Genomic DNA, 576716 nt, shown 5'->3' on the forward strand with positions numbered 1-576716 from the left:
ATGAGACTTGCTCCACGCTTGACATGCAACTTGTATTGCATAAGTGGCTTTGCGGGTGTCTGTCTCTCCCACCATAGTGAAGATTGTAATTTGCACTTCTATTGTCAACACTAGTATCACCGTTGTGGTTCATGTTCGTAGGTAGATTGGATCTTACTCGAAAACCCTAAACCACGTAAAAGATGCAAACCAAATTAGAGGCGTCTAACTTGTTTTTGCAGGGTTTGGTGATGTGATATGGCCATAATGTGATGATGATTATATTCGATGTATGAGATGTTCATTGATGTATTATGGCAACCGGCAGGAGCCTAATGGTTGTCTTTAATTTTTGTTAAAGACCTGCGTGTCTATTCATCATGTAATAGCTTTATTCCAAGTAGTTGTTATAGTAGCTATAAGTGATGGACAACCATGAAGCGGCGCCACTGACCTTGACGCCATGCTGGTGATGATGGAGATCATGTCCGTGCTTTGGAGATGGAGATCAAAAGCACAAGAAGAAAGGCCATATCATATCACACATTATGAATTGCATGTGATGTTAATCCTTTTATGCATCTTATTTTGCTTAGATCGCGACGGTAGCATTATAAGATGATCCCTCTCACTAAATATCAAGATAATAAAGTGTTCATCCTTAGTATGCACCGTTGCTAAGACTTGTCATTTCGAAGCATCTCGTGATGATCGGGTGTGATAGACTCTACATGTGCATACAACAGGTGCAAGCCAGATTTGCACACGCGGATACTAAGGTTGCCTTGACGAGCCTAGCATGTACAGACATGGTCTCGGAACACGGGATACCGAAAGGTAGAGCATGAGTCATATGAATGATATGATGAACACTTGAGTGTTCGCCTTTGAAACTACATCTTTTCTCGTGAAGATCGGACTTGGTGTAGTGGATTTGGTTCGTGTAATCACTAAGACAATGCGAGGGATGTTGTTTTGAGTGGGAGTTCACCTAGTTAATTTAAGAATTAAAACTGAACTCATTTTATCATAAACTTAGTCTAAACTCTTTGCAAATATGTTGTAGATCATGGCGCCCCCCTCCATCAATTTTAACCAGTTCCTAGAGAAAGAAAAGCTTAAGGGCAATGGTAGCAACTTCACCGATCGGTCCCGTCATGTGAGGATTTTCCTCACTGGCGTGAGCATGCAATATGTGCTCGAAGCACCGCTAGGTCCCCCACCACCTCCTGCAGTGTCCGAGGACATAAAGAATGTTTATGAGACTCGGGTAACTCGGTACTCCGAAATTCAGTGTGCCATCTTGTGCAGTTTAGAGGCAGAGCTCCAAAAGCGTTTTGAGCACCACGACCCATGTGAGATGATGCGTGAGCTCAAACTTATCTTTGAGACTCATGCAGCCGTGGAGAGCTATGACGCCTCGAAACAGTTCTTTAACTGCATGATGGAAGAGGGCAGCTCCGTTAGTGAGCACATGTTCGCCATGTCCGGACATGCGAAGAAGCTCAGTGACTTGGGGATTGTGATCCCTAACAAGCTGGGTATTCATCGTGTCCTCCAATCACTGCCACCAAGTTACAAGAACTTCGTGATGAACTACAACATGCAGAACATGAACAAAGAGTTACCTGAACTCTTCTCCATGCTGAAGTCTGCTGAAGTAGAAATTAAGAAGGAGAACCAAGTGTTGATGGTCAACAAGACCACCAGTTTCAAGAAGCAGGGCAAGCCTAACAAGGGCAACTTCAAGAAGGGCGGCAAGAAAGTTGCAGCGCCTCCTGAGAAGCCTAAGGCTGGTCCCAAGCCTGAGACTGTGTGCTACTACTGCCAGGGGAAGGGGCACTGGAAGCGGAACTGCACCAAATACTTGGCCGATCTGAAGAGCGGCCACGCCAAGAAGAAAGGTATATTTGATATACATGTTATAGATGTCTATCTTACTGGTTCTCGTAGTAGTGCCTGGGTATTTGATACTGGTTCGGTTGCTCACATTTGTAACTCGAAACAGGAAATGCCGAATAAACGAAGCCTGGCAAGGGACGAGGTGACGATGCGCGTTGGAAATGGATCCAAGGTCGATGTGATCGCCGTCGGCATGCTCCCCCTACATCTACCTTCGGGATTAGTTTTAAACCTTAATAATTGTTATTTGGTACCTGCGTTGAGCATGAACATTATATCTGGATCTTGTTTGATGCAAGACGGTTATTCGTTTAAGTCTGAGAATAATGGTTGTTCGATTTATATGAGTAATGTCTTTTATGGCCATGCACCTGAGATGAATGGTTTATTCTTGTTAAATCTCGATAGTAGTGATACACATGTTCATAACATTGATGCTAAGCGAATTAAATTGAATGATAATTCTACTTATATGTGGCAATCGCTGCCTTGGTCATATTGGAGTGAAGCGCATCAAGAAACTCCATTCCGATGGACTTCTTGAGTCACTTGACTTTGAGTCACTTGACAGATGCGAAGCATGTCTAATGGGAAAAATGACTAAGACTCCATTTTTTGGCACAATGGAGCGAGCTACAGACTTATTGGAAATCATACATACCGATGTGTGCGGACCAATGAGTGTAGCATCGCGCGGTGGTTATCGTTATGTTCTAACCTTCACGGATGATCTGAGTAGATATGGGTATATTTACTTTATGAAACACAAGTCCGAGACTTTTGAGAAGTTCAAGGAATTCCAAAGTGAAGTAGAAAATCAACGTAACAAGAAGATTAAGTTTCTGCGTTCTGATCGCGGAGGCGAATATCTGAGTTATGAGTTTGGCATGCATTTAAAGAAATGCGGAATACTTTCACAGTTGACACCGCCGGGAACACCACAGCGCAATGGTGTGTCCGAACGTCGTAATCGAACTCTCTTAGATATGGTTCGTTCTATGATGTCTCTTACCGATTTGCCATTATCGTTTTGGGGCTATGCTTTAGAGACAGCCGCATTCACTTTAAATAGGGCACCATCTAAATCCGTTGAAACGACACCGTATGAATTATGGTTTGGGAAGAAACCTAAGCTGTCGTTCCTTAAAGTTTGGGGTTGCGATGCTTATGTAAAGAAGTTACAACCTGACAAGCTAGAACCCAAAGCGGAGAAATGCGTCTTCATAGGATACCCTAAAGAAACAATTGGGTATACTTTCTATCACAGATCCGAAGGCAAAATCTTTGTTGCCAAGAACGGATCCTTTCTTGAGAAGGAGTTTCTCACTAAAGAAGTGACTGGAAGAAAAGTAGAACTCGACGAGGTTGATGAACCTTCTCTCATAGATCAGAGTAGCGCAGTTGTCGAAGAAGTTCCTGTGCAGCCTGCACCGATAGGAGAGGAAGCAAATGATGATGATCATGAAACTTCGAACGAGGAAGCTACTGAACCTCGCAGATCGACGAGGGAATGTACCACTCCTGATTGGTATGATCCCTGTCTAAATATCATGATTGTGGACAACAATGATGAGGACCCTGCGACGTATGAAGAAGCGATGATGAGCCCAGATTCCAACAAATGGCAAGAAGCCATGAAATCCGAAATGGGATCCATGTATGATAACAAAGTATGGACTTTGGTAGACTTACCTGATAGCCGCAAGGCTGTCGAGAATAAATGGATCTTCAAAAGAAAAACAGATGCTGATGGTAATATTACTGTCTATAAAGCTCGACTTGTCGCAAAGGGTTTCCGACAAATTCAAGGAGTTGACTACGATGAGACTTTCTCACCTGTAGCGAAGCTAAAGTCTGTGAGGATTTTGTTAGCAATAGCTGCATTTTTCGATTATGAGATTTGGCAGATGGATGTCAAAACGGCGTTCCTTAATGGTGACATTGAGGAAGAGTTGTATATGGTACAACCCAAAGGTTTTGTCGATCCTAAAAATGCTGACAAGGTATGCAAACTTCAGCGTTCCATTTATGGACTGAAGCAAGCATCCCGGAGTTGGAACCTACGCTTTGATAGAGTGATCAAAGATTTTGGTTTTATACGGACTCATGGTGAGGCCTGTATTTACAAGAAAGTGAGTGGGAGCTCTGTAGCGTTCCTGATATTATATGTAGATGACATATTATTGATTGGGAATGATATAGAACTTTTAAGCAGCATTAAAGGTTATTTGAATAAGTCTTTTTCAATGAAAGACCTTGGTGAAGCAGCATACATTTTAGGCATCAAGATTTATAGAGATAGATCAAGACGCCTAATAGGCCTTTCACAAAGTACATATCTGGACAAGATTCTAAAGAAGTTTAGAATGGATGAAAGCAAGAAAGGGTTCTTGACTATGTTGCTGTGTAAGGTCTTGAGTAAGACTCAAGGTCCGGCTACGGCAGATGAAAGAGAAAGGATGAGCAAGATCCCCTATGCTTCGGCAAAGAGGCTCTATCATGTACGCCATGCCGTGTACTAGATCGGATATCGCACATGTCGTTAGTTTGACCAGCAGATATCAAAGTGATCCAGGGATGGAACACTGGACAGCGGTCAAGAATATCCTGAAGTACTTGAAAAGGACTAAGGATATGTTTCTTTGTTATGGCGGTGACCAAGAGCTCGTTGTAACCAGTTACACCGATGCAAGTTGGAACACCGACCCTGATGACTCTAAGTCTCAGTCTGGGTACGTGTTTATATTGAATGGTGCGGCAAAGAAGCTGGGAGCAGTTCCAAGCAATGCACGGTGGCGAAATCTTCAACAGAATCTGAATATATAGCGGCTTCAGAGGCTTCATCGGAAGCGGTATGGATGAAGAGGTTCATTGTTGAGCTTGGTGTGGTTCCTAGTGCATTGGACCCGCTAGTCATTTACTGTGACAACACGGGTGCCATCGCCAATGCAAAGGAACCAAGGTCACACAAGAAGCTGAAGCATATCAAGCTGCGTTTCCATTCGATTCGCGAGTACATCGAAGATGGTGAAGTAGAGATTTGCAAAGTACACACGGATCTGAATGTTGCAAATCCGTTGACTAAAGCTCTCCCAAGGGCAAAGCATGACCAACACCAGAATGCCATGGGTGTTAGGTACCTTACAATGTAATCTAGATTATTGACTCTAGTGCAAGTGGGAGACTGTTGGAGATATGCCCAAGAGGCAATAATAAAGTGGTTATTATAATATCTTTGTGTTTATGATAAATGTTTATATACCATGCTATAATTGTATTAACTGAAACATTGATACATGTGTGTTATGTAAACAACAAGGAGTCCCTAGTAAGCCTCTTGTATAACTAGCTTGTTGACTAATAGATGATCATGGTTTCGTGATCATGAACATTGGATGTTATTAATAACAAGGTTATGTCATTAGTTGAATGATATAATGGACACACACCCAAATGAGCGTAGCATAAGATCAAGTCATTAAGTTCATTTGCTATAAGCTTTCAATACATAGTTGTCTTAATCCTTCGACCATGAGATCATGTAAATCACTTACACTGAAAGGGTACTTTGATTACATCAAACGTCATTGCGTAAATGGGTGACAATAAAGGTGGGATTAAGTATTTGGAAAGTGTGAGTTGAGGCATATGGATCAACAGTGGGATTTGTCCATCCTGATGACGGATAGATATACTCTGGGCCCTCTCGGTGGAATGTCATCTAATTAGCTTGCAAGCATATGAATAGTTCATAAGAGATCACATACCACGGTACGAGTAAAGAGTACTTGTCGGTAACGAGGTTGAACAAGGTATGGAGATACCGATGATCAAACCTCGGACAAGTAAAATATCGCGAGACAAAGGGAATTGACATCGTATGTAAATGGTTCAATCGATCACTAAGTCATCATTGAATATGTGGGAGCCATTATGGATCTCCAGATCCCGCTATTGGTTATTGCTCGGAGAGGAGTCTCGACCATGTCTGCATAGTTCGCGAACCGTAGGGTGACGCGCTTAAGGTTCGATGTCGCATAAGTAGATTTGAGTATGGTATGGAGACGAAGTTTGTTCGGAGTCTCGGATGTGATCCAGGATGTCACGAGGAGGTCCGGAAGAGTCCGGAGAATAAGATTCATATAAGGGAAGTTGATTTCTGGGTTTTCGGAAATGTTCGGGATTGTTCCGGTGTTGACTGGAAGGTTCTAGAAGGTTCCGGAAGGGTCCACCATGGGGCCCACGACCCGGGAGGCCCACCGTGGGCCGAGGGGATGCTCCCTGGCCTAATGGGCCAGGGGCACTTGGCCCCCAAGGCCCAGGCCGGCCAACCCCCTAGGGTTTCCCTGGGGGGATCAACTTGGGGGAGGGGAAAGCCCCTCTCCCCCCTTGGCCGCCGCCCCCCCCCCCCCCCCCAACCCTAGATGGGAAGGGGGGCCACCTTGGCCGGCCAGCCCCCTATATAAAGAGGGGAGGGGGTGGCCGGCCACACCATCCCACAATTGCCTCCTCCTCTGGCCGCCTCTCTCTCCACCATACGCTGTGCGGGCTTAGGCGAAGCCTTGCAGTTTTCTTCCTCCACCACCACCACCATGCCGTCGTGCTGCTGGACGTTGGAGGAGATCTACCACACCTCCGCTGCCCGCTGGAACGGGAGAGGAAGGAGCTTCATCGACACCGTACGCGCGACCGAGTACGGAAGTGCTGCCGGATTGCAGCACCGGGGACGATCGTCTACACCAACAACGAGATTAATCTCGTAGGCTTTGGAATCTTCGAGGGTTAGTCTCATCTCCATCTCGTTGCTTAGATCTAGTAGATTGGATCTTGGGTGTTCCATAGATTAGATCTGTTGGTTTTATTCGCTTTGCGGTAGGAAATTTTTTGTTTTCTATGCAACGAACCCCATCAGACATCGTGCCAGGACTCGAACCGTGGGTCCTCGTCCTCGTCGGAGCTGTGCTCGTCGTCGGCCTGCAGCTCCGGCTCCGGCTCCGGCTGCGGCTTCCGTGGTGGTGGAGGCAGCGCGCGGCCGTTGAGGCCAAGCATCGAGTAGGTGGTCTTCAGACGGCGCGGCATCTTGATGTGGAGAGTAGAGAATGGAGCGGCGGTGGTGGACGGCGTACGTCCTATATATCTAGCGGTGGCAACTACCCACATTTACGGCGACTGGACGCCGCGTGGCCAGTCGCTGCCCTCGTGGCCAGTCGCTGCCTCGGTTTCCGCGCGGGAGACCATTTAAACGCCGACGACCAACCTTCCCGCGTCGTGGCCAGTCGATGCGAACCGTCGCGTCCTCTCGCTGACAAGGCGCCTCCACCAGCGAAAACCGTCGTTCCGCGAGGCACCCGGAGCCCCTGATTCGCGCCCCTGGCGAAGGGGCCGGCTCGGGGATGCCGGAGATTCTACTGGGCTCGACAAATGGCCGGCACCGTTTGGAGCGCACCGGTGCGAGCCATAAAACGACGCCGGCCCCCAAATCACTATCAGGCCGGGCCGCCGGTGGAGATGCTCTGAATTTGGGGCAACCGCTAAATCTTGCATAGTATAATGATAAAAAATTGTGAGACCATACTAGTAGTTCTGTTTAAGGCCGAGTGCAAGATAAAATAATCATTACATTGAAAATTTGTTACAATGATTGCAAACTATAGCAATAACAGGAAAAAATGCTCAAGGATTACAATAACAACAAAAATTCTCAAATACAACAACAAGTCGAAATAACTCAAATGATACAAGCCATACAAATGGCATCATCGGCAAAACTGCATTTCTGTTAGGTAGAATTCATCGGAGTGCAAGTAACAGCTGGCTTTCCATTAGATCTGCAGAGTAGATTATTAAGGATCTGCTCAATCCAAGCTTGCCTATTTTTCAATTCATGTATCTCATTGACTGTTATGATGATATTTGAATCTCTTTCATCTCTTTGCTGCTGAATTATATCAAGTGATTCGTGTGCAAAGGCAGCGATTGTTTGCGCTGGAATGGCTGGGACAGTAGCTATCATCTGACAATCAGATGAATTGGCATTGTCACGGCTGTGCTGTGGAAAGACCTGGACACTTGATGTACATGCCCTGCCATCTGCCTTCCTTGCTCTATTCAGGGGCTGAAAACAAGACAGTGCAAGTTACAGAACCATACAATTTGAGAAAACAACCATATTATTAGTTGTCACAGATTTTTGCAAAGCATCAAAACAGATGGCAGATTTTCACAAAGCACAAGGCATAATATAACAAAGCAAGCTATCAACCCTAATGCAACAGGCAGAGCAACCGGATGGCAAATATGAACAAAATAAATCAAGTAACTAGACAGTCTGTGCCTAATAAAATAAGCCAGGAAACTGCATAACAGCTGTCTATTAAAATTGACACTTGGAAGGGGTGCTTCAGATCCCTTAAGTTCCACAAAACTGGTAGCCAGACATTGTGCAGTTGGAGAATCTCCAACCCCCTAAATTTCATTATTTTAATCATCGGCCAGCCATGGGAATGCCTCAGATAAAAGAGAAATATATCCATTTGGTGCCAAATATAAACGAGCAGGACCAATTAAGACAGATTAGACAGCAACCATTCTGGGATTCATATAAACTGACATATTATTTCAATGTTTAACCCATGAGCGCAATATAAGGGAAGGAGAAACAAACAAATGAACCATTGTGTGCCTAAAAATAAAAGATGGGTCAGCCAAAAAGTAGCAACAAATCTTATTTATGATACCTACTGAAGGTGGATTTCCTACTACAGAAGGTGGCATTGGATTAATCAACAGTGAAATCCGAAAAAAGTCTTACAAAAAACAAATATGCTCATTATATCCCACAACAAGCATGCCAGATAGTCGCAAGGTTTATATGTTTTAATCATCAGTCAACTCAATGAATCAAGGACTAATAACCAATTGAATCATCATCTGACTCATATTCACCAAGCAAAACATTCTTATCATTATGGAAGAAATCCAGAAGACATAACGATATGAGGAAGTGCATGAGCAATCAAACATTATGTGGCTGGAATTAAATGCCAGATCATTTAAGTTAAGCAGAACAATTAAATTGGTTTAATCACGATCAAACAAAAAAAGATTAGACAGGCAATAGAACAAGTTTGAGAAGCTAGCAGGAAAATGAACGAAGACGTGCAGTCATACAAATAGCATGATTTATTTCAAACCAGTTATCCTATCTATATGGAGAGTAAATGTGTTAAACACAAACTGGTTCCAGCACGATAAGCATATCAATACAAAAATGAAAGGTACTTACTGGATTATAGGGGTGATTCACTCCACGATTTGCTGTGTTCCATGTGATAGTGCAACATGAAATTACAGCAAAGAGTTAGGGTTGCAGCTCTTGAAGAAAAAAAACAATGAAGAATTTAAATGTACCAGAGCAATGAGTTCACACATGTACTACAGGATGGCAAAAGGATAGCAGAAAGGAAATAGTAATTGGCATTTACCGTCATTGTTTACAACAAAACAGATGGAAATTATAATGTAAAACCTTGTGAACACAGAAGAGCACATAATGGCGGAATATAAAACAACATTTTGCAACGAACAAAACAGACGGCGGCTATGGTCCCAGCACACAACCTGTCACCTGAGAATAAGAAAAGCAAACAAACATGTAGGTTTCCTAACAAAAATAGATGAATTACATAGCATGCAATTACTGTTCTAACATTAGGACGAACTAGATAGATATTATAGGGGTGTTTCTTGAGAGTTTATAGAGCAGGGAACGCTTTGCTAGTCTTAGTATGAACAAGACAAAATTAATACTATTTTTTGCAACACACAGTACAATCATAGACGCTCACACGTACATACATACACTCATCACTCAGGCACACACACTACCCCTTCGACCACCTTCAGGAAACTGCATCCAAGAAACTGTTCCGACGGGTATTGAGATTGACGAAGTCACCACTAGCACCACAATGTCATCGGGAACGCCGCGTCCCACAGAAGAATATTCCTCCATTTTTGAGACACCAAAGCGTTAAATCTGGGGGTGCCACTGCCCTCCTAACCATCCAACCACAGGTTGGCTCTCAGTGATTTGGTACTTGACATGTACTACATGATATCTAAAATGAAGTCGGTGTCAGGCTAACAAGCAAGGTGCGGCGTCGTTGCTTGACGTGAGTCGGTGTGATGCCATCACAAGATGAAGTGCATGGTCCATGTGATCTGGATTAGGGGATACTAGCATAATACCCGTGTGTTGCAACGGGTTAATAACAAAAGATGGCTCCCTCCAAATATAGAATAAATGGAATATAATCGCAATGTCTATGTCCAGGATGTGTGGCCACATGGTCCTCATTTTTCTTTAGAATCTATGGTACGTCAGTATCATACAATGTGCATTATTTTTTGTCATCACTGAGACAACTCTGATGCTCGATCGACCGATCCGAGTTGATCAATCGACCGATCTAATTAACATGTTTGAACAAACGATCGAATAATTCATAGTATTTATTGAATGATACTCCCTCCGTGCCAAAAATAAGGCGTCTAAGGATTAGTTAAAAGTCAATGTTTTTAAAGTTTGACCAAGTTTACACACAAAAATATAAATATTTACAATACTAAATCATTATCAATAGAGTCACCCTAAAGTATAATTTCTTAATATGTCAATTTGATATTGTAAATGTAAATATTTTTTAAAATATTTGGTCAAAGTTTGTAAGGTTTGACTTTTGAGTTTTGACCAATCCTTAGACGCCTTACATTTTGGGACGGAGAGAGTATATCGTAAAAGGTGCCCATTTTACACCATCTTTTTTAACAAAACACGGTACAATATAAATGCTCACTAAATGCATACTCGCTCCTACGAACGCACAAATGCACATGCAATCTCTATGAACACCTTCAAGATACTTTGTCTGAGAAACTGATTTGTCGAGAACACACGTCGAAACGTGGCCCCAACTGAACAGATATTTCTCTTTATTAATGAAACACCCACGCATGAAACATGGTTTTTTTAGGGAGAATGTCACTGCGCTCCAAAACATGTGGTTGATTCTTGTGACTAACCTCTTAAAAGCTGCAGGGTATGAAAGCTTTTTTTTAAGGATTTTTAGTTGCATAAGTGTTGAGATTTGTATGTCCTACGAATTTTAAAGGGAAAATGCATGCACGTGCAAAAATTAGGAAAAGAAACCTAGAGTCATATAGATTGTCACTGTATGTTTGCGAATGAAAGAAAAGTTAGAAAATTTAAAGTAGCATGGCAAGAGGAGCCTAATCAATGGGTCTCTTTTGGCGTTTTTCTTTTTTGCCGATTGTGTCGATCTAACCGGGATTGCCGGACACGCGTTGATGAACTACGGCAGAGGAGAAAGGACGGATCACCTGCCGATATTTTACAGAACTATGCCAGAAAGGATATAAAGATTGACCGGTACAAAAACCATCTCCATCAATCTACGCTCGTTAAGGAGAGGGTTCCTTAGAGAATAAAAAGGGGAGCGAACAAAAAAGATGTGTGGCTGGACCGATCTATGCTTGTCTTACCGATTAGAATTAGGAAAGGGATGCTGATTTTGCTACCTAGTGCTACAGATTGGATTTTGGTCGTGACCTAACTAATCCTGATAAGAACTCCTCATGGAGCCGGTCACGCTGACCTTACTTGTTATGTTCGGGGTGAGTTGTATACACGTTTGACGTACCATCACCAACCACCGCGGCCTATTTTAAATTTAATAGTAAAGATAGTTTATATGACAAGATTATGGGGGGATTGTTAGTAGTAATCTTATCAATGTGGTTGGCTAGTAAAGGAGCTAGCTTAGTCATGAAGTATCCAAGGTATGTAGAGAGAACTGTAGAATGGGGAATGTTCTAGAGTAAGATATTTACGAGTAGTATGAAATATCTAGAGTTTGTAGAGTATTCTAGAAGTATGGTATAGGGTTTGGATTCTGGCACATGGCAACAATCTAAAGGGTCATGTACAAAAATTTAAATAGAGTATCACCCGTCCCATGTAAGTAAGCTTTGTACCACTGAGATATCCAATAAAGCTTCCTAGTAGTAGTAGCCCTGTGTGTAAGTGTATGTGAGGCACAAGCTTCCTAGTATTATAAGCCCTGTGTGTGAAGCACATCAAGACAGAGAGCTCGAGGAGTGGCATGGGCAAATGCGCAGGATCCTGCCATCTGCCACGCGCATTGAGAGCGGGGCGGAGCTGGATCTATGGGACACATTCTAGTTGACCAAGACATGCTTGAACCTTCTATGGTAACAGACCAAAACGTGTAGGGGGGAGGGGGTCTGGTTACCTCGACGGCGGCTTCGTGTAGTCATACTCGGCATCCTTGCGGGTCACGTCGACGACGGCGGGGGTGCTGCGGTTGCGGTGGGCGTCGGCGTCGAGGAGGCAGATCTGGGGCGGTCGATGATGGGTTCGGGGAAGCAGATCTGAAACGAGGGAGTCGGTGAAGCAGATCCGGTGCAGTGCACGGCGTCGTTGGTGAAGCGGATCAGGTACGGCAGACGAGGGAGTCGGTGAACTCAGATAGTGCAGTGCACGGCGGCGTTGGTGAAGCGGATCTGGTGCTGCGGATGAAGCAGTCGGTGAAGCAGATCCGATGCAGTACACGGCGGCGTTGGTGAAGCGGATCTGGTGCTGCGGACGAGGGAGTTGGTGGCCTCAGGTAGGTGAGGTGGTATGCCGGCTAAGTACGGCTGGGATATTCCGGTGCGGTGGTCCGGCAGGTGAGAGATGATGGGCCTGGAGTATTGCGACAGATTTTTTGCGGAAATGGGGAAGACGAATGGAAGGCGGTAGACTATATATATCAGAGGGGGTGTGTAAATTACGAACGAGACCCCAACCAACGCCGGCTTCACTTGTCTGCCTTTGCGTCATTGCTAATAGGGTCGAAAGGGAATTCGAAATATGTGTATGGAGGCGGGAGTTTTGGCGCTCAACTCGTATTTTGAATCTCCCTGGTGTATAAGCAGTACAGTATACTAGATATTGAATCATAGACCAGGGAAGACAAGTACAGTAGTACAAAAATACTGTAATGTCTACATTGCATGATGCTGATCTACCTTGCGTTAGTGTTTGTACTTTGTAGTGGTAGCTAAGTGGTGCAAAGAAGACATATTTGTAATTTCTACAACTTAGATATGTCTATATACATCCGTATTAGAGAAATATAAGACACCTCCTTTTAGACGAAGGTAATATTAATTTTGAATCTCTTTGTACTAATGTTGATGATTTTTAATAGATCTTCAGAGTTTCGTAGAAAAAAACTAGGCTCCTCTCGAGAAACAAATAAGCATACAATTAATTAAGTACGTGGGCGGTTATTATTATTTTAACAGGGAAACTGCATTCGTGCCCTATGGCCCGTCATCTTCAAAACCGTCCAAATGCATGCATCTAGCGACGGGCGGTTTCCAGGCCCTGGCGTGGCGGTTAACATTCGTCTTCCTCATTTCGTCTTCCTCATTTCGTCTTCTCCCTGACACTCTCGCCTGTGCCCCTCTCTCGCTACCCTCCATGGAAGCGTTCTACCAAGGACACACTTTCCTCGCTCATGGAACAACCACCATTACGGCGAACTATACCAATATGGCGTCTAAGGTGGAGGAACACATCAACAAAATCGAGTTGATACTGGAGAAAGAAGACTCGTACAAAATTGTTGGCCTAGACGTAGAGTACACCTATGGGCCTGAACAGAAGGCTGCCCTCATACAGTTGTGCATGGGCACAGACTGCCTCCTGTACCAGATTTCCTCGGCCGACCAGCCCTGCCCCAAACTCGCTGACTTTCTTGGCAGGCCTGACATAACATTTGCAGGTGTTGACATCGGCAACGACATTACCAGGCTTGGGCGTTGCAACCTCTCAGTGGCGAACTTCGTGGACATCCAGAAAAGGTGGAAGCCTGCCGATTCCACTAGTAACAATAAGGATTCGTTGGCTGACTATGCTGCGGCCATTATAGACAGCCAATACAAATCTATCATGAAAAAACTTACGAAAGAGGAACACAAGCTGTGGAAGCAGGTGCCCTTGTCCATGAAGCATATCCTGTATGCAAGCATCGACGCATACGCGACATATGAGGTATACAGGCGAATAGTGAACTTTGAGAAGGGTCAACAAAAATTGGCGGAATTCCAGGAGAGCGGGAGTAAGAAGAAGAAGAAGAAGAAGAAGAAGAGCAACATGGTACAGGCTGTGGAAGCTGAAGAGGAAGACCACTGAAAAGGATAGCCTAGTGTTAAAAGTAGTACAGTACTAGTATGTATACGATCGTGTGTGTATGCACCCAGTGATAAGTAGTACAGTATATTTTATCTTGCAAGTAGTTTTAAAAGTAGTACAGTACTACTGTAGTATGTACGATCGTGTGTGTATGCTCCCTGTCATGAGTACATAACTGATGATAATAATACTAATATGTATGGTAGATCTTTTTTTTATCTTGCATACTCCCTACGATCCATAATAAGTGTGCCGTTTCACTCTAACAGCATCCACTGTGTTGTCCACAACAGCTATCCTCGTCCACAAGCAATAAGTGTAGTCCATGCCCATATATAGAGTGGACACATACAAGCTTTTGGTTGCCCATAAGTAAATAGTAATTATTTTACTCTGTGCTCTGTCTTGCATGTGTGTACTTCTAACAAATATGTGCATCCCAGCGTGTGCCAAAGTTAACCTTATACTGAGTATATTGTACTATAGTATTACTCCCTCCGATCCACATTACTTGATGCTAAAATGGAAGTATCTATAGTTACAATATGTCTAGATACATCTACATTAGAGTCATCTAAACCATGATTAAGCCGAACCTCTGCCCCAAGACATGACATCTCTTCTACGTAGTAGAATGCTCTCCGTCCATAATAAAATATAATCAATGGATGGGACTGGATACCTTTGTTGGGAAGGTATCGTCACCTGCCGAGTAGGGTGTATGTAGGCATCCTATCACGTCAGGATAGCTATCCAGTAGTAATATCCATCTCCCAGTGACCCAGTCTATGTATGTGTCTTGTCTTGTCGATCCATGGACATGGCACCTATCGAGGTACTCCACTGCTGATGATTTTGTAGAGTACGTATATTTATATGAGCACGATGCTTTGTACAAAGTTGTCCCGGTCACCTCAAGGTTGCATTAGCAGGACGAAAAACAGTTACTCCCTTTCTATATAAGGAGTACTTATTTTGAGGATTAATTGTTCTCCTTCTCGATGCGAATGTAGAAACGCAGCAGCTTGGAAGGTCCACCAAGCACCTGGTACAGCGGCGGTACCGAGAGGAACGACGTGAGTTCATCAAACGCGACGTCGCCCGGCAAGGCGCAGCTCGACGCCTCCAATGACACATTCACGGTGTCCGCCCTGCTCCTCGAGTGCGCCAACGAGCACGACGCCGGCCCATTCGCCCACATCTTTGCCGTGTACAGAGGCCACACGCACGCGGCCGCCCTAACGCACACGGTAGACACGATGGTGGTCGAAGTCGAACTGAGCACGCCGATGATCAGGACGAACACGGCGCCGTCCTCCCCTTCGGCGATGATCCGCAGGCACGGCGAACCCGGCACCGGCACCAGCACCTCGAACACTTTGGTCGTGTTGTACGGCGGGAGCTTGTGCACTTGGATCGAGTGGGCCGCTGCAAAGTGGGCGACGAGCGCTGTTGGCGGGGCGGCGAAGTCGCAGCCGGGCTCCGTGCAAGCGCAAGGGGCGTGCGGGCATGCAATCTTGTGGTCGTGGACCTGGTGGTAGGCCACCAAGCTCCCGCAGCTGCTGTGGGGGCACTCAACCGTCGCCGCTGATACGACGGCGTCCATTGCCGGGTCGTGCTCGAATCCGCCGCGGGGTTCCACGCACCTATGGCACCGGTTCCCAGGAAGCTCGCTGAGGCAGCGGCCGCAGGCCAAATGATTACCCTTGCACTGCACAAATCAAAGTTCGTGGATTGCCATTTTTGCAGTAGTGAACCCACAAAAGAAACATCAATGGAGTGTGGGAGGGAAAGGGATCGACCTTGAAGACGGGGGGCTTGAGGGGCTGGGAGCAGAAAATGCAGTGAAGCACGGGGGAGTCCATCTTCAGGGTAACGGTGACAGTTTCCAGCATTGCGAGCGCGCGAGGAGTATGTGGCCTATCGATGGCCTCTCTTATCTCCTAGCCTCGAGGCTGGAGTACTCTATTTAAGGGGATGGGAAGGGATTTTGCTTAAGACGAGGAAAACCCAATATAGTACCTCCATCTCAAAGCTTAGCTTATATTATTTTTAGAAAGTCAAATTATGTCAAAATTGACTAAGCATTTACCGAAAATCATGGTAGTTAAAAAATGTGTATCTCCACCATCATACTATTTGAGACTATATTTGTGATGGTAATAGGCACAACTACATACACAAAAATTGACATCATCTGATTATTAGTTATTTGGACTGCGGGATGAACTTTTTGGAACTGTGCATTAAGCACCGGTAACCACTTAGGGCTTCTTTGATTCATAGGATTGACATAGGAATTATGTTGGATTTGATTCCTATGGGAAAATTTCAATCCTACACCTTTCCTATTTCTACACTCTCCACATTCCTTTGAATCAAAGCAGCAGTGCTTCTTTGTTTTTTATAGTAAGTGAAAGGACATCTAAAAAACAGGAGAAATGATCTGGAAGTGCACATAGTTTTATATAAATTAGATGGAGGGGTTACAATTACATATAGTTGGAGTATTCACTTCCGATTCACAAAAAAAAAGGAGTATTCACTTCCACACTGCATTATTATTAAGTACAGTATAAGTACTACTACAAACAGTACTTTTCATCGAAATTTATCATTCCTCATGACAAATTGACAGTTTTTTCAACTACGCAAAGTAGCAGTAGCTACATCTGCTTGCATATGCGAATGTAGAAACAGAGCTCCTTGGACGATCCAGCACCAACGAGGTATGGCCCCGGCACAACGAGGAACGACGTGAGCTCCTCAAACACGACAGCGCCCGGCGACGCGCTGCCAGAAGCATCGGCAGACATCTTCACGACATCCCGCCTGCAGTCCGATTTCGAGGACGGCGGCGGGCCGTGCGCCCAGATCTTCACCCTGTAGAGAGGCCACACGGATGTGGCCGAACTGAAGCATACCAAAGACAAGACAATGGCCGGGCCGAGCGCGTCGATGTACAGGACGAACACGGAGCCGTCATCCCCTTCGACGACGAGCAGCCTGCACGGCGAGCACGGGTGCGTCATGGTCACCCGGAACTCTATGGACTTGCCATACTCTAACCTGTGCACCTGAATCGAGTGGGCCTCTGCGAGGTGAACGAGGAGCGCTGACGGTGGGGCGGCGAAGTCGTAGCCCTGCTCCGTGCAGTTGCACCGGCCGTGCGGGCACGCGATCTGGTGGCTTAGGGACTCGTGGTAGCTGACGACGACCCCGCAGCCGTCGTGGGAGCACATGACCTGCGCCGTTCCAGCGATGTTGTACGCGATGGCCTCCAAATTCGTAGCGTTTATTTCCATAGTGCCGTCCATCGCCGCCAGTTGGTTGAATCCGGAGCCGCGCTACTCTTCTTCTAGCGCCGTTTACTTGGAACCTCGCCGACGGTGGCAGGCGGCAGGCCTCATACCACGCTGCAACTCCGATCAATATTATTTGATGGTAAAATGGATGTATCTACAACTATAATGTGTATAGATGCATCTATATTACCATCAAATAATATGAATCGGAGGGAGTACAAGGAATGACAGTTTAGCACAAGTGACACCAGCAAATAAAAATCAATGGACTCTCAGAGGAAAAGGGGGCGACCTTGTTGAACTTGGGGCAAATCAATGGAGTCCGTGGCGCGGGGGGGGGGGGCGTTTGTTCACTTCTTCTTTATTTAAAACGAGGATTCGTACAAGGTAATAGAGCCCGCATGCTCGGCTGGGTAGACAGCCAGGAGTGACCCCAACATGGTCGTGCCACAAGGATTCATGTCAAATGAAAAGGGAAGCATGTATCTTTGAATCTTGTCAAATCCTAGGTTTGACCAAGATAATTTAAACAAGTTTAAAACAAGAAAATGAAAAGGGAAGCATGTATCCTTCTTAGTCACTCTAAAATGAAGTTTTTGGGAGGTTTTTGAAATTTCCATGTTTGAAACCCAAAACCACTTCTCTTCATGCTTGACTTCATAAGACATAGTTTAGGGGTTAGGGGGTATAGATACATGATTTGTCTGGTTTGAATATGTCTAGACCTTGTTTATCAACTTTAATGCTTACTATATAACATAAGAAAACTATTTGCTTTGGTTTTTATTTTTGCTGATTTTTTTTCAATTTTGATGCCCATTTGAATCTTGGTCAAATCCTAGGTTTGACCATGGTTTAAACAAGTTTAAATCATGAATATGAAAAAATAAGCATCTATCCTTCTTAGTCACCCCAAAATGTAGCTCTTGGGAGGGTTTTTGAAATTTCCATGTTTGAAACAAAAAAACCACTTCTCTTCATGCATGCTTGACTTCATAAGACAGAGTTTAGGGTTAGGGGTGTAGATATATACATGATTTTCTAGTTTGAATATGTCTAGACCTGTTTATCAACTTTAATGCTAACTATAGACATAAGAAGACTATGTGCTTTGGTTTTTCATTTTTGTGTTTTTTTCTGAATTTTATTCCCATATATTTGAATCTTGGTCAAATCCTAGGTTCAACCAAGATTTAAACAAGTTTAAAACATGAAAATTAAAAGGTAAGCATGTATCCTTCTTAGTCACTCTAAAATGAAGCTTTTGGGATGTTCTTGAAATTTCCATGTTTGAAACCCAAAACGACTTCTCTTCATGCTAGACTTCATAAGATCGACGGGGGGTAGATACATGATTTGTCTGGTTTGGATATACCTAGACCTCGTTTATCAACTCGAATGCTTACGATATGACATATATAAGAAGACTATGTGCTTTTGTTTTTCATTTTTCTGATTTTTTTGAATTTTGTGCCCACCCATTTGTATCTTGGTCAAATCCTAGGTTTGATAATGATTTAAACAAGTTTAAAATATGAAAATGCAAATGTAAGCATGGATCCTTCTTAGTCAGTCTAAAATGAAGCTTTAGGGAGGTTTTTGAAATTTCCATGTTTGAAACCCAAAACCACTTCTCTTCACATGCTTGACTTCATAAGACATAGTTAATTAATTTAGGGCTTAGGGGGTATAGATACATGATTTGTGTGGTTTGAATATGTATGGACCTTGTTTATCAAATTCAATGCTTACTATATGACATAAGAAAACTATTTGCTTTGGTTTTTCTTTTTTCTGTTTTTTTTTCAAATTTGATGCCCATTTGAATCTTGTCAAATCCTAGGTTTGACGACCAAGATAATTTAAACAAGTTTAAAACATGAAAATGAAAAGGGAAGCATGGATCCTTCTTAGTCACTCTAAAATGAAGCTTTTGGGAGGTTTTTGAAATTTCCATGTTTGAAACCCAAAACCACTTCTCTTCACATGCTTGACTTCATAAGATAGAGTTTAGGGGTTAGGGGGTATAGCTACATGATTTGTCTGGTTTGAATATGTCTAGACCTTGTTTATCAACTTTAATGCTTACTATATGACATAAGAAAACTATTTGCTTTGGTTTTCCTTTTTGCTGATTTTTTTTCAATTTTGATGCCCATTTGAATCTTGTCTAATCCTAGGTTTGACCAAGATAATTTAAACAAGTTTAAAACATGAAAATGAAAAGGGAAGCATGTATCCTTCTTAGTCACTCTAAACTCGGGTTTTGCCTAGTTCTACAGATCAAGGGTTCAAAAAAATCCAACTACGGGGTTCGAACAACACGATTCTAATCCAAGAATTTTTTCGACCTCATCCAAATGGCCTCAAGCTATAGGGTTAGCATCTAGTGCAGTTTTTGTGAAAATGTATGCACTATGTGTGCTATAACTTGTATGTCTTTCAAATTTGAACCAAATTTGAATAAGTTTGAAATATTTGAAAAGGGGCTTTTGGGAGGATTTTGAAATTTCCATGTTTGAAACCCAAAACCACTTCTCTTCATGCTTGACTTCATAAGACGGAGTTTAGGGGTTAGGGGTAGATACATGATTTGTATGGTTTGATATGTCTAGACCTTGTTTATCAACTTTAATGCTTACTATATGACATAAGAAGACTATGTGATTTTGTTTTTCATTTTTCTGTTTTATTTTTATTTTTCTGCCCATTTGAATCTTGGTCAAATCCTAGGTTTGACCAAGATTTAGACAAGTTTAACACGTAAATGAGTTAACTTGGATTTCCTACCCTTGAATCCATAGGAAACTTTGTTCTAATGCACTATTATAATCAACCGAGTTTTTACACCAACAGGTCTGTCACTTACGTGTGGTGCCCACCCTTGAGGTCCCACACTTCAGTGAGCACAAGTCACGTGCAGTAGGTACGCAAACTCCCAGCCATCTTCTTTGTCAAGAGAAGACGCATCAGATGCGTATTGGAACTCTGTGGGTCCTTCTGGATCCTTCGGTTGTCCCTCTCACAAAAAAAAACAAATCTCTCTCATTCTCGGCCTCGCTCGACTCGCTCGCTCGCTCGCTCGCACCTCCTGCTCACTGACAAACCCTGCACAAAAGTCAACATCATCACCCGAAAAAGGGGAGACACCATAATGCTCTCCCTTCTTCTCTCCTTCCGAGTGATCCCTCTTCCTCCGTGTTTCACTTGACGGGCAAACACCCATGTGCTGCATAGTAATAATAAAAAGGTAGTAGAAAAATCGATATACGAATCTATAATTAAATAGGTTAAACTCGGGTTTTGCCCAGTTCTACAGATCAAGGGTTCAAAAAAAATCCAACTACGGGGTTCGAACAACACGATTCTAATCCAAGAATTTTTTCGACCTCATCCAAATGGCCTCAAATTATAGGGTTAGCATCTAGTGCAGTTTGTGTGAAAATGTATGCAATATGTGTGCTATAACTTGTATGTCTTTCAAATTTGAACCAAATTTGAATAAGTTTGAAATATTTGAAAACAGGCTTAATTTTGGGAGGTTTTTGAAATTTCCATGTTTGAAACCCAAAACCACTTCTCTTCCTGCTTGACTTCATAAGACGGAGTTTAGGGGTTAGGGGGTATAGATACATGATTTGTCTGGTTTGAATATGTCTAGACCTTGTTTATCAACTTTAATGCTTACTATATAACATAAGAAAACTATTTGCTTTGGTTTTTATTTTTGCTGATTTTTTTTTCAATTTATGATTAAATAGGTTAATCTAGGGTTTTGCCCACTACTACAGATCAAGTTCAAAAATATCCAACTACTAGTTCGATTTTGGGCTACTAATGTGCGTTGGTTTTTTATTTTTTATTTTTTTCTGAATGTTTATGCCCATTTGAATCTTGGTCAAATCCTATGTTTGACCAAGATTTAAACACGCATAAACATGAAAATGAAAAGGTAAGCTTCGATCCTTTTTAGTCACTCTAAAATTAAGCTTTTGGGATGTTTTTGAAATTTCCATGTTTGAAACCCAAAACCACTTATCTTCATGCCTGACTTCATAAGACATAGTTAAGGGTTAGGGGGTAGATACATGCTTTTTCTATTTTGAATATGTCTACACCTTGTTCATCAACTTGAAGGCTTACTATATATATATGACATAAGAAGGCTATGTGCTTTAGTTTTTCATTTTTTTATGTTTTTTGAATTTTTATGCCCATTTGAATCTTGGTCAAATCCTAGGTTTGACCAAGATTTAAACAAGATTAAAACATGAAAATGAAAAGGTAAGCCTGTATCCTTCTTAATTAGTCACTCTAAACTGAAGCTTTGGGGGGGGGTCTAGAAATTTCCATGTTTGAAACCCAAAACCACTTCTCTTCATGTTTGACTTCATAAGACATGTCGAGTTTAGGGTTAGGGACATGGTAGATACATGATTTTTCTTGTTTTAATATGTCTAGACCATGTTTATCAACTTGAATGCTCATTATATGACATAAGAAGACTATATGTGTGTTGGTCAAATCCTATGTTTGACCAAGATTTAAACAAGCATAAATCCTTAAAATGAAAAGGTAATTAAGCTTGGATCCTTCTTATTCACTCTAAAATTAAGCTTTTGGCGGGAAGTTTTTGAAATTTCCATGTTTGAAACCCAAAACCACTTCTCTTCATGCTTGACTTCATAAGACATAGTTAAGGGCTAGGGGTAGATACATGCTTTTTCTGTTTTGAATATGTCTAGACCTTGTTCATATCGATCAACTTGAATGCTTACTATATATATATGACATAAGAAGGCTATGTGCTTTGGTTTTCATTTTTTGATTTTTTCTGAATGTTTATGCCCATTTGAATCTTGGTCAAGTCCTAGGTTTGACCAAGATTTTAGCAAGTTTAAAACACATGAAAATGAAAAGGCAAGCCTGGATCCTTCTTAGTCATTCTAAAATGAAGCTTTTGGGGGGTTCGATCTTGAAATCTCAATATAATATTTGTAACCCAAAACCACTTCTCTTCATGCTTGACTTCATAAGACAGAGTTAAGGGTTAGGGGTAGATCGATACATGCTTTTTTCTGTTTTGAATATGTCTAGACCTTGTTGATCTATATATGACATAAGAAGGCTATGTGCTTTGGTTTTCATTTTCTGGTTTTTTTGAATTTTATGCCCATTTGAATCTTGGTTGAATACTAGCTAGGTTTGACCAAGATTTAAACAATTTTAAAACATGAAAATGAAAAGGCAAGCATGGACCTTTTTTAGTCACTCTAAAATGAAGCTTTTGGGAGGTTCTTGAAATTTCCATGTTTGAAACCAATAAGACTTCTCTTCATGCTAATAGACTTCATAAGATCGACCAACTTTATGGTTAGGGGGTAGATACATGCTTTTTCTGTTTTGAATATGCCTAGAACTTGTTCATCAATTTGAAATTTCCATGTTTGAAACCCAAAACCACTTCTCTTCATGCTTGACTCCATAATACAGAGTTTAAGGTTAGGGCAAGGGTAGATACATGATTTTTCTAGTTTGAATATGTCTAGACCATGTTTATCAACTTGAGTGCTCATGCATTATATATATGACATAAAAAGGCTATGTGCGTTTTTTTATTTTTTATACCCATTTGAATCTCGTTCAAATCCTAGTTTGACCAGGATTTAAACAAGTTTATAACATGAAAATGAAAAGGTAAGCTTGTATCCTTCTTAGTCACTCTAAAATGAAGCTTCAAGTATCATGCCCACCCCCTCCCTTCACGCGCGGAAAAAGTGTTAGGCGAGTAGTAAAATGGCATATATGACAAACAAGTTTCAAGTAAAATTTCGAATATAACCAGAATTTACCAATTGATAGATGAGTTAACTTGGCTTCATGGAAAAAATAATGTCATGTAAATGAGTTAACTTGGCTTTCCTACCCTTGAATCCATAGGAAACTTTGTACTAATACAGTATAATGATCACCTGAGTTATTACACCAACAGGTCTGTCACTTACGTGTGGTTCCCATGTCTGAGGTCCCATACTTCAGTGAGCACAAGTCATGTGCGGTAGGTAGGCAAACTCCCATCTTCTTTGTCAAGAGAAGACGCATCAAGACTCTCTCTCTCTCTATCTCTCTCTCTCTCTCTCCAGTTATCCACCTCTAAAATCGATGCATATGAAGCTACATATATATGAAGCTACATATATATTTTTGGTCATAGTCCCCTTATCTAAAGAGGATGGATGCATGGCTTCACGTCGTCGTCGCTTTCATCGTCAGTATCATCGTCGTTCGAGTAGTAGTACTTCCTGCACATTGTTCCGTCGAACACCTTCACTGTGAGCACATCATCGCCTTCATATTTGAAGTTTACGAAGCAGCCGAAATCCACACCGTGCGCGATGGCGAAATTCTCCCAGCCCTTGTCGAGGTTCATCCGGCCTTGTCCGTCAAATAGGACCTCCACGGTCCAGAGACGAGGACCGCAGTCAGCTGCTCGCAGATACACCTTAGCTGGCTCCTGGCCGTCAAGATAGTCCGCAAACTTTTTTGGGAGAGCCTGCAAAGAGATCGAGCGCCGATCGTTTGAAATTAAATGTTTTTTAGAACATATAATTAATCACATGCATCATATATGTGGGAACGCGTACGTACCTTCTTGACCAAAGGGTCTTCATAGACGACGATGAAGAACTCCTCTATGATCAAAGACAGTGTTGACGGTGATGGTGGCAATGATGATGATCCATCACCCCGGCCGCCCCTTCCCCTTCCCCTTCTGGTCGGTGTCCGAGACGTGGACGCCATGGCAATGGATCAAGTGTATGTGAACGAAGAAGAGAGAGGCAGAACCTATTGACACAAGGGATGGTCGTTGTGGTTGTTTATAAGGAAGAGATGACCGTTGTAGGGGTTTACACAATAAATTAAGGAGGAGGTGACCGTTGTGGGGGTTTTACACAATAAATTAAGGAGGAGATGGCCGTTGTGGGATAGAGATCAGGTGACATGCACCTTTTGCATGTCCCGTGGGACATGCGGCCTAAATCCAAATTTAAACATTGCCAAAAAATCTGAAAAAAATCATGCATGTTCAAAACACATATTAAGATAACCCCTAAAAATTTCAGATCAAAATTCGAAACATACATCGAGAAACAGAAAAGAGAAATCTAAGTTTCTCTGTACACTATTCACATCTGAGTTTCTCTTTTTTGTTTCTCGATGTGTGTTTCGAATTTTGATATGAAATTTTTAGGGGTTATCTTAATATGTGCTGTGAACATGCATGATTTTTCCAGATTTTTTCGCAATGTTTAAATTTGAATTAGACTGACATGCAAAAGGTGCATGTCACCTAATCTGTGTCCGCCGTTGTGGGGGTTTATATCTCAACAAAAAAGTAATGCAGACTATCTTGACGGAAATGGAACTTCGTGATATAGTTTATCATTTTTACCGTGAAAAGTAATGCCTAAAATAAATGGTAATTCGCGATAGTTTATCATTTTTGAGTGGGGTACATAAGATACGGGCCGGTCAAAATGGCTCCTCTACATTTTAAAGATAAACTAGGCCATATTTTAGTGCCAATTCCCAACTCTTTACGATTTTTAGTGTTTTTAGCCAGTTTCACACATTTAAATGACTATATGCTGATTTATTGGAAGTAATTCAAATCTGAAATGTAGGTGTGTTATAACTTGGTCATAGAAATCCCCCAAAATCATTTTCAGATTCATATTACTTACACTATATACATAAACCAGTACGTGATAGTACTGAAATATTCAACCCCTTTGAATGGATGATCATGTCGACCATTTTGATCTGGTTTTGAAATAAAAAAATGAAACCCTTCCGCATTGAGTGCTCATATAAGATCGATGGGGGGTAGATACATGATTTGTCTGGTTTGGATATACCTAGACCTCGTTTATCAACTCGAATGCTTACGATATGACATATATAAGAAGACTATGTGCTTTTGTTTTTCATTTTTCTGATTTTTTTGAATTTTGTGCCCACCCATTTGTATCTTGGTCAAATCCTAGGTTTGATAATGATTTAAACAAGTTTAAAATATGAAAATGCAAATGTAAGCATGGATCCTTCTTAGTCACTCTAAAATGAAGCTTAATTTTGGGAGGTTTTTGAAATTTCCATGTTTGAAACCCAAAACCACTCCTCTTCACATGCTTGACTTCATAAGACATAGTTAATCAATTTAGGGGTTAGGGGGTATAGATACATGATTTGTGTGGTTTGAATATGTATGGACCTTGTTTATCAACTTCAATGCTTACTATATGACATAAGAAAACTATTTGCTTTGGTTTTTCTTTTTTCTGTTTTTTTATTTTTCTGCCCATTTGAATCTTGGTCAAATCCTAGGTTTGACCAAGATTTAGACAAGTTTAACACGTAAATGAGTTAACTTGGATTTCCTACCCTTGAATCCATAGGAAACTTTGTTCTAATGCACTATAATAATCAACCGAGTTTTTACACCAACAGGTCTGTCACTTACGTGTGGTGCCCACGCTTGAGGTCCCACACTTCAGTGAGCACAAGTCACGTGCAATAGGTACGCAAACTATTTGCTTTGGTTTTCCTTTTTGCTGATTTTTTTCAATTTTGATGCCCATTTGAATCTTGTCTAATCCTAGGTTTGACCAAGATAATTTAAACAAGTTTAAAACATGAAAATGAAAAGGGAAGCATGTATCCTTCTTAGTCACTCTAAACTCGGGTTTTGCCCAGTTCTACAGATCAAGGGTTCAAAAAAATCCAACTACGGGGTTCGAACAACACGATTCTAATCCAAGAATTTTTTCGACCTCATCCAAATGGCCTCAAGCTATAGGGTTAGCATCTAGTGCAGTTTTTGTGAAAATGTATGCACTATGTGTGCTATAACTTGTATGTCTTTCAAATTTGAACCAAATTTGAATAAGTTTGTAATATTTGAAAAGGGGCTTTTGGGAGGATTTTGAAATTTCCATGTTTGAAACCCAAAACCACTTCTCTTCATGCTTGACTTCATAAGACGGAGTTTAGGGGTTAGGGGTAGATACATGATTTGTATGGTTTGATATGTCTAGACCTTGTTTATCAACTTTAATGCTTACTATATGACATAAGAAGACTATGTGATTTTGTTTTTCATTTTTCTGTTTTTTTTATTTTTCTGCCCATTTGAATCTTGGTCAAATCCTAGGTTTGACCAAGATTTAGACAAGTTTAACACGTAAATGAGTTAACTTGGATTTCCTACCCTTGAATCCATAGGAAACTTTGTTCTAATGCACTATTATAATCAACCGAGTTTTTACACCAACAGGTCTGTCACTTACGTGTGGTGCCCACCCTTGAGGTCCCACACTTCAGTGAGCACAAGTCACGTGCAGTAGGTACGCAAACTCCCAGCCATCTTCTTTGTCAAGAGAAGACGCATCAGATGCGTATTGGAAGTCTGTGGGTCCTTCTGGATCCTTCGATTGTCCCTCTCACAAAAAAAAACAAATCTCTCTCATTCTCGGCCTCGCTCGACTCGCTCGCTCGCTCGCTCGCACCTCCTGCTCACTGACAAACCCTGCACAAAAGTCAACATCACCACCCGAAAAAGGGGAGACAGCATAATGCTCTCCCTTCTTCTCTCCTTACGAGTGATCCCTCTTCCTCCGTGTTTCACTCGACGGGCAAACACCCATGTGCTGCATAGTAATAATAAAAAGGTAGTAGAAAAATCGATATACGAATCTATAATTAAATAGGTTAAACTCGGGTTTTGCCCAGTTCTACAGATCAAGGGTTCAAAAAAAATCCAACTACGGGGTTCGAACAACACGATTCTAATCCAAGAATTTTTTCGACCTCATCCAAATGGCCTCAAATTATAGGGTTAGCATCTAGTGCAGTTTGTGTGAAAATGTATGCACTATGTGTGCTATAACTTGTATGTCTTTCAAATTTGAACCAAATTTGAATAAGTTTGAAATATTTGAAAAGGGGCTTTTGGGAGGTTTTTGAAATTTCCATGTTTGAAACCCAAAACCACTTCTCTTCATGCTTGACTTCATAAGACAGAGTTTAGGGGTTAGGGGGTATAGACACATGATTTGTCTGGTTTGAATATGTCTAGACCTTGTTTATCAACTTTAATGCTTACTATATAACATAAGAAAACTATTTGCTTTGGTTTTTCTTTTTGCTGATTTTTTTTTCAATTTTGATGCCCATTTGAATCTTGGTCAAATCCTAGGTTTAACCATGGTTTAAACAAGTTTAAATCATGAATATGAAAAAATAAGCATCTATCCTTCTTAGTCACCCCAAAATGTAGCTCTTGGGAGGGTTTTTGAAATTTCCATGTTTGAAACAAAAAAACCACTTCTCTTCATGCATGCTTGACTTCATAAGACAGAGTTTATGGTTAGGGGTGTAGATATATACATGATTTTCTAGTTTGAATATGTCTAGACATGTTTATCAACTTTAATGCTAACTATAGACATAAGAAGACTATGTGCTTTGGTTTTTCATTTTTCTATTTTTTTTTGAATTTTATGCCCATATATTTGAATCTTGGTCAAATCCTAGGTTCAACCAAGATTTAAACAAGTTTAAAACATGAAAATTAAAAGGTAAGCATGTATCCTTCTTAGTCACTCTAAAATGAAGCTTTTGGGATGTTCTTGAAATTTCCATGTTTGAAACCCAAAACGACTTCTCTTCATGCTAGACTTCATAAGATCGATGGGGGGTAGATACATGATTTGTCTGGTTTGGATATATATACCTAGACCTCATTTATCAACTCGAATGCTTACGATATGACATATATAAGAAGACTATGTGCTTTTGTTTTTCATTTTTCTGATTTTTTTGTATTTTGTGCCCACCCATTTGTATCTTGGTCAAATCCTAGGTTTGATAATGATTTAAACAATTTTAAAATATGAAAATGCAAATGTAAGCATGGATCCTTCTTAGTCACTCTAAAATGAAGCTTTTGGGAGGTTTTTGAAATTTCCATGTTTGAAACCCAAAACCACTTCTCTTCACATGCTTGACTTCATAAGACATAGTTAATCAATTTAGGGGTTAGGGGGTATAGATACATGATTTGTGTGGTTTGAATATGTATGGACCTTGTTTATCAACTTCAATGCTTACTATATATATGACATAAGAAAACTATTTGCTTTGGTTTTTCTTTTTTCTGATTTTTTTTTCAATTTTGATGCCCATTTGGATCTTGTCAAATCCTAGGTTTGACGAAATTTATACAAGTTTAAAACATGAAAATGAAAAGGGAAGCATGGATCCTTCTTAGTCACTCTAAAATGAAGCTTTTGGGAGGTTTTTGAAATTTCCATGTTTGAAACCCAAAACCACTTCTCTTCATGCTTGACTTCATAAGACGAAGTTTAGGGGTTATGGGGTATATATACATGATTTGTCTGGTTTGAATATGTCTAGACCTTGTTTATCAACTTTAATGCTTACTATATAACATAAGAAAACTATTTGCTTTGGTTTTTCTTTTTGCTGATTTTTTTTCAATTTTGATGCCCATTTGAATCTTGGTCAAATCCTAGGTTTGACCATGGTTTAAACAAGTTTAAATCATGAATATGAAAAAATAAGCATCTATCCTTCTTAGTCACCCCAAAATGTAGCTCTTGGGAGGGTTTTTGAAATTTCCATGTTTGAAACAAAAAAAAACACTTCTCTTCATGCATGCTTGACTTCATAAGACAGAGTTTAGGGTTAGGGGTGTAGATATATACATGATAATCTATTTTGAATATGTCTAGACCTGTTTATCATCTTTAATGCTAACTATAGACATAAGAAGACTATGTGCTTTGGTTTTTCATTTTCCTGTTTTTTTTTTGAATTTTATGCCCATATATTTGAATCTTGGTCAAATCCTAGGTTCAACCAAGATTTAAACAAGTTTAAAACATGAAAATTAAAAGGTAAGCATGTATCCTTCTTAGTCACTCTAAAATGAAGCTTTTGAGATGTTCTTGAAATTTCCATGTTTGAAACCCAAAACGACTTCTCTTCATGCTAGACTTCATAAGATCGATGGGGGGTAGATACATGATTATTCTGGTTTGGATATATACCTAGACCTCGTTTATCAACTCGAATGCTTACGATATGACATATATAAGAAGACTATGTGCTTTTGTTTTTCATTTTTCTGATTTTTTTGAATTTTGTGCCCACCCATTTGTATCTTGGTCAAATCCTAGGTTTGATAATGATTTAAACAAGTTTAAAATATGAAAATGCAAATGTAAGCATGGATCCTTCTTAGTCACTCTAAAATGAAGCTTAATTTTGGGAGGTTTTTGAAATTTCCATGTTTGAAACCCAAAACCACTCCTCTTCACATGCTTGACTTCATAAGACATAGTTAATCAATTTAGTTGTTAGGGGGTATAGATACATGATTTGTGTGGTTTGAATATGTATGGACCTTGTTTATCAACTTCAATGCTTACCTTGTTTTTCAATTTTGATGCCCATTTGAATCTTGTCTAATCCTAGGTTTGACCAAGATAATTTAAACAAGTTTAAAACATGAAAATGAAAAGGGAAGCATGTATCCTTCTTAGTCACTCTAAACTCGGGTTTTGCCCAGTTCTACAGATCAAGGGTTCAAAAAAATCCAACTACGGGGTTCGAACAACACGATTCTAATCCAAGAATTTTTTCGACCTCATCCAAATGGCCTCAAGCTATAGGGTTAGCATCTAGTGCAGTTTTTGTGAAAATGTATGCACTATGTGTGCTATAACTTGTATGTCTTTCAAATTTGAACCAAATTTGAATAAGTTTGAAATATTTGAAAAGGGGCTTTTGGGAGGATTTTGAAATTTCCATGTTTGAAACCCAAAACCACTTCTCTTCATGCTTGACTTCATAAGACGGAGTTTAGGGGTTAGGGGTAGATACATGATTTGTATGGTTTGATATGTCTATGATAAGGGCTAAGCCCAGGGATGTGCCCGATCTTCACGGATTTGAAGGGATACGTGGGGGTAGGTGGATGAACGCGATGAACACGTGGGGGAAACGCGGGGATACAACACACACACGCACACAATTTGAGTTTTCCCTCGTTGGCTCGAAACACCAACTCGATAGAGATTGCAGGAAAAGACCTTCCGGTAGAAGTCCCGCAAAGAGATCGACAAATCAAAGCTCGGGAGATCTAGAAGGGCGAAAAGACCGGAAGGCTTGATAGAAGTGCAAGCAAAAGACCAAATAAGGTAGAAGTGCAAGCAAAAGATCAAACAATCGGTAGAAGTCGCCAAAGAGATCTTCACGAGTTGATAAGGAGCCCGGGTGGGGATACAAGATCATAGATCTAGGTAGGGTTCCCACAAGGGTGAGCTAAGCTCAGGTTTTCTTTCAAATCAAGTCTAATCTCAGATCTGAGCCAACTAGGCTATTTATAGGTGGGGGCGAAGAGTTAAGTTACATGCTGAAAAGTGCTGTTGTGCTGAAGTTCGCGGTGGCGGAAGTTCCGGCCATCTTGGGCGGAAGTTCCGGTCAGGGGCGGAAGTTCCGGTCCTGGGGGCCGGAAGTTCCGGCCAGGCCGGAAGTTCCGGCCAAGTTCCGGCCAAGTTCCGAAAGTCGTCCATTTCCTTGCAGTAACATCCAGGGGCCTTTTCGTGGACTTTCGGAGCTTGGGCGGAACTTGGGCGGAAGTTCCGACCGGGCGGAAGTTCCGGTCCCTCGGGGCGGAAGTTCCGGTCCGATGCTTTTTCCTGCGCGCTGGAGGGCATCTTGGGGGCATCTTGGAGGAATCTGGCCGGAAGTTCCGGTCCTGGGGGGCGGAAGTTCCGGCCTGTGCGCTGTAGCTCCGTCTTCATCGTTTCCAGCTCTCTCTCCAACGTCTTGGTCTCCATGGCTTGTGTCTTGGTCGATGTACCTGATTGAACATAGGGTATTTGCATGAAGTAGCAAGCCATCCAAGGGGGTGTCAAAGTCATAGGTGGAGAGGAGCGAATTCACCTCTTGGCGTAGTGCTTGGGCTCGAGCTCGTGTCATTGGACCACGAGGAGGGCTTGTCGGTCTTGATGTAGTGTCGACCTTGGGTGGGGCTGCATCATCTCCCCCCCCTTGGGAAAGAGTCGTCCTCGACTCGATGTTCTCCTCATCTCCATGGTATGGTGAGAGGTCGGTCACATTGAACGTGTTGCTCACCAAGTACTTGGATGTTGGTATGTCGACGACGTAGGCGTTGTCGTTGATGCGCTTGAGGACCTTGAAGGGGCCATCACCTCGGGGCTTGAGCTTGGAGTTTCTTTCTTGAGGGAAGCGGTCCTTGCGAAGGTGTATCCACACTAGGTCGCCTTCATTGAAGATCCGTGCGTTTTTCTTCAAGTTTAGTCTTGTGGCTTGACGGAGAACTTGTTGCTCGATCGTTGCCCTTGTGTCTTCATGGAGTTTCTTCATGTATTGTGCTCGCTTATCGATGTCCATGTTCACTTGCTCATGTAGCGGAAGAGGAAGGAGGTCGATCGCCGTAGGTGGTTCAAACCCGTAGACGACCATGAATGGGCTTCTCATTGTTGTGGAGTGCTTGGCGCGGTTGTAGGCAAACTCCGCATGTGGGATGCAATCTTCCCATGCTTTCAAATTCTTCTTGACAAGGACTCGTAGTAGTGTGGAGAGGCTTCGGTTCACCACTTCGGTTTGCCCATCGGTTTGGGGGTGCGAGGATGATGAGAACAAAAGCTTGACGTTGAACTTGGCCATTAGTGTCTTCCAAAGATAACTCATGAACTTGACATCTCGGTCGGAGACAATGCTTCTTGGTACACCGTGGAGTCTCACAATTTCCCTAAAAAACAAGGAGGCAATGTGTGAAGCATCATCCGTTCGGGAACATGGTATAAAATGAGCCATTTTTGAGAATCTATCCACTACCACAAAGATGGAATCATGACCATATTTAGTTCGAGGTAATCCTAGTACAAAGTCCATGCTTATATCGGACCAAGGAGCATAAGGAGTAGGCAACGGTGTATAAAGACCATAAGAGTTGGAGGTGGACTTAGCTTGTAAACATGTCGTGCAACGGTTGCATAGGCGCTCCACATCGCGCTTCATTCGTGGCCAATAGTAATGGGTGGAGAGCATAGAGAGTGTCTTGTCACGTCCAAAGTGACCCATGAGACCACCACCATGCGATTCTTGTAAGAGCAAAAGGCGAAGCGAGGACATTGGAACACAAAGTTTGTTGCCCTTAAACAAGAATCCTTGGTGCAAATAGAAATCATCGATGCCCTTTTCAATGGAACACTTCGCAAAAATTGGGCCAAAGAAGGTATCGGAGGCATATTGTTCTTTGATTTCATCAAGACCCAACACATGGAAATCCAAACGAGTGAGTAAAAGGGTGAGCTTGCGGAAAGGGCATCCGCAACGACATTGTCCTTGCCCTTCTTGTATTTGATTACATATGGAAAGGACTCAATGAACTCAACCCATTTTGCATGTCTTTTGTTCAAAGTGTGTTGACTTTTCAAATACTTCAAAGATTCATGGTCGGAGTGAATAATGAACTCTCTTGGCCAAAGATAGTGTTGCCAAACTTCAAGAACACGAACCAAAGCGTAAAGTTCCTTGTCATATATAGGATAGTTGAGGCGTGCGCCGTCCAACTTCTCACTATAATATGCCACGGGGTTTCCATTTTGCATGAGGACACCACCTATTCCAAGGCCACTCGCGTCACATTCTATCTCAAATGTCTTAGCAAAATCGGGAAGAACAAGTAGTGGTGCCTCGGTGAGTCTCTTTTTCAATTCATCAAAAGCTTTTTGTTGTGCTTTGCCCCAAACAAACGGAACATTCTTTTTTGTAAGCTCGTTTAAAGGGCAAGCGATGGTGCTAAAATCTTTCACAAAGCAGCGGTAAAATCCGGCGAGTCCATGGAAGCTTCGAACTTGACCAACATTTGTGGGAGTGGGCCAATTGTGGATGGCCTCAACTTTGGAAGAATCAACTTCAATCCCGTTGGCGGAAACCACAAAACCAAGAAAAACCAATTTGTTTTGAGCGAAATGGCATTTTGGTAAGTTGGCAAAGAGCTTCTCGTGGCGCAAGATGCATAAGACTTCTCTCACATGTTGAACATGGTCCTCGAGATTTTTGCTATAGATGAGGATATCATCAAAATAGACAACCACGCTCTTGCCAATGAGAGGTCGCAAAATGTGATTCATAAGACGCATGAAAGTGGAAGGAGCATTGGAAAGACCAAATGGCATGACGAGCCATTCATAGAGACCAAGCTTGGTCTTGAATGCCGTCTTCCATTCATCACCGATTGCCATGCGAATTTGGTGGTAGCCACTACGCAAATCAATCTTTGAGAAAATGGTGGCACCACTCAATTCATCAAGCATGTCATCTAAGCGCGGAATGGGATGTCGATAACGGACGGTAATGGCATTGATAGGTCTACAATCCATACACATCCGTTGCGTCTCATCCGGTTTAGGCACAAGAATGACGGGAACGGCACAAGGGCTAAGGCTTTCTCGAACGTACCCTTTAGCGAGGAGGTCTTGTATTTGGCGTTGGATCTCCTTGGTATCTTCGGGGTTGGTGCGGTAAGCGGCGCGGTTTGGTAGTGGAGCGCCGGGTATGAGGTCGATGCGATGCTCGATGCCCCGAAGCGGTGGTAGTCCATGAGGTAGCTCGTCGGGAAGACGTCTTGGAACTCCTTCAAAAGAGACAACAAAGACGAAGGAATGTTGGTTAAGTTGTTAGTCTCCTCCGAGGGGCCCTTGCAAATGAGCACGTAGTGTAGGGTGGTGGATGGGTTGTGGTGCACTTCTCTCATCTCACTCTTGGTAGCTAGGAGGACACTCTTCATCTCACTCACATATGGTTTGTGGCGCTCACTCTCTTTTTGGTGGATCACTCTCTCACCTCTCAACTCACTAGTGATAGTGGCTTCCTTAGCCCTAGCTAAAGCCTTTGCATTGTCCGCAATTACTTGGCTAGGAGTCATTGGGCGTAGGATGTAGGTCTTGTCGTTGACCTTGAAGCTATAGGCATTTGTGTAGCCATCATGGTTGGCTTTCTTGTCATATTGCCAAGGGCGACCAAGTAACATGTGGCACACCGTCATAGGCACGACGTCACAATCAACGGTGTCTTCATAAGCGCCAATCTTGAAGGATATCGTGACGGTGTGTTGGATCTTCACATTTCCATTGTCGCTTAGCCATTGCACATGGTAGGGATGGGGGTGTTTCCGGAGCGGGAGGTTGAGCTTGGTGCATAGTTCGGTGCTTGCAAGATTGTGGCAACTCCCTCCATCGATTATAACCTTTATTGACTTGCCATTGATTCCGGCTCTTGTTTGGAAGATATTGCACCTTTGGTCTTCATTGGGAAGTGCATGGGTTGTCAACACTTTGGTCACCACAAGAGAAGGGCTTGCATCATGCACACATAGGACTTGCTCTTGGTTTTCCAAGGCATCATCTTCATGAGAGGTTGCGGCTTGTACCAAGGCTTCATATACACCTTCACTCAAGTACTCCACATCTCCATCATCTCGAGTGATCATAACTCTTGTGTTCTTGCATTCAAAGGATTTATGTCCTTGAGCACCACACTTGAAGCAAGTGATGTTACTAGATCCGGTGGAAGCTTTGGAGGACATGGTTGATTGCTCCGGCTTGAAGCTTGTTGTCTTGATGGTACTTCTTGCTTGCTTTGGAGGATCCTTGGAGGCAAGTGCACTTGTGTTCTTGATGCTTGAGGAGGCATTCATTGCATTTCTTGTGGCGAAGAAGGTCTTTGTCTTTGCACTTGCTAGGTCTTCTCGCACTTGGCGTTCGGCCCTTGTTGCTTGGTGGAGTAGCTCAACCATGTTTTTGTAAGGCAAGAATTCCACTATCCTCTTGACGGGGATGTTTAGTCCATTCAAGAATCTTGCCATAGTTTGTTCTTCTCGCTCATCCACATTTGCACTCATCATTGTCATGTGCATCTCCTTGTAATATTCCTCAACGGACTTGTAGCTTTGCTTGAGTTGAGTGAGCTTGTTGAAGAGGTCACGCTTGTGGTGAGTTGGTACAAAGCGGGTGTGCATGACTTCTTTCATCTCTTCCCATGTGTCAATGGGTGCTAAGTCTTCCTTATCACGCTTCTTGTTTACCTCTTCCCACCAAACATTTGCATATCCTTCAAACTCAAGTGATGCCATGGCAACTTTCTTTGCTTCGGAGAAGTTGTGGATGCGGAATATCTTATCAACCTTGAGGACCCAAGACAAGTATGCGTCGGGATCTTCCTCTCCTTGGAACTTGGGCATGGTGAATTTGAGCTTCCCAAAGATTTCTTCCTCATTGCGGTCATTGCGTCTAGGAGGTGGTCTTTCTTCACCATGAGCTTGACGTTGTTGAGGTTGAGGTTGTGGACCTTGAGCATCTTCATTGTTGTTTCTTTGTTGTTGAGGAGGAGGTGGTCTTCCATGACCTTCATCTTGATCATCATTGTTGTGGCGTTGATGAGGCCTCACACTTTCTTCACTTGATGCTTGGTGATGACTTGAGTCTTCCTCCATCTCAACATCTCGTGCTTGATGAGGTGGTCTTCTACCATGAGGGCGATCATCATGATGACGACGGTTGTCTTGACCTTGACGGCGTGGTGCCCTATCACGAGGAGGTTGATCAACATTGATGATGCGGCGGTCTTGGTTCACTTCTTGTTCGGCATTATGGTGGTGCCTTTGAGCATTGGCCACTTGAGATGGGCGAGGTTGCCCTTGATGATGACGTGCCTCTTGCTCTTGGCGGAGCCTTTCTTGCTCACGTGCATGAAGGAGATCTTGATCATGACGAAGACGTTGTTGTTCCTCTTGGAATTGAGCATGGAGATGTTCTTGTTGAAGGCGTTCTTCTTCAAGTCGTAGACGTTCTTGGACAAGTCGAAGTCGTGCTTGCTCCGCTTCTTGAGCTTGTTGTTGAAGCACTTGAGCATCCACATTATGGTGGCGTGGGTCTTGATTGGAATCATGATGCGACGATGTAGGAGCTCGTGACCTTGAGCTATGAGAGCGCGAAGACCTTGAATGGTGTCTTCTATCTTCTTGACGGTTGAGTGTATGGAGGATGTTGTCCAACGCCGTCTTCATTTCTCTTGTTTCTTGACCTTGCATGGCGAGTGTTGCCTTCAACTCATTGCCTTGAGTTTCAATCTTCTCATTGAGTTCTTGAACTTGATTGTTGAGGTCAATCCTTTGCACTTGAGCTCTTTCTTCATAGCGGACGTTGGTATCCTTGAGCATGGCTTCAAATTGATTGAGCTTGGCGTGGACGGCTTGAGTAGCTATCCAATGTTGGTGCCGCGTCATCGGTAGTTGGTTCCCTTCTCCACTAGACATGGTTACAACTAAAACAAGAACTATGTGGTGGGTGGTTAGGAAAGACTACCAAAAGTGTCAAAACTTGCAAACCAAAATCGAAAAGGTGTTTCAAGTCGAGGAACAACCGATGTATGCACACACACAAAACAAAACTCTATATGGTGTTAGGTATGGATGTGGAAAGCCAAGTGGAAGAACCAAACGAAGAGTCTATTGTCAAAAGTGGGTAAAATCCAAATGTCACAAGTCAAAGGCGGTGATCACAAAAGGCATACACAAGGTGGAACACACACGTGGGACAAAATGGGGTTAGCGCGACGGAAAATGAGCACGAACAAAATTGGTCCTAACGAAGACTACTAGCTCGGTGTCACGCTAACGCAAGAGGGACCGTGGCTTGGTTGCAAAATTGAGAAGCAACAAGATTTGCGCAAGACGCCTCTCTTCTCTTTTCTCTCTTTTGCTTATAGCTTTGGACTCTTTTGTGTATAGGTGTCACTCACACTCTTTTTCTTTTTCTTTTTCTCCCTTTTTTTTTGTATGCTTAGAAGCTTTCTTTTTCTCACTATCTATGTAAGTATGTCACACTTCTTTTGCCTATCTTTTCACACGAGCTTGCTTCGTAGCTTTGCTCAACACACGCACACCCTCACGGTCGGGACGCTTGCGCAATGCTTCGCAACACTAGAAAGCCACTCTCGATAGGAAAGGTACGCAAAGGAAGCTAATGGCTACAAGTTAGGGGGCAAGTTATACCACTTGATGACGGTGGCCGACGATGTTGAACTTGCTATGGTGGAAAGTGTCAAATGAACCGCTTGGATCCTCGGGGTGCCGTCGTCGTAGTTGATGTTGCGGAAGCTTAGTGGTAGCTGAAATGGCACACACAACGAAGTCCAAACACAAGGGGTTAGTGCCAAAACGAAAAACGAAGAAAGCTGTCAAAATTTCGGCCAGGCGGAACTTCCGGTCCTGAGGGGCGGAACTTCCGGTCCCCGGGCGGAACTTCCGGTCCTTCCGGGCGGAACTTCCGGTCGCAATCAGATCTGCGGGCTGTTCTTCGATTTGGGCGGAAATCCGGGCCGAAAATCTTCGAATTCATGGAAAATTTGGCACTAAGAGCGGTGGGAAGGTGGGGGAATTGCAGATCAACACCAAAGACAAGTTTCTATTGGACCAAAACCACCAAAAACTCAACAAATCGCGAGATCCAACCAAGGCCAATTTGGGGCTATTTTTTTTTTTTTTTTTTTGGGAAAATTTTTTGGAAATTTTTTTTGGGCGAAATTGGTGGAATTGGTGGGTGTGGGGGTCAAATCCGTGGCAACCAAGGAGCTCTTGATACCATATGATAAGGGCTAAGCCCAGGGATGTGCCCGATCTTCACGGATTTGAAGGGATACGTGGGGGTAGGTGGATGAACGCGATGAACACGTGGGGGAAACGCGGGGATACAACACACACACGCACACAATTCGAGTTTTCCCTCGTTGGCTCGAAACACCAACTCGATAGAGATTGCAGGAAAAGACCTTCCGGTAGAAGTCCCGCAAAGAGATCGACAAATCAAAGCTCGGGAGATCTAGAAGGGCGAAAAGACCGGAAGGCTTGATAGAAGTGCAAGCAAAAGACCAAATAAGGTAGAAGTGCAAGAAAAAGATCAAACAATCGGTAGAAGTCGCCAAAGAGATCTTCACGAGTTGATAAGGAGCCCGGGTGGGGATACAAGATCATAGATCTAGGTAGGGTTCCCACAAGGGTGAGCTAAGCTCAGGTTTTCTTTCAAATCAAGTCTAATCTCAGATCGGAGCCAACTAGGCTATTTATAGGTGGGGGCGAAGAGTTAAGTTACATGCTGAAAAGTGCTGTTGTGCTGAAGTTCGCGGTGGCGGAAGTTCCGGCCATCTTGGGCGGAAGTTCCGGTCAGGGGCGGAAGTTCCGGTCCTGGGGGCCGGAAGTTCCGGCCAGGCCGGAAGTTCCGGCCAAGTTCCGAAAGTCGTCCATTTCCTTGCAGTAACATCCAGGGGCCTTTTCGTGGACTTTCGGAGCTTGGGCGGAACTTGGGCGGAAGTTCCGACCGGGCGGAAGTTCCGGTCCCTCGGGGCGGAAGTTCCGGTCCGATGCTTTTTCCTGCGCGCTGGAGGGCATCTTGGGGGCATCTTGGAGGAATCTGGCCGGAAGTTCCGGTCCTGGGGGGCGGAAGTTCCGGCTTTGCGCTCGTAGCTCCGTCTTCATCGTTTCCAGCTCTCTCTCCAACGTCTTGGTCTCCATGGCTTGTGTCTTGGTCGATGTACCTGATTGAACATAGGGTATTTGCATGAAGTAGCAAGCCATCCAAGGGGGTGTCAAAGTCATAGGTGGAGAGGAGCGAATTCACCTCTTGGCGTAGTGCTTGGGCTCGAGCTCGTGTCATTGGACCACGAGGAGGGCTTGTCGGTCTTGATGTAGTGTCGACCTTGGGTGGGGCTGCATCAGTCTAGACCTTGTTTATCAACTTTAATGCTTACTATATGACATAAGAAGACTATGTGATTTTGTTTTTCATTTTTCTGTTTTTATTTATTTTTCTGCCCATTTGAATCTTGGTCAAATCCTAGGTTTGACCAAGATTTAGACAAGTTTAACACGTAAATGAGTTAACTTGGATTTCCTACCCTTGAATCCATAGGAAACTTTGTTCTAATGCACTATTATAATCAACCGAGTTTTTACACCAACAGGTCTGTCACTTACGTGTGGTGCCCACCCTTGAGGTCCCACACTTCAGTGAGCACAAGTCACGTGCAGTAGGTACGCAAACTCCCAGCCATCTTCTTTGTCAAGAGAAGACGCATCAGATGCGTATTGGAAGTCTGTGGGTCCTTCTGGATCCTTCGGTTGTCCCTCTCACAAAAAAAAAACAAATCTCTCTCATTCTCGGCCTCGCTCGACTCGCTCGCTCGCTCGCACCTCCTGCTCACTGACAAACCCTGCACAAAAGTCAACATCATCACCCGAAAAAGGGGAGACACCATAATGCTCTCCCTTCTTCTCTCCTTCCGAGTGATCCCTCTTCCTCCGTGTTTCACTCGACGGGCAAACACCCATGTGCTGCATAGTAATAATAAAAAGGTAGTAGAAAAATCGATATACGAATCTATAATTAAATAGGTTAAACTCGGGTTTTGCCCAGTTCTACAGATCAAGGGTTCAAAAAAATCCAACTACGGGGTTCGAACAACACGATTCTAATCCAAGAATTTTTTCGACCTCATCCAAATGGCCTCAAATTATAGGGTTAGCATCTAGTGCAGTTTGTGTGAAAATGTATGCACTATGTGTGCTATAACTTGTATGTCTTTCAAATTTGAACCAAATTTGAATAAGTTTGAAATATTTGAAAAGGGGCTTTTGGGAGGTTTTTGAAATTTCCATGTTTGAAACCCAAAACCACTTCTCTTCATGCTTGACTTCATAAGACAGAGTTTAGGGGTTAGGGGGTATAGATACATGATTTGTCTGGTTTGAATATGTCTAGACCTTGTTTATCAACTTTAATGCTTACTATATAACATAAGAAAACTATTTGCTTTGGTTTTTCTTTTTGCTGATTTTTTTTCAATTTTGATGCCCATTTGAATCTTGGTCAAATCCTAGGTTTGACCATGGTTTAAACAAGTTTAAATCATGAATATGAAAAAATAAGCATCTATCCTTCTTAGTCACCCCAAAATGTAGCTCTTGGGAGGGTTTTTGAAATTTCCATGTTTGAAACAAAAAAACCACTTCTCTTCATGCATGCTTGACTTCATAAGACAGAGTTCATGGTTAGGGGTGTAGATATATACATGATTTTCTAGTTTGAATATGTCTAGACAAGTTTATCAACTTTAATGCTAACTATAGACATAAGAAGACTATGTGCTTTGGTTTTTCATTTTTCTATTTTTTTTTTGAATTTTATGCCCATATATTTGAATCTTGGTCAAATCCTAGGTTCAACCAAGATTTAAACAAGTTTAAAACATGAAAATTAAAAGGTAAGCATGTATCCTTCTTAGTCACTCTAAAATGAAGCTTTTGGGATGTTCTTGAAATTTCCATGTTTGAAACCCAAAACGACTTCTCTTCATGCTAGACTTCATAAGATCGATGGGGGGTAGATACATGATTTGTCTGGTTTGGATATATATACCTAGACCTCGTTTATCAACTCGAATGCTTACGATATGACATATATAAGAAGACTATGTGCTTTTGTTTTTCATTTTTCTGATTTTTTTGAATTTTGTGCCCACCCATTTGTATCTTGGTCAAATCCTAGGTTTGATAATGATTTAAACAATTTTAAAATATGAAAATGCAAATGTAAGCATGGATCCTTCTTAGTCACTCTAAAAGGAAGCTTTTGGGAGGTTTTTGAAATTTCCATGTTTGAAACCCAAAACCACTTCTCTTCACATGCTTGACTTCATAAGACATAGTTAATCAATTAAGGGGTTAGGGGGTATAGATACATGATTTGTGTGGTTTGAATATGTATGGACCTTGTTTATCAACTTCAATGCTTACTATATATATGACATAAGAAAACTATTTGCTTTGGTTTTTCTTTTTTCTGATTTTTTTTTCAATTTTGATGCCCATTTGGATCTAGTCAAATCCTAGGTTTGACGAAATTTATACAAGTTTAAAACATGAAAATGAAAAGGGAAGCATGGATCCTTCTTAGTCACTCTAAAATGAAGCTTTTGGGAGGTTTTTGAAATTTCCATGTTTGAAACCCAAAACCACTTCTCTTCATGCTTGACTTCATAAGACGAAGTTTAGGGGTTAGGGGGTATATATACATGATTTGTCTGGTTTGAATATGTCTAGACCTTGTTTATCAACTTTAGTGCTTACTATATAACATAAGAAAACTATTTGCTTTGGTTTTTCTTTTTGCTGATTTTTTTTCAATTTTGATGCCCATTTGAATCTTGGTCAAATCCTAGGTTTGACCATGGTTTAAACAAGTTTAAATCATGAATATGAAAAAATAAGCATCTATCCTTCTTAGTCACCCCAAAATGTAGCTCTTGGGAGGGTTTTTGAAATTTCCATGTTTGAAACAAAAAAAACACTTCTCTTCATGCATGCTTGACTTCATAAGACAGAGTTTAGGGTTAGGGGTGTAGATATATACATGATAATCTAGTTTGAATATGTCTAGACCTGTTTATCATGTTTAATGCTAACTATAGACATAAGAAGACTATGTGCTTTGGTTTTTCATTTTTATGTTTTTTTTTTCTGAATTTTGGTCAAATCTTGGTCAAATCCTAGGTTCAACCAAGATTTAAACAAGTTTAAAACATGAAAATTAAAAGGTAAGCATGTATCCTTCTTAGTCACTCTAAAATGAAGCTTTTGGGATGTTCTTGAAATTTCCATGTTTGAAACCCAAAACGACTTCTCTTCATGCTAGACTTCATAAGATCGATGGGGGGGTAGATACATGATTATTCTGGTTTGGATATATATACCTAGACCTCGTTTATCAACTCGAATTCTTACGATATGACATATATAAGAAGACTATGTGCTTTTGTTTTTCATTTTTCTGATTTTTTTTGAATTTTGTGCCCACCCATTTGTATGTTGGTCAAATCCTAGGTTTGATAATGATTTAAACAAGTTTAAAATATGAAAATGCAAATGTAAGCATGGATCCTTCTTAGTCACTCTAAAATTAAGCTTTTGGGAGGTTTTTGAAATTTCCATGTTTGAAACCCAAAACCACTTCTCTTCACATGCTTGACTTCATAAGACATAGTTAATTAATTTAGGGGTTAGGGGGTATAGATACATGATTTGTGTGGTTTGAATATGTATGGACCTTGTTTATCAACTTTAATGCTTACTATATGACATAAGAAGACTATGTGATTTGGTTTTTCATTTTTCTGTTTTTTTATTTTTCTGCCCATTTGAATCTTGGTCAAATCCTAGGTTTGACCAAGATTTAGACAAGTTTAACACGTAAATGAGTTAACTTGGATTTCCTACCCTTGAATCCATAGGAAACTTTGTTCTAATGCACTATAATAATCAACCGAGTTTTTACACCAACAGGTCTGTCACTTACGTGTGGTGCCCACGCTTGAGGTCCCACACTTCAGTGAGCACAAGTCACGTGCAATAGGTACGCAAACTATTTGCTTTGGTTTTCCTTTTTGCTGATTTTTTTTTTCAATTTTGATGCCCATTTGAATCTTGTCTAATCCTAGGTTTGACCAAGATAATTTAAACAAGTTTAAAACATGAAAATGAAAAGGGAAGCATGTATCCTTCTTAGTCACTCTAAACTCGGGTTTTGCCCAGTTCTACAGATCAAGGGTTCAAAAAAATCCAACTACGGGGTTCGAACAACACGATTCTAATCCAAGAATTTTTTCGACCTCATCCAAATGGCCTCAAGCTATAGGGTTAGCATCTAGTGCAGTTTTTGTGAAAATGTATGCACTATGTGTGCTATAACTTGTATGTCTTTCAAATTTGAACCAAATTTGAATAAGTTTGAAATATTTGAAAAGGGGCTTTTGGGAGGATTTTGAAATTTCCATGTTTGAAACCCAAAACCACTTCTCTTCATGCTTGACTTCATAAGACGGAGTTTAGGGGTTAGGGGTAGATACATGATTTGTATGGTTTGATATGTCTAGACCTTGTTTATCAACTTTAATGCTTACTATATGACATAAGAAGACTATGTGATTTTGTTTTTCATTTTTCTGTTTTTTTTTATTTTTCTGCCCATTTGAATCTTGGTCAAATCCTAGGTTTGACCAAGATTTAGACAAGTTTAACACGTAAATGAGTTAACTTGGATTTCCTACCCTTGAATCCATAGGAAACTTTGTTCTAATGCACTATTGTAATCAACCGAGTTTTTACACCAACAGGTCTGTCACTTACGTGTGGTGCCCACCCTTGAGGTCCCACACTTCAGTGAGCACAAGTCACGTGCAGTAGGTACGCAAACTCCCAGCCATCTTCTTTGTCAAGAGAAGACGCATCAGATGCGTATTGGAAGTCTGTGGGTCCTTCTGGATCCTTCGGTTGTCCCTCTCACAAAAAAAACAAATCTCTCTCATTCTCGGCCTCGCTCGACTCGCTCGCTCGCTCGCTCGCACCTCCTGCTCACTGGCAAACGCTGCACAAAAGTCAACATCATCACCCGAAAAAGGGGAGACACCATAATGCTCTCCCTTCTTCTCTCCTTCCGAGTGATCCCTCTTCCTCCGTGTTTCACTCGACGGGCAAACACCCATGTGCTGCATAGTAATAATAAAAAGGTAGTAGAAAAATCGATATACGAATCTATAATTAAATAGGTTAAACTCGGGTTTTGCCCAGTTCTACAGATCAAGGGTTCAAAAAAAAATCCAACTACGGGGTTCGAACAACACGATTCTAATCCAAGAATTTTTTAGACCTCATCCAAATGGCCTCAAATTATAGGGTTAGCATCTAGTGTAGTTTGTGTGAAAATGTATGCAATATGTGTGCTATAACTTGTATGTCTTTCAAATTTGAACCAAATTTGAATAAGTTTGAAATATTTGAAATAATTTTGGGAGGTTTTTGAACCAAAGAGAAGTGGTATTGGGTTTCAAACATGGAAATTCCAAAAACCTCCCGGCCACGAGCTCCATTTTGGAGTGACTAAGAAGGGATCGATTTTACTTAGGTATGTAGTATTGTACATCACAAATGTGAAATGAAACAGATGATGTGAATCTCTATAAACCCTAAACCCTAATTATATTAAACCCCTAGACCCTAACACTAAACCTTATATATATATAAACCATAAACCTATATATCACTACCAAAAAATGAGTCATGCGATTCAAATGTTTGGCATTGTTTTCTCGTAGCATGCAAAATGCTCTCACACACACTTCTGGGGAAGCGAGGCCTCAAACACATGGTGCAAAAAAAATATGCAGGGTTCTTGTCTAAACATAGAAGTGTATATATGCCATGTTTATTTGGTACTGTTCATAGAGGTATTATGTAAACCACAAATGATATGACTATGCATGCTTTGTTTCGATCTTTTCTATCAATCCCCACACAATAACTTATTAATTCGGCTTGTTTTAAAATTTAGCTAGGTCGAGCAATCTCACGATGCTCTCACCCTGCTTGTTTTAATTTGTTCTAGTAGGAGGGTGCGGTGCATGTGTTTGGCCATTATTATATAAAATGTACTTGGCTCGATCCACACATTCAGGCCACACACCCATGTATTTTTTAAATTATTTGTTTGATCTGTACTTCATCTACACACTGTGTCAAATTTGCATTTTATCGGATTTAGCCCAAGAAATTGTATATATATGGATGCACATTGAGATAATTCATGAAACCTTGGAAATGGTCATCCTGTCATGCATGTTTCCCCGCGAATGAAAACTTGATTGGTGGCAGACAAGCAAAAACACATTTATGGGCGACAACCCAAAATGCACATATTTTGCAAAGTATTCATGCTTGCATGATGAAAAGTTGCAAATATATACATAAAATTGGGCCATGATTCAAAAGTTTGGCATGGTTCTTGTGTAGTGGTACCAACCTCACATGCATGTGGGAGGAAATTTAGCTAGACGAACTCCAACATGGTGCCAATCTACTTGAGGGTTCTTCTCTAAAACACTGGTATGGCATGTTTGGTATTTTCCCTAGATATATGTACTACAAAATGATGAATACTCCATGTTTTTAGATTGCCTTTTTTGAATCACGTGTGCCTTGATTTCAAATCTAGGTCAAATCACTGGGGGAGGGGGATAAACTTGGCTTCATGGAAAAAATAATGTCTTGTAAATGAGATAACTTGGCTTTCCTACCCTTGGATCTATAGGAAACTATGGAGTACTAATACATTATAATAATCACCCGAGTACACCAACTGGTCTGTCACTTACGTGTGGTTCCCATGCGTGAGATCCCACACTTCAGTGAGCACAGGTCATGTGTCCACCAGTCTAGAGGCTCCCGTTAAAAGAAGAGCCCTCTATATTATTATAAAGAAACATCAATCTCCATAAACATCAATCTCCCTTCTCAGTTCTCAGCTTCTCACTGCTCCCCCTCGCTCGCGCGCCGCCGCCACAACCCCCCGCGCCCCTTTCCGATCCCTCATCAGACCTTAGACTATGGAGTTGCCTGTGCCGAAGAAGCAGCCTCTGAAGCCGACGATCCAGTGTATCAACGACTGGTGCGGGAGGGAGATCCCTTACAACGAGGAAGACAAGCACATGATGGCGTGCCCGCACGGCTCTTGCTTCTGCACGCACCCCGGCTGTGAATTCGCCGATTCGAAGGTACCGTTCATCCTACACCTCAGAGAAGCCCACTTGACCGCTGTGGATAGGTTCCCGTACGACGAGGACTTCGGATTTGTTCATCTGAAGGTGCCGGCACCGGGCTCGCCAAAACTACAGCTCATCGGCTACGGGACGGATGGCGCAGTGTTCGCCTTGCACATCCACCCTTGCGGCATCGACACCGCGGTATCCTTCGTGTGCGTCAGGCCGGCGGCGTGCAACTTGCCCCGGTATAGGGTGACAATGTGGGCGAACGGCCCGCCGATGCCGGGGCCGCGTAAGCTTACCGGGGAACACTTGTTTGACATGGTGAAGGCGGTATTAGAGCCGACGAGCAGCCCGACTCCGGGCACAGTTTCTTTGGGAGATGTCACTTCCTTCCTCTCGGTGCCGCCGCGGTACCTGTGCGGCAATGAATCATCGAAGCAGCTGACTATCTATTTGCGCATCGGTAAGGAGTGAGTGAACATAACACTACCCTCAATCTTATTGGGACGATGCTAATGCGGAGTTAAGTAATGCTGAATTAATTTGTTTTTCTTGTGACAGGGCGATTAGCAAGGAGAAGAGGATCTCGGTGCACAGCTAGCGACCTATATCTCGGCGTCCACCAAGTGTCCCTGAGTAGGAGATCTTGTTCTGCCTCTTCTTTTGATGTTTAATATTGCTTCATCACCGTAAAAGGAATGGTGTGTCTGGGGCTTCCTGCTTCAAAGTACTCAGTACAAGGACTAAAAGAGACGTTTTGCTGATGGTTCTTGTCAGGACGGCCGTAGTGTTGGAGGTGGTCATCTACTTCGGAGGGGAAGGACTACTTAGACCTTTATCTAGAAATGTTGACGGATTGGATGTATTTTATGTTTACCATGAATTAGTCTATGTAATATGTAACCCAATTCGCCGATTAATGCAACTCTGGATCCTTCACTGTCATACGACAACTAAAACAATATAAATAAATAGGCATTTTAAGTTTAATGCACATTTAATCAAGCCACATAATGTTGGCGTACTTGTAAGCAACCAGGTTTACTATTGTTGGCATGTGTGGTACAATTTCATGGGGCAATACCCAATCTAGCTTGTTCAATTACATTACATGAAGTAATTAAAATATGGATGCCTAGAATTATTCACTTCCGTACATTGCGATGGCTTATAGCGGTTTCTATGACCAATCTACCACTACAAGAAAAGTTCTGATAGACAACGTCTCAAAATCGTCCGCAAAGGGGTATTTTTCGTCGCCTATGGGCCTAACCCGACGATATGGGTTCCGTTGTGGAAACTGCGTCAGGCAAAGTCCAACGACGATTTTTTCGGTCCGTCGCGCTTGGGCGCCCTTCCGCCACGGAAAATCGGACCGTTGCGGAAGTGTTTTCGGGAGCCCGTTGACTGCTGACGTCATGCAAACTGACACGTGGCAGACGCCAGTTGCTTCGCCGATTAACGGCGTTAACCGGCTGAAACCCCGTGGTAGATGGTAGGCCCACACGAGGCCTGCCACGTCTTAAGCGGGCCGGGCCAGATGACATAGTTTGACCGGTCAACTATATAGCTGGGCCGGTCCATTAGTTACGTGGGCCGGGCCTAACCTCTAAGGTTGACTGGTCAAAACTTAAATGGGCCGGCCCATTTAACATGTGGGGTCCACCTTACAGCAACTGGGCCGGCCCAAGAAGCAAGTGGGCCGGGCCAAAAACACAGGTGGGTCCCACTTTCCTGTTAAAAGGCCGGCCCATTTAGTGTGTGGGGTCCACCGTATAGCAAGTGGGCCGGCCCAACAAGCTAGTGGGCCGGGCCAAAAACACAGGTGGGTCCCACTTTCCTGTTAAAGGGCCGGCCCATTTAGTGTGTGGGGTCCACCATATATCAAGTGGGCCGGCCCAACAAGATAGTGGGCCGGGCCAAAAACACAGGTGGGACCCATCTTCCTGTTAAAGGGCCGGCCCATTTAGTATGTGGGGTCCACAATATAGCAAGTGGGCTGGCCCACCAAGATAGTGGGCCGGGCCAAAAACACATGTGGGTCCCACATTCCTGTTAATGGGCCGGCCCATTTGGTATGTGGGGTCCACCATGTAGAAAGTGGGCCGGCCCAACGAGATAGTGGGCCGGGCCAAAACACAGGTGGGTCCCACCATCCTATTAAAGGGCCGGCCCATTTGGTGTGTGGGGTCCACCATATAGAAAGTGGGCCGGCCCATTTGGTATGTGGGGTCCACCATCTAGAAAGTGGGCCGGCCCAACAAGATAGTGGGCCGGGTCAAAACACAGGTGGGTCCCACCTTCCTATTAAAGGGCCGGCCCATTTACCATGTGGGACCATCATAGAGCAAGTGGGCCGGCCCAATAAGCATGTGGAGCCCACTATCGTGTAACCGGGCCGGCCTACTAAAGAAGTGGGCCGGCCCAAAATGAAAGTGGGTCCCACACTACTGTAAGTGGGCCGGCCCAATCTGTTGTAGGGCCCTACTTGTTTGACTAGTCAACTTGCATTAAATTTCATGAGCCTAAAATCTGATTTCAATGATACACACAATTACATACACAAATAAAACAAATAGGAAAATTACAAGGCAATTAATGTGCCCAAATAAAAAAATTACATAGAATCATTGAGGACTTCTATTAGCATCATCAATAACAGGTTGACATTTGGCAATCGCCTTGATTGAATCTTGTGTACTCTTTGTCAACATATCGACTATGATCTTAAAGCAGCAATACCATGTCTTTTATAAAGTACAACCTTGAGATATTTCTTGTCGATGAAAGAAATGGTCTAGGTTGACGGCTATGAGAAGATGCATCAGAAGAAAGATCAGAACTTTTTGTGGGCCTCACAGTTAATGAAGATTGCTTCATCACAACTGCATTCTGATAATAATGCAAAAAGAGTTAAACGATGAACTATGCAAACATTTATTATGCAATGTAGATATAAGATAATAACAAGTTGCATAAATAAGACATGTATGGAACTTGTACTAAGCACAAACTTACATCATAATGTTGCACAGGGTCGCTACAGATCCTTTTTTGGCGACTATCTTCTAATGATGACTCGCTTCATTAAAACAGATTACGGTAACATTGTAAACATAGTTACAACAATTAACTATTCAAACATGTATTACGCAATGTAGAGATCAGATAATGACATGTAGCAGAAATAAGCACAAGATAAGATAAGATGCATGTACTAAGCACATACTGGCTCACTGCAGGTCCTTCTCTTGCGTGCACTAGTCGTGGTCAACATGCCTATCATTTTAGGTTCAGCCATCAAGTGAAATGCTAATCCTCCTGCTCCATTGTCCTTAATCTGTGTTTAGATATCACATTTAAGACCAAGTCAGCTGGTTTCAAATAACAAAAAACTTGAGCTGCCAAATGAATAAGCCAATAGTTACCAGATATCAAATTAAAACCAACTAGATGTTGCTTTGCATGAGATACGAATTTGAGACATTGATTTAGAGTAGGGTAATGCCAAGGTTTTACACATAAAGTAACCGGCATTAAGAATGACCAAATGTCAGGTTCAAATCACCCTCGAAGTTTCTCCAAGACAAGCATATCAAATAGGCGTAAACATAGTAAAGCATGAATGGCATTGCTATGGCGGGGTTCCAAGTGTTAATCTCTTGCATAAGGAACAATGCATATAGGTTATAGATAATAACGAAGTAAAGCGCCAAAATTACCAACCACGAACTCAGATTCCAACCTTACCTAGCGTCCCCGCTGTTAATGTTGGATGTTCTAATAAGTGGTTCGCATGATCAATCCCAAGGAAAAATAACATTGACAAGTCAGTCTATGATAATACAAAGACCAGACATGCACGCAGCAATAACTATATAAGCTAAAGACGAGGTATAAGAGCAAGCAGATTGGAAATGCACATAGCATGATTATAAAAGCAGTGTGAGAATAGCAGACACGAGAAAACAGCTAGCGGTGAGCTAATGACGTGGTATAAGAACAAGCAGATTGGAAATGCCCATAGCACGACTATAAAAGCAGTGCGACAATAGCATGCAGTACAAAAACAGTTGGCAGCAAATGAATGGGTACAAGGCTATAAATATGTGGATGCACACAGTGTCGATAGAATGAACAGGATGGTAGCGACCGGATAATGCTTTTGTACTGTACAACATTTAAACAAACTTCATGCGAAGCAACACATCAAGAAAGTTAACGGCATATGAGATCTGCAAATAACTACACAAAACATGGCTAAAGAAACACCGCGATCTAACGGGCCAGCGTACTAACCAAGCTGCGGCGGGGTGGACGGGGGCGGCAACTTGCATTCCAGCGGCGGCGAACGCGGGAGACGATGAATCGACCATGTTTCAGTAGAAGCGGGCGTTAGTGAAGCAGATCTGGTTGGCTGGCAAGGTATTCGGTGAAGTTGATACAGCCGCTGCGGCGAGGTAGTCGGTGGCGAGGTCGGCGGTGAAGCAGATCCGTCGGTGGCGAGGTCGGCGGTGAAGCAGATCCGTCGGTGGCGAGGTCGGCGGTGAAGCAGATCCGTCGGTGACGAGGGCGGCGGGGAGCGGATCAGGTGGGTGGACAGCCAACACGATCAAGGCTACGCCGTGGAGGAGTATGCCGGCGGCGAAGCAGATCTAATCTTGTAGAGAGTCGAGCTTTGGCTTGTGAGAGTATTTTTGAGCTAATGGGGCGAATGGTTGGTGGGTGGGTGTGGGCCTCGTGGGGAGGGTTCGGGATCTAGGCAAGATATTTCATTGTTACCGAATGAGCCCTCCATGGTCGGTGGGTTGTAGCTTCCGGACCAGGGTTAAAAGGGTAAAACTGGTCACGGGATTTTCGAATGGATGCGGCGGGATGATTTGGCGCGTGGCCGAAATTTTCAGTTTCAAGCTACAGTACGAGCAGAACGACAAAAATAATGTTCTTCCCCAGGAAGCTCTCATTTCTTCCTCTTCTCTTTCTCTCTCGAGTCTCTCCCACTCCCCGGCTCCTCTCCCCCTTCTCTCCGGCGGCCTCGCCGCCGGAGACGAGGCCGACTTCTCTCGTATATTGTACACCCTCCGAACTAAATTAATTGATTCAACTTTCCTTAGACGTGTATGTATCTAGAGTAAAAACATGTGTGGATACATCCATATTTAGATAAGCAAAGTTGAGTCAGCTAATTTGGATCCGAGGGAGTTAGTGTTGTTGTAAGCTTAGATCCGGTGTTTCCCATGAGCGAGAATGGCGCAATGGAGTCGGGGATCTCGTCATCGGCTTCAGATCTGGCCTATGGTGAATCTGGCGGATCTTGCCGGCCAAACCCCGATCCGGTGCCATCAATGTGATGGCGCTAACGGTGAGGCTTGCTTTGGTCGATGCTTCAGATCTGGCCAATGGGAAGTCAAGCTGCTAAAGTTCACAAGCTCGGGGCATACGACGGCGTCATCCGTCTTGCCCGTGCACATCTTGGACTTTCAGCGACCCTTCTCGAGCCAATATGCCGTTGTCGAGGCCCTTCTTCTCCTTCGTCCTGGCGACTACCGGCGACACCGTCCCAAGTGGTGCGTCCCCGGCGACGGAGTTGCTGGAAAGGATGCGGAGCAGAGATCTGATGTGCGGTCCAGAAGGACTCGATTGATTTTCTTCTATATGTTTTGGGGTCCTTTTTGTAAAGTTGCAGGTTCTATTAGTTATTGTCTAGTACTTTTGGTCCTCTATGTAATTTTTTGGACTAGTTTCCATTGGCACTGATAAACTTGAATTTTGACAAGTTCACGAGGAAAAAAATTCCTTTGCACATATGGCCTATCATGTATAAACATTCTTGAGATTTAAACTATATGTAATGTGCCATGCATTAACCCTAAACCATATATATGTAACTAACCCTAGCTGATCAAACCCTACTTAATTAAAACAAATAACCCTAAACTATACGCATGCACTTTATGCGCAAAGGCGCGGGTGCCTCTAATAATGTGTGTGCGCACTCGATCGATGATCCCTAAACCTTATACAACCCTGAAACCCTAATCCCTAATCCCTAAACCCTAAACACTAAACCCTAGACCCTAAACCCTAACCCTAACCCTAAACCCTAATTAAACCCTATATATAGGCCAACGACACTTAATTGTGCATCAAGCAGGCCAGGGGTGCCTCGCGGTCCTCTAATTAAATTAAATGTGCCATGCATTAACCCTAAACCATATATATGTAACTAACCATAGCTAATCAACCCTACTTAATGAAAACACATAACCCTAAACTATACTAGCTAGCTGCTATAACCCGATCTAATAAAAACATGCTCTATATATAGCAGCTAGCTAGCAAACCGTAGATTAACACCAATTAATATATACATGGCCTATATCGATCATGTTGTATAACATATCCCTGAGATTCATTAATTAATTATATAATTATCGTGATAAATTAATTAACTTTAATTTTGACAAGTTCTCTCGAATGAAAACACATTTGATTAAGTTGCCTCATAATATATATATATATATATATAATTAGTGTGCATGCATGGCCTACCATGCATTCGTGCATATATTTTAATGTATATTTGAACATATTCTTGGGGATTTCAATCTCTCTCTCTCGATCATCTATATATCGTTGGTGGCCAAAAAACACACATATATATATGCATGCAATTTATGCGTAAAGGCGCGGGTGCCTCTAATAATGTGTGTGCGCACTCGATCGATGATCCCTAAACCTTAAACAACCCTAAAACCCCTAAATCCCTAATCCCTAAACCCTAAACACCCTAAACACTAAACCCTAAACCCTAGACCCTAAACGTACCCTAACCCTAACCCTAAACCCTAGCTAATCCTAAACCCCAATTAAACCCTATGTATATGCCAACGACACTTAATTGTGCATCGATCGAGCGGGTCATGGGTGCCTCGCGATCCTCTAATAAAATTAAATGTGCCATGCATTAACCATAAACCATATATATGTAACTAACCCTAGCTAATCAACCCTACTTAATTAAAACACATAACCCTAAACTATACTAGATATAACCCGATCTAATAAAAACATGCTCTATATATAGCAGCTAGCTAGCAAACCGTAGATTAACACCAATTAAAATATACATGGCCTATATCGATCATGTTGTATAACATATCCCTGAGATTCATTAATTAATTATATAATTATCGTGATAAATTAATTAACTTGAACTTTGACAAGTTCTCTCAAATGAAAACACATTTGATTAAGTTGCCTCATAATATATATATATATAATTAGTGTGCATGCATGGCCTACAATGCATTCGTGCATATATTTTAATGTATATTTGAACATATTCTTGGGGATTTCAATCTCTCTCTCTCTCTCTCGATCATCTATATATCGTTGGTGGCCCAAAAAACACACATATATATGCATGCAATTTATGCGTAAAGGCGCGGGTGCCTCTAATAATATAATGTGTGTGCGCACTCGATCGATGATCCCTAAACCTTAAACAACCCTAAAACCTTAAAATCCCTAATCCCTAAACCCTAAACACCCTAAACACTAAACCCTAAACCCTAGACCCTAAACATACCCTAACCCTAACCCTAACCCTAACCCTAAACCCTAGCTAATCCTAAACCCCAATTAAACCCTCTGTATAGGCCAACGACACTTAATTGTGCATCGATCGAGCGGGTCATGGGTGCCTCGTGATCCTCTAATAAAATTAAATGTGTCGTGCATTAACCCTAAACCATATATATGTAACTAACCCTAGCTAATCAACCCTACTTAATTAAAACACATAACCCTAAACTATATATACTAGCTAGCTGCTATAACCCGATCTAATAAAAACATGCTCTATATATAGCAGCTAGCTAGCAAACCGTAGATTAACACCAATTAAAATATACATGGCCTATATCGATCATGTTGCATAACATATCCCTGAGATTCATTAATTAATTATATAATTATCGTCATAAATTAATTAACTTGAACTTTGACAAGTTCTCTCGAATGAAAACACATTTGATTAAGTTGCCTCGTAATATATATATAATTAGTGTGCATGCATGGCCTACAATGCATTCGTGCATATATTTTAATGTATATTTGAACATATTCTTGGGGATTTCAATCGATCTCTCTCTCTCGATCATCTATATATCGTTGGTGGCCCAAAAAACACACATATATATGCATGCAATTTATGCGTAACAGCGCGGGTGCCTCTAATAATGTGTGTGCGCACTCGATCGATGATCCCTAAACCTTAAACAACCCTAAAACCTTAAATCCCTAATCCCTAAACCCTAAACACTAAACCCTAAACCCTAGACCCTAAACGTACCCTAACCCTAACCCTAAACCCTAGCTAATCCTAAACCCCAATTAAACCCTATGTATAGGCCAACGACACTTAATTGTGCATCGATCGAGTGGGTCATGGGTGCCTCGTGATCCTCTAATAAAATTAAATGTGCCATGCATTAACCCTAAACCATATATATGTAACTAACCCTAGCTAATCAACCCTACTTAATTAACACACATAACCCTAAACTATACTAGCTAGCTATAACCCGATCTAATAAAAACATGCTCTATATATAGCAGCTAGCTAGCTAGCAAACCGTAGATTAACACCAATTAAAATATACATGGCCTATATCGATCATGTTGTATAACATATCCACGAGAATCATTAATTAATTATATAATTATCGTGATAAATTAATTAACTTGAACTTTGACAAGTTCTCTCGAATGAAAACACATTTGATTAAGTTGCCTCATAATATATATATAATTAGTGTGCATGCATGGCCTACAATGCATTCGTGCATATATTTTAATGTATATTTGAACATATTCTTGGGGATTTCAATCGATCTCTCTCTCTCTCTCGATCATCTATATATCGTTGGTGGCCCAAAAACACACATATATACGCATGCACTTGATGCGTAAAGGCGCGGGTGCCTCTAATAATGTGTGTGCGCACTCGATCGATGATCCCTAAACCTTAAACAACCCTAAAACCCTAATCCCTAATCCCCTAAACCCTAAACACCCTAAACACACTAAACCCTAGACCCTAAACACCCTAAACACTAAACCCTAAACCCTAGACCCTAAACACCGTAAACCCTAAACCATAAACCCTAAACCCTAAACCCTAAACCCTAAACCCTAAAACCATAAACCCTAAACACTAAACCCTAAACCCTATAAACACCCTAAACACTAATTAAAACCTAAACCCTAGACCCTAAACACTAAACCCTAAACCCTAGACCCTAAACACCGTAAACACTAAACCCTAAACACTAATTAAACCCTAAACCATAGACCCTAAACACTAGACCCTAAACCCTAGACCCTAAACACCCTAAACACTAAACCCTAGACCCTCTAAACACAGTAAACACTAAACCCTAAACCCTAGACCCTAGCTAAACACCCAAAACACTAAACCCTAAACCCAGCTAGCTAACCCTAAACCCTAATTAAACCCTATATATATAGGCCAACGACACTTAATTGTGCATCAAGCAGGCCAGGGGTGCCTCGCGGTCCTCTAGTTAAATTAAATGTGACATGCATTAACCCTAAACCATATATATATAACTAACCCCTAGCTAATCAAACCCTAGTTAATTAAAACACATAACCCTAAACTATACTAGCTATAACCCGATCTAATAAAAACATGCTCTATATATATAGCATGCAGCTAGCTAGCAAAAACGGTAGATTAAAACCAATTAATATATACATGGCCTATATATCGATCATATGTTGTATAACATCTCCCTGAGATTCATTAATTAATTATATAATTATCGATGATAAATTAATTAACTTGAATTTTGACAAGTTCTCTCGAATGAAAACACATTTGATTAAGTTTCCTCATAATATATATATAATTAGTGTGCATGCATGGCCTACCATATGCATGCATTAATTCGTGCATATATTTTAATATATATTTGAACATATTCTTGGGGGATTTCAATCTCTCTCTCTCGATCATCTATATGTCGTTGGTGGCCAAAAAACACACACATATACGCATGCACTTTATGCGCAAAGGCGCGTGTGCCTCTAATAATGTGTGTGTGCGCACTCGATCGATGATCCCTAAACCTTAAACAACCCTAAAACCTAATCCCTAATCCCTAAACCCTAAACACCCTAAACACACTAAACCCTAGACCCTAAACACCCTAAACATGTACTAAACCCTAAACCCTAGACCCTAAACACCGTAAACCCTAAACCATAAACCCTAAACCCTAAACCCTAAACCCTAAAACCCTAAACCCTAAACCCTAAACCCTATAAACACCCTAAACACTAATTAAACCCTAAACCCTAGACCCTAAACACTAAACCCTAAACCCTAGACCCTAAACACCGTAAACACTAAACCCTAAACCCTAAACACCCTAAACACTAATTAAACCCTAAACCATAGACCCTAAACACTAGACCCTAAACCCTAGACCCTAAACACCCTAAACACTAAACCCTAGACCCTCTAAACACAGTAAACACTAAACACTAAACCCTAGACCCTAGCTAAACACCCAAAACACTAAACCCTAAACCCAGCTAGCTAACCCTAAACCCTAATTAAACCCTATATATATAGGCCAACGACACTTAATTGTGCATCAAGCAGGCTAGGGGTGCCTCGCGGTCCTCTAGTTAAATTAAATGTGACATGCATTAACCCTAAACCATATATATATAACTAACCCCTAGCTAATCAAACCCTAGTTAATTAAAACACATAACCCTAAACTATACTAGCTATAACCCGATCTAATAAAAACATGCTCTATATATAGCATGCAGCTAGCTAGCAAAAACGGTAGATTAAAACCAATTAATATATACATGGCCTATATATCGATCATATGTTGTATAACATCTCCCTGAGATTCATTAAATAATTATATAATTATCGATGATAAATTAATTAACTTGAATTTTGACAAGTTCTCTCGAATGAAAACACATTTGATTAAGTTTCCTCATAATATATATATATAATTAGTGTGCATGCATGGCCTACCATGCATGCATTAATTCGTGCATATATTTTAATATATATTTGAACATATTCTTGGGGGATTTCAATCTCTCTCTCTCGATCATCTATATGTCGTTGGTGGCCAAAAAACACACACATATACGCATGCACTTTATGCGCAAAGGCGCGTGTGCCTCTAATAATGTGTGTGTGCGCACTCGATCGATGATCCCTAAACCTTAAACCCTAAATAAACCCTAATCCCTAATCCCTAAACCCTAAACACCATAAACATTAAACCCTAAACCCTAACCTCCTAACCCTAAACCCTAAACCCTAATTAAACCCTATATATATAGGCCAATGACACTTAATTATGCATCAAGCAGGCCAGGGGTGCCTCGCGGTCCTCTAATTAAATTAAATGTGCCATGCATATATATGTGTTTAATTTGGGGATTTCAATCGCTCTCTCGTATGTAGCTCTCTCTACCTCTATCTCTCTCTCTCTCTCTCTCTCTCTCTCTCTCTCTCTCTCTCGTTGGTGGCCAACAACACACACATGCACTTTGTGCGCAAAGGCATGCGCCTCTAATAATGTGTCTTGTGATCGATCGATCTAGTTTTGATTAATCATAGCACACAAATAAAGAAGTTGTATTTGAATCCACACAACCTATTAAAACACATAACCCCTAACATGGCCTAATTAATTAACCCTTCTCGATCTCTACCTAATTAGTGGAAATTGCACAAAATCAAAAGGGGTCCCTCACTAATTATGCATATCTGCTAGATTGTGATAAACTTTTGCCACATATATATTTGGTGGATGGGTGCATCTTGGCATGTAAACAATTAGTGTTTGCAAATGGCGTTGTCAAAATTTATGTACAAATGATTTCTTTCCATCCAAAGTGCATAAAATGGGAGTTTTAATGAAGAAAGTACAAATAAAACAGCTCAACATGCTTCCACACCCCGATTTTCACACGAAGTAGAGCATATTTAAAGGATAATTCCAGAGTTTTACTATTTTTCAAGCAACTTTGCTAATTTTCCCCCACTCACATGACTTTATGTCGATTTAACGAAAATATGGCGAATTTAAACTACATGGGCGGGATAGTTTGAATTGTGCGCGCGGCAAAGGGAACCGCCTATTCCTCAACCTTGTGCACGGCAAATTACACACGCAACTCCATTAAACGCCACCTACCAACCTTAATTATCACCCCGGCGGCCCGGCCGCATGACCCCCCACCCACCCGTACACAACTTATCCCCGTCCGTGCGAAGAGCTTCCCCTCCCCGTCCCGTCCGTGCGAAGAAGAAGCTTCCCCTCCCCGTCGTTCTTCTCGAGACGCACCGGCGGTCAAGTTGATCCACGGTAGGGCTGCTATCTCTAGCTCAATCATGTATCGGGCAAGACAGCCTAACGATTTATATTTTCTTGATCTTGCTAAAAAATTCGTCAGTATGCTCGAACTAATTGGCACTTTATAGTTTTCCGCTCGATTTGTCATCGATCAATTTGTTCATTTGCGTGGGCATATAGAGTCAGTTCTGCACTCGATCCGTTAATTTGCTGAAATGCCATGGCAGAGTTTTGTACACGATCTGTTTGCTAAAATGTCGATGGGCATTTTTTGTTTTGTACTCGACATGATTGCTGAAATGCATAATCATGTAGTATAGTTTTGTACTCGATGGATATACATTTCCTACTTCGCCTTAAATTAATCACCAACCACTGTATCTCATAATTAAACAGATGGACAGAACTTGGAAACTGCATGGACACTTATGTTCCCCTTCATATATAAATGGTGTTCAACCCTTTATGGGGTTTATTAGAGCTCATGATGGTCACAACCTGGACGTGTATTGCCCGCGCTGCACATGTATGAATGGTGAGAAGAGGCCTCACCCTGTAGTGGCAGATCATTTACACATTTTTGGGATGGACCGCACATATGTTAGGCGGGTTTAGCATGGTGAACCATATAATGATCCTTTAGCAGAGAAGCGAGATCTTGCTCACACCGTATGTGTCTTGGCATATGTAGTTAATTATTTATATTGATGCTGCATTTGTTTCAATCAATAGTTTGCATTGCTTTGTGCAAGGTTACGTACTCAAATTTAACTTGTTGCGAGATGGATGGACGGGAAGGAGAGAAAAAGCGCTTGCTTCGGAAACGGGTTTCAGCTACGGGACATGTCTTGTGCGGATGAGAAGGTAAATATGTAAAACGGCATTTGTTCAGGTTGCATCCCTTAGATGTTTGTCTAATCGGTTGATGTACTAATTGCGAAGCATAGAGTTAAAGAGGTCTCTCGGTTTGATGGGAGATTTGAAGATGAATCTCAGTTTGATGCACTGTGGATGGTGCGATGACGAGCCTTTCATAGACGAAGGTCCTGCACCTGAGATTATCCAGTCTACAGAAGGAGGCCGTGGACCGAGTACACAGCTTTGCGTTGAAGTGGATGCACGCCCGGAGATCATCACGGGCGTCCGGGTAGTCTCAAGACCACCCAGCCCTGATGCACCTGTGGATGGTGCGATGACGAGCCTCTCATAGACGAAGGTCCTGCACCTGAGATTATCCAGCCTACGAAGGAGGCCGTGGACCGAGTACACAGCTTTGCGTTGAAGAGGATGCACACCCGGAGATCATCGGGGCGTCCCGGTAGTCTCGGGACCACCCAGCCACGATGCAAAATGTTGAGCTACTTTATGATTCGTACTCTTATGTTACTGGTGCTGTAGTATGTTATGATTTGTACGCCTTTGGCGCTAGATTAAGCATTCGGTGGATGATCGCGTTGCAAAATTCGACACCCACACAATCAGTTCATCGTACAAGTAGTAGCACAATTACTTCTACGGCGATTCCTGCCCGGCGCATTAGTTGGTAGCATGAAACACTTTCAGGTACTCCCCTCTGATTCATATTAATGGACTCAATTCTGTCTAGATATGGATGTATCTAGATGCATTTGTTAACTAGACTAACAAACTTGAGTCAGTTAATATGAATCCGTGTAAACCGCCCAAGTCCTCGAGCAGCTAGTTTATTGACTCTGGACTCCAAGCCTCTCGCGGCAAGCCATCGACGAAGCTTTGACCAGATCTTGGCCCGCAATTTTTTTTGTGTGGCGAATAGCAAAGCTTTGACCAGTTCCTCTCGGGATACGACACGCCGGTGAGCTTGCACGGTTGCCATGAGCACTTTCCGGCGGAACTTCCTCTTCGAGCGCCCTCAAGCCGGCTGCTGCGACGGCACGCGGTGCCTCGAGGTGGACGGAATTCTGGATCTCGGGGCGGGTGGTCCGCATCGTCCAGAACGATCTCCAGCGGGTTAACGAGGACATGCATGGCGGCCGGGGGATTTGTTTTTTGTTTTTTTTTTGGTTTGAGCTTGGGATTTGGGGTTTTCGGATAGGGGAGGAGGAACCGAGGAAGAGGAAGGAACAGCCGCGTGCTTGGCGCGTGGCGGTGTGCTTGAATTTCGAATTTTTGTGAAATGTTTCATTTCCCCGCTACAATTCGGGGTTTCTTGACGCGCCAATGCGTCCCGCCGGGCAGCTTCAAGTAAATTTGGGGTGCCACACTATGGGCCCTAGTTTCGATGAGACATGTAATGACTAGTCACATCGGTAAGTTCCTTTGTGTAATAAAATATGTTACCCTCCCCTTTATGTAGCACCCCTTCTCTCCCGATCGAGTGCCGATTGCCGACGGATGCAAGCCGCTAGCTCGATCCCCTCCTTTCGCCTCCACCGTCCGGGCATCCAGCTTGGAGGGGCAAGCTGCATCTAGCCCAAGCGGATTAGGTAGGACTAGTAATGTTCTCTCCTTTCTCGAGATCGGTTCTTTTTCCTCTCCTCGATATCTTGCGCATCTCTTTCCTATTACGGGCAAGGGGTGTCTTTACGGTCACCCTCGAGCGCGGAGGGATTGATGGGGGTGCGGGGCGGGGGCTACCTTTGCTTGGAGTGGGGTGTTCTTCCTTGATTTGTCGACATTTGCAACCTTTGTAGTTTCTGCTGATCCTCACTTGTATCTTTTGTCGGCTTGTACGGGAAAGGCAAGACCTCGGCGGTGGGGGCAATGGAGCGTAAGGCCACCACGCATGTGGGCAGTTGGCTGAGCACGAGCTGCGTCCCGACCCCGCGAAGCAGGTACTCCGTTTGCTTATCCACTCTTTACCTTTTAAGTGTCTCTCTGGTCTCTGCATCCTCAATCTGTTCCTGTTGGAATATGCTTAAAGTAGCACATGTCTTCACTGTTTGTGCGTAAAGCCTCTGTGACACCATGCTCTATATTCTCTGTATCGAGGTTGGTACCTCCAGGTTCCGTCTTGAGGCTATGGGGAACGAGAATAGCGCCCCACTGCTGCGGGAGCATGGCCCGTCTGCCGGCACAAGAAGCGAAATGCCAGCTGCCCGAGCTGGGCGGGGACCGCCAGGGGTAATTTTTTTAACCAACTTACCATGATGTAGTCTGAATACTGATACTCCCTCAGATCCAAATTAATTGACTCAACTATACTGTAGATACGGATGTATCTAGATGTGTTTTAGCTCTAGATACTACTGCCTCCATCCCAAAGCTTTGGGCTTATATTATTTTTAGAAAGTCAAACTATACCATGTTTGACTAAGCTTTTACCAAAAATCAGTAACATGCAAAATACAAAATTAATATCATTAAATAGATAATAAAATATATTTTCCTACGGTATCTACACGGTATTATATTTGTTGATAGAATGTTCTAAAATTTTGGTCAAACTTTGCTTGTTTTGATTTCTCAAAAATAAATAAGGCTTAAGCTTTTGGATGGTGGTAGTACATTCATATCTAGACAAAGCTGAGTTAACTAGTTTTTTTGTCTGTCCATAGCTAGTGTTCACGCTGCAAAAGGCTAAGAGCATCCACTATATGCATCGGTCTATCTCATACGGTAATTCAATATCACTTTGAGGTCTGCCTTTTGTTTTGCTATTCATATGCAGACTGAAACTTTAGGGCCTTTACTCAAAAGGAAGATCAAAGCTGCGGTGATCGGGCTGCCGGTATGTTGATGCCGCCCCATCTTCTAAATGCCTCTACAAGCACAAGGCCACGCACCGGTGGGTGGTGATCTTTTAATGAATATGGTATATTTTCTTAATCCACAAAACATGCCTTGATTTTTCTCTGTTTATTGTCGGTTTTTCTATGCTTGCCAAAAGTTTACAACAACAACAACAACAACCAAGCCTTTCAGTCCCAAACAAGTTGGGGTAGGCTAGAGTTGAAACCCATAAGATCTCGAAGCCAAAAGTTTAGAAACACCAAATTCGTTTGATTACAATCATCATACAGTAATGTTCATCTACTCAAGTTCCCCTAACCCAACATAAAATGATGTTAATTTCGATTTTTAGATTAAAAGAGCACCATTAGGCGCTGTTAATTACGACTTTGAGATTAAAATGTCATTTGCAATTGTTAATTACAATTTTGAGACAATTGGTTAGTTTAACCTCGATCTCTTCTGCTCTCCATTTTTCCCAACCGAACAAAAATGTAACCATTCCATTCCTCTGAAATGGAACCATTCCATTCCATTCCACGCTGTTTCAGAACCGAACACACCCTTGCATTGTTGTGAACTGTTGTCCATACACGGCCATACCCTTCCACTTACATCTAGCACTATATGCATCAGTCTGTCTCAGAGTCATTCAATATCACTGCTGAGATCTGTTCCCATTCTTATGCAGGCTGAAACTGCTGCGCCTTTACTCAAGTGGATGCAAAATGGGGCTAATGAGGCTGCTGTGAGGACGATGGTGCTGCCACCATCTTCTGAAAACCTCCTCAAGCACAAGGCCACGGGCGGTGGGTGGTGACCTTTTAATGAATCTGGTATATTTTCTTAATCCACATACATGATTTCATTATTATCTGTTTAATTCTTGTTGGCTTTGTCTAATGCTTACCAAAAGTTCGAAACAACTGCGTTTGCTTACAATCATCATACACTAATTTTTCACTTTTCGATCTGTCTCATCCAGTATATAAACTGTTGATTTCCATTGGCTTCTTTTGTAATCATTTGCATTGTTGTCAACTGTTCTCTATGCACAACCCTATTCTTCCACTTACACCCCGCACTATTTGCATCAGTCTATCTCATAGATTTATTAAATATCAATGATGAGTTCTGTTGCTATTCATATGCGAGATGAAACCTGTTCCTCTACTCAAATGGATAAAAAATGATCTGATGAGGCTGCTTGTGAAGACGATGGTGCTGCCACCATCTTACGAAAACCTCCTCAAGCACAAGGCCACGGGCCATTTGGGTGGTACCCTTTTCGATAGTAGGTATATTTTCTTAATCCTCATACATGATTTGATTTTTGTCTGTTTATTGCCGGCTTTGTCTAATGCTTACCAATAGTTCAGAAACACACACACCTATTCTTCCACTTACATCCAGCACTATATGCATCAGTGTCTCATAGATTCATTTTATATATCACTGCTGATGTCTGTTGCTCTTCATTTTTTATATGCGTTGAAAGCGCTAAGCCTTCATTGGTCAAAAGGATTGCAAGCTGCTGCGATGAGGCATCTGCAGAGGCTGCCACCAAGTTCTTGTCGGCCCCACCTTACGGATGCTTATATAAGCTCAAGTCCAAGGATCAGCCGGGCCGTAACCATCCAAGGGTTCGGGTATATTTTCTTAAGCCACATATACATGCCATGATTTATGTCTGATATTATCACTGGCTCTGTCTAATGCTTTTTGGAATTCGGAAACACCAAATTAGCATGCTTATATTCATCATACACTAATTTTTCTTTGTTCGGTTTGTAACATAGTGTTATGCACTTGCTTGTCAACATTTGCATTGCTCTGAACTATGCACTTTACACAACCTCATTCGTCCACTTACGTACAGCGCTACGCACCAGTAGGACCGCCCCTGTTTCCGTCACCATCCCGATGCCGAGCTTGCGGGAATATGGCGGGCCCATGTACATACCCCGCATATAACACCTCCTATGGCTCTATCTACCTTTCTAGTAGCTCCTTCACGAGTTACAGGTATGTATTCTCGGTGGTTTAGCATGAATTGGCATATAGTAAAGTCTTGTTTTTAGTCTTCCTGCTTCTTACATTTGTATCAATTTTCACATGCGAGTTGTACCTTGTGAACTTCGTCCAATGATTAACCGGATGTGTCCGCATGAAGGATCTTTCACTATGCATGGCAATGGCAAATTGATGAACACCTACACGGTCTATGAGGTGTATGTCTACAAGACGCAGGCCATCACATATTTGTATGGACATGATTGGAGAAAGTTTGCTTTTGACTACGGTGCGAAGAAGGGCGACGAGTGAGGATCGAAACTCAAACGGGCGGATATACGTAGCTGCTTACGAGTTGGAGACACTTCCAAATATATAATATGTAACTTTTTTCTACTCATATCTTTTGATTTGCATTACGAGCGGTTGTTCTAAACCATTCCCTCTGTTCTAGCTTGCTTGGGTTTAACATGATCAAAGCTGCAGATCCTGACGGAACGGGAGCGGATGTCACAAAGGGCAACCACACCGGCACCGGCACCGGCTTCCCACTCTCTGCATCAGCACCGGTTCTGTACCAGCTCCGTTCTTGCATCTACCCAGCAGTCCCCTACATCAGCATTGGTTCTGTAGAGGCCCCATATACTACACATGCCCCGGCGAGGCTCTGCATCAGCACTTTGGTTCCTCTAGCTGCACCGTTCTTGCACCTGCCCAACAGTCTCTGCATCGGCACCGGTTCCTCTAGAGGCACCGTTCTTTGCACCTGCCCGGCAGTCTCTGCATCAGCACCAGCTCGTGTACCAGCCCGAGGCTCATGCACTGCCCCACCGGATCACCGAGGTCTCGGCTCATTCTGTGGCCACCGTGTGGTGACCGGGACGCATCTGAAGGCTATGTTCGTGAGTATATGACAGCATAACTGCTCTTATCTTGATGTCTTCTCTGCTCAAAGTCTCACATGGTTCAGTGCATTGGTGCCATTGACTAATTTTTGGTGGTATCTCTTGCTTTGAATCAGAAATTGCCTAAAAGTATCTCCAAGGATCTCAATGCTGGCCGAAGGGGCAAGATATCCCTCGTCATGGAGAGTGAAGGTCTCACCGTGGAGGGACGGTACTCTGTCAGTCCACGAGATGGCCGCTTGGCTGTTACTTCCAGGTGGAAAAAGTTCATTGACGGTGCCAAACTTCGCATTGGATCAAAGTTGAAGGTCAAGATCTTTCGATGCCGGCATTTGTGACATGCTGGTCATAAAGTTCGCGGTTGTCTAGTTCTGTTGTCCCATGAGCCCTTAGCAAATGCATTTGTAGTTATACTTATATAAGGTTATCTTATCCGAGCTGCTAATTAATTGTATGGGTGGTAAAACTCCGGCAAGCTTTTGCTCTTAGCAAGTATGTATGTATGATCAGCTATTATGATAACTAATGTTTGTGTTCATCTTAATTTGCATTTCCCTTTTAGAAAAAAACTTAATTTCTATTTTGGCTGACCTGTTAGAGAACTATCAGATTGAACCCACAACATGATTCATATAGATTCATTACAACTGAGCCACATGTCTTGACCTTGCGATACACTACTTCCATTAATTAGTGCAAGAAGGCTTACGAGCTGCTCGAACCATGGCAGATTCGAATCCACCTTATCTATCTAGAAATACAACCTTTGCAGAAAGAGGATTTGCAGTATGGGGAGGCTGACATTGGGGACCCATGAGCCAGCAGCGTCGTCAACGTTTTAAAGGTGGCAGGAGATCGAAAGAAAAAATAAGCCAAAAATCAGTTGGTAAACAAATTCAAGAAAAGAAACATTTACCTTTCTGAGAGTATGACATGCGGGACCCATGAGGCAGCAGCATCCTCAACTATTTCAAGGCGGCAGGGGATCAAAATAAAAAAGGAAATAGCCAGAAATTAATTAGGGTAAAAAATAAATCCATCAAAGGAAACTTTTATTGTTCATAGAGGATGACATGTGGGACCGACTTGCCAGCTGCGTCGTCATCGTTTCAAAGGGGGCAGGGGATCAAAAGAAAAAGACAAATAGCCAGAAATTAGGGGAAAAAAATAAATCCAACAAAGAAAACTTTTATTGTTCATAGAGGATGACATGCGGGACCCATGAGCCAGCAGCTTCCTCAACGTTTCAAAGTCGGCATGAGATTGAAAGAAAAAGTCAAGTGACATAATATCAGGAGCCAAAAATAATCCAAGAAAAGAAACTTTATTGTACATAGAGGATGACATGCGGGTCCCATTTTGTAGCAGCGGTCTCAACGCTTCCAAGGCGGCACAGGACCGAAAGAAAAATGAAGTAGCCGTAAATCGTGGTGTGAAAAAATCCAAGAAAAGAAAGATTTTAATTGGGCTGTATCTGGACATCTGGGCCTTCGAACTATACTGCTGGGCCTTTTGACTCGTACAATTTCAGCCCACTCCAAAACAGGAAAGGTCGGATTTTTCTCAAAAAAAAAAAAACAGGAAAGTCCTATGCTTCGCAAAAACAAAAAACAAGGAGATTCAACATATAAGTTTGTTTATGTAGATATAAAGATTTAATTTATCCGTTTGCAATAGCTCAGAGCGAAATACAACGTTTATTGTCTGCAAAATAAAATATCACATGTTTCTTGTACGGGGAGGCTGACATCGGGGACCCATGAGCCAGCAGCGGAGTCAACGTTTCAAAGGCGGCAGGGGATCGAAAATAAAAAAAGCCAAAAATCAGTTGGTAAAAAAATACAAGAAAACAAAACATTTATCGTTCTGAGAGGATGACATGCGGGACCCATGAGGCAGCAGCATCCTCAACGTTTCAAAGTCGGCATGAGATCGAAAGAAAAAGGCAAGTGACATAATATCAGGAGCCAAAAATAATCCAAGAAAAGAAACTTTATTGTACATAGAGGATGACATGCGGGTCCCATTTTGTAGCAGCGGTCTCAACGTTTCCAAGGCGGCACAGGACCAAAAGAAAAATGAGGCAGCAGCATTCTCAACAATTCCAAGGCGGCAGGGGATCAAAAGAAAAATAAAGGAAATAGCCAGAAATTAATTAGGGGTCAAAAATAAATCCACCAAAGGAAACTTTTATTGTTCATAGAGGATGACATGTGGGACCGACCTGCCAACAGCGTCCTCATCGTTTCAACGGGGGCAGGGGATCAAAAGAAAAAGGCAAATAGCCAGAAATTAGGGGTAAAAAATAACTCCAAGAAAGGAAACTTTTATTGTTCGTAGAGGATGACATGCGGGACCCATGAGCCAGCAGCTTACTCAACGTTTCAAAGGCGGCATGAGATCGAAAGAAAAAGGCAAGTGACCAAATATCAGGAGCCAAAAATAATCCAAGATTTATTGTACATAGAGGATGACATGTGGGTCCCATTTTGCAGCAGCGGTCTCAATGTTTGTAATGCGGCTTGAGATCAAAAGAAAAAGAAAGTAGCTAGTAATTAGGGGGTGAAAAAAAATCTAAGAAAAGAAAGTTGATGGACATAGAGGATGACATGCGGGTCCCTTGAGCCAACAGCTTACTCAACGTTTCAAAGGGGCAGGGGATCAAAAGAAAAAGGCAAGCCAAAAATCAGAGGGTGAAAAAAAATCCAACAAAGGAAACTTTTATAGCACATAGAGGATGACATGCGGGTCCCATGAGCCAGCAGGTTCCTCAACGTTTCAAACGTGGCATGAGATCGAAAGAAAAAGGCAAGTGCCCAAATATGAGGAGCCAAAAATAATTCAAGAAAAGAAAGTTTTATAGTACATAGAGGATGACATGCGGGTCCCATTTAGCAGCAGCGGTATCACTGTTTGAGAGGCAGCAGGGGATCGAAAGAAAAAGGCAAGTGCCCAAATATGAGGAGCCAAAAAAAATCCAAGAAAAGAAAGTTTTATAGTACATAGAGGATGACATGCGGGTCCCATTTAGCAGCAGCGGTATCACTGTTTGAGAGGCAGCAGGGGATCGAAAGAAAAAGTCAAGTGACGAAATATGAGGTGCCAAAAAAAATCCAAGAAAAGAAAGTTTTATAGTACATAGAGGATGACATGCGGGTCCCATTTAGCAGCAGCGGTATCACTGTTTGAGAGGCGGCAGGGGATCGAAAGAAAAAGGTAAGTGACCAAATATGAGGTGCCAAAAATAATTCAAGAAAAGAAAGTTTTATAGTACATAGAGGATGACATGCGGGTCCCATTTAGCAGCAGCGGTATCACCGTTTGAGAGGCGGCAGGGGATCGAAAGAAAAAGGCAAGTGACCAAATTTGAGGTGCCAAAAATAATCCAGGAAAAGAAAGTTTTATAGTACATAGAGGATGACATGCGGGTCCCAGTTAGCAGCAGCGGTATCACCGTTTGAGAGGCGGCAGGGGATCGAAAGAAAAAGGCAAGTGACCAAATTTGAGGTGCCAAAAATAATCCAGGAAAAGAAAGTTTTATAGTACATAGAGGATGACATGCGGGTCCCAGTTAGCAGCAGCGGTCTCAACGTTTCAAAGGCGGCAGGTGATCGAAAGAAAAAGTCAAGTGACCAAATATGAGGTGCCAAAAATAATCCATGAAAAGAAAGTTTTATAGTACATAGAGGATGACATGCGGGTCCCAGTTAGCAGCAGCGGTATCACCGTTTGAGAGGCGGCAGGGGATCGAAAGAAAAAGGCAAGTGACCAAATTTGAGGTGCCAAAAATAATCCATGAAAAGAAAGTTTTATAGTACATAGAGGATGACATGCGGGTCCCGATTAGCATAGCGGTATCACCGTTTGAGAGGCGGCAGGGGATCGAAAGAAAAAGGCAAGTGACCAAATTTGAGGTGCCAAAAATAATCCATGAAAAGAAAGTTTTATAGTACATAGAGGATGACATGCGGGTCCCAGTTAGCAGCAGCGGTATCACCGTTTGAGAGGCGGCAGGGGATCGAAAGAAAAAGGCAAGTGACCAAATTTGAGGTGCCAAAAAAAACTCCAAGAAAAGAAAGTTGATTGCACATAGAGGATGACATGCGGGTCCCATTTAGCAGCAGCGGTCTCAACGTTTCCAAGGCGGCAAGGGATCAAAAGAAAAAGGAAGTAGCCAGAAATCAGGGGGTCAAAAAAAATCCAAGAATAGAAAGAATTTTGGTTCATAGAGGATGACATGCGGGACCCATGATCCTGCATCGTAAACGGCTCGTTGAACGAGATGGCGCGATGTAGAAAAAAAACAATGCCAGAGAGGCTGCCATCTGGGCCCTACATCCCTCGGCGGTGCGGATTTGCGTTGACTCGGCCGGCGAACCCGAGATTTCGAGATGCACCACGTCCCGGGCCACCATACGCCACGTTTTGGCCGCTTTCGTCGGGCTAGGTGGCCTCAAAAACGAGAAAAAAAAAAGTTTTGACATGCACCACGGAGGGACCAAAATCGTCGGCCATGGTACACCAGCAACCACGGCGCGACTTCAACTTCGTCGGCCATGGCAACTTTTCTTGTAGTGTACATCACAAATCTAGTTCAAATTTGATCTATTTTTATGAACAAAATTGGAAACTCTACTTGGCATTTTCGTTTACTATGACCAGATTCACATATGTAGTGATTCATTTTCTTTTCAAATCGCCATACCATTTCCTCGTGAACTCTTCATCTTTTTTTTAGTTTTAATGAATTTCCTTTGGTTGCATTCAATTTGCTTCAAATTCACCGGCTTCACCATTCGTACAAATTGTTCATCTTTTCTTTGTAGTTTTTTCATGCATGAAGCATAACACCTTACCATGGTAAAATCTGCATATTTTCTACCAAAACTCGTGCCGAACTTTAAAGAACATGCAATTTTAAATTGACTAAAATTGGTTAAAACTCAACATAAGTCCACATATATTACAAACTCGAGAAATAATCAACATATATATCACCTAAATGGTCATCTTATGAAGTATGCCATGTTTCGAAATTGTTACCTTGAAAATTTGGCCCTTCTCTTAGGCAGCCACTTCACAATAAAGCTCACATAAAGCTCTTATTTTACACTAATAAAGTAGAATGTATTTTTGTGTGAAATGAAGTTGAATAAAATATATGTGAACGGTAAGATGCCCATTGCTGCCAATATTTGGGATAATTATTAGTAAGTTCATACTAATATACAATGCAATCAACATGACCACACATGTGTAAGCAAGAAAATAAATCTTTCTTAAATTACCTTAAGGTTGTAAGTTTGTTATTTTTATAGCGATTTTATCTCATACGATGACCCACCACATTCGTAAAATGGTAGTGCCAATTTTACGTATCGTAGTGCACAAAAGACACACACACACACACACGCACACACGCACACATATGCTCACTTATTTCAATATTTAAACTATATTTTCTTCATTCAAATTTTCCGACCTGGCATTTGAACATGTAGTTGAATTTTGAGTAAAACCGCTCATACGTCAAACATGAATCCAAATAAGGTACAATTCGAGAAAATCTACACATCACATTTTGGCCAATATACATTGTATAATGCTTGTGAAAATGTAGACTATGAAATAGTCAACGTCACCTTTTTAGGTCATGAATGTCTTGGGCATCGACCAAAGTCTGGTAGGATGGTGAGGCATGAGTTACGAACATCGTTCTTCTCCTCTCACCCCCATTTGAGAGAGAGAGAGAGAGGGTGTTTGCGTGTTTGTATGTGTGTGTGGGGGGGGGGGTAGAAAGCCATGTTAATAAATTAACTCATACATGAAAGCAAGAAATCAATCTTGATTTATATAAATCACTCTTAGGATTGTAGTTTGTTATTTTTATACCATCTATATCTCATATGACGACACAAGCTAGTCCACATTTTTAGGGCTCCTTTGATTCAAAGGATTTGCATAGGAAGTGTGAAGGATTTGGTTCCTATGGGAAAATTTCCTATACATGTTGTTTGATTCATAGGAACATATCCTATAGGAAAAATTCCTATAGGAATCTTGTAGTGTAATTCCTATAGGAAATAAGCATTAGCTCATAGCTCATGAAAAAATTCCTTTGCTACAATCAAACGCACTTCATCTTCCTATAGGATTCAAGTAGACATGCCATTCCAATCCTATACATTTCCTATTCCTATGCTTTTCCTATCCTTTAAATCAAAGGAGCCCTTAATTTCATTGAAGTTCTTTTTGTTGCACTCAAATTACTTCAACTTTTAGGACCCACCATCCGTACAAGGGTAATGGAAATTTCTATGATCTTAGTGCAAGGCTTCACACAGAGACACTCAAAGTATTTCAATATTTTAAAATTCATTTTCTTCCCTAAAAATTGCCGACCGTCCATTCGTAACATGTAGTTCAATTTTGAGTAACATCACACATATGTCAAACATAAACCTTCTTTTTTTGATATTTCGAGAAAATCTTCATATCCCATTTTTGGCCATCATATAAGGTGTACTGCGTGTGAAAACATAGACAGTGAAACTTTCAGCGTCACCTTAATTAGCCAAACTGGTGGGACGGTGAGGCCCGAATTAATAAAGCCACCACCTTCCTTCTTCTCCACTCGCCCCTCCCCTCCCCTCCCCATCAATATCTTCTTCAAAGCAGATTAAAGAGGATGGAGTGCCCCCACGACGGGTGCGGGAGCGTGGTCGCCTACAACGAGCTCCACGACCACGAGCTCGCGTGCCCGCACGGCCCGTGCGACTGCACAGAGGCCGGCTGCGACTTCTCCGCCTCGCCAGCAGCGCTCATCGCCCACCTCAGAGAAATCCATTCGATTTGTGTGGACATGATCCCGTACGGCACCGCGATGGCGTTCATCGTCCCGGTGCTGGCACCGCCAGAGCCAAGACGTCCGGTCATCTTCTACGGGAACGATGGTACCGTGTTCGTCTGGCACACATATACGCAAGTCCAGCCGAAAAATGGATGCGTGCTGGCCTGCCTATCCGTTGAGTGCGTTAGGTCGGCGGCGTGCGTGTGGCCGGAGTACAATGTGAGTATGTCGTCGCACGCCAAGCCATTACTTAATCGCTCTGAGATTGGTTTAATGCTCCCCAACTATACGGCCACTATTCTGGCGAACAGCACGACCACGCCGGGCGCCGCCAAATGGTCGGAACTAGAGCAGTCGTTGCAATGGTATCAACCGTGCACGGAGCTGACTATCTGGGTTCGCATCGACAGGTGATACATGCGCCTATCTTAATCTTCGTGGTTATCTAATTGAAATTGTGGTTTATGCAGTACTGAATTAATTAATTTTTGTTGTCAGAAAGTTATCGTCGGACGGAAGTTCCTATTCGGAGCGGCGGGTTTAGGTTGCCAACTATGGGCTTTTTTCATTCAGAGGATTCACCAGGGCGGCCCTAACGACGATATATGATCTTATTTGGCGGAGAGGGTCCAACACTAAGCGCTTGATTGTATTCTGTGTTTATGTTCACATACTCTATGGTGTACTGTACTATGGAATCCCATGTCCGATTAAATGCACCTCTGGACCCTGCCAGGCATTTCCCTTGTTATCTTTTCTTTTTACACATACTGTAACCATTGTTCAACGCGCAGTCCATTGGCTTGGGTGCTAGATGCTTCCTCGGGAAGGTACCCTATCTTGCCCATTTGAGAACACACGTCCCTATAATTGCTCAGAAGCCCCGCGAGGGCACGATGGTCTTTTCTGGGTGTATGTAAGATTTATCCTTGACCAGCCCTCCGCCCTTCTTCTCTTTCTGTTCTGCTGGTAGCTAGTAACTAGCCTTCACCAGCCCTCCACCCTAACTACTGAGTAGTAAAGTACTACGTACCTCGCAAGCCATGGCTCCATTGAGCCGGGCGGCCCGGCGGCAGGATATCCTAGGGAAGACGATGAGGACTAGGACCGCCGAGAAAAACTCATCTAGCCAGCTAGTGCGTCGTTGTATGGCCACTTATGATCGCCTGAGCATTCTCGCAGAGCAGTCTATCCTCTATTCGATGGAGAGCGAGCCAGTGGGCGAGGGTTCGTCCGGGTAGGTTTCTAGTGGCGTGTCCTCCAGTTCATTCTTATTTTCTAACTTTTTTTTCCATTTATTTACATCTCATAGGGCCGGCGGTTACCCGGTAACCCCCACGACGGTGGCGCCCCAAGTCCGGTCGTCGGAAGCTGAGTTCGGCCCCGTTTCACGGCCAAGCCAGGTAGGCTGTATGCCTCTATCCACTATTTTTTAATACTCCCTCCAATCCATTTTAATAGACTCTGATTTAGTACTCCCTCCGATCCATTTTATTTGACTCAAATTTAGTACTACTCCGGTTCATATTAATTGAATCTAATATGGATGTATCTAGACACATTTTAGTTCTAGATACATCCATATTGAAGTCAATTAATATGAATCGGAGTAGTACTAAATTTGAGTCAAATAAAATTTGTACAACTTTGTACTAAATCCGAGTCAACTAAAAGGGATCATAGGGAGAATACAACTTTACTAAATCCGTGTTTACTACTACTACTACTACTAAAAGGGATAGGATGGAGTAGTTTATGTAATCACGGCTTTCCTTTTAATTATGTGTTGATGAACACTGTGATATTTGTGGAGCGTCCATGTGATGTCCATTCCTGTATCAAGATCTGTGCTAGAAATTAGTAGTACTCCTATTTTTTTGCGTGTAATTACTCATATATGAATTGGTTGGATTCTTTTTTGTTCCATACAATGATCGTGCCAGCAAATGGAGGTGAACATGGCCCACATAGGCAGCCAGCTGGGGAATGAACTCTCCCTTACCCCAGAGTTTGAGCCTGTTCACGTAGATTTGGCGTCCGAGAACAAGATCTGCCATAATCTTCAGCAAGGCATCAATACCTTTACTGCCGAGCTCGACAGGCTTAATGAGCAGAACCGCGTTTGTGTGGAACTGCATAACCAGAGCGTCACATTGATGAATGATGATGATGCAAACACCACCATCAAGGGCGAGGGTTCGTCCGGGTAAGTTTCTAGCGGGGTGTCCTTCAGTTGATTCTTATTTTCTAACCGTTTTTACATTTATTTACATCTCAAAGGGCCGGCGGTTCAAATGTCTCCCCGGTAACCACAACGACGGTGGCGCCCCAAGTCCGGCCGTCCGAAGCTAAGTTCGGCCCCGTTTCCCGGCCAAGCCAGGTAGGCTGTATGCCTCTGTCCACTTGTTTTTTATAGTTTATGTAATCACTGCTTTCCGATTAATTATGTGTTGATGAACCCTGTGGTATTTGTGGAGCGTCCGAGTGTTGTCCATTCCTTTATCAATATCCATGCTAGAAATTAGTAGTCCTATTGTTTGTGGGTAATTAATACTCATATATGAATGGGTTGATTTCTTTTTTTTTTTCATACAATTATTGTTGTAGCAAAAGGAGGAGAACAAGGCCCACATAGGCAGCCAGCTGGAGAATGAACACTCCCTCACCCTGGAGTGTGATCGTCTTCACAGAGTTTTGGCGTCTGAGAAGGAGATCTCCTTTCATCTTGCGCAATGCGTCGACATGCTTAAGCAGCAGAACGCCTACTGGGTGGAACTGAACAACAAGAGCGTCACATGGATGGATACTGGAAGCAACCTCATCAAGTATCTCATGGAACAGAAGTTGAAATTAAAGCTCAAGAGGCAGATCTCGAGGGTGCTAATGCGCGGACAAACCGCCGTCCTTAAGGCGATTATCAAGGAGAAGGAGGATCTCCGTGCACAGCTAGCGACCTATATCTCGGCGTCCACCAAGAGCGTCCCTGAGTAGGAGATCTTGTTCTGCTAGTTAACTGCTTCATCACCTTAATATCGCCATGTGCTCGTAAAACTGCTAGTTAACTTTCTGTTGGTATGTTGCACATTTGATCTGAACTTTGTGTTTTGCAATGCACAATTGATCAACTACTAGTAAGTGTATATTAAAATGGCGGGATACTCTTTTTAGCGGCGAAAATTTTCCATTTGTTGCTATTGTAGCGAATCTAAGCCCTTCAGAATCTTCCCTATCGTCAAGAAAACTTTCCAAAAACATAAGCATTTTGGAGGGAAACCTTGATGATATAGGCTATGAGGATGATCCTGGGTTGTGGTTCTTAGCGTGATCTGTAGATGGCAGTATGCTTCTTGTTCATACCTGAGGCTTTACTAAGGCTGCAAGATGTTCTCTAAGGACACTGTCAGTTATGTTCAGATAAGCTAGGGAAGAGATTACTGGTCTTGGAGCATATTGTCTTTTCGTGGGATTGAATTATCTGCTCACATTGCAGTAAATCATGCATATTTCGATTGATATTTTGGTGGAGTTTCATTCGATTTGAATAATTGGTTTGTGAGCAAATAATATTTAGTTTAAACTAGTGCTCGAATACGTAAGAAGCTATTTAATCACAAGCTAGTCATCCGAATGGGATGAAATATTCATAGATTTTAAAACAAGGCATCTACATATTACTAGATTTTTTTCAAAATTTTCTGAATAGTTTTTTCTTTTTTAGCTTCGAAATAACAGATAGTTTGGAACGTTGGATCTCGAAAGATGGTAGATGGTGGCACCTAGTCACAATGAGACTTGGAAGCATCAAGTCACTGAAGCTCCTCCAAACCAAGCTAGGAAAGGCATTGAAAATGAAGTTCTGCTCTAAAACATCTCTCATTTCATTTTGGTGCTCGCGCGGTTGCATGCTGCCCACGTGTTAAGGTACATGTCTCTGGCATAGAGTACTACGATTATCGGCGAAAAATATATCGTAATGGAAAATGTAAAAAAAGCCCTCTCTGCTCAAGCTGATGTGACGAGACATCACTGCACCAAACGTCGTCGCAAATTTATAGATGGGTGGCGTGCTAGTCTACCATCTACCAACTGTCAAATCGGCGCCCAGTCGCAGCAACAGCAGCCTAGAGTACTGCCTAGGTTTTGCCCATTGCATGTCTATCATCTTTTTCTTCACCCTCGCAGAATCACGCGCACGCGCAGGATCTCGATCCCCACCACGCCGCATCACTAGTACTATACCTACGCCTTATGCTTTGATCAAAAATCGAATTTATTTTTACGCCTTAAGCTCTGAGATAGAGGGAGTATATTAGTTAGACTAGTCATAGTGGGAAGTAACATCAAAGTAGTATCATATAGATGTCTTCATTAATTAGCTTATAGACTCATTGTATCATGGGAAGTGTGATGTTACAGTAACTAGCTACTGTATGTTACTCCATCCTCCTCTCTCCTCATTAACTCACTGCCACATAAGCAAATTTGCTGAGTTGGACACTTAGTTACTAGTGAAGTTACTCCCACTATGAGACACGCCGCGCCGATCATTGCTAGTGCCTTACTATATGACATAAGAAGACCATGGGAAGGAGACATGCATCACCTTTTTTGGTGATGTAACTAGTCTGATACTGATGGGAGGGCCTGCTCGCTAGTACAGTAGTAGTAGTTGCATTTTTTGGGCTCACACCGGCGAAGGGCGCGAATCGGGCGCGTCGGCGCCTCGCGGCACGACGGTTTTCGCGTGTGGGGCCGCCTTGTCAGCGGGAGGACGCGACTGTTCGCATCAAAGGCGACGCGGGAAGGTTGGTAGTCCCCGGCGTTTAATGGTCTCCCGCGCCTAAACCTAGGCGGCCACGAGGGCAGCGGCCGGACACGCGGCGTGCAGTCGCCTACGCCGCCGTAAATGAGGGTAGTTGCCTACCACCAGCATAAAGTACCTACTACGCCGTCCACCCCCGCGGTGCTATCCTCTCATTTCCACCACCGCTTACGCTCCATTCTCTCCTCTCCACCTCAAAAATGCTGCGCCATCGGAAAACGAGGTTCTGTAGGCTTGGCCTCAAAGTCCGCGCGCAGCCTCCACCACCATCGCAGCCGGAGCCGGAGCCGGAGCCGGAGCCGCAGTCCGACGCGGAGTACATCTCCGATAACGACGAGGACCCACGGTTGAAGGAGGAGTACAGCGAGCACGACCTCCGGATCTTGGAGGCTTCCCAACGGAAGTTCTGCGAGGACAGGGCTCATCGCCATTATGAGGCGTTCGCCCGCCAGCAAGCGATACTCTTCTTCCAGAAGGAGAGTTCTCGGCTAAGGACTGAACCGCTGGGACAACGCCGCCGGCAAGGTCTTTTGACGGTGTCCGCCATGCTCGATCGCCTGAAGCGCGAACAGTGGCTGCGCCAGTGATGAAGTGCTGGGTATTCATTTTCAACCTGTGTATTCATTTTGCCAAAATCCTCATGTATTTGCCAAATTTTTCCCTGATTTATGAGGAAATTCTAAGGTTTTGTCAAAATCTTAGGTATTCAGCTGCATACGCAAGAATACCCCTGGGGCCGCCCCTATCGCGAAGCATGGGACCAGAAGCGGGCACGGACGTAGGCTGCATAGGCGAAGAACGAGGACGAGGCAGACCCGTCGCGCGCCCCAACCGACGTCCATTAGATTAGGATTAAGTTTAAGTTTTATTTAGGCCTCCCCAACCGACGGCATCACTTGTGTTCATGTAGTATTATTATGGTGGTGTACTTGTGTTCATGTACTTTCTTCAGACATGTACTGCTGTGTTTGTTGAAGGAGACATGCATCACCCTTTCTTGGTGATGTCTTCCTGTAGCCCTTGTGCCGGCGTTCTGTGATGCCATTGAACTCGGTGGCCAAGTTTTTGCGGTGGACGAAATTAGGGGCTGGACGTACTGCTGGGACACCCCAAATGGTATTTTTTCAATCCTTATGTTGCATTGCATGATACACTGCCTTAATCAATGAAGTTATTCATGAACTACCTTGTTTATATTTTACCTTTCATAAATGACTTAATGATCACACCGCCTTTTGCTGAATATGAATGAACCGTTGCTTGCAATGAATTAGTACTAATTAGTCACCAACAAACATAGTATGCTCAGTATGTGATTGCATTCCTGAATTAGTACTAATTAGTCACCAACAAACATAAGCATTTTGGAGGGAAACCTTGATGATATAGGCTATGAGGATGATCCTGGGTTGTGGTTCTTAGCGTGATCTGTAGATGGCAGTATGCTTCTTGTTCATACCTGAGGCTTTACTGAGGCTGCAAGATGTTCTCTAAGGACAATGTCAGTTATGTTCAGATAAGCTAGGGAAGAGATTACTGGTCTTGGAGCATATTGTCTTTTCATGGGATTGAATTATCCGCTCACATTGCAGTAAATCATGCATATTTCGATGTATATTTTGGTGGAGTTTCATTCGATTTGAATAATTGGTTTGTGAGCAAATAATATTTAGTTTAAACTAGTGCTCGAATACGTAAGAAGCTATTTAATCACAAGCTAGTCATCCGAATGGGATGAAATATTCATAGATTTTAAAACAAGGCATCTACATATTCTTGGATTTTTTCAAAATTTTCTGAATAGTTTTTTCTTTTTTAGCTTCGAAATAACAGATAGTTTGGAACGTTGGATCTCGAAAGATGGTAGATGGTGGCACCTAGTCACAATGAGACTTGGAAGCATCAAGTCACTGAAGCTCCTCCAAACCAAGGTAGGAAAGGCATTGAAAATGAAGTTCTGCTCTAAAACATCTCTCATTTCATTTTGGTGCTCGCGCGGTTGCATGCTGCCCACGTGTTAAGGTACGTGTCTCTGGCATAGAGTACTACGATTATCGGCGAAAAATATATCGTAATGGAAACTGTAAAAAAAGCCCTCTCTGCTCAAGCTGATGTGACGAGACATCACTGCACCAAACGTCGTCGCAAATTTATAGATGGGTGGCGTGCTAGTCTACCATCTACCAACTGTCAAATCGGTGCCCAGTCGCAGCAGCAGCAGCCTAGAGTACTGCCTAGGTTTTGCCCCTTGCATGTCTATCATCTTTTTCTTCACCCTCGCAGAATCACGCGCACGCGCAGGATCTCGATCCCCACCACGCCGCATCACTAGTACTATACCTTTCTCTCCTCACCCCACCCGGCCGCGGCGCGCATCGTTTCTTCCATAGCGCTCGCCCTCTCCTCCGAAAACCCCAAGCGAAGTTGCATCCGCCATCCATCTAAATCCATCTTCACCTGATGGAATATTCAAGGCTTTGCCGGTGCGGCGGGGACGGCCACTTGGAGGCTCTCACCGGCGACAACATCGACCTCATCGCTGCGCATCTGGACGTTACCTACACCGTCCGACTTGCCACATGTTCCAGGGAGCTCTACGACCAGATCAGCAATGATGAAGGTAAGATGCACCATTGGGATGAACCCTGCCTGCTGATGCCTCCGCCTGCTTATTGGTTCGATGAACCCTGGTTCGTGGCGACAGCATCTCGTCTGCATGTTACCGTGTACGACCTGGTGCCCCTTGACCATCCTCGCCGTTCTGTCACCCTGCCATTCATGCACGACAGAAAATGGCTTGGCGCGAATGGCGACTGGATCGCCGCCGCCGATCATCGTGGGTGCCAGTGGTGCCTTGTGAACGTCTACACCGAGCGACATATCCCCCTTCCATCCCCACCTGATCCGAAGATTGGTCATGGTGTTACATATCAACCTGCTACTAAAGATTGGTTATACTATCTTTCTTTGAGTCGAGCAATTAATTTGTTGAAGATTGTAATACGCCAAGTGCCCACAAAAGGTGGGAGGTACGCAGATTACAAGCTCATCGCCTTGTTCGACAAAAGGATTTTCTACCTTGAAGGGGGTGGCGGCGGAGAATGCTGAAGAACCCTACACCTGAACAAATTGTGCCGGCGTTCTGTGATGCCATTGAACTCGGTGGCCAAGTTTTTGCGGTGGACGAAATTAGGGGCTGGACGTACTGCTGGGACACCCCAAATGGTATTTTTTCAATCCTTATGTTGCATTGCATGATACACTGCCTTAATCAATGAAGTTATTCATGAACTACCTTGTTTATATTTTACCTTTCATAAATGACTTAATGATCACACCGCCTTTTGCTGAATATGAATGAACCGTTGCTTGCAATGAATTAGTACTAATTAGTCACCAACAAACATAGTATGCTCAGTATGTGATTGCATTCCTGAATTAGTAATTCTACGCCACTGCAGAATATGGATGTAATTACCCAGTATCTCAAAAGATAAGGTAGCACTATGAAGGCACCCTTTTTGATAACCTTTTACACCTATTGTTTCATATATAACTAATTGATTTTTGCTCCAAAAGGAGGACGAGAGACCCCCGCCATCTGCATTAGAGAGATGCATAAGGACTTTCATAAGTATATGACTTAACGATCACATCCTTTATCTGAATATGAATGAACCGTTGCTTGCAACGAATTAGTACTAATCAGTCATCAGCAAACATAGTATACTCCGTATGTGAATGCAATCCTGAATTAGTAACTCTATCCACTGCAGAATATGGATGTAATTAACAAGTATCTCAAATGTTAACGTAGCACAATGAAGGCACCCTTCTTGATTAACTTTTACACCCATTGTTTCATATAACTAGTTGATTTTTGCTCGAAATAGAGGGCGGGGTACCCCGGCCTCTGCATCGAAGAGATGCATATGGCCGTTATTTAGTACTCCATCTCATGAAACATGTTATAACTTTTTCTTACTTTTGATTTACTCCCTCCGTCCCACCAAAAGTGTCTTGAATATCTGCCTTCTCCTTTTTTCCCTTAGAAAAGTAACTCAATCAAAATCCAATTATTTACTAAACAAGAATGAAATACTTGTTATGCCTATTTACTTAGTTTAACCTGTACCTTTTTTAATTATGTTCTTTATCCGGCTAGATTTTTCTTTGCCAAATTGCCCAAAGCTTATGCATATTTCAACCCCATCGTGGATGTTATTCCTGTCATACCTCTATTTTTTTCTTCTATTAGCCTTTGTTTGGCAAGCTGCTTTAAGTTTCCCATGAAATGTTTAGTACTCTATCTACCAAATTGAATGTTGTATTCATTCCAAACAATCAACAAAATGTGTACAAGGCGAGAACTTTTATATTTTTATATTACTAGTATGTATGCACGTCAAACCATTAAAGATTCTGTTTGATAATCAAAAGAATATTTATAGCATGCCTTTCGCAAGTTTTGAAAGAATATATAAAAAATCTAAAAAAAAATAGATGTAGAGAATGTATTATTCTACCAGAGTGTAAAATCTGAAATTGAGATACCCTATATTCGGGCCGCACAAAAATGACAGAATCTGATAGATTTTGAAGTTACAAAATGTTGGAAAATATATGTCAGATTTTGTTGTTGTTGCAAAACCTTAAATATAAGATATTTTGATTTGGACATTTGAATGTTGGTAGAACACAACATTGTTGACACCCGTATTTAATCTCCGTTTTCTTTGGAACTTCAAAATGCAGCTCTCAAAATTTTCAAAAACCATGCTACATGTAGCTCGACCTATATTCATGGTTTTCGAAAGAAAATATTGCCAGCAATGCATATATAAAATACGAAAACAAGAGTGGTCCTACAAAAAATGATGTTTCTTCCCATCAGTCGGCAAACGAAGGGAACAAATAAAAAATTAAAAATATGTGTACATCTAACACTCACTCATTTCTTATCTACCTTTTCCTTTGATGTTTCCTTGAGAGTTGAGACCGTAAGAACCTTCCATTGATCCATGTAGCAGTCTTTGAATAGCGATTTCTTTGATGGGGTTATTCATATGCTTCAGGGGTTTCAGATATTTGGTCATTTTTTGGGGTAGACCCAAGGCTCACGTGATGGTTCAAAAATATTGGAGAGTAAGCAATGTGCACTCTTCACAGAGAATCCTGCTGTTGTGCACCGTTAGATTTAGCACTCCAAGGGTCATGATTGAAGCTCTATACTCAGTTTAAAACTGGACCAACTGGTAGATTGTCTGTACTCCTATATTGTATACAAATATCTAATCATATACACCGTTGGATCACTTAAGACAAAGGGAATTAACTACAACACAGGACTTAAACTTAAGATGATATATTTGTCAAAATTTGAATGTATCTATATGCTTTCACTGTCTAGATACATCTGAATTTGGACAAATCTCAGACACTTTCGGTGGGACAGAGGTAGTATATAACTGTGTATACACTAACTAGTATCTAGTTTTGGCGAAGTTAAGACTTGTTTCGTGGGATGCATGCAGTATAACTGATATATTGGACACTCGATTTGAACACATGAATGACCAATGTCCTTAGCTTACATAGTCGTATTTATACTGTGAGCATGAACGATGAACAAGATCTTGCTGTTTGAATATGGTTGCCAGTAACACCCTATTCGTCTCCATTTCTAATATTGCAGAAAACCCGATGTCCATGTTCGTAATCCCGCCACCGGTGGTGGATGATCAGCAGTACGTGTGGTTCCTCGCTCCAACTTCTGATGGCAAGCGATTGATGATCATCCTTACAGTAAACAACATTGGGATTGCCAATGCTGAAGTACCTCATGACATTCCCTATGCTGCTAATGGGCTTCAGCTACGGCAGTATCCTCCTGTTGCCACCTACGTCTTTGAGCAGGATCCCATATCTCTGTTCGTTGGAGCACGTGCAGGGGACTTTCATTGGAGGCAGGTTAACAGCCTCGGCGACCACTCTCTGTTCCTCGGACTCAATTACCCGATCATTGCCAACCTGAAGAAGCGTGAATACAAAGCTCCTGATGGCACATTGGTTCCATTCATGAGGAAAAACTGCGTCTACACAACATACAGGAAGTATCTTCATAATCAATACCCTAAAATTTTGTGCTGCAACCTCCAGCCAGATGAAGGTGAGACTGTGGGAGTTATCAGCCTTCCCAGAGTTAGTTGGGGTAGTGTCCGACAAGCGGCTATGTGGTTTAAGCCTGCTTTAAACATTGCCCGTTCGGTGTTACCTTAAAAAAAACACTGACACACTTTTTTTATTATGCTTGAAGTGTTGAGAAGTAGTACACTGTTTTTAGTATGTACTAGTTTGAATCAGTTTATTTGAACACTGCCCTGCTTTTGTATTTCGTGTTGCCTTCATATTATAACCCATGCATGGCTGTTTTAGGATTGACTTTATTTCAGCACTATAATTACAATGTGTGTACGTCCTTTATAATATAGCCACCTCTTGTTGATCATAGTCATGAGAGGACCATTCCTATTTTTTTCGCCGCTAAAGGGTAAAGTACATCCCTGGGGGCAGCGATTCCTGCTGCAGGCCACTAAACATGCATCAACTATGAGCAAAGAAGTTGATGTGCGACCTAGGTGACTGTGCGGACCCCACATGTTAACCAAAGAAACAAACATGTCAATACGGAACTAATGTACATACGACAACTCCTATATGATATGTGTACGATTGAGCATCTGGAGGTGTGCTGCCACCTGCTTCCTCACACGTTGGGTTTGATCTTGTGTTGCGTACACGGATCGGACTGAAATTGGCGCGTGCATAGCAAGGTTCATGTCAAGTCTAGGCAACAAATACTTTTGGGTTTCAACGGCCATCTACATGGTATTTTCTATCGGCCTACTTGCTCAGGCTGTTGAAGCCCAATAACTAGAAATGGGCTTTTCTGCTCATGCAATTTCGGCCCTTTTCTAATGAACCATAGATCCTATGATGGCAAAAAACAAAAACACGGAGATTCTGCATAAAAGTTGTTTTTATTTATTTAGAATTATCCGGTTGCAATTTTTGAAACTGCTCATGGCCAATATGAAAATCCTTGATCGCTCCATACCCACACGGATCACGGTATTTTCAAAAAATTCATAAAGTGGATTTGAAATTTAAAACAAATCCTAATAATTCCATGATTTATTCTATTAACTTGCAAGATCTTGGAGCGAAAGAGCTTGTATTAGCAGCGTCGTCAACGTTTTTAAAGACGGCAGAGGATCGGAAAAAAAATCAGTTGGTAAAAAAATCCAAAAAAAAGAAACATTGATCGTTCTGAGAGGATGACATGCGGGACCCATGAGGCAGCAGCATTCTCAACGTTTCCAAGGCGACACAAGATTTTAAAAAAGGCGAAATAGCCAGAAATTAGAGGTCAAAATAACTCCAAGAAAGGAAAGGTTTATTGTTCATAGAGGCTGACATGTGGGACCCATGAGCCAGCAGAATCCTCTAAGTTTCAAAGGCTGCAGGTGATCAAAAGAAAAAAGGAAGTAGCCAAAAATTAGGGGTAAAAATAATTCGAAGATAGGAAACTTTTATTGTTCGTAGATGATGACATGCGGGACCCATGAGCCAGCAGCTTACTCAACGTTTCAAAGGCGGCATGAGATCGAAAGCAAAAGGCAAGTGACAAAATATCAGGAGCCAAATATAATCCAAGAAAAGAAACTTTATTGTGCATAGAGGATGACATGCGGGTCCCATTTAGCAGCAGCGGTCTCAACGTTTCAAATGCGGCTTGAGATCAAAAGAAAAAAAAAGTTGATTGTACATAGAGGATGACATGCGGGTCCCACGAGTCAGCAGCTTACTCAACGTTTCCAAGGCGGTAGGGGATCAAAAGAAAAAGGCAAGTGACCAAAAATGAGGGTGAAAAATAATCCAAGAAAAGAAACTTTTATTGTACATGGAGAATTGCATGCGGGTCCCATTTTGCAGCAGCGGTCCCAACGTTTCAAATGCGGCTTGAGATCAAAACAAAAAGAAAGTAGCCAGAAATTAGGGGGTAAAAAAACTCCAAGAAAGGAAAGCTTTATCGTTCATACAGGCTGACATGTGGGACCTATGAGGCAGCAGAGTCCTCAACTTTCCAAAAGGCCGCAGGGGATCAAAAGAAATAGGAAATAGCCAAAAATCAGAGGGTGAAAAAAACCCAAGAAAATGAACTTTTGTAGTACATAGAGGATGACATGCGGGTCCCATGAGCCAGCAGGTTCCTCAACGTTTCAAACGTGGCATGAGATCGAAAGAAATAGGCAAGTGACCAAATATCAGGATCCAAAGATAATCCAAGAAAAGAAACTTTATTGTACATAGAGGATGACATGCGGGTCCCATTTAGCAGCAGCGGTCTTAACGTTTCAAATGCGTCTTGAGATCAAAAGAAAAAGAAAGTTGATTGTACATAGAGGATGACATGCGGATCCCATGAGTCAGCAGCTTACCCAACGTTTCCAAGGCGGCAGGGGATCAAAAGAAAAAGGAAATAGCCAAAAATCAGAGGGTGAAAAAAAACAAAGAAAATAAACTTTTATAGCACATAGAGGATGACATGCGGGTCCCATGAGCCAGCAGGTTCCTCAACGTTTCAAACGTGGCATGAGATCGAAACAAAAAGGCAAGTGACCAAATATCAGGATCCAAAAATAATTCAAGAAAAGAAACTTGATTGTACATAGAGGATGACATGCGGGTCCATTGAGTCAGCAGCTTACTCAACGTTTCCAAGGCGGCAGGGGATCAAAAGAAAAAGGAAATAGCCAAAATCAGAGGGTGAAAAAAAATCCAAGAAAATAAACTTTTATAGCACATAGAGGATGACATGCGGGTCCCATGAGCCAGCAGGTTGCTCAACGTGTCAAACGTGGCATGAGATCGAAACAAAAAGGCAAGTGACCAAATATCAGGAGCCAAAAATAATTCAAGAAAAGAAACTTGATTGTACATAGAGGATGACATGCGGGTCCCATGAGTCAGCAGCTTACTCAACGTTTCCAAGGCGGCAGGGGATCAAAAGAAAAAGGAAATAGCCAAAAATCAGAGGGTGAAATAAAATCCAAGAAAATAAACTTTTATAGCACATAGAGGATGACATGCGGGTCCCATGAGCCAGCAGGTTCCTCAACGTTTCAAACGTGGCATGAGATCGAAAGAAAAAGGTAAGTGACCAAATATCAGGAGCCAAAAATAATTCAAGAAAAGAAACTTGATTGTACATAGAGGATGACATGCGGGTCCCATTTAGCAGCAGCGGTATCACCGTTTGAGAGGCTGCATGGGATCGAAAGAGAAAGGCAATTGACCAAATATCAGGAGCCAAAAATAATTCAAGAAAAGAAAGTTTTATAGTACATAGAGGATGATATGCAGGTCCCATTTTGCAGCAGCGGTCTCAATGTTTCCAAGGCGGCTCAGGACCAAAAGCAAAATGTAGTAGCCAGAAATCAGGGGGTGAAAAAAAATCCAAGAAGAAAGATTTCAATTGGGCTGCATCTGGACATCTGGGCCTTCGAACTATCGTGCTTGGCCTTTTGACTCGTACAATTTCAGCCCACTCCAAAATAGGAAAGTTCGGAATTTTCTAAACAAAACAGGAAAGTCCTATGCTTCGCAAAAACAAAAAAACAAGGAGATTCAACATATAAGTTTGTTTATGTAAAAATAAAGATTTAATTTATCTGTTTGAAATAGCTCAGAGCGCAATACACTGTTTATTGTCTGCAAAATAATCAAGATATCACATGTTTGTTCTACGGGGAGGCTGACATCGGGGACCCATGAGCCAGCAGCGTCGTCAACGTTTTAAAGGCGGCAGGGGATGGAAAGAAAAAAATAAACCAAAAAATCTGTTGGTAAAAAATCCAAGAAAAGAAACATTTTCGTTCTAAGAGGATGACATGCGGGACCCATGAGGCAGCAGCATCCTCAGCGTTTATTGTTCATAGAGGCTGACATGTGGGACCCGTGAGCCAGCAGCGTCCTCAACGTTTTAAAGGCTGCACGAGATCGAAAGAAAAAATAAGCCAAAAATCATTTGGTAAACAAAATCCAAGAAAAGAAACATTTACCGTTCTGAGAGGATGACATGAGGGACCCATGAGGCAGCAGCATCCTCAGCGATTTCAAGGCGGCAGGGGATCAAAAGAAAAAAGGAAATATCCAGAAATTGATTAGGGGTTCAAAATAAATCAATCAAAGGAAACTTTTATTGTTCATAGAGGATGACATGTGGGACCGACCTCCCAACAGCGTCCTCATCGTTTCAGAGGGGGCAGGAGACCAAAAGAAAAAGGCAAATAGCAAGAAATTAGGGGTCAAAAATAACTCCAAGAAAGAAAACTTTTATTGTCGTAGAGGATGACATGCGGGACCCATGAGCCAGCAGCTTAGTCAACGTTTCAAAGGCGGCATGAGATCGAAATAAAAAGGCAAGTGCCAAAATATCAGGAGCCAAAGATAATCCAAGAAAAAACTTTATTGTACATAGAGGATGACATGCGGGTCCCATTTAGCAGCAGCGGTATCAACGTTTCAAATGCGGCTTGAGATCAAAAGAAAAAGAAAGTTGATTGTACATAGAGGATGACATGCGGGTCCCATGAGTCAGCAGCTTACCCAACGTTTTCAAGGCGGCAGGGGATCAAAAGAAAAAGGAAATAGCCAAAAATCAGAGGGTGAAAAAAAATAAAGAAAATAAACTTTTATAGTACATAGAGGATGACATGCGGGTCCCATGAGCCAGCAGGTTCCTCAACGTTTCAAACTTGGCATGAGATCGAAAGAAAAAGGCAAGTGACCAAATATGAGGAGCCAAAAATAATTCAAGAAAAGAAAGTTTTATAGTACATAGAGGATGACATGCGGGTCCCATTTAGCAGCAGCGGTATCACCGTTTGAGAGGCGGCAGGGGATCAAAAGAAAAAAGAAATTGCCAAACATCAGAGGGTGAAAAAAAACCAAGAAAATGAACTTTTATAGTACATAGAGGATGACATGCGGGTCCCATGAGCCTGCAGGATCCTCAACGTTTCAAACGTGGCATGAGATCGAAAGAAAAAGGCAAGTGAAAAAATATCAGGAGCCAAAAATAATTCAAGAAAAGAAAGTTTTATAGTACATAGAGGACGACATGCGGGTCCCATTTAGCAGCAGCGGTATCAGCGTTTCAGAGGCGGCAGGGGATCAAAAGAAAAAAGAAATTGCCAAAAATTAGAGGGTGAAAAAAAACCAAGAAAATGAACTTTTATAGTACATAGAGGATGACATGCGGGTCCCATGAGCCTGCAGGTTCCTCAACGTTTCAAACGTGGCATGAGATCGAAAGAAAAAGGCAGGTGAAAAAATATCAGGAGCCAAAAATAATTCAAGAAAAGAAAGTTTTATAGTACATAGAGGATGACATGCGGGTCCCAGTTAGCAGCAGCGGTATCAGCGTTTGAGAGGCGGCAGGGGATCGAAAGAAAAAAGAAATTGCCAAAAATCAGAGGGTGAAAAAAACCAAGAAAATGAACTTTTATAGTACATAGAGGATGACATGCGGGTCCCATGAGCCTGCAGGTTCCTCAACGTTTCAAACGTGGCATGAGATCGAAAGAAAAAGGCAAGTGAAAAAATATCAGGAGCCAAAAATAATTCAAGAAAAGAAAGTTTTATAGTACATAGAGGATGACATGCGGGTCCCATTTAGCAGCGGTATCACCTGTTTGAGAGGCGGCGGGGATCAAAAGAAAAAAGAAATTGCCAAAAATCAGAGGGTGAAAAAAACCAAGAAAATGAACTTTTATAGTACATAGAGGATGACATGCGGGTCCCATGAGCCTGCAGGTTCCTCAACGTTTCAAACGTGGCATGAGATCGAAAGAAAAAGTCAAGTGAAAAAATATCAGGAGCCAAAAATAATTCAAGAAAAGAAAGTTTTATAGTACATAGAGGATGACATGCGGGTCCCATTTAGCAGCAGCGGTATCAGCGTTTGAGAGGCGGCAGGGGATCAAAAGAAAAAAGAAATTGCCAAAAGTCAGAGGGTGAAAAAAAAACCAAGAAAAGAAAGTTTTATAGTACATAGAGGATGACATGCGGGTCCCATTTAGCAGCAGCGGTATCACCGTTTGAGAGGCGGCAGGGGATCGAAAGAAAAAGGCAAGTGAAAAAATATGAGGAGCCAAAAATAATTCAAGAAAAGAAAGTTTTATAGTACATAGAGGATGACATGCGGGTCCCATTTAGCAGCAGCGGTATCACCGTTTGAGAGGCGGCAGGGGATCGAAAGAAAAAGGTAAGTGACCAAATATGAGGTGCCAAAAATAATTCAAGAAAAGAAAGTTTTATAGTACATAGAGGATGACATGCGGGTCCCAGTTAGCAGCAGCGGTATCACTGTTTGAGAGGCGGCAGGGGATCGAAAGAAAAAGGCAAGTGACCAAATTTGAGGTGCCAAAAAAAAACTCCAAGAAAAGAAAGTTGATTGCACATAGAGGATGACATGCGGGTCCCATTTAGCAGCAGCGGTCTCAACGTTTCCAAGGCGGCAAGGGATCAAAAGAAAAAGGAAGTAGCCGTAAATCGTGGGGTCAAAAAAATCCAAGAATAGAAAGAATTTTGGTTCATAGAGGATGACATGCGGGACCCATGATCCTGCATCGTAAACGGCTCGATCGGAGAACGTTGAACGAGATGGCGCGATCTAGAAAAAAACAATGCCAGAGAGGCTGCCATGTGGGCCCTACATCCCTGGGCGGTGCGGATTTGCGTTGACTCGGCCGGCGAACCCGAGAATTCGCGATGCACCACGTCCCGGGCCACCATACGCGACGTTTTGGCCGCTTTCGTCGGGCTAGGTGGCCTCAAAAACGAGAAAAAAATTTTTTTGACATGAACCACGGAGGGACCAAAAATCGTCGGCCATGGTGCACCACCAACCACGGCGCGACTTCAACTTCGTCGGCCATGGCAACTTTTCTTGTAGTGCTTGAAGTAGGTTTTTGCGGATTGCCACAAGAGCAGTTAACTGGTACCTGATCTGTCAGATGAACCAGCCCCAATTACCGTTATCCCTGTACAATATACAATTGCTTTATAGAGGTTATTTATCGACTCAAAGAAATCATATGGTAATTGTAAAAAGGGAGATTTTCCCTGATTCTTCGATTCAAGCAAAATCTCGGGGGCTACTGACATAGGCATCCCCAATGGACCTGCCGAAGAAAGTACCCGGGGTTTACTAAAGGCCCACGACCCGAAGTTTATGGAGCTCGGGAGCCCAGTTATGGAGTAGTTTGGAAATATAGAGTTGTATTAGGAATACAGACTTGTAACTATTACAGGTCGAACTCAAAGAGTCTCCCGGACTTTGTAACTTGTGTATCACAAAACCCTCGGCTCCGCCTCCTATATAAGGGGGAGTCGAGGGACGAAGAGAGGATCGAATCATTGTCAACATAACCCTAGTTTTCATAGCAGTCGAATACTTTTCCGGCTGGAACCCTCGAGATCTACGTGCCCTCTACTTCTAACAAAACCCTAGTCTACAACTTGTAGGAATTGACAAGTTAATCCCTTGTCACATGTGCCAGTCCCTTGCCCCTTATCCAACACTGCAAATGCTAGTACGATCTTCAGTTGCTCATTCCAAGAACATACCCAATTCTTCTATCCTTTGATTTTATCTTTCGTTTTGTTTATGCATGAGAGATCTGATAGGGCAAAGGTGGCCGATCTTTTGATGAGAGGATGATAACATCGATTTGTTGGTGGAGTTCGTGCTTGACGATCTGACTACACGTGCAAAGCTCATGCGCCAATGCAATCACTAGGACAGTCTCCGAGAGTTACTGATCTTGCGGATGCACGATCAGCCTGACCAAAAGGTATTAATTCCTACCTAAAATCGAGAACAAGTAAGAACTAATAATGCAATCCGAATTATTGCAGATATATGAAAGCTTTATTGAAAAGGTGGGATTCCGAATAGTCGGTCTTGTTCTGGGCGTTGGCCTCAAAAGAAGTACATGAAGAGTTGCAGCAATGGCTAACTTTTAGTCCAATCAAAATCCGAGTCTAAACGTGACGGTTATGTGGGTATTTAAAGGAGGAAAATGTGGGGTTTTGGCTAGCCATACGTATGGTGGTCGAACCAAACCCTATAAGGCCTTTCCCCCCTTCAATAAGGACTCTAAACGGTGGTTGTCTTAATTCCTACGAAAATGACATGGGCCTGTCCCAAAACTAAATGTGACACAACACCATATTATGCTATGGACGAAATTATGAAGTATAATCTTGTGTATTTCGTCCAAGTCTTCAATTCATTATGGTGGCTTCAATGTTCTAAAATCTCCACTTGTGGCATCCTCTTCAATACTCACATGTTTGGTGCCAGCGCTAATGCTTGTGCCTCTTGTCCATGCTAGGTTCATCATTCCTAGGAGTAATAAACACATCTGATTTAGGCATCATCATATTCTCATGTATGTGAGGAATAGTTCCAAGAAACAAAAGTACCTAATAGTTTAGTTGTTTGGCACGAGCTCGAGTGATTGGTCCTTGTATTCATGAAGCTGCAGGTATAGAGGTTGTTACAATAGATGGGATGTCCTCATCATGCTCCCCTTCTTTAATTGAAGTCATCCTCGATGCAATCTCATCTTGTTCATCAAAGTAAGGCTTCAAATCTGCAATGTTAAATGTAGGACTAACCAAACCAAATTCTGCAAGAAGCTCAAGTTTATATACATTATCATTTGTTTTCTCTAACACCTTAGAAGGAGCAGCAGCGTGCAACATTAACTTAGACTTGCGCAATTCAGGAAAGCGATCTTTGCGCAAATGCAACCAAACAAGATCACCAACATCAAACACAACATTTCTTCCTCTATCCCCAGCAATTTTATACTTAGCATTCATGCGTTCTATGTCGTCGTTAGTAGTCTAATGCAATTGCAATATCATTTTAGCACGTTGTGTAGCATCCAAATTATTTTGCACCAAAGATGGTAAAGGCCATAAATCAATAGGTGCACGAGGAACAAAACCATACACAATCTCAAAACGGCACATCTTAGTGCTAGAATGCAGCGACCGTGATGAGGACATCCCTACCACAATACTACCTCCGTCATTACAAGATGAAGATGAAGCTGCTGTGAAGCTCAAGTCCAATGAAGTTAGAATTGGACCAATGACACGAGCTCGTGCGAAGCTACTTAAACAACAAGTGAACTTGTTCCTAAGTGATACTTTGACCGATGAGAACTTTATACTGCCTAAGTCGTATTACTTATGTATGATCAGGTATGAAGAGGAATCAAGCATCGCACGAGGAGGAGAGGAGCAGCTGGACAAGAAGCTTGACAAGCTGGCCATGAAGCTGGACATGAAGACATCCCATGGAAGCGCGAGGGAGGAGAGCGAGGCATGCGCGAGGGAAGAAGACCAAGTCCAGGCCGGCGCAGCCCGGCGCCAACCGGCTCCTACGGTTGTGCCAACCGGGCCAACATCCAGTTCCAGGCCCGGTCAAGCGGACTCCACGCCGGCTCATCTGGTTCCAGGCCCGGTGAACCGGACTCCACGCCGGAGCAGCCCGGCGCCAACCGGCTCCTACGGTTGTGCCAACCGGGCCAACATCCAGTAAGCCTGGACGCTTAGTCCGGTCGCCACCCGATCACAGGCCCGGTCCAGACCGGACCACCCGGTCCCAGGCCCGGTCGACCGGATCCCAGACCGGACGAGTCCGAGTCTGTCTCGACCAGATCTATTCTGGGTCGGTTATTTTTGTATCTTTTTTGACCCGAGGTCGTCCTGAACGCCTATATAAGTCCCCAGGACGCCCCCAAAGTAGTTTTAGACCACGTTTAAGATAAACCCTAGTTCATAGTTGTTTGCTCCGCAAAACTATTGAAACCCACTCTCCAATTCGCATCGATCTGAAGTTTTATGCTACTGAAAGTTTGTGTGTGATCTGCTGTTTCATTGGGGATTAGAAGATTGCAATCGACCGCTTCGTGGTCGGCGGCTACGTGCGCAAGTGTGTGGAGTTGCGAATATCTTGCAGGGTTGAGATCTGTTGCATTGGCTATAGGAATCAATCGAGAGACTTCATCGGCGTCATACAAGTTATCTACCTCATATCATCGATTCCCTCCGCTGCATACACCATGTGTTCATCACCACCCGTCGCTTACTGAGAAGATCGGGCAACCCCTTATCATCTTGGTATCAGATTTCGGCGTTTCCTCGGTAAGCCATCCACAATCCACCCCATAGTTGAGTTGTGAGTGTTTCCTATACAAAAAAGCCAAAAATATTAGGGTTAGGATTTTCCATAGCCTTAGATTGCACTAATTTCGAGTTTTAGTTGCTTTTCGTAGTTGTTTTTGCGTATCTTTATCTTTCCTCTAGTAGAATTTTTAGGGTCCGCGTCTCTATATCGTCTAGTTTATCATTTAGTATCAGTTTTTGTTACTCCGAGTCCACATAGCGTACAGTGTGCTTGTCCCAACCATAGACACAACCTTTCGATATAAGTGCACTAACCTACAAATCATGTATTTTTCTGAGTTTGACGTGATGCAGAAAAAGGATCCATCCTCGCAGGTTACTTGGATGGAATATGAGGCTCTTCGTGATCATCTACTACGTGAAATGTGTGGTGTTACTGAGACATTGGACACGGAGATTCAGGGTGTCAACTTGAAGGTCGGTGAGGCTACTACGGCTAATAACACCGTCCAAACATCGATGACGACTCTTCAAGCATCTATACAAAATTTGACTCAAGCTGTAGGTGAGATACGTACTATGGTACAACAACCACAACAACCACTTGATGAAGATGGCAGCGTCAATGGTGACAATGCAGAAGCTGCTGCTGCTCAGGGCGTTGGACGTGGTATTGGTCGTGGTCTTCCACGTGGCGTTAATCACGGTTTTGCAGAAATTGGAGCCCGTCGTGTGCCTCCACAGCCGCAAGACGATGGTTTGTGGTAAGCCCAAGTTCTCAATTCCTAGATTTGAAGGTACTACTGATGTTGAAGAATATCTTACATGGGAGCTGAAAATTGAGAGATTATGGCGTTTACATGATTATACTGAAGATAGGAAGATCAAACTTGCTTTCTCTGAATTTGATGGCTATGCATTGCGTTGGTGGGATGGACTTGTTCGTGCTCGAGAAGAGGATGGTGAGATGCCTATTATCACATGGCGTTTACTATGAAGGCGGCAATGAGAGCTCGTTTTGTTCCTACCAATTATTTGCGTTCAGTTTTTGATAAGTTGACCGAATTGAAGCAAGGTGTTATGACGGTTGATGCTTACTACATGGAGAAGGAGATGCTTATGCAGCGTGCCCGTGTCCGTGAGTCTTTGGAGATGACATTGCAGTGATTCCTGAATGGTCTCAAGTTTAATATCAAAGGCATTGTGCGTCATCACAGCTACACTACAATGAATGAGCTACTACATCATGCAAGAGAAGCTGAATCACAGTTGGCTGAAGAAGCGCAACAAAGGGGCCGTGCTACGGGAGCTGGGCGCTACACGCCTAGGACGCTACCCTCCACGGCGCCATCTACGCCCCCTGCGGATGTTTCTACTTCGTCTAGCAAGCCGGTGTCCAATGTGTCCAACACAAAGAGGCCCGTCCCTGCAGCAAGTGGAACTAGTTCTAATATGTCAATGGCGCGCAACCGTGATATGGTTTGTCATACATGTGGTGGTAAGGGTCACTTCAAGAAAGATTGTCCTAACCGCAAAGTTATGATTATTATTGAGGACAATGAATATGAAACTGGAGACGATGCTGATCCGAATGCTCCGGAAGATGATGATTATGACAACGATAGTATCGATTCTTATCCTTCTGAAGCTCAAACTATAGTTGTTTCACAGCATGTTCTCAATGTGCAGCCCAGTGCATCTACGCAGCGTTGCAATTTGTTCCAAACAAAGGCACTTGTTGGTCCTGATAAAGCTTGCAAGGTCATTATTGATGGCGGAAGTTGTCGCAATTTAGCAAGCAAAGAGTTATGTGCCAAGTTGAAACTGAAGTATCTAACGCACCCGCATCCATATTATATTCAGTGGTTGATTTTGAGATTGGACCGTATAAGGATTCCATTTATTTTGATGTGGTTCCTATGACGGTGTGTCACTTGTTGTTGGGCCGGCCATGGCTCTATGACCGTTCTGTGCAACACAATGGCCGCGCCAATACATATCACTTGGAGTTGAAGGGCAACGTGAACCGAAGATGACGCGCGGTCAGCGAGGAATGAATTCGAAAACCAGCCTATGTCACCACAACAAATTGTCAATGTGTCTCGTCAGTAAATTGAAGTAAACTTGGAGGATGCATCTATAGATAGGCGAGAGAATTGTAATGCCGTGAGTGATATAACGAAAAGTGAGAGAGTGAATTCCTTAGTATTATTATGATAGGGCAAAGGTGGCCGATCTTTCGATGATACGTGGATAATGTCGATTTGTTGGTGGAGTTCGTGCTTGACGATCCGACTAACACGTGCAAAGCTCGTGCGCCAATGCAATCGTTAGGACAATCTCCGGGAGTTACTGATCTTGCGGATGCACGATCAGCCTGACCAGCGAGGGTCTTAATTCCTACCTGAAATCGAGAACAAGTAAGAACTAATATTGCAATCAGAAGTATTGCGGATATAGATGAAAGCTTTATTGAAAAGGTGGGATTCCGAATAGTCGGTCTTGTTCTGGGCGTTGGCCTCAAAAGAAGTACACGAGAGTTAAGTTGTTTGGCAAGAGCTCGAGTGATTGGTCCTTGAATTTGTGTGGCTGTAGGTATAGCGGTTGTATCAATAGATGGGATGTCCTCATCATGCTCTCCTTCTTGAATTGAAGTCGTCCTCGACGCGATCTCATCTTCTTCACCAAAGTAAGGCTTCAAATCTGCAATGTTAAATGTAGGACTAACCGGACCCAATTCTGCAGGAAGCTCAAGTTTATATGCATTATCATTTATTTTCTCTAACACCTTAAATGGACCAGCGGCACGTGGCATGAGCTTAGACTTGCGCAATGCAGGAAAACGATCTTTGCGCAAATGCAACCAAACAAGATCACCAACATCAAACACAACATGCTTTCTTCCTCTATCCCCAGCAATTTTATACTTAGCATTCATGCGTTCTATGTTGTCTTTAGTAGTCTCCTGCAATTTTAATATCAATTCAGCTCGTTGTGTAGCATCCAAATCATTTTGCACCGAAGATGGTAAAGGCAATAAATCAATAGGTGCACGTGGAACAAAACCATACACAATCTCAAAAGGGCACATCTTAGTAGTAGAATGCAGCGAACGATTGTAAGCAAATTCAATATGAGGTAAACATTCTTCCCACAATTTTAAGTTCTTCTTCAAAACAGCCCGCAGCATAGTAGACAATGTTCTATTTACTACTTCAGTTTGTCCATCAGTTTGGGGATGACATGTAGTACTAAACAGCAATTTAGTCCCCAACTTAGCCCATAAACATCTCCAAAAGTGGCTAAGAAACTTAGTATCACGATCAGAAACAATAGTATTTGGCACACCATGTAAACGCACAATTTCGCGAAAGAACAAATCAGCGACATGTGTAGCATCATCAGTTTTGTGACATGGAATAAAGTGTGCCATATTAGAAAACCTATCCACAACAACAAAGATACTATCCCTCCCCTTACGTATGCGAGGCAAACCCAAAACGAAATCCATAGAAATATCCTCCCAAGGTACACTAGGAACAGGAAGAGGCATATATAAACCATGTGGATTAAGTCGAGACTTAGCTTTTTGACATGTAGTGCAGCGTGCCACAAATCTCTCAACATCTCGACGCATACGTGGCAAAAAGAAGTGTGCAGCAAGTACATCCTCCGTCTTCTTCACACCAAAGTGACCCATCAATCCTCCTCCATGCGCCTCCTGCAACAACAAAAGACGAACGGAACTATCTGGGATGCATAGCTTGTTAGCACGGAACACAAATCCATCATTGAGGACAAATTTGTTCCATGTTCTACCATCTTTACAATTCAGCAACACATCTTTAAAATCAGCATCATGCAAGTATTGTTCCTTTATAGTTTCCAATCCAAAAATCTTGAAGTCAAGTTGAGATAGCATGGTATAACGGCGCGACAAAGCATCAGCAATAACGTTATCTTTACCCTTTTTGTGTTTGATAACATAAGGAAAAGACTCAATAAATTCTACCCACTTTGCATGGCGACGATTCAACTTAGCTTGACTACGAATATGCTTCAAAGATTCATGATCAGAATGTATAACAAATTCTTTAGGCCATAAATAATGTTGCCAATTTTCTAATGTCCGAACCAGCGCATATAATTCTTTATCATAAGTAGAATAATTCAGACTAGGCCCACTCAATTTCTCACTAAAATATGCAACAGGTTTGCCCTCTTGTAATAACACACCTCCCAAACCAATTCTACTAGCATCACATTCAAGCTCAAAAGTCTTATTGAAATCAGGAAGTTGGAGTAATGGAGCATGTGTTAACTTATCTTTCAGAATCATGAAGGCTTCTTGTTGTGCATCGCCCCACACAAAAGGCACATCCTTCTTTGTAAGCTCATTCAGCGGCGCAGCAATGGATCCAAAATCTTTCACAAAGCGCCTATAGAAACCAGCGAGGCCAAGAAAACTCCTCACTTGTGTGACCGTCTTTGGCTGCGGCCAACTCTCAATTGCCTCAATCTTGGCTGGATCAACTTCAATTCCCTGCGCAGTAACAACATAGCCAAGAAACGCAACTCGATTGGTGTAGAAGGTGCTTATCTGAAGCCGATGACGAGATCCCCGACTCCATTGCGCCATTCTGCTCATGGGAAACACTGGATCTAAGCTTACAACAACACTAACTCCCTCAGATCCAAATTAGCTGACTCAACTTTGCTTATCTAAATATGGATGTATCCACACATGTTTTTACTCTAGATACATACACGTCTAAGGAAAGTTGAATCAATTAATTTAGTTCGGAGGGTGTACAATATACAGAGAGAAGTCGGCCTCGTCTCCGACAGGCGAGGCCGCCGGTGAGAAGGGGGAGAGGAGCCGGGGGAGTGGGAGAGACTCGAGAGAGAAAGAGAAGAGGAAGAAATGAGAGCTCCCTGGGGAAGAACATTATTTTTGTCGTTCTGCTCGTAGCTTGAAACTGAAAATTTCGGCCGCGCGCCAAATCATCCCGCCGCATCCATTCGAAAATCCCGTGACCAGTTTTACCCTTTTAACCCTGGTCCGGAAGCTACAACCCACCGACCATGGAGGACTCATTCGGTAACAATGAAATATCTTGCCTAGATCCCGAACCCTCCCCACAGGCCCACACCCACCCACCAACCATTCGCCCCATTAGCTCAAAAATACTCTCACACGCCAAAGCTCTGACTCTCTACAGTACTAGATCTGCTTCACCGCCGGCATACTCCTCCACAGCGTAGCCTTGATCGTGTTGGCTGTCCACCCACCTGATCCGCTCCCCCGCCGCCCTCGTCACCAACGGATCTGCTTCACCGCCGACCTCGCTACCGACGGATCTGCTTCACCGCCGACCTCGCCACCGACGGATCTGCTTCACCGCCGACCTCGCCACTGACTACCTCGCCGCAGCGGCTGTATCAACTTCACCGAATCCCTTGCCAGCCAACCAGATCTGCTTCACTAACGCCCGCTTCTACTGAAACAGGGTCGATTCATCGTCTCCCGCGTTCGCCGCATTTGGAATGCAAGTTGCCGCCCGTCCACCCGCCGCAGCTTGGTTAGTACGCTGGCCCGTTAGATCGCGGTGTTTCTTTAGCCATGTTTTGTGTAGTTATTTGCAGATCTCATATGCCGTAAACTTACTTGATGTGTTGCTTCGCTTGTTGTTTGTTTAAATATTGTACGGTACAAAAGCATTATCCGGTCGCTACCATCCTGTTCATTCTCACGACACTGTGTGCATCCACATATTTATAGCCTTATACCCATTCATTTCTTTGCCAAGCTTGTTTTTGTACTGCATGCTATTGTCATGCTGCTTTTATAGTCATGCTATGGGCATTTCCAATCTGCTTGTTCTTATACCACGTCATTAGCTCACCGCTAGCCGCTAGCTGTTTTCTCGTGTCTGCTATTCTCACACTGCTTTTATAATCATGCTATGTGCATTTCCAATCTGCTTGCTCTTATACCTCGTCTTTAGCTTATATAGTTATTGTTGCGTGCATGTCTGGTCTTTGTATTATCGTAGACTGACTTGTCAATGTTATTTTTCCTAGGGATTGATCATGCGAACCAATTATTAGAACATCCAACATTAACAGCGGGGACGCTAGGGAAGGTTGGAATCTGAGTTCTTGGTTGGTAATTTTGGCAGTTTACTTCCGTTATTATCTATAACCTATATGCATTGTTCCTTATGCAAGAGATTAACACTTGGAACCCTGCCATAGCAATGCCATTCATGCTTTACTATGTTTTTGCCTATTTGATATGCTTGTCTTGGAGAAACTGCGAAGGTGATTTGAACCTGACATTTGGTCATTCTTAATGCCAGTTTACTTTATGTGGAAAACCTTGGCATTACCCTACTCTAAATCTGAATGTCTGAAATTCGTATCTCATGCAAAGCAACATCTAGTTGGTTTTAATCTGATATCTGGTAAATATTGGCTTATTCATTTGGCAGCTCAAGTTTTTTGTTATTTGAAACCAGCTGACTTGGTCTTAAATGTGATATCTAAACACAGATTAAGGACAATGGAGCAGGAGAATTAGCATTTCACTTGATGGCTGAACCTAAAATGACAGGCATGTTGACCACGACTAGTGCACGCAAGAGAAGGACCTGCAGCAAGCCAGTATGTGCTTAGTACATGCATCTTATCTTATCTTGTGCTTATTTCTGCTACATGCTGTTATCTGATCTCTACATTGCGTAATACATGTTTGAATAGTTAATTGTTGTAGCTATGTTTGCAATGTTACCAGAATGCAGTTTTAATGAAGCAGTCATCATTAGAAGATAGTCGCCAAAAAAGGATCTGTAGCGACCCTGTGCAACATTATGATGTAAGTTTGTGCTTAGTATAAGTTCCATACATTGTCTCATTTATGCAACTTGTTATTATCTTATATCTACATTGCATAATAAATGTTTGCATAGTTCATCGTTTAACTCTTTTTTGCATTATTATCAGAATGCAGTTGTGATGAAGCAATCTTCATTAGAAGTGAGGCCCACAAAAAGTTCTGATCTTTCTTCTGATGCATCTTCTCATAGCCGTCAACCTAGACCATTTCTTTCATCAAACAGTAAATATCTCAAGGCTGTACTTTATAAAAGACATGGTATTGCTGCGTTAAGATCTGTAGCTGATATGTTGACAAAGAGTACACAAGATTCAATCAAGACGATTGCCAAATGTCAACGTGTTATTGATGATGCTAATAGAAGTCCTCAATGATTCTATGTAATTTTTTTATTTGGGCACATTAATTGCCTTGTAATTTTCCTACTTGTTTTATTTGTGTATGTAATTGTGTGTATCATTGATATCAGATTTTAGGCTCATGAAATTTAATGCAAGTTGACTAGTCAAACAAGTAGGGCCCTACAACTGATTGGGCCGGCCCACTTACAGTAGTGTGGGACCCACTTTCATTTTGGGCCGGCCCACTTCTTTAGTAGACCGGCCCGGTTACACGATAGTGGGCTCCACATGCTTATTGGGCCGGCCCACTATCTTGTTGGGCCAGCCCATTTGCTATATGGTGGTCCCACATGGTAAATGGGCCAGCCCTTTAACAGGAAGGTGGGACCCACCTGTGTTTTTGGCCCGGCCCACTATCTTGTTGGGCCGACCCACTTGCTATATTGTGGACCCCACATACTAAATGGGCCGGCCTTTTAACTGGAAAGTGGGACCCACCTGTGTTTTTGGCCCGGTCCACTTTTTTGCTGTGCCAGCCCACTTCTATATGGTGGACCCCACACATCAAATGGGCCGGCCCTTTAATAGGAAAGTGGGACCCACCTGTGTTTTTGGCCCGGCCCACTATCTTGTTGGGCCGGCCCACTTGCTATATGGCGGACCCCACATACTAAATGGGCCGACCCTTTAACTGGAAAGTGGGACCCACCTGTGTTTTTGGCCCGGCCCACTTGCTATATGGTGGACCCCACACACTAAATGGGCCAGCCCTTTAACTGGAAAGTGGGACCCACCTGTATTTTGGCCCGGCCCACTTGCTTCTTGGGCCGGCCCAGTTGCTGTAAGGTGGACCCCACATGTTAAATGGGCCGGCCCATTTAAGTTTTGACCAGTCAACCTTAGAGGTTAGGCCCGGCCCACGTAACTAATAGACCAGCCCAGCTATATAGTTGACCAGTCAAACTATGTCAGCTGGCCCGGCCCGCTTAAGACGTGGCAGGCCTCGTGTGGGCCTACCATCTACCACGGGGTTTCAGCCGGTTAACGCCGTTAACTGCCAGTTAACGGCGTCTGCCACGTGTCAGTTTGCATGACGTCAGCAGTCAACGGGCTCCCGGAAATACTTGGGCAACGGTCCGATTTTCCGTGGCGGAAGGGTGCCCAAGCACGACGGACCGAAAAAATCGTCGTAGGACTTTGCCTGACGTAGTTTCCACAACAGAACCCATATCGTCGGGTTAGGCCCATAGGCGACGAAAAATACCCCTTAGCGGACGATTTTGAGACGTTGTCTATCAGAACTTTTCTTGTAGTGTTGGACACCATGCGAAGATTTCCCAGCACTCATGGAGGAACTCGACAAGCGCGCTTTCCTATGTGAGGTCCATGTTTGTGGCGATAGCTATCGTTTTCTTGGGATCTGTAGGGTGTATATGCACTTCCTTCGAGTTCTTGGTAGTATCAAAGGTTGGTTCCTTTAACGACCTCCTTCCATCTGGCAACACGTCGTAGTCAGTTGTTAACTTTGACGCCAGGTATTCTGCTTGCATCCCGAAAGTTTCTGACAACCGATGAAGGTCCTTGTCGCACTTGTCTGCTAGTGCGAAGCTTCCTTTTACTGTGATCGGGCCCTTAGGTCCACGGAGCCTCCACAAAAAGTATGTCTAGTGTGGTACCGCCATGAATCTGGCATACGCGGGTCGTCCTAGCAGAGCATGATACTGTGACGGAAAATCCACAACTTCAAACTCCAGCTTCTCTCTTCTGTAATTTTCTCGGGTTCCGAACTGAACGTCAAGATTGATCTTTCCCAATGGGTAACTTGGCTTAACAGGTGTGATACCATGGAACCATGTGTCGGTTGGTGTTAAATTCTCCAAGGATATGTTCATCTTCCTCAATGTATCTGCATACATGAGGTTTAAGCTGCTGCCTCCATCGGGAGGTTAAGATAACAATATACAAGTCATCCGTTGACTCGAATAAATGTGCTATTCTAGTAGCCGAAAAAAGCACTCGACAATATATTCTCAGAGCGCCTTAGTCGCGAATTAATTTCTGAATGCCGCAAAACTTTGCGAAGGTAAGTCCCCAGGATCTGTCCTAAGCGGCGTGGCATCGCCTCTGACGGTGTTTTGCTACTTTTTCCGTATCAACAGATACGAAGAAAAATCCTAACGGACGCGTTAGGTACCCGATAAAACATAACTGGAATTCGGCATTTGGTAAGACCTTAAGCGGCACATGTTGAATTACGCCAGTATCCCGAGATAATGTCCAGAGACGTGATCTTGAAGTAGGTTTTTGCGGATTGCCACAAGAGCAGTTAACTGGTACCTGATCTGTCAGATGAACCAGCCCCAATTACCGTTATCCCTGTACAATATACAATTGCTTTATAGAGGTTATTTATCGACTCGAAGAAATCATATGGTAATTGTAAAAAGGGAGATTTTTCCTGATTCTTCGATTCAAGCAAAATCTCGGGGGCTACTGACATAGGCATCCCCAATGGACCTACCGAAGAAAGTACCCGGGGTTTACTAAAGGCCCACTGTAGGGATTCGTTGCATAGAAAACAAAAATTTTCCTACCGCGAACACGCAATCCAAGCCAAGATGCAATCTAGAAGACGGTAGCAACGAGGGGATATCGAGTCTCACCCTTGAAGAGATTCCAAAGCCTACAAGATGAGGCTCTTGTTGCTGCGGTAGACGTTCACTTGCCGCTTGCAAAAGCGCGTAGAAGATCTTGATCACGATCGCTTCTGGCGCCACGAACGGGCAGCACCTCCGTACTCGGTCACACGTTCGGTTGTTGATGAAGACGACGTCCACCTCCCCGTTCCAGCGGGCAGCGGAAGTAGTAGCTCCTCTTGAATCCGACAGCACGACGGCGTGGTGTCGGTGGTGGTGGAGAAATCCGGCGGAGCTTCGCTTAAGCGTGCGGGATGTGGTGGAGGAGAGAGACCGCTAGGGTTTGGGAGAGGGGGTGGCCGGCCACTAAGGGGTGCGGCCAAGCTATGGCTTTTGTGTGGCTGGCCCCCTCCCCTTGGCCCTCATTATATAGGTGGAACACCCAAGAGTTGGTGTACAAGTCTTCGAATAAGACCCCAACCCAAAACCTTCCATGTGTAGGGAAACCTACCCAAGGTGGGATTCCCACCTCAAGTGGGACTCCCACCTTTCCATGAGGGGGGGTGGCCGGCCACCTTGGGGGGAAGTCCACCTTGGACTTTCCCCTCTAGGGTTTGGCTGGCCAAGCTTGTGGAGTCCTTCCGGGACTCTACCTTCCATAGTGCGTTTCTTCCGGACTTTTCTAGAACCTTCTAGAACCTGCCATAAATGCACTGGATCATTTCCAAACTTGGAATATGACTTCCTATATATGAATCTTATTCTCCGGACCATTCCGGAACTCCTCGTGATGTCCGGGATCTCATCCGGGACTCCGAACAAATATTCGAACTCCATTCCATATTCAAGTTCTACCATTTCAACATCCAACTTTAAGTGTGTCACCCTACGGTTCGTGAACTATGTGGACATGGTTGAGTACTCACTCCGACCAATAACCAATAGCGGGATCTGGAGATCCATAATGGCTCCCACATATTCAACGATGACTTTAGTGATCGAATGAACCATTCACATACGATACCAATTCCTTTTGTCACGCGATATTTTACTTGTCCGAGGTTTGATCTTTGGTATCACTCTATACCTTGTTCAACCTCGTCTCCTGACAAGTACTCTTTACTCGTACCGTGGTATGTGGTCTCTTATGAACTTATTCATATGCTTGCAAGACATTAGACGACATTCCACCGAGAGGGCCCAGAGTATATCTATCCGTCATCGGGATGGACAAATCCCACTGTTGATCCATATGCCTCAACTCATACTTTCCGGATACTTAATCCCACCTTTATAACCACCCATTTACGCAGTGGCGTTTGATGTAATCAAAGTACCTTTCCGGTATAAGTGATTTACATGATCTCATGGTCATAAGGACTAGGTAACTATGTATCGAAAGCTTATAGCAAATAACTTAATGACGTGATCTTATGCTACGCTTAATTTGGGTGTGTCCATTACATCATTCATACAATGATATAACCTTGTTATTAATAACATCCAATGTTCATGATTATGAAACTAATCATCTATTAATCAACAAGCTAGTTAAGAGGCTTACTAGGGACTCTTTGTTTGTTTACATAACACACATGTATCAATGTTTCGGTTAATACAATTATAGCATGGTATGTAAACATTATCATAAACACAAAGATATATTATAATAACCATTTTATTATTGCCTCTTGGGCATATCTCTAACAGTCTCCCACTTGCACTAGAGTCAATAATCTAGCTTACATTTGTAAAGATATAACACCTTGGCATTCTGGTGCTTTATCATGTTTTGCTCACGGGAGAGGTTTTAGTCAACGGTTCTGACACGCTCTGAAACGTATGTATTTTTTAATTCATATGCGTCTCAACACATCACTCATTTTCCAAATGAGTCGGCATATATGCTTAGTCCTCTGGTGGAACCTTAATTCCGCGGTCTGAAATATGTCACTAATATTGTCACACACAATATAGCTTCAAAGTTCTGACACTATCGGAACTACACCAAGTTCTCAAAGAACTTTTCGACTTAACATCCTTAGTCATTGTCAAAACAATGACATACTCTGCCTTCATTTGTAGAATCCGTCACAATATTTAGAACTCTTCTAAATCTAGCATTGTGCTACCTTTTTAATAACATTTAGCCTAATTGAGATTTGAAATTAATTCTTATATGTGACCAAACAAATATCGGTGCAACACCTTACAGCGATTTGTTTGTCATTACTCCATATAAAACTATATATATATCCTTGGTTCTTCTGAAGCACACAGGGATATTCTTACTGTTTGTCCAATGATTATCACATGAATCATTCTGGTATATGCTCCTAACCTTTTAGAGCATAGGACATCTGATTTTGTACATATTATTTGTGATCCAAAATCACTCAAGTGTTTTTACTCATCGAGTGTCAAATACACTCAAGTCTTGTTAAACCTTTGTATGCAAAGAACACCTTCTTAATATTTCTATATTGAACTACTTCAATATCCATTTTATGTACTTTGACTTAAACTTATTATGTGTTTTAATCTATCTTCATAGATCTTGACACTAAATATGTTTCTGTCCATATCCTTTCATTGAAGCTAATTCTCAATGAAACCTTTTAATCAATTATATAATTACAATATTTATAATTAACGATATGTCAGCTACATAAAGTATTACAAATATGTCTCAGCGCTCCCACTTAATTTCTTGCAAATGCAAGCATCTTCATCGTATCTGATGAAATCAAAAAAAACTCTTTGACTATTTCATCCGGTGAAGATTCCAACTCCGCAATACTCACTTCTACCAATTGAAGTTCGTATTCCTTTCTAGTATTCTACGGACTGGCAAAACTCTTGGTTGTATCTTGTATACACCTTTAATACACACTTATGTTAAGTAATATATTTTGCCATCCTACTAGCATATCTCATAAAAGAAATATGTAGCGATTACTAGAATAATCCACATGGACTATAAGCATTGCTACGGAAGATCAAATCTTATCGTAGTCAACTCTTTGAACTTTGTCGTAAACAATTTTTCGACAAGTCGAGCTTCTTCAAGGATATTACATCCAAGTCCATCAATTTTATAGATCCTTTTACTTTCAAAAAGTATTCATCTATCTTGGATTTCATGGCGTATAGCCATTTTAACGGAGTCAGGGCCCATCATAATTTCTTTGTTCGCAATTGGTTTATCATTGTTCATAAACAATCCTTTGTCTAGAAATCATTTATTTGATCACAAAGTAAACCATACCTACAAGGTTCAATATGTACTTCGATCTCCATGGCTAAAACACTTTGTAGTCATGGGAGCCATGATCGTCGTGGCCGCTTCCGGAACCAATTCCGATGCTGCGCTACTCTGATCATTATGCTCAGGTTCATAAACCTTATCAAGTTCTATTGTCCTCCCACTCAAATACTTCGCTAGAAAACAATTTCTTGGAAATAAGCAAGTAACATTAACAAACACTTTTGTCTTTTACTTCATAGTGGAAAGAATTCCCAATTAATCCTTTGGGATAACCAACAAAGACATTCATCCGATTTTGGTTGTAAACTTAGTTACTTATGCTATGCATACCAAAGTTTAAGAAAGGACTACTAGGGTTCATACCTATGCCATAACTCGTATGGTGTCATTTCAACGGATCATGATGACGCTCTATTCAGTGTAAAAGCGGTAGTCACTAAAGCATAATCTACAAAAATATAATGGCATCAATATTTTATATCATCATTGACCCAACAAGGTTTGGATACATCTCTCGGATACTCCATCATCACTATGATACTCCAAGAAACATGAGTTGTAGAACAATTTCATAACTCTCTTAGATGTTCGCTAAAAACTCGTAATTCAAATATTTCCACCATGATCCAATCATAGATATTTGACTTATTACGATGATTTCCACTTCATGCTGAAATTTATTTGAATTCATTCAAATGTTTCAAACTTCTTCCTTATCGAATATATCCACATATATATACTCAATTCATTGTTGGAAGTTTTCATGAAGTAGAAGAATCTCCCGCACACAACTATGCCCAGTGAACCACATATATCATCATGTATGTTTCCACTAAGTTAGTTGCCCGTTCAACTCATGGCCTATGAACGGTATTTCAGTAATTCTTTTTAGAAAAGATTTGCAAGCGCCAAATGATTCAAAAATCAAATGACTCCAAAAATCCATTTGCATGGAGTTCCTTCATGCGTTCCTCTCTAACATGACCTAAATTGCGGTTCCACAAATGAGTGGAATTCAAATCATTTGCCTTATGGCATTTTAGCGTCAGTGTTATGTATGTGTGTTTCACCATTAAGATTCATAATAACTTATCCATCGTACATGGAGTAATGTCATAATTTGAACAACTCATTGTTTTCATTTGACCAAAGCAAAATAACAATTATTAAGTTCTTTATTATAAATTCTAAGGGCTAGGTAGAATGCCAACGACAAACATAATAACACTTTATTATGTTCCAGACGTGCATTATTACCATATTCCTTATCCGTCACTTAGGCCATTGTATTCTTGTATTGCGTTGTTTTGTATGACACTTCATACCAACCAATATGGTACAATTACCCAAGAATTTCATTGTGTGACCAAATGAGGAATACATCCATAACATGTATATCATTTATATACACCTGAGCTAGACTTTCTAGTCTTTTCTTTTCTTTCTGCCAAAATATCTTTTGTAGTTTCTCTTTTAGCTTTCCTCATTATTCAGAAAAACACTTCAATATCAATAACTTCTAGGTTTGTTGGTCAAATACCAATAACCTTGAGGTTCTGAAGTTGATCATCATATGACAAGTGTTGAAGATTTCACTATTAGTAACTTTGTAATATGATGAACAATTTCACTCATAATTTTATCCATCAATTCATGACGATTTTTCCGAGACCATGTCTGTACATGCTAGGCTCGTAAAATTAACCTCAGTATTCACATGTGCAAATCTGGCTTGCACCCGTTGTATGCACACGTAGAATCTATCACACCCGATCATCACGAGATGCTTCGAAACAACGAGTCTTAGCAACGGTGCATACTAAGGACGATCACTTCATGGATATGCGAATATCGTTAGTGCCCCAAAAGTTGGAGGATTGGGACGCCTTGCGTCTTCAACCTTCGTACATTCCCATAAAACTTATGAGTTTATGTAGTCTCACCAAATTATATTCTATCATCTTGCAATAAGGTTTTAGATATCAAATATATCTCATACCTTGATTATTTCTGAAAACTAAATTTTCAGCCCCTTACTTTTCAAACAGATTTGAACTTCAAGTTTTACGGAGACAAGATGACTTTAGGTACTAATTGAAACCATAGCTCTTTGAATCAACAATGTGAGGTTTACTAAAAGTTTGCAATAGGACTTAAACATTTCTTGATTCTTTAACAATACGGTACCAGTCCGTAAAGTTTCTAGTCAGATTTTAACAGTATTTCTATCTCAATAATAAGACTAGCGCATGGTAGAAAAACGGATGCCAATACTACAAAATTAATTCAAAATACTACTCAGACTATGTTTATGATAATTAGTTCATGTTTTAATCTAATTACTAATGAACTCCCACTTAATACAACATCCCTCATAGTTGTTAAGTGGTACACGATCCAAATCCACTACACCAAAACTGATCATCACGTGAGATGATGTAGCTTCAATGGTGAACATCAACATGTTGATCATATCATCCATATGACTCGTGTTCAACCTTTCGGTTTCCGTTGTCCCGAGGCCATGTCTGTACATGCTAGTCTCGTCAAGCAAACCCAAGTATTCCGCGTGTGCAACATGGCTTACACCCGTTGTTTGTGAACGTTGAGTCTATCACATCCGATCATCACGAGATGCTTCGAAACGACGAACTTTAGCAATGGTGCATACGAGGGGAGAACACTTTATTATCTTGATATTAATGTGAGGGATCATCTTATAATGCTACCGTCGCGATCTAAGCAAAATAAGATGCATAAAGGATTAACATCACATGCAATTCATATGTGATATGATATGGCCCTTTAGTCTTTGCGCCTTCGATCTTCATCTCCAGAGCACGGAGATGATCTCCATCATCAACGGGCATGATCTCCATCATCGTCGGCGTAGCGTCAAGGTCCATGGCGCCGTCTTCATGGTTGTTCACCGCATGTAGCAACTATTACAACTACTTTGAAATAATACTCAACATGAAAATTAAAGACAACCATAAGGCTCCTGCCGGTTGCCACAATACAATAATGATCATCTCATACATATTCATCATCACATCATGGCCATATCACATCACCAAACCCTGCAAAAACAAGTTAGACGTTCTCTAATTTGGTTTGCATATTTTACGTGGTTTAGGGTTTTCGAGTGAGATCTAATCTACCTACAAACATGAACCACAACGGTGATACTAGTGTTGTCAATAGAAGAGTAAATTGAATCTTCACTATAGTAGGAGAGACAGACGCCCGCAAAGCCACTTATGCAATACAAGTTGCATGTCAAGCGTGGAGCAAATCTCATGAACGCGGTCATGTAAAGTTAGCCCGAGCCGCTTCATCCCACTATGCCACAAAGATGCAAAGTACTCAAACTAAAGACAACATAAGCATCAACGCCCACAAAACAATTGTGTTCTACTCGTGCAACCATCTATGCATAGACACGGCTCTGATACCACTGAAGGGATTCGTTGCATAGAAAACAAAAAAATTTCCTACCGCGAACACGCAATCCAAGCCAAGATGCAATCTAGAAGACGGTAGCAACGAGGGGATATCGAGTCTCACCCTTGAAGAGATTCCAAAGCCTACAAGATGAGGCTCTTGTTGCTGCGGTAGACGTTCACTTGCCGCTTGCAAAAGCGCGTAGAAGATCTTGATCACGATCGCTTCTGGCGCCACGAACGGGCAGCACCTCCGTACTCGGTCACACGTTCGGTTGTTGATGAAGACGACGTCCACCTCCCCGTTCCAGCGGGCAGCGGAAGTAGTAGCTCCTCTTGAATCCGACAGCACGACGGCGTGGTGTCGGTGGTGGTGGAGAAATCCGGCGGAGCTTCGCTTAAGCGTGCGGGATGTGGTGGAGGAGAGAGACCGCTAGGGTTTGGGAGAGGGGGTGGCCGGCCACTAAGGGGTGCGGCCAAGCTATGGCTTTTGTGTGGCCGGCCCCCTCCCCTTGGCCCTCATTATATAGGTGGAACACCCAAGAGTTGGTGTACAAGTCTTCGAATAAGACCCCAACCCAAAACCTTCCATGTGTAGGGAAACCTACCCAAGGTGGGATTCCCACCTCAAGTGGGACTCCCACCTTTCCATGAGGGGGGGTGGCCGGCCACCTTGGGGGGAAGTCCACCTTGGACTTTCCCCTCTAGGGTTTGGCTGGCCAAGCTTGTGGAGTCCTTCCGGGACTCTACCTTCCATAGTGCGTTTCTTCCGGATTTTTCTAGAACCTTCTAGAACCTGCCATAAATGCACCGGATCATTTCCAAACTTGGAATATGACTTCTGATACGTCTCCAACGTATCGATAATTTCTTATGTTCCATGCTACTTTATTGATGATACCTACATGTTTTATGCACATTATATGTCATATTTATGCATTTTCTGGAACTAACCTATTAACAAGATGCCGAAGAGCCGATTCTTTGTTTGCTGTTTTTGGTTTCAGAAATCCTAGTAAAGAAATATTCTCGGAATTGGACGAAACTTTCGCCCAGGGTCCTATTTTTGCACGAAGCTTCCCGGAAGACCGAAGACCTAACGAAGTGGGGCCACGAGGCAGCCAGGGGGTGGCCGGCGCGGCCTAGGTCTTGGCCGCGCGGCCCTGCCCCCTGGGCCTCGTGTGGCCCTCGCGTTGACCTTCCGCCTACTTAAAGCTCCCGTCGCGAAACCCCCAGTACCGAGAGCCACGATACGGAAAACCTTACAGAGACGCCGCCGCCGCGAATCCCATCTCGGGGGATTCTGGAGATCGCCTCCGGCACCCTGCCGGAGAGGGGATTCATCTCCCGGAGGACTCTTCATCGCCATGATCGCCTCCGGAGTGATGAGTGAGTAGTTCACCCCTGGACCATGGGTCCATAGCAGTAGCTAGATGGTCGTCTTCTCCTTGTTGTGCTTCATTGTTAGATCTTGTGAGCTGCCTAACATGATCAAGATCATCTATATGTAATTCTATATGTTGTGTTTGTCGGGATCCGATGGATAGAGAGTACTATGATTATGGTGATTATCAATCTATTGTTCATGTGTTGTTTATGATCTTGCATGCTCTCCGTTATTAGTAGAGGCTCTGGCCAAGTTTTTACTCTTAACTCCAAGAGGGAGTAATTATGCTCGATAGTGGGTTCATGCCTTCATTGATACAGGACGATGTGAGAAAGTTCTAAGGTTGTGATGTCTTTGTTGCCACTAGGGATAAAACATAGATCCTAAGTCAAACGATGTAGGTATAGATTACATAACGAACAATAATTAATGCAATAGTCTGTTCCTTTGCAACTTAATACTGGAGGGGGTTCGGACGATAACCTGAAGGTGGACTTTTTAGGCATAGATGCAGTTGGATGGCGGTCTATGTACTTTGTCGTAATGCCCAATTAAATCTCACTATATTTATCATGTCATGTATATGCATTGTTATGCCTTTCTCTATTTGTCAATTGCCCGACTGTAATTTGTTCACCCAACATGCTTTTATCTTATGGGAGAGACACCTCTAGTGAACTGTGGACCCCGGTCCTATTCTTTACATAGCATACAATCTACTTGTTTTACTGTTTTCTTTGCAAACATCTTCCACTCGATACGTTTAATCCTTTGTTACAGCAAGCCGGTGAGATTGACAACCTCACTGTTTCGTTGGGGCAAAGTACTTTGGTTGTGTTGTGCAGGTTCCTAGTTGGCGCCGGAATCCCTGGTGTTGCGCCGCATCACATTTCGCGACCATCAACCTTCAACGTGCTTCTTGGCTCCTACTGGTTCGATTAAACCTTGGTTTCATACTGAGGGAAAACTTGCCACTGTGCGCATCATACCTTCCTCTTGGGGTTCCCAACGGACGTGTACATCTACGCGCATCAAGCACTTTTTCTGGCGCCGTTGCCGGGGAGATCAAGACACGCTGCAAGGGGAGTCTCCACTTCTCAATCTCTTTACTTTGTTTTTGTCTTGCTTTATTTTATTTACTACTTTGTTTGCTGCACTAAATCAAAACACAAAAAAATTAGTTGCTAGTTTTACTTTATTTGCTATCTTGTTTGCTATATCAAAAACACAAAAAAATTAGTTACTCGCATTTACTCTATCTAGTTTGCTTTATTGTCCTGCACTCTATATTTAAAATACAAATTTTTTTTTTTTTTAGTTACTTTTATTACCATGTCTAGCTCTGAACCTGTTACTTCTTCACCTGAAGACTTAGTTTTCACTTTCAAGCAAGGGGATGAGGAGAGTTTTAAGGATGCTTGGTCTAGAATTTTTACTTCTTATCGCAAAACTGAACCTCAAATGACTCTAAGCTTGCTCCTTAGTAATTTTTATTTTGGTCTTATGGTTCGCTATAGATATGCTTTGGACACTTTAGTAGGAGGAGATTTCCTTCATTGTAATGGGGATCAAGCTTTTAATGCCATAAAGAAATTGGTTGCATCACATGATTCAGCTAATAACTTTGATTCAGCCCTTATTAGCATTCATAATAGATTGAACAATCTCGAGATAAGTACATCTCGCTTAAATGATAATTATCACTGTGTTCGTAATCGTCTTGAACAAGTCTTAGAGAATCCTAAACCTTCATCATGGGACCCTTCTGTTAAAATTGTCATCGGTGATCGAACTCTTCATGCCTATTGTGATATTATGTATGAATTTTGCCTTATGCCTGAAAACATTTATAAATCTTTGAAACTTTGGGGAGTCGATAAAGGGGGAGAAGAAATAGCTCTTATTGATAACTCTATCATAATTCCTAAGGGAATAGCTGCAGGTGTGCATACAACCATTCGTGGAAGAACAGTATCCATTGATTATCTTATTATTGAAACAGGAAAAATCATATTCGGAAGATCCTTGCTGAAATTATTGGGAGCAGTCATTGATGTGGGAGAAGGCACTCTGAAATTCACCTCTATACCAGGGGGGAATCATATATTTCCTAAACCAAAAGGAAAGAAAAACATTAAGAAAGGTAAAGATGAAGCCCAAGGTAAGGTTGACACACCATCTCTCGATGTTACTTGATTTGCACTTTCTGCGCCTAGCTGAAAGGCGTTAAAGAAAAGCGCTTATGGGAGACAACCCATGTTTTTACCTACAGCAATTTTTTGTTTTATTGAGTCTTGGAAGTTGTTTACTACTGTAGCAACCTCTCCTTATCAAGTTTTTGTGCCAAGTAAAGTTTCTATGTCAAAGTTGATGTTATATTTGGGATCGCTGCACAGAAACAGCATTGCTGTCTGTCACGAATCTGGGCATAATTCCCTGTAGAAAATTCGAAAAAATCTGCCAATTTACGAGCGTGATCCTCAGATATGTACGCAACTTTCATTAGTTTTGAGTTTTTCCATTTGAGCAAGTCTGGTGCCATTTATAAATTCGTCTTTACGGACTGTTCTGTTTTTGACAGATTCTGCCTTTTATTTCGCATTGCCTCTTTTGCTATGTTGGATTTATTTCTTTGATCCATTAATGTCCAGTAGCATTATGCAATGTCCAGAAGTGAAAAGAATGATTGTGTCACCTCTGAATGTGTGAATTATTAATGATGCACTAACCCTCTAATGAGTTTGCTTGAAGTTTGGTGTGAAGGAAGTTTTCAAGGGTCAAGAGAGGAGAATGATATACTAAGATCAAGAGGAGTGAAAGCTCTAAGCTTGGGGATGCCCCCGTGGTTCATCCCTGCATATTTTAAGAAGACTCAAGCATCTAAGCTTGGGGATGCCCAAGGCATCCCCTTCTTCATCGACAACATCATCAGGTTCCTCCCCTGAAACTATATTTTTATTCAGTCACATCTGGTGTTCTTTACTTGGAGCGTCGGTTTGTTTTCGTTTTTGTTTTTGTTTGAATAAGATGGATCCTAGCATTCACTTTGTGGGAGAGAGACACGCTCCGCTGTTGCATATGGACACATGTGTCCTTAGGCTTTACTCATAATGTTCAAGGCGAAGTTTCTTCTTCGTTAATTTGTTATATGGTTGGAATTGGAAAATGCTACATGTAGTAATTCTAAAAATGTCTTGGATAATGTGATACTTGGCAATTGTTGTGCTCATGTTTAAGCTCTTGCATCATATGCTTTGCACCCATTAATGAAGAAATACATAGAGCTTGCTAAAATTTGATTTGCATATTTGGTTTCTCTAAGGTCTAGATAATATCTAGTATTGAGTTTTGAACAACAAGGAAGACAGTGTAGAGTCTTATAATGTTTACAATATGTCTTTTATGTGAGTTTTGCTGCACTTGTTCATCCTTGAGTTTGCTTCAAATAACCTTGCTAGCCTAAACCTTGTATCGAGAGGGAATACTTCTCATGCATCCAAAATCCTTGAGCCAACCACTATGCCATTTGTGTCCACCATACCTACCTACTACATGGTATTTACCCGCCATTCCAAAGTAAATTGCTTGAGTGCTACCTTTAAAATTCCATCATTCACCTTTGCAATATATAGCTCATGGGACAAAATAGCCTTAAAAACTATCGTAGTATTGAATATGTACTTATGCACTTTATATTTTATTAAGTTGCTTGTTGTGCGATAACCATGTTTCTGGGGAACGCCATCAACTATTGTTGAATATCATGTGAGTTGCTATGCATGTCCGTCTTGTCTGAAGGTCTATCATTTTAGTGGTTGGAGCATGCAAAATTGTTAGAGAAGAACATTGGGCCGCTAACTAAAGCCATGAACCATGGTGGAAGTTTCAGTTTTGGACATATATCCTCAATCTCATATGAGAATAATAACTTTGCTACATGCTTATGCATTAAAGAGGAGTCCATTATCTGTTGTCCATGTTGTCCCGGTATGGATGTCTAAGTTGAGAATAATCAAAAGCGAGAAATCCAAAATGCGAGCATTCTCCTTGGACCTTTGTACAGGCGGCATGGAGGTACCCCTTTGTGACACTTGGTTGAAACATGGCATGCAAAGATCCGATAGTCCAAGTTAAGTAGGACGAGGTGCGGGCACTATTAGTATACTATGCGTGAGGCTTGCAACTTGTAAGATATAATTTTCATAACTCATATGCTTTATTACTACCGTTGACAAAATTGTTTCATGTTTTCAAAATAAAAGCTCTAGCACAAATACAGCAATCGATGCTTTCCTCTGCGAAGGACCATTCTTTTACTTTTATTGTTGAGTCAGTTTACCTATCTCCTTCCACCTTAAGAAGCAAACACTTGTGTGAACTGTGCATTGATTCCTACATACTTGCATATTGCACTTGTTATATTACTTTATGTTGACAATATCCATGAGATATACATGTTACAAGTTGAAAGCAACCGCTGAAACTTAATCTTCTTATGTGTTGCTTCAACACCTTTACTTTGATTTATTGCTTTACGAGTTAACTCTTATGCAAGACTTATTGATGCTTGTCTTGAAGTACTATTCATGAAAAGTCTTTGCTATATGATTCAGTTGTTTACTCATGTCATTACCTTTGCTTTGATCGCTGCATTCATTACATATGTTTACAAATAGTATGATCAAGATTATGATGGCATGTCACTTCAGAAATTATCTTTGTTATCGTTTTACCTGCTCGGGACGAGCAGAACTAAGCTTGGGGATGCTGATACGTCTCCAACGTATCGATAATTTCTTATGTTCCATGCTACTTTATTGATGATACCTACATGTTTTATGCACATTATATGTCATATTTATGCATTTTCTGGAACTAACCTATTAACAAGATGCCGAAGAGCCGATTCTTTGTTTTCATTGTTTTTGGTTTCAGAAATCCTAGTAAAGAAATATTCTCGGAATTGGACGAAACTTTCGCCCAGGGTCCTATTTTTGCACGAAGCTTCCGGAAGACCGAAGACCCTAACGAAGTGGGGCCACGAGGCAGCCGGGGGTGGCCGGCGCGGCCTAGGTCTTGGCCGCGGCCCTGCCCCCTGGGCCCTCGTGTGGCCCCTCGCGTTGACCTTCCGCCTACTTAAAGCTCCCGTCGCGAAACCCCCAGTACCGAGAGCCACGATACGGAAAACCTTACAGAGACGCCGCCGCCGCGAATCCCATCTCGGGGGATTCTGGAGATCGCCTCCGGCACCCTGCCGGAGAGGGGATTCATCTCCCGGAGGACTCTTCATCGCCATGATCGCCTCCGGAGTGATGAGTGAGTAGTTCACCCCTGGACCATGGGTCCATAGCAGTAGCTAGATGGTCGTCTTCTCCTTGTTGTGCTTCATTGTTAGATCTTGTGAGCTGCCTAACATGATCAAGATCATCTATATGTAATTCTATATGTTGTGTTTGTCGGGATCCGATGGATAGAGAGTACTATGATTATGGTGATTATCAATCTATTGTTCATGTGTTGTTTATGATCTTGCATGCTCTCCGTTATTAGTAGAGGCTCTGGCCAAGTTTTTACTCTTAACTCCAAGAGGGAGTAATTATGCTCGATAGTGGGTTCATGCCTTCATTGATACAGGACAGTAAAGTTCTAAGGTTGTGATGTGCTGTTGCCACTAGGGATAAAACATTGATGCTATGTCTAAGGATGTAGTTATTGATTACATTACGCACAATACTTAATGCAATTGTCTGTTGCTTTGCAACTTAATACTGGAGGGGGTTCGGACGATAACCTGAAGGTGGACTTTTTAGGCATAGATGCAGTTGGATGGCGGTCTATGTACTTTGTCGTAATGCCCAATTAAATCTCACTATATTTATCATGTCATGTATATGCATTGTTATGCCTTTCTCTATTTGTCAATTGCCCGACTGTAATTTGTTCACCCAACATGCTTTTATCTTATGGGAGAGACACCTCTAGTGAACTGTGGACCCCGGTCCTATTCTTTACATAGCATACAATCTACTTGTTTTACTGTTTTCTTTGCAAACATCTTCCACTCGATACGTTTAATCCTTTGTTACAGCAAGCCGGTGAGATTGACAACCTCACTGTTTCGTTGGGGCAAAGTACTTTGGTTGTGTTGTGCAGGTTCCTAGTTGGCGCCGGAATCCCTGGTGTTGCGCCGCATCACATTTCGCGACCATCAACCTTCAACGTGCTTCTTGGCTCCTACTGGTTCGATTAAACCTTGGTTTCATACTGAGGGAAAACTTGCCACTGTGCGCATCATACCTTCCTCTTGGGGTTCCCAACGGACGTGTACATCTACGCGCATCAACTTCCTATATATGAATCTTATTCTCCGGACCATTCCGGAACTCCTCGTGATGTCCGGGATCTCATCCGGGACTCCGAACAAATATTCGAACTCCATTCCATATTCAAGTTCTACCATTTCAACATCCAACTTTAAGTGTGTCACCCTACGGTTCGTGAACTATGTGGACATGGTTGAGTACTCACTCCGACCAATAACCAATAGCGGGATCTGGAGATCCATAATGTCTCCCACATATTCAACGATGACTTTAGTGATCGAATGAACCATTCACATACGATACCAATTCCTTTTGTCACGCGATATTTTACTTGTCCGAGGTTTGATCTTCGGTATCACTCTATACCTTGTTCAACCTCGTCTCCTGACAAGTACTCTTTACTCGTACCGTGGTATGTGGTCTCTTATGAACTTATTCATATGCTTGCAAGACATTAGACGACATTCCACCGAGAGGGCCCAGAGTATATCTATCCGTCATCGGGATGGACAAATCCCACTGTTGATCCATATGCCTCAACTCATACTTTCCGGATACTTAATCCCACCTTTATAACCACCCATTTACGCAGTGGCGTTTGATGTAATCAAAGTACCTTTCCGGTATAAGTGATTTACATGATCTCATGGTCATAAGGACTAGGTAACTATGTATCGAAAGCTTATAGCAAATAACTTAATGACGTGATCTTATGCTACGCTTAATTTGGGTGTGTCCATTACATCATTCATACAATGATATAACCTTGTTATTAATAACATCCAATGTTCATGATTATGAAACTAATCATCTATTAATCAACAAGCTAGTTAAGAGGCTTACTAGGGACTCTTTGTTTGTTTACATAACACACATGTATCAATGTTTCGGTTAATACAATTATAGCATGGTATGTAAACATTATCATAAACACAAAGATATATTATAATAACCATTTTATTATTGCCTCTTGGGCATATCTCTAACACCCACGACCCGAAGTTTATGGAGCTCGGGAGCCCAGTTATGGAGTAGTTTGGAAATATAGAGTTGTATTAGGAATACAGACTTGTAACTATTACGGGTCGAACTCAAAGAGTCTCCCGGACTTTGTAACTTGTGTATCACAAAACCCTCGGCTCCGCCTCCTATATAAGGGGGAGTCGAGGGACGAAGAGAGGATCGAATCATTGTCAACATAACCCTAGTTTTCATAGCAGTCGAATACTTTTCCGGCTGGAACCCTCGAGATCTACGTGCCCTCTACTTCTAACAAAACCCTAGTCTACAACTTGTAGGAATTGACAAGTTAATCCCTTGTCACATGTGCCAGTCCCTTGCCCCTTATCCAACACTGCAAATGCTAGTACGATCTTCAGTTGCTCATTCCAAGAACATACCCAATTCTTCTATCCTTTGATTTTATCTTTCATTTTGTTTATGCATGAGAGATCTGATAGGGCAAAGGTGGCCGATCTTTTGATGAGAGGATGATAACATCGATTTGTTGGTGGAGTTCGTGCTTGACGATCTGACTACACGTGCAAAGCTCATGGGCCATTGCAATCACTAGGACAGTCTCCGAGAGTTACTGATCTTGCGGATGCACGATCAGCCTGACCAAAAGGTATTAATTCCTACCTAAAATCGAGAACAAGTAAGAACTAATAATGCAATCCGAATTATTGCAGATATAGATGAAAGCTTTATTGAAAAGGTGGGATTCTGAATAGTCGGTCTTGTTCTGGGCGTTGGCCTCAAAAGAAGTACATGAAGAGTTGCAGCAATGGCTAACTTTTAGTCCAATCAAAATCCGAGTCTAAACGTGACGGTTATGTGGGTATTTAAAGGAGGAAAAGGTGGGGTTGTGGCTAGCCATACGTATGGTGGTCGAACCAAACCCTATAAGGCCTTTCCCCCTTCAATAAGGACTCTAAACGGTGGTTGTCTTAATTCCTACGAAAATGACATGGGCCTGGCCCAAAACTAAATGTGACACAACACCATATTATGCTATGGACGAAATTATGAAGTATAATCTTGTGTATTTCGTCCAAGTCTTCAATTCATTATGGTGGCTTCAATGTTCTAAAATCTCCACTTGTGGCATCCTCTTCAATCCTCACATGTTTGGTGCCAGCGCTAATGCTTGTGCCTCTTGTCCATGCTAGGTTCATCATTCCTAGGAGTAATAAACACATCTGATTTAGGCATCATCATATTCTCATGTATGTGAGGAATAGTTCCAAGAAACAAAAGTACCTAATAGTTTAGTTGTTTGGCACGAGCTCGAGTGATTGGTCCTTGTATTCGTGAAGCTGCAGGTATAGAGGTTGTTACAATAGATGGGATGTCCTCATCATGCTCCCCTTCTTGAATTGAAGTCATCCTCGATGCAATCTCATCTTGTTCATCAAAGTAAGGCTTCAAATCTGCAATGTTAAATGTAGGACTAACCAAACCAAATTGTGCAGGAAGCTCAAGTTTATATACATTATCATTTGTTTTCTCTAACACCTTAAAAGGACCAGCAGCGTGCAACATTAACTTAGACTTGCGCAATTCAGGAAAGCGATCTTTGCGCAAATGCAACCAAACAAGATCACCAACATCAAACACAACATTTCTTCCTCTATCCCCAGCAATTTTATACTTAGCATTCATGCGTTCTATGTTGTCGTTAGTAGTCTAATGCAATTGCAATATCATTTTAGCACATTGTATAGGATCGAAATTATTTTGCACCAAAGATGGTAAAGGCCATAAATCAATAGGTGCACGAGGAACAAAACCATACACAATCTCAAAAGGGCACATCTTAGTGCTAGAATGCAGCGACCGTGATGAGGACATCCCTACCACAATACTACCTCCGTCATTACAGGATGAAGATGAAGCTGCTGTGAAGCTCAAGTCCAATGAAGTTAGAATTGGACCAATGACACGAGCTCGTGCGAAGCTACTTAAACAACAGGTGAACTTGTTCCTAAGTGATACTTTGAGCGATGAGAACTTTATACTGCCTAAGTCGTATTACTTATGTATGATCAGGTATGAAGAGGAATCAAGCATCGCACGAGGAGGAGAGGAGCAGCTGGACAAGAAGCTTGACAAGCTGGCCATGAAGCTGGACATGAAGACATCCCATGGAAGCGCGAGGGAGGAGAGGGAGGCATGCGCGAGGGAAGAAGACCAAGTCCAGGCTGGCGCCAGACCCGGTCCGACCGGACGCCACGCCGGCTCATCCGGTTCCAGGCCCGGTCAACCGGACTCCACGCCGGAGCAGCCCGGCGCCAACCTTCTCCTACGGTTGTGCCAACCGGGCCAACATCCAGTAAGCCTGGACGCTTAGTCCGGTCGCCACCCGATCACAGGCCCGGTCCAGACCGGACCACCCGATCCCAGGCCCGGTCGACCGGATCCCAGACCGGACGAGTCCGAGTCTGTCTCGACCAGATCTATTCTGGGTCAGTTATTTTTGTATCTTTTTGACCCGAGGTCGTCCTGAACGCCTATATAAGTCCCCAGGACGCCCCCAAAGTAGTTTTAGACCACGTTTAAGATAAACCCTAGTTCATAGTTGTTTGCTCCGCAAAACTATTGAAACCCACTCTCCAATTCGCATCGATCTGGAGTTTTATGCTACTAAAAGTTTGTGTGTGATCTGCTGTTTCATTGGGGATTAGAAGATTGCAATCTACCGCTTCGTGGTTGGCGGCTACGTGCGCAAGTCTGTGGAGTTGCGAATATCTTGCAGGGTTGAGATCTGTTGCATTGGCTATAGGAATCAATCGAGAGACTTCGTCGGCGTCATACAAGTTATCTACCTCATATCATCGATTCCCTCCGCTGCATACACCATGTGTTCATCACCACCCGTCGCTTACTGAGAAGATCGGGCAACCCCTTATCATCTTGGTATCAGATTTCAGCGTTTCCTCGGTAAGCCATCCAGAATCCACCCCATAGTTGAGTTGTGAGTGTTTCCTATACAAAAAAAGCCAAAAATATTAGGGTTGGGATTTTCCATAGCCTTAGATTGCACTAATTTCGAGTTTTAGTTTCTTTTCGTAGTTATTTTTTGCGTATCTTTATCTTTCCTCTAGTAGAATTTTTAGGGTCTGTGTCTCTATATCGTCTAGTTTATCATTTAGTATCAGTTTTTGTTACTCTGAGTCCAGATAGCGTACAGTGTGCTTGTCCCAACCATGGACACAACCTTTCGATATAAGTGACTAGGAACTTCCCCATAAGAGACTAGTTTTACCGCTGACAGGCTGCTCATTAGGGTTTTGGTGCTTTGCATATTTTGTTGGCCGTGTTATCAAGGAGTTGTGTCAAAAAAATAAAAAAAACAGTGAAAATAGAAAAGAAGCAAAAAGAGCTACATAGCTGCGTGTGTGATACAAAAGAAAAGTCCAAAAAGAAAAGTGAAGTGCTAGTAGAATCAAGCGCAGGCCTAAGTTTTCTTTACTGCACCTGTAGTTGAGCAATCTTGTGCCTGTCTCGTTGAGCTTTGCTAGCGTCTCTCGAGTGCATTGCAACCTTTCATCCATATAGTTGCATTGCCACATTTATCGCCTTGTGTGAGTATCTTTAGTTGTCTACGGTCAGCGCTAGAGCTTGTTATTGGTGCAAATAGGTAGCTTACCTACAACCCCACATATATCCTGCTTTGTCGTGTGATTGTTCTTATACCCTTGATATTCGCTTCGCTACATCCGTGCACTAGTCCGTCAATCCAAGTTGGTAATCAATACTAATTCACTTTGGAGCGGTAAAATTTACCTTTCTTATCAGTTTTGAGTGAGTTGTGAGAGTACCACCAAAGATTTTTGTTTAGTGCACTAACCTACAAATCATGTCTTTTTCTGAGTTTGACGTGATGCAGGAAAAGGATCCATCCTCGCAGGTTACTTGGATGGAATATGAGGCTCTTCGTGATCATCTACTACGTGAAATGTGTGGTGTTACTGAGACATTGGACACGGAGATTCAGGGTGTCAACTTGAAGGTCGGTGAGGCTACTACGACTATTAACACCGTCCAAACATCGATGACGACTCTTCAAGCATCTATACAAAATTTGACTCAAGCTGTAGGTGAGATATGTACTATGGTACAACAACCACAACAACCACTTGATGAAGATGGCAGCGTCAATGGTGACAATGCGGAAGCTGCTGCTGCTCAGGGCGTTGGACGTGGTATTGGTCGTGGTCTCCACGTGGCGTTAATCGCGGTTTTGCAGAAATTGGAGCCCGTCGTGTGCCTCCACAGCCGCAAGACGATGGTTTGGGTAAGCCCAAGTTCTCAATTCCCAGATTTGAAGGTACTACTGATGTTGAAGAATATCTTACATGGGAGCTGAAAATTGAGAGATTATGGCGTTTACATGATTATACTGAAGATAGGAAGATCAAACTTGCTTTCTCTGAATTTGATGGCTATGCATTGCGTTGGTGGGATGGACTTGTTCGTGCTCGAGAAGAGGATGGTGAGATGCCTATTATCACATGGCGTTTACTATGAAGGCGGCAATGAGAGCTCGTTTTGTTCCTACCAATTATTTGCGTTCAGTTTTTGATAAGTTGACCCAATTGAAGCAAGGTGTTATGATGGTTGATGCTTACTACATGGAGATGGAGATGCTTATGCAGCGTGCCCGTGTCCGTGAGTCTTTGGAGATGACATTGCAGCGATTCCTGAATGGTCTCAAGTTTAATATCAAAGGCATTGTGCGTCATCACAGCTACACTACAATGAATGAGCTACTACATCATGCAAGAGAAGCTGAATCACAGTTGGCTGAAGAAGCGCAACAAAGGGGCCGTGCTACGGGAGCTGGGCGCTACACGCCTAGGACGCTACCCTCCACGGCGCCATCTACGCGCCCTGCGGATGTTTCTACTTCGTCTAGCAAGTCGGTGTCCAATGTGTCCAACACAAAGAGGCCCGTCCCTGCAGCAAGTGGAACTAGTTCTAATATGTCAATGGCGCGCAACCGTGATATGGTTTGTCATACATGTGGTGGTAAGGGTCACTTCAAGAAAGAGTGTCCTAACCGCAAATTTATGATTATTAATGAGGACAATGCATATGAAACTAGAGACGATGCTGATCCGAATGCTCCGGAAGATGATGATTATGACAACGATAGTATCGATTCTTATCCTTCTGAAGCTCAAACTATAGTTGTGTCACAGCGTGTTCTCAATGTGCAGCCCAGTGCATCTACGCAGCGTTGCAATTTGTTCCAAACAAAGGCACTTGTTGGTCCTGATAAAGCTTGCAAGGTCATTATTGATGGCGGAAGTTGTCGCAATTTAGCAAGCAAAGAGTTATGTGCCAAGTTGAAACTGAAGTATCTAACGCACCCGCATCCATATTATATTCAGTGGTTGATTTTGAGACTGGATCGTATAAGGATTCCATTGATTTTGATGTGGTTCCTATGACGGTGTGTCACCTGTTGTTCGGCCGGCCATGGCTCTATGACCGTTCTGTGCAACACAATGGCCGCGCCAATACATATCACTTGGAGTTGAAGGGCAAGAAAATCAACTTACAGCCTATGTCACCACAGCAAATTGTCAATGCGTCTCGTCAGTAAATTGAAGTAAACTTGGAGGATGCATCTATAGATAGGCGAGAGAATTGTAATGCCGTGAGTGATATAACGAAAAGTGAGAGAGTGAATTCCTTAGTCTTATTATGATAGGGCAAAGGTGGCCGATCTTTCGATGAGACGTGGATAATGTCGATTTGTTGGTGGAGTTCGTGCTTGACGATCCGACTACACGTGCAAAGCTCGTGCGCCAATGCAATCGCTAGGACAATCTCCGGGAGTTACTGATCTTGCGGATGCACGATCAGCCTGACCAGCGAGGGTCTTAATTCCTACCTGAAATCGAGAACAAGTAAGAACTAATATTGAAATCAGAAGTATTGCGGATATAGATGAAAGCTTTATTGAAAAGGTGGGATTCCGAATAGTCGGTCTTGTTCTGGGCGTTGGCCTCAATAGAAGTACACGAGAGTTAAGTTGTTTGGCACGAGCTCGAGTGATTGGTCCTTGAATTTGTGTTGCTGTAGGTACAGCGGTTGTATCAATAGATGGGATGTCCTCATCATGCTCTCCTTCTTGAATTGAAGTCGTACTCGACGCGATCTCATCTTCTTCACCAAAGTAAGGCTTCAAATCTGCAATGTTAAATGTAGGACTAACTGGACCCAATTCTGCAGGAAGCTCAAGTTTATATGCATTATCATTTATTTTCTCTAACACCTTAAATGGACCAGCGGCACGTGGCATGAGCTTAGACTTGCGCAATGCAGGAAAACGATCTTTGCGCAAATGCAACCAAACAAGATCACCAACATCAAACACAACATGCTTTCTTCCTCTATCCCCAGCAATTTTATACTTAGCATTCATGCGTTCTATGTTGTCTTTAGTAGTCTGATGCAATTTTAATATCAATTCAGCTCGTTGTGTAGCATCCAAATCATTTTGCACCGAAGATGGTAAAGGCAATAAATCAATAGGTGCACGTGGAACAAAACCATACACAATCTCAAAAGGGCACATCTTAGTAGTAGAATGCAGCGAACGATTGTAAGCAAATTCAATATGAGGTAAACATTCTTCCCACAATTTTAAGTTCTTCTTTAAAACAGCCCGCAGCATAGTAGACAATGTTCTATTTACTACTTCAGTTTGTCCGTCAGTTTGGGGATGACATGTAGTACTAAACAGCAATTTAGTCCCCAACTTAGCCCATAAACATCTCCAAAAGTGGCTAAGAAACTTAGTATCACGATCAGAAACAATAGTATTTGGTACACCATGTAAACACACAATTTCGCGAAAGAACAAATCAGCGACATGTGTCGCAGCATCAGTTTTGTGACATGGAATAAAGTGTGCCATCTTAGAAAACCTATCCACAACAACAAAGATACTATCCCTCCCCTTCTGTGTACGAGGCAAACCCAAAACAAAATCCATAGAAATATCCTCCCAAGGTACACTAGGAACATGAAGAGGCATATATAAACCATGTGGATTAAGTCGAGACTTAGCTTTTTGACATGTAGTGCAGCGTGCCACAAATCTCTCAACATCTCGACGCATACGTGGCCAAAAGAAGTGTGCAGCAAGTACATCCTCCGTCTTCTTCACACCAAAGTGACCCATCAATCCTCCTCCATGCGCCTCCTGCAACAACAAAAGACGAACAGAACTATCTGGGATGCATAGCTTGTTAGCACGGAACACAAATCCATCATTGAGGACGAATTTGTTCCATGTTCTACCATCTTTACAATTCAGCAACACATCTTTAAAATCAGCATCATGCAAGTATTGTTCCTTTATAGTTTCCAATCCAAAAATCTTGAAGTCAAGTTGAGATAGCATGGTATAGCAGTAGCGACAAAGCATCAACAATAACATTATCTTTACCCTTTTTGTGTTTGATAACATAAGGAAAAGACTCAATAAATTCTACCCACTTTGCATGGCGACGATTCAACTTAGCTTGACTACGAATATGCTTCAAAGATTCATGATCAGAATGTATAACAAATTCTTTAGGCCATAAATAATGTTGCCAATTTTCTAATGTCCGAACCAGCGCATATAATTATTTATCATAAGTAGAATAATTCAGACTAGGCCCCCTCAATTTCTCACTAAAATATGCAACAGGTTTGCCCTCTTGTAATAACACACCTCCCAAACCAATTCCACTAGCATCACATTCAAGCTCAAAAGTCTTATTGAAATCAGGAAGTTGGAGTAATGGAGCATGTGTTAACTTATCTTTCAGAATCATGAAGGCTTCTTGTTGTGCATCGCCCCACACAAAAGGCACATCCTTCTTTGTAAGCTCATTCAGCGGCGTAGCAATGGATCCAAAATCTTTCACAAAGCGCCTATAGAAACCAGCGAGGCCAAGAAAACTCCTCACTTGTGTGACCGTCTTTGGCTGCGGCCAACTCTCAATTGCCTCAATCTTGGCTGGATCAACTTCAATTCCCTGCGCAGTAACAACATAGCCAAGAAATGCAACTCGATTGGTGTAGAAGGTGCACTTCTCAAGATTACCATACAAACGTGCATCACGTAAAGCAATGAAAACAGCACGTAAATGATCCAAATGTTCCTCCAAAGATTTGCTATAAATCAGAATATCATCAAAGTATACCACCACAAAACGTCCAATAAAAGCACGTAAAACTTCGTTCATCAGTCTCATGAAAGTACTAGGTGCATTTGTTAAACCAAAAGGCATTACTAACCACTCATATAAACCGAACTTAGTTTTAAACGCTGTTTTCCATTCATCTCCTAATTGCATACGAATCTGGTGGTAACCACTACGCAAATCAACTTTAGAGAACATAATAGAACCACTCAATTCATCAAGTATATCATCTAAACGAGGTATAGGATGACGGTAACAAATGGTAATATTATTAATAGCTCTACAATCAGTACACAGGCGTGAAGAACCATCCTTCTTAGGTACCAAGATAATAGGGACAACACATGGACTAAGAGACTCACGAATGTAACCTTTATCTTGGAGAACCTGAATTTGTCGCTGAATCTCTTTCGTCTCTTCAGGATTGGTACGATATGGCGCACGGTTGGGCAGCGAAGCACCTGGAATCAAGTCAATCTGGTGTTCTATCCCACGGATAGGTGGTAGTCCAGGTGGTACATCTTGTGGGAACACATCAATGAATTCCTGCAAAAGGTTAGCAACCGCAGGTGGCAAACAAGGAGGCATATCCTCAAATGAAAACATAACTTCTTTGCAAATAATAGCATAGCATTGAGTGGTGTTCACATCAAGTTCAGCAATATCAGATTTGCTAGCAAGCAAACAAGGATTTTTCAAACGAATTTCAGTAGCATGGTTCGAATCAGATTTAGTATTAGTCTTATGTGGAACAAAATCTGCAGCAACAATCTGATTCTCACTCTTAAGTTTCTCCTCGTTTTTTACTCTACTAGCTCTAGCAAGATCATCTTTTAGTATTTGTTCAGGAGTCATAGGTTTGAGACCAATTTTCTTTCCATCATGCAGAAGAGAATACTGATTAGTTTTACCATTATGAACAGATTCTCTATCAAATTGCCAAGGTCTACCAAGTAGCAAAGAACAAGCTTGCATAGGCACAACATCACAATCCACAAAATCAGAATATGTACCAATAGTAAAATGCACACGTGTAGTTCTTGTTACCTTGAGCTTCCGAGAGCTCTCAAACCACTGAATGTAGTATGGATGAGTGCGCTGTCTTGTAGGGAGAGAAAGCTTCTCCACCATGTCAACGCTGGCCAGATTATATGGCCTCTTACAATCCCCTACAAGACAGCAATAATAACTCATTCAATGATGATCCTTATAGCTCGTTCTTTGACAACGCCTCTTGTTTGGAACAGATTGTGGCGTTGATCATGCTCAGCTTTAATCAATTGCACGCTCAACACACGCTGTGCAACTAAGCTCCTGTACTGATCAGCAGTGTCAGCTTCCATTACCTCCATCTCTCTCTTAGAATCAGAATTGGGACCATCACGTGCAGCAATAAGGGCCAAAGTATCTTCATCAAAGTCACTTGCAGAATCATATTCGCCATCTTCACGCACCAACATCACATGCTTGGTTCTGCATTCTCTCTCTATGTGTCCAAAACCCAAGCATTTGCGACATTGTATGTCGCGCGTCTTCCCCGTGGAGGCCATCGAAGATGAACTCCGAGGAGGACCAGCAGATGGTGGTGAAGTAGCAGCCGGTGGTGCTCGTGATGCAGGCGCAGTGTACTTGGAGGTAGAAGGTGCTGGTGTAGCCCCACGAGATTGTGGCGCTGATTGTCGTGTAGTCCATGACGATGTACGACCTGCAGAAACATTAGCTTTTCTCCATGGTGGTTGACGATCCTGCACTTCACGTTCAGCTTTGCAAGCAAGATGAAACAAGCGAGTAATAGTGTTGTACTCCTTATAATCTAAAATATGCTGAATCTCTTTATTCAAACCACCAAAGAAACATGCAAGCATAGCCTCATTATCCTCTACAATACCACAGCGAATCATGCCAGTTTGCAATTCTTGATAATAGTCTTCTACAGAATTTTTTCCTTGTACTAAGCGAGACAATTTCTTTAGCAAATCACGTTGATAATGTGGAGGAACAAAACGAGTACGCATAGCAAGTTTTAAACCAACCCAAGTAGTAGGAATATTAGCATGGTGTAATCTACAATGCTCAGACCACCAAATAGATGCAAAATCTGTGAACTCACAAGTAGCAGCACTAACACGCAAATGATCAGGATAGCGTAAACATGCAAAGCGTTGCTCTACTTCCAATTCCCATGTAAGATATGCATCAGGATTATATCTACCCTCAAATGGCGGAATATTCAATTTAAGTTTAGCAACATGATCATCGTCACGTACCGGCCGTGGAGGTGGGCGAGCATTGCGGTTCAGTTGTCGTGGACGACCAGAAGAATGACACCACAACTTAAATATCATAACATTGAATATTACTCAACCATAGTTCACTACTAACATTTAGACTTCACCCATGTCCTCAAGAACTAAACGAACTACTCACAAGACATCATATGGAATACAATCAGAGGTGATATGGTGATGAATAACAATCTGAACATAAACCTTGGTTCTATGGTTTCACTCAATAGCATCAATAACAAGTAGAAATCAACACCGGGAGAGTTTCCCCTATCAAACAATCAAGATCCAACCCAAATCGTTACAGCGGTGATGAGGTGCAGCGGTGGTGATGGCGGTGTAGATGGTGGAGATGATGATGATGATGGTGGAGATGATGTCCAGCTCGATGGCGATGGCGTCGATTTCCCCCTCCGGGAGGGAATTTCCCCGGCGGATTCCTGCCCGCCGGAGAGCTCTTTTCTCTCTGGTGTTCTCCGCCCCGCAGAGGCGGCTGTAACTCTTCGCGAGGTACCCTCTGTGGCTTAGGTTTTCGGGACGAAGGCATACGCGAAGAAAAGGAAGCGAAAGGGGCTGTGGGGCCCCCACACCACATGGTGGCGCGGCCAGGCCATGGGCCGCGCCGCCATGTTGTCTGGGCCCACCTTGGGTCCAGCTGGCTCCCCTTTCTGGCTTCCTTCGTCATCTGGAAAAATAGGAATTTATGTGTAATTTCCTTCCACAGTTGATCTTCCGAAATATTGCATTCTGACGGTGCTTTTTCCAGCAGAATCCTGGCTCCGATGCTTGATCCTCCAATAATGATGAAACATGCAAAATAGATGAAATAACATAAGTATTGTGTCCCAATATGAAATATATCAATGAATAACAGCAAATTATGATACAAAATAGTGATGCAAATTGGACGTATCAACTCCCCCCAAGCTTAGACCTCGCTTGTCCCCAAGCGAAACTGAGCTCAATAAACAAGACCACATGTTTATGGAGTGAAGAGTCGATAAATAAAATACGAACAAGAAGCATCATATTGATTCACACAAGACATTCTAGTAAACATTCTCTTCATATAACTCAACTTGAAATAAGTAAAGAGAAATCACAAGTAAAGGTGCATAGGAAATTATAAATGGTTATGGCAAACTTTGTTCTTGGTCAGAGAACTACTAACGGATTGCTCTTATTTAATAAGCAAGGCTTTCATATTAGAACTTATATAGCAGGGCTTTCATATTCAATCATAACAATCTCCTCATAATCATTGATAACTTCAAAGTCATATTCATTCAGATAAAATTTGTACTAAACAAGAAAGTATAAAAGACATGATTAACTAAATCATAGCATAAATGGTTGGTTCACAACAACTCAATTGCTTGCTTGAGATAGAGGGAAATTGGTTTACTGACTCAACATAAAAGTAAAAGATAGGCCCTTCGCAGAGGGAAGCAGGGATTAAATCATGTGCTAGAGCTTTTCAAGTTTTGAAATCATATAAAGAGCATAAAAGTAAGATTTTGAGCGGTGGTTGTTGTTGTCAACGAATGGTAGCGGGCACTCTAACCCCCTTGCCAAACGAACCTTCCAAGAGCGGCTCCCATGAGGGACGGCATCTCTACCAGCAAGGTAGATCATCCCCCTTCTCTTTTGTTTACACATGTATTTTAGTTTTATTATGGATGACACTCCCCCCAACCTTGGCTTTCTCAATCCATGGCTAACCGAATCCTCGGGTGCCTTCCAACATTCACATACCATGGAGGAGTGTCTATTGCAAAATTAAGTTGCTTACTGATAAATCAGGGCAAAACATGTGAAGAGAATTATTAATGATAGTTATTAATTGGGGCTGGGAACCCCGTTGCCAGCTCTTATTGCAAAATTATTGGATAAGTGGATGTGCCACTAGTCCATTGGTGAAAGTCCGCCCAACAAGATTGAAAGATAAAACACCACATACTTCCTCATGAGCTATAAAAAATTGACACAAATAAAGATTAGTATAGTTTGAATTATTTAAAGGTAGCACATGAAGTATTTACTTGGAATGGCAGAAAATACCATGTAGTAGGTAGGTATGGTGGACACAATTGGCATAGGTTTGGTCTAAGGTTATGGATGTATGAGAAGCATTCCCTCTCAATACAGGTCTTTGGCTAGCAAGGTTTGATAGCAAGCATAAAGGTTGAAGGAAACAAACAAATATACATATGATAGAAACAATCATGCATCTTTCTCGTAAGCACAAGAAATTTTAACTTCAGAATACCAAACTCATTAGCATAGAGATAATAGAGTAATATATCTAAGTGTATTTCTCTCTTCTATTTAAACATCAAGATGTTGTTGCTATTGACCAATGCTAAGTTTGCCAAAACCAAATAGATTTACTTGATTCTCCCAAAGTGATATCAATACTAATGTCAAGAGTAATCATATAATGGAGATTGCAAACTAAAATAAGGGGTGCAGAAAGTAAATGATAAGACTTCTCATTAATATTCCATAATGATAACTCACACCAATGGATACATAGATAACCAACTAAGAGAGATACTTCCACATTGCAAACTATTCCATATGATAACTTCCCTACTCATGATATGACAGTACTTGATAGTAAAAGATAAAGGTAGTGATGATGTGATACCGCGGCACTCCCCCAAGCTTGGAACAAACCAAGGGGATGCCAATACCGATGATGAATTACTCCTTCGGTGATGATGGCGAATCCTTGCCATCATCAGACTTCAATGGAAGAGGCTCTCCATCAACAAAAGACATCTTGGTCTCCGGAAACCTGAAACTAGCAGCATGACTTATGCGCTTAAACCTATTTTCATACTCACAGTTTTGATTATGAACATCATAGAGTTGAGCTTGGAGTTTGTTGGTGGTGTCGTGGAGTGAGAAGATATCGTCCCACAACTTTGCAGTCTCCTTCTTGTGTCCATCAATGAGTTCAGACACAATCTTGTGAAAGATGTCCACTTCACGCTCAGACATCTTCTTGTAGTTGAAGACCTCTTGTTCCAGTTTCTCCATCCTGTCTTCCAAACTCCCTTCTCCCTTAGGACCCTGGACATCTTTGATCGGCAACTCTCCATCTACGAGCAGCAATTCTTTAGGGTGCATCTTCAGCTCGTTCATGTAAGGGTTGACGACGTCCTCAAAGAAGTTGTCCTTCTGAGTTCCCGACGAAGACATGGTTCATCTTCAGCTCGTTCTGGCGGACTGTCAATTTGTCCTTTGATGAAAGCCTCCGGTGTTTCCACTTGAATAATATCAACATCAACATTATAAGAATCACCCGATATATAATGCTTGAGTCTTTGTCCATTCACCACTTGCGTAGCATTGCCTTGGAGAGAGCTAATTTTAATTGCTCCTGAACGATACACCTCCTCAACAACATATGGTCCTTCCCATTTCGAGAGTAATTTCCCTGCAAAGAGTCTAAGACGAGACCGATACAATAGAACTTTATCTCCAACATTAAATTCTCTTTTAATAATTCTTCTATCATGCCACTTCTTAACTTTTTCTTTAAAGAGTTTAGCATTTTCATAGGCTTCACTTCTCCATTCATCTAGAGAACTTAATTGCAGCAACCTCTTATTACCGGCTAGTTTCGGATCTTTATTTAGTTCTCTAATAGCCCAATAAGCTTTGTGCTCTAGTTCTAAAGGTAAATGACAAGCTTTTCCATAAACCATTTTATAAGGTGACATTCCCATAGGATTTTTATAAGCAGTTCTATAAGCCCATAGTGCTTCCTTCAATTTGCTAGCCCAATTCTTTCTAGATTTATTAACGGTCTTTCCCAAAATAGATTTAATCTCTCTATTTGATAATTCTACTTGACCACTAGTTTGAGGGTGATAAGCGGAAGCAATTCTATGATTAATACCATATTTAGCAAGAGTTTTTCTAAAACCTCCATGAATAAAATGAGAACCTCCATCAGTCATAATATATCTAGGTACTCCAAATCTAGGAAAAATAATATCTAAAAGCATTTTTAAAGAGGTCTCACCATCAGCACTTTTTGTGGGTATAGCTTCTACCCATTTAGTAACATAATCAACAGCGACAAGTATATGAGTGTTACCTTCTGAAGAAGGGAAAGGACCCATGAAGTCGAATCCCCAACAATCGAATGGTTCAATAACAAGAGTATAATTCATAGGCATTTCATTGCGTCTAGAGATATTACCAACTCTTTGACATTCATCACAAGATAAGATAAACTTCCTTGCATCTTTGAAAAGTGCTGGCCAATAAAAGCCTGATTGTAGAACCTTTTGTGCGGTTCTATCTCCAGCGTGATGTCCTCCATAAACACTACCATGGCATTTACTCAATATCTCTTGTTGTTCATATTCAGGAACACATCTTCGCATAATACCGTCTACTCCTTCTTTATATAAGTGTGGGTCATCCCAAAAATAATACCTCAAATCATAAAAGAATTTCCTCCTTTGCTGAGCTGAAAAGGTTGGAGGCAAATACTTCGAAACAATAAAGTTAGCATAATCAGCATACCAAGGGCTCTCTCGCGTGCTCACCTTTATTACAGCCAATTGTTCATTTGGAAAACTATCATTAACAGGAACAGGATCATAAGCAATATTTTTCAATCTAGACAAATTATCAGCAACAGGATTATCAGCACCTTTCCTATCTATAATATGTAAATCAAATTCTTGCAAAAGAAGTACCCATCTAATAAGCCTTGGCTAAGCATCTTTCTTTGTCATAAGGTATCTAATTGCAGCATGATCAGTATGAATTGTGACTTTTGAATCAACAATATAGGGTCTAAACTTGTCACAAGCAAAGACTACAGCTAACAATTCCTTTTCAGTTGTAGCATAATTTCTTTGAGCAGCATCAAGAGTCTTACTAGCATAATGAATAACATTTAATTTTTTATCTACTCGCTGTCCAAGGACAGCGCCTACAGCAAAATCACTAGCATCACACATAATTTCAAAAGGCAAATTCCAATCAGGAGGTTCAACTACAGGAGCAGTTGTTAAGGCTTTCTTTAGAGTTTCAAAAGCTTCCTTACAATCATCATCAAAAACAAAAGGTACATCTTTTTGAAGAAGATTAGTAAGAGGCTTTGAAATTTTAGAGAAATCTTTAATAAATCTCCTATAAAACCCAGCATGACCAAGAACACTACGAATACCTTTAACATCCCTCGGATAGGGCATCTTCTCAATTGCTTCAACTTTAGCTCTATCAACTTCAATACCTCTCTCGGAAATTTTATGTCCCAATACAATTCCTTCATTAACCATAAAGTGGCATTTCTCCCAATTAAGAACAAGGTTAGTTTCTTCACATCTCTGCAAAACTTTATCGAGGTTTCGCAAGCAATTATCAAAAGAATTCCCATAGACAGAAAAATCATCCATGAACACCTCTACAATACTCTCGCAAAAGCCATGAAAAATAGCAGACATGCATCTTTGAAAAGTAGCAGGAGCATTACATAAACCAAAAGGCATACGCCTATAAGCATAAGTTCCATAAGGACAAGTGAACGTGGTTTTCTCTTGATCTTTAGCTTTAACAGCAATTTGTGAAAACCCAGAATAACCATCAAGAAAGCAAAAGTGAGTATTTTTAGATAACCTTTCTAGCATTTGATCAATAAAGGGTAAAGGGTAATGATCTTTCTTAGTAACTTTATTAACTTTTCGAAAATCAATGCACATTCTATACCCTACAACTACTCTTTGAGGGATGAGCTCATCATTATCATTAGGCACAACAGTTATTCCTCCTTTCTTAGGAACACAATGCACAGGACTAACCCATCTACTATCAGCAATAGGATATATAATACCAGCTTCAAGAAGTTTTAATACCTCATTCCTTACCACCTCCTTCATCTTCGGAATTAGACGACGCTGATGTTCAACAACAGGCTTTGCATCATCTTCCATATTGATAGCATGTTGGCAAATAGAAGGAGAAATCCCTTTCAAATCATCAAGAGTGTAGCCAATAGCTCCTCGGTGTTTCTTCAATATTTCCAATAACCTTTCTTCCTCAATCTCTGAAAGCTTAGAAATAATAATAATAGGATATATTTTCTTATCATCAATATGAGCATATTTAAGATTATCAGGTAAAGGCTTTAAATCAAAAACAGGATCTTCCTTTGGTGGCGGTGTTGTACCCAAATCTTCCACCGGTAAATCATGCTTGAGAATAGGTTCGCGAAGAAAAATTTCCTCAAGCTCATCTCTTTCTTTCCTAAAAACTTCACTCTCGCTATTCTCCAAATGTTGCTGCAAAGGATTATTAGGAACAAGAACAATAGATGCACACTGCTCCATTTTAAAATCATCACTAGGCAAATCAACTTTATAAGGAGTTTTGGTAAATTTAGAGAAGTTAAACTCATAAGATTCACCAGCAAATTTAGTCAAAATTTTCTCTTTCTTGAAATAAGTAAAGAGAAATCACAAGTAAAGGTGCATAGGAAATTATAAATGGTTATGGCAAACTTTGTTCTTGGTCAGAGAACTACTAACGGATTGCTCTTATTTAATAAGCAAGGCTTTCATATTAGAACTTATATAGCAGGGCTTTCATATTCAATCATAACAATCTCCTCATAATCATTGATAACTTCAAAGTCATATTCATTCAGATAAAATTTGTACTAAACAAGAAAGTATAAAAGACATGATTAACTAAATCATAGCATAAATGGTTGGTTCACAACAACTCAATTGCTTGCTTGAGATAGAGGGAAATTGGTTTACTGACTCAACATAAAAGTAAAAGATAGGCCCTTCGCAGAGGGAAGCAGGGATTAAATCATGTGCTAGAGCTTTTCAAGTTTTGAAATCATATAAAGAGCATAAAAGTAAGATTTTGAGCGGTGTTTGTTGTTGTCAACGAATGGTAGCGGGCACTCTAACCCCCTTGCCAAACGAACCTTCCAAGAGCGGCTCCCATGAGGGACGGCATCTCTACCAGCAAGGTAGATCATCCCCCTTCTCTTTTGTTTACACATGTATTTTAGTTTTATTATGGATGACACTCCCCCCAACCTTGGCTTTCTCAATCCATGGCTAACCGAATCCTCGGGTGCCTTCCAACATTCACATACCATGGAGGAGTGTCTATTGCAAAATTAAGTTGCTTACTGATAAATCAGGGCAAAACATGTGAAGAGAATTATTAATGAAAGTTATTAATTGGGGCTGGGAACCCCGTTGCCAGCTCTTATTGCAAAATTATTGGATAAGCGGATGTGCCACTAGTCCATTGGTGAAAGTCCGCCCAACAAGATTGAAAGATAAAACACCACATACTTCCTCATGAGCTATAAAAAATTGACACAAATAAAGAGTAGTATAGTTTGAATTATTTAAAGGTAGCACATGAAGTATTTACTTGGAATGGCAGAAAATACCATGTAGTAGGTAGGTATGGTGGACACAATTGGCATAGGTTTGGTCTAAGGTTATGGATGTATGAGAAGCATTCCCTCTCAATACAGGTCTTTGGCTAGCAAGGTTTGATAGCAAGCATAAAGGTTGAAGGAAACAAACAAATATACATATGATAGAAACAATCATGCATCTTTCTCGTAAGCACAAGCAATTTTAACTTCAGAATACCAAACTCATTAGCATAGAGATAATAGAGTAATATATCTAAGTGTATTTCTCTCTTCTATTTAAACATCAAGATGTTGTTGCTATTGACCAATGCTAAGTTTGCCAAAACCAAATAGATTTACTTGATTCTCCCAAAGTGATATCAATACTAATGTCAAGAGTAATCATATAATGGAGATTGCAAACTAAAATAAGGGGTGCAGAAAGTAAATGATAAGACTTCTCATTAATATTCCATAACGATAACTCACACCAACGGATACATAGATAACCAACTAAGAGAGATACTTCCACATTGCAAACTATTCCATATGATAACTTCCCTACTCATGATATGACAGTACTTGATAGTAAAAGATAAAGGTAGTGATGATGTGATACCGCGGCACTCCCCCAAGCTTGGAAAAAACCAAGGGGATGCCAATACCGATGATGAATTACTCCTTCGGTGATGATGGCGAATCCTTGCCATCATCAGACTTCCATGGAAGAGGCTCTCCATCAACAAAAGACATCTTGGTCTCCGGAAACCTGAAACTAGCAGCATGACTTATGCGCTTAAACCTATTTTCATACTCACAGTTTTGATTATGAACATCATAGAGTTGAGCTTGGAGTTTGTTGGTGGTGTCGTGGAGTGAGAAGATATCGTCCCACAACTTTGCAGTCTCCTTCTTGTGTCCATCAATGAGTTCAGACACAATCTTGTGAAAGATGTCCACTTCACGCTCAGCCATCTTCTTGTAATTGAAGACCTCTTGTTCCAGTTTCTCCATCCTGTCTTCCAAACTCCCTTCTCCCTTAGGACCCTGGACATCTTTGATCGGCAACTCTCCATCTACAAGCAGCAATTCTTTGGGGTGCATCTTCAGCTCGTTCATGTAAGGGTTGACGACGTCCTCAAAGAAGCTGTCCTTCTGAGTTCCCGACGAAGACATGGTGGATCTAGATCCGAAGCAGATCCTGGCAGAAAACAGCTCGAAACAAAACACGACGAGAAAACGATATACGGACCTCCAGGGGTCCGGGGGATTATATAGCAAATATTTTTACAACAAAAGGAAGGTTCCAGGTCGAACAACAGTCGGAGGGGGCACTACTAGGAAAAGGCCTAGCCGTAAGACTGCCAGCAGTGGCGCACCATGACTGCCGTGCGCCACTACTACTTAGCAGTGGCGCACCACAAAACGGTGGGCCACTGTTACAAAAGTAGTAGTGGCGCACCTCGAATGTGGTGCGCCATAAGTAAGTGGTGACAGGAGGCCAGCTCCTCCCCCAACCTAGTAGTGGCGCACGTCTCCGGGGTGCGCCACTGCTACATTACTTACCTATGGCGCACGTCAAAGTGGTGCGCCACTGCTAGGAGGTGTCCAGAGCCCGTTTAGACATGATAGGCTTAGCAATGGCGCACATCAGTGGTGCGCCACTGCTACATAGGTTACCTATGGCGCATGTCTTTAGGTGCGCCACTGCTAGGGGGTGGCCAGAGCCCCTTTAGAGATGAGAGGCTTAGCAGTGGCGCACCACCTGGCAGTGCGCCATTGCTATGTCACCCTAGTAGTGGCGCACGACTTGGTGGTGCGCCACTGCTAACCTGGGACCATTTCCTGCTTTTCACCCTCCACTCACATGTGCCACCCACTTTCCCCAAACACTCTTCCACCACCACCTCCCACCAAATCTGGATCTGGTCGTGTTGCCCCTCCTTCCCACCTCATTTTCACCTCTTCATTCACCAAAATTAAGTTGGTAAACTTAAATTTTCTTCATAGGTAAGTAATGGTGAAGCTCTCTTAGCTCAATACCCTACTCAATCTCAACTTTTCACCTCATCCAACACTCTAGGTCTCGTCGTATCGGTAACTTTGTTGGTTTTATGCTTTGTGTGTGACCGGTTCCGATCGTCTTGCACACACACGTGTGTGTGCACATATGTTATGTGAAGCTCATGTGTTGTGCGCATGCGCGAAAAGCGTCTCTATCACGTGCATGTGTGTTGTATGCGAAGGCTCTCCACACATGTGTTGTATATGCGAAGCCTCCACACATGTGTTGCATGCATGTTTTTGTTTGCAGGGATTTGAAATGCGATGGAGTTGCCAATATTTTGCCGAAATGTTGATTCATTTCCGTTTCGGCGAATAGTGGGCATACTACGCATATACATATGTCCTATTTTTAGGGAAGGTCATGCCAAAATTTTCTTTTGGTATGCTAAGATATCCATTTTCTCTATACCCGCAGGCGACCATGGTCCGCATGATGAGCGAAGGCGTTGTGGCTAGGTTTTTGAAAGCTGCGACGGCCGAGATGATTAGAAATAACCAAAAGGAGATAAGATGTCCGTGTCGAAGATGCAAGCTGACGAGCCTTAAGGACCCTAAAGCCGATATGGTACGGGACCACCTTCTCGTGCGTGGTTTCATGGATGGCTATCGGTGGGAAGGCGACGAAGATGATTATGAATTTGTCCATGGGATTTCAACAAGAAATAAGGAAGGTGGTGAGCACCATGTAGAAGTTCCCGGACATGATCAGGATGTAGAAGATCCCGGCCATGATCATGATCACAATGTAGGAGATCATGGACCCGATGATATGGAAGATCAAGATGGAGGACCCGATGATGAAGATCATGAAGATGAAGACGATGGACCATCGTCGATGGACTGGGTGCAGGACCCTTATCTTCAAGAGCTGCTTCTCAAGCAGACGAGTAACGCAAGGGATGCCGCCCGAGAGAAAGCCAAGATGGATCAACTGGAGGTAGACGCGGTTACTCCATTGTATGAAGGATGCAGGCCAGAGGATACCCGCCTGAAAGTAACGCTCATGGCTCTGCAGATGAAGGTAAAGCACAAAATGACCGACACATCCTTCAACGACAACATGTCATTCTGGCAGGAACGTCTTCCCAAAGGTAACACGTGTCCGACTAGTATCGAGGAGGCCAAGAAAATCGTGTGTCCTCTGGATTTACCGCATGTGAAATATCATGTGTGCTTGAACGATTGCATCATTTATCGGAACGAGCACGCGGAGTGTACCATATGTCCGGAGTGCGGCGTCAGTCGGTACAAGAAGGGGAAGAAAGCTCCTCGGAAGGTGGTGTGGTACTTTCCGATCACTCCTCGTCTGCAGCGGTATTTCGCGGATCCTAAGCAAGCAAAGCTAATGCGCTGGCACGCGGAGATGAGGAAGGGAGAAGATGACGTTGATGATCCGAAGAAAAAGAAAAAGGACAGGATGTTGAGACACCCTTCGGATGCTAGCCAGTGGAATGAGTTGAACCTCGAGTACCCAGAATTTGGGGACGATCCTAGGAACATAAGGCTGGGCGCGAGCACCGATGGAGTCAATCCGTTTGGCAGCCAGAGCAGCACGCATAGCACATGGCCCGTGTTTGTGTGGATGTACAACCTCCCCCCCTGGTTGTGCATGAAGAGGAAGTACATTCAAATGAGTATGCTAATTGAAGGGCCGAAACAACCACGGAACGACATCAATCTGTATATGGGGCTTCTGAAAGAGGAGCTAGCCACGCTATGGGACGCGCCTGCCAATACGTGGGACGCCGCCGCGGAAGAATATTTCCCTATGAGAGCCGCGCTGCTCACGACGGTGCACGACTTTCTCGGTTACGGATATGTCGCGGGGCAGGTGGTCCACGGATTCAATGCATGCGTCAGGTGCATGGATGACACAACGTACCGCCAGCTAGATAGAGATCCGGGGTCCTCGAAAACGGTGTTCATGGGACATCGAAGGTGGCTTCGCGACGAAGACCCATGGAGGAAACGCAAGGATCTATTCGATGGTCAAGACGAACCCCGAAGACGGCCACGTACGAGAAGCGGCGAGCAAATAGACGAGCTATTGAAAAATTGGAATGAGTGCCCACCGCCGGGGAAGAAGCGAAAGGCGCCGGAGCCGCTGCTCAAGGTATGGAAGACGAGGTCTGTTTTCTGGGACTTGCCGTACTGGAAGATCTTACGTGTGCCTCACAGCCTTGATGTCATGCACATCACGAAGAACGTGTGCGAGAGTCTGCTTGGTACCCTCCTCAACATGCCAGAGAGGACCAAAGATGGGCCAAAAGCAAGGTACGACTTGCTATCAATTGGGATCAGGGAGGAGCTTCACGCGGGACGCCCTAATGATGATGATGATGATGATGATGACGATGACGATGATGAGGCGGAGGACACGCAAAGTCGTCGCAAGGGCAAAAAGGCCAAGAAGATCGAATATTACTGCCCCCCCGCGTGCTTCACTCTAAGTCAGAAGGAGATCGAGCAGTTTTTCGACTGTCTCCTAGGAGTAAAACTTCCCTACGGGTACGCGGGGAAGATAAGCAGGTACCTAGACAAAGCGAAGCAGAGGTTCAGCGGGATGAAGTCTCACGACTGTCACGTGCTGATGACGCAAATACTTCCGGTTGCAATCCGTGGGATCATGGACGCGCACGTCCGTGAAACGCTTTTTGGCCTATGCAACTTTTTCGACGTCATCTCTCGGAAGTCTGTTGGCGTGAGGCAACTTAGAAGGCTACAGGAAGAGATCGTGGTGATACTGTGCGATCTTGAGATGTACTTCCCGCCCGCTTTCTTCGATGTTATGGTGCATCTGCTGGTACATATCGTGGAGGATATCATCCAACTGGGGCCGACGTTCCTGCACAGCATGATGCCGTTCGAAAGGATGAATGGTGTCATCAAAGGGTACGTTCGCAACAGGGCACGTCCAGACGGAAGCATAGCCAAGGGCTTTCTGACCGAAGAGTGCATCTCCTTCTGCACGAGTTATCTAGAAATCGAGAACCCCGTTGGCCTGCCCGTAAACAGGCATCTCGGGAAGCTCGCTGGATGGGGTCACCGCGATGGTAGCCGCGAAATGCATGTCGACTTCAAGGGTCGAATCGCCGACTTTGAAAGAGCAAACCTAGTCGCGCTACAACACATAGACGTGGTCGATCCTTGGGTGGTAGAGCACAAAACCTTCATCGCAAAGACGTACAGTGATCAGGGCCAACAGAGGACGGACGGAGATATAATCAAAGAGCACAACTCAACCTTCACGCGGTGGTTCAAGGACAAGATGCTGACGTACCCTATAGACGAGGATTCTTCTGCGGAAGAAAAACTCATATTCGCCTTGTCACAGGGCGCCGAACACAACCTGATGACATTTCAGGCGTACGATATCAACGGCTACACATTCTACACCGAGGAAAAGGACATGAAGAGCGATTATCAGAACTCCGGGGTAACGATGGAGTCCTACACCGGTGACGTCAAGCAGAGATACTACGGAAAGATCGAGGAGATCTGGGAGCTGAGCTACGCCGGAGAGAATGTGCCAATGTTCCGTGTCAGGTGGGCCAAGAACGTCATAAAAGAAGACCGGCATTTCACCACCATGGTTATACCCGAAGCCAAATCCAAGACAGCGGGCGCAAAGGTCACCGCAAAATATGAGCCATGGGTACTAGCTTCCCAAGTGGACCAATGCTTCTTCATTACCGACCCGCAAAAGCCCAGCCGTGTTGTCGTGAGGAGAGGCAAAAGGAGCATCATCGGAATGGATGGAGCAGCCAACGAGCTAGACTTTGACCAGTACGGCGATCCGAAGATGGAAGATGACGACGACGATGATGAAGAACCATACACAACAAGAAGAAGCAGGACCACCCTACCTAAAGGCCGCCCATTCAAGAGAAGAAGTCTAGGAGTTCCGGGGCTAAATTATTCAACCGCGAGAAAGAAGGGCAAGAAGATTGTGAAAAGATAATTATGTATCATTTTATTGTATGAATAATGGATGTCATATTGTTGATCTACACATTGTACCGATCAAAATAGACATATAATTTATATTTTTGGATATTTTCTAGATTCTATAGTATTTTAAATATTCTACATAATTATAATTATTTATGCCTTTTATTTTGGTGTATTATGCTATTTTGGATGTTTATTATAGTGTTAAATCAATTTAAAAAGAAAAGGAAAAAAAATGGGGCCGCCAGGGTTCGAACCTGGGCGGCAGGGTTTGGCACAAACCAACCAGGGACAGAGCCAGTGCGGTACGTTTCGGGATTTGACATATCCCCACGCGTCTGTTTTTTGACCTATACATAAAGTGGTAGTGGCGCACCCCTAGAGGTGCGCTATTGCTAAGCCACATAGTGGCGCACCCCTAGAGGTGCGCCATTGCTAAGGGGAGTCGGGGACTTAGCCAAAAATCCCCCGGCCGTCCCGACCACATCCTCCATTCCCCATTCTTCTCGATCCAGCGGCGCCCCCTCTCCGACGCCGGCGGCCGCCCCTCCCCCGAGCGACGCATCTCCCTCCCTCCGCCACCCCTCCCCCGAGCAGCGCCGCCGCCACACCCCCCTCCCCTTCCGTGGCCATCCTCCTCCAGTCCTCCCTCCCTTCCTCGTGTGTCGCCAAGGCCGCCCCGCGTCAGATCTTGAGAGCAAGGTCTCCTTCGCCTACGACGAGAGGTGCGGGGCCCCGCTCACCGCCTGCTCACGGCGCGCGTCTCCCCTGGCTCACCTCGTCTCCGTGCCCCCTGCAGGGACGTGGCGCTCTACGCGCTAGGGGTGGGCGCCTGCGGCACGGACACCGTCGACGACAAGGAGCTCCACTTCCTGCACCACATCGACGGCCAGCGCAACATTAAGGTCCCCCCTCTCCCTCCCTCCCTCGGCCAATCCCCTACCCGTTGCTGCGCGACTTGGTTGCCGCTTGCCGTGACGCTATGATTGCAGCGATTCAGTTGTTGAAATTCGGTTTTGGGGAGAAATGGCTGCGCATTATTTTGCAAAATTTGTGCTGGCCTTCTGGAATTGTCGATGCAGGAGAGTGCATGCTAGGATTGAGATGGCTCGTAGTTAAGAAAGGGGGATTTATACGAGCAATCATTTCACTTTCTCTGTTTACAGTAAATTGGAATTTGCCAGTTCACACTTTCTCTGTTTACAGTAAATTGGAATTTGCAGTTCCTGTTGCAGCTATAGAGTTCTACTTGGATACGAGGAACACAATTGAAAATCATGTCTTGTCTTAGAATTGTGTTACTGAAAATGTTAATAATCACACCAAATCTTAGTTTAACAGGGCTTCACTGAACCTACATCAGACAAACTGTTGCCAGATTTGCTTCCAGAATACAATGGTGTCATCACTCTAGTTCTTGATCTGAACGAGACTCTTGTATACACTGATTGGCAGGTAGAGTGAAGGTTATATTTGTCCAGAAGAACCTCTTATTTAGTGGAGTTGGAATCAAGATGGGTAGTGCTAAATTACAGTATAATTGCTGTCCTGAAAATTAATTATTAGGCAGACAAAGTTATTGTAGCTTTCTTGTGGGCTTCTGATCCATTGATCATCTGATCACTTGCAGGGTTGGAAAATATATGTGGTTGTTGTGGTGTAAAGTGAATACTTTGCTAGCTCCCTGACATGGTTTGCTTGCTGGTAGTGTGCAAAGTGTTGATATGCATACTTAGTTGCTGGTAGTGTGCAAAGTGTTAGTTGCTAGGTTGATTGCTAGGTTTAGGAAATTTAGGTTGATGGCTGCTGCTGCTAGGTTGTTAGTTGCTAGGTTGATTGTTGCTGCTGGTAGGTTTAGGAAATTTAGGTTTAGGTGGCAGTAGCTTATAGCTTGCTTGCTGCTGCTGCTATGTGCTTACAATTTAAAGCAGTTAGTTTTTTTAGCTTACTGGATGAAAGCTTGATATTCTTGCTGCATATGTGTATCATTTAGTTCATTGAGCCCATCCTTTATTTTGATGTTTACATGTATATTATGTTATTTTGGGAAGTCTATGGTTTTCCCCACATATGCTACTTGCATTGTTGTTTCTTGTATTTATAGTTCCATATATCATATGGCTCGAAAGCATACAAGTGTCTTGTACTGTATGTGTTGGAGTTCATAGGAATGCAGCTAGTTCTTTGTAGTTCAGTTTTACAAAAAAAATTGTCTACGCTATGTCTCTGGTTATATGCATATCATAAAGGCAGCAGCATTTCCATTGATCTTGGACTCTTGGTAGTGTAGCAAGAAAGGAAGGGGGAAAAATCATGGAAAATATCATGGAAAAGCTGTTTTTGTTCCAACTGTCCATACTGTGTGACTTTACCATGCAACCAATGCCTCACACACACTAATTAGCAGTATACTGGTTCATTCTCTGGTTTAGTTCATACACACTAATTTAGTTCTAACTGTTGATGCTCACAGTGTTCATTTTGATGTTTACAGCACTAGTTCAAGCAGCACCTGACCGCCAGGCGCACCTTGGAGCAGCAGCTGGAGAAGCACGCCGTGCCGCCCTCGACCGCTGACGCTGCCACAGAGGACCGCCGCCGCACTTGCAGACAGGTAGCCCCCGATGCCCCTCCTCCTCCTCTAGTGATGTTGCTTGCTGGTGCTACCGAGGCTGCTGCTAGGTAGCTCTTTTATTTTTAGAGGTGAGGTGCTGCTAGGTGCATGTGCTAGGTAGCTCTTTATTTTTAGAGTTCAAAGCTTACTGACTTTTTTTTATTTTGAACATTTGCAAGGCTGAGACTTGGAGCAGGAGCAGGAGAAGCACGCCGCGCAGAAGACCTCACCTCTCGACCCGGAGCAACACCTCACCTCTCGGCGACTCCCCGCGACTCACGGTGAGCAACACCTCACATCTCTCTTGCTTGCTGGTGCTATCTGCTAGTGTTGTTGGTGCTTGCTGCTGGTGCTTGCTGGTGCTTGCTTGATGGCTGGAGTGTCGTCGTTTGTTATTGCTGCTGGTGGTAAGTGCTGCTGTGCTAGCTTGGTGCTGCTACCTATTGCATGCTTGTTGCTGTGCTAGCTTGCTGATGGTAGCTGCTGGTAAGTGCTGGTGTGCTGCTGGCAGGCTGGTGCTGCTGGCTGGTGTGCTGCTGGTTGGCTGGTGCTGCTGGCTGATGTTGCTGATGCTGGCTGGTGTTGCTGCTAGCTGTTGCTGGTGCTGCTAGCTGCTGCTGTGATGTGATTCCCCTGTCGTGCACCTATGGTGTATTTTTGTGTCATTTTCTTGTGCAGGGATCGACAGAGTTGCCCATTATCGCCGAAATGTTGATTCATTTCCGTTTCGGCGAAAATGGGGCACTCATATGTCCATAAATTAGCATAGGTCATGCCCAATTATTCCGTGAAATCTTGCGCTAATTTTATGCATTTTTTCCTACTTAGTTCGAACATGGCCAACAACGAAGAGGCCGGCGGCAGCGGTAGCAAGCCATTCTGGATGCTAACCGATGAAATGGAGGTGATGGAGTCACAACCTCGCCGCGACGACGGCGAGGATGATGGCACCGATCCAGAGTACCGAGCGGATGATGCCGCCGAGGATGACACCACTGATGGTGCCGCCGAGGATGACACCACGGATGGTGCCGCCGAGGATGACACCGGCGCACCGAAGAAGCTACGGAGGGAGCGTCGCCCGAATGTGCTCAGCACCGTGAAGCAGGCATTCACCGAAGTGAACGATAGTGGGCATCCAACGGCGCCCCCTAATTTAGTCAAAGGGTACTCTGCCCAACTCGGGTGCATCCTCCGGAGCACGGTCTCGATCAACACCGAGAACCTCAGGCATCCTGACCGAGCGAATTTGCGCACCCTCCTCTTCAAGAAGCTGCACGAACGATACGAGTTCCCGGTGGACTGCTCAGAAAAGCGTCTCATGCGGAACAAAGTGCACAATGCCGCCCTCACGAAGATGAGCACCGCCCTCGCTAGTTGGAGGAACCGAGTGAAGAAAATGATTAATAGTGGTGCGAGTTACGACAAGATCAAGGAGTCAAATCCCTCGATCACCGAGCAAGACTACGCTGATTTCAAGATCAAGTGCGGGAGTGAGTCAACGTCGGATTCTAGTCAGTGGGGGAAGGACATGCGAAAACTGAACTTAGGCACCCACAAACTAGGTCCTGGCGGTTTTAGGGTGGCGCAACCGAAATGGGACGCCGCGGATGAGGAGCGTGTGAAGAACGACCTCGAGCCCCTCTTCTCGCAATACAAAAACAAGCAAACCAGGAACTTTCTCCTGGCCCGGTACCGTATTGACCCGAAAACAAAGGAGCTCACCACCACTCCGGAGGTGAAGGAGTTTGAGGCTCTTCTGGTAAGGAATGCACCCGCTTAATTAGCTCCATTATGGTTGCATTCTTATTGATGAATCCAAATTTCTAAATGGTTCATGCATGTTCCTCCCGTAGGCTAAGGAGATCGCTGCGGAAAGTGAAAAGGAAGCTAGTAGCGGTGCGGGGTCCACGAGCTCCTCGCAGTGTGCCCCTTGGGATAACCCTTTAAATAGGGCGTTGAATGCCCACAAGAAGAGGGATCCATTGAGTAAGCCGACGTCGGCCGGTCGTGTGGTCGGCGAAGGATGCTCTATGAAATGGTCAGAATACTATAAGTCGGGGAAAAAGGAGAAAAAGGCCACCATCGATGAGAAGGAGGTCGCACATCTCAAGGCACAAGTTGCGCAGATCCCGACATTGGTCGAGGAGGAAGTGCGGCAACAAGTGCAACAAATCGTGGAGACCCAACAGAGGACGCAACGACAGCAAGTGGAGGACCAAGTGGGCACGACGCTTAGCTCCATCATCCCTACCTTGGTTGCCGGTCTTGACGAGTGGTATAGGGGAGGAAAAAAGGGGCCTCCCCCGGTTCCCAGTTTCACGGGCAGCAACTCCCACAACGTGGAGCCATCGGTGAGTCCGCAGGCGGCAACAATGGTGTCTCCGGCGGTGCCAACATTGGTGGCTCCGGCGGCGCCAACCTTGGTGGCTCCGGCGGCGCCAACCTTGGTGTCTCCCGCGGCGCCAACGTTGGTGTCTCCCGCGGCGCCATTACTTCAGCTCAATGCACCCGTCGCTGCGGATAATACGCCGCCCGGCACCGCGCCAACAAGCGGCCACTCCATCAGTTGCACGCCCGCCGCCGGCGGTGCCTCGACCTTAGCCGAGCTGGACGCCATCACGGTAACCAACCCTCGGCCAATGACTTCCATATCCTTGCCTTTGACTAGCTAGCCATCCCTAACGCCCTACATGTTTTCCGCAGAGCTCCGCCGTCGACGTCCCATGCACTCTCCTGCACTTTGTGAACGGCGAGTTGATCGATGTTGCCAAGGCCACCATCGTTCAACCGAGCAACCGCCAGTTCCACGGTAGACCCATGCAACCCGACGTGTATAGGATTCAACTGGTTCGGGTGCTTAGCGGCTACGACGACGTGGTACCTCCCTTTCAACCCCATGGTGCCGACGAAGATGAGGTCCTTACCCTCCAGCATTGCTTCAATTGGTCCATGGTTTGGCCAAAGAGCCAGATTCGTTTGGGGGCGAGGGGCACCACCCCACAGACAACACCCCCAGCCCTGCCGGCGCCAAGCCATGGCAAGACCACCCCAACGGTGCCGCCATCAGCTGATGAGGACATGCAGATGGCACAGGATGAGGACATGCAGATGGCACAGGATCCGAACGATGGTCCGTACAAGGACAGTACGTTTGCCAACCTTGACTGCAACTTCGATTTTGGGGTGGACTACGATCTCAGTAGCCAACCCTCTCAAGCTTCCGCCGAGGGGAAAACCTATTGCAACAAGCGGCGCCTATTCAGTTCTCAGGAGACGCCTCCAGCTGCCGACTTCACCGAGACTCAGCCGATAGCCGAGGTGAGAAGTGTTATCAGTCCTAACACACTGAAGAAGGCTTGCGCAGAGGAGAATGCAGTCCCAGTAAATACGAAGCCGAAGGGACGGAAAAGAAAGAAGAAGGACGACAAGTCTGCCAGCCAGCCGGCACCTATCCGTGCTCAGGACGGGCCACCAGTGCCCAAGAATATCGAGGCGAGGGTGCATGTGTCGGGTGAGCGGATGCTAATTAAAAGATTGTACGATGCTGCACCCGGTCCTATGCGATCTCTGGTTGACGGTATTCAGTATATGGATGAGCGGCGTATCAGGGAGAGAGATCATGGATACCCGGTGTATATTGCCAAGGTGCCCTTGGGCCATGGCTTTGTCGATAGTGGCTTCGCGGAGAAGATCTTCCTGCGGCATGATGACATCTTCGCCATGCTGAACAGTTATCCGCTGCACTACACCTTCATTCGCCTATACTCGCTCAGCAAGGCGATGCGGATCATTAGACACAACATCCCGGACATCGCGATAGCCGACCCCTTCTACATGCGTGCCGTCCACTTGGCCACCGCCGGAGACCGGGCAGTCGCGAGTGGATACCTCAAAGACTTCTTTCTAGCGCACCAGAATAAGTGTAACATCCTCCTGCCTGTATTTCCCGAGTAAGTCACCCCCTCACCGTACCGGTCTTAACTCGTGATTTATTTAGATTTCAATCCTCATGTTCTTAAACATTATGTCTTCTACGCAGAGACAAAACCTGCACACTCATCTCCATAACCCCGAAACATTCCGTGGCCACATACCTCGATGCGGACGGTAAGTCAACCACGGACTACACGAATGTCAAGGCCGTACTTGATGATGCTCTCAATGGCCACGTCAAAGCGAAAGGCAACATGCAGAGGCCAAATATTAGGTACGGGAAGCATGTGTTCAAGCACCAAACAAAGTTTCCCTGCGTCAAGAAGCCGCCTTCTAGTAACAAGGATGCCTACTACGCCCTCTATCACATGGATAAGTTCATACGGGACCAGCAGCAGCTTACGCTACCTGAGCATCTCAGAGACTGGGCCAACAAATTGGCGCGGGTCCCTGCCGACGGCATCAAGCAAGACTTCTTCCGCATCCAAGTAGAGTTTTGTGAAATCATCCATCAAGATGTCATTAGAAGCGCGGGGGAGTTCTACGCCGGCTATCAGCCGTCAAACAGTGATATAGACACGATGCTCCAAATGCAGGGTGACGACTACCGCTCATGGATGTGCTTGAAGAAAGGCGGCGGTTTTATCCACGCTCCGAGTGGAAAGTCTTGATGTGCGAGCCTAGTTATGTAGTTGTGTGAACTAAAGACGTGATTGCATGTGTTGTAATAAACTTTATCCAGCACTTTACTTGCTATTAATTACTAGTTCGGCTATGTTTGTGAACTTATATATATGGCTTTATCCCTAAATGTTAATATTTTTTTGACCGACAAAGTATGAGGCATTCCATTTAGTTCATACTAGCTACTTATCTTCTTATTTGAGTTGGCACTTCTTAATTGCATTGGCCGATGATTAGAATGGTTGGTCACTTGTACACTCCGGGGTGTCGCTAGTGAGCCTGGTGTGATGGCACAAATATCAATCTCTTGTGCATCCTACCTGGCCTCGCTAACGCCATCCCGGGATGTTCATATTTGTTTCGACCGATAAAGTATGAGGCCCTTGTCATTCTTCCATTTGCTTTGGTATCTCAAAATGCCGATGATTAGAATGTTCGGTCAACTGTACACTCCGTGGTGACGTAAGCGAGCCTGGTGTGATGGCACAAATAACAATCTCTTGTCCATCCTACCTGGCCTCACTTACGCCATCACGGAATGTTAATATTTGTTCTGACCAGCAAAATATGAGGCATTCCATTTAGTTCATACTAGCTACTTGTCTCTTATTTGAATTGGTACTTCTTAATTGCATTGGCCGATGATTATAATGGTTGGTCAACTCTCTGGGAAGGGGCAAGTGAACCTGGTGCGATGACACAAGTATCAATCTCTTGTGCATCCTACTTGGTTTCACTTACCCCTTCGCGGAATGTTAATATTTGTTCCGACCAACAATGTATGAGGCATATGCTATTTAGTTGATACCACTTCGCTCTTTCTTCTATTTTAGTGCCGATGATTAGAATGTTCGGTCAACTGTACACTCCGGGGTGTCGCTAGTGAGCCTGGTGTGATGGCACAAATATCAATCTCTTGTGCATCCTACCTGGCCTCACTAACGCCATCCCGGGATGTTCATATTTGTTTCGACCGACAAAGTATGAGGCACTTGTCATTCTTCCATTTGCTTTGGTATCTCAAAATGCCGATGATTAGAATGTTTGGTCACCTATACACTTGGGGGAGGGGTCAGTGAACCTGGTGCAATGACACAAGTATCAATCTCTTGTGCATCCTACTTGGTTTCACTGACCCCTTCCCTAAATGTTGATATTTGTTCCGACCAACAATGTATGAGGCATGCCTTTTAGTTCATACTACTTGGATCGTTTTTGAGTTTGCTCTTATTCGTTGCAAACATCTATGAGCATGCACTAATGTTTCTTTGGCTTGTTCATATATGTGCAGATATGACGTGGTATGTCGTGTACAAGGGCAAGGTTCCCGGAGTCTACAACGACTGGGAGGAGTGTCGGAGACAGGTTCACCGTTTTAGCGGTAACAGCTACAAAGGGTACACCACTAGAGCGGAGGCCGAAGACAGATACGCACGCTATCTGGCGGGAGAGAGGACGGAGCGGAGGAGGAACCGGATGAAGACCACTTTCATCGGGACGGTGATAGTAGTGACTCTAGCTCTCTTTTATGTGATGCTAGTTTAGATGATCGACCTTGTGTAACCGCCACTAGCTCATTTGTGACTTGTAACACTGTAACTTGCATTGTAACCTCGTAACTTCTCTAATGTCAATTCTTGTGAATCATGTGGGGCTAATGTGAAGAACTATGTATGGATCAGTTGTGCTGTTGTTTATATGTGTTATATATCCTGTATTGTGCTATTGTATTGTGATATACAACCTGTATATATACCTGCCAGCATACAAAAAAAAATTCGAAATAGTAGCAGTGGCGCACTAGAGGCCCATCAGTGGCGCACGTCCACTAAGTAGCAGTGGCGCACTGCGCTGGATCCAGTGGCGCACTGCCCTGTGATCCCCTCCGAGACTGGCAGTGGCGCACCAGGAACCTCAGCAGTGGCGCACGTCCTGGAGACAGCAGTGGCGCACGTCCACACGCAGCAGTGGCGCACCACCTCGCTGAAATAGTGGCGCACGCAAAACGGTAGCAGTGGCGCACCACATCTATACAGTGGTGGCGCACTGCCTCTGACCAACAGTGGCGCACCACTTTGGAGTAACAGTGGCGCACTGCTGGACATATCAATGGCGCACCACGTAGTGCGCCACTGTTACTTAGGGTAGTTGTGGCGCACCACTAGTGCGCCACTACTAAAACTTAGCAGTGGCGTGATAGTAGTGGCGCACCAGCAGTGCGCCACTGAAGGGGAAGAGTGGTGCGCCACTAAAGAGCTTTTTCCTAGTAGTGGGGACAACGAGGCGGTGTCCTCATAGGGCGACGCGGCCAGGCTGGGGCCCGCGCCGGCCTATGGGGGCACGCCCTCGTGCGTCTCCTCCACTCCGTTTCTATCCCGTAATTTTTCATATTTTCCAAAAACAGCAAAATTATTGTTCGGAAAGCTAAACGCGGACTTTTATTACCTGTACTGTTACCTATTCAAAGTCGAGTTCTGGCGGACTGTCAATTTGTCCTTTGATGAAAGCCTCCGGTGTTTCCACTTGAATAATATCAACATCAACATTATAAGAATCACCCGATATATAATGCTTGAGTCTTTGTCCATTCACCACTTGCGTAGCATTGCCTTGGAGAGAGCTAATTTTAATTGCTCCTGAACGATACACCTCCTCAACAACATATGGTCCTTCCCATTTCGAGAGTAATTTCCCTGCAAAGAGTCTAAGACGAGACCGATACAATAGAACTTTATCTCCAACATTAAATTCTCTTTTAATAATTCTTCTATCATGCCACTTCTTAACTTTTTCTTTAAAGAGTTTAGCATTTTCATAGGCTTCACTTCTCCATTCATCTAGAGAACTTAATTGCAGCAACCTCTTATTACCGGCTAGTTTCGGATCTTTATTTAGTTCTCTAATAGCCCAATAAGCTTTGTGCTCTAGTTCTAAAGGTAAATGACAAGCTTATCCATAAACCATTTTATAAGGTGACATTCCCATAGGATTTTTATAAGCAGTTCTATAAGCCCATAGTGCTTCCTTCAATTTGCTAGCCCAATTCTTTCTAGATTTATTAACGGTCTTTCCCAAAATAGATTTAATCTCTCTATTTGATAATTCTACTTGACCACTAGTTTGAGGGTGATAAGCGGAAGCCATTCTATGATTAATACCATATTTAGCAAGAGTTTTTCTAAAACCTCCATGAATAAAATGAGAACCTCCATCAGTCATAATATATCTAGGTACTCCAAATCTAGGAAAAATAATATCTAAAAGCATTTTTAAAGAGGTCTCACCATCAGCACTTTTTGTGGGTATAGCTTCTACCCATTTAGTAACATAATCAACAGCGACAAGTATATGAGTGTTACCTTCTGAAGAAGGGAAAGGACCCATGAAGTCGAATCCCCAACAATCGAATGGTTCAATAACAAGAGTATAATTCATAGGCATTTCATTGCGTCTAGAGATATTACCAACTCTTTGACATTCATCACAAGATAAGATAAACTTCCTTGCATCTTTGAAAAGTGCTGGACAATAAAAGCCTGATTGTAGAACCTTTTGTGCGGTTCTATCTCCAGCGTGATGTCCTCCATAAACACTACCATGGCATTTACTCAATATCTCTTGTTGTTCATATTCAGGAACACATCTTCGCATAATACCGTCTACTCCTTCTTTATATAAGTGTGGGTCATCCCAAAAATAATACCTCAAATCATAAAAGAATTTCCTCCTTTGCTGAGCTAAAAAGGTTGGAGGCAAATACTTCGAAACAATAAAGTTAGCATAATCAGCATACCAAGGGCTCTCTCGCGTGCTCACCTTTATTACAGCCAATTGTTCATTTGGAAAACTATCATTAACAGGAACAGGATCATAAGCAATATTTTCCAATCTAGACAAATTATCAGCAACAGGATTATCAGCACCTTTCCTATCTATAATATGTAAATCAAATTCTTGCAAAAGAAGTACCCATCTAATAAGCCTTGGCTTAGCATCTTTCTTTGTCATAAGGTATCTAATTGCAGCATGATCAGTATGAATTGTGACTTTTGAATCAACAATATAGGGTCTAAACTTGTCACAAGCAAAGACTACAGCTAACAATTCCTTTTCAGTTGTAGCATAATTTCTTTGAGCAGCATCAACAGTCTTAATAGCATAATGAATAACATTTAATTTTTTATCTACTCGCTGTCCAAGGACAGCGCCTACAGCAAAATCACTAGCATCACACATAATTTCAAAAGGCAAATTCCAATCAGGAGGTTCAACTACAGGAGCAGTTGTTAAGGCTTTCTTTAGAGTTTCAAAAGCTTCCTTACAATCATCATCAAAAACAAAAGGTACATCTTTTTGAAGAAGATTAGTAAGATGCTTTGAAATTTTAGAGAAATCCTTAATAAATCTCCTATAAAACCCAGCATGACCAAGAACACTACGAATACCTTTAACATCCCTCGGATAGGGCATCTTCTCAATTGCTTCAACTTTAGCTCTATCAACTTCAATACCTCTCTCGGAAATTTTATGTCCCAATACAATTCCTTCATTAACCATAAAGTGGCATTTCTCCCAATTAAGAACAAGGTTAGTTTCTTCACATCTCTGCAAAACTTTATCGAGGTTTCGCAAGCAATTATCAAAAGAATTCCCATAGACAGAAAAATCATCCATGAACACCTCTACAATACTCTCGCAAAAGCCATGAAAAATAGCAGACATGCATCTTTGAAAAGTAGCAGGAGCATTACATAAACCAAAAGGCATACGCCTATAAGCATAAGTTCCATAAGGACAAGTGAACGTGGTTTTCTCTTGATCTTTAGCTTTAACAGCAATTTGTGAAAACCCAGAATAACCATCAAGAAAGCAAAAGTGAGTATTTTTAGATAACCTTTCTAGCATTTGATCAATAAAGGGTAAAGGGTAATGATCTTTCTTAGTAACTTTATTAACTTTTCGAAAATCAATGCACATTCTATACCCTACAACTACTCTTTGAGGGATGAGCTCATCATTATCATTAGGCACAACAGTTATTCCTCCTTTCTTAGGAACACAATGCACAGGACTAACCCATCTACTATCAGCAATAGGATATATAATACCAGCTTCAAGAAGTTTTAATACCTCATTCCTTACCACCTCCTTCATCTTCGGAATTAGACGACGCTGATGTTCAACAACAGGCTTTGCATCATCTTCCATATTGATAGCATGTTGGCAAATAGAAGGAGAAATCCCTTTCAAATCATCAAGAGTGTAGCCAATAGCTCCTCGGTGTTTCTTCAATATTTCCAATAACCTTTCTTCCTCAATCTCTGAAAGCTTAGAACTAATAATAACATGATATATTTTCTTATCATCAATATGAGCATATTTAAGATTATCAGGTAAAGGCTTTAAATCAAAAACAGGATCTTCCTTTGGTGGCGGTGTTGTACCCAAATCTTCCACCGGTAAATCATGCTTGAGAATAGGTTGGCGAAGAAAAATTTCCTCAAGCTCATCTCTTTCTTTCCTAAAAACTTCACTCTCGCTATTCTCCAAATGTTGCTGCAAAGGATTATTAGGAACAAGAACAATAGATGCACACTGCTCCATTTTAAAATCATCACTAGGCAAATCAACTTTATAAGGAGTTTTGGTAAATTTAGAGAAGTTAAACTCATAAGATTCACCAGCAAATTTAGTCAAAAATTTATCTTTCTTGCAATCTATAATAGCTCCACAAGTATTTAGAAAAGGTCTACCAAAAATGATAGGACAATGATCACTAGCAGCAGAACCAAGTACCAAAAAGTCAGCAGGATATTTAATCTTACCACATAGAACTTCCACATCTCGAACAATACCAATTGGAGAAATAGTTTCTCTATTAGCCAGCTGAATAACCACATCAATATCTTCAAGTTCACAAGAATCAATTTCGTGCATAATCTCCGTATAAAGCTCATAAGGAATAGCACTAACACTTGCACCAATATCACATAAACCATAATAGCAATGATCACCAATTCTAACAGATAGCATAGGAACACTAACTTGTTTGTGTTTATTAGGATGTGAAACAATATTAGAAGCATCTTCACAGAAAATAATATGACCATCCTCCACATTTTCAGTCACAAGATCTTTAACTATTGCAACAGCAGGTTCAACTTTAATTTGTTCTTTAGGTTCTATAGGTTTCTTTTCACTTTTATTAACCACACTAGATATAACTGAATACTCTTTCATTTTAGCAGGGAAAGGAGTTTTTTCAATATAAGCTTCAGGAATAACATGATCAACAGTTTCAATCACTACACATTTGTTTACAGATGAATCAATTTTATCTTTATACGGTTCATGATACTAATCAAAATTCTTCTTAGGCAATTCATAATGAGAGCCAAAAGCTTTGTAAAGATTTGCAACAACTTGGGAATCAAGACCATAAATAGCACTCATATTACGAAATTTATCAGTATCCATAAAAACTTCAATGCATTTATAATCAAAGATAATACCTGACTCTCTATCTTTGTCGTTCTCCCATCCTTCAGTATTCTCCTGGATCCGATCAAGAAGGTCCCTTTTAAACTCTTCTTTGTTGCGTGTAAATGATCCAGAACAAGAAGTATCCAGCAAGGTCTTGTCTTGAAAAGAAAGTCTTGCATAGAAATTATCAATAATAACATTACCAGGAAGCTCATGAATGGGGCATTTGAGCATTAAAGACTTCAATCTCCCCCAAGCTTGGGCAATACTCTCTCCATCATGAGGCCAGAAATTATATATGCGGTTCCGATCCTTGTGAATTTCACTTGGAGGATAAAATTTGGAATAAAATAAAGGAACAATGTCCTCCCAATCAAGAGAATCACCATTCTTCAGCAATTTATACCAATGCGTCGCTTTACCAGACAGCGATATAGTGAATAGTTTCTTTCTAACTTCATTCATAGCAATACCTGCACATTTGAATAACCCGCATAATTCATGTAAAAACAGTAAATGATTGATGCGCGTAGATGTACACGTCCGTTGGGAACCCCAAGAGGAAGGTATGATGCGCACAGTGGCAAGTTTTCCCTCAGAAAGAAACCAAGGTTGAATCGAACCAGGAGGAGCCAAGAAGCACGTTGAAGGTTGATGGTCGCGAAATGTGATGCGGCGCAACACCAGGGATTCCGGCGCCAACGTGGAATCTGCACAACAAAACCAAAGTACTTTGCCCCAACGAAACAGTGAGGTTGTCAATCTCACCGGCTTGCTGTAACAAAGGATTAAACGTATCGAGTGGAAGATGATTGTTTGCAAGAAAACAGTAAAACACAATTGCAGTAGATTGTATGCTATGTAAAGAATAGGACCGGGGTCCACAGTTCACTAGAGGTGTCTCTCCCATAAGATAAAAGCATGTTGGGTGAACAAATTACAGTCGGGCAATTGACAAATAGAGAAGGGCATAACAATGCATATACATGATATGATAAATATAGTGAGATTTAATCCGGGCATTACGACAAAGTACATAGACCGCCATCCAACTGCATCTATGCCTAAAAAGTCCACCTTCAGGTTATCATCCGAACCCCATTCAGTATTAAGTTGCTAAGCAACAGACAATTGCATTAAGTATGGTGCGTAATGTAATCGACAACTACATCCTTAGACATAGCATCAATGTTTTATCCCTAGTGGCAACAGCACATCACAACCTTAGAACCTACTGTCACGATCCCAGGTGTCAATGAAGGCATGAACCCACTATCGAGCATAAATACTCCCTCTTGGAGTTAAGAGCAAAAACTTGGCCAGAGCCTCTACTAATAACGGAGAGCATGCAAGATCATAAACAACACATAAACAATAGATTGATAATCACCATAACATAGCATTCTCTATCCATCGGATCCCGACAAACACAACATATAGTATTACAGATAGATGATCTTGATCATGTTAGGCAGCTCACAAGATCCAACAATGAAGCACAACAAGGAGAAGACGACCATCTAGCTACTGCTATGGACCCATGGTCCAGGGGTGAACTACTCACTCATCACTCCGGAGGCGATCATGGCGATGAAGAGTCCTCCGGGAGATGAATCCCCTCTCCGGCAGGGTGCCGGAGGCGATCTCTGAATCCCCGAGATGGGATTCGCGGCGGCGGCGTCTCCGGGAAGGTTTTCCGTATCGTGGCTCTCGATCGGGGTTTTCGCGACGGAGGCTTTAAGTAGGCGGAAGGGCAACGTGGGGGGCCACACGAGGGCCCCACACCCTAGGTCGGCGCGGCCAGGGCCTGGGCCGCGCCGCCCTATGGTGTCGGCGCCTCGTGGCCCCACTTCCTTCCCTCTTCGGTCTTCTGGAAGCTCCGTGCAAAAATAGGACCCTGGGCGAAGATTTCGTCCAATTCCGAGAATATTTCCTTACTAGGATTTCTGAAACCAAAAACAGCAGAAAACAGCAACTGGCTCTTCGGCATCTTGTTAATAGGTTAGTTCCAGAAAATGCATAAATATGACATATAATGTGCATAAAACATGTAGGTATCATCAATAAAGTAGCATGGAACATAAGAAATTATCGATACGTTGGAGACGTATCAGCATCCCCAAGCTTAGTTCTGCTCGTCCTGAGCAGGTAAAACGATAACAAAGATAATTTCTGAAGTGACATGCCATCATAATCTTGATCATACTATTTGTAAACATATGTAATGAATGCAGCGATCAAAGCAAAGGTAATGTCATGAGTAAACAAGTGAATCATATGACAAAGACTTTTCATGAATAGTACTTCAAGACAAGCATCAATAAGTCTTGCATAAGAGTTAACTCATAAAGCAATAAATCAAAGTAAAGGTGTTGAAGCAACACAAAGGAAGATTAAGTTTCAGCGGTTGCTTTCAACTTATAACATGTATATCTCATGGATATTGTCAACATAAAGTAATATAACAAGTGCAATATGCAAATATGTAGGAATCAATGCACAGTTCACACAAGTGTTTGCTTCTTAGGTGGAGGGAGATAGGTAAACTGACTCAACAATAAAAGTAAAAGAAAGGTCCTTCAAAGAGGAAAGCATCGATTGCTGTATTTGTGCTAGAGCTTTTATTTTGAAAACATGAAACAATTTTGTCAACGGTAGTAGTAAAGCATATGAGTTATGTAAATTATATCTTACAAGTTGCAAGCCTCATGCATAGTATACTAATAGTGCCCGCACCTCGTCCTACTTAGCTTGGACTACCGGATCTTTGCATGCCATGTTTCAACCAAGTGTCACAAAGGGGTACCTCCATGCCGCCTGTACAAAGGTCTAAGGAGAATGCTCGCATTTTGGATTTCTCGCTTTTGATTATTCTCAACTTAGACATCCATACCGGGACAACATGGACAACAGATAATGGACTCCTCTTAAATGCATAAGCATGTAGCAATGATTATTATTCTCATATGAGATTGAGGATATATGTCCAAAACTGAAACTTCCACCATGGTTCATGGCTTTAGTTAGCGGCCCAATGTTCTTCTCTAACAATTTTGCATGCTCCAACCACTAAAATGATAGATCCTTCAGACAAGACGGACATGCATAGCAACTCACATGATATTCAACAATAGTTGATGGCGTTCCCCAGAAGCATGGTTATCGCACAACAAGCAACTTAATAAAATATAAAGTGCATAAGTACATATTCAATACTACGATAGTTTTTTAAGGCTATTTTGTCCCATGAGCTATATATTGCAAAGGTGAATGATGGAATTTTAAAGGTAGCACTCAAGCAATTTACTTTGGAATGGCGGAGAAATACCATGTAGTAGGTAGGTATGGTGGACACAAATGGCATAGTGGTTGGCTCAAGGATTTTGGATGCATGAGAAGTATTCCCTCTCGATACAAGGTTTAGGCTAGCAAGGTTATTTGAAGCAAACTCAAGGATGAACAAGTGCAGCAAAACTCACATAAAAGACATATTGTAAACATTATAAGACTCTACACCGTCTTCCTTGTTGTTCAAAACTCAATACTAGATATTATCTAGACCTTAGAGAGACCAAATATGCAAATCAAATTTTAGCAAGCTCTATGTATTTCTTCATTAATGGGTGCAAAGCATATGATGCAAGAGCTTAAACATGAGCACAACAATTGCCAAGTATCACATTATCCAAGACATTTTAGAATTACTACATGTAGCATTTTCCAATTCCAACCATATAACAATTTAACGAAGAAGAAACTTCGCCTTGAACATTATGAGTAAAGCCTAAGGACATATTTGTCCATATGCAACAGCGGAGCGTGTCTCTCTCTCCCACAAAGTGAATGCTAGGATCCATTTTATTCAAACAAAAAACAAAAACAAAAACAAACCGACGCTCCAAGTAAAGAACACAAGATGTGACTGAATAAAAATATAGTTTCAGGGAGGAACCTGATGATGTTGTCGATGAAGAAGGGGATGCCTTGGGCATCCCCAAGCTTAGACGCTTGAGTCTTCTTAAAATATGCAGGGGTGAACCACGGGGGCATCCCCAAGCTTAGAGCTTTCACTCCTCTTGATCATAGTATATCATACTCCTCTCTTGACCCTTGAAAACTTCCTTCACACCAAACTTCAAGCAAACTCATTAGAGGGTTAGTGCACAATTAATAATTCACATGTTCAGAGGTGGCACAATCATTCTTTACACTTCTGGACATTGCATAAAGCTACTGGACATTAATGGATCAAAGAAATGAATCCAACATAGCAAAAGAGGCAATGCGAAATAAAAGGCAGAATCTGTCAAAAACAGAACAGTCCGTAAAGACGAATTTAAAGCTGGCACCAGACTTGCTCAAATGGAAAAACTCAAAACTAATGAAAGTTGCGTACATATATGAGGATCACGCTCGTAAATTGGCAGATTTTTTAGAATTTTCTACAGAGAACTGTGCCCAGATTCGTGACAGACAGCAATGCTGTTTCTGCGCAGCGATCCCAAATATAACATCAACTTTGACATAGAAACTTTACTTGGCACAAAAACATGATAAGGAGAGGTTGCTACAGTAGTAAACAACTTCCAAGACTCAACAAAACAAAAAATTGCTGTAGTAAAAACATGGGTTGTCTCCCATAAGCGCTTTTCTTTAACGCCTTTCAGCTAGGCGCAGAAAGTGCAAATCAAGTATTATCGAGAGTAGAAGCATCAACATCATAACTTGTTCTAATAATAGAATCAAAAGGCAACTTCATTCTCTTTCTAGGGAAGTGTTCCATACCTTTCTTGAGAGGAAATTGATATTTAATATTACCTTCCCTCATATCAATAACAGCACCAACAGTTCGAAGAAAAGGTCTTCCCAACACAATAGGACAAGATGCATTGCATTCGATATCCAAAACAACAAAATCAACGGGGACAAGGTTATTGTTAACCATAATGTGCACATTATCAATCCTCCCCAAAGGTTTCTTTTTAACATTATCGGCAAGATTAACATCCAAATAACAATTCTTCAATGGTGGCAAGTCAAGCATATCATAAATCTTTTTAGGCATAACAGAAATACTTGCACCAAGATCACATAAAGCATTACATTCAAAGTCATTGAATTTCATTTTAATGATGGGCTCCCAACCATCTTCTAACTTTCTAGGGATAGAAGTTTCAAGTTTTAGTTTCTCTTCTCTAGCTTTTATGAGAGCATTTGTAATATGTTTTGTAAAGGCTAAATTTATAGCACTAGCATTAGGACTTTTAGCAAGTTTTTGTAAGAACTTTATAACTTCAGAGATGTGGCAATCATCAAAATCTAAATCATTATGAGCTACAGCAATGGGATCATTGTTCCCAAGGTTGGAAAAAATTTCAGCAGTTTTATCACAAGCAGTTTCAGCAGTTTTAGCAATTTTAGGCAGTTTTGTTCGCTTTGCACTAGAAGTAGAAACATTGCCAACACCAATTATTTTACCATTGATAGTAGGAGGTGCAGAAACATGTGAATCATTAGCATTACTAGTGGTGGTAATAGTCCAAACTTTAGCTACATTATTCTTTTTAGCTAGTTTTTCATTTTCTTCTCTATCCCACCTAGCACGCAGTTCAGCCATTAATCTTATATTCTCATTAATTCTAACTTGGATGGCATTTGCTGTAGTAGTAATCTTATTATCAAAATCATCGTTAGGCATAACTTTCAATTTTAATAGATTAACATCAGAGGCAAGTCTATCAACTCTAGAAGCAATAGTATCAATCTTATCAAGCTTTTCCTCAACAGATTTGTTAAAAGCAGTTTGTGTACTAATAAATTCTTTAAGCATAGCTTCAAGACCAGAGGGTACACTCCTATTATTATTGTAAGAATTCCCATAAGAATTACCATAACCATTACCATTAGCAGAAGGATATGGCCTATAGTTATTACCAGAGTTGTTCCTATAAGCATTGTTGTTGAAATTATTATTTTTAATGAAATTCACATCAACATTTTCTTCTTGAGCAACCAATGAAGCTAAAGGAACATTATTTGGATCAACATTAGATCTACCATTCACAAGCATAGACATAATCACATCAATCTTATCACTCAAGGAAGAGGTTTCTTCAACAGAATTTACCTTCTTACCTTGTGGAGCTCTTTCCGTGTGCCATTCAGAGTAATTTATCATCATATCATCAAGAAGTTTTGTAGCCGCCCCCAATGTGATGGACATAAAGGTACCTCCAGCAGCTGAATCCAATAAATTCCGCGAAGAAAAATTTAGTCCTGCATAGAAGGTTTGGATGATCATCCAAGTAGTCAGTCCATGGGTTGGGCAATTCTTTACCAAAGTTTTCATTCTCTCCCATGCTTGAGCAACATGTTCAGTATCTAATTGCTTAAAATTCATTATGCTACGTCTCAAAGATATAATTTTAGCGGGAGGATAATATCTACCAATAAAAGCATCCTTGCATTTAGTCCATGAATCAATACTATTCTTAGGCAAAGATAGCAACCAATCTTTAGCTCTTCCTCTTAATGAGAAAGGAAACACTTTCAATTTAATAATATCACCATCTACATCCTTATACTTTTGCATTTCACAAAGTTCAACAAAATTATTGAGATGGGCAGCAGCATCATCAGAACTAGCACCAGAAAATTGATCTCTCATGACAAGATTTAGTAAAGCAGGTTTAATTTCAAAGAATTCTGCTGTAGTAGCAGGTGGAGCAATAGGTGTGCATAGGAAATCATTATTATTTGCATTTGTGAAGTCACACAACTTAGTATTTTCAGGGGTATTCATTTTAGCAACGGTAAATAAAACAAACTAGATAAAGTAAATGCAAGTAACTAAATTTTTTGTGTTTTTGATATAGAGAGCAAGACAATAAATAAAGTAAAACTAGCAACTAATTTTTTTGTATTTTGATTTAGTGCAGCAAACAAAGTAGTAAATAAAATAAAGCAAGACAAAAACAAAGTAAAGAGATTGAGAAGTGGAGACTCCCCTTGCAGCGTGTCTTGCAGGCTTGATGCGCGTAGATGTACACGTCCGTTGGGAACCCCAAGAGGAAGGTATGATGCGCACAGTGGCAAGTTTTCCCTCAGAAAGAAACCAAGGTTGAATCGAACCAGGAGGAGCCAAGAAGCACGTTGAAGGTTGATGGTCGCGAAATGTGATGCGGCGCAACACCAGGGATTCCGGCGCCAACGTGGAATCTGCACAACAAAACCAAAGTACTTTGCCCCAACGAAACAGTGAGGTTGTCAATCTCACCGGCTTGCTGTAACAAAGGATTAAACGTATCGAGTGGAAGATGATTGTTTGCAAGAAAACAGTAAAACACAATTGCAGTAGATTGTATGCTATGTAAAGAATAGGACCGGGGTCCACAGTTCACTAGAGGTGTCTCTCCCATAAGATAAAAGCATGTTGGGTGAACAAATTACAGTCGGGCAATTGACAAATAGAGAAGGGCATAACAATGCATATACATGATATGATAAATATAGTGAGATTTAATCCGGGCATTACGACAAAGTACATAGACCGCCATCCAACTGCATCTATGCCTAAAAAGTCCACCTTCAGGTTATCATCCGAACCCCATTCAGTATTAAGTTGCTAAGCAACAGACAATTGCATTAAGTATGGTGCGTAATGTAATCGACAACTACATCCTTAGACATAGCATCAATGTTTTATCCCTAGTGGCAACAGCACATCACAACCTTAGAACCTACTGTCACGATCCCAGGTGTCAATGAAGGCATGAACCCACTATCGAGCATAAATACTCCCTCTTGGAGTTAAGAGCAAAAACTTGGCCAGAGCCTCTACTAATAACGGAGAGCATGCAAGATCATAAACAACACATAAACAATAGATTGATAATCACCATAACATAGCATTCTCTATCCATCGGATCCCGACAAACACAACATATAGTATTACAGATAGATGATCTTGATCATGTTAGGCAGCTCACAAGATCCAACAATGAAGCACAACAAGGAGAAGACGACCATCTAGCTACTGCTATGGACCCATGGTCCAGGGGTGAACTACTCACTCATCACTCCGGAGGCGATCATGGCGATGAAGAGTCCTCCGGGAGATGAATCCCCTCTCCGGCAGGGTGCCGGAGGCGATCTCCTGAATCCCCCGAGATGGGATTCGCGGCGGCGGCGTCTCTGGAAGGTTTTCCGTATCGTGGCTCTCGGTACTGGGGTTTTCGCGACGGAGGCTTTAAGTAGGCGGAAGGGCAACGTGGGGGGCCACACGAGGGCCCCACACCCTAGGTCGGCGCGGCCAGGGCCTGGGCCGCGCCGCCCTATGGTGTCGGCGCCTCGTGGCCCCACTTCCTTCCCTCTTCGGTCTTCTGGAAGCTCCATGCAAAAATAGGACCCTGGGCGAAGATTTCGTCCAATTCCGAGAATATTTCCTTACTAGGATTTCTGAAACCAAAAACAGCAGAAAAACAAAGAATCGGCTCTTCGGCATCTTGTTAATAGGTTAGTTCCAGAAAATGCATAAATATGACATATAATGTGCATAAAACATGTAGGTATCATCAATAAAGTAGCATGGAACATAAGAAATTATCGATACGTTGGAGACGTATCAATGATCACCAGGATGAACGGTTCCATCCCCTTCATAGCGGTTATCCATAACACGTTCAATAATTTGCATAGGTATTTTATATGGTATCACTTCCTCACCTGGCGCCTCATCCACTACCGTTGCAGTAGTAGTAGATTTCCCAAATAGAAATTGAAGAGAAGATCTCTCCATAATGACTTATAGCAGCAGGCAGAAATAAAATCAGCACAAACAGTAAAGGTTTTCCTTACCAATTCCACTTACCAATAGCGCTTCACTCCCCGGCAACGGCGCCAGAAAATATTCTTGATGACCCACAAGTATAGGGGGTGTATCGTAGTATCTTCGATAAGTAAGAATGTCGATCCCAACGAGGAGCAGAAGGTGTTGACAAGCAGTTTCGATGAAGGATTCACTGTAAATGCTCACAGACAAGTATTCAAGGGGTTTTGGTGTAACAGATGAATAAAGTACGAGTAAGTAAAATGCGAGAGAAATAATTGCAGCGAGTGGCCCAATCCTTTTTAGCACAAAGGACAAGCCGGTTTGTTTACTTATAATGACCAAACGTTCTTGAGGACACACGGGGATTTTAGTCTAGTGCTTTCGCTTCATACAGCTAATTAATCTTCATTGTTTTGATAAGTGTTGTGTGGGTGAACCTATGCTAATGCACCGCCCTTCCTAGGACTAATACATACTTGTCATTATACCCCTTGCAAGCATCCACAACTACAAGAAAGTAATTAAGATAAATCTAACCACAGCCTTAAACTTTGAGATCCTGCGATCCCTCTTGCATCGATATACTAACGGGGGCTCAGGTTTCTGTCACTCCGGCAACCCCGCAATTAGCAACCGAATACAAGATGCACTCCCCTAGGCCCATAAATGGTGAATTATCGTGTAGTCGACGTTCACACGACACCACTAGAAGAATGACACCACAACTTAAATATCATAACATTGAATATTACTCAACCATAGTTCACTACTAACATTTAGACTTCACCCATGTCCTCAAGAACTAAACGAACTACTCACAAGACATCATATGGAATACAATCAGAGGTGATATGGTGATGAATAACAATCTGAACATAAACCTTGGTTCTATGGTTTCACTCAATAGCATCAATAACAAGTAGAAATCAACACCGGGAGAGTTTCCCCTATCAAACAATCAAGATCCAACCCAAATCGTTACAGCGGTGACGAGGTGCAGCGGTGGTGATGGCGGTGTAGATGGTGGAGATGATGATGATGGTGGAGATGATGTCCAGCTCGATGGCGATGGCGATGGCGTCGATTTCCCCCTCCGGGAGGGAATTTCCCCGGCGGATTCCTGCCCGCCGGAGAGCTCTTTTCTCTCTGGTGTTCTCCGCCCCGCAGAGGCGGCTGTAACTCTTCGCGAGGTACCCTCTGTGGCTTAGGTTTTTGGGACGAAGGCATACGCGAAGAAAAGGAGGCGAAAGGGGCTGTGGGGCCCCCACACCACATGGTGGCGCGGCCAGGCCATGGGCCGCGCCGCCATGTTGTCTGGGCCCACCTTGGGTCCAGCTGGCTCCCCCTTCTGGCTTCCTTCGTCATCTGGAAAAATAGGAATTTACGTGTAATTTCGTTCCATAGTTGATCTTCCGAAATATTGCGTTCTGACGGTGCTTTTTCCAGCAGAATCCTGGCTCCGATGCTTGATCCTCCAATAATGATGAAACATGCAAAATAGATGAAATAACATAAGTATTGTGTCCCAATATGAAATATATCAATGAATAACAGCAAATTATGATACAAAATAGTGATGCAAATTGGACGTATCAGTGCGCCTACTTGCGTCCCGCTTCGCGCACCTCGTGAGGCGTGATGCTATGGGTGTGCCTATGGCGCTGCAGTCGCACCCACAGCTGAGGCACCATGCTGAGCATCTGGATTACATGTTGTACCACACTCAGAAGGAGTTAGACAACTCCCGTGCGTACGCGAACCAGACTCACCTTGCACTGATCACTCATGGCGATGCCATCAAGATGCTGTCCAGGGACCGCAACAAGCTTCGTCTGAAGTGTGCGAAGAAGGATGTTACCATTACACGCCTTCGCGCACAGATAGCATCTCTTGAGTCCACTGTCAAGGCTCAGGAGGATCAGCTGAGAGAGATGGAGGAAGACGAGGCCGGTATCGATCTTCAGGGAGGAGGCGCCTACCTGAGTGACGATGACGACTTCGAGGAGGACGAGTTCACCGAGGAGGAGGACTACGCGTTCCTGGAGCCAGGACCCGATGATGTAGTTCCCATCGACATAGAGGATGAGGGTAGACGCACTTGATCACGTATGTAGGTGTGAGTTGTATCCCGTCCGTGTATCGTAGCATGAAGGGTTCTTAAAACCCTGGGTATGAGTGTGTATCCCATCCCTTGTATCGGAGCATGAGAAATGGATCTTAAAACCATGGGAAGTATGGTATGTTAGTTTGTAATGTGTTATGTGGAATGAATGAATGAATGTGGGTGTGGTCATCAAAAGCACTCAAGTTTTACAAGTTTTTGAACTCACTCAAAAAAAAAACCATAGAAAATTCCCTCTTATCTTATAATCTTCTGTATCTTCAGATGGCCCCTCCCAATCGCAACAACAACGACGCCATGATGCAACTGCTGCAAACCCTGCTTCAAGACAGGGAGACTGAAAGAGCTGAACGTCAAGCCAACATAGCAGCACTGCAAAACCTTGCTCACCAAGGCCATGGGAATCATGATCACCCCGGATCCAAACTCAAGAACTTCCAGAACACCAACCCTCCGGTGTTTAGCAAGACCGAAGAACCCCTCGACGCTGACGACTGGATCCAGACCATGGAGAACAATTTGGAAGTAGCCGGAGTTGAAGCCAATGAGAAGGTCCTGTTTGCAACCCACTATCTTGCCGGACCAGCCCGAGCCTGGTGGACCAGCACCCGTGCCATGAACGGAGGTCAAGTCATGACTTGGGCAGATTTCAAGCTCAAGTTCAGCAAGTACCATGTGCCCCCAGGTCTTATCAAAAAGATGCGGGATGAATTCCGCGAACTTAAGCAGGGAAGGATGACGGTGGTAGAATACCGCGACAGATTCCTTACACTGTCAAGGTACGCCCCCGATGAGACGGACACCACTGAGAAGAGGCAGGAGAGATTCCTGAACGGGCTGCATGACGAGATGCAGACTGTCCTCGCCAACATCCCCTTTGCCGACCTTGAAGCCCTTGTTGACTCCGCCATTCAGATGGAGGGCAAGTTGAACCAAGCCAACGAGAACCGCAAACGCCGCATGCTGCACCAGAGTGGGCCCAGCAATACTCCCAAGTATTGCCCCAGCTCAAGCGGGAGTTTTGCCCCCAGAAACACTAAGCCCCAGATGCAGACTTCACGTCCCGGATTCCAGAACCGGAGTGGAGGAAACCCCAGGCCAGGAGGCCACCACCACAACAACCACAACTACCAGAACAACACCAACAACTTCAACCGTGCCCCGATGCGAGCCCCCAACACCAACAACAACAACACCAACACCGCTCCAAGGACAGGGAGCAACGCCGTCCCCGTTGCTACCAAGGACAAGTCCACCATCACTTGTTATGAGTGCGGTGTAGTGGGACACTATTCCAACGAGTGCCCCAAGAGGCTCGCCAAGCTCGCCGGCAACACTGCTGCACCTGCTCAGCAGCAACGCCGCGTTTCCACTGGAAAGAAGTTCGCCCCCAACAACCCCAATAACCGCAATGGTCGCCTCTTCCACATGAACGCTGAAGAAGCCCAGGAAGCGCCAGACATTGTACTGGGTATGTTTCCTGTCAACTCAGTACCTGCCCGAGTGTTGTTTGATTCCGGAGCATCCCATTCTTTTGTCACTGAGGACTTTGCATCAACAAGTAAAATTCAACCTATCAGTTTGAAACATGTCATGATAGTTCAAATTCCCGGATCAACCACTAAAGCCAGAAAATTTTGCAAAAATGTACCCATCAGAATACATGAAGTAGATTTCTATGCCAATCTGATTATTCTAGGAACCAAAGGTTTGGAAATAGTGCTGGGTATGGATTGGATGGCCAAACATCACGGAATGATTGACTGTGCTAAGAAAGCCATCACCATGACCAGTAGCACCGGTATCATAGTGGAACATGTCTCGGAAAAACTACCCAGAAAGTTTACCTGCAAGCAAAGTGTAGCCAAGCCAACCTTGGATCAGATCAGGGTCGTTTGCCGCTACCCTGATGTGTTTCCAGATGGGCTACCCGGTATGCCCCCAGATCGGGATATCGAGTTTATCATCGAGTTAATCCCCGAAACCGGACCTATAGCCCAGAGAGCCTATAGTATGAACCCAGCAGAGCTAGTGGAGCTGAAGAAGCAACTGGATGAACTGCTAGCCAAAGGGCTGATTCGACCAAGTGCGTCGCCGTGGAGATCCCCCGTTTTGTTTGTAGACAAGAAAGACGGTGCCAGTCGTTTATGTACGGATTACCGTAAGCTCAACGATGTCACCATCAAGAACAAATATCCCTTGCCAAAGATAGAAGATCTGTTTGATCAGCTGACCGGAGCCACAGTATTCTCGAAGATTGATCTCAGGACTGGGTACCACCAGTTGAAGATTCGTGCATCGGATATTCCCAAAACTGCCTTTACCACCAGATATGGATTGTACGAGTACAATGTCATGTCATTTGGATTAACCAATGCCCCTGCTTATTTCATGAACCTCATGAATAAGATCTTCATGGACTTTTTGGATAAGTTTGTTGTTGTTTTCATCGATGACATACTAATCTACTCCAAATCCGAAGAAGAACACGAGCGACATCTAGAAGCTGTCCTAGAGACCCTTAGGAAGCATAAGCTGTATGCTAAGTTCAGCAAATGTGAGTTTTGGCTGAAGGAAGTAGGATTCCTGGGACATATCCTGTCTGCAGGAGGAATTGCTGTAGACCTCGCCAAAATCAAGACTGTCGCGGAATGGAAGGCCCCAACCACCCAGACCGAGGTCCGCGCTTTTCTTGGATTAGCCGGATATTACCGCCGATTTGTAGAAGGTTTTTCGAGCATCGCTCGACCAATGACCCAACTGCTGAAGAAGGACAAGAAGTTCGAATGGACTGACAAATGTGAGGAGAGTTTCCAACAACTCAAACCTAGACTGACCTCAGCCCCAATTCTGATCATGCCGGACATCACCAAACCCTTTGACGTTTATTGCGATGCATCCAAGATTGGTCTCGGATGTGTGTTGATGCAGGAAGGAAAAGTGATATCTTATCTATCTCGGCAACTGAAGCAGCATGAGCAGAACTACCCAACCCATGACCTCGAGCTCGCAGCCGTAGTTTTAGCACTGAAGGTGTGGCGTCATTACCTTATGGGTAATCGCTGCGAGATCTATTCTGATCACAAGAGCCTGAAGTATATCTTCACCCAGAAAGAGCTGAATATGAGGCAAAGAAGATGGTTAGAATTGATCAAGGACTATGATATGGAGATCCACTACCACCCCGGCAAGGCCAATGTGGTAGCGGATGCGTTGAGTAGACTGCCATGTCAGTTGAACTCAATGATAGCCGAGGAACAACCCAGCTTATACCAGGAGTTTGAGCAGTTTAGAATGGAGTTAGTCAGTGAAGGATTCCTAGCCAACAAGGAGTTACAACCCACCTTGATTGGTCAGATCAAGGAAGCCCAGAAGGGAAATGCCAGCATTGATGGAATCAAGACCCAGATAGCCGCAGGAAAAGCACCGGGATTCACCGTAGATGAAGAAGGAGTTCTTTGGTACAACGGACGCCTGTGTGTACCGTCAGACTCAGAGTTGAAGCAAGTTATTCTGAAGGAAGCCCATGACACCTTATACTCTATCCACCCCGGAGGTACCAAGATGTACCAAGACTTGAAGGAACAGTTTTGGTGGCATGGAATGAAGAGGGAGATCGGAAGCTACATCGCCAAGTGTGACATCTGTCAGCGAGTCAAGGCAGAACATCAGCGACCCGCAGGACTGCTGCAGCCCCTACAGATTCCCGAATGGAAGTGGGACTCCGTCGGAATGGACTTTATCACCGGTTTACCCAAATCCAGCAAAGGAAATGATTCGATATGGTAGTTGTTGATAGATTGACCAAGGTAGCCCATTTCATCGCTATCAAGACCACCTACCAGGGCCCAAAGTTAGCAGAGTTATACATCTCTAGAATTGTCGCACTGCACGGAACCCCGAAGTCAATTGTGTCGGATAGAGGAACCCAATTCACCTCAAGATTCTGGCAGAAAGTGCATGAAGGACTCGGAACCCTCATGAATAGTGCCAAGGCTAAAATACTAAAACTTGCCTACCACCCACAGACTGATGGACAGAACGAACGAGTCAACCAGATATTGGAGGACATGCTAAGAGCATGTGTACTGGAATATGGATCCAAGTGGGAAGACTGCCTGCCATACGCAAAATTCTCTTACAACAACAGCTACCAAGCCAGTTTACAGATGGCCCCCTTCGAAGCCCTGTACGGAAGGAAATGTCGTACCCCCCTGAATTGGTCAGAAGTCAGAGAAAGCCAAGTCTTTGGACCAGATGTGCTTCGAGAAGCCGAAGAGAAGGTGCACAAGATCCAAGAGTACCTCAAGACCGCTCAGTCCCGACAGAAGAGTTACGCCGACAAAAGACGCCGAGAGATGACCTTTGAGATCGGAGATTTTGTCTATCTCAAAGTGTCACCCCTGAAAGGAATGCAGAGATTCCAACTGAAAGGAAAGCTTGCACCCCGATATGTCGGACCCTTCAAAGTTCTCAGCCGCCGAGGTGAAGTCTCCTATCAACTAGAGCTACCGGAAGAAACGGCGGCTGTACACAACGTGTTTCACATCTCACTCCTCCGGAAGTGCTTAGAAATTCCCGAGAAGACCGAGGTGTTCAAGAACATCGATCACCGTTCGGTGGATATCAATCATGACCTGACGTACCGCGAAGTGCCGATTCGCATCTTGGAAGAAGCATACAGAACCACCCGCACCCGAAGCATCAAGTTTCTGAAGATACAGTGGAGCAATCATACTGAAGATGAAGCCACTTGGGAGCGAGAGGAAGACATGAAGAAGGAATATCCAGATCTCTTTAATACCTAATTTTTTTTCTCTTTTAGATCTCGGGACGAGATCTTTTGTAAGGGGGAAGGGTTTGTAACACCCCAAATTTCAATAAAAGAGAGAAGAAGATTTTCAGAGACCAAATTTGAGAACCAACAAAAACTTTTCAAATTTGCATATAGTACCCTGCATAGGACTTGTGCATTTTGAGTGATATGCCATGATGAGTGTTATCATGTGTAGGTGATGAATTCCAAAACCCTAGAGTGATCAAGTAATGATCACCAACCAATTAAATCAAAAAGAGAAAGAAATCAAATATTCATAAAATCCTAAAAAAAACCCTAACATATGGTCCATGTCAAATTTGTAAATTTGACCATAGACCCATTTGATCTTCACCAATACTTGTAATATGATATTAAAGAGTAACTACAACTTTGAGAATCAAAGAAACCCCAATTAAATCAAAGCCAAGAATAAAAATATGATCACATGAGATAATGGTCATTTTTTACTTTTATATTCTGGTTACTACTTTGAGCCTCTCTATTTCAAAATTTCTAAACTAAACAAAGTCAGATCTTTGCATGTCATCCAAGTATACAACAAGGTAAACAAATTTTGCAAAGGGCATCACACCAAATTCATCTTGGATCAAGAGATAGGATCAAGCAAAGTGGAGACTTTTTATTAAAAACAAGATCACCCCAATTTCGAATTTGATCAAACCAGACCACTCCTTGACCACCACTTGCCCTAGCTTTGACCAGGGGACACCCCTACACCAAGCCCATGCCAAGGAACCACCAGGAGAGGGCAGCCATGGCGTGGACATGGCCATGCCGGCCACGTCGCACCTCGACACCTTCCCCTCTCTTTCCCTCCACGATCGGCCTCGCCACCATGTCCAGTAGCTCGCCAAGGACCCCAGAAGATCGCCAGTAAAAGCCCTTGGCCGCGAGGACGACGACAAGCCCCGGACGACGCGCGCCCAGGTACGCCCAGGTACGCCGCGAGCGGCATGGGCGACGTCACTGGCGCACGGACGCGCGCGACCCGGCCACGCGGCGCTCGCCGTACCTCGCCGTATCCAGACCAAACCCGCGCGCCCTGGTACCCTCCTCGCCACGCGGAGCTCGGCGGACAAGCTGGCGTCACGCCTTGGCGACCACGGTCGCCGGAGAGGACCAACGCGCCCGCCATGCCGCGCCAGTACACGCGGGGTCCCAACCACCCTACGCGCCCCCTTGCCGCGTCGTTCATGCGCATAGCTTCTCCGTGACGTCGTGAACACGCCCGCGTCACCGCCTAGCCCCCTAGACCCCCGGAGCGGCCGCGCCCTTGTCGACCTCGCCGCAGCACCCCGGCCACCATCGCGCCTATAAAAGGAGGCCTCGCCTCGACCATCCCCTCACACCACCACCCTCCCCTCTCCTTCCTCGACCTCCTCAGCACCTCACCATGCTCGATTAACCACCAGACGCTCCCAATTGTGAGCTCGCCGCCGCCCACAGTAGCCGACGATCGCCGGAGAAGGAAGCCACCCCTGGAGCTGCCGCCGGTACCAGGAGCTTCGCCGTCGTCCACCACTTCATCGCGCACACTGCCTGATCCTAGCTGGAGCCCCGGTGAGCCTCCGACCCCCTACCTGCGCCGCCGGCTCGCTTCTCTCTCGCCGTCGACGACGACACACATGAGCCGTTAGATCGCGATCTAATCCAACGCCCCCTGTTGATTCATACCGCTTCGGCGTTAAGCGTCGCTGACGTGTGGAGCCCACTGTCAGGCGGCCCGCGCGTGCACAGATGCGTGGTGGGCTGGCCTTGGGCCGTTTTCAAACGTTTGGGCCCAGTTAGCTTTCCCACCGGCCTATTTAATTCAAATCCCGTTTAATAAATTTAGTTTGAATTCAATACTGAACCCCAACTTTGAAAATTCATAGAATCTGTTTGGCTTGGCCAAATTTAACAAACTTTATATATTTAGAAAGCTTAGGAAATTATCTACACAATGCCACTGGTTTGAACCCTAGATCTATTATGGAATTAAAATGGAAAAATAAACAAGGCAGGGACTTTTCTGCCTTAGAATAATTATTAAAAATCAACCAAAATAGATATTTGAATAATTCCAACTCCTCTAGTTCACATTTGACTTACACTAATTGTTTCTGCAAGAAAATGGTGTGGTCACTTTGCATGATCATGCCCTAGATTAATTAATGGACAATATGGCTAGTTTAGTAAGTGATATTGTCCCAAAATTATTATGTAAATCATATGGAGGATTTCCCTTCATTTAAATCTTCTCCCAAATGAGTTCATGAGATGTTTGCACCCCTGGTCCAAACACTCCTATATGAATATTTGGAGATTTAAATCATTTGTGGAATTATAAAAGGGTATGAGGTGATCTACCTCATTTAAATCATTTTCTCAAATAATGATAATGAATGTTTGACTTTGGTCAATATGAATTCATGTATGATTATTTGAGAAGTTAAATCTTAAGAAGATTTCAATGAGAGTAAATTATTTTTCTCAAGAACTAAATGGAGATTATTAATTACATATGTAATGAGAGGAAATTACTTTTCTTTAATCAAGAAAACCAATGCACCTAATTATTTTATGTGCGTGCTTAGCATAGTTTGTGTGAAGTAACCATGAGATTAGTATAGCTTTTGAGCTTGTTTAGTGATTATACCTCGTATTCCAATTTAGACGCTAGCACCGGAGATTACCAAGAGGAAGGAGAATTCTACCAAGAAGAGGAAGAAGAGAACCTTGAGAACTACCAAGGCAAGCTAATACTCTTGCAAAGTGCAAAGCCCTCCGTGGGCAAGGCACCATGACTCTTACCTTTCTTACACCAGCCTATCCTAAGTTTACATCATACAAGTGTTACTTGCTGTTTTCAAGGAGTTGACATAACTTGGCTAGATGAGTAAGCATACTAAAGTAGTAAAGTTAGTCTCACCAATAGCAAAGCAATGTAGCACCCCTCATGAATAGTGCCAAGGCTAAAATACTAAAACTTGACTACTCTAGATGGGGACCTATGATATGTTGAACTTGAAAACTTGTGAATAATAAGTCATTCTATTGAATGAAGTTGAAGTTGAAGGTGAACCAGAGAAGATAGTGATTTTTGATAAAACCTGATATTGGTTTGAATGCGATACCTTTCCAATTTCAAGTACCCCCACAATACCTGATTATGGGTAGGGCTTAACTGGAAGTTTATACATCTTAGTATGGGTTCCCTCTGAACACACATCATAGGGGTTATGCTGAGGCTGCCTCCGTTGTTGAGAAATGATGTGAATTGAGGTGAATTATACGGCCAAGCCCTGTGCAGTTCCCAGGTTAACAGTTGGTTTTCACTGGGAGGCCAAGCTCATGGGGAGAGGTGCTCATACTAGGGTTTGTAAGTGAAAGGTTAGGGTTGATGATCCGCGTACTGTGTTACGATGATTCGGAGATATTCCGACGGATGTAATCAAATGTTGTGGCACAAGTGTGCAACCTCTACAGAGTGTCAATCTATTCGAATAGCCGCGTCCACAGTTACGGACGGTTGGAAAGGCCATACAGTTTCCGGTGTCAGATTTTTGAAAATATTGATGAAATACATGGGGACTTGTTGATTTACAACAGATGTTGTGGGAATGACACTAATGTTCCCCCTTGAGTTAACTAGCATATGAACCAACAATTGTGAACTAAAATTTGGCTTAGTCACATTAAATAGAGCTTAGTATCTTTACTCAAATGGTTAGCACTTTCTTTAGTGTTAGTTTGCAAGTACTTAAAGTACTTACGGCTTTGTCCCTGGCTATTCAAATGGCCAGAGTATGAATATGGACAGAACTACCAAGACGATGACCAGCAGGACGCCTATGACAACTAGGAGCTTTCTGACGTCAAGCGTTGGCCTGTGGACTACAGAGTCCCTTTATATTTACGCTTCCGCTTTGAACTTGTGTTTGTTCGTTGATCAATAGATCAACTATTCGTGTAATATGGATCATGTGATTCAAGTTGTAAGACATTATGAGTTGTAATAAACGATGACTGTGATACTTAGCTATTATATCTCGCAACAACAATATTCCTGGGATTGCGATGAATGATATAATAGGCATCCGGACTTAAAAATCCGGGTGTTGACATGTTTGAGCCTTGCGATTCGTAGGCGTGTTTAGGCTCTGTTGTTTATCTCGATCTGTTATCGGGATATGTTGGGTTGTTGGGTGGTTATCACATGCTATATCAGTTGTTGGAGATACACATGCTTTACTTTATTGTTGATAACTAAAATTGTAAGCAGAGGCATCTGTGAGCCCCTTTCCGATGGTTTGTTCCTTTGGCCAGCTCTGGAGATCCTTAGTTCAACTCCCACTGTTGGCAATTTAAGCCCACCTTTTTATTCTTCTCTTTTCTATTTCGGCCAGATCTGCCTGGATCATCTGCAGATGGGCCTGAGCCCACTTGCTGCGAGCTTCTTCGTCACCAGAGGGCGGTAGGCCGCTATCTGTTGCCATCTCTCCTCAGGTTCAGCCCAGTCCGTCCCTTGCATGTTTTTCTTTTTCTGAAAATTCCAGAAAATGTGCATATCTTGCTAAAATCATATCTCTTAAACCGTAACTCGAAATAAAAAGTATTTTATATGAAAGTTGATCAGAAAAATGTGAAGAAAATTAATATGCCATCCATGCTTGCTGTTTCACCATGCATCATATAATTTCGTGGTAGTTTGCATTACCACCTAATATGTAACATATGGAATATGTGGGATATTATATAAATGTTGTCCCGGTTCCATTTAACTTTGTAGTAGCTCACCCTTGCCATGTCGTGGCATACTTACCAATACTTAATTTTGTCGGTAGAAAATGCAACTCCAACTCTAATTTTGTTTGTCCGGGGTTCCGACTTCGATTAATATGGATAAGTTGCATTGCACCATCTTTGCCATGTCATGCATATCATATCATGAGCATGCTGATTCTTCTGTCGTAGTAGTAAGAATTTCACCCGTTGTTTGTTCCAGCATTTTCTTCTTCCCGGATAGGATCACGAAGTGGTGATGTGAGATACGACGAGTTCTCCGACAAGTTCTTCTGCAACCTTTCACAGGCGAGCCCACCTCCTTCACCTGTTTTATATTTTGCTCCCCCTCTCACTGCTATCCTTATGTTGCGCTTCTCTATCGATTCATGTGTCCTATTCCACTGGTTCGCCATAATAATCCTATATATATCATTCCTTACCCATAGCCGTTGCTTGATGTTTGAGCCTTGCGAGTCGTAGGCGTGTTTAGGCTCTGTTGTTTATCTCGATCTGTTATCGGGATATGTTGGGTTGTTGGGTGGTTATCACATGCTATATCACTTGTTGGAGATACACATGCTTTACTTTATTGTTGATAACTAAAATTGTAAGCAGAGGCATCTGTGAGCCCCTTTGCGAAAGCATCGGAACTTTGACTCGCTAATGTCCCCTAGGACCTGAGTTCTTGTTATCTCTTCCGAGATTGAGTGCTCTACCCGTACGTGGGGACGTTTATCGGGACCCCCCCCCCCTCACCCATTACCTTTCCTCGAGTCTGTTTAATTGGGAGCCACAACCTTGGTTTTATTTGCCTATGCCATGCTATACTTCCTGTTGCCTTCGGGTGTTTACTTCCTGTTGCCTTCGGGTGTTTATATTCTGTACTGTACCTTGCGGGACGTTTAGCGAAGCATGTGGTTCGCACGCCTAGCCAACGGCGCAAACCTCTGGGTCCGTATCGGAGTACGGCCGGACTTCGTCACGGGTAGCTTAGTTGGGTGGCTCCCATTAAACTTTCTCTTGCATTGGGAACGGTCTTGTTGTTAGACTTCACCTGTAGTAAGTGGGGTCGAGCATGCGTATGGTTACATTTGGGCAACCCCTGCAGGGTGTACATCTTATCGATAAGCCGTGTCCGCGGTTATGGACGACTTGGAATTGTATACCTTGATCATAGAACAACTTACACCTTATACTTGTTGTTAATAATCTGATAATAACTTGCGTAGTAATATAGCATTACTACAACCGATACCTAATAAAACTTGCCCACCGTTGAGTCCCTTTTACATTGCCTCTTCGCTTTGTTGAAGGGGATATGTGTAATCGGCTGGGTTATGTTTGTGTAGTATTTATCTGTTACCTTGTGCGCTCTCTTATCTTCTCTGAGTAGACGGATGTTGTAGCGTGTCTCTATTGGTTATAGTTTTGCTGCCGCTAAACCTACCATATAGCCCGAGGCGATATATTTATTCGCCCGGCGAGCATAGCCATTTCTAGTCTCGCTAAGTACGTGCCGGAGTTCGTTCCTTGGTACTTACTCTCGCCTTTTCTCTTTCTCTTTTGCTTCCTCCCTTTTGTCGGCAACCGATGGCCCGACTTCGACAGGTATGAGATGACGACATTAGCAAGGTTACCCTTCCGGCTTGGCCTGGGCAGGGTTATGGACGCCGTTGGTTATCTTCAGGACTCTTAGTACAATTTGTATCTTGTCCGTACTCGGACGTATTTGATCTTCTGTATGATTCGGATCTTTGTATTGTATATTTGTATCTTGACTCGTTGAAGTCGTTGTTGTAATATATGTTCTTGTGGGCTCTATTGTAATCCTGTTGTAATGTTACCGCTTGTGTTAATTCCTCTGGCATCACGTGTGTGATTCGTCGCGCACGTCGTGTCGGAGGGCGTCTCTGAATCGATATCGTACGGATTTCGGCGGGATCGCTGGAATCCTCATAGTACCGGTTCCGGGGCGTCACAACAGATCTCCAATGGAGGCGGCATCCTCTTCAGATTTTTTACGAGCTTCCTCACTTTTCTCGAGCTCGACGGCGAGGTCATCAGCCCGCTTGTTAGCCGTGACGAGAGCCTCTGTTGAAAGGAAACATAGCAGAAGTCAAAATAACATAAGGACAATGAAAGTTTACAAGACGAAATACAAGATAGTTCATCTGAAAGTGTACCTTTCAGACCATTGACAGTGTCGCGATACCCAATAAATTGAGTGCCGAGACTGACAAAATGTTGCATCAGAGGCTGTGGAAAAGGAAGACGAAGGGAAAGGTTCAGAGCGGTGAAAACTCAACACATAACAACCAAAAAGTAGCAGACTTACTGACAAAGGATTAACTTGTCAATGCCTACAGATCGTAGACTAGGGTTTTGTTAGAAGTAGAGGGCAAGTAGATCTCGAAGGTTTAGGCGAAAAGTACTCGACTATTATGAAAACTAGGGTTATGTTGACAGTAGATTCGATCCTTTCTTTGTCCCTCGACTCCCCCTTATATAGGAGGTGGAGCCGAGGGTTTCGTTTTGTACAAGTTACAGAGTCCGGGACGGTTTCTAACTCATCCCACCAGATTACAAATAACACTTCCTATTACAACTCTAGCTTTCCTTAATACATCTTGGGCTTCCGAATCTTCTTATTCTTCGGATAGTGGGCCTTCAGTAAACCCCAGGTACTATCTTCGGCAGGCCCATTTGGGATGCCTATGTCAGTAGCCCCCGAGATTTTGCTTGAATCGTAGAGTCAAGGGAAATCTCGACTGTTTATATTTATTCGAGAACTTTTATTTATACTTCTTCACATAAAATTCTATATTGTACAGGGATAATGGTAGTTGGGGCTAGTTCATCTGACGGATCAGGTACTAGTTAACTGCTCTAGTGGCAATCCGCAAAAACCTACTTCAAGATCACGTCCCTGGACATGATCTCGGGATACTGGTGCAAACTTCGACAGGTGCCGCTTAAGGTCTTACCATTCTGTCGATTCCCAGTCAAATTTATCGGGTACCTAACGCGTCCGTTAGGATTTTTCTTCGTATCTGTTGATACGGATAAAAGTAGCAGAGCGCAGTCTTTGGCGATGCCACGCCCAGCAGAACGGATCTGGGGTCTTACCTTCGCAAATTTGCGGCATTCAGAAATTGATCGCAACTTTGGCGTTCTGAGAATATATTGTCGAGTGCTTTTCGCCTTTGGAATAGCACATTTTATCGAGTCATATTTGATGACTTATTTTGTCTTCCCGATGGGAGTATATGTAGAGTTATCTGTGTAACTCGAAATATACTCACTTCTGTTTCTTTATTTTGATAAAATTCATCGGGCACGCGAACAGCATTCCCGATGGGAGTAGCCCCCGAGGCTACATCCAAGAACTTGTGCTTGGGTGTAGGCTCCACAGATTAGTATCCGTTGCCGCTATATTTATAATCTTTCTTGACAGTTTTATATTTATCGGGTGCGCGACCAGCGCTCCCGATGGGAGTAGCCCCCGAGGCTATGAACAAATGCTTGCATTTGGTCATAGGCTCTCGCCATTTCTATCTTGTCATACTCGAAATTTTATATTTTTCCAAAGTAGCCCCCGAGCATTTGGGCAAAAACTTGTATTTGATCAAAGGCTCCCGAGATAACCTTGCGTTGTCGATAAACTTTTGAAAACTCGCAGTCGAATTTTTCTTTTATCTTGACAACGTCATTGCTGATGATAGCCACGATCTGTATTTTGGAAACTGACCATTACCGCTTGTTTCGCTGCCTTGTGGGTCCCAATTCCTTATCTGACGGACACGTCGTGCAAGTGGGGGACACATGTTCTCCTTTTTTTCTGGCACACGTTCTGTAACCTCGTTAATGTTAAAATACCATTGTGCCCTTGTATCCACGTGGCGATCATCTGCTGCATTCTTTTTTCATCCAACGGTTCCGTCGTTTCACCGCACCTGTATATAAGGTCCTCTTCTTCTTCCTCGAACACTTCCGCTCGCGCCGTCCCCCTGCTTTCCTCTGCAAAATTTCTTCGTGCGCTCCTCATCTTTCACAGCTCTTCTCTTCGTAGCTACAGCTCTCCGCCATTGTTGATGCCACCGCGTCGATTGACCAGGCATAGCACACCTGATTCCTCGATGGCTGCCGCGGATCTGGGAGCTGCGGAGTGGGAGAGGTCCAAGATCACGAACCAGGACCTCAATCTCCTGAAGAAACTGGGGATTACCAAGAAACCCAAAGCGGTTTGCTTCCCCAGTGAAGAAAGCTACCCAACCCCTCCAATGGGGTATCGGGTAAGTTTTGTTGATCATCTCATCCGCGGCCTTTCCGCCCCCATTCACCCTTTTCTTCGCGGGTTACTCTATGTTTATGGTCTCCAACTTCACCATCTCACGCCCAACTCTATCCTTCACATTTCTATTTTTATCACCCTTTGCGAAGCCTTCCTTGGTGTCCAGCCTAACTGGGCATTATGGAAGCGCATTTTCTTTTGTCGCCGCAATGGCTCTGCCAATGTCGCCTATAATATAGGCGGTGTTGTTATTTCTGTTCGCTCCTCTGTCAACTACTTCGACGTCAAACTCCCTGACTCCGTTCAAGGGTGGCGCAAGAAGTGGTTGTACATTCGTGAAGAAAACCATGGATGCGCCGAAGACAACATTCCTCCTTTTGACGGTGCCGAGAAAATCCTTCGCCGCCGTTCTTGGGATGCAGAAGCTACCGAGGAAGAAAGGACTTCGACAGAGGCCCTGATGACTCGTATCCATGAGTTGCAAAATACTCGTGGAAAAGAATTATCAGGCATCCAAATTACGGCGTACTTTCTTAAGACTAGGGTGCAGCCTCTTCAGGCTCGCAAAAACCCTTTCTGGAATTACACTGGCGATGAAGACGCAGATCGCCTGTCGACGAATTTGGAAGTCAAGGATTTGGATAGACTTATCCGTAGGATTTCATCTCTCAAGAAGAAAGACTCCATCCCTTCCACTTGTCGCGTAAAACCATACAGCGCCGCCCATGTGCTTCCCAAGGTAAACATTGTCGCATAATTTGTCGATTGCCTTGCTTTTTGTGTTGTTATTTATTTCTGACATCCTTCACTCTTTTTATACAGGACCACCCAAATCTTGTTTCACTTCCTCCTCTTCATGAAGGTGGGGATGTCGAAGAAAGGGCCGTTATCTCCGATGACAATCCAGATGCCCCCTCGTTTGCAAATGAACCCGCAGAATCTCGAAAATCTGCGGGATCCGACGAAAAAGAGGATGTCTCTGAAGCTACTGCGTCGGCACAATCTCCTCCTCCTGCTGTTTCTCCAAGGAATAAAAGGAAAAGAGATGATGCCGAAGATTCCGGCACCTCCAAAGTCGACGAAGCTGTTCCTTCGCACCAGAAGGCAGGCTATGATCCATACCTCGAGTCTCTCATCAGTTCGTAAGTACCCTTTTTCTTGTTTACTTGTACTCGAAGATTCTTGTCTATCTTGCTTTTTATATTGTCGACGCTTGCTTGTAGTGATGATGAAGAAGAAGTACCAACTGCTGATGTGGCTGCTCGAACGAGTATGTCACATACATTAATCGCCTCGGAGATGCCAGTCGAAGGAGAAGAAACGTCGCCTCCTCGACAAAATGTCGGCGCTACTACTCCTCCGGCAAGCCCCCTTGTCCCTTCACCAAAAAGGGCAAGGGTTGAAATAAATCCAGAACTTACTCTTCAATCGAGTAACTCTTCTAACCCTCTCTTGGATGATGTAAGTTGCTAACACTCTTATCGTTGTTTATATTTTCTCTGTTTGCTCCTATGTGTCGTCATTTTTCTCATGCCAACATTTTCTTTCTTTGTCTCTCTTTAACAGCCTATGATCAAAGAGCTTCTTCGCATCGGTGCCCAATTCGTTGGGTACCGTGATTACGCTAGCAAGACTGAAGGTAATGCCCGACTATTTTTTGCTTCCTTTCTGCATGACTTGTCAACGTTTATAGCTAATCTTGTCTTCCTTTTTTCAGAGAAACTGGCAGAAGCCAACGAACGTGCTGACACACTTGCTCGAAAGTTAGAGCAATGTGAAGAGGCTCGTAAGAAGGCCGAATCAGATGCAGTTGAAGCTAGGCAAGAAGCTGACAAGGCTAAGGCTGATGCTGCTGGTGTCGAAGATCTTCGGAAACGTCTGCATGACGCCGAGACTTCACTAAGCGATCACATAACTGCGCAATCTGCTCGCGAAGCGGCGATCACCAAACGCATAAAAACACAAAGTCGTCGCTTTGTCGGTAAGCATTTGCACCATTGCATACCCTTTTGGATTTTCCTTTTTTGCACTTGTTTGTTGACAAAAATTTCTATTTTTATTTTGTCAGATAGGACCTCTCAAGAATTTGAACTTGAGGATCCCGACAACGATGTTCTTCTTGACGCCGTTTCATTCCTTGAGTTTCATGGGACGGAAGCGCGTGAAGGCATGGATGAGGCCAGGGCGGGGCTGTCAAAGCTTTTCCCCTACTTCTTCCCGAAGAAAGAGGAGCCCGCAACTTTCCTTGGTCTTGCCAAGTGCTTTAATCCTCCCGAAGATCTTGGGCTGAAGATGCGCCATGAGAACATGAAGGTTGCCGTGGAAAGCACTGTTGCCCTAGTTGCTGACAGTCAACAAACTATTGACTGGGCCAAAGTTGGCGACACGGAGCAAATAGAGCAAGCAAAATGGCGATCCTTGATCAAGGCGGCAAAGCTTAACACGAAGAAGATACTGGCCTATCTCGGGATCAAGCCATCTTCGACTCCTAGCTCTTCAAGGCCGGAGGTCTAGTTTTTGCTTTCTTTATTTCTTTTGCTATTGTCGCCATTCTAGTCTTGGCGACAAGTTCCCTGCCAGTCCCTTAGGAGAACTTCTTTTGTAATGGCCATGTAAATTTTCTACAATCAATGAAATTCCTTTTGGTGCTATCATTGATTTCGGGATTTTCTTTTCCAGTTGATATTTGATAATTATTCAACGAATCCTTCTTCTCCCGATGCTACTCCCGCGTCTTCCTTGTCGAAGAAAGTAAGAATCGATGACAATTTCCTTGAAGGTTCTTCCAGCACACCTTTGTCGGAAGATTTACAAGAACTTCGACAACAACTTCAATCCACGAAGAAACAAACTCTGGCAATGATGGAACAGTCTCGGAGAGCATCTGAACAAGAACAACTTGCTCGTCGACAAGCCGAAGAAGCTATGGCTGCTAAGGATGCTGCTATATTGGAAGCGAAAGGAGCTAGTGCCCGGGAAAATAGCATGCTCGAGCTGATGTTGGAAGCTAGCACGGATATGTTAGGTATGTATCTCAAACTTTCTGATGCCTTCTCTTTATTTTGCTGTGCTTTCTTCCAAGTTTCTTCCCTTGTTGTCCAATAGGCTCAGTTCTTGATGCTGCTGCCGAAGATCTGAGAGTAAATGAGAGAACGAATCTTCTTGTCAACCTTTCTCTAAACCATGGCTCTTTGTTTTGGGCCACTCCTGAACGAACCCAGCAGATTGTCAGGTTCCAAGATCGTGCTTGCCAAGTACGCGAATTTCTAAATTTTTGCACGACAACGTTGACCCTTATTTTCAAGACTTTGTTTCCTCGGAATGAGGTTCCTGCGACTCTTCCTGAATTGCTAGAGACCTTCAGAGATGCTCCTCGTATTCATAATTTCGTACGAGCCCAACTGACTGCTGGAGCGAGATTTGCCATGATTATGATAAATATTTGCCATCCAAAGTTGGACCTGTCGACGATTGTCGTTGATTGCATGGCAAAGAAGACGCGTCGTAAGAATAATATTGATGCAATCAACGAGATGGTGACTCCTGTGGCTGAGTCGATGATAGACGAGCTTCTTCGGATGGATGCAGAATTCTTCGTCAAAGGATCTTATGCCGAGCATAAAACGACCAGAGGCTTGTCAATAGATACTTTTTTGGGTTCTGATTGACTTGTAAAACTTTGTCGAAAACATTTGTTGTATACTGCAGAATGCTCTATATTGTCGGAGCCCCCGAGCCTTTTTGTCTGGAGTTTGTACTATTTTTCTCTTCCCAAGGTTCCTTCCTGAGCTGTAATAAAATACCTTGATGGGCTGCATGATCTTGGCGTCGAAGTTCTATGTTTTGTTGGTCGAGTTTTTGGACCAGAGTAATGAGATATTCTGACGTGTGCACTATATTTAATCATGACCAACTTCCAATTTATGTATTTGGCGAGGTATTATTGTACCAAGGCGAAATATTTTCAATAAATCGAGTTTGTCTGTTTTGATATTTGAGGGTGCAGAGCCCCCGAGTATGTCGACGAATAAGAAGTATATCTTTACTATCTTTATTATATTGCAGCACCGCGAGCCCGCCTCATTAAAAACCTTTCCCGGCCCCACTCGGTGCCCCGAAAAAGGAAAAGAGTGCGTCTGAAAACTCGCGGGCGTTTCAGTACATTGTATGTTTACAGAGGAGACTATATTTCGGCATCTAAGCGTAAAAACGCCTGAGCTGTGCCACGTTCCAGGGATTTGGCTCGGCAATCCCTGTCTTCTTGTCTTTGATTCTGTATGCTCCTCCTTCGATTACTTCTGTGACGATGTAGGGTCCAAGCCATGGTGACTCGAGTTTTTCGTGACTTTTTTGGTTGAGTCGCAGAACTAAGTCACCAACTTGAAAAGACCTCGGGCGCAATCGTCGACTGTGGTAGTTCTTCAGGTCCTGTTGATATTTGGCGACTCGTGACAGGACTTCATCTCGAGCTTCGTCAAGTGCATCGACATCGTCCTCCAAGGCTTCCCTCGAGGTTTCTTCATTATATTCTGTGACTCTTGGAGAATCGTGCTCTATTTCTATCGGCAGGACTGCTTCGGCGCCATGGACCAGAAAAAACGGCGTTTCCTGTGTCGCCGTATTTGGTGTTGTTCGGATACTCCACAATACACTTGGCAGCTCCTCCGGCCAAGTATGCCGTGCTTTTTCCAATGGTCCTAGCAGACGTTTCTTGATGCCATTGCAGATAATGCCATTGGCTTTCTCGACCTGTCCATTGGTTTGTGGATGTGCGACAGACGCAAAACTTAACTTAATGCCCACTTCTGCACAATATGCTTTGAACTCCTTGGACGTAAAATTGCTGCCGTTGTCTGTAACGATGCTGTGAGGGACTCCAAATCTGAAGACGATGCTTTTCACGAACTTAATCGCCGACGCACCGTCCGGTGAATTTATCGGCTTTGCTTCTATCCACTTTGTAAATTTGTCGACAGCGACCAGCATATACTCATAACCTCCTGGCGAGGCTTTGTGTAGCTTTCCCACCATGTCGAGACCCCATTGAGCAAAGGGCCAAAACAATGGGATTGGCATAAGTTCTGCTGCAGGAGAGTGAGGTCTGGCGGCAAATCTTTGGCACGCGTCGCAAGTTCTCACTATTTCCTTTGCGTCCTCAATTGCTGTTAGCCAATAAAATCCTGCTCTGAAAACCTTAGCCGCGATAGCTCGGCTGCTCGCGTGGTGCCCGCATATTCCCTCGTGCACATCTTTCAGGATGATTCTTCCTTCTTCGGGTGTAACACATCGTTGTAGCACGCCCGAAATACTTCGTTTGTACAGCTCCCCTTTTACCACAGTGAAGGCTTTTGATCTCCTAATTATTCGCCTTGCTTCGACTGGATCGTCGGGTATCGTTTTCCTTAAGATATATGATATGTAAGCCTGCATCCATGGAACTTGCACCATCATGACTAGCTCCTGCTCCTCTTCTTCTTCTACCGTGTCTTTGGTGACACTCGAGGTTTTCTCTTTCTTTTCCTTCTTTGTTTTTGTTGGCTTTGTTGATCTCTCGCTTATCTCTTCCCAAAACACACCTGGGGGAATCGCGAGACATTGTGACCCGATGTTTGCGAGAACGTCGGCTTCATCGTTGCTCATCCTGCTGATGTGGTTTACCTCACAACCATCGAATAGCTTCTCCAGCTCATTGTACACCTCTTTGTATGCTATCATACTTTCATTGACTGCATCGCATTGGTTCATGACTTGCTGTGCTACCAATTGTGAGTCGCCGAAAATTTTCAGTCGGGTTGCACCACAAGCTTTCGCCATCTTCATCCCGTGTATAAGAGCTTCATATTCTGCTTCATTGTTAGATGCGTTTGGGAACGTCATCCGCAGAACATATTTCAATTTATCGCCTTCAGGTGATACCAATATCACGCCTGCTCCAGCACCTTCCAACCTTTTGGACCCGTCGAAGTTCATGGTCCAAGTTCTCGATAAATCTGGGGGTCCCGTGTTTTGTAGCTCCATCCACTCTGCAATGAAATCTGGTAAGACCTGCGATTTTATTGCTTTTCTTTTTTCATACGTGATGTCCCGAGGGGAGAGTTCTATTCCCCAAAGGGAGACACGACCCGTAGCTTCTGGGTTGTTTAGTATATTTGACAAGGGAGCCTCGTTGACCACTATTATCGGGTGCCCCGAAAAATAGTGTCGCAATTTTCTTGCTGTCGTGAATACTCCATATGCCAGTTTCTGATATTGCGGGTACCGCTGTTTTGAGGGCGATAGTACTTCGCTGATGAAATATACTGGCCTCTGAATTCCATGAAGCTTGCCTTCTTCTTCTCTCTCGACTACTAGGGCCGTGCTGACCACCTGAGGTGTGGCTGCAATGTATAAGAGGAGAGGTTCTTTCTCTTTTGGTGCCACTAATATTGGTGGTGTCGAAATTGCTCGCTTGAGGTTCTCGAAGGCTCTATCTGCTTCCTCGTTCCATTGAAATTTTTCCCCTTGTTTGATCAATGCATAGAACGGCAGCGCCCTTTCTCCTAGTCTGGCGACGAATCTGCTTAGAGCTGCGACTCGCCCCGTTAACTGTTGTATTTCTTTCAGCTTTGTTGGCTTTCGCATAGTAACGATGGCCTGTATTTTTTCGGGATTAGCTTCAATCCCCCTTGCTGATACTAAGAACCCGAGAAGTTCTCCTGCGGGAACTCCAAAAGAGCACTTTGTCGGGTTCAGTTTGAGGCAGAACTTGTCGAGGTTGTCGAAGGTTTCCTTCAAATCTTCGATCAAAGTCGACCCTTTCCTTGATGTTATTACGACATCGTCGATGTAGACTTGTACATTTTTTCCAATCTGTGTTGCTAAGCACTTCTGCATCATCCGCTGGTATGTTGCTCCCGCGTTTTTCAGACCAAAGGGCATTGTTTTGTAGCAAAACACGCCATAAGGTGTAATGAACGCTGTCTTGGCTTCATCTTCTTCTTTTAACCTGATCTGGTTATAACCAGAGTAGGCGTCCAAGAAGGAAAGACGTTCGCATCCTGCCGTGGAGTCGATGATTTAATCGATCCTTGGGAGGGGAAAGTGATCCTTAGGACAATGTTTATTGAGACACGTGAAGTCGACGCACATGCGAAGGACTATTGTGTGTTTTTTCGGCACCATCACTGGGTTAGCTACCCACGTGGCTTCTGTAGATATTTCCCTGATGAAACCAGCATCTTTGAGTCGGTCTATTTCAGATAACATGGCTTTGCGACTAGGCTCCGAAAAGCGCCGCAAAGGTTGCTTGACTGGTCTTGCGAGAGGATCTAAATTGAGGTGGTGCTCGGCAAGTTCCCTGGGTACTCCTGGCATGTCAGCTGGACACCATGCGAAGATTTTCCAGTGCTCACGGAGGAACTCGACGAGCGCGCTTTCCTATGCGACATCCATGTTTGCGGCAATGGACGTCGTTTTCTTTGGATCTGTCGGGTGGATCTGTACCTCTTTTGAATCCTTGGTTGTATTGAAAATTGGCTCCTTAGAAGATCTTCCTACCTCTGGCAGTACATCATAATCAGTGAACCTTGGCGCCGCATATTCTGCTTGCATCCCGAAAGTTTCTGACAGTCGATGAAAATCTTTGTCGCATTTATCGGATAACGCAAAACTTCCTTTGATTGTGATAGGTCCCTTGGGCCCAGGCAACCTCCACAACAGATATGTATAATGCGGCACTGCCATGAACCTAGCATACGCTGGTCGTCCCAACAGAGCGTGATATTGCGACGGGAAATCCACAACTTCGAACTCCAAATTCTCTATCCTGTAGTTTTCTCGGGTTCCAAACTGAACGTCGAGGTTGATCTTGCCCAATGGGTAACTTGGCTTCTCTGGTGTGATCCCATGGAAACGTGTGTCAGTTGGTTTTAGATTTGCCAGGGATATGTTCATCTTCCTCAATGTATCTGCATACATGAGGTTTAAGCTGCTGCCGCCATCTATGAAAACTCTCGACACGTCGAAACCAGCAATTACTGCGGGTAAGATGAGTGCTGATTGTCCTGGTCGAGGAACTTGCTGCGGATGGTCTGCGATTGTGAAGCCGATGTCTTGCCCCGACCAATTGAGGTACTCGACTGTTGGTGGAGGCATCTTCTCTGCCATGAACACTTGTCGCGATATTACCTTCTGCGCTCTGTTTGATGGCCTGGCTTTCTGAATCATCGAGACCGCACCGTTAGAGTTGGGGTCAACATATGGAGGTGGATGTGGTGCTGCCGCAATTCTAAGCTGGTGTCGATTTTCTTCGGTAATTGCGGGAGGAGGTGGAAGGTGGATCTCGCTCCTTGGCTCCCGAGGGTTTCTGTTATTTGCTTGGGCATTTGCAATTCCTGCGGCTCGCAACATTGCCTGAAAATTACGGCAGTCCTTCTGGAGATGTCCTGACTGCCTCTTTCCATTGTTGTCGAGGTAAAAGTGCATTTGACACGGACCGTTCATCATCTCCTCGGGAGACACGTAAGGTCTTTGAGTCCTTGGTCCACTATTTTGCCTGTTGCCACGAAAATCACCTCTATTGTCGCCTTGTTGCTCATTACTCCTTTGATAATCATCTCGACTATTTCCTCCTGGATTTCCTCGAAAACCAGCCGATATATGGCCAGGAGCATCGTTGTTGTAGAACTGGCGAGAAAATCGCCTTCTATTTTGATAATTTCGACCACGATCCTCTTCTGGCGACCTGTGTCGCTTATTGTATATTGCGTCTTCTCCATCTGCCCATTTATTGGCTATCTCCATGAGTGCTGATATGGTCTTAGGGTTAGTTCTCCCTAAGTCCTCGACAAAATCACCTCGGCGAATTCCTGCCATGAACGCATCTATTGCCCTTTCGTCAGATATATCTTCCGCCGAGTTCTTTATGATGTTCCACCGCTGTATATATTTCCTCATCGACTCATCGTGTTTTTGTCGACACGCCCTCAGCTCTTCCAACGACGCAGGTTTTTTGCAGGTGGATCGGAAGTTTTTCACGAAGATGTCCTCAAAGTTATCCCAGCTGTCGATGGAATTTAGGGGGAGTTTCTTTATCCAAGATCTCGCGGCACCACTCAGGTGGACTTGTATACTTTGCATAGCTGTTGCTCTGGTTCCTCCTACCAGTTTTACCATCTCGAGATAATCCACGAGCCAATCCTCGGGATCTTGCAGGCCGTCGAACTTTTTGAAATTCTCGGGTAACTTGAACCCTTTCGGTACTCGAGTTTTTCGAACTCTTCTCGTAAAGCACGGGAGCCCACACATATCTTCGTCGGCAAGCTCTGGTGAGTGCTGACGCTCCCTTCTTTCTTGTCGCGCTCTGTCTACCCTTACTTGGACCGCTGTATCTCTTGCTCCACTTGTTCTTGGTGGGTCTTGAACTGCTGCGTTGGGTCGTGGACTATTTTGCCTAGGATTTTCTTCGGGAGGCGTTGTTGCAAACGCTGTTCCCATAACTCCTACTCCAGCCATCGCCATATTGAACAATGGTTCTCTCGGGTCTCCAGGAGGTGGCCTGGACGCGAGGATGTAAGCCTGTGTTGCCATGTAACCTGCTTCTGGTGTTTTTGGGATGATATTTCCCCTTTCATCGATCGTCATGAAGGACATGTCGAGATTTTGAATTAGGTTTCCCCTCTCTCCTTCGGGTATATTTTGCAGCCGAGACCTTGCTCTCCTTCGAGCCTCTCTGTGACTGTCTCCCGATGTTCCTGAAAGGCGACTTAACTCTGCTCGGCGTCTGCTTGATGCAGAAGCTGCTTCTTTCCTCCTATTCAGGGATGCTGTCTGTTTTTCCAACTCTCTGCTTACCCGAGCAAGTCTATATTGATATGCTTGTAACTCTTGTACGGTAGCAGTAGTATTCATTGGTTCTGATCCATCCATGGCTCTCGCAGCCCTATCCCACGCAGCTTGCGGGAGTTGGACTTTTGCGCGAGTTGAAGATCCGGCATATTTAGTGCCTAGGCCTGTTCTGATATCAGCGGGATCGACGTATGGATTTCCCAAATCGTCGAAAGCCTCTGACGTTTGTGGTTCTGATGTTCCTGCTTCTTCTATTGCACAGATCTGATGGTATTTTGTGCATTGATTTTTCTCGAGGTTGGTGACACCATCATATAGAGTGGTGAAGACCTTTCCGATGGCGACAGATTTGTCGATGAAGTTGAAGCTGTCGACGCTTTCGGAGTCGCTGCTTATAAAGGAGTCCGCAGACGACTCGAAGGATGTGTTGCTGAAGATCTTGGCGAGCTTTCCGCTTGCCTTGCTGTCGACGAATCTTGGCAACGAAAACTCCTCGTCACTCGACGAAAAGTTAGAATCGACTGCTGAAAATTCCGACGAGATCGGAACTTCGAGACGATAGGATCCTTCCTTGTTGACGCCAAATCGGAATTCTCCGAACGTCATGATAATGGGCTCCTCCAGATAGGCACATGCATCCATACGGGAGGGCGGGTGAGGAATAAAATTGAATAGATCAGTTTTTTCCTTATTACCTCGATCCATCGCGTTACTTGCTGTCGACGAAGTCGAAGATCTTGAACGTGCCATCGAGATCAGCTCCTTGCAACCTCTAATCCCCACAGACGGCGCCAATTGACAAAGGATTAACTTGTCAATGCCTACAGATCGTAGACTAGGGTTTTGTTAGAAGTAGAGGGCAAGTAGATCTCGAAGGTTTAGGCGAAAAGTACTCGACTATTATGAAAACTAGGGTTATGTTGACAGTAGATTCGATCCTTTCTTTGTCCCTCGACTCCCCCTTATATAGGAGGTGGAGCCGAGGGTTTCGTTTTGTACAAGTTACAGAGTCCGGGACGGTTTCTAACTCATCCCACCAGATTACAAATAACACTTCCTATTACAACTCTAGCTTTCCTTAATACATCTTGGGCTTCCAAATCTTCTTATTCTTCGGATAGTGGGCCTTCAGTAAACCCCGGGTACTATCTTCGGCAGGCCCATTTGGGATGCCTATGTCACTTACATCGTCCAAGGAAGGAGTCGCCGAACTCCCGGCTACGTTGTATTCTTTGCCTAGTTCAATCCTCGCCCTCTTTGGCGAGGAAGCTCGGGGGCTGGTGGGAGGAGTCGACCTTTGAAGATCCTGTTGAGGAGGCGAGGTTTCCTCCGCCGTACGGTGAGTCTCCGACAAAGCCAAAGTTTGTGACGTGCTCATAGGAGCAGTCACATTGACGGCGGGTTCTTCTCCTTCGTCGCCACTGTGAAAAAGATAGTATGAGATTATTCGAAACACAATGAATAAGGAGAAAAGGGCGACAAGGTAACTTACGAGCTAACAAGGGCATCATCATAAGCGTTGAAGGGCTCCTCCTCTTCAGGAGATTTTTCTTCTGGAGCAGTTTCCTCGGCAGGAGAACTGCTAAGCTTGGAGGTGTCGGAGCCTTCAGCATCACCCCTTTTCCTTTTGTTCCTTGGGGAAGCAGCGGAAGGGATAGACTGGGCTGACCCGGAAGCCTCGGATGCAGTTTCTCTTTCAGAGGAAGCCGCGGATTTGTGAGATCCTGCGACTTCGTTCTTAGGGTGAGAAGTAACCTGGGCGTCCTCGGTAACGACAGTTCGTTCCTCGACTTCCCCACCTTTAGGAAGGGGAGGAAGAGAGGATACAATTTGATGCTTCTGCAGACGAAAAAGATATATCGACAAGAAATTACATCAATGAACGGCAAACTAGCAGTCGAAAAACAGAAATTCGTCGAGGACAAAGATAGTTTACCTTGGGGAGGGCGTTGGTGCCGCTATATGGCTCCACGCGACAGGAGGTTGGAATGGCGTCTTTCTTGCTCAGCGATGAGATCTTCCGGACAAGCTTTTCCAAGTCTTTGACCGATAGATCCTTGCACAAGCGGTCCACATCTTTGTCGCCAGCGTACATCCAGAGAGGGTTTTTGCGAGCCTGCAGAGGCTGCACCCTTCTTGAGGAAGTATGCGGTAATCTGAATACCCGACAATTCCTTGCCGCGGGTATTCTGGAGCTCGTGGATGCGCTTCATCAATGCCTCTGTCACCGTTTTCTCTTCGTCGGTAGCTTCAGCGTCTCACGATCGGCGTCAGAGGATCTTCTCGCTACCATCAAAAGGCGCGATGTTGTATTCTTGCGAGTCGATGTCCTCTTCGCGGATGTAGAGCCACTTTTTGCGCCACCCTTGAACAGAGTCAGGGAATTTGACATCAGAGTACTCGACATCTGGGCGGACGCAGATAACAACGCCACCCACATTGTAGGCGGTGTTGTGGGAGCTGTTGCGGCGGACAAGGAAAATGCGTTTCCACAGGCCCCAATTAGGAGGGGTCCCGAGAAAGCACTCGCAGAGGGTGATGAAGATAGAAATATGGAGGATGGAATTGGGGGTGAGCTGGTGCAGCTGTAACCCGTAAAGAAAGAGTAATCCACGAAGAAATTTGTGGATAAGAGTGGATAAACCGCGGATGAGGTGGTCGATGAATGTTACCCGGTATCCTATGCCCGGCGTGGGGAAGCTTTCCTCGCCGGGGAAGATCAGAATCTTCTCCTTGTTCAGGAGCCCGAGCTTCTTAAGCAGGTTCACGTCCTGGTTCGAGATCTTGGATCTCTCCCACTCAGAGAGCTTCATGTCCGCCGTCGCCATGGGGGAAGTGTGCTTGGAGAGCCTCGCCCGCGGTGGCATTCACTTGGTGGATTGTGGTGATGAGGAGAGCAAGAGCGCAAAGAGCTTTTGTTGTGGCAACGAAAGAGAGAGAGATGGTATGTTTTCAGCGGCGCATCGAAGGGGATAACTGGAGGAGGAAGAAGGTCTTTTATAGCAGGTTAACCGAAACGCCGCGCCGTCAGATGAGGGGAGAATGGATTTGATGCCCTACACGTGTCTCCTGGGGTAAAAAGGTCTTTTTACTGCGATGGAACTGGACAGGCGCTACAGCGCGCGTGCCAGGGAAAGTGGAGGACATGTGTCCCCCACTTGCGTAACGTGTCAAGTTCTGCGGATTTTTGGGTCCACACGTCAGCGACAGGACAGAACTCGCGTCTTCTCGATACAGTGGTCGTGGCTATCGTTAGCAATGACGTTATTACGGAGAAAACTACGGGTGCAAATGGTTGAGATTCTCGATAGAGGAGTATCAATGATAATTTCGATAGCCTTTGATCAAATACAAGTTTTTGTTCAAATGCTCGGGGGCTACTTTTTAAAGAAATTTGCGGAAGTTTGATGAAAGAGTTGCTTCAGAAAGGGATATTTTAGATATGGCGACAAAGAAAAAATTGAGCCTACAGCAAGTATAAATACTCGACTGTAGCCTCGGGGGCTACTCCCATCGGGAGCGCTGGTCGCGCACCCGATAAAAATAGGGCAAGCAGAAGAAATGACAATATAGCGACAAAAGTGCTAAAAAGGTGAGCCTACAACCAAGTACAAGCACTTGGCTGTAGCCTCGGGGGCCCGATGAAATTCAAGAAGCCTTGGCGAGCATATTCTGAGTTATAAAATAACTCTTCATATACTCCCATCGGGAGGTTAAGATAAAAATATACAAGTCATCCGTTGACTCGAATAAATGTGCTATTCCAGCAGACGAAAAAAGCACTCGACAATATATTCTCAGAGCGCCTCAGTCGCGAATTAATTTCTGAATGCCGCAAAACTTTACGAAGGTAAGTCCCCAGGATCTGTCCTGCGCGGCGTGGTGATACGTCTCAAACATATCTATAATTTCTTATGTTCCATGCTACTTTTATGACAGCACTTGAATGTTTTATACATACTTTACATCATTATTATACATTTACGGCACTAACCTATTAACAAGATGCCGAAGCGCCAGTTGCTGTTTTCTGCTGTTTTTGGTTTCAGAAATCCTAGTAAGGAAATATTCTCGGAATTGGACGAAATCAACGCCCAGGGTCCTATTTTTCCACGAAGCTTCCGGAAGACCGAAGGGATAACGAAGTGGGGCGACGAGGCACCACCACCATAGGGCCGCGCGGCCAGAGGGGGGCCCGCGCCGCCCTATGGTGTGGGTCCCTCGCGTCGCCCCCTGACCTACCCTTCCGCCTATTTAAAGCCTTCGTCGCGAATACCCCTGTACAGAGAGCCACAATACGGAAAACCTTCCAGAGACGCCGCCGCCGCCAATCCCATCTCGGGGGATTCAGGAGATCGCCTCCGGCACCCTGCCGGAGAGAGGAATCATCACCGGAGGGGCTCTACATCATCATGCCCGCCTCCGGATTGATGCGTGAGTAGTTCATCCTTGGACTATGGGTCCATAGCAGTAGCTAGTTGGTTGTCTTCTCCGCATGTGCTATCATTGTTTAGATCTTGTGAGCTGCCTAACATGATCAAGATCATCTATTTGTAATGATGCATGTTGTGTTTGGAGGGATCCGATGAATCTAGAATACTATGTCAAGTTGATTATCAATCTATCATATATGTGTTGTTTATGTTCTTGCATGCTCTCCGTTGCTAGTAGAGGCTCTGGCCAAGTTGATACTTGTAACTCCAAGAGGGAGTATTTATGCTCGATAGTGGGTTCATGCCTCCATTGAATCTGGGATCGTGACAGTAGGTTCTAAGGTTGTGGATATGCTGTTGCTACTAGGGATAAAACATCGATGCTTTGTCTAAGGATATTTGTGTTGATTACATTACGCACCATACTTAATGCAATTATCTATTGTTTACAACTTAATACTGGAGGGGGTGCGGATGCTAACCCGAAGGTGGATTATTTAGGCATAGATGCATGCTGGATAGCGGTCTATGTACTTTGTCGTAATGCCCTGATTAAATCACATAGTAATCATCATTGGTATGTATTGAATCTTGATTTGTCAATTGCCCATCTGTAATTTGTTCACCCAACATGTTAGTTATTTTATTGGAGAGACACCACTAGTGAACTGTGGACTCCGGTCCATTTTTTTTACATCTGAATACATTCTACTGCAATCATTGTTCTTTACTGTTCTTTGCAAACAAACACCATCTTCCACTCGATACGCTTAATCCTTTGTTTTCAGTAAGCCGGTGAGATTGACAACCTCACTGTTACGTTGGGGCAAGGTATCTTGATTGTGTTGTGCAGGTTCCACGTTGGCGCCGGTTTCACTGGTGTTGCGCCGCACTACACTCCTCCACCAACAACCTTCATGTGCTTCTTGGCTCCTACTGGTTCGATAACCTTGGTTTCTTTCTGAGGGAAAACTTGCTGCTGTGCGCATCATACCTTCCTCTTGGGGTTCCCAACGGACGTGTACATCTACGCGCATCAAGCTCTTTTTCTGGCGCCGTTGCCGGGGAGATCAAGACACGCTGCAAGGGGAGTCTCCACATCCAATCTCTTTACTTTGTTTTTGTCTTGCTTTACTTTATTTTATTTACTGTCTTGTTTGCTTCATATTAAAAACACAAAAAATTAGTTACTTTACTTACTGTCTTATTTACCTGTTCTATATCAAAACACAAAAAAATTAGTTACTTGTCTTTACTTTACTTTTTTAATTTACTTTTTGCTTATTTCATCATGTTTCATCCTAAGTTTACTTTGAAAGATATACCGGTAGGTAGTGGGTCTATCATTGGAAAAGATAATATAGAAGAATTCTTTACTCATGTTAGTAAAACTGAAGATTTTGAAGACAGATCCTTGGCAGAACTTGCTCCTGATTATGAAATTGCTACTGCCTCTTTAGTGCACATGTTGGAAGCTAGATTTTTTAATCTTAATCCCATGATGCAACATATGTTTCTTACACTCGGTGATATGGAAGAAGGAGAAAAGAAAGATTTTATTCTAGAAACCCTTCTTAGAGAATTTGGTGATGTAGCTAGAGAAGCTAGAAAAGTCTTTATTCGATATAAGATGCTAGGCTTGTGTACCAATTTTACAAATATCCTTGAAAAAAGGGAAAAAGATAGGCTAAGATACACTAATAAAGTCAATTGTGAGGGAGAGATTAAAATATCGATACCTCATAAACTCATAGGAATGCACGAGGCATTAGAAAAGAATTTTGATTGGATTGTCCCTGAAAATTTATTTGATGAGGATAGTAAGCCTAAAGGTATTGAAAAGGGAGTTCCATACATAAACAAGATACAATGCATAGTTGAGAAAACTCCCAACTCCCGAGGTAATGATGTTGATGCTTCTTCTCTGGATAATACTTGATTTGCACTTTCTGCGCCTAGCTGAAAGGCGTTAAAGAAAAGCACTTCTTGGGAGATAACCCATGTTTCATTTTATTTACTGTATTGTTGAGTCTTGGAAGTTGTTTACTACTGTAGAAACCTCTCCTTATCATGTTTTTGTGCCAAGTAAAGTTTCTATGTTAAAGTTGATGCTAGATTTGGATTGCTGCGCAGAAACAGCATTGCTGTCTGTCACGAATTCACGCAGATCTCTCTGTAAAAAAATCAAAAAAATCTGCAAATTTACGAGCGTGATCCTCAGATATGTACGCAACTTTCATAGGTTTTGAGTTTTTCCGTTTGAGCAAGTTAAGTGCCCCTGCAAAATTCGTCTTTACGGACTGTTCTTTTTTTGACAGATTCTGCCTTTTATTTCGCATTGCCGCTTTTGCTATGTTGAATGAGTTTCTTTGTTCCATTAACTTTCAGAAGCTTTGTGCAATGTCCATAAGTGTTAAGAATGATTGTGTCACCTCTGAATATGTGAATTTTTGATTATGCACTAACCCTCTAATGAGTTTGCTTGAAGTTTGGTGTGGAGGAAGTTTTCAAGGGTCAAGAGAAGAGGATGATATACTATGATCAAGAAGAGTGAAAGGTCTAAGCTTGGGGATGCCCCGGTGGTTCATCCCTGCATATTTTAAGAAGACTCAAGCATCTAAGCTTGGGGATGCCCAAGGCATCCCCTTCTTCATCGACAACTTATCAGGTCACTTCTAGTGAAACTATATTTTTATTCCATCACATCTTATGTTCTTTACTTGGAGCATCGGTTTGCTTTTATTTTCGTTTTTGTTTGAATAAAGTTGGATCCCATCATCCTTATATTGGAGATATTACGCTCCGCTTTTTCATATGGAACACTTGTGTTCTTAATTGTGCTTTAATGTTCATGGCGAAGGCTGAAAATTGCTTCGTTAAATTGCTATTTGGTTGGAATCAGAAAATGCTGCATATGGTTTGGAAATTTGGAAATTGTTTTGAGCTCTCATAGATCATGTTTAAGCTCTTGCATCATGTAGTTTAACCTATTAATGAAGAACTACCGTAGAGCTTGTTAAAATTTGGTTTGCATGATTGGTCTCTCTAAGTCTAGATATTTTCTGGTAAAGTGTTTGAACAACAAGAAAGACAGTGTAGAGTCTTATAATGCTTGCAATATGTTCTTGTGTAAGTTTTGATGTACCTGTTCATACTTGTGTTTGCTTCAAACAACCTTGCTAGCCCAAACCTTGTACTGAGAGGAAATGCTTCTCGTGGATCCAAACACCTTGAGCCAAAACCCATGCCATTTGTGTCCACCATATCTACCTACTACATGGTATTTTTCTGCCATTCCAAAGTAAATTACTTGAGTGCTACCTTTAAAATTTCATTCCTTTATCTTTGCAATATATAGCCCATGGGACAAATAGCTTAAAAACTATTGTGGTGATGAATATGTAGTTATGTGTCTTAGTTCTTATAAGTTGCTTGTTGAGCGGTAACCATGTTTCTGGGGACGCCATCAACTTTTTACCTTTGTTGGATATCATGTGAGATGCTATGCATGTTCGTCTTTTCTGAAGTAAGTGCGATTTCATGATCAAATGGTTTGAGTATGCATATGTTAGAGAAGAACATTGGGCCGCTAACTAAAGCCATGTATCATGGTGGAAGTTTCAGTTTGGACATACAACCTCAATCTCTTATGAGAATATTATTTGTTGTTGAATGCTTAAGCATTAAAAGAGGAGTCCATTATCTGTTGTCTATGTTGTCCCGGTATGGATGTCTAAGTTGAGAATAATCAAAAGCGAGAAATCCAATGCGTGCTTTCTCCGTAGACCTTTGTACAGGCGGCATAGAGGTACCCCTTTGTGACACTTGGTTGAAACATATGTTATGCGATGATAATCCGTGTTTTCCGAGCTGATTAGGACAAGGTGCGAGCACTATTAGTACTCTATGCATGAGACTTGCAACTTGTAGGAAGTATTACGCATAGCACATATGAATTATTACTACCGTTGATAAAATTGTTTCTATGTTTTCAAAACAAAAAGCTCTAGCACAAAAATAGTAATCCATGCTTCCCTCTGCGAAGGGCCATTCTTTTACTTTATGTTGAGTCAGTCTACCCACTTCTTTCTATCTTAGAAGCAACCACTTGTGTTAACTGTGTGCATTGATTCTTACATGTTTACTTATTGCACCTGTTATATTACTCTATGTTGACAAATATCCATGAGATATACATGTTACAACTTGAAAGCAATTGCTGAAACTTAATCATCCTTTGTGTTGCTTCAATGCATTCTACTTTGAATTTATTGCTTATGAGTTAGCTCTTATGCAAGTCTTATTGATGCTTGTCTTGAAAGTACTATTCATGAAAAGTTTTGCTATATGATTCATTTGTTTAGTCATTATCTTTGTTAGCAATCTTTTGCTTCAGATCACTCCATTCATCTCATATGCTTTACAATAATGTTGATCAAGATTATGTTGGTAGCATGTCACTTCAGAAATTATTTGTGTTGTAGTTTACCTACTCGAGGGCGAGTAGGAACTAAGCTTGGGGATGCTTGATACGTCTCAAACGTATCTATAATTTCTTATGTTCCATGCTACTTTTATGACAGTACTTGAATGTTTTATACATACTTTACATCATTATTATACATTTTCCGACACTAACCTATTAACAAGATGCCGAAGCGCCAGTTGCTGTTTTCTGCTGTTTTTGGTTTCAGAAATCCTAGTAAGGAAATATTCTCGGAATTGGACGGAATCAACGCCCAGGGTCCTATTTTTCCACGAAGCTTCCGGAAGACCGAAGGGATAACGAAGTGGGGCGACGAGGCGCCGCCACCATAGGGCCACGCGGCCAGAGGGGGCCCGCACCGCCCTATGGTGTGGGTCCCTCGCGTCGCCCCCTGACCTACCCTTCCGCCTAATTAAAGCCTTCATCGCGAATACCCCTGTACCGAGAGCCACGATACGGAAAACCTTCCAGAGACGCCGCCACCGCCAATCCTATCTCGGGGGATTCAGGAGATCGCCTCCGGCACCCTGCCGGAGAGGGGAATCATCACCGGAGGGGCTCTACATCATCATGCCCGCCTCCGGATTGATGCGTGAGTAGTTCATCCTTGGACTATGGGTCCATAGCAGTAGCTAGTTGGTTGTCTTCTCCGCATGTGCTATCATTGTTTAGATCTTGTGAGCTGCCTAACATGATCAAGATCATCTATTTGTAATGCTGCATGTTGTGTTTGGTGGGATCCGATGAATCTAGAATACTATGTCAAGTTGATTATCAATCTATCATATATGTGTTGTTTATGTTCTTGCATGCTCTCCGTTGCTAGTAGAGGCTCTGGCCAAGTTGATACTTGTAACTCCAAGAGGGAGTATTTATGCACGATAGTGGGTTCATGCCTCCATTGAATCTGGGATCGTGACAGTAGGTTCTAAGGTTGTGGATGTGCTGTTGCTACTAGGGATAAAACATCGATGCTTTGTCTAATGATATTTGTGTTGATTACATTACGCACCATACTTAATGCAATTATCTGTTGTTTACAAATTAATACTGGAGGGGGTGCGGATGCTAACCCGAAGGTGGATTATTTAGGCATAGATGCATGCTGGATAGCGGTCTATGTACTTTGTCGTAATGCCCTGATTAAATCACATAGTAATCATCATTGGTATGTATTGAATCTTGATTTGTCAATTGCCCATCTGTAATTTGTTCACCCAACATGTTAGTTATTTTATTGGAGACACACCACTAGTGAACTGTGGACCCCGGTCGATTCTTTTTACATCTGAATACATTCTACTGCAATCATTGTTCTTTACTGTTCTTTGCAAACAAACACCATCTTCCACTCGATACGCTTAATCCTTTGTTTTCAGCAAGCCGGTGAGATTGACAACCTCACTGTTACGTTGGGGCAAGGTATCTTGATTGTGTTGTGCAGGTTCCACGTTGGCGCCGGTTTCACTGGTGTTGCGCCGCACTACACTCCTCCACCAACAACCTTCACGTGCTTCTTGGCTCCTACTGGTTCGATAACCTTGGTTTCTTTCTGAGGGAAAACTTGCTGCTGTGCGCATCATACCTTCCTCTTGGGGTTCCCAACGGACATGTACATCTACGCGCATCACGTGGCACCGCCTCTGACGGTGTTTTGCTACTTTTTCTGTATCAACATATACGAAGAAAAATCCTAACGGACGCGTTAGGTACCCGATAAAACTTAACTGGAATTCGGCATCTGGTAAGACCGTAAGCGACACATATCGAATTACGCTAGTATCCCGAGATAATGTCCAGGGACGTGATCTTGAAGTAGGTTTTTGCGGATTGCCACAAGAGCAGTTAACTGGTACCTGATCCATCAGATGAACCAGCCCCAATTACCGTTATCCCTGTACAATATACAATTGCTTTATAGAGGTTATTTATCGAGTCGAAGAAATCATATGGTAATTGTAAAAAGGGAGATTTTCCCTGATTCTTCGATTCAAGCAAAATCTCCAGGGCTACTGACATAGGCATCCCCAATGGGCCTGCCGAAGAAAGTACCCGGGGTTTACTGAAGGCCCACGACCTGAAGTTTATGGAGCCCGGGAGCCCAGTTATGGAGTAGTTTGGAAATATAGAGTTGTATTAGGAATAAGGACTTGTAACTATTACGGGTCGAACTCAAAGAGTATCTCGGACTTTGTAACTTGTGTATCACGAAACCCTCGGCTCCGCCTCCTATATAAGGGGGAGTCGAGGGACGAAGAGAGGATCGAATCATTGTCAACATAACCCTAGTTTTCATAGCAGTCGAATACTTTTCCGGCTGAAACCCTCAAGATCTACTTGCCCTCTACTTCTAACAAAACCCTAGTCTACAACTTGTAGGCATTGACAAGTTAATCCCTTATCAACATGTGATGGCAACATCTATGTATCCTTTGTCGTTGTCACTCTTGTTCTGCTTGAAGACCAGGTAGATCCCTACAACAAACTGAACTGAAATTGTAGTTTTACAGGAACAAACCGATGTTCTCAAACAAACCAAAACTGAATATACCAGGCAAAATCTCACCATTAGCATGCTGCTGATGACGGTTGCCGCTGCTAAAGGGGAGGTGGAAGCCACCTTGCCTTATCCAATGGTTGGTGTCGTCGCCATTGTAGATATCGAGCACCGGGGACCTGTCGTTGTAGACTGGTGGCCAGGCTGGATGCTGCCGGAGAAAAGTAGGCGCCACGGCTGCTCTCCTCCCCAACAGATGGAGTTCATAGGTGGCGACCCAACCATCTTAGAGCTCACCGCGGCGTCGTCCATGACGGTCCCTTTCTTCCCAGCGGCGATTTGCGCCATCTCGCACACCATTGGAAAGGATCCTCCAGATGAACCATGTTGCATGCTGGCGCTCTGCTTTCCAGCCACCTAGATCAACCCGCACCACACCTTCTTGCTTCTCGCCTTGGGAGGTCGGATCCAACACATTTGGAAGGCCCGCCACGCGCCTCATGTTACACACCTCCTCGACGACCATCTCGGTGGGTGAACCCCTCCTTGGTCTTCTCGCACGCCAACTTCACGACGTGACCTAGTACTCGGGTTGCTAGCCCTCGAGCACGGGCTCACAGGCATTGTGGCGGTGCTCCGCGACCAAGAGCACGTCGCGGGTGTGGGACGGGAGGGACGGTAACATTGCCAGAAGGAGGGTGCGAAGGTCACCGCCCAGCTAGGAGAGCATGGCGACGACGAGCGGCGGGCGGTCCGGCGGCCAATTAGGGCGGGGACGTTGCGCCTGTGGACGGGATGGCCGGCAGCGAGGTGGGAATAGCGAACGCGGAGGCGAGCGAGGCCGGCGGTGAGGTCCACGACACCGATGTTGGGCAGGGAGGATCTCGGGCAAGAAGTGGAAGGCGGTGGGGCGCAACCAAGGTGACCTCGGAAGCGGGAGAGTACAGACATGGAGAAGATCGAGAAGGAGTGAGGTTAGGGAGGAGCTCCGGTAGGAATAGGGAGCAGGCCGACATAAACTAGGGAGAAACCGAGAAAGAGCCGAGAGAAGACAGAAAGGTAGCATCGCCGCTTTCGCTGGGCACAAAATTCTAAAACATACTACCGCAAAAGACACATGATAAAGTCACCCAAAAAGCCTACCGCCGATTAATCAGGAAGGAAAATAAAAAAATTGTCCACATGTCGGCACCATGTGAACTTTGAGCCTCCCAATTTTTTTAAAGGGCACGGAAACTGCACACACCCAGAGAATACCCAATGAAAATCAAAACATCTAAAGTGCATACGTGCCAGCACAATATTAATCCAAAAAAGATCCAAAAATTTGAAAGAAATCAAGGCAGTTGAGGTTTAGTATATAGTAATAATATAGAAACTCAATTTAGCTCCCGGGCGCCGATGATCCTTCTACTAAAAATATATATTTCAAAGTGTTAGAAAAATTTGACAAAAAGTTACATGTACATCTCCATATTATACGTGTGTTCGCCAAGTTTCACGAAAAAAATATTTTTATAGTCTATGTCAAAAAGAGAAAATTTATCTTATGATAAGCCTTTGTTTTAGCTCCGAATTTTGTATTTTTTACACACGTTACATGGTAAGTCGATTTTTCACGAAACTACTTCGTGAGCGCGTAGCACATGAAGGTGTACGTGTGAATTTTGTGTCTACCATTCATTTCAAAATAAAGGGAGCATATACTTCCACTTGCCAAGGGCGCGTTTGGAAGCCTGGATGGACCTTGGCTCGTATTGGCCCAACAAATTTTGACCCGTTTGGTTGCCTGCAGGCCACCGCATTGTTGCATGAACCGGGTCTCAAAGCACCTCTGGAACAGGCCCTGGAGGAACGTCCGGAATGGCAGTTTCGCTGGAGCCAGGCCCGCTGCGGCCAGAAGGCTGCACGCGTGGGGAAGGGAGGCGGAAACGCCGCGTCCCCTCGGGAATGAGCCTCACCGCTCCCCTCTCCTTCCTCTCACTCGCGAATTCAGTCTCACCACCCTCAAAGTGTCACATCACCAGGCGGTTCCCCTCCCGGCGACCAATCCGCCGGACCACCACAAGAAGGAGCACCGGTACCGGAGGAGGAGGAGTCGGAAAGAAGCACCGCGACATCAGCCTGAACCTGCTCGGCAGTCTTCATCGGCATCTCGAGTTCGCCTGCGACCTCGAGCTCGTCCTCGGCCGGGACAATGGCGGTAACGACCTCTGCTTCTCACCCTCTTACTCGTTGCGACATAACAGGCCATGCTTGGGAATTTGCGACGACATGCACATTAGATATTTTAGGGTTTGCATTAGGATAGGGTTCAGATTGATGTTTGCAAGGTGTTCCTTGCCATTTCTTGCTGTTCTTGTCCAGTTCTTGTTGTTCATGGTCTCGATTTGCTTAGATCTGTTACTGTAATCTCCAATCACAGTAGATCCTTCATAGACCGGGCTTTGGATTGGTGAAACTGTTAGATTTTACTATGCATGCATAGAGGGGAAGGTTTTTTTGTGTTTGGGTTTAGCATGTTGTGACTGTTGTGCGAAAGATTAAGCTGAGGCGCGCTAGTTTGTTCAGACGCAAGAGGAGTGGGAGAACTTGAAGAATGAAGTTGTTATGCTCAAGAATCTGCAAAGAACACAAGCTCAAGTGATGAGGGCTAAGAAACAGGAATGGGAGACATAAAAATTCTTTGGAGCCTGAGAAGAGAAAGCTATAGTATAACATATACGATCTGCTTCAAGTGAACTTTGCAATCAAGGATAAGCTCAAGAGGATCAGGGCTACTTGTGACGAGTGGTGAATGTGTTCTAGATGTACTGTAGGAGAATTTGTAATGTGGCCTAAGTAGAATTTGTAATGTACCCTACGTACCACTCGTAATGTACTCAATTTGAAATGCTACTCGTGTTGTTTCTTGATTGAACTAGGCCAATGATTATAACATGGGATCATAGTATGAGGAGATAATTGATCAGAACCTATGGCATGACTGAACATGACCATGCCATTGGTTCTGGTCAAACATCTCTTGCATATGTCCCCATTGTATGAGGCCTCTGATACCCTGCTTTGCATGTTTCTGCTTCTTCAGTTCTCCATTGGCCAATGATTCAACTATGGCACAATGGAAGGCATGGTACTGCCCTTAAACTTAGTCATGTGTGCCATATTACTGGGACACTAGTCTTAGTTTGCGGACAGTCCCTTTGCCTGCCGTGTGATCCTACATATGAGGTCGCGTTTTGGTTTGTCTAGTGCATTGGCCAATGATTCAACAAAGGCACAATGGAAGTCAAGGTGCTGCTTTCAAACTTAGTCGTGTGTGTGATGACCCACAAGTATAGGGGGTGTATCGTAGTACTTTCGATAAATAAGAGTGTCGAACCCAACGAGGAGCAGAAGGTGTTGACAAGCAGTTTCGATGAAGGTTTCACTGTAAATGCTCACAGACAAGTATTCAGGGGGTTTTGATATTGCAGATAAATAAAGTACAAGTAAATAAAATGCGAGAGAAATAATTGCAGCGAGTGGCCCAATCCTTTTTAGCACAAAGGACAAGCCGGTTTGATTACTTATAATGACCAAACGTTCCTGAGGACACACGGGGATTTTAGTCTAGTGCTTTCGCTACATACAGCTGATTAATCTTCATTGTTTTGATAAGTGTTGTGTGGGTGAACCTATGCTAATGCACCGCCCTTCCTAGGACTAATACATACTTGTGATTATACCCCTTGCAAGCATCCGCAACTACAAGAAAGTAATTAAGATAAATCTAACCACAGCCTTAAACTCTGAGATCCTGCGATCCCTCCTGCATCGATATACTAACGGGGGCTTAGGTTTCTGTCACTCCGGCAACCCCGCAATTAGCAACCGAATACAAGATGCACTCCCCTAGGCCCATAAATGGTGAAGTGTCGTGTAGTCGACGTTCACACGACACCACTAGAAGAATGACACCACAACTTAAATATCATAACATTGAATATTACTCAACCATAATTCACTACTAGCATTTAGACTTCACCCATGTCCTCAAGAACTAAACGAACTACTCACGAGACATCATATGGAATACAATCAGAGGTGATATGATGATGAATAACAATCTGAACATGAACCTTGGTTCAATGGTTTCACTCAATAGCATCTACAACAAGTATAGAATAACACCGGGAGAGTTTCCCCTATCAAACAATCAAGATCAAACCCAAATCGTTACAGCGGTGACGAGGTGCTGCGGTGGTGATGGCGGTGTAGATGGTGGAGACGATGGTGATGATGATGGAGATGATGTCCAGCTCGATGACGATGGCGATGGCGTCGATTTCCCCCTCCGGGAGGGAATTTCCCCGGCGGATTCCTGCCCGCCGGAGAGCTCTTTTCTCTCTGGTGCTCTCCGCCCCGCAGAGGCGGCTGTAACCCTTCGTGAGGATCCCTCTGTGGCTTAGGTTTTCGGGACGAAGGAGTACGCGAAGAAAAGGAGGCGAAAAGGGTCGTGGGCCCCTCTCTTCTCCCCCTTCTGGCTACCTCCGTCATTTGGAAAAATAGGAATTTACGTGAAATTCCCTTCCACAGTTGATCTTCTGAAATATTGTGTTCTGACGGTGCTTTTTCCAGCAGAATCCTGGCTCCGGTGCTTGATCCTCCAATGATGATGAAACATGCAAAATAGATGAAATAACATAAGTATTGTGTCCCAATATGAAATATATCAATGAATAACAGCAAATTATGATACAAAATAGTGATGCAAATTGGACGTATCAACTCCCCCCAAGCTTAGACCTCGCTTGTCCCCAAGCGAACCTGAGGCTCGATAAACAAGACCACATGTTTATGGAGTGAAGAGTCGATAAATAAAATACGGACAAGAAGCATCATATTCATTCACACAAGACATTCTAGTAAACAACTTCCTCATATAACTCATCTCGAAATAAGTAAAGAGAAATCACAAGTAAAGGTGCATAAGAAATCATAGTTGGTGATGGCAAACTTTGTTCTTGGTCAGAGAACTGCTAACGGATTGTACTTCTAAGCAAAGCTTTCATATTAGAATTTATAGCTGAGCCTTCATATTTAAGCATAACAATCTCTTCATAATCATTGATAACTTCAAAGTCATATTCATTCAGATAAAATTGGTACTAAACAAGAAAGTATAAAAGACATGATCAACTGAATCATAGCATAAATGATTAGTTCACAACAACTCAATTGCTTGCTTAGGATAGAGGGAAATAGGTATACTGACTCAACATAAAAGTAAAAGACAGGCCCTTCGCAGAGGGAAGCAGGGATTAAATCATGTGCTAGAGCTTTTCAAGTTTTGAAATCATATAAAGAGAATAAAAGTAAAATTTTGAGAAGTGTTTGTTGTTGTCAACGAATGGTAGCGGGCACTCTAACCCCCTTGCCAAACGAACCTTCCAAGAGCGGCTCCCATGAGGGACGGCATCTCTACCAGCAAGGTAGATCATCCCCTTCTCTTTTGTTTACACATGTATTTTAGTTTTATTTAGGATGACACTCCCCCAACCTTGGCTTTCTCAATCCATGGCTAACCGAATCCTCGGGTGCCTTCCAACATTCACATACCATAGAGGAGTGTCTATTGCAAAATTAAGTTGCTTGCGATGAATCAGAGCAAAACATGTGAAGAGAATTATTAATGAAAGTTATTAATTGAGGCTGGGAACCTCATTGCCAGCTCTTATTGCAAAGTTATTGGGTAAGCGGATGTGCCGCTAGTCCATTAGGAAAAGTTCGCCCAACAAGATTGAAAGATAAAACACCACATACTTCCTCGTGAGCTATAAAACATTGACACAAATAAGGAGTAGTATAGTTTGAATAATTTAAAGGTAGCACATGAAGTATTTACTTGGAATGGCAGAAAATACCATGTAGTAGGTAGGTATGGTGGACACAAATGGCATAGGTTTGGTCTAAGGTTATGGATGTATGAGAAGCATTCCTCTCGTATGGTCTTTGGCTAGCAAGGTTTGATAGCAAGCATAAAGGTTGAGGGAAACAAACAAATATACATATGATAGAAACAATCATGCATCTTTCTCATAAGCACAAGCAATTTTAACTTAAGAATACTAAGCATAGAGATAATAGAGTAATGTATCTAAGTGTATTTCTCCCTTTTATTAAACATCAGGATGTTGTTGCTATTGACCAATGCTAAGTTTGCCAAAACCAAATAGATTTACTTAATGTTCCCAAAGTGATATCAATACTCATGTCAAGAGTAATCATATAATGGAGATTGCAAACTAAAATAAGGTGTGCAAAAAGTAAATGATAAGACTTCTCATTAATATTCCATAACGATAACTCACACCAATGGATACATCGATAACTAACTAAGAGAGATACTTCCACATTGCATACTATTCTATATGATAACTTCCCTACTCATGATATGACACTACTTAATAGTAAAAGATAAAGGTGGTGGTGATGTGATACCGCGGCACTCCCCCAAGCTTGGAACAAACCAAGGGGATGCCAATACCGATGATGAATTACTCCTTCGGTGATGATGGTGATTCTTTGTCGTCATCAGACTTCCATGGAAGAGGCCCTCCATCAACAAAAGACATCTTGGTTTCCGGAAACCTGAAACTAGCAGCAAGACTTATGCGCTTAAACCTGTTTTCATACTCACAGTTCTGATTATGGACATCATAGAGTTGAGCTTGGAGTTTGTTGGTGGTGTCGTGAAGTGAGAAGATATCGTCCCACAGCTTCGCAGTCTCCTTCTTGTGTCCATCAATGAGTTCGAGACACAATCTTGTGAAAGATATCCACTTCACGCTCAGCCATCTTCTTGTAGTTGAAAACCTCTTGTTCCAGCTTCTCCATCCTGTCTTCCAAGCTCCCTTCTCCCTTAGGACCCTGGACATCTTTGATCTGCAACTCTCCATCCACGAGCTGCAACTCCTTGGGGTGCATCTTCAGCTCGTTCATGTACGGGTTGACGACGTCCTCAAAGAAGCTGTCCTTCTGAGTTCCCGACGAAGACATGATGGATCTAGATCCGAAGCAGATCCTGGCAGAAAACAGCTCGAAACAAAACACGACGAGAAAACGATATTACGGACCTCCAGGGGTCCGGGGGATTATATAGCAAATATTTTTACGACAAAAGGAAGGTTCCAGATCGAACTAGAGTCGGAAAGGGGCAACGAGGCGGCCAGACCATAGGTCGGCGCGGGCCCAGGTCAGGCCGCGCCGGCCTATGGTGGCACCCCCTCGTGCGTCTTTTCCACTCCGTTTCGATTCCGTAATTTTTCATATTTTCCAAAAACAGCAAAAATAATGTTCGGAAAGGTAAACGCGGACTTTTCATTACCAGTACTGTTACCTATTCAAAGTCGAGTTCTGGCGGACTGTCAATTTGTCCTTTGATGAAAGCCTCGGTGTTTCCACTTGAATAATATCAACATCAACATTATAAGAATCGCCCGAGATATAATGCTTGAGTCTTTGTCCATTCACCACTTGTGTGGCATTGCCTTGGAGAGAGCTAATTTTAATTGCTCCTGAACGATACACCTCCTCAACAACATATGGTCCTTCCCACTTCGAGAGTAATTTCCCTGCAAAGAATCTGAGACGAGACCGATACAATAGAACTTGATCTCCAACATTAAATTCTCTTTTAATGATCCTTCTATCATGCCACTTCTTAACTTTTTCTTTAAAGAGTTTAGCATTTTCATAAGCTTCACTTCTCCATTCATCTAGAGAACTTAATTGCAACAACCTCTTATTACCGGCTAATTTAGGATCTTTATTTAGTTCTCTAACAGCCCAATAAGCTTTGTGCTCTAGTTCTAAAGGTAAATGACAAGCTTTTCCATAAACCATTTTATAAGGCGACATTCCCATAGGATTTTTATAAGCAGTTCTATAAGCCCATAACGCTTCTTTCAACTTACTAGCCCAATTCCTTCTAGATTTATTAACAGTCTTACCCAAGATAGCTTTAATCTCTCTATTTGATAATTCTACTTGACCACTAGTTTGAGGGTGATAAGCAGAAGCAATTCTATGATTAATACCATACTTGGCAAGAGTTTTTCTAAAACCTCCATGAATGAAATGAGAACCTCCATCAGTCATAATATATCTAGGTACTCCAAATCTAGGAAATATAATATCTACAAGCATTTTTATAGAGGTCTCACCATCAGCACTTTTTGTAGGTATAGCTTCTACCCATTTAGTAACATAATCAACAGCGACAAGTATATGAGTGTTACCGTCTGAAGAAGGGAAAGGTCCCATGAAGTCGAATCCCCAACAATCGAATGGTTCAATAACAAGAGTATAATTCATAGGCATTTCATTGCGTCTGGAGATATTACCAACTCTTTGACATTCATCACAAGATAAAATAAATTTCCTTGCATCTTTGAAGAGTGTTGGCCAATAAAAACCTGATTGTAGAACCTTTTGCGCGGTTCTATCTCCAGCGTGATGTCCTCCATAAACACTTCCATGACATTTATTCAATATCTCCTGTTGTTCATATTCAGGAACACATCTTCGCATAATACCATCCACTCCTTCTTTATATAAGTGTGGGTCATCCCAAAAATAATGCCTCAAGTCATAAAAGAATTTCCTCCTTTGCTGAGCTGAAAAGGTTGGAGGCAAATACTTCGAAACAATAAAGTTAGCATAATCTGCATACCAAGGGCTCTCTCGCGAGCTCACCTTTATTACAGCCAATTGTTCATTTGGAAAACTATCATTAACAGGAACAGGATCATAAGCAATATTTTCCAATCTAGACAAATTATCAGCAACAGGATTATCAGCACCTTTCCTATCTATAATATGTAAATCAAATTCTTGCAACAGAAGTACCCATCTAATAAGCCTTGGCTTAGCATCTTTCTTTGTCATGAGGTATCTAATTGCAGCATGATCAGTATGAATTGTAACTTTTGAATCAACAATATAAGGTCTAAACTTATCACAAGCAAAGACTACAGCTAACAATTCTTTTTCAGTTGTAGCATAATTTCTTTGAGCAGCATCAAGAGTCTTACTAGCATAATGAATAACATTTAATTTTTTATCTACTCGCTGTCCAAGAACAGCGCCTACAGCAAAATCACTAGCATCACACATAATTTCAAAAGGCAGATTCCAATCAGGAGGTTCAACTACAGGAGCAGTTGTTAAGGCTTTCTTTAAAGTTTCAAAAGCTTCCTTACAATCATCATCAAAAACAAAAGGTACATCTTTTTGAAGAAGATTAGTAAGAGGCTTTGAAATTTTAGAGAAATCTTTAATAAATCTCCTATAAAACCCAGCATGACCAAGAACACTACGAATACCTTTAACATCCCTCGGATAGGGCATCTTCTCAATTGCTTCAACTTTAGCTCTATCAACTTCAATACCTCTCTCGGAAATTTTATGTCCCAATACAATTCCTTCATTAACCATAAAGTGGCATTTCTCCCAATTAAGAACAAGGTTAGTTTCTTCACATCTCTGCAAAACTTTATCGAGGTTTCGCAGGCAATTATCAAAAGAATTCCCATAGACAGAAAAATCATCCATGAACACCTCTACAATACTTTCGCAAAAACCATGAAAAATAGCAGACATGCATCTTTGAAAAGTAGCAGGAGCATTACATAAACCAAAAGGCATACGCCTATAAGCATAAGTTCCATAAGGACAAGTAAAAGTGGTTTTCTCTTGATCTTTAGCTTTAACACAATTTGTGAAAACCCAGAATAACCATCAAGAAAGCAAAAATGAGTATTTTTAGACAACCTCTCTAACATTTGATCAATAAAGGGTAAAGGGTAATGATCTTTCTTAGTAACTTTATTAACTTTTCGAAAATCAATGCACATTCTATACCCTACAACTATTCTTTGAGGAATAAGCTCATCATTATCATTAGGCACAACAGTCATTCCTCCTTTCTTAGGAACACAATGCACAGGACTAACCCATCTACTATCAGCAATAGGATATATAATACCAGCTTCAAGGAGTTTTAATACCTCGTTCCTTACCACTTCCTTCATCTTCGAATTAGACGACGTTGATGTTCAACAACAGGCTTTGCATCTTCTTCCATATTAATAGCATGTTGGCAAATAGAAGGAGAAATCCCTTTCAAATCATCAAGAGTATAGCCAATAGCTCCTCGGTGTTTCTTCAATATTTCCAATAACCTTTCTTCCTCAATCTCTGAAAGCTTAGAACTAATAATAACAGGATATATTTTCTTATCATCAATATGAGCATATTTAAGATTATCAGGTAAAGGCTTTAGATCAAAAACAGGATCTTCCTTCGGTGGTGGTGTTGTACCCAGATCTTCCACCGGTAAATCATGCTTGAGAATAGGTTGGCGACGAAAAATTTCCTCAAGCTCATCTCTTTCTTTCCTAAAAACTTCACTTTCACTATTCTCCAAATGTTGCTGCAAAGGGTTATTAGGAACAAGAACAATAGATGCACACTGCTCCATTTTAAAATCATTACTAGGCAAGTCAACTTTATAAGGAGTTTTGGTAAATTTAGAAAAGTTAAATTCATAAGGTTCACCAGCAAATCTAGTCAAAATTTTCTCTTTCTTACAATCTATAATAGCTCCACAAGTATTTAGAAAAGGTCTACCAAAAATGATAGGACAATAATCACTAGCAGCAGAACCAAGTACCAAAAAGTCAGCAGGATATTTAATCTTACCACATAGAACTTCCACATCTCGAACAATACCAATTGGAGAAATAGTTTCTCTATTAGCCAGATGAATAACCACATCAATATCTTCAAGTTCACAAGAACCAATTTCGTGCATAATCTCCGTGTAAAGTTCATAAGGTATAGCACTAACACTTGCACCAATATCACATAAACCATAATAGCAATGATCACCAATTCTAACAGATAGCATAGGAACACTAACTTGTTTGGGTTTATTAGGATGTGAAACAATATTAGAAGCATCTTCACAGAAAATAATATGACCATCCTCCACGTTTTCAGTCACAAGATCTTTAACTATAGCAACAGCAGGTTCAATTTTAATTTGTTCTTCAGGTTCTTTAGGTTTCTTTTCACTTTTATTAACTGCACTAGATATGAATGAGTACTCCTTCATTTTAGCAGGGAAAGGAGTTTTTTCAATATAAGCTTCAGGAATAACATTATCGGCGGTTTCAATCACTACACATTTGTTTACAGATGAATCAATTTTATCTTTATACGGTTCATGATACTTATCAAAATTCTTCTTAGGCAGTTCATAATGAGAGGCAAAAGCTCTATAAAGATTTGCAACAACTTGGGAATCAAGACCATATGTAGCACTCATATTACGGAATTTATCAGTATTCATAAAAGCTTCAATGCATTTATAATCATAAATTATACCTGATTCTCTATCTTTGTCATTCTCCCATCCTTCAGTATTTTCTTGGATCCGATCAAGAAGGTCCCTTTTAAACTCTTCTTTGTTGCGTGTAAATGATCCAGAACAAGAAGTATCCAGCAAGGTCTTGTCTTGAAAAGAAAGTCTTGCATAGAAATTATCAATAATAACATTACCAGGAAGCTCATGAATGGGGCATTTGAGCATTAAAGACTTCAATCTCCCCCAAGCTTGGGCAATACTTTCTCCATCATGAGGCCAGAAATTATATATGCGGTTCCGATCTTTGTGAATTTCACTTGGAGGATAAAATTTGGAATAAAATAAAGGCACAATGTCCTCCCAATCAATAGAATCACCATTCTTCAGCAATTTATACCAATGCGCCGCTTTACCAGACAGCGATATAGTGAATAGTTTCTTCCTAACTTCATTCATAGAAATACCTGCACATTTGAATAAACCGCATAATTCATGCAAAAACAGTAAATGATCACCAGGATGGACAGTTCCATCCCCTTCATAGCGGTTATCCATAACACGTTCAATAATTTTCGTAGGTATTTTATATGGTACTACTTCCTCACCTGGCGCTTCATCCACTACCGTTGCAGTAGTAGTAGATTTCCCAAATAGAAATTGAAGAGAAGATCTCTCCATAATGATTATAGCAGCAGGCAGAAATAAAATCAGCACAAACAGTAAAGGTTTTCCTTACCAATTCCACTTACCAATAGCGCTTCACTCCCCGAGCAACGGCGCCGGAAAATAGTCTTGATGACCCACAAGTATAGGGGGTGTATCGTAGTACTTTCGATAAATAAGAGTGTCGAACCCAACGAGGAGCGAGAAGGTGTTGACAAGCAGTTTCGATGAAGGTTTCACTTGTAAATGCTCACGAGACAAGTATTCGGGGGTTTTGATATTGCGGATAAATAAAGTACAAGTAAATAAAATGCGAGAGAAATAATTGCAGCGAGTGGCCCAATCCTTTTTAGCACAAAGGACAAGCCGGTTTGATTACTTATAATGACCAAACGTTCCTGAGGACACACGGGGATTTTAGTCTAGTGCTTTCGCTACATACGGTGATTAATCTTCATTGTTTTGATAAGTGTTGTGTGGGTGAACCTATGCTAATGCACCGCCCTTCCTAGGACTAATACATACTTGTGATTATACCCCTTGCAAGCATCCGCAACTACAAGAAAGTAATTAAGATAAATCTAACCACAGCCTTAAACTCTGAGATCCTGCGATCCCTCCTGCATCGATATACTAACGGGGGCTTAGGTTTCTGTCACTCCGGCAACCCCGCAATTAGCAACCGAATACAAGATGCACTCCCCTAGGCCCATAAATGGTGAAGTGTCGTGTAGTCGACGTTCACACGACACCACTAGAAGAATGACACCACAACTTAAATATCATAACATTGAATATTACTCAACCATAATTCACTACTAGCATTTAGACTTCACCCATGTCCTCAAGAACTAAACGAACTACTCACGAGACATCATATGGAATACAATCAGAGGTGATATGATGATGAATAACAATCTGAACATGAACCTTGGTTCAATGGTTTCACTCAATAGCATCTACAACAAGTATAGAATAACACCGGGAGAGTTTCCCCTATCAAACAATCAAGATCAAACCCAAATCGTTACAGCGGTGACGAGGTGCTGCGGTGGTGATGGCGGTGTAGATGGTGGAGACGATGGTGATGATGATGGAGATGATGTCCAGCTCGATGACGATGGCGATGGCGTCGATTTCCCCCTCCGGGAGGGAATTTCCCCGGCGGATTCCTGCCCGCCGGAGAGCTCTTTTCTCTCTGGTGCTCTCCGCCCCGCAGAGGCGGCTGTAACCCTTCGTGAGGATCCCTCTGTGGCTTAGGTTTTCGGGACGAAGGAGTACGCGAAGAAAAGGAGGCGAAAAGGGTCGTGGGCCCCCCAGAGCATAGGGTGGCGCGGCCGGGTGGCACAGGCCGCGCGCCGCCCTATGGTCTGGGCCCACAGTGGCCCCTCTCTTCTCCCCCTTCTGGCTACCTCCGTCATTTGGAAAAATAGGAATTTACGTGAAATTCCCTTCCACAGTTGATCTTCTGAAATATTGTGTTCTGACGGTGCTTTTTCCAGCAGAATCCTGGCTCCGGTGCTTGATCCTCCAATGATGATGAAACATGCAAAATAGATGAAATAACATAAGTATTGTGTCCCAATATGAAATATATCAATGAATAACAGCAAATTATGATACAAAATAGTGATGCAAATTGGACGTATCAGTGTGCCATATTCGTTGCACCCTAGACTTAGTTTGGGGACAGTCCCTCTGTCTGCCATGTGATCAAATGTATGAGGCCTCATTTGCGTTGGCCAATGATTCAATAAAGGCACAATGGAAGGCTAGGTGGTGGACTCAAACTTAGTCATGTGTGCCACAGTCGTTGCACACTACACTTAGTTTGTGGCCACTCCCTATGCCTGCCGTGCGAGCAAATGTATGAGGCCTTACTAATGTTATCAATGTATGTTTTCATCTAAACTACTTGTGAGCATGCACACCTCTAATGGCATGTGTTCTTCTGGCAGACTAAGAATATCATGCTTGGGTCACCTGCTAAGGTTCGCGGCGAGGGACCGACGAAGAAGCGTTGTGGAAGGCCGGCTAAGGTCGGCCACTTCCACGAGGACGCAGGGCCAGACCACTTCCTCCGCATCATCTTCAAGCCCACCTTCGGCTAGCTCATGATCCCTGAAGTTTTCGTCAAGTGGTTCAGAGAAATTCCTTCCAACATCATCGTCACCACCAACACTGGATGCAACTGGAGGATGACTACGAGAAGAGAAGGCAATGACGCATTCATCGACCAGGGGTGGACGGCCTTCGCCATCGCCATCAACTCAAGGTAGGCCAGTTCCTCACCTTGAAGAAGGTGTCATCCTTCGAGTACAGTGTGGTCATCGTCGACCACACCTGCACTGAGGTGGTGAGCAGGTGCCCGTACCATGGCGATGACACTAGGTGTGAAGGGTTTGTTGCATGGAAAACAATTTTTTTTTACCGTGAACATGAAAAAAAACCAAGATCCAATCTAGGAAGAAGCAAGATCTAATCTATCAAGATCGAAGCAACGAGATGTGTGTGAGACCAACCCTCGAAGATTCCAAAGCCTACGAGATTATATCTCGTTGTTGATGTAGTCGATCATCCAGTGCTGCAATCCGGCAGCACTTTCGTACTCGGTCGTGCGTACGGTGTCGATGAAGCCCGTCCTTTCCCTGTTCCAGCGGGAAGCGGAGGTGTGGTAGATCCCCTCGGAATCCCAGCAGCACGACGGCGTGGTGGTGGTGGAGGAGAAAAGCTGCAGGGCTTCGCCAAGCCGGTACAACACTATGGAGGAGAGAGGGGGCGGCCAGAGCTAGGTCTGATGGGGTGAGCGCCCCCTGCCCCCTCCCCTCTTTATATAAGGGGGGAGGTCGGTTTGGGAGGCCCCCCAAAGCCCCAAACCCATCTAGGGCCGGCGGCCAAAGGGGGGAGGGGGAATTCTTCCCCCCAAGTTGACCCCCCTAGGGTTTTGGGGAAAACCCTAAGGGTGGCCGGCCTGGGCCTTGAGGGGCATGTGCCCCTGGCCAATTAGGCTAGGGTGCATCCCCTCGGCCCATGCTAGGCCTCCTAGGGTCGTGGGCCCACTGATGGGACCCCCGGAACCTTCTAGAACCTTCCCGGTCTTTCACCGGAAATATCTCGAACTTTTCCGAAACCTAGAAATCAACTTTCCTAATATGAATCTTATTCTCCGGACCATTCCGGACCTCCTCGTGATGTCCTGGATCCCATCCGAGACTCCGAACAAACTTTTGACTCCATCTCATATTCCGAATCTACTTATGCGACATCGAACCTTAAGCGTGTCACCCTACGGTTCATGAACTATGCAGACATGATCGAGACTCCTCTCCGACCAATAACCAATAGCGGGACCTGGAGATCCATATTGGCTCCCACACATTCAACGATAACTTAGTGATCGAGTGAACCATTTACATACGATAACTATTCCCTTTGTCACGCGATACTTTACTTGTCCGAGGTTCGATCATCGGTAGCTCCATACCTAGTTCAACCTCGTTTCCGACAAGTACTCTTTACTCGTTCCGTGGTATGTCATCTCTTGTGACCTAGTCACATGCTTGCAAGCTAATTAGACGACATTCCACCGAGAGGGCCCAGAGTATATCTATCCGTCATCGGGATGGACAAATCCCACTCTTGATCCATATGCCTCAACTCATACTTTCCGAATACTTAATCCCATCTTTATAACCACCCATTTATGCAATGGCGTTTGATGTAATCAAAGTACCCTTCCGTTGTAAGTGATTTACATGATCTCATGGTCGAAGGACTAGGTAACTATGTATCGAAAGCTTATAGCAAGTTGAACTTAATGACTTGATCACATGCTACGCTTATTTGGGTGTATGTCCATTATATCATTCACCCAATGACATAACATTGTTATTAACAACATCTAATGTTCATGATCACGAAACCATGATCATCTATTAATCAACAAGCTAGTTATATAAGAGGCTTACTAGGGACTCCTTGTTGTTTACATAACACACATGTATCAATGTTTCGGTTAATACAATTATAGCATGGGATGTAAACATTTGTCATGAACACTAAGATATAACAATAACTAATTTATTATTGCCTCTTGGGCATATCTCCAACAGTCTCCCACTTGCACTAGAGTCAATAATCTAGTTTACATTTGTAAAGATATAACACCTTGGCCTTCTGGTGCTTATCATGTTTTGCTCACGAGAGAGGTTTTAGTCAACGGATATGACACGCTCAGAAACGTATGTATTTTGCAATTCATTTACGTCTCAACGCATCACTCATTTTCCAAATGAGTCGGCATTAATTGTATGCTTAGTCCTCTGGTGGAACCTTAATTCCGCTGTCTGAAATAAGTCACTAATATTGTCACACACAATATAGCTTCAAAGTTATGACACTATCGGAACTACACCAAGTTCTCAAAGAACTCCTCGACTTAACATCCTCAGTCATTGTCAAAACAATGACATACTCTGCCTTCGTTTGTAGAATCCGTCACAATATTTAGAACTCATCTAAATCTAGCATAGACTTCTTCTAGCTCATTGTGCTACCTTTTAAATAACACTTAGCCTAATTGAGATTGAAGTTTTATGTTTATATGTGACCAAACTAATATCGGTGCAACACCTTACAGCGATTTGTTTGTCATTACCCATACAAAACTATATTTATATATCCTTGGTTCTTCTAAAGCACTCAGGGATATTTTTACTGTTGTTCAATGATCATTACATGAATCATTCTGGTATATGCTCGTAACACTTTAGAGCACAGGACATCTGATTTTGTACATATTATTCCTGATCTAAAATCACTCATGTGTTTTTACTCATCGAGTGTCAAATACACTCAAGTCTTGTTAAAACTTCACATGGAAAAGAACACCTTCTTAATATTTTTTATATTGAACTACTTCAATATTCATTCTATGTACTTTGACTTAAACTTATTATGTGTTTCAGTCTATCTTCATAGATCTTGACACTAAATATGTTTCAGTCCATATCCTTTGATTGAAGTTAATTCTCAATGAAACCTTTTAATCACATCAAGTATATAATTACATCATTTATAATCAATGATATGTCATCCACATATAATATTATAACTATGTCTCAGCGCTCCCACTTAATTTCTTGCCAATGCAAGCATCTTCATCGTTTCTGATGAAATCAAAAACTCTTTGACTATTTCATCCGGTGAAGATTCCAACTCCACGATACTCACTTCATCCAATTGAAGTTTGTATACCTATCTAGTATTCCACGGACTAGCAAAACTCTTTGGTTTGTATCTAGTATACATCCTTCATACACACTTCTGGTAAGGAATGTATTTCTGCCATCCTACTATCATATCTCATAGAAGAAACATGTATAGATTACTAGAATAATCCATATAGACTACAAGCTAGCATCGCTACGGAAGATCTAGTCTTATCGTAGTCAACTCTTTGAACTTTGTCGTAAACAACTTTTCGACAAGTCGAGCTTCTTCAAGGATAATCCATCCAAGTCCATCAATTTTATAGATCCATTTACTTTCAAAAAGTATTCACGATCTTGGATTTCATGGCGAATAGCCATTTTAACGGAGTTAGGGCCCATCATAACTTCTTTGTATGTAGTTGGTTTATCATTGTTCAAAATCAATCCTTTGTCCACAAATCATTTATTTGATCACAAAGTAAACCACATCTACAAGGTTCAATAGGTACTTTGATCTCCATGACTGTAACACTTTGTAGACATGGGAGCCATGATCGTCGTGGCCGCTTCCGGAACCATTTCCGACACTGCGCTACTCTGATCATCATGCTCAGGTTCATAAACCTTATCAAGTTCCATTGTCCTCCCACTCAAATACTTCGCTAGAAAACAATTTCTTGGAAATAAGTAAGAAACATCGACAAACACTTTTGTTTTTGAATTCATAGTGGAAAGAATTCCCAATCAATTCTTTGGGGTAACCAACAAAGACATTCATCCGATTTTGGTTGTAAACTTATTTACTTATTGACGAGGGATCACCTCGTCAATGCCTACGTATTGTAGACTTGGGTTTCGGGAGAGAGCAGCGATGGAGATTCCGGGAGCGAGATTAGGCACACGACGTACCCAGCTTCGGGTCCCCTCGGCGGAGGATCCCTACGTGCTGCTAGCAATCTACTATATGATCATAAGTATGTTACAGGGTGCCGCCGTAGGCGGATCTATGTTGTCTATCTCTATGTCTATCTCTTTTCCTCCTCCTATCGGGTGCCCTGGCTAGCTTTATATATGCAACCAGCCTAGGGTTTTACAAGAGTCCTAGTCGACTACTTCCTCGAGTTGCCTTGTTGGTCCTTCTCCATATTGGGCCGAGCCGAGCTAGGTATACTAATAATGGGTGCCCGAAGGGTATACCCATGTCAGTAGCCCCCGAGTGTCTAGGGAAGTCGAAGACTTGCGTAGAGACTCCAAGCATAATCATCTCCGAAGTCGAAGAAATACGAGGCGAGGTCCATGTCGAAGATCACGTGTAGCGTAGATCATGTCTCGAAATTATTTTTCTATCGGGTGCGTGGCAGCGCTCCCGATGGGAGTAGCCCCCGAGTCTATGGGGAAATGCTTGCATTTGGGCATAGACTCAAGTTGTACTACTCGATGAAGAACTTAACTATATTTTCGGAGAACTTGATGAAATCCATGTGCTCCCGATGGGAGTAGGCTCCACTCGAGTCGTAGAATCGAGTTGAGTCTACAAACCTTGATTGTCGTAGATGCTGTCGAAGTTATCTTTCTATCGGGTGTGCGACCAGCGCTCCCGATGGGAGTAGCCCCCGAGGCTACAGCCAAGTGTTTGCACTTGGGTGTAGGCTCAACTTGCTTGTAATCGACTCCACAATTTTTTCTCTCTCTTGTATCTTATCAGGAGGGTGAACAATGCTCTCGATAAGAGTAGCCCCCGAGCATATGGGCAGGTGCTTGCACCTGGGCATAGACTCAAGTTGTACTACTCGATAAAGAACTTTACTATATTTCTGGGTGCAGCCCCTCTTTTTATCGACTCCAAGCTGTTGCTATCCATATCTATATTGTACAGGGATAATGGTAAATGGGGCTGGTTCATCTGACGGATCAGGTACCAGTTAACTGCTCTAGTGGCAATCCGCAAAAACCTACTTCAAGATCACGTCCATGGACAAGATCCCGGGATACTGGTGTTAACTCGACATGTGCCGCTTAAGGTCTTACCATCTGTCGAGTCCCAGTCATATTTTATCGGGTACCTAACGCGTCCGTTAGGATTTTTCTTCGTATCTGTTGATACGGAAAAAAGTAGCAAACCGACGTCAGAGACGGTGCCACGCCGCTCAGAACGGATCCGGGGTCTTACCTTCGCAAAGTTTTGCGGCATTCAGAGATTATTCGCGACTTTTAGCGCTCTGAGAATATATTGTCGAGTGCCTTGTTCGGCAGATACAATGACCCATTTTGCGGGCTCTTCTATATTTTTCTCGGGTGTGATGAGATAGCCGAATATATTGGATTCTTCTATATTATCGTCAGGCACATCGCCGATGTTCTTGATCGGAACAAATGATGAGTCAATGGACACGAAGATTTGTCCAACTTTTTTTTTTGGGTTCCTCCTTGATGAAAATTTCGCCGAGTTCCTCCTTGAAGAAAATTTCTTCGGGTCCTCCTTGATGAAAATTCTTCGGGTCCTCCCTGAGGAAAATTCTTCGGGTCATCCCTGAGGACAATTCTTCGGGTCATACCTGAGGACAATTCTTCGGGTCCTCCCTGAGGACAATTCTTCGGGTCATCCCTGAGGACAATTCTTCGGGTCCTCCCTGAGGATAATTCTTCGGGTCCTCCCTAAGGATAATTTTTCGGGTCCTCCCTAAGGATAATTTTTCGGGTCCTCCCTAAGGATAATTTTTCGGGTCCTCCTTGAGGATAATTCTTCGGGTTCTCTCTTGAAGACAAATTCTTCGGGTCCTCCTTGAGGCAAATTTGTCGGGTTCTCTCTTGAAGACAATTTCCTCGGGTTCTCTCAAGATTTCGTCGGGTTCCTTCCTGAAGAAGATTTCGTCGGGAGCGCGCATCCGGACATAGGCTCAAGAACTTGCATACTTTGAAATTTGCTATCTCCTGCACAAATAAACAAACTTTTTCTATCTTTTCCTTGACTCTCTTTTTCGCATGCGGTGTCAGATACTCGGTTTCGATGATATGTAAAGTAAATTTATGCCGCACAGCCCCCGAGTGTCGTGTGCGGCAAAAGTAAATGATAATCAACTTTATGTAAATTAAAAGGAAATACTTAGCTTATTAGGTACGACGGAGTTAACAAAGATATGTCGTGCAGCTCAGTCGATGAAGCCTTGGAGTACAGCGAAGAAGTCGAGCCGAAATAGAAACCACCAAATAGCGAAAATAGATGGCGCCAAATTATTGATGAAGAAATAGCTGAGCCCCCGAGCGTTGCTGGGGTGATATCATGATTGTTGCTTAGACGTCGTGTCACCGTTGTTACTCGGGGCGAAGTCGTTGTCGAGCCCCCGAGTATTATCCGTGTCGCCGAAAGAAGGCCATTAAGGATGAAATACTGAAGATGCAGTCCGAGATGAAGTACTTGAGATGAATCCATATTAAAGATTACACCATCATATATTGAAGATGAATCTGCCGATATCATAGAGGATGAATCCATTGACCCGAAGAATCCAGTAATAAAAGATGAATCCGTTGATATCATAGAGGATGAATCCATTGAGCCGGAGAAAATAGTTCCAGTAATAACCATAGAATATGAATCCATTGACCCAGAAACGCGTCGGGTAATATTGTATAAGTGAACCAAAAATAACCCAAAGAAAACCAATCCAGTAATCCAGAGAGAATAAATCCACTAAGCCGAAGAAGATAAATCCACTAAGTCGAAGAAAATAATTCCACTGAGCCGAAGAAAATAATTTCACTGAGCCGGGGAAGATATATCCAGAGCCGAAGAAAATAAATTCACCAAGTAACCAAGTATATTTGTGGTAACGAAGTAATGGCACAACCACAAGTGTCGGGTGTATTTGCTGTAATGAGGTAATGACGTAGCCCCAAGTATTTGGATGTGGCGAAAGTAAATAATAATTGACTCTCGAAAGAGGAACACTTAGCTTTTTTTTTATCGGCTGCAGTAGAGCCGACGTGGAAGCAAGTCATGTGGCGGACACAGTCGATGTAGGCACATGACGCCTGGCCGGAAGTAGTTGATGAAGGGGACGCAATCGATGTGGCGAATCCGCCACGGGTAAGCACCCTAATATGTCGAGTTCGCGATGCGACAAGCGAGCTCCCGAGTGTGGCGACTGTGCGCGGCGAAGCAGTTGAAGCTTGTTCCAATCTGCAGTTATATTACAGCGCAAAAACCTATACGCAAATAATAGTACGAGCCAAAAATATTTGGCGAAATAAATTTTGCGTAATTGGAAATATAGCACATGATAATTATTATGTTGGATGACGAAGTGCACACTAGCAGGTTTGTGCTGGCAAATCCGCGACGGACAAGTTTAGGAGAGTTGCCGTTTGCAAATAAATCTGAAACTAAAATTTTGGAGCCAATATTTATCTATATTTTCTACACAATAAATTTTCTTGCTAGAGATCAGATCGTGTGTTGTTTGCCTTTGTTAGATTAATAGTTGTCTAATCAAAGACCAAATACTGCAAACTGGAACTACGTGTAGTAAACAACAATAGGAATACTTAGCTTTTGAAGAGAATACAACGATCAGATCTTGTCGCTTGTGAAGCATCGGCTGATCCACAATACGGAAAACATGAGTCGGATGAAGCAGACTTCCTCGTCTCCCGATTTTAGCAGACTTCCTTGTTTCCACAGTTTAACTGCTTAGCAATGCATGCTCGTAAAAAATAATACATGAGAGATTAGATTGGATCTAAAAGAGCCAAGGATGATTAGATTAAACAATGAAAAAGAGATGAGTAGATGAGTAAGAAGCTGGCCACGGCCACATGCAATAGGACCGAACGCTTTGGAATAGTGCATATTAGCTTCTGGTTGTTTTCTCTCCTTGGAACTTGAGCGCGTAGAAGGTACACCGGCTGATCAATATCCGGCAACGCATGTGCTTTCAAGTTGTGCGCCTGCTGGTATCCCTCATGTACTGAAGCTGCAACCGAAACCAGCAAAACCGCGCGGCACACAATTTGTAGATGAAGCTTAAACGCCTCAAGGCGGATGAACGGAACCGACGAAACCAATCTGGCTGCTTTTGCTTAACGACGATTGATGTTGATGATCAACTTGACGGATCCCGTCCGGATTACAAAATCAAGTCGCCGCAAGTCCCATAGACGGCGTCAATTGACGAGGGATCACCTCGTCAATGCCTACGTATTGTAGACTTGGGTTTCAGGGGAGAGCAGCGATGGAGATTTCGGGAGCGAGATTAGGCACACGACGTACCCAGCTTCGGGTCCCCTCGGTGGAGGATCCCTACGTGCTGCTAGCAATCTACTATATGATCATAAGTATGTTTACAGGGTGCCGCCGTAGGCGGATCTATGTTGTCTATCTCTATGTGTATCTCTTTTCCTCCTCCTATCGGGTGCCCTGGCTAGCTTTATATATGCAACCAGCCTAGGGTTTTACAAGAGTCCTAGTCGACTACTTCCTCGAGTTGCCTTGTTGGGCCTTCTCCATATTGGGCCGAGCCGAGCTAGGTATACTAATAATGGGTACCCGAAGGGTATACCCATGTCACTTATGCTACGCATACCAAAATTTAAGAAAGGACTATTAGGGTTTATACTCATGCCATAACTCATATGGTGTCATTTCAACGGATTATGATGACGCTCTATAGTGTAAAAGCGGTAGTCTCTAAACCATAATCCACAAAAACATAATGGCATCATTTTATTTTATCTCATCATTAACCCAACAAGGTTTGGATACGTCTCTCGGATACTCCATCATCACTATGATACTCCAAGAAACGTGAGTTGTAGAACAATTTCATAACTCTCTTAGATGTTCACTAAAACCGGTAATTCAAATATTTCCACCATGATTCAATCATAGATATTTGACTTTTCTATTACGATGATTTCCACTTCATGCTGAAATTTATTTGAATCCATTCAAATGTTACAAACTTCTTCCTTATCGAATAAATATATCCACATATATACACTCAATTCATTGTTGGAAGTTTTCATGAAGTAGAAGAATCTTCCGCACACAACTATGCCCAATGAACCACATACATCATCATATATGTTTCCACTAAGATAGTTGCCCATTCAACTTTTGGCCTATGAACGGTATTTCAGTCATTTTCTTTAGAAGAGATTTGCAAGCGCCAAACGATTCAAAAATCAAATGACTCCAAAAATCCATTTGCATGGAGTTCCTTCATGCGTTCCTTTCTAACATGACCTAATGGCGGTTCCACTAATAAGTGGAATTCACATCATTTGCCTTATGGCATTTCAGCGTCAGTGTTATGCATGTGTGTTTCACCATAAAGATTTATAATAACTTATCCATCGTACATGGAATATTGTCATAACTTGAACAACTCATTGTTATCATTTAGCCAGAACATAACAACCATTATAAAGTTCTTTATTATAAATCTGAAGGGCAAGATAGAATGCCAACGACGAACACAATAACACTTTATTTTTGATCCAGACGTGCATTCATATAATATTCCTTATCAGTCACTTAGGCCATTGTATTCTTGTATTGCGTTGTTTCGTAGGACACCTCATACCAACCAATATGGTACAAATACCCAAGAATTTCATTGCGTGACCAAACAATGAATACATTCATAACATGTATATCATCTATATACACATGAGCTAGACTTTCTAGTCTTTTCTTTCTTTCTGCCAAAAATCTTTTGTAGTTTCTCTTTTAGCTTTCCTCATTCTTAGAAAAACACTTCACCTTCAATAACTTCTAGGTCCATTGGTCAAATACCAATAACCTTGAGGTTCTTACTTTGAAGTTGATCATCACATGACACGTGTTCCAGATTGTACTATTAGTAACCTTTTAATGTGATGAACAATTTCACTCATAATTTTATCCATCAAATCATGACGACTTTCCAAGACCATGTCTGTACATGCTAGGCTCGTAAAGTTTAACCTTAGTACTCGTATGTGCAAATCTGGCTTGCACCCGTTGTATGCACACGTAGAATCTATAACACCCGATCATCACGTGATGCTTCGAAACGACGAGTCTTAGCAACGGTGCATACTAGGGACGATCACTTCATGAAATATCTGAATATCGTTAGTGCCCAACTAGTTGGGGGATTGGGACGCCTAGCATCTTCAACCTTCATACATTCCCATAAAACTTATGAGTTTATATAGTCTCACTAGATTATATTTTATCATCTTGCAGTAAGGTCTTAGATATCACATATATCTCATACCTCGCTTATTTCTGAAAACAAAATTTCCAGCTCCTTACTTTTCAAACGGATTTGAACTTCAACTTTCACGGAGACAAGATGATTGTAGGTACTAATTGAAACCATTGCTCTTTGAATCAGCAATGTGAGGTTTACCAAAAGTTTGCAATAGGACTTAATCATTTCTTGATTCTTTAACAATACGGCACCAGTCCGTAAAGTTACTTGTCAGACTTAACAATATTTCTATCTCAATTACAAGACTAGCGCGTGGTAGATAACGGATGCCAATTCTACAAATTTAATTCAAAATACTATTCAGACTATGTTCATGGTAATTAGTTCATGTTTTAATCTAATTACTAATGAACTCCCACTTAATACAACATCCCTCATAGTTGTTTTAGTGGCACACGATCCATATCCACTACACCAAAACCGATCATCACATGAGATGATGTAGCTTCAATGGTGAACATCAACATGTTGATCATATCATCTATATGACTCGTGTTCAACATTTCGGTTTCCTGTGTTCCGAGGCCATGTCTGTACATGCTAGGCTCGTCAAGCAAACCCAAGTATTTCCTCGTGTGCAACATGGCTTACACCCGTTGTATGTGAACGTAGAATCTATCACATCCGATTTTTACAAGATGCTTCGAGACGATGAACTTTAGCAACGGTGCATACGAGGGGAGAACACTTTATTATCTTGATATTAATGTGAGGGATCATCTTATAATGCTACCGTCACGATCTAAGCAAGATAAGATGCATAAAGGATTAACATCACATGCAATTCATAATATGTGATATGATATGGCCTTTCTTCTTGTGCTTTTGATCTCCATCTCCAAAGCACATGAGCATGATCTCCGTCATCACTAGCAATTGCACCAAGGTCCATGGCGTCGCTTCATGGTTGTCCATCACTTATAGCTACTATAACAACTACTTGAAATAAAGCTATTACATCATGAATAGACACGCAGGTCTTAACAAATTTAAAGACAACCATTAGGCTCCTACCGGTTGCCATAATACAATAATGAACATCTCATACATCAAATATAATCATCACATCATGGCCATATCACATCACCAAACCCTGCAAAAACAAGTTCGACGCCTCTAATTTGGTTTGCATATTTTACGTGGTTTAGGTTTTTCGAGTAAGATCCAATCTACCTACGAACATGAACCACAACGGTGATACTAGTGTTGTCGATAGAAATAGTAAATTGAATCTTAACTATGGTGAGAGAGACAGACACCCGCAAAGCCACTTATGCAATACAAGTTGCATGTCAAGCGTGGAGCAAGTCTCATGAGACGCGGTCATGTAAAGTTAGCCCGGGCCGCTTCATCCCACCATCCCGCAAGATCAAAGTACACATAACTAAAGACAACAAAAGCATCAACGCCCACAAAACCATTGTGTTTTACTCGTGCAACAGATCTATGCATAGACACGGCTCTGATACCACTGAAGGGTTCGTTGCATGGAAAACAAATTTTTTCTACCGTGAACATGAACAAAAACCAAGATCCAATCTAGGAAGAAGCAAGATCTAATCTACCAAGATCGAAGCAACGAGATGTATGTGAGACTAACCCTCGAAGATTCCAAAGCCTACGAGATTAGATCTCGTTGTTGATGTAGTCGATCATCCAGTGCTGTAATCCGGCAGCACTTCCGTACTCGGTCGTGCGTACGGTGTCGATGTAGCCCGTCCTCTCCCTGTTCCAGCGGGAAGCGGAGGTGTGGTAGATCCCCTCGGAATCCCAGCAGCATGACGGCGTGGTGGTGGTGGTGGTGGAGAAAAGCTGCAGGGCTTCGCCAAGCCGGTACAACACTATGGAGGAGAGAGGGGGGCGGCCAGAGCTAGGTCTGATGGGGTGAGCGCCCCCTGCCCCCTCCCCTCTTTATATAAGGGGGGAGGTCGGTTTGGGTGGCCCCCCAAAGCCCCAAACCCATCTAGGGCCGGCGACCAAAGGGGGGAGGTGGAATTCTTCCCCCCCAAGTTGATCCCCCCTAGGGTTTTGGGGAAAACCCTAAGGGTGGCCGTCCTGGGCCTTGAGGGGCATGTGCCCCTGACCCATTAGGCTAGGGTGCATCCCCTCGGCCCATGCTAGGCCTCCTAGGGTCGTGGTCCCACTGGTGGGACCCTCGGAACCTTCTAGAACCTTCCCGGTCTTTCACCGGAAAAATCCCGAACTTTTCCGAAACCTAGAAATCAACTTTCCTTATATGAATCTTATTCTCCGGACCATTCCGGACCTCCTCGTGATGTCCTGGATCCCATCCGAGACTCCGAACAAACTTCGGACTCCATCTCAAATTCTGAATCTACTTATGCGACATCGAACCTTAAGCGCGTCACCCTACGGTTCGTGAACTATACAGACATGGTCGAGACTCCTCTCCGACCAATAACCAATAGCGGGACCTGGAGATTCATAATGGCTCCCACACATTCAACGATAACTTAGTGATCGAGTGAACCATTTACATACGATAACTATTCCCTTTGTCATGCGATACTTTACTTGTCCAAGGTTCGATCATCGGTATCTCCATACCTAGTTCAACCTCGTTTCCGACAAGTACTCTTTACTCGTTCCGTGGTATGTCATCTCTTGTGACCTAGTCACATGCTTGCAAGCTAATTAGACGACATTCCACCGAGAGGGCCCAGAGTATATCTATCCGTCATCGGGATGGACAAATCCCACTCTTGATCCATATGCCTCAACTCATACTTTCCGAATACTTAATCCCATCTTTATAACCACATATTTACGCAATGGCGTTTGATGTAATCAAAGTACCCTTCCGGTGTAAGTGATTTACATGATCTCATGGTCGAAGGACTAGGTAACTATGTATCGAAAGCTTATAGCAAGTTGAACTTAATGACTTGATCTCATGCTACGCTACGCTTATTTGGGTGTATGTCCATTATATCATTCACCCAATGACATAACATTGTTATTAACAACATCCAATGTTCATGATCACGAAACCATGATCATCTATTAATCAACAAGCTAGTTATATAAGAGGCTTACTAGGGACTCCTTGTTGTTTACATAACACACATGTATCAATGTTTCGGTTAATACAATTATAGCATATGATGTAGCCCCGCCTATCGTCGACGCTACACCATGGCCAAGGAGTCCCCCAAGTGGACCAACAACACAAAACCCCGCCATATATGTCAAGGTGAACTCCTTCCTCTCTATGGTCGATCTCAACACCAACTTGAATGGTATGCTACCTCATGCCTATCATCATGATGTCTATAGGTGCCGACGTCGACAAGGACCAAGAGAGAAGGAACCCCCATGGTGCATGGAAGAAGGAAGAAGAAGAAGAAGGGAAGAAGAGGAGAAGGAAGAGGAAGAAGAGGCGGGAGGAGGGAGGCCGGCCGGTCCCAGGCCCGGTCTGACCGGGCTCCTGACCGGACCACCCGGTCACAGGCCCGGTATGACCGGCCTCCTGACCGGCCCGTCCGGTTTTCAACCGGAACGTCGACCGGTGCCATCCAGAAGCAATCCCGGGGCTCCCGAAGCCCCGCCCGGTCACGTCCGGCCCAGAATCCGGTTTGGAACTGGATGGCCCGGTCCCAGGCCCGGTCTGACCGGCCCCAGGACCGGATTCGTCGGGTTTGACCCACCAACTTGTACCTTTTCGACCCATGTCGCCTTGTATGCCTATATAAGACCCCAGGTCGTCCCCATAGCTCTTTAGACAAGATTTAGGCTTAAACATGACTTTGAGCTTTGTCTCCCTAGGTTTTCATCCCCTTTGTATCAAGGCACCCCATGTTGGATGATTGGATCTATGTGAGTGAGATTCTAGTGCTTCCCCACTCTCTCTCCCTCACCGGTCTCCGTCCCCAACACCGATCTCTCACCCCGGGATTCTACTCCGCGTCTATCCTATGGTGATTCTATTGGCGTGGTCCATCGAGCCACGAGGGTAAGTATCGATTGTATCGGGTTTGTGTGCGTGCGTTCTTCGTGTTCTTCGTGTTCTTCCGCCTCTCCCTCTCTTTCCCCCTTTGGATCTTGGGCGAGATCGGGCCACAATCGGGGTCTTAGACCTCATCATATGGTATCAGCAGCCTTTGGTTTCCGCGAATTTGACCCCCCACCCATCCAATGTCCCCTCTAAAATGTTTCCAAAAAATTCCCCAAAAAATAGCCCTAAATTGCCTTTGGATGGATCTGCGATTTGGTTGCGTTTTGAGTGATTTTGGTCCATGGATTTGGTGTTGAGGTGCTTGATCTACTATTTCCCCCACTTTCTAGCCCCCAATTCCATCGTTTTCCTTCGATTTGGGTCGATTTGGACGATTTGGCTCAAGAACACGTGCAGCCGGTTGAGAAATCCGGTCGACCGGGCGGCAGACCGGACAGGCCGGCCCAGAACCCGGTCAACCGGCCGCCAACCAGGCAGGCCGGTCCAGGAGCTGGTCAACCGGGCGCCAGACCGGGCGCCACACAGCCACCACCACCGCCGACCACCACCACTCCTCCCCATCGCCGGCAAGCACCGCCACCCTCCATCCCACGGGTAAACACCGCCGCGGCCCCACCGCCACCACCGCATCCGCAAGAGCATCGACACCACCCACCACCGGCATACCACCGCCACCACCGCCGAGCTACTTTGACCCATCTTATCCGCTAACTTGTGTTTGCTTGTTCCGGTTTGAGTGCCTTGTTTGTGACACTAACCCGCAGCTCCGACGCAAGCGACGACATCCGAGGCACCCCGGACTTGCAACCGTACTCTTGACACCACCGCCGTCATCGCAAGTTGCGTGTTCATCACCGCCTACACCTCTTAGGTATAACTTGCATGACCTTGTAACCCCTCTTCTTTTGCGATCTATCCTATCGAGCATTGCTTATCGAGTGTTGCGAGACATTGCACGTGGCCCTGATTGTGAGGTGTGTGTGTAGTGTGGAGTCAAGCTTCTAAGAAAAACTCGAGTGGCAAAATAGCAAAAGCAAGGCTAACGCTAACATAGTGCGAGAAAAAAGCCGCCAAAACACAAAAAGAGTGCAAGTGCCACCATAGAGCAAAAGTGTGCAAGTGCCATCATACATACAAATACACAAAGAGTGTAAGTGCCACCAAACACAAAAGAGAAAAAGCTTTTAAGCAAAAGAGAGAAAAGAGAAGAGAGGCCGCGTGTGAATCTTGTTGTCTCTCATGTTGCAACCAAAGCTTTGACTCTCCTTGTGTTAGTGTGACACCGGGCACCCTTGCTTTCGGGCTTCATACACTTTTCCGCTAATTCCTTGGTCGCACTAACCCCGCTTATCCCGTGTGTGAGTTCCATACCTTTTCCGTGTTTATAGTGATCATCGCTTTGACATTTGAATTTTTGGACTTCACCCACCCTTAACAACAAACTTGATTTCGGATTTCATCTTTTGGCTTTCCACCATACTCACCTAACACCATATTTGCTAGCTTTTGCGTGTGTCTTTGTGTGAGTGCCCGATACAATTGTTCTAACTCTCGGTTTGTTGGATCACCCCAATCTTGTCATACCACGGTAACATTGCGAGGTAGTGTTCTTCCACTAACATACACCATATAGATATTGTCTTGCTAACATGTATAGCGACGAAGAAGATACGAAGGAGTACACGAAGCACTTCGAGGAGAATACCTCTTCAAGCACCGCGGATGTGGAGGAACATGTGGATCTCTACACCGACTATGGCTCCGCGAGCATCGCCAACATGACCGACATCGAGGAGCTCTACACCGACTATGGCTCCGCGAGCATCGCCAACATGGACGACATCGACGAGCTCTACATCGACACTTGCTCAACAAGCATGGACGACATGGTGGCGCACCACCACGAGGACGACATCGACCCCACCATGTTCACCGCCGATGCTCCCACATACCCCTACTTGGCCCATGGAGCTACATATGAAGATCGAGGACCTTCCCGATGGCACCATCATATGGATCATCAAGAGCGTCCCCAACATGTTCGGCATCGACACACTTCTCCGCACTCCACACGGTGCCATCATGAGAGTGCCTATGCACAAGATCATCGACATCACGGAAATCATATGGAGCATCAAGAGCGCCCCCAACATGAGCCATCATCTAGGCATGGCAAGGACCGTCATCGACTCACACCATCTCATGACCGTCGTCGACCACCACCACCTCATGGTCTACATCGACATCCTTCCACACATGATCTTTGACGACACCACTCAAGACATGGTGATGAGGCAAGAAGACGAGAGCCTCGACATGAAGACCTTCCTCATAAGGCGACTTCTACCTCTTGCGCCACCACCACAATGGCCCCTACCTCGTCATATGCCTATGGACTCCGATGCTACAAGTGCAAGCAACAAGGCCACCTTCCACGGGAATGTCCCAATCTCCTATGTGAGGTGTGCAAGGCCAAGGGTCACGTGGCATGGCAATGCACAACGCCAAGCGCCAAGAAGCTCTACTTCGACGAGCTCAATGCACAAGTCTCCAAGATGCCACCACTTGAGGACGACTTAGGAGGCGATGGAGTTGAGCATGGTGAGCATGGGATTCTCCCTTCACCTATGGAGGCGCATGGAGTTGAGATGGTTGAGCATGGGAAGTTCCCTTCAACCACGGAGGCGCATGGAGATGAGCAAGTCAAACCTACTCCTATATGCTTGATCGATGAGTTGGTACCAATCCCATGTGAGCATGAGAGCCACTTAGCCCACTTGAGTGCGAGTGATAGTGAGTTGAGTGACTTCCACCCCATATGTGAGTTTGAGTGCTTCCATTTGGAGGACATGAGTGATACACAAAGTGAGACGAGAGAGGTAGATGATAGGTCCATGGAGGACATCACCTTTGCTAACACATTAACCTCTCCCTCGTTTGTGTCTTCTTATGTTGCACTAGGTTCAACGGAGGACGAGTTCCCGCTCATGGAGAAGATGTACATGGTGCATGAAGATGATGATATCTCACCATGCTTGCTCCGCGATGGACATGTCGACCACATGGATCCTCCTACTTCCACAACACCTACTTCACATGAGTCGTCCTACAAAGGTAACAACATAGGTGTTGATGATGCCATGATCCCACTAGTGGACATGATGACTTATGAGTGCATGCATGATCTTGATGATGCATTTGCTACATCACTTGATTCTTTCATATTCCCATGTGATGCTTTGCTTGCTAACATTGTTGATCATGTGGAGTTGATTGATTGTGATACCATGAACATGCCATGCTATGAAAGTTTCATATTTGCTCCGCTTGCTTGCGATGATAATGATTATGCGCATGATTGTGTTGTGACACCCTTGATGAACACTTGCTCTTTCCATAGGGTTGTCAACAACAATGATGACATTAGCTTTGACATGCTTTGCCCAAAATGTTTACACCATTCCATGATCCTTGCATCCAAGATTGTGAACAATTGCTCTTTCTTATGCTTGGAATGCAAGAATGCTTATTTTATTGTTCATGAGAAGGCCCCCATAGCCTTTTCACTTTTTGATGATCATGCGTTACCATATGCCACGAATGCACCTTCATGCCATATGCACTATCACCATACATTTCATACTATCTTGCTTGACACTAATGGTGATGTGCACAAGACATGGAACATTATGATGGATGATGTATTCATCTACCATGCACACACACTTTTTGTTTTCTCCATTGTGTGTATAGGTACCCGAACGACAACATCCACCGCCACGGAGCATGAGTTGACGACACGTGCCATTGAGAGCTACCCCACAACGGACGAACTCCATCACCAAACCCGCGGGATTCAAACCAAAGGGTATGTTTCCCAACGCCGTCGCCATCGTGTGTTTCCGACATTCCTTGTCGAGCTTCCGGTTTGGTCCAATTCCTCGTCACCTCTTTTTCTTCTTATGCAACATATCTTGAAACATCTTGTTGGCACAATGGTTGTTGTATGTACTGATGATATCATCATACACTCCGAGAACCTCAAGGATAATGTCATACATGTGAGAGACACCTTGTGCACCTTGTGCCACATGTCACACCAAAAGTTACTCTCCTTTGGATTTCTCATTTCATCTTTGGCATTTGCAATGGATTCTTTGACACTTGAGGATACCCATAATCGGCTCACGCCAACCATACTTTCCCAAGCTAGAGGTCTCCATAGCTTTGCCATTGCACATAACAATTTTGCCCCAAATTTTGCCGCCGATACTCGCCTTTTGATTGTTCCATTTGTGTGGGACAATGCTACAAACAACATTTTTGACACCTTCCAAAGCAAACTTTTACTTGCACAAATTTTTGTCCTACCACATTTTGGATACATCGACACTCTTTTGATCACCATTTTTGCCCAATGCCTTTTGGAGAAACGACTTGATGCTTCGTATTTGATTGAGAGCCTCTTGTTCGCCAGTCACCAAATTGGCATCCACAAGCTTTCCTTTTGCAAGTTGTTTTTCCCCTTGTTCTTCTTCGCCCGAGACTTGGCCCCTCCACCACTACATGGGAGACCCGTTATGGACTACAACAAAGACGCCTGCACTACGACGAGCATCCCTAAGGACACAAGGGCACCTATACAAGTCCTTCCCGTCTACCTCATCGGTGAGGAGGAGCAAGAGTCGAGGACGACTCTTCCCCAAGGGGGGGGGGAGATGATGTAGCCCCGCCTATCGTCGACGCTACACCATGGCCAAGGAGTCCCCCAAGTGGACCAACAACACAAAACCCCGCCATATATGTCAAGGTGAACTCCTTCCTCTCTATGGTCGATCTCAACACCAACTTGAATGGTATGCTACCTCATGCCTATCATCATGATGTCTATAGGTGCCGACGTCGACAAGGACCAAGAGAGAAGGAACCCCCATGGTGCATGGAAGAAGGAAGAAGAAGAAGGGAAGAAGAGGAGAAGGAAGAGGAAGAAGAGGCGGGAGGAGGGAGGCCGGCCGGTCCCAGGCCCGGTCTGACCGGGCTCCTGACCGGACCACCCGGTCACAGGCCCGGTCTGACCGGCCTCCTGACCGGCCCGTCCGGTTTTCAACCAGAACGTCGACCGGTGCCATCCGGAAGCAATCCCAGGGCTCCCGAAGCCCCGCCCGGTCACGTCCGGCCCAGAATCCGGTTTGGAACCGGATGGCCCGGTCCCAGGCCCGGTCTGACCGGCCCCATGACCGGATTCGTCGGGTTTGACCCACCAACTTGTACCTTTTCGACCCATGTCGCCTTGTATGCCTATATAAGACCCCAGGTCGTCCCCATAGCTCTTTAGACAAGATTTAGGCTTAAACATGACTTTGAGCTTTGTCTCCCTAGGGTTTCATCCCCTTTGTATCAAGGCACCCCATGTTGGATGATTGGATCTATGTGAGTGAGATTCTAGTGCTTCCCCACTCTCTCTCCCTCACCGGTCTCCGTCCCCAACACCGATCTCTCACCCCGGGATTCTACTCCGCGTCTCTCCCATGGTGATTCTGTTGGCGTGGTCCATCGAGCCACGAGGGTAAGTATCGATTGTATCGGGTTGGTGTGCGTGCGTTCTTCGTGTTCTTCGTGTTCTTCCGTCTCTCCCTCTCTTTCCCCCTTTGGATCTTGGGTCAATCGCGAGATCGGGCCACAATCGGGGTCTTAGACCTCATCAGCATAGGATGTAAACATTTATCATGAACACTAAGATATAACCTAATTTATTATTGCCTCTTGGGCATATCTCCAACAAGGTGTGTCGTCTCTGAGCATCATGTCTGAAGCTAACCTGGTACCATGTCGTGTCTAGTTGCTGTTCGTTTCTAGTGTGTTGAACTATGATCTTGTCTGCCGTGTCCAGAACTATGGTTGTGTCTGAAAAATGATGTGTCGTGAACTTGTGTCATCTACGATCACTGCTAAGAGCATCTCCAACAGGCGCGGCAAAACCCGCGCGCGCAAAAATAACCGTCTGTTTGGCACGCACGGGCGCCCGCGCGAACCTCTAGCGGACGCACGAAAAAGGAGCTGCGCTAATTTTTTTACCGCGCCCGCGCTGCGCTATCCCGCGAGGGAAACTTGGCGCTTCGGCTGGCGCGCGCTATAAAATGCCACGCGGGCGCGAACCCAACCATCCGAAAAGTTCAGTTCCTCTGTGTGTCGCTTCTCCTCTGCCTCCCTCCTCTCGCCGCTATGCCTCCCACGCCGCGCCCGCGCCGCCGCTCCGTCTCCGACGACCATGCCTCCGCGCCGCCGCTCCGCCGACGCCGAGATCCGCTCCGGCGAGGAGCGCATCCGCCTCGGCACCTTCGACATGGCGCACGAGGCGGCGCACGCCACTGACGTCGTCGCCTGGTGCCTCGGCCGCCCCCGCCGCCATATGAATTTCGACGACATCTCGACGCGCGAGCAGGCGGAGATGCTCGCGCCGCAATCGCCGACCATCACGCGCGAAAGCCGGCGGCGCAACCGCGAGCTCGAGCAGCGCCTCCGCATCGCGGAGCAGGACGAGCGCCTCCGCCTCGAGTGGGCGCGGCAGTTCCCGGAGGACGTCGCCGCGATGGAGGCGTTCTACGCGCAGAAAGAGGAGCACAAGGCGGCGGCGAAGAAGAAGGCCGACCGCGAGAAGCGCCGGGCTGAGTCGGCGACGAGGAGGCGAAGAGGGCGGAGAAGGCGGCGCGGAGGGCGAAGAGGGCGGAGGAGAAGAAAAACGGCGACGGGCCGTCGACGAACATCCCCCCTCCTCCTCCTCCTCCTCCTCCTCCTTCGAGTGGACGACCACTCCGGTGTCCGACACTACTCCGAGCAGCGGATCGTCGGACTTCGACTGGGACTCGGAGTAGATTTAGGATAGTTTAAATAAAATGTCGCTGTCCATCGAACTTTTAATATATTTCATAATTTCCAGTTAAGTTTTCTTGTTTTATTTGATTTTTTTTCGAACCAAATTCGATCAAACTAACCGTTCGCGTGGCCCCGCGTGCTGCATAATGGCTCATCCGGCGGAGGACCACTTTTTCCGCCCGAGCACGCACCGCAAAATGCCGCATCCGGCGGGGTAACTTTCAGCGCACCTCGCGCTATCAGTTTACAGCGGCCGAAACGACTTTTAGCGCACCGATTTTTAGTGTGTCTATTGGAGATGCTCTAAATTCTATGTCGTTTATGATTGTGTTCTGGCTTCTGCTGGTGATCGCTGCTCAATGAAAAAAAGAGATGGAGAAGTAGGCTAGCCCGTCAACAAAACCTCCCAGCCTGGCCGGACCGAGGGAGGCATACACAGACTGACTTCCGCGGCACACGAAACGAAACAGCAGGCACGCGACCCGTTGCGGCGGAGTAGGGGATGGCCGCGAACCTGGAGGACGTGCCGTCGGTGGAGCTCATCACCGAGGTGCTCCGCCGCGCCAAGTGCAGCTCCAAGCCCGACAAGCGCATCATCCTCGTCGGTAAAACCATCGTTCCACCTTACCCACTTATTATCCCTAGCGCTATTGCTGGATCCAGACCCATGTCGTTGCCCTTGCTCTAGATCCGCATACAGTTATTCTCTCCGGGAACAAATCTCGCCTCTTTCGCCAAGAAATTCTTGTATGCCGTGTTAAGATCTGGTCGAATTGCGGTTATGTATGTTGATTGCGTGTATCGGTTGGTTATTTTTTTAGCAGATGGAAGGAAATTGTAGGTCAACGGAACAAGGAAAAATCAAATATGGTCTTTCTGCTCTGTAACTGCATGGTTTCGCTGTGTCTGTGAAGCACTCAAGGGGAAATTTGATGTCTTTTGTCCTGTCTGGATGTCTACTGTACTCAGCCAACAAGGCGTAGAATTCTTCACATGAAGGAAACATTCATCAAATTCAGTTTTTATCAAAAGGGGCGATTTCTTGTCCTAGTGATTGAAAGATCTGTTGAATGTGTCATCCATGAAAGTTTGTTAAAATAAAAAACATAGAAATCAAAAGTGCATACTCATTTGGTAGTTGGTACCATGCAGAAGGCTTTTGTGGTTGGTAAAAAAAAGTGCAATTTTGTGTGTATGAGTAAATAAAGATGTAAATTAAGAAAGTCTAAGTTTAATGAAGTCCTTTTATTGGTTTGCTACACTTTTAGCTGGATCCAATGTCTCTATTATTAGTCAAACAGAGTGCTATTGTAAATATCAACTTAACTCCTTTATTATCATTTTAGTTTTTCCACCAGCAATCTATGCATGAGGGTTTGATTGTTTACGGATAAATGAGGGGCCGATATATTTACAGTCCTTTTGCATATAACAATGACCACATGCGGAACAAGAATATTAGACCTTCTTAATTAGCTGGTCCATCTAAAATTCAGAACACGAAGTGCCACTTCCTATATTCTAGATTGCTCTATGCATGGGCAATTTGACATACAAGTTTATGAATTCTGTAGGTCCGCCTGGCTCTGGAAAGGGAACACAGTCCCCCCTTATTAAGGATGAATATTGCTTGTGCCATTTAGCCACTGGTGATATGCTGAGAGCTGCTGTTGCTGCTAAGACTCATCTGGGGATCAAGGCTAAAGAAGCTATGAACAAGGTAGTGCATCAAGAAGAAAGCAAAATAACAATTTAAAAACACAGCAGAAACTTCATTTGGTTGATTCCATTGTCTTCATTTATTTAGGGGGAGCTTGTTTCTGATGACTTGGTTGTTGGGATCATTGATGAAGCCATGAAAAGGCCTTCATGCCAGAAGGGTTTTATCCTTGATGGTTTCCCTAGGACTGTTGTTCAAGCACAAAAGGTTAGGTCCTTTTATCAATATGCATCAGCTTGAAAATGCTTTCCTTTTATGATATGGACTATCTACTACTGATGAATAGCAGTAATTATGTATTGGGAGCGTAGTTTTTTTTGTGTTCCCTCATGGTTTGGTCGAACAATGGTTGCAGCTCGATGAAATGTTGGCAAGGCAAGGTGCTAAGGTTGACAAGGTTCTGAACTTTGCAATTGATGATGCAATTTTGGAAGAACGAATTACTGGTCGTTGGATTCACCCATCGAGTGGTAGATCTTACCATACAAAGTTTGCTCCTCCTAAGACTACCGGAGTTGATGATGTAAGTCAAATACAGAAATACTTGGCCATGCCTGCACATTTCATGTTTGCATGAGTGTTGTAGAACATTATCGTTTGTTCGACCAGTGTATGTGCTGAGCAGTTCAATGTCTTCTCTTTGATTTGCTGGTGGAAACTCAATCTTGGCGAAAGGATTATGCTGTGGATGACCAGTTCTATAGTTTCCCAGATAAAATCTATGTTCAATCTTCTTGTGGTCTGAGCAGCTGAATATGCCCCTGTTTTCTTCTGACTTTATGGATGTTCTGTACAACACAGTGTATTCTCTCCTTAATGGCAATAGGCTCTCTAAAAATGCCATAAGTCGAAATGTTGGCATACTTTTGCAGCAAGTAGGGAATATGCATTATTAGCAGGATCTTTGATTGTGTTCTAAGCAGAATCTCTTTCATATGTTTCATCCATAAGAAATGTTTAGATCTGCAAGTTCCGTATGTACTTTATATATTTCTTGAATCGCGGTTTTCAATGAACCATTGACCCTGATTGTTCTCTTTCTTGCCAAGGTTTCCGGAGAGGCCTTAATTCAAAGGAAAGATGACACAGCTGAGGTCTTGAAGTCGAGGCTTGAAGCCTTCCACATTCAGACTGAGCCGGTATGTTTTGTTAACCAATTATGTATTCTTCAGATATTTTTTCAGTATAGAAGGTACTGTCCTGTTAGTATCTATTTCTTTAGTTGCATTAGTGTCTATTGTACTACTAAATCTGGTTTTACTACATTCCTAAATTGATGCATTATCTCTGTTTATATATTTATATGGTCAAATATGTAATGGGCAAGTTCTTATAGCTATAGATGTTAGGATTTGGTGGAGCACTGCCATTTTCTTCTGTGCTTTCATTTATTTTGGTTAACATATCTTTTGTTGCACAATATATCTTCTGATGGCTTCAACTTAACCATTTCTGTTTGATTTACCGAGTTTTTGTACTATTATTGTGAATGACTAGTACTATTTGTTGGCATCAAGTAAAAAAAAAACAGTTTCTCTTCAGTCAATATCATTTACTTTGAAAGCTGTTTGGCTCTGCAGGTGATTGAGTACTACTCCAAGAATGGCTTAGTCGCAAATCTTCATGCAGAGAAACCACCGAAGGAAGTTACTGTTGAGGTGCAGAAAGCCCTTTCGTGAAGTCCTGTTACTCACCTTAAAAATGACATGTACCAAAACCCCTATTCCCCTCGAAGTTTAAACTGATACCAACCTCTTACGGTCCTAGTTTTCTATCTGAGATGTGCGCGATTGCACCATTTTTTTTACAGCTTTTGCAAGCTCGGGATTCTTCTGAATAATTTTGTTTGGATCGAGAGGATTTTTTTTTTGTAGCAGTACAACATTTCACGAAATGTTCATTTCTGCCTTGTTGTAATTGTTGCGATCATGCCTTTGTTTAATCATTGCTCTGAGTTAGTACCAGCAAGTTAATGCATCCGGTCCATTTGAGATGAAATTAAGTTGCGTTACATGGTATGCACCGTTTTCTCAGATTGTTTTAATTTTCATTTTTTAAGTGAAATTTTCGCTGCCATTGTCTCAGTATAGCAACTGTACGGTGGGCATTTTCAACCAAAAATCTGCAAGCGCGAAAATAAATAAGTCAAAACCTGAGGGTGAGCAAAATTTGTTCCGTACCGATGAGCGTTGATTTTCAAAGTGATCATTTGTAGGGGCCCTGATGAGCGTCCCTCCCTGGGGGATCGGATATGCCCTCATGTAACCGTCAGATCAAAATTCAACGAGATAACTGCTCCTTGCATCCTCGCTCCCCCGTGCATGGTGGCCGCGCATGGTGCCTGCGCTGCTATCTCTTCCTACCATGTGTATGCCGGTGTCCCTACTCCATGAGCCAACGGCCGTCGCACGAGAAACCTATCGCATCGCTGGAGAACCTGTCGAGCTGTCGCCAGAGAACCCGGCTGTGGCGCCGATACAACAGCCCTCACCACTCTGCATCCCCTATTCGTGCTCACAGGAGTTCGCTCCTCCGACGACTAAGGCCATCGCCGGAGAACACGATGCGGCGACACTGATGCATCAAGAGCGTGGGAAACGGCTGGAGCAATTATACATGGTAGCATGGATGATGTGCCTTTGTAACAAGGTGAACAGCCGCTGGTAGCAACATGGCCGGCTCCATAGCAAGGCCGGCGGCTGCTGGCAACAAGACCGGCAACTCGATGTAGCAAGTCGCGTCGCCCCTTGTAGCAAGTGAAAGAACATCTCTCACAATGTGTTTTGTGTGTTTGATGTCAATGCATGTGATACACTAATGTTTGATGAAGTGGTGCAGGAATTATACAGATACATGTATATGAGTGACGTGTGTGGAAAAACGAGTCAAAAGAAAGCAGGAAAAGTTTCATCAGGCCGGATAATCCGGGCCGGATATTTGAAAAATATCCGGCCCCCAATTTCTGGCTAAGTACTCGAGGCAAAGTGGCTCTGTACAAGGGCCGGATTATTGGCCGGACATTTGCCCGGATTTTCCCCAAGGCCGGATAATCCGGCCCAGATATTTCCAAAATATCCGGCCCCCCAAAAATCGTCTAAGGACCAGAGGCAATGTGGCTCAGTACAAGGGCCGGATTATTGGCCGGACATTTGCCCGGATTTGCCCCAAGACCGGATAATCCGGGCCGGATATTTCCAAAATATCCGCCCCCCAAAAATCATCTAAGGACCAGAGGCGACGCGGCTCAGTACTTCCCTGGACATAGGCCGGACATTTGGCCGGTCATTTGGCCGGATTTTCTCCAGGGCCGGATTTTTGGTGGGGGGCGGATTATCCGGCCCCAACTTAGGCCGGATTATCCGGCCCCCGAAAGTCTCCAACGGCTGGATTTTGGAGGGGGGTATTTATACCCCCCTTCTTCTACCTTGCTCCTTGCTCAATCATTGACCAAAGATCTGCCAAGCCTCACCACCATTAGAGCCACTCCAAGAACGCAAGATTTGCAAGATCTCCTCCCTCACCCAACCAAAGCTCTTGATCTTTGGAGATTCGAAGGAGAAGACACCGATCTACATCCTCACCAAAGCGATTTTCATTTCCCCCTCTTATGCTTGAGGGACCCTTTGCTAGTGTTCCTATTTGGATCCCTAGTTGTTTGTTGTTGATGTATTGTTGTTGATTGTTGTGTTATTACAGATTTGGGAGCCTCCAATTCGGTTGTGGATGTGTGCCCCAAGAACTTTGTATAGGCCCGGTTTCCGCCTCGAGGAAATCCCTTAGTGGAAGTGGGCTAGGCCTTCGTGGCGTTGCTCATAGGAGACCTGAGTGAAGTCTTCGTGACTGTTGGTCTAGCTTTCGTAGCGACCACACTCCTCCAAACGTAGACGTACCTTCTTGCAAAGGAAGGGAACTACGGGAATCAACTCTGTGTCTCCGTGTGCTCCACTCTCGGTTACCTCTATCCTTTATCTCCTCTATATATTGCGTAGCCATATCTTGCTTAGTTGTTGACCTTGTCATATAGGTAAATTCACATAGTTGCATATCTAGAGAATTTACCTTTGTGTCAAGCCTAAATTGAAAAAGAACTAAAAATTGGTTAGCACCTATTCACCCCCCCCTCTAGGTGCGGCATACGATCCTTTCAATTGGTATCAGAGCCTCGGCTCTTATTTCGGGCTTAACCGCCTAAGAGTATGCCGGGGGATGAACAATCGGAGGGGGCCGCAAAGCCGGTCTCCATGGATGATCTCAAGTCGGTGGAAACATCCTTGAGATCCGCCATGCAAACCCAAATGCAAACCCAAATGGAAACATTGATGAAAATATTTAACGACCGCTTTCCCGCGGCTCCCCCCATCATCCCCACCGAAGAGGAAATGGACAAGGGTGCGTTAGAAGGGGGAGGTGCTTCGACATCACCCTCCTTTATGAATCCCTTGAATGGTGACAACTTAACCACTATCAAACCCCCCGTTACCTCTCCTACGGGAACTAGTGGAAGTGATAGCTACAATCGAGTGGCTCCGCCTTTCCTATCTCCCGATATCCCGGTTCCTCATCCTCATATAAACATTCGGGGTGACCCACCTAAGTTTAATGTTAAAGATTTCGATACATGGCAATTTGAGTTTTGTTCTCATGTTCGCAGTGCCTCCAATGAACTCTGGAGAATCATCGTGGAGGGCTTCAAGCCCTACAACCCCGACAAGTTGACTAGAAGAGAAGCGATTGATAGTCAACTCAATGACACCGCCTTGCACATGATTCAAACTAGTGTGGGGACAAAGGAATTGTCTCGTGTTCGGAACTTCACCACCGCCAAGGAAGCTTGGGATGGTCTGGCCGCTAGTTGCATTGGAAGTGAGAGCACGAGAAGGAACAAGTACAATGCTCTTCGGAATAAAGCCGAAGGATTCATGAGGCTACCGGATGAAGATCATGAAGACATGTATGGAAGGCTCATCACCGTTGCCGATGCTTTCCGGAATGTGGGTGCCACCCACATCGATGACTCTTGGATCAAGGATAAGTACATTGATTGCATGATGTCGTTTGAACCCATTGATGTCAAGACTCTTGTTGGGAGAGAATGCTATTCCTCTCTCACCTCTCAACAAGCCGTGCACGAGATGCAAGCCCTCAAGGTGCTCGAGCAAAATTCCCATGATTCTCGCAATCGTGCCATTGGGATGTCAAAAGGGAACAATCTTGCCTTGACGGTCAATTCTGTAGAAGAAGTGAACCCTCAAGAACAATATAGGGCATCTTGGAGTATGTCCTATCCGGAAGACTTGGAATTCCACTACAATGATCACATGTCCTTCCATGCAAAATCTTTTTGGGTTGACCCCTCCAAGGCCAAGGAAGACAACATCAAGAGAAACAACAAAAGTGGGTTCACTACCTTGGGTCCAAGAACAAGATCATGCTACAATTGTGATGACAAGCGCCATTTCATCGCCGAATGCCCCTATGAGAATAGGGAGACTCATGGTGGAAGGCCCATTCCCAAGGACAAGAGCAAGGACTCAAAGGGCAAATATTCAAAGGCCCCCAACAAGAAATTATACAACAAGAGCAAGAAGGGCAAGAGGCCTCCAAGGATTGTGCTAGTGACTAGGGAAGAATATTCTTCCGATGAAGTTAAAAGTTCTAGTGATGATGAAGAAGAAGAAAGCTCAAAGGAGGTGGCCGCTATTGTCACTACCAACATTCCCTCTTCATCTCTCTTTGAATCCCCCAATGAGAGTCCTCATATCGAGAATGCACATTGCTTCATGGCAATGTCCACCTTGGACACATCTATTGTGCTATCAACTCATGAAGAATATTCCTCCGGAGATGAGGATGTTGTTGATGAAGAAGATGATGCTTCAAATGGATTGGTTGCTCTTGCCTCCCTCTCCACCAACTCTTCATAACCAAGTGAATCCACCAATGAAGTCATTCATGTGGAGGAAGAAAGTTGCCTCATGGCTAAATCCTCCGAGGTATCATCCCCTAACCCCTCTATGCCTCACATATCAAATGATCTAGGGGTGGATCATACTAGTTTAAAAGTGAAACAAGAAATGCTTGATTTTGATGAGTTCATCCTTAACTTACAAGGTAACACTAAAAAGCATGTTTCTATCCTCATGGTTCGTATAGCTAAACTAAATGATACTCTTGAGAAAAAATGTCAAATAGAGAGAGAAGACTCTCTTGAAATTTATGCTCTTAAAAATGCCCTTGAGGAAAGTCAAGAAACTATAGCTTCTCTTGAAGGGCCTCAAGATAAAATTAACAAGCTCACTAAAGCTAGAGATATTGCTAGGGCTAAGACTAAAGTGCTTAAAAAGGAAAAGGCCCAATTTGGTGTTGATCATGAGAAACTTGTGAAGGATCTAGATGAACTAGACAAAGCTCACAAAGCTTTGAAGAGTGAATACACTCTCCTATCCAAGTCGTATGAGCAACTTCAAATTAGGCTTGCTTCATATGATGTACCTAGCTCCTCTACTCCTTCTTGTGATCATGCAAATGTTATTGAGGAAAATGCTAGGTTAAAAGATGAACTTGCTAAGGCCTCCTCTCCCCAAAGTAAACTTTCTTTGGATGATCTTTTGAGTAAGAAAAGGTCAAACAATGGGAAGGAGGGTCTTGGTTATAATGCCAAGGCTATAAATGTTAACAAGAAAAGGGCCAAGCCCGCACAAGAAAAGAAAAGAGTTATCAATAATGGTGAAGCCTCGAAGGGCAAAACTATTAATGATGATGGTGCGGGATTTGCTAACCCTCACTATGTTCTATTTAAAGATTATTATGGTGATGTCTATGCAAAATATGTTGGCCCATATGATGGTTATGTTGCTTGGTCTATTTGGGTCCCAAAGACCCTTGTTGCTAACAAAAGAGGACCCATTGAAAAATGGGTACCTAAATCCAAGAATTGATCTCATGTAGGACTATGCCGCCGGAGGTTCAAAATGGGTACTTGATAGTGGATGTACAAGTCATATGACCGGCGGCAAGAACCTCGTCAATGAGTTGAGGCCCAACATAAACAATATCACCGTCTCCTTTGGCGATAATTCTACATCCGAGGTATTGGGTTTTGGCAAGGTTGTGGTTGCACACAACGTTACTCTTGTGGATGTCATGCTTGTCAAAACCCTTGGTTACAACTTACTTTCCGTTTCCGCCCTTGGCAAGATGGGTTTCGCCGTCTTTATTGATAATGATATTGTGGTCCACTTGTGGAGCAAGACTCTAAAAGTCGCTTTCGTTGGGTATCGCGAACATAACTTGTATGTGGTGGACTTTTCGGGGACCACCACTTCAAGTGCGATGTGCCTATTCGGAAAGGCGGATGTGGGTTGGTTGTGGCATCGCCGCTTAGCCCATGTCAACTTGAGAACTTTGAAAAGTCTTCACAAGGGGAACCATATTGTGGGACTAATGGAAAATGTTTCTTTTGCCAAAGATCGTGTTTGTAGGGCTTGTGTTGAAGGCAAAATGCATGACTCTCCACACCCAAGCAAGACTATCATCTCTTCCAAGAGGATCTTGGAGCTCCTTCATGTGGATCTCTTTGGTCCTACCACTCATGCAAGCTTTGGTGGGAAGAAATATTGCTTGGTAATTGTTGATGACTATTCAAGATACACTTGGGTATTCTTTCTCAAATCGAAAGATGAGACTCAACAAATCTTCATTGACTTTGCCACCGAGGTTCAACGCCAACACAACCTCATTATGGCAATAAGAAGTGACAACGGCTCCGAGTTCAAGAACTATACACTCAATGATTTTCTTAATGATGAGGGGATAAGACATCAATATTCCGCTGCGTACACCCCTCAACAAAATGGTGTTGCGGAGAGGAAGAACCGGACTCTCTTGGATATGGCAAGGTCTATGATGGCGGAATACAAATCCCGCTATAATTTTTGGGCCGAAGCCATCTCCACCGCTTGTCATTCTTCTAACCGGCTCTATCTCCGTAAGGGCTTGAACAAGACTCCATATGAAATACTCACCGGCAACAAGCCTAATATCTCATACTTCAAGGTGTTCGGGTGTAAGTGTTTCTATAAAATCAAAGGAGTTCGTTTGTCTAAATTTGCTTCTAAAGCTTTGGAGGGTATATTTGTTGGTTACGGTGCCGAATCTCACACTTATAGAGTCTTTGATATATCTTCCAAGATTATCATCGAATCTTGTAGTGTGAAGTTCGAAGAAAATGATGGCTCCCAAGTGGGGCAAGTTGATGTATGTGCAGGTGATGAAATACCTCAAGATGCCATAGTAAGAATGGGTGTGGGATTTTTCCGCCCCATTGAGGGACACGGTGTGGCGTCTCGGGAAGGACTATGCTCTACCACGGTGGAGCCCTCATCTTCTCAACATCAACAAACTCCATCTCTTGAAGCTAATGATGCGCCAACCCAACAACAAGAAGAAAACCCTCCCTCTCATGTACAAGATCAAGGACAAGATCAATCAAGGATTCATGATGGCTCCGATGAGTTTCCATTCGATGTTTGCACTTCACCAAATATTGTCCAAGATCAAGCACATGAGGTTGAGCATTCTCAAGAAACTGAGGAAGCTCAAATTGAAGGTCAAGACGGGGACCCAAATGATCAAGTTGATCAAGTGATACCTCCAAGGCCTAAAAGAATCAAGGAGGAGATCGAGGCCCGTCGTCTAGCAAGAAGAGAAAGGACCCTTGAAATTCGTGGACACACACATGACAAGGTCCTTGGTGATGTTCGGGCAAAAGTGTCCACAAGAAGGCAATTGGCTAATTTTAGCAATCATCATGCTTATATCTCCTTAGTGGAACCCAAGAAAGTGTTTGAAGCCCTTGAAGATTCGGATTGGGTGGAAGCTATGCACGAGGAACTCAACAACTTCAAGCGCAACAAAGTATGGACCTTAGTAGAGAAGCCAAAGGAGTGCCGCAATGTTATAGGCACTAAATGGATATTCAAGAACAAGCAAGATGAGTTTGGAAATGTTGTGAGGAATGATACGTCTCAAGCGTATCTATAATTTCTTATGTTCCATGCTACTTTTATGACAATACTTGAATGTTTTATACATACTTTACAGCATTATTATACATTTTCCGGCACTAACCTATTAACAAGATGCCGAAGTGCCAGTTGCTGTTTTTCTGCTGTTTTTGGTTTCAGAAATCCTAGTAAGGAAATATTCTCGGAATTGGACGAAATCAACGCCCAGGGGCCTATTTTTACACGAAGCTTCCAGAAGACCGAGGGAGGTACGAAGTGGGGCCACGAGGCGCCGACACAATAGGGCGGCGCGGCCCAAGCCCTGGCCGCGCGGCCCTGGTGTGTGGGGCCCTCGTGCCGCCACTTGACCTACCCTTCCGCCTACAAATAGCCTTCGTCGCGAAACCCCCTATACCGAGAGCCACGATACGGAAAACATTACTGAGAGGCCGCCGCCGTCAATCCCATCTCGGGGGATTCAGGAGATCGCCTCCGGCACCCTGCCGGAGAGGGGAATCATCACCGGAGGGCTCTACATCATCATGCCCGCCTCCGGATTGATGCGTGAGTAGTTCATCCTTGGACTATGGGTCCATAGCAGTAGCTAAAGTATGGACAATTACCACCACTAGTAATGTTGATTCTTCACATGTTGCTGCACCTCCTATTATCAATGGTAAAATAATTGGTGTTGGCAATGTTTCTACTCCTAGTGCAAAGCGTACAAAATTGCCTGAAACTGCTGAAACTGCTGTTTGTGATAAAACTGCCGAAATTTTTCAAAATATTGGTGAAAATGATTCCATTGCTGTAGAACATAATGGTTTAGATTTTGATGATTGTCGCTTTTGCTATGTTGAATGAGTTTCTTTGTTCCACTAACTTTCAGAAGCTTTGTGCAATGTCCAGAAGTGTTAAGAATGATTATGTCACCTCTGAATATGTGAATTTTTCATTATGCACTAACCCTCTAATGAGTTTGCTTGAATTTTGGTGTGGAGGAAGTTTTCAAGGGTCAAGAGAAGAGGATGATACATTATGATCAAGAAGAGTGAAAGGTCTAAGCTTGGGGATGCCCCGGTGGTTCATCCCTGCATATTTTAAGAAGACTCAAGCATCTAAGCTTGGGGATGCCCAAGGCATCCCCTTCTTCATCGACAACATTATCAGGTCACTTCTAGTGAAACTATATTTTTATTCCATCACATCTTATGTTCTTTACTTGGAGCGTCGGTTTGCTTTTATTTTCATTTTGTTTTGAATAAAGTTGGATCCCACCATTATTATATTGGAGATATTACGCTCCGCTTTTTCATATGGAACACTTGTGTTCTTAATTGTGCTTTAATGTTCATGGCGAAGGCTGATTGCTTCGTTAAATTGCTATTTGGTTGGAATCAGAAAATGCTGCATATGGTTTGGTAACTTGGCAATTGTTTGAGCTCTCATAGATCATGTTTAAGCTCTTGCATCATGTAGTTTAATCTATTAATGAAGAACTACCGTAAAGCTTGTTAAATTTGGTTTGCATGATTAGTCTCTCTAAGTCTAGATATTTTCGGGTAAAGTGTTTGAACAACAAGGAAGACTATGTAGAGCCTTATAATGCTTGCAATATGTTCTTGTGTAAGTTTTGCTGTACCTGTTCATACTTGTGTTTGCTTCAAACAACCTTGCTAGCCCAAACCTTGTACTGAGAGGAAATGCTTCTCGTGCATCCAAACACCTTGAGCCAAAACCCATGCCATTTGTGTCCACCATATCTACCTACTATGTGGTATTTTCTGCCATTCCAAAGTAAATTACTTGAGTGCTACCTTTAAAATTTCATTCCTTTATCTTTGCAATATATAGCTCATGGGACAAATAGCTTAAAAACTATTGTGGTGATGAATATGTAGTTATGTGTCTTAGTTCTTATAAGTTGCTTGTTGAGCAGTAACCATGTTTCTGGGGACGCCATCAACTTTTTACCTTTGTTGGATATCATGTGAGATGCTATGCATGTTCGTCTTGTCTGAAGTAAGTGCGATTTCATGATCAAATGGTTTGAGTATGCATATGTTAGAGAAGAACATTGGGCAGCCAACTAAAGCCATGTATCATGGTGGAAGTTTCAGTTTGGACATACAACCTCAATCTCTTATGAGAATATTAACTGTTGTTGAATGCTTAAGCATTAAAAGAGGAGTCCATTATCTATTGTCTATGTTGTCCCGGTATGGATGTCTAAGTTGAGAATAATCAAAAGCGAGAAATCCAATGTGTGCTTTCTCCTTACACTTGTACATGCGGCATAGAGGTACCCCTTTGTAACACTTGGTTGAAACATATGTTATGCGATGATAATCTGTGTCTTCCGAGCTAAGTAGGACAAGGTGCGAGCACTATTAGTACTCTATGCATGAGACATGCAACTTGTAGGAAGTATTATGCATAGCACATATGAATTATTACTACCGTTGACAAAATTGTTTCTATGTTTTCACAACAAAAGCTCTAGCACAAAAATAGTAATCCATGCTTCCCTCTGCGAAGGGCCATTCTTTTACTTTATTGTTGAGTCAGTTTACCCACTTCTTTCTATCTTAGAAGCAAACACTTGTGTTAACTGTGTGCATTGATTCTTACATGTTTACTTATTGCACCTGTTATATTACTCTATGTTGACAAATATCCATGAGATATACATGTTACAAGTTGAAAGCAATTGCTGAAACTTAATCATCCTTTGTGTTGCTTCAATTCATTCTACTTTGAATTTATTGCTTATGAGTTAGTTCTTATGCAAGTCTTATTGATACTTGTCTTGAAAGTACTATTCATGAAAAGTTTTGCTATATGATTCATTTGTTTAGTCATTATCTTTGTTAGCAATCTTTTGTTCAGATCACTCCATTCATCTCATATGCTTTACAATAATGTTGATCAAGATTATGTTGGTAGCATGTCACTTCAGAAATTATTTGTGTTATCGTTTACCTACTCGAGGACGAGTAGGAACTAAGCTTGGGGATGCTTGATACGTCTCAAACGTATCTATAATTTCTTATGTTCCATGCTACTTTTATGACAATACTTGAATGTTTTATACATACTTTACATCATTATTATACATTTTCCGGCACTAACCTATTAACAAGATGCCGAAGTGCCAGTTGCTGTTTTTCTGCTGTTTTTGGTTTCAGAAATCCTAGTAAGGAAATATTCTCGGAATTGGACGAAATCAACGCCCAGGGGCCTATTTTTACACGAAGCTTCCAGAAGACCGAGGGAGGTACGAAGTGGGGCCACGAGGCGCCGACACAACAGGGCGGCGCGGCCCTGGTGTGTGGGGCCCTCATGCCGCCACTTGACCTACCCTTCCGCCTACAAATAGCCTTCGTCGCGAAACCCCCTGTACCGAGAGCCACGATACGGAAAACATTACCGAGAGGCCGCTGCCGCCAATCCCATCTCGGGGGATTCAGGAGATCGCCTCCGGCACCCTGCCAGAGAGGGGAATCATCACCGGAGGGCTCTACATCATCATGCCCGCCTCCGGATTGATGCGTGAGTAGTTCATCCTTGGACTATGGGTCCACAGCAGTAGCTAGATGGTTGTCTTCTCCGCTTGTGCTATCATTGTTTAGATCTTGTGAGCTGCCTAACATGATCAAGATCATCTATTTGTAATGCTACATGTTGTGTTTGGCGGGATCCGATGAATATAGAATACTATGTTAAGTTGATTATCAATCTATCATATATGTGTTGTTTATGTTCTTGCATGCTCTCCGTTGCTAGTAGAGGCTCTGGCCAAGTTGATACTTGTAACTCCAAGAGGGAGTAATTATGCTCGATAGTGGGTTCATGCCTCCATTGAATCTGGGACAGTGACAGAAAGTTCTAAGGTTGTGGATGTGCTGTTGCTACTAGGGATAAAACATTGATGCTTTTTCTAAGGATATTTGTGTTGATTACATTACGCACCATACTTAATGCAATTATCTGTTGTTTACAACTTAATACTGGAAGGGGTTCGGATGATAACCTGAAGGTGGATTATTTAGGCATAGATGCATGCTGGATAGCGGTCTATGTACTTTATCGTAATGCCCTGATTAAATCACATAGTAATCATCGTTGATATGTATTGAATCTTTATTTGTCAATTGCCCGCCTGTAATTTGTTCACCCAGCATGCTAGTTATCTTATTGGAGAGACACCACTAGTGAACTGTGGACCCCGGTCCATTCTTTTACATCTGAATACATTCTACTGTTTTTACTGTTCTTTGCAAACAAACACCATCTTCCACTCGATACGCTTAATCCTTTGTTTTCAGCAAGCCGGTGAGATTGACAACCTCACTGTTACGTTGGGGCAAAGTACTTTGATTGTGTTGTGCAGGTTCCACGTTGGCGCCGGTTTCACTGGTGTTGCGCCGCACTACATTCCTCCACCAACAACCTTCACGTGCTTCTTGGCTCCTACTGGTTCGATAACCTTGGTTTCTTTCTGAGGGAAAACTTGCCGCTGTGCGCATCATACCTTCCTCTTGGGGTTCCCAAAGGACGTGTGCTTTACCATCACAAGGAAGTTGTTGACACGCAAGCAGCAAGGAACAAGCAAGATTGGTGGCTCAAGGTTACTCTCAAGTTGAAGGAATTGACTTCGGAGAAACTTATGCTCCCGTGGCTCGCCTTGAGTCCATCCGTATCTTCTTGCTTATGCATCGCATCGTAACTTTAAGTTACAACAAATGGATGTGAAAAGTGCATTTCTTAATGGTCCTTTGCATGAAGAGGTTTATGTTAAGCAACCCCCGGGGTTTGAGGATCTCAACTTTCCTAACCATGTCTATAAGCTTGATAAAGCACTTTATGGTCTCAAACAAGCTCCTAGAGCTTGGTATGAGCACCTTAAAGAATTGTTGATAGACCGTGGGTTTGATGTTGGGCTAATCGATCCCACTCTTTTTACTAAGAGGGTTAATGGGGAGCTTTTCGTTTGCCAATTATATGTTGATGATAATATCTTTGGCTCTACTAGCAAAGCTTTCAATGATAAATTCTCAAAGCTTATGACCGATAGGTTTGAGATGTCTATGATGGGAGAGATGAAGTTCTTTCTTGGTTTTGAGATCAAGCAAACAAGTGAAGGGACTTTCATCAATCAAGCAAAATATCTCCAAGACATGCTCAAGAGGTGGTGTGTTGGTCTTCTAAGAAGCAAAATTGTATATCTCTCTCCACCGCCGAAGCCGAATATGTTGCCGCCGCAAGTGGATGCACTCAATTGTTATGGATGAGGCAAACTTTAAAGGAATATGGTGTCATTTGTGACAAAGTGCCTCTATTATGTGACAATGAAAGTGCTATCAAGATTGCCTATAATCCGGTGCAACATTCAAGAACGAAGCATATTGAGATCCGGAATCATTTTATTAGGGATCATGTTGCCCGTGGTGATATTGAGCTTATCTATGTTCCTACCAAAGACCAACTTGCCGATATATTCACGAAGCCTCTTGATGAAGCAAGGTTTTGCTATTTGAGGAATGAACTAAATATCATTGATTCAAGGAGTATAGCTTGACCATCTTGAAAACACACCTTTGTCTCAAAACTTTATTTGGTTTAGATGTGGGCATGGAGATAGGGGGAGTGCGGTTTAAACTATTGAGCTATCCCTCCCCCCATCATGCCAACATTAAAAAAAAATCATTCTCTTTATATCATATGATGATATGTGAGCTTCAATGATGAGTAGTGGTTTTGGGCCCAAGATATATCTTCGTGATGCCATGCCATAACACTCATACATGGTGGCCTAGGCCACCACACTCTTCTTTGTGAAGAGTTGGAGTTATTTGGACCTTCATGTCTTTTATTTGACAATTCCTTGTTCTTATGGGAAATCACTCTAGTTTGGCCTTATTCGCTCGTATTTTGCAAACTTGAGTGATCATGTACCATTGACAGTTTGAGCTTTCTAAACCCAAGCCTACACTCATCTATAAGCCATTTCCATCTTGCTCATTTGTCATGTTTTGGTAAAAACTTGGAGTTTGAGGAATTTCGGTCGGATGATCTAGGTTGCCCCATCTTATTGGTCAATATGCATCTTATATGTGTTGTGATACTTCATTACATCACATATGGGGTATGCAAATAACCAACAAAAGATAGGCGGGATTTCCGGTGTTCTGGAATTTTCCAGAAAACCGGATAATCCGGCCCCTGGGCAAACCGGAAAATCCGGCCCGACCGGATTATCCGCCCTAAACTAGGGCCGGATTATCCGGCCTGGGCAGGTCTTGAAGGGGTTGAGGACGAGGCCGCGGGGGCAAATGGTTCACAACCAGCCCCCACGCGCCTCTCTCTCCTCTCTCTCCCCTCAAGGTCGCCGGAGCTCCTCCTCCTCGCCGGAGCCGCCCCGTCCACTCCCTCCCGACGTTTTTGGGTGGATCGGGTGCTCCTCCTCCCTAGCTATCATCTCCTCCAAGCGGCTCCTCCGATGGATGGGGGTATGGTTCACCATCCCTAACCCTAGGTGTTGTGTTTTATACATGCTATTTTCTTGGTGGAGATGTTGTCTAGTTGTTCCAAATCATGTGTAGTATACTCCTCTTGCATGCTATGAGGCCGATCTAGTCATAGACAAGTTTTTGATTGGCGATTTCTGCAGATCCGCAGGGCCGGATTATCCGGCCCCCGCGCTGGCCGGATTATCCGGCCCGGCCGGATTATCCGCCCCTCGGGGACACCGGATTATCCGGCCTGGAGCTTCATCGCTAGTGCAGTTTGATTCAATCTTTCATGTCTAGACTTGTACCAACTCATAGTATGTTTCTAGAGTACATTACTGTATCTTACATGACTTATGAGCATTATCTTCTCTTTGCTATCCGTCTTTGCTTCTCACAGGTAGTGGTTCTCGGGGTACTCGGAGACGCCCAAGACAGAAACGGTCAAGTGATGAGTTTGCTTCGGATGCTCCTCGCAAGTCCATCGCTAGTAGGAGGAAGAACAAGGAAACTAGGGACAACTACAAGTCAATGGACAGTGTTTCTTATGCAGCTATCCGTCAGAAGAACTGGTATGAAGATGTTCAGAGGGATGATGAGATAGAGGATAAGCGCTTTTGGTGCTTGGAGCAAGAGTTCATCTTCAAGGACATTTATGAACCCACGAGGAAAGTGAGACCCATGCAAGCTATCAATGTGGAGAAACTGGCTGTCAATGATTATTTTGCGGATGCCATCTGGGTGACTGGTAGGATGGGCTTGCAAGATCTGATGAAGATACAGTGTGACTATAGCCCCGTGTTGATCAAGCAATTCTTTGCCACCCTTGCTTTCAAGAAAGATGATGAGTGCACTATGGAGTGGATGACTGGCTCCACCCATTGTCATGCTACCTTGCGCCACTTTGCTTCAATTCTCGGTGTTCCCATGGGAGGGACTCATCGCCTTCATGGCCCCCAGAAGACCGACAAGAATGTGCTCTATAATCTCTATGACTCATCTGGAGTTGTTGGTTCTAACAAGGGTCTCCTCTCCATCTACAGTCAGCTGCTCCGATTCTTCCGAGCCACCATTGCTCCAAGTGGTGGAAACAATGACGCACTCTGTGGAGCCCTTGTGGATCTTATGCACCTCAGCTATAAGTGTGCTTGTGATGCTAGTGAGAAGTTGCACTTCACACTTGATATTTTGGACTTCATCCTCAATGAGATTCATGATGCCATGGTCTCCCGGACTACCATGCCATATGCACCATATATCCAGCTCCTCATCAACAACTCTGCTAATATGAATGAAGACTTGAGTCGGTTCCCAAAGGAGAAGCACTCTGTCAAGAAGGCTTACAAGAAGAAGCCAGTTCGCATGCTGCCCCTGCTCCTGACTCTTTTATGAGAGATGCCCGCTCTAGTGGTTTTGCCCCTGCTCGTCATGCTGATATTCCTGCCATGAAGAAGCAAGTGAAGAAGCTCAGTTGGTTTCAGCGTCATATTCTGTGCATGAATATTGAGATTCATAAGGAGAACTATGCGGCCAGCCGAGAGCGTTCTGAGATTCTGCATACTCAGGCGGTTATCCTTCACAAGCTCAGTGGTGAGCAAGGTCCTCTGCCTCAGCCTCCAGTTCACCCAGGTTACAGTGGGTGGCACTCGTCACAGGTTCTATGGAATGATATTGAGGATTGCATTCAGAGGGCCAACTACACTCGCAGCTCCCCTCCTGCCCCTAACACTGAAGATGAAGATGAAGATGAAGAGGAAGAGGAAGAGGAACAGGCGTACCAGACCGATGATGACGAAGGCTCCGAGTGATCTCCTTGGGGGCGAGTAGCATCGCGCTTTTCCCTTTTTGGCGTCTCGATGCCAAAGGGGGAGAAGTGTTCTATTAGGTTCTATTACGGGATTTGCATGGTGGTTAAGGGCACAAGCATATGCGTTTATCATTCTTTTATTGCTTGTGTCCTTCTTTATGTCATCTATGTGAACTATTTGGCTTTGTGGTTTATCCGTTCAAAACTATGTGCTATGTGTTTGTGAGACATCGTATTAAGGATTTCGGATTTCTATATGTTGAGACCAAGGTTTATTATATGGTGTGTGATATTATATATCCGGTATTATATATCTCCATATGGGTATGATCTCTATCACCTTGTCTCAACTCCATATATGTCTATGTCTCTTGTTTCTAGCTCATGTTGGATATATCTTGTGTTGAGGCACCTCACACCTATATGATTGTGTATTTGTATTCAAATGCAAATTACTTGTATGCACACATGTAGGGGGAGTGCCTCTATGTTTTGCCAACATGTTTGCTTTCTATTGTGCTTTCCTTGCAAATCCGTGTATTGTCATCAAACACCAAAAAGGGGGAGATTGAAAGAACATCTCTCACAATGTGTTTTGTGTGTTTGATGTCAATGCATGTGATACACTAATGTTTGATGAAGTGGTGTAGGAATTATACAGATACATGTATATGAGTGACGTGTGTGGAAAAACGAGTCAAAAGAAAGCAGGAAAAGTTTCACCAGGCCGGATAATCTGGGCCGGATATTTGCAAAATATCCGGCCCCCAATTTCTGGCTAAGGACTCGAGGCAAAGTGGCTCTGTACAAGGGCCGGATTATTGGCCGGACATTTGCCCGGATTTTCCCCAAGGCCGGATAATCCGGCCCGGATATTTCCAAAATATTCGGCCCCACAAAAATCGTCTAAGGACCAGAGGCAATGTGGCTCAGTACAAGGGCCGGATTATTGGCCGGACATTTGCCCGGATTTGCCCCAAGACCGGATAATCCGGGCCGGATATTTCCAAAATATCCGGCCCCCCAAAAATCGTCTAAGGACCAGAGGCGACGCGGCTCAGTACTTCCCTGGACATAGGCCGGACATTTGGCCGGTCATTTGGCCGGATTTTCTCCAGTGCCGGATTTTTTGTGGGGGGCGGATTATGCGGCCCCAACTTAGGCCGGATTATCCGGCCCCCGAAAGTCTCCAACGGCTGGATTTTGGAGGGGGGTATTTATACCCCCCTTCTTCTACCTTGCTCCTTGCTCAATCATTGACCAAAGATCTGCCAAGCCTCACCATCATTAGAGCCACTCCAAGAACACAAGATTTGCAAGATCTCCTCCCTCACCCAACCAAAGCTCTTGATCTTTGGAGATTCGAAGGAGAAGACACCGATCTACATCCTCACCGAAGCGATTTTCATTTCCCCCTCTTATGCTTGAGGGACCCTTTGCTGGTGTTCCTATTTGGATCCCTAGTTGTTTGTTGTTGATGTATTGTTGTTGATTGTTGTCTTATTACAGATTTGGGAGCCTCCAATTCGGTTGTGGATGTGTGCCCCAAGAACTTTGTAAAGGCCCGGTTTCCGCCTCAAGGAAATCCCTTAGTGGAAAACGGCTAGGCCTTCGTGGCGTTGCTCATAGGAGACCGGAGTGAAGTCTTCGTGACTGTTGGTCTGGCTTTCATAGCGACCACACTCCTACAAACGTAGACGTACCTTCTTGCAAAGGAAGGGAACTACGGGAATCAACTCTGTGTCTCCGTGTGCTCCATTCTCGGTTACCTCTATCCTTTATCTCCTCTATATATTGCGTAGCCATATCTTGCTTAGTTGTTGACCTTGTCATATAGGTAAATTCACATAGTTGCATATCTAGAGAATTAACCTTTGTGTCAAGCCTAAATTGAAAAAGAACTAAAAATTGGTTAGCACCTATTCACCCCCCTCTAGGTGCGGCATACGATCCTTTCGGCAAGGTCGATCGCCCATTGTAGCAAGGTCGGCCGCCCATTGCAGCAACCAACTTGGAGCAGCGGCGACAACCACGAATCTAGCCGGAGAAGATGGTGCGGGCACCAACACCCTCCGCGCTATATCACATGTGGAGACAAGCGTTCGGCGTGCGGCGCGTGGAACCGGCGTTGGGTGTCGGCGAGTAGTGGCCTGCTCGAGCTTGGGAGGCGCGACGGAAGACGATAGTGCGGCGAGCTTGGGCTCGAGCTCGAGCTTGAGGACGATGATGAGGGGGAAGGGCGGATGACGAGAAGGTGACGTGGGATGTGGAGGCACCGGAGGATGATGATGCGCTTGGTGAAGTACTGCAGTGTGCGACGAAGGAAGCCACCATCCATGGTCGTGTGCGATGAGAGGCATTGAGATTTTTCTGTGGAGAAGAAGCAGTAGGGAGACAAGGGATATAAGGTTTGATGCATGCCCCAACGGGTGTCCCCTACTTTCTCCTACACCTCCTATTCCCGGCCTCCTTCCTTGTCTAGCCCCCCACCCAATAGTGTCGCCCCGCTAGAGATTGAGAGATGGAGCCACAAATGTCGTGGTTAGCCACGTTAGAAGACTCTGACTAGTGGTGACCCGTAGGAGACAAGGTCCACGTGATGGTGGCACCGGTGTAGGCTTAGAACGGCGATTTACACAAAAATAACTCTTTTTAGAAAGAATAGCAAAGACTGACCCTCTGGCCAAACTATTTCACTCATCTAACCCTTTTGTGTGGCGGCCCTTCCATCGGCGCCACACCTCACTGTGTGGCACCCATGCGACCGGCGCCACACATCCATCCGACGTGGCGTGCTTGATGCTGACCAGCTGATGTGGTAGCATGTGTGGCCCCGTTCACATCGGCGCCACACGTTGAAACTTATATGTCGAAAACATCCAGGGGCTCCGGACGCTTAGTCCTTAGCAGTTTTGGCGAGCCTGTTTGTTTGACGCCGACGACATGGACGAATTGTCTTACAGTATGTTTCGGGCCATTATGTTGTTACGTGTGGCGCCCATGGCATCGGCGCCACACATTGACTTGGGTATAAAAATCAAGAAAACTGACTTGGCATGGTTGCAAAGTGACTACTCATATCAATAGCAATTTCATACACACATCATACACATAACACACATCATAGCTCACATCGTAGCACATAGATTCATACAATTTAAGATAGAATTCAAACAACACGTAGCAATGACGACATGGTCCCAAATGACACAGGTAGAGTTCATATAAGATAGAGTTCACACAACATAGCAAATCCATCTAAGATTTCTGTCCCCTCCTCGCGGGCTGCTTCCTCCGTGGCGGCGGCGGTGGCGCTTCTTCCTCCACCTCTTCCTCTGAGGAGGACGGCTCATCGTTCCTCATCCTCCTCAAAGTTGACCTCCGCGGTGGCTCCTCGTCAGACTCAACGACAGCCTTCTTCCCTCGATTCGCGTAGTCTTCCGGAGTGTAACGGTTCGGAGCCTTGCCCCTTGGCTTCAACATGTACGCAGACCGTGTGGCTTGCTTTTTGCCTTGACTCAGAATGGTGTCGTCAGGAATCTTCAAAAACATGAACACATGGTCAGAAAAAGTTGAAATTACTAAGCACATGTTTCACGGCAACAAAATAGTCCATACCTCCGAATCTTCAGAAGAGGATGCAACCATTTCGCCTTCACGGCAACCTAGCAAGTTGGCTAACCGCCGCAACTTCCGTGCAGTGTTCTACGTCATGGAAGGCATGGTTACAAAGCCGCCAAACACAATAGCTTACATTCAAAGTTGGTGACATACCTTAATGAAATACCGCATCGGTTCGATGGGCTTTTCATCTCTATGGCTCTGATCCCAAATAACCTCACACTCGTCAGCTGTTTTTTGGATCTTGGACCGCTGTGACATCCATATTATACACAATTTGAGCGAGCACATGCCAATATAGATGATGTACTAGCTAATGAGAGAATACATTACCACGAAGTTCAGGGAGAAAGCAATAGAAGTCGATCTCCCTGCTCGAGCAGTCCTGTCGTACTAGCTTTGTGCAACCTCATCGAACACGATTGGCTCATCCAAGATGTCTTCATCATACGCGTGGTTCACTAACTTGATACACGTGCTTTGATGAAACCAATGGAGATAGTTGTTGAAAGCGGCCGCGTCGTACGGGACAACCTCGACATGTCCGCCAAGCCGTACCGCTTCCAAACAGTGTTGGAACGCTGTCACATGAATCCTATGATGTACATGCCAATTCGTGATCTTCCTCTGCCGCTGCCTATCAAGCCTGCAAGACATTGGAGCACAATGGATAAAGTAAGATTATATCGCTTCAATCAACAAGTTTCCATCGCATGATTCAAGAAGTTTACCTATGGAGCGCGTGGTCCGTGTCTTGCCACTGAGGTGGGCTCTCCTTATACAACCAAATTGTCTCATCACTCTGTGCGGCTGGTGGTATTCAACAAGCCACATGCATATGAGTGGGCACCGCATACGCCATAAACCCGACTCCTCCGTGCACTTGGGGTTGATGTCAGTCATCGTCGCGCTAATACGGTAAAAGCTACCATATGGCTCCCAATCCACCTGCAACATACAAATATTTCAGAATTTACAACATGCCAGTAGAATTTATGAAATAGGATAGCAACAGAGTGATGGCTTAAAATCGGTTACCTGCTCAGAGGTAAGAGTGTCCAACTCCTCAGTGTAGTGCATGTACATGACCATTGGATCGTCCATCATCTCCGAGACATTGTCCCAAATGTATGCCCGAGTTGGCTCCCGATCAAGGTTGTTCCGGTGATGAGCCCATGGCCTCTGGTTGAGTCTCTTGGGCTACCCAACTGATAGGCGGCCCACCTCCATACGGAAAGTAGGAGTAAGCACCCACCAATACCGCCGCTCCCAATCCCGCGACAACCTTTGTCCAACTGCGTACATAAGACATTTGGTTAGTACTTTGTGTAGTTGACTACTATAGAAGAATAGTAAAGATAGCAAATCATCACCTGTCGGTAGAGGTAGGCAAGTGTCGCACTTCCCCAACTCCACTGGTGCTCCAACACCGTAAGCGCCTTGAGCCAACACCAATGGGCCAACCTCCCACCACTGTCAGCAAAGAGAGTCCTCGAAACCATATACCACAAGTACACTCGGGTGTATGTCCTGATAGTGTCTCGGTCGGCCTCTGGCGGGCAAGTACCAAAGTGAGTCCTGGTCCAAAGGAAAGATGTGCCGGCGGGAGCTCTATCTTTTTTATCTTCTGGCTCCGGAGGAGCCAGGCCAATAAGGTTCTCCATATGTTGGCGCCACCCATCAGAAGCTGTGTTCATACACAGTGGCTCGCCCTGAATAGGAAGAGCAAGGATCATGGAAACATCTTGAAGAGTAGGGGTCATCTCGCCGACCCTCAAGTGGAAGGTGTGCGTCTCCGGCCTCCACCGGTCGACAAGGGCGGTGAGTGCCGCAACGTTCATGTTCGCCCCTCCCCCCCGGCTTACAAGCGTGATGAAGGGGAGAAGACCGGTAGGCTGGATGAACTCTGTGTACCGCTCGTCATACGGCATGTCAGTTACTGTGCCGTGGTAACGAATCTTCAAGGGGTGAAGAACCTACAAGCACATCCAGACACATAATATTAAGCCATATCCAATGGAATAAAACAAGAGTTGTTAACAAAAATAAATATTAGTACCTTCACCCTTTCCTTCATATGAAAAGCCCGGTGATCCTTGTCATACTCATGATCTATGAGATACACCATCCTATTTTTTTCACAAATACACCATATTATGAGCCATTTCCTAGCAAATATGAGTCTATCAACAAATCTATGGTTAAAAACATGCATACATATGAGTCTATCAACAAATATTAGCCATTTCAACACATACATACATAGGGTTTCAACACATACATGTAAAGTTTCATATCTAGGGTTCCAACAAATCTATGGTTAAACTCATACATACATGAGGCTATCAATTTCAATACATAGAGTATAATTTAGATTCCACCAACCAACATTTTAAATCTAGTTTCCATGTCTAGGGTTCATGTACAAATCTAGCAAGACCTATGAAATTAGTGGATGAATGGGAAGGATTCGAAGGGGATTACCTTGAGGAATGGATGGGGAACGATTTGTCCGGTCAGATCTGACGAATTCGTGCCCGATTTGGTGTGTGTGTGGGGGGGGGGGGGGGAGGGGCGGAGGAGAGGCGACCGACGGCGGCGGTTCGTTGTTTGCAGAGAAGAAAAGAAGAGAGAAGAATAAGAGGGTCGGGCTCGGGCGGGCGCGGGCGCCACACATAAATGGATGTGTGGCGCCCTTCCGAGCGGCGCCATAGTTTCAATGTGTGGCACCGATGTGAACGGCGCCACACATCCTGCCACGTCAGCGTCGAACACGCCACGTCAGATGGTGTGGCGCCGCTCACATGGGCGCCACATAGTGAGGTGTGGCGCCGATGGGAGGGCCGCCACATAAAAGAGTTAGATGGGTGAACATGAGTTAGATGGATGTGCCTTTTCTTTTAAAAAAGGATTATTTTTGTCAAAATCGCCGGCTTAAAACAAACATAGAGGTGGGGGTGTAGGGTCGTTGGCACCATACTCCCTCCGTCATGCCAAACCTGTTGGACACGGAATACAAATGAAATTTTATGAAAACCCCCCCGTCAGTTCGTTTCCTCTCCAACTGAGTCCTGCTTTGTAAATTTTTTTTTCGAATTTTCACCGGGGGGGAGAGATTCCCCACCTGAATATATTGAAAAAAGGGGCAGACCCCAGGGTAAAGCCGTTCTTACAGCAGAAGAGGTGAGACAGGGAAAAGAAGGAAAAAAGGGGATACAGGAGGACAAGAACAGCGCCTTAGGGCGCGAGCCGCAGCGTGCGGTGCCAATCCCTAACATGAGCACGCAAGGCGGGGGGGAACCTGCCAGACCAAAGCGTGGCATCGTCGCGGCACGTCTTCAGGAGCAGCTGGAGCGAGGGGGCGGCGGCACGGAAGACCGCCGCGTTGCGTTGCTTCCACAGGTGCCAACAGCAGAGCATGACGAACGTCGGCGCCGTCTCGGAATGAACGGAGCACGGCATGGGGAGGAGATGCAGCTCCCCGATCCGAAAAGCAATGGGGACGACGACGCCGATCGCGGCCCAGAAAGCGCGCGCCACAGGGCAGTGGAGGACCATGTGGCTCGCCGTCTCGAGAGCCTCGTCGCAAAGAGGGCATCCCGCTTCCGAGGCGAAAAGAACGTTCTTGCGCAGGAGGGTGTCGCGCGTGTGGACCCTGGCCTGGACCAAGAGCCAGGCGAAGAACTTGACGCGCGAAGGGGCGCAACTCCCCCAGATGAAGTCGGCGTGGGGAGAGTCAACGCCGCCAAAACGGCACAGCTTGTACAAGGAGCCGGCGGAGAGTCTGGCATGGGGCGCGGCGCAGAGAGTGAGACGCCGCTGGTCGGCCCTGTCGGAGAGGGCGACAGCGCCCAGGATGGCCTCGAGCGACACCAGCTCGCGCTCACCGGCAGCTGTGAGCCTGGGGACGAGGATCCTGTCGATCCCATGGAGCAGCACGACGGCCACGGTCGCCTCCTGGCAGGTGGTGTGCGAGAAGAGGAGGCGGTGCGAAAGGCACAGGGGGCCGCTGGGGAGCCAGTGGTCGTGCCAGAAGGAGGTGCGCCTCCCATCCTCCACCGAGACCCGCGTGATCGAGCGGTAGAGAGGCACCAGAGCGCGCAGGCTCGCCCAGTGATCGCCGGTGGGCTCGGAGCGGACCGAGTCAGCGATGGAGCCGTCGCCGACCACGTTCCAACGCCAGGAGGCCCAGGGAGAGGTGGGACGGACGTGGAGGCGGTGGAGAACCTGTTACCTGCCAAAACCCACCGGCGGGCAATGGTTAAGCAACACGAAGAGCCGGGAGGCTCCCAAGGCCGCTTAGTGGACCCTGGCACCTCGCGTCGTCCCGCAAGTCCCATGGTTCACATTGGATTTGCAATGACATGGGGATCCTGCTTGATCAAAACAAAGCTAAACCGATCTACGACAGTTTAGGGTTTTCACCGCATAACCGGAACGTCCTACGTGCAGTCGGGCCTAGCAGATACGGAAGATGATGCAAACTACCCCTACAAGAGGCCTAAAAACCAACATAACGTTGATTCCCGGAACATCCCTTGTAGGGACGGTAAACAACACCTAACGCGCTACCGGATCGTCCGACCCCAGCATAAGGCCTAACTATGCAGATATTAAACTAATCCCTGCGGAGCAAGGAGCAACTATAACAGATCGGATCTACTAAGTAACGAACAAGCAAGATGCTGCCCTTACACCCAGATAGGTGTAAGGGCAGCTAGGTGTCGAGGGACGGCATTGCCACGCATATATGCACGAGAAAGCACCAATGCAAGCCCCTAAACACCTAAGGATAAGTAGTACTGCTCGCCATCAACAACGCTTCAGCACGAGCAGCACAAGGTAGACGAATAAACGTGTACTGCCTAGATCGCGAGATGCGATCTAGGCAGCATGATGCTTACCCGGAAGAAACCCTCGAAGGAAGGGGTGGCGATGCGCCTGATTTGTGTTTGTTGTGAACGTGATTGTCCTCCTTTTCCGATAACCCTAGATACATATTTATAGTCCAATGGACTTTCTAATTGAGGCGTGCACCTAACCGTGCACGGGCCAGACTCTATCTGTTAATTCTAAACACGATACGATCTACTATATTACAGATACACGGGCAATTTAGCCCAAACTCTTAGCGCAAGGCCGCTTCAAAGATGCTCCACGTGTATGTCCTTTAAGCCCATCTTCACTTACGGCCCATCTCCTGATTTGGCCAAAATCTGGTGATAACACATGCCCCCCTGGTTTTGGCAATGATAATTTCAAAACCATCTGTTTTTCCTCCGAGGGGTCATGTCGTGGCAGAGCAGAACCGTCGCAGTATTTTCTTATCATGACGACTTGCCTTCCCAACTTCTCTGCACGATTTGACAGTTTTGGCACCATGTCCTCGAAACCTGCTCGACAATTAAATTTCCATCTCCTTTTATTTAAGGGATTTCTATTTTCGTGCCCTCGGGTCCTTAGTTGTGCTCAGTTTTCCCCAGCTCCTTAGTTTTTCCTCAGTTTTACCCAAACGTTTGTCTGAAACCATCACACGTGATGTAACGGCCGGTTGCCCGACGGTTGACCGTTATCTTCTGACTAGTGGGGCCACGTAGAGCCCGCAAAGACACGTCAGACCATCCATCTTTGTTTGACCGTAAGCATCGCTGTATCCCTGACCAAAACGCGAACGAGTGGGGCTTCGGTATATCGAATGACAAGTGGGGCCATGACGCTGATACAAGGGGCAATACACGGGTAGGATTAGATTTTTAAATGGAGCTCTACAGCGATGGCACGGAGGAGGTGGCATGCGGGGTGCCGAGATGAGATCGACGTCCACAAAGAACTGCATGAGGCGAGACCAGACGCATTAGATAGATATGAACTAGACGCGTTTAACCATGCAAAGAAGAGAAGAAATGGTCGACGACATCGAAGACTACGTCAAAACTTTGACTGACCGTGTCGGACACGAACACGAGCAATGTAGAGAAAACTAGTGTCTCTCCTTTCTGGCGTGTATAGGTGGGTGCTAGGAGAGTGTCGTGGCGAAGGGAAAGACCTCGCGGCGGTCTGTGGCGTCCAGCATAGCGGGTCGGCGTGGCCGTGCCCACAGCGGCGTGCATGCATGTTCGGCATTGGCATCAGCATGTACGTTCGGCATTGGCCTCGGCGGTATCTCTGGTGTGTCAGTGATCGAATGAGGGGAGGGGATTGAGGGTGCATCCCGACGTTGATCTAGCAGTGGCGGCGAGCATAGCCGTTCTGACCATGCCGATATCGGCATCGGCATCGTTTGGAGGCTGTGGTGCTCGAATCAAGTTGGGATTTGTTTCTCGTAGGCCAAAATGAATTTGAAACAAGTTTCATGTTGAAGGTTAGGTAACGAAAGTTTGTAACTATCCCAAAATTATACTAGCGCCATGGTGAGGTTCTTTTTGATAGAGCTATACGGTTGGGCAAACTTTTTTGACACTTTTTAGATAGGGTTCCTTGTTGTTACACGTATGGCATCATGTATGGAAAATTTGTGGTCATTTGGAGATGTTCGAAAAAATAACTTTGCTTAAGCGCATGCCGTTTCGTCTCGCTGAAACCAGCTTTTCTAACAAGGTGATTTTTTCTACCTTCTCTAAATTTTCTCAAATTTCATACAGCTGATCTTCTATACATAGATAGATAGATTGTTTCGTTTTTACATTTTTCGAACTTTTTATTTCCCTTTATAATACCCAATTGATTTTCAGGTCAAAACCTCGAAAAACAGCATCATGTATGGCATCATTTCACCCTAAATTTCAAATTTTCTGAAACTTTCCCTTTTAGATATTCCTTGTTGTTATAGGTATGCCATCATGTATGCCAAACTTGGTTAGGTCTCACTGAAACCAGCTTTTGTAACAAATTAGGTGATGGTTTATCATTTTTTTTTGCGTGAAAAGTAATGGCAACAACACATCGGTGATGGTTTATCATATTTTTTTGCGTGAAAAGTAATGGCTACAACAAATTGTTGATGCTTTATCATTTTTTTGCGTGAAAAGTAATGGCTACAACAAATTGTTGATGGTTTATCATTTTTTTGCGTGAAAAGTAATGGCAACAACAAATCGGTGATGGTTTATCATTTTTTTTGCGTGAAAAGTAATGGCTACAACAAATTGTTGATGGTTTATCATTTTTTTGCGTGAAAAGTAATGGCAACAACAAATCGGTGATGGTTTATCATTTTTTTTGCGTGAAAAGTAATGGCTACAACAAATTATTGATGGTTTATCATTTTTTTGCGTGAAAAGTAATGGCAACAACAAATCGGTGATGGTTTATCATTTTTTTTGCGTGAAAAGTAATGGCTACAACAAATTGTTGATGGTTTATCATTTTTTTGCGTGAAAAGTAATGGCAACAACAAATCGGTGATGGTTTATCATTTTTTTTGCGTGAAAAGTAATGGCAACAACAAATCGGTGATGGTTTATCATTTTTTTGCGTGAAAAGTAATGGCAACAACAAATCAGTGATGGTTTATCATTTTTTTGCGTGAAAAGTAACGCCTAAAATAGTTTATAATTTTTAGCGCGTGAAAAATAATACAGAAAACCGCCCTTCAGCATACTTAGAGGGTGGAAGCTAATTAACCGCCAACAGAGAGAGAGAGGGGTTATCCTGCCCGTTCCCTATATCATACGATCAACGGTCGGCGGGCATGATCCGCGTGACATGGGCTAGACAAATCAGGGCGATGTTGCACATCTGCGAGAATTTGTGAAGAGAGAGGGCAAAACTGAGTACTATCAAGAAACCAAGGGCACCTGAGTAGTAAATAGACTAAAGGATTCAAATATGAGATTTAAAATCCTTTAAAAAATGGAAAATGCCTGTTTTGTACAATGAAACCCATCTTGGCCTACCTCAAACTATTTGCAATACCAATATACATCATTGTGAGAATTGTGGCCTCATTTAGACAAAGTATGATTTGGGGGAAGAAGCTGTTTTGGGAAGGGCTTATTGTGGAAAACCATGCACCTTCATAGCTACTAGGTGATTTGAGAAGTGGCAATTTGTGGTAAAACTTGATTTATCTATGATTTATCTATGATTTGAGAAGTGGCAATTTGTGGTAAAGACTCCATGAGTAAGTGCCACTCTTTTTAGGATTTTTTTGCACATTAAATGACTCATTTAACTAGTTAATCCCATTTGTTGACTCTCTGTTGACCAGCCACTTGAGGGTAAAACTGAGTATATTGCACTAGCCAGTATTAGCACTCGAGGGGAAAATTGAGCACACAAAAAATGCTAGTATAAGACTCGAGGGTATACCTGAGTATATCTAAATTTCCAGGGTTAGACTCGAGGACACGTGCAATTGTTGACGCGTAGACGCGGGTCGCGGTGGAGAAGTCGAGACGTGCAATCGTGGACGCGTGTCGCGTTGCAGAAGTCCAAGACGTGCAGACGTGCACCTGTGCACGCGTAGGACGCGGGTCGCATTAACCACCCCTCGCCTTTATAGACGCCTCCTCGCACTCTCTCTGTCACTCTCACTCGCTCACGCATCGCCAACTCTCTCACGTCCCATCATCTTCTCCAAAGCAAAAAACCCTCTCCCTCTCCCTCTTCCTCTTCCTCCGCCGTAGAGATGGACAAGGAGAATGCCAATCCCATCGTCGAGGTGGGCTCAAAGCGCGACGCCTCCATCTTCGGCGCCGTCCCCTCTACGGACGACGACGCCGCCGCCGCCGCCGGTGCATCGAAGGCTGCTGCCGCCGGTGGCAGTCAGATCCGGCGGGATGGGACGACCCTACGACCCCGTGCCGTACGTCCCGCCCCGAACCCCTACGACACCTCCCTGGAGGACCCATGGAACGAGGTAACTACGGTTTGCTTCCTTTTTTGTTCCCCATTCCTTTTTGAACCCTATTTTTGCTGGTGTAGATGGATCTGTAGATGGATGAGTATTGGGCTAATATTTGCGCCGATTTTATTCCATTTTGTTTTGATCACTTCTTGATTTCGTTTAAGATTTGGGGTTCGGCTGTTCGGTTAATTTATGCAAGTAATATTGGATCTCAATCAGTTAATTTATGCAAGTAATCATGGGATCTCAATCAGTTATTTTATGCACTAATCAAAAGATATCAACCGTTTAATTTTGCAAATAATCTCGAATGTGTTCAAGTTCAGATCTAGTTCAGATCTAGAATCTGTTTCTTTGCCTATGATGAATGGTTGGGCACAAATTTTTACAGGGAGGGTTCAGCGAACCATTGCTGTGTACAAATCTGTTGTGCATGAGCTTTAGTTCGCTAACACCTTCCCTGTAGATATATAATCATGTCCACTCTAACTGAGGCTGACTCTGTTTTTCTTAACTTTGTTATCATGTACGTTAGTCATCGTTGCAACTCATTCACTAGTTTCTGTTTGATATGGATCAGATGTCTGGCAGCGACGTCGGCAGCGACGAAGAGGAGGAGGACGTCAAGACTCGCCAAGTGCTGCGGAGGCTGCAGGTCGGCCAGTACATCTCCTACTTCGCCAAGGAGGTGTACAGGTGCCCCTTCTGCACCAGGAGACTCGGCGCCACGGACTTCAACTGCCTCGTCACGCATGCTGAGAACATCAGCAACACCTTCCCCAACGTCGGCACGACGGTGAACGTCCACTCCTTCCGCGCCAAGCACAGGGCGCTCGGCATGCACCTCCGCAGCTTGCAGCGGGTGGAGATCTCCGCCGGCCGCATGCCTCCGCTCAAGCCCAAGGCTCCCAAGGGGAGCAAGAGCAACAAGTGGAGGCAGAGCCAGATGGGGTAGGCGGAGTCCCTGGACGTGTGCTGCTGCTGCTGCTGCCTCCTAGTTTGTTGTTGGGATCCCTTTGTTGTTAGCTAGGGATCCCTTGTTGTTATGTTAGTATGATGGTGCTGTGAAGAACCTGTTACTATGTTGGCTGCTGTGTATGCAGCCTATTATCTATCCATATTATCTAGGGATTATCTATCCCTAGTCTACTATATTTTGTTGGCCGTACTTAGTTTTCTTGATTTACTATGACTGTGAATTTATCGTACATTATCCTGGAGATTTGCTTCTAGATTTAACTACATACATATGGACCAGAGGGAGTACTAGATTTGCTGCCATATTGGGCAAACAACGAGGGCCAAAAGGCACAAATAATTGAAGAAAGTCAGAAATGCAAGCTTCTCTAGATTTTATACTAATTTGGTGAAAAGGACAGAGAGAAAGAGGGGAAAAAGGTGCACTTAATAATGCCAATTTGGGGCCGAGAGAGACAGAACCCAGCTCCTGCTCACGTGCAACCAAACGCTTCTCGTCCTGTCCCACGCGGTCCCTTTCTACCAGCCCCACGCGACGCGGGCCCACACGACGCGGCCCCACAAGACGCGGCCCCACACGTGACAGAACGGTCAACTAAACGGGAATCCTGCCGTCTGAGCTGCTTCTGCGGGTTTCAAACAAGGGCTTGGGGAAAACTGAGGAAAAACTAAGGAGCTGGGGAAAACTGAGTACAACTAAGGACCTGAGGGCACGAAAATAGAAATCCCTTTATTTAACCGCATCGAACAGTTCTCCTCTTCATCCCCTTGCATCAGCACTTCCAAAAGCCCTCCTCCGTCGCCATGTCTTCCTCTTCTTCCTCCTCCACTTCGTCGGGTCTTTCCTACGTGTCCTCCCCCATCAGTGAATCAACACCAGAGTGGGGTACGCAGGCGGCGTACGATATCCTTGCCCCAACAGCGTGGAACAAGGAGGACCACGACTTCTCCGTTTGGTCTGAGGATGACAAGTCCTCGACTGACGGGGAGAGTGACCTCCGCTTCCTCGCTAATGGGGAAGCGGTGGAGGAAAGCGACGACGACCGCCTTCCCTGGGACGGGGTCACCTCCTCCGAGGAGGTGCAGGAGGAGGAGGAGGAGGATGACAGCTCCTCCGACGAGCCGTCGGCCAAACGCCATTGCCCCTGGCCCGGGAACCTCAGCGACTTCGACAGCGAGGACGACGATGCTGACGAGGAGGATGAGGACAACGAGGGTCCTGCCGGCGGCCGCTACAGCAGCGATGACGAGCCGGCCGGGAGCAGCGCCGACGACGGCGATGATGACGACGACGACGATGAGGGCAGCAATGGCCCCTAGATAGGATCTTAGCCTAGGGCCAGCAGTAGTAGATAGGGCAATGTACCCCTAATTCTCCTTTTTGAGAGCAATCAGCTCTTTATGTAAGAAATCTCGTTTATCAATGAAGAATTTCCCCAACTTGATTTTGCCGATTTCCTTTATGATAATTCAGCCGATTGTCCTTCGTACTGAGTCCGCCGATTGTCACTTCGGTCAATGCTCAACGAGCCGATGGCACCGCATCGGTCTCTCACGATAAATCTCAGGATAGATCCATCCGAACCTCCAAACTCTCGATCAAACAGGGCCAAGCTACAATCGTGCCAACCCCCAGATCTTGGAAATGCAGATCCAACTGAATGGAATGTTAGACTTAGCGGCAAACTCCTGAAATAACGTCCATTCTCCTCATTAACTTTAAATTTCAGACATTCTTCTGCCGCATCCTTCTCTTCCTGATCCTCCTTGCCTTCAGGAGAGCCCTAGGACTGTTGCTGGATCAACTCGAATGCTGAAGCTAACACTTTGCAAAACAGGCACCATTCGCCCATAACTGTCCCTGTGATGCTCCATTTCTTTGCAGCAACCAGCTGGTCCAGAGCCCATCGATGATCATGGCTCCCTCTTCAAATTCCTCTCACCAGCTCCGATAGTTCCCTTCTGCGATAATTCACCACCTTTCAAGCAAGCGGTGATGCAGAGCCAGCCGATCCCAACAAAATTGGCTCTGCAGAACAAGAAGCCTTAAGGGCGAACTGCCCCCGAGCCTCAATCAAGGCGAGGATAAAAGTGTACCAACCGAATCGGCCATCATCGGCTTCCCAACTGTAGTGCAGCGTCAGCCGATTCTAACCAAATCGGCTTTCAAAGGCAGAGAGCCTTCAAAGTGAGCTCCCCCCGAGCTTCTTCAGTTCAATGATGCAGCTTCTGGTGAGAATGCAGTTCAGTCCAATTGGACGATCGTCGGTTGTTCTCATGATCCTAGCCTGATCTGCACGTTCATGCTGTTCTTGTTGTTGGCCATGGCTGCAATTCTCAAACTTGCCGGCAAATATCAACAGCTTAAATGAGAAAAAGGGCAGTCTTGGACGCCCGAACTGATGCTTCTGCTGGTACTGCCGAGCTTGAAGTCTTGCAAAAGGAGTTGGAGGTCCTTGAAGAGAGGGCCTGAGTCACCAAGCAATCCCAATGAGGGGTTCCTCCAGTAGAACCTCGCCACGTAACTCGATGACTGCTCCATTAGGCTTCCGCTCGTAACAGTTGTATCCCTTGAGTCGATGGCCGTGCATCGGCTTTGAATTCTTAAGTCGATGTCTACGCATCGGCTGTGCCCAAAATTTTTTGGATTTTCAAATTTTTATATGGCCGATTTATTTATGCATCGGCCCCCCATACTTGAGCTGTCCTGCTGGGCATTTGACATCCACTCCAAGCTTTGTATCCTCGTGTTTTGTCCATCTATGTGCCCCCCGAGCCGATTCTGTCAAGTAATTGATGGTATCGGCTCTTCAGGCATTCGTTGGATCAATGGTGAACACAGACAACACGCACGTCGAGGATAATTTTGGCCGATCGCTGGAATCGGCCTCCCTTTTTATTGCAATGCTTCGTGAAGGTTTAGCACTTCTCGGATTTCCACTGTAGCTACGTGGCATGCTGGAGATAAGATCCTTTGCTTTTCATTTTTTGAGGGCCGATCACAGGGATCGGCCTTGCCACGTACGTCCAATGTCTTGGACCTGCTACTCCGTCCGGATCACGGATACCATGTTTGTATCAGCCGATGCCTGTGCATCGGCATCAGCCGATGCCTGTGCATCGGCTTTCGTCTGTTTAGGGCGCCATACTTTCTTTGGCGGGCGCGCTTTTGTCTCCATTGTTTGCTGAATTTTCGCGGCCAGATCGGGCCGCGCTTTTCGCAACGTGTACAGGTACTGTGCCTCGGCTTCTTCCAGGTTTCGCAGCCGCTGCACCCTACGCTTCTTAGAATGGCTGAGTCCATCGGGGCACCACCTTGGTCGGTGATACCTATCTTCTTCTCCATCTGACTCCTGAAAGTCTTCTTCTTGAGATGACTCAGCTTGTTTACTATGAGGTGGGAGAGGCCCTAGACGCTCGAACACTGAAACTTCATTTGCCTTCCTCCTTTGCTGCTTGCATTCTGGGCAGTTCTCGATTGTTGGCAATCGGCTCATTCCTGAGTCCCAGCAATGTTTGAAGAAAGGACAGTCCCAGTGCTTGTCCACGTCATCTTGCTCCCTTGACCTCCCTCTAGCGTGACGCTCGTACCCGTCGTTGTTTCTATCATACTGACGATACCTCCTGTCTGCATCAGACCGACGATATCTTTCATCGTCTTCGTCGTAGCGCCGACGTCGGTCATACTGCTGGTCATATTTGTTGAGGAGATGCACGGAGAGTGGGCGTTGATACCGTATGCTTCTCACCTCCTCCTCGGTTAGGTATCGTCTATCATCATCCTGGGGCCGGTCGCGTGGAACGGCCTCCTCTTTATCTTTGCCACGAGAGTGGCTGCTCTCTGATTTATCTTTGCCATGGCGGCCCACAAGCCCTGCCACATTGACATCGACAGAGAACCCTGGCTCCCATATGGAGTGGCTTAGATCCACCATGTTGACGTCCGGAAACGGACGCATGTCTACCTTCATGGCAAACTGTCCGAAAGTTAATCGGCCTGATTCTATCGCCATCTGAATTTGTGTGCGCAGTACTTTGCAGTCGTTGGTGGCGTGCGTGAACGTATGATGCCATTTGCAGTATGGCCTTTTGTTCATCTCTTGTGCCGTAGGGATCTTGTGGCCTTCAGGTAGCTTCAACTGTTTTTCTTTCAGTAGCAGATCGAAGATCTGTTCAGCTTTGCTCACGTCGAAGTCAAACCCTCTTGGAGCCCCTGGTGGGTTTAGCCATTTGCAGGACACAGGTACTGCCGTCCGAGTCCATTCAGCTACTGCGACTTCCTGATCTTCCGCAGAATCTTCATCCTCATCAGCATTGACCAGGCTTATCGCGCGCTTGAACTTGTCTTGGTACAGTTCTGGATGGCGCTGTTCATATAAGGTCAGTCTTTGGACCATGTGCGCCAGCGAGTTGTACTCTACTTGGAACGTCAGGTCCTTGAACGACGCTGCAAGGCCTGCCACGGCCAGCTCGACTGCTTCTTTCTCAGTTAAGTGAACCGAATAACATCGGTTCTTGACAGTTCTGAAACGCTGAATGTATTCAGACACTGTCTCTCCTCGCCTTTGCCGAACCTGTGCTAGTTCGGCAATGCCAGCTTCAGTAGCTTCTGAATGATATTGTGTATGAAACTGTTCCTCTAGCTGCTTCCATGATCGCACTGAATTTGGCTGCAACGAGGTGTACCATCCAAACGCCGGACCGGTGAGGGATTGCGAAAAGAACCTCACCCGTAGCTGATCCGATGCTGAAACCATGCCCAACTGGGCCAAGTATCGGCTCACGTGCTCGATTGAGCTAGATCCTTCTGACCCACTGAATTTGGTGAAGTCCGGGAGCCGGTACTTAGGTGGTAGTGGGATCAGGTCAAACTCATTGGGGTACGGCTTGGAATAGCCGATTATCTTCTTCTTCGGCAGGATGCCGAACTGATCTCTCAGGACTGCACTGATCTGATCCGCGGTGGAGGAAGTAGCAGCTGAGCTTTCATGAATTGGTGCAGTGGCGTACTTGGCTAGCCACGCCTGTTTCTCAGCGTCTGCCCCCAAACTCCCCGTTGCCGCAGCCGTTCCTCCTGCCGGAACAATTGCTCCTGCTCCGGCAATCCCTCCTGTCGGAGCCTGGATCGCCTGCGTCCAGTTGTTGCAGTCCGGCACAAACGTGCACACGTATCCGTGCGGGATCTCCTTGGGCGGCTCGTATAAGAACTGATAGTCGCCCGGATCACCTCCAACCTTGTAGACAACGTATGCCGGTGAACCTTGTTGCTGTGGAGCTGCCATCGCGTACGACAATGGTGGCCTGGTGTGGAGTTGCACTTCTCCCTGGTGAGTCCCTAGAGCAGGTCCTGAAGGGGAGTGCTGATGCTTCATGATCTCTTGCACCACCTGGAGCGCAACGCGCTCCAACGTATTTACCAGGCTCTCAGAATGCCGATGCAGCGAATGAGCCACCACGTAGTTGATCTCCTGTCGCAGGGCTCTGGTACGTTCCTCTGAAGGGAGAGACAGATCCAACCCGTCGAGGACGCCTTGTGGCGTGAATCCTTTGAACCTGATGCCGTGCGAACGGGTCTTCTCAAAGGAGCCGATGAGTTCGGCATCAACAATGGCCTTCAGCTCATCGTACTTCTTCTTGTGTTCAGCAGGGAGATCCTCGTATGTGATCTGTTCCTCTGCCATCTCGGATGTCGGTGTTGACGTGGATGTTGCAGAAGATGTCCCACCGGGCGTGCCAGAATGTGTTACCTGCCAAAACCCACCGGCGGGCAATGGTTAAGCAACACGAAGAGCCGGGAGGCTCCCAAGGCCGCTTAGTGGACCCTGGCACCTCGCGTCGTCCCGCTAGTCTTCCAGCCACGTCCTGGCGGTTGCTAGGGCGTGCCACCTGACCTAGACCCGATCAGGAAGGTGTTAGAGTGCTTCGATTGTTCCTGCATGGTAGACACGTAAACATTAAATACGAGCCCTATCGGCTCTCAGGTTGCCCTGTGGATCGGCTCAAAGAGCCGATCGCCCCATGGTTCACGTTGGATTTGCAATGACATGGGGATCCTGCTTGATCAAAACAAAGCTAAACCGATCTACGACAGTTTAGGGTTTTCACCGCATAACCGGAACGTCCTACGTGCAGTCGGGCCTAGCAGATACGGAAGATGATGCAAACTACCCCTACAAGAGGCCTAAAAACCAACATAACGTTGATTCCCGGAACATCCCTTGTAGGGACGGTAAACAACACCTAACGCGCTACCGGATCGTCCGACCCCAGCATAAGGCCTAACTATGCAGATATTAAACTAATCCCTGCGGAGCAAGGAGCAACTATAACAGATCGGATCTACTAAGTAACGAACAAGCAAGATGCTGCCCTTACACCCAACCAACATAACGTTGATTCCCGGAACATCCCTTGTAGGGACGGTAAACAACACCTAACGCGCTACCGGATCGTCCGACCCCAGCATAAGGCCTAACTATGCAGATATTAAACTAATCCCTGCGGAGCAAGGAGCAACTATAACAGATCGGATCTACTAAGTAACGAACAAGCAAGATGCTGCCCTTACACCCAGATAGGTGTAAGGGCAGCTAGGTGTCGAGGGACGGCATTGCCACGCATATATGCATGAGAAAGCACCAATGCAAGCCCCTAAACACCTAAGGATAAGTAGTACTGCTCGCCATCAACAACGCTTCAGCACGAGCAGCACAAGGTAGACGAATAAACGTGTACTGCCTAGATCGCGAGATGCGATCTAGGCAGCATGATGCTTACCCGGAAGAAACCCTCGAAGGAAGGGGTGGCGATGCGCCTGATTTGTGTTTGTTGTGAACGTGATTGTCCTCCTTTTCCGATAACCCTAGATACATATTTATAGTCCAAGGGACTTTCTAATTGAGGCGTGCACCTAACCGTGCACGGGCCAGACTCTATCTGTTAATTCTAAACACGATACGATCTACTATATTACAGATACACGGGCAATTTAGCCCAAACTCTTAGCGCAAGGCCGCTTCAAAGATGCTCCACGTGTATGTCCTTTAAGCCCATCTTCACTTACGGCCCATCTCCTGATTTGGCCAAAATCTGGTGATAACAGAACCTTGACGAGGAGGCAGGCGTTCTGCACCCCAAGGGCGCGCACGCCGAGGCCGCCCTCACCCTTGGCCCGGCAGACCTTGTCCCAGGCAACCAGACACTTGGCGCCGCTGACCTGATCACCGCCTCCCCAAAGAAAAGCCCGGCGAAGAGCATCCAGCGCCTTGATAACGGCGGGCGGAAGGAGCATCGCCGCCATAGCGTGGGTGGGAAGCGAGTCGAGGACCGCGTTCACCAGCACGAGGCGCCCGGCGGGAGAGAGCAACAGAGCGCGCCAGCCCGATAAGAATTTGTCGGCCTTGGCGATGAGGGGCACGAACGCGTCGATGCCGAGCTTCTCACACGAGAGGGGCAGCCCTAGGTACGTTTGAGGGAAGCTCTCCACCGCACATCCGAGGGCGGCGGCAGCACTAGCGACGCAGCCAGCGTCAACGTGCATGGGCACCATGGTGCTTTTGGTGAAGTTTATGACGAGGCCGGTGGCGCGGGCGAAACGGTCGAGGATCAGCTTGAGCTGGGCAGCAGCGCCGTCGTCCGCACGCATGATGATGAGCGTGTCGTCGGCATACTGCAGCACCAAAGGAGGGAGACCGTCGACGAGCGGGTGGCGCAGCACCCCATCCATCTTGATCAGTTTTTGGAGGAGGTCGGCGACGATGATGAAGAGGTAGGGGGAAAGGGGGTCCCCCTGCCTCAGCCCGCGCTTGCAGCCGATCCACCTCCCTGGCATGCCGTTGAGGAGGACCGCCGACCGCGAGGAGTGGAAGATGGCGTCGATCCAATCGCACCAAAGTGGAGGGAAGCCGCGGGCGAGGAGGATTTTCCGTAGACTCAGCCAGTCGATGGAGTCAAACGCTTTGGCGAAATCCAGCTTCAAGACGAGAGCCGGAGCACGCCTCTTGAAGCAGCACTGCACCATCTCCGTGGCGTAGATGAAATTCTCAGAGATGCTACGCCCCGCAATGAAGCCTGACTGATCAATGTCGATGATGTCCTCGATCCGGGCTTGGAGACGCGAGGTAAGAGCTTTGCAGATGATCTTCATGTCGTAGTTCTGGAGGGAGACAGGCCGGAAGGCGCTTGGCGGCAGCACCCCATCGCGTTTCGGGAGGAGCACGATGTGGGCACGATTTATACGTTCCAGGTCCGCTTCGTTGGCGTGAAAAGCAGCAAGGAGGCGCTGCAAGTCGGAGGAGACGACGGGCCACGCAGCTTGGTAGAAGCTGGGGCCCAGGCCATCGGGCCCAGGCGCACTGTTGCGATCGAGCCCATCCACCGCAGCCCGAATCTCAGACGGCGAGAATGGGTCGATCAGCCGCGGCCCATCCACCGTGCGCGAGCTGCAGTAGAGCGCCGCCAGATCAAAGCCCCAGGAGGTGGGCCTTTCTTGGCCCAGAAGCTCAGAGTAGAAGGCATGGAGGGCGGCCGCCTTGCCGCTGTGAAAGACCACCTCGGCCCCGTCGACGTCGAGGCAGCGGATGTGGTTGCGGCGGCGACGCTGCGACGCCATGGCGTGAAAGAAGCGGGTGTTCTCGTCACCCTCCCGCACCGCACGGAATTTTCCGCGCTGCTTCCAAAAGGCGGCCTGGGATCGGGCAGAGAGCTCCAGGGCCCTTGATGCAGCCCCACCCAAGGTCGACACTACATCAAGACCGACAAGCCCTCCTCGTGGTCCAATGACACGAGCTCGAGCCCAAGCACTACGCCAAGAGGTGAATTCGCTCCTCTCCACCTATGACTTTGACACCCCCTTGGATGGCTTGCTACTTCATGCAAATACCCTATGTTCAATCAGGTACATCGACCAAGACACAAGCCATGGAGACCAAGACGTTGGAGAGAGAGCTGGAAACGATGAAGACGGAGCTACAGCGCACAGGCCGGAACTTCCGCCCCCCAGGACCGGAACTTCCGGCCAGATTCCTCCAAGATGCCCCCAAGATGCCCTCCAGCGCGCAGGAAAAAGCATCGGACCGGAACTTCCGCCCCGAGGGACCGGAACTTCCGCCCGGTCGGAACTTCCGCCCAAGTTCCGCCCAAGCTCCGAAAGTCCACGAAAAGGCCCCTGGATGTTACTGCAAGGAAATGGACGACTTTCGGAACTTGGCCGGAACTTGGCCGGAACTTCCGGCCTGGCCGGAACTTCCGGCCCCCAGGACCGGAACTTCCGCCCCTGACCGGAACTTCCGCCCAAGATGGCCGGAACTTCCGCCACCGCGAACTTCAGCACAACAGCACTTTTCAGCATGTAACTTAACTCTTCGCCCCCACCTATAAATAGCCTAGTTGGCTCAGATCTGAGATTAGACTTGATTTGAAAGAAAACCTGAGCTTAGCTCACCCTTGTGGGAACCCTACCTAGATCTATGATCTTGTATCCCCACCCGGGCTCCTTATCATCTCACAATTTCCCTAAAAAACAAGGAGGCAATGTGTGAAGCATCATCCGTTCGGGAACATGGTATAAAATGAGCCATTTTTGAGAATCTATCCACTACCACAAAGATGGAATCATGACCATATTTAGTTCGAGGTAATCCTAGTACAAAGTCCATGCTTATATCGGACCAAGGAGCATAAGGAGTAGGCAACGGTGTATAAAGACCATAAGAGTTGGAGGTGGACTTAGCTTGTAAACATGTCATGCAACGGTTGCATAGGCGCTCCACATCGCGCTTCATTCGTGGCCAATAGTAATGGGTGGAGAGCATAGAGAGTGTCTTGTCACGTCCAAAGTGACCCATGAGACCACCACCATGCGATTCTTGTAAGAGCAAAAGGCGAAGCGAGGACATTGGAACACAAAGTTTGTTGCCCTTAAACAAGAATCCTTGGTGCAAATAGAAATCATCGATGCCCTTTTCAATGGAACACTTCGCAAAAATTGGGCCAAAGAAGGTATCGGAGGCATATTGTTCTTTGATTTCATCAAGACCCAACACATGGAAATCCAAACGAGTGAGTAAAAGGGTGAGCTTGCGGGAAAGGGCATCCGCAACGACATTGTCCTTGCCCTTCTTGTATTTGATTACATATGGAAAGGACTCAATGAACTCAACCCATTTTGCATGTCTTTTGTTCAAAGTGTGTTGACTTTTCAAATACTTCAAAGATTCATGGTCGGAGTGAATAATGAACTCTCTTGGCCAAAGATAGTGTTGCCAAACTTCAAGAACACGAACCAAAGCGTAAAGTTCCTTGTCATATATAGGATAGTTGAGGCGTGCGCCGTCCAACTTCTCACTATAATATGCCACGGGTTTTCCATTTTGCATGAGGACACCACCTATTCCAAGGCCACTCGCGTCACATTCTATCTCAAATGTCTTAGCAAAATCGGGAAGAACAAGTAGTGGTGCCTCGGTGAGTCTCTTTTTCAATTCATCAAAAGCTTTTTGTTGTGCTTTGCCCCAAACAAACGGGACATTCTTTTTTGTAAGCTCGTTTAAAGGGCAAGCGATGGTGCTAAAATCTTTCACAAAGCGGCGGTAAAATCCGGCGAGTCCATGGAAGCTTCGAACTTGACCAACATTTGTGGGAGTGGGCCAATTGTGGATGGCCTCAACTTTGGAAGAATCAACTTCAATCCCGTTGGCGGAAACCACAAAACCAAGAAAAACCAATTTGTTTTGAGCGAAATGGCATTTTGGTAAGTTGGCAAAGAGCTTCTCGTGGCGCAAGATGCATAAAACTTCTCTCACATGTTGAACATGGTCCTCGAGATTTTTGCTATAGATGAGGATATCATCAAAATAGACAACCACGCTCTTGCCAATGAGAGGTCGCAAAATGTGATTCATAAGACGCATGAAAGTGGAAGGAGCATTGGAAAGACCAAATGGCATGACGAGCCATTCATAGAGACCAAGCTTGGTCTTGAATGCCGTCTTCCATTCATCACCGATTGCCATGCGAATTTGGTGGTAGCCACTACGCAAATCAATCTTTGAGAAAATGGTGGCACCACTCAATTCATCAAGCATGTCATCTAAGCGCGGAATGGGATGTCGATAACGGACGGTAATGGCATTGATAGGTCTACAATCCATACACATCCGTTGCGTCTCATCCGGTTTAGGCACAAGAATGACGGGAACGGCACAAGGGCTAAGGCTTTCTCGAACGTACCCTTTAGCGAGGAGGTCTTGTATTTGGCGTTGGATCTCCTCGGTATCTTCGGGGTTGGCGCGGTAAGCGGCGCGGTTTGGTAGTGGAGCGCCGGGTATGAGGTCGATGCGATGCTCGATGCCCCGAAGCGGTGGTAGTCCATGAGGTAGCTCGTCGGGGAAGACGTCTTGGAACTCCTTCAAAAGAGACAACAAAGACGAAGGAATGTTGGTTAAGTTGTTAGTCTCCTCCGAGGGGCCCTTGCAAATGAGCACGTAGTGTAGGGTGGTGGATGGGTTGTGGTGCACTTCTCTCATCTCACTCTTGGTAGCTAGGAGGACACTCTTCATCTCACTCACATATGGTTTGTGGCGCTCACTCTCTTTTTGGTGGATCACTCTCTCACCTCTCAACTCACTAGTGATAGTGGCTTCCTTATCCCTCGCTAAAGCCTTTGCATTGTCCGCAATTACTTGGCTAGGAGTCATTGGGCGTAGGATGTAGGTCTTGTCGTTGACCTTGAAGCTATAGGCATTTGTGTAGCCATCATGGTTGGCTTTCTTGTCATATTGCCAAGGGCGACCAAGTAACATGTGGCACACCGTTATAGGCACGACGTCACAATCAACGGTGTCTTCATAAGCGCCAATCTTGAAGGATATCGTGACGGTGTGTTGGATCTTCACATTTCCATTGTCGCTTAGCCATTGCACATGGTAGGGATGGGGGTGTTTCCGGAGCGGGAGGTTGAGCTTGGTGCATAGTTTGGTGCTTGCAAGATTGTGGCAACTCCCTCCATCGATGATAACCTTTATTGACTTGCCATTGATTCCGGCTCTTGTTTGGAAGATATTGCACCTTTGGTCTTCATTGGGAAGTGCATGGGTTGTCAACACTTTGGTCACCACAAGAGAAGGGCTTGCATCATGCACACATAGGACTTGCTCTTGGTCTTCCAAGGCATCATCTTCATGAGAGGTTGCGGCTTGTACCAAGGCTTCATATTCACCTTCACTCAAGTACTCCACATCTCCATCATCTCGAGTGATCATAACTCTTGTGTTCTTGCATTCAAAGGATTTATGTCCTTGAGCACCACACTTGAAGCAAGTGATGTTACTAGATCCGGTGGAAGCTTTGGAGGACATGGTTGATTGCTCCGGCTTGAAGCTTGTTGTCTTGATGGTACTTCTTGCTTGCTTTGGAGGATCCTTGGAGGCAAGTGCACTTGTGTTCTTGATGCTTGAGGAGGCATTCATTGCATTTCTTGTGGCGAAGAAGGTCTTTGTCTTTGCACTTGCTAGGTCTTCTCGCACTTGGCGTTCGGCCCTTGTTGCTTGGTGGAGTAGCTCAACCATGTTTTTGTAAGGCAAGAATTCCACTATCCTCTTGACGGGGATGTTTAGTCCATTCAAGAATCTTGCCATAGTTTGTTCTTCTCGCTCATCCACATTTGCACTCATCATTGTCATGTGCATCTCCTTGTAATATTCCTCAACGGACTTGTAGCTTTGCTTGAGTTGAGTGAGCTTGTTGAAGAGGTCACGCTTGTGGTGAGTTGGTACAAAGCGGGTGTGCATGACTTCTTTCATCTATTCCCATGTGTCAATGGGTGCTAAGTCTTCCTTCTCACACTTCTTGTTTACCTCTTCCCACCAAACATTTGCATATCCTTCAAACTCAAGTGATGCCATGGCAACTTTCTTTGCTTCGGAGAAGTTGTGGATGCGGAATATCTTATCAACCTTGAGGACCCAAGACAAGTATGCGTCGGGATCTTCCTCTCCTTGGAACTTGGGCATGGTGAATTTGAGCTTCCCAAAGATTTCTTCCTCATTGCGGTCATTGCGTCTAGGAGGTGGTCTTTCTTCACCATGAGCTTGACGTTGTTGAGGTTGAGGTTGTGGACCTTGAGCATCTTCATTGTTGTTTCTTTGTTGTTGAGGAGGAGGTGGTCTTCCATGACCTTCATCTTGATCATCATTGTTGTGGCGTTGATGAGGCCTCACACTTTCTTCACTTGATGCTTGGTGATGACTTGAGTCTTCCTCCATCTCAACATCTCGTGCTTGATGAGGTGGTCTTCTACCATGAGGGCGATCATCATGATGACGACGGTTGTCTTGACCTTGACGGCGTGGTGCCCTATCACGAGGAGGTTGATCAACATTGATGATGCGGCGGTCTTGGTTCACTTCTTGTTCGGCATTATGGTGGTGCCTTTGAGCATTGGCCACTTGAGATGGGCGAGGTTGCCCTTGATGATGACGTGCCTCTTGCTCTTGGCGGAGCCTTTCTTGCTCACGTGCATGAAGGAGATCTTGATCATGACGAAGACGTTGTTGTTCCTCTTGGAATTGAGCATGGAGATGTTCTTGTTGAAGGCGTTCTTCTTCAAGGTGTAGACGTTCTTGGACAAGTCGAAGTCGTGCTTGCTCCGCTTCTTGAGCTTGTTGTTGAAGCACTTGAGCATCCACATTATGGTGGCGTGGGTCTTGATTGGAATCATGATGCGACGATGTAGGAGCTCGTGACCTTGAGCTATGAGAGCGCGAAGACCTTGAATGGTGTCTTCTATCTTCTTGACGGTTGAGTGTATGGAGGATGTTGTCCAACGCCGTCTTCATTTCTCTTGTTTCTTGACCTTGCATGGCGAGTGTTGCCTTCAACTCATTGCCTTGAGTTTCAATCTTCTCATTGAGTTCTTGAACTTGATTGTTGAGGTCAATCCTTTGCACTTGAGCTCTTTCTTCATAGCGGACGTTGGTATCCTTGAGCATGGCTTCAAATTGATTGAGCTTGGCGTGGACGGCTTGAGTAGCTATCCAATGTTGGTGCCGCGTCATCGGTAGTTGGTTCCCTTCTCCACTAGACATGGTTACAACTAAAACAAGAACTATGTGGTGGGTGGTTAGGAAAGACTACCAAAAGTGTCAAAACTTGCAAACCAAAATCGAAAAGGTGTTTCAAGTCGAGGAACAACCGATGTATGCACACACACAAAACAAAACTCTATATGGTGTTAGGTATGGATGTGGAAAGCCAAATGGAAGAACCAAACGAAGAGTCTATTGTCAAAAGTGGGTAAAATCCAAAAGTCACAAGTCAAAGGCGGTGATCACAAAAGGCATACACAAGGTGGAACACACACGTGGGACAAAATGGGGTTAGCGCGACGGAAAATGAGCACGAACAAAATTGGTCCTAACGAAGACTACTAGCTCGGTGTCACGCTGACGCAAGAGAGACCGTGGCTTGGTTGCAAAATTGAGAAGCAACAAGATTTGCGCAAGACGCCTCTCTTCTCTTTTCTCTCTTTTGCTTATAGCTTTGGACTCTTTTGTATAGGTGTCACTCACACTCTTTTTCTTTTTCTTTTTCTCCCTTTTTTTGTATGCTTAGAAGCTTTCTTTTTCTCACTATCTATGTAAGTATGTCACACTTCTTTTGCCTATCTTTTCACACGAGCTTGCTTCGTAGCTTTGCTCAACACACGCACACCCTCACGGTCGGGACGCTTGCGCAATGCTTCGCAACACTAGAAAGCCACTCTCGATAGGAAAGGTACGCAAAGGAAGCTAATGGCTACAAGTTAGGGGGCAAGTTATACCACTTGATGACGGTGGCTGACGATGTTGAACTTGCTATGGTGGAAAGTGTCAAATGAACCGCTTGGATCCTCGGGGTGCCGTCGTCGTAGTTGATGTTGCGGAAGCTTAGTGGTAGCTGAAATGGCACACACAACGAAGTCCAAACACAAGGGGTTAGTGCCAAAACGAAAAACGAAGAAAGCTGTCAAAATTTCGGCCAGGCGGAACTTCCGGTCCTGAGGGGCGGAACTTCCGGTCCCCGGGCGGAACTTCCGGTCCTTCCGGGCGGAACTTCCGGTCGCAATCAGATCTGCGGGCTGTTCTTCGATTTGGGCGGAAATCCGGGCCGAAAATCTTTGAATTCGTGGAAAATTTGGCACTAAGAGCGGTGGGAAGGTGGGGGAATTGCAGATCAACACCAAAGACAAGTTTCTATTGGACCAAAACCACCAAAAACTCAACAAATCGCGAGATCCAACCAAGGCCAATTTGGGGCTATATTTTTTTTTTTTGGGAAATTTTTTTTGGGCGAAATTGGTGGAATTGGTGGGTGTGGGGGTCAAATCCGTGGCAACCAAGGAGCTCTTGATACCATATGATAAGGGCTAAGCCCAGGGATGTGCCCGATCTTCACGGATTTGAAGGGATACGTGGGGGTAGGTGGATGAACGCGATGAACACGTGGGGGAAACGCGGGGATACAACACACACACGCACACAATTCGAGTTTTCCCTCGTTGGCTCGAAACACCAACTCGATAGAGATTGCAGGAAAAGACCTTCCGGTAGAAGTCCCGCAAAGAGATCGACAAATCAAAGCTCGGGAGATCTAGAAGGGCGAAAAGACCGGAAGGCTTGATAGAAGTGCAAGCAAAAGACCAAATAAGGTAGAAGTGCAAGCAAAAGATCAAACAATCGGTAGAAGTCGCCAAAGAGATCTTCACGAGTTGATAAGGAGCCCGGGTGGGGATACAAGATCATAGATCTAGGTAGGGTTCCCACAAGGGTGAGCTAAGCTCAGGTTTTCTTTCAAATCAAGTCTAATCTCAGATCTGAGCCAACTAGGCTATTTATAGGTGGGGGCGAAGAGTTAAGTTACATGCTGAAAAGTGCTGTTGTGCTGAAGTTCGCGGTGGCGGAAGTTCCGGCCATCTTGGGCGGAAGTTCCAGTCAGGGGCGGAAGTTCCGGTCCTGGGGGCCGGAAGTTCCGGCCAGGCCGGAAGTTCCGGCCAAGTTCCGAAAGTCGTCCATTTCCTTGCAGTAACATCCAGGGGCCTTGATACGTCTCCAACGTATCGATAATTTCTTATGTTCCATGCTACTTTATTGATGATACCTACATGTTTTATGCACATTATATGTCATATTTATGCGTTTTCTGGAACTAACCTATTAACAAGATGCCGAAGAGCCGATTCTTTGTTTTACGCTGTTTTTGGTTTCAGAAATCCTAGTAAAGAAATATTCTCGGAATTGGACGAAACTTTCGCCCGAGGGTCCTATTTTTGCACGAAGCTTCCGTAAGACCGAAGAGATAACGAAGTGGGGCCACGAGGCGGCCGGAGGGGAGGCCGGCGCGGCCCGGGCCCTGGCCGCGCCGACCTACCCCCTGGGCCCCTCGTGTGGCCCCCCGCGTTGACCCTCCGCCTACTTAAAGCCTCCGTCGCGAAACCCCCAGTACCGAGAGCCACGATACGGAAAACCTTACTGAGACGCCGCCGCCGCGAATCCCATCTCGGGGGATTCAGGAGATCGCCTCCGGCACCCTGCCGGAGAGGGGATTCATCTCCCGGAGGACTCTACACCGCCATGGTCGCCTCCGGAGTGATGAGTGAGTAGTCCACCCCTGGACCATGGGTCCATAGCAGTAGCTAGATGGTCGTCTTCTCCTTGTTGTGCTTCATTGTTGGATCTTGTGAGCTGCCTAACATGATCAAGATCATCTATCTGTAATACTATATGTTGTGTTTGTCGGGATCCGATGCATAGAGAGTACTATGATTATGGTGATTATCAATCTATTGTTTATGTGTTGTTTATGATCTTGCATGCTCTCCGTTACTAGTAGAGGCTCTGGCCAAGTTTTTACTCTTAACTCCAAGAGGGAGTATTTATGCTCGATAGTGGGTTCATGCATGCCTCCATTGAATCTGGGACAGTGACAGAAAGTTCTAAGGTTGTGGATGTGCTGTTGCCACTAGGGATAAAACATTGATTCTATGTCTAAGGATGTAGTTGTTGATTACATTACGCACCATACTTAATGCAATTGTCTGTTGCTTTGCAACTTAATACTGGAGGGGGTTCGGATGATAACCTGAAGGTGGACTTTTCAGGCATAGATGCAGTTGGATGGCGGTCTATGTACTTTGTCGTAATGCCCAATTAAATCTCACTATATTTATCATATCATGTATATGCATTGTTATGCCTTTCTCTATTTGTCAATTGCCCGACTGTAATTTGTTCACCCAACATGCTTTTATCTTATGGGAGAGACACCTCTAGTGAACTGTGGACCCCGGTCCTATTCTTTACATAGCATACAATCTACTTGTTTTACTGTTTTATTTGCAAACATCTTCCACTCGATACGTTTAATCCTTTGTTACAGCAAGCCGGTGAGATTGACAACCTCATTGTTTCGTTGGGACAAAGTACTTGGGTTGTGTTGTGCAGGTTCCTCGTTGGCGCCGGAATCCCTGGTGTTGCGCCGCATCACATTTCACGACCATCAACCTTCAACGTGCTTCTTGGCTCCTACTGGTTCGATTAAACCTTGGTTTCTTTCTGAGGGAAAACTTGCCACTGTGCGCATCATACCTTCCTCTTGGGGTTCCCAACGGACGTGTACATCTACGCGCATCAAGCACTTTTTCTGGCGCCGTTGCCGGGGAACTGAAGAAAAGTTACACCACAGATAATTGCCTCCCACGGCAACAGCACTTTTTCTGGCGCCGTTGCCGGGGAGATCAAGACACGCTGCAAGGGGAGTCTCCACTTCTCAATCTCTTTACTTTGTTTTTGTCTTGCTTTATTTTATTTACTACTTTGTTTGCTGCACTAAATCAAAATACAAAAAAATTAGTTGCTAGTTTTACTTTATTTACTGTCTTGCTCTCCATATCAAAAACACAAAAAAAATTTAGTTACTTGTCTTTACTTTATTTGCCTAGTTTACTTTATTACTGTTATCATGAGTAATCCTGAAGTTGAAGTTCGTTCTTTTAAGCAACAAGGTGGAGAAAGTTTTAAAGATGCTTGGTATAGAATTAGTAATGCTCATCATAGGTGCATTAAGAAACACTCCACCACTATCCTTCTTAGGAACTTTTATGTTGGTTTATCTAGTTGGAATAGGTATGTTCTTGATACTCTTTCGGGAGGTAATTTTCTAGGTACTCCTGCTTTAGAAGCTAGTTGCATCATTGAGAGTCTAGTTGGAATACCACCTGTTAATGAAGTTAAAATTGAAATCTCTCTTGAGGATGTTATGAAAAAATTGGAAACCATAGAGAAAAAATTTCCAAGTATTGAAACTAAATTGGGAATGTTATTTGACAAAACTTATGAACTTGATAAATCCTTAGGAGGAATTGATGAAAGAATTAGTGTCGTAGGAACTTGTGTTGTTCCTGATAATCAAACCAATAGGATTGATGAACTTGAAAAAGCTATGGGAACCTTGGGGTCAACCTTTTCTTCTCTCAAGTATAATGAGAAAGCCTATGTGGGGAAAGAGCAAAAATTCATGTACGCCTCTAAAGTGCCTAAACAAAAGAATTACTATAGGCCTAAAATTGCTAAAACCCCTAGCACCACCATAGAGAATTTAGATAATGGAGCACCTAAAATACCCTCTGCAACAAGTTGTGTTTGCATGAAAAATAATAATGTTGATGCTTCTACTCTCGATGTTACTTGATTTGCACTTTCTGCGCCTAGCTGAAAGGCGTTAAAGAAAAGCGCTTATGGGAGACAACCCATGTTTTTACCTACAGCAATTTTTTGTTTTGTTGAGTCTTGGAAGTTGTTTACTACTGTAGCAACCTCTCCTTATCATGTTTTTGTGCCAAGTAAAGTTTCTATGTCAAAGTTGATGTTATATTTGGGATCGCTGCGCAGAAACAGCATTGCTGTCTGTCACGAATCTGGGCACAGTTCCCTGTAGAAAATTCGAAAAAATCTGCCAATTTACGAGCGTGATCCTCAGATATGTACGCAACTTTCATTAGTTTTGAGTTTTTCCATTTGAGCAAGTCTAGTGCCAGCTTTAAATTCGTCTTTACGGACTGTTCTGTTTTTGACAGATTCTGCCTTTTATTTCGCATTGCCTCTTTTGCTATGTTGGATTTATTTCTTTGATCCACTAATGTCCAGTAGCATTATGCAATGTCCAGAAGTGAAAATAATGATTGTGTCACCTCTGAATGAGTGAATTATTAATTGTGCACTAACCCTCTAATGAGTTTGCTTGAAGTTTGGTGTGAAGGAAGTTTTCAAGGGTCAAGAGAGGAGTATGATATACTATGATCAAGAGGAGTGAAAGCTCTAAGCTTGGGGATGCCCCCGTGGTTCACCCCTGCATATTTTAAGAAGACTCAAGCGTCTAAGCTTGGGGATGCCCAAGGCATCCCCTTCTTCATCGACAACATCATCAGGTTCCTCCCCTGAAACTATATTTTTATTCAATCACATCTTGTGTTCTTTGCTTGGAGCGTCGGTTTGTTTTTGTTTTTGTTTTTGTTTGAATAAAATGGATCCTAGCATTCACTTTGTGGGAGAGAGACACGCTCCGCTGTTGCATATGGACACATGTGTCCTTAGGCTTTACTCATAATGTTCAAGGCGAAGTTTCTTCTTCGTTAAATTGTTATATGGTTGGAATTGGAAAATGCTACATGTAGTAACTCTAAAATGTCTCGGATAATGTGATACTTGGCAATTGTTGTGCTCATGTTTAAGCTCTTGCATCATATGCTTTGCACCCATTAATGAAGAAATACATAGAGCTTGCTAAAATTTGATTTGCATATTTGGTTTCTCTAAGGTCTAGATAATATCTAGTATTGAGTTTTGAACAACAAGGAAGACGGTGTAGAGTCTTATAATGTTTACAATATGTCTTTTATGTGAGTTTTGCTGCACTTGTTCATCCTTGAGTTTGCTTCAAACAACCTTGCTAGCCTAAACCTTGTATCGAGAGGGAATACTTCTCATGCATCCAAAATCCTTGAGCCAACCACTATGCCATTTATGTCCACCATACCTACCTACTACATGGTATTTCTCCGCCATTCCAAAGTAAATTGCTTGAGTGCTACCTTTAAAATTCCATCATTCACCTTTGCAATATATAGCTCATGGGACAAAATAGCCTTAAAAACTATCGTAGTATTGAATATGTACTTATGCACTTTATCTTTTATTAAGTTGCTTGTTGTGCGATAACCATGCTTACGGGAACGCCATCAACTATTGTTGAATATCATGTGAGATGCTATGCATGTCCGTCTTGTCTGAAGGATCTATCATTTTAGTGGTTGGAGCATGCAAAATTGTTAGAGAAGAACATTGGGCCGCTAACTAAAGCCATGAACCATGGTTGAAGTTTCAGTTTTGGACATATATCCTCAATCTCATATGAGAATAATAATTGTTGCTACATGCTTATGCATTTAAGAGGAGTCCATTATCTGTTGTCCATGTTGTCCCGGTATGGATGTCTAAGTTGAGAATAATCAAAAGCGAGAAATCCAAAATGCGAGCTTTCTCCTTAGACCTTTGTACAGGCGGCATGGAGGTACCCCTTTGTGACACTTGGTTGAAACATGGCATGCGAAGATCCGGTAGTCCAAGCTAAGTAGGATGAGGTGCGGACACTATTAGTATACTATGCATGAGGCTTGCAACTTATAAGATATAATTTACATAACTCATATGCTTTATTACTACCGTTGACAAAATTGTTTCATGTTTCCAAAATAAAAGCTCTAGCACAAATACAGCAATCGATGCTTTCCTCTTTGAAGGACCATTCTTTTACTTTTATTGTTGAGTCAGTTTACCTATCTCCTTCCACCTTAAGAAGCAGACACTTGTGTGAACTGTGCATTGATTCCTACATACTTGCATATTGCACTTGTTATATTACTTTATGTTGACAATATCCATGAGATATACATGTTATAAGTTGAAAGCAACCGCTGAAACTTAATCTTCCTATGTGTTGCTTCAACACCTTTACTTTGATTTATTGCTTTATGAGTTAACTCTTATGCAAGACTTATTGATGCTTGTCTTGAAGTACTATTCATGAAAAGTCTTTGCTTTATGATTCAGTTGTTTACTCATGTCATTACCTTTGCTTTGATCGCTGCATTCATTACATATGTTTACAAATAGTATGATCAAGATTATGATGGCATGTCACTTCAGAAATTATCTTTGTTATCGTTTTACCTGCTCGGGACGAAGCGAGAACTAAGCTTGGGGATGCTGATACGTCTCCAACGTATCGATAATTTCTTATGTTCCATGCTACTTTATTGATGATACCTACATGTTTTATGCACATTATATGTCATATTTATGCGTTTTCGGAACTAACCTATTAACAAGATGCCGAAGAGCCGATTCTTGTTTCTGCTGTTTTTGGTTTCAGAAATCCTAGTAAAGAAATATTCTCGGAATTGGACGAAACTTTCGCCCAGGGTCCTATTTTTGCACGAAGCTTCCAGAAGACCGAAGAGATAACGAAGTGGGGCCACGAGGCGGCCAGAGGGGAGGCCGGCGCGGCCCAGGCCCTGGCCGCGCCGACCTACCCCCTGGGCCCCTCGTGTGGCCCCCCGCGTTGACCCTCCGCCTACTTAAAGCCTCCGTCGCGAAACCCCCAGTACCGAGAGCCACGATACGGAAAACCTTACTGAGACGCCGCCGCCGCGAATCCCATCTCGGGGGATTCAAGAGATCGCCTCCGGCACCCTGCCGGAGAGGGGATTCATCTCCCGGAGGACTCTACACCGCCATGGTCGCCTCCGGAGTGATGAGTGAGTAGTCCACCCCTGGACCATGGGTCCATAGCAGTAGCTAGATGGTCGTCTTCTCCTTGTTGTGCTTCATTGTTGGATCTTGTGAGCTGCCTAACATGATCAAGATCATCTATCTGTAATACTATATGTTGTGTTTGTCGGGATCCGATGGATAGAGAGTACTATGATTATGGTGATTATCAATCTATTGTTTATGTGTTGTTTATGATCTTGCATGCTCTCCGTTACTAGTAGAGGCTCTGGCCAAGTTTTTACTCTTAACTCCAAGAGGGAGTATTTATGCTCGATAGTGGGTTCATGCCTCCATTGAATCTGGGACAGTGACAGAAAGTTCTAAGGTTGTGGATGTGCTGTTGCCACTAGGGATAAAACATTGATTCTATGTCTAAGGATGTAGTTGTTGATTACATTACGCACCATACTTAATGCAATTGTCTGTTGCTTTGCAACTTAATACTGGAGGGGGTTCGGATGATAACCTGAAGGTGGACTTTTCAGGCATAGATGCAGTTGGATGGCGGTCTATGTACTTTGTCGTAATGCCCAATTAAATCTCACTATATTTATCATATCATGTATATGCATTGTTATGCCTTTCTCTATTTGTCAATTGCCCGACTGTAATTTGTTCACCCAACATGCTTTTATCTTATGGGAGAGACACCTCTAGTGAACTGTGGACCCCGGTCCTATTCTTTACATAGCATACAATCTACTTGTTTTACTGTTTTATTTGCAAACATCTTCCACTCGATACGTTTAATCCTTTGTTACAGCAAGCCGGTGAGATTGACAACCTCACTGTTTCGTTGGGACAAAGTACTTGGGTTGTGTTGTGCAGGTTCCGCGTTGGCGCCGGAATCCCTGGTGTTGCGCCGCATCACATTTCGCGACCATCAACCTTCAACGTGCTTCTTGGCTCCTACTGGTTCGATTAAACCTTGGTTTCTTTCTGAGGGAAAACTTGCCACTGTGCGCATCATACCTTCCTCTTGGGGTTCCCAACGGACGTGTACATCTACGCGCATCAGGCCTTTTCGTGGACTTTCGGAGCTTGGGCGGAACTTGGGCGGAAGTTCCGACCGGGCGGAAGTTCCGGTCCCTCGGGGCGGAAGTTCCGGTCCGATGCTTTTTCCTGCGCGCTGGAGGGCATCTTGGGGGCATCTTGGAGGAATCTGGCCGGAAGTTCCGGTCCTGGGGGGCGGAAGTTCCGGCCTGTGCGCTGTAGCTCCGTCTTCATCGTTTCCAGCTCTCTCTCCAACGTCTTGGTCTCCATGGCTTGTGTCTTGGTCGATGTACCTGATTGAACATAGGGTATTTGCATGAAGTAGCAAGCCATCCAAGGGGGTGTCAAAGTCATAGGTGGAGAGGAGCGAATTCACCTCTTGGCGTAGTGCTTGGGCTCGAGCTCGTGTCATTGGACCACGAGGAGGGCTTGTTGGTCTTGATGTAGTGTCGACCTTGGGTGGGGCTGCATCAGCCCTTCTAGCGTCCGATCGGAGCAACGTCTCCGCACCTGAGAGCAGACGAAACTCTTCCAAAAAATCAAAGAGATCAATGACGAACTTGCAGTTATTATCCAAAGCATGAACGAAACGATGGGTTTTTTTCCAGGTCTTCGCAGCAAACCTGAAGCGTTTGACACGGGCAGCAATGTCGCCAGCGGCATCGGAGCAGAAGGTCGCCCGAGACCAGGAGGGGAGGGTGGTGGGAAGGAAAAGGGGGTCCAGAAGCCAGGCGTTTTCGAAGTGGAAACGGTGGTGGAGGCGGTGATTAGGAGGGGGAAGTGGTCAGAAGTAACACGGGGGCGGGAGGCAAGGGAGGAGTCAGGGAAGGTGGCGTCCCAGGCGACGTTAAAAAAGGCACGATCCAAACGCATCAGCGTGGGAGGAGAACGGCGGTTAGTCCAGGTGAACTGCCGATCAGCAAGCGGAAGCTCGAAGAGGGCAAGTGAGTGGATGAGGGAGTTGAAGGAATCGGCGAGCCCACGATTGAAATTGCTATTGTTTTTCTCGTGCGGATAGCGGACTAAGTTAAAATCGCCGCAAACGAGCCATGGGCCAGCGATAGAAGGGAGGAGCCCATTCATCTCATCAACAAAAGCGGCGGTAAACGCGTGATCAGCGGGCGCGTAAATGTTGGAGACGGTGAAAGGAAGGTCGGTGGTAGTGGAGGAAAAGGTAGTGGTGAGGTGAAAAGAGCCGAGGGATGAACCAGAAAGAGAGAAGAGAGAGGGGTCCCAAGCCGTGATGATGCCGCCACGGGAGCCGTCCGCGTCGCGCGAGGAGAAAGCGGAGAGGTTTGAAGGGAGGAAGGAGCGTGTTTTTTGGGGAAGAACGACAGAGAGATTAGACTCTTGGATGCAGACAATAGAGGTTTTAGCGTCAGACACAGCGGATCGGACGAGGGCGCACTTATCCTCGTCGCCCAACCCCTGTGTGTTCCACGACATAACAGAGAGATTTCGGAAGGAGGGAGCACTATCCATGACAAGTAACGGCACCGGACAGCACAAACATGACGAGACTGACAACACCTACGACACCCAAGGGGAGCGCAAACCGAAAATCACGAACACGAGAGGGGGGAGGAAGACATGAATGAGATACACACTAGCACAGGCTAGCAAGAGCTGCAGTTGGTCCTGGGGGCCGCTAAACATCGACACCGCTGCTCACCGGGCAGGAGGGAATGCCGACTGAGGCACGAAGCTTGGACACAGACTTCACTCCCATGGGCTTACGGATGGCGTCCACGACCTGGTGCTTGACGGCTTTCGCGCGCAGCTTGGGAGAGCACCCAACAAGGGCATCGAGCAGGTTCCTACGTTTGGCGGCTTTGTCGGGCACGCTGACGTACTCGCCACCGTCCTTTTTTGCAATGCGAGCACTGCTTTGTAAATTTCAAATACGGATCTTGTCGCCGCCGTCGACGTCCGGCGGCGCTGCGCTCGATTTCGCATCTTCCTCCCTGCTGCGGCGCCGCAGGCCTTCTGCTCCGCTGCGACGTCCTCTTTGCTACGAAACACGAGCTCTTGTCCTGCCTGCGGCACGCCGTCACGCCCGAGCTCGTCGTCGTCCTCCCTGGGCGCCTGAGCTCTCGTAATCCCGCGGCACCGCCGCGCCCGATATCGCCGTCATACTCCCTACGGCGCTCGAGCTCGTTGTCGTCCTTCCTACGGCCGCACCCCAGGTCCTTCACTGCGCCGCTGCAATTCTGCTCTGCTCGCGGAGCCATGGGCCAATAGCTCACACACGACGTTTCTCCCCTGTATTCGCTGGAAAACGACGTCGTTCGACGAAATAGCTAGCGCACGACAGACTGAACGGCCCAAATAGCCACGGCCCGACACACCCATTAACAGCGAAGGAATAAACGAATCTGGATTACTTGTGCTGATCTGTTTGAACGCGGGACCCAGCAGTCGACCGTTGCTATGCAGGGCCCATCGCTCGCCAGCTCAGACAAGGACCGAGCACATATCCACGCGGGACCCACCAGTGGACCGTTGCTATGCAGGGCCCACAACTCGCCAGCTCAGACAAGGACCCAGCTCGTATCCCCTGTTCCTCCGTTCCCCTGTTTCTTCGCCGTTCTTCCTCCAGCTCCCAGCTCCTCCGTTCCCCTGTTCTTCGTCCCGCTCCTCCCAGCAACGGTCCGTGGCGGCGGCGGCGAGGGATGTCGAGCTCCGCATTTGGCTCACAGAGGTCATGGCCCCGTTACGGAGAAATCGCGATGAGTAGATGCCCCGACTGCCCTCGCGTCGACCTACTGAAGCGGTTGACATGTGTGCGCTCGGAGAGGGGCAACGTCGGTCGCGAGTTTGTCAAATGCGAAAGCAAGCAATACCTGGGCCAGGATGGAAAGGTAGGGTTTCGTCCTGATTTGACTCGATTTGGGAATTTGGATTTGGGAATTTGGGAATTTGGGAATTAGGGTTTCCGATCTGCTTTTCAGGAATTGGATGAATGCGGCCATTTCGAGTGGATGGATAAGTACATTCGAACTCGAGGACTTAAAGTTGAAGTGCTGCCCCCCCCCCCCCACAATCCAGGCTCCCGCATCTGTTGTGGAGGAGGTGATCTCAAACAGAGCCGTTCGGGAGGATTTTGCGGCGAATGGAGCGCTGAACGGAGAGTTGCAGAAATTGAACAAACAATTGAGCGAAATTGTGCACTTGAAGAAGCAGTCAAACATGATGGCAGGAGCATTCTATATGTGTATCATTGCCATTTATTTGTTGTTCTATTCCGTTCGGATTAGCAATTTGAATTTAGGAGTTGTGGATTGCGGGGCTGCTGTTTGTAGGATGTTGTTTGTAAAATGAATTCGAATAAAATTAGCTATGAATGTATCAAGTCTGCCCAATCCAAATTCAGTTAGCACATTCCGAAATAGAAAAAGTGACAATTTCATGAGTAGTTCATGGGCTCTATGTTGGGCCCGTTATTGGGCCAAGCCGTGAGTACTACCCGATATATTTTTTGTTTGTCATTTTGGCTTAGTGAATAGTTGTTTATTTTTTGTTTTCGTTTCAATCATATTGCATCCGTTTTGGCTGTAATATTATTGTGGTGTTGTGATGGATCATGTAGAAATATGTGTGTACGTGTCAAGTTAAACAAAAGGCATCTTTCAACAATGGCGGAGCCCGACAAAATTTTGAGAGGGGGCAAATGGTGTGAGTGGGGGCATTTCTTATATATATTAGCACATTTTGAGTAATTTTCTTCTAAAAACGAACAAATTCTATTGAAGTTTCACATTAGCACATTTCTTATATATTTTAGCACATTTCTTTCAAGTTTGTGTATGGAAAATATTTCTTGTTGGTATTTGGGAGATCATTCAAGTTTGGTGCACACAAAATAAGACAAGTTTGTGTATGGAAGAGTAGACCATATAGATAATAATATATAGGAAATATAGCAAATATTTCATAATAGGATACATGACTCGATGATACGACTGACTCGATCGATGACACGATGACACTACTGACTCGATGACACGATGACACTACCGACTCGATGACACGATGACACTGAAAATAATATAGGTAGTAAAACAGTAAAACGACAGACTCGATCTGACTCCATTAAACAACTTGTACGAAACTGCCTCCTGGACTCCTCGTCGCCCTCGCTCCTCGTCGTCGCTCTGCCCTTCACTCCTCGTCGGGATGGATGTAGGGGAGGCTGTGCATGTGCCTGGCGTGCGGGAAGATGTAGTCCCACTGGGTGAAGATGTTGCACATGGTGAAGGCGATGAACTCGCAGCCGCACCAAAATGCTTGGCCTAGCAGATGGTAGGCGTCGAAGGGGTTGGTGAAGGTGACTTGGAGGCCGCTGCCTCCCGGGCGGACCTGCGTGATGTGGAACATCGGCGGCGTGCCCTCTGGGAGGTGCGCGTAGCAGGCCCTGAGGAAGAATCTGGCGAACTCGTGCGCAGGCCTCCACCTAGATATGGACCAGCACCTCAAGGTGTTCTCCACGAGCCTGCCCGGTGGGTACTGCTGCTCGTCGGTGATAGCGGGATGGCGGAACGTCGGGCCGTTGAACTGCATGGTGGGCTACGGAGGAGAGGGGCTACGGCGGCTGAGATGTGTTTTGGAGAAGAAGGGCAAGAGGCAAGAAGGCAATGGGATGCGGTGTGAGAGATAGAGCTGATTTGGGTGCTGTTTTATAGCGGGACGGCGGAACGTCGAGTCATCAAAACAATGGTGAACTAATAGCCCTCATAGTACGTGTCACTCACGCGTGTGCCGCTTCGTCGGCCGTGTATTCACGTCGTTCGTGCTCGTCTTTTCCCTCCCGTGATGCCATCTCTCTGAATCGGGCGCCTCTCTGTATCGACGCGACGCAGGGCATCTCTCTGAATCGACGCGACGCATGGAATCGCGCATCTCTCTGAATAAAGGTTAGCGGGGACGCAGGGCATCTCTCTGAAAAAACGTGGCGCAGGGCATCTCTGGAAAAATAGCCTCGCTGCGACGTCTGAATGCATGTAGCTGCTGCGCGCGTGCATGCATGGTAGCGGGGCCCACGAAGGATAAAAAAAGAGAGTTTGCATGCGTGTAACGGTTTATAGAGTGCACCACTTTCCAACCCGGCTCCTTACAAATCTAACCAATCAGATTGCAGAACGGGCTATCCACGGATCAGTGTGAGCAACCTTCTAGAAGACAAGATCGCACGGTCGAGGATGAGTGGATGGACGGTCCACGTTGCGAACGAAGGCTCCCACGGATCGCCCACGGTTTTGAAGGTTTTAGAGTGGTTTTGGGTATATTCGACCGTTTGAAGGGTTGCAAAAGCTTTTTCAAAATTTTCAAATTTCAATAGCTTCACCTTTTAGTGAGGAACAAGGATCTGGGTTTGGAATTTCTTTTCACTTTGCCGTTTTTGCTCGTAAGGTGATCAAACCTTAGGTTAGACGCAATTTTCAAATGAGCATAAAAAATTCAAAAAAAATCAAAAAAATGGAAAACCTGTGCACATTGTCTTATTAGGTCATATAGCAAGCATTCATGTTGATATATATGGTCTACATACTAGCCAAATAGGAATCCATGTGTTGGGTGCCATATAGTGAACCCTGCCGTACTAAGTCACGAGGGTTTGAAAGGTGATGTTGGGTTGGATCATGAAAACTGCCCAAAACATGGCCATGGCTTCCTTTTGGAGTTACTAAGATGGATCCAAGCTTAGTTTTTCATTTCAATGTGCCAAACTCTTGCTTTTCATGGTCAAAGCTAAGTTTGACCAATTTTCAAATGAGCATAAAAAATTCAAAAAAATTCAAAAAAATGGAAAACCTGTGCACATTGTCTTATTAGGTCATATAGCAAGCATTCATGTTGATATATATGGTCTACATACTAGCCAAATGAGAATCCATGTGTTGGGTGCCATATAGTGAACCCTGCCGTACTAAGTCACGAGGGTTTGAAAGGTGATGTTGGGTTGGATCATGAAAACTGCCCAAAACATGGCCATGGCTTCCTTTTGGAGTGACTAAGATGGATCCAAGCTTAGTTTTTCATTTCAATGTGTGCCAAACTCTTGCTTTTCATGGTCAAAGCTAGGTTTGACCAATTTTCAAATGAGCATAAAAAATTCAAAAAATTCAAAAAAATGGAAAACCTGTGCACATTGTCTTATTAGGTCATATAGCAAGCATTCATGTTGATATATATGGTCTACATACTAGCCAAATGAGAATCCATGTGTTGGGTGCCATATAGTGAACCTGTAGTACTAAGTCACGAGGGTTTGAAAGGTGATGTTGGGTTGGATCATGAAAACTGCCCAAAACATGGCCATGGCTTCCTTTTGGAGTGACTAAGATGGATCCAAGCTTAGTTTTTCATTTCAATGTGCCAAACTCTTGCTTTTCATGGTCAAAGCTAGGTTTGACCAATTTTCAAATGAGCATAAAAAATTCAAAAAAAATCAAAAAAATGGAAAACCTGTGCACATTGTCTTATTAGGACATATAGCAAGCATTCATGTTGATATATATGGTCTACATACTAGCCAAATGAGAATCCATGTGTTGGGTGCCATATAGTGAACCCTGCCGTACTAAGTCACGAGGGTTTGAAAGGTGATGTTGGGTTGGATCATGAAAACTGCCCAAAACATGGCCATGGCTTCCTTTTGGAGTGACTAAGATGGATCCAAGCTTAGTTTTTCATTTCAATGTGCCAAACTCTTGCTTTTCATGGTCAAAGCTAGGTTTGACCAATTTTCAAATGAGCATAAAAAATTCAAAAAAAATTCAAAAAAATAAAAAAAACCTGTGCACATTGTCTTATTAGGTCATATAGATGCTAACCCTAGAGTTTGAGGCCAATTGGAGAAGGTCGAAAAATGGTCCAATTAGAAATGGGGCTGTTTGGGTTACCTTTGGGGCTCTTTTTAAGCTCATTTTGGAGAACACATCGCTTGTTGGAGTTGTAACCCTAGCAAACGAGCATAACATCTACTAAGTGGCATACATGTCACGGTTAATCCAAAAACAGATACAAATAAGTGGCATACATTTGAAATATTTCAAATTATTCAAATTATTCAAATTCGGTTCAAATTTAAAAGTGGCAGATACAAATAAGTGGCAGATACATGCTAGTGGCATACATGTCACGGTTCAAAGTATACAAATAGCTTCACAAAACACTCATGCTCTTGGTTTTCCTAGCACTTGACCTTTTCTTCTTCTTACCACTAGATGGTGCCGGCACGCCACACAAAACCCTCATGCTCTTGGTTTTCTTCGCATCAAATGGACTTGGCCGCCGCACATCATGTCCTACAGCTTGCAAGATCTTGTGCACATCGTCAACACACACAGGTTCTTGTTCTCCTTCATTTGATGCCTCAACAGTTGACAGTTTCAGTTCACTTTGCATGACATCTTCCACAACAGCTTCAGGTGGCACTTGATCAAGCTGAACCCCATCATCCAAAACTGAGTCATATGGCAGTACATCAAGCCCCACAGAATCAGATGCCACCACAACAGCTTCAGGTGGCACAACAGCTTCAGGTGGCACTTGATCAAGCTGAACTGAATCAGATGGCACAACATCAAGCAAAATTGAATCAGATGGCACAACATCAGGCACAACAGAAGCAGATCGCATCACATCAAGCAAAACAGAATCAGATCGCATCAGAACATCCAGATCCTGGTGACTTCTCTTTGTACGCCTATTTAGTCTTGCCTTTTTTGTTGGCCAACACTTTTCAAGAACAAGGTGTTCAACAACAGAGAGCTCACTTCCACGCTTTCTTCTGAAAATAGAGTAACATATCAGTATAACAATATAAAACAGAGTAACATATCAGTATAACAATATAAAACAGAGTAACATATCAGCAACAATTTAAACTCACTTACTTTGTCTTTTCTGGAGTGTAACGACATTTGGGAGATCCAGCTCGGTGACCAAGTTCCTGACACAACTTGCATCTATTTTTGTTGCCTTTCTGAGATCGTTTTGGTTCTACATCTTTCTTTTTCCCCTTCTTACTACTCCTACCTTTCTCAAACCAAGCCTTGTATCTGCTCACTCTAGGTCTGCCAGGCTTTCTTTTGGCAAGAGGGGGACACATAGAAAACTCAAAATCCACTTCAGGCCACTGAGACTGATCTGTAAGTGCTGGTATTGGAGTTGCATATGCAGCCTTGAATCTTGCTACTGAGTAATATTCATGCAGATAAGGGTGCATGTTTAATTTTGGTTTGGAAGCCAAGAAGATTATGGCATGGCCACATGGTTTTCCAGTGTGTTGCCACTCCAGGCAAGTGCAAGTGCAATCCTCAAAATTTTCTGTACTGGTATTAACCACATGCCTCTTACTAAGCTTGGTATCTCTCACTTCACCACCCCACAATGAAGAAGAGTCAACTACCAAATGTGTAAGATTTCTGCTTCTGTTAACCACCTGCTGCACCACAGCTGGAAGCTTATCCCCTTGCAGAGCATCAGCTAATCTTCTTCTCAATTCCCACAGCCGCATGATCATGATCGTGATTTGGTCAACCATGTCATGCACAGGCAAGTCTTTCAAGTCCTTCACCTTGTTGTTAAAACTTTCTGCCAGATTGTTGTTGATGTGATCACACTTGATGGCCGTATTAAATCCTGACCTATACCACAAAAGAGAATGGTATGCATTTAGCCAATGCTCAAACTCTGGATCTGCTGCAAGAACTTTGCGAAGGTGATAATCATGTGTCTCTTTACGGTAAGCTCTGGCTGCTGGCCAAAGTCGCCCAAATTCTTCTCCTCTATGTTTCTTGATCACATTCATCCACATATGACCAAAGCACTCCCTTTGCTCTGCATGTGGAAATACAATTCTGACTGCATTTTCTAGGCCTTTACAAGCATCTGTGTGTATAGCCAAAGGTGTCACCGGCCCAATGCATCTTTTCAACTGCATCATGAACCATGTCCATGAAGCCTCTGTCTCTGATTGAAACATGCCAACAGCAACAGGAAACATCCAGTTGTGTCCATCTAGAGCATTGCATGCTGCCAATTGACCATTCCACTTTCCAGTCAAAAAAGATGAGTCTATACTCAAATATGGCCGACACCCTGCTTTGAAGCCATCGATGCAAGGCTTTAAAGCCATAAATTTTTTGGAGAAATACTTTGCCATCAGGTGCAACCTCGGTATCTATCTCCACAACACTACCAGGTGATCTCTTCTCAACCTCTGCCTTGAAACTATACAGCATCCTGAAGGTATTTGCCCAATCACCATATAGTTCTTTCATTGCCTTCTGTTTTGCCTTCCACACCGTGGTATAATTGAGTTTAATAGGGTATTCCTTTTCCATGTCTAATTTCAGTTGTTTTGCAGTAGTGTTTGGTTTTTTGGCTAAAATTGGAGTTATTTTTTGTGCAACCCAGGCCTGTGATGTCATGGTTGATACATTCTGTGAGCTTGTAATACAAGTATGCTCATGAGGGATTTGATTAACCCTGATGCTACTTCCATCCGGTTGGCGTCTGGCAGATATGTACCACTTGCAAGGCCTGGCACCCCCATCAAATCCTCTGCACTTCGCATAAAATTTCTTTGTATCTGTCCACAGGGTCTTGGTGTCAAATTGTTTCTTCACTGCATAAGTCTTGAAACACATCCGAAACTCAGCCATGGTTGGAAAATATTTTCCAACTTCAATTATAGGGTTATCTCTGTCATATACATTTACCATCTCTTCAACATTTGCATCATCAACATCATCTGCAGCTTCCTTCATCAACTCTGGATCCACATCTTCATAACTATCAGCTGCATCACTCCCCTTCTTGTTCTTCTTGTTCTTCTTGTCTTTCTCATCTACTGGAATTCCAAACAGATTGGCCATCTCAGTATCATCCATTGGTGCTATGACCAAATCAGTTTGTTCAGCGAGTTCTACTGAATTCCAATCAACAACAGCCCCATTTGCAGCACCTTAACAGCCCTCTTGTGCATCATCAGCTAACACCGTCGGCTCGGTTACAATGGGCATTATCTGTCTACTTGCAGCCCACCCATCCTCCTCAATCTGGAGAGCAAACTTTGATGGCACATATCCAACCAGTGAATCTGGTTTCAGATCAACAAGCTCGGCCCGAAATGTAGCACTTTCGCGTTCCCACCCCTTTTGCCGATCAATTTCATCAACAAGCGATCCGCCATCCTCAATTCTTGAATACTCGCCCTTACTCTCGTTGTACCATAGCAATGCCACTTCTTGCGCCGGACCCCAAGGAATACTCTCCCCTAATTTCTCCACAACATTCCTCACCGCTTGCTCTTGTTGGAGAAATAATTCTTGTGGATCCATCTCTTCTAATTCAACCTCCCAACTAACTAATCTGCCATTCTCGATGTTCCTCAAGCTACCATCAGCTAGCTTCGCCGTAGATACAAAGAACTTGACTGATAATTCGAAGCTACGCGGGCGCCGACCATCTCCCCTGTTTTGGGCGCGCGGGAGTGAGACGAAATGCTAAACGAGCTCTAATCAAAAGCTAAATCAGCACGAGAGTGATGGATTACCTCGAATTTGAATCTTCCGGCTCCATCCAATGCAGGGCTGCTGGCCTGTCGACTTGCTGCTGCCACCACCGCCGTCGCCGCCGCCCCTCCCCCTCAAATGTCTGCGTGTCGGGCAAAATTGGGTCAGATTCGGGGGCGCCTACAGTTTGAGAGTGATGAGAATGTGCTCCCCTCCATTTGACTCACCGCCGATGCCGGAACCGCCACGCCCAGGAGGGGAAGCTCCGCCGCCGCCGCCGGAGAGGGATCTGGTGTTCAGATGGCGCGCTCCGCTTCGGCACGGTTGGGTCCTGCTCGGTCGGTCGGGGATGGTTTGACTCAACCGGCCTAAAGGAGTGGGTCCCGCAGTGCCTAACCCTAATTCATGACTCCTTAACCAGCCTAAACAAGTGACACGGTCGTTTCATCAACATGGTTGGGTCGGAGCAATTTTGGTGCTCACAGACGTCGTATGGCAGCTATTCCCGTCAACTATGGCGCATGAGAGACAATAGCGGTGAGAAACGTCGCGTGTGAGCTATTTGCCCCCTCCATGCGGCGCTGCGCCGCCGCGCCACCGGTCCTCATCTGCCCGGGTGCTCGCCGGCTGCAGCGCTGCTCCGCTGTCTCCTCCTCGGCAGCGCATCAGTGCAAGGGCGCTGCTCGTCCTTGGCGCCGCACAGGTGAAGGTGGAGCTCCTGCTGCTGCGGCGGCTCCCGTGCCTCAGGTGAGAACCAAAATTCAGCTGAAGAAGATTGACAGCTACATTCAGTTAGCCATTCTGCCTATGTTTCAAAGAACAAATCAATGGAAGCTGCGTTCCAAATTGCTGTAAGTTGAGTACGGTGGGTTGATTGAGCCTTTGATGCTTATAAACGAAAACAAAAAAAGACCGAAGACTGCCAGACTGTTCTACTAATCAGTTAAGAAATCTCCTAGAGATTGTCTAAAGGAAAACATATCCGTAAGAGATTAATCAGCAAGGACTGCTCCAATAGAAATGGACAAACAACTGGGATCGTACTCGTCTCTGCTGTGGCAGCAAAATAATCAGCAGGGAAGACAGATGAGTTGACAGATTGCATGTTAGAGGGATGAAAAAACAGAGCAAAACTAACGGTAGCACAATCGATGAAAGACAAGGTTCCTGCCCAGCGAAAAATCGACCGTGGATCGTCCCTATAGCCCCAGGCGTGCAGTTCAGCGGAGGAGAAGGATGAGTATTTAGGGGGAAGAAGAGGAACACAAGTAATCGTATGCATCTTTCGATAAGTTCACGACTTCTTGTGTAATCCTCATTTCTGTAGTGTCCAACAAGCAACAACCAACAAATAGAGCTTCTCCCTTGTTTATAGCGGGCTGTTAGACTTGCCCAAAGAAACTGCAAAATGCCAGCATCAATCATGAGCTCTACCCGAGCGAAAGCGGCGATAAAGAATGATGTTCGTAATTCTTTTCTGCATTTCAAAGATAACCAAACTGGAGCTGGAATACATGATTTCTGTTAGACTTGCCCAAAGAAACTGCATCTATGCATGAACTGGAGCTGTAAAGAGGACTAGTTAGATGCGTCACCTTACTGTATCAAATTGCATGGTAAAGAGTGAAGTAGAACCAGTACATATTTTGCCTGGTAACTCTTTTCCAATCATATATGCTCCAATGATGTAATTAAGACATCCTCGGGCCAGCTTTCTTGAACCTGGAGTACATGATTTGAGAGGTAATGTTACTGCAACATACTACAGAAATAAAACCCGACATTGGGAGATCATGTCTGAATTCTTTAAACCAAATGAAACCAGGTATCTCAAACTAAACCTACTAATGATGAGGACATTCCATCTATTGATACAAACGATGTACCTACATGCACACAAATACAAGGACTTATCGCTCGAGCTCGTGCCAAACAACTTAACTACCAGGTACTTTCATTTCTTCGAACTATTCCTCACATACATGAGAATATGATGCCGCCCAAATCAGATGTGTTTGTTACTCTTAGGAATGATGGACCTAGCATGGACGAGAGGGACAAGCATTGTAGCATGATCGTGCATGGAGATGGCAGGAAGCATGTGAGGATTGAAGAGGACACCACAAGTGGAGATTTCAGAATTATGAAGCCACCATAATGATGATTGAAGATTTTGACGAAATACACAAGATTATACTTCATAATTTTGTCCATATACAAGAAGATGAAAGGTATAATGCAAACTAATGCTTTTCATTCTCTTGATGTAGATTATCTTGAATCTTTGGCTAGAAGTGTGGGTGTTGATATTTCTGCTATTAGTGCTAATGACAAAGTAGGATATAAGAATCATAGTTCAAAATCACCTAGGAGTGATTTAGTAGATACTGAGACTCCTAGTGAGAACTTGTCTCATGAATCTCAGAAAACAGCTTTGGCTACTGATAGTTATGCTCTAGATGTTACTCCTGAGAAAAACAATAGGAAACATGATGATACTTATGAGGATGAAGGGGATAAATGGATAGAAGTTATTAGGAAATCTCGGGGCAAGCACCCCAGGAAGAGACTACAATGTTAGTGTCCTTTTTTAACATTAGAGGGATTACTGCTCCTGGTAGGAAAAAATGCCTAGAGGACACTGTTATCCCTTTAAAAGTGGATTATATTGGTTTTCAGGAGACAAAGAAAGAGAAATTCTCTAGATCTTTTTTAAAGTCTATTCTAGGAAATAGAGATTTTGAGTGGAATTATATGCCTGTAGCTGGGACTGCTGGAGGTATCTTAGTTGGTCTTAATAAAGATGTTTTTGAGGTGATGTCTTGGGACATTAAGTCTTTCTCAGTTAGCACAGTTGTTAGGATTAAAAGTTCTGGTGTGGAGGTTAGGCTAACTACGGTGTATGGCTCACCTTATGAGGATGGTAAAGATTCTTTTATTTCAGAATTACATGAATTGTTCTTAACTTGGGATGGCCCTGCTATAATTGGAGGTGATTTTAACTTGGTTAGGTTTCAGAGTGATAAAAGTAATGGAGTCATAGATTTTAAATGGGCTGACAAGTTTAATGCTTGGATTGATATGTGGGCATTGGTAGAGATAGGTCTGGCAGGTAGATCTTTTACTTGGAGTAATAATCAAAGCAATAGGATTATGAGTAGGATTGATAGGATTTTTTGTAATACTAGTTTTGAGGCTTTGTTTCCTTTAGGGAGTGCTAGGGCTTTACCCAGACTGGGGAGTGATCATACTCCCATAGTCTGGGACTCTGGTGAGGTGAATCTCCCTAAGAAAAGTAGCTTTAAATTTGAGAAATGGTGGAGTACTAGGGTAGATTTTTTAGATGTGGTTACTAAAGCCTGGTCTATCCCAGTTAATAGTAATAATCCTTTAGATATTTGGCAGGCTAGGGTGAGAAATTTTAGAAGATCTGCTAAAGGGTGGAGTGCTAATATAGAGGCTGAGATTAGGAAAAAGAAAAAATTACTCATGGAGGAATATGATGTGTTAGATGTAAAAGCAGAAACTCAGGAACTTTCTGAGTTTGAAGCTGGTAGATTTAAACAAATTCTGGAAGAACTTAGTTCCTTTTGGATAATTGAGGAAATTAAAGCCAAGCAGAGATCTAGAGATAGAGATGTTTGCGAGGGAGATAGAAATACTGCTTATTTTCATGCTCTGGCTAATCAGAGAAGAAGGAAGAAAATGATTCCTGTGTTAGAAGGCCCTGATGGCCCTGTAACTGAAACTAAAAAGATGTTAAAGATAGCTATAGATTTCTATAAGGAGCTGTTTGGTGTAGAAAGTAGACCTGATATTAGATTGTTAGATAATTTTTTCTTACCTGAGGAGAAAGTAACAGTAGAAGAGAATGTAATGTTGGAAAGTAGATTTACTTTAGAAGAGATAAAAGAGGCTGTGTTTGGTTCTTATGCTGATGGAGCACCTGGGCCAGATGGTCTGTCTTTTTTCTTTTATCAAAAGTATTGGGATATTATTGCCTTAGATTTATTACATCTCTTTGAAGCTTGGTTTGATGATAAGCTAGATATTTTTAGGTTAAATTTTGCTATGATTACTCTGATCCCAAAGGAGGATGATGCTAGAACTATGAAGAAGTTTAGACCTATTAGTTTGCTGAATTGTAGCTTTAAAATTTTCTGTAAAGTGTTAACAAATAGGTTGGCCAAAATCATAGGGAGATTAATATCTCCAAATCAATCTGCCTTTATTAATGTTAGATATATACTGGAGAGTGTAGTTACTGCACATGAAATTGTTCATGAGGTGCAGAGAAAGAAGATGGAGGGGTTTGTGTTTAAGATTGATTATGAAAAGGCATATGATAGAGTTAATCTAGATTTTCTTTATGAGATATTGCATCTTAGAGGTTTTAGCTCCTTTTGGATTAGGCTTATAAAACAGGTGACCACTGGTGGGTCAGTGGGTGTGAAAATAAATGAAGTAGAAAGTGATTTCTTCACTACAGGTAGAGGTTTAAGACAGGGGGATCCCTTGTCACCTGGGCTTTTCAATTTTGTAGTTGATGTTTTCTCTAAAATGTTGCTTAAAGGTTGTGGGATGGGACTGATTAGGGGCCTCTGCCCAGATTTTGTCCCAGGAGGCATTATTTGCCTCCAATATGCTGATGATACACTACTTTTTCTTGAGAAAAATAAAGAGATAGCCATCCATATGACATGGATTTTAACTTGTTTTGAACAAATTTCTGGCATGAGAATTAATTACCATAAAAGTGAGTTAATTCCTATTAATGTGGATTTAGGGGAATGTACCACTTTCGTAGATATTTTTGGTTGTGTCTTAGGTTCCTTCCCTATTAAATATCTAGGGATTCCTCTCCATCATGATAAATTGAAAAGAGAGGATTTACAACCTCTGATTGATTCTCTTTTAAGTAGGTTAGCTGGCTGGAGAGGGAAGTTACTTTCTTCTGCAGCAAAAAGGGAGTTAGTGAGATCAGTTTTAGCTAGTATCCCAGTATATTTGTTATCTTTCTTTAAGTTCCCCAAATGGGCCTTGAATCTTATTAATACACAGTTAGCTAATTGCCTCTGGAATGATGAAGAAGGAAACAATAAGATACATTTAGCTAACTGGTCTTCAGTCTGTATGAGAAAAGAGTTTGGTGGAATGGGGGTTCCTAACCTGCAAGATTTAAATCTATGTCTCTTAGGATCTTGGGTTAAGAGATATATACAGGGAGAAGGGACTCTGTGGAGGAAAGTTATAGATTGTAAGTATAATACTAAAGATCCTAATATCCTCTGTTGCCATGATGCACACCCATCTACCTTTTGGAAAGGTGTGATGAGTGCTGCAGAAGCTGTGAGGTTTGGGTATAGATGGAAAATAGGAAATGGTAGGAGTGTTAGATTTTGGGAGGATGTTTGGTTTGGCAACACAAATTTGGCAACCCAGTTTTGGGACATATATTTTGTTTCAAATCAACAGACTAAAACGGTTAGGGATGTTTGGGATGGAACAACCTTGAGATGTGATTTTAGGAGAAATTTCTCTGATGATATGATGATACAATGGCAGGAGCTAGTAGCTATTGCTGAAACTATAGTTTATAATGCTGATGAGGATCAACTTATCTGGACTTATGAAACAAATGGGGTGTATTCTTCAAAATCTATGTATGCTCTAGTAAACTTTAGAGGAGTAACCCCAATTTATTTACCTGCTGTCTGGGACTTAAAAATCCCTCCTAGAATTCAGATTTTCCTGTGGCTGTTGTCTCAAAATAAAATCATGACTAGAGATAACTTGAGGAGAAGGGGCATACCAAAACCTATGGAATGCTCTTTCTGTAGAGAGTTTGAAAGTGTCCAGCACCTGTTTTTTGACTGTATTGTTGCAAAACAGATGTGGGGCTTGGTCAAAGAAATCTGTAGGCACAAGGTAGAGAAATATATAGATGTAGCTGGTAGATGGCTGTGTAATAAAAGATTTTTACAGTTTAATTTCATATCTTCTGCTATTTTGTGGGGGATTTGGAATTCTAGGAATAGTATAGTTTTTAATAGACTTACTTGGTTGGATTTGAAACAGGTGTGGAGAGTTATACTTTCTTACCTGAGAAATTGGAAGGTCCCTTTCAAGGACCAAACGTGGGAGGAAGTGGACCTGTTCATGAAGATTTTGTCAAACAAGATCAAAGCACCTTTGGAGCTGGAACCCCCATGAAGTGTTCTTCCTTCGATTGGATATCTTCCTGGGCTCCTGCCGCCAAAACCTCTCATGGTGGACGAGCGTCGCTGGAGTTTCTGAAGGAGAACCCGGAGGAAGACGCCTCAGTTCATGTCGTGCTGTGAAGAAAAGGTTTCAGCTTGCGAGGTGTAATAGCTCTAGTTTTGTTGTCCTAGCGGCGGCTGTGTTAGATTGTTGATGGTGTGGGTTAGTTACTAAACCTAGTTTATCTGGTGGCTTTTGAGGTGGTTTTTGGTTGTCTGTTTTGGGCAGTAGCTTTGGACCGTGATCCGAGTTGGGTGTTAAAACGTTGCGAACGGAGGTGTGTGTTGACATTGTGGTTTCATTTTATCATGAAATGGAACCGGGGAGATGTCTCCCTGTGAATCTAAAAAATAATTTTGTCCATACCATAATATGGTGCTATGTCACCTTTAGTTTTGGGCTAGGCCCATGTTATTTTCGCAGGAATTAAGTCAGCCACAGTTTAGAGTCCGTATTGGAGGGGGGAAAGGCCTTCTAGGGTTTGTTTCGACCACCATACCTATGGCTGGCCGAAACCCTAGCTTTTCCTCCTTTAAATACCCCCATGGCCGTCTGACGTGGGCATTACCCTTCGGGTAAGCGTTATTGCCCTATCCTGTACGGCCCAACTGGAGGCCCATAAAGACACCTGATGGCAAGGTGGGCCACTACGGCGGTGCCAAAGAAGATTCCTTGAAGACAAGACAAAGAAGAACCAAACAAGGAAAGTTTTAGAGCTAGGGCTTTTGTAACCTAGTCGTACCCGGACAGATCTCTTGAGACCTGTCCCCCTATATAAGGGCCACGAGAGGGGCTGCCGAGGGACACAATCAATTATAGCAACTTTAGCCACCATAAGTCCAGAGCTAGGTTCCTTTAGTACTTAGCCTCTCGACGAGATCACAGCCGAAACCTTCGACACCCCATTGTAACCCGATATTTTCATAATCAAGATCAGACAGGCAAGACGTAAGGGTTTTACCTCATCGAGGACCCTGAACCCGGGTAAATTGCTCTCCCCGCTTGTCTGTTAACCGATGTCTCGTGTCAGCCTACAGGATTCCATCAACCCTAAGCCCCAATCGGAGGGCATTGCCGAGGAGTACCCTCGACAATTGGCGCCGTCTGTGGGAAACCTGTCGGCACAAGACAGGTCATCGACAGTACCAGTCACGTCTGCAGCGTTCGTGCTGGAGTCACCAACGCCATCAGATCTGAAAGATTCAGTTCGCTGCGGATCCTTCCAGTTTGTACCGCACACCGAGGCATCGCATACGATCTCCGCAGAATCACGCGGCAACATGGATACTACTTTCGTTGGTGTTCACTTCATCGTTGATTCCAGAGGGTTTCTTCGCCTCCCTAGTTCAAACGCATCAAGCCCAAGAACTTCGGTTCCAGGAGATATACGCCAGCAGTGGCCTTGGCGGTCCTATCCAGGAGTGTAGGAGAGGGCAGCCGAAGCAGCTTTGGCGCCGTAGAGGAGCAAAGGAAAAGACGAAGGGACTCACGTCGTGAAGAAGAAGAGCAAATCGCGACTCGCCCCCGACAGTATGAACGAGGATGCCACACTATGCAGCCGAACAAGAATCGCCTTCGCACACCTTACTTATCGGCCACGGAGCAACTTGAAGCACCGTGTTACCTACATTTTTACATCGATCCAAAGGATAGCCTTGAAAAATCCAGTCACTTGCTCAGAAATTGTCGGCAGTTCCTCGAAATCCGGCAGTTCTGCGACGATCTTAGGGCTGAAGCTGCCACAAGAGTTCACTCAATGGAGAGAAGAGCGGCATCCTACGGTTATCCATCAGAACCATATATACCAGAGCCATACGTCCCAGCAGGAGCAGACAAGTACGTACCAACCGAGGTGTTTCCAGAATCTCGCGGACAGGTCAGCATGATCCATAAAACCAGTTTTTCAAAGAGCGAAGTCAAGAAGTTTTCACGGGAGGTAAAGTACGCAGAAGTTGCCATGGTTGACACACCCGCGTACATCAACTGGTCAGACCAAAGCATATCTTTTAGCAAAGCAGATCACCCGAAGGCCGTTCCAAGGCCTGGCCACGCTGCCCTGGTCCTTGAAGCACAGATCAGAGGTACAACATGAGCAAGGTATTTATGGATGGAGGAAGCGGTCTGAATCTGTTATTCACCAGCACAATGAAAGCAATGGGCCTAACAGTCGACATGCTAAGAGAGTCCGACACAGGATTCCACGACATCATACCGACTCGACCCGCTTATTCCCTTGGTAAAATATCACTGGACGTAGTTTTCGGCACAACTAGCAACTTCAGAAAGGAGAAAATCGAATTTGAAGTGGTTGATTGGGAATCCCAGTACCACGCCATCCCCGGCAGACCAACGTTTGCCAAATTCATGGCGGTACCCCACTACGCGTACCTGAAGTTGAAGATGCCGGGCAATAATGGGACATCAATAACCATCCATGGAAGCTTCTCCCGTTCGGACAACTGTGACAGGGATTTCCAAAAGATCGCCTCGAAATTTGGGGCTAAGGAAGAGCTTAATGCAGTCGATGCCATCACAAACCACACAAAGCCACCAGCCGATAATCGAAACGTAAGATCTGATGAGTTTGACGTCGCGAAGGAAGCAAAGAAACAACAGGTGCATCCCACTGACCCGAAAAAGACAGTGAACACTTCGACAGATCTTGATGTCGCATAGGAAAGCGCGCTCATCGAGTTCCTCCGTGAGCGCTGGGAAATATTTGCATGGGAACCATCCGACATGCCAGGTATTCCCAGGGAACTCGCTGAGCACGCCCTCAATGTTGACCCAAAAGCCAAACCAGTACAGCAGTCGATGCGCCGGTTTCAGAGCCGAAGAGAAAACCAATCGGCGAAGAAGTTTGTCGGCTCCGGAAAGCTGGATTCATTCGGGAGCTCAAGGAAGCCGAGTGGGTAGCCAATCCAGTGATGGTACCGAAGAAAGATACAACAACTCTTCGCATGTGTATCGATTACACAAGCCTCAATAAGCATTGCCCTAAGGATCACTTCCCACTGCCTCGTATCGACCAGATAGTCGACTCTACAGCAGGATGTGACCGTCTCTCTTTCCTCGATGCATACTCCAGGTATAACCAGATCAAGCTCAAGAAGGAGGACCAGGAGTTAACCGCGTTTATCACCCCGCACGGCGTTTTCTGTTACAACGTCATGACTTTCGGGTTGAAAAACGCAGGAGCAACCTATCAGCGATGCATGCAAGCCTGTCTTGGCGAGCAAATCGGAAGGAATATTGAAGTCTGCATTGATGATATCGTGGTAAAGACAAAGCACGCATCTACCCTCATCGACAATTTACGAGAAACCTTCGACAACCTCGACAGGTACAAAATCAAGCTGAACCCGAAGAAATGTTTCTTCGGGGTGCCAGGAGGACAAGTACTCGGGTACTTCATCTCAGCTAGAGGGATAGAGGCCAATCCTTTAAATATCAAAGCTATTCTCGACATGGAGCCGCCAAAGAATTTGCACCAAGTGCAGCAATTGGCAGGACGGCTGGCAGCACTCAGCAGATTTATCGCCAAGCTGGGAGAGAAAGCTTTGCTGTGGCGGCCCCGGAGGTCGGGGCTAGACAAACCCAGATCTCCATCTGGCATAAGCCTAACCTAGATCTCTGGGTCCTACAGGGTGAGAATCGGTAACACAATAGTGACTCTACGACTCAAAGAGTAATACAAGCTCATAACTGAGCGAAAAACCAAAGTATTACAAGCAGAGGTCACTGACCTGACATTTCATCAATCAACGGAAGCGAAGTTATGCTATTCTAAATAGCAAGATAGCAAAAGTCCTAAGAGGCCAGGAGCATAACGGCGACGTCCCAGCCCATAGATTCCAGGCTGCCACCTGGGAATCCCAAGCTACTCGTCGATGTCGACCTAGAAACCTTCATTTGTATTTGTTGGAGCGACTTCGTCTGAAACAAAGCATGCAAAGCTGAGTACAGGGACTCAGCAAGACTTAGTACAACCTTTTAGCAAAGCTGTTATGCGAGGCTTTATGTGGAGCTTATTTTGCAGAAAGCCAGTTTTCCTTTATAAAACAAGAGGGAGCAGAAGCTCGTCTATTCAGATCATTTTTAAAAGGGGATAAGAGAGCGATATCACTAGCTCTACTGATCATCATATTGAATCCACCGAATCTTCATCATATGCTGAACCTATCAACTAGGAGCACCCCCTCGATACCCTGAGGAGGGATCCTTATCACACATTGATTCCAAGTTTTACGATTAGGTTAAAGTTGTCTATGATCACAGAATCCATCACCAAGTCGTCCATAACCGTGGACACGGCTTTTCGAAAAGATTTACCCTGCAGGGGTGTACAATTTTATCCACACGCGCCGACCGACTCTTAGCGCCGTACGTTACACACTTCCTTGGTGTGCCGGCAGAGGGTGGTCGACCAAAACCTTTCCCTTGCTTCGCCTATTCCATGAGTCAATCTAACTGGGGAACTCCGTCATCGTAGGTAGCCATTCTCCGAGGCGGTCCCGGTCATTGTGCGCAGGGGATCCAGTTCAATGCCTACATCATCCTTCACCCTAGCCACGTCCCTGTATGATGCACCTTTGAAAACCTTTTCCACGCCTTCGCCATGCAGAATGCCAAATGGAACACGCAAACTAATTGACTCATGGGTAAGCTAGGCAAGTTCGGGCCAAGGGGTTCCCATGGGCCCCGTGTGGCTGTACGCTCAGTCTTGGTTCCGAAGGCGAGAACTCAGGTCCTAGTATCGGCGAGAACGAGTCAAATCACCACATCCCCATGTGGCGGCCCATCCAAGCCTTTAAGCATGTTTAATTATCATCACTGATCTTACCACGTCATTCTGTCAAACTAGGTTCATTCGCAGCTCTGATTCATCAACCGGATGGATCAGGATTCGTCAACTAAGCATGGCTAAGCATATTCGGTATGACGGCTCTAGCGATGCACACATAGCTCAAACCTAGTCTTGCTGGGAGCAGTGGATCAGAGTATTTTAGGCTACAAGGATGGTAAATGCAACACATAGGATAACTATATCTGCCGATAAAACATATTGGAAAGCGTATGCAATATGTAGGAACCAGAACTAAAAGCATTTCGAAACCATATATGAACCAGGTTAGGGCTTGCCTTTGTCCCTGACAAACCAATATGGATCTTCGGAGATCCCATGCTTGAATTCTTCGTCGGTGGACAAGTATTGAGTTGCGTCGTTGTCGGCCTTCATCGTCTCGGGCACTTGCTCTATCGATCGCGAAGAAGCAAACACCGGAAAGGTAGAACAACAATCAACACATGGCATTGATGCAATGCACATACAAGTATGATGATATGACATGTTAATTAGGTACTGAAATAATCCTAAGACATCATCAATTTAACTGGGGTTCGACGGGACTAGGGTTAGTAGTTCCGGAACCTCAAAAGGGGTACAATTAGTTCTTCTAAAACAACTAGGGTTCAAAGTTGTTTAACAATGCATGATTTTGTAACCAAAATGCAGATCTCATTTTTCTGAAAATTTTGATATATTATACATATTTTTCTGATTTGAAATGAATAAGTTATGAATTTTACAAGTTTTATTCATTTTAAATCATTTATGGAAATTCTGGAAAATATTAAAATCCTGACAGACTGGACCCACATGTCATAGTTTTAATCATTTCCTAAATATTTAAGAAAATAATAAAATCCTGACAAGGGGCCCCACATGTCATATAATTTTCAATTTACAGAAAATAAAACAAAATGAAAAGAAAAGGGCGGCGGGCCCCACAGCAGTCAACCACGGTGGTCAACCACGGTGGCTGCCGCCGGTGACCACACCGCGGCGGCGCTGTGGCGCCCGCGTGGGGGCGCGGTGAGGTGCGTGGGACGCGCCTGGGCGAGGCGAGTCGGATGGTGGGGGCGCCGCTGACTGGGGGTCGCCGGAGCGACGCCGGTGATGGCGACTGGCGGCGGCGGACGGTGGCTCATGGTGAGGGGACGGACCAGAGGCAGAGGGAGAGGATGGAGGGGCTCAGGAGGATGGCGAGCTCACCCTGGAGCTCATGAGCTTGTCGTCGAGGGCGGAGGAGGCCTGCCGGCGACGGGAGCCTCGACGGAGGCTGCGCCGGTGACGAGGAAGACGTGGATGTCCCCGTCGATTGGGGGCGTCCCGGGCCGATTCCTTCGTCCAGGGAGATCAGGGCGGTGAGGCGGAGCTCGAGGGAGGGTCGCCGGAGCCTGGGAAGGCGAGGAACGGCGGGGGCGAGCGGTGGCCGGACCTACTGTGAGCATGTAGGGTTAGGGTTTGGAGCCGCGGGAGAGCGCGGGGGAGGGGAAGAAGGGCTAGGGTTCCTGGGCGGCGGCGGCGGAGCTCTTATAGCCGCAGGGGCGGCGGCGTTCATCTCCACGCGCCGACGACCATCGGGTGGCCGCGCGGGCGACAGCGAGGTGCTTGGATCGGCGGGGACAATGGCATTTTTGCCAATACCCCCCTGGGGATTTTCTGGGCTGAGATGGGGTTGAGGGTTAGGCTGCTGCTGGGCCGTGTTGGGCTGCGCCAGAGAGAGGAGGGAAGAGAGGAGATGAGCTGTTGGCCCAGAACAAGAGAGACAGGGCTTCTCTTCTCTTTCTTTTTCAACAACTGTTTTTGTTTTACAAACTCTTTTGCATTGTTTTGAAATGCACTTAAGGATTCAAACTTTCTGAACTTCTCAAAATAACAAATGCACTTCTTAACAAAGCACAAATGCAAATTATTTTAGTTTGAAACTTTGAAACATTTTGAGCATTTAGAAGAGAGGGAGATTTGCATATCATAAACCTTTATGCAATTTTCTTAGAAAATCATGATGCTCATGATGCACAATCAAACCTAATCTAGGTTTAGCAAAAACAGGGGTGTTACAGATCTATCCCCCTTAAAAGAATCTCGTCCCGAGATTCCAAGGTAGGAATAGAGAAAGTAAGAAGGACTACACCGGTCTTCAACAATCTTGTCGACACCACGACGATCTTCCTTCTTGAAGAGGTTGATCAACACTTCATGAAGAAACTGATCCACAACACCATGAAGAGATTGACCCACATCACCATGAAGAGCTCTTCATTTTGCTTTCTTCACCCTAAAGGAAAGAGGGAATGACACTGGACGATGGATCTTCACGAAGATCGAGTATCTCATGGTCAACTCATGGAAGGAGTGTTGAAAAACAACTCTTGAGTTAACAAACATGAAATACATCAAGGTAACGGAGGAGACGGAAGAAGTTTCAAATTTTGGTAGGCAATTGCTCTACGCTTGACAAGAATACGAAGGGACAAGGTAGCGAGGAGTTAAATTGCCTTTGATACCATAACGAGGCACTCTTAGGGAGGGTGACTCGTGGAAGCACAATGACTATCCAACGAGAGCAACTTCAGATTTCAAAATCAGTCACTCTTTTGATATGGGCACATGAAACGATTGTTGTCTCTTCAAAAGGCTGGGGGCCTAGATGACTGACGAATTCACACAACGTGTGGATTGATTAGAACTTCAGGTACAACCCAAAAGAAGGGAAAGATCACTGGCTAGTGAAGTGCGAAGGATCACCTGGGGAGTGAAATTTCTCCAAACAGAGTTGTTGTCACAGGAGAAATGGTATCAAGAAATTGACCGAGAGACATTTAGCAACTCTGCTTCTAATGTTCTCCTTGATGTTCTAGACACCAATATGAGACTATGAACTAGCCTCCAATAGGTCATCAAGTGAAGGCCAGACTTCGGAATTGAAAAGCATCATAAGGCAACTTCTAGAATAAGTTGTATAAGATCCTTATATAGAGTGGTTATTCTTGTTGTTCCAAGAGATTATGGCATTAGATCTTCCGGCTAATTGTGTTAACCACGACAACAATCTTGCCGGATTAACAAAAGACCTATGTCATGAATCCTTGAGAAACACCAACCATCATTGCCGCTTGAGATTCAGCTTAGGTTAGATGTAAAGATATTTCGGACTCAGAATGTACGAATAGAAATTGCAACAGCTACCACCAAGGTAAAGTTGCTAGATTCTCAAGACGTAGACTATAATGTCAAGCTCCAAAAGGTTGAGCCAGATTGCGTAAACCATGTGGTTGCGACTGCCAAAGGCAATTGCGTGCACATGAACTTGCAATGTAACACAATTGAGTCCTTGTGGGGACATCAAAGAGGATATAGAAGTTATTAAGCTTCTTCTCTTTATTGAACAAACCAGTCAGTGGCTTAGTGTGCATAGATGAACGTTTCAAGGAAGGGAGGTAACAACCTTCCATCTCAAGAATATTCTGCACATGCATGGCTGACTTGCGATGATTCTCGAGGGAAAACAAAGGGAACCCTTCTCAAATCCACGACGACATCTTTCAGCAAATGCACATGAACCAGAGAAGGTCACTTCCAGCATCCAGAACACATACTTCGTGATGACACAAAGATGGTTCTTAACATTTTCCAACATTAGTGCCAACTGTTCAATGTGAACCTCTTTAGACATGGAGAGAATAAGAATGTCATGGATGGGCTCATCAACAAACTTATCAAGATACTCCAATAAGATGATCTCATATGTTGCATGAATGAGGCAAAAGTATTGGTCAGACCAAAGAGCATGAAGATATACTCAGACGAACACCATGAGTATAAACATCATCAAGATAGTCCACGGAACTGAGTTTGATTTGACGATAGCCCAGACTCAAATCAAAGATTTGGGGAAGATAGCATATCCATAAAGAAGATACTTCCTTACTTCAACACAAACAAAACTAGACATCCCTTTAAGAAGAATCAAGTTTGATAGAGCTTTTGTCTTTCAACTCTCCAAGTTGTTGTTTAAGCTCAACCAACTAGTCCAGGATATCTAGTATGATTTCTTGGAGAAGTAGTGATTCAGAGAATCAGCTTTTACTCATGAACTTGACAACACGGTCGTGTGGAAACATGGTGATACTTCCGGAAAAACATCCAGAATATCACGAACCACCGATATGTCACTGAGTTCGAGAGGGAACTTGCTTTATAAGGAAAGCGATATGGTCTTGAGAGCTTCGGCACGAACTTAACTCTTTGACCGAAGAAGGTGTGCCTGGATAACAGACTAGGGAACACAGTCAAACTTCGCTTAGTGATTTTTTAACAATCATGCTAAGAATGACACAAACGTCCTTGGATATCAAAGCAATGAGAATTATTAAGAATCTCGGATGGCCACATCAATACAAACACCCCAACATTTCCAAGCACAGACAGCTCAGGGGAAGGGCGAGTATAGATATGCGAGAGCATTACTTCATCAATAAGGTCATGAGACTTAGCACGACCTATAGATATAAAAGAGTGTGATACTCTAAGGTAGAACAGAACAGAAAGTGCATAAACCTCACATTATGTGGATTACAACACTTTGACCAGGTCCGAGAAATGGACGAAGTACTAGAGTTTGTTTCTCCTGACATCTCAAAGTTAAATGTCTTGGAAGACCACCGGAGTAACATGCACTAGAAGATCCAATGCACATTAACTACTTGGCTGCTAACTAGCAGACAAAGGTCGGAAAGTAACTAAGAGGAGGAACATGAACAGGATCGGAAATCCTGAGATGTAGATGCACAAGATAGCACTCTTGCGAAACTCATGCTGAAAAGGGAGGTGTGAAAGAGCTACGAACATGGATATGAGACTCACAAAGAGCACTCTTGTCGTGATCCAATTGGTTCCATGACAGAACCTCTGCCATAGCTAATGGTAGGGAAGATCTGTTGTTGTCGTAATTCAATCACGACAATAACCACAAGCTTCAAGGATTAAATTGAAGTTAGACATCCTGATGTAATGTTTGACCAACATATACAACAGGGATTAATGGAATGGATCTTGGGTTAAAGGTCAGCATCATGCACTAAGGTTCACACTGAGGAAACCTAGCACAATCCGGGACCTTCGGTTCAAGTCCAAGGGTTAAAATACAGAGAAAGGAGTAACTACTAACTGAGTGACACGGAGGACACTGCGAGGTAGTAATCACAAGGTAAATTTTTAAGAAGCCGTAGATAGCTTCAGAAGTATCCAATAAAAAGGAAAGGAGGCATTCAAGGTAAAAGGAAACCTCGAAGCCTAGAACAGAATAATGTGGAACCCACAAAGTAGAGAGATCATGATGGAAGGAAATCTCTCGATTTGAAACAAAACAAAGAGAGAACAAAGAACACACAAGAGTTTAGAGAACACAACCCTAGGTCAACTGGTTAAGAAACGACCAGCCCTTGAGGCACCTAAGTTTTGAAAGACCAGAAGAGATGGTAAAACTTTCTCAAATCAACACAAGGTAAGGTGACTCTGAATTAGAGCGATACCAGATAAGGAGTAAAAAGAATCCTAATCAGATTTTCACAAATACTTTTAGATTTCAAATAGTTTTCACAAACACTAGACTCAACATCGACCAGTAGAAAGGGTTTCCTACAGGCAGTCCGGCTCTGATACCAAAACCTGTGGCGGCCCCGGAGGTCGGGGCTAGACAAACCCAGATCTCCATCTGGCATAAGCCTAACCTAGATCTCTGGGGCCTACAAGGTGAGAATCGGTAACACAACAGTGACTCTACGACTCAAAGAGTAATACAAGCTCATAACTGAGCGAAAAACCAAAGTATTACAAGCAGAGGTCACTGACCTGACATTTCATCAATCAACGGAAGCGAAGTTATGCTATTCTAAATAGCAAGATAGCAAAAGGCCTAAGAGGCCAGGAGCATAACGGCGACGTTCCAGCCCATAGATTCCAGGCTGCCACCTGGGAATCCCAAGCTACTCGTCGATGTCGACCTAGAAACCTTCATTTGTATTTGTTGGAGCGACTTCGTCTGAAACAAAGCATGCAAAGCTGAGTACAGGGACTCAGCAAGACTTAGTACAACCTTTTAGCAAAGCTGTTATGCGAGGCTTTATGTGGAGCTTATTTTGCAGAAAGCCAGTTTTCCTTTGTAAAACAAGAGGGAGCAGAAGCTCGTCTATTCAGATCATTTTTAAAAGGGGATAAGAGAGCGATATCACTAGCTCTACTGATCATCATATTGAATCCACCGAATCTTCATCATATGCTGAACCTATCAACTAGGAGCACCCCCTCGATACCCTGAGGAGGGATCCTTATCACACATTGATTCCAAGTTTTACGATTAGGTTAAAGTTGTCTATGATCACAGAATCCATCACCAAGTCGTCCATAACCGTGGACACGGCTTTTCGAAAAGATTTACCCTGCAGGGGTGTACAATTTTATCCACACGCGCCGACCGACTCTTAGCGCCGTACGTTACACACTTCCTTGGTGTGCCGGCAGAGGGTGGTCGACCAAAACCTTTCCCTTGCTTCACCTATTCCATGAGTCAATCTAACTGGGGAACTCCGTCATCGTAGGTAGCCATTCTCCGAGGCGGTCCCGGTCATTGTGCGCAGGGGATCCAGTTCAATGCCTACAGCATCCTTCACCCTAGCCACGTCCCTGTATGATGCACCTTTGAAAACCTTTTCCACGCCTTCGCCATGCAGAATGCCAAATGGAACACGCAAACTAATTGACTCATGGGTAAGCTAGGCAAGTTCGGGCCAAGGGGTTCCCATGGGCCCCGTGTGGCTGTACGCTCAGTCTTGGTTCCGAAGGCGAGAACTCAGGTCCTAGTATCGGCGAGAACGAGTCAAATCACCACATCCCCATGTGGCGGCCCATCCAAGCCTTTAAGCATGTTTAATTATCATCACTGATCTTACCACGTCATCCTGTCAAACTAGGTTCATTCGCAGCTCTGATTCATCAACCGGATGGATCAGGATTCGTCAACTAAGCATGGCTAAGCATATTCGATATGACGGCTCTAGCGATGCACACATAGCTCAAACCTAGTCTTGCTGGGAGCAGTGGATCAGAGTATTTTAGGCTACAAGGATGGTAAATGCAACACATAGGATAACTATATCTGCCGATAAAACATATTGGAAAGCGTATGCAATATGTAGGAACCAGAAGTAAAAGCATTTCGAAACCATATATGAACCAGGTTAGGGCTTGCCTTTGTCCCTGAAAAACCAATATGGATCTTCGGAGATCCCATGCTTGAATTCTTCGTCGGTGGACAAGTATTGAGTTGCGTCGTTGTCGGCCTTCATCGTCTCGGGCACTTGCTCTATCGATCGCGAAGAAGCAAACACCGGAAAGGTAGAACAACAATCAACACATGGCATTGATGCAATGCACATACAAGTATGATGATATGACATGTTAATTAGGTACTGAAATAATCCTAAGACATCATCAATTTAACTAGGGTTCGACGTGACTAGGGTTAGTAGTTCCGGAACCTCAAAAGGGGTACAATTAGTTCTTCTAAAACAACTAGGGTTCAAAGTTGTTTAACAACGCATGATTTTGTAACGAAAATGCAGATCTCATTTTTCTGAAAATTTTGATATATTATACATATTTTTCTGATTTGAAATGAATAAGTTATGAATTTTACAAGTTTTATTCATTTTAAATCATTTATGGAAATTCTGGAAAATATTAAAATCCTGACAGACTGGACCCACATGTCATAGTTTTAATCATTTCCTAAATATTTAAGAAAATAATAAAATCCTGACAAGGGGCCCCACATGTCATATAATTTTCAATTTACAGAAAATAAAACAAAATGAAAAGAAAAGGGCGGCGGGCCCCACAGCAGTCAACCACGGTGGTCAACCACGGTGGCTGCCGCCGGTGACCACACCGCGGCGGCGCTGTGGCGCCCGCGTGGGGGCGCGGTGAGGTGCGTGGGACGCGCCTGGGCGAGGCGAGTCGGATGGTGGGGGCGCCGCAGACTGGGGGTCGCCGGAGCGACGCCGGTGATGGCGATTGGCGGCGGCGGACGGTGGCTCATGGTGAGGGGACGGACCAGAGGCAGAGGGAGAGGATGGAGGGGCTCAGGAGGATGGCGAGCTCACCCTGGAGCTCATGAGCTTGTCGTCGAGGGCGGAGGAGGCCTGCCGGCGACGGGAGCCTCGACGGAGGCTGCGCCGGTGACGAGGAAGACGGGGATGTCCCCATCGATTGGGGGCGTCCCGGGCCGATTCCTTCGTCCAGGGAGATCAGGGCGGTGAGGCGGAGCTCGAGGGAGGGTCGCCGGAGCCTGGGAAGGCGAGGAACGGCGGGGGCGAGCGGTGGCCGGACCTACTGTGAGCATGTAGGGTTAGGGTTTGGAGCCGCGGGAGAGCGCGGGGGAGGGGAAGAAGGGCTAGGGTTCCTGGGCGGCGGCGGCGGAGCTCTTATAGCCGCAGGGGGCGATGGCGTTCATCTCCACGCGCCGACGACCATCGGGTGGCCGCGCGGGCGACAGCGAGGTGCTTGGATCGGCGGGGACGATGGCATTTTTGCCAATACCCCCCTGGGGATTTTCTGGGCTGAGATGGGGTTGAGGGTTAGGCTGCTGCTGGGCCGTGTTGGGCTGCGCCAGAGAGAGGAGGGAAGAGAGGAGATGAGCTGTTGGCCCAGAACAAGAGAGAGAGGGCTTCTCTTCTCTTTCTTTTTCAAAAACTGTTTTTGTTTTACAAACTCTTTTGCATTGTTTTGAAATGCACTTAAGGATTCAAACTTTCTGAACTTCTCAAAATAACAAATGCACTTCTTAACAAAGCACAAATGCAAATTATTTTAGTTTGAAACTTTGAAACATTTTGAGCATTTAGAAGAGAGGGAGATTTGCATATCATAAACCTTTATGCAATTTTCTTAGAAAATCATGATGCTCATGATGCACAATCAAACCTAATCTAGGTTTAGCAAAAACAGGGGTGTTACATTTGCCCTTCTATAGTTTGATGAAAAAGTCAGAAAAATTCGAGTGGACAAACGAGGCGTAGGAATCTTTCAAAAATTTGAAGAAGATCTTGTCGATGTCCCCAGTACTCGTAACCCCGCATGAAAAGGAAACACTGCTCATGTACATAGCAGCAACGGTACAAGTCTTCAGCATCGTCCTAGTTGTCGAACGAGAGGAGGCAGGAATAGTTCATGGTGTGCAAAGACCTGTTTACTGTCTCAGCGAAGTACTCACGCTAGCAATACAGAGATACCCTCATCACCAGAAGCTAGCATATGCGGTATGGAGAACAGCTCGGAAGCTGCGCCATTATTTCACGGAGCATCCGATCATTGTGGTAAGTGAAGCACCGTTGAAGAATATACTTACTAACCCAGAAGCTACGGGTCGAGTGTCCCAATGGGCCATCGAGATAGCACCACACGACATAAGCTACGTCAAACGAACGGCGATCAAATCTCAAGTCCTCCCAGATTTCGTGGCAGACTGGATCCAGTCGCAGACACCAGCAGCACCCGACATGTCTGGCTCATGGACAATGTACTTTGATGGATCATAGCGGAGTACAGGCGCAGGAGCAGGGGTGATATTGATATCTCCACAAGGAGACAAGATGAAGTATATCCTACGTATGAATTTCTCCCTGCCGACAAATAATGAAGCAGAATACGAAGCACTGCTGCACAGAATGAAGATGGCAAAGGCATGCGGAGCAACTAGCCTGGAAATTTATGGAGACTCGAACCTGGTGGTACAACAGTCGATGAATTTATGCGACACAGTCAGCGATAATATGATTGCCTACCGTCAGTTATACCAGAATATGGAAGCCAAATTCGAAGGGTGCGAACTTAAGCACATCAGCAGAGCCAGCAACGAGGAAGCCGGCGCTTTGGCAAACATTGGATCCATGTGTTCTCCTATTCCAGACGGAGTATTTTACGAAGTTATCACTCAACAATCGATAAAGGAGAAGGCATCGGCATCTCCAAAATCATCGGCTGATGATTCAGAAGCAAGCTTGCAGCAAACTGTCGAAGAATCTCCATCTCAATTCGCAGAACAGATCCTCCTCCTCGAACCCCTATGGACCAAATCTTTTTTAGCATACCTAATAGAACAGCAACTACTAGAAGACCCGGTGGAAGCCAGGCGAATCGTTAGATGGTCAAAAGCCTTCACTGTGGTAAACGGAGAACTCTACAAGCGTAGTATCTCTGGCATCTTTCAAAGGTGCATTGCCATCGATGATGGAAAGGCTCTGCTACGCGAGATACATGAAGGAAACCTGTGGACACCACGCAAGAAGCAGGGCCCTTGTGGCGAAGGCTTTCAGAGCAGGCTTTTACTGGCTAACGGCAGCATCGGATGCTCGGGACCTGGTTATGAAGTGTGACCCTTGTCAGCGTTTCGCACCAAAACCGCACGCTCCCGCAACAGATCTAATGACTATACCTCTCGCGTGGCCCTTTGCACAATGGGGACTCGACCAAGTTGGACCACTGCCAAGATCATCGCCTGGGGGTCACACATATCTTCTGGTTGCAGTCGACAATTTACCAAGTGGATCGAGGCTGTACCTGTTCGAAATCAGAAAGACGAAATCGCCGTCCAGTTCTTCAGGGGAATAACTTGTCGATTTGGCATGCCTCACAGTATCGTCACAGACAATGGAACTAATTTAAAGTTCCGGAAGTTTTGCGATGACGGTGGCATTAAACTAAAATTTGCTTCGGTGGCACATCCCCAGACCAACGGTCAGGTCGAAAGGATCAATGGTCTAATAGGGGATGGCCTCAAGAAACGCCTTATGGGTGCAGCTGGATCTTGGGTTGAAGAATTGCCATCCGTACTTTGGAGTTTGCGTACTACACCCAACAGGTCAACTCAGTACACTCCGTTCTTCTTGGTATACGGAGCCGAAGCAGTTTTGCCAGCTGACGTTCGGTTCGAAGCCCCTCGAGTGACTGCGTACACGGAAGCTACTTCCAACAACGCGTTGCAAGATGTCGTGGACCTCCTTGACGAAGCTCGGGTCATCGCCTTGGCGAGAACAATGGTGTATCAGCAGGCGTTAAGAAACTACCACAGTCGACGAGTACGCAATCGAAGCTTCGGTGTTGGAGATATGGTACTGCTACTGAAGCAAGAGAGACCCCTGAAGCTCGAATCTCCATGGGAAGTGTCGTTCATCATCACTAAAGTGATACCAGGGGGAGCTTATCGCCTCAAGAATCCAGCTTCGGGTCAAGACAATGAAAATCCATGGAATGTTGCACATTTGCGACGATTCTACGCATAGGATATAATTCTACTTTCCCTGTTATTTGGCAGCTCCTAAGCTTGTCTTATATTATGAATAAAACTTTTGATCGGGTTTTCTACCTTTGTTGTTCCAGGCCTCATTATCTGAACAAATTGTTCGGGGTCCCAATCATTGGCTCTTACTCCCATCGGTAGCACAGGCCAGAAACACATTCGCACAGTGTCATTGATTAAATACTCCCATCGGGAGCTAAGGTTAATGACACACAACAACCCATCCAAGCCTCGAGAAAATACACGAGCGTTGCAGTCGATGGACGTACTATCACAAACAAGGCTCAAATTGGTGCACCGTGCGACGAAGCCAAGCGCCTAAATCCCTCGATTATTCGATGGGTGTCGCTCTTACAGAACTTACGCATCGACTCCGCAATAAACTTGCAATTACAACGGAGTCGTCGGGTGAGCAGGTTGACTTGATCACTCAGCCACCCCCGACAAAAAAATATTTATCGAATTAGCAAATTCACCAAAAGTACATACTGCATAAAACACGCATTAAGTTACATATGAAATTTTCCCTTGCAAATACAAGGTCATTACACATATATATGCATAATTTCATGGCAGGTTTCCTTGGTCTTCTCGGGCGTTCAAATCCCTCTCGATATCTGTTTCCATTCGAGAGATGACGACATATGCGGGGTTTCTAGCAATGTCATAATATTGGTCCAAACTCATATTGGTATTTGCTGTGGCCTCCAAATTTAAGGTCGGGTGACATGCTAAAACTGAAGCAAAAGCAAGTTCGGCGCCGGTCAGGAGTTCCTTCCGCACCAACAGTCGAATCCTTTCCGGAGTCTTGAATCGGGAGAACAGAGCAGACAAAGTCTCGGGCGCTTGGTCTAAATTTAACAAGGTTCTCCAGACCATCGAGAGATGAGCATGGAACTTGTCAAAATAGTAGTGCACCTTCTTGTTGGAGATATGCCCAAGAGGCAATAATAAAATGGTTATTATAATATATCTTTGTGTTTATGATAATGTTTGCATACCATGCTATAATTGTATTAAACGAAACATTGATACATGTGTGTTATGTAAACAACAAGGAGTCCCTAGTAAGCCTCTTGTATAACTAGCTTGTTGATTAATAGATGATCATAGTTTCATGATCATGAACATTGGATGTTATTAATAACAAGGTTATGTCATTATGTGAATGATGTAATGGACACACCCAATTAAGCGTAGCATAAGATCACGTCATTAAGTTCATTTGCTATAAGCTTTCGATACATAGTTACCTAGTCCTTCGACCATGAGATCATATAAATCACTTATGCCGGAAGGGTACTTTGATTACATCAAACGCCACTGCGTAAATGGGTGGTTATAAAGGTGGGATTAGGTATTCGGAAAGTATGAGTTGAGGCATATGGATCAACAGTGGGATTTGTCCATCCCGATGACGGATAGATATACTCTGGGCCCTCTCGGTGGAATGTCGTCTAATTAGCTTGCAAGCATATGAATGGTTCATAAGAGATGACATATCACGGTACGAGTAAAGAGTACTTGTCAGGAGACGAGGTTGAACGAGGTATAGAGATAACGATGATCAAACCTCGGACAAGTAAAATATCGCGTGACAAAGGGAATCGGTATCGTATGTAAATGGTTCAATCGATCACTAAGTCATCGTTGAATATGTGGGAGCTATTATGGATCTCCAGGTCCCGCTATTAGTTATTGATCGGAGAGGAGTCTCGATCATGTCCGCATAGTTCTCGAACCGTAGGGTGACACACTTAAGGTTTGATGTCGTTTTAAGTAGATATGGAATATGGAATGGAGCTCGAATGTTGTTCGGAGTCTCGGATGGGATCCGAGACATCACGAGGAGGTTTGGAATGGTCCGGAGAATAAGATTCATATATGGGAAGTCATTTTCCGGGGTTCGGAAAAAGTCCGGTGTTTTGACCGGAGCTTCTAGAAGGTTCTAGAAGGACCGGAATAGTCCGGAATATTATGGAAGGTTCCGGAAGTGTCCGGGACGACCCGGGATGTCTAAGAAAGTCCGGAGGGTTCCATAATAGGTGCAACCACGTTGCCTTAAGGGAAAAAGAGTCTTTCCTTAATGCAATTTCGGAATTGGCAAAAGAGTCCGAGTAGGACTAGGTTTTCGGAACCGGAAACCTATCGGAACTCAGTCAAACTTGGGGGCAGGTTTTTGGACGACCCAAGGGGCTTGGCCACCTATTTAAAGAGGCCAAGGGGCACCCCAAGGGCACCACAAGTCGCAGCCCTAGCTCCCCAAGTCGCAGCACCACCCAGCGCCCAAACCCTAGCTACTCCCTCCTCTAACTTCTTCTCCCGCAGCGCTTGCGGCGAAGCCCTGCCGGAGATCTCCACCACCACCGTCACCACGCCGTCGTGATGGCGGGATTCCGAGGAGGATCTACTACATCCGCTGCCCGCTGGAACGGGGAGGAGGACGTCGTCTTCATCAACACCGTACGTGTGACCGAGTACGGAGGTGCTGCCCGATTGTGGCACCGTCAAGTTCTTCTACGCGCTTTTGCAAGCGGTCAAGATCTTCTACGCGCTTTTGCAAGCGGCAAGTGATCGACTACATCCACCACGAGATCTAATCTTGTTAGGCTTTGGAAATCTTCGAGGGTTAGTCTCATGATCTTCTCGTTGCTACCGTCTACTAGATTAGATCTTGGCTTGTGTTTTCGTTCTTGCGGTAGGAAATTTTTTGTTTTCTATGCTACGAATCCCTTCAGTGGTATCAGAGCCGTGTCTATGCATAGATTGGTTGCACGAGTAGAACACAATTGTTTTGTGGGCGTTGATGCTTTTGTTGTCTTTAGTTCGTGTACTTTGCATCTTGCGGCATAGTGGGATGAAGCGGCCCGGGCAAACTTTACATGACCGCGTTCATGAGACTTGCTCCACGTTCGACATGCAACTTGTATTGCGTAAGTGGCTTTGCGGGTGTCTGTCTCTCCCACTATAGTGAAGATCCAATTCACTCTTTCTATTGACAACACTAGTATCACCGTTGTGGTTCATGTTCGTAGGTAGATTGGATCTTACTCGAAAACCCTAAACCACGTAAAATATGCAAACCAAATTAGAGGCGTCTAACTTGTTTTTGCAGGGTTTGGTGATGTGATATGGCCATGATGTGATGATGAATATGTATGAGATGATCATTATTGTATTGTGGCAACCGGCAGGAGCCTTATGGTTGTCTTTAAATTTCATGTTGAGTATTATTTCAAAGTAGTTGTAATAGTTGCTACATGCGGTGAACAACCATGAAGACGGCGCCATGGACCTTGACGCTACGCCGACGATGATGGAGATCATGCCCGTTGATGATGGAGATCATGTCCGTGCTTTGGAGATGAAGATCAAAGGCGCAAAGACTAAAGGGCCATATCATATCACATATGAATTGCATGTGATGTTAATCCTTTATGCATCTTATTTTGCTTAGATCGCGACGGTAGCATTATAAGATGATCCCTCACATTAATATCAAGATAATAAAGTGTTCTCCCCTCATATGCACCGTTGCTACAGTTCGTCGTTTCGAAGCATCTCGTGATGATCGGATGTGATAGACTCAACGTTCACATACAACGGGTGTAAGCCATGTTTGCACACGCGGAATACTTGGGTTTGCTTGACGAGCCTATCATGTACAGACATGGCCTCGGGACAACGGAAACCGAAAGGTTGAACACGAGTCATATGGATGATATGATCAACATGTTGATGTTCACCATTGAAGCTACATCATCTCACGTGATGATCGGTTTTGGTGTAGTGGATGTGGATCGTGTACCACTTAACAACTATGAGGGATGTTGTATTAAGTGGGAGTTCATTAGTAATTAGATTAAAACTTGAACTAATTATCATAAACATAGTCTGAGTAGTATTTTGAATTAAATTTGTAGAATTGGCATCCGTTTTTCTACCATGCGTTAGTCTTGTAATTGAGATTGAAATACTGTTAAGTCTGACAATTAACTTTACGGACTGGTACCATATTGTTAAAGAATCAAGAAATAATTAAGTCCTATTGCAAACTTTTAGTAAACCTCACATTGTTGATTCAAAGAGCTATGGTTTCAATTAGTACCTACAATTATCTTGTCTCCGTGAAACTTGATGTTCAAATTTGTTTGAAAAGTAAGGAGCTGAAAAGTTTTGTTTTCAGAAAGAAGCGAGGTATGAGATATATGCGATATCTAAGACCTTACTGCAAGATGATAGAATATAATCTAGTGAGACTACATAAACTCATAAGTTTTATGGGAATGTACGAAGGTTGAAGACGCCAGGCGTCCCAATCCTCCAACTATTGGGGCACTAACAATATTCGCATATCCATGAAGTGATCGTCCTTAGTATGCACCGTTGCTAAGACTCGTTGTTTCGAAGCATCTCGTGATGATCGGGTGTCATAGATTCCACGAGTGCATACAACGGGTGCAAGCCAGATTTGCACATGCGAATACTAAGGTTAAACTTTAAGAGCCTAGTATGTACAGACATGGTCTCGGAAAGTCGTCATGATATGATGGATAAAATTATGAGTGAAATTGTTCATCATATTACAAAGTTACTAATAGTGAAATCTAGAACACTTGTCATATGATGATCAACTTCAAAGAAAGAACCTCAAGGTTATTGGTATTTGACCAATGGACCTAGAAGTTATTGAAGGTGATGTGTTTTCTGAGAATGAGGAAAACTAAAAGAGAAACTACAAAAGATATTTTGGCAGAAAGAAAGAAAAGACTAGAAAGTCTAGCTTAGGTGTATATAAATGATATACATGTTATGTATGTATTCCTTGTTTGGTCACATAATGAAATTCTTGGGTATTTGTACCAGATTGGTTAGTATGAGATGTCATACAATACAACGCAATACAAGAATACGATGGCCTAAGTGACTGATAAGGAATATGGTAATAATGCACGTCTGGAACATAATAAAGTGTTATTATATTTGTCGTTGGCATTCTACCTAACCCTTAGAATTTATAATAAAGAACTTAATAATTGTTATTTTGCTCTGGTCAAATGAAAACAATGAGTTGTTCAAATTATGACATTACTCCATGTACGATGGATAAGTTATTATAAATATTAATGGTGAAACACACATACATAACACTGACGCTAAAATGCCATAAGGCAAATGATTTGAATTCTACTTATTTGTGGAACCGCCATTTAGGTCATGTTAGAAAGGAACGCATGAAGAAACTCCATGCAGATGGATTTTTGGAGTCATTTGATTTTTGAATCATTTGGCGCTTGCAAATCTTTTCTAAAAGAGAATGACTGAAATACCGTTCATAGGCCAAGAGTTAAACGGGCAACTAACTTAGTGGAAACATGCATGATGATGTATGTGGTTCACTGGGCATAGTTGTGTGCGGGAGATTCTTCTGCTTCATGAAAACTTCCAACAATGAATTGAGTATATATATGTGGATATATTCGATAAGGAAGAAGTTTGAAACATTTGAATGGATTCAAATAAAGTTTAGCATGAAGTGGAAATCATCGTAATAGAAAATTCAAATATCTATGATTGGATCATGGTGGAAATATTTGAATTACGAGTTTTAGCGAACATCTAAGAGAGTTATGAAATTGTTCAACAACTCACGTTTCTTGGAGTATCATAATGATGATGGAGTATCCGAGAGACGTATCCAAACTTTGTTGGATCAATGATGAGATAAAATAATATGAAGCCATTATATTTTTGTGGATTATGCTTTAGAGACTACCGCTTTTACACTAAATAGAGAATCATCATGATCCGTTGAAATGACACCATACGATTTATGGCATGGGTATGAACCCTAATAGTCTTTTCTTAAATTTTGGTATGCATAGCATAAGTAAATGAGTTTACAACCAAAATCGGATGAATGTCTTTGTTGGTTATCCCATAGATTTGATTGGGAATTCTTCCCACTATGGAGACAAAGACAAAAGTGTGTGTCAATGTTTCTTATTTCCAAGAAATTGTTTTCTAGCGAAGTATTTGAGTGGGAGGACAATAGAACTTGATAAGGTTTATGAACCTGAGCATAATGATCAGAGTAGCGCAGCATCGGAATTGGTTCCGGAAGCGGCCACGACGATCATGGCTCCCATGACTACAAAGTGTTTTAGCCATGGAGATCGAAGTACATATTGAACCTTGTAGGTATGGTTTACTTTGTGATCAAATAAATTATTTGTGAACAAAGGATTGATTTTGAACAATAATAAACCAACTACAAACAAAGAAGTTATGATGGGCCCTGACTCCGTTAAAATGGCTATATGCCATGAAATCCAAGATAGATGAATACCTTTTGAAAGTAAATGGATCTATAAAATTGATGGACTTGGATGTAATATCCTTGAAGAAGCTCGATTTGTCGAAAAATTGTTTACGACAAAGTTCAAAGAGTTGACTACGATAAGATTAGATCTACCGTAGCAATGCTTATAGTCTATGTGGATTATTCTAGTAATCGCTACATATTTCTTTTATGAGATATGCTAGTAGGATGGCAAAATACATTACTTAACAGAAGTGTGTATTAAAGGTGTATACAAGTTGCAACCAAGAGTTTTGCTAGTCCGTGGAATACTAGATAGGTATACAATCTTCAATTGGATGAAGTGAGTATCACGGAGTTGGAATCTTCACCAGATGAAATAGTCAAAGAGTTTTTGATTTCATCAGAAACGATGAAGATGCTTGCATTTGCAAGAAATTAAGTGGGAGCGCTGAGACATATTTATAATACTTTATGTAGATGACATATAGTTGATTATAAATAGTGTAAATTATATACTTGATTAAAAGGTTTCATTGAGAATTAACTTCAATGAAAGGATATGGACTAAAACATATTTAGTGTCAAGATCTATGAAGATAGATTGAAACACATAATAAGTTTAAGTCAAAGTACATAGAATGGATATTGAAGTAGTTCAATATAGAAATATTAAGAAGGTGTTCTTTTCATACGAAGGTTTAACAAGACTTGAGTGTATTTGACACTCGATGAGTAAAAACACATGAGTGATTTTAGATCATGAATAATATGTACAAAATCAGATGTCCTATGATCTAAAAGGTTAGGAGCATATACCAGAATGATTCATGTGATGATCATTGGACAAACAGTAAGAATATCCCTGTGTGCTTTAGAAGAACCAAGGATATATATATAGTTTTATATGGGGTAATGACAAACAAATCGCTATAAGGTGTTGCACCGATATTTGTTTGGTCACATATAAGAATTAATTTCAAATCTCAATTAGGCTAAGTGTTATTAAAAAGGTAGCATAATGATAGATTTAGAAGAGTTCTAAATATTGTGACGGATTCTACAATAGAAGGCAGAGTATGTCATTGTTTTGATAATGATTGAGGATGTTTAGGTCGAGGAGTTCTTTGAGAACTTGGTGTAGTTCCGATAGTGTCAGAACTTTGAAGCTATATTGTGTGTGACAATATTAGTGACATATTTCAGACCGCGGAATTAAGGTTCCACCAGAAGACCAAACATATTTAATGCCGACTCATTTGGAAAATGAGTGATGCGTTGAGACGAAAAGAATTGCAAAATACATGCGTTTCTGATCATGTCAGAACCGTAGACTAAAACCTCTCCCGTAAGCAAAACATGATAAAGCACCGGAAGGCCAAGGTGTTATATCTTTACAAATGTAAACTAGATTATTGACTCTAGTGCAAGTGGGAGACTGTTCGAGATATGCCCAAGAGGCAATAATAAAATGGTTATTATAATATATCTTTGTGTTTATGATAATGTTTGCATACCATGCTATAATTGTATTAAACGAAACATTGATACATGTGTGTTATGTAAACAACAAGGAGTCCCTAGTAAGCCTCTTGTATAACTAGCTTGTTGATTAATAGATGATCATAGTTTCATGATCATGAACATTGGATGTTATTAATAACAAGGTTATGTCATTATGTGAATGATGTAATGGACACACCCAATTAAGCGTAGCATAAGATCACGTCATTAAGTTCATTTGCTATAGCTTTCGATACATAGTTACCTAGTCCTTCGACCATGAGATCATATAAATCACTTATGCCGGAAGGGTACTTTGATTACATCAAATGCCACTGCGTAAATGGGTGGTTATAAAGGTGGGATTAGGTATTCGGAAAGTATGAGTTGAGGCATATGGATCAACAGTGGGATTTGTCCATCCCGATGACAGATAGATATACTCTGGGCCCTCTCGGTGGAATGTCGTCTAATTAGCTTGCAAGCATATGAATGGTTCATAAGAGATGACATATCACGGTACGAGTAAAGAGTACTTGTCAGGAGACGAGGTTGAACGAGGTATAGAGATACCGATGATCAAACCTCGGACAAGTAAAATATCGCGTGACAAAGGGAATCGGTATCGTATGTAAATGGTTCAATCGATCACTACGTCATCGTTGAATATGTGGGAGCTATTATGGATCTCCAGGTCCCGCTATTAGTTATTGATCGGAGAGGAGTCTCGATCATGTCCACATAGTTCTAGAAACCGTAGGGTGACACACTTAAGGTTTGATGTCGTTTTAAGTAGATATGGAATATGGAATGGAGCTCGAATGTTGTTCGGAGTCTCGGATGGGATCCGAGACATCACGAGGAGGTTTGGAATGGTCCGGAGAATAAGATTCATATATGGGAAGTCATTTTCCGGGGTTCGGAAAAAGTCCGGTGTTTTGACCGGAGCTTCTAGAAGGTTCTGGAAGGACCGGAATAGTCCGGAATATTATGGAAGGTTCCGGAAGTGTCCGGGACGACCCGGGATGTCTAAGAAAGTCCGGAGGGTTCCATAATAGGTGCAACCACGTTGCCTTAAGGGAAAAGGAGTCTTTCCTTAATGCAATTTCGGAATTGGCAAAAGAGTCCGAGTAGGACTAGGTTTTCGGAACCGGAAACCTATCGGAACTCAGTCAAACTTGGGGGCAGGTTTTTGGACGACCCAAGGGGCTTGGCCACCTATTTAAAGAGGCCAAGGGGCACCCCAAGGGCACCACAAGTCGCAGCCCTAGCTCCCCAAGTCGCAGCACCACCCTGCGCTCAAACCCTAGCTACTCCCTCCTCTAACTTCTTCTCCCGCAGCGCTTGCGGCGAAGCCCTGCCGGAGATCTCCACCACCACCGTCACCACGCCGTCGTGATGGCGGGATTCCGAGGAGGATCTACTACATCCGCTGCCCGCTGGAACGGGGAGGAGGACGTCGTCTTCATCAACACCGTACGTGTGACCGAGTACGGAGGTGCTGCCCGATTGTGGCACCGTCAAGTTCTTCTACGCGCTTTTGCAAGCGGTCAAGATCTTCTACGCGCTTTTGCAAGCGGCAAGTGATCGACTACATCCACCACGAGATCTAATCTTGTTAGGCTTTGGAAATCTTCGAGGGTTAGTCTCATGATCTTCTCGTTGCTACCGTCTACTAGATTAGATCTTGGCTTGTGTTTTCGTTCTTGCGGTAGGAAATTTTTTGTTTTCTATGCTACGAATCCCTTCACTTCTCTGCTCGATGTTCAAATTTGGCCACGGCAACAGCCTTTGGTCGATTGGACCACAATTCATGCTTCGGGTGAGCGACATCAGTCATCGCTTCGATCTTTTCATGGATCCTTTTGTTCTCCTCTGATTCATCAGAAGCTACGACTGTCAAAAAGAAAAAAATCAGTTAAGGGGTATTCAAGCTTCGATAAAAATCGACGGATGGATGGACACTTACAGCTCAAGCATTCAGTAGCAACACGGAGACGATCGAGAGCGTGTTGTTTGATTGCAGTAGCAATCTCACTCTTCCTTTTTACCAACGCTGCCATTGCGTGAAGGGTGGTTATGTCTTTATTTAATCGGGATATTTGATCACGTAAACGACGAAAAAGATCGGACTCATCGCTAGCCGAAGGATTTAAAGAAAGATCGGCACGAGAAGAAGACGAAGGAATCTGCAGCACAATTCTTAGTTCAGAACAGCATCAATAAAAACTCCCATCGGGAGCGTTGCAGCGTATATATTATATCCAAAAGATTGTTGGCATTGGCAACAGAGCCAGAATAAAACAGAACTAGGTTAAATTGTATCAGGCCTTAATTACAGCGACGGAGCAGGAATTCATTCAAGAAAAATCTGATGATGAGCCAGGGGCAGCTTCAGGCGTAGTTCTTGTCTTCGCCTCATCAACTAGCTTGAGGAGCTGGTTAGCACATGTCACTGCCGATTGTTTGAAGGGCTCAAGATTGACCACGCAATTATTGTCATCTACTGGCAATGCCTAAGACAACTTTTCTAGCTCATAGCCCAGCCCATGACCCATTAATAGCTGAAAAGTAAGAACCGCCCCAAACAGACGGGAACGACGCTTAAGTACCTCCACAGGCTTAGAAGGGTCGACGAATTAAGCATCTGCCATCTCGCCAAGAGTCTTGTCCTACTTCATCTTTGGGAATATCATCGAGAATAACCTCGACAATGCTCCCTTGGTTTTTTGCAAAAGTCCAAGAACTTGGATGTTAGACTCAGTAGCGAGTGACAGGGCGTCGGACATGGAGTCTTCCCGAAGCTTGCGGGCCCGATTGATGGTCATATCGGCAGCGCCTGGAAGAAAGTAGATAAGCAACCTAGAGGAAAGTACTAGAAAACTAACATGCACAGAGGAACTTACTCAACAAGTTTGCAATGGATTCACGGAGGACGCCTTATTTTTCATCGGCTGCGATTGCAGCCTCGCGTCTGGCATCCTGCTCATCCTTCATCTGTTGCTTCAACTTCTTCAGTTCATCTTTCAGCGAGATGTTTTCATTTTGAGCATCGGCTGCGAGCTTGCTGGCCTCCAGCACTTGGTCAGCCGAAGTCTTGATGCTTTTTCGAAGATGAGCATTTTCAGACTCTAGACGTGTGAATTGATCAGCGAAATCTGCTACAGCGTCAACTGTGGCATAAATCGGCTGCAAGGCGATGGTCAAGAAACCTCAGTCAGATACGGAAATCCACCGTAAAAGAAGAAAGCCAAGTTAGATAAATCGCTCACATGGTCGCGAGTAGCTGGTGGAATGGGGGCACTGCCAGAAGAAATAACCCTCGACACCGGAACCTTCACCACGGTCGTCCTTGAGGGCGGCGTCGGTTCGGCAGGCGAAGGATTTGACTCCTTGGCTGACTCGGATTTTTCGGAGAATAATTTAGCCCTCTTTGCGAGAGGAACATCGTCGTCATCGTCAGAGCTGCTTGAAAAGCAAGGCCGATCATCATATAGAATAAAGAAAGCTAGTTACAAAGAGAAAATAGTTACTCACAGGTCTAAATCATCTTCGACAGCAAAAAAGCCTGTCGAACTTTTCGCGGCAAGGGGAGGCGATGCAGTTTCATCGGCATCATTATCTTGTCCGCTAGGACTCGATTCAGCCGTTGTGATCAGGTCATCATTTATCCTCCTACATCGCCTGCTCCTGGTGAGAGCATCATCCTCGGGGGCTTCGTCATCCTGGACGTCGCTGTCCTCAAGAACGTGCTGAGCATCCTCGGCTCCTCGGAGTCGTCGTCATCATCCTCTGGCTCCACACCACTTTTGGGTGTGGGAGGATAACATTGAGCCACGGTGGAGGCCTGTCGACAGGAGAGAATTAGTGGAAGATTGAAGAACATCACAATAATAGTAATAGAAGCAAATGCAGTAAAGGCTACCTCAGTCGAAAGGTGTGTGAGATCATATGGAGAGCGGGCCGAAGTCATAACAATAATGTCCTTCATGATGTAGCAAGTAAGACGCCGCACTTCATCACGAAGGTCGTCATCCGACAGGTCGGCAGAGCTTACTCTCGATTTGTCATCCTTCCCAGTGTACATCCATAGTTGGTGAGGTCGGGACATCAGTGGCTGCACCCGACGTCTCAGGAACACTGAGACTACTTCAGTGCCGCACATCGTCAAGCCTCCCGCTTTCTTTAGGTCAACAACCTGTTCGAACAGCTTGTCGGCTATAGCGCTTTCTTCGGGAGACAGGGTGTTTCGCCAAGATTTCTTCGGCTGAGCCACCAAGACATCTTTAAACGGAGGAAGGTTGGAACGCCGCCTAGGTACTGGAGTGTCTCGCAGGTAGAACCATTTGTGGGGCCAGCCCTGGACAGATTCTTTCATCAGGAAGTTGAGGTAATCAACCTCCTTTCTAACAAGGAAGCCAACGCCACCGACGACAGGGGGGCCATTGTTGTCATTGTGACACTTGACATAGAGGATTTTCCTCCAAAGACCCCAGTGGGGATCGATGCCGAGGAAAGCTTCACAAACAGTGATGAAAATGGAAAGATGGAGAATGGAATTTGGGGTCAGCTGCCAGAGCTGGATCCCATAGAAAAAGAGAAGGGAACCCGCGAAACAAGGAGGCGACGAACAAAACAGTAAAGCCCTTTGGGGGTTTTGGGTGAGAGGATGGACCTGGAAGACGAATGTCGTCGTCGGACGATGACGAGGGTGCTCCTCGACAATGCCCTTCGATTGGGGCTTAGGGTTGATGGAATCCTGTAGGCTGACACGAGACATCGGTTAATAGACAAGCGGGGAAAGCGATTTACCCAGGTTCAGGGCCCTCGATGAGGTAACACCCCTACGTCCGGCCTATCTGATCTTGATTATGAAAATATCGGGTTACAATGGGGTGCCGAAGGTTTCGGCTATGATCTTGTCGAGAGGCTAAGTGTTACGGCGACCTAGCTCTAGACTTTTGGTGGCTAAAGTTGCTAAGATTGATCGTGTCCCTCTGTCCCTCGGCAGCCCCTCTTCTGGCCTTTATATAGGAGGCCAGGTCTCAAGAGATCTGCCCGAGTACGACTAGGTTTACACAAGACCTAGCCCTAAATTTTCCTTGTTCGGCTCTTCATCTTGTGCTTCAAGGAATCTTCTCCAGCACCGTCTTAGTGGCCCACCTTGCTATCGGGTATCTTCATGGGCCTCCAGTTGGGCCGTACAGGATAGGGCAATGTCGGTTACCCGAAGGGTAATGCCCACGTCAGTAGTCCCCGAGTGTCTAGCCGAAGATTGTTCGGGTAGAGACTAAAGCATGCCTCCACTGAACGTTCTTCTCCTTTGATTGTTCTTGTCTATCTTGTAATAGCTTCATCTTCTTTTATCGGGTGCGCGTCCAGCGCTCCCGATAGGAGTAGCCCCCGAGTCTATATACGGATAGTAATCCGTGTGTAGACTCAAGTTGTACTACTCGAATGTTTTCATCTGCCGAAGTTTCTTGCGAGTCTTCATAAATCATCCGATAAATTCATGTCAAGGCTTGTGTTCTCTCAATAAGATTTGATCGGTAAGGATAATGAGTAACGTGCCCAGCTTTTGCTGGTTAACTGCTGTTGACAAAACAACGTTACCCTACACAGAATCAAGTCCCCGGGCATGATCCTGGAGTGCAAAAAACTTTTATCGGGTGCGCGTCCTGCGCTCCCAATGGGAGTAGCCCCCGAGTCTGGGCACGGGCACTTGTGTCCGGGTGCAGACTCGAGCCGAATATATTGTTCTGTTCCTTCAATGCTTCTTCACGACCTTCTTTTTGGAGAAATCTTCGAGTCCATTTTTATCGGGTGCGCGTCCTGCGCTCCCGATGGGAGTAGCCCCCGAGTCTAGGCGCGGATGCTTGCAATCCGTGTGTAGACTCAAGTTGACCACTCGACAATTTTGTTCCTTTGATTCCTCAATCGAGCTTTATGACGTCAGCGACGACACAACCACTGCCATGTTTGACTGACAAGACGTGACCTGACGGGCCCACCCTAGTTCTGCGCGGATAGTTTTTAGGAAATGACCAGTGCATGCGCATTAACCGAGGTGCCTCCTAGATTTCCGCACATCGTGGGGATAATGGGCCGCCGGCGCCGTTTCCGGTACAGCGACACCTGTACGATCAGATCTCATCCACCTCCCACGATGGCTCGACGGTTACGGCCATGATCTCCAGCGGTCTCGCGGTATAAATATAGTGCCTTTGCTATTTTCACTTTTTACACCTCTGTACTGCTCATCTTCATCCCAGCCTTTCCCTGCGCATCTGTTCCTTTCCCCAAAAGCTCCTGACGCCATGGGCAAGAAGAAGAACACCAGCGCTTCGAGCTCCTCCAAGGTCAGCCGTGACTGGGGCGCCTCCACCATCACCAGTCGCGAGGTGAACAAGCTGCGCACGCTCGGCTACATCTCCTCATCCGACGGTGACATTCGTCTTCCAGGTTCCGCTTCTCGCCCAAATCCTCCAAAAGGGTTCACCGTCATGTTCGTAGCTTTTCTTTTTCGTGGGCTTTCGCTTCCTGCCCACGAATTTCTTCGTTCTCTCCTATTTTTCTATGGGATCCAGCTCTGGCAGCTGACCCCAAACTCCATTCTCCACCTTTCCATTTTTATCACCGTCTGTGAGGATTTTCTTGGCATTGATCCCCACTAGGGTCTTTGGAAGAAAATCTTCTATGTCAAACGTCATAACGACAACCACGGCCCTCCCATCATCGGTGGCATTGGTTTTGTTGTTAGAAAAGAGGTTGAATACCTCTCTTTCCCAATGAGAGAATCCGTCCAGGGCTGGCGCCACAAATGGTTTTACCTGCGAGACACTCTGGTGCCTGGGCGGCGTTCCAACCTTCCCCCTTCACTGATGTGTTAGTAGCTCAGCCGAAGAAATCCTGGCGGAACGTCCTGTCTCCCGAAGAAAGCGCAGTAGCCGACGAGCTGTTCGAGCAGGTTGTTGGCTTGAAGAATGCGGGAGGCCAGACGATGTGCGGCACTGAAGTAGTTTCAGTGTTCCTGAAACGTCGGGTGCAACCACTAATGTCTCGCCCCCATCAGCTTTGGATGTATACTGGAGAAGGCGACCAGTCCAGAGTAAGCTCTGCCGATCTGTCGGATGACGACCTTCGCGATGAAGTACGTCACCTTACTCATTACAGCACAAAGGACACCATTGCCTTGACTTCGGCTCGCTCCCCATATGATTTGTCGCACCTTCCAGCCGAGGTAATTCTTACAGCGTTTGTTTCTTCTTGCTAAGAGCCTGTTTCACTCCAATTTTCCACTGATTTTCTCTTCTCGGCAGGCTTCTACCGCGATCCGATGTTATCCTCCCTCACCCGAAAGTGGTGTGGAACCGGAGGATGACGACGATTCCAAAGAAACCGAGGATGCTCAACATGCCCTTGAAGACAGCGATGTCCAAGAAGGAGAAACCTTCGAGGATGATGCCCTTACCAGGAGCAGACGATGCAGGAGGATAAGTGATGAATTTATTACGACGGCTGAATCGAGTCCTAGCGGGCGAGATGATGATGCCGATGAAGCTTCGTCGCCTCCCCCTGCGCCAAAAATTTCAGCAAGCCTTTTTGCTGCCGAAGATGACTTAGACCTGTAAGTAGTCGCTTTCCCTTTATAAATTGCTTCCTTTATTCTGTGCGATTGACATCATTGTTCTGCTAACAGCTGCGATGATGAGATTCCTCTTGGAAAGAGGGCTAAGTTTTCTTCTGGAAGACCTGAATCAGGCAAGGAATCAAATCCTTCGCCTGCAAAATGAACACCGCCTACAAGGACAACTGTGGAGAAGATCCCAGTGTCGAAGGTCATCCCTCCTGGCGATGTCCCCACTCCATCAACTGCACGCGATCATGTAAGCGATTTATCCAGCTTGGTTTCTCTCCCTTTATGACGAATTTTAACATCCGACTGAGATTTCTTGGCTTATTTGTTTTGCAGCCAATTTTTGTCACAGTTGACGCTGTAACAGATTTTGCTGATCAATTCATTCGTCTAGAATCTGAGAATGCTCAACTTCGGAAGACCATCAAGACTTCGGCTGATCAAGTTCTGGAAGCCAACAAGCTTGCTACCAGTGCTCAGAACGAAAATACTTTGCTGAAGGATGAATTGAAGAAGTTGAAGCAAAAGATGAGGGATGATCAAGACACCAAACGTAAGGCGGCAACTGCTGCTGACGAAAAAGAAGGCATCCTCCGCGAGTCTATTGCGAACTTGATGAGTAAGCTCCTCCAGATATGTTTGTGTTCAGTACTTTTTCCCCTTCAAACTGCTTATCTATCTTCTTGCAGGTGCTGCCGACATAAACATCGACCGAGCCCGCAAGCTTCGAGAAGACTCTACATCTGACGCCATGCCACTTGCTGCCGAATGCAATGTCCAAGTTCTTGTACTTCTGCAAAAGACTAAGGAAGCATTGTCGAGGATGTACTCAATGATTTTCCCAAAGATGAAGCAAGTCAAGACCCTCAGCGAGATGGCAGAGAGCTTCCTCATCGACCCTTCCGAACCTGTGGAGGTACTTAAGCGTCGTTCCCGTTTATTTGGGGCGGTACTTACTTTCCAGCTGTTGATGGGTCATGGGCTAGGCTCTGAGCTAGAAAGGTTTTCTGAAGCATTGCCCGTAGATGATAACGGTCGCCTGATCAACCTTGAGCCCTTCAAGCAGTCAGCAGTAATGTGCACTAATCATCTTCTCAAGCTTGTTGACGAAGCAAAGACCAAGACTGCACCCGAAGCTGCTCCAGGATCATCATCAGTCGCTCCTTGAATAATTTCTTGTTGTAAATAAGGCCCGATACAATTTTAGCCTTTAGTCCTGCTTTACTTTTGGCTTTGTTGCCAGCATCAACAGTACCTTTTGATTGTAATATATTCGTGCTTCAATGCTCCCGATGGGAGTATTTACTAATGTTGTTTCGAACCACGATTTATGCTGCAGATTCCTGCGCCTTCTTCTTATGCTGAACCTTCTTTGAATCCTTCGGCTAGTGATGAGTCCGACCTTGTTCATCGTTTACGCGATCAGATATCCCGACTGAATAAGGACATAACCAATCTTCATGCGATGGCAGCACTGATAAAGAGAAAGGGTGAGATTGCAACCGCAGTTGAACAACATGCTCTGGATCGTCTTCGCGTGGCTACTGAAAGCCTGAGCTGTAAGTGTGCGTCCATCCATAAATATTTGTCTGAACTTAAGCGTCTTGTAATTAATCCTCATCTTTCGACAGTTGCAGCTCCCGACGCGTCAGAGGAAAATAAAAGGATCCATGAGAAAATTGAAGCAATGACCGATGCTGCTCACCCGAAGCATGAACTGTGGTCTCATCGACCAAAGGTCGTTATCATGGCCAAGTTTGAGCATCGAGCGGAGAAGGTGCATTATTACTTCGATAAGTTCCATAATCATCTCTCGATGGTTTGGGGAACCTTATTTTCTTTAGACCAAGCGCCCAAAACTTTGTCTGCTTTGTTCACTCGGTTCAAGACTCCGGAAAGGATTCGTTTGCTGGTGCGGAAGAAACTCCTGGCTGGCGCTGAGCTTGCTTTTGCTTCAGTTGTGGCATGTCACCCGACCTTATATTTGGAGGCCATAGCAAATACTGACAGGAGTTTGAACCAATATTATGATGCTGCTAGAAATCCTGCATACATCATCGTTTCTCGGATGGAAGCAGGTATCGAAAAAGACCTGAAGGCCCAGGAGGAGCGAAAAGACTTGCCATAGAATTAAGCACATGTATGTAATGACCTTGTTTTCACAAGGGGTAATTTCGAATTTACACTAATGCGTGTTTTATGCATCAGATAGTTTCTGGGTGAATTTGTTAATTCAATTAATGATTGTTTTGTCGAGGGGGCTGAGTGATCAAGTGAGCCTACTCACTCGACGACTCCGTTATATTTGCAATTTTATTGCGGAGTAGATACACAAGTTTTGTAGGAGCGATACTCGCCGCCTGACTTCGTCGCTCGGTCCACCGGCTTGAGTCTTGTTTTTATGGTGATGTGTCCATCATGTGCAGTGCTCGCGTATTTTCTCGAGGCTTAGATGGGTTGTCGTGTGTCATTAATCTTAGCTCCCGATGGGAGTATTTAACTAATGACACTGTAGACTTATCTCTGGCCGAAGCTCCTGATAGGAGTAAGAGCCGATAAGACGAGCCCCGAACAATTTGTTCGGATGATGAGGCCTGGGGCAACAGAAGTAAGAAACTTGATCAAAAAATTATATTCATGATATAGATTGAGCTTAAAAGCTGCTAAATAACAAGGAGATAAGATTATATCCTATGCATAGAATCGTCGCAGATGCGTAGCGTTCCAGGGATTTTCGACGTCTTGACCCGAAGCTGGATTCTTAAGGCGATAGGCTCCTCCTGGTATCACTTTAGTGACGATAAACGGTCCTTCCCACGGGGATTCTAGCTTCAAAGGTCTCTCTTGCTTTAGTCGTAGTACCATGTCACCGACGCTGAAGCTTCGGCTGCGCACGCGTCGGCTGTGGTAGTTCCGTAGCGCCTGCTGATACACCGTTGTCCTAGCCAAAGCAATGTCCCGCGCTTCGTCAAGGAGGTCGACAGCATCTTGCAACGCATTGTTGGAAGTGGTTTCCGTGTACGCAGTGACTCGAGGTGCTTCAAACCGAACGTCGGCTGGTAAAACTGCTTCGGCTCCGTGTACCAGGAAAATCGGAGTGTACTGAGTTGACCTATTGGGTGTAGTACGCAAGCTCCAGAGTACAGAAGGCAATTCTTCGACCCAAGCTCCAGCTGCACCCGTAAGGCGTTTCTTGAGGCCATCCCCTATTAGACCGTTAATCCTCTCGACTTGGCCGTTGGTTTGGGGATGTGCCACCGATGCAAACTTTAATTTGATGCCACCGTCATCGCAGAATTTCCGAAACTTTTTGGAGTCGAAGTTAGTTCCATTGTCCGTGACGATGCTGTGAGGCAGGCCAAAGCGACAAGTTATTCCTCTGAAGAATTCGACTGCAGTTTCGGCTTTCTGGTTTCGAACAGGCACGGCCTCAATCCATTTAGTGAATTTGTCGAATGCGACGAGGAGATACGTGTGTCCCCCCGGCGACGATCTTGGTAATGGTCCAACTTGGTCGAGTCCCCATTGAGCAAAGGGCTACGCCAGCGGTATCGTCATAAGATCTATTGCGGGGGCGTGCAGTTTTGGCGCAAAGCATTGACAGGGGTCACACTTTCGAACCAAGTCCCGAGCATCCGACGCTGCTGTTGGCCAGTAAAATCCTGCTCTGAAGGCTTTGGCCACAAGTGCTCTACTGCTCGCATGGTGTCCACATGATGCAGCCCGACCTACGGTCTTCGCTTCATCATGTGTGTCAACGTCAAGAACCACACTCAAGGCCGAGGTCACGGAGGCATGGAAGAGAAGAAGGAAGAAGAGCGTCCGAGGTCGCCAAGAGAAGGCGCCTGCCACAAGTCAATTCGGGCCAAGGCCCATGTACCCCCTTGTTTCCCTAAACTACCCCTCCTTAGTGGCTCCCTATATGTAGGCTCCCACCTCCCCCTTCATGAGATAGAGTTGAACTTGAGAGAACTAGGCTCATGCCTCCACCATCCCTTTGGGATTAGGGAAACCCCCTCCTTAGATTATCAAATCTATTGTACAAGGCACTCCTTATATGATTTATCTTTCGCACTTGTGATTCTACCGCGGTCTCTCACTCGTGTGACTCCATAGATCGTATATCGGTCTTTCTCTCGGGGATTCTACCTCGTGTCTCTCCTTGAGGGATTCTATCGGGATAGTGGTTCGGGCTATCGGGAGTAAACCGAATTGTATCGGGTTGTGTTGCGTGCGTTCGCGTGTGTTCATCGTGTTCTTCGCCGTGTTCTTCGTGTTCTTCGTGTTCTTTCTCTCCCCCGCCTTTCCCTCGGTCAATTCGTGAGATCGGGCAACACACGTGGCCTTAGGCCTCATCATATGGTACCAGAGCAAAGGTTGCCACGAATTTGACCCCCGGATCTCTCCAATTTCGCCCAAAAATTTTCCCAAAAAAAAATTGCCCGAAAAATAGCTCGAAAATTGATCTCCGGATTTGTTACGTTTTTTGTGGTTTTGATCCGCAGATCTGGTGTTATTCGTGTTGATCTATGTTTCCTCAAATTTTCGTGACCTAATTCCATCAATTCTCGGCGAATCTGAGCATTTTTCTTTGTCTTTCCGTGTGTTCTTTGTGCCTGGGAAGAACAGCTTCTTCCTAGAAGGTCAACGCCACCAGCGCCTCCACCCGCTTGAACCTGGCCGCCGCTCACTCCTTGGCCCCGCTCCCGCTCGCCTCCACCGGCCAGCACGCTCACCTGCACATCAGCTCCTCTGGCCGGCCGCCATCCAAGCCCGCACGCGCGCGGCCCACTCCACCCACGCCTGGCCCCTGCACGCGCCCTGATTCCTCATCCACGCGCGCCTCGCTCCATTTGGGCTGCTCCACAGCGCACGCAAGCTGCAGCATCCGCCAGGCCACCAGCGCTGCCCAAGCAAGCCTGCGCGCGCCTCAGCCTCGCCCCGCGCGCTCGGCCTCAAACCCGGCCCAACCGGCAGCTAGACCGGGACGTCCGGTTGAAACCGGAGCACACGCCGGTGCCAACCGGCGCAATACAGGGGCTACGTTCAGCCGGAAATCCGGTCTGGACCGGGTGGTCCGGCCCCAGATCCGGTTTGACCGGATTCTGGACCGGTTTGACCCAGTTTTGGCTAATTCTAACTCAATTTTTGCTCCAAATTTTGACAACTTTCCGGCGTCCGTTTGACTCCAAACTTTAACAACACCCTCCAACGACTCTACATAGTCTACGTCTAATTTTTGACGATTTTTGGACACCAACTTTTGACCGCTCGTTTTGACCCTACTTTTCGGGCATTGACTTAATTTGCCCGGTTTCCGTTTTGGAGTGCCCTTGGACCGTGAGAACCGCTTCCGCGCCTACATCAACACCGCGACAACGGTATCGGCACCCCGGATTCCGGCGCATCTTCGACACCATCGTCACCACCACTTCGCCATCGCAAGCTCGTGTGCTTGACACCGCCTAACGTCAATAGGTATAACTTGCACCCCTCACCCCTTGTAGCCCCGTTTCTTTCTTTGTGTACCTATCCCATTGAGAGTGGCTTTCCGAGTGTTGCGAAGCATTGCACAAGTGTCACGACCGTGAGAGGGTGTGTGTGTGCGTTGTGTTGAGCAAAGCTCCGAAGCAAGCTCGGTGAGAAAGATACACAAAAGAAGAAAAAGTGTGACATATACATAGAGAAAAATAAAGCTTCTAAGCATAGAAAAAAAAAGTGTGAAAAAAAAGAGAAAAAGAAAAAGGAATAGAAAAAGAGTGTGTGTCCACCGATACAAAGGAGTGCAAAGTTTGTGAGCACTAAGAGAGATAAGAGAAGAGTGGCCCTTGTGCAAATCTTGTTGCTTCTATCTTGTGCAACCAAGCTACGGTCTCTCTTGTGTTGGCGTGACACCGAGCATATAGTCTTCGTTAGGACCATCTTTGTTACTTGCTCACTTCCTTGGTCGCGCTAACCCCATTGTTCTCCGTTGTGTGTGTTTCCGTGTTTCCTTGACATAGATCATCACTTTTGACATTTGACTTTGGATCTTACCCACATTTGACAATAGACTTTTCCGTTGATCTTTTTCGTTTGCTATCCACCCCTTACCCACCACATATAGAGTTCTTAGCCTTTTGCGTGTGCTTTGAGTGTGTGTGTGTGCGTAACCCGATACATTTCGACTTTGCTCTTGACTTGAACCATTTTCCGATACCTTCTTGATAGGTGAGATACTTGTGTAGCTTTCCTTCCACCACATACATATACACCTTCCTAGCGAGAGATATACATGATGACCCCACAAGAGCAAGCCGAGATGAGGGCATACTTCGCCGAGCTAGATGCCAACACCAACTTGGGTCGTCATCGCCGACACCGCTCTACTTCATCATCATCAAGCTCGTCACAAGATTACTATTCTCATGGCCACCGTTCATCATCAAGCTCCTCCTCAAGGCATGAAGACCATCATCGTCCTCATCGACCACATGCTCGCCAAGAAGACTCTCGCTCTAACTCAAGGAGAGGTGAATTCCATCGCCATGCTCGTCCTCATGAACGACCTCCACAAGAACAAGCTCCTCACCAAGATCGTCATCAAGCGGCTCGCCATGCCCACCATGGGTATGACGACCATCCCCAAGACAACGTCCACCACAACATGGCGCCACATGGTGATGCTCCCGCCCAAGGTCGTCAAGAGCAACCAAGGCGTGATCTCCGGAATCATCCTCGCCATGATCAAAGGGGCCGAGGGCAACCACAACATGATCAAGATGAGAGGGCCATAATTGGGCAACGCCAACAACCTCGCCAAGACCCGCAACAACATCCTCAACATGAGCCAAGTGAAGCTAGTGTTCACCTACAACGCCAACCCAATGCTATGGTTGGTCGTGGAAGACCTCCTCCTCCTCCTCAAGTCGCAAGAGATGAAGGCATCCGTCCTCGCCGCCGCAACATGGAAGATGAAGAGAATATGTATGGAAAGCTCAAGTTCAATATGCCCAAGTTCAAGGGTGAAGACGATGCCGAGGCCTATCTCTCATGGGCACTCAAGGTTGACAAGATCTTCCGCATCCATAACTACTCCGGTGCCAAGAAAGTAGCCATGGCCTCCCTCGAGTTTGAAGATTATGCCAACACTTGGTGGGAACAAGTTGTCACTCTTAGGGAAGAAAAGGGTGATCCTCCAATTGATACTTGGGAAGACATGAAGGAGGAGATGCAAGCCCGCTTTGTCCCTACACACTACAAGACCGATCTCTTCAACAAGCTACAAAAGTTGAAGCAAGGCACCAAGACCGTTGAGGAATTCTTCAAGGAGATGGAGTTAACCATGATAAGAGCAAACATCCAAGAGTCCGAGAACCAAACCATCGCTAGGTTCTTCAATGGCCTCAACTACCCTATCAAGAAGATTGTGGAGTTCCAACCATACTCCAACATGGTTGAGTTGGTTCACCAAGCTTCCAAGGCCGAGCGTCAAGTGAATGAGGACATCAAGTACTCCAAGTCCAAGCAATACTTCGCCTCCAAGCTTGCTACATCAACTCCTACAACAAGTGTCAAGCCATCCGCATCCTCTACACCTTCCAAGCAACCTTCCATACAAAGTCGCATGAAGCAAACGGTATCCTCCACCGCCTCCTCTAAGGCCTCTACGGGACCCTCCAATGTCACTTGCTTCAAGTGTGGTACTCAAGGCCACAAATCCTTTGAGTGCAAGAACACCAAGGTCATGATCACTATGGAGAATGGTGACATAGAGACTCTAAGTGAAGGTGAATATGATGCCCTAGTGCAAGCCGCGGTTGCTAATGAGGAAGACTATGATGAAGAAAGTGGAGAAGACCCTCTCTTATGCACACATGATCCAAGCCCTTCTCTTGTGGTCACTCGAGTGCTCACCACTCAACCCCAAGCTATGGAAGACCAAAGATGCAACATCTTCCAAACGCGTGCCGGCATTGGTGGCAAGTCTATCAAGGTCATCATCGATGGTGGGAGTTGCCACAACTTGGCAAGCACCGAGCTATGTGAGAAGCTCAACCTCACGCTTCGCAAACATCCTCATCCATACCATGTCCAATGGTTGAGTGACAAGGGCAATGTCAAGATTCAACACACCGTCACCGTCAACTTCAAGATAGGACCCTATGAAGACACCGTCGAGTGTGACGTGGTGCCTATGACCGTGTGCCACATGTTGCTTGGCCGCCCATGGCAATTTGACAAGAAGGCCATACATGATGGTTTCTCCAATGCATACACCTTCAAGGTCAAGGACAAGAAGTTCGAGCTTCGCCCAATGACTCCTAGCCAAATCATCGCCGACAATGCGAAGGCTTTAGCAAGGGCACAACACCACATCCACCATAGTGAGTTGAGAGGAGAGGGAGCGACCCACCAAAAAGAGAGTGAGCGCCACCACCCACATATGAGTGAGAGAAAGAGTGTCCTCCTAACCACCAAAAGCGAGTGGAGAGAAGTGAAAGACAACCCATCCACCACCATACACTACGTGCTCATTTGCAAGGGCCTCTCGGCGGAGACTAATGACTTAACCAACATTCCTTCGTCTTTGTTGTCTCTTTTGAAGGAGTTCCAAGACGTCTTCCTCGACGAGCTACCACATGGACTACCACCGCTTCGGGGCATCGAGCATCGCATCGACCTCATACCCGGCGCTCCACTACCAAACCGCGCCGCCTACCGAACCAACCCCGAGGACACCAAGGAGATCCAACGCCAAATTCAAGACCTCCTCGCTAAAGGGTATGTCCGTGAAAGCCTTAGCCCTTGCGCCGTTCCGTCATTCTTGTGCCTAAACCAGATGAGACGCAACGGATGTGTATGGATTGCCGCCCTATCAATGCCATTACCGTCCGTTATCGACATCCCATTCCGCGTTTAGATGATATGTTGGATGAATTGAGTGGTGCCACGATTTTCTCTAAGATTGATTTGCGTAGTGGCTACCACCAAATCCGCATGGCAATTGGTGATGAATGGAAGACGGCATTCAAGACCAAACTTGGTCTCTATGAATGGCTCGTCATGCCTTTTGGTCTTTCAAATGCTCCTTCCACTTTCATGCGTCTTATGAATCACATCTTGCGACCTCTTATTGGAAAGAGCGTGGTTGTCTACTTTGATGATATTCTCATCTATAGCAAAAATCTCGAGGACCATGTTCAACATGTGAGAGAAGTCTTATGCATCTTGCGCCACGAGAAGCTCTTTGCCAACCTTCCAAAATGCCATTTCGCTCAAAACAAATTGGTTTTTCTTGGTTTTGTGGTTTCCGCCAACGGGATAGAAGTTGATTCTTCCAAAGTTGAGGCCATCCACAATTGGCCCACTCCCACAAATGTTGGCCAAGTGAGAAGCTTCCATGGTCTTGCCGGATTTTACCGCCGTTTTGTGAAAGATTTCAGCACCATTGCTTGCCCTTTAAACGAACTTACCAAAAAGAATGTTCCGTTCGTTTGGGGCAAAGCACAACAAAAAGCTTTTGATGAATTGAAAAAGAGACTCACCGAGGCACCATTACTTGCTCTTCCCGACTTTTCCAAAACATTTGAAATCGAATGCGATGCGAGTGGCCTTGGAATCGGTGGTGTTCTCATGCAAAATGGAAAACCCGTGGCATACTATAGCGAGAAGTTGGATGGCGCACGCCTCAACTATCCTATATATGACAAGGAGCTTTACGCTTTGGTTCGTGTTCTTGAAGTTTGGCAACACTACCTTTGGCCAAAAGAGTTTGTTATCCACTCGGATCATGAGTCCTTGAAGTATTTGAAAAGTCAACACAATTTGAACAAGCGACATGCTAAGTGGGTTGAGTTCATAGAGTCCTTCCCTTATGTAATCAAATACAAAAAGGGCAAGGAAAATGTGGTTGCGGATGCACTTTCCCGCAAGATTACTCTTCTACTCACCCGCTTGGAGTTTCACGTTTTGGGTCTTGAGGAGATCAAGGAACTTTACCCTTCCGATGCTTTCTTTGGACCAATCTTTGAAAAGTGTTCCATTGACCGAGGTTTTGATGATTTCTACTTGCATGATGGCTACTTGTTTAAAGCTAACAAAGTTTGCATACCGAGTCTTCTCTTCGTAAGTTGCTTTTGCAAGAGTCACATGGAGGTGGCCTCATGGGTCATTTTGGACGCGACAAGACTCTTTCGATGCTATCCACACACTACTATTGGCCACGCATGAAGCGAGACGTGGAGCGCCTTTGCAACCGTTGCACCACTTGTTTACAAGCTAAGTCAACATCCAACCCCCATGGTCTTTATATGCCTTTACCCATTCCATATGCACCTTGGTCGGATATAAGCATGGACTTTGTACTTGGCTTACCACGCACAAAACATGGTCATGACTCAATATTTGTCGTAGTGGATAGGTTCTCAAAAATGGCACATTTCATTCCATGTCATAAGAGCGATGATGCTTCACACATTGCTTCGTTGTTTTTCAGGGAAGTGGTTCGCCTACATGGGATACCGGCAAGCATTGTGTCGGATCGAGACGTCAAGTTCATGAGTTATCTTTGGAAGTCGCTCATGGCCAAGTTTGGAGTCAAGCTTTTGTTCTCATCATCCTCGCACCCTCAAACCGATGGACAAACCGAAGTGGTCAATCGAAGCCTCTCCACACTCCTCCGCACACTTGTGAAGAAAAACTTGAAGTCATGGGAAGATTGCATCCCCCACGCGGAGTTCGCCTACAATCGAGCAAAACACTCCACAACATTACGGAGTCCCTTCATGGTCGTCTATGGATTCGAACCTCCAACGGCACTCGACATCCTTCCACTCCCTCTTCACCAACGGACCAACATGGACTTCGACGAGCGCACCACCGCCATGAAGAAACTACATGAAGAAACAAGAGCAACCATACAAGACCATGTTCTTCGCCAAGCTAACCGCCTCAACGCCAAGAAGAAAGAACGAGTGTTTGAAGAAGGAGACCTAGTTTGGGTTCACCTAAGGAAAGAAAGGTTCCCTCAAGAACGCAACTCCAAGCTCAAGCCAAGAGGAGATGGGCCTTTCAAGGTACTCAAGCGCATCAACAACAACGCCTACGTCATCGACATACCAACATCCAAGTACTTGGTGAGCAATACTTTCAACATCTCGGACCTCTCCCCACATCATGGAGATGAGGAGGAACAAGAGTCGAGGACGACTCTCTCCCAAGGGGGGGGGGAGATGATGTAGCCCCGCTCACCAACGACTCTACATCAAGGCCAACAAGTCCCCCAAGTGGACCAATGACAAGGGCTCGAGTTAAAGCTCTACACGACAAGGTGAACTCGCTCCTCACTTCCCTCGACCTAGACACCCCATTGGATGGAATGCTACCTCATGCCGAAACCCTTTGTGTCATTAGGTACGTGGAGCATCAAGATCACGGAGAGGACGTTACGCCATGGTCAAGGGAAGGAGAGGAGCAGCTGAGCAAGAAGATGTACACGGAGCTGGACCCGAAGTCGCCCGAAGAGCGCAAGGAAGAGAAGACGGACGGCCGGTCCAGAACCTGGTCTGACCGGGCTCCTGACCGGGCCACCCGGCTCAGAATCCGGTCGACCGGCCGCCTGACCGGGTCGCCCGGATCACAACCGGGCTACCAACCGGTGCCATCCGGACAACATCCCGGGGCCTCGGGACCTCGTCCGGTCGGCGCCCGGTCACGAGTCGATCCGGACCGGACCGCCCGGTCACAGACCCGGTCTGACCGGATCCCTGACCGGCCGCCCGGTCACAGACCCGGTCTGACCGGATCCCTGACCGGCCTGCACGACTTAAGTTATCATTTCGGCCCAAACTTACCTTTTCGGCCTGTGTCGCCTTGTAAGACTATATAAGCACCTCAAGCACCCCTTTAGCTCTTCAGACTTGTTTAGAACTCAAACCTACCTTTGAGCTTAGTCTCCCTTGGGTATCATCCCTCTGTAATCAAGGCACCTTGGTTGTTGACTTTGAATTTGTGGAGTGAGATTCTAGTACTTGCTACTCTCTCTCCCTCCCCAAGTTCATCCTCTCCAATCCCAATCTCTCTCCGGGAATTCTGCCTCGTGCCTCTTCCACGGAGATTCTATTGGCGTGGTCCATCGAGCCACGGAGGTAAGCATCGGGTGTATCGGGTTGGTGTGCGTGCGTGAGTCTCGGAGTTCATCGTGTTCTTCATCCCCTCGCGTTTTCCCATCTCAACCGCTTGGTTTCGAAGTCAATCCGCAAGATCGGGCCACACACGGGGTCTTAGACCACATCACCACAGGTTCCTTCATGTATTTCGCGTAACAGGGCTTTTCCATCGTCGATAGCAATGCACCTCTGGAAGATGCCGGAAATGCTACGCTTGTACAGTTCTCCGCTAACCACAATAAAGGCTTTTGACCGTCTCACGATTCGTCTGGCTTCCACTGGATCCTCTGGTAGCTGTTGTTTTATCAGGTATTTGTTACCACCCGATTTTGGCCAAATCAGGAGATGGGCTGCAAGGGAAGATGGGCTTGAAGGACGTACACGTGGAGCATCTTCGAAGCGGCCTTGCGCTAAGAGTTTGGGCTGAATTGCCCATGTATCTGTAATTTATTAGATCGTATCGTGTTTAGAATTAACAGATAGAGTCTGGCCCGTGCACGGTTAGGTGCACGCCTCAATTAGAAAGTCCCTTGGACTATAAATATGTATCTAGGGTTATCGGAAAAGGAGGACAATCATCGTTCAACCAACACAAATCAGGCGCATCGCCACCCCTTTCTTCGAGGGTTTCTCTCGGGTAAGCACCATGCTGCCTAGATCGCATCTCGCGATCTAGGCAGTGTACGTTTATTCGTCTACCTTGTACTGCTCGTGCTGAAGCCTTGTTGATGGCGAGCAGTACTATTTATCCTTAGGTGTTTAGGGGCTTGCATTGATGCTTTCGCGTGCATATCTGCGTGGCAATGCCGTCCCTCGACACCTAGCTGCCCTTACACCTATCTGGGTGTAAGGGCAGCATCTTGCTTGTTCGCTACTTAGTAGATCCGATCCGTTATAGTTGCTCCTTGCCCCGCAAGGATTAGTTTAATATCTGCATAGTTAGGCCTTATGTTGGGGTCGGACGATCCGGTAGTGCGTTAGGTGTTGTTTACCGTCCCTGCAAGGGATGTTCCGGGAATCAACGTTATGTTGGTTTTTAGGCCTCTCGTAGGGGTAGTTTGCATCATCTTCCATAGCTGCTAGGCCCGATCGCACGTAGGACATTCCGGTTATGCGGTGAAAACCCTAAACTGTCGTGGATCGCTTTAGCTTTGTTTTGATCAAGCAGGATCCCCATGCCATTGTAAATCCAACGTGAAACATGGGGCGATCGGCTCCTTGAGCCGATCCACAGGGAAACCTGATGAGCCGATAGGGCTCGTATTTAATGTTTACGGGTCTACCATGCAGGAACAATCGAAGCACTCTAACACCTTCCTGATCGGGTCTAGGTCAGGTGGCACGCCCTAGCAACCGCCAGGACGTGGCTGGAAGATTTGCGGGACGACGCGAGGTGCCAGGGTCCACTAAGCGGCCTTGGGAGCCTCCCGGCTCTTCGTGTTGCTTAGCCATTGCCCGCCGGTGGGTTTTGGAGGGTAACACATTCTGGCACGCCCGGTGGGACATCTTCTACAACATCCACGTCAACACCGACATCCGAGATGGCAGAGGAACAGATCTCATACGAGGATCTCCCTCCTGATCATAAGAAGAAGTACGATGAGCTGAAGGCCATCGTTGAAGCCGAACTCATCGGCTCCTTTGAGAAGACCCGTTCGCACGGCATCAGGTTCAAAGGATTCACGCCACAAGGTGTCCTCGATGGGTTGGATTTATCCCTCCCTTCAGATGAACGTACCAGAGCCCTGCGACAGGAAATCAACTACGTGGTGGCCCATTCACTGCATCGGCATTCTGAGAGCCTGGTGAATTCTTTGGAGCGCGTTGCGCTCCGTGTGGTGCAAGAGATCATGGAGCGTCGGTACTCCCCTTCAGGACCTGTTCTAGGGACTCACCAAGGAGAGGTGCAACTCCACACCAGGCCACCATTGCCGTACGCGATGGCAGCTCCACAGCAACAAGGTTCACCGGCATACGTTGTCTACAAGGTTGGAGGTGATCCGGGCGACTATCAGTTCTTGTATGAACCGCCCAAGGAGATCCCACACGGATACGTATGCACGTTTGTGCCGGACTGCAACAACTGGACACAGGCGATCCAGGCTCCAATAGGAGGGATTGCCGGAGCAGGAGCCATTGTTCCGGCAGGAGAAACGACTGCAGCAGCGGGGGGTGTGGGAGCAGAAGCTGAGAAATAGGCGTGGCTAGCCAAGTATACCACTGCACCAGTCCAGGAAAGCTCAACTGCCACTACCTCCACCGCAGATCAGATCAGTGCAGTCCTGAGAGATCAGTTCGGCATCTTGCCGAAGAAGAAGATAATCGGCTATTCCAAGCCGTACCCCAATGAGTTCGACCTGATCCCACTACCACCTAAGTACCGGCTTCCGAACTTCAACAAATTCAGTGGGTCAGAAGGATCTAGCTCCATCGAGCACGTGAGCCGATACTTGGCCCAGCTGGGCATGGCTTCGGCATCGGATCAGCTACGGGTGAGGTGCTTCTCGCAATCCCTCACCGGTCCAGCTTTTGGATGGTACACCTCGCTGCAGCCAAATTCAGTACGATCATGGAAGCAGCTGGAGGAACAGTTTCACACCCAATATCATTCAGAAGCTACTGAAGCTGGTATTGCCGAACTAGCACAGGTTCGGCAGAGGCGAGGAGAGACAGTGTCTGAGTACATTCAGTGTTTCAGAACTGTCAAGAACCGATGCTATTCGGTTCATTTAACTGAGAAAGAAGCAGTCGAACTGGCCGTGGCAGGCCTTGCAGCGTCATTCAAAGATCTGACGTTCCAAGTGGAGTACAACTCGTTGACGCACCTGGTCAATAGACTGACCTTATATGAATAGCGCCATCCAGAACTGTACCAGGACAAGTTCAAGCGCGCGATAACCCTGGTCAATGCTGATGAGGATGAAGATTCTGCGGAAGATCAGGAAGTCGCAGTAGCCGAGTGGACTCGGACGCCAGTACCTGTGTCCTGCAAATGGGTGAACCCGCCAGGGCCTCCAAGAGGGTTGGACTTTGATGTGAGCAAAACTGAACAGATCTTCGATCTACTACTGAAAGAGAAACAGTTGAAGCTCCCTGAAGGCCACAAGATCCCTACGGCACAAGAGATGAACAAAAGGCCATACTGCAAATGGCATCATACGTTCACGCACGCCACCAACGACTGCAAAGTATTACGCGCACAAATTCAGATGGCGATAGAATCAGGCCGATTAACTTTCGGACAGTTTGCCATGAAGGTAGACATGCGTCCGTTTCCGGACGTCAACATGGTGGACCTAAGCCACTCCATAAGGGAGCCTGGGTTCTCTTTTGATGTCAATATGGCGGGGTTCGTGATCCGCCATGGAAAAGATAAAGCAGAGAGCAGCCACTCTCGTGGCAAAGATAAAGAGGAGGCCGTTCCACGCGACCGGCCCCAAGATGATGATAGACGGTACCTAACCGAGGAGGAGGTGAGAAGCATACGGTATCAGCGCCCACTCTCCGTGCATCTCCTCAACAAATATGAGCAGCAGTACGACCGACGTCGGCGCTACGACGAAGACGATGAAAGATATCGTCGGTCTGATGCAGAAAACAGGAGGTATCGTCAGCATGACAGGAACAACGACGGGTACGAACGTCGCGCTAGAGGGAGGTCAAGGGAGCAAGACAACGTGGATAAGCACTGGGACTGTCCCTTCTTCAAACATTGCTGGGACTCAGGAATGAGCCGATTGCCAGCAATCGAGAATTGCCCAGAATGCAAACAGCAAAGGAGAAGGACAAACGAAGTTTCAGTGTTCGAACGTCTAGGGCCTCTCCCACCTATTAACAAGCGAGCTGAGTCATCTCAAGAAGAGGACTTCGAGGAGTCAGATGGAGAAGAAGATAGGTATCACCGACCAAGGTGGTGCCCTGATGGACTCAGCCATTCTCAGAAGCGTAGGGTGCAGCGGCTGCAAAACCTGGAAGAAGCCGAGGCACAGTACCTGTACACGTTGAGAAGAGCGCGGCCCGACCTGGCCGCGAAAATTCAGCAGACATTGGAGACGAAGGCGCGCCCGCCAAAGAAAGTATGGCGCCCAAAACAGGCGAAAGCCGATGCACAGGCATCGGCTGATGCCGATGCAGAGGCATCGGCTGATACAAACATGGTATCCGTGGTCCTAACAGAGTAGCAGGTCCAAGACATTGGACATAAGTGGCAAGGCCGATCCCTGAGATCGGCCCGCAAAAAATGAAAAGCAAAGGATCTTATCTCCAGCATGCCACGTAGCTACAATGGAAATCCAAGAAGTTGCAAACCATCGTCAAGCAGTGCAACGGAAAAGGAGGCCTATTCCCGCAATCGGCCAAAATTATCCTCAACATACTTTTGTCTGTGTTCAGCATTGATCCAACAGATGCCTGAAGAGCCGATACCATCAATTACTTGACAGAATCGGCTCGGGGGGCACATAGATGGATGAGACACGAGGATATGAAGCTCGGAGTAGATATCAAATGCCCAGCGGAACAGCTCAAATATGGGGGCCGATACGTAAACAAATCGGCCGTAAAAAATCGAAAATACAGAAATTTTTGGGCACAGCCGATGCACGGCCATCGACTCAAGGGATACAACTGTTGCAAGCAGAAGCCTAATGGAGCAGTCATCAAGTTACGCAGCAAGGCTCTACTGAAGGAGTCCCTCAGTGGAATGGTTGGTGGCTCCATTCGCAAATCTTCAAGATCAGCAACGCCTGCGTAAGCATGCGGATCAGGTTAGGATCATGAGAACAGCCAATGAACATTCAATCGGCTGTGATATTTCCTCCTGGGACTGGACCAAGGTGACAACTTCATCAAACATCTTCACTAGAAGCTGCATCAGTCTGCCCGAGGTGATGGACCAATCTGAGCAGCAAGGCGCAAGAATGGAGCCAAGAATGAAGCTTCTTAGTTCAGGGGAGCTGCTGATCCTTCCAAAACCGTCCTAGTGCACTGTCTCCTTGGGCGTAAGCTTTCTTGCCCAGTTTTGATGAAGAGACGGAGCGGCTCGGGGGGCAGCTCACCTTGGAGGTTCTCTGCTTTTGAAAGCCGATTTATTTGGAATCGGCTGACGCTGCACTACAGTTGGGAGGCCGATGATGACCCCTTTGGCTGATGCGCTTTCATTCTCGCCTTGACAGAGGCTCGGGGGCAGCTGGCCTTGAGAATTCCTCATTCTGAAGAGCCGATGGTGTTGAAATTGGCTATCTCTGGATCGTAACCATGTTGAAAGGTGGCGAGCTCTTGCAGAGGAAAACCACCAGGGTTGACAGGAGGAGCTTGAAGAAGGAGCCATCACCGTTGATCAGGCTCTAGACCAGTTTGTCGCTGCAAGGAAACAGGGCATCACAGGGGAAGCTGTGAACAAATAGCACTTGTTTACAAGAGTGTCAGCTTCAACATCAAGGTTGGCAGCAACGGGCCAAGAAGCTTTCCTGGGAGCGTTAACCCAGGAGTTTTGCCGTTAAGGACCAACATTACGATCGGGTGACTTTGGAATCCGAAGATCTGAGGGTCTCAGAGCTGTGGGCTGGACGTGTTCGATTGGGAGTTTCGATCTGAATTTCGAGGATTACAAGTTACCATCTGAGGAGGTGACTAGATTGATCGGTCTGGCAATTCATTATAAGAGCTGATGCGTTGCCATCGGCTTATTGAACATCAATCAAGGTGACAATCGGCAAAATTGGGGCAGGGGAAAATTGGCTAGATCAATATTGAAGAAATTGACAGAATCGAATTTTGGAAATTCCTTCATTAATAGTCAGGTTTCTTACATAGAAGGAGCCGATTGCTCTCAAAAGGAGCGGCTGGAGGGATACATTGCCCTAATCTATTATTCCTAGCTCTATCCTATCTAAGGACCGCTGCTGCCCTCATCGTCGCCGTCGCCGCCGTCGGTGCTGCTCCCAGCTGGTTCTTCGTCGCTGCTGTAGCGACCTCCGGCGGGACCTTCGTTGTCCTCGTCTTCTTCGTCGGCGTCGGCATCGTCGCTGTCGAAGTCGCTCATGTTGCCCGGCCAAGGGCAGAGACGCTTGGCCGGCGGCTCGTCAGAGGAGGCATCGTCTTCCTCCTCTCCCTCCTCCTTCACCTCATCAGCAGAGGAGAGACCATCCCAGGAGAAGCCGTCGTCGTCGCTTTCCTCCTCCGATTGCCCAATGGCGAGGAAGCGAAGGTCGCTCTCCCCGTCCGTTAAGGATTGGTCGTCTTCGGACCAGACAAAGGAGTCGTGGGTCGACTCGTCCCCGTCGGCTATGGCACGACGGATGTTGGCCGCGTGGGCCTCCCGTGGGTCCCATTCCGGCGTCAGCTCGCGGGAGGTGGAGGATTGGGTGGAAAGACCCGATGAGGAGGAGGAAGAAGACATGTTGGCCGAGGAGGGCTTTTGGGGGTGCTAGTGCGAAGGAGATGAAGAAGGGAACTACAGGAAGTGGCCAAATAAAAGGGGGGATATAGTGGTTTAATGCCTAAGCAGTTCCCAAGGACGTGGTGCCAGAACCGTCAAATCGTGCAGGGAAGTTGAGAAGGCAAGACGTCATCATGAAGAAAACTGCGACGGTTCTGCCACGACATGACCCTTCGAAGGAGACAGATGGTTTTGCAATTATCATTATCAAAACCAGGGGGGCATGTGTTACCACCCGATTTTGGCCAAATCAGGAGATGGGCCGCAAGGGAAGATGGGCTTGAAGGACGTACACGTGGAGCATCTTCGAAGCAGCCTTGCGCTAAGAGTTTGGGCTAAATTGCCCATGTATCTGTAATTTATTAGATCGTATCGTGTTTAGAATTAACAGATAGAGTCTGGCCCGTGCACGGTTAGGTGCACGCCTCAATTAGAAAGTCCCTTGGACTATAAATATGTATCTAGGGTTATCGGAAAAGGAGGACAATCATCGTTCAACCAACACAAATCAGGCGCATCGCCACCCCTTTCTTCGAGGGTTTCTCCCGGGTAAGCACCATGCTGCCTAGATCGCATCTCGTGATCTAGGCAGTGTACGTTTATTCGTCTACCTTGTACTGCTCGTGCTGAAGCCTTGTTGATGGCGAGCAGTACTATTTATCCTTAGGTGTTTAGGGGCTTGCATTGATGCTTTCGCGTGCATATCTGCGTGGCAATGCCGTCCCTCGACACCTAGCTGCCATTACACCTATCTGGGTGTAAGGGCAGCATCTTGCTTGTTCGCTACTTAGTAGATCCGATCCGTTATAGTTGCTCCTTGCCCCGCAAGGATTAGTTTAATATCTGCATAGTTAGGCCTTATGTTGGGGTCGGACGATCCGGTAGTGCGTTAGGTGTTGTTTACCGTCCCTGCAAGGGATGTTCCGGGAATCAACGTTATGTTGGTTTTTAGGCCTCTCGTAGGGGTAGTATGCATCATCTTCCGTAGCTGCTAGGCCCGATCGCACGTAGGACGTTCCGGTTATGCGGTGAAAACCCTAAACTGTCGTGGATCGCTTTAGCTTTGTTTTGATCAAGCAGGATCCCCATGCCATTGTAAATCCAACGTGAAACATGGGGCGATCGGCTCCTTGAGCCGATCCACAGGGAAACCTGATGAGCCGATAGGGCTCGTATTTAATGTTTACGTGTCTACCATGCAGGAACAATCGAAGCACTCTAACACCTTCCTGATCGGGTCTAGGTCAGGTGGCACGCCCTAGCAACCACTAGGACGTGGCTGGAAGATTTGCGTGACGACGCGAGGTGCCAGGGTCCACTAAGCGGCCTTGGGAGCCTCCCGGCTCTTCGTGTTGCTTAGCCATTGCCCGCCGGTGGGTTTTGGAGGGTAACAGTATTCCAAAAAGGGTTTGGTCCACAGAGGTTCGAGTAAGAGAACTTGTTCGGCAGATTGAGGTGGGGTTCCCTGATCGTTTTGCTGCGGTCCTGCTTCTGGAGCGTCATCCGAAGACTTTGGAGGTGCGGGCGCTTTCTCCTTTATTGATCGTTGCGCGATGACCTCGTAGAATACCCCGTCTGGGATAGGGGAACACATGGAGCCAATGTTTGCCAAAGCGTCGGCTTCCTCGTTGCTGGCTCTGCCGATGTGTTTAAGCTCGCACCCCTCGAACTTGGCTTCCATGCTCTGATACAACTGGTGGTAAGCAATCATGTTGTTGCTGACCGCGTCGCATAGATTCATCGACTGTTGTACTACCAAGTTCGAGTCTCCATAGATGTCCAAACGAGTAGCTCCACATGCTTTTGCCATCTTCATTCCATACAGCAGTGCTTCGTACTCTGCTTCATTATTTGTTGGTAAAGAAAATTTCATACATAAAATGTACTTCATCTTGTCTCCCTGTGGCGATATCAATATCACTCCTGCCCCAGCGCCTATGCTCCGCTTTGATCCATCAAAGTACATCGTCCAGGAACCAGACATATCGGGTGCCGCTGGCGTCTGTGACTGAATCCAATCGGACACAAAGTCCAGGAGGATTTGAGATTTTATCGCTGTTCGGTTGCCGTAAGTTATGTCGTGAGGTGCTATCTCTATGGCCCATTGGGACACCCGACCCGTCTCCTCTGGGTTGGTGAGTATGTTTTTCAGTGGTGCCTCACTTACCACGACAATCGGATGCTCCGTGAAATAATGGCGCAGCTTACGTGCTGTTCTCCACACCGCATATGCTAGCTTCTGGTGATGAGGATATCTCTATTTTGCTGGTGTGAGCACTTCACTGAGGTAATAGACCGGTCTCTGCACGCCGTGGACTTTTCTTGCTTCTTCCCGTTCAACGACTAAAACGCTGCTGAAGACTTGCACCGTTGCTGCTATGTACATAAGCAATGTTTCTTTTTCATGCGGTGTCACAAGTACTGGAGATGTCGATAGAATCCTCTTTAGGTTGTCGAAAGACTCTTGCGCTTCATCAGTCCACTCGAACTTTTCTGACTTTTTCATCAGGTTGTAAAAGGGCAGAGCTTTCTCTCCTAACTTGGTAATAAATCTGCTGAGTGCTGTCAAACGTCCTGCCAATTGCTGCACTTGATGCAGATTCTTTGGCGGTTCCATGTCGAGTATAGCTTTGATTTTCAAGGGATTCGCCTCTATCCCTCTGGCTGAGATGAAGTACCCGAGTACTTGTCCTCCTGGCACCCCGAAGAAGCACTTCTTCGGGTTTAGCTTGATTTTGTATCTATCGAGGTTGTCGAAAGTTTCCCGCAGATCGTCGATGAGTGTGGTGGCGTGCTTCATCTTCACTACGATATCGTCAATGTAAACCTCGATATTTCTTCCAATCTGCTCTCCAAGGCAAGCCTGCATGCATCGCTGATAAGTTGCTCCCGCATTTTTCAGCCCGAAAGTCATGACGTTGTAACAGAAAACGCCGTGCGGGGTGATAAATGCGGTCAGCTCCTGGTCCTCCTTTTTGAACTTGATCTGATTGTACCCGGAATACGCATCAAGAAAAGAGAGGCGATCACATCCTGCCGTAGAGTCGACTATCTGATCAATTCGAGGTAAGGGGAAGTGATCCTTAGGGCAGTGCTTGTTCAGGCTCGTGTAATCGATACACATGCGGAGGGCGGTTGTGTCCTTCTTCGGTACCATGACTGGATTGGCCACCCATTCGGCTTCCTTGAGCTCCCGAATAAATCCGGCTTTGCGGAGCCGACTGACTTCTTCGTCGATGGCCCTTCTTTTCGGCTCTGAGAATCGGCGCATTGACTGCTGTACTGGTTTGGCTGTTGGATCAACATTAAGGGTGTGCTCAGCGAGTTCCCTGGGAATACCTGGCATGTCGGATGGTTCCCATGCAAATATCTCCCAGCGCTCACGGAGGAACTCGATGAGCGCGCTTTCCTATGCGACAGTGAGATCTGCCAAAGTATTAACCGTTTTCTTCGGTCAGAGGGATGCACCTGCAACTTCTTTGCCTCCTTCGCGACGTCGAACTCATCGGACCTTGCGCCGTGATTATCGGCTGGTGGCTACATATGGTCTGTGAGAGCGTCAACTGCATTAAGTTCTTCCCTTGCTCCAAACTTTGAAGCAATCTTCTGGAAATCTCTGTCGCAGTTGTCTGAGCGGGAAAAGCTTCCATGGATGGTTAATGCTGTCCCATTATTGCCAGGCATCTTCAGTTTCAGGTACGCATAGTGGGGGACTGCCATGAACTTAGCAAACGCCGGTCTGCCGAGGATGGCATGGTATTGAGACTCCCAATCAACCACTTCGAACTCGATCTTCTCCTTCCTGAAATTGCTGGGTGTGCCGAAAACTACATCGAGTGATATTTTGCCAAGGGAATAAGCGGGTCGAGTCAGTATGATGCCATGGAATCCTGTGTCGGACTCCTTTAGCATGTCGACCGTAAGACCCATTGCTTTCATTGTGCTGGCAAACAGCAAATTAAAACCGCTTCCTCCATCCATGAACACCTTGCTCATGTTGTATCCTCGAATCTGTGCTTCAAGAACTAAAGCTGCGTGGCCAGGCCTTGGGACGGCCTTCGGGTGATCTGCCTTGCTAAACGATATGCTTTGATCTGACCAGTCGATATATTCGGGTGTGTCGACCATGGCCACTTCTGCGTACTTCACTTCCCGAGAAAACTTCTTGACTTCTCTCTACGAGAAACTGGTTTTGTGAATCATGTTGACTTGCCCGCGAGATTCTGGAAAAACTTCGGTTGAGGCGTATTGGTCTCTTCCTGCTGGTACGTACGGCTCCGGTACGTATGGTTCTGGCTCGCACAGATCTCGTACGTACGGATCTGGCACGTACGAATCTGGCACGTACGGATCTGGCACGTACGGATCTGGTATGTATGGCTCTGGTTGGTAACCGTAGGACGCTGCTCTTCTTTCCATCGCGTGGACTCTTGCCGTGGCTTCAGCCCTAAGGTCGTCACAGAACTGCCGAATCTTGATGAACTCTCGACAGTCCCTAAGCAAATGACTGGATTTCTCGAGGCAATCCTTTGGATCAATGTACGAGTGCAGGTAACACGGTGCTTCGAGCTACTCCGTGGCTGATAGGTACGGTGTGCGAAGGCGAGTTTTGTTCAGCCGCGCACTATGGCACCCTTGCTCGTACTGCCGAGGGCGAGCCGCGACTCACTCTTATTTTTGGCGGTGTGAGTCCCTTCGTCTTTTCCTTTGCTCCTCTGCGGCGTCGAAGCTGCTTCGGCTGCCCTTTCCGGTGCTCCTGGATAGGGCCGTCAAGGCCGCCGCTGACGTGCTATTTCCTGGAGTCGAAGTACCTGGGCTTGATGCGTTTGAACTAGGGAGACGAAGGAACCCCCTGGAATCAACGATGAAGTGACCACCACCAAAAGTAGTATCCATGCTGCCGCGAGGTTGAGGAGAGATTGAACGCGACGCCTCAGTGTGCGGCACGAACTCGAGTTACCGGCAACGGACCGAATCCCTCAGTTCCGGCGGTGTTGGTGACTCCAGCGTGAACGCTGCTGATGACCCACAAGTATAGGGGATCGCAACAGTCTTCGAGGGACGTATTACCCAATTTATTGATTCGACACAAGGGGAGACAAAGAATACTTGTAAGCCTTAACAGCGGAGTTGTCAATTCAGCTGCACCTGGAAACAGACTTGCTCGCAAGAGTTTATCAGTAGTAACAGTTTTATGGCAGTAGGAATAGTGAAATAACAGCAGCAGTGGAATAAAGACAGCAGTAGTGATTATAGTAAACAGCAGGATTAAAATACTGTAGGCACAGTGACGGATTTAACGGGCGTTGCATGGATGAGAGAAACTCATATAACAGTCAAAGCATGGGCATTTGCAGATAATAGTAAAACGGTATCCAAGTACTAATCAATCAATAGGCATGTGTTCCATATTTAGTCGTACGTGCTCGCAATGAGAAACTTGCACAACATCTTTTGTCCTACCAGCCGGTGGCAGCCGGGCCTCTAGGGAAACTACTGGATATTAAGGTACTCCTTTTAATAGAGTACCGGAGCAAAGCATTAACACTCCGTGAACACATGTGATCCTCACATCACTACCATCCCCTCCGGTTGTCCCGATTTCTGTCACTTCGGGGCCATTGGTTCCGGACAGCGACATGTGTATACAACTTGCAGGTAAGATCATAAACAACGAATATCTTCATGAATCAATAACATGTTCAGATCTGAGATCATGGCACTCGGGCCCTAGTGACAAGCATTAAGCATAACAAGTTGCAACAATATCATAAAAGTGACATCTACGGATACTAGGCACTATGCCCTAACAATCTTATGACTATTACATGACCAATCTCATCCAATCCCTACCATCCCCTTCAGCCTACAGCGGGGGAATTACTCACACATGGATGGGGGAAACATGGCTGGTCGATGGAGAGGCGTTGGCGGTGATGGCGGTGAAGATCTCCTCCAATTCCCGTCCGGCGGAGTGCCGAACGGAGACTTCGGCTCCCGCGACGGAGTTTCGCGATGTGGCGGCTCTACGGAGGGTTTCGGCGACTTCGACTTCTCCCCGTGCGTTTTCAGGTCGAAACCAATAAGTAGTCCGAAGGGGGGCGTCGGAGGCCGGCCGAGGGGGCCACACCACATGGCCGCGCGGGCCCCCCCTGGGCCGCGCCGCCATGTGGTGTGGGGCCCTCGGGCCTCCACCTCTCTTGCCCTTCTGGCTCCGTCAATATTTTGGTAAAATAGGGCCTTCTGCATAAATTCCGAGGATTTTCCCGAAAGTTGGATTTCTGCACAAAAACGAGACACCAGAGCAGTTCTGCTGAAAACAGCGTTAGTCCGTGTTAGTTGTATCCAAAATACACAAATTAGAGGCAAAATAATAGCAAAAGTGTTCGGGAAAGTAGATACGTTTTGGACGTATCAACTCCCCCCAAGCTTAGCTTATTGCTTGTCCTCAAGCAATTCAGTTAACAACTGAGCGATAAAAGAACTTTCACGAACACATTTGCTCATATGATGTATATATTCTCATGCTATGGCTAATACTTAAGCAGTTCATAATGAGACACATGCAAATAAGATCATCCAACAGCTATGTCAATCATGGAGAAGTACCAACAATTAATAATAAGCATCATGAATCATGTATATAAGCAGGATTGCAATGTTCATAAGAGAATATGATAAAGTGGTATCTCGCTTTTTGTATTTGATCGGCAAAACATAAATGCCGAGGCACCTCTTGAGTTCATAGAAAGACTAGAAGTAGTGATTGTCAAAGATAAAAGCATCAAAGTTATACCACAATCAATCATATTTTGAGACAAGCATATTATACTAAGAATGACAGTCATGCTCTCAAGATAGTGCTCAAAGAAAGAATGGAGACACAACATAAAAAGTAAAAGATTGACCCTTCGCAGAGGGAAGCAGGGATTAACATGCGCTAGAGCTTTTTATTTGTAAAACAGGAGTAAAATTATTTTGAGAGGTGTTTGTTGTTGTCAACGAATGGTAATGGGTACACTAACTACCTCATCAACCGGACTCACAAGAGCGGCTCCCATGAATTATTTTTTTGGTGGCACTCCTTCCAACCTTTCTTTCACAAACCATGGCTAACCGAATCCTCGGGTGCCTGCCAACAATCACATACCATGAAGGAGTGCCTTTTTATTTAAGTTTTATTATGATGATGACACTCCCCCCAACCTTTGCTCACACAAGCCATGGCTAACCGAATCCTTCGGGTGCCGTCCAACAATCACAAACCATGGAGGAGTGTCTATTTAAGTTAATTAATTTGGGACTGGGAATCCCATTGCCAGCTCTTTTTGCAAATTTTTTGGATAAGCGGATGTGCCACTAGTCCATATGAGAGTCCGTCAAAAGTAAATGACAAGGTTGAAAGCTAAACACCACATACTTCCTCATGAGCTATGAAACATTAACACAAATTGAGAAGCATTTTGAAAGTTTTAAAGGTAGCGCATGAGAATTTACTTGGAATGGTTTGAAATGCCATGCATAGGTATTTATGGTGGACACTTTTGGAACAACTTGGTTTTCAGGTGTTTGGAAGCACGAGCGGCGATCCCGCTCAGTACAAGTGAAGGCTAGCAAAAGACTAGGGAACGACAAATCAAGAGAGCAGTAACTGTCATAATCATGCTTGCGGCAAAATAAATTAACGGAGGCATAAAAGTGATACAAGAACTCTGAAGCAATATAAATCATCGAGGCTTAATTGACTTTTTGTTCAGTCATATGCATGCGTGAGCATGTGCCAAGTCGATATAAATGAATTATTCAGAGGAGGATACCACAATGCCATACTTACTTATGAATAAAACAATGCAAGCAAACATCCATGACATGCTACTCATATTAATAAATTGGAACTAAACATGAGAGATCATGAACTACTAGACTTTCTCAAATAACATATACCTCACATGAACCAACTAAGCATGCTCATATGGATGAGTATATGTACAAAAATGAAAGCAAATAGAGTTCATACCAGCCTCTCACCACAATCCGATTGTCGTAGATCGTCATTATTGCCTTTTCACTTGTGTAGCTTGGATAATATGAAATGAAAACCACGCTCCAGCCACCAAAAACCATTGAACTCATGATGAACTTTACAAACCAAAGAAGAACAGCAAATATTTTTGGTGTTTTCGAATTAGAAACAAGAACGAAAGAAAACAAGCAAACAAAGCAAAAATCTTTTTGGGTTTTCTCATAGCAAACTAACGATAGCAAATAAAGCAAACTAAGAGCAAGGAACCAAATAACCAAATGGTGAAGAGAAACAACAGAAATATTTTTGGTCTTTTTGTGTTTTAGGAAAGAAACAAAGCGAAAACAAAAGAATGCAAACTAACAGAAACACAGAAAAGCAGGATGACAGAAATCTGCCAAATCCTGACAGCAGTACAGAAATCGAAATTAACAAAAATCTTCCATTGCTCAGACCAAAAAGTGTTCAACTAATGAAAGTTAGATAACTACCTGGGGAACATGCTCAAAAATTGGCAACTCAAAATGACGTTCTGGCTGTGCGTACGAATTTTTTTGGTAACAGCACAGAATCTGTTTTTGGACAGCACTTCCCCAAATATCATCTCCCTCTCATTAGAAAACCACTCTAGAGACTAAACAAATATGTACAAGTATCCAGCAACCATAATATGCAAAGAATGAGTGATGCCGGTATACCTCCCCCCAAGCTTAGGCTTTTGGCCTAAGTGGAGTTCATTCCCATGGTCCCCATGAAGTGGTGTCTTCGTAATATGACGAAGAACGACCCGGTTCCATGTATGTGCTGGAGGAAACGTCGGGGTACGTGACGGTGTAGTCGTAGGAGGGCTCGGCGTTCTCGAAGTCATGTTGCTGGTGGAATTCCTGTATCTTCATATGTTCCTCCACCGCCTCCTTAGTGAGCGACCATGATTGCCTGTCAATATTGAACAAACCTGGCTGGGGAAGAGGGATTTCCTTCTCATTCCCATCAGCAAACAACATTCTATAGACCATATTATCTATAGTGGAGTCAGTAGTAACAAAATGATGGCTCTTCATAGCAGCAATATCTAGTTTCCTAGGGGTTAATGGTACATCATTAGAATCAAGAGGAATATCTAGATGTGTTAAAATGCGCAGTGCAATAGTTCCTCCAAAAATAGGCCCCCTGCTAGACAAGCGGCGAGCAATAAGAGAACCAAGATAATAAGGTGTCTCTCCAGTAAGTGCAACATTCAAGAAAGCAAGATGGTAGCTAGAGATGTTGCTAGTATTTTCTCTACCCAAAATGCTAGTAGCAATGTAATATGCGAAATATTTAATAGCGGGGAGTTGAATGTTTCTTATCTTCCCTCGCTGGATGGTGCGGCAATCATCCTCGGTGATCCCTCGGTAGAGCTCCAACAAGTCCCGGGGGTTGTCATCAATCCTCCTTGCTGTACCTACAGGGGCAATACCCAATGCACGACAAAATTCTTCCAATTTCATGGTAACAGGAATATCATAAATCTTGAATGCAACTGTCGGCTCATATTCCGTGTTGTGGAACTTGAAGCTCTCAACGAAAACTTTGGTGAGCCTGTAGTATTGTCCCCGTTCATCTCCCACGTAGGTGGCTAAGCCCGCCCTATTGACAAGGGTGAAGAAATCATCCAATATCCCTGCATTTGTCAGAAACTCATAACATGGAAAGGATGAAGCATTAGGAGCCCCATGGTCCTCCTCGGGCGCGAAGCTAGGCGCGATGACATCCTCATTGTAGGATCGCCTAATTTGAGTAGACGCCCTTGAGGGCCTACCGGTGCTGGTTGTTGCTTTCTTGAACAATTCTCCAAATTTGAATTTCTTCATCTTCCCCTTCTGAAATTTTCAACAATCATTATAAAATTTGATTTCAAGGTATGTAATTGAAGGGAACTACTATAGGAACTTGCTAGAGTACTAAACATGCATCAAAACTAATTTCTTCCACTTAGAACAAGCATGCAAGCTCACTAAACATGTTATTTACAGCAGCAAAATATTCAAGATATACTCAACCAAATGAAATTCTAATTGGACAATCAAAGGAGTCACATACCAAGGAGTAAATGTGCCAAATTTCAAACAGAAATCTGGGCTGAGCAAGGACATCGAAAAATCACGAGTTCTTGAGCAGAAACACGAGTGAGAGAAACTTGGTACGAGCTTTTTCGGGAGAGAGAAGATGCTGGGAGGAAGAGATGATGTAGTGGGGCTAGGGGTGGCCCACACCACAAGGTGGCGCGGCCCCCTTGCTGGCCGCGCCGGCCTATGGTGTGGCACCTCCTGGTGCCCCACAGGTCATCCTCTGGTGCTCCCAGGTGCCTCGTCGAAAAATAGGACCAACGGTGTAATTTTTGTAATTTTTAGAGAGCTTCGAAAAATGCACATTTCTGGGTATTAAATTAATGATTACTGCGCAGGAAAATGATTTCTAAAATCTTAAATGACTAAAGCATATTGCAAAACAAAAGTGTTACGGCAAATAAAATAGGCGGAGGGAGAAAGAAAGAAAGAAATGTTGTTTAGCTCTTTTATGCAATAAAATATACTTGTTAACAAGGTTGATCAAGTCTTGCTACCAAATAAATTTTATATGACATAAGAAGAAATAAACCTCAAATCAATCATGTTACCTTATATTGAATTGATATGGATCCGATCACAAGAGTTTGATATTCTTCTTTAGGCTCATATATAGGACAATCAATGGATCCCACTTTGATAGTTTTCACATTAAAAATTGTATTAACTCCACATACTTTATCAATCCTCTTGGGAAAATAGACAGTGTGTTCCTTATCATCAACATTGAAAGTAACCATGCCTTTATTGCAATCAATAACAGCCCCTGCAGTATTAAGAAAGGGTCTTCCAAGAATAATGGACATATTATCATCTTCAGGCATTTCCAACACAACAAAATCAGTTAATATCAAGCAATGCTGAGTAACTTGAACAGGAACATTTTCACATAAACCAACAGGAATAGCAGTAGATTTATCAGCCATTTGCAAAGATATATCAGTTGGTATCAATTTATCTAAATCAAGTCTCTTATAAAGAGAAAAAGGCATTACACTAACACCTGCTCCCAAATCACATAGAGCAGTTCTAACATAATTATTCTTGATGGAACAAGGAATAGTCGATATACCTGGGTCTCCAAGCTTCTTTGGAATCTTACCATTGAAAGAATAATTAGCGAGCATAGTGGAAATTTCCTCATTGGGGATTTTCCTTTTGTTAGTAACAATATCTTTCATATACTTTGAATAAGGAGGCAATTTAATAGCATCAGTCAAAGGGATTTGCAGAAATAAAGGTTTCATCCAATCACAAAATTTATTATAATGTTCCTCCTCCTTTGATTTTAGTTTCTTAGCAGGAAAAAGCATTTGCTTTTGAACCCAAGGTTCTCTTTCATTACCATGTTTCTCAGTAATAAAATCTTCTTTAGTGTACTTTTTATTTTTAGCATGCTTTTCAGGTTCTTTTTCAATTTCTTCTTTATCAGGAGTATCATCCTTATCATTATCGTTATCATGTTCATTACCACTTTCAGTTTCAGCATCAGAAATAGAAATACTATTAGGATCATTAACAGGTTCAGAGGATTCTACAACATTCTTATGTTTCTTTTTCTTTTTCTTAGATGGGGCACTAGTTTTAATTAGTTGAGAATCTTGTTCAACTCTTTTGGGATGCCCTTCAGGATATAGAGGATCCTGGGTAGAAACACCACCTCTAGTTGTTACTTCATAAGCATGTTTTTCTTTAGAATTATTTCCCAACAAGTCATTTTGCACTTTAGTAAGTTGATCAATTTGAGTTTGAACCATTTGAAAATGTTTAACAAGTATCTTAACATCATTGCAGGTTCTCTCCACAATACCATGCAATTCACTAATAGCTCGGGAATTTTCCATTAAATGATTCTCTACTCTCATATTAAAGTTTTCTTGCTTAACAATATAATTATCAAATTCATCTAAGCATTGAGCAGGAGATTTTGAATACGGAATATCTTCCCTAGTAAAGTGTTGAAGAGAGTGTACCTCAATCATGGATGAAGGGGGAATCGTCTCACATATATCTTCTATAGGAGGTAAATTCTTCACATCTTCAGGTTTAATACCCTTCTCTTTAAGAGACTTCTTGGCTTCCCTCATATCTTCATCACTTAATTTAATCATACCCCTCTTCTTCACTATCGGTGTCGGGGTTGGTTCAGGTGTAGACCAATCATCATGATTCCGGCCTATTTTAGCCAATAATTCTTCAAATATTGCCTGGAGTTCTTTTCCTGAAAACACAACCAGCACAACTATCCAGGTATGCCCTAGACTCAATAGTTAGTCCACTATAAAATATATCAAGTAAATCATGCTTTTCAAAATCATGTTCAGGCTGAGCTCTAATAAGAGAACAAAATCTCGCCCAAGCCTCAGGCAATTTCTCTCCATCTTCCTGGTCAAAATTATAAATTCTCTGCAAAGCAGCATGTTGAGCACTAGCAGGAAAGTATTTTCGAAAGAAAACATCACGCAAGTCAATTGGACTTTTAATAGAACCAGGAGGCACATTATTATACCAAGTTTTAGCATCATCCTTTAATGAGAAAGGAAAAATTTTAGCGACAAAATAAGTACGCATCTTGACATCATCAGAAAACACGCCACTAAGAGTAGATAACTCAGTCAGGTGTTCAACAGCACTTTCTTTTTCAGTACCACAAAAGGGTGTTTTCTCAACAATAGCTATATGAGATAGATCAAGAGAAAAATCATAATCTTTATCCCTAATGTTTATAGGAGATGTGGCAAATTTAGGATTAGGAGATGGTTTATATTTAACAGCATGTTCTGCAAGCAACTTTTTAATTTTTCTTGCATCAGTAGTAGCATTGCATTTTTCAATAAAATCATCATCAAGTTCTACATAATCTTCATCAAGATCATCACTAGAATATTCAACAGACTCAGGTGAATTAACAGGTGTAGTAGTATTTTCATTAGGAGTTTCAGTATTTTCAATTTGTCTAGACTTAGCAATTGTAGCATCTAGAAAAGATCCCAATGAACCACTATCATCAAGCACATCAGAAACATTATCAATATTATAAGAATTTTCAGATTCAGCAGAAGTACCAGCATGTGAAGCATGTGGCGGTGAAACAAGTTTATCAATCACAGATGGTGAATCAAGAGCAGCAGAGGTACTAAGAGTTGTACCTTTTCTTGTAGTGGATGGTAATATGGCGATCTTAGTATCGCGAGGTTTACCCATGATGGAGAATTTGCAGCGAACAATATCAATCCAAGTGAACTTCCAAATAAAGCTATCCTCCCCGGCAACGGCGCCAGAAAATAGTCTTGATGACCCACAAGTATAGGGGATCGCAACAGTCTTCGAGGGAAGTATTACCCAATTTATTGATTCGACACAAGGGGAGACAAAGAATACTTGTAAGCCTTAACAGCGGAGTTGTCAATTCAGCTGCACCAAGAAACAGACTTGCTCGCAAGAGTTTATCAGTAGTAACAGTTTTATGGCAGTAGGAATAGTGAAATAACAGCAGCAGTGGAATAAAGACAGCAGTAGTGATTATAGTAAACAGCAGGATTAAAATACTGTAGGCACAGGGACGGATTTAACGGGCGTTGCATGGATGAGAGAAACTCATATAACAGTCAAAGCATGGGCATTTGCAGATAATAGTAAAACGGTATCCAAGTACTAATCAATCAATAGGCATGTGTTCCATATTTAGTCGTACGTGCTCGCAATGAGAAACTTGCACAACATCTTTTGTCCTACCAGCCGGTGGCAGCCGGGCCTCTAGGGAAACTACTGGATATTAAGGTACTCCTTTTAATAGAGTACCGGAGCAAAGCATTAACACTCCGTGAACACATGTGATCCTCACATCACTACCATCCCCTCCGGTTGTCCCGATTTCTGTCACTTCGGGGCCATTGGTTCCGGACAGCGACATGTGTATACAACTTGCAGGTAAGATCATAAACAACGAATATCTTCATGAATCAATAACATGTTCAGATCTGAGATCATGGCACTCGGGCCCTAGTGACAAGCATTAAGCATAACAAGTTGCAACAATATCATAAAAGTGACATCTACGGATACTAGGCACTATGCCCTAACAATCTTATGACTATTACATGACCAATCTCATCCAATCCCTACCATCCCCTTCAGCCTACAGCGGGGGAATTACTCACACATGGATGGGGAAACATGGCTGGTCGATGGAGAGGCGTTGGCGGTGATGGCGGTGAAGATCTCCTCCAATTCCCCGTCCCGGCGGAGTGCCAGAACGGAGACTTCTGGCTCCCGCGACGGAGTTTCGCGATGTGGCGGCTCTCTGGAGGGTTTCTGGCGACTTCGACTTCTCCCCGTGCGTTTTCAGGTCGAAACCAATAAGTAGTCCGAAGGGGGGCGTCGGAGGCCGGCCGAGGGGGCCACACCACATGGCCGCGCGGGCCCCCCCTGGGCCGCGCCGCCATGTGGTGTGGGGCCCTCGGGCCTCCACCTCTCTTGCCCTTCTGGCTCCATCAATATTTTGGTAAAATAGGGCCTTCTGCATAAATTCCGAAGATTTTCCCGAAAGTTGGATTTCTGCACAAAAACGAGACACCAGAGCAGTTCTGCTGAAAACAGCGTTAGTCCGTGTTAGTTGTATCCAAAATACACAAATTAGAGGCAAAACAATAGCAAAAGTGTTCGGGAAAGTAGATACGTTTTGGACGTATCAGCTGCAGATGTGACTGGTGGTGCCGATGACCTGCCTTCTGCCGACAGTATTCCCACAGACGGCGCCAATTGACGAGGGTGCTCCTCGACAATGCCCTCCCATTGGGGCTTAGGGTTGATGGAATCCTGTAAGCTGACACGAGACATCGGTTAACAGACAAGCGGGGAAAGCGATATACCCAGGTTCAGGGACCTCGATGAGGTAACACCCCTACGTCCTGCCTATCTGATCTTGATTATGAAAATATCGGGTTACAATGGGGTGCCGAAGGTTTCGGCTATGATCTTGTCGAGAGGCTAAGTGTTACGGCGACCTAGCTCTAGACTTTTGGTGGCTAAAGTTGCTAAGATTGATCGTGTCCCTCGGTAGCCCCTCTCCTGGCCTTTATATAGGAGGCCAGGTCTCAAGAGATCTGCCCGAGTACGACTAGGTTTACAAAAGACCTAGCCCTAAACTTTCCTTGTTCGGCTCTTCATCTTGTGCTTCAAGGAATCTTCTCCAGCACCGTCTTAGTGGCCCACCTTGCTATCGGGTATCTTCATGGGCCTCCAGTTGGGCCATACAGGATAGGGCAATGTCGGTTACCCGAAGGGTAATGCCCACGTCAGACGAGGAGATGAGGCCAAGGGTGCGCAGCTTGTTCACCTCGCGATTGGAAATGGTGGAGGCGCCCCAATCGCGGCTGACCTTGGTTGCGCCTGAGGCGCTGGCGCTCTTCTTCTTGCCCATGGCGTCCGGAGCTTTTGAGGAAAGGAACAGAGGTGAAGAGAAAGGTTGGGAAGAAGATGAGCAGTGTGGAGGCGTAAAAAGTAAAAACAATGGGAAGGCCCCCCTATTTATATTATGAGACTGCTGGGAGATCGTGGCCATAACCCTAAAGCCATCGTGGGAGGTGGATGAGATCTAGTCGTACACGTGTCGCTCTAAAGAGAACGGAACCGGCGGCCCATTATTCCCACGATGTGCGGAAATCGAGGAGGCGCCTCGGTTAATACGCATGCACTTGTCATTTCCTAAAACTGCCCGCGCAGAACTAAGGTGGGCCCGTCAGGTCACGTCTTGTCAATCAAACCATAGCGATGGTTACGTCATCAGTGACGTCGTGAGGCTCTCCCATGGGATCCGAAGAAAAAAAGAATACAAACAAAACCATCAGGTGGACAACTTGAGTCTACGCACGGATTGCAAGCATCCGTACCTAGACTCGGGGACTACTCCCATCGGGAGCGCTGGACGCGCACCCGACAAACTTGGACTTAAAGGATATCCTACAAGGAAGGGCCTGAAGAAATATTTCGAAGAAAAGGACGGAATGTTCGGCTCGAGTCTGTACTTGGTTACAAGCGCCCGTGCCCAGACTCGGGAGCTACTCCCATCGGGAGCGCATGACGCGAACCCGACAAACTTTTTGCACTCCAGGATCATGCCCGGGGACTTGATTCTGTGTAGGGTAACGTTGTTTTGCCATCGGTAGTTAACCAGCAAAGCTGGGCACGTTGCTCAATATCCTTTACGCATTAAAATCTTACTTGGAAAATTGAAGCTCCGATGCAAATGTATCGGTTGGCCTATGAAGACCAGTCGAAAACACCGGCAGAAGAAAACATTTGATTGGCACAACTTGAGTCTACGCACAGATTGCAAGCATCCGTACCTAGACTCGGGGGATACTCCCATCGGGAGCGCTGAACGCGCACCCGATAAAAGAAGATGATGCTATTGCAAGATGGACAAGAACTATCAAGAGAGAAGAACATTCAGTGGAGGCATGCTTCAGTCTCTACCCGAAATATCTTCGGCTAGACACTCGGGGGCTACTGACGTGGGCATTACCCTTCGGGTAACCGTTATTGCCCTATCCTGTACGGCGCAACTGGAGGCCCATGAAGACACCTGATGGCAAGGTGGGCCACTACGGTGGTGCCAAAGAAGATTCCTTGAAGAACAAGACAAAGAAGAACCGAACAAGGAAAGTTTTAGAGCTAGGGCTTTTGTAACCTAGTCGTACCCGGACAGATCTCTTGAGACCTGGCCCCCTATATAAGGGCCACGAGAGGGGCTGCCGAGGGACACAATCAATTATAGCAACTTTAGCCACCATAAGTCCAGAGCTAGGTTCCTTTAGTACTTAGCCTCTCGACGAGATCACAGCCGAAACCTTCGACACCCCATTGTAACCCGATATTTTCATAATCAAGATCAGACAGGCAGGACGTAAGGGTTTTACCTCATCGAGGGCCCCGAACCTGGGTAAATTGCTCTCCCCGCTTGTCTGTTAACCGATGTCTCGTGTCAGCCTACAAGATTCCATCAACCCTAAGCCCCAATCGGAGGGCATTGCCGAGGAGTACCCTCGACACCGTCACTTTTAGACTCGGATTTTGATTAGATTAAAAGTTAGCCATTGCTGCAACTCTGGTGTACTTCTGATGAGGCCAATGCCTAGAACAAGACCGACTATTCGGAATCCCACCTTATTTAATGAAGCTTTCATTTTTATCCGTAATATTCTGATTGCAATATTAGTCTTACTTGTTCTCGATTTCAGTTAGTAATTAAGACCTTTTTGGTCAAGCTGATTGTGCATCCGCAATATCAGTAACTCCCGGAGATTATCCTAGCGATTGCATTGGCGCACGAGCTTTGCATGTCAAATCGTCACGCACGAACTCCATGAACAAATCGATCTATCCTCGTCTCATCGAAAGATCGGCCACCTTTGCCCTATCAAGTGGTATCAGACTTCAGGTTGCTCGGTGAGATTTTACAGTTTTCCTTGTGTAGTTTGCATCTGCCTTCCTACCTGTAAACCACCAAAAAGCAAAAAAAAAACAGTTAGGGTTTAGATCATATCATCCCATAAACCACCCCGAGCCTTTGCATTGTCTTTTCAGTTTTGCATAGTTGAATTTGTGTCTGCATCTTCGTGTCAAGTTGCTGGTCTTAATGTCTAGTCCTTTAGAGTTTCGAGTTCTGGTCATATTAGTCACGCCGCTGCCGCTCGCTCGCATCGCATGCAGATCATCACCTCCATATACACCAACCATATACTTCTGCCACCGCCATATACACCTACCATCCGTTGTTTCGCATCACAAACCCTAAACAGCCGACACCCACTTCTGCCATATACCCTACTCATACCGCAACACGGTTTCTTCCTGTTCCCTGTGGTGAAACGAGTCCGAGTAGAATTAGGTTTCCTCTGTTTCCTTGTTAGTTGTTTCCTTCTAATTTCCACTAGCCGTTATAGTGACATTTTTTGCGCCAGCGCGCTTTCCGGAGCACTTTTCGGAAATTTTGACAATTTTTTTTCAAGGCTATACTGTGTTTAGACATCGGGTATCCGTTTGAGACACTCGCCATCATAGTGATATTTCGCATCTTGATCGCCACTTCGTCGCCACCTCATCGCTGCTCGTTGCTTGTGTGCTGCGCCGTGACCTCGTTAGTGTTGTAGGCTCGCGTCTCTAGCACGGTCTAGCCTATGACCATCATAGTACCATCGTTGAGCATTCTTTCAACATTGCATCGCTATTTTGACATTTGTTGTTTTTGCTACGATATATAAGCCTTCCTACAGCTCCACATATTGTCTCCGTGTGCATTGTGTCGACATCTGGTAATCACTTTGTGCAATCTTTGGGGCAACGCTGATCCTTGCTAGTTGCCATATCGCCTTCCTCATGTTTGGTAAGAACTTGTAAGAGCTTTGTATTTTGCTTGACGAATTGCGTGTGATCTACCATATTCCGTAGTTTGTGGGCATATACATTTGTGCTTTTTGAGTAATCATGACAGGAACCGCGAGGGACCCTGTTGACCCAGATAAGATGACGAGTGCGGAGTTGCATGCACACTTCACCCAGCTTTTGGTGGGGCATGCACACGACATGGATTCGCGCCTCCGTGATGTTGATTGCAAGCTCGCCGACGCCATGGAGGAGATCGAAGGCCTCGAGGAAGCTTTCAACACCAAGATCTACGCCAAGTTCCAGGAGGTCTTGGCTAGGTTACCGCAGCCTCGCGGCAATGCGCGACGCGCACGCCGTGTTCCTCGTGCGGATCTGCCTACGGGTACCACTGATGCTGCAACAGCCATGCCTAAAGCGGCTTCTGATGAAGGATACGGATATTATGAAGGGGAGGACAAGATGGTCGATGAGAACATGCTTGACGATGAGGAGGTAGAACAACCTCCACCTGGTCATCCACGACAATACAACCTCAACGCCCGTCCACCACCACGACCGGTACGTGATGATGATTATGTTGCAAAACTTAAATTTAATATTCCGCCATTTGAGGATAGATATAATCCTGATGCATATTACTTGGGAATTTGAAGTAGAGCAACGTTTTGCATGTTTACGATATCCTGATCATTTGCGTGTTAGCGCTGCTACTTGTGAGTTCATAGATTTTGCATCTATTTGGTGGTCTGAACATTGTAGAGTACATCATGCTAATATTCCTACTACTTGGATTGGTTTAAAACTTGCTATGCGTACACGCTTTGTTTCTCCACATTATCAACGTGATTTTCTTAAGAAATCATCTCGTTTAGAACAAGGTTAGAATTCGGTAGAAGACAATTATCAAGAAGTGCAAACGGGCATGATTCGTTGTAGTATTGTAGAGGATAATGAAGCTATGCTTGCCCATTTCTTTGGTGGTTTGAATAAAGAGATTCAACATATTTTGGACTAAAAAGAGTACAACACCATTACTCGTTTATTTCATCTTGCTTGCAAAGCTGAACATGATGTGCAGGATTGTCAACCACCATGGAGAAGAACTAATATTTATGCAGGTCGCACATCATCATGGACTTCGCGACAATCATCTCCACCCACTCGTGGGGCTACACCAGCACCTACTACCTCCAATGATACCGTGCCTGCATCACGAGGAACACCTGCTGCTACTCCACCACCATCCACTGGTCCTTCTCAGAGTTCATTTTCGATGGCCTCCACGAGGAAGACGCGCGACATTAAATGTCGCAAATGTTTGGGTTTTGGTCACATAGAAAGAGAATGCAGAACCAAACATGTGATGTTAGTGCGTGAAGATGGCGAATATGATTCCGCAAGTGATTTTGATGAAGATACATTGGCCCTTACTGCTGCACGTGATGGAGCCAATTCTCATAATGAAAAATAGATGGAGGTAATGGGAGCTGAAACTGCTAACCAATAAAAATCTGAGTTGCACAATGTTTGTTGAGTGTGCAATTGAGAAAAGCTGAGCATGATCAACGCCACAATCTATTTCAAACAAGAGGCGTTCTAAAACATCGAGCTATACGAATCATCATTGATGGAGGGAGTTGTAATAACCTGGCTAGCATTGACATGGTGGAGAAGCTTGTTCTACCTACAAGACAATGTCCACATCCTTACTACATATCAATGGTTTGAGAGCTCTCGTAAGCTCAAGGTAACTAGAACTACACGTGTGCATTTTACTATTGGTACATATTCTGATTTTGTTGATTTTGATGTTGTACCTATGCAAGCTTGTTCTTTGTTACTTGGTAGGCCTTGGCAATTTGATAGAGAATCTGTTCATAATGGTAGAAATAATCAATATTCTCTTATGCATGATGGAAAGAAAATTGGTCTCAAACCTATGACTCCTGAAGCAATTTTAAAAGATGATCTTGCTAGAGCTAGTAGAGTAAAAAAAGAGGAGAAACATAAGAGTGAAAATCAGATGGTTGCTATAGATTTTGTACCACATAAGAATACTTAATCTGATTCTAATCATGCTACTGAAATTCGTTTGAAGATTCCTTGTTTGCCCGCTAGCAAATCTGATATTGTTGAACTTGATGTGCACAATACTCATTGTTATGCAATTATTTGCAAAGAAGTTATGTTTTCATTTGAGGATATGCCTCCTTCTTTGCCACCTGCGGTTGCTAAACTTTTGCAGGAATTCATGGATGTGTTCCCACAAGATGTTGCACCAGGATTACCACCTATTCATGGGATAGAACACCAAATTGACTTGATTCCAGGAGCTTCGCTACCCAACCTTGCGCCATATCGCACCAATCCTGAAGATACCAAAGAGATTCAACGAAAAATTCAGGTTCTCCAAGATAAAGGTTACATTCATGAGTCTCTTAGCCCATGTGTTGTTCCTATTATTTTGGTACCTAAGAAAGATGGTTCTCCGCGCATGTGTACTGATTGTAGAGCTATTAGTAATATTACCATTCGATGTTGTCACCCTATACCACGTTTGGATGATATTCTTGATGAGTTGAGTGGTTATGTTCTCTAAAACTGATTTGCGTAGTGGTTACCACCAGATTAGTATGCAATTAGGAGAAGAATGGAAAAACATTTACTAAGTTCATCTTATATGAGTGGTTAGTAATGCCTTTTGGTTTAACAAATGATCCTAGTACTTTCATGAGACTGATGAACGAAGTTTTACATGCTTTTATTGGATGATTTGTGGTGGTATACTTTGATGATATTCTCATATATAGCAAATCTTTGGAAGATCATTTGGATCACTTACGTGATGTTTTCAATGCTTTACGTGATGCACGTTTGTATGGTAATCTTGAGAAGTGCAACTTTTGCACCAATCGAGTTGCGTTTCTTGGCTATGTTGTTACAGCACTGGGTATTGAAGTTGATCCAGCCAAGATTGAGGCAATTGAGAATTGGCCGCATCCCAAGATGGTCACACAAGTGAGGAGTTTTCTTGGCCTCGCTGGTTTTTATAGGCACTTTGTGAATGATTTTGGATCTATTATTGCGCCTCTGAATGCGCTTACAAAGAAGGATGTGCCCTTTGTGTGGGGCGATGCACAATGAGAAGCCTTCATGATATTGAAAGATAAGTTAACACATGCGCCTTTTCTCCAACTTGCTGCTTTAATAAGACTTTTGAGCTTGAATGTGATGTTAGTGGATTGATTTGGGAGGTGTGTTATTATAAGAGGGCAAACGTGTTGCATATTTTAGTGAGAAATTGAGTGGGCCTAGTATGAACTATTCTACTTATGATAAATAATTATATGCGCTGGTTCGGACATTAGAAACTTGGCAACATTATTTGTGGCCTAAAGAATTTGTTATACATTCTGATCATGAATCTTTGAAGCATATTCGTATTCAAGTTAAGCTGAATCGTCGCCATGCAAAGTGGATTGAATTTATTGAATCTTTTCATTATTTTATCAAACACAAAAAGGGTAAAGATAATATTATTGTTGATACTTTGTCGTGCCGTTATACTATGTTATCTCAACTTGACTTCAAAAAATTTGCACTAGAAACTATAATAAAGCAATATTTGCATGATGCTTATTATCAAGATGTGTTGCAGCACTGTAGAGATGATAGAACTTGAAACAAATTCTTCCTCAATGATGGATTTGTGTTCCTTGCTAACAAACTTTGCATCCCAGATAGTTCCGTTCATCTTTTGTTGTTGCAGGAGGCGCATGGAGGAGGATTGATGGGTCACTTTGGTTTAAACACTACAAGAAAAGTTGCCATAGCCGACGAAGTTAAAGTCGCGCCGTGTTTGCTGATGCACCATGCCCGACGATTTTTGCTCTCTCCGTGGTGCATGTCAAAACTTATTTTTTCTCGTTTTTGAGGCCACCTAGCCCGACGAAAACGTCGAAAACGTCACGTATGGTGGCCCGAGACGTGGTGCATAATGAATTCTCGGGTGCGCTAGCCGAGTCAACGCAAATCCGCACCGTCCAGGGATGTAGGGCCCAGATGGCAGCCTCTCTAGCATTGTTTTTCTCGATCGCGCCATCTTGTTCAACACTCTCCGATCGAGCCATTTACGATGCAAGATCATGGGTCCCGCATGTCATCCTCTATGAACGAAAATTCTTTATTTTCTTGGATTTTTTGACCCCCTGATTTCTGGCTACTTCCTTTTTGTTTTGATCTCGTGCCGCCTTGGAAAACATTGAGACCACTGCTGCAAAATGGGACCCGCATGTCATCCTCTATGTGCAATCAAGTTTCTTTTCTTGGAGTTATTTTTGACACCTGCTATTTTGTCACTTGCCTTTTTTCTTTCGATCCCGGGCCGACTCTGAAACGTTGAGACCGCTGCTGCAAAATGGGACCCGCATGTCATCCTCTATATACACTAAAAGTTTCTTTTCTTGCATTACTTTTGGCTCCTGATATTTGGTCACTTGCCTTTTTCTTTCGATCTCATGCCGCCTCTCAAACGTTGAGTAAGCTGCTGCAAAATGGGACCGCATGTCGTCCTCTATGTACAATAAAAGTTTCTTTTCTTGGATTATTTTTGGCACCTGATATTTGGTCACTTGCCTTTTTCTTCCGATCGCATGCCGCCTCTGAAACATTGAGGAAGCTGCTGGCTCACGGGACCCGCATGTCATCCTCTATGTACAATAAAAGTTTCTTTTCTTGGATTATTTTTCACCCTCTGATTTTTGGCTATTTCCTTTTTTCTTTTGATCCCCTTCTGCCTTCGAAACGTTGAGGATGCTGCTGCCTCATGGGTCCCGCATGTCATCCTCTATGTACAATCAAGTTTCCTTTCTTGGATTTTTTTGACCCCCTTATTTTTGGTCACTTGCCTTTTTCTTTCGATCGCATGCCGCCTCTGAAACGTTGAGGAATCTGCTGGCTCATGGGACCCGCATGTCATCCTCTATGTACAATAAAAGTTTATTTTCTTTGATTATTTTTCAACCTCTGATTTTTGGCTATTTCCTTTTTCTTTCAATCTCATGTCGCCTTGGAAACATTGAGGATGCTGATGCCTCATGGGTCCCGCATGTCATCCTCTATGTACAATCAACTTTCTTTTGTTGGATTTTTTGAGCCCCTTATTTTTCGTCACTTTCCTTTTACTTTCGATCTCATGCAGCCTTTGAAACGTTGAGGAAGCTGCTGGCTCATGGGACCCGCATGTCTTCCTATATGTACAATAAAAGTTTCTTTTCTTGGATTTTTTCACCCTCTGATTTTTGGCTATTTCCTTTTTTCTTTTGATCCCCTGCCGTCTTGGAAACTTGAGGATGCTTCTGCCTCATGGGTCCCGCATGTCATCCTCTCTGAAGGATAAATGTTTCTTGTCTGGAGTTTTTTTACCCCCTGATTTTTGGCTACCTACTTCTTTCGATCCGGTGCCGCCTTGGAAATGTTGAGACCTCTCCTGCAAAATGGGTCCGACATGTCAGTCTCTGTGAACGATAAACCTATCCTTTCTTGGAGTTATTTTTTACCCCTAATTTCTGGCTATTTGCCTTTTTCTTTCGATCCCCAGTCGCCTTTGCAACGTAGAGGACGCTGCTGGCTCATGGGTCCCATATGTCAGCCTCTATGAACAATAAACCTTTCCTTTGTTGGATTTTTTCACCCTCTAATTTTTGGCTATTTCCTTTTCTTTTGATCCCCTGCTGCCTTGGAAACGTTGAGTAAGTTGCTGACTCATGGGAACCGCATGTCATCCTCTATGTACAATCAAGTTTCTTTTCTTGGAGTTTTTTTGACCCCCTAATTCTGGCTACTTTCTTTTTCTTTTGATCTCAAGCCGCATTTGAAACGTGGAGACCGCTGCTGCAAAATGGGACCCGCATGTCATCCTCTATGTACAATAAAGTTTCTTTTCTTGGAATATTTTTGGCTCTTGATATTTGGTCACTTGCCTTTTTTTTCGATCTCATGCCGCCTTGGAAACATTGAGGAAGCTGCTGGCTCTTGGGTCTCGCATGTCATCCTCTATGAACAATAGAAGTTTCCTTTGTTGGATTTATTTTTTACAACTAATTTCTGGCTATTTCCCTTTTTCTTTTGATCCCCTGCCTCCTTTGAAACGATGAGGACGCTGCTGGCAGGTCGGTTCCACATGTCATCCTCTATGAACAATAAAAGTTTCCTTTGATGGATTTATTTTTGACCCCTAATTAATTTCTGGCTATTTCCTTTTTTATTTTGATCCCCTACCGCATTGGAATCATTGAGGATGATGCTGCCTCATGGGTCCTGCATGTCATCCTCTCAGAACGGTAAATGTTTCTTTTCTTGGATATTTTTTACCAACTGATTTTTGGGTTATTTTTTCTTTCGATCTCCTGCCGCCTTTAAAACATTGAGGACGCCGCTGGCTCACGGGTCCCACATGCCAGCCTCTACGAACAATAAACGTTGAGGATGCTGCTACCTCATGGTCCCGCATGTCATCCTCTCACAACGATAAATGTTTATTTTCTTGGATTTCTTTACCAACTGATTTTTGGTTTATTTTTTCTTTCGATCCCCTCCTGCTTTTAAAACGTTGACAAAGGTGCTGGCTCATATGGGTCCCCGATTTCAGCCTCCCCGTACAAGAAACATCTGATATCTTGATTATTTTGCAGATAATAAACAATGTATTTTGCTCTGAGCTATGGCAAACTGATAAATTAAATCTTTACTTTTTACATAAACAAACTTATATGTTGAATCTCCTTGTTTTTTTTTGTTTTTGCGAAGCATATGACTTTCTTATTTTGGAGTGGGCCGGAATACGAGTCAAAAGGCGTCCAGCAGGATAGTTCGAAGGCCCAGATGGCCAGATGCAGCCCCAATTGAAATATTTGTCACTCCCTTTTTTTGGCGTTAATAGTTTTGTCAATCCTCTTTGGAATCAGAGAAGGGCATGGTACTTCAAATCAAGAAGGTTGCACTCGTCTTTCTGCAAAGGTTGTATTTCTAGATAGCTAAGGTGGATTCGAATCTGTCGTGGCTCAGGCATCTCATGTAAGCCTTCTTGCACTTATTAATGGAAGTTGTGTATAGCAAGGTGAAGACATGTGGCTCGGTGTAATGAATCTATTTGAATCATGTTGTGGGCTCAATTTGATATTTCTCTAACACGTCAGACAAAATACAAATTAAGTTTTTTTCTAAAATGGAAATGCAAATTAAGATGAACACAAACACTAGTTATCATAATAGCCGATCATACATACATACTTGCTAAGAGCAAAAGCTTGCCACAGTTTTACCACCCATACAGTTAATTAGCAGTTCAGATAAGATAACCTTATATAAGTATAACTACAAATTCATTTGCTAAGGGCTCATGGGACAACAGAACTAGACAACCACGAACTTCATGACCAGCTTGTCTCAACGGCATCGAAAGATCTTGACCTTAAACTTTGATCCAATGCGAAGTTTGGCACCATCAATGAACTTTTTCCACCTGGAAGTAACAGCCAAGTGGCCATCTGTGGGGCTGCCGAAGTACCATCCCTCCACGGTGAGACCTTGACTCTTCATGACGAGGGATATCATGCCCCTTCGGCCGGCATTGAGATTCTTGGAGATACTTTTAGGCAATTTCTGATTCAAAGCAAGAGATACCACCAAAAAATAGTCAATGGCACTAATGCACTGAACCATGTGAGACTTTGAGCAGATAAGACATCAAGATAAGAGCAGTTCTACTGTCATATACTCATGAACATAGCCTTCAGATGCATCCTGGTCACCACATGGGTGACCACAGCAATGAGCTGAGACCTCGGTGATCTGGCTGGGGCAGGTGCAGGAGCCTGGGCTGGTACACGAGCTGGTGCTGATGTAGCAGACTGCTGGGCAGGTGTAGTAAACAGTGCCTCTAGAGGAACCGGTGCTGATGTAGCAGACTGTTGGGCAGGTACAGTAAACGGTGCCTCTAGAGGAACCAGTGCTGATGCAGGAGCCTGCTGGGAAGGTGTAGTATACGGGGCCTCTACAGGAACCGATGCTGATGTAGGGGCCTGGTGGGTAGATGCAGTAAACGGGGCTGGTACATGAACCGGTGCTGATGCAGGAGAGTAGGAAGCCGGTGCCGGTGGTGGTGTGGGTGCCCTTAGTGACATCCGTTCCTGTTCCGTCAGGGGATCTGCATCTTTGATCATGTTAAACCCAGCAAGCTAGAACAGAGAGAATGGTTTGGAACAACTGCTTGAAATGCAATAATCAAAGGATATGAGTACAATAAAAGTTACATATTATATATATGGCAGTGTCTCCAACTCTGTAAGGAGTTACATATATCCGCCCTTTTGAGTTTCTGATCCTCAGCTCGCCGCCCTTCTTCAGACCGTAGTCAAAAGCAAACTTTCTCCAGTCATGTCCATACAAATATGTGATGGCCAGCGTCTTGTAGACATACACCTCATAGACCGTGTAGGTGTTCATTAATTTGCCATTGCCATGCATAGTGAAAGACCCTTCATGTGGACGCATCTGGTTAATCATTGGACGAAGTTCACAAGGTACAGTCTACATGTGAAAATTGATACAAATGTAAGAAGCAGGAAGACTGAAAATAAGACTTTACTATATGCCAATTCATGCTAAACCACTGAGAATACATACCTGTAACTCTGTGAAGGAGTTATTACAAAGGTAGATAGAGCCATAGGAGGTGTTATACGCGGGGTATGTACATGGGCCTGCCATATCCCTGCAAGCTCGGCATCGGGATGGTGAAGGAAACATGGGAGGTACTACTGGTGCGTAGCGCTGAATGTAAGTGGAAGAATTAGGTTGTGTAAAGAGCATAGTTCAGAGTAATGCAAATCTTGACAAGCGAGTGCATAACACTATGTTACAAACTGAAGAGTGAAAATTTAGTGTATGATGAATATAAGCATGCTAATTTGGTGTTTCTGAATTCCAAAAAAGCATTAGACAGAGCCGGTGATAATATCAGACATAAATCATGGCATGTATATGTGGATTAAGAAAATATACCCGAACCCTTGGATGGTTACGGCCCGGCTGGTGCTTGGACTTGAGCTTATATACCCATCCAGAAGGTAGGGCTGACAGTAACTTGGTGGCAGCCTTTGCAGATGCCTCATCAGCAACAGTTGCAATCCTTTTGACCAACGAAGGCTTAACAGTTTTAGTGTGCATATGAAAAATTGAATAGGAACAGACACCAGCAGTGATATTAAATGAATCTATGAGACACTGATGCGTGCTGGATGTAAGTGGAAGAATAGGGTTGTGTGTGTTTCTGAACTTTCGGTAATTATTAGACAAAGCCGGCAATAAACAGAAAAAAATCAAATCATGGATGAGTATTAAGAAAATATACCTGCTTCCTGAAAAGCATACCACCCAGCTGGCCCGTGGCCTTGTGCTTGTAGTGGTTTTCAGAAGATGGTGGCGGCACCATCATCTTCACAGCAGCCTCATAAGGATCATTTTTTATCCATTTGAGTAGAGGCACATAAGTTTCATCTTGCATATGAATAGCAACAGAAATCAGCATTGATATTTAATAAATCTAAGAGACAGACTGATGCATATAGTGCGGGATGTAAGTGGAAGAATAGGGTTGTGCATAGACAACAGTTCACAACACACTAGTAGGAAAAGCCTTATAGATGATATCTTATTTCCATGGCGCACAAGCGGCATATGCGCCACAGAAACAATTTATGTGGCGCACCAGACATGGTGCGCCACAAAAATAGCTTATTTTTGTGGCGCACCACAAGCCAATGCGCCACAGAAATTAGGTGGGCCCCACACCCTGTCAGCCTAAATCATTGGTTTCCTTATTTCTGTGGCGCACCAGGCCCAGTGCGCCACAGAAATAACGCATTTCTGTGGCGCACTTTGTCAGGTGCGCCACAGAAATAAGGTATTCTGTGGCGCACTCGGTCTGGTGCGCCACAGAAATAGCACCCTTTATATCATTCCCGTGCCCCTCTCCCTCGCCCGTACCCCTCTCCCTCGATCTCCCCCACGCGACAGAAATCGCCGCCGCGCGCCGCCGCCTTCCTCCGCGACGGCAATGGGCCGCGCTTCCGTGGCCGCCGCCTTCCTCCGCGACGGCCGCATGCCGCCACGCTCCACGCATCCCCGCCAGCAGCACAACCTGCTGCGGCGTGGAGGAGGAGGGGCCGCCACGTCAAGGAGGAGGGGACGGCATCGCGTCAAGGAGGAGGAGTGATGCGCGTAGATGTACAAGTCCGTTGGGAACCCCAAGAGGAAGGTATGATGCGCACAGTGGCAAGTTTCCCTCAGTAAGAAACCAAGGTTTAATCGGACCAGTAGGAGTCAAGAAGCACGTTGAAGGTTGATGGTGGCGAAATGTGATGCGGCGCAACACCAGGGATAACGGCGCCAACGTGGAACCTGCACAACACAACCAAAGTACTTTGCCCCAACGAAACAGTGAGGTTGTCAATCTCACCAGCTTGCTGTAACAAAGGATTAACCGTATTGTGTGGAAGATGATTGTTTGCGAAGAAAACAGTAAAACAAGTATTGCAGTAGATTGTATGCGATGTAAAGAATAGGACCGGGGTCCACAGTTCACTAGAGGTGTCTCTCCCATAAGATTAAAGCATGTTGGGTGAACAAATTACAGTCGGGCAATTGACAAATAGAGAAGGGCATAACAATGCATATACATGATATGATAAATATAGTGAGATTTAATTGGGCATTACGACAAAGTACATAGACCGCCATCCAGCATGCATCTATGCCTAAAAAGTCCACCTTCAGGTTATCATCCGAACCCCTTCCAGTATTAAGTTGCAAGCAACAGACAATTGCATTAAGTATGGTGCGTAATGTAATCAACAACTACATCCTTAGACATAGCATCAATGTTTTATCCCTAGTGGCAACAGCACATCCACAACCTTAGAACTTTCTGTCACTGTCCCAGATATCAATGGAGGCATGAACCCACTATCGAGCATAAATACTCCCTCTTGGAGTTAAGAGCAAAAACTTGGCCAGAGCCTCTACTAATAACGGAGAGCATGCAAGATCATAAACAACACATAGGTAATAGATTGATAATCACCATAACATAGTATTCTCTATCCATCGGATCCCGACAAACACAACATATAGTATTACAGATAGATGATCTTGATCATGTTAGGCAGCTCACAAGATCCAACAATGAAGCACATAATGAGAAGACGACCATCTAGCTACTGCTATGGACCCATAGTCCAGGGGTGAACTACTCACTCATCACTCCGGAGGCGATCATGGCAATGAAGAGTCCTCCGGGAGATGATTCCCCTCTCCGGCAGGGTGCCAGAGGCGATCTCCTGAATCCCCCGAGATGGGATTCGCGGCGGCGGCGTCTCTGGAAGGTTTTCCGTATCGTGGCTCTCGGTACAGAGGGTTTCGCGACGAAGACTTTAAGTAGGCGGAAGGGAAACGCGGGGGGCCACACGAGGGCCCCACACACCAGGGCCGCGCGGGCCAAGGCCATGCCGCGCCGCCCTAGTGTGGCGGCGCCTCGTGGCCCCACTTCCTTTCCCCTTCGATCTTCTGGAAGCTTCGTGCAAAAATAGGACCCTGGGCGTTGATTTCGTCCAATTCCGAGAATATTTCCTTACTAGGATTTCTGAAACCAAAAACAGCAGAAAACAACAACTGGCTCTTCGGCATCTTGTTAATAGGTTAGTTCCGGAAAATGCGTAAACACGACATATAATGTGTATAAAACATGTAGATATCATCAATAATGTAGCATGGAACATAAGAAATTATCGATACGTCGGAGACGTATCAGCATCCCCAAGCTTAGTTCTGCTCGTCCCGAGCAGGTAAACGATAACAAGGATAATTTCTGGAGTGACATGCCATCATAATCTTGATCATACTATTGTAAACATATGTAATGAATGCAGCGATCAAAACAATGGTAATGACATGAGTAAACAAATGAATCATAAAGCAAAGACTTTTCATGAATAGTACTTCAAGACAAGCATTAATAAGTCTTGCATAAGAGTTAACTCATAAAGCAATAAATCAAAGTAAAGGTGTTGAAGCAACACAAAGGAAGATTAAGTTTCAGCGGTTGCTTTCAACTTATAACATGTATATCTCATGGATAGTGTCAATATAAAGTAATATAACAAGTGCAATATACAAGTATGTAGGAATCAATGCACAGTTCACACAAGTGTTTGCTTCTTGAGGTGGAGAGAGATAGGTAAACTGACTTAACATAAAAGTAAAAGAAAGGTCCTTCAAAGAGGAAAGCATCGATTGCTATATTTGTGCTAGAGCTTTTATTTTGAAAACATGAAACAATTTTGTCAACGGTAGTAATAAAGCATATGAGTTATGTAAATTATATCTTACAAGTTGCAAGCCTCATGCATAGTATACTAATAGTGCCCGCACCTTGTCCTAATCAGCTTGGACTACCGGATCATCGCAATACACATGTTTCAACCAAGTGTCACAAAGGGGTACCTCCATGCACTTTGTACAAAGGTCTAAGGAGAAAGCTCGCATTTTGGATTTCTCGCTTTTGATTATTCTCAACTTAGACATCCATACCGGGACAACATGGACAACAGATAATGGACTCCTCTTTAATGCATAAGCATGTGGCAACAATTATTATTCTCATATGAGATTGAGGATATATGTCCAAAACTGAAACTTCCACCATGATCCATGGCTTTAGTTAGCGGCCCAATGTTCTTCTCTAAAAATATGCATGCTCCAACCATTAAGGTGGTAGATCTCTCTTACTTCAGACAAGACGAACATGCATAGCAACTCACATGATATTCAACAAAGGATAGTTGATGGCGTCCCCAGAAGCATGGTTATCGCACAACAAGCAACTTAATAAGAGATAAAGTGCATAAGTACATATTTAATACCACAATAGTTTTTAAGGCTATTTTGTCCCATGAGCTATATATTGCAAAGGTGAATGATGGAAATTTAAAGGTAGCACTCAAGCAATTTACTTTGGAATGGCGGAGAAATACCATGTAGTAGGTAGGTATGGTGGACACAAATGGCATAGTGGTTGGCTCAAGGATTTTGGATGCATGAGAAGTATTCCCTCTCGATACAAGGTTTAGGCTAGCAAGGTTATTTGAAGCAAACTCAAGGATGAACCGGTGCAGCAAAACTCACATAAAAGACATATTGTAAACATTATAAGACTCTACACCGTCTTCCTTGTTGTTCAAAACTCAATACTAGAAATTATCTAGACCTTAGAGAGACCAAATATGCAAACCAAATTTTAGCAAGCTCTATGTATTTCTTCATTAATGGGTGCAAAGTATATGATGCAAGAGCTTAAACATGAGCACAACAATTGCCAAGTATCAAATTATCCAAGACATTTTAAAATTACTACATGTAGCCTTTCCCGATTCCAACCATATAACAATTTAACGAAGACGTTTCAACCTTCGCCTTGAACATTATGAGTAAAGCCTAAGGACATATTTTTCCATATGCAACAGCGGAGCGCGTCTCTCTCCCACACAGTGAATGCTAGGATCCATTTTATTCAAACAAAAACAAAAACAAAACAAACCGACGCTCCAAGTAAAGAACACAAGATGTGACTAAATAAAAATATAGTTTCAGGGGAGGAACCTGATGATGTTGTCGATGAAGAAGGGGATGCCTTGGGCATCCCCAAGCTTAGACGCTTGAGTCTTCTTAAAATATGCAGGGATGAACCACGGGGGCATCCCCAAGCTTAGAGCTTTCACTCCTCTTGATCATAGTATATCATACTCCTCTCTTGACCCTTGAAAACTTCCTTCACACCAAACTTCAAGCAAACTCATTAGAGGGTTAGTGCACAATTAAAATTCACATATTCAGAGGTGACACAATCATTCTTAACACTTCTGGACATTGCACAAAGCTACTGGGCATTAATGGATCAAAGAAATTCATCCAACATAGCAAATACGGCAATGCGAAATAAAAGGCAGAATCTGTCAAAAACAGAACAGTCCGTAAAGACGAACCTGAAAGGGGCACTAGACTTGCTCAAATGGAAAAACTCAAAACTAATGAAAGTTGCGTACATATATGAGGATCACGCTCGGAATTTTGCAGATTTTTTGAAATTTTTACAGAGACTTATGCCAGAATTCGTGACAGACAGCAATGCTGTTTCTGCGCAGCCCAAATATAACATCAACTTTAACATAGAAACTTTACTTGGCACAAAAACATGATAAGGAGAGGTTGCTACAGTAGTAAAAAACTTCCAAGACTCAAATATAAAACAAAGTACTGTAGTAAAAACATGGGTTGTCTCCCATAAGCGCTTTTCTTTAACGCCTTTCAGCTAGGCGCAGAAAGTGCAAATCAAGTAACATCAAGAGTAGAAGCATCAACATCATAACTTGTTCTAATAATAGAATCAAAAGGTAACTTCATTCTCTTTCTAGGGAAGTGTTCCATACCTTTCTTGAGAGGAAATTGATATCTAATATTACCTTCCCTCATATCAATAACAGCACCGACGGTTCGAAGAAAAGGTCTTCCCAACACAATAGGACAAGATGCATTGCATTCGATGTCCAAGACAACAAAATCAACGGGGACAAGGTTATTGTTAACCGTAATGCGCACATTATCAATCCTCCCCAAAGGTTTCTTTTTAACATTATCGGCAAGATTAACATCCAAATAACAATTCTTCAATGGTGGCAAGTCCAGCATATCATAAATCTTTTTAGGCATAACAGAAATACTTGCACCAAGATCACATAAAGCATTACATTCAAAGTCATTGAATTTCATTTTAATGATGGGCTCCCAACCATCTTCTAGCTTTCTAGGAATAGAAGTTTCAAGTTTTAGTTTCTCTTCTCTAGCTTTTATGAGAGCATTTGTAATATGTTTTGTAAATGCCAAATTTATAGCACTAGCATTAGGACTTTTAGCAAGTTTTTGTAAGAACTTTATAACTTCAGAGATGTGGCAATCATCAAAATCTAAATCATTATGAGCTACAGCAATGGGATCATTGTCCCCAAGGTTGGAAAAAATTTCAGCAGTTTTATCACAAGCGCTTTCAGTAGCTTTAGCAATTTCAGGCAGTTTTGTACGCTTTGCACTAGGAGTAGAAACATTGCCAACACCAATTATTTTACCATTGATAGTAGGAGGTGCAGCAACATGTGAATCATTATCATTACTAATGGTGGTAATAGTCCAAACTTTAGCTATATTATTCTCTTTAGCTAGTTTTTCATTTTCTTCCCTATCCCACCTAGCACGCAATTCAGCCATTAATCTTATATTCTCATTAATTCTAACTTGGATGGCATTTGCTGTAGTAGTAATCTTATTATCAATATCATTATTAGGCATAACTTTCAATTTTAATAGATCAACATCAGAGGCAAGTCTATCAACTCTAGAAGCAATAATATCAATTTTATCAAGCTTTTCCTCAACAGATTTGTTAAAAGCAGTTTGTGTACTAATAAATTCTTTAAGCATGGCTTCAAGACCAGAGGGTACACTCCTATTATTGTTGTAAGAATTCCCATAAGAATTACCATAACCATTACCATTAGCAGAAGGATATGGCCTATAGTTATTACCAGAATTGTTCCTATAAGCATTGTTGTTGAAATTATTATTTCTAATGAAATTCACATCAACATTTTCTTCTTGAGCAACCAATGAAGCTAAAGGAACATTATTTGGATCAACATTAGATCTACCATTCACAAGCATAGACAAAATCACATCAATCTTATCACTGAAGGAAGAGGTTTCTTCAACAGAATTTACCTTCTTACCTTGTGGAGCTCTTTCCGTGTGCCATTCAGAGTAATTTATCATCATATCATCAAGAAGCTTTGTAGCCGCCCCCAAAGTGATCGACATAAAGGTACCTCCAGCAGCTGAATCCAATAAATTCCGCGAAGAAAAATTTAGTCCTGCATAGAAGGTTTGGATGATCATCCAAGTAGTCAGTCCATGGGTTGGGCAATTCTTTACCAAAGTTTTCATTCTCTCCCATGCTTGAGCAACATGTTCAGTATCTAATTGCTTAAAATTCATTATGCTACTTCTCAAAGATATAATTTTAGCGGGAGGATAATATCTACCAATAAAAGCATCCTTACATTTAGTCCATGAATCAATACTATTCTTAGGCAAGGATAGCAACCAATCTTTAGCTCTTCCTCTTAATGAGAAAGGAAACAATTTCAATTTAATAATATCACCATCTACATCCTTATATTTTTGCATTTCACAAAGTTCAACAAAATTATTAAGATGGGCAGCATCATCATCAGAACTAGCACCAGAAAATTGATCTCTCATAACCAGGTTCAGTAGAGCAGGTTTAATTTCAAAGAATTCTGCTGTAGTAGCAGGTGGAGCAATAGGTGTGCATAGGAAATCATTATTATTTGTGTTTGTGAAGTCACACAACTTAGTATTTTCAGGGGTATTCATTTTAGCAACGGTAAATAAAACAAACTAGATAAAGTAAATGCAAGTAACTAATTTTTTTGTGTTTTTGATATAGAGAACAAGACAGTAAATAAAGTAAAACTAGCAACTAATTTTTTTGTGTTTTGTTTAGGTGCAGCAAACAAAGTAGTAAATAAAATAAAGCAAGACAAAAACAAAGTAAAGAGATTGGGAAGTGGAGACTCCCCTTGCAGCGTGTCTTGATCTCCCCGGCAACGGCGCCAGAAATTTGCTTGATGCGCGTAGATGTACACGTCCGTTGGGAACCCCAAGAGGAAGGTATGATGCGCACAGTGGCAAGTTTCCCTCGGTAAGAAACCAAGGTTTAATCGGACCAGTAGGAGTCAAGAAGCACGTTGAAGGTTGATGGTGGCGAAATGTGATGCGGCGCAACACCAGGGATTCCGGCGCCAACGTGGAACCTGCACAACACAACCAAAGTACTTTGCCCCAACGAAACAGTGAGGTTGTCAATCTCACCGGCTTGCTGTAACAAAGGATTAACCGTATTGTGTGGAAGATGATTGTTTGCGAAGAAAACAGTAAAACAAGTATTGCAGTAGATTGTATGCGATGTAAAGAATAGGACCGGGGTCCACAGTTCACTAGAGGTGTCTCTCCCATAAGATTAAAGCATGTTGGGTGAACAAATTACAGTCGGGCAATTGACAAATAAAGAAGGGCATAACAATGCATATACATGATATGATAAATATAGTGAGATTTAATTGGGCATTACGACAAAGTACATAGACCGCCATCCAGCATGCATCTATGCCTAAAAAGTGCACCTTCAGGTTATCATCCGAACCCCTTCCAGTATTAAGTTGCAAGCAACAGACAATTGCATTAAGTATGGTGCGTAATGTAATCAACAACTACATCCTTAGACATAGCATCAATGTTTTATCCCTAGTGGCAACAGCACATCCAGGGCCGCGCGGGCCAAGGCCAGGCCGCGCCGCCCTAGTGTGGCGGCGCCTCGTGGCCCCACTTCCTTTCCCCTTCGGTCTTCTGGAAGCTTCGTGCAAAAATAGGACCCTGGGCGTTGATTTCGTCCAATTCCGAGAATATTTCCTTACTAGGATTTCTGAAACCAAAAACAGCAGAAAACAGCAACTGGCTCTTCGGCATCTTGTTAATAGGTTAGTGCCGGAAAATGCGTAAACACGACATATAATGTGTATAAAACATGTAGATATCATCAATAATGTAGCATGGAACATAAGAAATTATCGATACATCGGAGACGTATCAAGGAGCCGCCGCGTCCTCGACCCCTGCTGTCGTCATCAACGTCGTCCTCGACCCCTGCTGTCGTCGTCGGTGAGCTCTCCCTTCATCTTCTCTCCCGCGCGAGCAGAACTTGCTCGACGAAATACATGTCCGGGCTGGCGCCACCGCTGGTGCTCGTGCTGCCGCTGCTCGTGCCGCCGATTTAACGCGCATGCGCCCCTCCCTCGTGCGCGAGCCCTGGCTGGTCTGCCTGGCGTGGTCCGTGCCAAGCCACGACCTCGTGCGCGCATGGGCGTCAATCCCAGCCCGGCTTGTCCCGTGTTGGTCTCACAAGTTTTGGCCCGTTCCATTTGTTTTTCAGAAAAACAAATCCATGTACTGCCAGATCTAGTTTATCCGAAAAACAAGTTCTGTGAAGCTCGAAATTGAAATATCTAGAATTCCCAGTATTCCTTAGCCTGTTGTATATCCCCTGGAGCAAGTTTCAACCCTAGATCTGCAATATATTCTTCTCAGCAATTAAGATGCCAAGGATATTGATATTGATGGTGAATGCCAATACTTTTGTTTGGATGTGTTAAATATTCGGAACCTAGACTAGATATTGAATTTGAATGTCAAATGTTGTTTGGATGGTAAAAGTGATGAATTTAAGAATTTCAGTTCTACAAGGCTCGATCATTATACTGTTTTATGTATGCAACCACCACAATATTTTTGTAGTCGCATCAACAAACAAATAGTATTTTGAGAACATTACATACCAACAATAGTTGTGTAGAACATCACAAGTTCACAGATCGAGTGCGCCCAAAAAAAAGTTTACAGGAGAAAATAGGGACAGAGGAGGAACGGGTGCCATCCTAGCTCAGATGGAGGGGAGGGCAGGGTCCTGCAGCACAAAACTTTGCCAGACGAAGGTCGCCGGATCTTGGGAGGTTGCGCCATAGCTCGGGGGGCGGCCGGGGCACCTTCAAATCTAGTAGACATTCACCTCATAGACCGTGTAGGTGTTCAACAATTTGCCATTGCCATGCATAGTGAAAGACCCTTCATGTGGACACATCTGGTTAATCATTTGTAACAGCCCCGGGTAGAACCCCTATTAGATTTTTTGTTGTTGTTTTTCTTTGTGCATCATCATGACATCATGCATCATATCATCCATGTTTTACAAAAAAATAAAATTATTTTATAAAGCCTTCTTATTTTATTTTAACCTCTCATATGGTGTTCATAATAAGCCCCCTTCTATGTCTCTTTTCACAAATCCTAAACTCCCAAAACTATATGATAAACAAAACTATTTTTAATATAATCAAATTTAAAATCAAACTGGTTCTGTTTGAATTTCAAAAATAGTTTTAAAACAGTTTTCAAAAACTTAAGGGAAAACAAATTTTAAAAGAAAAACCCTACTCCTAATCTTCCCTGGGCCTCACCTCTCTTCCCTGGGCCCTTTTTCTCTTTTTCCCCGACGGGCCGCCTTCCTTCCTCTCTTCCCCCATCCGATCCAACCCACTTCTCTTTCATTGGCAGCCCACCAACGCGTACCGTTTCGGCCTTCCATTCTCTTTTCCCCGTGGCTTTTTCTTCCTCGATGGACAACGACAGGAGACGATCCCCACCTGCTCGCTCACGCCGCGTGCGTGCTCTACCTCCCCTCCTCTACTTTTTCATATGGACCACGGCATCCATCTGCTCCTCCTTATCTCTGCAGCCACCCATCCTCCTCCCTCACGTCTCTCTCGCCCCTTCTTTCTTCACCTGCAAGCAACTGGAGAGGAGGAAAAATCCCCATCGCCACCGTGACTTCCTCACCGTCGCCCGCTCGATTCCGGCCACCCCGAGCCTCGCCGCAACCACCAATCGACGCGCCTCGCTTCCCTCTTCCTCCTGGCGCGAGGAATCGGCCCGTAAGGCCTCCTGTGAGGCGATTCCTTCCTCGACATCCGCCACGGCCGCCGTCGTTCTTCTCCGATTCCGGCGCCGTTCGCCCGCCTCCGGCCACACCGACCTCTCCTTCGTCTTCCTGGTAACCTCGCGCGCCTTCTGGACATTCTCTCCTCCTCCTTTGCTTTCGGGTTCTCCTCCTCACCTTGATGCCGTCCTTCTCCGCCGCAGACCTCGACGGCGGCGCTTCTCCGGCGACCCCCTTCCGACTACGCCGCCCCCATCAGGTCCGCGCCGACGAGGCGACCTCGACGCACCCACGCGCGCATCCGGGAGCCCTCTACAACGACGGCGCGCTTCGACACCGACGGTCACTGCCTGCGCCACGCGCGGCAGTCTCCCCGTCGAACGCCTTGCCTGCATGCGTGGACGCTTCGCCAGCGTGGCCGCCGCGTGGCACGTAGGCCCCACCTGTCTGCCTCTCGGGCTAGCCCCGTCCCCGGTGAGAAACCGTTTCCCCAGATCTGGATCTGGATGCTTTTGCATCTAGGCCCCTGCCATTTCCTTTACCTCCACCCGCAGCCCCTGCTTCTAACCATCTTATGATAAACCCCTGCATATTTGTGAAATGAACCCGGGGTCCTTCCACTGATCTGTTTTTATTTTCGGGTCCTTACCCCAATAAAATAAATCTGTTTTCTATTTTAAATTATAATAAAATCAATCTGTTAATAACTTTTAATTGGTAACTCGAAATAAAAAGTGTTATATATGAAAGTTGATCAGAAAAATGCAAGGATCATTAATATGCCATCCATTCATCTGTTTGCATTTCGCATCATGTCGAGCCGTGATAGTTTGTGCATGTTCACCTCACCTATATGCGGAGTATTTCGGATATCCAACTAGGATTTCCCCGCTCCGTTTAACTTTGAAGTAGCGCACCCCTGCCATGTTATGTCATGCTAATCAACCATTAACTTTGCCGATAGAAAATGCAACTCCAACATAATTTGTTTGTTCGGGATTCCGATCCCGCTTAAATTGGATAAGTTGCATCGCATCGTAATTGCCATGTCATGCATATCATCTTGATCATGCTGGATCTTCTTTATCCGTAGTAGTAAGACTTGCATGCATTGTGTGTTCCAGCATTTGCTTCTTCACGGATAGGATCGCGAAGTGGTGATGTGAGATACGACTTGTTCTCCGACAAGTTCTTCTGCAGCTTTTCACAGGCGAGCCCACCCCTTCACCTATTTTACTTTTACATGCTCTTTTGATCTATTGCTATCCTTATGTTGCGATTCTGTTGTGTCACGTGTCCTATCCACATGTTACCTATATGTCCGAGATACACCTCCTCGCCCTACCTATTGTTTGTTGTTTGCCAGCTTTGCGAGTCGTAGGCGAGTTTAGGGTTTTGTCGATATCTCGAAATGTTCGGGATATCTTGTTGGGAGGTTATCACATGCTATATCTTTTGTTGGAGATAATCACACTTTACTTTATTGTTAACAACTAAAATTGTAAGCAGAGGCATCTATGAGCCCCTTTGCGAAAGCATCGGAACTTTGACTCGCTAATGTCCCCTAGGACCCGAGTTCTTGTTATCTGTTCCGAGATTGAGCGCTCTACCCGTACGTGGGGACGTTTATTGGGACCCCCCCCTCACCCATTACCTTTTCTCAAGTCAGTTGAAAAGGGGGCCACAACCTTGGTTTTATTTGCCTATGCCATGTATGCCATGCTTTACTTACTGTTGCCTTCGGGTGTTTACTTCCTGTTGCCTTCGGGTGTTTACTTCCTGTTGCCTTCGGGTGTTTACTTCCTGTTGCCTTCGGGTGCTTACTTCCTGTTGCCTTCGGGTGTTTATATTATGTACTGTACCTTGCGGGACGTTTAGCGAAGCGTGTGGTTTGCACGCCTAGCCGCCGGCGCAAACCTCTGAGTCCGCTTCGGAGTACGGCCGGACTTCGTCACGGGTAGCTTAGTTGGGTGGCCCCCCTAGACTTTCTTGTTGAACTGGGAACGGTCTTGTTGTGAGACATCGCCTGTAAGAAGCGGGCCGAGCATGCGTATGGTGTTATTTGGGCAACCCCTGCAGGGTGTACATCTTATCGATAAGCCGTGTCCGCGGTTATGGACGACTTGGAATTGTATAGCTTGATCATAGAACAACTTACACCTTATTTCCTGTTGTTAATAATTTGCTAATAAAACCCTTTTCAAAAGTGTGTGTGCCTTTGCAATACCTCTTGGCGAAGGGGGATCGCATCGGTTGTGTTATGTTTGCAGAGTATAGAACTGTTACCTTGTGCGCTCTCTTATCTTCTCTGAGTAGACGGATGTTGTAGCGTGTCTCTATTGGATAGTAGCTTTGCTGCCGCTAAACTCCACATATAGCCGGGTGAAGTTTATACCGCCCACCAGCGAGCATAGCTGGTCTTGTCTTGCAAGTACGTGCCAATGGTACTTACCCTCGCCTTCTTTTCTTTTTGTCTCCTCCCCCTTTTGTCGGCAACCGATGGCCCGACTTTGACAGGTATGAGATGACGACGTTAGCAAGGTTACCCTTCCGGCTTGGCCTGGGCAGGGTTATGGACGCCACTGGTTATCTTCAGGACTCTTAGTCCAATTTGTATCTTGCCCGTACTCGGACATATTTGATCTTCTGTATGATTCGGATCTTTGTATTGTATATTTGTATCTTGACTCGTTGGAGTCGTTGTTGTAATATATGTATCTTGTGGGCTCTATTGTAATCCTGTTGTAATGTTACCGCTCGTGTTAATTCCTCTGGCATCACGTGTGTGATTTGTCGCGCACGTCGTGTCGGAGGATATCGCAGAATCGATATCTTGCGGATTTCGGCGGGTTCGCTGGGATCCTCAGGGTACCGGTTCCGGGGCGTCACAAGTTGGTATCAGAGCTCAGGTTGACGGTACCCCACTAGTCCAGCCTGTAGGATAACCTTCCAACGAACGTGTTGTGTCTAGTGTCAAAACCTATTTTCTAAAATTCGTTGGATACATCTGATTAGCTCTATTTTACTCCTTATCTATATTCTTTCTCCTCTTACCTTTGCGAGTTTTGTGTCTTCTCTCTTATCTGAGTTCTCTGAGTCTTAGGTTCCGACGCTTGTTGGACGATCTTTGCCTTAACCTAATAGTACCGATCTCTGAAGACTTTCCGCCAGAAGAACATCACCGCCGGCTAATCTTTGTCTTCTCCGTTTGACATCATCTTTGTTTATGTGATCCTTCTTCAAATCTTGTGCTTTGATCCCATCAAATCTTCGTTGACAATGCTTGTCAAGGACGCCAATCTGATTTCCTGGAGTTGGTTGCACGATTCTCTTATTCATGTACAGAGTAATACTTTGAGTGCGGGATGGAGTCGCGACCATACCGACTACTCTTATTATTTGCTCTTGATACTTGAATGGGTGGATCAATGTGATTGTGACTCTTTCCATCTTTGTTGTACGGCGCCTGCTCATGCGCAAGACAGCACTTCATCATCATCGACGGAACAACGACTTCTTGTTAGTGGTGTCGCCGATCTACGTGGAGCAAGAATTCTTGTTAGTGGTGTCGAGAAGATCAACACTTCGCCAGAAGAAGGTTCCACCTCAAGGTCGGGTAATTGTAAACATGGTACAAGAAGAGTCGATAGTTTAACCAACTCCCCCTTGGCTTGACGTGGAACCTCGGGGCGAGGTTCCTTGTTAGTGGTGTCGATTGTAACGGCCCCGGGTAGAATTCCTATTAGATTTTTTGTTGTTGTTTTTCTTTGTGCATCATCATGACATCATGCATCATATCATCCATGTTTTACAAAAAAATAAAATTATTTTATAAAGCCTTCTTATTTTATTTTAACCTCTCATATGGTGTTCATAATAAGCCCCCTTCTATGTCTCTTTTCACAAATCCTAAACTCCCAAAACTATATGATAAACAAAAATATTTTTAATACTTTCAAATTTAAAATCAAACTGGTTCTGTTTGAATTTCAAAAATAGTTTTAAAACAGTTTTCAAAAACTTAAGGGAAAACAAATTTTAAAAGAAAAACCCTACTCCTAATCTTCCCTGGGCCTCACCTCTCTTCCCTGGGCCCTTTTTCTCTTTTTCCCCGACGGGCCGCCTTCCTTCCTCTCTTCCCCCATCCGATCCAACCCACTTCTCTTTCATTGGCAGCCCACCAACGCGTACCGTTTCGGCCTTCTATTGTCTTTTCCCCGTGGCTTTTTCTTCCTCGATGGACAACGACAGGAGACGATCCCCACCTGCTCGCTCACGCCGCGTGCGTGCTCTACCTCCCCTCCTCTACTTTTCATCTGGACCACGGCATCGATCTGCTCCTCCTTATCTCTGCAGCCACCCATCCTCCTCCCTCACGTCTCTCTCGCCCCTTCTTTCTTCACCTGCAAGCAACTGGAGAGGAGGAAAAATCCCCATCGCCACCGTGACTTCCTCACCGTCGCCCGCTCGATTCCGGCCACCCCGAGCCTCGCCGCAACCACCAATCGACGCGCCTCGCTTCCCTCTTCCTCCTGGCGCGAGGAATCGGCCCGTAAGGCCTCCTGTGAGGCGATTACTTCCTCGACATCCGCCACGGCCGCCGCCGTTCTTCTCCGATTCCGGCGCCGTTCGCCCGCCTCCGGCCACACCGACCTCTCCTTCGTCTTCCTGGTAACCTCGCGCGCCTTCTGGACATCCTCTCCTCCTCCTTTGCTTTCGGGTTCTCCTCCTCACCTTGATGCCGTCCTTCTCCGCCGCAGACCTCAACGGCGGCGCTTCTCCGGCGACCCCCTTCCGACTACGCCGCCCCCATCAGGTCCGCGCCGACGAGGCGACCTCGACGCATCCACGCGCGCATCCGGGAGCCCTCTGCAACGACGGCGCGCTTCGACACCGACGGTCACTGCCTGCGCCACGCGCGGCAGTCTCCCCGTCGAACGCCTTGCCTGCATGCGTGGACGCTTCGCCAGCGTGGCCGCCTCGTGGCACGTAGGCCCCACCTGTCTGCCTCTCGGGCTAGCCCCATCCCCGGTGAGAAACCGTTTCCCCAGATCTGGATCTGGATGCTTTTGCATCTAGGCCCCTGCCATTTCCTTTACCTCCACCCGCAGCCCCTGCTTCTAACCATCTTATGATAAACCCCTGCATATTTGTGAAATGAACCCGGGGTCCTTCCCCTGATCTGTTTTTATTTTCGGGTCCTTACCCCAATAAAATAAATCTGTTTTCTATTTTAAATTATAATAAAATCAATCTGTTAATAACTTTTAATTGGTAACTCGAAATAAAAAGTGTTATATATGAAAGTTGATCAGAAAAATGCAAGGATCATTAATATGCCATCCATTCATCTGTTTGCATTTCGCATCATGTCGAGCCATGATAGTTTGTGCATGTTCACCTCACCTATATGCGGAGTATTTCGGATATCCAACTAGGATTTCCCCGCTCCGTTTAACTTTGAAGTAGCGCACCCCTGCCATGTTATGTCATGCTAATCAACCATTAACTTTGCCGGTAGAAAATGCAACTCCAACATAATTTGTTTGTTCGGGATTCCGATCCCGCTTAAATTGGATAAGTTGCATCGCATCGTAATTGCCATGTCATGCATATCATCTTGATCATGCTGGATCTTCTTTATCCGTAGTAGTAAGACTTGCATGCATTGTGTGTTCCAGCATTTGCTTCTTCACGGATAGGATCGCGAAGTGGTGATGTGAGATACGACTTGTTCTCCGACAAGTTCTTCTGCAGCTTTTCACAGGCGAGCCCACCCCTTCACCTATTTTACTTTTACATGCTCTTTTGATCTATTGCTATCCTTATGTTGCGATTCTGTTGTGTCACGTGTCCTATCCACCTGTTACCTATATGTTCGAGATACACCTCCTCGCCCTACCTATTGTTTGTTGTTTGCCAGCTTTGCGAGTCGTAGGCGAGTTTAGGGTTTTGTCGATATCTCGAAATGTTCGGGATATCTTGTTGGGAGGTTATTGTAGGATAACGTAGCATAGAAAACAAAAATTTTCCTACGGCGAACACGCAATCCAAGCCAAGATGCAATCTAGAAGACGGTAGCAACGAGGGGATTATCGAGACTCACCCTTGAAGAGATTCCAAAGCCTACAAGAGGAGGCTCTTGTTGCTGCGGTAGACGTTCACTTGCCGCTTGCAAAAGCGCGTAGAAGATCTTGATCACGATCGGTTCCGGCGCCACGAACGGGCAGCACCTCCGTACTCGGTCACACGTTCGGTTGTTGATGAAGACGACGTCCACCTCCCCGTTCCAGCGGGCAGCGGAAGTAGTAGCTCCTCTTGAATCCGACAGCACGACGGCGTGGTGTCGGTGGCGGTGGAGAAATCCGGCGGAGCTTCGCTAAGCGTGCGGGATATGGTGGAGGAGCGGGGCGCTAGGGTTTGGGGAGAGGGGGTGGCCGGCCACTATAGGGGGCGGCCAAGCTTGAGGCTTTTGGTGTGGCCGGCCCCCTCCCCTTGGCCCTCTATATATAGGTGGAAGCCCCAAGTGTTGGACTACAAGTCTTCGAATAAGACCCGAACCCAAAACCTTCCATATGGTGGGAAACCTTCCCAAGCTAGGATTCCCACTAGAGGTGGGAATTCCACCTTCCATAAGGGGGGGTGGCCGGCCCCCTAAGGGGGAGTCCACTTGGGACTCCTCCCCCACTAGGGTTGGCCGGCCATGGAGGTGGAGTCCCATGTGGACTCCACCTTCCTTGGTGGTTTCTTCCGGACTTTTCTAGAACCTTCTAGAACCTTCCATAGAACCTTCCGCATCATTTTAATTCACATAAAATGACATCCTATATATGAATCTTATTCTCCGGACCATTCCGGAACTCCTCGTGATGTCCGGGATCACATCCGGGACTCCGAACAAATATTCGAACTCCATTCCATATTCAAGTTCTACCATTACAACATCCAACTTTAAGTGTGTCACCCTACGGTTCGCGAACTATGCGGACATGGTTGAGTACTCACTCCGACCAATAACCAATAGCGGGATCTGGAGATCCATAATGGCTCCCACATATTCAACGATGACTTTAGTGATCGAATGAACCATTCACATACGATACCAATTCCCTTTGTCACGCGATATTTTACTTGTCCGAGGTTTGATCATCGGTATCACACTATACCTTGTTCAACCTCGTCTCTTGACAAGTACTCTTTACTCGTACCGTGGTATGTGGTCTCTTATGAACTTATTCATATGCTTGCAAGACATTTACACGACATTCCACCGAGAGGGCCCAGAGTATATCTATCCGTCATCGGGATGGACAAATCCCACTATTGATCCATATGCCTCAACTCATACTTTCCGGATACTTAATCCCACCTTTATAACCACCCATTTACGCAGTGGCGTTTGATGTAATCAAAGTACCTTTCCGGTATAAGTGATTTACATGATCTCATGGTCATAAGGACTAGGTAACTATGTATTGAAAGCTTATAGCAAATAACTTAATGACGTGATCTTATGCTACGCTTAATTGGGTGTGTCCATTATATCATTCATACAATGATATAACCTTGTTATTAATAACATCCAATGTTCATGATTATGAAACTAATCATCTATTAATCAACAAGCTAGTTAAGAGGCTTACTAGGGACTCTTTGTTTGTTTACATATCACACATGTATCAATGTTTCAGTTAATACAATTATAGCATGGTATATAAACTTTTATCATAAACATAAAGATATATAATAACCACTTTTATTATTGCCTCTTGGGCATATCTCCAACAGTCTCCCACTTGCACTAGAGTCAATAATCTAGATTACATTGTAAGGTACCTAACACCCATGGCATTCTGGTGTTGGTCATGCTTTGCCCTAGGGAGAGCTTTAGTCAACGGATCTGCTACATTCAGATCAGTGTGTACTTTGCAAATCTTTACTTCTCCATCTTCGATGTACTCGCGAATCGAGTGGTAACGCAGCTTGATATGCTTCAGCCTCTTGTGTGACCTTGGTTCTTGTGCATTGGCGATGGCACCCTGATACGTCTCCAACGTATCGATAATTTCTTATGTTCCATGCTACTTTATTGATGATACCTACATGTTTTATGCACATTATATGTCATATTTATGCATTTTCTGGAACTAACCTATTAACAAGATGCCGAAGAGCGATTCTTTGTTTTCGCTGTTTTTGGTTTCAGAAATCCTAGTAAAGAAATATTCTCGGAATTGGACGAAACTTTCGCCCAGGGTCCTATTTTTGCACGAAGCTTCCAGAAGACCGAAGACCTAACGAAGTGGGGCCACGAGGAGGCCAGGAGGGTGGCCGGCGCGGCCCAAGCCCTGGCCGCGCCAACCTACCCCTGGGCCCCTCGTGTGGCCCCCCGCGTTGACCCTCCGCCTACTTAAAGCTTCCGTCGCGAAACCCCCAGTACCGAGAGCCACGATACGGAAAACCTTCCAGAGACGCCGCCGCCGCGAATCCCATCTCGGGGGATTCAGGAGATCGCCTCCGGCACCCTGCCGGAGAGGGGATTCATCTCCCGGAGGACTCTACACCGCCATGGTCGCCTCCGGAGTGATGAGTGAGTAGTCCACCCCTGGACCATGGGTCCATAGCAGTAGCTAGATGGTCGTCTTCTCCTTGTTGTGCTTCATTGTTGGATCTTGTGAGCTGCCTAACATGATCAAGATCATCTATATGTAATTCTATATGTTGTGTTTGTCGGGATCCGATGGATAGAGAGTACTATGATTATGGTGATTATCAATCTATTGTTCATGTGTTGTTTATGATCTTGCATGCTCTCCGTTATTAGTAGAGGCTCTGGCCAAGTTTTTACTCTTAACTCCAAGAGGGAGTATTTATGCTCGATAGTGGGTTCATGCCTCCATTGAATCTGGGACAGTGACAGAAAGTTCTAAGGTTGTGGATGTGCTGTTGCCACTAGGGATAAAACATTGATGCTATGTCTAAGGATGTAGTTGTTGATTACATTACGCACCATACTTAATGCAATTGTCTGTTGCTTTGCAACTTAATACTTGGAGGGGTTCGGATGATAACTCGAAGGTGGACTTTTTAGGCATAGATGCAGTTGGATGGCGGTCTATGTACTTTGTCGTAATGCCCAATTAAATCTCACTATATTTATCATATCATGTATATGCATTGTTATGCCTTTCTCTATTTGTCAATTGCCCGACTGTAATTTGTTCACCCAACATGCTTTTATCTTATGGGAGAGACACCTCTAGTGAACTGTGGACCCCGGTCCTATTCTTTACATAGCATACAATCTACTGCAATTGTGTTTACTGTTTTCTTTGCAAACATCTTCCACTCGATACGTTTAATCCTTTGTTACAGCAAGCCGGTGAGATTGACAACCTCACTGTTTCGTTGGGACAAAGTACTTGGGTTGTGTTGTGCAGGTTCCGCGTTGGCGCCGGAATCCCTGGTGTTGCGCCGCATCACATTTCGCGACCATCAACCTTCAACGTGCTTCTTGGCTCCTACTGGTTCGATTAAACCTTGGTTTCATACTGAGGGAAACTTGCTTCTATACGCATCATACCTTCCACTTGGGGTTCCCAACGGACGTGTGCATCTACGCGTATCAAGCTAAATTTCTGGCGCCGTTGCCGGGGAGATCAAGACACGCTGCAAGGGGAGTCTCTACTTCTCAATCTCTTTACTTTGTTTTTGTCTTGCTTTATTTTATTTACTACTTTGTTTGCTGCACCTAAACAAAACACAAAAAAATTAGTTGCTAGTTTTACTTTATTTACTGTCTTGCTCTCCATATCAAAAATACAAAAAAATTAGTTACTTGCATTTATTTTATCTAGTTTGTTTAATTTTACTGCTACTAAAATGAGTAATCCTGAAGTTGAAGTTCGTTCTTTTAAGCAACAAGGAGGAGAAAGTTTTAAAGATGCTTGGTATAGAATTAGTATTGCTCATCAAAGGTGCATTAAGAAACACTCCACCACTATCCTTCTTAGGAACTTTTATGTTGGTTTATCTAGTTGGAATAGGTATGTTCTTGATACTCTTTCGGGAGGTAATTTCCTAGGAACTCCCGCTTTAGAAGCTAGTTGCATCATTGAGAGTCTAGTTGGAATACCACCTGTTAATGAAGTTAAAATTGAAATCTCTCTTGAAGATGTTATGAAAAAATTGGAAACCATAGAGAAAAATTTTCCAAGTATTGAAACTAAATTAGAAATGTTATTGGATAAAACTGATGAACTTGATAAATCCCTAGGAGGAATTGATGAAAGAATTAGTGTCCTAGGAACTTGTGTTATCCATGATAATCAAACCAATAGGATTGATGAACTTGAAAAAGCTATGGGAACCTTGGGTTCAACCTTTTCTTCTCTCAAGTATAATGAGAAAGCTTATGTGGGTAAAGAGCAAAAATTCATGTACGCCTCTAAAGTGCCTAAACAAAAGAATTATTATAGGCCTAAAATTTCTAAAACCCCTAGCACCACCATAGAGAATTTAGATAATGGAGCACCTAAAGTACCCTCTGCAACAAGTTGTGTTTGCATGAAAAATAATGTTGATGCTTCTACTCTCGATGTTACCTGATTTGCACTTTCTGCGCCTAGCTGAAAGGCGTTAAAGAAAAGCGCTTATGGGAGACAACCCATGTTTTTACCTACAGCAATTTTTTGTTTTGTTGAGTCTTGGAAGTTGTTTACTACTGTAGCAACCTCTCCTTATCATGTTTTTGTGCCAAGTAAAGTTTCTATGTCAAAGTTGATGTTATATTTGGGATCGCTGCGCAGAAACAGCATTGCTGTCTGTCACGAATCTGGGCACAATTCTCTGTAGGAAATTCGAAAAAATCTGCCAATTTACGAGCGTGATCCTCAGATATGTACGCAACTTTCATTAGTTTTGAGTTTTTCCATTTGAGCAAGTCTGGTGCCATTTCTAAATTCGTCTTTACGGACTGTTCTGTTTTTGACAGATTCTGCCTTTTATTTCGCATTGCCTCTTTTGCTATGTTGGATTTATTTCTTTGATCCACTAATGTCCAGTAGCATTATGCAATGTCCAGAAGTGAAAATAATGATTGTGTCACCTCTGAATGAGTGAATTATTAATTGTGCACTAACCCTCTAATGAGTTTGCTTGAAGTTTGGTGTGAAGGAAGTTTTCAAGGGTCAAGAGAGGAGAATGATATACTATGATCAAGAGGAGTGAAAGCTCTAAGCTTGGGGATGCCCCCGTGGTTCATCCCTGCATATTTTAAGAAGACTCAAGCGTCTAAGCTTGGGGATGCCCAAGGCATCCCCTTCTTCATCGACAACATCAGCAGGTTCCTCCCCTGAAACTATATTTTTATTCAATCACATCTTGTGTTCTTTACTTGGAGCGTCGGTTTGTTTTTGTTTTTGTTTTTGTTTGAATAAGATGGATCCTAGCATTCACTTTGTGGGAGAGAGACACGCTCCGCTGTTGCATATGGACACATGTGTCCTTAGGCTTTACTCATAATGTTCAAGGCGAAGTTTCTTCTTCGTTAAATTGTTATATGGTTGGAATTGGAAAATGCTACATGTAGTAATTCTAAAATGTCTTGGATAATGTGATACTTGGCAATTGTTGTGCTCATGTTTAAGCTCTTGCATCATATACTTTGCACCCATTAATGAAGAAATACATAGAGCTTGCTAAAATTTGATTTGCATATTTGGTTTCTCTAAGGTCTAGATAATATCTAGTATTGAGTTTTGAACAACAAGGAAGACAGTGTAGAGTCTTATAATGTTTACAATATGTCTTTTATGTGAGTTTTGCTGCACTTGTTCATCCTTGAGTTTGCTTCAAATAACCTTGCTAGCCTAAACCTTGTATCGAGAGGGAATACTTCTCATGCATCCAAAATCCTTGAGCCAACTACTATGCCATTTGTGTCCACCATACCTACCTACTACATGGTATTTCTCCGCCATTCCAAAGTAAATTGCTTGAGTGCTACCTTTAAAATTCCATCATTCACCTTTGCAATATATAGCTCATGGGACAAAATAGCCTTAAAAACTATCGTAGTATTGAATATGTACTTATGCACTTTATATTTTATTAAGTTGCCTGTTGTGCGATAACCATGCTTACGGGAACGCCATCAACTATTGTTGAATATCATGTGAGTTGCTATGCATGTCCGTCTTGTCTGAAGGTCTATCATTTTAGTGGTTGGAGCATGCAAAATTGTTAGAGAAGAACATTGGGCCGCTAACTAAAGCCATGAATCATGGTTGAAGTTTCAGTTTTGGACATATATCCTCAATCTCATATGAGAACAATAATCATTGCTACATGCTTATGCATTTAAGAGGAGTCCATTATCTGTTGTCCATGTTGTCCCGGTATGGATGTCTAAGTTGAGAATAATCAAAAGCGAGAAATCCAAAATGCGAGCTTTCTCCTTAGACCTTTGTACAGGCGGCATGGAGGTACCCCTTTGTGGCACTTGGTTGAAACATGGCATGCGAAGACCCGGTAGTCCAAGTTAAGTAGGACGAGGTGCGGGCACTATTAGTATACTATGCGTGAGGCTTGCAACTTGTAAGATATAATTTTCATAACTCATATGCTTTATTACTACCGTTGACAAAATTGTTTCATGTTTTCAAAATAAAAGCTCTAGCACAAATACAGCAATCGATGCTTTCCTCTTTGAAGGACCTTTCTTTTACTTTTATTGTTGAGTCAGTTTACCTATCTCCTTCCACCTTAAGAAGCAAACACTTGTGTGAACTGTGCATTGATTCCTACATATTTGCATATTGCACTTGTTATATTACTTTATGTTGACAATATCCATGAGATATACATGTTATAAGTTGAAAGCAACCGCTGAAACTTAATCTTCTTATGTGTTGCTTCAACACCTTTACTTTGATTTATTGCTTTATGAGTTAACTCTTATGCAAGACTTATTGATGCTTGTCTTGAAGTACTATTCATGAAAAGTCTTTGTCATATGATTCATTTGTTTACTCATGTCATTACCTTTGCTTTGATCGCTGCATTCATTACATATGTTTACAAATAGTATGATCAAGATTATGATGGCATGTCACTTCAGAAATTATCTTTGTTATCGTTTTACAGCTCGGACGAGCAGAACTAAGCTTGGGGATGCTGATACGTCTCCAACGTATCGATAATTTCTTATGTTCCATGCTACTTTATTGATGATACCTACATGTTTTATGCACATTATATGTCATATTTATGCATTTTACGGAACTAACCTATTAACAAGATGCCGAAGAGCCGATTCTTTGTTTTCTGCTGTTTTTGGTTTCAGAAATCCTAGTAAAGAAATATTCTCGGAATTGGACGAAACTTTCGCCCACGGTCCTATTTTTGCACGACGCTTCCAGAAGCCCGAAGACCTAACGAAGTGGGGCCACGAGGAGGCCAGGAGGGTGGCCGGCGCGGCCCAAGCCCTGGCCGCGCCGACCTACCCCCTGGGCCCCTCGTGTGGCCCCCGCGTTGACCCTCCGCCTACTTAAAGCTTCCGTCGCGAAACCCCCAGTACCGAGAGCCACGATACGGAAAACCTTCCAGAGACGCCGCCGCCGCGAATCCCATCTCGGGGGATTCAGGAGATCGCCTCCGGCACCCTGCCGGAGAGGGGATTCATCTCCCGGAGGACTCTACACCGCCATGGTCGCCTCCGGAGTGATGAGTGAGTAGTCCACCCCTGGACCATGGGTCCATAGCAGTAGCTAGATGGTCATCTTCTCCTTGTTGTGCTTCATTGTTGGATCTTGTGAGCTGCCTAACATGATCAAGATCATCTATATGTAATTCTATATGTTGTGTTTGTCGGGATCCGATGGATAGAGAGTACTATGATTATGGTGATTATCAATCTATTGTTCATGTGTTGTTTATGATCTTGCATGCTCTCCGTTATTAGTAGAGGCTCTGGCCAAGTTTTTACTCTTAACTCCAAGAGGGAGTATTTATGCTCGATAGTGGGTTCATGCCTCCATTGAATCTGGGACGGTGATGAAAGTTCTAAGGTTGTGGATGTGCTGTTGCCACTAGGGATAAAACATTGATGCTATGTCTAAGGATGTAGTTGTTGATTACATTACGCACCATACTTAATGCAATTGTCTGTTGCTTTGCAACTTAATACTGGAGGGGGTTCGGATGATGACCTGAAGGTGGACTTTTTAGGCATAGATGCAGTTGGATGGCGGTCTATGTACTTTGTCGTAATGCCCAATTAAATCTCACTATATTTATCATATCATGTATATGCATTGTTATGCCTTTCTCTATTTGTCAATTGCCCGACTGTAATTTGTTCACCCAACATGCTTTTATCTTATGGGAGAGACACCTCTAGTGAACTGTGGACCCCGGTCCTATTCTTTACATAGCATACAATCTACTGCAATTGTGTTTACTGTTTTCTTTGCAAACATCTTCCACTCGATACGTTTAATCCTTTGTTACAGCAAGCCGGTGAGATTGACAACCTCACTGTTTCGTTGGGACAAAGTACTTGGGTTGTGTTGTGCAGGTTCCGCGTTGGTGCCGGAATCCCTGGTGTTGCGCCGCATCACATTTCGCGACCATCAACCTTCAACGTGCTTCTTGGCTCCTACTGGTTCGATTAAACCTTGGTTTCATACTGAGGGAAACTTGCTTCTATACGCATCATACCTTCCACTTGGGGTTCCCAACGGACGTGTGCATCTACGCGTATCACACCCATGTTGTCACAGTAGATGACTAGTGGGTCCAATGCACTAGGAACCACACCGAGCTCTACAATGAACCTCTTCATCCATACCGCTTCTGATGAAGCCTCTGAAGCCGCTATGTACTCCGATTCTGTTGAGGATTTCGCCACCGTGCACTGCTTCGAGCTTGCCCAGCTTACTGCAGCACCATTCAATATAAACACGTACCCAGATTGTGACTTAGAGTCATCAGGATCAGTGTTCCAACTTGCATCGGTGTAACTTGTTACAATGAGCTCTTGGTCACCTCCATAACAAAGAAACATATCCTTAGTTCTTTTCAAGTACTTCAGGATATTCTTGACCGCTGTCCAGTGTTCTATTCCTGGATCACTTTGATATCTGCTAGTCAAACTAACAGCATGTGCTATATCCGGTCTTGTACATAGCATGGCATACATGATAGAGCCTACTGCCGAGGCATAGGGGATCTGACTCATCCTTTCTCTTTCTTCTGCCGTAGCCGGTCCTTGAGTCTTACTCAAGACCTTGCCTGGTAACATAGGTAAGAATCCTTTCTTACTTTCGTCCATTCTAAACTTCTTCAGAATCTTGTCCAGGTATGTACTCTGTGATAGCCCTATTAGACGTCTTGATCTATCTCTATAAATCTTGATGCCTAATATGTATGATGCTTCACCAAGGTCTTTCATTGAAAAACTATTATTCAAATAACCCTTTACACTGCTTAATAGTTCTATATCATTCCCAATCAATAATATGTCATCTACATATAATATCAGGAATGCTACAGAGCTCCCACTCACTTTCTTGTAAATACAGGCCTCTCCATGACACTGTATAAACCCGAAGTCTTTGATCACCTTATCAAAACGTCGGTTCCAACTTCTCGATGCTTGCTTCAGTCCATAGATTGAACGCTGAAGTTTGCATACTTTGTCAGCATTTTTAGGATCGACAAAACCTTTGGGTTGTACCATATACAACTCTTCCTCAATGTCTCCATTAAGGAACGCCGTTTTGACATCCATCTGCCAAATCTCATAATCGAAAAATGCAGCTATTGCTAACAAAATCCTCACAGATTTTAGCTTCGCTACTGGTGAGAAAGTCTCATCGTAGTCAACACCTTGAATTTGTCGGAAACCCTTTGCGACAAGTCGAGCTTTATGGACAGTAATATTACCATCAGCATCTGTTTTTCTCTTGAAGATCCATTTATTCTCGACAGCCTTTCGGCTATCAGGTAAGTCTACCAAAGTCCATACTTTGTTATCATACATGGATCCCATTTTGGATTTCATGGCTTCTTGCCATTTGTTGGAATCTGGGCTCATCATCGCTTCTTCATACGTCGCAGGGTCTTCATCATTGTTATCCACAATCATGACATTTAGACAAGGATCATACCAATCTGGAGTGGCACGATCCCTTGTCGATCTGCGAGGTTCAGTAGCTGTCTCATTTGAAGTTTCATGATCATTATCATTAGCTTCCTCTGTTGCCGGTGTAGGTGGTACAGGAACATTTTCCGGTACTGCGCTACTCTGATCAACGAGTAGAGATTCTTCAATCTCATCGAGTTCTACTTTTCTTCCAGTCACTTCTTTAGTGAGAAATTCTTTCTCAAGAAAGGTTCCGTTCTTAGCAACAAAGATCTTGCCTTCGGATCTGTGATAGAAAGTGTACCCTATAGTTTCCTTAGGGTATCCTATGAAGACGCATTTCTCCGCTTTGGGTTCTAGCTTGTCCGGTTGTAACCTTTTTACATAGGCTTCGCAACCCCAAACTTTTAGGAACGACAGCTTAGGTTTCTTATTAAACCATAATTCATACGGCGTCGTTTCAACGGATTTTGATGGTGCTCTATTTAAAGTGAATGCGGCTGTCTCTAATGCATAACTCCAAAATGATAACGGCAAATCAGTAAGAGACATCATAGAACGAACCATATCTAAGAGAGTTCGATTACGACGTTCGGACACACCGTTTCGTTGTGGTGTTCACGGCGGTGTCAATTGTGAAAGTATTCCGCATTTCTTTAAATGCATGCCAAACTCATAACTCAGATATTCACCTCCGCGATCAGATCGTAGAAATTTAATCTTCTTGTTACGTTGATTTTCTACTTCACTTTGGAATTCCTTAAACTTCTCGAAAGTTTCGGATTTATGTTTCATTAAATAGATATACCCATATCTACTTAAATCATCTGTGAAGGTTAGAACATAACGATAACCACCGCGCGATGCTACACTCATTGGTCCACACACATCTGTATGTATGATTTCCAATAAGTCAGTAGCTCGCTCCATCATACCCGAGAATGGAGTCTTAGTCATTTTTCCCATCAGACATGCTTCGCATCTATCAAGTGACTCAAAGTCAAGTGATTCAAGTAATCCATCAGTATGGAGTTTCTTCATGCGTTTCACTCCAATATGACCAAGACGACAGTGCCACATATAAGTAGAATTATCATTCAATTTAATTCGCTTAGCATCAATGTTATGTATATGCGTATTACTACTATCGAGATCTAACAGAAATAAGCCATTCTTTTGTGGTGCTCGACCATAAAAGATATTATTCATAAAAATAGAACAACCATTATTCTCAGACTTGAATGAATAACCGTCTTGCATTAAACAAGATCCAGATATAATGTTCATGCTTAACGCAGGTACATAATAACAATTATTTAGGCTTAAAACTAATCCCGAAGGTAGATGTAGAGGAAGTGTCCCGACTGCGATCACATTGACCTTGGATCCGTTTCCAACGCGCATCGTCACTTCATCTTTCAGCAGTTGTCGTTTATTCTTTAGTTCCTGTTTCGAGTTACAAATATGAGCAACCGAACCAGTATCAAATACCCAGGTACTAGAACGAGAACTAGTGAGATAAACATCTATAACATGTATATCAGATATACCTTCTTTCTTCTTCTTGACAAGGCCGCTCTTCAGATCTGCCAAATACTTGGAGCAATTACGCTTCCAGTGTCCCTTCTCCTTGCAGTAATAGCACTCAGCATCAAGCTTAGGGCCGTTCTTAGGTTTCATAGGAGGCGTGGCAGCTTTCTTGCCACCCTTCTTGAATTTTCCCTTAGACTTGCCCTGTTTCTTGAAACTGGTGGTCTTGTTGACCATCAACACTTGGTGCTCTTTCTTGATCTCAATCTCAGCAGCTTTTAGCATGCCAAAGAGTTCAGGAAACTCCTTGTTCATGTTCTGCATATTGTAGTTCATCACAAAGTTCTTGTAACTTGGTGGCAGTGATTGAAGGACACGATTAATCCCCAGTCTGTTAGGAATCACTATTCCCAAGTCACTGAGTTTCTTCGCATGCCCGGTCATAACGAGCATGTGCTCACTAATGGAGCTGCCTTCTTCCATCATACAGCTGAAAAAGTGTTTCGATGCTTCATAGCATTCCACGGCCGCATGAGTCTCAAAAATAGTCTTCAACTCTTTCATCAACTCATGAGGATCGTGGTGCTCAAAACGTTTTTGAAGATCGGATTCCAGACTGCATAAGATGGCACACTGAACTTGAGAGTACCGAGTTTTCCGAGTCGCGTAAACATTCTTTACTTCATCGGTTTCAGTTTCTGCAGGAGGGTCACCTAGCGGTGCATCAAGCACATATTGCAGATTTCCGCCATTGAGGAAGATCCTCACATGACGGAACCAGTCGGTGAAGTTGCTACCGTTGCTCTTAAGCTTTTCTTTCTCTAGGAACTGGTTAAAATTGATTGGGGACGCCATATCTACAACATATTTGCAATAGTTTAGACTAAGTTTATGACAATTTGAGTTCAAATTTTAATTCTACATAATTAAAAATCTAGGTGAACTCCCACTCAAAACAATATCCCTCGCATTGTCTTAGTGATCACACGAACCAAATCCATCACACCTATGCCCGATCATCACGAGACAAGATGTAATTTCAATGGCGAACACTCAAAGTGTTCATCATATCAATCATATGATTCATGCTCTACCTTTCGGTATCACGTGTTCCGAGACCATGTCTGTACATGCTAGGCTCGTCAAGGCCACCTTAGTATCCGCATGTGCAAAACTGTCTTGCACCCGTTATATGTACTTATCGAATCTATCACACCCGATCATCACGAGATGCTTCGAAACGATAAGACTTGATAACGGTGCTACTAAGGATGAACACTTTATTATCTTGAGATTTTAGTGAGAGGATCATCTTATAATGCTACCGTCGCGATCTAAGCAAAATAAGATGCATAAAAGGATTAACATCACATGCAGTTCATATGTGATATGATATGGCCCTTTTGTCTTTGCGCCTTTGATCTTCATCTCCAAAGCACGGACATGATCTCCATCATCAACGGGCATGATCTCCATCATCGTCGGCGAAGCACCAAGGTCAATGGCGCCGTCTTCATGATCGTCCTCCATGTAGCAACTATTACAACTACTTTGAAATACTATGATGACCCACAAGTATAGGGGGTGTATCGTAGTATCTTTGATAAGTAAGAATGTCGATCCCAACGAGGAGCAGAAGGTGTTGGCAGCAGTTTCGATGAAGAATTCACTGTAAATGCTCACAGACAAGTATTCAGGGGGTTTTGATATTGCAGATAAATAAAGTACAAGTAAATAAAATGCGAGATAAATAATTGCAGCGAGTGGCCCAATCCTTTTTAGCACAAAGGACAAGCCGGTTTGATTACTTATAATGACCAAACGTTCCTGAGGACACACGGGGATTTTAGTCTAGTGCTTTCGCTACATACAGCTGATTAATCTTCATTGTTTTGATAAGTGTTGTGTGGGTGAACCTATGCTAATGCACCGCCCTTCCTAGGACTAATACATACTTGTGATTATACCCCTTGCAAGCATCCGCAACTACAAGAAAGTAATTAAGATAAATCTAACCACAGCCTTAAACTCTGAGATCCTGCGATCCCTCCTGCATCGATATACTAACGGGGGCTTAGGTTTCTGTCACTCCGGCAACCCCGCAATTAGCAACCGAATACAAGATGCACTCCCCTAGGCCCATAAATGGTGAAGTGTCGTGTAGTCGACGTTCACACGACACCACTAGAAGAATGACACCACAACTTAAATATCATAACATTGAATATTACTCAACCATAATTCACTACTAGCATTTAGACTTCACCCATGTCCTCAAGAACTAAACGAACTACTCACGAGACATCATATGGAATACAATCAGAGGTGATATGATGATGAATAACAATCTGAACATAAACCTTGGTTCAATGGTTTCACTCAATAGCATCTACAACAAGTATAGAATAACACCGGGAGAGTTTCCCCTATCAAACAATCAAGATTTAACCCGAATTGCTACAGCGATGACGAGGTGCAGCGGTGGTGATGGCGGTGTAGATGGTGGAGATGATGATGATGATGATGGAGATGATGTCCCGCTCGATGACGATGGCGATGGCGTCGATTTCCCCCTCCGGGAGGGAATTTCCCCGGCGGATTCCTGCCCGCCGGAGAGCTCTTTTCTCTCTGGTGTTCTCCGCCCCGCAGAGGCGGCTGTAACCCTTCGTGAGGATCCCTCTGTGGCTTAGGTTTTCGGGACAAAGGAGTACGCGAAGAAAAGGAGGCGAAAAGGGTCGTGGGCCCCCCAGAGCATAGGGTGGCGCGGCCAGGGCCTGGGCCGCGCCGCCCTATGGTCTGGGCCCACAGTGGCCCCTCTCTTCTTCCCCTTCTGGCTCCCTCCGTCATCTGGAAAAATAGGAATTTTCGTGAAATTCCCTTCCACAGTTGATCTTCCGAAATATTGCGTTCTGACGGTGCTTTTTCCAGCAGAATCCTGGCTCCGGTGCTTGATCCTCCAATGATGATGAAACATGCAAAATAGATGAAATAACATAAGTATTGTGTCCCAATATGAAATATATCAATGAATAACAGCAAATTATGATACAAAATAGTGATGCAAATTGGACGTATCAACTCCCCCCAAGCTTAGACCTCGCTTGTCCCCAAGCGAAACTAAGCTCGATAAACAAGACCACATGTTTATGGAGTGAAGAGTCGATAAATAAAATACGGACAAGAAGCATCATATTCATTCACACAAGACATTCTAGTAAACAACTTCCTCATATAACTCATCTCGAAATAAGTAAAGAGAAATCACAAGTAAAGGTGCATAAGAAATCATAATTGGTGATGGCAAACTTTGTTCTTGGTCAGAGAACTACTAACGGATTGTACTTTTAAGCAAAGCTTTCATATTAGATTTTATAGCTGAGCTTTCATATTTAAGCATAACAATCTCCTCATAATCATTGATAACTTCAAGGTCATATTCATTCAGATAAAATTGGTACTAAACAAGAAAGTATAAAAGACATGATTAACTGGATCACAGCATAAATGATTGGTTCACAACAACTCAATTGCTTGCTTGAGATAGAGGGAAATAGGTTTACTGACTCAAGATAAAAGTAAAAGACAGGCCCTTCGCAGAGGGAAGCAGGGATTAAATCATGTGCTAGAGCTTTTCAAGTTTTGAAATCATATAAAGAGAATAAAAGTAAGATTTTGAGCGGTGTTTGTTGTTGTCAACGAATGGTAGCGGGTACTCTAACCCCCTTGCCAAACGAACCTTCAAAGAGCGGCTCCCATGAGGGACGGTATCTCTACCAGCAAGGTAGATCATCCCCCTTCTCTTTTGTTTACACATGTATTTTAGTTTTATTATGGGTGACACTCCCCCCAACCTTGGCTTTCTCAATCCATGGCTAACCGAATCCTCGGGTGCCTTCCAACATTCACATACCATGGAGGAGTGTCTATTGCAAAATTAAGTTGCTTACTGATAAGTCAGAGCAAAACATGTGAAGAGAATTATTAATGAAAGTTATTAATTGGGGCTGGGAACCCCGTTGCCAGCTCTTATTGCAAAATTATTGGATAAGCGGATGTGCCGCTAGTCCATTGGTGAAAGTCCGCCCAACAAGATTGAAAGATAAAACACCACATACTTCCTCATGAGCTATAAAACATTGACACAAATAAGGAGTAGTAGTTTGAATAATTTAAAGGTAGCACATGAAGTATTTACTTGGAATGGCAGAAAATACCATGTACTAGGTAGGTATGGTGGACACAAATGGCATAGGTTTGGTCTAAGGTTATGGATGTATGAGAAGCATTCCCTCTCGATACAGGTCTTTGGCTAGCAAGGTTTGATAGCAAGCATAAAGGTTGAGGGAAACAAACAAATATACATATGATAGAAACAATCATGCATCCTTCTCATAAGTACAAGCAATTTTAACTTAAGAATACTAAGCATAGAGATAATAGAGTAATGTATCTAAGTGTGTTTCTCTCCTTCATTAAACATCAAGATGTTGTTGCTATTGACCAATGCTAAGTTTGCCAAAACCAAATAGATTTACTTGATGCTCCCAAAGTGATATCAATACTCATGTCAAGAGTAATCGTATAATGGAGATTGCAAACTTAAAATAAGGTGTGCGAAAAGTAAATGATAAGACTTCTCATTAATATTCCATAACGATAACTCACACCAACGGATACATAGATAACTAACTAAGAGAGATACTTCCACATTGCATACTATTCCATATAATAACTTCCCTACTCATGATATGACACTACTTGATAGTAAAAGATAAAGGTGGTGGTGATGTGATACCGCGGCACTCCCCCAAGCTTGGAACAAACCAAGGGGATGCCAATACCGATGATGAATTACTCCTTCGGCGATGGTGGTGATGAATTCCTGACAAGCTTCTCAATAAGCTCCTGGAGCTCGTCAATCCTGTATATGAGATTGCGAATCATCTCTGAATTGTGCTCGACGCGGTTAAGGAGTCTGTCCGACGGTGAGTCCCAACTCTTGGAGTTATTTCCCCACTCTTCAGCCTCAGGCTCCTTATCTCCTGCAGTGTCAGAACGATTTATATCCCAATTACTTGGCAACACTACCTTGGGGGTCCTTTCAGTTTGGCGATCGTAGATTAGATTGCGGTAAGGGTTGTAATGGCTCGGATAAGATGTCCTTGGAGCCAAGTAGTGACGTGGAACCGCTCCTCCGGTGGCGATTCGTGCACTCCTCTTGATGTTGGATGGACTTGATATCACGCCAATACTTGCGACGGTGGCTTGTTGGTGTTCCTGCGGAGCTTCCTCCACTTCTTCATCCTCTCTTGCATCTTCTTTCTTCAGCTCCGGGTCTTGAATATTTTCCTTCGAAGGTTCCTTGTTGTTGTTGTTGGAGACCATGGTGCTTCTAGATCAAAACAAATCTGGCAGAAAACAGCTCGAAACAAAACACGACGAGAAAACGATATTACGGACCTCCAGGGGTCCGGGGGATTATATAGCAAATATTTTTACGACAAAAGGAAGGTTCCAGGTCGAAAACGAGTCGGAAAGGGGCAACGAGGCGGCCAGACCATAGGTCGGCGCGGCCAGGGTGGGGCCCGCGCCGGCCTATGGTGGCACGCCCTCGCGCGTCTTTTCCACTCCGTTTCGATTCCGTAATTTTTCATATTTTCCAAAAACAGCAGAAATAATGTTCGGAAGGGTAAACGCGGACTTTTTATTACCTATACTGTTACCTATTCAAAGTCCAGTTCTGGCGGACTGTCAATTTGTCCTTTGATGAAAGCCTCCGGTGTTTCCATTTGAATAATATCAACATCAACATTATAAGAATCGCCCGAGATGTAATGCTTGAGTCTTTGTCCATTCACCACTTGTGTGGCATTGCCTTGGAGAGAGCTAATTTTAATTGCTCCTGAACGATACACCTCCTCAACAACATATGGTCCTTCCCACTTCGAGAGTAATTTCCCTGCAAAGAATCTGAGACGAGACCGATACAATAGAACTTGATCTCCAACATTAAATTCTCTTTTGATGATCCTTCTATCATGCCATTTCTTAACTTTTTCTTTAAAGAGTTTAGCATTTTCATAAGCTTCACTTCTCCATTCATCTAGAGAACTTATTTGCAACAACCTCTTATTACCAGCTAATTTGGGATCTTTATTTAGTTCTCTAACAGCCCAATAAGCTTTGTGCTCTAGTTCTAGAGGTAAATGACAAGCTTTTCCATAAACCATTTTATAAGGTGACATTCCCATAGGATTTTTATAAGCAGTTCTATAAGCCCATAACGCTTCTTTCAATTTGCTAGGCCAATTCTTTCTAGATTTATTAACAGTTTTACCTAAGATAGCTTTAATCTCTCTATTTGATAATTCTACTTGACCGCTAGTTTGAGGGTGATAAGCAGAAGCAATTCTATGATTAATACCATACTTAGCAAGAGTTTTTCTAAAACCTCCATGAATAAAATGAGAACCTCCATCAGTCATAATATATCTAGGTACTCCAAATCTAGGAAATATAATATCTACAAGCATTTTTATAGAGGTCTCACCATCAGCACTTTTTGTAGGTATAGCTTCTACCCATTTAGTAACATAATCAACAGCGACAAGTATATGAGTGTTACCGTCTGAAGAAGGGAAAGGTCCCATGAAGTCGAATCCCCAACAATCGAATGGTTCAATAACAAGAGTATAATTCATAGGCATTTCATTGCGTCTGGAGATATTACCAACTCTTTGACATTCATCACAAGATAAAATAAATTTCCTTGCATCTTTGAAGAGTGTTGGCCAATAAAAACCTGATTGTAGAACCTTTTGCGCGGTTCTATCTCCAGCGTGATGTCCTCCATAAACACTTCCATGACATTTATTCAATATCTCCTGTTGTTCATATTCAGGAACACATCTTCGCATAATACCATCCACTCCTTCTTTATATAAGTGTGGGTCATCCCAAAAATAATGCCTCAAGTCATAAAAGAATTTCCTCCGTTGCTGAGCTGAAAAGGTTGGAGGCAAGTACTTCGAAACAATAAAGTTAGCATAATCTGCATACCAAGGGCTCTCTCGCGAGCTCACCTTTATTACAGCCAATTGTTCATTTGGAAAACTATCATTAACAGGAACAGGATCATAAGCAATATTTTCCAATCTAGACAAATTATCAGCAACAGGATTATCAGCACCTTTCCTATCTATAATATGTAAATCGAATTCTTGCAACAGAAGTACCCATCTAATAAGCCTCGGCTTAGCATCTTTCTTTGTCATAAGGTATCTAATTGCAGCATGATCAGTATGAATTGTAACTTTTGAATCAACAATATAAGGTCTAAACTTATCACAAGCAAAGACTACAGCCAACAATTCCTTTTCAGTTGTAGCATAATTTCTTTGAGCAGCATCAAGAGTCTTACTAGCATAATGAATAACATTTAATTTCTTATCTACCCGCTGTCCAAGAACAGCGCCTACAGTAAAATCACTAGCATCACACATAATTTCAAAAGGCAAATTCCAATCAGGAGGTTCAACTACAGGAGCAGTTGTTAAGGCTTTCTTTAGAGTTTCAAAAGCTTCCTTACAATCATCATCAAAAACAAAAGGTACATCTTTTTGAAGAAGATTAGTAAGAGGCTTTGAAATTTTAGAGAAATCTTTAATAAATCTCCTATAAAACCCAGCATGACCAAGAACACTACGAATACCTTTAACATCCCTCGGATAGGGCATCTTCTCGATTGCTTCAACTTTAGCTCTATCAACTTCAATACCTCTCTCGGAAATTTTATGTCCCAATACAATTCCTTCATTAACCATAAAGTGGCATTTCTCCCAATTAAGAACAAGGTTAGTTTCTTCACATCTCTGCAAAACTTTATCGAGGTTTCGCAGGCAATTATCAAAAGAATTCCCATAGGCAGGAAAAATCATCCATGAACACCTCTACAATACTTTCGCAAAAACCATGAAAAATAGCAGACATGCATCTTTGAAAAGTAGCAGGAGCATTACATAAACCAAAAGGCATACGCCTATAAGCATAAGTTCCATAAGGACAAGTAAAAGTGGTTTTCTCTTGATCTTTAGCTTTAACAGCAATTTGTGAAAACCCAGAATAACCATCAAGAAAACAAAAATGAGTATTTTTAGATAACCTTTCTAGCATTTGATCAATAAAGGGTAAAGGGTAATGATCTTTCTTAGTAACTTTATTAACTTTTCGAAAATCAATGCACATTCTATAACCTACAACTATTCTTTGAGGAATAAGCTCATCATTATCATTAGGCACAACAGTCATTCCTCCTTTCTTAGGAACACAATGAACAGGACTAACCCATCTACTATCAGCAATAGGATATATAATACCAGCTTCAAGGAGTTTTAATACCTCGTTCCTTACCACTTCCTTCATCTTCGGAATTAGACGACATTGATGTTCAACAACAGGCTTTGCATCTTCTTCCATATTAATAGCATGTTGGCAAATAGAAGGAGAAATCCCTTTCAAATCATCAAGAGTATAGCCAATAGCTCCTCGGTGTTTCTTCAATATTTCCAATAACCTTTCTTCCTCAATTTCTGAAAGCTTAGAACTAATAATAACAGGATATATTTTCTTATCATCAATATGAGCATATTTAAGATTATCAGGTAAAGGCTTTAAATCAAAAACAGGATCTTCCTTCGGTGGCGGTGTTGTACCCAAATCTTCCACCGGTAAATCATGCTTGAGAATAGGTTGGCGAAGGAAAATTTCCTCAAGCTCATCTCTTTCTTTCCTAAAAGCTTCACTTTCACTATTCTCCAAATGTTGCTGCAAGGGATTATTAGGAACAAGAACAATAGATGCACACTGCTCCATTTTAAAATCATTACTAGGCAAGTCAACTTTATAAGGAGTTTTGGTAAATTTAGAAAAGTTAAATTCATAAGGTTCACCAGCAAATCTAGTCAAAATTTTCTCTTTCTTACAATCTATAATAGCTCCACAAGTATTTAGAAAAGGTCTACCAAAAATGATAGGACAATGATGACTAGCAGCAGAACCAAGTACCAAAAAGTCAGCAGGATATTTAATCTTACCACATAGAACTTCCACATCTCGAACAATACCAATTGGAGAAATAGTTTCTCTATTAGCCAGATGAATAACCACATCAATATCTTCAAGTTCACAAGAACCAATTTCGTGCATAATCTCCGTGTAAAGCTCATAAGGAATAGCACTAACACTTGCACCAATATCACATAAACCATAATAGCAATGATCACCAATTCTAACAGATAGCATAGGAACACTAACTTGTTTGGATTTATTAGGATGTGAAACAATATTAGAAGCATCTTCACAGAAAATAATATGACCATCCTCCACATTTTCAGTCACAAGATCTTTAACTATAGCAACAGCAGGTTCAATTTTAATTTGTTCTTCAGGTTCTTTAGGTTTCTTTTCACTTTTATTAACTGCACTAGATATGACAGAGTACTCCTTCATTTTAGCAGGGAAAGGAGTTTTTTCAATATAAGCTTCAGGAATAACATTATCAACTTGATTTCAACCACTACACATTTGTTTACAGATGAATCAATTTTATCTTTATACGGTTCATGATACTTATCAAAATTCTTCTTAGGCAGTTCATAATGAGAGGCAAAAGCTCTATAAAGATTTGCAACAACTTGGGAATCAAGACCATATGTAGCACTCATATTACGAAATTTATCAGTATCCATAAAAGCTTCAATGCATTTATAATCATAAATTATACCTGATTCTCTATCTTTGTCGTTCTCCCATCCTTCAGTATTTTCTTGGATCCGATCAAGAAGGTCCCTTTTAAACTCTTCATTCTTGCGTGTAAATGATCCAGAACAGGAAGTATCCAGCAAGGTCTTGTCTTGAAAAGAAAGTCTTGCATAGAAATTATCAATAATAACATTACCAGGAAGCTCATGAATGGGGCATTTGAGCATCAAAGACTTCAATCTCCCCCAAGCTTGGGCGATACTCTCTCCATCATGAGGCCAAAAATTATATATGCGGTTCCGATCTTTGTGAATTTCACTTGGAGGATAAAATTTGGAATAGAATAAAGGCACAATGTCCTCCCAATCAATAGAATCACCATTCTTCAGCAATTTATACCAGTGCGCCGCTTTACCAGACAGCGATATAGTGAATAGTTTCTTCCTAACTTCATTCATAGAAATACCTGCACATTTGAATAAACCGCATAATTCATGCAAAAACAGTAAATGATCACCAGGATGGACAGTTCCATCCCCTTCATAGCGGTTATCCATAACACGTTCAATAATTTTCATAGGTATTTTATATGGTACTACTTCCTCACCTGGCGCTTCATCCACTACCGTTGCAGTAGTAGTAGATTTCCCAAATAGAAATTGAAGAGAAGATCTCTCCATAATGATTTATAGCAGCAGGCAGAAATAAAATCAGCACAAACAGTAAAGGTTTTCCTTACCAATTCCACTTACCAATAGCGCTTCACTCCCCGGCAACGGCGCCAGAAAATAGTCTTGATGACCCACAAGTATAGGGGGTGTATCGTAGTATCTTCGATAAGTAAGAATGTCGATCCCAACGAGGAGCAGAAGGTGTTGGCAGCAGTTTCGATGAAGAATTCACTGTAAATGCTCACAGACAAGTATTCAGGGGGTTTTGATATTGCAGATAAATAAAGTACAAGTAAATAAAATGCGAGATAAATAATTGCAGCGAGTGGCCCAATCCTTTTTAGCACAAAGGACAAGCCGGTTTGATTACTTATAATGACCAAACGTTCCTGAGGACACATGGGGATTTTAGTCTAGTGCTTTCGCTACATACAGCTGATTAATCTTCATTGTTTTGATAAGTGTTGTGTGGGTGAACCTATGCTAATGCACCGCCCTTCCTAGGACTAATACATACTTGTGATTATACCCCTTGCAAGCATCCGCAACTACAAGAAAGTAATTAAGATAAATCTAACCACAGCCTTAAACTCTGAGATCCTGCGATCCCTCCTGCATCGATATACTAACGGGGGCTTAGGTTTCTGTCACTCCGGCAACCCCGCAATTAGCAACCGAATACAAGATGCACTCCCCTAGGCCCATAAATGGTGAAGTGTCGTGTAGTCGACGTTCACACGACACCACTAGAAGAATGACACCACAACTTAAATATCATAACATTGAATATTACTCAACCATAATTCACTACTAGCATTTAGACTTCACCCATGTCCTCAAGAACTAAACGAACTACTCACGAGACATCATATGGAATACAATCAGAGGTGATATGATGATGAATAACAATCTGAACATAAACCTTGGTTCAATGGTTTCACTCAATAGCATCTACAACAAGTATAGAATAACACCGGGAGAGTTTCCCCTATCAAACAATCAAGATTTAACCCGAATTGCTACAGCGATGACGAGGTGCAGCGGTGGTGATGGCGGTGTAGATGGTGGAGATGATGATGATGATGATGGAGATGATGTCCCGCTCGATGACGATGGCGATGGCGTCGATTTCCCCCTCCGGGAGGGAATTTCCCCGGCGGATTCCTGCCCGCCGGAGAGCTCTTTTCTCTCTGGTGTTCTCCGCCCCGCAGAGGCGGCTGTAACCCTTCGTGAGGATCCTACGTGGCTTAGGTTTCGGGACGAAGGAGTACGCGAAGAAAAGGAGGCGAAAAGGGTCGTGGGCCCCCCAGAGCATAGGGTGGCGCGGCCAGGGCCTGGGCCGCGCCGCCCTATGGTCTGCAGGCCTGATGGCCCCTCTCTTCTTCCCCTTCTGGCTCCCTCCGTCATCTGGAAAAATAGGAATTTTCGTGAAATTCCCTTCCACAGTTGATCTTCCGAAATATTGCGTTCTGACGGTGCTTTTTCCAGCAGAATCCTGGCTCCGGTGCTTGATCCTCCAATGATGATGAAACATGCAAAATAGATGAAATAACATAAGTATTGTGTCCCAATATGAAATATATCAATGAATAACAGCAAATTATGATACAAAATAGTGATGCAAATTGGACGTATCATACTACTCAACATGAAATTTAAAGACAACCATAAGGCTCCTGCCGGTTGCCACAATACAATAATGATCATCTCATACATATTCATCATCACATTATGGCCATATCACATCACCAAACCCTGCAAAAACAAGTTAGACGTTCTCTAAATTGGTTTGCATATTTTACGTGGTTTAGGGTTTTCGAGCAAGATCCAATCTACCTACGAACATGAACCACAACGGTGATACTAGTGTTGTCAATAGAAGAGTAAATTGAATCTTCACTATAGTAGGAGAGACAGACACCCGCAAAGCCACTTATGCAATACAAGTTGCATGTCAAGCGTGGAGCAAATCTCATGAACGCGGTCATGTAAAGTTAGCCCGAGCCGCTTCATCCCACTATGCCACAAAGATGCAAAGTACTCAACTAAAGATAACAAGAGCATCAACGCCCACAAACCATTGTGTTCTACTCGTGCAACCATCTATGCATAGACCTGGCTCTGATACCACTGTAGGATAACGTAGCATAGAAAACAAAAATTTTCCTACGGCGAACACGCAATCCAAGCCAAGATGCAATCTAGAAGACGGTAGCAACGAGGGGATTATCGAGACTCACCCTTGAAGAGATTCCAAAGCCTACAAGAGGAGGCTCTTGTTGCTGCGGTAGACGTTCACTTGCCGCTTGCAAAAGCGCGTAGAAGATCTTGATCACGATCGGTTCCGGCGCCACGAACGGGCAGCACCTCCGTACTCGGTCACACGTTCGGTTGTTGATGAAGACGACGTCCACCTCCCCGTTCCAGCGGGCAGCGGAAGTAGTAGCTCCTCTTGAATCCGACAGCACGACGGCGTGGTGTCGGTGGCGGTGGAGAAATCCGGCGGAGCTTCGCTAAGCGTGCGGGATATGGTGGAGGAGCGGGGCGCTAGGGTTTGGGGAGAGGGGGTGGCCGGCCACTATAGGGGGCGGCCAAGCTTGAGGCTTTTGGTGTGGCCGGCCCCCTCCCCTTGGCCCTCTATATATAGGTGGAAGCCCCAAGTGTTGGACTACAAGTCTTCGAATAAGACCCGAACCCAAAACCTTCCATATGGTGGGAAACCTTCCCAAGCTAGGATTCCCACTAGAGGTGGGAATTCCACCTTCCATAAGGGGGGGTGGCCGGCCCCCTAAGGGGGAGTCCACTTGGGACTCCTCCCCCACTAGGGTTGGCCGGCCATGGAGGTGGAGTCCCATGTGGACTCCACCTTCCTTGGTGGTTTCTTCCGGACTTTTCTAGAACCTTCGAGAACCTTCCATAGAACCTTCCGCATCATTTTAATTCACATAAAATGACATCCTATATATGAATCTTATTCTCCGGACCATTCCGGAACTCCTCGTGATGTCCGGGATCACATCCGGGACTCCGAACAAATATTCGAACTCCATTCCATATTCAAGTTCTACCATTACAACATCCAACTTTAAGTGTGTCACCCTACGGTTCGCGAACTATGCGGACATGGTTGAGTACTCACTCCGACCAATAACCAATAGCGGGATCTGGAGATCCATAATGGCTCCCACATATTCAACGATGACTTTAGTGATCGAATGAACCATTCACATACGATACCAATTCCCTTTGTCACGCGATATTTTACTTGTCCGAGGTTTGATCATCGGTATCACACTATACCTTGTTCAACCTCGTCTCTTGACAAGTACTCTTTACTCGTACCGTGGTATGTGGTCTCTTATGAACTTATTCATATGCTTGCAAGACATTTACACGACATTCCACCGAGAGGGCCCAGAGTATATCTATCCGTCATCGGGATGGACAAATCCCACTATTGATCCATATGCCTCAACTCATACTTTCCGGATACTTAATCCCACCTTTATAACCACCCATTTACGCAGTGGCGTTTGATGTAATCAAAGTACCTTTCCGGTATAAGTGATTTACATGATCTCATGGTCATAAGGACTAGGTAACTATGTATTGAAAGCTTATAGCAAATAACTTAATGACGTGATCTTATGCTACGCTTAATTGGGTGTGTCCATTATATCATTCATACAATGATATAACCTTGTTATTAATAACATCCAATGTTCATGATTATGAAACTAATCATCTATTAATCAACAAGCTAGTTAAGAGGCTTACTAGGGACTCTTTGTTTGTTTACATATCACACATGTATCAATGTTTCAGTTAATACAATTATAGCATGGTATATAAACTTTTATCATAAACATAAAGATATATAATAACCACTTTTATTATTGCCTCTTGGGCATATCTCCAACAGTTATCACATGCTATATCTTTTGTTGGAGATAATCACACTTTACTTTATTGTTAACAACTAAAATTGTAAGCAGAGGCATCTGTGAGCCCCTTTGCGAAAGCATCGGAACTTTGACTTGCTAATGTCCCCTAGGACCCGAGTTCTTGTTATCTGTTCCGAGATTGAGCGCTCTACCCGTACGTGGGGACGTTTATTGGGACCCCCCTCACCCATTACCTTTTCTCAAGTCAGTTGAAAAGGGGGCCACAACCTTGGTTTTATTTGCCTATGCCATGTATGCCATGCTTTACTTACTGTTGCCTTCGGGTGTTTACTTCCTCTTTCCTTCGGGTGTTTACTTCATGTTGCCTTCGGGTGTTTACTTCCTGTTGCCTTCGGGTGTTTACTTCTTGTTGCCTTCGGGTGTTTATATTATGTACTGTACCTTGCGGGACGTTTAGCGAAGCGTGTGGTTTGCACGCCTAGCCGCCGGCGCAAACCTCTGAGTCCGCTTCGGAGTACGGCCGAACTTCGTCACGGGTAGCTTAGTTGGGTGGCCCCCCTAGACTTTCTTGTTGAACTGGGAACGGTCTTGTTGTGAGACATCGCCTATAAGAAGCGGGTCGAGCATGCGTATGGTTACATTTGGGCAACCCCTGCAGGGTGTACATCTTATCGATAAGCCGTGTCCGCGGTTATGGACGACTTGGAATTGTATAGCTTGATCATAGAACAACTTACACCTTATTTCCTGTTGTTAATAATTTGCTAATAAAACCCTTTTCAAAAGTGTGTGTTCCTTTGCAATACCTCTTGGCGAAGGGGGATCGCATCGGTTGTGTTATGTTTGCAGAGTATAGAACTGTTACCTTGTGCGCTCTCTTATCTTCTCTGAGTAGACGGATGTTGTAGCGTGTCTCTATTCGATAGTAGCTTTGCTGCCGCTAAACTCCACATATAGCCGGGTGAAGTTTATACCGCCCACCAGCGAGCATAGCTGGTCTTGTCTCGCAAGTACGTGCCAATGGTACTTACCCTCGCCTTCTTTTATTTTTGTCTCCTCCCCCTTTTGTCGGCAACCGATGGCCCGACTTTGACAGGTACGAGATGACGACGTTAGCAAGGTTACCCTTCCGGCTTGGCCTGGGCAGGGTTATGGACGCCACTGGTTATCTTCAGGACTCTTAGTCTAATTTGTATCTTGCCCGTACTCGGACATATTTGATCTTCTGTATGATTCGGATCTTTGTATTGTATATTTGTATCTTGACTCGTTGGAGTCGTTGTTGTAATATATGTATCTTGTGGGCTCTATTGTAATCCTGTTGTAATGTTACCGCTCGTGTTAATTCCTCTGGCATCACGTGTGTGATTTGTCGCGCACGTCGTGTCGGAGGGCGTCTCAATCGATATCTTGCGGATTTCGGCGGGTTCGCTGGGATCCTCAGGGTACCGGTTCCGGGGCGTCACATCATTGAACGAAGTTCACAAGGTACAGTCTACATGTGAAAATTGATACTAATGTAAGAAGCAGGAAGACTGAAAATAAGACTTTACTATATGCCAATTCATGCTAAACCACTGAGAATACATACATGTAACTCTGTGAAAGAGTTATTACAAAGGTAGATAGAGCCATAGGAGGTGTTATACACGGGGTATGTACATGGGCCCGCCATATCCCCGCAAGCTCGGCATCGGGATGGTGAAGGAAACATGAGAGGTACTACTAGGGCGTAGCGCTGAATGTAAGTGAAAGAATTAGGTTGTGTAAAGAGCATAGTTCAGAGTAATGCAAATGTTGACAAGCGAGTGCATAATACTATGTTACAAACTGAAGAGTGAAAATTTAGTGTATGATGAATATAAGCATGCTAATTTGGTGTTTCTGAATTCCAAAAAAGCATTAGATAGAGCCGGTGATAATATCAGACATAAATCATGGCATGTATATGTGGCTTAAGAAAATATACCTGAACCCTTGGATGGTTACGGCGTGGCTGGTGCATGGACTTGAGCTTATATACGCATCCAGAAGGTAGGGCTGACATTAACTTGGTGCCAGCCTTTGCAGATGCCTCATCAGCAACAGTTGCAATCCTTTTGACCAATGAAGACTTTGCAGTTTCAATGTGCATATGAAAAATTAAATAGCAATAGACACCAGCAGTGATATTAAAAGAATCTATGAGACACTGATGCATGCTGGATGTAAGTGGAAGAATAGGGTTGTGTGTGTTTCTGAACTTTTGGTAAGCATTAGACAAAGCCGGCAATAAACAGAAAAAAAATCAAATCATGCATGAGGATTAAAAAATATACCTGCTTCCTGAAAAGGATACCACCCAGCTGACCCGTGGCCTTGTGCTTGTAGAGGTTTTCAGAAGATGGTGGCGGCACCATCGTCTTCACAGCAGCCTCATCAGGATCATTTTTTATCCATTTGAGTAGAGGCACATAAGTTTCATCCTGCATATGGATAGCAACAGAACTCGGCATTGATATTTAATAAATCTACGAGACAGACTGATGCATATAGTGCGGGATGTAAGTGGAAGAATAGGGTTGTGCATAGACAACAGTTCACAACACACTAGTAGGAAAAGCCTTATAGATGATATCTTATTTTCGTGGCGCACAAGCGGCATATGCAGCACAGAAACAATTTATGTGGCGCACCAGACATGGTGCGCCACAAAAATAGCTTATTTTTGTGGCGCACCACAAGCCAATGCGCCATAGAAATTAGGTGGGGCCCACACCCTGCCAGCCCCAATCATTGATTTCCTTATTTCTGTGGCGCACCAGGCCTCGTGCACCACAGAAATAACGTATTTATGTGGCGCACTTTGTCAGGTGCGTCACAGAAATAAGGTATTCTGTGGCGCACTCGGTCTGGTGCGCCTGAGAAATAGCACCCTTTATATCATTCCCGTGCCCCTCTCCCTCGCCTGTACCCCTCTCCCACGATATCCCCCACGCGATAGAAATCGCCGCCGCGCGCCGCCGCCTTCCACCGCGACGGCAATGGGCCGCGCTACCGTGGCCGCCGCCTTCCTCCGCGACGGCCGCATGCCGCCACGCTCCACGCATCCCCACCAGCAGCACAACCCGCTGCGTCGTGGAGAAGGAGGGCCGCCGCGTCAAGGAGGAGGAGCCGCCGCTTCCTCTCCCGCGCAAGCACAATGTGCTCGACAAAATGCATGTCCGGGATGGCGCCACCGCTGGTGCTCGTGCTGCCGCTGCTCGTGCCGTTAACGCGCATGCGCTCCTCCCTCGCATGGTCCTAGCTGGTCTGCCTGGCGTGAGCCGTGCCAAGCCACGACCTCATGCGCGCATGGGCGTCAATCCCAGCCCGGCTTGTCCCGTGTTGGTCTCACAAGTTTTGGCCCGTTCCATTTGTTTTTTCAGAAAAACAAATCCATGTACTGCCAGATCTAGTTTATCCGAAAAACAAGTTCTGTGAAGCTCGAAACGGAAATATCTAGAATTCCTAGTATTGCTTAACCTGTTGTACATTGTAACGGCCTAGGGTAGCATCCATATTAGAATTGTTATTGTTTTTCTTTTGTGCATCATCATAGCATCATGCATAGTTTCCACTCCAAAAAATTATTTTATTAAAACCTATTTTATTATTAAAATTACCTCTCTCTCTTTATCCAAAATTAAAACATATTTTTTTCTGGTTATTTTCGTATAAAAAAGGTATTTTAAAATGGTTCAACACAAATAGGAAAAATAATAAAATAGAAAACGTTTTATAAAAAAAAGGGGAGACAAGCTCCCAACTGACCAGGCCCAAGTAGGCCCAGCCGGCGGCCTCTCTTTGGCCCGTTAGGGCAAACCCTAGCCCCTCCACCGCCAGCTTCCTCCCTCCCCTGGCAATCTTGCAGCCGTCCCCCTCCACTTCTTTTCCAAACGCGATCGAATCCCTCCCCTTTTCTCCCTCTACTCTCACGACCCGAGCGACCGAGCCGCTCCTCTCCTCTCGCACGGCCCGCTCCCGACCGCAGCCTCGCCGCCTGCCTGGCTCGCCCCGACGCCTCCCTGCTGCTCGCTAACTGCCGCTGCCACCATGGCCACGGCCAGCTGCTCCTCTTTCTCTCCCGACCCCGTTCGCACCCCGTCGCCTCTCCGCCCTGCTCCACGCGCCGTCCTCGCCCCGGCGCCCTCCCTCGCTGCACCGCCTCCATCCTCTCCGCTTGGCCCGCGCCTCCCTGCCAGACGCGCGCCGCGGCCGCGGGAGCCGCCTCGTCACCTCCTCCATGTCCTGCGCGCGGGAGCACATGTCGCCACACGCACGTTCCGAGCCTCGCCGCCCCTGCTCGCCGCGGACGCCGGTCCCCTGGTCCTCGTGGCCTGCCCGCGAGCACGACCTCTCCATGTCCTGCTACAGTGCAGTGCTGCAAGCTCGTCACTGGGTGCGGTTCCCTGTTGTCTCGCTGTCGATGTTGGTGTTGCCGTGTTGGTGTGTGGAGCGATGGAGCTACTGCTACCACTCCGACGTTGTTCTGGTGCTCTGATGGTTGTGGTGTTGGCACAGTGGTGATGGTGTGACACTCCGACGACCCAAAATGATATTCTTCGAGCTCCTCCCCGTGAAACCAAGTACATCGATACCGACTCCAAGATCGTCCTCGACATGGAGACCATCGTCGCAAATCCGAGTTCGCCACCGAGACCAAAGACGGAACCCCAAGTTCTCCTTCCCGGATTCAAAGCCCGTGACCTCGCTTCATCTTCTTCCACTCCGATCCGGCGACCCTATGTTCCGATACCGTGAGACCCTAACCCTAACCAACCCTATTTTATAAATGTTCATCTATCTTGTTGCATCAATCATACATGTTGCATCGCATCGCATATCCCACCGGTTCGGGTAAATAGTGAATCTTCTAAATAAATATGGAATTATGTGGGATTGTATATCTTATCCCGGTTCCATTTAAATTTGCGTAGCGCACCCATGCCATGTCTTGCCATGCTAATCAACATTTAATATGCGGGGTAGATAAACAACTCGAACCTAATAATTGTGTGACGGGATTCCGATTCCTCTTAACTTTGGATAAGTTGCATCGCCGCATCATGTTTGCCATGTCATGCATGCATACCATATCATGATCATGCCGGTTCTTCTTCCGTAGTTGTAAGCTTTGCATCCAATGTTTGTTGTAGCATTTGCTTCTTCCCGGATAGGATCGCGAAGTGGTGTGGTGAGATACGACGAGTTCTCCGACAAGTTCTTCTTCAACTTTTCACAGGCGAGCCCACCTCCTTCACCTATTTTACATTTTGCTCTCCCTCTCGCTGCTATCCTTATGTTGCGCTTCTCTATCGAGTCACGTGTCCTATTCCACTTGTTTACCATAATAATCCTATATATATCACTCCTTAACCATAGCCGTTGCTTGATGTTTGAGCCTTGCGAGTCGTAGGCGTGTTTAGGCTCTGTTGTTTATCTCGATCTGTTATCGGGAAATGTTGGGTTGTTGGGAAGTTATCACATGCTATATCATTTGTTGGAGATAATCACACTTTACTTTATTGTTAACAACTAAAATTGTAAGCAGAGGCCTCTGTGAGCCCCTTTGCGAAAGGATCGGAACTTTGACTTGCTAATGTCCCCTAGGACCTGAGTTCTTGTTATCTGTTCCGATACTGAGCGCTCTAACCACACGTGGGTATGCTTACCGGGTCTCCCCTCGACCACTGCCGGAATCTACAGCTTTGTCTAGTGGCCACAATTAGTTTGAATGTTTGTTTGTTTCTCTCGGGCGTGCAAGCATGTTTCTTTGTGGTCAGATGATATGATGTTACTTTTGGGGAAGCCGTGAGTGCCTTGTAACCCCGTTGTCTCTTGCACGTTCGTAGGTTGCGGTGCCACTGCGAAGTGGTCATCCCGCTGGGCACTGTCTGACAAGGGATTAACCTGTCAATGCCTACAGATTGTAGACTAGGGTTTTGCTAGAAGTAGAGGGCAAGTAGATCTCGAAAGTTTCAGCCGAAAAGTACTCGCTGATTGTAAAAACTAGGGTTCTGTTGACAATAGATTCGATCCTTTCTTTGTCCCTCGGCTCCCCCTTATATAGGAGGTGGAGCCGAGGATTTCGTAGTATACAAGTTACAGAGTCCGGGAGGATTTCGTACCCATCCCGCAAGATTACAAGTTATATTTCCTAATACAACTCTAGCTTTCCTTACTAACATCTTGGGCTTCCGAATCTTCTTATTCTTCGAGTCCTGGGCCTTCAGTAAACCCCGGGTACCATCTTCGGCAGGCCCATTGGGTATGCCTATGTTAGTAGCCCCCGAGATTTTGCTTGAATCGAAGAATCAAGGGAAATCTCCAACTTGAATCATTCAATAAACTTGTCGAATTTTATCACATATCTTTTGGATACGCAAATACTATATTGTACAGGGATAATGGTAGTTGGGGCTAGTTCATCTGACGGATCAGGTACTAGTTAACTGCTCTAGTGGCAATCCGCAAAAACCTACTTCAAGATCACGTCCCTGGACATGATCTTGGGATACTGGTGTAAACTTCGACAGGTGCCGCTTAAGGTCTTACCATTCTGTCGAGTCCCAGTCATATTTTATCGGGTACCTAACGCGTCTGTTAGGATTTTTCTTCGTATCTGTTGATACGGAAAAAAGTAGCAAACCGCCGTCAGAGACGGTGCCACGCCGCTCAGAACGGATCTGGGGTCTTACCTTCGCAAAGTTTTGCGGCATTCAAAGATTTATTCGCGACTTATAGCGCTCTGAGAATATATTGTCGAGTGCTTTTCGGCTGTTGGAATAGCACATTTTATTGAGTCATATTTGATGACTTATTTTGCCTTCCCGATGGGAGTATATGTAGAGTTATCAGTATAACTCAAAATATACTCACTTCTTTTTTCCTCTCTCTATATTTTTGTATAAATTCATCGGGCACGCGAACAGCGTTCCCGATGGGAGTAGCCCCGAGGCTACAGCCATGGACTTGTGCTTGGTTGTAGGCTCCACAGATTAATATGTTCTGCCGCTATATTGCTATTCCTTCTCGAGCTTTTCATATCTATCGGGTGCGCGACCAGCGCTCCCGATGGGATTAGCCCCCGAGGCTATGAACAAATGCTTGCATTTGATCATAGGCTCTCGCCATTTCTATTTTGTCATACTCGAATTTTTTTCTTTTTTCCAAAGTAGCCCGCGAGCATTTGGGCAAAAACTTGTATTTGATCAAAGGCTCTCGAAATAATCAATAATCTTCTGTTGTCGACAATCTTACCAGGCTTCATAGTCGAGTTTTTCCCCTGCCAAGGTGACATCATTGCTGACGATAGCCACGATTACTGTATCGGGAACATGCGAAAACTGCTTCTCTCTCTGGCTCGTGGGCCCAAATTTCCTATCAAACTAACACGTCGTGCAAGTGGGGAACACACGTCTCCCGCTTTTACTGGCGCATGTAATGTAGGTCCTGCGCTTTCTCGTCTTAATGAAATTACCTTTTACCCCTTGTCTGCGTGTACACCATCTACTCCGCAATTTCTTCATCCAACGGTGCGTCGTTTCACCACACCTGTATTTAAGGTTTTCTTCTTCCTCCATGGACACTTCCACTCGCGCCGCACCTCTGCTCTTCTGCAAAAAATCCTCCATTGCTCCCATTGCCTTCTTGCGCTCACCCACGCTCGTGATGTTCTTCTCCGTTCTAGTTGATGCCACCACGCGCGCGGCTCACCAGGCATAGCACTCCAGAATCCAAGATGGCCGCCGAAGATCTAGAGTGGGAGAGATCCAAGATCTCCGGTTAGAACATGAACCTGCTGAAGAAATGGGGTTCACCAAGAAGGAGAACGCGCTGCGCTTCCCCCACGAGGAGGGCTATCCATCTCCACCAATGGAGTACCAGGTCAGTTTTGTTGACCATCTCATCCGCGGTCTTTCCCCTCCTATCCATGAGTTTCTTCGGGGTCTTCTCTTTGTCTATGGGCTTCAGCTTCATCAGCTGACACCCAATTCTATCTTGCACATGTCGATTTTCATCACATTGTGCGAATGCTTCCTCGGAGTCCAACCTAATTGGGCTTTGTGGAAGCGTATCTTCTGCCTCCGCAGTAATGGCTCCCACGGCGTCGCCTATAACATCGGCGGCGTCGTTATCTATGTTCGCTCTGACGTCGACTACTTCGACGTCAAATTCCCCGATTCCGTCCAAGGGTGGCGCAAGAAGTGGCTTTATGTACACAAAGAAAGCTCCGATTCAGTAGAGTACAACATTGCCCCTTTTGACGGAAAAACCAAGATTCTTCGCCGCCGCTCCTGGGACGCTGAAGCCACCGAAGAAGAGAAATTGGCGACAGATGCGCTGATGACTCGCATCCGTGAGCTTCAGAATACCCGTGGCAAGGAGCTATCAGGTGTCCAAATCATAGCTTACTTCCTTAGGATTAGAGTGCAGCCTCTGCAAGCTCGAAAAAATCCTCTTTGGACTTATGCTGGTGATGAAGACGTCGAGAGGCTCTCTAAAGATCTTCCTGTGAAGGACTTGGAGAAGCTGATTCGAAGAATCTCCAAGCTTAACAAGAAGGACACCATTCCATCTTCTTGCCAAGTTAAGCCATTTTGTAGCACCAATCCCCTTCCCGAGGTAATTTTTCCTTCTGACTATTATATTGTCTTTTCGAATTTTTTGGTATCTGTCGATTATTTGTTTGCTGGCGCTTTTTTACATAATTTTTGTCGATATTCCTTGTTTTTTCCCAGGGCCACCCTGTTCTATCTTCTCTTCCTCCCCTTCCCGAAAGTGGAGAAGTCGAAGAACGGGCCGTTGTCACCGACGACAACCAGGGTACTTCTCGCCCTGAAAGTGAAATTGCGGGTTCCCAAAAATCCGCGGCTTCCCTTGAAAAGGAGAATGAAACTGAGGATACCTCATCGACACGCTCTTCTCTCCCAGCTGCTTCTCCGAAGGGCAAGAGGAAAAGGGATGAGACTGTTGATTCTGGCACCTCCAAAGCCGGTGCCGCACGTGCCGGAGAAACTGCCCCTGATGCTGGGAAGAAAGCTTTTGATCTGTACGAAGCTGCCTTATCTTGTCGCTGTATTTTTTATAGTGGCGATGAAGAGGAGGATGCACCTATTGACGCGGCTGCTCGAACGAGCACGTCCCGTACTTTAGTTGTTTCGGAAGCTCATCCTGATGGCGACGAAACTTCGCCTCCTCAACAAAACATAGAACATCCCACACCAGCTGTAAGCCCCCAAGCTCCTTCGCCGAAGAGAGCTAGGGTAGAATCAGCCAAGGAAACAACCATGTTAGTTGGTTGTTCCTCAACTCCTTTAATGGAAGAAGTAAGTTATTTTCTTCTTTCTATATTGATTTCATTGCTTTTATTTTCCCTCTCTTTATTTCTTCTTGATGTCGAACTTTTTCGCTTCCTATATTGATCTTCTTTTCATGGACATTTCTTCAGCCTTTCATGAAGGAGCTTATCCGCTTCGGTACCCAATTTATCGGGTACTGTGAGTATGCCGCCAAACTTGAAGGTGCCCTCTTTTTCCTTATCTGTCTTTCCTTAACAAGTAAATTCTGTCGCCATTTTTGCTATAATATTTTACTTGTCCTTCTTATTATGGCAGAAAATCTTGCGGAGGCCAACAAACGCGCTGATGCTCTTGCTGTGAAGTTAGAGCAGAGCCACTACAAGAAATATGGTGACTTGCGACCCTTCATATTGGTCACCGGAAGGTCATTGTGCGCCATCTATGACCACACCGTGACCAATAACTGTTGGTCGACAGTTGAGCGTCACTGACGGCGCACGACGACCTTTCTATTTAAATGGTCGTAGAGGACTATGACCAAAATTGATGGTCTGGTCACCAGCAATCTAACATATCCACGTCAGATCCAACGTGGCGAATCCTACGTGGCAGATATGTGACCAAACACAATGGTCGTGATTTGAAATCAGCCCAGTCCAGTTCGGTGCTTTACATGGGCCAAGCCCAACAATTCAGTCTATTCGCATTAGTTTCCTATCAATTTTTGTAAGCTATATGGGCCAAGCCTTTTTATTCTTGGGCCGTAGCATTTTAATCTGTGTCAAAATTTTGGCCTATTTATTATAGGCTCATCGTACTAGGCGGTTCCAACTTGCCAGTTTTCATTTTTCATTGATTCTAATAATCACGTCTTATTTTCCATGTTTTGACAGATTTGTAAGTAAATAATTTAATCAGAACCAATATAACACAGGAAATTCTTTTGATTCAAGAGCCAATTAACAAACAATATATCAGACAATAGTGGTACATTACAATCATGCACAGTTCACGTCCGGTGTCTAGCTACCAAAAGAAAAACAAAAGGCCCAGAAAACAACGAAGCTTCGTCCGAGCACTTCCACTAACGACCAACCCCTGAAAAAACAGAACACCGGAGCAATGCTGTTGTCAATTGGTACACCAATGATTCTAGCAGCAAAAATAATAAAGCATTCATTGCAGGAAGCAGCCAACACAGAGAAGCTGTGCTTGGCTGGAAGGAAATGAAACGTAGTTGAGATGAACTGCTCAAAGAGAGGCCCAGGATGAGCAGCGCACAAAAAAGGTTCCAGAAATGGATGCCCTGTTACCTGACACAATCGTGCTTAACATCCATTGTCCAGGATCTGGTTCATCACAAATAGAAAAAGAGTAATAACAAATAATTTTCTGTACATGCACAGTATATTATGGATTTTGACGAGATGGACTTACCTTGACCTTCTAGAGGTGCTTGTGCCCAGTCATCTCCGGCATCTGTCAGCGATTACCATGCACACATTCGCCTCCTACAACCCAATAACACATGACACATGCAAAGCACAACAATGTACGAAAGAAAATTAGGATGAATCAAGCCATCAATATTCAGTAAAAAAGAGAACATATAAGATGAATGTTCAGTAAAAAGAGAACATATAGGATGAATCAAGCCATCAATGTTCAGTAACAAGAGACATACCGAGCTCACAAGTTCCAGCACCCTCTTCCTGCAGTCCATGACAGTCACTGCACACATCCACGCTATGGAGATGCTGGAGATGATGGCGCAGTCCTCCGAGATGTAGTACACCGGAAGAACGTGCGACAACACCGCCGCGAACTTCCCTCGCCACCAAGGCCCTTGCAGTTTGCCATCTCTACCTATCGCCAGTCCTCACTCAAAACGGAACGCCCCTCACCTAGCACAACAAAGAAGAAAGAAATCAGAATAAATAATGCCTCCGCGGATTTACATGTGCATCAACAATGCTTTGCACTCTTAGAATCCAGCTTACACACAATACGAATCAAATTCATGATCATGCATTAGTTGCTGGCTAAGTACAAGATGTCAACCATATAGGGTCCATGTTTGAAGTGGTGTTCTTGTATATACTAAAAACAATTCAACATGCTTGGTGTACAGCAAAGAGTAGAATCGACACAAGTACAGGAATCTTCACAATAGTTTCTATTCCAATTCTGCAACTATATAGCTATTAATCTACAGTTGCACAGAACTGACAAAGAGAGAACAATATGCATTAAAAGAATGTTTTAGTTACAGAGTTTCCTGCTTATCATGAAAAATAAATGGCAAACATCAACTACACAATTGTGGGGCAAATGACAACTACATAATTAGTAAAACAAGGGATGGAGCATACTAAAGTATGTAGCAACCTAGCATGCACATGCTAAGGATAGGGCCTTTGAAGAGGGCAGAATACAACTAGATAAGTGGAACAAAAATACATGTCCAGGAGCATCCAACAGCTAATCATTGAACTGAACAAACACTGAAAATCCAACAAATATAGATGACCAACATCAACCAACAGATCATTGTATAGTCACTGTCTGGGATCATAAGACATTCCATAAACATTTAGCTTTAATATTAGATATTTCTCATGCAAGCATCCATCAAGATTCTACACCTCCAAACACAGTAATTTAAAACAGTAAGCTACAAGAGAATCAGAAAACAGCCACTGGTTAAAACACATCCTATGGAGGAAGGCAAGAAGTTATTCTGCCAACAAGTGAACATCAAGTCAAATTCTTCTTTTGCAGGTTATCGATTTTTTAACCAGTGTGTAGCAGATAATGAAAGACTAAGTAATGTGTGGTAAATTATAAATATGCTAACTAAAATGTGGCAAATAGTAAAATCCGACCATACCTAGACTACATGAACAACTCACATGAGGACAGAGTTCATTAGATGAACAACACTGTGATCTTGATACAATGGAGACACAAATTGCACAAACAAAATCTGAAAGCTACTAGCAGCTACCTCCACGACCAGGGTTACATTCTCCAGATGAAAGAAAGCCTGCAAATAGATCTACACCCAGCCAGCACATCAGATCCATGCCTAGCCTGCACAAATCGAGCACAACCAATACCAGATCATTGTATGATCCTCTTCTGACTTGGCAATGAAATAGTTTCACATGGCTAGTTCTATTTTTTAATTTGAGAGGATTCAGATGGACATATATAGCAATTCGATCAAAACAGCGAATGCAAAGAACATATGTACTATGCATTTCAGTACCAATGAGAGAGATAACATACTTCTCTCAGCAGATCGCCAATTTGAATATGTGACAGTAACCTCATACAAGATATTTCACACAAAATAAGATATGCTAGTAAATAATATCTAACATTATGGGTCTACTGCCCTAGTAAAATTGGGGATGATGACATGCTACTCAAGTCAAGTATTTCTTTCATATTCTGTTTGTTTAAATGCATCAACTAAATAAGAAGATGTTACTACTATCACAAGCATTGAGCATGCAGCAAGCAAGGCGTGCTTAGTTATATAGTTTTTACACTGGTGGCGCTGGAAACATGGAATCTCAACATGTCAGACTAGATTAAAACTAACTAGCTATATACAAGAACAATCAATTTCCATATGCACCCACTGCCTATGCATAAAACGATTTCAATTTCCCTACTACTAGACACAACAGATATGAAAGAAACAAATTCAAGCAAAGATACACCGGAGGAGTAGAGAACCTCACCGGCAGCAGGAGTTTGGTGAGGTTGATTGCAGCAGAAGGTCGTGGTCGTGGACGTCGCTGGCAGCAGGAGCAGCAGCTTGCCGTGCGGTGGAGGCTGGCCTGGATGGGGAACGACAAGGAGAAGGGGTGGCCGACGCCGGAGCAGTCCTTGGCGCCCGGACGAGGTTGCCGGCGTGTTCCAGTCCCTCGGGTCGCTGGCGTCGGTGACGACCGGGACTCGCTGGCCGGCCGCATCTGCCATGCGCGGTGTAGCCGGTCGCCGATCCGAGTCACCACCGCCCGCTGCCGGGGCGCCGCCGTCGCCACGGACCTCCTGCAGCACCTCCTGGATCACGGGCTAGGGTTTGCTTTGGGGCTGACAATTTGGAGGTTTGATGGGGTGGAATAGAGAGAGGGGGAGGAGGGGATTCGGGGACGAGGATCAGCGCTGCAAGGCGTCGCCGGAGTTGGTCGGGATCTCGGCTGGCGGCGGAGGTGGAGTAAAGTGGAGGGAGGGAGGAGGCGCTGGGGTGGGGGTAGGTCGTGGGGGAGTGGTTCTGTGGGACGGGGTGGGCTCGGGCTGGACGGGGATGTGGCTTTGGACTGGCTCAACATTTCATCTCCCGCTCTCAAGTGCTCAACATTTCATCGCCCGCGTGTGGGCTCGAATTTTTGCCGCAACACTGCCCGGCCCAATTTCGGATTGGCGCGCGAGCCAAAATCCTACGGGATGGTACGCGCGTTTATATTTCGGGATGCTTTCTGGGGAATGGCTGAGATTGTTCCGTGTGACTGATTCATGGATATCTGATTGTCTACACATGTACCGAGCTCTATCTATGTATAATCATGAAGTACATGTGTATCAAAGTAGGTGTGGAATGACATGTTAGTGATATATATCAAATTGACATGTGTCAAATACGTCAGCGACACATTAAGCGGATTGAGATGTAGACCCCATGCATCAGACATTATTAAAATATAAGATTGAAATGTAGGCCCCTCCTTCCAGTGGTAGTTCAAAACTAGTGCTATATACACATCGCAGAGTCAATTGACACATGAACATGACATATAGGTTAAAATTCTAGGGTTGCTGCCTAGTCATTTCAAGTATTCACAAATTAGTAATAACGACCATTTAAATTAGTCGTAATCGGCTAAGAATAAGTCTGCAAACCATATCATCTATTGTATGACCATTTTGTTCAAGGAAATTATGACCTTTCTGGCTAAAATAGTCGTAATGTTTTAGGGTTTTGACCCTTGCAAATGGCATAGGACCATTTACTGTGAAATAGTCATATATTTATGACTAATTCACCCCCGGTCACTATAAGAAGGTCACTAGTTAACATATTTCTTGTAGTGAGCGAAAAAGCTCGCAAGAAAGCTGAAGCAGATGCTGATGCCGTTGAAGATCTTCGAAAAAGACTTCACGACGCGGAAACTTCGCTGAGTGAGCACATAACTCAGAATTCTGCTCGAGAACACGAAATCCTTACTCGCTTGGACTCGCAGAGTCGACGTTTTGTTAGTAAGTGCTCACACCCTTACTGCTTTCTTGTGTCGTCTTTGTTCCCCTTTTCCTTTGATCAACTTTTTTTGTACTTTAAGCAGGGAGAACAAATCAAGAGTATGAGCTGGAAAATCCTGAAGGTGACCAGCTCCTTGATGCGCTTTCTCTTCTTGAAATCCATGGTACTGAAGCCCGTGACGGCCTTGCTGAAGCTAAGATTGGCCTGTCGCGGCTTTTCCCGTATTTTTTCAAGAAGAAGGAGGAACCCACAATTTTTATTGATCTCGCCAAGTGCTTCACTTCCCAAGAGGACCTTGGACTCCAACTTCGCCAAGAAGGGTTGAAAGTTGGTGTCGAAGGTACGATTGCCTTGGTTTGCTGACAGCCAACAAAACGTCGACTGGGCGAGGGTTGGCAACACGGAGGAGATCGAGACGAAGAAGTGACAGTCGCTAATTAAAGCGGCGAAGCCCAATTCGAAGAAAATCCTTGCCACCCTTGGATACAAGCCAACTCCTGCCCCCAGTCCTTCGAAGCCGGAGGTCAAGTAGACCACCTTGATTTTTATTTTGGCTTTTACTCTCTTTTGGCGCTGTCGCCTTAGTAGCTTTGGCGGCAACTGCTTCAGTAGTTCACTAGGGATCCTTCTTTTGTAATAGTCATGTACATACTTTGAGAATCAATGGAAATCTATATTTGCTTGATGATTGATGTCGAAACTTTTATTTTCAGTTGATTTTTGACAACTATACTGAGACTCCTCGTCCTTCCGAAGTTTTTCCTGCTTCTTCCCGTTTGAAGAAAACACATGTCGCTGTCGAATTTATTGAAGATTCATCGAGTAAAGGCTCAGCACAAGACTTGGAAGAACTTCGCCAACAACTTCAATCCACGAAGAAACAGTCACTTATGATAATGGAGCAGTCTCGAAAATCTTCCGAGAGGGAAAAAATTGCGCTTCAACAGGCTCAAGATGCCATAGCTGAAAAGGAAACCGCAGTTGCTGAGGCTGCTGCAGCTTCTGCTCGAGAAAATTTCATGCTTCAGCTGCTGACGGATGCTAGCTTGGATATGACAGGTGTGCTTCATTAACTTAGCCGTACTTCTTTTGTCCTCTTGCTTGTCTTCTCTTTTTCTGCTGATTCTTTCGAAATAGGTTCTTTTTTGGACACTGCTGCCGAAGATGAGCGTGTTGAAGCTTGATCCAATGCGCTTCTCCGACTTGCACGAGGACATGGTTCTAATTTTTGGGGCACACCTGAACGTACCCGCGAGATCGTCAGATTTCAATATCGCGCGCTTCGCGTCCGCGAGTTTCTCGACTTCTATACAAGGACCTTGTCTTTAGTTTACGGCACCATGTTTCCGCGTAATAAAATGCCAGAAACCCTTCCTGCTCTGATGGACAAATTTCGGGATGCTCCTCGAATCCATGGCTTTGTGCGGGCCCAATTAGCTGCTGGCGCAAGGTTTGCTATGATTATGATAAAGATCTGCTACCCGAAGTTAGACGTGGGTCAAATTGTTCCCAAGTGCCTGGCCAAGATGGCGAAAAGGAGGAGGAACTTCGGCAAATATGATGACATTGTCACCCCTGTTGCAGAGGACATGATGGACCAGCTTCTTCGGATGGACGCCGAATTCTTCGTAAAGGGTAGCTATGCTGAACATAGTACTCGTGCTGTGAATAATGAACGTTTGACTATAGATAATATACTGGGCAACAATTGAAAATGTATTGCCCAAGAATTGTATCCTGTATGTTGTAGACATAATCTATATTGTAAAGTCACTAGATTTGTTGTTTTTCATTGTCAAGCCCCCGGGCGTTTTGGTGGCGATTTTTTTATAATGCGAGGTTGACCCAAGGCAATTATATTGAATGTACTATCTTTTGCGGGTGCTTCCCCCGAGCTTTTTGTTGATCACTATGTTGTATCACCGTTTTATTTTGCGAGGTGTTGGCACCAAGGCGAAATATTTTGCAAGTTGTATTCGTCGACATTGTGTATATATATATTGTATCTTCTGCTTAAGGAAAAAGATGTATATCTCCACTATCTTTATTATATTGCAGCACCGCGAGCCCGCCTCATTAAAAACCTTTTTCGGCCCCACTCGGTGCCCCGAAAAAGGAAAAGAGTGCGTCTGAAAACTCGCGGGCGTTTCAGTACATTGTATGTTTACAAAGGTGACTATATTTCGGCTTCTAAGCGTAAAAACGCCTGAGCTGCGCCACGTTCCAAGGATTTGGCTCCGCGATTCCCGTCTTCTTGTCCTTGATTCTGTATGCTCCTCCTTCAATTACTTCTGTGACGATGTAAGGACCAAGCCACGGCGACTCGAGTTTTTCATGGCTTTTTTGATTTAGTCGTAAAACTAAGTCTCCAACCTGAAAAGATCATGGTCACAATCTTCGACTGTGGTAGTTTTTTAGGTCTTGCTGGTACTTAGCGACCCGTGATAACACTTCGTCTCGAGCTTCATCGAGTGCGTCGACATCGTCCTCCAAAGCTCTTCTGGAAGTTTCTTCATTGTACTCTGTGACCCTTGGAAAATCATGCTATATTTCTATCGGCAGTACTGCTTCAGCTCCATGGACCAGAAAGAACGGCGTCTCCTGTGTCGCTGTATTTGGTGTTGTTCGGATACTCCATAACACGCTTGGCAACTCTTCTGGCCAAGTATGCCGAGCTTTTTCCAATGGTCCTAACAAGCGCTTCTTGATACCATTGCAGATGATACCATTGGCTTTTTCGACTTGACCGTTGGTCTGCGGGTGCGCGACTGACGCGAAACTCAATTTGATGCCCACTTCTGCACAGTATGCCTTGAACTCCTTGGATGTGAAATTACTGCCATTGTCTGTGACGATGCTATGAGGGACTCCAAATCGAAAGACAATGCTTTTCACAAACTTGATTGCCGATGCGCCGTCTGGTGAGTTTATCGGCTTTGCTTCTATCCACTTGGTAAATTTATCGACAGCAACGAGCATATACTCATATCCTCCTGGCGAAGCTTTATGTAACTTTCCCACCATATCGAGACCCCATTGAGCAAAAGGCCAAGACAACGGGATTGGCATCAACTCTGATGCCGGAGAATGAGGTTTTGCGGCGAATCTCTGGCACGCGTCGCAAGTTTGCACTATTTCCTTCGCATCCTCAATTGCTGTCAACCAATAAAATCCTGCTCTGAAAAGTTTAGCTGCGATAGCTCGACTGCTTGCGTGATGCCCACATATTCCTTCGTGTACATCTTTCAGGATTATCCTTCCTTCTTCGGGTGTGACGCACCTCTGTAGCACACCCGAAATACTGCGCTTGTACAACTCCCCTTTGACCACAGTAAAGGCTTTAGAGCGCCTGATTACTCGCCTTGCTTCTATTGGATCGTCGGGTATTGTTTTCCTTAGGATGTACGATATGTACGCCTGCATCCATGGAACTTGCACCATCATGACTAGCTCCTGTTCCTCTTCTTCCTCCAGTGTTCCTTTTGTAGCCCCCGAGAGTTTTTCATCCTTCTCCTTCTTCTTTGGTTTTGTCGGTTTCGTGGATCTCTCGCTTATTTCTTCCCAAAACACGCCTGGTGGAATTGCGAGACATTGCGACCCGATGTTTGCAAGAACATCGACTTCATCATTGCTCAACCTGCTGATGTGATTTACCTCGCATCCATCAAACAGCTTTTCTAGCTCATTATACATCTCCTTGTATGCTATCATACTCTCGTTGACCGCATCACATTGATTCATGACTTGCTGAGCCACCAATTGTGAGTCACCAAATATTTTTAGTCGGGTTGCACCACAAGCTTTCGCCATCTTCATCCCATGTATGAGAGCTTCATATTCTGCCTCATTGTTAGACGCGTTTGGGAACGTCATTCGTAAGACATACTTTAATTTGTCGCCTTAGGGTGATATTAGTATCACGCCTGCTCCAGCGCCCTCTAACCTTTTGGACCCATCAAAGTTCATAGTCCAGGTTCTCGATAAATCTGGAGGTCCGGTATTTTGTAGCTCCATCCACTCTGCGATGAAATCTGGTAAGATTTGCGACTTTATTGCTTTTCTTTTTTCATACGTGATGTCCCGATGGGAAAGCTCTATTCCCCAAAGGGAGACACGACCCGTAGCTTATGGGTTGTTTAATATATTTGACAGAGGAGCCTCATTGACCACTATTATCGGGTGCGACGAAAAATAGTGCCGCAGTTTTCTTGCTGTTGTAAACACGCCATACGCCAGTTTCTGGTACTGCGGGTACCGCTGTTTTGAAGGCGATAGTACTTCACTGATGAAATATACTGGCCTCTGTACTCCATGGAGCTTTCCTTCTTCCTCCCTTTCGACTACTAGAGCCGTGCTGACCACCTGAGGTGTGGCTGCGATGTATAACAGGAGGGGTTCCTTCTCCTTAGGCGCACCAAGATTGGTGGTGTCAAAATTGTGCGTTTGAGATTCTCGAAAGCTCTATCTGCTTCCTCGTTCCACTGAAATTTCTCTCCTTGTTTGATCAGTGCATAAAACGACAGTGCCTTTTCTCCCAGCCTGGCGACGAATCTGCTTAAAGCTGCGACTCGCCCCATCAACTGTTGTATTTCTTTCAACTTTGTCGGCTTCCTCGTCGTTACGATGGCTTGGATTTTCTCTGGATTGGCCTCGATCCCTCTTGCTGATACTAGGAAACCGAGAAGTTCTCCCGCAGGAACGCCAAAGGAGCACTTCGTCGAGTTTAATTTAAGGCAAAACTTGTCGAGGTTGTCGAAGGTTTCTTTCAAATCTTCGATCAGCGTTATCCCCTTTCTTGATGTTATGACGACATCATCAATGTAAACTTGTACATTTTTCCCAATCTATGTTGCAAGGCACTTTTGCATCATCCGCTGATATGTTGCTCCCGCGTTTTTTAGACCGAAAGGCATTGTTCTATAGCAGAACACGCCATAAGGTGTTATGAATGCTGTCTTGGCTTCGTCATCTTATTTTAATATGATCTGATTATAACCAGAATAGGCGTCCAAGAAGGAAAGACGTTCACATCCTGCCGTGGAGTCGATGATTTGATCGATCCTTGGGAGGGGAAAGTGATCCTTTGGACAGTGTTTATTGAGACACGTAATGTCGACACACATGCGAAGGACTTTCGTGTTTTTCTTCGGCACCATTACTGGGTTAGCTACCCACGTGGCTTCTGTAGATATCTCTTTAATAAAACCAACTTCTTTGAGTCGATCGATTTCTGACAGCATAGCTTTGCGGTTTGGTTCCGAAAAACGCCCAAAGGTTGTTTGATTGGTCTCGCAATTGGATCCAAGTTTAGGTGGTGCTCGGCAAGTTCCCTGGGTACTCCTGGCATGTCAGCTGGACACCATGCGAAGATTTTCCAGTGCTCACGGAGGAACTCGACGAGCGCGCTTTCCTATGCGAGGTCCATGTTTGCTGCAATGGACGTCGTTTTCTTTGGGTCCGTCGGGTGGATCTGCACCTCTTTTGAATCCTTAGCAGTGTTGAAGGTTGGTTCCCTAAGTGGCCTTCCTAAATCTGGCAGCACATCATAGTCAGTGAGCCTTGTCGCCATATATTCTGCTTGCATCCCGAAAGTTTCTGATAGTCGATGAAAATCCTTGTCGCATTTATCAGCTAGCGCGAAACTTCCCTTGACTGTGATTGGCCCCTTAGGTCCAGACACACTACAAGAAAAGTTCTGATAGACAACGTCCCAAAATCTTCCACTAAGGGGTATTTTTCGTCGCCTATGGGCCTAACCCGACGATATGGGTTCTGTTGTCGAAACTGCGTCAGGCAAAGTCCTACGACGTTTTTTTCGGTCCGTCGCGTTTGGGCGCCCTTCCGCCACGGAAAATCGGACCGTTGCGCAAGTGTTTTCGGGAGCCCGTTGACTGCTGACGTCATGCAAACTGACACGTGGCAGACGCCGTTAACTAGCAGTTAACGGCGTTAACCGGCTGAAACCCCGTGGTAGATGGTAGGCCCACACGAGGCCTGCCACGTCTTAAGCGGGCCGGCCCATTAAGTTTCCGGGCCGGGCCAGCTGACATAGTTTGACCAGTCAACTATATAGCCGGGCTGGTCCATTAAGTACGTGGGTCGGGCCTAACCTCTAAGGTTGACTGGTCAAAACTTAAAGGGGCTGGCCCACTAAGCATGCGGGCCGGGCCGAATGCACTCGTTTGACCGGTCAACAGGCAAAAGGGCCGGCCCACAAGACATGTGGGGCCCACTTTCCTGTTATCGGGCCGGCCCATTTAACATGTGGGGTCCACCTTAAAGCAACTGGGCTGGCCCAAGAAGTTAGTGGGCGGGCCCAATTAGCACGTGGGTCCCACTTTCCTGTTAAAGGGCCGGCCCATTTAGTATGTGGGGTCCACCATATAGCAAGTGGACCGGCCCAACAAGATAGTGGGCCGGGCCAAAAACACAGGTGGGTCCCACTTTCCTGTTAAAGGGCCGGCCCATTTAGTATGTGGGGTCCACCATATAGCAAATGGGCTGGCCCAACAAGATAGTGGGCCGGGCCAAAACACAGGTGGGTCCCACATTCCTGTTAATGGGCCGGCCCATTTAGTATGTGGGGTCCACCATATAGCATGTGGGCTGGCCCAACAAGATAGTGGGCCGGGCCAAAACACAGGTGGGTCCCATATTCCTGTTAATGGGCCGGCCCATTTAGTATGTGGGGTCCACCATATAGCAAGTGGGCTGGCCCAACAAGATAGTGGGCCGGCCCAATAATAAATGTGGGGTCCCCTATCGTGTAACCGGGCCGGCCAGTTAGCAAGTGGGGTCCACCATAAAAGCAGTTGGGCTGGCCCAACAGGTTAGTGGGCCGGCCCAATAATCTTGTGGGGCCCGCTTTTCTGTTACAGGGCCGGCCCAGATGTGGGTGGGGTCCACATTAAAGAAAGTGGTCCGGCCCAATTAGACGGTGGGGTCCACCAGAAATCAAGTGGGCTGGCCCACTCGTTTAGTTGCTGTTTATATGCCGGCATAATAGGCGCTTTAGGATTTTGCGGGTCGGCACTTATGTGATTTCGCTTAATTGGGCCGTTTAAGGGATGGGAATTTGTGATTTAGATACTGAGAATATTTACGCAGCACATGATTTCTGTCGGATAGCCTCACTTACCACAAGCACCGTAGAAAAAATGCGCGAAAGAACTATAAAAACTAACTAAATATTACATCAGCTGCAAGGCTTTGAAAAAATATTACAGAACCCAGAGAAATTGAATGGTAATTAAACCTAGCAATACAATGAAGCTATTCGGCAATCTTTTAAGTTGTCCATGCACCACCTATATCTGAAACAAAGACCTTACAAGTTAAGACAGCAACAATGGAAAGGCAAAGACACTACAATATTGTTTGCCAAAGAATTTGGAACTCATCATTTCATCGTTATAAGAAGATCATTGTAATGCGCACAATAAGCAAACAAAGAGTGCATGCCGCATACCAACAGCCAATATAACAGAGCATGTTAAAATGAAACAGTAGACTTACTACTGTCGAGTCCCATGCAAACCAACATGTTCAGGGAATAACATTTGGCTATAAATTTTGTAACAACGACTGAGCAAGATGAAGTTATGATTGCTACATCTACAGAGCAGGGAATGTAAACCAAAAATAGAAGTTACGATGGCAAAAGCTAAAGAGGAGGGAATGTGAATCAACATGTGCCAAGTACAATTACTTCAAATTGGCCGTGAACTAAATAATACTCCTGAACTTATAGTGAAGGGGATGCAAATCAAGATGTTTCGGGATATAAACTTGTAATGCGCAACACATAGAGGATAGTTAATGCTGGAGCTTAGGATGGACCAGATACAGAATATAGTGGGATCACCTGTGAACTTGTATAAGAGGGAATGCAAACCAATATGTTCAGCATTCCATATGTGAGCGTCATGCCAAGTCAGAGAAACAAGTCAATAATGCAGCTTTTGAAGAACAAGACGGCACACAAAATTATTATCTAGTAGTATGACAAGTTTATTTGTACTACAGGCTAGATAGCAGAGTGATAGCATGCCAAACTATATACTTACGGTCATAGCTAGATAGCAGAGTGATAGCAGCTTTTGAAGAACAATATTGGCATGAACAAAATAGTAGCAGCCTATAATTTTTGTAACAACGACTGAGCAAGATAGAAGTTATGATGGCTACAGAGCAGGGAATGCAAACCAAAATGTTCAATCGCTTAAAGTTAGCAATGAACTAGAAAATAGCAAGGTGTTACGGTCATAGCTAGGAATGAACTAAAAGAGCTTCAGACAAACAAGCATCTGAACCAAGAACATGTCGCTAAAACAAGGGACTTACATTAGGAGAAGCACTTTGTGGGAGTCACAGCAGATCTTCCTGGGGTTGATAGATCCGGTGATGAAGTACACTACATGTGCTACTTGGGGTTGGAGAGACGGCCATTACACTTCATGGTTACTCATCTCATCTGCAAAGATGTAACGGCGCGTCGTTAGCACAAACAGGTTCCCCCAAGATTGAACAAGAACTTGCAGGCAAGCAATAGAAAAGAGACAGTAGAAGAGTTTAGATCATGCAAGGCCCCGGTGAAGCAGATCCGGTTCATGCACAGCGGTGTCGGTGAGCAAGATCCGATGCGGTGGACGACGGATCCGGCGAAGCGGCTCCGGCGGGGTGGACGATACCGCAGATGAAGCGACTGCGGTAGACTGCTGGATGAGCACATAGTTTCGAGGTTCGGCGGGGATGATCCGGTCCGGTTGATGACGGCGTCGATGAAGCGGCTCCGGCAGGGAGACGGATGTCGAGGATCGCGAGGCCTCGGGTAGGCCAGGGAAGTCCGGCGGGGATGTTCCGGTGCGGTGGTCGTGGAGGTGGTAAAGAGAGGGACTTGAGAAGTTCCGGTGGGTGATCTCAGAGGAGAGACTGAAGGAAATGTATTTTTTGGGAGGGTTTCCGGGCTAGGGAGGTGGTGATCGAAAAAATGACGGGCAAACCCCTCACCAACCGACTTTGTTGTCATCTCCACAGGGGTAGAATGGGAATTTGGAAGCGTGTGAAATATTTGTATTTTGTGGGCGGGAAGTTTTGCCGCTATGAGATTTTGAATTTGGCTACTGTCCAAGTATAATGATAAAAAATTGTGACACCGTACTAGTACCTCTGTTCAAGGCCGAGTGCAAAATCAAATCATCATCACGTTGAATATAGGTCACTACCATGATCATGATCTATCTTCTTAATCCCATTCAAAAATGCGTTTGAAATATCTCAGGATTGGTGGGAGATTTTGCCGCCCGACAGAGATTAAATTAAACCACACGTTCGACAATTCAAACTTGAGACCTTGGCTATGATACCATTTAAGTTCGAACTGATTCAAAAAAGGCTAGGCAATTAATTTATATAACATCCACAGGAACAACTACCAAGTTGATCCCAACCGCAGATAAATGCATCCACCAACAAAAGTATGAACGGTGCCTTAATCTAAGGAAACATTTCACAAGACCAATGTACTCACTATGTCAGTGTTCATCTCCAATTATCTATGGCATTTTCTTAGTATTTGGGATATTATAACGAACTTGATTGGCCTCGTGCAGTAGGGCATCACATGCTTCTAATCTTGATCTCAACATGTCAACTTTTGTTCTTAGCATAGCTGTTGCAACTCGTTCTACTTGGAGTTGTTCCTCCAAAACTTGAGCAGAGAAAGACTTGGACTTGGGCTTCAAAACCCAGCATTTCGCAGGAAAGAGTTTTTGGTGATATCTTTATCTTTCCCGGGTTTTGCCATCTCAAATTTCATATTAGCCAGACAAGTTTTGAGTTGTGTAAAAAGAAAAGTTATTACAGAGAAAAATGCAGATGGTAGATTTAATGTGTACGAACTACTTTTAATCATACAAGTTGACATGCCTGACTATAATAAGGACCATCTATCTTGCTAGCATGCATAATTATTAATGGGCTACCATGTACGTAGTCCTTCGAAGAAACAACCTTTATTGCATTACGAGCAGAAAACAGTTCACACGTGCGCTCAGATTCAAATTTTCAGCATGCAGCCGATTTATGGTTTAATTGAAGTACACATTAGGATATTATTTCACACAAAATACAGCAGCCACATGGAACATATCTAATTTCAGTACAACAACAAAATTTGCAATTATTACAGACCACGAAATTTTGAACGAAATTTTGAGCAGTAATTAGTTACAGCATTGGCATCAGCGGTCCACTTGACTGAACAACAGAATCAAAGTTTATTTAGACACCTTCAATTCCCAGACACATCACAACTGGCTTACCATGACAAGTGCATAGGAAATTCTTTAGAACATTTTCTGTCAAAGTTTGCCTATTTTTCAATTCATGTATCTCTTGGCGTGTCTTGGCAATTAATTCATCAACCACTACAAGAAAAGTTCTGATAGACAACGTCCCAAAATTGTCAACTAAGGGGCATTTTTCGTCGCCTATGGGCCTAACCCGACGATATGGGTTCTGTTGTCGAAACTGCATCAGGCAAAGTCCAACGACGATTTTTTCGGTCCGTCGCGCTTGGGCGCCCTTCCACCACGGAAAATCGGACCGTTGCGGAAGTGTTTCCGGGAGCCCGTTGACTGCTGACGTCATGCAAACTGACACGTGGCAGACGCCGTTAACTGGCAGTTAACGGCGTTAACCGGCTGAAACCCCGTGGTAGATGGTAGGCCCACACGAGGCCTGCCACGTCTTAAGCGGGCCGGGCCAGATGACATAGTTTGACCGGTCAACTATATAGCTGGGCTGGTCCATTAGTTACGTGGGCCGGGCCTAACCTCTAATGTTGACTGGTCAAAAGTTAAATGGGCCGGCCCATTTAACATGTGGGGTCCCCCTTACAGCAACTGGGCCGGCCCAAGAAGCAAGTGGGCCGGGCCAAAAACATAGGTGGGTCCCACTATCCTGTAAAAAGGCCGGCCCATTTAGTGTGTGGGGTCCACCATATAGCAAGTGGGCCGGCCCAACAAGCTAGTGGGCCGGGCCAAAAACACATGGTGGGTCCCACTATCCTGTTAAAGGGCCGGCCCATTTAGTATGTGGGGTCCACCATATAGCAAGTGGGCCGGCCCAACAAGATAGTGGGCCGGGCCAAAAACACAGGTGGGTCCCACCTTCCTGTTAAAGGGCCGGCCCATTTAGTATGTGGGGTCCACCATATAGCAAGTGGGCTGGCCCACCAAGCTAGTGGGCCGGGCCAAAAACACAGGTGGGTCCCACATTTCTGTTAATGGGCCAGCCCATTTGGTATGTGGGGTCCACCATATAGAAAGTGGGCCGGCCCAACAAGATAGTGGGCCGGGCCAAAAAACACAGGTGGGTCCCACCTTCCTATTAAAGGGCCGGCCCGTTTACCATGTGGGACCACCATATAGCAAGTGGGCTGGCCCAACAAGATAGTGGGCCGGGCCAAAAGCACAGGTGGGTCCCACTTTCCTGTTAAAGGGCCGGCCCAATTAGTTTGTGGGGTCCACCATATAGCAGGTGGGCCGGCCCAACAAGATAGTGGGCCGGGCCAAAAACACAGGTGGGTCCCACTTTCCTCTTAAAGGGCCGGCCCATTTAGTATGTGGGGTCCACCACAAAAGCAATTGGGCTGGCCCAACTAAGTAGTGGGAGGGGTCCACCTTAAAGCAAGTGGGCCAGCCCAATTAGAGTGTGGGGTCCACCTTCAATCAAATGGGCTGGCCCAATAAGTAAGTGGGCCAGCCCGTTTAGTTGCTGTTTATATGCCGGCATAATAGGCGCTATAGGAATTTGCGGGCAGGCACATATGTGATTTCGCTTAATTGGGCCGTTTAAGGGATGGGAATTCGTGATTTAGATACTGAGAATATTTACGCAGCATTGATTTCTGTCGGATAGCCTCACTTACCACAAGCACCAAAGAAAAAATGCGCGAAAGAACTATAAAAACTAACTAAATATTACATCAGCTGCAAGGCATTGAAAAAATATTACAGAACCCAGAGAAATTGAATGGTAATTAAACCTAGCAATACAAGAAGCGATCCGGCAATCTTTTAAGTTGTCCATGCAGCACCTATATCTGAAACAAAGACATTACAAGTTAAGACAGCAACAATGGAAAGGCAAAGACACTACAATATTGTTTGGCAAAGAATTTGGAACTCATCATTTCGTCGTTATAACAAGATCATTGTAATGCGCACAATAAGCAAACCAAGAGTGCATGCCGCATACCAACAGCCAATATAACAGAGCATGTTAGAATGAAACAGCAGACTTACTACTGTCGAGTCCCATGCAAACCAACATGTTCAGGGAGTACAAAATTGGCATGAACAACATAGTAGCAGGCTATAAATTTTGTAACAACGACTGAGCAAGATGAAGTTATGATGGCTACATCTACAGAGCAGGGAATGTAAACCAAAAATAGAAGTTACGATGGCAAAAGCTAAAGAGGAGGGAATGTGAACCAACATGTGCCAAGTGCAATTACTTCATTTTGGCCGTGAACTAAATAATACTCCTGAACTTATAGTGAAGGGGATGCAAATCAAGATGTTTCGGGATATAAACTTGTAATGAGCAACACATAGAGGATAGTTAATGCTGGAGCTTAGGATGGACCAGATACAGAATATAGTGGGATCACTGTGAACTTGTATAAGAGGGAATGCAAACCAATATGTTCAGCTTTCCATATGTGAGCGTCATGCCAAGTCAGAGAAACAAGTCAATAATGCAGCTTTTGAAGAACAAGATGGCACGCAAAATTATTATCTAGTAGTATGACAAGTTTATTTGTACTACAGGCTAGATAGCAGAGTGATAGCATGCCAAACTAAGTCCTTACTTTGTTAGCTTACAATGAACTAGATACAAAACAATGGCATCACCTGTAGTACAGGGAATGCAAGCCAACATGTTCATGGAGTAAAAAATTGGCACAAACAACATAGTAGCAGGCCATAATTTTTGTAACAACGACTGAGCAAGATAAAGTTATGATGGCTAGATCTACAGAGCAGGGAATGTAAACCAAATATAGAAGTTACGATGTCAAAAGCTATAGAGCAGGGAATGCGAACCAACATGTGCAATTACTTAAAATTGGCCATGAACTAAATAATAGCAGGATGTTACTATAATACCTATAATTTTTGTAACAACGACTGAGCAAGATAGAAGTTATGATGGCTACATCTACAGAGCAGGGAATGCAAACCAAAATGTTCAATCGCTTAAAGTTAGCAATGAAGTAGAAAATAGCAAGATGTTACGGTCATAGCTAGGAATGAACTAAAAGAGCTTCAGACAAACAAGCATCTGAACCCAGAACATGGCGCTAAAACAAGGGACTTACATTAGGAGAAGCACTCTGTGGGAGTCACAGCAGATCTTCCTGGGGTTGATAGATCCGGTGATGAAGTACGCTACATGTGCTACTTGGGGTTGGAGAGACGGCCATTACACTTCATGGTTACTCATCTCATCTGCAAAAACGTAACGGCGCGTCGTTAGCACAAACAGATTCCCCCAAGATTAAACAAGAACTTGCAGGCAAGCAATAGAAAAGCGACAGTAGAAGAGTTTAGATCATGCACGGCGCCGGTGAAGCAGATCCGGTTCATGCACAGCGGTGTCGGTGAGCAAGATCCGATGCGGTGGACGACGGATCCGGCGAAGCGGCTCCGGTGGGGTGGACGATACCGCAGCTGAAGCGACTGCGGTAGACTGCTGGATGAGTATATGGTTTCGAGGTTCGGCGGGGATGATCCAGTCCGGTTGATGACGGCGTCGATGAAGCGGCTCCGGCAGACAGCCGGATGACGAGGATCGCGAGGCCTCGGGTAGGCCAGGGAAGTCCGGCGGGGATGTTCCGGTGCGGTGGTCGTGGAGGTGGGAGAGAGAGAGGGACTTGGGAAGTTCCGGTGGGTGGTCTCAGAGGAGAGAGTGAGGGAAATGAATTTTTTTTCGGGGAGTTTCGGAGCTAGGGAGGTGGTGATCGAAAAAAATGACGGGTAGACCCCCCACCAACCGACTTATGCATGGACATTGTTGTCATCTTTACGAGGGTAGAATGGGAAGTTAGAGGCGTGTGAAATATTTGTATTTTTCGAGCGGGAAGTTTTGCCGCTGGAATGAGATTTCGAATTTGGCTATAGTCCAAGTAATACAAAAATATGAGACCGTACTAGTACGGCCAAGTGTCACATCAAGTCATCATCACGTTGAAAATTGGTTACCACGAGCATAATCATGATATATCTTGAAAATCAATTTTGAAAAGCCCTTCTGAAATATTTCGGGATTGGTACTAGGAGATTTTGCAGCTTGACTAAGTAATTTTTTTTCTTCGAAAAGGGGATATGACCCCAGCCTCTGCATCGTGGTGATGCACACGGCTTTTATTAATAATCCAGTCGCAACAAATGTATGTTTTTTTTGCAAGGAGCAACAAAAGTATGTTGTACAGATGGTCCAAGTAATATATACTCGTGATTGTAATATAAGGCCAGGGGTAGACCGGAACCATATCCTCTAACGTAGAGATGACAAGTCAGGTAAGCACAGTGCTTAAGTAGTGCAAAACGTAGAAGAAAAATCAGGAAAATGTAACAAATACTGTACGTATTTACTGTAGCAACCACTGTATATTTTTACTGTATAAAAAATCGTATAAATATTTAAAAAAGATAGTCATAATTTTGATTGTTACTAATTATCGTAAATGCATATGGCTTACATATATTATGGAAGTTAATTTAGATCAAATTAGACTTAATCATGTAGATGTGGAGAAGGAAAATTAGAGAGGTGTAGCTTACCCGACTTGTCTATTGCACGTTAGAGGATCTACTTCCGGGGTAGACCATGCTACTTAGACTACTCATAGTGGGAGTAACTAAGGAGTATTAACATAGAGCTGGTTGTGGTAACTAGCTATGTTACCATAACACTTTTCAAGATAGAATGAGTCTACATACTAACTAAAACAATCATGCATGATAGTACTACATCTAAGTTACTATGCATTATGAAGGTAGTAACATAGAGTAGTGTCATATGCATGCGGAAATTCAATTTGGCTCCCGGGTGCATATGCTCCCTCTACCAAAAAATCATATTTTAAAATGTCGAAAAAAATTAGCAAAAAATTTACATGTACATATTCATAATATATGTTCGTTCGTCAAGTTTCACGAAAAACCAATATTTTTTGTGGTCTATGTAAAAAAGAGAAAACTTATCTTGTGAAAATCATTATTTTTAGTACTGTGTTTTATCTTTTTACACACGTCACACGACAAGTCGCAACTTTTTAAGGGCGTAGCACGAGAAGATGTACATGCGAATTTTTTGTTTCATTTTTTTTGAAATTCAAAATATGTGTAAGATGCATTTCAAAATGGAGGGAGCATATGCTCCTATGTTTCAAAACACCAGTCCCGCATGCGCATGACACTACTATACGGTCACATCAAGTCATAATCACAACCAAAATCAGTTCCCATGTACAAATATTTTGGATTTTATTGGCGGGAGATTGTAGCGCTTGACAGATATTTTCAATTTAGCTGGCGCTAAAAAATACTTGTACTAGCAAAATTGGTAGCTTACTGTAATCGCCTCCTTTCAGGGATACAAGGACAAGGACCAATCAACTAAAATAATGTATGAAAATGGTCACCAATGGGCCAACTAATAGTTATACTTTTCCCATGCAGCGCAATATAAAAAATACTACAAATCAGATTAAACCTTGATTAAATATTGGTGCATCCAATCCATTCAGTTTTCATTTAATCCACATCACCAAGGAAACAACCACCAGGTACATAACAAGTGCAGATAGAAGCACCAACAAAATAGTTCAGCATCACAAACCCTTTCACACAACCAAGGGACACCTTTGGTGTCGGTGTTCACTGTGGTATTCAGCATCTCCCACACTTTCTCGGGATGTTGCCCGGTGGGCTTGACTTGCTTCTAATCCTGCAGTTATACGGTGGATGACTACTCTTTGTGCAGCCACTATTGCTCGTTCCTCTTTGAGTAGTTCCTCGAGAACATAAAAAGACAATGACTTGGACCTCAACCTGCGCTTGGGCTTTGACTTGGACTTGGACCTCGACAAATTAGTTGTGAACCCAGCATTACGCAGGAATGTGTTGTTGGCTATACCATGACATTGTAGTACCTTGGAAAATGAATTCAGACATTCTTCCTGGGTTTTTTCTATACCATCTTTCTTTGGTTTTGCCAGCTCCACTTTCATGTCAGACTGAGGAGTTTTCAGTTGTTACACATGTGTAAGAGAAGAGATTATAATGTGAAGACATGTGTATGAACTACCTCTAATAATCCTACAAACTGGCATGGCTGATTACCGCATATACATTTTAGTAAGAGCATGTTACATCATATTGACATGTCTTCTATTGCTAACACGTAATAGCAGGACTATAAAAATATGCATGGATCCATGTGTAGAATTCGTAATGTGCATGATATTGCTGAGAAGTATATAAGTGAATTGTACTAGCCCTTTCTAGCAGTTCAGACATTTGGTTGTGTTGGCTAGTGCATGAAGCTTGACAAATATGACAAGATATTTCTGAATACAATTGAAAACCATAACTGACATTAGTAGAGAATACTTCCAATAACACTCTGTGCAAAATGTCCAGTCAAACCATTTCTGCTCGTCTGGCACACCTTGAATTGCTCAAGTAGACTCATCTCTCTGTCTGTACTCTCACAGTATGCTTGCCTTGCCTTCTGATATTTTCGCAAGAGAAAATATAAATTAGTTTCACAACCACGTCACATGCCGACATGCGACAATTGAAAGTTTTCAAAAAAAATATAAATAAAACAGAGACATCAATTTACGATGTATATTGTGCATCTATAAATTCTAAATGATTTACTAATTTAAATATAGTTGTACAGATAACATTCCTTACCATACAGTAGAGGTGTCCAATCAAGCTACGAGATCCTGTACGCTGTTGTAAACGTACATTATTACGAGCACGCATGTTACTTCGAGCGATGAACTACAAATGAAGACTTGTGAGACACATGCTTAAAAAGGAATCAGTAATGTGATATTGTCTCACTGTCTTCACAGAACATACCAAATTCTTTTGAGCAGACCAATACTCAACAAGATCACACCATTGATCATCAGTCATGTGTAGTATAGGAGAGGTTGTTGGAATATCGCTAGGAGTCCTCCCAGCAAAGTATCTCATCTTTAGCCTATGGCGCTCCTGGCGCAACGCTGAAGAGAATATGCTCCTGATAACAGTGATTACATTCTTCATGTCATCATCAAACTCAAGACATGTCTGTTTACAACAATGGGAACCGTTCATGTGTTAGATAGCTAGCCAACAGAAAGCTAGAGGGAATGTGAACGAGCAACATGGTATTGTTTACGAAAATGACTTACATGTAACATGTGCAGTAAACCTTCAAAATGGGAAGGGGTGTTTACGTGTTGTTTCCATGATGGAAAGATAGGAATTTGAGTCCTGACAAAAACGCCTGTGATCGATGCTATATTAGATGATTCTTGTGGATCCAGTGGCCTTCTGATACCTGCTATAACTGATGTGATGGGAAATCTTGTTCCCATTCGGGCAATCTTATTTTTAAGTGATTTCAAAGTCGTTGGCCCCCTTTGTTTTCTTGGTCGTGGTGGAACTGCAAATTTAAGCATTACATCAAGCTATCAAGGTATTTATGTAACGGAGCATGTAAGGGAACACGTACCTAATTCGGCCCCACCATCATCTTTAAGGAAGAAGGTTTCTCTGGCAGGACTAAATGTCAGCGGGCGATCGTGATTAGTTAGGTGTTGAGAACCTGCTGTTGAAACTGGGTCTGCTGTGAATTGTTCTTAGGTAACTGGATTGGCAATTGGGTGGGGAACATGTGGTTTGGTATTTGCTCCGTCTACAGCTTTTAGACCAACCGATGTGGGGTTAGGTCGAAGCTTTTTATGTTGGTGTTTCGCATTACAATATTTTTTTGCCTGGTCATCATTTTCAACTAGATTAGAGTGACTCTGAGTCTGAGACCTTGTTTTTACTCTGTTCACTGCATTTGTTTGTGATCTGACATGACCAGCTTGAACCCTTTTTATTTTTAGGTGAGCTGTCAGATATTGATCTTCCTGTTGAACTATGTTCTTCACCTTGTTGGTATTTGAAACGTCCTTACGTGAAGTCCCTGATGCCTGCCAGAGATAAACGGTACTTCAATCAACAAAATCATATACATGCTTGATACGATTATGGAACATAAGAACAGCAAGCCAAGACATGATGAAACATATGTTATTATTATGTGTTAACTGAGCAGATGATAATGCTATAACTTGGGCTGGGTTGGACAGATACATCACAGTTATTGAAGATGCAACAATAATGCCAATGAAAAGAGCGAGCAATCACCTTGGGGGGTGGAGTAGGGTGCTTGACAAGGGCATCCTCTTTACTCAGGTCTCCCTCAGACTCTTGTTCAGTAGGATCAAGTTCTGAATAAGAAAATGATTGTTATCGATGGAGACAGGAGAGGTGTTTGATTGTTCACTGGTGATGCCTATATTTTCTCTCCGGCCCTCTTTGTACTCTACTACAGTATCTTTAGCATGCATTAGAAAAAAATGCTAACGAGATTTATCATGGAACTTTGAGTAGAGCAGTAGAAGGGCAAATTAGTAGTAGCAAGTAGATGATAGCTCAAAAAGGAATAAAGCGTAGATCAAAAATAAATGATTTCCCTGTGCATGCCAATTGATGATTACAAGATTTATAAACATGCAGTTTAATAATGTCGACTAATCACTCTGCAGGCTTGACTTCTACTACAGTCATACCAGATAGCACCAAACAGATTGTAGGAAAAGTAAACTTGAAACCCCAGATCGCACGAAACTGATGTTCGGAAATGAAATGCATAACGGAAGCGGCTAAACACCAACCTTCGCATGGGGAGTGGACGGCTTTACGCTTTGGTTTCGCGCGGTGGACCGGTTGGGCGCGGGGTCTACCCATTTCACCGTGCGGTAGACCAGGGAGTCGGGAAGCAGATCCGACGCAGCGGCGGAGGTGGACGGCGTCCCTGAGCAGGATCCGGTGCGGTGGGCGTCGGCTACGGTGGAGCACAAATGGTGCGGTGTGCGCCTTCGTAGGGGAAGCGGCTCCGGCTTGCTTGACAATGTCTTCTCGGACACTACAGCGTCTGGTCAGGAGGCTGTGGTGGCGAGGTGGGACGGTGGTGCACTGCCGTCGTCGGGCGAGATGCTCCGATTCGGTGTGTGACGCGTGAGAGATGTGGGATTCGGCGCCTGTGCCGGTGGTATGTTTTAATGGCTGGGGTGAGATTGGCCTTGGCCAAGAGAAGAACCGCTGGGGACGTTTTTGATGAAAGGATAAGATCGGAAATTCGAACATTTGAAAATTGGAGGCGGCAACCCGAGCTATTTTCGCCGCTGTTTTGGCGCTTCGTTGAAATGGTTTGGTGGATGCGCGAAAAAAAAATGGACGCGGTCCGACCCCATCAAGGTCTCATTTGTAAGCATGGGCGGTACGGCAGCCATCCTACCTTGATTTTTAGTGAATATCCATCCATTCATATATATGTGTTTTTTTCTGAACATTTGAGTACTTAAAACGGACTTCATATGACAAAGTTGCGCCTATTTTAGTGAACACTGCGTGGAGCTGATTTCGAAAACAAAACATGGACTAGGTACCAAAAAACATATATAGACTCGTTCTCCGCATTAAAAAGATTGATGTATCACGGATCTTAGTATATGTAAAATAACCTTGAGCTATTCATTATCATACGCGTAGAATTGAAGACTTCAGATATTTCTTTATATTTGAAAGAAACGCCATGTTTCATCCGACAACATTTATCATCTCATTGAGTTGGCGCTGATTTTATATGTGGTGACGAAAACAACTGAGGCTCCTTTGATTTATAGGATTTAGATCCTACGGGAATTATTCTACACTATTGGTTATATTCAAAGGGAACATATCCCATATGAATCTTGTACTACAAATCCTATATGAACAAAACATTAGGTCATCCCTCATGGAAAAATCCCTTTGGTACAATCAAAGAAACTCATATTCCCATAGGATTCAAATAGACAAGATGTACATACGTTTCTCCTATCCTATGACTTAAAGGACTCCTGAAATGGCTCGACAACAAAGATCATAAATTCCGAGTTGTGCATCGAGCAAAAGATATTGAAAAAATTCTTGATCGATCCAATTACAAAATGATTTTCAAAAGAACTAAAGTTTTGCCATTGATCACATAATTGGTATGTATATAGGTTCTACTTATAATATAATATGTTTTGGTTTATTGGGATTGCGTTAGAATTACATGCATCACAATGTCTCGGGACTATTTCGGTATTTACCTCTTCTTTTAGAGTTCGCCCTATCTAAGATTATTTCCGACATTCGCCAATGTTTGCAAGGAATGGCATGCAGTCGATTCCCACCCTGTTTCAGAAAAAATGAAGAAAAAAAAGTGAACTTGTGGCTATAAAATGATAAGCTTGAATTTTGATATGTTTTTAAAAAAAAAAACTAGCTTCAAAATATGGCCTACCATTTTATATAAAAAACCATGGGTCTTAACGAAAATGCCCAAGGTAAAATGTGCATTAACATTTTGGGGAAAGGTGCAATAAGATTTCATTTTATTGTGGGAAACAAATTGTTGTTGTTTTTTTGCCTTTTCTGAATAGCTAAAAAGGTGTCATCTTTTTTCCATACATTCCATAATGTCATAGAACATAAGCATCCGGTGTCCAGATATAGCAACAATTCAGTATAAGACAATACTAACATAGTTTCCATAAAGTACTGCTAACACATAAGAAAACAAAAGATCTAGATGATGACCCAAGAAACATCCTTGTATATAATAACAATCTATTGACCATATGGCGGCTTTTGCATCACCCTATCAAAATCATCTGCCTTCAAGCACGAGAGCAGAATGTCGACACGTGCTTCAACATGTTCCAAGATCCTCTTGATGATCTCATGGATATCTGCATCAGCCGAATAGGAATCAAAGTTGTCAGCCACTAGCTTCTGATAGAAAGAAACATCAGTGTTGAAGGCGTCGATCTTAGGAGTCCCCACATTTCATTACTTGCAAGACCAAGATGATCAAATTCCCTTTACTTCATAAGAATGTCTGGATCGCTGACACGATCGAAATCTTTGCTAGTACCCTCCTTTGGCCGAATTCAAATTTGCATCAGATCTTGGTGCCCATGCCTTTGGTACATGCGGGTAATTTTTTGCCAATATGTCGTGCATTGCACATAGCGTCCTACTGTACAGGGGTATTTCTACATATCTTCTTCCAAATATAATTTAATTTATTTCGGGTTGGATTCAATTTGTTTCAAAATTGTCTGATATACCATTTGTATTGGTAGGAGATGCAGCTTTGAATTTTAATCATTGTTTCTAGGTGCCACACTTGCAGGGTACAGTCAAAGATTTTATCCAATGTTTCATGTCTTGACAAATCCTTTTCGTAATGGAAGTTGAGACTGACCTCTGCATCAAAATGATGCACATGGAATTTTTTAGTATGGTATTCAACAAAATATGATAAGATGCAAAAATCAAACCTTGGACAAATATGACACATGCTCACTTGGGTAGAAAGCCAATCAAACTGATACAAATTACATTGCAGAGTCCTTGCATGTTAAACTATATATTGCCAAACACCACATATATTAAGGGATACATATTAATTTCGATACTACTACTTTTACGATAGAAGATTTGTAACTACAAACGTTGTGGGTTGTGGCTGCCCTCCTCAATCTACTCACTTGTCTCATCGGCAACCGTCTCCACCTCTCTACATGCACATATGGGTACAACTTCTTCACACCCGAAGAAGATTACTTGTTTCCTGTCATGCTCCGCCACTTGTAGTAGGTGTGCTCCTTTTTCAGAGATGAATTCTCTTTTAGGATGGAGATGTTCTCCTTTTTCAGAGATGAGTTCTCTTTTAGGATGGAGATGTTCTCCTTCGTTAGAGACCCGTTCTGATTTACCATGGAGAGGTTCTCCTTCGATAGAGATGAGTTCTCCTTTGATAGAGATGAGTGCTCATTCAAGAGTACGGCATACTCATTCCATAGCTTCATAGCACGGTTTGCAGATGTGCGTTCACATCTCGGAGCTTGGACGCATGGTCAATCAACTCGCGCGACTCATCCAGGAGGCGACCGCGGATTACTTGCAGAGACGCTTCATGTTGTCGTCCTTCATTAGATGGTAGATTCACAGAGCGACCCTGTGTGACACATGATATTATACTAATAAAGTGCAAGAGTGTAACTTCAATAGTAAAAATATAGTACTCCGAAAGTTTGCAGGACTTAAACTTCAATACTCATAGTAATATGTACAAGACTAACTTCAATAGTAATTGTAATATGTATAAATTTCAATTGCAATACTGTAGTAATATGAGTACTCCGGAGCTTGGAGTAATAAAGTTTCAAACTAAGAACGAAACATGAACTAATAAAGTTTGCCCTATGCATCAATCGATGGAGAGGCTGGATCTCAAGTTCGAAAGGGGGAAAAAGACTGCAGTGAAGTTTCAAGTTTGCATTGAAGTTCGAAAGTGGTAATGCAGCTAGTATTAGTGCAGTAGAAATCCCTTGTGCCTTGTTTGGTTGACGTGTTTTCACATGGTTCAGTGAGTAATATCTGGGTCTTTCTTAATAAGAACACATTTTATCTGTTTGGCAGAAGAGTATTGGACAGGATCAGAGTCGCGGGGATCCTCAGGAAACACTTCCGCGCACGTCGGGTGGACGTGGAACCGCAACACCTCTATGCTCTCGCGTTTCTGGTCGTTCCACATACGTGCTCCGATTGCTGCTTCTCCTTCCAGGCATCCACCCCGTTCCAGCATGGATCAGGCTGAGGGATTGATTCCAATGCAAAATTACAAGTCCTGAGGCCTCTTTGGCATGGATTACGTGAATAGAAATTGGACGCTTCACTAATAAGGCCCGAGGAACCCCTCAAAAAAAAAAAAAACTAATAATGCCCCGTGACAGGCTATCTCTCGGGTTGTCCTGATGCACGCATAAATACTCACGCCAAAACATGGTGAATGAAGTATTTTGCATCAAATCCCCTCCGAATAATACTCAGTAGGGGGCTAACTAGTTTTAAACCAATGATTAAACTACATTAACCACTGACCTCGAAGCTCTCCTCCTTGGAGAGGACCGACTCCCCGGCGACGGCGAGGTTGTCTTGCAGCTGCAGCAGGACTGTCACGTCTGAGCCCACGGAGAGGTCGTTGATCCGCTGCCGCTTGGTGGGCACATCAGACTCAACGGCGAGGCCGCCATGCGCCTGCTGCAGCAGCTGTAGGGGGGCGTGCGAGTTGGCGGCGAGGTCCTGTAGTTGCTGCTGGGGGATTACGACGGTGGGCCACACACCTAACAGGCCCCCTTGTCCACTCGTGGGATTCATCGCCAGAAGATGGGGGTGCAGGGAGGCGCTAATACAGAGGTTGTGGATGGTACAGCCGCCGACGAGCACTGTACAGGTTGGGGCTATAGGATTTTGAAGATGAATGGGGAGAGGCGGCAGGGGCCTATATAAATCGAGAGGAGTGAGGTAGCGAGAAGTGAAGTGAATGGGGAGAGGCGGCAGGGGCCTATAAATCGAGAGGGCTATAGGTTGGGACATGATTTTTACGCAATATTTAAATTTAGATTTAAGCCGCATGTCACCAGGTGACATGCGAAAGGAGCATGTCACCTGATCTCTATCCGTGAAGGACACAGGTCACTCGCAACACTGTACATGGTGTACTGTAGGGACGCGAAACAGTATTGTTCACTGTTCGTAGTGTTTTTCATTTTTCTGATTTTTTTGAATTTTATGCCCATTTGAATCTTTTGGTCAAATCCTAGGTTTGACAAAGATTTAAACAAGTTTAAAATATATGAAAAGGTAAGCATGGATCCTTCTTAGTCACTCTAAAATGAAGCTTTTGGGATGTTCTTGAAATTTCCATGCTTGACTTCATAAGACAGAGTTTATGGTTAGGGGTAGATATATACATGATTTGTTTGGTTTGAATATGTCTAGACCTTGTTTATCAACTTTAATTCTTACTATATGACATAAGAAAACTATTTGCTTTGGTTTTTCATTTTTCTGATTTTTTTGAATTTTGATGCCCATTTGAATCTTGTCAAATCCTAGGTTTGACCAAGATAATTTAAACAACTTTAAAACATGGAAATGAAAAGGGAAGCATGTATCCTTCTTAGTCACTCTAAAATGAAGTTTTTGGGAGGTTTTTGAAATTTCCATGTTTGAAACCCAAAACCACTTCTCTTCATGCTTGACTTCATAAGACAGAGTTTAGGGGTTAGGGGGTAGATACATGGTTTGTCTAGTTTGAAACTTTGAATATGTCTAGACCTTGTTTATCAACTTGAATATGCTTACTATATGACATAAGAAGACTATGTACTTTGGTTTTTCATTTTTCTGATTTTTTTAATTTTCTGCGCATTTGAATCTTGGTCAAATCCTAAATTTGACCAAGATTTAGACAAGTTTAACACGTGAAAACGAATAAGTAAGCCTGGATCCTTCTTAGTCACTCTAAAATGAAGCCTTTGGGAGGTTCTTGAAATTTCCATGTTTGAAACCCAAAACCACTTCTCTTCATGATTGACTTCATAAGATCGACAGATTAGTTTAGGGTTAGGGGTAGATATATACATGATTTTTCTGGTTTTAATATGTCTAGACCTTGTTTATCAACTTGAATGCTTACTATATGACATAAGAAAACTATTTGCTTTTGTTTTCATTTTTCTGATTTTTTTGAATTTTGATGCCCATTTGAATCTTGTCAAATCCTAGGTCGTTTGACCAAGATAATTTAAACAAGTTTAAAACATGAATATGAAAAGGGAAGCATGTATACTTCTTAGTCACTCTAAAATGAAGTTTTTGGGAGGTTTTTGAAAATTCCATGTTTGAAACCCAAAACCACTTCTCTTCATGCCTGACTTCATAAGATAGAGTTTAGGGGTCAGGGGGTGTAGATACATTTGGTTTGTCTAGTTTGAATATGTCTAGACCTTGTTTAACAACTTTAATGCTAACTATATGACATAAGAAGACTATGTGCTTTGGTTTTTCATTTTTCTGATTTTTTTGAATATTGTGCCCACCCATTTGTATCTTCATGAAATCCTAGGTTTGACCAAGATAATTTAAACAAGTTTAAAACATGAAAATGAAAAGGGAAGCCTGGATCCTTCTTAGTCACTCTAAAATGAAGCTTTTGGGAGGTTCTTGAAATTTCCATGTTTGAAACCCAAAACCACTTCTCTTCATGATTGACTGAGTTTAATTAGGGTTTTAGGGGTAGATATATACATGATTTTTCTGGTTTTTCATTCTTTTGATTTTTTTCTGAATTTTTAGGGCCATTTGAATCTTGGTCAAATCCTTGGTTTGACCAAGATTTAAACAAGTTTAAAACATGAAAATGAAAAGGGAAGTCTGTATCCTTCTTAGTCACTCTAAAATGAAGCTTTTGGGATGTTCTTGAAATTTCAATGTTTGAAACCCAAAACGACTTCCCTTCATGCTAGACTTCATAAGATCGAAAGGGGGTAGATACACGATTTGTCTGGTTTGGATATATCTAGACCTTGTTTATCAACTTGATTGCTTACGATATGACATAAGAAGACTATGTGATTTGGTTTTCCATTTTTCTGATTTTTTTAATTTTTTGCCCACCCATTTGTATCTTCGTCAAATCCTAGGTTTGACCAAGATAATTAAAACAAGTTTTATAAAACATGAAAATGAAAAGGGAAGCATGTATCCTTCTTAGGCACTCTAAAATGAAGCTTTTGGGAGTTTTTTGAAATTTCCATGTTTGAAACCCAAAACCACATCTGTTCACATGCTTGACTTCATAAGACAGAGTTTAGGGGTTAGGGGTATAGATACATGATTTGTCTGGTTTGAATATGTCTAGACATTGATTATCAACTTTAATGCTTACTATATGACATAAGAAAAATAATGTCATGTAAATGAGTTAACTTGGATTTCCTACCCTTGAATCCATAGGAAACTTTGTTCTAATGCACTATAATAATCAACCGAGTTTTTACACCAACAGGTCTGTCACTTACGTGTGGTGCCCATGCGTGAGGTCCCACACTTCAGTGAGCACAAGTCACGTGCAATAGGTACGCAAACTCCCAGCCATTTTCTTTGTCAAGAGAAGACGCATCAGGATGCGTATTGGAAGTCTGTGGGTCCTTCTGGTTCCTTCGGTCGTCCCTCTCACAAAAAAAACAAATCTCTCTCATTCTCGGCCTCGCTCGACTCGCTCGCTCGCTCGCTCGCACCTCCTGCTCACTGACAAACCCTGCACAAAAGTCAACATCATCACCCGAAAAAGGGGAGACACCATGCCATAATTCTCTCCCTTCTTCTCTCCTTCCTCCGAGTGATCCCTCTTCCTCCGAGTTTCACTCGACGGGCAAACACACTTGTGCTGCATAGTAATAATAAAAAGGTATAGAAAAATCAACCTACGAATCTATAATTAAATAGGTTAGTAATAATAAAAAGGTAGAAAAATCAACCTACGAATCTATAATTAAATAGGTTAAACTAGGGTTTTGCCCACTACTACAGATCAAGGTTCAAACCTTGTTTATCAACTTGAATATGCTTACTATATGACATAAGAAGACTATGTACTTTGGTTTTCATTTTTCTGATTTTTTAAATTTTCTGCGCATTTGAATCTTGGTCAAATCCTAGGTTTGACCAATATTAGACAAGTTTAACACGTGAAAACGAATAAGTAAGCCTGGATCCTTCTTAGTCACTCTAAAATGAAGCATTTTGGGATGTTCTTGAAATTTCCATGTTTGAAACCCAAAACGACCTCTCTTCATGCTACACTTCATAAGATCGACCGAGTTTGGGGTTAGGGGTAGATACATGATTTGTATGGTTTGAATATGTCCAAACCTTGTTAATTTATCAACTTGAATGCTTACTATATGACATAAGAAGACTATATGCTTTTGTTTTTCATTTTTCTGATTTTTTTTTTGAATTTTATGCCCATATATTTGAATCTTGGTCAAATCATAGGTTTGACAAAGATTTAAACAAGTTTAAATTGTGAAAATGAAAAGGTAAGCATGGATCCTTATTAGTCACTCTAAATTAAATCTTTTGGGAGGTTCTTGAAATTTCCAAGTTTGAAACCCAAAACCACTTCTCTTCATGATTGACTTCATAAGAAAGAGTTTAGGGTTTTAGGGGTAGATATATACATGATTTTTCTGGTTTGAATATGTCTAGACCTGGTTTATCAACTTGAATGCTTACTATACATATGACATATATAAGAATGCTATGTGCTTTGGTTTTTCATTCTCTTTTGATTTTTTTTCTAAATTTTTATGCCCATTTGAATCTTGGTCAAAATCTTTGGTTTGACAAGGATTTAAACAAGTTTAAAACATGGAAATGAAAAAGGGAAGTCTGTATATCCTTCTTTTAGTAACTCTAAAATGGAAGCTTTTGGGATGTTCTTGAAATTTCCATGTTTGAAACCGAAAACGACTTCCCTTCATGCTAGACTTCATAAGATCGACAGGGAGTAGATACTTGATTTGTCTGGTTTGGATATATCTAGACCTTGTTTATCAACTTGAATGCTTACGATATGACATAAGAAGACAATGTGATTTGGTTTTTCAATTTTCTGATTTTTTTTGAATATTGTGCCCACCCATTTGTATCTTCATGAAATCCTAGGTTTTACCAAGATAATTTAAACAAGTTTAAAACATGAAAACGAAAAGGGAAACATGTAACCTTCTCAGTCACTCTAAAATGAAGTTTTTGGGAGGTTTTTGAAATTTCCATGTTTGAAACCCAAAACCACTTCTCTTCATGATGCTTGACTTCATAAGACAAAGTTTAGGGTTAGGGGGTATAGATACATGATTTGTATGGTTTGAATATGTCCAAACCTTGTTTATCAACTTGAATATGCTTACTATATGACATAAGCAGACTATGTACTTTGGTTTTTCATTTTTCTGATTTTTTTTTTAATTTTCTGCACATTTGAATCATATCTTGGTCAAATCCTAGGTTTGACCAAGATTTAGACAAGTTTAACACGTGAAAACGAATAAGTAAGCCTGGATCCTTCTTAGTCACTCTAAAATGAAGCTTTTGGGAGGTTCTTGAAATTTCCATGTTTGAAACCCAAAACCACTTCTCTTCATGATTGACTGAGTTTAATTAGGGTTTTAGGGGTAGATATATACATGATTTTTCTGGTTTGAATATATATGTCTAGACCTTGTTTATCAACTTGAATGCTTACTATACATATGACATATCTAAGAATGCTATGTGCTTTGGTTTTTCATTCTTTTGATTTTTTTTCTGAATTTTTAGGGCCATTTGAATCTTGGTCAAATCATTGGTTTGACCAAGATTTAAACAAGTTTAAAACATGAAAATGAAAAGGGAAGTCTGTATCCTTCTTAGTCACTCTAAAATGAAGCTTTTGGGATGTTCTTGAAATTTCAATGTTTGAAACCCAAAACGACTTCCCTTCATGCTAGACTTCATAAGATCGAAAGGGGGTAGATACATGATTTGTCTGGTTTGGATATATCTAGACCTTGTTTATCAACTTGATTGCTTACGATATGACATAAGAAGACTATGTGATTTGGTTTTTCATTTTTCTGTTTTTTTTGAACATTGTGCCCACCCATTTGTATCTTCATGAAATCCTAGGTTTGACCAAGCTAATTTAAACAAGTTTAAAACATGAAAATGAAAAGGGAAGCATGTAACCTTCTCAGTCACTCTAAAATGAAGTTTTTGGGAGGTTTTTGAAATTTCCATGTTTGAAACCCAAAACCACTTCTCTTCATGCTTGACTTCATAAGACAAAGTTTAGGGTTAGGGGGTATATATAGATACATGATTTGTATGGTTTGAATATGTCCAAACCTTGTTTATCAACTTGAATATGCTTACTATATGACATAAGAAGACTATGTACTTTGGTTTTTCATTTTTCTGATTTTTTTTTAATTTTCTGCGCATTTGAATCATATCTTGGTCAAATCCTAGGTTTGACCAAGATTTAGACAAGTTTAACACGTGAAAACGAATAAGTAAGCCTGGATCCTTCTTAGTCACTCTAAAATGAAGCTTTTGGGAGGTTCTTGAAATTTCCATGTTTGAAACCCAAAACCACTTCTCTTCATGATTGACTGAGTTTAATTAGGGTTTTAGGGGTAGATATATACATGATTTTTCTGGTTTGAATATATATGTCTAGACCTTGTTTATCAACTTGAATGCTTACTATACATATGACATAAGAATGCTATGTGCTTTGGTTTTTCATTCTTTTGATTTTTTTCTGAATTTTTAGGGCCATTTGAATCTTGGTCAAATCCTTGGTTTGACCAAGATTTAAACAAGTTTAAAACATGAAAATGAAAAGGGAAGTCTGTATCCTTCTTAGTCACTCTAAAATGAAGCTTTTGGGATGTTCTTGAAATTTCAATGTTTGAAACCCAAAACGACTTCCCTTCATGCTAGACTTCATAAGATCGAAAGGGGGTAGATACACGATTTGTCTGGTTTGGATATATCTAGACCTTGTTTATCAACTTGATTGCTTACGATATGACATAAGAAGACTATGTGATTTGGTTTTCCATTTTTCTGATTTTTTTAATTTTTTGCCCACCCATTTGTATCTTCGTCAAATCCTAGGTTTGACCAAGATAATTAAAACAAGTTTTATAAAACATGAAAATGAAAAGGGAAGCATCTATCCTTCTTAGGCACTCTAAAATGAAGCCTTTGGGAGGTTTTTGAAATTTCCATGTTTGAAACCCAAAACCACATCTCTTCACATGCTTGACTTCATAAGACAGAGTTTAGGGGTTAGGGGTATAGATACATGATTTGTCTGGTTTGAATATGTCTAGACATTGTTTATCAACTTTAATGCTTACTATATGACATAAGAAAAATAATGTTATGTAAATGAGTTAACTTGGATTTCCTACCCTTGAATCCATAGGAAACTTTGTTCTAATGCACTATAATAATCAACCGATTTTTTACACCAACAGGTCTGTCACTTACGTGTGGTGCCCACGCGTGAGGTCCCACACTTCAGTGAGCACAAGTCACGTGCAATAGGTACGCAAACTCCCAGCCATCTTCTTTGTCAAGAGAAGACGCATCAGGATGCGTATTGGAAGTCTGTGGGTCCTTCTGGATCCTTCGGTTGTCCCTCTCACAAAAAAAAAACAAATCTCTCTCATTCTCGGCCTCGCTCGACTCGCTCGCTCGCTCGCTCGCTCGCACCTCCTGCTCACTGACAAACCCTGCACAAAAGTCAACATCATCACCCGAAAAAGGGGAGACACCATAATTCTCTCCCTTCTTCTCTCCTTCCTCCGAGTGATCCCTCTTCCTCCGAGTTTCACTCGACGGGCAAACACACTTGTGCTGCATAGTAATAATAAAAAGGTATAGAAAAATGAACCTACGAATCTATAATTAAATAGGTTAGTAATAATAAAAAGGTAGAAAAATCAACCTACGAATCTATAATTAAATAGGTTAAACTAGGGTTTTGCCCACTACTACAGATCAAGGTTCAAACCTTGTTTATCAACTTGAATATGCTTACTATATGACATAAGAAGACTATGTGATTTGGTTTTTCATTTTTCTGTTTTTTTATTTTTCTGCCCATTTGAATCTTGGTCAAATCCTAGGTTTGACCAAGATATAGACAAGTTTAACACGTAAATGAGTTAACTTGTATTTCCTACCCTTGAATCCATAGGAAACTTTGTTCTAATGCACTATTATAATCAACCGAGTTTTTACACCAACAGGTCTGTCACTTACGTGTGGTTCCCACGCTTGAGGTCCCACACTTCAGTGAGCACAAGTCACGTGCAATAGGTACGCAAACTCCCAGCCATTTTCTTTGTCAAGAGAAGACGCATCAGGATGCGTATTGGAAGTCTGTGGGTCCTTCTGGTTCCTTCGGTCGTCCCTCTCACAAAAAAAAACAAATCTCTCTCATTCTCGGCCTCGCTCGACTCGCTCGCTCGCTCGCTCGCTCGCACCTCCTGCTCACTGACAAACCCTGCACAAAAGTCAACATCATCACCCGAAAAAGGGGAGACACCATAATTCTCTCCCTTCTTCTCTCCTTCCGAGTGATCCCTCTTCCTCCGAGTTTCACTCGACGGGCAAACACACTTTTTTTAATTTTCTGCCCATTTGAATCTTGGTCAAATCCTAGGTTTGACCAAGATTTAAACAAGTTTAAAACATGAAAATAAAATGGTAAGCATGGATCCTTCTTAGTCTCTCGAAAATGAAGCTTTTTTTTTTTGAAATTTCCATGTTTGAAACCAAAAACCACTTCTCTTCATGCTTGACTTCATAAGACATAGTTTAGGGTTAGGGGTAGATATATACATGATTTTTCTGGTTTGAATATGTCTAGACCTTGTTTATCAACTTGAATGCTAGCTTACTATATATGACATAAGAATGCTATGTGCTTTCGTTTTTCATTCTTTTGATTTTTTTCAGAATTTTTATGCCCATTTGAATCTTGGTCGAATCCTAGGTTTGACCAAGATTTAAACAAGTTTAAAACATGAAAATGAGAAGGGAAGCATGTATCCTTCTTAGTCACTCTAATTAAAATGAAGATTTTGGGAGGTTTTTGAAATTTCCATGTTTGAAACCAAAAACCACGTCTCTTCATGCTTGACTTCATAAGATATATAGAGTTTAATTAGGGGTTAGGGGTATAGATACATGATTTGTTTGGTTTGAATATGTCTAGACCTTGTTTAACAACTTGAATGCTTACTATATGCCATAAGAAGACTATGTACTTTGGTTTTTAATTTTTTTGATTTTTTAAAATTTTCTGCCAATTTGAATCTTGGTCAAATCCTAGGTTTGACCAAGATTTAAACAAGTTTAAGACGTGAAAATAAAATGGTAAGCATGGATCCTTCTTAGTCTCCCTAAAATGAAGCTTTTGGTTTTTTTTTGAAATTTCCAGGTTTGAAACCCAAAACCACTTCTCTTCATGCTTGACTTCATAAGACAGAGTTTAGGGATAGGGGTAGATATATATATATACATGATTTTTCTGGTTTGAATATGTCTAGACCCTGTTTATCAACTTGAATGCTTACTATATGACATAAGAATGCTATGTGCTTTGGTTTTTCATTCTTTTGATTTTTTCTGAATTTTTATGCCCATTTGAATCTTGGTAGAATCCTAGGTTTGACCAAGATTTAAACAAGTTTAAAACATGAAAATGAGAAGGGAAGCCTGTATCCTTCTTTGTCACTCTAATTAAAATGAAGCTTTTGGGTGGTTTTTGAAATTTCCATGTTTGAAACCCAAAACCACATCTCTTCGTGCTTGACTTCATAAGACAGAGTTTAGGGGTTAGGGGGTACATAGATACATGATTTGCATAGTTTGAATATGTCTAGCTAGAGACATTGTTTCTCAATTTTAATGCTTACTATATGACATAAGAAGACTATGTGCTTTGGTTTTTCATTTTTCTGTTTTATTTTAATTTTATGCCCATCTGAATCTTGGTCAAATCCTAGGTTTGACCAAGATTTAAACAAGTTTAAATTATGAAAATGAAGGTAAGCATGGATCCTTATTAGTCACTCTAACATAAATCTTTTGGGAGGTTCTTGAAATTTCCATGTTTCAAACCCAAAACCACTTCTCTTCATGATTGACTTCATAAGACAGAGTTTAGGGTTTTAGGGGTAGATATATACATGATTTTTCTGGTTTGAATATGTCTAGCCCTTGTTTATCAAAACTTGAATGCTTACTATACATATGACATAAGAATGCTATGTGCTTTGGTTTTTCATTTTTCTGATTTTTTTGAATATTGTACGTGCCCACCCATTTGTATCTTCATCAAATCCCAGGTTTGACCAGGATTTAAACAAGTTTAAAACATGAAATGAAAAGATAAGCCTGGATCCTTCTTAGTAACTCTAAAATGGAAGCTTTTGGGATGTTCTTGAAATTTCCATGTTTGAAACCGAAAACGACTTCCCTTCATGCTAGACTTCATAAGATCGACAGGGGGTAGATACGTGATTTGTCTGGTTTGGATATATCTAGACCTTGTTTATCAACTTGAATGCTTACGATATGACATAAGAAGACAATGTGATTTGGTTTTTCAATTTTCTGATTTTTTTGAATATTGTGCCACCCATTTGTATCTTCATGAAATCCTAGGTTTTACCAAGATAATTTAAACAAGTTTAAAACATGAAAACGAAAAGGGAAACATGTAACCTTCTCAGTCACTCTAAAATGAAGTTTTTGGGAGGTTTTTGAAATTTCCATGTTTGAAACCCAAAACCACTTCTCTTCATGCTTGACTTCATAATACAAATTAAGTTTAGGGTTAGGGGGTATAGATACATGATTTGTATGGTTTGAATATGTCCAAACCTTGGTTATCAACTTGAATATGCTTACTATATGACATAAGAAGAATATGTACTTTGGTTTTTCATTTTTCTGATTTTTTTAATTTTCTGCACATTTGAATCATATCTTGGTCAAATCCTAGGTTTGACCAAGATTTAGACAAGTTTAACACGTGAAAACGAATAAGTAAGCCTGGATCCTTCTTAGTCACTCTAAAATGAAGCTTTTGGGAGGTTCTTGAAATTTCCATGTTTGAAACCCAAAACCACTTCTCTTCATGATTGACTGTAATTAGGGTTTTAGGGGTAGATATATACATGATTTTTCTGGTTTGAATATATATGTCTAGACCTTGTTTATCAACTTGAATGCTTACTATACATATGACATATGAATGCTATGTGCTTTGGTTTTTCATTCTTTTGATTTTTTTTTGAATTTTTAGGGCCATTTGAATCTTGGTCAAATCCTTGGTTTGACCAAGATTTAAACAAGTTTAAAACATGAAAATGAAAAGGGAAGTCTGTATCCTTCTTAGTCACTCTAAAATGAAGCTTTTGGGATGTTCTTGAAATTTCAATGTTTGAAACCCAAAACGACTTCCCTTCATGCTAGACTTCATAAGATCGAAAGGGGGTAGATACATGATTTGTCTGGTTTGGATATATCTAGACCTTGTTTATCAACTTGATTGCTTACGATATGACATAAGAAGACTATGTGATTTGGTTTTTCATTTTTCTGATTTTTTTGAACATTGTGCCCACCCATTTGTATCTTCGTCATGAAATCCTAGGTTTGACCAAGCTAATTTAAACAAGTTTAAAACATGAAAATGAAAAGGGAAGCATGTAACCTTCTCAGTCACTCTAAAATGAAGTTTTTGGGAGGTTTTTGAAATTTCCATGTTTGAAACCCAAAACCACTTCTCTTCATGCTTGACTTCATAAGACAAAGTTTAGGGTTAGGGGGTATATATAGATACATGATTTGTATGGTTTGAATATGTCCAAACCTTGTTTATCAACTTGAATATGCTTACTATATGACATAAGAAGACTATGTACTTTGGTTTTTCATTTTTCTGATTTTTTTTTAATTTTCTGCGCATTTGAATCATATCTTGGTCAAATCCTAGGTTTGACCAAGATTTAGACAAGTTTAACACGTGAAAACGAATAAGTAAGCCTGGATCCTTCTTAGTCACTCTAAAATGAAGCTTTTGGGAGGTTCTTGAAATTTCCATGTTTGAAACCCAAAACCACTTCTCTTCATGCTTGACTTCATAAGACAGAGTTTAGGGATAGGGGTAGATATATATATACATGATTTGTTTGGTTTGAATATGTCTAGACCTTGTTTATCAACTTTAATTCTTACTATATGACATAAGAAAACTATTTGCTTTGGTTTTTCATTTTTCTGATTTTTTTGAATTTTGATGCCCATTTGAATCTTGTCAAATCCTAGGTTTGACCAAGATAATTTAAACAACTTTAAAACATGGAAATGAAAAGGGAAGCATGTATCCTTCTTAGTCACTCTAAAATGAAGTTTTTGGGAGGTTTTTGAAATTTCCATGTTTGAAACCCAAAACCACTTCTCTTCATGCTTGACTTCATAAGACAGAGTTTAGGGGTTAGGGGGTAGATACATGGTTCGTCTAGTTTGAAACTTTGAATATGTCTAGACCTTGTTTATCAACTTGAATATGCTTACTATATGACATAAGAAGACTATGTACTTTGGTTTTTCATTTTTCTGATTTATTTTAATTTTCTGCGCATTTGAATCTTGGTCAAATCCTAAATTTGACCAAGATTTAGACAAGTTTAACACGTGAAAAACGAATAAGTAAGCCTGGATCCTTCTTAGTCACTCTAAAATGAAGCCTTTGGGAGGTTCTTGAAATTTCCATGTTTGAAACCCAAAACCACTTCTCTTCATGATTGACTTCATAAGATCGACAGATTAGTTTAGGGTTAGGGGTAGATATATAAATGATTTTTCTGGTTTTAATATGTCTAGACCTTGTTTATCAACTTGAATGCTTACTATATGACATAAGAAAAATATTTGCTTTTGTTTTCATTTTTCTGTTTTTTTTTGAATTTTGATGCCCATTTGAATCTTGTCAAATCCTAGGTCGTTTGACCAAGATAATTTAAACAAGTTTAAAACATGAATATGAAAAGGGAAGCATGTATACTTCTTAGTCACTCTAAAATGAAGTTTTTGGGAGGTTTTTGAAAATTCCATGTTTGAAACCCAAAACCACTTCTCTTCATGCCTGACTTCATAAGATAGAGTTTAGGGGTCAGGGGGTGTAGATACATTTGGTTTGTCTAGTTTGAATATGTCTAGACCTTGTTTAACAACTTTAATGCTAACTATATGACATAAGAAGACTATGTGCTTTGGTTTTTCATTTTTCTGATTTTTTTGAATATTGTGCCCACCCATTTGTTCTTCATGAAATTCTAGGTTTGACCAAGATAATTTAAACAAGTTTAAAACATGAAAATGAAAAGGGAAGCCTGGATCCTTATTAGTCACTCTAAAATGAAGCTTTTGGGAGGTTCTTGAAATTTCCATGTTTGAAACCCAAAACCACTTCTCTTCATGATTGACTGAGTTTAATTAGGGTTTTAGGGGTAGATATATACATGATTTTTCTGGTTTTTCATTCTTTTGATTTTTTTCTGAATTTTTAGGGCCATTTGAATCTTGGTCAAATCCTTGGTTTGACCAAGATTTAAACAAGTTTAAAACATGAAAATGAAAAGGGAAGTCTGTATCCTTCTTAGTCACTCTAAAATGAAGCTTTTGGGATGTTCTTGAAATTTCAATGTTTGAAACCCAAAACGACTTCCCTTCATGCTAGACTTCATAAGATCGAAAGGGGGTAGATACACGATTTGTCTGGTTTGGATATATCTAGACCTTGTTTATCAACTTGATTGCTTACGATATGACATAAGAAGACTATGTGATTTGGTTTTCCATTTTTCTGAATTTTTTAATTTTTTGCCCACCCATTTGTATCTTCGTCAAATCCTAGGTTTGACCAAGATAATTAAAACAAGTTTTATAAAACATGAAAATGAAAAGGGAAGCATGTATCCTTCTTAGGCACTCTAAAATGAAGCTTTTGGGAGTTTTTTGAAATTTCCATGTTTGAAACCCAAAACCACATCTGTTCACATGCTTGACTTCATAAGACAGAGTTTAGGGGTTAGGGGTATAGATACATGATTTGTCTGGTTTGAATATGTCTAGACATTGTTTATCAACTTTAATGCTTACTATATGACATAAGAAAAATAATGTCATGTAAATGAGTTAACTTGGATTTCCTACCCTTGAATCCATAGGAAACTTTGTTCTAATGCACTATAATAATCAACCGAGTTTTTACACCAACAGGTCTGTCACTTACGTGTGGTGCCCACGCGTGAGGTCCCACACTTCAGAGAGCACCAGTCACGTGCAATAGGTACGCAAACTCCCAGCCATCTTCTTTGTCAAGAGAAGACGCATCAGGATGCGTATTGGAAGTCTGTGGGTCCTTCTGGATCCTTCGGTTGTCCCTCTCACAAAAAAAAAAACAAATCTCTCTCATTCTCGGCCTCGCTCGACTCGCTCGCTCGCTCGCTCGCTCGCACCTCCTGCTCACTGACAAACCCTGCACAAAAGTCAACATCATCACCCGAAAAAGGGGAGACACCATAATTCTCTCCCTTCTTCTCTCCTTCCTCCGAGTGATCCCTCTTCCTCCGAGTTTCACTCGACGGGCAAACACACTTGTGCTGCATAGTAATAATAAAAAGGTATAGAAAAATGAACCTACGAATCTATAATTAAATAGGTTAGTAATAATAAAAAGGTAGAAAAATCAACCTACGAATCTATAATTAAATAGGTTAAACTAGGGTTTTGCCCACTACTACAGATCAAGGTTCAAACCTTGTTTATCAACTTGAATATGCTTACTATATGACATAAGAAGACTATGTACTTTGGTTTTCATTTTTCTGATTTTTTAAATTTTCTGCGCATTTGAATCTTGGTCAAATCCTAGGTTTGACCAAGATTAGACAAGTTTAACACGTGAAAACGAATAAGTAAGCCTGAATCCTTCTTAGTCACTCTAAAATGAAGCATTTTGGGATGTTCTTGAAATTTCCATGTTTGAAACCCAAAACGACCTCTCTTCATGCTACACTTCATAAGATCGACCGAGTTTAGGGTTAGGGGTAGATACATGATTTGTATGGTTTGAATATGTCCAAACCTTGTTAATTTATCAACTTGAATGCTTACTATATGACATAAGAAGACTATATGCTTTTGTTTTTCATTTTTCTGATTTTTTTTTGAATTTTATGCCCATATATTTGAATCTTGGTCAAATCATAGGTTTGACAAAGATTTAAACAAGTTTAAATTGTGAAAATGAAAAGGTAAGCATGGATCCTTATTAGTCACTCTAAATTAAATCTTTTGGGAGGTTCTTGAAATTTCCATGTTTGAAACCCAAAACCACTTCTCTTCATGATTGACTTCATAAGAAAGAGTTTAGGGTTTTAGGGGTAGATATATACATGATTTTTCTGGTTTGAATATGTCTAGACCTGGTTTATCAACTTGAATGCTTACTATACATATGACATATATAAGAATGGTATGTGCTTTGGTTTTTCATTCTCTTTTGATTTTTTTTCTAAATTTTTATGCCCATTTGAATCTTGGTCAAAATCTTTGGTTTGACAAGGATTTAAACAAGTTTAAAACATGAAAATGAAAAAGGGAAGTCTGTATATCCTTCTTTTAGTAACTCTAAAATGGAAGCTTTTGGGATGTTCTTGAAATTTCCATGTTTGAAACCGAAAAACGACTTCCCTTCATGCTAGACTTCATAAGATCGACAGGGGGTAGATACATGATTTGTCTGGTTTGGATATATCTAGACCTTGTTTATCAACTTGAATGCTTACGATATGACATAAGAAGACAATGTGATTTGGTTTTTCAATTTTCTGATTTTTTTTGAATATTGTGCCCACCCATTTGTATCTTCATGAAATCCTAGCTTTTACCAAGATAATTTAAACAAGTTTAAAACATGAAAACGAAAAGGGAAACATGTAACCTTCTCAGTCACTCTAAAATGAAGTTTTTGGGAGGTTTTTGAAATTTCCATGTTTGAAACCCAAAACCACTTCTCTTCATGATGCTTGACTTCATAAGACAAAGTTTAGGGTTAGGGGGTATAGATACATGATTTGTATGGTTTGAATATGTCCAAACCTTGTTTATCAACTTGAATATGCTTACTATATGACATAAGCAGACTATGTACTTTGGTTTTTCATTTTTCTGATTTTTTTTAATTTTCTGCACATTTGAATCATATCTTGGTCAAATCCTAGGTTTGACCAAGATTTAGACAAGTTTAACACGTGAAAACGAATAAGTAAGCCTGGATCCTTCTTAGTCACTCTAAAATGAAGCTTTTGGGAGGTTCTTGAAATTTCCATGTTTGAAACCCAAAACCACTTCTCTTCATGATTGACTGAGTTTAATTAGGGTTTTAGGGGTAGATATATACATGATTTTTCTGGTTTGAATATATATGTCTAGACCTTGTTTATCAACTTGAATGCTTACTATACATATGACATATCTAAGAATGCTATGTGCTTTGGTTTTTCATTCTTTTGATTTTTTTCTGAATTTTTAGGGCCATTTGAATCTTGTTCAAATCATTGGTTTGACCAAGATTTAAACAAGTTTAAAACATGAAAATGAAAAGGGAAGTCTGTATCCTTCTTAGTCACTCTAAAATGAAGCTTTTGAGATGTTCTTGAAATTTCAATGTTTGAAACCCAAAACGACTTCCCTTCATGCTAGACTTCATAAGATCGAAAGGGGGTAGATACATGATTTGTCTGGTTTGGATATATCTAGACCTTGTTTATCAACTTGATTGCTTACGATATGACATAAGAAGACTATGTGATTTGGTTTTTCATTTTTCTGATTTTTTTAATTTTTTGCCCACCCATTTGTATCTTCGTCAAATCCTAGGTTTGACCAAGATAATTAAAACAAGTTTTATAAAACATGAAAATGAAAAGGGAAGCATGTAACCTTCTCAGTCACTCTAAAATGAAGTTTTTGGGAGGTTTTTGAAATTTCCATGTTTGAAACCCAAAACCACTTCTCTTCATGCTTGACTTCATAAGACAAAGTTTAGGGTTAGGGGGTATATATAGATACATGATTTGTATGGTTTGAATATGTCCAAACCTTGTTTATCAACTTGAATATGCTTACTATATGACATAAGAAGACTATGTACTTTGGTTTTTCATTTTTCTGATTTTTTTTAATTTTCTGCGCATTTGAATCATATCTTGGTCAAATCCTAGGTTTGACCAAGATTTAGACAAGTTTAACACGTGAAAACGAATAAGTAAGCCTGGATCCTTCTTAGTCACTCTAAAATGAAGCTTTTGGGAGGTTCTTGAAATTTCCATGTTTGAAACCCAAAACCACTTCTCTTCATGATTGACTGAGTTTAATTAGGGTTTTAGGGGTAGATATATACATGATTTTTCTGGTTTGAATATATATGTCTAGACCTTGTTTATCAACTTGAATGCTTACTATACATATGACATAAGAATGCTATGTGCTTTGGTTTTTCATTCTTTTGATTTTTTTCTGAATTTTTAGGGCCATTTGAATCTTGGTCAAATCCTTGGTTTGACCAAGATTTAAACAAGTTTAAAACATGAAAATGAAAAGGAAAGTCTGTATCCTTCTTAGTCACTCTAAAATGAAGCTTTTGGGATGTTCTTGAAATTTCAATGTTTGAAACCCAAAACGACTTCCCTTCATGCTAGACTTCATAAGATCGAAAGGGGGTAGATACACGATTTGTCTGGTTTGGATATATCTAGACCTTGTTTATCAACTTGATTGCTTACGATATGACATAAGAAGACTATGTGATTTGGTTTTTAATTTCCATGTTTGAAACCCAAAACCACATCTCTTCACATGCTTGACTTCATAAGACAGAGTTTAGGGGTTAGGGGTATAGATACATGATTTGTCTGGTTTGAATATGTCTAGACATTGTTTATCAACTTTAATGCTTACTATATGACATAAGAAAAATAATGTTATGTAAATGAGTTAACTTGGATTTCCTACCCTTGAATCCATAGGAAACTTTGTTCTAATGCACTATAATAATCAACCGAGTTTTTACACCAACAGGTCTGTCACTTACGTGTGGTGCCCACGCGTGAGGTCCCACACTTCAGTGAGCACAAGTCACGTGCAATAGGTACGCAAACTCCCAGCCATTTTCTTTGTCAAGAGAAGACGCATCAGGATGCGTATTGGAAGTCTGTGGGTCCTTCTGGTTCCTTCGGTCGTCCCTCTCACACAAAAAAAACAAATCTCTCTCATTCTCGGCCTTGCTCGACTCGCTCGCTCGCTCGCTCGCTCGCACCTCCTGCCCACTGACAAACCCTGCACAAAAGTCAACATCATCACCCGAAAAAGGGGAGACACCATAATTCTCTCCCTTCTTCTCTCCTTCCGAGTGATCCCTCTTCCTCCGAGTTTCACTCGACGGGCAAACACACTTTTTTTAATTTTCTGCCCATTTGAATCTTGGTCAAATCCTAGGTTTGACCATGATTTAAACAAGTTTAAAACATGAAAATAAAATGGTAAGCATGGATCCTTCTTAGTCTCCCGAAAATGAAGCTTTTTTTTTGAAATTTCCATGTTTGAAACCAAAAACCACTTCTCTTCATGCTTGACTTCATAAGACATAGTTTAGGGTTAGGGGTAGATATATACATGATTTTTCTGGTTTGAATATGTCTAGACCTTGTTTATCAACTTGAATGCTAGCTTACTATATATGACATAAGAATGCTATGTGCTTTGGTTTTTCATTCTTTTGATTTTTTTCTGAATTTTTATGCCCATTTGAATCTTGGTCGAATCCTAGGTTTGACCAAGATTTAAACAAGTTTAAAACATGAAAATGAGAAGGGAAGCATGTATCCTTCTTAGTCACTCTAATTAAAATGAAGATTTTGGGAGGTTTTTGAAATTTCCATGTTTGAAACCAAAAACCACGTCTCTTCATGCTTGACTTCATAAGATATATAGAGTTTAATTAGGGGTTAGGGGTATAGATACATGATTTGTTTGGTTTGAATATGTCTAGACCTTGTTTAACAACTTGAATGCTTACTATATGCCATAAGAAGACTATGTACTTTGGTTTTTATTTTTTTTGATTTTTTAAAATTTTCTGCCAATTTGAATCTTGGTCAAATCATAGGTTTGACAAATATTTAAACAAGTTTAAATTGTGAAAATGAAAAGGTAAGCATGGATCCTTATTAGTCACTCTAAATTAAATCTTTTGGGAGGTTCTTGAAATTTCCATGTTTGAAACCCAAAACCACTTCTCTTCATGATTGACTTCATAAGAAAGAGTTTAGGGTTTTAGGGGTAGATATATACATGATTTTTCTGGTTTGAATATGTCTAGACCTGGTTTATCAACTTGAATGCTTACTATACATATGACATATATAAGAATGCTATGTGCTTTGGTTTTTCATTCTCTTTTGATTTTTTTTTTAAATTTTTATGCCCATTTGAATCTTGGTCAAAATCTTTGGTTTGACAAGGATTTAAACAAGTTTAAAACATGAAAATGAAAAAGGGAAGTCTGTATATCCTTCTTTTAGTAACTCTAAAATGGAAGCTTTTGGGATGTTCTTGAAATTTCCATGTTTGAAACCGAAAACGACTTCCCTTCATGCTAGACTTCATAAGATCGACAGGGGGTAGATACATGATTTGTCTGGTTTGGATATATCTAGACCTTGTTTATTATCAACTTGAATGCTTACGATATGACATAATTAAGAAGACAATGTGATTTGGTTTTTCAATTTTCTGTTTTTTTTGAATATTGTGCCCACCCATTTGTATCTTCATGAAATCCTAGGTTTTACCAAGATAATTTAAACAAGTTTAAAACATGAAAACGAAAAGGGAAACATGTAACCTTCTCAGTCACTCTAAAATGAAGTTTTTGGGAGGTTTTTGAAATTTCCATGTTTGAAACGCAAAACCACTTCTCTTCATGCTTGACTTCATAAGACAAAGTTTAGGGTTGTTAGGGGGTATAGATACATGATTTGTATGGTTTGAATATGTCCAAACCTTGTTTATCAACTTGAATATGCTTACTATATGACATAAGAAGACTATGTACTTTGGTTTTTCATTTTTCTGATTTTTTTAATTTTCTGCACATTTGAATCATATCTTGGTCAAATCCTAGGTTTGACCAAGATTTAGACAAGTTTAACACGTGAAAACGAATAAGTAAGCCTGGATCCTTCTTAGTCACTCTAAAATGAAGCTTTTGGGAGGTTCTTGAAATTTCCATGTTTGAAACCCAAAATCACTTCTCTTCATGATTGACTGAGTTTAATTAGGGTTTTAGGGGTAGATATATACATGATTTTTCTGGTTTGAATATATATGTCTAGACCTTGTTTATCAACTTGAATGCTTACTATACATATGACATATGTAAGAATGCTATGTGCTTTGGTTTTTCATTCTTTTGATTTTTTCTGAATTTTTGGGGCCATTTGAATCTTGGTCAAATCATTGGTTTGACCAAGATTTAAACAAGTTTAAAACATGAAAATGAAAAGGGAAGTCTGTATCCTTCTTAGTCACTCTAAAATGAAGCTTTTGGGATGTTCTTGAAATTTCAATGTTTGAAACCCAAAACGACTTCCCTTCATGCTAGACTTCATAAGATCGAAAGGGGGTAGATACATGATTTGTCTGGTTTGGATATATCTAGACCTTGTTTATCAACTTGATTGCTTACGATATGACATAAGAAGACTATATATGTGATTTGGTTTTTCATTTTTCTGATTTTTTTGAACATTGTGCCCACCCATTTGTATCTTCATGAAATCCTAGGTTTGACCAAGCTAATTTAAACAAGTTTAAAACATGAAAATGAAAAGGGAAGCATGTAACCTTCTCAGTCACTCTAAAATAAAGTTTTTGGGAGGTTTTTGAAATTTCCATGTTTGAAACCCAAAACCACTTCTCTTCATGCTTGACTTCATAAGACAAAGTTTAGGGTTAGGGGGTATATATAGATACATGATTTGTATGGTTTGAATATGTCCAAACCTTGTTTATCAACTTGAATATGCTTACTATATGACATAAGAAGACTATGTACTTTGGTTTTTCATTTTTCTGATTTTTTTAATTTTCTCAAGCAAGATTTGAATCATATCTTGGTCAAATCCTAGGTTTGACCAAGATTTAGACAAGTTTAACACGTGAAAACGAATAAGTAAGCCTGGATCCTTCTTAGTCACTCTAAAATGAAGCTTTTGGGAGGTTCTTGAAATTTCCATGTTTGAAACCCAAAACCACTTCTCTTCATGATTGACTGAGTTTAATTAGGGTTTTAGGGGTAGATATATACATGATTTTTCTGGTTTGAATATATATGTCTAGACCTTGTTTATCAACTTGAATGCTTACTATACATATGACATAAGAATGCTATGTGCTTTGGTTTTTCATTCTTTTGATTTTTTTCTGAATTTTTAGGGCCATTTGAATCTTGGTCAAATCCTTGGTTTGACCAAGATTTAAACAAGTTTAAAACATGAAAATGAAAAGGGAAGTCTGTATCCTTCTTAGTCACTCTAAAATGAAGCTTTTGGGATGTTCTTGAAATTTCAATGTTTGAAACCCAAAACGACTTCCCTTCATGCTAGACTTCATAAGATCGAAAGGGGGTAGATACACGATTTGTCTGGTTTGGATATATCTAGACCTTGTTTATCAACTTGATTGCTTACGATATGACATAAGAAGACTATGTGATTTGGTTTTTAATTTCCATGTTTGAAATCCAAAACCACATCTCTTCACATGCTTGACTTCATAAGACAGAGTTTAGGGGTTAGGGGTATAGATACATGATTTGTCTGGTTTGAATATGTCTAGACATTGTTTATCAACTTTAATGCTTACTATATGACATAAGAAAAATAATGTTATGTAAATGAGTTAACTTGGATTTCCTACCCTTGAATCCATAGGAAACTTTGTTCTAATTCACTATAATAATCAACCGAGTTTTTACACCAACAGGTCTGTCACTTACGTGTGGTGCCCACGCGTGAGGTCCCACACTTCAGTGAGCACAAGTCACGTGCAATAGGTACGCAAACTCCCAGCCATTTTCTTTGTCAAGAGAAGACGCATCAGGATGCGTATTGGAAGTCTGTGGGTCCTTCTGGTTCCTTCGGTCGTCCCTCTCACAAAAAAAAACAAATCTCTCTCATTCTCGGCCTCGCTCGACTCGCTCGCTCGCTCGCTCGCACCTCCTGCTCACTGACAAACCCTGCACAAAAGTCAACATCATCACCCGAAAAAGGGGAGACACCATAATTCTCTCCCTTCTTCTCTCCTTCCGAGTGATCCCTCTTCCTCCGAGTTTCACTCGACGGGCAAACACACTTTTTTTAATTTTCTGCCCATTTGAATCTTGGTCAAATCCTAGGTTTGACCAAGATTTAAACAAGTTTAAAACATGAAAATAAAATGGTAAGCATGGATCCTTCTTAGTCTCCCGAAAATGAAGCTTTTTTTTTTGAAATTTCCATGTTTGAAACCAAAAACCACTTCTCTTCATGCTTGACTTCATAAGACATAGTTTAGGGTTAGGGGTAGATATATACATGATTTTTCTTGTTTGAATATGTCTAGACCTTGTCTATCAACTTGAATGCTAGCTTACTATATATGACATAAGAATGCTATGCGCTTTGGTTTTTCATTCTTTTGATTTTTTTCTGAATTTTTATGCCCATTTGAATCTTGGTCGAATCCTAGGTTTGACCAAGATTTAAACAAGTTTAAAACATGAAAATGAGAAGGGAAGCATGTATCCTTCTTAGTCACTCTAATTAAAATGAAGATTTTGGGAGGTTTTTGAAATTTCCATGTTTGAAACCAAAAACCACGTCTCTTCATGCTTGACTTCATAAGATATATAGAGTTTAATTAGGGGTTAGGGGTATAGATACATGATTTGTTTGGTTTGAATATGTCTAGACCTTGTTTAACAACTTGAATGCTTACTATATGCCATAAGAAGACTATGTACTTTGGTTTTTAATTTTTTTGATTTTTTAAAATTTTCTGCCAATTTGTATCTTGGTCAAATCCTAGGTTTGACCAAGATTTAAACAAGTTTAAGACGTGAAAATAAAATGGTAAGCATGGATCCTTATTTGTCTCCCTAAAATGAAGCTTTTGGTTTTTTTTTTAAATTTCCAGGTTTGAAACCCAAAACCACTTCTCTTCATGCTTGACTTCATAAGACAGAGTTTAGGGATAGGGGTAGATATATATATATACATGATTTTTCTGGTTTGAATATGTCTAGACCCTGTTTATCAACTTGAATGCTTACTATATGACATAAGAATGCTATGTGATTTGGTTTTTCATTCTTTTGATTTTTTCTGAATTTTTATGCCCATTTGAATCTTGGTAGAATCCTAGGTTTGACCAAGATTTAAACAAGTTTAAAACATGAAAATGAGAAGGAAGCCTGTATCCTTCTTTGTCACTCTAATTAAAATGAAGCTTTTGGGTGGTTTTTGAAATTTCCATGTTTGAAACCCAAAACCACATCTCTTCGTGCTTGACTTCATAAGACAGAGTTTAGGGGTTAGGGGGTACATAGATACATGATTTGCATAGTTTGAATATGTCTAGCTAGAGACCTTGTTTCTCAATTTTAATGCTTACTATATGATATAAGAAGACTATGTGCTTTGGTTTTTCATTTTTCTGTTTTATTTTAATTTTATGCCCATTTGAATCTTGGTCAAATCCTAGGTTTGACCAAGATTTAAACAAGTTTAAATTATGAAAATGAAGGTAAGCATGGATCCTAATTAGTCACTCTAACATAAATCTTTTGGGAGGTTCTTGAAATTTCCATGTTTCAAACCCAAAACCACTTCTCTTCATGATTGACTTCATAAGACAGAGTTTACGGTTTTAGTGGTAGATATATACATGATTTTTCTGGTTTGAATATGTCTAGCCCTTGTTTATCAACTTGAATGCTTACTATACATATGACATAAGAATGCTATGTGCTTTGGTTTTTCATTCTCTTTTGATTTTTTTCTAAATTTTTAGGCCCATTTGAATCTTGGTCAAATCCTTGGTTTGACCAAGATTTAAACAAGTTTAAAACATGAAAATAAAAAAGGAAGTCTGTATCCTTCTTAGTCACTCTAAAATGGAAGCTTTTGGGATGTTTTTGAAATTACCATGTTTGAAACCGAAAACGACTTCCCTTCATGCTAGACTTCATAAGATCGACAGGGGGTAGATACATGATTTGTCTGGTTTGGATATATCTAGACCTTGTTTATCAACTTGAATGCTTACGATATGACATAAGAAGACAATGTGATTTGGTTTTTCATTTTTCTGATTTTTTTGAATATTGTACGTGCCCACCCATTTGTATCTTCATCAAATCCTAGGTTTGACCAGGATTTAAACAAGTTTAAAACATGAAATGAAAAGATAAGCCTGGATCCTTCTTAGTCACTCTAAAATGAAGCTTTCGGGAGGTTCTTGAAATTTCCATGTTTGAAACCCAAAACCACTTCTCTTCATGATTGACTTCATAAGACAGAGTTTAGGGTTTTAGGGGTAGATATATACATGATTTTTCTGGTTTGAATATATATGTCTAGACCTTGTTTATCAACTTGAATGCTTACTATATATATGACATAAGAATGCTATATATGTGCTTTGGTTGTTCATTCTTTTGATTTTTTCTGATTTTTAGGCCCATTTGAATCTTGGTCAAATCCTAGGTTTGACCATGATTTAAACAAGTTTAAAACATGAAAATGAAAAGGTAAGCATGGATCCTTCTTAGTCACTCTAAAATGAAGCTTTTGGGATGTTCTTGAAATTTCCATGTTTGAAACCCAAAACGACTTCGATCTCTTTATGCTAGATTTCATAAGACTGAGTTTTAGGGTTAGGGGGTAGATACATGATTTGTCTAGTTTGAATATGTACATAGTACTCCCTCTATAGGAACTTGGAGAAAGCAACTGTTGTGCCACACAATTTTGTTGTTTTCCTATTTTTCTTTCATGAAGCTTTACGATGTGGTTCGTGTGTGGGGATCAAGCTCGTAATCTCGTTTCAATTACACAACCAACTACTCTGCTCATCCTTGCATGTAATTAACCAATATAGGAATTTGATTCCACGGAACTTTTTCAGTACATAAGTCTCCTCCTTAACTCCTCTAGTCTCTACCAAGCCGGCCGCCTCGCTACTTCCCTAGCTTCCTCCCTACAGCACACCTCGCCCCCGTACGCGAGCTAGGTCCAGCCGGAGATGGGGCACAGCCGCCCCCGCTGGAAGAATGCTCAGAGGAAGTCCGGGCAGGAGGACAAGGGTGACGCCATCCCGGATGAACTTCTCGGGCTGGTGTTCCTGCGCCTCACCTCGCCTCTGGATCTCGTCCGCGCCGCGTTCGCCTGCAGGAGCTGGCGCAAGGTCATCGCGGCGGAGGACTTCCGTGTCCTCTCCGCTCGCCACGGCGCGCCATCCTCCATAGTCGCCGGCCACTACCACATCAGCTTCTCCCATTGTCACTATCGGCCGTCTGGCTTGCTGCCCCACTTCGTTCCCTCTTCCTCGTCATGTTGGGCCGGGGTCGCCGCAAATAATCTCGCGCTCGACTTCCTCCCACGGGAGCCAAACGGCGACCTCAGTTTGGAGCTCGCCGACTCTCGGGGCGGCCTCCTACTCCTTGCGGACTTCGACCACACCGAACACGGAAAGCCTTTCGAGCAGCCTTCACGTCTCGTCGTCTGCGATCCCCTGGCAGGTCAGTACGTGACGGTCCCTCCACCCCCTGCTGTTTCGCACACAACATTCGTAAGCTTGTTCCTGGGCGCCGCCCTCCATGGCGAGGACGCTGCGGCGCGCATCAGTCTGTCAAATTACAGGGTGACGTGCCTGATCTATCATGACGGCATCTGCAAGACCTGCGTGTTCTCGCCTGGCCCTGGTGGCCACGCTTGGACCTCCTCCGGCGCCATCGTGCCTCTCCACGCCACGCACACAGGCCGGTCGGATATCCTCTTTGTGGGGTGCAACGCCCGTTTCTTCCAGTGGTACGTGTTCGGTGGGCTCGGAAACTTCATTCTTGCTCTCGACAGAGAATCCGGCGAGCTCTCACGCTTCGAGAGAGCTCGAGACGAGGACTGGCTTCACACCGTGCCGATTGAGATGCTGGGCGGGCCCTCGCGCGTGTTGAATTGGTACGTGCTAGAGCTTCCGTGGCCACCTACCTTCCGAGCTTGCTTATCCTAGGATTCTGGCTTCCTGGGGTGGATTAGTGTCGGCCATGGTGTCGTCGACATGGTCTGGAGGTTGAAGACGAAGGGCATCTCAAGGATTTTGTTGTAATTTCGTTTTTTTTCAGGTGTTTTGTACTATTTGATGTTTCTCTTAATGCCAGAGGGTTTATTTGCACTAGTCATACTTGACATAGCTGTACGTTTTGAAGATTAACTTGTTCATCATGATCCGAACTTCTCATACTCTTAATGCCAGAGGGTTTATTTGCACTAGTCATACTTGACATAACTTCGAACTTGTTTTGAGTAATACGTAGTATGGTATACTAGAATAGGAGGAGTAACACTTTTCGCATTTGGGCCAAATATAAAGTACTACCTCCATTTCAAGGAATAAGGCGCACACGTACTCCAAGACGTATCTTTTAGTCAGATTACCTTGACCATTGAATTGACAAGACAACACACAGAGCATTGGGGCGTGCTCGATGGTGCTAGCTGCGGCTATACAGACATGTGATAGGCATCGCGGAAGCGTCGCAAATAGAAAACAAATCATATTTTTTGGGGGAGGATGTTTTGGCTCCTGGTTGCGTATGCTCCCTTTAGTTTGAACTGCAACATCTATATATTTTGAAATGTAAAAAAAATCCAAACAAAAAATTAATCTTTTCATCTTCACATGCTAAGAGCGCATAAAGTCTTTCCATAAAAAACTAAATTGTCGTTTGGGCTATGTAAAAAAGATAAAATTTATTGCTAAAAATAAAGCTGTTTACATCAACCACAAAAAATATCGGCTTTTCACGAAACTACACGAACACACATAGATTATCGAGAAGTACATGCGGATTTTTTTGTTAGAATTTTTTTAAAATTAAAAATATGTTTTTTTGGGTCGAGGTAGCATATCCGCCCAATAGCCGAATTAAATTTCCGATTTTTTTGGACTGACAATTTCATCGGGAAGACATGGATGCGCGCAGACGGCGTGCAAGGCAAGGCATCGATTTGACCGGACGTACTTAGGGCAGGTCAGGCTGCCGCCGTACTTATTCCGGTCAGGTGAGGTACTAGAACTCAAAGTCCTCCTCAGCGTCTCTCCTCTCTCTCTGTCTTTATTGAGTGTACTAGCGCGCAGGGACTCAAAGTCAGGGAAATGTTTGAGATGCAAAGTAAGAGAATATTTACCAGTATAATTGGTTGATTAGAAGATTAAGTGGTGAAATCACAACAGATTGGAGCAGTACATGGTGGAAACCGCAAAATATCCTTCCAAATGGTGTTTTTGTGCAACATACGAAGTATGAGGTGGTGGAACTTGAGGCCAGTGACTTTACTTACTCCAAAATGCAACTTTACGTACATGAGCCATCGGATCAAGATCCAACGGACACAGTTGATCCAGAATTTGTAGTCACATTTTAAGTTGCTCGAAAAAAATCGAAAACATTACAGTAAGATATATATCTTTCTTAAGTATTCTGGTAAAGTTTTACTTCATTTGAAAATTGAGTTTAATTTTAAGTTTAAAATTTGGATCAACCATGTGCGTTGGATCTTGATCGAATGACTCACGTACAAGTCGCCAGTGAAGTTACTGGATCTCGTTCCTTGGTGGAATCTGCAATTCCCTCCCCTATATATACTATACAAGTCGAAGACTACGACCCTCTATCCCTATCTCCTTCACATCCTCTAAATTCATATTCCCATTTAGAATCGTTGGGCATGGAGGTTCCCCCTGGTAGCTTTAGAGCTTTTGTCGACGATGCTAATTTGAGAAGACTGCTCACCTACGGTTTGTGCTCTCAATCCGCACAACCTCCATTTTGGCGGGTTAGTACTTTCTTCACTAGGTTCATCAAGATGTATTTTAATTTGGGCTAACAGTCGTGTTAATTTCCTTGTATTAAGCAGTGCTGTTCGTGCAAGAAGGTTGCATGCGACAGCTGCGCTAGGAACCTGCCCGGTGGCGCGTGCCCGGGATGCCAGGGCGTCTTCCAAGGTGAAAGTCCTCCATCTGAAAGCATGTACTTTTCCCGTGAATGTGTTATGGAAAAGAATGTGGTGAGAAGAACGTTCATCTGCGGTTTGTGCTCTCAAATCGCACGACGTCCACTATAACGGGTTAGTACTTTCTTCACTAGGTTCCACCCAACTGTATTTTTCTTTGGGCCAACAGTCATGTAAATTTCCTTGTATTAAGCAGTGCATTCGCATGGGGGAGGGACATCACATTGCATGCGGAAGCTGCTTAAGAAACCTGCCCAGTCTCGTGTGCCCGAACTGCGACGGCATCTACGAAGAGGATGAGGATTTAAGTAGATTTGCCTCCTTGTTTAAGGTGGATTGCAGCAACGATGGTTGCGACATGAGCGGCGACTTGCTCGAATACTTTCAACATGAGGCGACGTGCCCGCATGCGCCAACGAGACGGTAGGTGGTTGATCTTGCCGGTCTCGATGGAGAAGATGATCGCGCTTTGAGGCTAATCTGAGCTCGGTGGAGAAGGACCGGATGGAGTTTCCTTTTCTAGAACTAGAGTTCTTTTTGTACTTTTGGATGTCTTGTCTGTAGTTTCCTTTTACTTGGAGGGTCCTCCTAGCTTGCAGTCTGTAATCCCACCGTCATCATAATATAAAAGCAGTGTCGCCAGGTCCTTCGGGACATTTCTGTGTTCAAAAAATGTATGATTTTAGACATGTCGTCTATTTATGTGTGCGATGTTGTATCATCTATTACCGTGATTAGTTTGAACGTGTCCATGTCCTAGAACAAAACTTCGGCATGATGTACTTGTATGTTTAATTGAATTCGACCAAGTATAATGTGGAACTGATCATTGCGAGCATATGGAGATTGCGAACTGGTAATTGACAGGTGGTACATGCTCTATCTTAATCTTGTTTATCTAATGGTAATTGCGATTTATGCGGTACTGAAATAATTAGTTTTAGTTATAAACAGGGACTCTTCGGACGGGGGCTCCTTTTCAAACAAGACCGGGGAGATTTATGAAGTGCTAGAAGGGAACAAATTACTACATGAGTGTTTTGCGTGAAATGGTTAAAATTTGTAGTGGCAGATTGCCGCCAATGCAATTTTTTCATGTGGTTGATATGGTAGGATGGACATTTCAAAATTTCACGAATTATTTCGGTTTGTGACCATATATTAAATTAGTTCTGGGCTCATTTCCATATAATTTGAAATTTCAACGCGAAGTACATGAAGTACAATTAAAAAAGGGGAAACTATATATACGTGATGTGCACTAAATGTGTGGTACCCCCCAAAAAATGACCAAACATATGCGTTGCATCCAAGTACGTAACACCCATATGGCAGACGAAAGCATTGAGTAGTTGTTTGTGATGTAAGTAATCTACATATATATCAAAATACCAAACATGGCACACCAAAATATTTTTTAGAAGAACTTACCAGATTTTGGCACCATGCATGTTGGAGTTTTTTTTTTGACAGAATCCATCTTGGAGTTCGCATGGCTCTCTTCCGAAGTGAGAGGTGAGTTGGATAATGCTAGAACCATGGCAAACTTCCGAATGTTAGTAATTTATCATGGATTCATCATTTGTGATGAAATACCTAGGAACAATGCCAAACATGACCTACCTATGTTCTTGAGAATATTCCCTTTCACCGATTTTGGCACCATGTGTGTTTTTAAGTACGTTTGCATGCCTTCTTGATTGGTTATTAAAATACCATGTCAAACTGTCGATACATGGAAAATTCCTTTGCTACAATCAAATAAACTTCAGGCTCCTTTTATTCAAAGGAATATGGAGGGCGTAGGAATATGAAAGGTGCATGATTGGAATGTTATGCCAAGTTGAATCCTATAGGAACATGATGTGTCTTTGATTGTGGCAAAGGAACTTTTCCATGAGGTATTAGCTAATGGTTTTTTTCCTATAAGATTTGCACTACAAGATTCCTATATGAATAGTTCCTATGAATCAAATGACTTGTATAGGAATTTTTCCCATAAGAACCGAATCCAACTAATTCCTATGACAATCATATGAATCAAAGGAGCACGATTCCCATAGGATTGAAGTAGACATGACATCCCAATTCTATGATTTTCCTTTTCCTATACTTTCCATTTCCTATGAACCAAAGGAGGCCTAACTAGTTGGCCATACTGAAACAATTGCCAAATAAATGCCGTGCATCCTATGGCCCCCGTGAGTTTGACCTAAATTTGAAATCATGGTAAAAGGTGCTTAAAATAGGCAAATAAAAGCATGTAGTCAATTTTTTTTAGGATGTAGTACTACCTAGGGAAAATACCAAACATGCCATAATGCAAACTGTGTTTTAGAGAGTAGCCCTTCAAAAAAGTTGGCATCCACTTGTTGATTTTGCTATCGACATGACAAAATAACTGATCAGATGACCAAGTGGTAAAAATTGCAACAGATTAGACCACCACATGGTGGAAACTGCTAAAAATCATGAAAACTGCGAAGAAAAAGTTAAAGTGGTGGTTTGTGCAGCATATGGAGGATTGAGTAGTACAAGTTGGATGTGCACTACCGTGTGCCCGTGGTAATGTTTGCCTATTATGATGATGGCAAGAAAAAATGATGTTTTCTCTGCTGAAACTGTCCCGAGCTGATTTGACGAGACAAAATACAGCTACACGGCGTGCAAGGGACGGCTATACAGTACATTAGCTTCTTCTCGGGTCACACGCCTGCACCACAGGTGCAGTAAGTGCAGCAGAGACCAGAGAGAGAAGGAACGCCCGTATTATATTTGATTTCAATTCATATTGTTTTTTTCCTTGCCTCTCCGTCTTCTTCACCGCCATCTTCTCGGTGTTTTCAAGAGTGATTATCAAGTGGAGAGACAATTGCATTGGGAAAGTCTCTCCACTTGATAATCTCTGTTGAAAAACTCGCACGTCTTGTGAAATGTGAAGGCTGCACGCGTGGGGAAGGGAGACGCAAACGCCCGTATACCTTTCTCTCCTCAGGCACCCCGGCTGGCCGCCCGCCGCAATAGTTCCTTGCATAGCGCTTGCCGTCTCCTCCAAAAACCCCCAGCGCACTTGCATCCGCCATCCACCTAAATCCACCGCCGAGTACCTTTCTGTCCTCACCACCGCCGCTGCGCCTATTCCCCTGTCCAGCAGACGACTGCGGCGTTGCGTGTGTCGCCGCCGTGTCAGATGGAGGCGGAGCCGCTCAACTCCCGAAGGCGGGTCGAGCCAGATCGGGAAGAGCCTCCGTCGAGCCTCGACCTCATCAGCCGCCTCCCCGACGAGATGCTGCACATCATCATCTCCCTCCTGCCCATGATATCCGCTGTAAGGACAACATTGCTCTCCAAACGGTGGCGCCACCTCTGGCGCTCCGTCCCACTTAACCTCCTCGTCGGCGACAACGACCTCATCAGCCGCCTACCGGACCAGATTCTCCACATCATCATCTCCCACCTGCCCACTGTATCCGCTGTAAGCACAACCTTGGTCTCCAAACGGTGGCGCCACCTCTGGCACTCCGTCCCACTTAACCTCCAGATCGACGACGAACTCGCCAAGCAAAACCACAAACGCATCGCCGCGGTCTCCAGTATCCTCGCCGCTCACCCTGGCCCCGCCAGAAGCGTGTCAATCGACCCCTTCAGAACCACTTGCAAGGTCGACACCACGCTCGACAGCTGGTTCCGGTCCAGCACCCTATCTTGCGTCGAGAACCTCAGATTCGATGCTGGAACTGTGATGCGCTCCTTCCCGCTGTCCGCGTTCCGCTGCGCGCCCACGCTGCGCATTGTCAGCATTTCTACTTGCTATTTGCCCGAGATTCATGCCAACTCCATGCTTCTTTTCCCCCAACTCAAAAGGCTCTTGCTCTATGACGTCTACATCTGTAAGGCGACGAACATCGACCGCCTGTTCACCCGCTGTATTGTGCTCGAGGCACTTCACCTTGAGGGGGTCCACGGGTTCACCCAACTCAACATTCAAATGCCAAATCTTCGTACAATTAGTGTGGCTAGCTATTGGAAACGCAACACCACCGAACTTATTCAGTTAGACACGGTGCAAATTATGGATGCATCTTGCCTCGAGAGATTGGTCATATGCGTTGATGATGTTCCACTACTAATCCAGGTCGCCAACGCACCAAAGTTGATGGTGTTGGGCTTTGCGTCGTACCCTGGCTGCCAACTTGTTATTGGACGCATAAACTATTTGGTAGAACAGCCTTCTTCTTGTTGAATTAACTCACATTTTGTTATTTTTTTTGACATATGTACCATTGTCCTGTAGAGGATGATGCCCATAAGCTTGGAAAATTCTCTGTGCACAGTGAAGAACTTGGTTCTAAAATCTGACGGCCCTCGTCTGGATCAACTACTTGCATTTCTTAGATGCTTTCCCTGCACGGAGAAGCTATATATCCAGGTAAATTCGTTGTTGTTAACTGTTTACCACTATGAGCAAAAACTGTAGAGTTACATGGAGTTAACCTGTTATTACTTATTAGCCTAGATCAGTTGAACAATTGTACTAGAAGAACATCCACAATGGAGTTATATTATGTTGGTTCAAAACTAAACTTCTTGTCATACAATGTGTTGTATCTTGTGCATCTGTGAAGTTTCATATAAACACATGATAATATGTGATCTGTGTAAAAAAGAGAAGACATATGTAAATAGTGTGACTTACTATTTACACATCATTTGTTCTTTTTTTGTGTAGAACACAATGTATGTCCAGACTTTTAGTTTACATTTTTTTTTTGGAAACTTGGAAGTGTCAAAAGAAAAATGGGGTGCACCCGCAACTAGTTGCGGATTGGAGTTTCCCATGTTGGTAACCTTTCCCCAACTTTACAATGACAATATCAGGAGCCAAAAAGTGCATCTATCAAATTGGAACGTGTCAGGGGATTATGTTGTTCCACGGTCCTCAATTAACACATGATTCAACTCACCTGAGATATTCATTAGTTGATAGCTATGAAGTACTTTGTTATTGTACTGACTACTTAATTTGACTTCTTTGCAGTTTTATAGAACCGGCAATAAGGTTCATGTGCTGCATAATGAGCCAGCCTGTCCCATTGAATGCCTTGATCTCCACCTCAAAGAAATTTCGATTTCTGACTACCGAGGAAGGAGAAATGATGTTATTGTCTCCAGGTTCTTTATACAGAACACTAGAATGCTCAAAGTAATGAATTTTGGTGTAAGATATCATCACAAGGAGATCTGGTGGGATACCCAGTTCAAGCAGCTAGACCTGAAGAACACCGCTTATAGAGATGCTGATTTTCAGTTTGGATATTTACCATCCTTAGATAAGTTCAGCTCGGACGGTGTTCTTAGCTGGTTGGTACATGACTTGTCAGTGGCTGATCCCTTTGCTAGAGGGATATATGCAAGAGAAGGGCCAATTTCTGCATAGTGTTAGTTTAACTCCCTATATTTTGTACTGGTCTGAACAATATATTTTATCACTCTGTTAATGTAGTTCAGACTTGATGTTATTCTTGTGAACATGGTCTAATATTCTAATGCTTTCGCGATGTATGTACTACTAGTGATATTTACAGAAGCTAGCAATTGTTTGACAAAATTTACTAAAAAAAGCCTGTAACGCATGTTCACATTCAGTTCGTCAATGCTAGTGTTCACAGAGGAAAGGTTTATTGTTCACAGAGGCTGACATGTGGGGCCCATGAGCCAGCAGAGTCCTCAACGTTTCAAAGGCGGCAGGGAATCAAAAAAAAAATGAAGTAGCCACAAATTAGGGTAAAAAATTACTCCAAGAAAGGAAACTTCTTTTGTAAATAGAGGACGACATGCGGGTCCCATTTTGCACGGGATCGAAAGAAAAAAGGAAAGTGACCAAATATCAGGAGCCAAAAATAATCCACGAAAAGAAACCTTTATTGTACATAGAGGATGACATGTGGGTCCCATTTTGCAATAGCGGTCTCATAGTTTCCAGGCGGCACAGGATCAAAAGAAAAAGGAAGTAGCCAGAAATCAGGGTGTCAAAAAATCCATGAAAAGAAAGATTTCAATTGGGCTGCATCTGGACATCTGGGCCTTCGAACTATCGTGCTGGAAGCCTTTTGACTCGTACAATTTAAGCCCACTCCAAAACAGGAAAGTCCTATGCTTGGCAAAAACAAAAAACAAGGAGATTCAACATATAAGTTTGTTTATGTAAAAACAAAGATTTAATTTAGGCTGACATCAGGGACCCATGAGCCAGCAGCGTCGTCAACGTTTTAAAGGCGGCAGGGGATCGAAAGAAAAAATAAACCAAAAATCAGTTGGTAAAAATCCAAGAAAATAAACATTTATCGTTCTAAGAGGATGACATGCGGGACCCTTGAGGCAGCAGCATCCTCAACCTTTGCATAAAGAGGATTTGCAGTACGGGGAGGCTGACATTGGGGACCCATGAGCCAGCAGCGTCGTCAACGTTTTCAAGGCGGCAGGAGATCGAAAGAAAAAATAAGCCAAAAATCAGTTGGTAAACAAAACCAAGAAAAGAAACAATTACCTTTCTGAGGGGATGACATGCGGGACCCATGAGGCAGCAGCATCCTCAACTATTCTAAGGCGGCAGGGGATCAAAAGAAAAAGGAAATAGCCGAAAATCAGAGGGTAAAAAATAAATCCAACAAAGGAAACTTTTAGGATTTGCTAAGAAACAGTCGACTTATTCTTTTTTGGCCATCAGTCGAATTTCTGTCCAACCAATTAGGCATCGCGATTGTGGACTTGCACGTGTTTCTCTGAGCCACTGTGTACCGTACTTTAGCCATCTGCTATAGCTGCACACGTTTGTGTGGGGAGGTTTTGGATGTAAAACGCGTGCATGACTAAGTCAGCGGATAGATATTTACTGAACTTTTTGTGTAAATTTGTATATGACGAATTACAGTCCATTACACTGGTATTTACATGATTTGGAACATGTAAAATTAGGCAAACAAGTCTGTAATTTTACTTTCAAATCATGTAGACGATTTTCTTTCAGTTTCCCCATCTCACAGTTTACAGTCCATTACAACTATGTTTACATAATACAAAACATGTAATTTTCGCCAAACAACGTTTTAAGGTCTTTAAATCATGTATTATGGATTTTTTTTTCTGTTTGCAACTTGTTTGTCTGTTGCTAATTATAGGGATTTAGCCCACATACAAGGCTTGGTAAAATTCTTTTTTTATGGGCTTGACTGATTTTTGCCTATGCCATGTGCCGTCTTATAATTTGAAGAAAAACTGACTTACGCTGAATTGAAAATCAGTCAGCTGACAAATAGACATCCCCAACTTTTATTGTTCATAGAGGATGACATGCGGCACCCATGAGCCAGCAGCCTCAACGTTTCAAAGTCGGCATGAGATCGAAAGAAAAAGGCAAGTGACCAAATATCAGGAGCCAAAGATAATCCAAGAAAAGAAACTTTATTGTACATAGAGGATGACATGCGGGTCCCATTTAGCAGCAGCTGTATCAACGTTTGAGAGGCGGCAGGCGATCGAAAGAAAAAGGCAAGTGACCAAATATGAGGTGCCAAAAAAATCCAAGAAAAGAAAGTTTTATAGTACATAGAGGATGACATGCGGGTCCCATTTAGCATCAGCGGTATCACCGTTTGAGAAGCGGCAGGGGATCAAAAGAAAAAAAAGGAAATAACCAGAAATTAATTAGGGGTCAAAAATAAATCCACCAAAGGAAACTTTTATTGTTCATAGAGGATGACATGTGGGACCGACCTGCCAACAGCGTCCTCATCGTTTCAAAGGGGGCAGGGGATCAAAAGAAAAAGGCAAATATCCAGAAATTAGGGGTAAAAAATAACTCCAAGAAAGGAAACTTTTATTGTTCGTAGAGGATGACATGCGGGACCCATGAGCCAGCAGAATCCTCAACGTTTCAAAGGCGGCAGGTGATCAAAAGAAAAAGGCAAGTGACCAAATATCAGGAGCCAAAAATAATCCAAGATTTATTGTACATAGAGGATGACATGCGGGTCCCATTTTGCAGCAGCGGTCTCAATGTTTCAAATGCGTCTTGAGATCAAAAGAAAAAGAAAGTAGCTAGAAATTAGGGGCTCAAAATAATCCAAGAAAAGAAAGTTGATGGACATAGAGGATGACATGAGGGTCCCATTTAGCAAGAAAGGTTCCTCAACGTTTCAAACGTGGCATGAGATCGAAAGAAAAAGGCAAGTGACCAAATATCAAGAGCCAAAAATAATCCAAGAAAAGAAACTTGAATGTACATAGAGGATGACATGCGGGTCCCATATAGCAGCAGCTGTATCAACGTTTGAGAGGCGGCAGGCGATCGAAAGAAAAAGGCAAGTGACCAAATATGAGGTGCCAAAAAAAATCCAAGAAAAGAAAGTTTTATAGTACATAGTGGATGACATGCGGGTCCCATTTTGTAGCAGCGCTCTCAACGCTTCCAAGGCGGCACAGGACCAAAAGAAAAATGAAGTAGCCAGAAATCAGGGGTTGAAAAAATCCAAGAAAAGAAAGATTTCAATTGGGCTGCATCTGGACATCTGGCCTTCGAACTATCTTTCTGGGCCTTTTGACTCGTACAATTTCAGCCCACTCCAAAACAGGAAAGTTCGGATTTTTCTAAAAAAACAGGAAAGTCCTACTATGCTTCGCAAAAACAAAAAACAAGGAGATTCAACATATAAGTTTGTTTATGTAAATATAAAGATTTAATTTATCAGTTTGCAATAGCGCAGAGCGAAATACAAAGTTTATTGTCTGCAAAATAAGATATCACATGTTTCTTGTACGGGGAGGCTGACATCGGGGACCCATGAGCCAGCAGCGTCGTCAACGTTTCAAAGGCGGCAGGGGATCGAAAATAAAAAAAAAACCAAAAATAAGTTGGTAAAAAAATCCAAGAAAAGAAAACATTTATCATTCTGAGAGGATGACCTGCGGGACCCATGAGGCAGCAGCATCCTCAACGTTTATTGTTTATAGAGGCTGACATGTGGGACCCGTGAGCCAGCAGCGTCGTCAACGTTTTAAAGGCGGCAGGAGATCGAAAGAAGAAAAAAAAGCCAAAAATCAGTTGGTAAACAAAATCCAAGAAAAGAAACATTAACCTTTCTGAGAGGATGACATGCGGGACCCATGAGGCAGCAGCATCCTCAACGATTCCAAGGCGCCAGGGGATCAAAAGAAAAAAAGGAAATAGCCAGAAATTAATTAGGGGTCAAAAATAAATCCACCAAAGGAAACTTTTATTGTTCATAGAGGATGACATATGGGACCGACCAACATATGACGTCCTCATCGTTTCAAAGGGGGCAGGGGATGAAAAGAAAAAGGCAAATAGCCAGAAATTAGGGGTCAAAAATAAATCCAAGAAAGGAAACTTTTATTGGTCGTAGAGGATGACATGCGGGACCCATGAGCCAGCAGCTTACTCAACGTTTCAAAGGCGGCATAAGATCGAAAGAAAAAGGCAAGTGACAAAATATCAGGAGCCAAAAATAATCCAAGATTTAGTGTACATAGAGGATGTCATGTGGGTCCCATTTTGCAGCAGCGGTCTCAATGTTTGAAATGCGGCTTGAGATCGAAAGAAAAAGAAAGTAGCTAGTAATTAGGGGGTAAAAAAATCCAAGAAAAGAAAGCTGATGGACATAGAGGATGACATGTGGGTCCCATTTTGCAGCAGCGGTCTCGATGTTTGAAATGCGGCTTGAGATCAAAAGAAAAAGAAAGTACCTAGTAATTAGGGGGTCAAAAAAAATCCAAGAAAAGAAAGTTGATGGACATAGAGGATGACATGCGGGTCCCTTGAGCCAGCAGCTTACTCAACGTTTCAAAGAGGGCAGGGGATCAAAAGAAAAAGGCAAGCCAAAAATCAGAGGGTGAAAAAAAATCCAACAAAGGAAAGTTTTATAGCACATAGAGGATGAGATGCGGGTCCCATGAGCCAGCAGGTTCCTCAACGTTTCAAACGTGGCATGAGATCGAAAGAAAAAGGCAAGTGACCAAATATCAGGAGCCAAAAATAATCCAAGATTTATTGTACATAGAGGATGACATGTGGGTCCCATTTTGCAGCAGCGGTCTCAATGTTTGAAAGCGGCTTGAGATCAAAAGAAAAAGAAAGTACCTAGTAATTAGGGGGTCAAAAAAATCCAAGAAAAGAAAGTTGATGGACATAGAGGATGACATGCGGGTCCCTTGAGCCAGCCAGCTTACTCAACGTTCCAAAGGGGGAAGGGTATCAAAAGAAAAAGGCAAGCCAAAAATCAGAGGGTGAAAAAAATCCAACAAAGGAAAGTTTTATAGCACATAGAGGATGACATGCGGGTCCCATGAGCCAGCAGGTTCCTCAACGTTTCAAACGTGGCATGAGATCGAAAGAAAAAGGCAAGTGACCAAATATCAGGAGCCAAAAATAATCCAAGATTTATTGTACATAGAGGATGACACGTGGGTCCCATTTTGCAGCAGCGGTCTCAATGTTTGAAATGCGGCTTGAGATCAAAAGAAAAAGAAAGTAGCTAGTAATTAGGGGGTCAAAAAAAATCCAAGAAAAGAAAGTTGATGGACATAGAGGATGACATGCGGGTCCCTTGAGCCAGCAGCTTACTCAACGTTTCAAAGGGGGCAGGGGATCAAAAGAAAAAGGCAAGCCAAAAATCAGAGGGTGAAAAAAAATCCAACAAAGGAAACTTTTATAGCACATAGAGGATGACATGCGGGTCCCATGAGCCAGCAGGTACCTCCACGTTTCAAATGTGGCATGAGATCGAAAGAAAAAGGCAAGTGACCAAATATGAGGTGCCAAAAAAAACTCCAAGAAAAGAAAGTTGATTGCTCATAGAGGATGACATGCGGGTCCCATTTAGCTGCAGCGGTCTCACCGTTTGAGAGGCGGCAGGGGATCAAAAGAAAAAGTCAAGTGACCAAATATGAGGTGCCAAAAATAATCCAAAAAAAGAAAGTTTTATAGTACATAGAGGATGACATGCGGGTCCCATTTAGCAGCAGCGGTATCACTGTTTGAGAGGCAGCAGGGGATCGAAAGAAAAAGTCAAGTTACCAAATATGAGGTGCCAAAAAAAATCCAAGAAAAGAAAGTTTTATAGTACATAGTGGATGACATGCGGGTCCCATTTAGCAGCAGCGGTATCACGGTTTGAGAGGCAGCAGGGGATCGAAAGAAAAAGTCAAGTGACCAAATATGAGGTGCCAAAAAAAAATCCAAGAAAAGAAAGTTTTATAGTACATAGAGGATGACATGCGGGTCCCATTTAGCAGCAGCGGTATCACAGTTTGAGAGGCAGCAGGGGATCGAAAGAAAAAGTCAAGTGACCAAATATGAGGTGCCAAAAAAATTCCAAGAAAAGAAAGTTTTATAGTACATAGAGGATGACATGCGGGTCCCATTTAGCAGCAGCGGTATCACTGTTTGAGAGGCAGCAGGTGATCGAAAGAAAAAGTCAAGTGACCAAATATGAGGTGCCAAAAAAATCCAAGAAAAGAAAGTTTTATAGTACATAGAGGATGACATGCGGGTCCCATTTAGCAGCAGCGGTATCACCGTTTGAGAGGCGGCAGGGGATCGAAAGAAAAAGGTAAGTGACCAAATATGAGGTGCCAAAAATAATTCAAGAAAAGAAAGTTTTATAGTACATAGAGGATGACATGCGGGTCCCAGTTAGCAGCAGCGGTATCACCGTTTGAGAGGCGGCAGGGGATCGAAAGAAAAAGGCAAGTGACCAAATTTGAGGTGCCAAAAAAAACTCCAAGAAAAGAAAGTTGATTGCACATAGAGGATGACATGCGGGTCCCATTTAGCAGCAGCGGTCTCAACGTTTCCAAGGCGGCAAGGGATCAAAAGAAAAAGGAAGTAGCCAGAAATCAGGGGGTCAAAAAAAATCCAAGAATAGAAAGAATTTTGGTTCATAGAGGATGACATGCGGGACCCATGATCCTGCATCGTAAACGGCTCGATCGGAGAACGTTGAACGAGATGGCGCGATCTAGAAAAAAAACAATGCCAGAGAGGCTGCCATCTGGGCCCTACATCCCTCGGCGGTGCGGATTTGCGTTGACTCGGCCGGCGAACCCGAGATTTCGAGATGCACCACGTCCCGGGCCACCATACGCCACGTTTTGGCCGCTTTCGTCGGGCTAGGTGGCCTCAAAAACGAGAAAAAAAAAGTTTTGACATGCACCACGGAGGGACCAAAATCGTCGGCCGTGGTACACCAGCAACCACGGCGCGACTTCAACTTCGTCGGCCATGGCAACTTTTCTTGTAGTGAACAACTTTGTTTTCCCGCCCAAATATATCAATTGCCTCTTGGAGTGCATCCCCCAAATCTCTTTGTGCCGGATTAAGTTGACCAATAGATACCATGGGCCTATGCGAGCAATATGCACTCTCACTGCTGCTTTGTGAAACATCAATACTTGAGGCATTGGTCCTTGCTTCTGGCATTGTAGCTTTATTTGAAGCCTGAAATTTAGATAAAACAAGTTACAACATCATATGATGCAATAAAAGACCTCCAATTTCAAGAACATCATTGAGCTGATATAACATAACAAGCAATCCAAAATAGAGCCTCGTACATCTATTTCTTCTGGAATGGTTGGTGTACTGGACTCAGTGGACCAATGAGAGCACGTGCCAGCATCCTTTGTTCTGTGAAATGACCGCAACACTTGATAAATGGGTTGTCCCTACTGACATTACAACTTTGTTTGCAGGCTGAAACTAAGACAAAACAAGTTAAAATTCAATACAATACAAGGCAAACAAACATCATTGTTGACATAATTTTGAAAGAACCATGGGCAGATACAACAAAGAAACCAGTTAAGCCACATGCCTCTTAGAACAAACCAAACTAGATCATGGCGATGATGTATACAATGAACCAAGCAACTAGACATCATGTGCCCAATAACGAAGCCAGGTCACTGCACAGAAGAAATCTAGCAAATAGCCAAATACAGTCAAAAGATGTGCATGTTGGATTTGATACAATTAGGAAAATAATGTATGATTGATTTCAACATGACTCAGATAGTGCCTTCGACATCGCAGAAGGTCAATGCAACAATTAATTGTATGGCTTGTATGAAGTGCCATAACATTTAAATTAAGCATAACGAGGCATTGCTTAATCTGAGAACTTAGTGCTAGCTCAGTGGCAAGGCTTGCGAGTGCGCAGCCAGCCCACCCGGGTTCGAGTCCCAACGGGACTGAATTAAATGGGGTGTTATCTAGCGCGTGTAAATTCGCTGCTAGAGAGGTCTCATAATCTATCTCACAACGTATAGCCAAGGGAGGGAATCTTCCTACGTTGGTCAACGTTTAGGCAATGCTTAATCTTGAATTCATGATCAAACTCAAACAAAAAAGGGCATATAACAAGTAGCACCATGTGCATCATGTATAATAAATTACTAGAAACTGAATGAAGCAATTGAACATGGAGCGTATTATATAAATAGCCAGATCATTTGAATATGGATATACCACATCATGTCAATGGGACTCAGAAAAACAAAGCTAGACATTTAAACAAGTAATATAACTATTTTTTCACCATGTTTCAACTAGAATAGGAAGCTAGGTTAGGAATAAAGCAATCATGTTTCAAGTAGAATAGGAAGCTAGGTTAGGAATAAAGCAATAAAAAAACACGAAGTGCATCATTTCAGCTAGGATCATTTCTGTCAAACTTCATGCACTAGCCATGGAACAACAGGCAAACTCAATGAAGCAACAGGCAAAAAATTAACATAATAGAATTTAAGGACTTGTATTAACATAGCCAAATCATGTAACTTATACCCAGGCATGCCGGATGCCAGATGGGTTAAAGGCAGTGTGCAATGTTCCATATGGTCATTGTTTATATTTTATTAGATTCCATTAGGCAACTTAGGTAGTGCAACATACAGAAAATGATGCAATTGAACTATGCACAGGAGGTAAATTAACATTCCAAAAAAAAAACAGGGAACTTATGTGAGCTTTTTTTTGAGTCACACGGACCTCATCGGGTACTTGGACAGAAGAACCTGGTGCCTCACTGTTTCTCCTCTGCATGAAGGAGAGGCCAATTGTAAACAGAAACAGGATCCAAGATATAGAAGTTTGCATTAAGCAATATCAAAAAACAGCAGGTACGTACATGATTATAGGCGAGCTTTACTCTACGTTTATGAGTGTAAGATGTGCCTGTTGCACGTGTAATAACAACAAACAGTTACGAGTCATGGCTTTGCTATAATTAAATTGACACCAAATAGTAGTAGAAGCATTATGACGTGCATAAACATGTAATACAGGATCGCAGAAAGATATCAAACATGATGTAACTAGAGCAGTAGCCTACGGCCAAATAGTGAGAAATTGTAATCGTGTCAATTGTGGACTTGTATAGCCTACCCCAACTTGTTTGGGAATAAAGGCTTTGTTGTTGTTGTTGTTGTTGTCAATTGTGGACATGTAGAGCATTCAACAACTCATGATTGGTGGCTCATATTTTGTAGAGTTTCAGCGAATGGGTGGGTTAGGTTACTCAGACCACCACACTGTGTATTTATATCATCTGAGTTAGGGTTACAATACTACTGGACATAGGCCTCTATGGGCCTCACACTGGAAACAATATTACTACAGCGCTACTACTAAACTCACTCATGGTCCAACACACCCCCTCAAGATGACATGTAAGAATCAATGCACACAGTTAACACAAGTGTTTGCTTCTAAGATAGAAAGAAGTGGGTAGACTGACTCAACATAAAGTAAAAGAATGGCCCTTCGCAGAGGGAAGCATGGATTACTATTTTTGTGCTAGAGCTTTTATTTTGAAAACATAGAAACAATTTTGTCAGCGGTAGTAATAATTCATATGTGCTATGCATAATACTTCCTACAAGTTGCAAGTCTCATGCATAGAGTACTAATAGTGCTCGCACCTTGTCCTAATCATCTCGGAAAACACGGATTATCATCGCATAACATATGTTTCAACCAAGTGTCACAAAGGGGTACCTCTATGCCGCCTGTACAAAGGCTAAGGAGAAAGCACGCATTGGATTTCTTGCTTTTTATTATTCTCAACTTAGACATCCATACCGGGACAACATAGACAACAGATAATGGACTCCTCTTTTAATGCTTAAGCATTCAACAACAAATATTATTCTCATAAGAGATTGAGGTTGTATGTCCAAACTGAAACTTCCACCATGATACATGGCTCTAGTTAGCGGCCCAATGTTCTTCTCTAACATATGCATACTCAAACCATTTGATCATGAAATCGCACTTACTTCAGACAAGACGAACATGCATAGCATCTCACATGATATCCAACAAAGGTAAAAAGTTGATGGCGTCCCTAGAAACATGGTTACCGCTCAACAAGCAACTTATAAGAACTAAGACACATAACTACATATTCATCACCACAATAGTTTTTAAGCTATTTGTCCCATGAGCTATATATTGCAAAGATAAAGAAATGAAATTTTAAAGGTAGCACTCAAGTAATTTACTTTGGAATGGCAGAAAAATACCACATAGTAGGTAGATATGGTGGACACAAATGGCATGGGTTTTGGCTCAAAGTGCTTGGATGCACGAGAAGCATTTCCTCTCAGTACAAGGTTTGGGCTAGCAAGGTTGTTTGAAGCAAACACAAGTATGAATAGGTACAACAAAACTTACACAAGAACATATTGCAAGCATTATAAGAATCTACACTGTCTTCCTTGTTGTTCAAACACTATACCAAAAAATATCTAGACTTAGAGAGACCAATCATGCAAACCAAATTAAACAAGCTCTACGGTAGTTCTTCATTAATAGATTAAACTACATGATGCAAGAGCTTAAACATGATCTATGAGAGCTCAAACAATTGCCAAATTTCCAAACCATATGCAGCATTTTCTGATTCCAACCAAATAGCAATTTAACGAAGCAATTTTCAGCCTTCGCCATGAACATTAAAGCACAATTAAGAACACAAGTGTTCCATATGAAAAAGCAGAGCGTAATATCTCCAATATAAGGATGATGGGATCCAACTTTATTCAAACCAAAAAGAAAATAAAAGCAAACCGACGCTCCAAGTAAAGAACATAAGATGTGACGGAATAAAAATATAGTTTCACTAGAAGTGACCTGATAAGTTGTCGATGAAGAAGGGGATGCCTTGGGCATCCGCAAGCTTAGATTCTTGAGTCTTCTTGAAATATGCAGGGATGAACCACCGGGGCATCCCCAAGCTTAGACCTTTCACTCTTCTTGATCATAGTATATCATCCTCTTCTCTTGACCCTTGAAAACTTCCTCCACACCAAACTTCAAGCAAACTCATTAGAGGGTTAGTGCATAATCAAAAATTCACATATTCAGAGGTGACACAATCATTCTTAACACTTCTGGACATTGCACAAAGCTTCTGAAAGTTAATGGAACAAAGAAACTCATTCAACATAGCAAAAGCGGCAATGCGAAATAAAAGGCAGAATCTGTCAAAAACAGAACAGTCCGTAAAGACGAATTTTGCAGGGGCACTTAACTTGCTCAAACGGAAAAACTCAAAACTAATGAAAGTTGCGTACATATCTGAGGATCACGCTCGTAAATTTGCATATTTTTTTGATTTTTTACAGAGAGATCTGCGCGAATTCGTGACAGACAGCAATGCTGTTTCTGCGCAGCAATCCAAATCAAGCATCAACTTTAACATAGAAACTTTACTTGGCACAAAAACATGATAAGGAGAGGTTGCTACAGTAGTAAACAACTTCCAAGACTCAATAATACAGTAAATAAAATAAAACATGGGTTATCTCCCAAGAAGTGCTTTTCTTTAACGCCTTTCAGCTAGGCACATAAAGTGCAAATCAAGTATTATCAAGAGATGAAGCATCAACATCATTATTTTTCTTACAAACACAACTTGTTGCAGATGGTACCTTAGATGCTCCATTATCTAAATTTTCTATGGTGGTGCTAGGGGTTTTATCAATTTTAGTCCTATAATAATTTTTAGGCACCTTAGAGGCATACATGAATTTTTGCTCTTTTCCCACATAAGCTTTCTCCTTATACTTAAGAGAAGAAAAAGTTGAACCCAAGGTTCCCATAGCTTTTTCAAGTTCACCAATCCTATTGATTTGATTATCATGGACAACACAAGTTCCTAAGACACTAATTCTTTCATCAATTCCTCCTAAGGATTTATCAAGTTCATCAGTTTTATCAAGTAACATTTCCAATTTAGTTTCAACACTTGGAAATTTTTTCTCTATGGTTTCCAATTTTTTCATAACATCCTCAAGAGAGATTTCAATTTTAACTTCATTAGCAGGTGGTATTCCAACTAGACTCTCAATGATGCAACTAGCTTCTAAAGCGGGAGTACCTAGGAAATTACCTCACGAAAGAGTATCAAGAACATACCTATTCCAACTAGATAGGCCAACATAAAAGTTCCTAAGAAGGATAATAGTGGAGTGTTTCTTAATGCACCTATGATGAGCATTACTAATTCTGTACCAAGAATCTTTAAAACTTTCTCCACCTTGTTGCTTAAAAGAACGAACCTCAACTTCAGGATTACTCATTTTAGTAGTAATAAAGTAAACTAAGCAAATAAAGTAAAGACAGAAAGTAAAGTAACAGAAAGTAAAGTAACTAATTTTTTTGTGTTTTTAATATAGAGCAAGTAAATAAAACAGAAAGTAAAGTAACAAATTTTTTTGTGTTTTTAATATGTAGCAAACAAGACAGTAAATAAAATAAAGTAAAGCAAGACAAAAACAAAGTAAAGAGATTGGATGTGGAGACTCCCCTTGCAGCGTGTCTTGATCTCCCCGGCAACGGCGCCAGAAAAAGAGCTTGATGCGCGTAGATGTACACGTCCGTTGGGAACCCCAAGAGGAAGGTATGATGCGCACAGCAGCAAGTTTTCCCTCAGAAAGAAACCAAGGTTATCGAACCAGTAGGAGCCAAGAAGCACGTGAAGGTTGTTGGTGGAGGAGTGTAGTGCGGCGCAACACCAGTGAAACCGGCGCCAACGTGGAACCTGCACAACACAATCAAGATACTTTGTCCCAATGTAACAGTGAGGTTGTCAATCTCACCGGCTTGCTGAAAACAAAGGATTAAGCGTATCGAGTGGAAGATGGGGTTTGTTTGCAAAGAACAGTAAAGAACAATGATTGCAGTAGAATGTATTCAGATGTAAAAGAATGGACCGGGGTCCACAGTTCACTAGTGGTGTCTCTCCAATAAAATAAATAACATGCTGGGTGAACAAATTACAGATAGGCAATTGACAAATCAAGATTCAATACATATCAACGATGATTACTATGTGATTTAATCAGGGCATTACGACAAAGTACATAGACCGCTATCCAGCATGCATCTATGCCTAAATAATCCACCTTCGGGTTAGCATCCGCACCCCCTCCAGTATTATGTTGTAAACAACAGATAATTTCATTAAGTATGGTACGTAATGTAATCAACAAAAATATCCTTAGACAAAGCATTGATGTTTTATCCCTAGTAGCAACAGCACATCCACAACCTTAGAACCTACTGTCACGATCCCAGATTCAATGGAGGCATGAACCCACTATCGAGCATAAATACTCCCTCTTGGAGTTACAAGTATCAACTTGGCCAGAGCCTCTACTAGCAACGGAGTGCATGCAAGAACATAAACAACACATATATGATAGATTGATAATCAACTTGACATAGTATTCTAGATTCATCGGATCCCACCAAACACAACATGTAGCATTACAAATAGATGATCTTGATCATGTTAGGCAGCTCACAAGATCTAAACAATGATAGCACATGCGGAGAAGACAACCAACTAGCTACTGCTATGGACCCATAGTCCAAGGATGAACTACTCACGCATCAATCCGGAGGCGGGCATGATGATGTAGAGCCCCTCCGGTGATGATTCCCCTCTCCGGCAGGGTGCCGGAGGCGATCTCCTGAATCCCCCGAGATGGGATTGGCGGCGGCGGCGTCTCTGGAAGGTTTTCCGTATCGTGGCTCTCGGTACAGGGGTATTCGCGACGAAGGCTTTAAGTAGGCGGAAGGGCAGGTCAGGAGGGAGCACAGGGGCCCCACACCATAGGCCGGCGCGGCCAGGGCCCAGGCCGCGCCGCCCTATGGTCTCGGCCTTGGGGATGCTTGATACGTCTCAAACGTATCTATAATTTCTTATGTTCCATGCTACTTTTATGACAATACTTGAATGTTTTATACATACTTTACATCATTATGTTATCACCAGAATTTGACCAAGTCAGAGGTGGGCCGCGATCAAGATGGACTTGAAGATATATGCGTAGAGAGATGTGTGAATCGGCCTTGTTTATCAAGTTTGGGCTAGTTAGCCCGTGTATCTTTATATAGTAGGTTACGTAGAGATTAGAGTTTGTCCCGTGCACGGTTTAGTGCACGCCCACATTAGGAGGTCCCCTGGACTATAAATATGTACCTAGGGTTTATGGAATAAACAACAACCAACGTTCAACACAAACCAATCTCGGCGCATCGCCAACTCCTTCATCTCGAGGGTTCCTCCGGTAAGCACCATGCTGCCTAGATCGCATCTCGCGATCTAGGCAGCACGAGCCTGCCTAGTTGTTCATGCGTTGCTCGTGCTGAAGCCTTTTTGATGGCGAGCAACGTAGTTATCATAGATGTGTTAGGGTTAGCATTGTTCTTAGTATCATATGCTTTCGTAGTGCAACCCTTGCGCATCTAGCCGTCCTTGTACCTCATCATGGGTGCAGGGACGGCACCCCGCTTGATCATCGTTTAGTAGATCTGATCCGTTACGATTGCTCCTTGATTCATCAAGGATTAGTTTAATATCTGCAATAGTTAGGCCTTACAAAGGGTTGGAGGATCCAGCGGCATGTAGGGTGTAGTTTGCTGTCCCTTGACAGGACGTTCCGAGGATCAACCTGGTGTTGGTTTTTAGGCCCTGTCTAGGGCTGGCTTACGGTCACCGTGCGTGAGCGCGAGGCCCAATCGTGAGTAGGATGATCCGATTATGCGGTGAAAACCCCAGATCGTCGTGGATCTCATATGCTTTATCTTGATCAAGCAGGACCACCATATATTCGGCCCCCTTGGACGAATCATGGGTGGATCGGCTCCATGAGCCGATTCACAGGACAACCTGAGAGCCGATCGAGGCTCGTATTTAATGTGTACGTGTGTGCCCTGCAGGAAACTAAGCGAGGCATCATCCACACCTTCCTGACCAGGTATAGGTCAGGTGGCACGCCCTTGCAATTTGCATCGGCGCGCGACCAGGAGGCTCTGCGGGCCGTCGCTCTGAGGGACTGGGGCCAGCCGCAGCCCTAGTTGTTCCCGGCTCTACCGTGTTGACCAGTCACTGCCCGCCGGTGGGTTTCTGACGTCAACACATTCTGGCACGCCCGGTGGGACAATCTTCAACGACAACCACCTCGCCATCTACATCAGAGATGGCGGAAGAAACTCCTGTTACCTATGAGGAGCTCAATGGCGAGCTCAAGAAGAAGTATGACGAGGTCAAAGCCTTCCTCGAAGCCGACCTCATCGGCTCTTTCCACAGGACCCGTTCCCATGGCATCAGATGGAAGGGGTTCTCACCTGAAGGCGCGCTTGATGGAGTGGACCTGTCCACCCCGTCAGAGGAACGCACCAGGTCGCTGCGTCAGGAGATAAACTTCATGTCGGCTCATTCGCTGCACCGCCATTCTGAGAGCCTGGTGAACACGTTGGAGCGCGTCGCGCTGCGCGTGATCCAGGAGATCATGAGCCATCAGTACTCTCCGTCAGGACCAGCCCTAGGGACTCACCAAGGGGAATTGCTACTCCAGTCCCGTCCACCGCTGCCGTTCGCGTTGGCAGCGCCCGAAGCGCCGAACTCATCGGCCTATGTCGTCTACAAGATTGGTGGTGACCCCAGTGACTACCAATTCCTACATGACGCGCCCAAGGAGATCCCGCACGGGTACGCATGTGCATACGTGCCAGACTGCAGCACCTGGGCACCCTCGAACCAGGTTGCTATAGCAGGGACTTCCGGGGCAACGGGAGGAACGTCGGAGGCAGACCCTGAGAAACAGACGTGGCTAGCCAAATACGCCACCCCGACAAAACTCCCGAGCCCAGCTCCTGCAGTTGGCTCAGAACCAGATAAACAAGCATGGCTGGTTAAGTACGCCACTCCGACGAATCTTCAGGGTTCGGCACCTGCAGCCATCACCGCGGATCAGATTTGTACGATCCTGAAAGATCAGTTCGGCATGATGCCGAAAAGAAAGGCGATCGGCTATACCAAGCCGTACCCCAACGAGTACGAATTGATCCCGCTACCACCCAAATATCGGCTCCCGGACTTCACAAAGTTCAGCGGATCAGATGGTTCCAGCTCCATCGAGCATGTGAGCCGATATTTGGCACAGCTGGGCATGATCTCAGCGTCAGACGAGCTGCGCATGAGGTACTTCTCACAGTCCCTCACAGGATCGGCTTTCGGTTGGTACACTTCGTTGCCACCGAACTCAGTACAGACTTGGAAGCAGCTGGAAGAACGGTTCCATGAGCAATATCACTCAGAGGCTTCCGAGGATGGCATTGCCGATCTAGCACAAGTACGACAGAAGCGCGGGGAAACAGTATCAGAATACATCCAGCGCTTCAGGACCGTTAGGAACCGATGCTATTCGGTTCACGTAAGCGAAAAGGAAGCAGTCGAGTTGGCGGTGGTGGGTCTATCATCATCGATCAAGGACGTGGCCTCCCAAGCGGACTACCCGTCACTAGCGCACATGGTACAGAAGCTGTCAGCGTATGAACAGCGTCACCCAGATGTCTACCAGGACAAGTTCAAGCGTGTGGTTACCATGGTCGACGCGGGCGAAGATGAAGTCGCTACGGGAGAACAAGAGGTCGCGGTGGCTGAGTGGACTCGAGCTGCAGGCCCAGTAACCTGCAAATGGGTGAAGCCACCAGGACCTCCAAGAGGATTCGACTTCGACGTGACGAAAACCGAGCAAATTTTCGATCTCTTACTCGCGGAGAAGCATATAAAGATTCCCGAAGGCCATAAAGTTCCCACGGTGCAAGAGCTGAACGGAAAGCCATACTGCAAGTAGCATAACACGTTCACCCACACCACTAACGACTGCAGGGTGTGGCGTCAGCAGATCCAGATGGCAATAGAAAATGGGCGACTAATTTTTAACCAGTATGCCATGAAGGTCGACACACACCCCTTCCCCGCCGTCAACATGGTGGAGTTCGTCCACCTCGGAGGGTGCCAGCCTGATTTCTCAGCCAACATCAGCATGGTAGAGCTTGGACACCGCTCTGAGAAGGACGGGGATGAGGACAGCTGCTCTCAGAGCAAGGACACAGAGGGGGCCGCTCCATGCGATCGGCTCCGTCAAGATGGCAAGCGCTACGTCACGGAGGGGGAAGTTAAGAACATAAGATATCAATGACCCCTCTCTGATCACCTCCTCAATAAGTACGTGAGTCGGTATGATCAACGCCAGCGACACGACGACGATGATGAAAGAGGCCGTCTGGCCAGAAACGACAGAAGACATCGTCGGCATAATCACGATGAGGAGCGGCAGGAGCGCCACGCCAGGGAGCAGGACAATACGGACAGGCATTGGGACTGCTCTTTCTTCAGACACTGCTGGGATTCAGGAATGAGCCGATTACCAACAATCGGCAACTGCCCAGAATGCAACCAGAAAAAGAAGGAGGCAGCCAATGTGTCTGTGTTCGAGCGCCTAGGGCCTCTCCCACCACAAAACAGACGTGCTGAGACCCCTCTGTTGGAAGATCTCGAGGATTCGGAAGACGAGGGGGAAGACGAAGAAGATAGGTGTCACCGTCCAAGATGGTGCCCTGATGGTCTCAGCCATTCACAAAAGCGCAGGGTTCAGCGATTGCGCGGTCTGGAGGAAGCCGAAAGGTTATACTTGCATACTCTGAGGAAGGCACGACCTGATTTGGCTGCGAAAGTCCAGAGGACCCTGGATGAGGAGGGACTGCCGCAAAGAAAAGAGTGGCGCCCCAAGCAAAGGAAAGCCGATGATGAAATATCGGCTGGCACAAACATGGTGCTCGTTCGTCCGGCGAAGTGTAGAGCTCCACGATCACACGATGCACCTAAGGTGGACAACAGCAAGCGCACCAACGTGATAAAATCGGAGATTGGGCTGGTTTTGTCCACTGACATGGACGAGTAGCAAGACTACGTCAATAAGCAACGTGGCGAGGCTGATCCTTGCGATCGGCCCTTCGAAACTGTTGAAGGGATATTACAAAACCTTCACCGAGCAAGCAACGTGGAGGCCGATTCCAGCGATCGGCCAAAATTATCCTCACCATCCATTCTGCCTGGGATCAACGTTTGACCCAACAAGGACTACCTGAAGAGCCGATACCATCAATTCTCTTGACAGAATCGGCTCGGGGGGCACCTAGATGGATAAAACACGAGGATATGAGATAATACTATCAAATATGGGGGCCGACACACAAATCGGCCTAAAAAATTTCAAAATTTTTTTGAGCGCAGCCGATGCAGCAGACATCGACTTAAGGATAGCAGAAGCCGATAGCGGAATTATGCGATGATTATCGAGTCTTCACTAAGTTCAGGCCAGCGATGGTGCCTTCCGTTGCTTCGAGCCGATCTGGGTTCCTGAACAAAATTCCGGCTGTCTGAAGAAGAAGGGGGATCGGTTTTGGCACATTCTCTTTGACAGTCTCGCCTTGAGTAAGGCTCGGGGGGCAGCAGGCCTGGTGGATGCTCTGTTTTGCGCTGTTTAAAAGCCGATTGGGATACCATCGGCTGGTCCTTCATCAGTTGAAGAAGGGAAGGGCGATTTTTGAAGGACCGATGCGGTGCTATCGGCTCATCATGCATTGGCAAAAGGAACGAGTCGGCAAGGTCAGTGGAAGAAGGGATCGGCTCAATTGAGCTCAGAAGAAATCGGCAAATCAAATTGGGGGAAAGTTCTTCATTAATAGGCGAGATTTCTTACATAGTAGAGCTGATTGCCCTCAAAAGGGGATACATTACCCCGCCTACTTCTACGGATCCTATGCTAGGGGCCCTATCTACGGGCCGTTGCTGCCCTCGTCATCGCCGTCATCGCCGCTGTCGGCGCTGCTCCCGGCCGGCTCGTCATCGCTGCTCCAGCGGCCGCCGGCGGGACCTTCATTGTCCTCGTCTTCCTCGTCGTCGTCGTTGTCGTCGCTGTCGAAGTCACTCAGGTTCCCCGGCCAGGGGCAATGGCGCTTGGCCGGCGGCTCGTCGGGGGAGCTGTCGTCGTCGTCATCCTCCTCTTCGTCCTCCTTCACCTCCTCGGAGGTGGCCCCATCCCAGGGGAAGCGATCTTCCTCGCTTTCTTCCACCGCTTCCTTGTCGGCGAGGAAGCGGAGATCGCTCTCCCCATCAGTCAGGGACTTGTCGTCCTCTGACCAGATGGAGAAGTCATGATTTGACTCCTCCCCGGCCGCAATGGCACGGCGGATGTTGGCCGCATGGACCTCCGCCGGGTTGTGCTCCGGCGTCGGCTCGCGAGACGAAGAGGACTGGGTGGAAAGATCCGATGAGGTAGAGGAAGAAGAGGACATGGTGGCGCAGGAGGGTTTTTGGGTGCTAATGCGAAGGAGATGCAGAGGGGAACTGTTTGGGGCGGTTAAATAAAAGAGGGCATGATAGAAATTCAATGCCACAGCAGTTTCCGAGGAAGTGGTGCCGAAACTGTCAAATCGTGCAGAGAAGGTGAGGAGGCAAGTTATCATGATGAAGAACTCTGCGACGGTTCTGCTCTGCCACGACATGACCCTACGAGAGAAAAGCATAATGATTTTGGAAATGTCATTTCCAAAACCAGGGGGGCATGTGTTATCACCAGAATTTGACCAAGTCAGAGGTGGGCCGCGATCAAGATGGACTTGAAGATATATGCGTAGAGAGATGTGTGAATCGGCCTTGTTTATCAAGTTTGGGCTAGTTAGCCCGTGTATCTTTATATAGTAGGTTACGTAGAGATTAGAGTTTGTCCCGTGCACGGTTTAGTGCACGCCCACATTAGGAGGTCCCCTGGACTATAAATATGTACCTAGGGTTTATGGAATAAACAACAACCAACGTTCAACACAAACCAATCTCGGCGCATCGCCAACTCCTTCATCTCGAGGGTTCCTCCGGTAAGCACCATGCTGCCTAGATCGCATCTCGCGATCTAGGCAGCACGAGCCTGCCTAGTTGTTCATGCGTTGCTCGTGCTGAAGCCTTTTTGATGGCGAGCAACGTAGTTATCATAGATGTGTTAGGGTTAGCATTGTTCTTAGTATCATATGCTTTCGTAGTGCAACCCTTGCGCATCTAGCCGTCCTTGTACCTCATCATGGGTGCAGGGACGGCACCCCGCTTGATCATCGTTTAGTAGATCTGATCCGTTACGATTGCTCCTTGATTCATCAAGGATTAGTTTAATATCTGCAATAGTTAGGCCTTACAAAGGGTTGGAGGATCCAGCGGCATGTAGGGTGTAGTTTGCTGTCCCTTGACAGGACGTTCCGAGGATCAACCTGGTGTTGGTTTTTAGGCCCTGTCTAGGGCTGGCTTACGGTCACCGTGCGTGAGCGCGAGGCCCAATCGTGAGTAGGATGATCCGATTATGCGGTGAAAACCCCAGATCGTCGTGGATCTCATATGCTTTATCTTGATCAAGCAGGACCACCATATATTCGGCCCCCTTGGACGAATCATGGGTGGATCGGCTCCATGAGCCGATTCACAGGACAACCTGAGAGCCGATCGAGGCTCGTATTTAATGTGTACGTGTGTGCCCTGCAGGAAACTAAGCGAGGCATCATCCACACCTTCCTGACCAGGTATAGGTCAGGTGGCACGCCCTTGCAATTTGCATCGGCGCGCGACCAGGAGGCTTTGCGGGCCGTCGCTCTGAGGGACTGGGGCCAGCCGCAGCCCTAGTTGTTCCCGGCTCTACCGTGTTGACCAGTCACTGCCCGCCGGTGGGTTTCTGACGTCAACACATTATTATACATTTTCCGGCACTAACCTATTAACAAGATGCCGAAGCGCCAGTTGCTGTTTTCTGCTGTTTTTGGTTTCAGAAATCCTAGTAAGGAAATATTCTCGGAATTGGACGAAATCAACGCCCAAGGTCCTATTTTTCCACGAAGCTTCCAGAAGACCGAAGAGGAAACGAAGTGGGGCCACGAGGCGCCGACACACTAGGGCGGCGCGGCCTGGCCCCTGGCCGCGCGGCCCTGTTGTGTGGGGCCCTCGTCTGGCCCCCTGACCTACCCTTCCGCCTACTTAAAGCCTTCGTCGCGAATACCCCTGTACCGAGAGCCACAATACGGAAAACCTTCCAGAGACGCCGCCGCCGCCAATCCCATCTCGGGGGATTGAGGAGATCGCCTCCGGCACCCTGCCGGAGAGGGGAATCATCACCGGAGGGGCTCTACATCATCATGCGCACCTCCGGATTGATGCGTGAGTAGTTCATCCTTGGACTATGGTTCCATAGCAGTAGCTAGTTGGTTGTCTTCTCCGCATGTGCTATCATTGTTTAGATCTTGTGAGCTGCCTAACATGATCAAGATCATCTATTTGTAATGCTACATGTTGTGTTTGATGGGATCCGATGAATCTAGAATATTATGTCAAGTTGATTATCAATCTATCATATATGTGTTGTTTATGTTCTTGCATGCTCTCCGTTGCTAGTAGAGGCTCTGGCCAAGTTGATACTTGTAACTCCAAGAGGGAGTATTTATGCTCGATAGTGGGTTCATGCCTCCATTGAATCTGGGATCGTGACAGTAGGTTCTAAGGTTGTGGATGTGCTGTTGCTACTAGGGATAAACCATCAATGCTTTGTCTAAGGATATTTGTGTTGATTACATTACGCACCATACTTAATGCAATTATCTGTTGTTTGCAACTTAATACTGGAGGGGGTGCAGATGCTAACCCGAAGGTGGATTATTTAGGCATAGATGCATGCTGGATAGCGGTCTATGTACTTTGTCGTAATGCCCTGATTAAATCACATAGTAATCATCATTGGTATGTATTGAATCTTTATTTGTCAATTGCCCATCTGTAATTTGTTCACCCAGCATGTTAGTTATCTTATTGGAGAGACACCACTAGTGAACTGTGGACCCCGATCCATTCTTTACATCTGAATACATTCTACTGCAATCATTGTTCTTCCTGTTCTTTGCAAACAAACACCATCTTCCACTCGATACGCTTAATCCTTTGTTTTCAGCAAGCCGGTGAGATTGACAACCTCACTGTTACGTTGGGGCAAAGTATCTTGATTGTGTTGTGCAGGTTCCACGTTGGCGCTGGTTTCACTGGTGTTGCGCCGCATTACACTCCTCCACCAACAACCTTCACGTGCTTCTTGGCTCCTACTGGTTCGATACCCTTGGTTTCTTTCTGAGGGAAAACTTGCTGCTGTGCGCATCATACCTTCCTCTTGGGGTTCCCAACGGACGTGTACATCTACGCGCATCAAGGTTTTTGAAATTTCCATGTTTGAAACCCAAAACCACTTCTCTTCACATGCTTGACTTCATAAGACAGAGTTTAGGGGTTAGGGGTATAGATACATGATTTGTCTGGTTTGAATATGTCTAGACCTTGTTTATCAACTTGAAGGCTTACTATATGACATAAGAAGACTATGTGATTTGGTTTTTCATTTTTCTGTTTTTTAATTATTTTTCTGCCCATTTGAATCTTGGTCAAATCCTAGGTTTGAACAAGATTTAGACAAGTTTAACACGTGAAATTAAACGAATAAGTAAGCCTTGATCCTTCTTAGTCACTCCAAAATGTACCAATTGATAGTGTTAACTTTGCTTCATGGAAAAAATAATGTCATGTAAATGAGTTAACTTGGATTTCCTAGCCTTGAATCCATAGGAAACTTTGTTCTAATGCACTATAATAATCAACCGAGTTTTTACACCAACAAGTCTGTCACTTACGTCATATAGTAATTAAGCATTCATGTTGATCAACAAAGTCTATATACATTTAAACAATAAAAATCATGTATATATATATATCCCCAAACCCAAAACCACTTCTCTTCACATGCTTGACTTCATAAGATAGAGTTTAGGGGTTAGGGGTATATATACATGATTTGTCTGGTTTGAATATGTCTAGACCTTGTTTATCAACTTGAATGCTTACTATATGACATAAGAAGAACTATGTGATTTGGTTTTTCATTTTTCTGTTTTTTAATTATTTTTCTGCCCATTTGAATCTTGGTCAAATCCTAGGTTTGAACAAGATTTAGACAAGTTTAACACGTGAAATTAAACGAATAAGTAAGCCTTGATCCTTCTTAGTCACTCAAAAATGTACCAATTGATAGTGTTAACTTTGCTTCATGGAAAAAATAATGTCATGTAAATGAGTTAACTTGGATTTCCTACCCTTGAATTCATAGGAAACTTTGTTCTAATGCACTATAATAATCAACCGAGTTTTTACACCAACAGGTCTGTCACTTACGTGTGGTGCCCACGCGTGTGGTCCCACACTTCAGTGAGCACAAGTCACGTGCAATAGGCATGCCAACTCCCAGCCATCTTCTTTGTCAAGAGAAGACGCATCAGGATGCGTATTGGAAGTCTGTGGGTCCTTCTGGATCCTTCGGTTGTACCTCTCACAAAAAAAACAAATCTCTCTCATTCTCGGCCTCCCTCGACTCGCTCGCTCGCTCGCACCTCCTGCTCACTGACAAACCCTGTACAACAGTCAACATCATCATCATCACCCGAAAAAGGGGAGACACCATAATGCTCTGTCTTTTTTCTCTCCTTCCGAGTGATCCTTCTTCCTCCGAGTTTCACTCGACGGGCAAACGCACATCTGCTGCATAGTAATAATAAAAAGGTAGAAACATCGATATACGAATCTATAATTAAATAGGTTAAACTAGGGTTTTGCCCTGTACTACAGATTAAGGTTCAAAAAAATCCAACTACAGGGTTCGAACAACACGATTCTAATCCAAGAATTATTTCGACCTCGTCCAAGTGGCCTCAAACTATAGGGTTAGCATCTAGTGCAGTATGTGTGAAAATTTATGCACTATGTGTGCTATAACTTGTATGTCTTTCAAATTTGAACCAAATTTGAATAAGTTTGAAATATTTGAAATGGGGCTTTTGGCTTAAACGTTTGAAACTCAAAACGATTTCTCTTCATGCTAGACTTCATAAGACCGAGTTTAGGGTTAGGGGTAGATACATGATTTGTCTGGTTTAAATATGTCTAAACCTTGTTTATCAACTTTAATGCTAACCTCAGTCACTCTAAAATGAAGTTTTTGGGAGGTTTTTGAAATTTCCATCTTTGAAACCCAAAACCACTTCTCTTCATGCTTGACTTCATAAGACAAAGTTTAGGGTTAGGGGGTATAGATACATGATTTGTATGGTTTTAATATGTCCAAACCTTGTTTATCAACTTGAATATGCTTACTATATGACATAAGAAGACTATGTACTTTGGTTTTTCATTTTTCTGATTTTTTTAATTTTCTGCGCATTTGAATCATATCTTGGTCAAATCCTAGGTTTGACCAAGATTTAGACAAGTTTAACACGTGAAAACGAGTAAGTAAGCATGGATCCTTCTTAGTCACTCTAAAATGAAGCTTTTGGGAGGTTCTTGAAATTTCCATGTTTGAAACCCAAAACCACTTCTCTTCATGATTGACTTCATAAGATCGACAGATCAGTTTAGGGTTAGGGGTAGATATATACATGATTTTTCTGGTTTGAATATGTCTAGACCTTGTTTATCAACTTGAATGCTTATTATACATATGACATAAGAATGCTATGAGCTTTGGTTTTTCATTCTCTTTTTGAATTTTTTCTAATTTTTTAGGCCCATTTGAATCTTGGTCAAATCCTTGGTTTGACCAAGATTTAAACAAGTTTAAAACATGAAAATGAAAAGGGAAGTCTGTATCCTTCTTAGTCACTCTAAAATGGAAGCTTTTGGGATGTTCTTGAAATTTCTATGTTTGAAACCGAAAACGACTTCCCTTCATGCTAGACTAGCTTCATAAGATCGAGAGGGGGTAGATACATGATTTGTCTGGTTTGGATATATCTAGACCTTGTATATCAACTTGAATGCTTACGATATGACATAAGAAGACTATGTGATTTGGTTTTTCATTTTTCTGATTTTTTTGAATTTTGTGCCCGCCCATTTGTATCTTCATCAAATCCTAGGTTTGACCAAGATAATTTAAACAAGTTTAAAACATGAAAATGAAAAGGGAAGCATGTATCCTTCTTAGTCACTCTGAAATGAAGCTTTTGGGAGGTTTTTGAAATTTCCATGTTTGAAACCCAAAACCACTTCTCTTCACATGCTTGACTTCATAAGATAGAGTTTAGGGGTTAGGGGTATAGATACATGATTTGTCTTGTTTGAATATGTCTAGGCCTTGTTTATCAACTTTAATGCTTACTATATGACATTTATAAGAAAACTATTGCTTTGGTTTTTCCTTTTTCTGATTTTTTTTTAAAATTTTGATGCCCATATGAATCTTGTCAAATCCTAGGTTTGACCAAGATAATTTAAACAAGTTTAAAACATGAAAATGAAAAGGGAAGCATGTATCCTTCTTAGTCACACTAAAATGAAGCTTTTGGGAGGTTTTTGAAATTTCTATGTTTGAAACCCAAAACCACTTCTCTTCACATGCTTGACTTCATAAGCCAGAGTTTAAGGGTTAGGGGTATAGATACATAATTTGTCTAGTTGAATATGTCTAGACCTTGTTTATCAACTTTAATTCTTACTATATGACATAAGAAAACTATTGCTTTGGTTTTTCTTTTTCAGATTTTTTTAAATTTTGATGCCCATTTGAATCTTGTCAAATCCTAGGTTTGACCAAGATAATTTAAACAAGTTTAAAACATGAAAATGAAAAGGGAAGCATGTATCCTTCTTAGTCACTCTAAAATGAAGCTTTTGGGAGGTTTTTGAAATTTCAATGTTTGAAACCCAAAACCACTTCTCTTCACATGCTTGACTTCATAAGACAGAGTTTAGGGGTTAGGGGTATAGATACATGATTTGTCTGGTTGAATATGTCTAGACCTTGTTTATCAACTTTAATGCTTACTACATGACATAAGAAAACTATTGCTTTGGTTTTTCCTTTTTCTGATTTTTTTTTATTTTGATGCCCATTTGAATCTTGTCAAATCCTAGGTTTGACCAAGATAATTTAAACAAGTTTAAAACATGAAAATGAAAAGGGAAGCATGTATCCTTCTTAGTCACTCTAAAATGAAGCTTTTGGGAGGTTTTTGAAATTTCCATGTTTGAAACCCAAAACCACTTCTCTTCACATGCTTGACTTCATAAGACAGAGTTTAGAGGTTAGGGGTATATATACATGATTTGTCTGGTTTGAATATGTCTAGACCTTGTTTATCAACTTTAATGCTTACTATATGACATAAGAAAACTTTTGCTTTGGTTTTTTCTTTTTCTGATTGTTTTTTGAATTTTGATGCCCATTTGAATCTTGTCAAATCCTAGGTTTGACCAAGATTTAAACAAGTTTAAAACATGAAAATGAAAAGGGAAGCATGTAACCTTCTCAGTCACTCTAAAATGAAGTTTTTGGGAGGTTTTTAAAATTTCCATGTTTGAAACCCGAAACCACTTCTCTTCATGCTTGACTTCATAAGACAGAGTTTAGGGTTAGGGGCTAGATACATGATTTGTATGGTTGAATATGTCCAAACCTTGTTTATCAACTTGAATATGCTTATGTGCTTTGGTTTTTCATTTTTCTGATTTTTTGAATTTTATGCCCATAAATCTTGGTCAAATCCCAGGTTTGACCAGGATTTAAACAAGTTTAAAACATGAAATGAAAAGATAAGCCTGGATCCTTCTTAGTAACTCTAAAATGAAGCTTTTGGGAGGTTCTTGAAATTTCCATATTTGAAACCCAAAACCACTTCTCTTCATGATTGACTTCATAAGACATAGTTTAATTAGAGTTTTAGGGGTAGATATATACATGATTTTTCTGGTTTGAATATATATGTCTAGACCTTGTTTATCAACTTGAATGCTTACTATACATATGACATAAGAATGCTATGTGCTTTGGTTTTTCATTCTTTTGATTTTTTTCTGAATTTTTAGGGCCATTTGAATCTTGGTCAAATCCTTGGTTTGACCAAGATTTAAACAAGTTTAAAACATGAAAATGAAAAGGGAAGTCTGTATCCTTCTTAGTCACTCTAAAATGAAGCTTTTGGGATGTTCTTGAAATTTCAATGTTTGAAACCCAAAACGACTTCTCTTCATGCTTGACTTCATAAGATCGACAGGGGGTAGATACATGATTTGTCTGGTTTGGATATATCTAGACCTTGTTTATCAACTTGATTGCTTACGATATGACATAAGAAGACTATGTGATTTGGTTTTTCATTTTTCTGATTTTTTTTAATTTTGTGCCCACCCATTTGTATCTTCGTCAAATCCTAGGTTTGACCAAGATAATTTAAACAAGTTTAAAACATGAAAATGTAAAGGGAAGCATGTATCCTTCTTAGTCACTCTAAAATGAAGCTTTTGGGAGGTTTTTGAAATTTCCATGTTTGAAACCCAAAACCACTTCTCTTCACATGCTTGACTTCATAAGACAGAGTTTAGGGGTTAGGGGTATAGATACATGATTTGTCTGGTTTGAGTATGTCTAGACCTTGTTTATCAACTTGAATGCTTACTATATGACATAAGAAGACTATGTGATTTGGTTTTTCATTTTTCTGTTTTTTAATTATTTTTCTGCCCATTTGAATCTTGGTCAAATCCTAGGTTTGAACAAGATTTAGACAAGTTTAACACGTGAAATTAAACGAATAAGTAAGCCTTGATCCTTCTTAGTCACTCCAAAATGTACCAATTGATAGTGTTAACTTTGCTTCATGGAAAAAATAATGTCATGTAAATGAGTTAACTTGGATTTCCTACCCTAATCCATAGGAAACTTTGTTCTAATGCACTATAATAATCAACCGAGTTTTTACACCAACAGGTCTGTCACTTACGTGTGGTGCCCACGCGTGTGGTCCCACACTTCAATGAGCACAAGTCACGTGCAATAGGTACGCCAACTCCCAGCCATCTTCTTTGTGAAGAGAAGACGCATCAGGATGCGTATTGGAAGTCTTTGGGTCCTTCGGGATACTTCGGTTGTCCCTCTCACAAAAAAAACAAATCTCTCTCATTCTCGGCCTCGCTCGACTCGCTCGCTCGCACCTCCTGCTCACTGACAAACCCTGTACAACAGTCAACATCATCATCATCACACGGGAAAGGGGAGACACCATAATGCTCTGCCTTTTTTCTCTCCTTCCGAGTGATCCCTCTTCCTCCGAGTTTCACTCGACGGGCAAACGCACATCTGCTGCATAGTAATAATAAAAAGGTAGAAAAATCGATATACGAATCTATAATTAAATAGGTTAAACTAGGGTTTTGCCCTGTACTACAGATCAAGGTTCAAAAAAATCCAACTACGGGGTTCGAACAACACGATTCTAATCCAAGAATTTTTTCGACCTCATCCAAGTGGCCTCAAACTATAGGGTTAGCATCTAGTGCAGTATGTGTGAAAATGTATGCACTATGTGTGCTATAACTTGTATGTCTTTCAAATTTGAACCAAATTTGAATAAGTTTGAAATATTTGAAATGGGGCTTTTGGCTTAAATGTTTGAAACTCAAAACGACTTCTCTTCGTGCTAGACTTCATAAGACCGAGTTTAGGGTTAGGGGTAGATACATGATTTGTCTGGTTTGAATATGTCTAAACCTTGTTTATCAACTTTAATGCTAACTTCTCAGTCACTCTAAAATGAAGTTTTTGGGAGGTTTTTGAAATTTCCATCTTTGAAACCCAAAACCACTTCTCTTCATGCTTGACTTCATAAGACAAAGTTTAGGGTTAGGGGGTATAGATACATGATTTGTGTGGTTTGAATATGTCCAAACCTTGTTTATCAACTTGAATATGCTTACTATATGACATAAGAAGACTATGTACTTTGGTTTTTCATTTTTCTTAATTTTTTAATTTTCTGCGCATTTGAATCATATCTTGGTCAAATCCTAGGTTTGACCAAGATTTAGACAAGTTTAACACGTGAATCATATCTTTGGATCCATCTTAGTCACTCTAAAATGAAGCTTTTGGGAGGTTCTTGAAGTTTCCATGTTTGAAACCCAAAACCACTTCTCTTCATGATTGACTTCATAAGATCGACAGATCAGTTTAGGGTTAGGGGTAGATATATACATGATTTTTCTGGTTTGAATATGTCTAGACCTTGTTTATCAACTTGAATGCTTACTATACATATGACATAAGAATTCTATGTGCTTTGGTTTTTCATTCTCTTTTTGAATTTTTTCTAAATTTTTAGGCCCATTTGAATCTTGGTCAAATCCTTGGTTTGACAAAGATTTAAACAAGTTTAAAACATGAAAATGAAAAGGGAAGTCTGTACCCTTCTTAGTCACTCTAAAATGGAAGCTTTTGGGATGTTCTTGAAATTTCTATGTTTGAAACTAAAAACGACTTCCCTTCATGCTAGACTAGCTTCATAAGATCGACAGGGGGTAGATACATGATTTGTCTGGTTTGGATATATCTAGACCTTGTATATCAACTTGAATTCTTACGATATGACATAAGAAGACTATGTGATTTGGTTTTTCATTTTTCTGATTTTTTTGAATTTTGTGCCCTCCCATTTGTATCTTCATCAAATCCTAGGTTTGACCAAGATAATTTAAACAAGTTTAAAACATGAAAATGAAAAGGGAAGCATGTATCCTTCTTAGTCAGTCTGAAATGAAGCTTTTGGGAGGTTTTTGAAATTTCCATGTTTGAAACCCAAAACCACTTCTCTTCACATGCTTAACTTCATAAGATAGAGTTTAGGGGTTAGGGGTATAGATACATGATTTGTCTGGTTTGAATATGTCTAGACCTTGTTTATCAACTTTAATGCTTACTATATGACATAAGAAAACTATTGCTTTGGTTTTTCTTTTTCTGATTTTTTTTGAATTTTGATGCCCATTTGAATCTTGTCAAATCCTAGGTTTGACCAAGATTTAAACAAGTTTAAAACATGAAAATGAAAAGGGAAGCATGTAACCTTCTCAGTCACTCTAAAATGAAGTTTTTGGAAGGTTTTTGAAATTTCCATGTTTGAAACCCGAAACCACTTCTCTTCATGCTTGACTTCATAAGACAGAGTTTAGGGTTAGGGGGTAGATACATGATTTGTATGGTTTGAATATGTCCAAACCTTGTTTATCAACTTGAATATGCTTATGTGCTTTGGTTTTTCATTTTTCTGATTTTTTTGAATTTTATGCCCATAAATCTTGGTCAAATCCTAGGTTTGACCAGGATTTAAACAAGTTTAAAACATGAAATGAAAAGATAAGCCTGGATCCTTCTTAGTCACTCTAAAATGAAGCTTTTAAGAGGTTCTTGAAATTTCCATATTTGAAACCCAAAACCACTTCTCTTCATGATTGACTTCATAAGACATAGTTTAATTAGAGTTTTAGGGGTAGATATATACATGATTTTTCTGGTTTGAATATATAGGTAACACACTTCAGTGAGCATAAGTCACGTGCGGTAGGTACGCAAACTCCCAGCCATCTTCTTTGTCAAGAGAAGACGCATCAGCATGCGTATCGGAAAGTCTCTGGGTCTGATACGTCTCCAACGTATCGATAATTTCTTATGTTCCATGCTACTTTATTGATGATACCTACATGTTTTATGCACATTATATGTCATATTTATGCATTTTCTGGAACTAACCTATTAACAAGATGCCGAAGAGCCAGTTCTTTGTTTCTGCTGTTTTTGGTTTCAGAAATCCTAGTAAGGAAATATTCTCGGAATTGGACGAAATCTTCGCCCAGGGTCCTATTTTTGCACGAAGCTTCCAGAAGACCGAAGAGGGAAGGAAGTGGGGCCACGAGGCGCCGACACCATAGGGCGGCGCGGCCCAGGCCCTGGCCGCGCCGACCTAGGGTGTGGGGCCCTCGTGTGGCCCCCCACGTTGCCCTTCCGCCTACTTAAAGCCTCCATCGCGAAAACCCCAGTACCGAGAGCCACGATACGGAAAACCTTCCAGAGACGCCGCCGCCGCGAATCCCATCTCGGGGGATTCAGGAGATCGCCTCCGGCACCCTGCCGGAGAGGGGATTCATCTCCCGGAGGACTCTACACCGCCATGGTCGCCTCCGGAGTGATGAGTGAGTAGTTCACCCCTGGACCATGGGTCCATAGCAGTAGCTAGATGGTCGTCTTCTCCTTGTTGTGCTTCATTGTTGGATCTTGTGAGCTGCCTAACATGATCAAGATCATCTATATGTAATACTATATGTTGTGTTTGTCGGGATCCGATGGATAGAGAATACTATGATTATGGCGATTATCAATCTATTGTTTATGTGTTGTTTATGATCTTGCATGCTCTCCGTTATTAGTAGAGGCTCTGGCCAAGTTTTTACTCTTAACTCCAAGAGGGAATATTTATGCTCGATAGTGGGTTCATGCCTTCATTGACACCTGGGACAGTGACAGAAAGTTCTAAGGTTGTGATGTGCTGTTGCCACTAGGGATAAAACATTGATTCTATGTCTAAGGATGTAGTTGTCGATTACATTACGCACCATACTTAATGCAATTGTCTGTTGATTAGCAACTTAATACTGAATGGGGTTCAGATGATAACCTGAAGGTGGACTTTTTAGGTATAGATGCAGTTGGATGGCGGTCTATGTACTTTGTCGTAATGCCCAATTAAATCTCACTATATTTATCATATCATGTATATGCATTGTTATGCCTTTCTCTATTTGTCAATTGCCCGACTGTAATTTGTTCACCCAACATGCTTTTATCTTATGGGAGAGACACCTCTAGTGAACTGTGGACCCCGGTCCTATTCTTTACATAGCATACAATCTACTGCAATTGTGTTTACTGTTTTCTTTGCAAACATCTTCCACTCGATACGCTTAATCCTTTGTTACAGCAAGCCGGTGAGATTGACAACCTCACTGTTTCGTTGGGACAAAGTACTTGGGTTGTGTTGTGCAGGTTCCACGTTGGCGTCGGAATCCCTGGTGTTGCGCCGCATCACATTTCGCGACCATCAACCTTCAACGTGCTTCTTGGCTCCTACTGGTTCGATTAAACCTTGGTTTCTTTCTGAGGGAAAACTTGCTACTGTGCGCATCATACCTTCCTCTTGGGGTTCCCAACGAACGTGTGAGTTACACGCCATCAAGCTCTTTTTCTGGCGCCGTTGCCGGGGAGATCAAGACACGCTGCAAGGGGAGTCTCCACTTCTCAATCTCTTTACTTTGTTTTTGTCTTGCTTTATTTTATTTACTACTTTGTTTGCTGCACCTAAACAAAACACACAAAAATTAGTTGCTAGTTTTACTTTATTTACTGTCTTGCTCTCTATATCAAAAACACAAAAAAATTAGTTACTTGCATTTACTTTATCTAGTTTGTTTTATTTACCGTTGCTAAAATGAATACCCCTGAAAATACTAAGTTGTGTGACTTCACAAATGCAAATAATAATGATTTCCTATGCACACCTATTGCTCCACCTGCTACTACAGCAGAATTCTTTGAAATTAAACCTGCTTTACTGAACTTGGTTATGAGAGATCAATTTCCTGGTGCTAGTTCTGATGATGCTGCTGCCCATCTTAATAATTTTGTTGAACTTTGTGAAATGCAAAAGTATAAGCATGTAGATGGTGATATTATTAAATTGAAAGTGTTTCCTTTCTCATTAAGAGGAAGAGCTAAAGATTGGTTGCTATCTTTACCTAAGAATAGTATTGATTCATGGACTAAATGCAAGGATGCTTTTATTGGTAGATATTATCCTCCCGCTAAAATTATATCTTTGAGAAGTAGCATAATGAATTTTAAGCAATTAGATACTGAACATGTTGCTCAAGCATGGGAGAGAATGAAAACTTTGGTAAAGAATTGCCCAACCCATGGACTGACTACTTGGATGATCATCCAAACCTTCTATGCAGGACTAAATTTTTCTTCGCGGAATTTATTGGATTCAGCTGCTGGAGGTACCTTTATGTCCATCACATTGGGGGCGGCTACAAAACTTCTTGATGATATGATGATAAATTACTCTGAATGGCACACGGAAAGAACTCCACAAGGTAAGAAGGTAAATTCTGTTGAAGAAACCTCTTCCTTGAGTGATAAGATTGATGTGATTATGTCTATGCTTGTGAATGGTAGATCTAATGTTGATCCAAATAATGTTCCTTTAGCTTCATTGGTTGCTCAAGAAGAAAATGTTGATGTGAATTTCATTAAAAATAATAATTTCAACAACAATGCTTATAGGAACAACTCTGGTAATAACTATAGGCCATATCCTTCTGCTAATGGTAATGGTTATGGTAATTCTTATGGGAATTCTTACAATAATAATAGGAGTGTACCCTCTGGTCTTGAAGCCATGCTTAAAGAATTTATTAGTACACAAACTGCTTTTAACAAATCTGTTGAGGAAAAGCTTGATAAAATTGATACTATTGCTTCTAGAGTTGATAGGCTTGCCTCTGATGTTAATCTTTTAAAATTGAAAGTTATGCCTAATAATGATATTGATAATAAGATTACTACTACAGAAAATGCCATCCAAGTTAGAATTAATGAGAATATAAGATTAATGGCTGAACTGCATGCTAGGTGGGATAGAGAAGAAAATGAAAAACTAGCTAAAGAGAATAATGTAGCTAAAGTTTGGACTATTACCACCACTAGTAATGTTAATTCTTCACATGTTGCTGCACCTCCTACTATCAATGGTAAAATAATTGGTGTTGGCAATGTTTCTACTCCTAGTGCAAAGCGAACAAAACTGCCTGAAATTGCTAAAACTGCTGAAACTGCTTGTGATAAAACTGCTGAAATTTTTTCCAACCTTGGGAACAATGATCCAATTGCTGTAGCTCATAATGATTTAGATTTTGATGATTGCCACATCTCTGAAGTTATAAAGTTCTTACAAAAACTTGCTAAAAGTCCTAATGCTAGTGCTATAAATTTAGCCTTTACAAAACATATTACAAATGCTCTCATAAAAGCTAGAGAAGAGAAACTAAAACTTTAAACTTCTATTCCTAGAAAGTTAGAAGATGGTTGGGACCCCATCATTAAAATGAAATTCAATGACTTTGAATGTAATGCTTTATGTGATCTTGGTGCAAGTATTTCTGTTATGCCTAAAAAGATTTATGATATGATTGACTTGCCGCCATTGAAGAATTGTTATTTGGATGTTAATCTTGCCGATAATGTTAAAAAGAGACCTTTGGGGAGGATTGATAATGTGCACATTACGGTTAACAATAACCTTGTCCCCGTTGATTTTGTTGTCTTGGATATCGAATGCAATGCATCTTGTCCTATTCTGTTGGGAAGACCTTTTCTTCGAACTGTTGGTGCTGTTATTGATATGAGGGAAGGTAATATTAAATATCAATTTCCTCTCAAGAAAGGTATGGAACACTTCCCTAGAAAGAGAATGAAGTTGCCTTTTGATTCTATTATTAGAACAAGTTATGATGTTGATGCTTCTACTCTCGATGTTACTTGATTTGCACTTTCTGCGCCTAGCTGAAAGGCGTTAAAGAAAAGCGCTTATGGGAGACAACCCATGTCTTTACTACAGCAATTTTTTGTTTTGTTGAGTCTTGGAAGTTCTTTACTACTGTAGCAACCTCTCCTTATCATGTTTTTGTGCCAAGTAAAGTTTCTATGTCAAAGTTGATGTTATATTTGGGATCGCTGCGCAGAAACAGCATTGCTGTCTGTCACGAATCTGGGCACAGTCCTCTGTAGAAAATTCGAAAAAATCTGCCAATTTACGAGCGTGATCCTCAGATATGTACGCAACTTTCATTAGTTTTGAGTTTTTCCATTTGAGCAAGTCTGGTACCAGCTTTAAATTCGTCTTTACGGACTGTTCTGTTTTTGACAGATTCTGCCTTTTATTTCGCATTGCCTCTTTTGCTATGTTGGATTCATTTCTTTGATCCATTAATGTCCAGTAGCTTTATGCAATGTCCAGAAGTGTAAAGAATGTTTGTGTCACCTCTGAATGTGTTAATTATTAATTGTGCACTAACCCTCTAATGAGTTTGCTTGAAGTTTGGTGTGAAGGAAGTTTTCAAGGGTCAAGAGAGGAGTATGATATACTATGATCAAGAGGAGTGAAAGCTCTAAGCTTGGGGATGCCCCTGTGGTTCACCCCTGCATATTTTAAGAAGACTCAAGCGTCTAAGCTTGGGGATGCCCAAGGCATCCACTTCTTCATCGACAACATCATCAGGTTCCTCCCCTGAAACTATATTTTTATTCAGTCACATCTTGTGTTCTTTACTTGGAGCGTTGGTTTGTTTTTGTTTTTGTTTTTGTTTGAATAAGATGGATCCTAGCATTCACTTTGTGGGAGAGAGACACGCTCCGCTGTTGCATATGGACACATATGTCCTTAGGCTTTACTCATAATGTTCAAGGCGAAGTTTCTTCTTCGTTAAATTGTTATATGGTTGGAATTGGAAAATGCTACATGTAGTAATTCTAAAATGTCTTGGATAACGTGATACTTGGCAATTGTTGTGCTCATTTTTAAGCTCTTGCATCATATGCTTTGCACCCATTAATGAAGAAATACATAGAGCTTGCTAAAATTTGATTTGCATATTTGGTCTCTCTAAGGTCTAGATAATATCTAGTATTGAGTTTTGAACAACAAGGAAGACGGTGTAGAGTCTTATAATGTTTACAATATGTCTTTTATGTGAGTTTTGCTGCACATGTTCATCCTTGAGTTTGCTTCAAATAACCTTGCTAGCCTAAACCTTGTATCGAGAGGGAATACTTCTCATGCATCCAAAATCTTTGAGCCAACTACTATGCCATTTGTGTCCACCATACCTACCTACTACATGGTATTTCTCCGCCATTCCAAAGTAAATTGCTTGAGTGCTACCTTTAAAATTCCATCATTCACCTTTGCAATATATAGCTCATGGGACAAAATAGCCTTAAAAACTATCGTAGTATTGAATATGTACTTATGCACTTTATATTTTATTAAGTTGCTTGTTGTGCGATAACCATGCTTCTGGGGAACGCCATCAACTATTGTTGAATATCATGTGAGTTGCTATGCATGTCCATCTTGTCTGAAGGATCTATCATTTTAGTGGTTGGAGCATTCAAAATTGTTAGAGAAGAACATTGGGCCGCTAACTAAAGCCATGAATCATGGTTGAAGTTTCAGTTTTGGACATATATCCTCAATCTCATATGAGAATAATAATCATTGCTACATGCTTATGCATTTAAGAGGAGTCCATTATCTGTTGTCCATGTTGTCCCAGTATGGATGTCTAAGTTGAGAATAATCAAAAGCGAGAAATCCAAAATGCGAGCTTTCTCCTTAGACCTTTGTACAGGCGGCATGTAGGTACCCCTTTGTGACACTTGGTTGAAACATGGCATGCAAAGATCCGGTAGTCCAAGCTAAGTAGGACGAGGTGCGGGCACTATTAGTATACTATGCATGAGGCATGCAACTTGTAAGATATAATTTACATAACTCATATGCTTTATTACTACCGTTGACAAAATTGTTTCATGTTTTCAAAATAAAAGCTCTAGCACAAATACAGCAATCGATGCTTTCCTCTTTGAAGGACCTTTCTTTTACTTTTATTGTTGAGTCAGTTTACCTATCTCCTTCCACCTTAAGAAGCAAACACTTGTGTGAACTGTGCATTGATTCCTACATACTTGCATATTGCACTTGTTATATTACTTTATGTTGACAATATCCATGAGATATACATGTTATAAGTTGAAAGCAACCGCTGAAACTTAATCTTCCTTTGTGTTGCTTCAACACCTTTACTTTGATTTATTGCTTTATGAGTTAACTCTTATGCAAGACTTATTGATGCTTGTCTTGAAGTACTATTCATGAAAAGTCTTTGTCATATGATTCACTTGTTTACTCATGTCATTACCTTTGTTTTGATCGCTGCATTCATTACATATGTTTACAAATAGTATGATCAAGATTATGATGGCATGTCACTTCAGAAATTATCTTTGTTATCGTTTGACCTCGCTTCGGGACGAGCAGAACTAAGCTTGGGGATGCTGATACGTCTCCAACGTATCGATAATTTCTTATGTTCCATGCTACTTTATTGATGATACCTACATGTTTTATGCACATTATATGTCATATTTATGCATTTTCTGGAACTAACCTATTAACAAGATGCCGAAGAGCCAGTTGATGTTTTCTGCTGTTTTTGGTTTCAGAAATCCTAGTAAGGAAATATTCTCGGAATTGGACGAAATCTTCGCCCAGGGTCCTATTTTTGCACGAAGCTTCCAGAAGACCGAAGAGGGAAGGAAGTGGGGCCACGAGGCGCCGACACCATAGGGCGGCGCGGCCCAGGCCCTGGCCGCGCCGACCTAGGGTGTGGGGCCCTCGTGTGGCCCCCCACGTTGCCCTTCCGCCTACTTAAAGCCTCCGTCGCGAAAACCCCAGTACCGAGAGCCACGATACGGAAAACCTTCCAGAGACGCCGCCGCCGCGAATCCCATCTCGGGGGATTCAGGAGATCGCCTCCGGCACTGCCGGAGAGGGGATTCATCTCCCCGGAGGACTCTACACCGCCAGGGTCGCCTCCGGAGTGATGAGTGAGTAGTTCACCCCTGGACCATGGGTCCATAGCAGTAGCTAGATGGTCGTCTTCTCCTTGTTGTGCTTCATTGTTGGATCTTGTGAGCTGCCTAACATGATCAAGATCATCTATATGTAATACTATATGTTGTGTTTGTCGGGATCCGATGGATAGAGAATACTATGATTATGGTGATTATCAATCTATTGTTTATGTGTTGTTTATGATCTTGCATGCTCTCCGTTATTAGTAGAGGCTCTAGCCAAGTTTTTACTCTTAACTCCAAGAGGGAGTATTTATGCTCGATAGTGGGTTCATGCCTTCATTGACACCGGGACAAAGGATGAAAAGTTCTAAGGTTGTGATGTGATGTTGCCACTAGGGATAAAACATTGATTCTATGTCTAAGGATGTAGTTGTCGATTACATTACGCACCATACTTAATGCAATTGTCTGTTGCTTAGCAACTTAATACTGAATGGGGTTCGGATGATAACCTGAAGGTGGACTTTTTAGGCATAGATGCAGTTGGATGGCGGTCTATGTACTTTGTCGTAATGCCCAATTAAATCTCACTATATTTATCATATCATGTATATGCATTGTTATGCCTTTCTCTATTTGTCAATTGCCCGACTGTAATTTGTTCACCCAACATGCTTTTATCTTATGGGAGAGACACCTCTAGTGAACTGTGGACCCCGGTCCTATTCTTTACATAGCATACAATCTACTGCAATTGTGTTTACTGTTTTCTTTGCAAACATCTTCCACTCGATACGCTTAATCCTTTGTTACAGCAAGCCGGTGAGATTGACAACCTCACTGTTTCGTTGGGACAAAGTACTTGGGTTGTGTTGTGCAGGTTCCACGTTGGCGTCGGAATCCCTGGTGTTGCGCCGCATCACATTTCGCGACCATCAACCTTCAACGTGCTTCTTGGCTCCTACTGGTTCGATTAAACCTTGGTTTCTTTCTGAGGGAAAACTTGCTACTGTGCGCATCATACCTTCCTCTTGGGGTTCCCAACGAACGTGTGAGTTACACGCCATCAGGGTCCTTCAGGATCCTTCGGTTGTCCCTCTCACACACACACAAAAAAATCTCTCTCATCTCCTCGCTCGACTTGCTCGCTCGCACCTCCTGCGCACTGACAAACCCTGCACAACAGTCAACATCACCAGAAAAAGAATATACACCATAAATAAGAGGGGCCTGATGACCCACAAGTATAGGGGATCGCAACAGTCTTTGAGGGAAGTATTACCCAATTTATTGATTCGACACAAGGGGAGACAAAGAATACTTGTAAGCCTTAACAGCGGAGTTGTCAATTCAGCTGCACCTGGAAACAGACTTGCTCGCAAGAGTTTATCAGTAGTAACAGTTTTATAGCAGTAGGAATAGTGAAATAACAGCAGCGGTGAAATAAAGACAGCAGTAGTGATTATAGTAAACAGCAGGATTAAAATACTGTAGGCACAAGGACGGATTAACGGGCGTTGCATGGATGAGAGAAACTCATATAACAATCAAAGCAGGGGCATTTGCAGATAATAATAAAACGGTATCCAAGTACTAATCAATCAATAGGCATGTGTTCCATATATAGTCGTACGTGCTCGCAATGAGAAACTTGCACAACATCTTTTGTCCTACCAGCCGGTGGCAGCCGGGCCTCTAGGGAAACTACTGGAAATTAAGGTACTCCTTTTAATAGAGTACCGGAGCAAAGCATTAACACTCCGTGAACACATGTGATCCTCACATCACTACCATTCCCTCCGGTTGTCCCGATTTCTGTCACTTCGGGGCCATTGGTTCCGGACAGCAACGTGTGTATACAACTTGCAGGTAAGATCATAAACAACGAATATCTTCATGAATCAATAACATGTTCAGATCTGAGATCATGGCACTCGGGCCCTAGTGACAAGCATTAAGCATAACAAGTTGCAAAAATATCATAAAAGTGACATCTACGGATACTAGGCACTATGCCCTAACAATCTTATGACTATTACATGACCAATCTCATCCAATCCCTACCATCCCCTTCAGCCTACAGCGGGGGAATTACTCACACATGGATGGGGGAAACATGGCTGGTCGATGGAGAGGCGTTGGTGGTGATGGCGGTGAAGATCTCCTCCAATTCCCCGTCCCGGCGGAGTGCCAGAACGGAGACTTCTGGCTCCCGAGACGGAGTTTCGCGATGTGGCGGCTCTCTGGAGGGTTTCTCGCGACTTCGACTTCTCTCCGTGCGTTTTTAGGTCGAGGGCGATAAGTAGTCCGAAGGAGGGCGTCGGGGGCCAGCCGAGGCCGCCACACACTCGGGCCGCGCGGGCCCCTCCTGGGCCGCGCCGGCCTAGTGTGTGGGGCCCTCGTGCCCCCACCTGGCTTGCCCTTCTGGCTCCGCCAATATTCTGGGAAAATAGGGCCTTCTATATAAATTCCGAGGTTTTTCCTGAAAGTTGGATTTCTACACAAAAACGAGACACCAGAGCAATTCTGCTGAAAACAGCGTTAGTCCGTGTTAGTTGTATCCAAAATACACAAATTAGAGGCAAAACAATAGCAAAAGTGTTCGGGAAAGTAGATACGTTTTGGACGTATCAACTCCCCCCAAGCTTAGCTTATTGCTTGTCCTCAAGCAATTCAGTTAACAACTGAGCGATAAAAGAACTTTCACGAACACATTTGCTCATATGATGTATATATTCTCATGCTATGGCTAATACTTAAGCAGTTCATAATGAGATATATGCAAATAAGATCATCCAACAACTATGTCAATCATGGAGAGGTACCAACAATTAATAATAAGCATCATGAATCATGTATATAAGCAGGATTGCAATGTTCATAAGAGAATATGATAAAGTGGTATCTCTCTTGCCCGTATTTGATCGGCAAAACATAAATGCCCAGGCACCTCTGGAGTTCATAGAAAGAATAGAAGTAGTGATTGTCAAAGATAAAAGCATCAAAGTTATACCACAATCAATCATATTTTGAGACAAGCATATTATACTAAGAATGACAGTTGTGCTCTCAAGATAGTGCTCAAAGAAAGAATGGAGACACAACATAAAAGTAAAAGATTGACCCTTCGCAGAGGGAAGCAGGGAATAACATGCGCTAGAGCTTTTCATTTTTAAACAGGAGTAAAATTATTTTGAGAGGTGCTTGTTGTTGTCAACGAATGGTAATGGGTACACTAACTACCTCGTCAACCGGACTCCCAAGAGCGGCTCCCATGAATTATTTGTATGTTTATGTGGCACTCCTTCCAACCTTTCTTACACAAACCATGGCTAACCGAATCCTCGGGTGCCTGCCAACAATCACATACCATGAAGGAGTGCCTTTTTATTTAAGTTTTATTATGATGATGACACTCCCCCCAACCTTTGCTTACGCAAGCCATGGCTAACCGAATCCTTTGGGTGCCGTCCAACAATCACAAACCATGGAGGAGTGTCTATTTAAGTTAATTAATTTCGGACTGGGAATCCCATTGCCAGCTCTTTTTGCAAAATTATTGGATAAGCGGATGTGCCACTAGTCCATATGAGAGTCCGTCAAAAGTAAATGACAAGGTTGAAAGCTAAACACCACATACTTCCTCATGAGCTATGAAACATTAACACAAATTGAGAAGCATTTTGAAAGTTTTAAAGGTAGCGCATGAGAATTTACTTGGAATGGTTTGAAATGCCATGCATAGGTATTTATGGAGGACACTTTGGAACAACTTGGTTTTCAGGTGTTTGGAAGCACGAGCGGCGTTCCCGCTCAGTACAAGTGAAGGCTAGCAAAAGACTAGGGAGAGACAAATCAAGAGAGCAGTAACTGTCATAATCATGCTTGCGGCAAAATAAATTAACGGAGGCATAAAAGTGATACAAGAACTCTGAAGCAATATAAATCATCGAGGCTTAATTGACTTTTTTATTCAGTCATATGCATGCGTGAGCATGTGCCAAGTCGATATAAATGAATTATTCAGAGGAGGATACCACAATGCCATACTTACTTATGAATAAAACAATGCAAGCGAACATCCATGACATGCTACTCATATTAATAAATTGGAGCTAAACATGAGAGATCATGAACTACTAGACTTTCTCAAATAACATACACCTCACATGAACCAACTAAGCATGCTCACATGGATGAGTATATGTACAAAAATGAAAACAAATAGAGTTCATACCAGCCTCTCGCCACAGTCAAATTGCCGTAGATCGTCATTATTGCCTTTCACTTGTGTAGCTTGGATAATATGAAATGAAAACCACGCTCCAGCCACCGAAGACCATTGAACTCATGATGAACTCCCCCCAAGCTTAGGCTTTTGGCCTAAGTGGAGTTCAATCCCATCGAGGCCATGAGGTAGTATCTCCGTAGTACGACGAAGATGGATCATATTCCGGGTATGTGCTAGAAGAAGCACCCGGATACGTGACGGTGTAGTCGTAGGAGGGCTCGGCGTCCTCGGAGTCATGCTGCTGGTGGAAGTCTTGTATCTTCATATGTTCCTCCACCTCCTCCTTAGTGCGCGACCATGATTGCCTGTCAATATTGAACAAACCTAGCTGGGGAAGAGGGATTTCCTTCTCATCCCCGTCAGCAAACAACATTCTATAGACCATATTATCTACAGTGGAATCAGTGGTAACAAAATGATGACTCTTCATAGCAGAAATATCAAGTCTCCTAGGGGTTAATGGCACATCATTAGGATCAAGAGGGAGTCTTAAATGTGTTAAAATGCATAGTGCAATAGTTCCTCCAAAAATAGGCCCCCTGTTAGACAGGCGGCGAGCAATAAGAGAACCAAGATGATAAGGTGTCTGTCCAGTAAGTGCAGCATTCAAGAAAGCAAGATGATAGCTAGAGATATTGCTAGTATTTTCCCTACCAAGAATGCTAGTAGCAATGTAATATGCAAAATATTTAATGGCGGGGAGTTGAATGTTTCTTATCTTGCCGCGCTGAATGGTGCGACAATCATCATCGGTGATCCCTCGATAGAGCTCCAACAGGTCCCGGGGGTTGTCATCAATCCTCCTTGCTGTACCTACAGGGGCAATATCCAATGCACGACAAAATTCTTCCAATTCCATAGTAACAGGATTACCATAGATCTTGAATGCAACTGTCGGCTCATATTGCGTGTTGTGGAACTTGAAGCTCTCAACGAAAATTTTGGTGAGCATGTAGTATTGCTCCCTTTCATCTCCCACGTAGGTGGCTAAGCCCGCCATGTTGACAAGGGTGAAGAAATCATCCAATATCCCTGCATTTGTCAGAAAATCATAACATGGGAAGGATGAAGCATTAGGAGCCCCATTGTCCTCTTCGGGCGCGAAGCTAGGCGCGATGATATCCTCATTGTAGGATCGCCTAATCTGAGTGGACGCCCTCGAGGGCCTCCCGGTGCTGGTTGTTCCTCTCTTGAATAATTCTCCAAAGTTGAATTTCTTCATCTTCCTCTTCTGAAATTTTCAACAACCATTATAAAATTTGATTTCAAGGTATATAATTGAGGGGAACTACTATAGGAACTTGCTCAAACCTTGTCTCTGGTGCTTAGCATGATGGAGTGATACCAACTTGTGAGTGCATTAGAACAAGATAATTATATACCTTGAAAAGGAAGGAAAGATTCCTGAACGGACTGCTGATGAGATGCAGACTGTGTTGGTCAACATCCCCTCTGCTGACCTAGAAGCCCTGGTGGACTCAGCCATCCAGGTGGAGGGAAAACTCCATCAAGCCGATGAGAACCGCAAACGCCACATGATGCATCAGAGTGGGCCCAGCAATACCCCAAGGTATCGCCCCAGCTCAAGCGGAGGATTTGCTCCAAGAAACAACAAGCCCCCGATGCATATGTCAGGTCCGAGTTTCCAGAATCGGAGTGGAGGACACCCAAGGCCAGGAGTCCACAACAACAACAACCACCATGCCATCAACCACAACTTCAACCGAGCCCCAATGAGAGCCCCCGGCAACCACAACAACACCAACACTGCTCCAAGGACTGGGAGCAACGCTGTCCCCATCACCCCCAAGGACAAGTCAACAATGATTTGTTATGAATGTGGAGTTGTGGGCCACTACTCCAATGAGTGTCCCAAGAAGCTTGCCAATACTGCCCCCCACACCGCTGCACCTGCTCAGCAGCAATGCCGTGTCTCCACAGGAAGGAAGTTTACCCCAGACAACCCTAACAATCGCAGTGGCCGTCTCTTCCACATGAATGCTGAAGAAGCCCAGGAAGCGCCAGATGTCGTGTTGGGTATGTTTTCTGTTAACTCAGTACCTGCAAGAGTGTTGTTTGATTCTGGAGCATCGCATTTGTTTGTTACTGAAGATTTTGCATGCACTAGTAAGATTCAACCAATCAGCTTGAAGCATGTCATGATAGTTGATACGTCTCAAACGTATCTATAATTTCTTATGTTCCATGCAACTTTTATGAAAATACTCACATGTTTTATACATACTTTACATCATTATTATGCATTTTCCGGCACTAACCTATTAACAAGATGCCGAAGCGCCAGTTGCTATTTTCTGCTGTTTTTGGTTTCAGAAATCCTACAAAGGAAATATTCTCGGAATTGGACAAAATCAACACCCAGGGTCTTATTTTTCCACGAAGCTTCCAGAAGACCGAAGGGGATACGAAGTGGGGCCACGAGGACCCGTACCCATAGGGCGGCGCGGCCAGCATGGGGCCCGCGCCGGCCTATGGTGTGGGGCCCCCGCGCCGCCTCCAACCCTACCCTTCCGCCTACTTATAGCCTTCGTCGCGAAAACCCTTGTACCGAGAGCCACGATACGGAAAACCTTCCAGAGACGCCGCCGCCGCCAATCCCATCTCGGGGGATTCAGGAGATCGCCTCCGGCACCCTGCCGGAGAGGGGAATCATCACCGGAGGGCTCTACATCATCATGCCCGCCTCCGGATTGATGCGTGAGTAGTTCATCCTTGGACTATGGGTCCATAGCAGTAGCTAGATGGTTGTCTTCTCCTCTTGTGCTATCATGTTTAGATCTTGTGAGCTGCCTAACATGATCAAGATCATCTATTTGTAATGCTACATGTTGTGTTTGGTGGGATCCGATGAATATAGAATATTATGTCAAGTTGATTATCAATCTATCATATATGTGTTGTTTATGTTCTTGCATGTTCTCCGTTGCTAGTAGAGGCTCTGGCCAAGTTGATACTTGTAACTCCAAGAGGGGGTATTTATGCTCGATAGTGGGTTCATGCCTCCATTGAATGGGGATGCTGATGTGAAAGTTATAAGGTTGTGGATGTGCAGTTGCTACTAGGGATAAAACATCGATGCTTTGTCTAAGGATATTTGTGTTGATTACATTACGCACCATACTTAATTCAATTGTCTGTTGTTTGCAACTTAATACTGGAAGGGGTGCGGATGCTAACCTGAAGGTGGACTATTTAGGCATAGATGCATGCTGGATGGCGGTCTATGTACTTTGTCGTAATGCCCTGATTAAATCTCATAGTGATCATCATGATATGTATTGAATCTTTATTTGTCAATTGCCCACCTGTAATTTGTTCACCCAGCATGTTATTTATCTTATTGGAGAGACACCACTAGTGAACTGTGGACCCCGGTCCATTCTTTTACATCTGAATACAATCTACTACAATCATTGTTCTCTACTGTTCTTTGCAAACAAACATCATCTTCCACACTATACGTTTAATCCTTTGTTTTCAGCAAGCCGGTGAGATTGACAACCTCGCTGTTACATTGGGGCAAAGTATCTTGATTGTGTTGTGCAGGTTCCACGTTGGCACCGGTTTCACTGGTGTTGCGCCGCACTACACTCCTCCACCAACAACCTTCACGTGTTCCTTGACTCCTACTTGTTCGATAACCTTGGTTTCATACTGAGGGAAACTTGCTGCTATACGCATCACACCTTCCACTTGGGGTTCCCAACGGACGTGTGCTTCACACGTTATCAAGCTAAATTTCTGGCGCCGTTGCCGGGGAGATCAAGACACGCTGCAAGGGGAGTCTTCCACATCCAATCTCTTTACTTTGTTTTTGTCTTGTTTTACTTTATTTTATTTTCTGTCTTGTTTTCTTTATATCAAAAACACAAAAAAATTAGTTGATTTACTTTCTGTCTTGTTTACTTGCTCTATATCAAAACACACACAAAATTAGTTACTTGTCTTTACTTTACTTTATTCTATTTGCTTAGTTTACTTTTATTACTGCTAAAATGAGTAATCCGGAAGTTGAAGTTCGTTCTTTTAAGAAACAAGGTGGGGAAAGTTTTAAAGATGCTTGGTACAGAATTAGTAATGCTCATCATAGATGCATTAAGAAACACTCCACTATTATCCTTCTTAGGAACTTTTATGTTGGTATATCTAGCTGGAATAGGTATGTTCTTGATACTCTTTCGGGAGGTAATTTCCTAGGTACTCCTGCTTTAGAAGCTAGCTGCATCATTGAGAGTCTAGTAGGAACACCACCTGTTAATGAAGTTAAAATTGAAATCTCTCTTGAGGATGTCATGAAAAAGTTGGAAGCCATAGAGAAAAAAATTCCAAGTGTTGAAACTAAATTGGGAATGTTACTTGATAATACTGATAAACTTGATAAATCCCTAGGAGGAATTGATGAAAGAATTGCTATCCTAGAAACTTGTGTTATCCATGATAATCAAACCAATAGGATTAGTGAACTTGAAAAAGCTATGGGAACCTTGGGTTCAACTTTTTCTTCTCTTAAGTTTAAGAAGAAAGCTTATGTGGGTAAAGAGCAAAAACTTATGTATGTCTCTAAGGTGCCTAAACCAAAGAATTATTATAGGCCTAAAATTGATAAAACCCCTAGCACCACCATGGGGAATTTAGATAATGGAGCATCTAAGGTACCCTCTACAACAAGTTGTGTTTGTAAGAAAAATTATGATGTTGATGCTTCTTCTCTTGATGTTACTTGATTTGCACTTTCTGCGCCTAGCTGAAAGGCGTTAAAGAAAAGCACTTCTTGGGAGATAACCCATGTTTTTTTTACTACTGTATTGTTGAGTCTTGGAAGTTGTTACTACAGTAGCAACCTCTCCTTATCATGTTTTTGTGCCAAGTAAAGTCTCTATGGTAAAGTTGATGCTAGATTTGGATTACTGCGCAAAAACAGAATTGCTGTCTGTCACGAATTTGCGTAGATCTCTCTGTAGAAAAATCAAAAAAATCTACCAATTTACGTGCGTGATCCTCAGATATGTACGCAACTTTCATTAGTTTTGAGTTTTTCCATCTGAGCAAGTTAAGTGCCTCAGAAAAATTCGTCTTTACAGACTGTTCTGTTTTGACAGATTCTGCCTTTTATTTCGCATTGCCTCTTTTGCTATGTTGAATGGATTTCTTTGTTCCATTAACTTTCAGTATCTTTGTGCAATGTCCAGAAGTGTTAAGAATGATTATGTCACCTCTGAATATATGAATTTTTGATTATGCACTAACCCTCTAATGAGTTTGCTTTAAGTTTGGTGTGGAGGAAGTTTTCAAGGGTCAAGAGAAGAGGATGATACAATATGATCAAGAAGAGTGAAAAGTCTAAGCTTGGGGATGCCCCCGTGGTTCATCCCTGCATATTTTAAGAAGACTCAAGCATCTAAGCTTGGGGATGCCCAAGGCATCCCCTTCTTCATCGACAACTTATCAGGTCACTTCTAGTGAAACTATATTTTTATTCCATCACATCTTATGTTCTTTACTTGGAGCGTCTTTTTTGCTTTTATTTTTGTTTTTGTTTGAATAAAGTTGGATCCCACCATCCTTGTATTGGAGATATTACGCTCCGCTTTTTCATTTGAACACTTGTGTTCTTAGTTATGCTTTAATGTTCATGGCGAAGGCTGAAAATTGCTTCGTTGATTGCTATTTGGTTGGAATCAGAAAATGCTTCATATGGTTTGGAATAACATGAAACTTGGCAATTGTTTTGAGCTCTCATAGATCATGTTTAAGCTCTTGCATCATGTAGTTTAATCTATTAGTGGAGACTACCGTAGAGCTTGTTGAAATTTGGTTTACATGATTGGTCTCTCTAAGGACTAGATATTTTTCTGGTAAAGTGTTTGAACAACAAGGAAGACAGTGTAGAGTCTTATAATGCTTGCAATATGTTCTTGTTTAAGTTTTGCTGTACCTGTTCATACTTGTGTTTGCTTCAAACAACCTTGCTAGCCCAAGCCTTGTACTGAGAGGAAATGCTTCTCGTGCATCCAAACACCTTGAGCCAAAACCCATGCCATTTGTGTCCACCATATCTACCTACTATGTGGTATTTTTCTGTCATTCCAAAGTAAATTACTTGAGTGCTACCTTTAAAATTTCATTCCTTTGTCTTTGCAATATATTGCTCATGGGAAAATAGCTTAAAAACTATTGTGGCGATGAATATGTAGCTATGTGTCTTAGTTCTTATAAGTTGCTTGTTGAGCGGTAACCATGTTTCTGCGGACGCCATCAACTTTTTACACCTTTGTTGGATATCATGTGAGATGCTATGCATGTTCGTCTTGTCTGAAGTAAGGGTGATTTATCATGATCAAATGGTTTGAGTATGCATATGTTAGAGAAGAGCATTGGGCCGCTAACCAAAGCCATGTATCATGGTGGAAGTTTTCAGTTTGGACATTCATCCTCACTCTCTTATGAGAATATTATCTGTTGTTGAATGCTTATGCATTAAAGAGGAGTCCATTATTTGTTGTCTATGTTGTCCCGGTATGGATGTCCTAAGTTGAGATCTATTAAAAACGAGAAATCAAATGCGATTGATCTCCTTGGACCTTTGTACAGGCGGCATAGAGGTACCCCTTTGTGACACTTGGTTGAAACATATGTTATGCAATGATAATCCATGTAATCCAAACTGATTAGGACAAGGTGCGAGCACTATTTGTATTCTACGCATGAGGCTTGCAACTTGTAGGAAGTATTATGCATAACACATATGAATTATTACTACCGTTGACAAAATTGTTTCTATGTTTTCAAAACAAAAGCTCTAGCACAAAAATAGTAATCCATGCTTCCCTCTAGGAAGGGCCATTCTTTTACTTTATGTTGAGTCAGTTTACCTACTTCTTTCTATCTTAGAAGCAGACACTTGTGTTAACTGTGTGCATTGATTCTTACATGTTTACTTATTGCACTTGTTATATTACTCTATGTTGACAAATATCCATGAGATATACATGTTACAAGTTGAAAGCAACTGCTGAAACTTAATCATCCTTTGTGTTGCTTCAATGCATTCTACTTTGAATCTATTGCTTTATGAGTTAGCTCTTATGCAAGTCTTGTTGATACTTGTCTTGAAAGTACTATTCATGAAAAGTTTTGCTATATGATTCAGTTGTTTAGTCATTATCTCTTTGCTAGCAATCTTTTGCTTCGAATCACTCCATCCATCTCATATGCTTTACAATAATGTTGATCAAGGTTATGTTGGTAGCATGTCACTTCAGAAATTATTTGTTGTTATCGTTTACCTACTCGAGGGCGAGTAGGAACTAAGCTGTGGGATGCTTGATACGTCTCAAACGTATCTATAATTTCTTATGTTCCATGCTACTTTTATGACAATACTCACATGTTTTATACATACTTTACATCATTATTATGCATTTTCCGGCACTAACCTATTAACAAGATGCCGAAGCGCCAGTTGTTGTTTTCTGCTGTTTTTGGTTTCAGAAATCCTACAAAGGAAATATTCTCGGAATTGGACGAAATCAACGCCCAGGGTCTTATTTTTCCACGAAGCTTCCAGAAGACCGAAGGGGATACGAAGTGGGGCCACGGGGGGCCGTACCGATAGGGCGGCGCGGCCAGCATGGGGCCCGCGCCGGCCTATGGTGTGGGGCCCCCGCGCCGCCTCCAACCCTACCCTTCCTCCTACTTATAGCCTTCGTCGCGAAAACCCCTGTACCGAGAGCCACGATACGGAAAACCTTCCAGAGACGCCGCTGCCACCAATCCCATCTCGGGGGATTCAGGAGATCGCCTCCGGCACCCTGCCGGAGAGGGGAATCATCACCGGAGGGCTCTACATCATCATGCCCGCCTCCGGATTGATGCTTGAGTAGTTCATCCTTGGACTATGGGTCCATAGCAGTAGCTAGATGGTTGTCTTCCCCTCTTGTGCTATCATGTTTAGATCTTGTGAGCTGCCTAACATGATCAAGATCATCTATTTGTAATGCTACATGTTGTGTTTGGTGGGATCCGATGAATATAGAATATTATGTCAAGTTGATTATCAATCTATCATATATGTGTTGTTTATGTTCTTGCATGCTCTCCGTTGCTAGTAGAGGCTCTGGCCAAGTTGATACTTGTAACTCCAAGAGGGGGTATTTATGCTCGATAGTGGGTTCATGCCTCCATTGAATCTGGGACAGTGACAGAAAGTTCTAAGGTTGTGGATGTGCTGTTGCTACTAGGGATAAAACATCGATGCTTTGTCTAAGGATATTTGTGTTGATTACATTACGCACCATACTTAATGCAATTGTCTGTTGTTTGCAACTTAATACTGGAAGGGGTGCGGATGCTAACCTGAAGGTGGACTATTTAGGCATAGATGCATGCTGGATGGCGGTCTATGTACTTTGTCGTAATGCCCTAATTAAATCTCATAGTGATCATCATGATATGTATTGAATCTTTATTTGTCAATTGCCCACCTGTAATTTGTTCACCCAGCATGTTATTTATCTTATTGGAGAGACACCACCAGTGAACTGTGGACCCCAGTCCATTCTTTTACATCTGAATACAATCTACTGCAATCATTGTTCTCTACTGTTCTTTGCAAACAAACATCATCTTCCACACTATACGTTTAATCATTTGTTTTCAGCAAGCCGGTGAGATTGACAACCTCACTGTTACGTTGGGGCAAAGTATCTTGATTGTGTTGTGCAGGTTCCACGTTGGCGCCGGTTTCACTGGTGTTGCGCCGCACTACACTCCTCCACCAACAACCTTCGCGTGTTCCTTGACTCCTACTGGTTCGATAACCTTGGTTTCATACGGAGGGAAACTTGCTTCTATACGCATCACACCTTCCACTTGGGGTTCCCAACGGACGTGTGCTTCACGCGTTATCAATAGCTCAAATACCTGGTTCAACTACAAAAGCTAGAAAAATTTGCAAAGATGTGCCTATCAGAATACATGAAATAGATTTTTATGCAAATTTGATTGTTCTGGGAACAAAAGGTTTGGAAGTAGTACTGGGTATGGATTGGATGTCAAAACATCATGGATTGATTGATTGTGCCAAAAAGGCCATCACCATGACTAGTAGCACCGGTGTGTTAGTAGAACACGTGTCTGAAAGGCTGCCCAGAAAGTTTACCTGCAACCAGAGTTTAGCCAAGCCAACTTTGGATCAGATCAGGGTCGTCTGTAGATACCCCGATGTGTTTCCTGATGATCTACCCGGTATGCCCCCAGATCGGGATATCGAGTTTATCATTGAGTTAATCCCTGGAACAGGACCCATAGCCCAGAGAGCCTATAGTATGAACCCGACAGAGCTAGTGGAACTGAAGAAGCAATTGGATGATATGCTAGCCAAAGGTTTGATCCAACCAAGTGCATCACCCTGGAGAACCCCAGTTTTTTTTGTGGATAAGAAGGACGGTGCCACTCGTTTATGAACGGATTACCGTAAGCTTAACGATGTCACCATCAAGAACAAATTCCCCTTGCCAAAGATAGAAGACTTGTTTGACCAGTTGACCGGTGCCAGATTGTTCTCTAAGATTGATCTTAGGACTGGTTATCATCAGCTGAAGATTCGTGCAACGGATATCCCAAAGACTGCCTTCACCACCAGATATGGATTGTATGAGTACAATGTCATGTCATTTGGATTAACCAATGCCCCCGCTTATTTCATGAATCTCATGAATAAGATCTTTATGAACTTTTTGGATAAATTTGTCGTTGTCTTCATCGACGACATTCTAATCTACTTGGATCAGAAGAAGAGCATGAGCAACCTCTGGAGATTATCTTGGAAACCCTTAGGGAGCATGAGTTGTATGCCAAGTTCAGCAAATGTGAGTTTTGGTTGAAGGAAGTAGGATTCCTAGGACATATCTTGTCTGCAGGAGGAATTTCCATTGATCCCGCCAAGATCAAGACCTTTGAAGAATGGAAAGCCCCAACCACTCAGACTGAGGTCCGTGCATTTCTTGGATTAGCGGGATATTACCGCAGGTTTGTTGAAGGATTTTCAAGCATAGAAAGACCGATGACTCAACTGTTGAAGAAAGACAAGAAGTTTTAATGGACTGAGAAATGTGAAGAGAGTTTTCAGAAGCTAAAGGAAAGATTAACCACAGCCCCAATCCTGATCATGCCGGACATCACCAAGCCATTTGACGTCTATTGTGACGATCCAAGATTGGTCTTGGATGTGTGTTGATGCAAGAAGGCAAAGTGATATCATATTTGTCTAGGCAACTGAAGCAACATGAGCAGAATTATCCAACCCATGACTTAGAACTAGCAGCCGTGGTTTTAGCCTTGAAATTATGGCGTCATTACCTCATGGGTAATCGATGCGAGATCTATTCGGATCACAAGAGCCTGAAGTACATTTTCACTCAGAAGGAGCTAAATATGAGGCAGAGAAGATGGATATAATTGATTAAGGATTATGACCTAGAAATTCACTACCACCCCTGCAAGGCCAATGTGGTAGCGGATGCTTTGAGTAGACAGCCCTGTCAGTTGAACTCCATGATCGCAGAAGAACAACCTAGTTTGTATCAAGAATTTGAGCAGTTTAGACTGGAGCTAGTGAGTGAAGGATTCCTAGCAAGCATAGAGCTCCAGCCTACCTTGATTAGTCAGATCAAAGAAGCACAGAAAGGAAATGCTAGTATTGATGGAATCAAGAGCCAAATAACTGCAGGAAAGGCACCGGGTTACTGAAGATGAAGAAGGAGTTCTTTGGTACAACGGACGCCTATGTGTGCCAGCAAATTCAGAATTGAAGCAAGTCATTTTGAAGGAAGCCCATGACACCCTATACTCCATTCATCCCGGTGGAACTAAGATGTACCAAGATTTGAAGGAACAATTTTGGTGGCATGGAATGAAGAGAGAGATTGGAAGCTACATAGCCAAATGTGATATCTGTCAGAGAGTCAAAGCAGAACATCAGCAACCCGCAGGATTGCTGTAGCCATTACAGATTCCCGAATGGAAGTGGGATTCTGTAGGAATGGATTTCATAACTGGATTGCCCAAATCAAGTAAAGGAAATGATTCTATTTGGGTAGTGGTCGATAGATTAACCAAGGTAGCCCATTTCATCCCCGTCAAGACCACCTACCAAGGCCCTAAGCTAGCTGAGTTGTATATTTCAAGAATAGTCAGCCTGCATGGAACCCCGAAGTCAATTGTGTCAGATAGAGGATCCCAATTCACCTCAAGATTCTGGCAGAAAGTACAGGAAGGACTAGGAACCCGGCTGAATTTCAGCACAACCTATCACCCGCAGACTGATGGACAGACTGGAAGAGTCAACCAGATACTGGAAGATATGTTGAGAGCCTGTGTGCTAGAATATGGATCTAAGTGGGATGACTGCCTGCCTTATGCAGAATTCTCATACAACAACAGTTATCAAGACAGTTTGCAAATGGCCCCCTTTGAAGCCTTGTACGGAAGGAAGTGTCGTACCCCGTTGAACTGGTCAGAAGTTGGAGATAGCCAAGTTTTTGGACCAGATATTCTCCGAGAAGCTGAAGAAAAGGTTCACAAGATCCGCAAATACATCAAGACCGCCCAATCGAGACAGAAGAGTTATGCTGACAAGAGACGTTGAGAGATGACCTTCGATATCGGAGACTTTGTGTATCTCAAACTATCACCCCTCAAAGGAATGCAGAGATTCCAACTTAGAGGGAAGCTTGCCCCTAGATATGTTGGACCCTTCAAAGTTCTGAGTCGCCGAGGAGAAGTATCCTATCAGCTGGAACTACCGGAGGAAATGTCAGCGGTGCATGATGTGTTTCACATCTCATTACTCCGGTAATGTTTGAAGTGCCGGAGAAGACCGAGGTTTTCAAAAACATCGATCACAGAGCTGTGGATATCAACAAGGACTTGACCTATCGCGAAGTACCTATTCGCATCCTGGAAGAAGCTTTCAGAACCACCCGCGCCAGGAGTATCAAGTTCCTGAAGATTCAATGGAGCAACCATACCGAAGAAGAAGCCACTTGGGAGTGAGAAGACAACATGAGGACTGAATTCCCATATCTCTTTAGTACCTAATTCTTATTTAAAATCTCGGGACGAGATCTTTTGTAAGGGGGAAGGGTTTGTAACATCCCAAGTTTCAAATCAATAAGAGAATGAGTTTCCAATATTCAAAAATGAGAACCAACAAAAACTTTTATTTGAATAATGTGCTATGCATAGTGTTCACACATGATCCTTGTGTTATTGCCATGATAATTGCTTGAGTGCTTATCAAAGTTGCTAAAACCCTAAACCATGATGATTGTGATCAAATAGAAGCAAAGAAGAAAAATAGAAAAAAATACAAATAGCACCACATATGTGCTTATGGCCATTTTTGCCAAATCTTAACCTAGGCCAATTTGACTTGTGCCAATGGTTGGGAAAGGTTACTAAACACTTAAGAACCACCTTTGAATCAAAGAAACCCAAATCAAATCAAAATAAAATGCAAAACCTTGCCACATATGATAATGGTCAAAACTGGTTTTTATATCAGGATACCCACTTTGAGCCCCTGTATTAAGAGATTCTTAAACCAAACAACCCCAACTCTTTGCACCTCATCCAAGACCTCATCAAGATGAACAACTTTGGTAAAGACCACCCCTGCAAATTCTTTCTAAATTTCTAAATATCATCAAGCAAAGTAGCAACATCAAACCAGATTATAGATCATGTCTATTTTGGATTTTCACAAATCAACTCAATTTTGCACACCACCACCACCATTGTGTGCCAAATAATATTTGAATCAACTCCACTAAAAATCTTTGCAAAATTCAAAAATAATTCTCTTGCGGCCATTAACACAAACACCTTGTGTGCAATATTCTGCCAACTACACACATCGTTTTATCCAGCATGTTTTTGCCTAAACCATCAAGCTTTGGTCATCATTAGTCCTCTCCTGCAGCCCTTGCATCATGCCAAGCACCAGAGACAGGGTTTGAGCATGATCTCATGCATGACAAGAACATGCCATCGCATGATGCCACTCCACCATGCCACTCCTCTCTCTACTCACCTCAGCCGTGCACTACCATGTCCTGGAGCCTCTACACAATCCCCTGGTCACGCTCTTGCCAACCCCTGGCCAGTAGACGCACTGCAACGTCGAGAACGCGACGTGCCCGTGACGCACAGACGCGCCAGAGCGTGCACGCTCGTGTCACCGTAGCACGGCTCACCCTTGTCACCCTCGTCCTCCCCTTGACTTCTCCTCTCGCCCGTAGCACCACCACGTCACCAGCTAGCCGCTAGACATACTCACCTACGCCGGAGAGGACGCTCGCCGTCGTCACCTTCGGAGACTTCCGCCGCGGTACTGAGCGCTCCTATCAACCTCCTTCTCGCGTCACTGCCTTATTTTCAACGTCGTCAAGCGCTCTGTGCTCGCCATGACGTCGCCAACACTGCAGCACGCCCAATTCTCTCTGCCCCTGTAGCATCGTCAACGACGACGACCTGCCGCACCGAGCCGCAGACCTCCTCGCCGCTATAAATAGAGGCCACCCCCGCCTCAATTCTTCACGCCATTCTCACTCTCTCATCTCAGAACCACTGCTCGAGCTCTCCCTCTGCCCAATTTTACACGTACCTAGTCAATTGCTCACCGGAGTGCTGCGGAGCCGCCGCGGACGGAGGAGAAGCTAGGAGCCACCCCAGGAGCCGCCGCTTGTACCAGGAGGATCGCCGTCGTCCACAACATCGCCGTGCACCCTCGCCGACGATCGCCGGAGCTAAGGTGAGCCTCCGACCCTTGGTGCTCGCCGCTAGTGAGTCCCTGCTCGTCGTCGACGATGACGCACGTGGACCGTCTGATCGAGTTCTAATCCTGCGTCCCAGATTCAAACATACCGTTTCGCTAGTTATGAGCCGCTGACAGTGGGTCCCGCTGTCAGGCAGCCCACGCGTGCGAGACGCGCAGATGGGCTGGCCCATTTCTTTTTCTCCCTTTGGGCCAAGTTCTTTTCCCGCGTGAGCCCATCAGTTTGAATTCGATATTTTCGTTTAATTCAAATTCCTTACAGATGCTATGTTTAAAATTAAATAGAATCATATCTACTGAGCCAAATTTCATGAATTAATATTGTTGGAAAGCTTAGGAAATTCTCTACACAACTACACTGGTCTCAACCCTAGATTTAATGTAGAACTCATGTAGTAAAAATAACAAGGCATGGCCTTTTCAAACTTCAATCATTTATTAAAAATCAACCATAAATGATTTTGAAGTGATTCCAACTCTCAAAAATCAAATTTAATATTGTCTATCTGAATATGTAAAAATATGACATGGTTGCTTCATATGATCATGAGCTAGAATCAATAATGGCTATGTGGCCATTTCTAGTCCATTTAAATTATCCAAAATTATTTATTAAATAGTATGAGAGGTATTATCTCATTTAAATCTTTGTCTCAAGTAATTCAACATGAGGTATGGACCTTGGTCTATATAATCTCACATTGTATTATTTGGTGATATTAAATTATTACTATAGTAGTGTTAAATTGCATGAGGTGTAATACCTCATTTAAATCATTTTCCCAAATGATAAATATGAAGTGTTGACCTTGGTCAACATGTGTTCATACCTTATTATTTTAGGAGATTAAATCTTAACAATATTCAATGAGAGGAAATTATTTCTCCAAGGAACTAAATAGAAACTCTAATAAATATTTTTAATGAGAGGAAATTATTTTTCTTAAAAAGAAAACAAAGCCACCCACCATGTTAATAAGGATGTGATGCTATAATAGCTTGTGTGAACCATTTGTGTGTTTAGTCTAGCCCTTAAGATTTGTTTGGTGATTGTATACCTTCGTATCCGTTTATAGACGCTAGTACCGAGGAATACCAGGAGGAGGAGGTCTACTTCGAGGAAGAAGAAGAGAACTTTGACCAATGTACCAATCAAGGCAAGTTATACTCTTGCAAGCTACCTTAGTGCAAAGCTCTAATAGAGCAAGGCACCCTTACATATTATGTCGTGGATATGACCACGGCAGATGCTACCGGGGGTAGCACTTCGTTGATGCGGGGGCAAGGAAACATGGCCATACGCGGATCGAGGTGCACAGGACGCAAGGGTTTACCCAGGTTCAGCCCCTCCGGAGAGTAAAGGGCCTACGTCCTGCTAGATCTTTATTGCTCAGTGGAGAATTACAATGGGGGGCTCAGTCGGCGGCTACGCCGAGAGCTTACAAGGGGAGATTGGATCTCAGATGATGTCCCTCTAGGGTTTTAGCTCGAGGGTTTATATGGACACCCCCGATCTAGGGTTACATGGAGATAACTCCAAATCATACAGTTGCTACTAATCCGGGATATGCTACCCCTCCTGCGCGCAATCTTCTTATCCAATCGCGCAGGCTTCCCCCTGGACGGGTGGCCCAGTCGCTTCATGGCCCAGTCGCTTGGGCGACTGGCGGCCCACCTGGGTCTCCCTTCTTCATGGCGAGTGGGACTGGCGACCCACCCCCTATGGGTGTATCCCCGTCAGTAGTCCCCGAGCGCGGTGGTGATGAAGCGTGAATCCAAGGCGAGCTTCAAAGAAGTGTGGCGATGGACCAGGATGAATCACCATCGGGCTCTCAAGGATGAGGTTGCAGCGTAGCTCCAGCCTTCAGTCGCCAGTACCTGACGAGTCAGTAGGCGTATGTCAATTGGTGTTTGCCAGTCGGTGTATGCCACTCGGCGTTGGCCAGTCGGCGTGTGACAGTCGGCGCTGGCCAGTCGTCGTCTACCAGTCGGCGTACGTTTACCGTAGAGACACGTGGAGAAGCCAACGGCTAGATTTCACGTTGACCGAGGCGCGAGCCGTTTGCGCGAAGTTGACCGTTGGGCCTGACGTGACCGCTAACGGCTAGTTTAACGGTTATTCACCCGGAGCCGGCGCAAATCCCGACCGTTGATTACGGGGCGGCGATTCCGGAACGAATTAACGAACGGATCTCATCCCTAACCCAGGCGAGTGCGGCGGTATAAAAGGTTGCCTCCGGGATTAGGGCTTATCACTCCGCCACATTCTTCTCTTCTCCTTCGTCTTCTCTCCATTCCAACCTCCTCATAATCCGATGGCGGCGAAAGGATGGGGCAAGTCCAAGGTCACCAAGGAGGCCTTGATCCCGTACGTGGCTGCGGGGATCATCCCCGAGTTCAAGCGGGAACGGTGGAGAGTGCCGGCGGCGAATGAAGTAGAGCCGCTCCCGTGCCCCGGCGAGTTCTTGCTTTTCCTGAGTTTCCTCGACCGAGTTCTTGCTCTCCCTTCCTCCGATTTCTTCCGACAACTCCTCTCCTTCTACAACATCAAGGTCTCCGACCTCGGCCCGCACAGCGTTCAGCAAATCGCGCTGTTCGTGGCACTGTGCGAGTGCTACCTGGGCTGCCCGCCGTATTTCCCTTTGTGGGTGTCCATCTTCCATGGGTGGGCGACCCGGGTTAGCAAGAGCGACCAGTCGCTGATCCCCAACGGCGGGATCATGTTCCAGGTGAAGTCCGGGGAGAACTTCATCGACATGGCGCTGCCCAAGAAGGCGCAGTCGCAGTGGCGTAAGTTCTTGTTCTACGCTCTGGAGTACACTCCTCCAGGCGGAGTCCCCATCCCCCAATATACGCCGGAGCCGAGTGTGCCTCGGCGCCTCAATGTGAGGTCGCTGCCGAAGGACCAGGAGGAGGTGGTGAGGGGGATGCGCCAGGCGATCCAGGCGCTGAAGGACAGCGGCTTGACGGCCGCCAACATGTACAACTGTTGGCTCGGCCGCCGCTTGGTTCCTCTTCGCTGCCGCGCCCACCTTATGTGGGAGTACAAGGGGCAGAACGACTGCACCCGGTCGTCAGCGACCGAGTGGGACGAGGCCGAGTACCGGAAGGCATTCGCCAAGGTCACCACCGCCGTCTTCACCTCCTTCGATGACGGGCTGTAGCCCTTCTCCGAAGACAAGCCAGCGCCAAAGGTAACGTTTTACCCTTTTTACTCGTTCTTGGGCAAGCCACGTGACTGCTAACTCGGTCAGTCGCTTGGAATGCAGCGGTGGCAGACGGTCGCCGACCATCTTCCCCCACTCGCAGGGAAGGAGCCTCCGGAGATGACCGAAGGCAAGGACGACGAGGTTGAAGACGAGGGGGACCGCACCGAGTCGGACTCCGAGGCGCGGGACTTCGTCAGGCTTCGTCGAGGCGCAAAGCGGGGGGCGGCCTCCTTCTCGCAGAGCGCGCTGGGCGAGAGCGCCCAGGAGGATGACGAGGGAGAGGAGTCGACTTCCCCTCCGGAGGGGAAGGAGCCCGCGATGAAGGAGGGCGAGCCGCGCCCCAAGCGACTGCGCCAAACCATCCTCGAGGGCGCTACCGACCTCCGTCGCCCCCTCAAGGCCATCCCCACCGTGAAGTAGGCGGCTTGTCCCTGCTTGTGTCTTGATTTGTTACTATGGTATTGGGGTCTAATATTCTTCTTTGCAGATCCAAGAGGAAGGTCCTAACAAGGCCCGCCCCGGTGGCAGGGGCTGCGGCCACGAAGGCGGCAGAGGCGAAGAAGGCCGTCGAGCTGAAGAAAGCCGCTGAGGCGAAGAAGGCGTCCGCCGATCCCGCGGACTTAACCTCCGTGCGGGAGGAGACCGTCGCCGAGAGCCGGGCGGTGGATGCGACCGCGAGCCCCGCCAAGCCAGTCGACGGGAGCTATCCCTTGGCGAGCGTGAGTCGCTCGGAGAGGGCGACGGCGAATGTCACTCCTGACACGGCTCAGGATCCGATCGTCGTCCCCTCTTCGACCGAGGGGGAGCCGAGCGCAGCCGCGGGGAGCGATCCTCCGGCGCCGATGAAGGAGCGGCGGACCAAGGCCGCTAGGGATCCGGCTCGTCCCAGCGATCCTGCCGCTCCGACTGGAGGAGGGCCACCGACTAAGGCGGCGATGCAGGAAGGCGAGACGCACGAGTCTCGCGGACCTCCGCTATCGACCCTGTCCTTCACTGAGCTGCACACGGAGCTTAGTGAAGTTCATGTGGTGAGTTTTGTATGTTCGGCGTGGTTCCCTCCCAGTCCCCGAGGGTCGACTCGGGCTGAAGGGGCGAGTCGAGTCTCTTCATATTGGAACCAAGCAATCGTTGTACTGAGGTTTCCCTTTTTTTTGTGCAGGCGGAGGTAAAGCGACTGACGGCCCTCGTGGAAGTGGCGGCGAAGAAAAACCGTCGCTTAATCGCCCTTGGCAGTAAGTATCTGTTCGCACGGGCCTTGATTTCAGCCGGTGTTTTTACTGCTCTTGCCTTCATGATCTTCCACTTCTTGTAGCAGAGGCGCGGGAAAAGGCGCTTACCGAGGCTCGAGAGGGGTATGTGAAGGAGTCCTACTTCACGGAGGCCGACTTCCGAGCCCAGCAAGCCGAGGAGGCGAAGAAGAAGGCGAAGGCGGAGGTCGCCGATCTGACCAAGGTCCTGGAGGACAAGGGCAAGGAGCTCGAAGATGTAATCGCTGACTACAAGGTCAGGCTTGATGCCGCGGCGGAGGCGAGGGACGCCACCAGGGGTGCAGCCGCTTCACTGCATGAGGAGCTGGCGGCTCTGAAGCTGCAGCATGCGAAGGAGCTTGCGACCGAAAAGGAGGCGTCGGAAGGCACTCTTTTGGCTGTTCAAGCTGAGAAGACGAGCTTCGAGGCCTTCGCCCGCGAGATGTCGCGGCAATTGCTCGGTGAGTGTTTACTTTCTGTTAGTTTTTTTTTCGGTCGGCAACTTGTACTGCGAGCCCGTTACGGGGGCCTTTAAGCGTGGCGAGTCTGCTTCGGGGGTCCAGTCCCCGAGCGTGGCGAGTCCGCTTCAGGGGGCCAGTCTCCGAGCGTGGCGAGTCCGCTTTGGGGGTCCAGTCCCCGAGCGTGGCGAGTCCGCTTCGGGGGTCCAGTCCCTGAGCGTGGCGAGTCCGCTTCGGGGGTCCAGTCCCCGAGCGTGGCGAGTCCCTGTTAGAGCGAGTTCTGACTTGGAGATTTTTTTTCTGCTTGTGTTTCCAGGTCAATGCGATTTCGTTGAGTTGGCGACTCCTCGGGAGTGTCTCCAGGAGGCGACGACGCGCATCATTGCCTGTGTCGGGGAGATCCTGGCGGCGCTTCAGTACCTGAGCCCGCGGAAGGTAATTCCTCGGGACGCGCCGTCGGTCTTTAAGGTCGTCTCCGATATTCCGGCAGTGGTTGATTGGCTCCGCCGCTCCTCCTGTCGAGTGGGTGTCACCATGGCGCTTAGCATGGTGCTTGCCCATTATTCTGAGGGCTTCGACGTGGAGGAGGTGACGGCCGACTTCCCGTCCGAGACTGGAGAGTTCGATGTCGCCGAGGTGCTGCGTCTGATGGAGGCGGTTCGCCCTTACGCCGATCGGGTGTTGGCGACTGCGGACTTGGAGACGCACATCGTCAGCCAGTCGGCCCCCGAAGAGGCGGAGAAGGTGCCAGGCCCGCAGGATTTCCCCGCCGAGCGGCTTTTCCATGCCGCGGCTACCAAGGCCCTATCGACTTACCCCGTCGTCCGGTACACCCCGAAGTTTCGTCACGGGGACGGTGGAGCCGAGCCGGTGGTAGAGGGAAAGTCGAGCTCGCCCAAGTAGGTTGGCGTGTTTTGTAGTGAGTGGATGTGTTGTCCCCCGAGCGATTGACTCGAGGGTGTGTTATTTGTACATGAGATGCTTTTGGTGAATGAATGTTGGTGACTTTTGTTGCTCTTTTTTCTTTGCTTGTTCGAGCGATTGGAGTGGTCCTACTCTTCCATGGCCCGAGGGGCCAGTCGCTGTGCGACCCCGATGAAGGCTATTGACATGACTGTTTTCCTGTTCGAGCTGGGCGTCCCCAGTCGCAGTACGTAGTCGTTTTGCGCGGATAGCAGCCTCATGGGTGGGTGAGTGGATTTATTGCGTTGTTTGTGTAGCGCGCCTCTCGTCGTGGCTCGGTGAGCCAGTCGCCAGGCGACTCCAAAGGGATTCTTGGTCGGGCGTTTTTCCTTGGCGAACCGCGGGTCCGTTTTGCGGGGTCCCTAGTCGAAGTACTTAGCCTTTCAAGTCACCTGCCTAAGGTAGAGGAGGGCGTGGAGTTGTGCTTTATAGCGTAGCACTGTGCGATTGCTGGGCCCGGAGGGCTGGTCGAGCAGGCGACCCTGCTGCCGGATCCAGTCGCCGTGTTCGCTTGACGGCGTAAGAGACACGGGGCGGACCGGTCCTGGTATTGCGACCGGTGGCCCGTTGTGTTCTTGTTAGCCGAGCTACTTGGTCGATCGTGGATTGCTCGGTCAGCAGCAGCAATCGAAGGTCTCGCAGTCCCCGAGTCGCGCACTTTGGGCGATTCGACTCGCGGGGATGGGAGATGAGTTATGGTCGGCGAGTACTGCAGAATGGTTGGCGAATGCGATTTGGAGAGACAAGTGTTTTTCATTGATATTCTTGAAGTCGTTTACATGCTTGTGCTAGGTGTAAAACCGGCGGAGAAGGTTGACGTTCCAGGGGCGCTCGACTTCTCTGGTGAGCGGCTCGCCCTTGTCGTTCTTGCAGACGTCGGTGAGGTACTAGGCGTCGTTGCCAAGCACGCGGCTGATGGCGAACGGTCCCTCCCACGGGGGAGAAAGCTTGTGCATTCCCTTTTTGTCCTGTATGAGCCGAAGGACGAGGTCGCCTTCTTGGAAGGAGCGACTGCGCACTCGGCGACTATGGTATCGGCGCAAGCCTTGCTGATAAATGGCCGTTCTGGAGAGTGCGAGGTCTCGTGCCTAGTCGAGGAGGTCGACGTTGTCTTGCCGAGATTGCTCGTTTTCTTCTTCGGCGTAGTTGGCGACTCGTGGCGAATCATAGGCGATATCTGTTGGCATGACGGCTTCGGCGCCATACACCAGGAAGAAGGGCGTGTAGCCAGTCGACCTATTTGGTGTTGTGCGAATGCCCCAGAGTACCGAAGATAGTTCTTCGGCCCAGCAGCCGGCCGCGCGCTCCAGGGGTACCATCAGCCGTGGTTTGATCCCATGGAGGATGCTCTGGTTTGCTCTTTCTGCTTGTCCGTTCGACTCGGGGTGTGCGACTGCCGCGAGGTCGAGTCGGATGCCCTTTTCTTCACAGAAGTTAGCCATTTCCCCTTTGGCGAAGTTTGTACCATTATCCGTGATGATGCTGTGGGGGTAGCCGTAGCGGTAGATCAACTCCCGGAGAAACTTGGTCGCCGTTTTGCCGTCGCATTTTTTGATGGGTTTTGCTTCTATCCATTTGGTGAACTTGTCCACGGCGACGAGGAGATGGGTATATCCGCCGGGCGCCGTTTTGAACTTCCCCATCATATCCATGCCCCAGACGGCGAATGGCCAGGTGAGGGGTATGGTCTTCAGTGCTGAGCCCGGCATGTGCGACTGGCTAGCATATTTCTGGCAACCGGCGCATGCTCGAACGATAGCCATGGCATCATCATGGGCTGTTGGCCAGTAGAAGCCATGCCGAAAAGCTTTGGCCACGATCGAGCGGGCGCCTGCGTGATGGCCGCAGTCGCCCGCGTGGATGTCTCGGAGGATCTTGCGACCTTCATTGGCGGTGACGCAGCGCTGGAATATCCCGGAGATGCTGCGTTTGTAGAGTTCGTTGTTGATGATGGTAAAGGACTTGCAGCGGCGCACGAGGGTGCGTGCCTCTGTTTCGTCCGTCGGCAGTACCTGGCGCTCGAGGTAGCTGAGGTACGGCTCGGTCCAGTCCCCAGCATCCGAGGCGAGTGCGACTAGGGCGGAGTCGGGTGCAGGTGGTTCGGCGATGTCGATCTCCCGTGGTATGTGCACCGATGAGCGGGCGAGGACGTCAAGGAAGACTCTGGGGGGGGGGTAGCCGCTTGGACCCGAGCCTGGCCAAGGCGTCTGCTTCTTCGTTCTTGCGCCTATCGATCCACTCGATGACGTGGCCAGCGAAGCTGGCGCCGGCTTGATCGACCGCTCGTTTGTAGGCGATCATGTTGGCGTCGGCGGCGTCGCAAGTGCCGGACGTCTGGCTGGCGACGAGGTCGGAGTCGCCGAGGCAGCGCAGGCGAGTTGCGCCCATCTCCTTTGCGACGCGCATGCCATGGAGGAGTGCTTCGTACTCGGCCATATTGTTGGTGCAGGGTTCGAATCGGAGCTGCAAGACGTACCGCACGACGTCGCCTTTGGGCGAGGTGAGGACGACGCCTGCGCCTGCTCCTTCGAGGTTTTTGGAGCCGTCGAAGTGTAGCGTCCAATGCTTGAGGTCGGCCTGGGAGCTCGGCTGTTGTGCTTCTTCCCAGTCGACGAGGAAGTCGGCTAGTGCCTGGGACTTGATGGTATGGCGTGACTCGTACGTGATGTTGTGGACGCCGAGTTCGACTGCCCACTTGGCTATCCGTCCGGTTGCGTCACGGTTCCGGATGATGTCGGCGAGTGGAATTGAAGCAACCACTTTGATGGGATGCTCGTGGAAGTAAGGGGCCAGTCGCCGCTGGGCCCTCAGTACTGCGTACACCAGTTTTTGGTAGTCCGGGTAGCGCTGCTTCGATTCGATGAGGGCTTCGCTGATGTAGTAGACTGGGCGTTGGATCAGCTGCTCTTTCCCTTCTTCTTTGCGTTCGACGACCATGACTGCACTTATCGCGCGATTCGACGCGGCGACGTATAGCAACATCGTTTCTTGAGGGAGTGGGGCCGCGAGGACAGGTGCATTCCTGAGAGCGTGTTGGAGCTCTTCTAGGGCCTTTTGCGCCTCGTCTGTCCACTCGAACAATTCTGATTTCTTCAAGGGGCGATAGAGTGGCGTGGCCTTGTCGCCGAGTCGAGGGATGAAGCGACTGAGTGTCGCGACCCGCCCGGCGAGCTTCTGCGCGTCGACTAGGCAAGTTGGTTGCTTGGTGCGCATGACCGCTGCCGTTTTCTCCGGGTTGGTCTCGATGCCGTGTTTGGAGACGACGTAGCCGAGTAGCTGTCCGGATGGGACTCCGAAGGTGCACTACAGGGGGTTGAGCTTGATGTGGTACCGCCGTAGGTTTGCGAATGTTTCGGCGAGGTCGGCGACCATGTCGTCCTGGCGAGTCGACTTCACGACCACGTCGTCTATATAGACGTGGACGTTGCGGCCGATCTGGCTTTCTAGGCAGCTGTTCATGCTCCGTTGGTAGGTGGCGCCAGCGTTCCGGAGGCCGAAGGTCATGGCCGTGTAGCAGTAGGCGCCGAGCGGCGTTATGAACGCCGTCTTCTCCTGGTCCTCCTTGGCCATCTTTATTTGGTTGTAGCCGGAATATGCATCGAGGAAGCATAGCGACTCGGAACCGGCGACTGCGTCGATAATCTGGTCGATTCGCGGTAGGATGAATGGGTCCTTGGGCAGGCGCGGTTAAGGCTTGTGTAGTCGATACACATACGCCACGTCTTGTTTTTCTTCAGCACCAAAACTGGGTTTGCCAGCCACTTGGGGTGCTTGGTTTCTATGATGAAACCGGCAGCGAGTAGCCGATTCACCTCTTCGGCGATTGCACGCCGGCGTTCTTCTCCCACAGGCCGCATCGCCTGCCTAACGGGGCGTGCGGTGGGGTCGACGTGTAATTTGTGCTCAGCAAGTTCTCTCGGGACACCTGGCATGTCAGACGGTTTCCATGCAAAGATATCTCGATTCTCACGGAGGAACTTGATGAGCGCGCTTTCCTATTGGGCGGACAGACCCGTCCGAATGGTAACCTACCTACTCGAATCATTTTCTACAAGGTCTACTTGGCGAGTATCGGTAGTAGGCTTGAAGGTCGCTGCAGGTGAGTCGAGCTCGGTCGGCTTCTCGAGGATGGTGGGGTCGTTGCTGTCGATCGGGTACTTGGCGAGCTCGGCGTTGTTGTCGAGTTCTTCGGCGATGACGGCGTCGGCGAGCTTGGCGCTGTCGTCCTCGCACTCTAGTGCCATTGCCGGGTCGCCGTGGACGGTTATGATACCGCGGGGCCCGGGCATCTTCATCATGTTGTAGGCGTAATGGGGCGCGGCCATGAACCTGGCGAACGCCTGGCGGCCGAGGACGCAGTGATATGGGCTGCGGAAGTTGACCACCTCGAATGTTATCCGCTCGGTGCGGTAATTCACGGGCGTGCCGAAGGTGACTGGCAGCGTGACCTTGCCGATTGGAAAGGCTTTCCGCCCTGGGACGATGCCGTGGAACGTGACTTTGGTGTTCTCGAGGCGCGAGTCCGGCAGACCGAGTCGCTGGAAGGTTTCGTAGTACATTATATTAATGGAGCTTCCTCCATCCATCAGAGTCTTCGGGAGCCAGTAGTCGGCCACTTTTGGCCTGACGACTAGCGCCACTCGGCCTGGGTATTCGATGCCTGGGGCGTGGTCCTCACGACTCCACATGATGCTTTGCTCGGACCAGTTTAGCCAGCGGGGCACGTCGACTGAGACTGCATGCACGGCGACTGCCCTGGTGAGGACTTTCCGGTCGCGGCGGTCGCCGACCCCGGCGAAGGTGTGTAGCGAGCCGGCGCTACGTCCGAATCCATCTTCTTTACTCTGGTCCTGGTCCTTGGCGCGGTCCTTGTGCTGGTTACCGCCATTAGCTTCTTTGGCGCGGCGGGCTCTCTCGATCTGCTTCAGAGAATAGCAGTTTCCAGTCGTGTGGTTGGAGGGCTTGCCCTCCCTGCTGTGGTAGATGCATGGGGCGTCTAGCAAGCTGCACGCGTCGAACCGCTTGGGCTGGGGCCGGTCTTCTCTTGGTGCGCGGTTGTCTCGGCGGAACGACTTCGGGTCGCGTTGCTCGTAGTCGGCATTGGCGACGAGTTCCGTGTGGCCACCATCGGCGCGGCGTTTGCCGCCACTGGACCGGCCGCTGAACCGGTAGTCGCCGCGGCGGTTGTTGGAGTGAGTGGGGTGGCGATTGCGCCGCTGGCCGTACTCGTCGTCCGAGTCGACTGTGGGGTCTTCATCAGCGTAGCGCAGGGCGATGTCGAAGAGCTCAGCGATGGAGATGTTATCCCTGCTGACTCGACGGAGCTTGGCGCTGAGTGGTTCATATCGGCAGCACCTTCGGAAGCAGTAGATTGCCGTGTCGGTGCTGATGCCGCTGGAGGTCGTCCACATGTCTTGCAAGCGTTGTACCCATCGGCGAGTCGATTCGCGTGGGCCTTGAACACAGCGGTCCAAGTCTTCTATGGTGGTTGCGCGCGTGTACGCACTGGCGAAGTGTTGGATGAAGGCGGCCCTGGCTTCGTCCCATGAATCGATGCTGTTCTGTGTGAGGGTGTTGAACCAATGACGGTTCACTCCGTCCATCATGAGGGGAAGGTAGCGAGCGGCGAGTAACTCGGAATAACCCAAAATGCCCATCGCCATGGTGTACGAGTCGATCCAGACCGTGGGGTCGATGTGTGTGTGTCGTACTTTTCAATGTCACGAGGACCCTTGAACCCAACCGGGTAGGGCTCGCCTCTTATCATGGGACCGAAACATGCCGGTCCGACCCGGTTAAACGCGCTCTGGCGCGGGGCCTCGTCGACGAAGCGGTCATTTGCCCGGTTGCGCGCTCGCCACTCTTGGTCGTTGAGGATGTGAGTGCGTGCGTCAATCGCTTGCCCGTTCGCGGCGACCATCGCTCGCGCAGGTCGCGGCTCGACTCGGTGGTTAGTCGAGTGGGCGGCTCGCGGCGCTGGAGGTGGGCAATTGTTGACGTTGAGGACTGCGCGGTTCGCCGCGGCTGATGACGTGGCTCGGCTCGCCGACGAGCGCGAGTAGAGCCGTCCTTGAGAGTCGGCGGCAGCGTGTTGCTGTTCCAGGGCCTTGGCGACTAAAGCCTTGGCGTGCTGAACGAAGATAGCACCCTCCCCTGTTACAGGGAGGTTGGCGAGGGCGGCTTGGGCCACCGCGACGTTGTCTGCTGGGGACGAATGGAGGCGCAGGCCGTTGGCGTCGACCTCTGCTTGGGGAGGCGGTCGTCCTCCGGGAGGTGGAGGGTGGGTGGCGGTGCTCCATGAGCTACTCCTCCGGCGGCGACCCGACTCGACTCTCGGATGTCGGGATTCGTGGGTCGGGCGACCCGAACTTCTCCATCCGGATCGTCGAAGTTGAGACGCACACTGGGGAAGCCTTATGCCTGGATGCGTTCCATGCGTGCGCGATTTCGCTCGTTGCGGTAATGGGATACGGCTCTCACAGAATCTTGTTCGAGGCGGAACTTCTGCCGCTCCACGAGCTCCCTCTTCCGTTGTTCCTCTATGGCCGCTCGATGTGCCTCGATCTCGGCTGCGGTCGCGGTGGGAGGAAGTGGCGTGGAGAAGGGATCTTGTGGAGGTTGATCTCCTTCCCCAGCCGCCATGAAGACGGCAGTGGGGTATTGGTACCGTGCTGCGCCGACTGAGTCCGAGTCGGAGTCGCTGCTGAAGAGGGGGAGGACGGAGTCGTCCTCGAAGTCGCTCGGGTTGGAGACTGGAGCGATGGAGTCCCCGAGCGAGGCTGCGACTATGGACCCAGCGACCGACGCCGTGGCGATGGACTCGGCTGTTGACGCTGCGGCAGCCGAGTCGGCGTCATCTTCCAAGGCCTGCTCGGCCTCCGTGTGGACCTCGCCCGTGAGGGGGAGAGTTGCGGTGAGGAGTTGCCCTGGCGCGAAGGGATCGTGCACCTGGCTGGGGCGAGTTTCGCCGGGGTCGCTGACTCCGGTGAGCCCGACGAAGAGGTTGATGGTGCCGACCGGCACCATTCAGGCGCGCGCGAGGGGAGTCGAAGCCGGCCGGTAGGAGCTTGGCTGGATGTGGAAGAAGCCGCCGGTGGCGATCATCCTGCCTGTGGCGACTTGCCGGCGTATCGGCGAGTAGGGCCTCGCCGCGGCTCGGAGGCTTGATGTTCCATGCCCCACGGTGGGCGCCACTGTCGTGGATATGACCACGACAGATGCTACCGGGGGTAGCACTTCGTTGATGCGGGGGCAAGGAAACATGGCCATACGCGGATCGAGGTGCACAGGACGCAAGGGTTTACCCAGGTTCAGCCCCTCCGGAGAGTAAAGGGCCTACGTCCTGCTAGATCTTTATTGCTCAGTGGAGAATTACAATGGGGGGGGCTCAGTCGGCGGTTACGCCGAGAGCTTACAGGGGGAGATTGGATCTCAGATGATGTCCCTCTAGGGTTTTAGCTCGGGGGTTTATATGGACACCCCCGATCTAGGGTTACATGGAGATAACTCCAAATCATACAGTTGCTACTAATCCGGGATTTGCTACCCCTCCTGCACGCAATCTTCTTATCCAATCGCGCAGGCTTCCCCCCTGGATGGGTGGCCCAGTCGCTTCATGGCCCAGTCGCTTGGGCGACTGGCAGCCCACCTGGGTCTCCCTTCTTCATGGCGAGTGGGACTGGCGACCCACCCCCTATGGGTGTATCCCCGTCATATTACTTTGTGTTTAATGATCCCAACCCAAGTTCTTACCTTACAAGTTTTTGACTTTGGTTTATCAAAGTATATTTTTGATTCATGATTCACTTGGTCTAGATTTAGAGTAGTACAAGAGCATCAAATTTAGCCTAGAGCAATACAAGCTAGTTAGCACCCCTCACGACTAGTTGCTAGTGCTAAAACTAAAATTGACTACTCTAGATGGGAACATATGAATCAAATGACTTTGAAAACCTTGGAATGATGAGTCATTCTATTGAAAGATTTTGAAGGTGAACATGACTTCAATGACATGATGAGTTTGATAAAAACTGACGATTGGGTTCGGATGCGATACCATTCCAATTATACAAGTACCCCCACAATACCTGATTATGGGTAGGGCTTAACTGGAAGTTTATGTATTTTAGTATGGGTTCCCTCTAAACAAGCGTCATAGGGGTTATGCCGAGGCTGCCTCCGTTGAAAGTGAAATGTAGTGAAATGAGGTGAGTGTCAGACCCAAGCCCTGTGCAGTTCCCAGGTAGACGGTGTGTCTTCACTGGGAGGCCAAACTCATGAGGGAGGTGCCTATACTAGGGTATGTAAGTGAAAGGTTATGGTTGATGATCCGCATACTGAGTATGATTATTCAGGGCTATCCCTGACGGATGTAATCAAAAGTTGTGGCACAAGTGTACAACCTCTGCAGAGTGTAAACCTATTCGAATAGTCGTGTCCACGGTTATGGACGGTTGGATGGCCATACTGTTCCGTTGTCAGATGTTTTCTAAAAAGGAATGATGAATTGAAAGGTGACTTGACTTGACCACAACAGGGTTGTGGGAATGACACTAATGTTCCCACTTGAGTTAGTTAGGCAAATAAAGAGTTTTTACTACTAAGTGCTTATGAACTAAAATTGTCTTTATGCAAATAAACTTAGAGCTTAGCACCCCCTTACTAAAATTGATAGTGCTTACACTAGTATTATTTTGCGAGTACTTTGAAAGTACTCATGGCTGTGCCCCTGGCTATTCAAATGGCCAGACTATGAAGAGGAGCAACAGTATCAAGACGACGGACAACAGGACGTCTACAATAACTAGGATCATCTTCTGACGTCAAGCGTTGCCTGTGGAATAGCTAGTTGACATAGGCATCCCCAATGGGCCTGCCGAAGATACTACCCGGGGTTTACTGAAGGCCCACGAGTCGAAGAATATGAAGTTCGGAAGCCCAGTTAGTATTAAGGAAAGTTAAAGTTGTACTAGGAAATATAGAGACTTGTAATTCTACGGGACGGGTTAGAAACCCTCCCGGACTCTATAAACTTGTGTATTACGAATCCCTCGGCTCCGCCTCCTATATAAGGGGGAGTCGAGGGACAAAGAAAGGATCGAATCTACTGTCAACATAACCCTAGCTTTATCATCGTCGAGTACTTTTCGGCTGAAACCTTCGAGATCTACTTGCCCTCTACTTCTAGCAAAACCCTAGTCTACAATACGTAGGTATTGACAAGTTAATACCTTGTCAATTGGCGCCGTCTGTGGGGATTAGAGGTGACAAGGAGCTGATCTCGATGGCACGTTCAAGATCGTCGACTCCGTCGGTAGCAAGCAACGCGATGGATCGAGGTAAACAGGTCGAAACTGATCTAGTCGATTTTATTCCTCACCCGCCCTCCCGTTTGGATGCATGTGCATATCTGGAGGAGCCCATCGTGATGACGTTCGGAGAATTCCGATTCGGCGTCGACAAGGAAGGATCTTATCGTCTCGAAGTTCCGATCTCGTCGGAATTATCAGCGATCGATTCTGACTTTTCGTCAAGCAATGAAGAGCTTTCGTCGCCACACTTCATCAACACCAAGGCAAGCGAAAAGCTCGCCAAGATCTTCAGCGATATGTCCTTTGAGTCGTCTGCGGACTCTGTTATAAGCAGCGACTCCGAAAGCGTCGACAGCTTCAACTTCATCGACAGATCTGCTGTCATTGGAAAGGTCTTCACCAATCTCTATGATGGTGTCACCAATCCTGACAAAAATCAAGATTCAAAATATCATCAGGTCTATGCAATTGAGGAAACAAACCGAGCAGAGCCAGAGACGTCAGAGGCTTTCGACGATTTGGGAAACCCATATGTTGATCCCGCTAATCTCAGAAGAGGTCTAGGCACTAAATATGTCGGGACCACTCCACGTCTAAGAGTTCAGCTCCCGCAGGGAGCGTGGGATAGAGCCGCAAAAGCCATGGACGGTTCAGAGCCAATGACCACAACTGCTACAGCAGAAGAATTACAAGCTTATCAGTACAGACTCATTCGCGTAAGCAGAGAGTTAGAAAAACGGACAGCTGACTTGGACAGAAGAAAGGAGGCAGCCTCTGCATCAAGTAGGCGCCGAGCAGATCTAAGTCGACAATCAGGAAACTCGGGAGATGGTCATAGAGAAGCTCGGAGGAGAGCAAGATCTCGACTGCAAAATATACCTGAAGCAGATAGGGAAAATATAATTCAAAATCTCGACATGTCTTTTATGTCGATCGACACAAGGGGAAATATTATCCCTAAGACACCGGAAGCTGGGTATATGGCAACGCAAGCTTACATCCTCGCGTCCAGACCACCTCCTGGGGACCCGAGAGAAGCATTGTTTAACATGGCAATGGCAGGAGTTGGAGCCATGGGAACAGCATTCGCAGCTAAACCCCCTGAAGGACTGCAAGACAAAATAGTTCGCGACCCACCGCAGTAGTGCAAGATCCACCGAGAGCAAGTGGAGCAAGGGATACAGCGGCTCAAGCAAGGGTGGATAGAGCGCGACAAGAAAGAAGGGAACATCGGCAGTCACCGGAAGTTGCCGAGGAAGATATGTGTGGGCTCCCGTGTTTTACGAGACGAGTTCGAAAAACTAGAGTCCCGTCAGGATATAAGTTACCCGAAAATTTCAAGAAATTTGACGATCAGGATCCCGAAGATTGGCTCGTTGTTTACCTCGAGATGGTGAAGTTGATAGGTGGAACCAGGGCAACAGCCATGCAGAGCATCCAAGTACACTTGAGCGGAGCCGCGCGATCTTGGATAAAGAAACTTCCCCCAGGTTCCATCGATAGCTGGGATAGTTTTGAGGATATCTTCGTGAAGAATTTCCGGTCCACTTGCAAAAAACCCGCGTCATTGGAAAAGTTGAGGGCGTGCAGGCAGAAACATGATGAGTCCATGAGAAAATATATACAGAGGTGGAACATTATAAAAAACTCAGCAAAGGACATATCTGACGAGAGGGCGATAGACGCGTTCGTGGCAGGAATTCGATGGGGAGATTTCGTCGAAGACTTAGGGAGAACCAACCCAAAGACAATATCAGCATTGATGGAAATAGCAAACAGATAGGCAGATGGAGAAGATGCTATACACAATAAGCGACATAGATCGCCAGAAGAGGACCGCAGTCGAAATTTCCAAAATAGACGACGATTCTCTCGACAGTTCTATAGTAATGATGCTCCCGGCCACATATCAGCTGGTTTCCGAGGAAACTCTGGAGGAAACAGTCGAGATGATTATCAAAGAAGTAACGAGCAACAAGGCGACAACAGAGGAGATTTCCGTGGTAACAGGCAAAATAGTGGGCCCAGGTTTCAGAGACCATATGTGTCTCCCGAGGATATGATGAACGGGCCATGTCAGATGCATTTTTATCTCGACAGTAATGGGTTGAGACAGTCAGGACACCTGTAGAAGGATTGTCGCAATTTTCAAGCAATGTTGCGGGTCGCAGGAATAGCCAATGCCCAAGCAGTAAACAGAAACCCCCAAGGACCTAGGAGTGAGATCCACCTGCCACCTCCTCCTGCAATCACGGACGAAAATCGGCACCAGCTCAGAATAGCGGCAGCACCACACCCACCTCCATATGTCGATCCCAATTCCAACGGTGCGATCTCGATGATTCAGAAAGCTAGGCCGTCCAATAGAGCTCAGAAAGTAATCTCGCGGCAAGTGTTCATGGCAGAAAAGATGCCTCCACCAACGGTTGAGTACCTCAATTGGTCGGGACAGGACATTGGCTTCACAATTGCGGATCACCCACAGCAAGTTCCTCGACCAGGACAATCTGCACTTATCTTACCTGCAGTCATTGCTGGGTTTGACGTGTCGAGAGTCTTTATAGATGGCGGCAGCAGTTTAAACCTTATGTATGCAGATACACTAAGGAAGATGAACATATCCCTGGCAAATCTAAAACCAACTGACACACGTTTCCATGGAATCACGCCAGAGAAGTCGAGTTATCCGCTGGGGAAGATCAATCTCGACGTTCAGTTTGGGACTCGAGAAAACTACAGGATAGAAAAACTGGAGTTTGAAGTTGTGGATTTCCCGTCGCAATATCATGCCTTGTTGGGACGACCAGCATATGCCAGGTTTATGGCGGTACCACATTACACGTACCTGTTGTGGAGGTTACCTGGACCTAAAGGACCAATCACAGTCAAGGGAAGTTTCGCGTTAGCTGATAAATGCGACAAGGATTTTCATCGACTGTCGGAAACTTTTGGGATGCAAGCAGAATATATGGCGTCAAGGCTCACAACTGATTATGATGTGCTGCCAGATACAGGAAGGCCACTCAGGGAACCAACCTTCAACACTGCTAAGGATTCAAAAGAGGTGCAGATTCACCCGACAGACCCAAAGAAAACGACGTCCATTGCAACAAATATGGACCTCGCATAGGAAAGCACGCTCGTCGAGTTCCTCCGTGAGCACTGGAAAATCTTCGCATGGTGTCCAGCTGACATGCCAGGAGTACCCAGGGAACTCGCTGAGCACCACCTAAATTTGGATCCAATAGCGAGACCAATCAAACAACCTTTGCGGCGTTTTTTTGGAACCAAACCGCAAAGCCATGCTGTCAGAAATCGATCAACTCAGAGAAGCTGGTTTTATCAAGGAGTTACATACAGAAGCCCCATGGGTAGCTAACCCAGTGCTGGTCCCAAAGAAAAACACGAAAGTCCTTCGCATGTGTGTCGACTTTACGTGTCTCAATAAACACTGTCCAAAGGATCACTTTCCCCTCCCAAGGATCGATCAAATCATCGACTCCACGGCAGGATGCGAACGTTTTTCCTTCCTGGACGCATATTCTGGTTATAACCAGATCAGATTAAAAGAAGATGACGAAGTTAAGACAGCATTCATAACACCTTATGGCGTGTTCTGCTACAGGACAATGCCTTTTGGGCTGAAAAACGCGGGTGCAACACATCAACGGATGATGCAGAAGTGCTTAGCAACACAGATTGGAAAAAATGTACAAGTATATATTGACGATGTCGTCATAACAACAAAAAGGGGGAAACTTTGATCGACGATCTAAAGGAAACTTTCGACAACCTTGACAAGTTTTGCTTGAAGTTAAACCCGACAAAATGTTCCTTTGGCGTTCCTACGGGAGAACTCCTCGGGTTCCTAGTTTCAGCGAGAGGGATCAAGGCCAATCCAGAAAAAATCCAAGCCGTCGTAACAATGAGGAAGGCGACAAAGTTGAAAGAAATACAGTAGTTAACTGGGCGAGTCGCAGCTTTGAGCAGGTTCGTCGCTAGGCTAGGAGAAAAAGCATTACCGTTCTACGCATTGATCAAGCAAGGCGATAAATTTCAATGGAACGAGGAAGCGGACAGAGCGTTCGAGGACCTCAAGCGCACAATCTCGACACCACCAATCCTGGTGGCGCCAAAGGAGAAGGAGCCTCTCTTGTTATATATCGCCGCCACAC

The 576716-nt window shown here is 44.1% G+C and overlaps 1 protein-coding gene, 2 long non-coding RNA genes and 1 pseudogene across 3 annotated transcripts; all 4 read left to right on the forward strand.

Moving 5' to 3' along the window:
* Positions 1-176878: 176878 nt before the first annotated feature.
* LOC139831274 (uncharacterized) lies at positions 176879-431652 on the forward strand. Its single transcript, XR_011745971.1, has 2 exons — positions 176879-177044; positions 431412-431652. It is a non-coding gene; the product is annotated as an uncharacterized lncRNA (long non-coding RNA).
* On the forward strand, positions 238100-241385 carry LOC127299546 (adenylate kinase 3). The gene is made up of 6 exons (XM_051329512.2): positions 238100-238272; positions 239242-239387; positions 239475-239594; positions 239743-239910; positions 240437-240526; positions 240968-241385. Exons 1-6 carry the CDS (start codon positions 238170-238172, stop codon positions 241064-241066), a joined length of 726 nt encoding a protein of 241 aa, XP_051185472.1. The 5' UTR covers positions 238100-238169; the 3' UTR covers positions 241067-241385.
* LOC139831164 (uncharacterized) lies at positions 375469-381237 on the forward strand (annotated as a pseudogene).
* On the forward strand, positions 398130-401056 carry LOC127303463 (uncharacterized). The gene is made up of 3 exons (XR_011744873.1): positions 398130-398417; positions 398507-398777; positions 399428-401056. It is a non-coding gene; the product is annotated as an uncharacterized lncRNA (long non-coding RNA).
* Positions 431653-576716: the final 145064 nt, after the last annotated feature.

The sequence above is a fragment of the Lolium perenne genome, chromosome 5 (genome assembly GCF_019359855.2).
Source record: "Lolium perenne isolate Kyuss_39 chromosome 5, Kyuss_2.0, whole genome shotgun sequence".
Lineage (NCBI taxonomy): Eukaryota > Viridiplantae > Streptophyta > Magnoliopsida > Poales > Poaceae > Lolium > Lolium perenne.

Bases quoted from the DNA above. Each gene is read 5' to 3' on its own strand.
- LOC127299546 (XM_051329512.2), top strand. From the start codon at position 238,170: ATGGCCGCGAACCTGGAGGACGTGCCGTCGGTGGAGCTCATCACCGAG. The intron at 239,595-239,742 runs GTTAGGTCCTTT...CAATGGTTGCAG, and splicing joins CTGTTGTTCAAGCACAAAAG to CTCGATGAAATGTTGGCAAG. The intron at 239,911-240,436 runs GTAAGTCAAATA...TTTCTTGCCAAG, and splicing joins AGACTACCGGAGTTGATGAT to GTTTCCGGAGAGGCCTTAAT.